The 528,927-nt window shown below is 39.9% G+C and overlaps 2 protein-coding genes and 2 long non-coding RNA genes across 14 annotated transcripts; 2 read left to right on the plus strand and 2 right to left on the minus strand.

Moving 5' to 3' along the window:
- Window positions 1–140,409: 140,409 nt before the first annotated feature.
- On the minus strand, window positions 140,410–141,460 carry LOC136003349 (uncharacterized). Its single transcript, XR_010608073.1, has 2 exons — window positions 141,122–141,460; window positions 140,410–140,637 (listed from the first exon to the last, which is right to left on the minus strand). It is a non-coding gene; the product is annotated as an uncharacterized LOC136003349 (long non-coding RNA).
- Window positions 141,461–141,629: 169 nt separating this feature from the next.
- On the plus strand, window positions 141,630–370,255 carry LDB2 (LIM domain binding 2). Of its 10 annotated transcripts, none has more exons than XM_065658858.1 (9): window positions 141,630–141,887; window positions 219,485–219,587; window positions 309,799–309,971; window positions 314,796–314,918; window positions 316,519–316,602; window positions 358,129–358,252; window positions 359,887–360,038; window positions 366,096–366,238; window positions 368,918–369,005. In XM_065658858.1, exons 1-8 carry the CDS (start codon window positions 141,756–141,758, stop codon window positions 366,198–366,200), a joined length of 996 nt encoding a protein of 331 aa, XP_065514930.1. In that variant the 5' UTR covers window positions 141,630–141,755; the 3' UTR covers window positions 366,201–366,238; window positions 368,918–369,005. The 10 variants fall into 10 exon arrangements, with proteins under 10 accessions (XP_065514930.1, XP_065514939.1, XP_065514956.1 ...); XM_065658867.1 differs by having other exon boundaries at window positions 359,887–360,032; window positions 366,093–366,238; XM_065658884.1 differs by having other exon boundaries at window positions 359,887–360,032.
- A 74,437-nt stretch (window positions 370,256–444,692) lies between these two features.
- LOC136003356 (uncharacterized) lies at window positions 444,693–447,297 on the minus strand. Of its 2 annotated transcripts, none has more exons than XR_010608076.1 (2): window positions 446,971–447,297; window positions 444,693–446,083 (listed from the first exon to the last, which is right to left on the minus strand). It is a non-coding gene; the product is annotated as an uncharacterized LOC136003356 (long non-coding RNA). The 2 variants fall into 2 exon arrangements; XR_010608075.1 differs by having other exon boundaries at window positions 446,894–447,297.
- A 116-nt stretch (window positions 447,298–447,413) lies between these two features.
- Window positions 447,414–496,823, plus strand: TAPT1 (transmembrane anterior posterior transformation 1). The gene is made up of 14 exons (XM_065658937.1): window positions 447,414–447,674; window positions 453,507–453,637; window positions 457,790–457,908; window positions 470,629–470,791; window positions 474,744–474,879; window positions 475,697–475,794; window positions 475,935–476,004; window positions 482,612–482,692; window positions 483,537–483,646; window positions 485,222–485,281; window positions 486,675–486,743; window positions 488,314–488,390; window positions 491,927–492,087; window positions 494,726–496,823. The coding sequence occupies exons 1-14, from the start codon at window positions 447,434–447,436 to the stop codon at window positions 494,950–494,952; spliced, it is 1,743 nt and encodes a 580-aa protein (XP_065515009.1). The 5' UTR covers window positions 447,414–447,433; the 3' UTR covers window positions 494,953–496,823.
- The last annotated feature ends 32,104 nt before the right edge of the window (window positions 496,824–528,927 follow it).

Genomic DNA, 528,927 nt, shown 5'->3' on the forward strand with positions numbered 1-528,927 from the left:
TGAAAAGATCACTGGAATAATTTTTGTAATGGCTTTCTATTGTTGGATATTGTAATAAAAAAAAATAACCCAAAAATATCCCTTGCACTAATATTTGCTCTGCAATGTGTTTTCCAAAACTATTTTTATTTTGTTTAATGTTTACAATCTCAAAAGTACACAGTTTGGATGCTGTCGGCTTAGTAGGTTCAACAGGCAGAGCAGAATAGAAGATAAAATTTTGTCAGTGCAAGCAGAGAATGGACATTTTGCCTCTTTGAGTTTTGTAAAGGTCAAACATGTTTACCGCTTACTATTTAAATGCCTTCTCTTTCCAGAAAGTAAGGTCTTTTTCAGCTTAAAGTTAATGCTTGCATCAGAAGACACTACTAATGACCTGTACCTCTCAGTTTAATGTCGCGATATAAAAATATAAGAAAAAATTAACTGACACCATAGATCCATCTGCTCATCTGACACCGTTCATAACAGTCAGCAATAGGTAAGTAACAAAAGAACACAAACCTAGAAGAGTATACTATAATATTTCTTCTCCATACCTTCTCCATTCCTATTTTACTTCAACTTAGGAACTTCTTGAACCTTAAGTTCTATCCAATTGTTTAAGTTTAATATCCTTGATACATTTTTGTTAATTTGTCTGATCACTATTTAAATGTATCCGTATTTCTGGCATCCCCAACATCTTCTTGTGTTGCGTTCCTGGGCTATTTAGACAGCAGGCAGAAATCTGTTTCTCTTCAGTTCTGCCTAGTTTGGTACGAATTAATATTTGTTCCTATTAAATGGAAAGTTCTGGCCATGTCAGTCTGATCAGCTTGTCAGACTGTCCAGTGTACTTTGGATTCATAAGAGCATCCTCGTATCTTCAGTGCTTAAAATCATAGAATTATAGAATTGTTAGGGTTAGAAAGGACTTTAAAAGATCAGCTAGTTCCAACCCCCCTCCCATGGGCAGGGAAACCTCACACTAAACCATGTTGCCCAATGTTCTGTCCAACTTGGCCCTGAACGCTGCCAGGGATGGAGCATTCACAACTTCCTTGGGCAACCCATTCCAGTGCCTCACCACCCTTACAGTAAATAACAATCTAAACTTCCCCTGTTTAAGTTTCAGCCCATTACCCCTTGTCCTATCACTACAGTCCCTAATGAAAAGTCCCTCCCCAGCATCCTTATCGGTCCCCTTCAGATACTGGAAGGCTGCTACGAGGTCTCCACGCAGCCTTCTCTTCTCCAGGCTGAACAGCCCCAACTTTCTCAGCCTGTCTTCATACAGGATGTGCTCTAGTCCCTTTATCATCCTCATGGGCCTCCTCTGGACTTGCTCCACCAGCTCCATGTCTTTCTTGTGCTGATGACACCAGAACTGTACACAGTATTCTAAGCAGGATCTCACGTGACCAGAGTAGAGGGGCAGGATCACCTCCTTTGACTTGCTGATCACACTTCTTTTGATGAAGCCCAGCATATGGTTGGCAAATACTTGATTCACTTGGGTCAATTAGTAAGAGCTTTTGTTGTAGACCGCTAAATCAGTCTCGGTTTGGGGGTTAGCAATTAATTTCCCCCCATGTCAAACTAGCTTGGACTGTGCAGGGTACTTCACTTTCTTTTTCTATGGAGAGAAGAGTATCCTAGGATAATAGGATATTACGCACTTTCACTAAGGAAATTCCCTCCTATTGTAAGGGCATATGAAATTGAATTTCCATTCTTTTCCTTTATAACGGTGCTGTATGTGGCCTTTGTTAATTTTGTTAAGTTTCAGACGGGAAGATGTGGGCATACTGAGCTCGGCTAGTTGAAAGTTGCATGTGTTCACAGTCTTCTGAACTAAGTATCTATTATGTGATTACTCAACACTGTGAAGACCTGGATTCAGTGACATAGGTATCCTAGATTTCTAATAAAACATACATATATAGAGAGATTTCTAATAAAACATATATATAATATATAGTTATATATATCTGTTTTTCAGATTGGCAGCACTAGGAAGTATTCACCTTTTTTCTTTGGACTGTTAAGTGTTTCTTCAGGCCCTTAGCTCTGACTGCAGATTTGCAGGAACAAAGGCTCCCGTTCATGTTGTTCTGTTCTGGCTTCTTCTGCCAAACTACTCCAAAACTTTGGCCACTGTATTTCCCTAGGCAGCTGTTCATCTTTCAGCTTCTAAAAGGCTTCTTATCAAGTCTGTCTCCACAGAATAGGAAAGCAATTAATTCCATAGTAAGCTCCACTGCTAGCCTGATGTCCTTTTCTACCTGAGATGTTCGGAAGGTTTTACCCTCTGATTTTGGGCTTCATTTTAGCAAAACTCCAGATTCTTTGCTTCATGTAAAATCTAACCAAGAAGACTTGAGCCCAAACTCCTTTTTCAGTGGTGGTTCACCAAAAGATCATATTTCAGATATGTCAGAGCTATGTCAGAATTCTTTGACATGTAAAAAATATAATCTAAAAGTAACACATCAAAGTGGCATGGAGGTAAGGGAACTGAAGATTTCTTTTTTTCTACCGGATCCTCTTCTGCTTCCTAGAATAGAATGTGATCTCTGTAGGCAGGGTTTGATTTGCAGGAGTTAAACTTTCTTATGACAGTCTCCAAGCTCAGTGCTTCTGCTTGGAGAAAGAAGCCACAGATTGCCTAGAGCTCAGCTGAGAACAGTGATCATGTGGTGAGAAGCCTGAATAAGTGGTATTCCTATCTTTCGTGGCTAGAAAAGTACCATCCTTCCCCCTCCTCCAAACCCATTCATTTAGATTAAATTAACAATGGTGAGATATTTGCAATAACTGTTTAGGTTTTGAGCCTGCAGAATATCCTCATAATGTGTTTCAAGCTTATCTCTGTCAAAATGACAACTCTTTCCCTTTTTATTTTTAAGAAAATTGCAAATTTTCTCAAAATAACAGCTCTTCAGGAACTGGAATAGAAAAATAAATGAGCATGTAACATCTCAATATTGTTGGTGAAATATCACGAGGATTTTCAGTGTCACTTGGGCTTTGCTTTTCTCTGTCCTCAGAAGGAGCAACAACCAATCTGTATTTCACAGAATTGGAACAGGAATATCAGTGGAGTGAGCATCCTAGGTGTAGTGTTAGGTTTAGAAATGGTGGGCTGGAATGTGCAACAAGGGTAGCGATCCAAAGAAGAGGCTAGATTGAAGGAGAGAATTAGTATATTTCAGTTTCATCAACTTTGCCAGTATCTTTCAGATGGGGAGGAACTTTGCATTATATACCTTACCTCCAAGAAGTTAACTTTTGGGCCTGCTTAAGGTTGGAAATGGTGTGCTTCTGTAACAAGTGGTGGCATGTGAAAAACAAACTCTCTCAACTGGCTCTGAGACTATTTAAATCATTGGGTGAGGTTCTGCTTGGGCCTCCGTCAGTTTCTTTTGGCATAAATCCTGGCACAAATGGCTGGCACTAGGAAGCCTGCTGGGAAGAAAGGTTATAGCAGTATGAACTGCTGCAACATCCCTTGTGCCAAAGACTGTTCCAAGAGGCCACTGCAAACCAAGGGGTGTACAGTTTTAAAGGTGGGCAAGCATGGCTTGCAGATGTGAGGAATCAGAAAATGTTTGAGGTTGGAAAGGACCTCTGGACATCATCCTGTCCAAGACCTCTGCAACTGGAGCAGGCTGTCCAGGACTATGTCCAGATGACTCTTGAATATCTCCAAGAATGTAGACTCCACAACCTACCTGAGCAACCTGTTTCAGTGCTCAGACACCCTCACTGTAAAAAAGTGTTTTGTGATATTCAGAAAGAACCTCCTGTGTTTCAGCTTGTGCCCACTGCTTCTGCTCTTGTAACAGAGCACCACTGGCTCCTTCTTCTTTACATTATCCCTTTAGGTACATGTAGACATTGATGAAATCCCCCTGAGCCTTCTCTTCCATAGACTAAACAGTCCCAACTCCCCTCGCTTTTCCTCATATGAGAGATGGTCCAGTGCCTACATCATCTTTGTGTTCCTTCACTTGGCTCTCTCCAGTAGCTCCATGTCTTTCTTGCCCAGAAATGGACATAGCATTCAGGTGTGTCCTCACCAATGCAGAATAGAAGGGAAGGATCACCTCCCTTGACCTGCTGTAAACATTCCTCCTAATGCAGCCAGGGATACCATTACAGTTCTTTGTTGCAAGGACACATTGCTGGTTCATGCTCAACTTAATGCTCAACTTAGTGTCCACCAGGACCCTCAGGTTCTTTTCCAATAAGTTGATCCCCAGTATCTCCTACTGGCACTGCATTCCTGGAACACCTGGGTTCTCATCAGTCTGTTTATCCTGCCATGCAACCTGAGAGAGATGCAACATTGACTCTTAGCATGTGGTCAAAAGGACTCTGTTGGAGGGAGTTCTAACTCCATTCTCAATGCACTGCATTTAGTAAATTGCCTTCATTCTTGGAGACATCGCTTTAGTATTCTTTGTAGCCTATAAAATGATGAAATATCAGGGGCATTTTACCCTTGCTGGGTAGGTTACTTAGTAGATATTCTCATAGAATCCTGAATCTTGGACCCATAGCTTTGCAATGCTTAGGGCAGACAAGAGAAACAAGATGAATGTGTCTTCAAGTGAGTTGCCAAGTAGAGAAACTTTACTAAGAGAAAACACAATCTTTAAGAGAAGCAAGGGTAATGAAGTAGGGTATGACATGGAAATGTAGTGGTCTTTTGCAACGTACCACAAAATGGGGATTTGCAAAGATGATGTAATCTGAGAAAAGTGGAAGAACAGTGTTTCAGAGCTTGCTCATAGATTTTGATAGAAATCTCGTGCTAAATCAGACAGAGAGAATTTCTATCTGTGTCATCACTCATCTGAGGCCTAGACGTGACATGGTCAGAGGTAACAAAAGTCCAATCCAATTTTTATATAATTTTGCTTGCAAAAGTCAAAATAACAAAAAGAGACTGGCTGTGGTTGCATCATCATTAATACCAGATCTGTGTTCTGGAGCATCATCCGGCAAGACAAATTAGATCCGGACTGGGCATAAGCACACAATTGCATTTCTGTCTGTTTAGTCAGAGCATGGTAGGAAGTTTGTGCCAGATTTCTTACTTTTACATTGATTTTATGTTGACTGTAGAAAGATGGGAATACATGATCCAGAATAAAACCTGGCAATGCAAATGTTTTTGAACAAATATGGACTGCCAGAGTGAGTTAAAGTTCTTACATAAGCTATAGAGACACAGCATTTTTCATCTGGTTAGTTAGGAATCCTGAAGTTACATTTATTGTCTTGTATGACACAGCATGAGTTTTTTCCAAGCCCAAAATCCTACTGACAGACCTACAAGCGGTATGACATGAATTTCTGGTAAACAGAATCATGTCTTCTCCTGGTACTTCTCTGACTGCCATGTGATTTTGTTCACACTATTGGATGCAGGCAAGCAGATGAAACAATATCCCAGCTAGTGCCAGGTCTGCCACAACAGCCAGACTGAACTAAGAGGGCTCAGTCATCAAAGCTGCACCTTGCTCCTAAGAATACTCACTACTAAGATACCTTATTCCAAAGAGCAGTTACTGTGGTTGTACAAAATGTCCTAACCAGAGGAAGTACTTTGGCTGTGGTATTTAGTTCTATTGTATCTGTCTGGTTTGACAACCCCACCTTGTTCTTTGCCTTGTCTTTTGACATTTATGGATAAAAGACCTCTTTTGTGACACAGCCATGAAGGCATAGTTTAGAAGGCAACTAAAACCAATGTCCTAAGCGGGCTGGTGTTGGTCCAGATCAGTCAAATCCCACAGTAGTAGATAAAACCTTGTGAGGTGTCTGCCTTTGTCATCAAGAAAGCTGTCAGGAAAGAAAGAACTTCTTGCCTCTGTTGTTTGCTGTTCCTTTGCCTTGCTTTTAGGTGCGTGTTTATCTTGTCCTGTTTTCTAGGGAGCAACACTGAACTTTAACAGCAATTTCCACCTGTATCATCTTTGCTAAAAGGACAGTTCTTACCATCTTAATATCATCTGAAAGATTACCAGGACTATTTCCCTTTAAAAATGTCTCTACAAGTAAAGGGCAGAGGGGTAAGGGGTAGTTAATATGAAAATGTGAGTTAATACTTTACAATTTTATTTTTTTTACTGTTTTCCCATTTTATCTTTAAGAAAAGGTTAAAGTGATTTTGAATAATTCCTGTTGCTTGGGACTAAAAAGTTGAAGATCAGAATCTTCTTTGCTTAGTGCTAGACAGTGACAAGATAGGTAGTGTCCAGAGCTACTTCTTCCAGGAAAATTAACCCAAAATTATTTGTCTAAACACTGGACTTCAGAGCATAAGCAGGATCTCTTTATTTCCATCTTTTCACCGTATACTAAAAATGCCCCCAAAATTGTCACAGATCAAATAGAACATTTCATTTAACCTGAATTTAATGTCTTAAAATATTCCCTGGAGTTCTGATTTCAGGTTGGCCTCTAACTTCCTTTTTTTTTTTCAGTTCAATCTCTAACAAACCCACAGTTGATGTTTTCCAAATATAAAACAAGATCCAACATCTTAATATTCTTTTTCTCAGTGTTCAAGCTGACAACAAAATGTCACTCATCAATTGGAGTTTCTCTCCTTGCAACTAGGGAAATCTGAGAAGAAAAATGAAAAATAAAAACATCTCAACATTAGTTTTGTCTCTATGACTAACTTGCTTTAGTTCATCATTATGAGTTAGCCCTCTTCTGAATGTTGTCATGTTGACATAGTAACTGGAAGATTAAATCCACCTAAATGAAATGCAAGGGAAGCGGCTAATGCTTATTGTAACCACTTTGAATTAGCCTAAATGTATTAGAATTGTGATGAAATAAAAACTACCTTGCTATCAATATTTTATTTTGTTACAAGAAAACATAAACAGAGATCTAATCTTGCTCCAGTATAGCAGTCTACAGAATGAAATTACTGGGAAAACAAAGGCGGCACTAGAAAGGAGCTGATAGACTACACAGAATACCTTATTAGTGAGAGTTAGTAGTCTGATAACTTTGTTCCAGACTTATCTGTTTTATACCCACGTATCTCCTGATGGCATAGGTCTAGGTCTGTAAAGGAAATCCTAAAATCTCTCATGCTTTTTCTTTTTTGATTTTTTTCTTTCTCTTTTCTCTTATTTCTAACTTAAAATAAGCTTTTGGCCCATCCTTTGATCATTTAAGGGAGAAAAAGGTTTTTTTATGTTAGAAATGTTTGGCTTTCCTCACTTTTACAGAAAATATCTATATTGAGGTGAGGTAGATAGTGAATCTTGAAATACCCCTGAGGTAAATCGATCAAATTATGTAAACCTCTGCAGCTAGCAGCACATGAGAATAGACTTACCAACATCATCAGCCATCAGACAGCAACTTCTTATTCCTAGCTCAAATTATGAGATGCCCTTGCACAGTTGGGTACACTGGGTCTGGGAGACCTTTATCTGTCTTAACTGGCTGGCTTCTTTTTATCATGAGATATGTAGCCAGAAGTGAACTATTGAATATTTAACAAAGACTTCATTTATCCAAAACATTCACTTGTCGTTGTAGACAAGCAGGTGATAATAAGTACCAGAAAACCACCAGCAGTTTAAATAGTATTAGCAAATATCCCTTCATTTCTTAATTGGTGTATGCTACACAGGAACTGAATTTTGAATGTACAACCAAATGTTAAAAGCTGTTTCTAAGCCTTGCTCTCTCCTCAATGAGACATCAAACTGTTGTCACCCAATCCTTTTTACTTTTATTTTTTAGTTCAACACTTTGATCATTCCCCTCTGACATGGTTCCTGCTGTACCAGATTAGCTAGCAGCAAGTTGCAAGCTAGATGAAAAAAACCCTTTAATAGGGTCTGTTTAGTACTTCATCTGTAAATCATTTATGTAAAGAAAGTGTAACCAAGTCACAAATTGGCAGATAATTTCTAATACATTTGTGTTGCTTATGAAATTATTACCCAACTTTCCCTTCCGCTAAATACTCTTAAAAATGTTGACATAAACAGTTTTTCAAAATGAAACATGAAGAAGATTGGAGCAAACTAAGCAAATATTTTCTTTGAGAAAATAATGTCTCTCTTAAACAAAGGAAATGCACTCTTTTTAATCCACTGGAAGTTGGTAAAGCAACTGATATGGTACAATAAGGAAAAAAAGTCTATTTGAACTGGAAAGATGGGGGTTGGTACAAGTAACAATGGAACTGTTTGAATGAGAAGAAGAAGCAGAGATGAAAGGAGGGCATAGGAAAATTATTAGGGTTGTAGCAAGAAACCTTTAAAGCTAAGGAAACCCAGAAAAAAATCTTCCAGTCCACAAAGTATTTAAAGAAGGAAACTATGGGTATTATTGCTTGGTTGAGACTATTTCTACATCACTTCGTACTGGTACAAGCTAGAGCCCTAGAGGAAAAGAGAATTGGGGTTACTGAAGAAGCAGAAGAAAGGTCTTTTTCAGGATTCAAATCTGATTAAAGGTTAGAAAGCAGACAGTTAAGCTTTAAGGTCTTTAAGGAAGGAAAAGAGACAGTAATGGAGAATCCCAGAGATCAGTGCTAGTACCATTCTTTTGCAACAACTTCATTGGTGTCACATTATACCATGATCTGGAGAAGGGAATGCTCAATGAAATCCCCAAGTCCTTGGAAAATACTACGTTCTTGAGACGCCATTCTGCAGATCTTGTGGCTGCAACCCGGAAAAGAGATCTTGAGAGTTACCATTATAGTAGGGGTCTGATACAGGCCACCCCACCAGGAAGACCAAGTGAATGAGACCCTTTCTAGACAGATGGGACAGACTCATATCCACAAGCCCTGATCCTCATGGGAGACTTCATCTACCCTGACACCTGCTGGTGGAAAACCAGGAGGTTCCTAGAGTGCCCTGAGGATAACTTCCTTCTCCAAGTGATAGAAGAGCCACAAGGAGAGGGACTATGCTGGACCTTGCTCCCACTAACAAGGAAGGACTGCTGGGGAACGTGAAGCTCAAGGGCAGCCTTGGCTGCAGTGACCATGAAATAGTGGAGTTCAATATCCTTAGGTCAGCAAGGTGGGCACACAGCAAGCTTGCTACTCTGGCCTTCTGGAGAGCAGAATTTTACCTTTTCAGGGATCAGCTTGGTAGAGAACCACGGAATAAAGCCCTGGAGGGCTGAAGGCCCAAAGAAATCTGGTTAATATTCAAGGCTTGCTTCCCCCACTCTCAGGAGTGATGGATGCATCCCGAGAAAGAGGAAGTTGTGTAAGAACACCAGAAGGTCTCCACGAATGAGCAAGGAGCTCCTGGAAAAGCTCAAACATGAAAAGGAAGCCTACAGAAGGTGCAGGCAGTGGCCGGGCTGATGTGCTCTCCTCTGTTAGAAGCAGAGCCTCTGATGTGGCTGGAGACAAGGCTGGCTAGATAGTCTGACCCAGTAAGACATTTCCAGTGCTTCTGTGTTAGCCTGGGTGTAAAGGAGGTTTCCCCTGATAATTCTTTGAGGTTTTGTTCTGATTACAAAGTAAACACATGAGAGTCTTGTCATAGATCTCTAGATTGAAGCACAGGGAACGCAGGTTACAGAGCAGACTCTGGGCAATAAGGGAAGCCTTCAGCAGTGCAAGGATCTGGGTGGGTTTGGTTGCCAAATGGCAGGTAAGTAGCTCAAATTGCTGTTTTAACCTTGGTAGTTTCAGAGTTCAAAGCAAAAAAGTTTTCCCTTGTTCATATGGCTTACTTTCTGTATCTTGTTTGTCCATTGACATTGTCATGTTTCTATTCAGAAAGTATTTAGTATCTTCTGCTGTTTGGCTGTTTAAATGTACTGTTTCCCAGAATATATCCAGGTCTGGATTTGTTGTTGTGAATCTATTTTGTTGCTGTGGCTCTCAGTAAGTAAATGACAACATATAAAAGCCAACCAAAAGAAGAGTGTTTTATAAATTAAAAATATAAATATTTGTTTGCATTGTTATTTATCACAGTCTTCAAAGTAGCCATGCCTTGCTACAGCCTGAAATGTTCCTTTCTGTTCTTGATATTTTTGCCTTTCAAATAGTTTTGCAGTCTGAAACATTCTCTTTACTGCTGCACTCAGTATGTTACTCCTGGGGCAAACCCCCACCCATTTTCACATCTTTGACATTTGCAGACAATGTGGTGCCAAAAGAGTTCCACTAATTCACAAATGTTCAGGTCCCAGTGGTTGCTACAGGGTTGCATATAAGTGTGTATTTTAGTTTATTAACATTTGCATTCAGTTCAAGATTTTAATGATTTTTGTTATTCAGTAAGGGACATCTACCTTGAAAGCTAAAGATAGATTGTGCTTCCGTTTTTCTCACTCTGTTTATGTGCAACTTCCAGCGTATCAGTTCCAGTGCTGATTGAGTTGTATCTAATAAATGTTCCAAATTTGTTGAGTGCATGTTTGTATGGTGGACTTTTGCTGGCATAACTCTCTCAGCCAGGTAAATTGTGCTCTGCTGGCTGATCCCACTCCAACTCACATGTCTGGATTTCTCTGAAATGAAACAAGATGCTACTGGCCTTATTTTTTTACATTACCCCTTCGCTACAGGTGAGCAGAGGGAGCAGAAAAGAACATGTGTCTTTGTTATGGGTATTCCAGTTCACATTCTGCTACATTTGCTTAAATTATTAGTGAAGACAGGCTTGTGCTAAACTGTGAACTGGAGTTTGCTTTTGTTGTTTCTGCTGTGGGGGCAGTTACCTCTGCCAGGTGGGTGGGGGAAAGAACTGCAGGCAGTCATGTCTTAAATCATTGCTGCAGTTATCTTTGCCTGAGAGTCAGTCTGTTATACCTAAAAAATGTATTTTTATTAGTTCTACTTGTTTAACTCTTATGAGGATGAGGCTGTGCTAGATTTAGTCTGTCAGTATAGCAACATCTGCTTTTTAGAAAAATTACAGTGGTACAAAGCATGTTATACTTTATAGTATGCGGTCATATATAACCTGTTTACGTAACACTGATGTGATAGTAATACAGATATGTTCTAATTGATGTGCAGCTATGCTCTGATTGAAATAGCTGTAGTGCGGCTCACCAAGCATAAGAGAGCAAGGATTATACCTTATTGATTAGATTATTTCTCACTTTAATTGTTCTTACTCTTATGAGATGTAAGCTCCTAATTCTATCTTAAAATCTCATGAGTGTATGTCACATAATTCCCCTTTCTCAGCAGCCAGAAAAGGTTCAATCTCCTTAAAAATGCGTTTAGAAAGCGCTTTTGCACACTAAAAAGTCTTGGAGAAAATGTCAAAACATGGGGCAGAACAGAAAGCTTACTGCACCCTTTGTTGATCCTTGTGAAACTTTGTGTCGTGTAATGTGAACAGAAGAACCAGACTGCTATTCTGAGGTTCTGTCTCCTTCAAAGGGTTACATGCCTGCATTAGCTTTCTGTAGAAAGGCATGATCATGGCAGCTGACCCCAAGGCTCACTCTTGAGATGCTGACTAAATAAGTAGGTAGGTGGTGTCACATTTTGTGTTGCTGTAGCTGTGTTATCAGTGACACCTGAACTAGTTGGTTTTAATCTATTTTATGGCTGCTTATAAGAGCTACAGTCACTACAAAGCATCTGACCTTGAGTTGGATTCAGTTGTAGGTCTGAGAGTCTGGTGAACTATTTCTGCAGCAGGAAACCAGAAAGGTGTTTGTGTAAATTTTGCCTGTGAATGTTCTTAAATTCCTAGATCTTTAGATGTTTTGGCACTGTTCCTGGATTCACACCCTTCCAGCCTCAGCTTATAGTAGTGAAGGTCTGATTGTGCTGATTTGTGGTGCATCAGAACAGAGATGCTTCTTTCATGCAGACACCCTCTTCCCCATGCTGGTACTTTTTCTGTTCTAATCCCTAGCCGTTTGCCTTGAAAATGGGCACTGGATGCAGGGACCTGAAACAACAGCTCTGACAGATGTGATGGGCCAATTCATTTCAGCAGTACTAATGCTGATACCTAGCTATACTGCAAATGTCAGTGCTGTTAACTATTTCACTGCTCATCAGAAGTGTGTTAGAGCAGGATTATAAACAGCTGACAAACCTACTAAGAACCAGAGCTTATTTAGCACCAGCCCAGTCTTTACCTTAATAAAGAAGGAGCCAATTTCCCCATTGGGGCAGTAAGTTTTCCAGCTCTTGTTTTATTTTCCTTATCTGTTGTTGCCATTATTTTATTCTGATGAACAAGGGTTAAGAAACTCACTGAAACATAAAAAGTTTATTTAGCTATTGAAAATTAGAAGCCGATAAATTTGATTGAAACAGTCAAATCCAAGTGATGCGAACCTGTCACCATGGAGTCCAGATCTTATTGAGGATGTCTGCACTAAAAGCAGCCTATGACTTCTAAAATAGTCCAGGAAGAATAGATAGATTATTCTGCAGCCAAAGCATGGAAAAGGTAATGTTTTGCTATGATGCTGTTGAGAGGTTGTACCACAGTGATATGATATTGCCCATGGGGAAGTGCCTAGCAGAAAAGGAAAGGTGACAACAAATGACAACAGAGCATCTGTATGGCTGAATTCTCCATAGGAAAATAGTATAGCTGCTAAAACAAAGCACACATAACTAGATTTTGATGACTTATTATAGTCTACTGCACAGGGTTAAACTTCGAAACAGTATTAGACTAGGCTATCTGCTTTCCCTCTATACTTTCTACAGAGCTGTGCAGTGTAATGATAAGCCAGAGAAAGCTGTTGTTTTCTTTTGATTGTCCTTATTTGTAATGTGAAAAGACAAGCTTTATTTCTATTCTTCATGGTGCTGTTCAGTAATGCCTGTTTTGAAAGGGCTAGCAATAATGCAACACAGAGTCACTGCAGATTTCCATCTCTGTGCTCTACCTCTGCCTTGATCAATTCTTCTCATACGTGTAAGAGGAGTTGCTGTTTGTCCTTTATTGCTGCTTTAGTACATAGCTATCAGTGAGGAAATTCATTACTAACCATGAATAGGAGTACTTGTCTTATTTCAGGTTTGTTTCTTATCTGGTTATTTATGATCAGTGTTTAATTTTTTTTCCTAATTGATGCACTTGTAATACCAGGAAAATTCATGTGGACCTCTTCCCCTTTTGATAAACCAGGAACAAAGAAGTAAAGTTGCTAAATATGTACAGTGTCACAGTTGTAAGGCATGTGGTTTTAATTAAGTTTTAACTAATTCCCTTTATCTTGTCATAGTAATTACGACTGTACAAGTCATGTCACATTAATATGTGAAAGCAGCACTTTGGCATGGCTGGTCAATGAACAAAGCCTTTATGACCTGCCTTGTTAAATTAAACCAGAGAGACTGATCAGCTTGTATTTTGCTACCTTCTTTGATAAATTATGTTAAAGATGAAGAAAAGTGCTAAAGGGCCAATACACAATTGTGCTAAATATTGCTGAACTACAGCAGCAAACAAAATGAGAGATTTTGCACACTTTTTAAAGGCCCTGGGCTTTGATAGTGTAAAATGAAATGACATGAAGCAATGAAGTAGCTTAAGTGAATTCCTAATGCTTGAACAAACCTAAACTTTATCTTTTTTTGTATGATAGAGTTGGATACTCTAGAGTTCCAACTATTTTTTCCATCTTCTGTTTAAGCAGAGAATCACAGTACATTAGCTACTCTCTACTACTGAATCAACCAGACACTTACTGAGTAGAGCAAATGCAGTGTAGTCTTCTCAGCCACTAGTAGGGTATATATAGTCTGCTTCATTTGGAGAAAGTTACCATCACAGGAAAGTGGTTTGAAATGAATAATATACTATAGATTTGTGTTGTAGCTTGCTTTGCAGTAAGTTTCTTATATAGACAAGTGCTATCAGCAACCTTGTAGCTTAGCTAAGTCATCTTGAGTTTTGGCTTCTGTACTGGCATATGTTTAAACTTTATCATGATAGCAGTTCATCTCTGCCTTACAATGTGAAGTCATGCTCATAAAAACCAGGAAAGGAATGAATGTATAACCTTAAGTCAAATTCTTCATGGGGATGGTCTACTTCATCCCCTCACCCCCCACCTTCCATACACACTTTGAAGGAGCAAAAGAAAAATGCCATCTTTTTCATGCTATGCCAATAATTACTGGAGGGGTCCCTCACAATCCTTCTGACTGTTGTGTCAATCCTTATCTTTTAAAGTAATTTTTCATTATAAATAACTGTAGTTCTGCTTCTGCTGTTTTAGCATGAAGTTGATGTAGGGACAATTTTTGAAGACTTCTGGCTGCATTATTAGCTGGGGTCCGTGGCCTTTTCATAGCAGAGACTTTAATCAGTTTTGAAATTCAGCCCTCTGTTCCATGAGGAATATGCTGAGTAATAGCAGCATATCATTGTCACAACAGCTTGCAGGCAGATTCAGGGAGACAACCCTGTTTTCTTTTCACATATCTGCATATATTTCTTTCCAATATCTTGGGACCCAAAAGTACCAAAAAAAATAATTTTTCTTTTCCAAAGACATGGAGGAAAAGGGTATGCTTTAGGCCCTGTATCTCTGTGAACAATCACTGGTGGATGGTATTTTTCAAAAAGAGTAGATAGACTGTGTAGGAAATTACAATGTGACTCCATCTTGCTGCACACAAATTTTAACGTTGTGTACTTAAGTTTTACATACTTATACTAAAAGCATTGCAGGCAAAGATGGGTGGTCTGACTTTGGAAAGTAAATAACCAGGAAAATGAGAACTAGGAATAAAAGGCTTACTTACGAGTCTGGAAAAGAAGTTGGAGGTAGCCACCTGTTTGTCCACACCAGTATTAGGAAGGTGCCTCTAACTGACCTGCCACTAAAGTGAAACAGAACAGCAAGCAGAGTGTTCAGGAGTTGCAAGATCATTTCATTACAAAACATGCAAAGACCATAGAATTCAATGGAGGAAAATACAGTAATTTGGAGACACTTGTGTTAAGCTTTTCAAGGACACTGAGAAAACAAGTGACTGATGTGAACTTCCAGAAAATTCCACTTTCTAACCATTTCAGTCAGCATTTCCTAAAGCATAAGGCACCCAGTACCTTTCAGCTGCAAAATAGGCACCAATGTCTCATCTAGAAAACTTGTTTCACTAAATTAGTAATACATGAAAGTAAGCTTACACTTTGACAGGAGACCTATTTTACTGTCATGCATATGTTGGGGCATGGGCCTATTTTAAAAAATGTCTAATCAGAAAATATTTAATCAGAATCCTGTATTTCCTCTGTAGCTCATTTAGGAGTTAAATGGCCCAAGGGCAAATTTTGCAGTGGTCAACAGAACGACTGGATATTTTTGGTTAATTAACTCAGAATTTACAAAGCTCTGAATTCTGACACTTTCTACTGGAACTAATTGTAATCATAGCTCTTTACTAAGTTTTCAGAACAATATACATAAATATCATCCTTCATCTCTCAGACTTGTTCTCTACCTCTATATTTCCAACTAGCAAGACATAGCAAACTTGCATACTTATTGATGTAGCTGTTTATTGCTCCACAATCCGCAAACAGGAAGCACCTGGGAGATTAAATCTCAGAGTGGGTTGTTAAAAGGGCAAGAAATATGAGAACCTAACAACTTCGAAGGCAGAAGGTGAGTGGTGGTATACTGAGGCCATATAAAGCATTGGAATTGTGAATCAAGCTAGTGACTGGCAGGTTTCTTGCTTGGCTATAGGAGTGTGATGAAAATTAGTGGAAAGTAGTGATTCAGAAAATGTGATTTAGAGATGTCTCTGCTTGTGAAAAGGGAAGGCTTGACTACATCCTGGATGTTTCTGAGAATGCATCTTCTAGACTTTCATAAGTCAAACTTCTGGTGGTTTTATACTTGCTTATTGTTAATTGGGATGAAAAAATATGGTAGCAGCTTTTTGATCTCCAGATAATTATTTCCCACTAATTATTGAAATGTGGAGGTTTGTGGTTAGAATATGACACCCTTTTGCTGTTGGAAAAAGTATATTTTAGGAGAGTTTTCAAAAGCATCTATATAACTGTTAGGATTTATTTTCTTCTTTAGGCTTGAGTTTTTAAGTGGATAGGCTTTTTAACTGTGTTTCAGCTTGCTTTCTATTAAAGAAAGATTTTTCACCAGCTGACCCTGCATTAATCTAAGCAATGAAAGACTTTAATCAGATGCTGCAGCGTGCCCATTTCCTGCAGGCTTCTAACAAGAATTGGAACCTGCTGGAAGCAGAAGCTGACTTTCTTGGTAAATTTTTGTTCAAAGTGAGCAGAAGATTTCAGGAGTGGCACCTTGTATTCCTGTGCAGGAGAATACTAGACTCCACCAAACAATACTCTACTTCACTAGAGCAAAATCCCAAAAATAATGCAGAAACACAAACTGAAATCAAAGGTTAAGGAATTAAAGCCTGACAATAAAAAGTGTGTGTGTGTGTGGGGGGGAGGTATTAATGCAGGTCTGATGAATCCTGCTCTTCAGAATCAGGTGCCTTTTACTTCAGACACTTCTACCTGCTTGCAGAGCTTGGCAGTGTAGACTGTCTGCAGTGAAAGGTGCTCCAGCATTCCCTGCTTCCACCTAGACAGCCAAAACAGGCTGTTTGCCTTAATATTAATCTTGTTTCCATCACAGAAGAACTAATAGTTACTTAGCCTTACCTGCTCCCAAATAAATGATTCAATTAATCATCTGAATCTACAAAAGAACCCAAACTCATCTCTAGAAGTTAGAGAATCTGAATTTTGAATAGTCTACATTCCAATCAGTATTATTTTCATGATAGTTAACATTCTCTGTCTACCCTCCATAAAATCAGTAAATGTATTTCTTTGTAGTATCTTCAAGGGAAAAAAAAGCCCAACCTGTGTTTTGAAGGATTTTATGTGCTAGTGGCATTATAAGATTATTTTTTCTTTGGAAGAAGAAGAAAAACAATATGCAGTTCCTTAACATTAACTCTATCCCAGTGCATTTCACTGGTCCTCAAAAGGGAAAAGATTTGTATTCCCAGTCCCCCACTTGAAGCAATATTTGTTGAATAACACCACCCTACCCCTCTAGAGCAATAACAGACACAAAACACCCCTCCCAAAACCCCTCAGATTTTACAGCTTGGAGATTAGGACACATGAAATACACATTGTTGAGTCTAGCCAGTGTGAGACAAAAAATGGTGGAACCAAGAGTAAGAGATGCAGAACGAACACTTGTGTCTGTAAATTTATGGAAGAGAAATAGCAATAACAATATTCTAATTGCAAGATATTCTTTTTAATTTGCAAGTGCGAGCACTGGAGCTGGTCAAAGACTAGCGTAGAAAAAGCCTCTCCTTGCATGTCCTGCTTATTCAGCTCAGTGCAGCAGCTGTTCCAATAAGCAATTTGATGTTTAGCACCTGAGAATTTGCTCTCTCCTTCAGCCAGGATTGCAAGCTCAACAAAATGTATAAAAGCATGAAGTTTCATAACTCTTTCTCCCTAATGCAATAGCCATAGAAAATCTGGGTTATGGTGCATTCATTAGCTTTTTAGTAAGATTAGTTTTTATATTTTGAGGCTTTCCTTTTCTTCTCAACACAATGAAATCTCTTCTGTGTGTCCAAAAGGAAGTATTTAAGAGAAAATGAAGGGATGGGGTAAGAGGGACAGGGGCGCTTCAATTCATCCCAAACTGCCAGTCAGATGCCAGCATCTGCAATGAATGCAGAATGCAGAGCTACTTTAGTCACTCCAGCCAGTGAGTCAGATTTATTTGAAGCTTGGCTCAGATGCCTCTATACAAACACCTGTATTGTGGGGAATAAACAAGAGGAATTGGAGATGTGTGCACATCTATGGGGATATGATATCATTGGTATCACTGAAAAATGGTGGGATGGATCCTATGACTGGAGTGTTGGAGTGGAAAGTCATAGGCTCTTAAAGAAAGACAGGCTGGGCAGATGGGGGGGGTGGTGTAGCTATTTATGTCAACGATAGGCTAGAGAGTATGGAACTCTGTCTGGGGAGGGGGTGATGAGCCAACAGAGAGCCTGTGGGACAGGTTCAAAAGGAGAACAGCAATAGAGGACACTACTGTGGGGGTCTGCTACAGGCCACTGGATCAGGAGGACTCTGTGGATGCAGCCCCCTATAGGCAGATAGGAACAGCTTCACGCTCACAGGCTCTTGTCCTCATGAGGACTTCAACCACCCTGATATCTGTTGGAGGGATGGTACAGCTTGGCACGAGCAATCCAGGAGGTTCTTCAGTTGTGTGGAAGACAACTTCCTGTTGCAAGTGACAGAAGAGCCAACAAGGAGAGTGGCCATGCTTGACCTTTTGCTCACCCAGCAGGGAGCGGCTGGTTGGGAATGTGGTGTTCCAGGGCAGCCTTGGCTGCAGTGATCATGAGATGATGGAGTTCAAGATCCTCAGGGCAATGAGAAGAGTGTGCAGCAAGCTCACTGCCCTGGACTTCAAGAGAGCAGACTGTGGTCTCTTCAGGAACCTGCTTATTAAGCATTCATGGGATAAAGCCCTAGAGGGCAGGGGGAGCCAAGACTACTGGTTGGAACTAGGTGATCTTAAGGTCCTTTCCAACCCAAACTATTCTGTGATTCTAAGAATATTAAAGAAAGGGCTGATTCTTACCTTCCAATAGCTTCCAATAGCTTCCCAAAGAGAAACATCCATTGCTTGTAGCCTGCAACTAGCAGGTAGCTATTATATACAGATAAAAATGATGGAATAGAAAATTTGTCTTCATTGTCTTTTCTAATGTATTTATTTCTTACATTTTCAGAACTTTAAGTTCACATAAATTAAGCCTACTGTTGAGTGGACTTCTCTCCAAGCTGTTAGATTAACTCTTCCAGTTTTGCCAGCTCCAGGATGTATCGTATAAATCTAACTGTATTTATCTCAGATTCCTGGAGTCATGTGACTTATTGCTTTGTCATTACTGCATCAGAAAGATTGATTTAAACATACCATTTAGAAAAATACATACTTGTGATATAAAAAAATATTTATATATTTTGTCTAGATTGTATTAATTCTCCCCAAAGAATGGCATTGCTTCCCTAAATCCGACACACCATCCACCAATTCTGTCTTTTCCTGGTTACGGTTCTAGGGTAGTTCTCTGCTGCTTCTATCCAGATTCCTCAGTAATGTGGTAGCTCAGCTTGTCTCTTGGGAGCTGGGATTCCTGGGGGTTGGAAGACATAGCTTGAGAAACAATAAGGTTCTGTGAAAAGCACAAGATGTCAGAGAAGTTCCACCAAAGAACACCTTCAAATATGGTTAGATCCTTCTTCTCAAGTGGATGTCCTAATAAGTCTGAGTACAGAAGAGAACTCTGTTGCCAAGCATTAAGTATCTGTGGGATGGGTAGGGTCCGAAGCAGAAAGAGGAAAATGGGGAGGGAAAAGCCTGTGTTAATCTCTCACTGGATGCAGCAGTTATTTCTCAAATGCTGCATTCCTTTTTATCTTAACTGTTCAGCAGTCATGAGAAGTACAAAGTTACACCACGAACAAATTCTGATGGGAATGAGAGCATAAAAACCCCAGTAATGTGTCAGCAGTTCCTTCTATGGTTTACTGCTAAAAAGGAATATTTCAGAAGCTTTACAAGCAAGAAGACATTGCTGTCTGCTCTGTGGCTGTTGCTCTCAGAAAAATCTTAATGTGCACCAGAAGAGATCAAAGCAAACCCATCCTTGTACTGGAATAAAAAGATGGGTTTGGGTCTTACTAACTGATTTACCAGGATTAATTAGATTACTGGGCCTGTATTCTGTGGGGCTCTAAGGCACTGTGGAGAAAAGGTTTGAAAGCTGAAGTCGAGGTTGTTGTGATGGCTGGGTGTGTGCAAATGAAAAATGGAAACCAAGGAAAAGGTGAAAAGCGACCTGGTGTTGCTACCAATGTGGGTGGAGCTAAACAGAGATTAGGGACCTAACTATGCAGGATCTCCTCTCTGAAGAGAGATTAAGAAGTCTTTATCATCCAACTCTCATCAGTCCCCATGGACTTTCTTGATATGTGAGGAAATTTATATTCATTTCCTCCAGACAAAGGCTTGGTTAGCTTTTAGTCAGAAATAAGTTGCAAAATGCATATAAAGTACCTCTTTCTTCCTCATTCCTATTGGAAGATATCACAGATGTGTAATTTGATTGAAATTCTTCTGTCTTCTGTCTCCTCTCTAGATTTCAGTGAGAGTTTGCTTTTTCAATTGATTTGGTCACAGGAGACTTTGTGATATGCCGCCTGTAGCAAAGGACTACTGTCTGAGAGGGGGGTGATTCTGAGAAAGAATTTGGAAGCCAAGATTGTTTGTTTGGCATTGTTTTAGAACAAAAGGGCAACAAAAATTTTAGAACAAAAATTGTCTTCTGTATTTGTGCACTTTTAAGTCTGATATTGCCGAATGTCTTTGCTTGGATGGTATAAGATTGTCCCAAAACAAGAATCAGAACAATATGTGTTAGCACGCTGCTTGTATGTGTTACCTGAGTATTGATAAGTGTGGTATTGGAACAGAATTTCTCAGACTTGATCCTACCTGATTCTGGACATTTCGTTTTTCATTTGCGGCTCATTCTATTCTTCCTCCTTTGTCTTGTCTATTCAGACTATAACTTTCTTGGAGGGTATTATCTTTTATTATGATGATTGCACAGTGATGAAGCTATCAGAAATCCATTTCTCTTGAGGGTTTGCTAGACAGTGCTGTTAAAAATGAAGTCATCTAGCATTCAGGTGCAGTCTGGTTTTACTTCTTCAATGCCTTTGGAGACAAAAGCATTTTATATCTATATGCAGGTAACAGTCTTCAAAATTTTGTGGCTCTCATTATTAATTCCATGGACATATGTGTGCTACCTGTATTTCCGTGTTTCGTGATCACGAAACATTAAAAATACAGACTGTTGTAGAGAGGGTTGTCAGCTGAGTCAGGCAATACAAACAACATAGGCAGTGCATTTACCAAGCATGGAAGTTTCCTTATACGGGATGAGGGGGGAAAAGGGAGTGCTTAGTTAAACTGGTTGAAATGACAACATGTTTGGAATGAAATGTGTTTCAATGGCTGTTTAAGATTAATCAAATGGGTATGACATGCCTTCAACTGGTAATGAGGTTTATGCAGACATGTACTGTTTTCTCTTTACCAGTCATCCCAAGTACAGATCACTACATGAAAGATCTAGAATTTGGTATTAAAATTAGCTCTAACTTCACTGGTTTGTTGTAACAAAAGGTTACTTTCGTCTGAAACTAAACAGCTACCCAAAATTGCAGGGAGGAGCTGCTGTTTATCTTGGGAATCTCCTTTCACTTCCTGTCTGTTCCAATTCTAAACTTGAAGTTCTCTGTGTGTGCACATGGTGCCAGCTGACACAGGTTAAATGTTAACACTGTGGCAGTTAGCTTCCTTTAAGGGACCTCTAGTAATGATAGCTATTGATCCAGTGGTCAACGTAGCTCAAAGGCAAGATCAGCTTCAATGCTTTTCCTTTCTCCTGCCCTCTCATTTACAGTAAAGTTGCCCTTGGACATCACTTTCACACTTGAGGATGAAACCTACTTAAAAAGCACCCAGTGCATCCACTTATCAGATTTTACTGCTATATTATTGTTACAGGTTTGTACCTGGAATTTTCACAAGAATAATTTTTAATACAACATGAAAATATCCACAAGAAATGTTCGTAACACTTCAGATGTACAGATATTACTCGTAGGTAAAATGTGTAAAGCTGAAGTGCTTATATGTTCAATGTGAGGTAGCTTCTAATAGAAAAAAGAAGTTGCAGAGTGTTATTACAAAATAATGACTAAGTAGTTATGCTGTATAGACTCACAGTATTTATGTTGATTACCATATTATTAGAATATTAAGGTTTTTTCAACTTTATAAATATTTTCCAAAGGGAACTGACAGAAAACTCAAATTGACGTTTGGCTTTTAAGGAATCCAGAATGATCCTAAGTAAACCAACAGGCTTTGATTCTTCATTTTATGGAGCACATTAAAACTGAAGTAAAAGTGATGCATAGTATCTGTGGAATGACTTTCCTCAAATTTTCCTACTTGCATGTTGGATATGTATGGATGTGTATATTATGTATTACACATATATAAAGAAAAGTGTATTTAAAGGATTAAATAGTGATGGACAAATTAATGACAAACCCCACCCAAATCCACCATCACCCTGTCTCTCAGCAGCAAATATACTGATGCTCAAGGGTATCTTGGGAAAGTGGCATTACATGTTTTGATGCTGTTGGCTACAGTCAGAATACTGACAGGACTAGACAGATCTCTACTGTAAGTGCTTTTCACCATTATTCTGGAAGGTGAAATACAACCCTCTCACCCAGCAGATGGAAATTAAGTCAAAACCAACATAGTTTCAATGAACACCTACTCTTAAGACCAGAGAAACAAACATATTGGGAATTTCAAGACATTTGCTTGTTTGGACTAGGGAAGAAAATCTGAGAAAATATCATAGAATCATAGAATGGTTTGGGTTGGAAGAGACCTTAAAGATCATTTAGTTCCAAACCCCCTGACATGTGCAGGCACACCTTCTACAGGCTGAACAAGCCCAACTTTCTCAGCCTGTCTCCATAGGAGAGACGCTCCAGCCTGCTGATCATCTTTGTGGCCTCCTTTGGAGTTGCTTGGGCAGGTCCACGTCCCTCTTGTACTGGGGGTCTGAGAGCTGAATGCAGTATTCCAGTGGTCTCATAAGAGCAGAACAGAGGGGCAGGATCACCTCCTTTGACCTGCTGGTCATGCTTCTTTTGATGCTGCCCAGGATATGGTTGGCTTTCTGGGCTGCAAGTGCACACTGCTTGCTCCTGTTGAGGTTCTATTCAGCCAACACCCCAAGTCTTTTTGCTTGGGGCTGCTTTCAAACCATTCTCTGCCCATATGATGTATTTGTGTTTAGGATTGACCCTCCCCCATTCCCCCCCATCCTAATCCTGAAAGAAAATACAAATTATGAAAATCTGAATCTAAGTCTATTTTAATTTTTTCCACCACTAAAACAATCTTCATCACGGAGTGAAGTCTGCATGTGGAGGTAGAATCTGCTGTTTATATGGTTAACTTGAGTAATTCAGAAACTAATCACTGCTGAATGATTTTCATCTTGAATGCCTATTATACAGTCTGAAATTTAAAAGATTCAAATGGTATTTTTGCTAAATCCTGCTGAATAACAAATGTTGTATTTAAAATCATTGTGCTAAATAATTGTTGTAAAAGACAAAAATATCTATCAAACAGTAAAAAATGTGATCTGTTAATTTCAAAAGGTTCCTTCACAGAACTGCCTGGAATGCAGTATAACATCTGTAAATGCTTGTGATGCCTGGGACCACTTCTGAGAACAGACATGGACTTTGTCCTGGAAGAGCCTTTTTTATTTAAAATGTGACATGGAGAGACAAACCAAGGGAGAGACAAGGGTGATGACTTGTAATTTTGATTGATTAATATGGTAAGCTGTCAGAGTGTCCCATGGGGCCACACAGTGCCTTAATGAAGGATTAATTTATACTGAACCATAAACTAAAGATAAAAAGTTGCTGTGAAATGCTAATAAAAAATTTCTTCCAAAGCTTCCATGTTCTATGGCTGAAGACTGATTAAAAAAGCTGAAATGGAATGGAAGAAAGAAAATAATGAAAATCCAAAATAATGCAAAACCAGAGCTGTCAGTACTAAGGATGCCAATTACCTTACTGCTAAGTCACCAGCTTGCAGATCCCTTGTACTTCCTAAATTTTTTCCCTTCTGTAAAGATTCTATCAAAACAAACGGGTTTGAGTCAAGGTGAGGGTGGGCTTAATAATCTGATCAAGAAAGAAGAGATAAACCTCAGTTAAGCTAAGATTCAAAAGAATAAATCTAGGGATCAACACTATGGTGACTAACAACAGAAAATGGCCTCCTTTTGGGACAGAAGTAGTATAGACTTTGGCTGGAAATGATGGTCTAGCATTTAACCAGATTGAAAAAGAAAACCAGCCTCAAAGCAATTGATGTGGAGGGGTAAAGCTTCATTTATTAAGGAAGCCCCAGTGTCCCCAGTAAACACCCCTCAGTACTCAATCAACAACTCAGCTGTTGGCTGTAAAATGCAAGGAACAGATGATTGCGATTGCCAATATGTTTCAAACAGAGCAAGGAAAGGCACTGTAAAAAAACCCCAAAGTAGCAGAGCCTGTAGCTTGCTTTTGTCTAAACCAGAAGAAATTCTAAAGAGAAACTAAAATAAAAAGGCAGACGTAACAGTAAAACTGGTATGTCTGCAGTATTTAGTAATGTTGGGTGCATTTGTCCTGTAAGAACAGGAGCTAAAAACTCTCAAACCAGAAAAATATTTATAAACAGCAATTCTTTCAAAAATTCCAATACAGAGAGATGTCTTTAATTTTTTATCTTAAAGTCAAAGCCACTGTTGCTTATATGGTGTTCTGAGCTACGTGTTCCCCATGGTAGTTTGAGCATCCATTTGCATTCATGGGGTCGGTAATGTCTCTGCCTGTTTGCTTTAGTAGACGCAATGAGAAATGCTAATAGATGGGCTTAGCAAATGTTAACCTTACAAAATGCCTCGACATACACAAAAACGATTTGGTGCTTGACCCTATAATGTAGTCTGGACATGAAGTATTGTAGTAGCCAAAAAAAAAGCAGCTACATTTTGCTGCTGCAAAGTGAACTGTGTTTGAAAACCACTGAAACTGACCCAAGACTTGGCTCAATGCACTGTGGTCTCAAAGGGAGTATGTGTTGCCTGGTAAACTGAAGCAAAAGCACTCATCCTTTAACTATTGACCTTCTGAAATGAAGCACGGTTATTCTCCAAAAGGTTAATTACTTTCAAAGAATGAAGTGGGTTTTATTTTTTTTTCTAACAGTTCTAAAAATGAGAACCTTCGTAAAGAAGACTGTCATGAGACCAGTCTCTCTGAATGGATATGGACATTCTGGCACTGAAGCATCAAAGGGCTATACCTGAGGGCTGTGTGGGACAGTTTCTTGCTGGCAGAACAGAGATTGGCTTCTGAGAAGCAAACAAGGAAGGACGACCAGCTAAATACTCTGTGTCAGGAAATTATTCACTTCCATGCAGTAATCTGCTTTCTTGGTTTTGTCCCTCATATTAGCACACTTGATTTTTCAGAAACATCTCTGGGACTAAAGTAATTTGTTTGTGACCTTTTTATTTTTTTTTTTGAGAGATAGCTGACTTTGTTCACACTTCTTCATGGAAACCAATAGGAAACTGTTGTTCTATTAAGTTCAGCTGCTAAATATACTGGCTTCTTAATATACTTCATAAAATGGAGACATTACCAGTGACATCAGGAGATGAGTGATCTCTAGATCCTTTTGGTTCCTGTGTGCACTGTTAAAAAAGGAAGTATTTGTCCTGGCAGCCACTTCAAATTTCTTTCTCCTTCCCTGTTTAAATCAGACATCAGGTGGCTTCACTGACCTCTCTAAAATAGATTGAGCAGAAGAAAACAGGCACTGCTGCAGCCAGGCTGTGGAAAATCAATGTCTTCTTGGCTATGTTGGGGGGAAGGAGGGAAAGGGTGAAAAGAAAAAGGAAGAAAATAAAAATAGAAAAAAGAAAAACCAAATAAATAAAACCAACTCCCAAACCATCCTGTGACATGGAGTTTCACAGCCTTTGCTCAGCTGGGCAGCCATAGGGTAGAATTTGTTGTACCACTTTTGGGAAAGGTCCAAGCACTGGGACTGCTACTAAAGGAAGAACTTCCTTGTTGGGGGCATCATCCACAGCTGCACATTCAGGACAGCAACATTAAAGATCTTTCTTTTAACATGAACATCATATTATTCAAAATTACCAGATTGAAAAGAAGGATCTCCTGTGGTTAACAAAACAATTGCCTGAACTATAAAACTTGCAATATTTTGGTCTTAATTAAGACATTTTTTACTTTATAGAGATTCAGAATTATAGGGTCTTTTTCTTTTGTTTGTTTTGTTTGTCTGTTTGTGTTAACCTATCCCAAACCTGACACTGAATCACATGTAAAGGCTGGGGACAAAAGGTCTTGGCTGTGGAATGAACTTCCAGGAGGAGATTAGTGAGCTGAAAATCTCACCATCTTAAAGAAAGGCTTTAAAACCTAGAACATCACTCACAATACCAAGCACTCACACTTCTTAAATAATCATAATTTTCTAAAATCTCAACAAGAGCAGAGCTTTTCCACAGCCTGAACAGACAGAAGGGCCAGAAATTCCACATGGTTTACCAGAGACTTCATTAACGCTGATCTGTTTTCTGTAGAAACATTCACATTCTCCAATGGTTGGTGACAGTACAAACACTGAGATCAGAGGAAGAGGTTTTTTAATGCAATAAGAAGTTTTATTTTTTTTTATTGGCTTGCCTTTCAGTATAAACTCTGTAGGCTTTCATGAAGACTGATCACTTACAGCATAAGGGAGACTGAAGCCTTATGCTGGATGAAATAATTTTGAAATGTCTGACTCTGATACATATGAAAAAGACAAGAATCTGATGACTTTTTTATAGAATTATTTTAAGCAGAATTACGTTTTCTTAAATATTTTATACCAGGAAAGTGAAACTGAATATGAAAAACATTTGGCTTAGAGCCAAGTCCTCTCTCCAGGGTCATGGCTTTATAACTAAACTTAATGTAGAATTATTTCATGGATACTGGGAAAAAGATTCCTTCAACTTGCTGAACAGCAGCAGAATTATTCTGTACTTGTAACCTCAGGCTTCTGCTGCAGCTCTGTAGAAGATAATACGCGCTGGACCTGCTCTTGCCTCCCATTGTCCTCTCCTGCCCACCCCACCTCAGCACAAGATTTGATGCAAAGAAAGTTCAAAGGAGGATAATGAGGCAATTTTGCAGATGCTTAAGGGCGCTGCTCCAAGTGTGGGCAGTAGCATGGAAAAAATGCAAAAGTGTTTATTTGAAAAGATACCAAATAGGCAGGATAGACTGATCTAATGGATCAGGTCCAGTTGCACTCTCACTGGAGAAGTGGTGATGGGATGGTATGCATCAGATGGTGTGTCAGATAGAGATAGAAAAAATATTACATAATGATTAATATCACATTAAAAATAATATGACCAAGCTTCTAACTGAGTTGTGTTAAGGAGGAAGAGAAGGTCCTGTCTAGTTCAGTTGAACTCTACAGCCAGTCCCTTAGTAGGGTAACAAGTAGCTTCATACTAATTTAACAAATAGCCCCATTAGAAGTGCAGGATAGCCAAGTACAAAAAATTAAAAAGCTAAGGCAGACCTCCAAAGAGCTGTGAGATTAGCTGGTATGCGTGTGTATGTAAGTGCATTCATATGAATTTATTGCATGCGCTTCTAGTGTTTAGATATGTCGGTTTATTTTGGTGAGCCTTTTGATTTTGAACACCCCTGTCTAGCTCCCAAGTGTTGGTCTTGTAGGTTTATCAGCCGTTTTGGACTGCCTAATGTTGTGAGCCTTCCAAAATTATAATTAACTCTCTGCCTCTCCCAACCTACAGATCATTACAACAGAACTGACATCTGCCTGTCCTCAATCCTGGTGCCCATTCTGAGAGGACTGAAGCTTCTCTTCCTACAGACAAACAATGTAGTTCCCATATCAGTTCCATCTTTAGATCCAGAAGCTCTTACAATCCACTCTTCAATATATTAATTTCTCTGTTTCAGCAGTGCCCCTTTCAGCTTTACTGTTGCCCTTCTTTCAGGCTCTGGGTTTCTCCAGTTCCTTGAAAAGCCTTAAAGTGGTTGGCTCCCCAAGTTCTCCATAAAGCCTGACAAAAGGGCAGGAGAAAGATTTTATTTCTCAACAAAAACAGACAAAGGTGGGAAGAGAACCTTAAAATGCTGAGCTGCTTCTGCTGTCTGGTACAGTCTGTCCTCCAGTGAATAAAGTGTCAGCCTCTGGGAGCTTTGTTTGGAGAGGGTGACTACACTAACTTGTGCATCAGACCTGCTTTTCTGCTTGACTTGTCATAAATTCCCATCTATCCCTCCAGTTATCATCAAGATTTTTGCTAGGTTTGGAGCTTTTCTTATAGCTAGATTAGCTTGTCTCTGCCTGGGCTTGCACAGGAATCATAGAGTTTTGGAGCCTTTATATGGTATGAGATCTGTGTTAAAAGCCCAGTAAAACTTCTCAGTTTTACAGGGAATGGTAGAGGTTTCAAAAAGGAGGTGCAGCTCAGGAGGAGCTCAAGATCTGTCTGTGATGCATTTTGTTATGTGGACACTTTTGGGTGTACTAAGTAGAGCAACCAAACCTACATTTAGAGAGAAGAGCTGAAAAACGTCAGTCTTAATTGCTGCATATTTTCCTGTGTGTAAGAAAGAGTTACCACTGCAAGAGCAGAACCATTTCCTTTTCTGATAAACAAAGCAGGCATAAGCTAAAGGAAAATTATTAGGTGGCCCGATCTGTGTAATGCTAGATTTGTACACATCGGTTACATCAGATGTACACTGCAGGGGTATAATGTGGTGTATTTAGGCAGCAAGCATTGTCACAAGACTGCCCGCAGTAAAGAACTTCAAGGAGTCTAGAGATGCAGTAATATGCAATTGGATGAATAGCTCAGTAGTTACACGTATGGAATAAAAGGTGATAGTGGAGCTATTTCAATTTAGGTAAAGTATTAAATGGGGTTCCAGGGGATCAATACTTGAATTTGTACTGTTTCTAATCTATAAAAATGCCCCAGGTGAAAAACCTAACTGCAAACTTATACAGTTTTCTGGTGAAATAAACATGGGAGAAGGTGGAGTACAGAACAGTCAATGAGCAAATGTAACTTTGAACTAGGTCAGCATATAGCAAACAGAATCTGTTAAAGAATATATAGCCAAGCAGATGGGATCTCAGAGCTGGGTAAATCTTGACAGGAATAGAACTGTATTTGGTTAAGAAAAATTTAGAAAGAACACAAATGAATTGTGGTAGAAGGCAAGAAGGATCTGGTCAATCTGGTCATGTAGGTAGGCTGAAATGTGGGAGATTGGCTCTGAAAGTATAGTGTCAGAAAGTAATGCTTCATCTCTAGCAAAGGAAAGCAGAAACACTTGCAAACTCCAGACACTTTTGGAAAAAGCAATTCCAGATTAATTTAAACATGAAATCTGATCCAGCTTACTCTGCACCCTGGAGAAAGCTGGGGAACTCTGAGATGAGTGCTGGCAAAATCTGAGCTGACCAATTTAAAAAACCTGCAGTGATCTGTCCCAAAAACCCAAGCCAGAATCAGCCGTATTCACACTGCCTTCCAGCACGCCCTAGCAAGGGGGCTTGGAAGAAACAAAAGGAAGTGTCAGAATGTTTATCTCAACATTTAAAAGTGTTACATAAACCAGCTTTCCCTGGGGATTATTCACCTCATCCAATTCTCTTATGTGCCTTGCTAAGTTAATACTTTTCCTATTTGTTATTTTTGTTATATGGATTTATATTTCTGTCAATTTCCTTTGTGTTAGTTGTAGCTCTGCCAAAAGTTACCTCGAGTTTGCAGTCATACTCTTCTGCTGTTTTCTCTCAGTTTAAAAGGTAATCTACATAAACCTAAGTATCTTTTATGTGATCAAACTTCTGTGTTTCTAGATACAACTGGGTATTGGCTGGAATTCATACATGAGTATGAAAAAAATTGTTGGGCTTTTTGTTGTTACACATGCATATGCGCTTTTATGTTTTTATGTTTTTAATATGTTACTATTACAATAACCTCTTACATCATGAAAAATATTTGAAATAAATTATATTCATTTCCTTCTTCCAGCAGTTCTTGTTCAGCAGGTGGTAATAATGCTCCATTTTTACATATCTGCTCCTCACTAGGTAACTTAGCTGTAAATAAAGTACGTTCTCGATCTTTCTCTCTCTTTTATTTCTTCTATTTTTAAGACAATGCACAGTGTGTGTACTCACTCTGTTACCTGATTTTCTCTTCTATGCCCAGAACAATATGTCTCTTGGGCCCCTCTTTTGGCTTCTGTCATAAGGTAAGAAACATTCTACAGGCAATGGAATTAGCTGTATTTTGTTTTCTGGGGTGATTTTTTTTCCCCAGGTTGGTTCAGACTCTTCTTTAATTATTGTGGCTGCTCATTACCTGCTTGATGAGACTGAATGTAGTATGATTTTTTAACATGGTAACAATTCCTTCTTTTGCACTGGTGCTATTGCAATTTCTCACCCATGTGCTTAGTGCTTAGTTCCCTCCCCAGAGGGAACAGTCATTCCTGTAAGCTGTATTTTTCACCCATTTATGTTCTATTACCTGTTTCTAACTACTCCCTGGTGCATGGGCAGGGCTGATGTACAAGAAAAGGATATCCTACTTGATTAAAATTGGGTTATAGACTATTCACCTCTATAGGAGCAGTGAACTGGCAGAGGTGATGTTTTCTTGTTAGCAGCCCATGTTGTTGGAGCTTGCAAACTACTGTGAGTGATAAAATCCATTTCATTTATTTAATTTCATCTCTTACCTCTTTCTGTTTTTGCAGCTTACATTAACTGGCATAATGGGTATTAACTTTAAAATTCCCCCAACCATCTTCATGACATATTTCTTCAGTTGTGTATCCTTAATTGTGACTTCAGTGTCAGAGAACTGCTTAACTTTCATAATCCCATGTTCTTCACTATGTATTGGACAACTATGGTTGTGTTGTAGATTCTAATTGCTTAGTTCAGGGTTAATTCCGTGTTTTCCAGTGAACACCCAGATTTTCTTCCAGATCTCAATTACAATCTTATCTCATATCTGGTCCTAGTTAGACTTGCAAAATTGGTTCAGATTGATCACAACCCCCTCTGTAATTTCACATTCTTCTGTGCCCTGATTAAAAGCACATACTTCATGTGTTTCATTTTTACAAGGAATGCAGTGCTTCTCAAATTTCTGGTACAGTTTCATTGTTAGACTTATAAGTCTAAGATAGCTGAAAACTATTAAACATTTGTGCTCTGATTCAGCCAGTGCTATGTGAAAAATCAGACCACCTCCTGTGTGTCTTATTTTTTTGGCTTCTCTTCTTTGCAAGTACATCTGAAGTGCTGGGTGAACTTCCTTATGTTTTTCCTTTTTGTAGGTATTTCCCGCTCTCATCGTGCTTTTAGTTACTCCATTCTTCCACTGTGTGCATAATTTAAAAACCAGAAATGTCATTATTGCGTCAGTCTGAAATCAGAGTCAAGTGTCTGGGCATAGTGCAGGCTATCACAGCAGTCTGAGCAGAGCTAACTGCAAGAAGTTTCCACCTTCAGAGAAGTCTTTGTCCTTACCCTTAAAGCTGGGCTGTACAGTCTTGCAGCCACCCTGCTGTGTTACCAGCATACAGCTATTCAGTCAGCCCGGCCAGTCTGACTGAAAGACAACCAAGAAGTTTACATTTTCCTGTTACATGAGTGAGATTGTCTGTGTGAACAGGCAGAAGGAAGATCTGGCAAATAGGCATCTGCGAAGGAGCAAGGGTGATACAACTGCATCTTTCTGCAGTGGTTTGCAGTTAGATCAGATTAGACTAACCCTGAAAGCACACCTACAGACCTGCATCATCCAGTGTCTTGGTTACAGCTGCTTCTGTGTTACACACATGGGATTGTAGGAACAAATTACTTCTTCAGTGACTGCCATTTGTCTGGCTGTGCCTCTCATTGCAGCATCACCTCTCCACTGAGTAACTCTGGACTGTTACAAGCAAAAGCATAGTTAACACTGGCAAACTCCCAAGAAGCTTTAGTTTTCTTGGTTTTGAGCTCTGTTGTATTTTATTTTATTTTATTTTATTTTATTTTATTTTATTTTATTTTATTTTATTTTATTTATCTCAGGACAGTATTTTTGTACTGGGGCTCAATCAAGTAGAAAAATGGCCTCCAAACTGAGAACAGGGCAAATTATTATTACTTCTTAGGTTGGAGATTTTTATCTGATAGAGCATATTTGGAAGTAAAAGACTCATAGAAAGACAAAATCTTCCCCTTTCCTGCCCCAATTCTTACAAAACAGCTAACGATACACATGATCAAATAATGCAGTGATGTTTTCCACAGTAAAGAAAAATGAATTAAAAAATCCTTATTTTCTCATAGCATTCATATTTCTACTGAAGCATGGCTGAGTTTATCCATGAAATACACAGGTTAAAGAGTTCCACTGCTTCTGAATATGCTTCTAAATTTTAAAAAGCAACTTTTACGATCCTATTAATAAAATTAAATGCAAGTCATAGAAAAAAAACACAAACAACAAAACTAAGAGCAAGCTGATGTGTTTAGATGGGCATTTGAACTGAAGCAGGAAAAAGCAAAACAAATAATGAAAAATGGTTTTGTTCTGAACCACTTTTTATATCTATTATGACATATACTCTTTTTGGGGTTCTGAATCCTTTTCTCCTTAATCTTAAATAGCAGATCTCTCAACTTAGTTGATACCCAGATCATGGTGGGAGGAGCTGTGATCTGCAGTAACAGTTGCAGCTGGGAAAAGCAGAACTTCTCATGAGACTCCTTTGAACACAGCACTCCATCTGTTTCATAACATAGCCTATTTCTAGGGCCACATGTGAGACACAGCTGGTTGGAGGTCTAAGTGGTATTATCTGGCATAGGGGGTTCCTGGAGCTGGAGAGAGAAGCCTCTGTGTTGAACTGTGAATGCACAAGTTGCCAGCATCACAGCAGGGGGACAATAAGAAGGGCTCTGGAAAGGAAATCCTGCTTCACAGAAACTTAACAGGCAACATTCAAGGGGTGTTTCTGACCAGTAAATCAGTGGGATTCTAGAACAGTTCCCAGTAGGATTAGTGGGATAAGAAACCTAACTGATATCAACATCAAGTTTTATAAGTTTAAGAAACTTATAAATAATATATATTATTATTATTATATAGAAGCAGGGAATAGGACTTGGTGATTGAAGGTGTTCCTGCTAGATTTAAGTTCTAAAGACATTTTCTCAATTTAAATATACAGGTAGAAAGGGGAAAAGGAAAGAAACAACCCCTGAAACCTTCAGTACATCTGAATAGGCTTCCTCATAGAAACTGCGACTGAAGTTTAATTCTGGAACATAAAAATGCTTACGGATGATTTTAGTACTGATGGATACATCAACAACTGCTATGGAATGCTCACATCGTTCATCTTGAATCTATCATGTCTGCTTAGGACCTGAAAACATAAGCTGCAAACTGCTTGGTTACCAGGCCACTTTAATTTTACCATCAACCTGTGCTGCTGTAATGTAAATGATGCATCAGCCTGGCCAAGGCAAATTTGAGGGGAGTGTAAAATAAACAGAACTGTATGTAGAAGAAGGAATTCCGTGGTGAATTGTCAGTTTTCATGTTTAATTAAAAAGCTTCTGATTTATGTGAGGCTGCTACAGAATTCTTAATTCACTGCTCTAAAATTACATAAGAAATCAGGCAATTCAGATAGAATTCTTATTTTATTGGTGTGGGGTTTCAGCCTTGCTATTCAATCTGGCTTCTCTCCTGTGAACTATAAGAGAATTTTCAGTATTGGGGTTGCTCTCTGGTGAGAAAATCTATGAGCAAGCCTTAAGTATTTTACAAAAAGTAGTGAAAGGAAGGGAGGGAAAATCAACAGATACAGTTTGGGCCATGCTGATGTCAGAACTTGATTAGAAATGAGCCAAATGCTTATCCTAAACTAAATGATAAAAAAATATTCTGAATTATACATATTAAAATTTAAAGTTATTTTAAACCAACTTTAAACATTCTCTCAATATGGCCAAATATAATTTAAGCTTTCTTTTAAAAAATACTGCTTTACCATGAGCATCTCTCAGAACAGTCCTTTATATTAAATGCAGAAAGCTTCTAAAAATGCTCTGATAGCAAGACTGTGAAGTGCAAGTTTACATGCAGTGTTGAAGATATTCATTAAAATTGTAATTAGACTCACGATTAAATTCAGCCGCAGTAGAAACTTTGTGTGTAAGTGTTGCTACAGGAAGAAACCTCCAGTCTGAAAATTAGTTCAGCAGTCTGAGCTATTTTAATTATGCAGAGTTGATTATCATTGGAGAAAGAAACCTTTATTACCACACCAGAATGCTGATTCCTTCCACCCCCCAGCACACTGCCTGTTTTTCTGGGCTAGAGTGTGTTATGTTTTGATATCCTAACAATGTTCTGTGTAAATAATAAGAAAGTTAATCTGAGTAAGTTCAGGATCCCAATATGAACATTTTATTAAATGACCATTTGTATGGTCATTTAATGTAGCACCTATCTTGGCTGTCATGTTACAGCGGTAGCTTCTAGTTGCATACAGAAACTTGGATTTGTAATGAGATGTTTTTTAATCTGCAGAATTTTACAAAGCTGCAATCCAAGGCAACATCTTGTTTCCATTTTTGCAAACCCAAAGCTAGTGACAGAGATGCTGATGGATGGCTCTAACTGTCTAAAATGTTACAAATATACCTAAATTTGGCAAATCTGAGTATAGCAGAAGGAAATGTCCCTCCCCCTATTCATGTCTAATTTGATTATCGACAGAGTCCCCTATCTTAGCAGCAGATTTTATACATGAGTTGAGAAGAGCTTGATTCTCTAAAATGGTACTTGACTTTATTTCAAGTGAAAAAGCAGAGGGTGCAGCACACACTCGCCTTGCCAAACCCTTCATGCACATGTCCTAGTACGGTGTGGAGGTGATGAGTGTCTGTGTGAAGATTTTTGGGCAGGGTAATCCAACTGCAGCATTCTGCCTTGCTCCCTGGGAGACTTGCTTGGACTGCAGTGGCCAAAAAGGCAAAGTACTTGTTACTCTGGTCTATAAGGGTTGTTCTGTCCATTCCCTAATTTTCATCCATTGTCCTGGAATTTAATTTCCAGGCTTCACACACGTATTAGTCACTGCTATTTTGTTTCCAGGCATGTGAGTTTTACCAGTACCACCGGGATTCCTTTATTTCTGACTTTTTTTTTTTTGGCTTTGTGTCTGCTGCTTTTCAGAAGCATGTACAATCCACAAATGTGCCAGCTTTCTCTGAGCTGGTCTTTGTGTGTGTATCTGTGATTCTGTGCATCTTGGAGATGTCTAAATATTGAAATGTAAGGCATGTAAGGTATGAACTATTCCTTTCATTTGTCATAAAGAAATGGATATGTCAAAATAAATTGACAGTTTGCCAGATTAACAAACTTACAGCCCAACTACCTATTTAGGTACTCTGATATGATAAATGATACTTTTCCCCTATTCTCTATATATTAGTGCTTAGAAATACATCTTTTATTTGAAAGTAAAACCTTTAAGGTGGAACTGGGTTAATACATCCAGGTGGGCTAGTTCACATGGAAAGGCACGACCAGAGGAAAGGAAGGCTCCATAGCAAGGTGTGGCGAGTTTGTTCCCTGGTGTAATTCAAACCTGCAGTTCTCCATCCACTTGCTATTGTTACTGTTGCTAAAAATAGAGAAAATCCTCAGCTAAGACTTCAGACCCACTAGATCTCACACTGTTGTCACCTCTTACCCAGCTACATAAAACCAGAATGTACTACTCTTTTTATTCTTTTTTTTTGAAAGAACAAGCTGCTTTTTGTGTCTGCCCTAAAATGGATGGGGTTTGGATGCACAAATTTAAGATTAATCCCTGATTTCTGTAGGTGTTGCTGCACAGCTATTTTTTGTAATTATAATTATTTTCCATAGTGCTCTACTGAGAATAGCAGTATTTGCTATCCACATATCGCTGATTGACCTGGCCTGTTATAAATGCTGTTCCACATTACCCTTTTGCAGGGAGGGGAACAAACCTACAGCTCTGTGATCTGACTGAATTCTGTGCTGCTGGCTGATGTATTTTGGAAGGGTAAGGATGTTTATGGTACAGAGCCAGCCTGGGTGAATATCTGTGAATGAGATGCCTGGATAATAACATGAATGATTTTTGGCAATATCTGAATAATGATTTTACTTAATTTTTCATTGGTAATGATGTTTCCAGGAGCCGCTCTGGGATAACCCTATCTCTACACTAACTAAGGTTGGTTTGTTTATTTGTTTTAACACTAGCAACCCTATCACAGGTACCCAAGAGTACAAGAATAGTTTGTCCCCTCAGTCCCTGGGAAGTCCCTGTTTACTTGCCCTGTCCACTTGTGCTCCACAGGAAAGCAGGGGTTACATGGCCTCTTGCTAATTTGGTCAAGAAAAGGAATCCAGGGTAAGCAAACAGTTCCTTGCTCACAGTTTGCTTTCCAGGCTGTATTGCACCTGCTAGATAGTTCCCAACTACATAAGTCAGGCATGGGACTGTCCAGTGGGTATTCCTTAAAATCCTCTAATCTCCTGCTACTGAGAGTGGATTTTAAAGGATGGGGGGAGGCTGGAGGAGTACAACAGAAGGCAGTGGAGTTGCACATCTTATTCTGGGTCTTGAAGTGTTTTCTGAAAGGTTTTCAGACTCTTGATCTCACTGGAAATTATTTCTACAGACATCTCAGTAGTTCATTTTTTGTGGGTTTTTTTGGTTTTTTTTTGTTTTTTTTACCTAAGTTTTACTTTTATGCAGTACAAAGTACATGGTATTGGGAGTATTTTTATTTCATTTACAGAATATATTTCTTCTTTCATGTCATTTCCTATCTTGTTATCTGTGTTAGTCAGGGGTAATCATGTATTTGTTGTGCTTCTGCTAGTTGCCAATTGTTGCTGTTGTATCTTTTTAGCACAATGGAGGCTCTTAGTCATATGTCATCTCCTCAGTGTGCTTTTTCAAATACATGTTTTTTCCTTTATTCTGGCAACTAAGCAATCCCCTGTATTTATAATAATAGATGTATCTTCATTGAAATACTCACTGCAGCAAAAAAGTGAGTTTTAAGAAATATTAGTATAACATGATAAATATGAACCGTACTAGGTTTGACAGTAACACAAGTGAAGATGTTCTTTAGTCTGTCTCTTTGTCTTCTTAAATAGCTCTCTGCAGATCATGGTGGATGGATTGACATGAAAGTAATTTAAATAGCCATTTTTATTACTGATTTAAAGCCTGAAGAAGGAAAAGCTTGTTTTAAGTAATACACTTTTAGGAGGCTATTTTCCCACCTCTTCTCTGCTGCTTTCTTAACAGTTAGTTCATGGCAGTTGATAGCCAGTGAATTTGTATGTTGAAATATGTAATTGCCATTGAGTGTTGGTTTGCTGTAAAATATTGTCTTTATATTAAAAGAAATACTTGCTGGTTACCCCTATACGCATTATTTAAGGTCTTCATAAATGAAGAAGCATATATTCAGATTATTATCTGAAGTATATTCCAGCATTGGATATTTTAATATTTACTAATTTTAGTGATTTGTATGTTGATCACCTTTTGGAGGTGATTGAACTTCAGTTCATAAATATAAAATACTACTGCAAATTAAAAAAAAAATCAGTTAATTTATACATCTCAAATGTATAAGTAAATAAATTTATCAAAATATGTTTCACATATAAAATAATATTTTTTTTAAATAAAATGAGCATTTTCTCCAATGGAGGAACTGATGTACATGCCAGGAATTAGAAACAGTAGACCTTATTCACTGGTGTCTAGTTCTAGTCCTAATCTTGGAGGAGGAAAATAGATTTATATATTTTTCAAGTTTAGCAGTGGTTCCTCTGTTTTTCATTATCTAATCACAGAGTTTGCTACTTGAATAAGTAGAATTGAACATCCTCTCTCCCTAGACTTCAGAGGCTACTGCAATAAATTCTGATTGAAAAAAACCCTCTAGTATTAAGCTTTAAATCAGACACTTTAACCCTGTTCTTGGACCTTTCACAAAAATTGTCATAACTTGAAATTTAATTTTAAATAGGTTTATTTTTGAAATGAAAACATTATTTATTTGTAAAATATTAGTTTCACATAAACTGCCTACACTTAGCTTCCTATTAGATATTAATATACTTCAATTCTTTTAGCTGTCCTTATATAGACTGGGACAGTACTGGTATTTACTGGACTTAGTGATAAATTAACACAAAGGCCTAATAGAAATATTATGTGAGAAACATTCCTACCGGCCTCTTAACTCCAACCGGGAAAACTGAAGCAAAATCAGTGCCACGGACTTCTTTTGTTTTGTATCATTTTGCCTGAACTGTGTGTCATTCTGTCAAGATGCTGTCAGACATGCACTTGTACTAAAACAAGCAGATTTAAAATGGGCACACACAGTTTTCAGCCTCTCAACTGTGTTCTCTGAACAAGGGAGTGTTTTCTGTCCCCATATGTGTAAGGAGGATGTGGGGCATTGAACACACTTTCAACTTGTACGTTAGTGGAATAAGTAAATACAACTTCTACACACCTTGATGATGAGTTTCTTGCTCAAAGATCCTTCCAGCTTGGGTCCATGATGATTAAGGGAAAATGTGGCTCCAGCCATGTGCTGGCAACGATTCTGACTTGGCGTGTTGGGCAAAAATGCCTGCAGTGAGGAAACAGTGGTAGCTGACAGGGTTAAGTGGTAACAGGCTGAAAGTCACTTTCTTATCAAATTTGTGAAGTAGGATTTCTGGGCACTGTTGTGAAGTTAGTGAGAGAACCTGTGCTCAGATCACCGTGTTTTTAAAAGCACATTGTAAAAATTCATTTTTCAGGTTGAGCATCTTTTTATTGCTGAACAGAAAAATCTTGAGTAGGTTTTATAGAAGTATGAAAAAAAGCATCTAGGATTAAGGCCTCACAGCTGTTTGACAGTGTATGTTAAAAGATCCCTTTGCGTTTTAATTTTTTATTTTCCTTTCAAGTTTCTCTTGGTATCTCAGTGGAATTGGGGGGAAAAATTATTAACACAATAGTATGGCTTGCAGTTGCAAGGGAACTGTCTTTGCGCACCAGACAGGTAGGCTAAAAATGGCTTAGGGGAGTAGCAAATATTTTTGGTCTGTGTTTTAAGTGCTTGAGAGTGAAGATGTCTGAAAAGCATCAGGGGAAATAAGGAAGCAGCCGAACCTGTCTGAATATTTATTTTTCCTCCGTCATATTTATATACTATCTAGTCCATTTATTTATTTATTTTAAAACTACCTTAGCACAGCATACCCAAAATAACCTCATGGGTTGCTTCCCTTGCAGTTTTTCCCTTGTGGATAGAATTTCACTTCTTTTCCTCATGTTATAAAGTATGCTGTCTGCCACGAAACCTATGTAATTTTGTTTTCCTAGACTGAGAGCTGGTATAGAGATGCCAGTGTAGGAATTTAACTCTCTATGTACAGCATGATGCCATGTTGCTGTGAGAAAAATGATTTAAGAATGGGGAGCTCTCGTATGGAGCACAGTGTAAGTTATTCAAGAGCATTGTTACTGGCTCTGATAACAGACCAGCTTCATAGAGGTACTGCAAACTGGCACCAAATAATGCAGAGAAAAAGAGGGCTCTTTCCCACTTTTCTTGACGAATACCTTCCTGATGAGTTCATGTCAGGGAAGTCTGGAGGGTTATCTGTGCAGAGGAACAGAGATTACCTTTAAAATGTATTTCTGGTATATGTTAAGCTGCTCATTTAAACAAGGCAGTAGTGTAAATTTTATGCGTTAGCTAAGGAGCTACAAGCAAACAATAACTTGCTGTCAGAACCTTAGCTCTGGCTAGGCAGCAGGGTTAAAATACCTCCAACCACCCTCCCCCTGCCCTAACATCAGTGGGCACGAGCATCTGCAGATCACCAAGATTAAATTTAAGTGATGCTAAGTATGTCTGATTCTTTTCAATTTAGGAGGAGTGTCTGTAAATGATGACAGGAGACAGTCTGATGCTCAAAACCAACATCTCTCAACCTTTCATGAGACTCACATGTCAGTTCATCTGTCTCACAGAGTCACAGAATGGTTTGGGTTTGGAAGGGACCTTCAAGATCATCTATTTCCACCCCCCTGCCATGGACAGGGACACCTTCCACTAGACCAGGTTGCTCGAAGCCCTATCCATCCTGGTCTTGAACACTTCCAGGGATGGGGCATCCACAGACTCTCTGGGCAACCTGTGCCAGTGTCTCACTACCCTCACAATAGTTAGCTTCTTCCTAGTATCTCATCTAAATTTTATCCTCTTTTATTTTAAAGCCATTGCTTCAATTTTTTACTACTATTATGTCGTGTGACAGTGTTACTATCTTCACTGATAACCCTGCTTCACATCTTCAAAATCTGAACGCACACAAGTCCGTGGGACCTGATGGAATCCATCTGCGGGTCCTGAAGGAGCTGGCGAATGAAGTTGCTAAGCCACTGGCCATCATATTTGAAAAATCATGGCAGTCAGGTGAAGTTCCAGATGACTGGAAAAAGGGAAATATAACCCTCATTTTCAAGAAGGGGAAAATGGAAGACCCGGGGAATTACAGACCAGTCAGTCTCACCTCTGTGCCTGGCAAAATCTTGGAGCACATTCTCCTGGACAGCATGCTAAGGCACATGAAAAACAACAAGGTGCTTGGTGACAGCCAGCATGGCTTCACTAAGGGCAAATCCTGCCTGACCAATTTGGTGGCCTTCTATGATGGGGCTACAGAATTGATGGATAAGGGTAAAGCAGTTGATGTCATCTACCTGGACTTGTGCAAAGCGTTTGACACTGTCCCACAAGACATCCTTCTCTCTAAATTGGAGAGATATCAATTTGATAGGTGGACCACTCAGTGGATAAAGAGCTGGCTGGACAGCCGCACACAAAGAGTTGTGATCAATGGCTCGATGTCCGGCTGGAGACCGGTAACGAGTGGTGTCCCTCAGGGATCGGTGTTGGGACCAGTCTCGTTTAACATCTTCGTCGCTGACATGGACAGTGGGATTGAGTGTACCCTCAGCAAGTTTGCCGATGACACCAAGCTGTGTGGTCCGGTTGATACACTGGAGGGAAGGGATGCCATCCAGAGGGACCTTGACACGCTTGTGAGGTGGGCTGATGCCAACCTTATGAAGTTCAACCACGACAAGTGCAAGGTCCTACACCTGGGTTGGAGCAATCCCAGGCACAGCTACAGATTGGGCAAAGAAGAGATTCAGAGCGGCCCTGCAGAGAAGGACTTGGGCATGCTGGTCGATGAGAAAATGAACATGAGCCGGCTTCAGTGTGCGCTCGCAGCCCAGAAAGCCAACCGTATCCTGGGCTGCATCAAAAGGAGCGTGACCAGCAGGTCGAAAGAGGTGATCCTGCCCCTCTACTCTGCTCTTGTGAGACCTCACCTGGAGTATTGTGTGCAGTTCTGGTGTCCTCAACATAAAAAGGACATGGAACTGCTGGAACAAGTCCAGAGGAGGGCCACGAGGATGATCATGGGACTGGAGCACCTCCTGTATGAAGACAGGCTGAGGAAGTTGGGGCTGTTCAGCCTGGAGAAGAGAAGGCTGCGTGGAGACCTCATAGCAGCCTTCCAGTATCTGAAGGGGGCCTATAGGGATGCTGGGGAGGGACTCTTCGTCAGGGACTGTAGTGACAGGACAAGGGGTAACGGGTTAAAACTTAAACAGGGGAAGTTTAGATTGGATATAAGGAGGAAATTCTTTCCTGTTAGGGTGGTGAGGCACTGGAATGGGTTGCCCAGGGAGGTTGTGAGTGCTCCATCCCTGGCAGTGTTCAAGGCCAGGTTGGATGAAGCCTTGTGTGGGATGGTTTAGTGAGAGGTGTCCTTGCCCATGGCAGGGGGGTTGGAACTAGATGATCTTGAGGTCCTTTCCAACCCTAACCATTCTATGATTCTATGATTCTATGATTCTATGATAACCTACTTCTACCTTAGGTCCTGATAGAAACACATCACCTAAAGTTTAAAAGGCACGCAAGCTTTGTGCCTTCCCAGTTCCTGCTAAGATTGTTCTCTCTGAAGAAAAAAAATCCAAAACAGGTATCTGGAGCCAATACACTCCCACTAACTCTTCTAGGAATGCTTAACTTGCCGCAAATATTGTTTGACATTTCTTCACCTGTGTTGAAGGGGCAGTGACAACTTGACTGATAGGTGGTAGGCCTCATGGCTCTCTGGCTGTCATTGGTTCTTCTCTACTGACAGCTCAAGTGCCACTTTATTGCCCTCTGAGATGAACTCTCGGAGAAACCAGATGAAGAAATTACTGTATATATGTGAGCATATGTACATTGTTATTGAATATTCTTTCTGTGTGTAGGTATAAATGGAAGCATGTTGCGGTGGAAAAAAGTGGTGTTAGAAAGGGAAGTAACATTTACAGCTCAAGGATCCTGCACACAGGGCAAAATATACCTGGCACTGTTTGAAAACAAAATTTGTTCCTTTTAAAATTCAAATGCAGAAGACAAAGTCTTTTTCCTATCAAGAACTTCTTTTGCACTTGCTTCTTTGCCAGCTCTCTGAACACTCAGGTATCTTTTCAAAGACTTTAATGATTCATATGCTTGCTGGATGGGTGACCAAAAAGGATTGCTTCAGTGCTGAAACAATGATTTTGCAGTGGACAGATTACTGTTGCAAGGCTGCCTCTGCACACTGTAAAGCCAAATTAACAGAAGCAAGTAAAACAACTCTTGTAGTCCATCAGTATAATGTAATGAACCTTTTGAAGTTTTACCTTCCTCCTTCCCTATAACTCAGGTTGTTTCAGATGACTGGAAGGAATAGGCAGGTTTTATTCAGCTGCTTTCATACTCAAGGTATCACAAAGAAGTTTTGGAACAAGTAAACGAAATTAAGCAAGAAAAGGCTGAGTTCTAGCATTGTAGTAGGAGAAACAGTCCAAATCCTATGTTTGTTGATTGTGTTAGGCAGCTCAACTTTACACCTTTTCAAAAAAAACAATTTTCAGAAGAAATAAATATAACAATATAAGACTTCTTAAAAGGTAGAATTTCTCTACTTCTCATTCAGAAGATTGCTTAAAAAGAATTCACTAGTTTCATTAGAAGCATTGTTACCACATAGTCTATGACCTTTGTCAACTTGTGAAAGGAGGATTTAATACAATATTGCCAATTTAACCCCTTAAACGCATTGTTCCTTTCAAAACAATCTACACTTGCACACGTTCTCTGAATTATGCAACTCTGGAGAAAAAGATAAAATGGAAACATAATTATGAGCTCTTTAGGAAGAAACAGTTCACTGAACGGTGCTACCAACACTGGAACTAATACTTGAACCTTTCTGTCAGTGGCAGTCTCCAAGATTTTATTAGCTCCTATAATCATCATTGCACCTTCTCCTGCAAGCACAGATATCATATTGAGGAGTGAGACTGTTTCCAAAGGAGGAGCTGTTTTACGTAGTTGAATTCCAGAAAGTAGCCTGACAGCCTTGGACATAATGGACATCAAAAATGTCCTCAGCAAGTGGATTCATGGTGACATTGGGCCATTGCAAAGTGTGTAGAATTGTTGCAGTTGTGCTGAGGAGAAAGGTGCATTTCAAATTCCCTTTTTTTCTGTATGCTTCATTTCGGGGATGCCAGTGAAGTATAATGCCTTGTAAAGGAGGAAGAAGTGAATTACAAGATTGTATATGGCTAAAATATTTGTTTTCATTGCCTGAGCTTGCAGCCTGAGTCCTTTCTAAAGTGCTTTTGACGATGCTTTTCAGCATGCGCAACAAAACCTATAGCTTATTAGTAGTCACTAGATGAAGCTGCACTTTCTAGCAAATGGGTTAGCTGGGCAAAAGCATTTCATGCCAGAGCCCATTTCAATAAACTTCAGTAGAATAACATAGTGAAGGAGCATGACTAGGACAAGAAATTTCTGTATTGCTGAAACATGAGAGAAACATTACAGACAATTGCTCTGTACTCCACTGAGCAGGATACAGTTTCACTTCAGTTGAATTCCAGAGTGAAAGTTCCTGGTCTTTCTATTAAATGTGTCAAAGCTGTGTTGTGCCATTCAGGGTTTACATATTTTATTAATTCTTTATGCATCAATAGGAATAGTGTCAACAGTTATGGTCAAGCCTGAGATGGGAGGGGTGGTGTAGGATTCATGTATTTAAGCAGCGTTATAATACATCTGATAAGGAGTTTCTCTTGATGATTCCTTAATATAAGGGGAAAAGTAACAATAATAAGGAAGCATGCAAATGCATGGTTAATGGAGGAAGAATCAGATGGTGATCTCATGATTTTGTTAGCTATTGCAGAGAATGAAAGCTGAGGTAGCCTTCTGCTGGAGTCTCTTGGACTTCTGAATTCTCCTCTAATACCCGTAGGCTTTGGTCAACAAGGGTAAATCAGGAGAAATGTGAGAAGTTCCTGGGCTTCAATGTCTTAAGTCATTGCTTCTAGCAATGAAAAAATGTTAAAAGGTGTGCATATGGTCCTTTCAGAGCCTATATTATGGATAGTTCTTTCACAAAAGATATATTAGTCACATTAGGCCAAACTGCTGCCAACAGAATAAGAGTAACTTCAATACAGTTTACAGTTGCTTCATAGCAACAAAGTGTGATGGAATGAGAGCCAGACCCAAACAGTAACCTATATATTGAAAAAACAGTTTTAGAGCTAATGAAAAATGTCAGGGACTGATCATTATTAATGAAAAAAATTTAAGAAAATCTATCAGCAAATGACCCTTTTAGCACAAATAATGCCAGTAATGTTCCTACCCTCATTTCTGAACAGATGCAAGAACTTGGATTCAGCAACGTTCTTGTTTTTCAGTAAATATGCAAATAGCACCAAATAAGTTTGAAACAAGTGATGTTTCCAGCAGTATATTTACTCTTTTCTTTTGACTGATTCCATGATGCTTCATGTCTGTGCTCCCACACCTTCTCCTTAAACTGTTCTCTGCTCCAGATGGATCATGAACCTCTGGCTGATGGAGGCTGGTGTTTGGCCAGTTGCGTTGTGGATGTTCTTTCCCTTACTCTCCTCCTCACACAGTGGTTACTCCCCTGAAGCAGTCATTGCTCTTGAGCTGTGCAAAGCGTCTGGTGAACAATCCTTGCTGAAAATGTGGGCTAAGACTTTTTTAAGGCTGTTGGGAGTAAATGGCATTATGGTATTTAGTTTGCTTTCTTTTTGTCCACCTAATATTGGGCCACTCTGGAATTGGTTCCTGAGAAAGTTAGGGTTACCACTCTTACAGTTACAGCAGGTTCCCTGCATTGCCTTGCAAGCATGGAGCTGCCTGCAGTCACTGCTGCTACAGTGCTTTTCCTAATATCTCTTTGGCTGTATTCACATAACTGCTCCTTCCTCACAGCTTGCAAAGAGACTCTAAGGAAGTAATTCCTTCTCTGGGGAAATCTTTTCTAGAGCTTTTATGTCACTCCGTTCCCCTTATGTGTATATGGACCTCACCAATAGAAATTTTTCCCTTCAAGATTTGTTGTTGTCCTACATAAGATTAAAATTTCTATTCTTATAATCCCAGTGGAAAATAGGCAGGAACAATGCTAGTTTAGGTTGTTGCCAGATGTCCTGTTATTCAGCTTCATTGCCCCAGACCAAAAGTGCAAGACTAAACTGTAGCTCTCAAGTATCAAAGTGTTTTTTAGCTATCCGGGGAAGTTTCAGGAGCTGGCAAATAGATAGGGAGTGGTTTGTTGTAACTTACAAACTAGCCATGAAGAGGCCTGATGTGAAGAACCCCAGCGTTATTTTCTGACAATACATACATTTTAAAAATCAGACTAGAAACCCTTTCAGAGATGATTTTAAATGATTCTGTGAAGAACTCGCCTTCATAGAGTTGCCTAATTCATGGCTTAAAAGATCTCCAAATACAGAAATCTGCCAGTGAAACATTTGAGAAGTGCTTTCATCCCCTTACTTTAAATACGTTTTGATATAAGGAAATATTTGGACCAGCAAGAAGAAATCTCATCATGCCATTCAGATAAATGAAGACATTTTCTTATTTAAGTTACTCCGGTTGTATCAACTAAATATTCTGGGATCAGCTAACAGCACAGAATACTTTTGTGAGTAAGAACCTTTGATATCGGTTTGAATAATCCTGACTTGCTTTGTCAAAAATATGGAGGAATGTCACACATTGCTACCAGTATATATAGCTTTCTGTAAAACAGCCCTAAGGTTTGCACTTACAGAATTGCCAGAATAGAACCTCTATTGTTGGTCAAATATTCGAAATATTTCTCTAATTCCAAGGCACTAATATCTTGTTCCCAAAATGCTTGCATTATTTCAAAAAGATTAGTAAACACACTGTAGTAGTAACTTAATTAATATTCATAGGAAATAACTGTCAAGGGAGTTTGCTGGTCTTTCAATCAGAATGAAAGATAAAGTGGATTTCTGATGGAATTTTTTAAATGCAAGCGCTTCTTTTTTCTCCTCCTAAATTAGAAAGAAACAACAACAAACTAAACAAACAACAAAAAAAAAAAGCTGAGAAAGATTTTGTCATACTGCTAGTACTACCAGCTGTCTAGATGCATAAGTGATGTGAGGTGATGTTATGCTGGAGCACTTTCCATTCTTTTATTCCTCCTTGCAGTTAGACTCTTTCTTATTAAGGAAAAGGTATATTCCCTGTTAAAGAATTTGCAGCTTGAAATAAAAAGAAACATTTCAGAGAAGGAGGAGGATACTGACATTATCATTGTAACAAGATTTTTTTGCATAATCTTTATGATAAATTAACATAAAGCAACAGAAGCTAAGGAAGGTTTATATGGCATTGTGTTACTGTGTCTGCAAAACCTTTTTCTCTCTCCTTTCTTTCTCTCTCTCTAGAATGTTAAATAGAAGCCCTAGCTTGGGAATCGATAGTTCAATTAGATTATATGGTAGGTTTTTGGAAGACTGTTAGCATAGCCAGGAGATTACTTTCCTTGGATATTGGGAGGAAGCTGCCCTGGAGTGAATGCCTGTAACTGCACCTTTAGCTAGCCTGCACTGGGACAAAATTGAAGTAAGAAAAAAGCTGTAAGCTTGTGGTTTTATATTATGCTTGCTGGATGCCCAGGGACTGAAACATAATTAGCTATCCCGCATCCAGAAAGAGGCAGAAACCATTTGCAATGCATACAAACAATGAAAGGAAGTATTAGGCCCAGGTCCCAAAAAGTATGTACTTACTCTAAGTATGCAAATTGTTGCACTGCAGTCAACAATATTGTCTAAGTGCTTTAGGTATCGGAACATGAGTGCCATAAAATGACACTGCATAGACATTATGGGGTAGCTGACTAGAAGACTTAATTTTGAAAGTAGAAAGAAATTACATTCCATGTTGGGGTAAAATTCAAGCGAAAGTTTGCTTTTCAAAATCTTTAATAAGCATAGATGAATACAAATAACCTTGCCTAATAGCATCACAAATAGCTTGGCCAAGAGAGAGAATGCACTATTGACCTCCTAAAATAAATGTTTGTAAATTCTTTTTTCCAGAAAACCTCAAGCAGAGCATTTGCTGTTCCGTAACATCAACATCTGTGTGCATTGCGCAAATGGTGTTTTGAATATTTGTTGGATACCTAGCACTAAAATGTTTGAATGTGGACCTATTTTGTGGCTATGAGATCATTCATATAAATTGCACTAGATTAAATAGGTTTTGGTTTGCAGTTTGCATCCCTCCCCCCACTCCTCTCACATAAACAAGTATATTTCATTTGGGGAAATCTAATTTTTTGTAGACTATTCCTGTAAATATGCTACATGGATTGGAGTAAAGATCAGTATCTATTCTCTGTGTTAAATAGTAGTGTGTCATTTCTACAGCAAATGTTATCATCTAGGTGGTCTTCTGGTAAATTCATAAAGTAAGAAATAAACCTGAATTGTTAATTTAATGGGCTAAACATTTCCATAAAGACGCCTTTTCTGGAAGCAACCTTTCACTTTTATGAACGATCTGTCTGTTCAATAGTATAGTTATATTGCAGGCACCCTTTGTGAAGCTCAGGCATTGCTCATTATCATAATATTTCCAGATGAGAGGTTTGAAAAGGTTAGTCATTATTCTTAGGGTAACCGATTTAGAAAAGCTGTATCGAATCACAACTAGAAAAATCGCAGATTTTATATTGATCAAACTCCAATTGATCACTCAAATAATTAATTAGAAGGGAACAAAAGCAACAAAAATTGATAGGGAACTTTGAAGTTCAAAGTTCATAAGGGAGCCCTTATAGGCTATGGCTATGGAATCCTGGCTACCTATCTGTGTAGGCTTTTCTTCTGTTTGTTTGTTTCCAAATGTGTCTGCAATTGTCCTAACCTCTTTACAAAGAGCACCAGGGTTTGTAAAAGGAGGAATGAACTTAGCAGTGTTTCTTGGTGGCTTCTGTTGCATGAGGAAGAACAGAACTATCTCTGAAAGCAGAGACGCCAGGGAAAATAGGGATGCCAGCAGAAGAAGCAGGAAGGTTCAGAAGGATCTCTTTACGAGGGAAAACTGAACATGGGGATATAATAGAATGGATTTGGAAAAGAGGAAAATGCAAGCAGAAAAAGAATCATGTTAGCAGTAAATATCACAGCAAACAACAGAATCCTTTCCCCAGCCTTATCTAAGCTAAACATTACTGCAAACAAACACTGTTGTATTTTCCCATTGCACACTGGAGAGATTTCTCTTGCTGTCTCACTCCTACCTACAAATATAGCATTATATGAGATATAAATGCATTATCTAAAATCTAGTTACCATCCTAAGGCACCTGGAATGGAGAACTACATTGCACGCAGTGAAAATTGCCAATGTGTCTATGAAAAACTTCTGAACTTGGTGTTACAGAGTCTCCCTAAATATCAGTTTCTGTTTTTGACTGCACATCTATTTATTTTCGTCTTTTCACCTTTACACTGGGCCAGAAATCAAAGACTAACAGTGTCAGTTTGCATGGCAACAACCTTGTAAATGTAAACAGAAAAGAATTGATGAGGTTGTTACTTTAAAAAATGAGTTATCTGCTGAGGTATGCCAACAGTTTCTGATCAAGTCTTGTCAAAGGAAATGGAAAGTGCCTGGCCAAGCATTGGAGGGGGAGATGAACAGAGATAAGCTTTGATGGACTGACCAGAACCGAAACAAATTTGCATTATTTAAAAGAGATCTGCTATGGGAGGAAAGCCTGAAGTTGTACATTTAGACTAATACATATCCTTGAACACAGAAACTGTAAACTAAAGGAATAAAGCTTTGCTTAAACTCCAAAATGTGCATATAAAATGTGCTGGAGAGCCAAAGAAAGGCACTGCTGAAACCTGGAGACAAAGCTAAATTTTCATGAGTGCAGTGTGGTGGGACTCAAACACCATGTGTATCTGACTGTGTGAACTACAGTAGACCTCTGATACATGTATTTCACTGCCTGGGTTGACAGAAAATGAAAAGTTCTTTGTTTTTCACTAAAATAGAGGGAAGAGTAACCATAAAGTAGAGGGTTTCTGGTTCGTCCTGTAGTCTGCTACACTGTTTGAAGATAACAAAGAAAAGGCCTCTCTATTTATTTGAGAAGTGGTGTCATTTCGTATTACTTTCACAACAAGGTAGAGATGAGTTGAGATGAGCCCCAGCAACACAGCTCAAGACCTGAACCTTCTCAGAGACTGGGAGTTATCTTTGTCCTGTGCCTACATGCCCATGTGCTGAACCAGTGCCAATTGATGCCAATTGTTCCATGTCTTTATATGATAGATAAGGAAAGACGAATCTTGTTTTACCATTCCCGTAAGCATCAAAGCTTAGCCTTGAAAAAATGTTGAGGAAAATAAAATGATAAAAATCCCAAGAATTAATTTGCCACTGCAACTTCTAAGGGTCACAGCCTTAGGGGCTTTGCAAGCAGTTCATAGGCAACCATGCCTATGTAAGAGGGACAGGCTGCCACCTCTTCTGCAGTGACTTGTGCTCTGTCACTGGGTTATTCTCCCTCAAGAAAACACCAGGTGTAAACCCACTTATTGTCAGTACAGCTGCCACTGTGCGACTGAGAACCCATCATGATGCTGAAAAATACCAGTGACGACAATGGGTGTGTGCCCTTTCTTCTTGCTCCCTCCACTGAACACTGTTGAAAGGTGAAGGCTGGTGGCCGATGCCATACTAACAGCAGCAATGGATACCAAGGTGAGGAACAAGTACGTTCAGCATGACTTATTTCACCTTTTCTCTACAAAATCAATGACTGGTACAAATTGAGTATATGTCTGTAAATAAAATTATAGCCAACCTACAACCCCCCCCATGATTTGTTTGCCTGCATCTTATCTCTTTAGAAATTATTAATATTTTGTGTTATCAGGACTGTAAGTCAAACTAGAGACATTATTAAAAATGTAAGAGAAAATGTAAAAAAAATAATGCATGTGATGAAACTTCAAATACAAAGTGATGTTAGAATGGTACAGGTTGATCATTTTCTTGTTAATGTAAAACTTCCATGCCATCAAACAGCCTGTTCCCTAGAGGTACTGACTGAAGCTTAGCAGCTGTTTTGTACACATGTAGTTTATTTTTTCTGGCAACATACAAATGTAAGTATGGTATCTGCTCCAGTGAAATTATATAAGTGAGTTGGAGATAAAAAGTAGACATGGAGGTAGTTAAGAAAAGATTAATCACATCATGTGATTACAGCAGAAACAAACTCTGCAGCCTCAGTTCTGTAAGGTTTTTGCTCTTGTGCTTCTCTGGGAGAGAGGAGCTGTGTCTCATTCTTGCTTATGAAGTGTCTTTCCTTTCTCACCTTCTCACACATTCTTGGACATCTTGGCCATGCCACCATTTCCAGTATGCACAACTCAACACCAACTGTGGCTTTCTGGGGATAATTCTTCCTTTCATTCTCCCCCAACAAAATGCCACAGATCTCAGTTTGGAGTGCCCCTGTTTGCCTTCCCTGCTCAGAAATGGCAGTAGCTGCAATATCTGCTGCAGTTCTTCCTCTGAATATTTTAGAGTCTGCAGGCTGTGTACAGGAAAGGGTTGCTTCCCACTTTTTCCACCTTCTGCTTTCATAGAAATTTGCAATTTTCAGGAGATCTGAAGCAGGCAGTTGCTGTATTGCTGTTCAATTTACTGTTTTGCCCTAGATATAATTCTGTGGCCTAGATGGAGTTGTGGTTTGAACTTAGCCTGAAGCCTGCCTATTGAGTCTCATTGATCCAAAATTATTTCTGTGAAAATAAGACATTGCCCCTACCCCCTAGTTTCCACACTTCATTCCAGGCTACCATAAGAAATATGCAGGCAGTCCACAAGACCCTCTTGATTTACTAGAGTTCTGAGCTATGAGTTTAGTGACAGGGTATTTGGTGGTCTCCAAGAAATGTTAAGACTTCTCACTGAAGATCCATCATTCAAAAGCTCTGGAAATCAAAGAAGATCCTCAGTCATTTTTGACAAAATAGAAAATCTGACACACTTTTATAGATGTCATGATAGATATTGGTCATTAGGCAGGGCTGAATATTTAAAGGATTTTCAAATATCATGGACATCTTGAAAGAAAGCCTGAAATTGCCAGTGGGGAAAAGAAAGCCTGGATGTGAGGCTGATGTTGTAGCCATGACAACGGAAGCAGAGGAGATGTGAATGAAGTCAGCGTTCGGAAGCAGAGCTGTGCAGGGCCTTGAAGAAAAGGCCAGATATCAGGAAAAAAGGTGGCTGCTGGTAGATAGACTCAAAATACAGGGAAGGAAAATGATCAGAAAAAGCACAGATGCATTTTACAACGTGCTGTGCTTGTGAATAGTATATGGAGACTTTTATGATGTGAGAGGAGGATGTTGACTCTCAAAGGAGGAGAAAAGCAACTGTAGAAATGAATTGGAGGAAGAAGTGTATCAGGTGATGGGGCTTCAATGCAAGGGCGGGTATCTACAATGTCTGCACTGAACACTGTGGTATTGACTGTGACACAATAAGAAGGAAAAAACAGAGCTGGGAATGGAGGTTAGTGGTGCCTGTGTTTTAATTGTGAGTTATGCCAGTTGGAAATGCCAGATGTGGTTTTGGCTGGACAGAAATCAGTAATGAGTGCAGATGCATAACGGAGCTGTCAGAAAAATGTTGGCAGTTGGAGCACATAAATGGCTACCACCTACCCAGCAAGTGATGGAAGCAAAGGGAAGCAAAGAAGTAAATAGTCTGATACCTCGATATATCTCTGAATTCTCTCTGAGCTTTGTCCCTGTCCTGCTATGTGGTAGTGGACAAGTAATTTAAATCTGTTCCTTATCCTATCCTGTGACTTTATATAATTCACAAATACAGTGAAAAGTATGTTTAGATTTTTAACTGTCAATGTGTATAAAGTTTACCCCAGTTGGCTTTTTAAATGCTACCTTAAGAAATTTACAAATGAAAAATAAGATGTGAAAAAGTCTGAGGAGCAGAATATCTGGTTTAAGCCCAGCTGGTAACTCAGAAGCATGCAGGCGCTCGCTCACTCCTCCATTCTTCTTCTCTTTGCTCCCGGAGGGATGGCGAGGAAAATTGAGAGACACTAACTCCCATTGGTTGAGATAAGAACAGTCCAGTAACTAAGGTATAACACAAATCACTACTGCTACCACCAATGATAATAATAAGGGAAATAACAAGGGAAGAGAACACAACTGCTCACCACCCACTGACTGATACCCAGCCTGACCAGAGCAGTGATCTAGCCCTTCTGGGTAACACCCCTCCGCCCAGTTTATATACTGGGCATGGCTTCCTGTGGTATGGAATACCCGTTTGGCTAGTTTGGGTCAAGTGTCCTGCCTCTGCTTCCTCCCAGCTTCCTGTGCCCCTCCTTACTGTCAGAACGTGAGACTGAAAAGTCCTTGATTGGAGTAAGCATTACCTAGCAACAACTACGAACATCGGTGTTATCAGCACTGTTCTCAGACTAAAGTCAAAACACGGCACTGCACCAGCTGCTAAGAAGGAGAAAAATGACTGCTACTGCTGAACCCAGGACAGTATCCTAAAGTCACAGTCGGTCACTGTCTCATGTATATCTCTCACTGCTTAGACTCATTACGTTGAGAAGGCTTTCTTTTCTGCCCTAGTGTTTGGATTACCAGCTCCCCAACAGGCTTTTGCAGCAGTATGGGGCCTCTTCTCCACCCCTAAAAGTGCTAATGTTGTTGAGGTTGCCTGCTTCTAAACTGGCTCCAAGTCTCTGCTCCATGAATGTAAAAGCATTCTGGATTAATTATACTTAACAACTGAACTTTATTGTTTTATAAAAGCTTTTTTCTCTGATGTTTGTTCTAGAATAAACATACATTTATTGTTCTAGAATAATTATACATTTATTCTAGACTATAAAAGAGTTTGACTTTCCTGATTGCAAACTAGAATGTAAAGCTACTAATGAAAAAAACCCAATAAATAACAATTCTGTTGTTTATTTAACCTGTGACCTCTTCATCTACTTCAACATCTTTGCTAATTGTGGGAAGATCTATGCCTCCTTCCTCACAGTTCAGCCTAGTATGTCCTGCAGAATTTTTCTGAGGTTGCATATCTTCTGTATCCAACCTTAAAGCAAGATTTAGTGCTTGGCATGTTTCAAACCCTGTACCGCTCATGGCTGCTTACAGTTTGGGTGAAGGGATGTAACCATTCTCTTCTTTTATTTGATTACCATGAAAAGCTGAGCTGGAGTACTCTTCAGGAAAGCATAGAACTGTACAGAAATTCAGGATAAATTCAACTGAGTGGAGAAATTAAAGCTATACAATTTACAGCCTATGTTCATGTGTGCCAGCTGTGGCATCTCAGTGTCCCCTGCTTCCTTTCTAACTCAGTGTTTCACTGAAGAGATGGATCCTGCAGATCCGGACCATTCAGATAGTTTCCTAGGATGCTCTAGGCCCATATGGCTTTACATGCTGCTGGCACACAAGCAACTGTGGACTCATAACTGTGACCTGTAATCTTTTTTGTTTTGCTGTAAAGTGACATGTGTATTTGTTCCGTTTCCCACAAATTCTGCTGTTGCTCTGAACAGATAGTATATAGATGCTGTGCTGGCATGGCTACAAGGCTTGATAACGGTTAACAAAATAATATGGGAAATAATTTCTAGACCCTCCTGAAGATTTTGCTTTTCAGCCTTGGGCAACACAAGATATAGTAATGTGAATTTATTTCTAAATACAACATCATACATTTATAGAATCATAGAATCACAGAATCACAGAATGGTTTGGAAGGGATCTTCAAGACCCTCTAGTTCCACCCTCCCTGCCATGGGCAGGGACACCTTTCACTAGAGAAGGTTGCTCAAAGCCCTATCCAACCTGGCCTTGAACACTGCCAGGGACAGGGCAGCCACAGCTTCTTTGGGCAACTTATTCCAGTGTCTCAGCACCCTCATAGTGAAAAACTTCTTCCTAATGTCTGATCTAAATCAGTAACTCTTTCAATTTAAAACTGTTCCACCATTTCCTAACACTACATGCCCTTGTAATGATAGGACAAGGGGGAATGGTTAAAGTAAAAATAGGCTTTCTTTCTTTTTACCTGTTTGATGCAAGCATGATCTTTGTGGTATTTTGAAACAGCTCCTCTACAGCCATAAATCTTGATGATAAAGTTTCTACCTAAAGAGTTAATTTCTGGGAATATGTACCCAGAACCATAATTCTCCTTGACCAGTAAAAGAAACGGATTGAATTACTACTTTATTGCTTAATAACCTAGTAGGTTTTGCTTTGATATTTCTTCTTTTAGCTACCAAGAAAGTCACAGATACTTTTTCAAGAATTCCACACAGCGGAGTAGGTGTTTCTTATTTTTCTTCAGACGTTTATGTTTTTAGCACTGGAGTCTCTCTGCTGGTCTAAGGACAGAGCAAACTTATGACTTTGGTCTTGTGTCAGTTATTTTAAATACTTTTGACTATCATTGCTACATGAACAGAACTTTATGCACCATCAATATTTCAAATGTAAATAAAATAGTTCTTTAAAAATGAAGATCACTTAAAACACAGTGCTGCTTGAATGTTGAAGAGCCATTATGTTTAATAGCATTTTTAAACTATTAAAGTTGAGTGGTTACTTTTTATTTTGCATTTAGTCACTCATGGGAGACATTTATTTTGTCTCATACTCTGCAAATAGTGATGCTCTTAGTAGAGAAGGTTCTCATTTTGAATAATGGTCTCATTTATGTAATATCCCTTAGTGTAATATATTCATATCTTAGAGAGGAACAAAAATTCACAAACTGTTAAGGGGTGTACAGAAAATCAGATGAAATTACTACTGCAAAAAATCTTGGGGGAGGGGAAGTAAAAGGGTGAATGTCCTGTTCTAATAATGATATGGGTTGAAGTTAACATCCCTTTTTTAGCAACGATGATATCAATAAGAAATAATGATAATAAAAATAATAGCTTGTATTATGGATTAGATAAGATTTTTTGCAATATCCTTGGACAGTGAACTCCAGGACAATTTGGAATGGCTGACTGCATGAAAATGCAGAAAGAAATTATGGAATTAGATGCAGCAGTTTTTATAGCCCTGACTTAGCTTTATGTAGGCATTTGAGAGCCATTCTTGCTATTTTTTATTCACTTTTTATGGCTATTCCAGCATGTTCCAGTGATTCTCTTTTTATGCTGTGGTAGCACCAAAAAGAAAGGCTCATTTATTTGCTACAAACCTTGCAGAAAAATGAATAAAAGACTGATTCATCATTTGTTCCACACAACACATTTTTTTCTATTACTTTTGGGTGCTTTGCCAAACACCTGGGTTTATATTTCCTGATCCTGTGTGCTTTGAAATTTGAACCAGAGAAATGGACAAATTGTAGGTTTAGGTGTACAAGTCTTTTTGGACACTCTTGATTAAGATAGAGAAGTAGAAGTGGGAACCAGAAAGCAACATACATTTAGAAGTACTTAAATCACTGGTGGGGTGATGGATGTTGGGTAGACAAATATGCATGAGTATGTGCAAAAGCTAGAAGCTATATATATGTAGCCACCTTCTTGAATATACAGTTATTATTGCTATTAACAGGAATTTGACCAGAATAGTATATATCTCTACCTATTAAAAATATGATGCTTTTAAAAGAGTTATTTATAGCATAAAATTAGCATTGACTTTGCTGGACTTTGAAATTACCAGAGCTGCAAATAGAAAGTCAGCAACAACTTTTGGATGTTTCTATGTGGTGTTGGACTTTGTGTTTTGCTCACCCTCAGATCATGTCTGAGAGGACAAATCAATGCATTGCAGCTTATTGTACTGGTCTGGTAAAGATTCTTTAGAAGTGAGATAACCAAAATCTGCACTACAGGACTATCTTTCAATTTATTATGCCATTGTAAATTTTAAAATATACTTTTAAAGAAGCAAGCCTCGCAAATTCCCCTTTTTCCTAAAGCAATCAAAACCTGTATGGATTCTGGCAATACCCTTTTCAGTAACCATGTATCATTTAACTACCCATTTGGGCTTTGTAACCTTGACTTGATAAAGCTGTTTAAAAAGTTTTAAGAAACCTTTTGTATGGAGGATTGTTAATACATGGAAAAGATCCCATTACTTTATCTAAAGACTAATGCACTACAGTAGCCTTTTCAGTGAATGTAAGCTATCTTCTCCAACATGTCTGTAATTCTGTTAAATATCTATTTAAAAGATGTCTAACAGTGTTACTAAAGTGATAGATGTTATTTTTACTTTTAAAACTAAAAAGTACCGCACCTTCTGAAATACTTTAAGATCGTTTATGTGCAAAATGAATGCATGGTATACTTGAAAGAATAGATTTTTCAACTCGGTAATTTTTGCACTCTTTGAGATTGTTTCAATTGCTACAATAAGGGAATTTGAACTCCCAATAATTGGTGGAGCATTGTGAGTTTTATGTGGAATCTGTGGTCTTTTGAGCATGAAATGTAATTGCTCTTTGCTTTTAGAAAGGTTTTCTTTCAATAGCGCATTTCTTCATTCTCATTAATGGAAATTAAATAATTTACTTTTTTTTATCTTGCAAAGTTTGGGCAAATTTCTTTCTCAATTTATATCTTTGTTATCTATCTAATTCATGTATTATAGGTACTTTTGCATTCTACCAGTGTAGCATATAAATGTTGTAGTTAATTGATGCAATTTGTATTGTGCTCTATGGCTTGGTGTAAAATTTTAATGTGAGCAGGAATTTGTAAAGAAATTTTCAAAGGAAAGGATCTGTTAATAATAATCAAAGACATTTTTAATGAACTTTAGCGTCTCATATAAAGGCATAGATATACATGCTCGATACCTATTTTCTCAATTAAAATTAAGTTTTACAGAAACAGTTATCTTGAAGGAATTGCCAGACAATTTTCTTATTTCCCTTACCTTCCGCTAGCTGCTAAAGAGCTCTTAAGCCAGCAGATTCATGGTGAATCTCACTTTTATAATGTAAATAAAGCAAATGTCTGCATGATTGTAGTTACTTGAGCCCGAAGGCTGTACTCTATTATGTGCAGTGTACAGTGTGCACTTCTCATTGCCAAGACATGGCTCTTCTCCAATGTATACAATCTAAAGACAAATTTAGGTTCTGTACGCAGGTTTACACTTTCAAATCACTACACTTTTGTTATCTACACTATGTGTGCAGAATAACTGAGGAATAGCAGTTTTGCTTGCACGGTATGGAGAGTGTTTGGGAATCCGCATATCTTCTGGTGGAAGATTTTGATATATATCATCCTTAACAAAGTTCTATGAATTTGAGGCTACTGTATTCTTTATTTTGGTATCTTTAACTGAAGCTGTCAGAGGTGTGACAATAAGAGTCAGGTAAAGCAGCTTTTATGTTTCTTCTCCATGTGCGAACTATCTTACAGAAAAGCCTATGGTCAGATGCTCTTCAGAATTTTACTGTCACATAGTCTTACCCACCATGTTGTCAAAAAGAGCAATTGTTGAAATTGATCATAACCAGCTGTAGAATCTCTATGGAGTGTGCTTTTTGGAAGGCTGGAGTCAAAAAATCATAAATACCAATAAGTTACATCTCCTCTATGCTCTAGTTTTATATTGAATTTTGCACAGCCTGCATGAGAAGAGAAGAAAGCTGTTCAGAATGTTCTGAGGATCAGGAGGTGAATGTTTTGAGTGGACAGAGTGGAGTTTCAAACAACGAAGACCTCCATCCTCAGGTACAGAATGCCAGAAATATTATACGTGGACATCAGGTAAAAGGGCCAGTTGTGAGAGACTTGTGCTTTGTGTCAAAGTGTTTTTATAACTACAAGTACAGAGTTGTGAGGAATTCAAGCCATGCAAAGGTGGAGTGCCTGTGCATCAAAACACAGAGGAATAGTGTGAATGAGAAAGGAGCCTCTCTTCCTGGAAACTGTCCATAGTAAAAGTACCTTTTTAAAAATGAATCTCCTTGATTATTAAATTCCATCTTGTTACTACATTGTGGTAAATGTGGAACATACTGAGTAGAGAGAAAGAGGTGAATAAGTACCACACTAAGCTTATGGACATAAGAAGATATGCATAGTGCCTGTATTTCTGCATTATTATATGAAAAAAAATAAAGAATTTATATTTACTTCTTGGTGATTAAGTGAATGCCAGTTTACATGTCCCTGAGGCAGAGAAAAATTAGACCACCAGTTCCCAGGAATGCTTACATTCTTCCCTACCCCTCATTAAGTTTTATTACAAAGTGTCATGTAATGCCTTCTGGAATTGGTCCATCCACAGTTAAGAGTCTCCACGTGTGATTCAGGCTAATCCTCCAGCTGTGATTCAATTTGGGGTGGTTCAGCATCTCAATGATTCTGCTTGGTACCGAGTCTACTGATAGTCATCAGCATCCCGGGTTTGTGGAGCAGACCATAGGAAACTTGCATAGAATTCATGCATTTCAGAATAATGGCAGCAACCAGATTATACTTGGACTATCTGTAGCTCATCTGCACTATCTTTACTTCATTCAAGATGCTTCAAGTTAGAAGTGTCTTGAATGGGTTTCTTATTCATCATTTACTGTGATGCCTGTTTTTATGTTTGCATTACTGTATAGCTGGACACTTGAGTGAGATAAAACATTTCCCCCAGGCTAGATAGAATCTCATTACAGACAGGGAAACAAAGTGACAGCCAGCTGATGAATAGTTAGAAATGGGATGTAACTATGGGAAGTGCTTAGAAAGGGGAATTAGAAAATAAAGTAATAATGATGAGATCAAATACTGGGTTTTGGGTTGAGGTGTCATGTACCCCACAGGATCTGAAACCTACAAGTACACCAACTACTTGTTTCTCCAAAATAGTAACACTTTAGCAGAAATATAAGTTGCTTAGTACCAAAAATGAATTCAAAATTCCTACTTTTTATCTGAGCAAGTAACTCTTCTATCTTTATCAGTAGTGAGGTTTGACCTCTTATATCTACAGAATTTCACTGATTTTCTCATCAATAATCCTAGTTACTTGTGTTTGGCTAGCACTGGCTTTCTAGTTGTTTTTGATTCAAATTCATTAAGGCACAGGGAATCCACTACTTCTCTTGGTACTTCCAAGGATCCATTGCTGTGATTGTTACAATTGTACCCTCCTTCCAGTATTTATTTTATCTGGATATAAAGTCCAGTCATGGCTCCCTGTTACATCTCTTTCTGTGGAATTTAAAAAGCCATTTACAGCTTGGTGATTTCTTCTTTTTAAGGTGTTTAAATGTTGCAGTCACATCTCAACCTTCTTTTCTAATCTACACACACCAAATTTGTAACCTCATTGTATGTTCTCCATCCATCACATAATTTTTTTAACTCTTCGATCCACTTTTAATATAATTTTAAAACTGTGGTCACCAGAATGAATATAGTGTCCCAGTGCTGCTGCAGGGAAAGGTAAAAGCAATCTCCCTACTACTGCAGGTAGTGAAGGGACAAAATCAAGTTCCCAGTATTGTGTCTTATTTAGGGATGCTTATTTGCTTAAGATTAACATAGAGATGTGTTCCCTCTCCTAAAGATGTCTTTATAAGAAAATTTCTTCTGCAAAGTCCTTTTTCATCTGGCTAACTTCACTGATTCATTAGGTCTGACCATGCCAGCATTACCTGATACACAACTGTGGGATATGTCAATCTGCAAAATGACTGAAACCTCTTAAGGAAGGGACTATTATTCAATAAGGAGTTTGTAAATAGTACCTGTCATACTGGGTCCTACCCTAGTTGCAACTTTCAGGTACTATGAAAGTATAAAGGTTAAATTTATTATGATAATAAAATATAGTGGGAGCTGTGCTGCTGAAATCGATCAGAGTAAGATTAAACAATAAAAAGCTGGTTTGAGGCACACTGAAGTAAAGGGGAGCATACACTGGACTTTGGATAAGGCCCAAAATTAAAGGTTCCTTTCTTAAGAGATTTTTAAATTCACACTATAGATCTGCTACACATTTTTCCAATGTGTATTATGAAATAACATCTTAAAAATCATCACCTTCCTCATGTTCTATGTTCCTTGGAAATATATTTTCTTGATAAATTAGTGACACAAACTTAAGCAGTAAAAATAAATGGTTTTATTTTGCAAATGCCACCTGCATGTCTTAAAGTCAGTGAGATTCTGCCTGTGTGCGGAGGGGGGAGAGCTGGTGTATTGATCGGCCGAAGTGCTGCAGAGACTATAAACTGATAGTCAGGAGGAGGAAAGGAAAACAAAAAGAAATCGCAGGAGAAGCCATAGCAGCAGAAAATCTGTTGAAAATAATCCGCTGCTGTCTTCTTCTCAGTTTTTATCCCCAGAGGACACCCTCTCTCTCAGCCCGTTTCTAGTCAAGACCAACCATAACAAACATTAAACATTTGTTTTATATTTTTTCCCACGAAACTTTGAAGGAATTATAGAGAAAATCAAGGCATGTCTTTAAAAATTCTGATCAGGTTTCCTCTGGAGTCTTGCTGCTGGAAGAATGTCTTATGGGTAAATTTCCACTCTCTCAGCAGGGCAGTGTTTTGCATGAACCAGCTCCCAGGAGAAAATGTTGTGTGCTTATTCTGTACAAGAAGGCTCAGGCAACATCTCCATATTAAACTGACCAGAGGGAGAGAGAGGAAGCTGTTGACCTGAGGGGAAAGGGGGAGGGATGAGGAGAAGACAGTGTTTATTTCCAAAGCCAGACAGTGCTATTCTAAAACTGAAAACAAACCCCAAAACCCAACACATCCATCCCCAAGAAGTATCCCTCCCCTTCCTGCCCCGCCTCCCCCCCCCCCCCAAAAAAAAGGCAAAAAAGCCCCCTCTGAAATATTTGTACAGGTTTCCCGTGTGCTATGTTACTTACAGCAGTAAAAAAATGTGGATGTCGTCTTACCAGAGATGCACTCATTAAAGGTATGAGATAAAACTCCTCAAGGAAGAAATCAAGTGATTTATTTTAGTCTCTTTTGAATAAAGTCAGAAAAACACTCCCCTTCTTTATTCCTTTCCTGCTTGGACTTTAGGGTTTTTTATCCTTCTTAAAAAATCAACTTCACTTTTCAGTCTTTTTTGAACCTGGTAGGCAGTACATACTTTCTCACTAATAGAGCTTGTTATTGGGCTGTTTCTTGGTCTGGTTCTGTGATTCAATACTTTTAATTATCTTTTTATTACAACATATACCAGGTCCTAACATACTGTAGATTTACTGATAAGGCCATATACCACTTGTATTGTATCCATTTATAGTGATTTTTATAATGGTATCTTACTAATAAAATGTTATCTTATTCATTCAATTTGTGTGTAATAAATCAACAGCCTGTTCACTTTCTCCTCATGTAGATATCGGTATAAGTATGTATGACTGTGTGCATGTACTAAACCTGATGATGTTGCTTGCATACAAATGGAAATTAGCTTAAGAGCATTTCATTAATGAAAGTGCAGCTGTTTGCCTGTGACCCGGGTAAATTTAATACCCTAAATAAAATAACACAGGACTTTAGTTTATCTCACAAGAGTCATTTGAAAAAATGCATCCAGCTCACTTTTTCCTGCCATTATTCTCATATTACAGATTGCAGACCAAAATGATGGTAAATGGTAAATGATGGTAAGATAAATCTGGGATTCCCCGATTTACATTTTTTGTGTAATACCACTAAAATGCTGCATTAGCAAGCTGTGGAAATAGCAGCAAATCTCACTTTGCATACATGCAAGCAAGGATGTATTTGGCTTCGTACACTGCGTTGCTCTCACATTTAGAAATGCATGGTATGCATAATGGAAGATGAAGTAATGCTCTATGCCCTTGCTTTAAGGGTGGCCCACAGAAAGCAGCACTTAAATTGTAACTCCTTTCAGAGGAACCTGAATCAGGCTACAGATACCATGAGGATGTGATGACAAACACAGAAATACCTCAGGTTTAGTCTGAATCCTTTATAAGTGTAGTTACTCCCATACAGTTAGTAAAAGTTTGAAACAAGCTTTAAAATGGTTGGAGAAAGTGCAGATTTAGGTATTTCAACCTTCTGTAAAAAGAAGCAATCAAAAAGCCCTCCATAATTCTGTTTGTTCTCTATGCAGCCATTCTTCCTTTTAGAAGCATAATCCTAATAGGCATACTACTCAGAGTACTTTAGATTTGACTTCAGGAAACATTTCTTTAATGAGACGGTGGTCAAACACTGGAACAGTCTTCCCAGAGAGGTGCCCCAAGCATGTCAGTGTTTAAGAGGCATTTGGACTATGCCCTTAATAACATGTTTTAACTTCTTTGCTCAGCTCGGGCAGTTGGACTAGATAAAGATAGTAGGTCCCTTCCAACTGAAATGTTCTGTTCTGCTCTGCTTGCTGCAAAAAGACAAATTAAGAGTAAAATCCACACACCAGCAACATATAAATTGCAATTCATTGCTAATAAAGCAAAGATATTACTGTAACTGTTATGGGATGCACGATTTACGTCCTATACATGAACTGCGTCACCAAAAAACTATGCACACTAAAGATTGTGAGAGTATGTCAAAGTGGTCTTCTGCTAACTTTTCTTTCTGATCCTCATTTTTAAGTTTTCCTCTCCTTCTGCTGAATACTTGATCAAGCCGTCTCCTAGTTGTAGAAATCAGTTCATGCAGATCTTCCCACTGTTTGGAATCATCTACTGAGTAAATGAAAATGGAAACTAAGAGGATTAGATTAGTGATCAAATTCACTTCAAATATTTCTAGTGTGATTATTTTGATTGTGAGAACCTGGGAATAAAATAAGTTTTAGGACTGATTATCCATGTCTGTATATCTCCATTGTTCTAAATGGAAAAATAAGTTGTATTAAAGAAGTCCTTGGGCTTTATTTCTTGATCAGAAGCAAAAAGTGTACATTTTCTGTCTCTGAGAGCAGGGTGGTAAGTGTCTGCATTTGCTCCAGGAACTGCCTATCAGGTTTTCTCACTCGAGTCTGCAACTTGAATTAGCTGGTGACTCAGTGTTCCTCAAAGCCAGAACACATTTATGAAGAAACTGAAGGATTTAAACAGAAAATCTGACATTTCTCTTTGAGGCAGTGAAATTTCAAAGCTTGTTTTGGTAATGGACCTTTCACCCTTCTTAATATTCAGTTTTGGCAGGACACTTACCATATTTTAAACTCCTACAAGGAAAGCACTTGCTTTGTTTGAGACAGCTGTTGTAGATGCTGTTACAGATTGATGTCTGGCTCATCTTGCTATGGTAGCAACCTCTGTCCAGGGAGAGATTTTAACTTAATTTTGTCGGGTTCAGACAAATGTATAATTAATTTATGTTTAGTTTTGATCCTATTGAGTATGGCATGTTAAAGCCAATCATAGAATCACAGAATGGTTTAGGTTGGAAGGGACCTCAAAGATCATCTAGTTCTAACCCACCCTGCCATGGGCAGGGACACCTTCCAGTAGAGGAGGTTGCTCAAAGCCCCATCCAACCTGGCCTTGAACATTGCCAGGGATGGGACAGCCACAGGGTCTCTGGGCAACTGCTGCCAGTGCCTCACTGGCCTCATAGTGAAGAAATTCTTTCCAATATCTCATCTAAATCTACCCTATTTAGTCTTAAAGCCATTCCCCCTTGTCCTGTCACTACCTGCGCTTGTAAAATGTCCCTCTCCAGTTTTCTTGTAGGGCCCTTTTAGGCACTGAAAGCCACTCTAAGGTCTCTCCAGAGCCTTCTTTTCTCTAGGCTGATCCACATCAGTTCTCCCACCCTGTCTTCACATGAGAGGTGCAGACTGTTCCTGCAGGTTCATGTTCCTCTTGTGTTGGGGGTCCCAGAGCTGAATGCTTAGTTAAAGAACCAGCTCCTTATTTTTTTCCCCCTAAAACGAGTAGTATTTTCCTTCCTTGCTTCCTCTGAAAAACAATTTCTGAAAACCTTTATTTTTTTTCCTTGTTTACTTTTATAGTATTAGCCTCAGTAATTAAATCCTTAGGAGTTCAAACTGTTGAATCCCTGCCTATGAACTGCAATTCTTGATTCAGAGTACAGTGTGAGCTAATCAATATCCCTGCAGTAATCCAGTTCTCATTATAAACGCTGATCCTTCACCAATGAACCCAGGGACTGTTTTTTTCTCTGAGTACAGGCAGGATCAGAATTCAGCCATATCTTGACCAATGCTATAGCTTCTGATAAAGAAAACTGAACATTCTATTGATGTGCATATACAAGATAGTTGATGGTTTACATTATGGCAGGCTGTAAATAAATTTGTCCATCTGTTTATGAAAAGAGAAGTTTGAAGGAAAAGCTAAACTGCATCCTATAAGATAGAATCCAGCTTGTTAACTGTTGAAACAGGAGAACTGTGGTAAATTAGTAAATTCTTTTATTTTATTCCTTCTTTCTCTTCTCTCTTTCTTTCCTTTTAGAGGATTTCAGGGAGTGTCATAAACTCATAAGGATGGTCTTTCTTTTAAATAATAATAATATTATTAATAATAACAACAATATTATTCATAACAATAATGGGGGGATCGTAGAGATCCAGATTTTCCAAACAATGTTCTCTTCTAAGCCAAACCCAAATTGACAAATCCAGATAGGGGATTAATTCAGTGATAGTTGCTGAGTCAACTTTCCCATCTGAAGAGAGTGAATTTTAAATCAATTCCTCAAAGTAAGAAGTATTTTATTATCTGAAGCCCAGCTTTTCCATGTACAAGTGTTTTACAAAAGACAAGAATGAGGTAAAAAAATCCTAAACCTTTCTGTACAAAGGATTCATTGCTTTAGTTAATTGTTTCCCAGTCCAAGCTCAGCCTTTTCTGTTTGTATACAACGTGACTGCCAGCTACACTGAAATCTCTGAATGAGATGCCAAACCTGGAATCTGGGACATACAGATCGATCGTGTTAGTGTATTTTATTTCCTTTCTATAACCAAGTCCTGGGTCTCCAGGCAGCAAGGTATTTAACATTAGTGTGAGTTAAGTGCATAAGGTTTAAGCATGTGTTTAGGAGCTTTACTGGATGTGTTTTATAGTTAACTAACTGACAGACTTGAAATGATCAGAAAATGAACTTGTTTAATTACCCTGTTTTAGAAAGAAAATGTGTATTACTCATAAGTGTTACAGGCAGGAGGAAGTGGCTGATGATGAACATGACAGAATATTGATATGCAGTGATCTCAGATTGCATGTGAAGTGGAAGCAGGTGATATGTGTTGTAGTATGGTCAGATGAAGATGAATAAGGGAAAAAGCCAGTAGCTGGTGTGGTTTAAGCCCAGCCGGTAACTCAGAGAACCACGCAGCTGCTCGCTCACTCCCCACTTTCTTCTTTCCCCCTCTCCTGGAGGGATGGGAAGGAGAATTGAAAGAATGTAACTCCCACAGGTTGAGATAAGACAGTCCAGTAACTAAGGTGTAACACAAACCGCTGCTGCTGACACCATTAGTAATAATGATAAAGGAAATAACAAGTGAAGAGAATACAACTGCTCACCACCCGCTGACCGATACCCAGCCTGACCTGAGCAGTGAGCTAGGCCTTCTGGGTAACTGTCCTGGGTTCAGCATTAGCAGTCATTTTTCTCCTTCTTAGTAGCTGGTGCAGAGCTGTGGTTTTGACTTTCAGCCTGGGAACAGCACTGATAACATTGATGCTTTTAGTTCTTCTTAAGTAATGATCGCTCTAACCAAGGACTTCCTGAGTCTCATGCACTGCCAGGGAGGAGGGGAAGCCGGGAGGAAGCAGAGGCAGGACACCTGACCCAAGTTTGTGTTTATTTCTTATTAGTTAGTGGGGACATTGCTATTATCTTGTTGATCACATCTGCAGGGATCTGGCAACGTCCATCTTGCCATTTTATGCCCCAAAATTGAATCTCCTGTGCAGGCCCCTTGACCTTACTCCGTTTTATGGCAAAACCAGCTTTCAGCAGGATTTGGATTATTTTCCTCCTTTTCTCGGACTTCTTCCGCTGTATTGCCCCACACAATAATGTCATCAATGTATTGCAGGTGTTCTGGAGCTTGCCCCTGTTCCAGTGCAGTCTGGATCAGTCCATGGCAAATGGTAGGGCTGTGTTTCCACCCCTGGGGCAGTCAGTTCCAAGTGAACTGGACCCCCTCCAAGTAAAAGCAAACTGTGGCCTGCACTCTGCTGCCAAAGGAATTGAGAAAAATGCATTGGCAATATCAGTTGTGACATACCACTTGGCTGCCTTTGACTCTAATTCATACTGAAGTTCTAGCATGTCTGGTACTGCAGCACTCAATGGCGGTGTGACTTCATTCAGGCCACGATAGTCTACTGTTATTCTCCACTCTGAGTTAGACTTTTGCACTGGCCATATGGGGCTATTAAAGGGTGTGCGGGTCCTGCTGATCACTCCCTGACTCTCCAGTCTACGGATCAGCTGATGGATAGGAATCAGGGAGTCTCGGTTGGTGCGATATTGCTGCCAGTGTACTGTTGTGGTAGCGACTGGTACTTGTTCTATGACCTTCTACAACCCCACAACAGAAGGATCCTCTGAGAGACCAGGCAAGGTGGACAGCTGCTCAATTTCCTCAGTCTCCAAAGCAGCAATACCAAAAGCCCATCGGTACCCTTTTGGGTCTTTGAAGTACCCTCTCCTGAGGTAGTCTATGCTGAGGATGCATGGAGCCTCTGGACCAGTCACAATGGGGTGCTTTTGCCATTTCCTCCCAGTCAGGCTGATTTCAGCCTCCAGTACAGTCAACTCTTGGGATCCTCCTGTCACTCCAGAGATAGAAATGGCTTGATGGCATCAGGGTACACTCTACACCAGTATCTCCAGTGGGACTGATGTGTCAGGCCATCTGATCCACACAGTCCAGTAAATCCGATTGTCCCCTACCTCCACCTGGCTGGAGGCAGGGACCCTCTAATAGTCATCACAACACTGGTCACTTACTTCTTGTAGACAAGGATTAGTCTTCTTTACCACAGGAGCTGAAGTAAAATCAGCTCTTCCACTCCATCTGGGAACCTGCTCACCAGAGACTGAAGCTGCAGCTCTCATGGGATGATCAGTCTAGACCTTTGTTCTCCTCTTCAATTCACACACCAGTTCCTCCAGAGTTGAGGTAGGTTTTCCATCCTGTTTCCGCAGGTCTTCTCCGTGATCCAGCAGGTAAAACCATAGGGTAGCCCATGGCGTATACCTCCTGTATCTTCTCTCTCGAGCACTAGGACGCCTCTTGTTAACAGCTGACACGTGGGTTGGTACACGTGGGGAGCTGGATAGATCGGATAGATTGTCCCTCAATTGTCTGAGCTCCTGGGACAGTTTTTCCACAGCTGAAATGATGGAAGGGGTGAGGTTGTCTTCAAACTCTTGGAGCTGATGAATCATTTCATCCACTGTTGGTGGTGCTATGTCATTCCAGGCCAATGAGTGGACATATCATGATGGTGCACTCTGTAAATTTCCACCACATGAGTCATGTACATTTGACTTCATCTGGATCTATGGATGCATTCCCAGCATCCAGCCTGCAATAGATCACCTCTACAATGGCTGATTCCCTCAGAGACTGGATGCCTTTCTCTAGAGTAGTCCACTTGGCCAAATGACTCATAACATCGTCCTTGTATGGAAACCTGTCTTTCACAGCTGCCAAGAGCCACCTCCAAAGATTGAAGGACTGTCTCTCTTTTGCAGTCACTTTGTCAATTCCACCTTCCCTAGCAAGTGATCCCAGCTGCTTGGCTTCCCTACCTTGCAGTTCATGACCGTCGGCCCCATTATCCCAACATCGGAGCAACCAGGTGATGATGTGCTCCCCTGGTTGATGGGTAAAATCTTTTCACATATTCCATAGCTTGGTTGAGGTCCAGGGTCGGGAAGTCACCTCTTCTTCCTCTTCTTCTGATTCACGTAATAATAACTCTTGATCAGATGCTCTCCCGTGTAGTAAGTGCATTGGTTCTTCATCTTCCTTCACTGTAAGGATTCCTTCTTGTGCCTCTTTTTTGCTTTTCCCCTTGCATACAGGGGCAGCTGATATTGGCATGAATTGGTCCTCTGGTTTAACTGCAGTGATTATCACTGTGGTTGGAGTGGCTGCAGTATCTGTTGTTGGGGTTGGTGTAGCCACTGTGCTTGGGGTTTTAGTAGTACCAGCAGCTGCTCTGTCTGTTGCTGTCAGGATTTGGGTAGCTGCTGTACTTGTCTCTGGGGTTGGTGTAGTTGCTGTGCTTGGAACTGGATTAGCTGCGTTATCTGTTGCAGTCGGAGTTTGAGTAGCTGCTGTACTTGTCACTGGGGCTGGTGTAGCTGCTGTGCTTGGAGCTGGGGTAGCTGCATTGTCTGTTGCTTTGCCATCAGATCCAGAGACTTTTTTCCCTCTGAAGGTGCTGGATAGCATTGAACAGGGCTCTGTAAGCACAGGCCAAGCCCCAGCACATTGCCAAGCCCCCTCTCTGGTATGACCAGGATGACAACACACCTCATTTAAGTGTTTAACTAAGTTTTCTGGATTTCACACTTGTTCAGTGGTGAAGTTCCAAAGCACTGGAGGGGCCCACTGGCCTAGGTACTTGCCCATACTATCCCACACACCCTGCCACTCATGACTGTCCAGCCTCAGGGAAAATCTCTTGGTCCTCCTATATCATCATCTAACCCTAAACAAGGCCCAAACTCAACTCTGCTTAACGTTCAATATCAGATGAAATGGTCATGGGTAAAACACAATCTGCATGTGCGCCAACATAGTGATCCCCATCACAATTGGCAGGCAGGTGGGTATCCAACGGCCATTCAAAACCTTCAGAACTCTCAAATGATGCTGTAAACGGTTTGGTGGATGGGGGCTAGGAAGGTAAAAGAATGTCTCCTTCATAGCTTGACCATCCAAGGAGGAATAAAAAGGTTTATAATTGCTAAAGACTTCTATTATATACCTCCCAAAGTGTAGGGGTGGTGACCACACTGGGAATGCAAGCTAGATCAGTTTCATGATCAATGTTTCTACTGTATTACAAGTCATTACCATAAAGTACAATGAAACAAGAACCTTAGCCCAAGCACCCCAGCTGATAAACACTAAAACGGCAAATACCGGCTGTGAGGTACAACATGCTGAAACTCTGAGATAAAGAGCAACAACTTTGAGAGCCAATAAATCAGCATTGTGATGAGTAACTATTAATCCAAAACAATGAATGCTTAGCACAAATACAATCAGACACACTCTGGTCAGATCTATCGTTTTCTCAACCTTTTGTGCCCGAAGTTGGGCGCCAAAAAGAACTGTCGTGGTTTAAGCCCAGCTGGTAACTCAGAACCACGCAGCCATGCACTCACTCCCCCCTGCTCCCAGAGGGATGGGGAGGAGAATTGAAAGAATGTAACTCCCACGGGTTGAGATAAGAACAGCCCAGTAACTAAGGTATAACACAAATCACTACTGCTACTGCCAATGATAATAATGATAAGGGAAATAACTCACCACCTGCCAACCGATACCCAGCCCGACTGAGCAGCGAAATAGCCCTTCCAGATAACTGCCTCCAGTTTATATACTGGGCATGATGTGCTGTGGTATGGAATACCTTTTTGGCTACTTTGGGTCAGGTGTCCTGTCTCTGCTTCCTCCCAGCTTCCCGTGCCCCTCCTTACTGGCAGAGCATGAGACTCAGAAAGTCCTTGGTCAGAGTAAACATTACTTAGCAACAACTAAAAACATCGGTGTTATCAGAGTTGTTCCCAGGCTGAAATTCAAAAGCACGGCACTGCACCAGCTGCTAAGAAGGAGAAAAAATGACTGCTGCTGCTGAACCCAGGACAGCTGGGAAATGGAAACTGTTGTAGAAAGCTTTAAAAGGCTTTTGAATTCTGGTAAAAAATCAGATAAAGGTGAGCTGTCAGCTAAACCAGTAGGGAAACTAATGTGAAGTTTGGGTATATCAAATAGAGAGATCTCAAATAAAACTTAAGAATTTTTTTTCATTTTGGGGGGTTTGATGAAAATCTTATGAGCCCTTGGGTCAGTTTTGGTGGCCACTTTTCAAGCAAAGAGAGCATTGGAAGAAGAAAAGAGAAAAATGGTTAAAATATTTTTTTTTTTTAAATATGCTTTGCAACACAAGAATCTGAGCTCTCCATCTGTTTTCTTATCAGAGGAGGTTACTTAGTCCTGGTGTACAAGTACTAAAATAGAGAAGAAAATTCTAGAAGGTTACAGACAAAAGCAAAACAACACACTGAATCTGGAAATTGAGGGTACTGTCTTAAATTAAACACTGTAATGCACTTTTCAAAATCGACAGAGCAACTTAAGTTAGATGCTTAACCCTGTGATTCCCTATAGCAGAATACATAAAAATAGGCAGTTTTGTTAAAAGTCTGTGCTCTTGTTTAAAAAAGATTTTTTTTGGAATAATATCCATGGTCTGAGTTGCACAGAGGGGTCAGTTTTCATGACAGCAATGCTTCTTTCAGCCTTATCTTTTCCTGATAAGAATCTGTAGAAAGCAGTTCAGTCCCAGCTTTTAAGGAAAACATCATACGTTTATATATATTTTTGGAGAAATGAGAAATGCCTTGATGAAAACAGTAAGTACCTTCCTTTCACCAAGTGTGCACTATGCTTACACTAAAGTGGCTTTAAAACCTATAATTCCCTTTACATGCATGAGGAAACATCTCGAGAATTAGGGAAGAATGGACACTTTGTCTTCAGGAGCTCAGACAGTGCAGTAAAGAAATGCAGGCCTAAATCTGCCTCATATTAACCAAATAGATGGCTGAAATAGCTGCACATACTGTGACCTGAAGTACTGTGGGATACAAGTATGCTTTTCCCTGATGAGGGCTGTGGATACAGCTGCCTGGGGTGACGCACTGGAAGGTATAAGCACTGAGCACCCAGCACAGAGCTGGTGATGCTGGTCAGGAAGGAGAGAGTGGTTCAGCTCCATAAAGCAGCAATGCTCTAGCACCGTAAAGTGTTGATGTGGCTAGTAAGTCTCTTTTTTCAGAAGGGATGGATGCTTTAGGAACTGTACCATGAAGGCAGAGCTGTAGGTAACTTGAATCAGTGCAAATTTGGTGCTAGTGCTCAGTGAATTGTATTTTGAAGACATGGGCACTGGGCTCCATTGCCTGATATAAATATGCTCTCAGTGCAAGTCAGGTGTGTCCTGAGCTGGCTGCTCTGTGCAATGAGATCAGGAGTAATGGAGATCCTCTGATGAAAGTGTAATTGCATGCATAGTGTTATTTATGACTCATTTCAGTATACACTTGAGACATACCTTTTGGTAAGGAGTATAAGCATTTACAGGATGGTGTTTGAGATTTGCTTCACTTTTCCAGACCAGATAAATGGCACAATACCCTGACAGTTTGATAACAGTATCACTAAATCCACTGAAAGGAATACTGTAATTACTTTCTTACAGGTTTTACTTTTTCTTTAGCAATTATTTCTTGATTTACCTCTGTAATATTAAAATTACACTTAAGTATGTCTCTGAGTTTACGTGAATTTCTTTTAATTACAATGCCATCTTGGCCTGTTATGGCATTGCCTAAATTATCAGCTGAGCATGTTTTGTTGTTAAATTTTTTAATCAATGCTCCTACTTTAGGCTAAGACACTGCCTATCTTTTTGCCCTTTCTGAAATTACAGAAATGTTATGAGGATTTCATGTTTTTCTTTGTGAATACTCAATAGAGATGAACCTAAGGACAGAAGAAAATAGTCAGGTTTTAACATCATCATTTTGTCATATACCTCTACCTTAAATTATAGAAGAAGAAGCTTCAGAAATCAAGCTCCTTTAAAGAGATTGATAGTGTTTAGGCTTGATCCCGAATAGTACTGAGCATTCTTCCCCTGATCCTGTAAATTCTTAACCTTTAAGTTCCCTGCAGCTGCCTCTGTGTTTTAGGTCAAGCATGTGTTTAAGTGTTCTGTTGGATTTGGGCCAGAATTCTCAGCATTATAACTAGAGAGGTTTAACCTGTGGAATCTGGATCCCTTAAAGTTGAAATCAGACATCTAACATTTCCAAGACCAGCAATTAAAATAACTTTCAATCTCTCTTGGCCAAAGTATTGATTAAGAAACAAATTTTAATCATCATCAGTTGTTCTCAGACTCTGACCTTCAAACAGCTGTACATATGCTTAACTTTACTAACCCGTATACTTCAATCATAGCATGTAGAATTTTTAAGTGATATGGAGAAAAAATAATACTTACTATTACTATGTTTTCTCACTGCAGTTTTTTCACAAGTGCAGTATGGTTGAGATCTTCTGGTGAATGGTGAGGTATTTTGGTGCAACTTTAGAGATAACCTCCTGCCTTCTCTGACAAAGTTTGACTTTGGTTCTGTTAAGCAAGGAGGCATTTGCTTGCTGTAGTCTGTAATTTGGCAGGGGGATATTTTACCCATTGTTAGGAGGGAAATGAGTTCTGCTTCCTAGTTTGGACTTTGTTTTCATTGGATGAGAATGTGAGCAAATATTTGGACATAAATGTTTTATGGCAGGACCATATGGTCCTTGGTACTTTATTTTTAATTTTTAGCAGTTGCATTAAGATTCCTTTAATATTACCAATGTATTTCATTTAAGATAAATGCTGCACGTAACCTGAACAGCTGTTTTTCCTAAATTTGCTATAGCATCAAGAGTTTTGCTTCTTTGAAACTCAGTGGTTTATCTGATTAGACAGTTTTGTCTCTGGTATGTTTATGAACTTATTTCTCTTTTAACTAATAAGTAACATGCCAGTTATACTGCATTGTCATAGCTTTGCTCTTAATCATAGTTTGTCATTAATTTCTAATAGCAATTAGTGAAATTAAATAGTTGCTTAATACGTATTGCCAGGATTTTCTTCCCCTTGAAAAAAGAGACACTAAATTAAATGCAAAGAAATAAAACCACCAAAACAAAACTCTTCCACTCTTTCTTTTCCCCTTTCCCTCCCAGAGGAAAAGAATTCCCTTAACTGGCCCTGGAGACTCAAAACTGAAGATTTACCTTATTCTCTTCTCCCAGGGTAGTACTACAGTGGAAATGAGCTTCAAAATCTGAAGGCCCTTGTGGCACCTAGGGACTTGCTGGGACAAATGAAACACACAGGGCTTAATCTTATGAGTATCTTCACAGAAGAAAAATGTTATGTTCAAGTAAAAGTACTATAAAGTTATCACATAGTATTTTCCAGTATCCAACAGTGTGCACACTATTTAACAACAGCAAATAGAGAGTAAGAGCTGTACCCAAACAGCTCATGTGTGCACTAAATCATACCTTAATAAATTGGAAAGAAGGGCAATGAAAGCATTTGAAATACTCTTTACTTTTTTAACTGTATCTGGCCCACAGTCTTCTATTTCATCTTTTAAAAATTCTTCATTTTTTTGGGAGGGGGGAGGAGGGGGCAGGGGAAGAGAGAGATTTCATATCAAAGTCTAATTTTACATCCTAGAAACTTATTTTCTGTGAGAAGTTAATTCAGTAATAGTCACCAGATGGTGTGCAAATACTAATGAGGGGATGTTATGACTCTTGGGTTCCTTGTGGAGGTTGTAGGAGTCGGCATCTTGCCATCAGAAAATAGATGCCGGGGGAGTAGAAGTGCTCCCTGGGGAGGATATGATTGGACCAGCAGGGCTTCATTTTGGTTGCTGCTTTGACGGTGGGAGTTCTATAAGTTGTAAGAAACTTTCTCTTTATTAGTTTTAATGAAAGAGAAAATGGTGGGACGCGGTGCTACATATCACTGCTTGAAGAGTATGATTAATCCTTGTTTACATTGAACCTGAGCAAATACTGAATACTATTTCTAAAAGTGAAGTAAAGCACTACTGTAGCCCAGATAGATTTGGAGTTTGGGACACAAAGTGAGATGCTCATTTACGGGATAAAAAAAAAAACCCACAGTTATTTTGAGGAAAAAAGGAAATGTTCTAATTTTTTTCTAGTGGAATACTTAATGCTACCTCTTCAGAATGATAATGTTGTGTGTTCTCTGCCATGTGATTTATTGCTAGTTAATCCATCACATCTGTTTTCTGTCCCAGTGGCAGCATATTAACATTGTAAGGCAAGCAAGATGAAACAGAGCTCTGGGATGTCTTTTATAACAGATCTATGTAAGTGTGAAAGAAGAAATGTCTGTTGATTCATAGCAGCATGCTAAGGAGCTTCTAGTCAACAATGGGCACTGACATGTCAATTCCCCTGCGTGGCTTGGGAGCTTTTCCCATCCACTCATTCACTCATCCCCAGAATTTACACTGGCAAGCTGAAAAGGAAAAGAAAATGTTGACAAATACATAACACTGTCTCTTTCAGATACATTGCATTTATATTTGCCAACAGGAGAGCTACTGAGTTCAGCTGTTGCAAAACCTTGAGATATGGCATTCAGGGGCTTAATAATGAGATGCAGAGTGCTGTGCTGCTATGGAGAAATATCATGCAAGATGGTGTTCAGTCTGACACAATTTTCTGGTCTTATTCATGTTCATGAAAGGTGTACCCATCTTACATAATCTGTGACGATGTTCTTCTAAATCCTTCCTGGTGAAAATCATTAGACACAGAGACCTTGTGTGGGTCTAACATTTGGTATTGAGGCTTGTGAAACACCTTGGAGGACTGGATTTCTTTTACCAGCTTCTGGAATTTGACGGACGTCTTTTGGAAATGCAAAGAGATTTAAAAAAAATCTTTTTCTAACCCCAAATTCTGTTTGGCTTCCATTTTGCTTCAGGCCCACATGAATTTAAGACATGTTAGCTTTAGTAATACATGACAACTTTGTCTTTTCATTCTATTAATCTCTGTTTGTAATTGTAAGGAATATGTCAAATCTAGACTATATATTCATATCTTGCAAATGAAATTTTTATATTCTACATTATCCAGGTTATTTAAACGGAGACCAAAGTTCTGAACTTTAGAACTGAAAGCCTTTTTCTATCTTAACAGCCTGCTATATCACAGATTCCCACTGTAGCTGCCTGAAAAAACCCTGCATGTGTAACTGGCATGTCAGGACATCAATCTGGAATCTGCTTCCATTCCCATCATGGTGGCATTTATCTCCCTTCCCAAAAAAACTGTACTACGTGGAAATAAGGACTTGATCATTTGTGTCAGCAGCTGTTGGCATATAATTTTCCTTTTGGTGCTCCTTAGCACTCCAGTGGAGTTTCTGTTTGCATCTAAATTAATATGTAAAGATGAGAGAGAGAATTCTGGTGAACTTCAATGGAAGTTTCAAACGTGTTTGGACAGGAAATTTGGTAATTACAGAATCATGGAATGGCTGAGATTGGAAGAGATTTCTAGAGGTCATTTTGTCAATCCTGCAGATTCACGAAGATCCACTCACCCAGGACCATTTCCAGATGGCTTTCAAATATCTTCAAGGACAGAGATTCCACAGCATCTTGGGGCAATCTGTGCCAGTGCTCAGGCCTTCACAGTGAAAAAAGTCTTTCGTGATGTTCAGAGGGAACCTCCAGTGTTTCAGTTTATGCTCATTGCCTCAGGTCCTGCCACTGGGCACCCTCTCTTCAGGTATTGATATACATAGGTGAGATTCTCCTGAGTCTTCTCCAAACTGAACTGTCCCAGCTCTCAGTGGGAGGTGCTCCCATCCCTTCACCATCTTTGTGGTCCTTTGCTGGACTCTCTTTAGTATGTCCATGCTTCTCTTGTACTGAGGACCCCAGAACTGGACACAGTCCACTAGGTATGACTTCACCAGTGCAAAATAGAGGGGAAGGATCCCTTCCCTTGACCTGCTGACAGCATTCACTCAGATAAAATAAAATCAAGTAGTAATCAAATAGTACCAGTCATGATTTGTATTCCATTGTACCAGCTGAGATGCAGCCACATCTAACCTTCTTATACTGTCATTTTTCAAGAACCTGTAATCAGCTTCAGCCTTCTGACCTCTTTTCAGCTCCTGCTAGGCTTTTCATATGGCCATTAGAACAAGAAACTACACTCTGTAGGATTGTATTGCTTTCAGTTTGGGAAGTTCTATAAAACAACTGTTACTCATTGAAAAGCAGTTTCTACACAGTTTTAATTGTTATGTGTTATGGAAGTGACTGGGATGTAGTCAAACACCTGTACTAATTTGTGCTAAGCCTCAAATGGACAACTAGAAAGGAAGAGAGCGGCTGTACTCATAAATATAGCAGTGTCCACAGGTATTCTCAAGCACTGCTATTCTGCTGGTACATTGGAAGAACAGTTCCTGGAAGAGGTTTCATCAGTGCCCGCACTTTCCCACATAGCTTAGAAATTCATGCAGGTGAGGGACCACTCCCAAAGGCTGTTTGCATGTTCTGGGTGCTCATGCTGGTTTAAAGTGTGGCTACGTATCGTCCTGTGCCTGCTGACCTCCGTGTTGTAAGTATGATATCAGGCACATTTAAGTGACTAGTATAGGCATAACCTCTGCTCTGGGTTGCATGATGCCTCCAATATGTGTGCCAGGCTATAAACAGAGAAATGAGGTTATAGTGGGGAAAAAGCTAAATGAACACAGTGGAATAATAAAGTAGAGCTTATAATTCCTAATCAATACCAGATGGAAAAGATTTGTAAATACCATAGCAAAAATAAAGTTAAGAAATGGTTTAAAGGATAAAGTGACGGTGTTTTAAAAGTTTGGTGGAGCTGTTCTCCTTGCGTACCATAGCAGTCTGAGAAGAATCATCACTGCTTGTGAGGCAGCAGCAAGAATTTGATACTTCTGCTGTTGTCAGAATGAAATAGGGTGTGGGAGCTCAGTTAAATAAGAGAGTTCTGTAGCAGATTGTTGCAAGGTTCTGACAAGACATATCATTTACTGAAGCAGAAGTCATCAACCAGTGAGCTTACGTACCACGGTGCAATATATGGCAAACTGTAAGGCCTCAGAAGTTTCTGACAAAGAACTCATAAGTTGTATCAGTGCACCAAAATGTGGCTTAGTCTTGTAATTTGTGACTCTCTAAGGGTCAGCAAATACAGCTGCAAACTATGTGTATTGTAGTTCCATATATTTCTCAACATAGATTCCACACAGATATATATAATGTATTAATGTATCAGACTAGATATTTAACCTACTGAAAATTCGGTAGCTTTTCTTGTTTGTCTTATCAGTCTTCACAGTTTGTCTATTTGCAAATGCATGAAGATGGGAGAAGTTAGCAAAAATCTGTTTTCCCTCCAGACTTCTGGGAATATAATTCTATCTAAGGAAAATGGAGATATTATTAAAGGCAAGCTCAGTATTAATGCAAGCTCAGTATTTTATGGTGAGTGGCAAACAAAGAAGCAACCATGCAACTCACTACTGTTGCTGGATTTCACATGCCCCAGGCCACCCACACAATGGACTATAGAGGCAATACAGATCCTGATAGGTTTCTTTGCTTTTCACCCTTTTTTTAGACAAAACTATGGCATTTCTTCTTAGCTTTGAAGCAGAAGTAATTAATAAAAACACGTTGCCAAAAGTGCTGTTTGCCATGATTCAATCTAGTTGCAAACTCTACAGTAACACCTAATCTAAAGGCCAAACTCAGTTGGATCACTATTAACTGCTTCTTCCAAGCTCAGGATCGGAGCGTCCCAATGAGTAGGAAGTCAAGTAAGGGATCTAGGAGACCGGCGTGGTTAAACAAGGAGCTGCTGGGCAAACTCAAGTGGAAAAGGAGAATTTATGGATTATGGAAGGAGGGGCTGGCCGCTTGGGAGGAATATAGGACAGTTGTTAGAGGATGTAGGGAGGCAATTAGGACAGCTAAGGCCTCCTTGGAACTCAATCTTGCTAGTCGGGTTAAAGACAATAGAAAGGGCTTCTTCAAATACATAGCAGATAGGACTAAAACAAGAGGCAATATAGGCCCACTGCTGAACGAAGTGGGTACCCTGGAGACAGAGGATATAAAGAAGGCAGAGGTGCTGAATGCCTTCTTTGCCTCTGTCTTTACTCCTGCAGACTCTCCCCGAGGGCCCCGGATTTCTTTAGCCCCAGAAGGAGTCAGGACAAAGGAGGAGTTTGCTTTGGTAGATGAGGATTGGGTTAGGGATCAGCTATGCAATCTGGACATCTGTAAATCGATGGGTCCGGATGGAATGCACCCACGGGTGCTGAGGGAGCTGGCGGAGGTCATTGCTAGGCCACTTTCCATCATCTTTGGTAAGTCGTGGGAAACGGGCGAGGTGCCTGAGGATTGGCGGATGGCAAAGGTCACACCAATCTATAAGAAGGGCAAGAAGGAGGACCCGGGTAATTATAGACCGGTCAGCCTTACCTCCATCCCTGGAAAGATGATGGAACAACTTATTCTTGACTCCATCACTAGGCACATCAAGGATGAGGGGGTCATTAAGAACAGCCAACATGGTTTTATGAGGGGGAAGTCATGTATGACCAACCTTATAGCCTTCTATGAGGAAGTGACTAGGTGGAGGGATGATGGTAGAGCGGTAGATGTAGTTTTTCTTGATTTCAGTAAGGCATTTGATACTGTCTCCCACAGCATCCTCATAGATAAGCTAAGGAAGTGTGGGCTTGACGATCAAGTAGTGAGGTGGATCGAGAACTGGTTGAAAGGAAGAAGGCAGAGAGTTGTGGTCAATGGCGCAGAATCTAGCTGGAGGTCTGTGACTAGTGGAGTTCCTCAGGGGTCGGTGCTGGGACCGGTGCTGTTTAATGTTTTCATCAATGACCTGGATGAGGGAACTGAGTGCACCCTCAGCAAGTTTGCTGATGACACAAAACTGGGAGGAGTGGCTGACACACCAGAGGACTGTGCTGCCATTCAGCGAGACCTGGACAGGCTGGAGAGTTGGGCGGGGAGAAACTTGATGAAATTTAACAAGGGCAAGTGTAGAGTCTTGCATCTGGGGAAGAACAACCCCATGTACCAGTACAGGTTGGGGGTTAACCTGCTGGAAAGTAGTGAAGGGGAAAGGGACCTGGGGGTCCTGGTGGATAGGAGGATGACCATGAGCCAGCAATGTGCTCTTGTGGCCAAGAAGGCAAATGGCATCTTAGGGTGCATTAGAAAGGGAGTGGTTAGTAGGTCAAGAGAGGTTCTCCTCCCCCTCTACTCAGCCTTGGTGAGGCCGCATCTGGAATATTGCGTCCAGTTCTGGGCCCCTCTGTTCAAGAAGGACAGGGAATTGCTTGAAGGAGTCCAGCGCAGAGCCACAAAGATGATTAAGGGAGTGGAACATCTCCCTTATGAGGAGAGGCTGAGGGAGCTGGGTCTCTTTAGCTTGCAAAAGAGGAGACTGAGGGGTGACCTCATCAATGTTTACAAATATGTGAAGGGTAGGTGTCAGGATGATGGAGCTAGGCTTTTTTCAGTGATATCCAGTGATAGGACAAGGGGCAATGGGTGTAAACTGGAACATAGGAAGTTCCACGTTAACATCAGGAAGAACTTCTTTACTGTAAGAGTGACAGAGCACTGGAACAGGTTGCCCAGGGGGGTTGTGGAGTCTCCTACACTGGAGATATTCAAGGCCCGCCTGGACAAGTTCCTGTGTGATGTACTGTAGGTTACCCTGCTCTTGCAGGGGGGTTGGACTAGATGATCTTTTTAGGTCCCTTCCAACCCTTGGGATTCTGTGATTCTGTGATTCTGTAACTGATTTGCAGTGAACTGCTTACTATATTTAAATCAAGGGCAAATCATACCATGTTCCCTCTGACACACTCAAGAAACAAAGGACAAAAGTAGGACCATTGAAACATAGAATCTCAAAGCTAAGTAATAAAGGAGCCTGTTGCAGTGGTGAACACTGCAAGAGTCAAAGAGAATGAAAAAGGAATTGAAGTCCTAGGAACTGCCAAGAGGGGCGTTTTCAATTCTGGAATGTTTTTTGCAGTGTGATGGAGCTTTACCTTTTTTTAAGTACCATTTATTTCTTTTTCATCTTAATCTAGAATTATAATGCAGCAGCAAAAAAAAAAAAAAAAAAAAAAAAAAAAAAACACCAAAAAAACCAAACCCCCCCAAAACAAATAACCAGTTCTTCAACTTTGTCTCAGATAAGCCACGAGGATGATCAGGGGACTGTAGCACCTCCCTTATGAAGATAGGCTGAGAAAGTTGGGGCTGTTCAGCCTGGAGAAGAGAAGGCTGCATGGAGACCTCATAGCAGCCTTCCAGTATCTGAAGGGGGCCTACAGGGATGCTGGGGAGGGACTCTAGGAACTGTAGTGGTAGGACAAGGGGTAATGGGTTCAAACTTAAAGAAGAGAAGTTTAGATTGGATATAAGGAAGAAGTTCTTTACTGCAAGGGTGTTGAGGCACTGGAATGGGTTGCCCGAGGAAGTTGTGAATGCTCCATCCCTGGCAGTGTTCAAGTCCAAGCTGGAGAGAGACTTGGGTGACATGGTTTACTGTGAGGTGTCCCTGACCATGCAGGTGGTTTGGAACTTAATGATCTCAAGGTCCTTTCTAACCCTGACTATTCTATGATTCTATGATCTTGAGGTTAGCATTGTTACATGTGACAACAGTATTGACTTCTTGTAAAGGAGAAGATGGAACCCAGAGTTGCTGTGTTATTGCCTTTTGACACTGAATAGTTAGGGTAAGGGAACTGGTAAATCTGTTTTCATTTTCCCAAACACTCCTATGGCACATGTCTAGGAAAACAAGCTGAGCTTGAAAGGCGCAATGGGTGCGTTGCATCTTTCTGTAAAAATAAGATTGTCTTCCATGAAAGCATAAACTACTCAATATTGAGTGTAAACTTGGTAAGTGTTGCATTTTTATGACAATTCACAGTATTTCTGAGCCAGTATAGGTACTTACTTTCCTTATAACTCAATGCTTCTGAAATTCCATTATAATAGTTTTATACTAGTGCATCACTTACCTTGTGTTGAGAGATTTTTTTTTAATTCACTGGAATTATGTAAATGATTATACACTATACCTAGTTTGGCCTTAACCAGAGCTAATATTAGTGCTACTTTCTTGCTTTTTTGCATTGGGCTCTTTTCTTACTATGGAGCTGTCTCAGGCTATAAGCTGGGGCTTGGCTGTGAACAGCTACTCTGCAAGACAGGTCTTCAGTGTGTCTAGATGCTGCTTCTGTGATAAAAGTTGCTCCTAGTAAAAGCACTAGGACTTCTGAGATCGTACAGCCTCGATACCAGGGCTGCGGTAAGCTGAGATATTCACTGGTGCTTTCCTGCAGACTTGTGGGAGATATGATCTGGGGTTTTTTGGGGTACAAATGAAGGATTATGGGAAGGCTTTAAGAGGATTGCTTGAGTTCAGGTGGTTTAGTTTGCATCTGGGCTGCCAAGATCACTCTCAAAGAGTCTGTTCTGCCTGACTGTAGCCTGACCTTCACATTCATGGGAAGAGATTTATGTGCACGTGAAGGGAGATGGCTGTATATAAACTCTAACATTACTCCATTGAATTAAGATATTTAAGACTATAAAATATCTCGGACAATGAGATCTTTCAGGGGAAAGATTGTTTATGCCTATTTACTGATTTATAACGATTCAGAGAGTAAATTATTCGTTAAAACTTTGCAGTAAGGAAACTTTACTATTCACCTGTAATGCTGACTCTAAATACTGTCTGGTAAGTGTTGTAGCGAATGTTACACTTGTCAAATAGGGCCCTGAAATGTGTTGGGTCTTCTTTTTTCCTGAATACTGTTGAAAATCGTTATTCATTTATTGAGTGCCAAAAGAGCATTACTGCAGTATGAAGAGCAGAATAAGACTCATTTTGGCTCCAAGGAGATTACAACACAGCAGATATTTGAAGGAACAAATATCCTGGACGATTCAGATGATCTGACTGGCAGTGGTGTCATTATTTTCTCTTCATCTGTCCTCCCTTGTAGCTGACATGAAAGACGGCAAACAGGTAAAACACTTATTTAGGCTGGTAAATGCTGCAAAAGAAAGATTTGGCCTGGGAAAACACTCACTGAGCTGTCTGTGTGTTAGAGTAAAAGGAAGCCTATGTATATGGTTCTAAAAATGAAGTTTTCCTTCATTACTGTGCTACCTGTGCAGCAAGAGGGCTGCAGTGCTTGCATTGTTTAGAGGCTGGAGAAGCGATCTTGGTATGAGGAATATAATTTTATTTCTGACAAGCTATATAACCTTGGGGAAGTTATTTTTCTGGACTTCATCCAACTACAAGAAGTGGAAATAATGATTTTATACCACTCCAAAATGCTTTGAAAGCATTATAGGTAACAGATTATGCAAAATATTGGTGTTACTCAAACTGACTTAGAGTGAAACTCCTATCTTCTCACCGACCCCTTGGGATATTCAGCTGTCTTAACAAGATTTTATGTGCATGCCCAAATTTTAGTATTCATAAATCAGTTTCAGAAAAGTTTTCGAATCTGTACTTCATGATCTCATTTGGTATAATTCTTAACAAAAATAAAAGCCCAAGGTATTTCTTTTTCATGCGATTAACTGTTCCTCTGAAGTGTTTAGCTAATGAATCTTAAAGGCTGTTGGGCCTACATATGGTCGTTGTCTAGTCTGAACCCCTGTTTGAAACTTACCCTGAGTCCTGTGGCTCTGCTTGAATGATAGATTAACTTTCAGGGGAAAAAATACACATTAAAAAACAAAACCTCATTCTAGTCTTGGTTTAAGCATTTCTAATAATTGAAAATCCACTACAAACCTTGGCAAATTGCTCTGGGGTTAATCGTATTCACTGCAAAAATAGGTACCCTTTCTCTAGTTTGAATTTCCTTAGCTTCAGCTGAGGTTTGAGTGTTAATTCTTCTATTGATTTTAAAACATGAAAATTCATTTTTATTTTTAACAGGAAATGGCTCTGTGTTCAGTACATTGTGGAATAGAAACAATGTTGAAACTATTTTTCTGTGAAATAATTTTCTTGTTATTCAGTCAACTCTATTATTACCCTGAAATAGTTTTACAATTTTTTAACTCCGTGTCATTTCTGGGGAATAGAAGTCAAACTTATGCAAGAGTAAATTTCATAACTCTTCTTTCTTTTTCGTGAATATTTTGTTACATCATTTGCTTTTCTTCAATCCAATACCTCCACAATTTTATTATTTTCATTAAAGTACCATCAGTGGTACACATATAATTTCTTTTTAATTCCATAGAATGAATATCAAGAGGTCTTTGCAGAATTGATGGGGTTATGTGGTTAAAATTAGAGGGTGGATAATAGCAGTATTTTTTGTGGAAAAAAAAAACAAACCCAGAGGACTTTTCCCTTCATTCAGTTTTGACTTAAAAATACATTGGTATACATACACATGAACACTTTTCAAAGAAGTTTTGGCAAATCATGACCACAAAATCACATTATATAAAAGAATTAAATAGTTTATAAATAATAGATTTATACTTGCAAAGATCAGGTGCATTAGTGCCCAGTGAAGAAATGTATAGTGACTGAGAGTGACTGAGGTATACAGGACCAACAGTATAGTCTGGTTACATCTACTCATACTTACACAAACAAGCAATTTTGTTGAACTGAGTTATAGAAAGATCTTCCCAATTGTAAACTGGTTTGAAAAACATCAAAACACGTAAATTTTTTATGTTATGGTAGCAAAGTACTAACGGGGTATAAAATGATAATAATGCAGAGAAACATAAAACCAGAATGAATATTTTTCTAGATGATCCCCAATCATGCTATTTGTATGTGTTCTATGGCATATAAATTAGGACACCACTGTTTTGAAGGGGGAGAGGAGGTGTGTAAATTGCTGGTAAATGAAACATCAACAGTTTGGTGAAAGGAAGGTGAAGGAGTCCTGACTGAATACTGTTCACTGGTAAAAGTGGCTTCCCTTTAGTGCCAGTGAAGTGCCTCTAGACTTGATGGCTCCAGTCCCAGCAGGAATGGAATCTGCTCTCTGAGATAGCTCTGGAGAATCAGTCCTGAAAAACCAGTTTCAGACCATCTGGGACCAGATGGCCAACTTCAGACTTCTACAGTTTAAAGGGCAATTTACTGGGCTTATTGAAGGCTTAGTTTGCTTTGCCATTGCTTTCAAGGAGAGACATGAATTTACACAGGATTTTGGGTTCAGAAGTATTACCAGGTTAGGAATCTTTTAGGATGGAAGATGAATACTCTAGGAGAAAATGTGTGGGAACTGGAACTGGGATCTGTATTTTCCAAGATCAGACGGTGAAAAATATCTTAGCTGTTAGCTGGTGCCTTAGCTTGATTTGCACCACTTTGCTGTTAAAACCGAGTCTATTCAAAGTCTGTCTGCATTAATTGTACATTTCTAAATAAAAGTGTAATGGGATAATTTAGTAATTTGGTGTCTGCTGTCTACTCACTTTCCTAAAAGAAATTACCGAGATCCAAATACACTAACCACTCAGTGTCATGACTACAGATATTGCTGAATGATTCTTACTGTATTCATTGGTATACTATAATTTCTCTTGGGTGTTTTGGCTCTCTGTTCTAAGTTTTATTCACCTTGTTTACTGAACTATCAATTTACCATGCTTTTGCAAATTGAATTATCTATTGTTTGTGATTCTTCTATTTAAAAGTCCCCGCAAAAATAAACCCTAAAATATGAGAATTACAAATACTAATTCCTTCCTTTGAAACAAGCTGAGCAATTCAATATGGGTGGGGGGACACAGGCTAAAAGAATCAAGAATGGAAGCCCTGATGTTGAAAAAATGGTGAATTATGTAGCAAAAAAGGTGAGGACCTTTTTAACAGTTACGTTATTCACTGTATAATATATTATTTGGGGCAAAAGCTACTTTGCCTGAAAAGTCCATGTATTTGGTATATACTAAGTTCTTTCTTACCTATTGAAATTGCATTGAGTTTTGCATCCTAAGAGAGAAGATTCAAACATATATGTAGTGTTGAAAAAAGAATGAGATAAGATAATGATAAATTTGTGTATTACTGGCACAGGTATACAGACATACGTAACAGTGATAATAAAGTAGTAGTAGTTAATACTAGATGAGGTTTTTATGCCTTTCATTGCAATTGTGCAAATCATAGAATCATATCATAGAATTGTAGATCAGTTTGGGCTGGAAGGTACCTTGAAGATCCTCTAGTTCCAACACCCACCCCACCTTCCACCTTCCACTAGACATGGTTGCTCAAAGTCCAAACCAACCTGGCCTTCAATACTTCCAGGGATGGGGCATCCACAACTTCCCAGGGCAACCCGTGCCAGTGTCCCACCATAACAGCGAAGAATGTTTTCCTAATGTCTAATCTAAATCTCCCCTTTTTCAGATTAAAGTCATTAAATCCTTAATTTCTTTTTCTATATAGATATAAACAAGGACTGTTTTCTTCATTCTGTAGTAGAACTACAATGTCCCATGTTTTTCAATATACAGGAGCTTAGACTCAGTCAGCTAATGGTTGCTTATGGCCTCTGACATTGTGGGTGTGCTTCTGATACACAGGGGACCAAGACAGAGAATTCCCTTAATAATGAAGATGATCAGTTCTGTTCCCTCAGTGCCATGCAGGATGACACCATGCTAGCCCAGTGGTGGCTAGCATGTGTTAGTCCAGCCTTGCTTCCCAGTCGCAAACTGCATCAGCTGTTTTGATCTCAGCATGCACATTCACCTCTGATCTTCACTCCCCTGTGTGGACATGTAAATGAATCCCTGCAGCCCTCTTAGACTAGAACAGAATGGAAAAGAGGATAATAATACACTGGAATACACAGAAAATGTCAATAGATACTGGAGTGCAGACACTAGTTACAGGGTCCTGGTAATGAGATGTGAGATCTCTGCTATCTAAAAGATACTAGTGTTGGTCACATTTAATAAAAGATGAGCATCAATTCTGCTTTCTTCTATATCTTCTCTATACTTCAAGTAAGTTTTAGTTTTAATCTAACAAGTAGGGATCTTATTACTATTTCCAAATCATAATTAAAAAAATGTTGAGTACTTCAAAGCCAGACAGAAGTCAGTGGGACTGCCACTGTAAATATCCCCACTCAGGGATTCCCTGCTGATACCTTGCGCTAGCAATTGATCACTGCGTCACGACTTCATTCATATAACATGGGCATTATTGATATTGTAGAATGTTCATGTTTCAATTGGGTTGTTACACATTACAAGTTACTGCCTTATTCAAAGGTTAAGTATACTGCATCCAATTCAATTATATTTATCAATTTTTCAACTTTTGCAAGACTTGTAATCCATTAAAAATAAGTCAGATTTTATTAGATTTTATTATCAGTAAAACTGATTAACTGGCATTATTGAGGCTTCTTTGTGTTAATTTTTATTCAGGTTAGTACTGTATGTGATATCCCATTGGTTTAATCACTGGATTAAACCTAGGCCAATAGCTATCTGATTTTATCACTTGGTGCTTTTTGAGTATTTGCACAGTAGCACTCTGCAAATCATCTAGAATTTCCTTAATACAGCAAGATTTATTATGGATTAACATTAGTACGACAAACATTCTCTTGGCCATTCTTTTAATATCCTTGGGTGCAGATTACTGAGATCCATTGACTTAAGAATATTTATTCAGAATCACTATTGTTTTAACACCCAGTTATGACATTAATGCATTAAAAAATATCATCCCAGTGTCACTGTGCATTACCTTTTGTCATAGCTAGAGAACGTGTCAGCTTTTCTACATGTTTTATCAATCCATCCTCTTGAAATAGTCAATACGTTGCTAAAAATCCCTTTTGTTAATATCCTTACAAAAAAAAAAAAAAAAAAAATTACCAAGACTGAAGCCAGCCTGGATTTTTACAGATGCCATTAGCTTTCTTCCCAGCCAAATTGCCCTGGTTTTGTATGGCAGAGTCATGGCTTTACTTTTGTGTATGCGTATGCTAGATAATGAGTTCTTTAAAAAGCTTGTATTTCTATTTCTTTGATATCTTTACTTTTTCTGCCCCATCAGTCTTGCTTAGAGCTTTCTGCAGCTTTGGGAAATTAGTTCAGAAACTTTCAATGCATATGGGTTATTGTTGGTATCAAGCTCTGCCCCAGATTAAAAGTCAACAGGTCATGATTATACATCCTATCTCTAGTTTATATTTTGACCTTATTTATTATTAATAAGAGTCTAGAATAGTTATCTCATGTTGGGTTCAACTTCTTTCAAGTTGTTTTACTGTTGCTACTGGCTGAACCACAAAACACAATTTGGTATTATTTGTTAGGTGAGAGTTCCCACATCTGCTTTCCAAATGGAAGTACCAATAATATATTCTTCCTCCGCACACTGCAGATTTAAGGAATACTTTATCCTGGTTTTGTTTTTTGTCACATAGCACATTGGTTTGCTTCCATTCAAGATCCTTTGCCTCTGAGCAATAGCTCCAGAATAAGTATCATTAGCAGAGAGTGTCACCCTGTGGTTTGAGTTGCTGTGGGACAGTTGTTCCTCTGCTGCCACCTGAGAACCTGGTGTATAATCGGATCCTTCAGTATTGTAACCGTTCAACTATCCCAGGTTTCAGTGACCATTTTCTCAAGATGGAAGTGGGAGCAATAATTTGGAAGAAAGTATTTGTATACAAAGAACAAATTCCTAAGCAAAAGCTCTCGTAAAGAATTCTCTTTTTTTGTCTTTGACCTCTATAATGCATAAACATGCATATATTGTATGTATATGTCAGAGGAATGGCATGCAAAACATCTTTCTCTACATATCAGGGAAAAGACATCCCATGGGTCCACATCAGTCAAGAAGCAAATCCAAATGTTCTCTTTTTCAGGGTCCATGGGCTGACGAACTAGAAGAAAATCTCATCCCGCCTCATATGACACAGCAGGTCATGCACAGCTTGAAGCAAAATGGAAAACAATGCAAAAAGTTTCAGTTGCCTATAAATCACGAGTGTCAAACAACAAACAGACAGTGGAAGTCAATTTCTGGAGGGTATTCACTCCTTCAACACTGAAATACTTTAAGGATCTAGAGAACTTTGAAAGTCTTGGAGACTTTTGCTGTGTTTTCCTATAATTTGCACAATGGTTTCTACCCCCAGCTACAATATTATTCCCTGCAGTATTCTCATTCCAGACTGTTTCCTTATTACGTGATTATTACAGTTTTCAAGAGTGATTGTTTTATCAGTCAGCAGCAACGTAAGGGATCTGGCTAAAACGACTTTCAGATACTGTTTATTTAAATGCTAAAGCAGTGTTTATGATTGTGGTCACAATTAGAAATCATTAAATTCCCAAACATTTGTGTAGCTAAAAATGTAAAGATATTTTATGCGTATATGTATGTATGTATAAAACTATGTATTAATTTCGTAGTCATTGGCATGATTCTAAAATACTTCCTGTTTATTAAACATTTTGTAAAAAGATCTTTTATATTTATTTTCAAATAAATCAATCCATCGTATTTTGGAAATAGGCCAATTAGTTCTTAGATTTAAAGACTATTGCTCAGGTATGTCTGAAATACCATTTTTCTCATATAAGCATAAGTTAAGCATTTTAGCTTCTGACAGTTGATTTCAGAAATAAAACTTTGTTGCTAAGATTATAAATCTTCAGCAAGACACACCTGCTCAGCAGCTCGGGATGTGATTCACAGGGATGTGAGGCACAGAAAGAACCATTGAAGTCAACTGGAACTGTGATCAATTGCAACATCTCAAAGTCTGAGGGGTTGTTTGCTTTCATCTTGTTAGTGATCATCTAATGCTAGTTCAGATCCAAGATGCAGGGGTAAAGTCAGCATTACATAGGCAAGAATGAAAGATCTGCATAAGATTTTCCCACATAACAAATATGTAAAGACATTTCAAAGAAACATGGGGCCCTCTAGTCAGTCGTTTCTACAGGGAATAGATTTTTAGCGCCTAAAATTGGCTTTGCTATTTATTATGTAATAACGGAACATTACCTTTGTTGTGAGACTAAAGGAAAAAGTTGAAAGCTGGGTTATAAAATCTAAAGAGAGCCTCACACTTGCCAGAAGTAGCCAGTAATTAGCACAGTGATAAGCTTGAGGATTCAGGTCTCAAACAAAATCAAGAAATAAGAATTCAAAGACAGGAATTTTTTTTTTCTTCCTCCCAGTTTCCCCTATTCCAGGAAATTCATGTGGTCAGAGGATTCTTTTAACAGAAAATTATTTACAGGTGCTGTTCCTGGCTCTGTCACAAAGTTGTGTCTTACACCTCCATCTAAGTGCAGTCAGTCTTTGGATCGATGTGACTTCTTCCTGTACGGATCTTTCTGTTGAATCTGCCTGCTACAAAGCCAATGTCCACGGCATACCAGGGCTTTGCATGACTCAGAAGGGCAATGACTATTTCAGCTGGATGGAGCAATAGTACTTCTAGATGAGGTTATAAATTTGTATATAAGTTACTGTATTTCAGAAACACTTCATAGAAGAACTGGAACACTTATTAAACCCCAAAACTTCAGTTCACAGCTTTTCCTCTGCAATACAGTAGCCCTGGGGTATGAGAATTAGTGAATGCGTTTGACCAATAGCTCATGACACTGTTTACAATGAGGTTTGATATTTATTATTGTTTAATCTTTTTGCATTCCAATTAAGCACCAGAAATCACAGTTCAACTAGAAGTTAACTTAATTTAAAGCTTCTATTACCCAACACTCCAGAGGACATGTACAATATGTTATTGAAAACCTGCCCCTTTTCAATATTTTTCAGTTTCTGAACTGAATTCTTACTGTTCACCAGGTTCTGAACAATTCCTTTATCAGATTTTTTTCCTACAATCATAAAGTGTGTAAATGCAATTTGTACAAATGATGAAAGATGATGAATAAAAGGAAGGTTTGATTCAGTCACAGCCACACGAATCACGAAGCTGGGCTAGATCTGCACCTTTAGAGTCCTGCGAGTTGGTACTGCCTGCAGGTGTAATGAACTGCAGCTCATTTTTTTTTTTGCATTACAATTGTCAAATAGCTTTCCTTTCATTAGCTTTGATCAGGTTTGAATTAGGCCAGTGTGGCCCCTTCAGGGGTGAATCACATTTTGAGTGAGACATGAGCCAGGTAAGAGAGCTGCTTCCCACAATGTCACATGAACTTCATGTTCTAATTCACTGTAACAGTGTAAAAAGGTGCAGAAATACTATAACTTCAGTCATTTTCCAACATTAAAGAGATTTTCTTCAATTACAAGTACATAAAACAAGTTATTGTGAATGTCTAGCACCATTTTGAAGTTATCACAAAAGGTCTGATCATATAAGATAACTATTATTTAAATTTTATGTATTTTTTAAAATTGCAAACCTGACCTTGTTGGAAGTTCCCTAGAAAATCATTTATCTAACGAAAAAAGTAAAAAAAATAATCTCAACCTATACGGGATTTGTTTGAAAGAATTTGAGATCAGTCTTCATTATTTGTTTTCTCTTAGTAAAAGTAACAAGTACATTTCAGCCACTTACTGAATTTAAGCAGGATTTTTTTGTTTTTAGATTGAAAAATATTTTGACAAATGGGTACATGTAACCCTGAGGAACTTTTATTTTGCAAACCTGATGAGTTTAATAGAATGAATGGTGACAATTCTTGAATATTTCCACTTTGTTTCATTAGATCCAAGAGGTACAGGGGCTTTCTTCAGTCAAGCTGAGCTGTAAATGTGAATCTTTCAGGATTCACTCAGAATTCAATGATTTTTACCACTGTGTTGTAAAATCTGTACCTCCTGTGCACACACAAGTGAAACTTGCCAACTTCAGCTCAGTGTGATTTCAAACAGCTGAGCTATCAAACATGCAAAATGGGTTTTGTAATAGAAACCTCAATTCAGCATTACCAATGGCACTTTTATATGTACACATACATACTATAGTAATAACAGAGAGCAGCATTTGTAGCATTTTAACCTTGCTGTGAGGTACCTGATGTGTTAGTAGGGGTTTTGTGACAAATTCAGAGAGATTACACTTAGGGTTGAACATTTCACAAAATCAGTTCAATTGTGAAAATAAGAATTTGCTACTAAATATCCCTTGGTCACCCAAATATTGAAACTTCTGTTGCAGCCTCAGCTGAAAGCTGTGCTTATTTTTACAACTGAGTCTTTTCCATTATCCAAGAGTGGTTTTCCCATTTTAGCTTTCTCCTTGCCCTCTTTTTTTCCATGTACATTTTGAGGTTTCCCTGCTTGGGCCTCTTTTCTATCCTTCAGTAAGGTTGAATTCCCTGATGGTAATCATAATTATAAACATATGTTGTTACTGTGGGCTACCAATTTACTTGCAGTCCTTAGTATTAAGAAAAAAAAAGTAGGTTTGGAATATATTTTACATCATCAGGGCATATTTCATGAATAATTAAAGGAAACTCAAATTTGTGCTAAAAAGAAGTCTCTGGAACGCCGTGTCTAAAGACAATTGTATACTAAAATTGGTTTGAATCAAGTAACCACTCCAAACAATTAATATAATGGCAGAAAAATATTTTTGAGTTTTATAAAATTTGATATTTGTGTCCTAGAGATGAGGATGATTGTCAGGAAAACAGAAAATACAGAAATAACTATTTTGGAAATTGCTATACTGAGAATATTTAATTTATCACACATATTTAGTGAAAAAAAAAAAGCTTTCCAATTAAAACTTCAGGAAGGCAAAGTAAAACACTCTAAATTTTACATTTGTTTTAGTGGCTTCTTCTATACTGTCTTTCATTCAGGCTTACTGCAAAGAAGTGTCTCTGTAATTAACATGTTAGATTTTTAGTGACTTATTTTACTGTGTAGCATTTTATTGCTGATGTGTCAGTCAGTGTGATGTTCACAGTGCTGCAGGGAATAATCAGAGCATGCATTAGGCAATTCATATTGTACTTGCTATCCTGGTAAGACAAGATAAAATGTTTTGAAGATTAGTTTAGAATTAAAAAACCCAACAAAACCAATGCTCCCCCTGACATTCTGGGAAGACATAACAATAATGAATGAATTTGACAGGAAGGTAGGTCCATTTTAAATTGGGCTGGACTTGATAAAGTTTGACAGAGGGTTCTTCAAGGATAGGTGTCAGCAGTGTCACAGCCCTGAGCAAGCAGTTAATTCACAGATGTGGTTGTGGCAAGAAGGAAAATCGCAGTATCTACCTATGAAACACAGCAACAGCAATGCTGGGGGGTTACACACCACCCAGCTTAACACCAGCTCCTGGAAAAGCACTGGAACAAATAACGGAGGTTTGTTAACAACAACAGAACAAGTGAAAAAAGAAGAGCTAACATGGGTTTATAAACAAAATGTGTCAAATTAGTCTAATTTCTTCTTTTAATAAGGTAAAAAAATAATAAATATGAAGGAAATAGATGTCATATGTCTCAACTGTAATCAGGTTTTTCTCACTGTCTTATGGCACAGACTGGATGAAATCACTATAAACTGAATAAAATACTGGTTGGAAAGCAGTATGTGTAGTACTTATGTGTTAAACCAGGAGGAGATACTGAGCAGGGCTCTGCAAGAATCTCTCCTGGGTGCAGCTGAATTGCATATTTTCTGTAATGAAATAGATGCCAGGAGAAAGAACATGCTTACTAAATCCACAGTACCTAGCTGGGAGAAAACAGACGGTTTTGGTAAGGAAGAGATAAAATTCAAACTGATCTTCAGAAATACTCTGAAAAAAGCATGCAGTTCAAGGAAGAGAAGTACAAGGTTAGGTATGAACAATTGCACAAAGATGGGATAAGGAACAAGTGGCTTAGATATGGTTTTGATGGTCTGGGAGGCACCGTAAATACATTGCAAGCTGAACATTTACCAGCAGGTAGCACAAATCAGCACTGCACATGACTGGGGAAAAGTCAGCTGGTTTACTGGGATGGAGAGATGATTATTGTCTGGTCCATCATTCTGGTCTAGTCAGAGCAGATGTTTCCTCAGCTGGAGAACTGTGCCCATTTACTAGCATAACACTTTGACAAAGATGTGAATCAACTGGAGAAACTCTTCTCCTTGCTGTGGGTAGAGAAAATATGGGTCATAAACTGCAGAGAGAAAGATTCAGGTTATTAGGAATTTGTTTCTTATAGGAATAATTTAACTTGGGAGACATTGCCTAAAAGTATTGCAGGATTACTGTCACTGAGAGATTTCAAGAGCAGATCGGATAAACATCTGTCAACAATGTGGCAGTTCTATTTGATACCCTGCTGAAGGAGAGAATAGACTAGATGATGTCTCACTTTTCCCACCCTGGTTTTTGATGATGTGTTAAAATGATCTCAAGCTACCAATTTTGACTAAATGATCAACTGTTCTTACGTTGAAGTCAGGTGATGTCCTTTTCTATTGATTGCACTAGATTTGGATCAGGAATAGGGTAAAGTGAAGGCATATGAATGTCAGTTGCAGAATAACTACAGGAAAGACCTAATCCCACTCCCATTAAATTCAGAAGAGACTTGATCTCTTTCAGTGGACACTTAATTGAATTATAAATGTATGCCATGTATACATATGTGTATATATATAAAAATAAAATGTTAGTACAGTTCTGTCAGTTAAGCATCACTGAAAACTTGATCTTTGAGCAAGGGCAAGAGACCTAAAACTTAACCAACAGTGTGCCTTTTTCAGAGTTTAGCAATAGAAATTTCCAATGAAAGTGTTCCACAGTGATGTACGTTCCAAGAAATTCTCATAGATTTGCTGATAGCGCCTGGCTGGATGAGGTACTGTCCTGGGTTCAGCAGTAGCAGTCATTTTTCTCCTTCTCGGTAGCTGGTGCAGCACTGTGTTTTGACTTTCTGCTGGGAACAGAGCTGATAACACAAATGTTTGGTCGAACCAAGGACTTTCTGAGCCTCATGCTCTGCCAGGGAGGAGGGGAAGCCAGGAGGAAGCAGAGACAGGACATCTGACCCAAACTAGCCAAAGAGGTATTCCATACCACAGCACGTCATGCCCAGGATGTATCTGGGAATTACCCGGAATGGCACAGGCACTGCAGGGTAGGACTAGGTATCGATCGGTGCTCAGTTGGGTGGGGTGGAGTGAGTTATCGGTTGGCTGGTGCCGAGGTGTTGTGTTCTCTCCCCTTGTTATTTCCTTTATCATTATTATCATTGGTGGTAGCAGTAGTGATCTGTGTTATACCTTAGTTACTGGGCTGTTCTTATCTCAAACCGTGAGAGTTGCATTCTTTTCGATTCTGCTCTTCGTCCCTCCAGGAGTAGGGGAAGGGCAAGAAGGGGGTGGGGAGTGAGAGAGCGATTGCGTGATTTATGGCTGACTTTGTTTAAACCACGACAGGTACCAAAGCATTTAAAATGTAGGGCTATGAGTGAATCAGACACCAGGAAAAAAGGGATACTTGGGCCCCACTCACAGTATCCTCTTGGCCACCTGCATTATTCTTTTTCATTTTAGGGACTTCTGCTGTATTCTAGGAGTGATAAATGTGGGATTTTGTGATCTTGCTTTTTGGGAGTGGAAGAAAACTAGCAGTAGGAATAATCAAAATGTGCAAGACACTTTTCGGCTTCTTTGGGACATAGCCAAACTCATAGATGGCAGCACAGCAGGAAATCCCCTTCCAGATTATTTCATTGCTAGGCTGGTCCCAGCCTGGTAACATGCTGCTGTATTTCACACTAAGCAAAGTTCTCTTGTATTGTCTGGAATTTTTGCTCATCCTCTTAGCACACAACTTTTTCATAAGCCTAGCCTTAGGAGTATTACAGCTTCCAGAACCAGAGAGACTTGGCCAGGTTTAAATAAACATCCATGCTAACAACTTACCACTGATTATAATGATGTTCGCCAGCCCGATGGAATGCATGCTTTAAGCATCAGTTGATAAACTGCTATTTTTATTGAGGTTTCAATCAGAATTCTCTACCAGAATGAGCAGGGAAACTCAGAAACCAGCTGTGTGTTCTATATTACAAACAGGCAGGAATATGTATTCAAGAAATGTAAATTTGACCATACAGGTAAATATCATGAAGAGTACATTCACCGTGACATGCATGGTCAGTAATGAACATCTTAATTCATGAAGGAAGAAACATGACTCAGTGGGTAAAACAGCAGATAAGACTTTTGCATTGCATTACTGCATGGGTCTGCAGTACATCTCTAATTTTGGAAGTCACTGCATTTCCTCCTCTTTGCCTCATTTCCCCTATCGGAAAACAGGATGAACATTCAAATGAGATTCATTAGGCTATAGGGGTTATAGGGATAAAAATGGTGTTAAAAGGAACAGCTGCTGTATAGAAATGATCAGTAAGTGTCTTCATGTTATTTATACTTGATCTTTAGTGGGAATGTAAAATTGCTTGACTTCTTCAGACTATGTTTGATTCCTGCTTTGAGCCCCCTTTTTAGGGTCAGTTTTACCTGAGATAAGATTGGCATTAAAAATTAGATACTAGACTGCAGAATAACCTTTTATTAAGAACACTAGACTTTCTTTTTTAGTACAGGGAATATTGGTTTACATCTGATCTTCAAGATTTTACTTCAGATTATCCAATGAAGGACTGTGCAACCAGACTCCTACCTGTGCAACCAGATTTTAGCTTTAGTTTGTTAGCTAATGTGGCTTTTTGCACAAGAAGGCTTACAAGTTATCCACTTCACTTTTAGAAACTCGTGAAGAAATATTAAAGTGTTTGAAGGCCTGCCAGGTCATTGCACTCCATACAAAGGTGGGCTTTTGCCTTGTTTATAACATTCCTCTGAGGGATCTAACAGGCTTTTAGAGCTGATGTTCTGCATGTCTGTACTGAAAGAACAATGTCATTCAGTAGACTTGCCATGAAATGCCTTGGAGGAATTCAAACAGCAGCATTTATATGTGCATGATGTATTCAAGTCTACTGCCATCCAAACCCAACAGAGGAGAGACTAGAAAGGTTTCATGAGCAAGAGGAGAAAAAAAATTGTAAAGGTTAAACTCAGTGCTAAAATCACTGACATTTGAACAACATAGATGTAAAAGAAAAGTGAAAGCATCAGACACTAACTAGGGTTATTGTATTGGAAACTTAATCTTGGTAATGACTGCAAAGCCAAGAAAAAACCTCAAAGCCCCCCAAAATCCAACCAAAAAATCTTGCAAACCAACCTACTAGGAAGGCTGTGGATCAGCATGACTAAATGATTGTTAAACGCTGTTAATTGAAAAGTATGTCTTTATATAGACATGAGCAATATAAAATTTTGCCTGCCATACATGTTTAAACTTGTTCTTTTGTAATTAAAAGCAGAACTAATTTAGAACTTAATGCCATAAGAGCATAAATAGTGTAGAACAAAATTATAAATGTGATGGCAGAACAGTATTTTTATCTTCTGAATTATGTATTTCCTCAGCATCACTTAATATGTTTGACTCCATCTAAATATCATGCATAGATTAATTGACTGTAAAACCACTGCCTACTTAATGTAGAGGCATGAACATTTCTCTTGTTTCCTTTCTGATAGAGAGGACACGAAGAACAAATCAAAGATTCTTGCTAAGCATATGATCAGGAAATTTATGTCTTATTATTAAAATAATATCTGAGTGTGTTTATATTTAGGAATAGAGTGACTTCTAAAATAGCCCGAAAATCTTGGAAGAGCTAAGCGAGGCTGACAGTGCTATGTGAGCACTAACTGGTATATTTTCAAATTCTTTTTTCAAATAGTTTATAAGTGTTTGGATTCTTGCACACTGACAAATGTCCATGATTATCAGGAAGGGGTTCTTAGCACTAAATAAATAAAATAAAATCTACAAAAAAATAGTGCAAAAAATGTCAAACTATATAGTTTCAGTGAAGGACTAATAAGATTTATACAGGTGTCCATACTTGCTTTTTTGCCCAATTCCCAGTTAAAGAACAGACTTAGGTACCTATTAAGTTCCTTTCATTTAATCTCAACCACCAATAAATACACCGAAGATAAGAGTTGTTCTTGAGCTTGCCTGCCCTTGCCAGTGGCAGCATTAGCTCTTGGGATACTGGCTAACAACACAGATTCAAATCTCTCCTGAAATCTGGCTGCTTTTGAGACACCCAAAGCAATAAACATTAATAAAAAGCCATCAGCATCCCTTCTATAAGCATATGTGCACACACAAGTCTGGATCATTTTTTTCTGTAGGGGCATGAGCAAGCGTGGGCTTCCTGTATTCTATTTCTTTGAGACCTCATTAACTTCAGTGTATTTGTGTCTTCCACTTAGCTGACCACATTGTCAATGCTTACCAAATAATAAAACCTAATTATACTAAAATCAAGTTTGGAGCACACAGCTGCAAGTCCTCCAAATTTGTCTTTCATTCTGCCTCTAAAAACTCATCCTTGCTGAGGCTGCTGCCTTTCAAGCAGCAGTATTCTTGGCCTGAACACTGACTGATATTTGAAATGAATCAGCAGCAGAGTAAATTTAATTTTCAAAAACAAATGGTTGTTCATATTTAGAACTTGGCCAGAAATTGTAAGTAGAATCCACTCTGCATGCTTCCCTTTCCACAGGGCTGGTCAGAGGTAAAACAGCACTGCGCTAGGGAGAATTCTAACTATAGTTTTTGGTATGAGTGAAGTCAGGCTGAGAGGCAACATCTCAAGGATCAAACCAGAGGCTGATGCTTAAGGGTACAGCCTGTAATCAATCAAGCTGTAATCACAGGAAGATGGGACCAGAGCATGCAGGTTCTGGCTGCAGCTGGGTCAGTTCTTTGCACCTTTGCAAAATCAGTGCAGATCTTCCAAAGTGGTCCTGAGCAGAGATGAAGAAGAGATGCCAAGGGCAGGAGCTAGATGGATTACAGACAGTGAGTAATAAACAGAGGTAGCAGCACTGCTCAAAAGGGTCTGGAACAATATTTAGAGCCATGTCTTGAGATTCTCTTTTACACAGAATAGTAACTTCTTTTCCTTTTTATTTGCCTGGGACTGTATTTCTGTTGTTCAGCACATTGGTTTTCTCTATTGCTCCTACCAGGCAGTATGAACCTTGGTACGGTGGAGCTCTGTAGTTGCATTTCCTTAGCAACTGAGTAACTAACACTTGAAGAAACAATAAAACCTGGTGTTTTAATTCTTTTACAGTTTGATAAAGCTTGAGAGATGGAGAAGCCATGTGGCAAATTCACGAGGAAAGAGAAAGTAAACTGTCTTTGTTTATATCTATTAACTGCTCTGCAAATACCTGCACTGTTGCTTTCACTCAAAAAATCACACTCTATGTAGCTAATCTGAATTGATGCACCTATATTGTACAGCATCGTGGTTATAGGTCATTTGTAGTACAGATTTATATGTTTAGTATAGGGTGAGAGTGAAAAGAGAGGAATGAAAAAGCCAAGCAACATTTTAGCCACTTCCTAAACCCTTTGGCTTCAGAAACAATTCTGGCTGCACGGGCTGGTCAATTTTAATTTCAGTTCTGCTCAGCCTCAAAAGCTTCTCTGGTGGAAAATTCAAGAGAGCAGAAGAATAAACTGGCATTTGACTTTCTGAGGGGAAACATGGGATAGTTTTTGGAGGATCCACAAGGTGGCTTGACAAAGTGGACCTACCTATTCTGTCAGGAAAGCGTATGCTTCTAGATAAGCACATAAACACTTCTAGATAGGCACATAAACATACTTACAAATATATTTTTAAACATTTTCCTAAGGGAATACTTCCTCCTGTTAAATGTAACTTTTTTTCTAAGACTGATATTTATCCCATTTGGTGCAGAACTGTGGGGGGATGAAAGGGAGGGAACCAGGCTGCATATGAGATACTCAGAACATAGTCAAAGTACTGCAGTCTAGGGACTGTGCTCAGAAAAGCAAATTTATTTGAAGCTTTTCCAGAAAAGACAGATGTGCAAGGCCTGGGATAACACTCATCAGAAAAGAGCAGAAAGGTGCAATATCCTTCTAACCATGACGCACGTCCTGTAAGAAAAACGTTATACCTCTTTATTGTCTCTTTAATTTTCTTTTCCCTTCTGTCTGCTGTTTTCTGTCTCACATTTTACCTTTCTCCTTGTATTGTCTCAACCATTCATTTTAATCAGCTCTTCTTCCATAACCTGTGGCTTTAGTATTCTGCATCTTTCTGCATGCTACAATTGCTCTCCTGAGCATTGCTCCACCCACACTGTGATGGATTGCTGTTGATATGCTCCTGCTCCCTGCGCTCTGAAAAGGGCTGTGTGCACACAGGCACACAGTGCAAGTACCTCCACACTTTGGTACAGCACTGGACAGGGAGCTGACTAGAGCTCCAGTGAGGTTTCTGCATTTCTGTGATTGTGCTTGAATACCTTTTGCTATCAAAACCAGTTTTGCGGATATGCTTTTTCCTCCTGTCCTGTCTAACTCTCAATGCCTTTTTATTTTGGGGTGGGTTTTTTTTTCAATTGCATATCTCCAATCCTTCAGAAAAGCATTTCTTCCTCTGTTAATGATGCTTGCCTAGGGCCAATGCCTGTCAAAGCAGACAGGTGCTTTCAGAGTCCTATTAAATTAGGCAATATGAGTGAATTAACTGTAAGCATGTTCAAGATTTTGGCTACTTCTAATTTGCAAAGTTTTCTGATGCCTGGCAATATCTCCATGGACAGGCAGGGCAGCAAATGCTCATTTCAAGCCATTGTCTTAGCTCTTTCACCAGGACATCTACCACAGGAGTCCCTTTCCACTAGTGGTGACTTGGTGATACTACAAAGATGATTACTCTGAAAGTACTGTTCATAGCTCTCCTTTTCTGAATTTGTGAGATGACAAATGATTTCCACCTGAACATCTGTGACATTTGGGTTCTGAAACCATCTCAAATACCATACTGTTCATTAGTGGGGATTCAATTTCCTGTACCTCTCTGCTTCAGTTTTGCTTCAATGCATAGAGCGTGCATATTCATTAAAAACAACAATAATAAAGTTTTGCTAGAAAAGAGGGGGGTGTAAATAGAAGATGCCTGGGGCAAAGCTGTGTTTTCTGTTCTGGACATTTATATAGCTGTTTACAGTGCTCTTCAGTTAAATAATAATAATAATAATAATAAAGAAAAAACAGAATTACCATAGCAACTGAAGCAAGTATGTGTTACATTTTTAATCTCTGAGATACACAAACCCTTACTAAGAAAACCCGTGGAAGAAAAAAATGTGAACTTATGTGCATTCCCTATGTTTGAAGGGAATATTTTGTTTATTTCCTTGCCAGTATTTAATGCTGCTTTTGTTAGGGGAGTAGCTTTGCTCTCTTTGCATTGTTATGCTTGCATCTCAGGCAGAGGATGAGTGCAGGAGACAGCTGGAATGTGTTCTCTTCTGAGACATTTTGGGAACTGCCAGGAGTATGCAGCAAATGGTGGCTATGAGGCCACTACGATATTTTTCCCTGGTACACTGGAATGAATTCCACAGGTGAACACATGGAGAACACATCTATAAATAAAACATGCTTGTAATTCATGTCTGCACAAAACTACTTGCTATGCTTTTCTGAATCTGACATACAGGGAGGTTCTTGTTCAAGTTTATTTTCCCTCCTTCCCCAGCCCAGTTCCCCACTTTTACTTGGTTTCCTTAAGTCCCTTTTGAATTAGAGTACACAGCATTTCTTTCCATAAAAGATCCATAACAGTTCTGCTTAAAAATATATAAACCCACATCAGCCTGTGTTGTGTCTATGGAAGAGTCAGGGGAAAGAGGCACCAGTTAATCCATCAATAGTCTCCCCATTACTCTCTCGTATGGTGGTAAATTGGGATTAATTTCTCATGCTGATGGTAAATATTATTTAATCTATTATATCTGCCCCTGTAATGGCAAAATAGTTACAATTCCTTTTATCAAGACAATCAAGGGACTAAACTAGCTGCTTTCTCCATGTTACTGCAGTACTTTGTTTTGAATCTCTTGCAAAAAATGGGGCTTTTGCAGTAACATGCCTGGACACTTTGCTGTTTCCAAGACAAACAGCTCTTGAGCCAAGACTGATTTGGACAGCATACAATAGCTTGCATCTTTTTTTTCAGGAGATTCAGAGTCCTTTAGAAAAGCTAAATGAGCCCTAGAAGGAACAGCTGTGGGTAGCTTGAGGTACAGAAAGATTGTGCCTGCCCAAAACTATACAAGTTGACTTAACAGTACAGAGGTTCTCTGAACTATTAAATAATTTCAAGCCTAATCCTGTTGGAGCAGGTCCCTGACACACATTTCTGTCAAGTATGTCGTCATGATTCTTAGGGAAAAATATGTCCTTTTCCTTTCCCTGTCAAATGTCTGCAACCTACTGTATCACAAAATCAAGTGATACTCCCGACTTTGGAGCAAATCCTTTAGATTCTGATATTTCATACTTTTCATATTCTTTACAGACATAAAATTTTAGGTAGAACCTTTTGTCAGCGTGGCTGCATAGCATCCTTTCTAGAGCTGGCCAAGAGTGTTTCTCTTGGAAACAAATGTTCCCTCAGAATGAAACTTTGCATAAGAAATCATCTGTTTCTGATGAATTTTCATTTTTAAAGTTTTTGATGGAATCATATCAGAATGTTTATAACATCTTGGGTTAGAAGACTTCAATTTGCTTTGATGCTATGCCTCACGCACCAGTCAAACGGAATTAAATAGTTGGAGTATATCAGTAAAGAATTATATTTTTTTTATCTCCAGGCAGACATAAAGAATTTTTTTTATTGAAAATTTCTTAAAAAGTGGAAATTCTCAGTTTCGTCAAGCTCTAATTTTTGCTTCAAAATGATGAAATAATAGCAGCATAACAGATTTTTTTCTGGCTTATTTCTGCTAGTGAGCCTTGAAGTAGCATTTCCAGCTCCTGTGAATGTTAAGCAAAATCCACAAATGAAATATGAATTTTCAATAGCTTATGTTCAGCTTGAATTAAAAACAAGTAATTCTTTCCTTCCTTTCTCATCTTGGAGTTCATCATGCAGTGACAATTTGAAATTTACAACCCAGACATTTAACATCCTTCACAAGAACATATAATTTGAAAAACTTGTGAAGAGAAATGTCTCTGCTAAAAAAATGGCACTATCTCTTTGTAAAAAGACCCCTGTCATTTAAATTTCTGTTCAGCTTTCCAATCTTAAGCTAAATAACATTGACATTTTTTTTCAGATACATTTTTTTGAAAATTACCCAAATTAGATATGTGCTCAAAAGAGTTTTAATGTGACATCGCTGGCTTTCTTCTATATCCCTTTGCGTAAATTTGCAGCTAATGCAGAATATGGATTTTATCAAAATCCATTGCTGAAAATAGAGACAATGCCATTTAACAGGTGTTCATAATCCTACAGACTATCAAAGCAACATTCACTCTGTGAATCCCAAGGATTTTCTTTCACAAAATGTAGGGTGATGTGTGTTTTGATAAAACCTAGCAAAGGAGGGTTTAAGATGAGGTTCTGTCTGTGGGAATAGATCTCTGAGGAGGTTAATAAAACTAGGCTTGATGTCTAACTCTCCTTGACTCCATTGGATATTGGACACAATCTCTTTTAGTAAATCCCACTAAATACATATTCTTATTTTCTGTTAATTAGCCATCTTTGCAAATCTTTTCTCCACAGACCAATAGGTCTCTTTCAATCATGTTTGGTGTACCATATCTGAGTGAGTGCCTCCTTATGTTACAGTCCCAAACAGCAGGGTATTTGCCTCCTCAGTTGGTTTTTTTTTTATTTTCCCAGTAAGCTCTAGAAAATGCATCATCTGCAACACAAATCTTGTGGGAAATGGCTGCACTGGAAATCTTTTCAAATTTCCTTCAAATTTTAATTGGTATGAAAAAGTCCTTTAATTCTTCAACATTTCCAATGTGTATTAGACTCCCTGGTTCATATACAGTCAGTAGAAGGAAGACAGAGGAAGAAATTAAAAACCGAACTTCTGCAAAGTTTGTTCTCTGATGTGAAGGTGTCAAATTGGACAAGGGAGAAGATGAGAAATAGAAGACATAAGAAACCTTTTTTTTTTTTGTGAAGCAGTAGAGCAGATTCCATATTTTAATTAGATGAGATGCTTAGCTCAAAAAAGTTAACAAAGAGAATCCAAAGAAGTCCCCATAATTGGTTGTCTTGCATGGTAAGCTACATTGCCCCACAATGTTCATCTTTCCTTAATAAACAGGCTTATGAATATTCTTAGAATTGCAGAACACTAAATTAGTATGATAGTGAGCCAGAATTTATGCTAGGAAATGCTTCCTTAATGTCTTTAAAATATTGTACAGAATCTTTTTTAATTGAGTTGCATGTTATGTAAGTTATGGGAGCATGATTTTATTTCTAGAAAGAGAAGAGGTCTAAAATTGCTTAGAAAGTCAGTTCTAAACTGAAAGAAAGTATCCTAAACCTTGGTAAGTTTTAAAATTGGGCATGAACTTCTCAGCTCTCTTGTAGTTTTTCTAAACCCACTCACTTTATCCCTTGTCCCCATGCTGTTTTGCAGTTTCTTTAATCTCTGAACCAGTTGCAGAAGTTCACAGGCCTCTCTGTTTTGCAGTCTGGTAGATTTTCTGATACAACTAATTGGTTTTGACTCTCCTGGAAGAGTCCATTGTGGTTTTACGCAGTTTGACATTGTAATAAGATACATTTGTTCACAATGTTAATTTTGTTAGCACAGAGATTCTTCATTTCTATTTAATATTAAGACACACAGAATGAAATTTTGATCTTCGGACTCATGCCGTAAGCAGCAACATATATTACAGCAAAGTCACAATGTTTTAATTCATTCTGCTATGCTTTCATTTCTGGGTTGTAAGCCCAAATATATTTGCCTTTAAATGCTTTAGAGGTAGACAGGTTGGGTTTTCATTGCTTCTAAATATGTGGCTGCCTTGAGGCTTCCAATTTATTTATTTTTTTAATGGAGTGAGAGGCTATAAAACCTGTGTGCTATAAAGCAGGCAGACTTCTAAAAGTTTCCTACCAGCTCACCAGGCTCAGCTGAAAGAGCAGGTATCTTCAAGCATATTTAACTCTTGTTCCTAGGCTTGTAATTAAAACCACTGGAATGCTCCCCATTTTGAAAAGGTCCCATTTGATTTCATCTAAGACATTCCCTTTGTCTCATTTTAGATGTCTGTGGTTTATATACTTAAGGGAAAAAAAAATAAAGCAATTATAGTTAACTGTCCACTACCAGCAGGAAGATTATCTGGTTGGTGGATGAGCTTTGGCAGAGGTGTGGACACAAATCTCCTCCCTGTCTCTACACATACCATAATAGACTTTAACCCACAAGTGCAGGATAGAGACTCCTGAATGGCTCTGTGCAAAAAGAGGGAGCATGAGGAAATGGGGCAACTACGAATGGGTTTATTTGGTCAGCTCCCAGTGCTTAGGAGTAACAGAAATTTGATTCTTCTGATTGTTATTGCATTAATTAATTCAGTTCCAACCCAGGGATTTCATCTCAACAAGCTAAAATATCAAGATTTTTGCTGCTATCTGACAAGGTTAACTTTCTAATAAATTTTTTTTTAATATTGTAATAAGATAATTGTCTTTATGTTTAGGAGACTCACAGAGTGCACTCTTCAAATGTGGTTATTTATCTTGGTCTATTTTCATGGCTTCCATTACCATAATATACAAGTTTTGTACCTCTTAATGTGCTAATCTGCCCCAGGCCTCTCTGAAAAAGTGAGTTTATTAGCTACATTTTGAAAACTGAATGTAGTTCATACTGTCCAGCTTTAATTATCTAAGTTAAGCCTCATTTTTTTTTGCCTTGGATCCTAGTATGGGCTATAAGAAAGGTTAGGCTGTTAACTCAGCCATGCTGACTTGTTTGTACTCTACAGTCCCTGAAATAACTGTTCAGGAGTCTCAACACCTAAATGAGGTAGTATCACTATCCCTCCAGGAGACTAAGTAACAGGTTTTCAGAGATGTCTAGACACTTGAGAAAGCAGAGGAATATCAAATGGGATTGAAAAAAAGTATGCTGATATACTTAGGGATGTTGAAGACATACTGAAGTAATTTATCTCCATCTGCCTGTCTTGCAAGAGCAGAACAGGGTCTTGAGTTCAGGTCTGCAAAGTCCTGCTCCTCTGCTTCGTCAGTGGTTCAGTCGTCTTCTTCGTGGCTTTATTTTTTTGTAATTCATGTCTTAGGATGGAGAATAGACGTTCTGCCCAGTGACCTTTGAAAAGTCTTTTTAATCACATTTGTGCCTAGGGAATACCAGTAAGAAATAATACTAACAAGTACTGCACAATGACAGGGTCAGAAGCTGTTCCCTCTTGAGTCAGTAAGAGGAACTGTAAATTTTATCCTTCATAACTATTTCTTTTTTATATATGACATAAGAAGAAAGATAAATATCACTTCCTTTATTTGTATAGTTTATGATATTATTCTTTCTAGAAACACTATTCTCTAAGACTTTTTCACCAGAAAGCATTCAAATCCTTGCTCAATTGATGGTACCTGCTTTAACTGGCTGTACCAAAACGGTCCATGCTCCTCTGTATGCAGGTGTTGCTGTATAGCTTTATTGTCTCCCCTCCACTTTTTTTCCCTTAATCTGAAACCTTAAAACAAAGTACCAAAATTTGCTGCAAGGAAAGTAATGATCCTCCCAAAGAAATTCAATGCAACTTTAAAGAACCCTTTTAATTAGCTGACAGAATTGCATTGTTTAGATTTCTTTTAAAAATCAATGAAGTGGTTGCAAACATTTCTAATGTCTTCATGTCTTTAAAACACTGGGGAGCTGCCTTCTTACTACAAAAGAAGTTTTTATCACTTTGAAATTATTGTGAAGGCAACAGTACTTGGAAGGGGCCAAAATGCACTTCATGTCTGTGCTTTTTCTCCAATTTTGCTTGGTGCAAAAAATAGCTTTAAAGATCCTTGTCTTAGTTCTGCTTTCTTCTGGGTTTTGGGTTTGGGTTTTTTTTTTCTGACTTTGTGGTGGTCAGATGTACATGCTATGGAATTTTATACTATAAAATAGTGTGCCATCAAAGACTAAGCCTGAAGTAAACACTTCTCTCTAACCAGTAAGGATACCACAGACTTCTTCTGTACCTAGGGCTGTGTTCCACTTAGACCAACACCAGTCTGGAGCAATCTTTCCATCCATTCACATGCAGAATACACATAATGATGCATATTGCTTTAATAACACCTGACAAATGGCTACCACTGACCAAAATCTGTATAATCTATGTAACAAAATGGCTCTGAGAAAATAAAATGTAACATGGAGGAAGAATACAGCCGCATCTTCATAAACCAAAGTGCACTGAACAGCCCTGCTCAATTTGGAAAGTGGTCAAATTCACCACTCTCTGCTAGAGGTCTCACCACTGATACCTTTTCCTTTACCATCTTCATCCTTGGAAGATTAGCATTTCTCTAAGGAGAGTCTAAGTGTAGCTTTTGAAATCATACAGGCACCTGATACAGTTATGTAAACATACCCCCCAGACCTCCACAGTATGTATCCCTTTGTGCTTTGCAGTTGTATTCTCTGAAACACTAAATATAAAAGAGAAAATTGTATCAATCATTCATGGAGAAGACCTTGTTTTAGTTTAGGGAGATGGAGAGCAGAATGTTAATGGTGGAAGGACCCCGTAGTCTTCTGATTACTGCTTCCACTTCTATGAGCTCCCACTTGCTCTTAACCAGCCCAAGCTTAAAATAACAATAATATTATTTTTGTCTCTGACTCCAAAAATAATTGATATCATTTAAGTTGCTTGTATAAATGCGAAGAAGTGTTGTAGAAGTGGTGTTGTTCTTCCTCACTTTTCCTTTGTCTTCTCATATAAAGCCACATTCTGTTGGTATTTATGTATGTGCAACTCCGAAGTAAGGTGTCCTCTGCTTAACATGATTCCAGTAAATGCAAAGATCACAGCTGACTAATGTGAACTGTTTTTCTGTGGTAAGGTGTTTTCAAACAGATAGAATATGAGCCCAATCCTCCCAGGAAACCTATTTGGTTTTTCCTTAATGAATATCAGTACTGTTAATCTTTAGTGATTAGAATATCACAGGAAAGCACAAAACTCTGAAGTCCCTGAGACTTCTTAATATGGGAAAAATTCTTCTTGAGACCTTTTCTAACTTCCTACCCAACATAAATCATACAAAAAAATATACTCAATATTTTACTTTCCAGTTCTCTCATTCAATCAGTATGTAACAGATAATATTGTTGGTGTCCTATTTCTATCACTTTTTTTGAGCTCTGTTACATATTTCTGGGTCATTTCTTATGTCTACTACAACACCACTACTACAGCTGAATCATGGTTAAAAGTTATTATTATTCTTATTCTATGTCTCCCTTTAATTTATTTTTCTGATTCAGACTCCTCAATTACCTTACTCAGTTCATTCTGTCTGGACTTTTCCAAGCTGATCACTTGTGGATGTGTGAATGACTGTGAAAGAATAAATAGAATTTAACTCAGATTCTCGATTCTTCCCTACCCTCCCTCTTAAAAACCCTCAGCATAACTGATTTGAAAATGCTTGCCTTAAAGGTTAGGAAATCCTTAATATAGACATTAGTTGGAAACAAAAATAGAATCGCGTTACTAGAGTTCTACCTCTGAACTTACAAGGACGAAATGCAAACATTTCTATTAATACAGAAAATATGCTTCACAGCCATAGAAGCAATCAATAAAAACATTCCTTTGGAGGAAAACTTAACAAACTGTTTCAGAGATCAAATGATAAAGAGTAAGAAACTTCCAATCTACTGTACCAAAAAAGGTGCTGTGAAGGTTCACTGTAGGGAATTTAGTGTGTATGTTCTCATGACAACAAAACTGAGAGCATTAGCAAAGGGAGAAAAATCGAAGGACAAGAAATTCAGATGTCATTTTCTAGATTGAAATATTTTATTTTAGAGATAACTACAAAAAAACTCAGACTGACAACTACCAACCACTGTCATTCCTGAGAAGAAAAGTAGTGACGTAGCTCTGATGTCAGACTGTACCTTAGTTTTAGGAGTAGTACGAGAATTTTGAAATTCATTAAATGTAAGCATATTTAGTTTTTCCTCCCAATACATGAATTACAAACAGAGATATAAAGAGCTTACATTTTATTTGTGGTTTGAATACTTGTGAGGAAAAACCATCCTGATTTGATAGAAAGCCACTTTCGAGGCAAAAGCCACATCATTGTCCAATGAGCTTACCCGTGAATTGGATGGGAACTCACTTCAGCAAAGAAGAAATTTCCCTTTATTCAGAGACCTTCTTCCCTAGCTATACTGTCACAGTTGCCAATAACATCTATGACTTAGATCAACCCCTTCCTAGCTGATGTCAGTAACATAAATGTGGTGCTCTTGTTTGCTCCATGCAGCCATATTTCAGCAATAGTTAATTTAATGATTTTAATTCTTGTATTGTTAAGCAATGAATGAAGCAGGGAAAACTAAAAAGAAAGTTCAAGTGCAAAGTCAGAATTCCCTACTCAGTTTACTTGAAAAATGCTGTTATGTGCTTAAAGTACCAGCATGACATATATCATCACATATCAGCCATGTTCACCTGCTGTTGTTAGCTCTATCACTTGCTGAACTGCAATCATCAATGGAATCAAACGATGAGTCATTGGATACAATTCGTGTGATGTTCAGCAACATTTGTTGCAAAGCTCTGTGTGTGCACCTGAGAACGAGAGGCTTCCATGAGAAGTGAAGACCCCTGGTACACACCCCACACACTAGGATGTGAAGAGACATTTTCATTTCTTTAGCAGGTGTGAGTTACCTAGTCCAGGTGGTGACTGCAGGGGCAACACCACCGACCATGGAAGCTTTCAGCTTGGCCTTAAGAACAACTAGTTAGCTCGTGTCTGCTGAGCATCATTTGCTGCACAATTTACTTAAGTCATATGGTAGCAGTAGGAATAACTAAAAAAGGTCTCCTTTGCAGTCACACGTTATTTCCATTTTATGCCTTCCCAACTCCAACTTTTCTCAGGCTGTTAGTCATCTTCTAAAACTTTCACATTTCTGGTGTTTACAGAGTTTTAGGGCTCACAGGGAGCTGTGAAAGTATGCAATTAGGGACAAGGATGAGAGACGTCAGAACCTTGTCATTTCATTATATTTATACTATGGTGCTTACAGAGTTTCCCAGTAGCCAGCTGCCTCTTATGAGAGCTATTGCACAGAGCTATCAGAAGACTGCTGTTGACCTAAATGTCTTAGACCAATTTTTCACTATCCTGTTTGTGGTCTGTCAGAGAGGAAACTGGAGTACTTATATTTCAGAAGTGGTGGCATCATTTGAATGGGGTTGACAGGAGTTTAGCCTAGAAAAGCATAAGCTTAGGGTATGTCTATGGCAGCACTGATTAGAGCATAAAAGTAATGAATGGGTTTTAGGTGAGCTTGCTCAGAGATGAGCCTGACGACCCACGGCAGCACAGAATTCAGTGTGGGGTATCCATATGGATAGGAAGCTAAACTGCATGCTGTTATAATTAAATAGTATGGGGTACCAGAGTGAGCGGTCTTTTTTTTTTTTACAGCTGCTTAGGGTATATCTACATTGCGGTGCCATTTGTGATATAGATGGAAACTCCTATAGCAGGAACCAGATTTCAGTTTCTCAGGCACTTGCTTGAGCAAAAAGGAAGCTAAAATTCTCTTATTGCTATTTTTGTGTCTGTGGCTTTCCAGGGTTTCTGTTTTGTTCCAGATTGCATCGCCATGTCACATGCAAAATTCCACGTCCAAGAAAGGGGTGGAGGGCTGTGCCTCTTCTGAATTGAAGAAAATAGTCTGAAATCATTTGTGCAGTAAATGAAATAGGTTCAAGCCTCCTCTATGGTATGCAACTAATTAGCTGATGTTCATTTTCAAGTGCTGTGTTCACAGTCAAGCTGAGACAATGCATAATATGCATTATAATGTCCCAGGAATGTGTCCTGATTCTCAGTGCTTCCTTTTACTACAGCAGCTCCCAACCATGAATAAACCCTGCTTGAAATCTTGAAAGGTGATGGGTGTATTCTGGAGACATACATTTTCAACATCTTCTGAATCTGAGCTCTCTGTGATGTAAAGCCTGTGAAAGAATGATTCTGGCACTACAGCCTGGAAAACGTCTTCCTTTTGGCTTTTTCTCTCTCTTTGTTTATTCCTCTCTCTCTTTGATGATTATAAAAAATTTCAGTTCTTTAAAAAAATGTTGCTCAGAGGTTTTTTATTATTTCCATTTAATTTTAATAATACAGGTACTGGATTTTAGTGCTAGCACTGAAACATGATTTTTTTTTTTATTATTTATTGCTATTTATTTAGGAATTACTTAACAGCCTCTGTAGTTACAAGCAGCTATAAGCCAGCCTAGTGACTCATTTCCTTTACCCTGACACCCACTGAAATGGCTCCCCTGCTGAAAGTTCACTGATGTAACCAGACAAGCAGTATCGCGAGAGGTCATAGCTCATTATTTCCCATTTGCTCAAGTATGTGAATGTTTCCTGCACAGAATAAAATCAAAAGAAATCTAGGCTGAAGCGGGGGGGAGGGAGCGTGGACGGGTCAAGGACACAAGAGAGAATGAATTTTATCCACACAAAATGATGCAAAAGTTATTTGTAAAATTAGGTTTAGCTCCCATCACAAACACAAATGGGGCAATGAAAATGTTCTTCTAAACAGCCCCTATCTACACAAGCCCTGGTGTCAGCCTTGCCAACGTGTATGGAGATAAGGTATTAAAATCATGATAATGCACTGACTCTGGGAGAGAAAGCTGGACCATAATGGACTTAATATTTAGAAGCAGCTAAACTAAACAGATATTATTAGTTCTTGGCATTTGCCTGATAACTTGTTCATTTACCCATCGTGGTCATCTGAGGCCTCAGTTTTCTCCCTTAGTGCTTAGAAGGCATATGACCGGATCAAAGAGAATTTTACTTCTGGAACATTCAAGTGGAGTTCGTAGCTGTATTTTTTTGGTAAGAAATCAAATGCTTACAATGTACAAAGTGTAAAGGCATGCATGTTAATGCTGGAGATCAAAGAGTTAGCCTTCTATGGGGATTATCTAATGTTACTACTTTCTTCCTCACTTATTATTATAGCATCACTCAGAATATAGTGGGATTTCTTGTCATATTTGTTGATATACTGGAAAACACTTGAACTTCCTCCAAGTCTGCAGATCTGTTTGCCAGGATGGATTCCTGCAGAACCCAGAGGGGCAGCTTTAGGAACATCACTGTGGTTTTCTCTTGACTAACGTCTATTCAATAGATAAGCAAGCAAACCAACAAACCAACCAACCAAATGACCTTGGGATACCTGAGGTTCCAGATACATGCTTAAAAAGAAAATCCTGCCCTCACACTCTTCTTCTCATTGTGCTGCCATGCTCTGTCTGTCCCTGCAGACTGTGCCTCATTTTCCTTTTTTACACATTGGCTTTGGGGCTTTTGGGGCCAACAAACCAACCATCATAATGAGAACAGAGGAACAATTTACTTTAGACATTGAATGGTCTCTGTGGTATTTTGTGATCTTTTTCATCTTTTAAAGAAACTCCAGTGGTTAAAAAAAACCAAAAACAACAGGTAAAATTGCATTTTTAGAACAGATACTGCACATTCCTCACCAACACTGGGGTAGGGGGAAAGCAAGGTTTGGCTGCCATAGTGTGTTTGCTCTCAGCATCCAGAGGGGAGGTATGTGGATGCCCAGCTGCCTGCAGTAGCCAGGTGGCCACAGAGCTGAGAGGCAGCTCCATACTCAGTGGCAGGTAGTTTGGCATGTCTTCAGCAATCACTTTGCTTGTACAGCCTCCTGTCACATGGCTCCCACACCCACACCTTGTCACAGTTTCTCTTCTTAAATAAAAAGAAACTGACAGCAGTAAGGAATTAAAAAGGTCTCTGCTGGAAAAAAGAAATGCTTGCAACTGCCCTGGAAGGAGACAAGTTTGGGTATAAGGAGTTTAAGAGAGAATTTAAACTTTTCTTGTCTTTTAAATATCTGAGTAAGTTTATTTGCTTCACTGAAGATGATTTTATGATTAAAGAAGGGATTTATCTCCCATTTGCAAACAGAAAGGAAGCCTTGTGGCTTTTCAGTGTGTTGAGTAGAGGTTTTTGTGCTTTGTTACATTTTTCACATTGGGATAACTAATCCCCAGTAACAGATGGGGAACCTCACTTGGATTTATGACATGTACATCACAAAGATGGAATTTCTGATCCTTTTCCCATAAGCATGGAACAGTATGGCTGCTTGGCTGAAAGTGTCTTTTATTGTTAGGTACATTTGCTTTCATCATCAGTGCTACAGCATTCCTCATGCAACCTTGTTTGCTGATATACAGAACTCCTGAGCAGGGTGGCTCTGCAGTCAACGTCTTTTCAAGCACCATTCTTTGGGAAGCCTGAAACTATTTGGTACCAGAGAAACCATCAAAGATCACTGCCATCCTTCTTTACAAGACTCTTTCTGAAGGTAGTTATGGGCTCCCTACCTCAGTGACAATTTTAACAGAGTATGTGAAGTGTTTCGGTTCATACCACTGTGTTTTGCAGTATTTTGTGGCAGCTTGTTTAGAAATACTCTGGTTGCTATAATTTTCTAGCATCATGTTATTTAGGGGAAGCAGAAGACACTATGCTTAACTAACTACAGCCTCATTCATTTTGGGGCAGAAGGGCAGGTTCTACATCATTGTGCAGCTCCCCTTATTTTTTCTTTTACTGATATATTAGGGGAAAAAATGAAATAATTAATACTAAATTGCATCAAATGGGCCCAAAATTTGTTCTGAATTGCATTCATGTAACTCACTGGAATTGTACTTGCATTACCTGAAGGCATTTAGATTGCTTCATGAGATTCCTTTTCCTTTAGCCAAATACATAGTACTTCTCCTCTGAGATCTGAACTGTTTTATTTAGCAATTAAAGTAGTTTGTGCAACATCTTAAAAGATGCAAAGGGCAGATACATCAATTCCAAATCGAAGGTCTAACTCAATGGCTCTTAAAGCTTCCCCGTTAGTGAATTCTCTGAAGACAGAGAATTCTTCTGGAGGCATATGCCTCTGCATTTGGATTTGGCCTATTTTAAACCAGTATCAGAGACATAATAAAAATAAACTCCTAAATCTAATGGACGTTTCATAACATCCTCTCATTATGTAGTTTTACTACTTTCTTTTTCATTTCCTTTACATATTTCAGAGCTGATTCTTTCATGTTACTCATATCCCTTTGGTCACTGCAGGTTTGATTTTATCCTACAGAAGATGCATGCGTATATGTACAAATTTGAAATAAGTTAACTTTGTGTCAATGCTTGACACAGAGAATGAATCCTCAAGAGATGCACAGCAAAGCTTTTGGCATATTCTAAGCTTTTTGACATCTTAGAGGAATACTGAGCTGTTATGGCCTGAAGATGATAATTTCATCAAAAAGTTCCCCAAACACAACTGGACAGGTGAACTAGAGCAATACAAATAGAAATTCAAGTTCACACCTTTAGCATTAAGTATTATTCTTGCCTTAAATTCTACACATATCAGTGAAAGAGGCCTGATGTATCTGCATATATAGTGTAAAACTAGATACCAAATTAGGAATGACATGTTGGCAATTTGCTAGTAGATGAGTGTCACTTGTTTTACAACACAATATATTTTGCATTCGCTGTCTTCCTTCAAATTTCTCCATTCACATCTCTGATCAGTTTTGGCTGGTTTTGTATGCCAGAGATGAACGGGGGGCATCTTTCTTAAGCAAGGTACTGCAGTCCATTCTCCTAGCTCTTTCTGCTCTTTGATTTCTTATTTTGTGTTTGATATCTCCAGTGGCAATACAGAGCATTGGGAGAGTATATAATTACTTGTCCTCATCCTCTTTTGGAGATTAGTTGTAGGTTTTCCTTGACTCTTAGTTGCTGGATTTCTTCTCACTGGCAATGACTAAGATTTTAACTGGGCTAGGCAAATAAGTGATTTTTGAGGTCTGTGTCAGAATTCAAACAAAACTGAGTCTGCTTTTGGGGAAACAACTAATTAAAACTGCTAGATGAACTGGTGATAAAACATTTAATTTCATTTTTAATTGTTTAACTCCTTTTAGAAGACCCATGTCTTAGTAAAAAAGTTATTTTGAAAATTAATAACCCGCAGTTTTAGACACAAAAGTTTCTGATCTTTGTGAGCAAATCTATTTGTTTCTCTACTGAAGTGCATTTGCAGCAAGTTTACTATTCACTGAGAATATCTTCTTCTGTCATTTTATCCAGCCAACACCAATGTCAGCAGACGAAAAGTTAGCAAAGGTATGGAGCTAGAATAAAAAAAGTTTGCTCTGTAATTAAATTTCTCACAAGTTATATAAAGTAAACTTTACCAGTTTAGGTACAGGGAGAAAAGTGAGCAGTTTCCATCTTGTAACAGTCAGTTCTCAATTTCTGGGCCTGTCAAATGCAAACCAGGACCAACAGCTTTGCTTTTGGGCCCAAGGATAATTTATCAATCTCTTCTGGCTTCTTCCTCAAGACTTTCCAAGGCAATTTTCTCTGGCTGTGTATGCACAGAGCACGGTTTTGGTTTTACTGTTTACTTAGGAACATGACGAATGGCAAAATCCTTTTGGGATGAGCAAAGATTACTTATCTTTCAGAGGTCTAAACCTATTCTAATTTGGGTATTAACCCTCACACTGGCTGCTTGTATCTAGCTGTGGAGCACGATCTTTTCTAATAAAATCTCCGGTTATGGTTCAGATTAAAATGTTGGCTGCGGATTGTGGAACTTCTGTGTGCTCCTGCTCTAGGGACACCAACTACTGAGAGAGGTGGGACACAGAGTACAGAGCAAAAATTCCTGTACCCATTCCAGCTTAATCCACTTCCTCACATGAATTGGCACCCAGCTTCTTTTCTTGTTCATTCCAACACAGTGGGCTGCTCAGTAAGGGTGTTGAGTGATACTTGTGGCACTAATGGTAACATATAAGTTGCTCAACAGCTAGAATTTGTAATAGCATGTTTGTGGTTTGCATATGCGTGCGCATAAGAGGCTATTTCTTGTCTTCCATTCTCTGTTCCATCTTCCATAGTCCCTCTACCTATGAAAAAGTGACTGTCTTGGATTGTTTTTAATTGGTCTAAACTTTCTTGCAACTTCTTAAAAACTAATGTTATCTTGGCTCTATTTTCTATCACAGAAGAATTTCATGATATTTTATAAATGCCTCAACTGTGGGTATTTAGCTGAAGCTTGCATAATAGTCAAATTAAATTCTGCCTCTTTCCAGCTGCCACAGTTGTTTAAGCCTATTTGGTACCATATCAGGAGTACTAAAATTTTAACTATACTCCACACTAAATAGAACTGTTTAGTAAACTGTATCTGCAAGATTGTAAGTAAATATCTCTTCCCTAATTTGCACTAATACGTTATTTGGATCAGCTAAAATAAACAGGCAGTTGCTTCTACTGCCATAAAATGCATTTCTAAAACTCACAGGAACTTGCTAGGAGCTTGCTTGTCCTCGTTGTTCAGGACTGTAATGTTCATGCTGTAATGTTGTCAAATTGCATCACTGCAAGGTATTTGCTGTACACCAAGTAGGCATGAAACGATGTTTAATACAAACTATACTCTGTACTTTTGGAGTGAAATATGACTGAGCTTATTTGCCCAAATAAAGGGATAAGTAATAAGTAGGTCACACGTAACTGTTTTGTAGCACTATTTTGTGTATTACAGATGAATTCTTTGCTGTGGGCTAGTTTCCAGGATTCTCTGTTTAATTGTCAGCTTCAACTCTTCAGAAGAAATGTTCTCTGAAAAATCTGAAAATATCGGGGTTTTTTTTTGATAGCATGAGATTTTTACTAGGATGCAACTGTAGACACTACTAACCTTTTTATCCCCTCTGGTTACTGAGAAAATGAAAACTAAATATTTTATCCCCAAATTCAAAAATATATGGATGTATAGTGAAATACATTACTTTAGCTTCGTTAAAATTAGATGCTTGCACTTAAATCACTACAAAAAGAGCCATACATAAGTATGAAATAGGATGTATGTTTTAAAATGGCTGAAGTTCAATATTTTGAAAAAATACACTTTGGTCCTTTGTGCTTGAGAAACAGCTATGGAATATTTTTGACACTTTTTGAACAAATAACAAGACAGAGACAATAATCTATTAAATATAAAGTCTTTATGTTAAAATGCAGCAGGCATGGAATGTGAATTTGAAGGAAAGCTGACAACTGAAGCATGTAAAAATGAGGAAATAGTTGATTTCAGAAAATGTTATATTCATTTACACAGAATTTGAGTGGCGCTGCCCAGGTTTTATTTACTTGATGAGAGATTATTTTCAGGAATAATTACATGGGGAAGAAGGACAAAAGCAGAATGCTGAAAGTGATTCATTTGTAGCAACTCTGGGGGCCTGCTGGGTGAGTGATTATGGTAAGTTACGAGCAACTTTGGCCAAGGAATAATAGCATCCTGGAGGCATCTATTGCACACTACTAAACCTGTAATTTCAAAAGGAAATATAATGTATGCATTTTTGAAAGAAATGTAAATGCAGGTCTGATTCTGTGACATGATATGGTCCCAGGGTGCTCCACTGCACTTGCCTCCCAGAAAGGTGGAAAACAGCCCAGATCCCCAGGATAGACTAGGTAGGGTGTCATACTTCTGTAGTGCCAGCTGGCCACCCGTGTCTACAGGTGTCCCTTCCCTACCTTCCTTGTGTACATCAGAGTATACATCGAGGAACTGGTGAACTCAGGCTGCAGGCTGACATTACTATTGAATCCCTTGCAGATGCTGAAACTCCCAGGATGTAGTTTATGCAGTGAATACCCACTGGTCCCTTCCCTACCTTCCTTGTGTACATCAGAGCATACATCGAGGAACTGGTGAACTCAGGCTGCAGGCTGACATTACTATTGAATCCCTTGCAGATGCTGAAACTCCCAGGATGTAGTTTATGCAGTGAATACCCACTGCCATCTCCATCTGATGATCTGCTCTCAGATACTTGTACATTTGTTACTCTTGTTTGAAATCTGAACATATAGGATACCCTTTATATTGTCTTCAGCATGTAAGAGCCTCCAAGTACAGAGACTTTTTAAAAAGTGTATTCTCAACAAGGCCAACTACTGTGAGCACATCAGATCCATCCTCTGATGTTTACACTGGCTTCCCCACAGACTTTAAATCAGATTCAGGGAGCTGTTGCTTATATTCCACCTTATACTTCACTGCCTTGTATGCCAATGGAGGCATACTTCATTGCCTTGTGTAGAATATGTAAAAGACATTGTCATGGTCTAAGCCCAGCTGTAAATCAGAACCACACACTCTCTCACTCCCCCCATTTTCTCCCCAGCTCCCAGAGCGATGGGGAGGAGAATCGAAAGAATGTAACTCCCACAGGTTGAAATAAGAACAGTCCAGTAACTAAGGTATAACACAAATCACTACTGCTACCACCGATAATAATAATAAGGGAAATAACAAGGGAAGAGAATACAATACCACCCGCTGACTGATAATACCCAGCCTGACCAAGCAGTGATCTAGCCCTTCCGGGTAACTCTCAGTTTACATACTGGGCATGACATGCTGCGGTATGGAATACCTCTTTGGCTAGTTTGGGCCAGGTGTTCTGTCTTTGCTTCCTCCTGGCTTCCCCTCCTCCCTGGAAGAGCATGAGACTCAGAAAGTCCTTGGTCAGAGTAAACATTTAAGCAGTAACTAAAACCATCAGTGTTATCAGCGCTGTTCCCAGGCCGAAAGTCAAAAACATAGCACTGCACCAGCTACTAAGGAGAACAAATGACTGCTACTGCTGAACCCAGGACAGACGTGGAAGGGATTTGTTGCTCACTACATTTCTCTGAAAAATGGAGCACTCTATGTGAAGAGGAGATCTCACCCCTATGGAGAGGGTAACTTTCTCTCCAGGGTTGATCTCACACTGGAATGAACTCTGGAAATTTAAAAGATTCGCAGAGACCTTGCTGCATCCAGTTGCAAGGCACTGTTCTTTGATGTCATCCTCTCTAATGTTAATATTTAACAATATACATATGTCAAAAGCAACAATGAATAACACTAAAACTCTACCAAGCAAAGCATGTGCTTTTGCCATGGGAAGGGAGTGAGAGGACACACAGTGTTAGTGATGGCATGCCCTGTACAACTGTAGATGTTTGTCTGTACATAGCAAGACAGTTGTGAGTGTGCCATAGGAACCTCTGTAGAATAATACAGCAGCTTTGGGCTGCCTTTGGGAGTAGGTCTAGCTCTGAAGCCAGCTGCCAGCCCAGATTCCTTTGCATTTGAATGAACAGGAAGATCTGAGTTAAAGGCAGCCTGAACCATGCGTCCATATTGCCTTGGATCTCATAGCACCCTAACCATGTCGATAGCACATATTTATTTCACCTTTACACTTGAGGTTGTAAGACTTGTGTTTTAGCCTGTGTCCCATGCCACTCCATGCTAGTGGCAGCATTTTAGGTATCCGAGCTCAGTACCCGAGGGATATGACACTTTTTTCTGTTGCTACCTCATCAGAACCTTGTGGTCAAGTTGATAGCCTGACCCAGGGTTTTTTTTCCAAGCTGTATTTCAACACTGAGATGAACAAGTTTAAGTATTTTCTCAAATAAGTAAGCAAAAGTATTAAATCTTGGTAATAAGAATTTGACAACAACAGCTTTTTATTTCGGCCATGGAATACAACACCATTACTTCTTTCTTTCTTTCCCAGTCCTTCGATTTTCCAGGTACCACTCAAATCGCCCATAAATCTTGGACTCTTAATTTAGAAAACAATCTCTCAATCTCTACCACCTCCTAAAAAGTACTTCTGAGAAATGGTAACTATTTTAAGCATCACATTATGGGTTTTGTTCAGCATTCAGTGCCTGTGCTACTGAAAGAACATTGGGGAAAAAAAAAGAAAATCAAAGTCATAAAAATGAAAATCTTAACTGTGCTTAGATTTCTCACAACACATTAAATAGCAAACACGTCTCACGTTACACCATTAGATTGGCTGCAATCCGCCAATTCCACTGAAGTGCTACCACCTACGTGTGTGCTTTTGTCCAGTGTTTGTGAAACGTTATACCTGGCAATAAAACTCATGGTATTTTTGAAATAGCACCTATGCAAACACAATACTTGAGATATATGCCATAACCTTGTGATCATGCTTGTAGTTGTATTTACAGGAACACAGAGGCCTTAGTAATAATATGGCTTCTAATTGCCCCTATACTATTAAGTATGTATACACATAACTAAGACAATCATAATACCTAAGAATTTATCTAATTAATGTGTGGCTTGTGTCCCACATTTATGATAGATATTTCAGGGCTGGGGGAGGAAACAACAAAAAAGCCCCACATGTTCTAACTCTTCTGTCCTCTACTTCCTATCCTTACAGACAATTCTGGGAGGCAAATAATTATCTCCTTCCACCCATGAGCTCTGCCTTACTTTGGAGGGAATATGTACATATGTAGGTCTCAGACAGTTTAATGAAAAGTTAAACGGAGAAGCCTTTACCTGTCTGAAGGTGGCTGTTGGAAACCTACCCCCAGCCCACTTGTCCCTGGCTGCCTGGCAGAAAGCACAAGGGTCTGAGTTCTCCCGTCACTCCAAGGGATTACACAGGAGGGGGAGTAGAATTGCACTTCTAGAGCACTCCTGTGCAAGCACAAAACTATGTTTTTCTTGATCCAGTTACATTCTTATCATGGTGCAATTCTTTAAGTGGCAATAGTTTATTTTAATGTTTGGGGTTGTTGGTTTTTTATGGGGGGGGCCTGTTTTTTTTCTTTTCCTTTTGCAAGTATGTGAGATAAAAGCAAGCTATTAATATTTCAGTGGGCATATTTTTAGGAATGACTGCTCTACCTGTGCTCAATATGGCTGAAGAGAATAGCTGGTTCTCTGGTTACATTATCGTGCTTTAAAAATTCAAAAGGAGATCCCATCGGAAACACGACTCCTTATTCACTTGTGCTCCCTAATGGCAACTTTAAATTCTGTCTTCTCTGTTGTCTCTACTAAAGACACGTGGCTTTGTGCCTTTGCTGTCAGAGCATCGTGTATTGTGCCAACAAAATGCAGTCGGTGCCTAACGTGCATTTACAGAACTTTCAAAGACTGTTATATATATTTCTCTTCTTTTTTTTTTTTTTTTTTTTTTTTTTTGTGTGGAGGATATGTGATTTCTTCTATCAGCACCGCAGCTTGTGATGTGATAGTACAATGGAACATGAGGCCAGTGCAGCCAGATACCTTTTTTCTTCATATTGTTTTAAGGGTACGAGTCTGCTTTGATGTCAGGAAAGTTAATAATGTTTAGAGATATAAAAACCAAGTCAGTACTCACTGACTAAGAAAGTAGTACTAGACTCCATTGCTAGTCTTGGGTTTTACCAACTTTTATATTTCTATAAAAGAAAATGCTGTTAGGAATTGAGACGTGTCCTTTTTTGTACAAATTTGGAGACAGTATGTGGAAAAGACCATATGTTCACTCCAAACTTACACCATCTTTTGGTCATTTTATAGCACACAGAAAGGCGTCCTGAAGGGGAAATCCCTACAGCCAGAATCCCTCTAATCTATCCCACAGAACTCACAGCAAATCCAAACTGAAAATTAATCGAGCCTGGGGAAGGGAAGCTAATGCCTTCTCCCTTCTCAGTGGGCATTATTTTTCCTTTGACATACAGCCACACTTTTTTTAGCCTGAAGAGCACAAGGAGAATTCTTAGGGGAAAAGAGCGCTCGCTGAACATTGTCACACGGGCCAGCCTGTACGCAAGAGAAAAAAGAACAGTTTAAGAATTTTGCCTTTTTCACACCTGCCTGTGAATTATTTCCAACATGCTTTTAGTTTCCAACATCCACACACTGCTCAAAGCCTGGCAACAAAACAGATCTTTGGCTGTTCAGTTGTAGCCATTACATAATAGAAATGTGTTTTGTTTTGATTACAGGTAGACTACATGATATTTTATTTGTCATTTTATTTTAGGACAAACTCCTAGAACAAACTGACACAAAATTTCAAAGTTAGCTTTCACAGAATAGTCACTAGTATTTTCCTGTTCTGTTCTATATCATTTTGGGTAGTGGTGATGATTACTATGTACCAGGTAATTTATAATGCATCATACAATCTATTTGCTGCATTACTTCAGAGACTGAAAAGAGAGGAGCACCAAAAAATGCTTCATTGCTACCATAAGGCATAGTTCTGGGTACTTTCCTGTTGCATTATTTTATCTATTTCCCAAACAGATTATGATTCTAAAGTGGCCAAATATGCAACAAACAGTACTCAAAAAGACCTAGTGTGAAATTAAATGTGTCAAAATGTGCATTGAAGAGGTTTCGATTCATTAAAGTCTCCTCCTTATGTTCTGAGCATAAGCCTGAGCCTTGAAACCCAGTTTGTCTGTCATCCATACTTTGTAAATGAGGGGTTTCACTTAATTTCAGGTAGGTTTGAGCTTTAGCCAACTTCAGAGTAATGCCCATCTCTTAGGCCAGTCTACAGCAGCCAAAGTCAGCAGTGTGAATGCATAAAACAGATAAAGGAACTGTCTGTATTCTTTTCCTGGGCTCATTTGCCTGGCATCCTAAACTAAATACAGACCTAGCCCGAGAAAGTCAACATCAAGAGGTTGAGAAGACACATGTGACCTTATCTTGCCTTTTGCATTCATAGTTGCTCATGATTTTAAAGGATACCTGTAGCATGTGCCCTCACAGAATCTGCTGGGTTCTTCTTAAAGTCATGCCCTATCCAGAAGAGGACCATGCCTGCTGGTGTCACACTTTAAGTATGGTGTTTTATAAGGAGATCATAAAATCAAGTGACTGAAATACAGCCATGAGTATAACTTAACACCTTTCAGCTGACTGTTTCATGTTCATTTAAGTGGCTGAGAATGAAAATAATGGGAATAAGGTAAACCAGGACTGTTCCTAACATGTACCAGAACAGCTAAGTGGGGACCAACATACTGTGTATTTATCACATTGCGTAATAGTTGTCTTTTGAAAGTCAGCATTGCCATGTATTTCTCCATTTCTTACCCAGAGGGCAACATAACTCTCTGTAACTGGGAAAGGCTAAGCTTCTAAAACACCTAAAAATGAGGAGACATGTTGTCATGATATCATATGATGAATGGCAGATGTGATGCATCCCTCTCACTGCATCTTATTGGCAACATTATAGACTTAAATATATTAGGAAATTATATTATTTTCTTAAAGGACAGCATTCTGAACATTGTTTTTGTACCCTAGACATTTATATGAAGTATTCCTAGTACATAAATACAATTCTGCTCTGACAAATACAAATGTAAAACTGCTAAAGAAACTGTAATTTACATGGTTATTTTGGCGAAATATCTGAGAAATAAGCCAATTCAGATTAGTTTCCTTGCAACCTCTATTTTAATGTCTGTACCTCTTTTCTAAAGCCCAGTTCTACTCATGTAAATGTCCCATGATCTGAATTGCATGCAGTAATCTTGAGGAAAGAATATGTCTTTGGCACCATTTTCAATGATCAAGACACTTTACATGACATTCTTGTTTAAATGGCATGAAAATCAGAGTTAAGTGCTGTGTAAATGAGGGCAGAATAGAGCCCTTTGTATCTCATTTTCCAACTGCCTGGGATCATCTGGAGGTATAACCACATAAATCCCCTGAGGATATGTCTCCAACTCTCTCCCTTAACATGCTGTTCCCTGATCACATTGGAAATCCACTCAATTTAGATTTAATCTTGGCAAAATCTACCCAGGACTTCCTTTCTAAATTTGCTATACTATCTTTTGGGTACTTTTTTGCTTAGGCTATTATGTATGGCTGCATTTTTGCTGAGACATCCTCAAACCTGCTTCTCTGTGGGGCTACCTCTGTGCGTCAGGAGGGCGGGGGTCTCTAAAAATTAGAGATGAAACTGTTGCCTTAGTCTCCAGTATGGGAGCAGGTTGCTTCCTCTGTAACTGCTGCACGATGTTACGACTGTAACTTCTCCCTGCCTTACTTTGCTTACCTAAATAAGGCCATAATGTTTTCCAAATATTTTTTGTTTTGCTATCTAATCTTTCTAAGCTAAGGCTCTGCACTGTATGAAGCAAAAGTCCTCCTAAGCATGGGAGACATATTTGGGAGTATTTTCTCCATCCAAAAAGGAAGCTCCGAGCTTGTAATGAATGAGTATAGTAAATTTACAAGTACACAATACATGGTAAGTTGCATGTGGAGAAAAGGAAAGAGGCGCAGAGACAGATGGATTTATAGAAATTCAGCTTTTAATGTGTTGTGGTTTTCTCTTTTTTTAATTAAATCATTGTAAGCGGTAACCAGCTGTAGTATTATTCTTCACTGTGTAATCTGCAGAGTGAAATGTAAACAGGGGGTCAGGCTCTCCTGTGGCCATATGACCCTCTCAGCAGGAAAAGGGGGCATGGAGAGAGGCTGTGCACAGGGAAGCGTACAAGGATATTCATGAGCTGGGAAATTTTGCAGCAAAAAATAGCTTTCCTGCATAGTCAATGGTGCATAGCGTTTGGTTTAAAAACCCTTATTAAATTAAGAGGAGCTTTCTGCATCCACCAGCCTTTGCCACTGCTGCTGTGTGTACTTCCATAATGTTGTTGAGAATACTGGGGTTTAATATCAACTGGAAGGGTTAGAAAAATGCAATAACATTCAGATACAACTTGATTACTGACGGAACAGAGATACGGAACATGAAAACTGGTATGTCTGGGGAATCTAGCTCTTCTGAATCTCTTTGTTCCTTAAAAAAATTCTTTCTTACATAAATAAACGTCTATCTATATGTATATATGCATTCCTTTGTCAACACAGGAAGATGGAGGGATTGGCAGCCAGGCATTATTCAGTATGTTAATTATCTAATGTTTTCTGTTCTTTAAAATTCTCATCATTTTTTTTCCTTTCTTTTCTTTCCCAGCTTAAAAAGCTGAGCCCATCTTCTGCACGCTGATCAGAGTTCTCTGAGTGTTTAATACAGCATATTTTTTAATTCACAAGCATACTCTTTCTGTCATTGCTGCAGTCACTACAGCTCTGACTACCTTTTTTGTTGTGGCTCAAACATCTTTTCCCTGCTGTATTTTTACGCAATAACAAACCTTTATTTATTTCTTCATTTATTATTTTAAGACCCACTATAGCTTTCCACCAAAAATACCCCTTTTTACATAACCTTGAGATGCCTATTCATTCTTCCTCAGGAGGAGTTCAGGGGAAAGGTGCAGCGCCCCTCTAAATCACAAATGAAATGAATTTGTTGGCTTGAATAGTATTTCTCCTTTCAACCCTCCGCACATTTCAGTGCATTCCATTAGTCATTGTTCAAATGAGGCTGTTCTCCGACCCCAGAGGCAGGGGAGGAGGGACTTTGGGGTTTAAATGAGTTTGCCGATCAGTACATAGAGGCACATTGTTTCTCATCTTATATTTTGCATGTTCTGTTTACAGAAAATAACCCTGGTTCTCAGTACCAAAATGTTTCAGGTTTTGAGCACACTGTATGTTTGATGCAGCTAATTTAAATAAATGACTTTCACATTTAAGCAATTAAACCTATAATTAGCACTGTTTGAATGAACTAATCAGCTAATACCCTATGACACACAGTTCTTTTTTCCCTCTAAATATTTTTAAAGGGAAAGGAGAGAGATTTATAAAAAATTATAGGTGATGCAGTAAAAAAATATGCTTTGATTCATGGAAATTACAAAACAACACCACAAACTATTTAGACCAATGTTTTCCTTTTGCCTTCCAGGGAATGTGGAATTATGCACACTCATTTCCTCTGAATTCAGGGGGAAAGACAGCAATAAACAAAGTAGTGAATCTTTTTTAAAAGGAGGCAAACTTCTTCCGCTCTTGTGTATTTTTAAAAATACCCAAACGCACTTCTAGAGCCACTCTGTATTCACTGGGTTTTAAAATGTGTGCATACATCTAACCCAGTGGTCGGAGAGCTGCGTAAGCTGTACCCTTGGGAGATTCCCTCTAACTGGCAGAACGTTAGCTGCTCTCAATAAGATGGAAATTTATTAGGAGGAAATTATCCTGGTGTCCTCTGAAAAACAGCATTCCTGATAAAAATCTTGTTCTCTGACAGCAGCCTAACAAGATACATTTGTTAGCTGGTTTTGTTCCTTGGACTCATCTGTTAATTTTAATTCTTCTGTTGCACGGCTGTGTATTTTCCTTCTCAGGCAGACATGATCTATGTGTGCTCAGTGGAGATTGAGATGTTGGGGGTGAGAGGGCACAGAAGTTTAGGAGAGAGCTAGTTCTTTCTTTTTCTTTTTTTTTTTTTTTTCCTTTCCTTTTCCTCTGCTTCAAGTGGAAAACATGCCTTTACATTTTGATTAAAGTTTGAATTTGTTAATAAATGCTGTGCCTCTTTGAATCCATGTTACTATAGATTTCTATTACTACAGAAACATGTATAATTTATCATACAATTCTTCTTTTCTTCAGCTTTGTTGTCCCTAAAACTCACAGCACCACACACTGGCCATACAAGTCACACCACATACCAGTATTTTACTTCTCCCTCTCCCTGCCCCAAACATCATTAAATGCCTTTAAATGATGTAAAGAGTTTGAACCTCCTTGAGCTGTTCAACTCTGACTATCCTCACTGCAGCTCCACTGAGGATGGGATTCAGCACCCTTCTCTCCAGCTTAATTTTGACTTGAATCTCTGCCTTATGTGGGGCTCAGGCTGGAAAGTTTTCAAAGAAGGAATCTGGAATTTTAGTGAATGAAGCTGGCATCAGGATCCCTCAGCCTAGCATTATGTCAAAGTTAGTAGGTACATAGTGCTCTTGCTGAGCAGAAGGGACAACAGGAAGATGGCAGATGGTCTTTTGTGGTTATACGGCTCACCAAAACTGAAGTGAACTAGTTTCTAGTCCTGAAAGTTGCACCTCAGGCCTTCACACTTTTAGGCAAAGGATTTGACTACCCATTCATTTCCTATGGTGACAGTCTTTCTGCCCAATGCTTCCAAATGTTTCCTCCAAGCTGGACCAGGGATAGATAGGAAAATAATTTCTTCCTCGGCTCTACTTCTGAAAATCAGGGCAAAAGTATCTGAAGTACTGACAGCTCTCACAGCAGGTGAAATCTGAAGGAGTGACAGATGAGCAACAGCTCAGGGAAATCAAAACCTAGGTATTTGAAGCTGGGCATCTAATCACTGAGGCACTCCAAAGTTGAAGAATTCCCAAATTTTAGCCATAATCTTCTATGTTTTGGAGCCTGTACACAAAGCAGAAGCATTTATGCCCTATTTTTTTTATATACATAAAACAGGGGAACTCATCTGTCTTACAAGAGATGCCTCCGCTTGAGAGGCATACTGTGCTGCTGAAGAGATATCCAGGTACGAATATTCTCTCTTGAGAACCTTCCCCTATGGTAAGAAAATCCTGGGTACTAATACTCAGCAACAGTTGGAAGGAGGTGGCCCTGCAGGCCACCCCATGGGGTCGTGGTCAGAGTCTTGCAGGTTCTCTGGAAACCTGAACTATGATCACCCTGTGTTTCTCTCAGGATGCAGACCAACTGGACCTTTTCTCAGCACATGTCTAACACACCTTTCAAGGTCTGCTAGGGAAATGCTCCTAAGTTACTCTGGTCACAATTTTACAGATTCGGCTTGGAAATAAAGTGGTTTTGCTACCAGGAAGCTCATTATTTCTAGAGCAGAATGAAAATTGAAAAAGTTCAAAACAAAATTAATATAATTTTTCTAAGTAATAATCTCTGTATGATATAAAATGGTGGTTATTCTGATGAAGTATTGACAGCCATTAACCTCTGAATGCAATTCTTTAAATACCAGGACATATCCAGTTAAAGCAGCTTCTGTAACATCCCTAACTCCTACACAGCACCCCAACCTATCACTTTGTTAGGGTCTACGCCTCTCCAGTGCTGTTAGCAGAGTTGACCTCATGCAGCAAAAATTATATCTGCAAAAATATCCTAAATACTATCCTGGTTGGTTCAGAGTTTAAAATTTGACTTTGAAAAGTAGAAATGCTATTTTCAAAACTATTCTGCTTGTTGTTTCTATTCATTGTTTCCATGGCAGAGCTGAAAAACTATTGCAGCTGTGTTTTGGGTGGTCTATTGTATACCACTGTTGGTTTTGATTATTACATTCAACACTCTCTCGGTATGTGTTTCACTGTCCCACTGTCTCCACGCAAATAAGGAGTGGTACTGCCTCCATCCGTTGTTTATACAATTTGCTCTACCGTTACAAAGTGGGAAACCTAAATTTTTCCCTCTTCTGCTTAAGGGGCTCACATGTCCATACACTGGTCCCTAGGGGTGTGCCCTAAACACTAGGTTATAGCTTAGTATTTAAGAGGGCATCATTCTGTCCTTCTGTCAGGAAAAGTCCTGGAGCCAAAAGCAGAACACAGGAGAAGGAGCATAATTCAGTGTCCAAGTGACAGCTGGCTAAGATGAAGACACCAAGCTTCTGCTGTTTGACTGTGTTTTATTACCAGATTAAAACCAAATCAAAACAAAACAAAACTAAAACGAGACAACCCCAAGCCAAGGAGTACAGAAAGAAAAGCTATAGGTAAGGTACTGCTGACCTGATGTTTAAACATGCTCTTACAAAGACCTTCTGATAAAGTCCATCAGGTAAATACGTAGTGCATTTGCTGGGAATATGTTGCTCAGTGTAATGGAGACTAACTTTCAATAACATGTATTTAAATGTCTGCATTTGGACATTGGTCTACAAGATGTGATGTATTAAGGTTCATAACTCTCAGAACTGAGTTATGAGTAGTTAAAATGCAGACTGCTGGCTGTGAGATACGCACATTGTTTGTTGCAGAAGACAGGAAAATAAAAGTGCTTCCTTGAACCCAGAATTGTGAAAATGAGTGACTGTGGATGTAAAATTAGTGGTTACCTGTATAAAATGGCAGTTGTAAATACAGTCTGTCTAAGCTGACTGGCAGAACTCATCTTGTCCTGTAGAGCAGCTAGCAAGGATCAGAGTAAACGAAAACTGCATTGTGGCCTGTCTTCTCCCGCTTTGCAATTATCAGCATTTGACCTTCTGCAGCTGAAGCAGGACTTTGTAGCCTAGCCATAAAAAACATCCTTTAGAAACCTGCATCTTGAAGTAGGCCTAGGACAGCTGAGAAATGTGTACCTGGAATCAAAAGAAACCGATGCCTTGCAACAGTCAAAAGAAAAGTTTCTTATGCCACATATTTTTCTTAAACTATGCAGTCTCCTGTGGGTTTAATTACTTGATGTGTGCCCATATTTATTTTGGTTTTCTTTGTCCAGTTTTCAGCCAGAACAGGCAGAATTTTTAACTCAAAATTCAGATATTTGTCTGAAACTCATCCGAGTCTCTAGGTTAGTTCTGGTAATATTGTTAAATGATCTTTTGTATTTAAGATCTTCAATCCTTGGTTTAGACGAAGTCATGATAAAAGTAAAAACACAATAAAAACCCTGAACAATATTTGAGCATTATTTAAGGTAACTATAATTAGGACCAATTCTCAGGATGGGGCACTGCATCCTTTTATATTTTAAAACAATAAAAATCACTAAGCTTCTGTATTCATGAGAAACAGAAGTCTCTAACCTACTTGGCTTAACAGTAGAACAGGAGCTGGTTGAGCACCTGAATAGACATAACTCTGGGTTAAATGGGGATGACTACAAGCCACACAGATCATGTGATTGTGAACACCACTGCCTCTTCTCTTTCCTCTGACTATATCTAAGTCTTGAATACATATTTCAAGGAACTGTGACCTGAATTCAGATGATTGATCACAGTAGCAGTAGAGTAAACTTTCAGTATATCTTCACATTGACAGTGAACCTAATATCAAACTTTAACCTGCAGCACTTTGCTTTCCTATAAAATAAAAATATTCTGTCCTAAATCACTGCCTTTTCAAAGCCAGAAACAAAATCAAAAAAAAAAAAAAAAAAAAAAGTCAGCTCTTTTTTGACTGGCTGCATTGATTTTCATATAATTCCAAGTTTCTTATCTCTCTGATTTCCCATGAACTCCCTTTTACCTTTCCTGATCTCCCATGAAACCCTGGCAGAATATCAGCAGATCTGATAGTTTCTTCTGGGCTGGCTGCCATCGCCATATTTTATGTACTTGAGGGTTTCTGTGGGATTGATGACGCACAGTACATCATTGGGCTGCTGTGACCAAACAAGGGTTGTGTGCTGCAGCTTCCCCTAGCATCTTGCCAGAATTGCTGAGACTTATCAAGGGGCTGAGGAAAGATGAGTAAATGTTGGTGAGGGATGGAGGAACAGTGTTGAAATGAAGTAGATGTTGGGTAGGAGGAGAGGTCTAAAAACAGTGGCAGGGAAAGAGTTAGTAGGTGTTTCAGAAATATCTGAAATTGAAGGGAAGATAGAAATATTCTGGTTCAGGATAAGATGTAAGGAACGGGCTATTAGGGGGAACTGAATAGAATGAAAGGAAAAGGTGAGTTTGGATTGAGAGAATAATGACTGAGGGGCAGGATGATGGTGAAGAGGAAGCTTCATTATCATTTAGTAAAATAAGTGCTTTTGTATCGATGTCTTTGGCTGAATTGAACTATACTGTCCAACCTTTCTGAAACAGCTGGTCCCTAACTGTGGTCCATTGCTGTACATGGTTATTAGTGTCAACCAATGTATGATGAGGATTATGTTTAAACTGCAGGTCAGTTGCATTTCAGGATCCCATGGGTGAGCCTTGACTTCCTATGAACCATGGGCGCAGTGATTTCCTGCCCCTGTGGTGCAAAGGCAACAGAGCATGCTATCTGTCCCTTTACCTCACTGCCAGCAGAAGACCCAGATGCATAAACGTATGACTTCAGAGACATCAGTTTGGACAGCTGGACAATCAGTCCTACAAGACACACTGGAGAGTGCATCATCTGCCTTCATATGCACTGCCAGATTCCACTGATCTGATGCTCTTATGATATGTGTAGGAATGGCAGAATATGATTTGAGCACAATATGTCTATGGAAATGCCATTCTGAAATTAGCCATAAATGATGTCAAGCTGTATGCACGATATATGCTCCCGGTTTCTTACAGGAAACACCATTAACTTAAATTTTTGATTGTTAAACTTCATTTAACACCATCATATACTGTAAAAATCTGCGAAATAGCTAGTACAGTCACTTAGCTTGCTATCCCAGTCTCCTACCTCATGCTCACCTCTTGCCTTTTCATCTCAATGAGCAATCTCTTTGAAGAATGGTTGTGGGAGATGCATGAAGAAACCAAATAGATGCAAATAAAAAGTTTTGAAGAAGAGGCAGAAGGGTCTCTACTTTTCATATTATGGCCTCATTGCCACACTCTGAGACTGTAAGTACAAGTGCAATATACGTCTTTGTAAAACCTTGTATTTTCCCTAAAGTGGCAGCCACCTGCTTTTGCTTCAAACCAGAAATACAGTAAGATTTTCCCAATGTGGCTCAATTTGATTGTTTTGAAAGAAGGAAATTGATGTGAGTTTGGATTTTAGAGCATCCAAAGTGGCAAAGGCTTAAAATTATGCCATAGTGAATATATTTACAACCGAGACCTTCTGGAAAGTGTGAAAGAGGTAACAGCAGTAAACGTATAGAAATTAGTCTGGACAAGTTTTCAGCAGGGGAACTTTATTTTAAAGTGTTTCCTCTATAGTGATTAATAAAAATGAAACTTAAATATGGAATACTTCAAAAAACTATTATTGCCTTTGACTTGCAATCAGATGTGCTCCCTGAAACTACTTAGAAAAACTGAGCTGCAAAATGGAGGTGTGACTGCAGATCATACAGAAACTGCCTGCCATCTACCCTGAAAAGGGAATAGTAGCAGCCAGGAGAAAGCCTCCTTAAACTTGCTTACATTGACTGGTTATGTACTATTATGTACTAATCCTGACACCCCCATCCCATTGTGCTCTTTTATTACTCCAGCAGAAAACTAAATGAGCGTAGATATGGCTGGCAGCACTTTGGTCTGTCCCATAATGAAAAGAAGTTCTGAAAATCTAATCTCACTTCATCAAAATGTGACATGACTGGATTAAATTTTTTTTTAATGGCAAATGTCAGTGTAGACTTAACTAAAGGCGTGTGAACACCTCCTTTGTTTTGATTTCTACATAACACATATTACTAGCCAGGGTGCAATTATAATGTATGTATATACATGAAATACTTAAGAAAATTTTCTGTGCTCATGCTCTCAAAGTAAAACAGCCCTGTAATTGTCCTTATTATGTTCACAATTTATTAGCTGAGTAAATGTCCCTTCTCACACACTATTCATTCATCCTTCTCCCCCAAATCTTAAGATTTTAAGTTTAAAAATGTGTAAACCTAGAATGTTGTGAGTTAGAATTGTCATGCCTTAACTCAGTCTGAAATTTCGTATCAGGTTAAGGATGAGGTGGTTTTAAAAGAACCAGCATTGTTGTACTGCCCTTTCTAGATCAGACACAGGGAAGTTTGGCTGCTGGTCCTGTGGTAATTTTACTTGCTTTTTTGCTTTTGCAAATTAACACAAATGTCTTGCTGGTTAATTTAAAACCTTTTATGTTCCCTCCAAAATTTCTATCTCCATTGGATTAACATCTGTAGTTTTATTTAATATGAACCAGATGTTGAAATCAAGGCAATGTTTATTAGGCTGCTTGCACTGAAGACGGCTTGCTACAGACTATGTTGTGCCAGTTCTCTTCTGGGTACAGTGTCAGGCAGAAATAAAGTATGCTGGAGGTTTTTTCTGTTTCGCTAATTAGAAATAAAGCTTTCTAACCAATAACCTTCAGACTTCACAAGCAAAGATATATGGACAAATGTACATACAGTTCCACAAGCTATTGTACTTCATACACAAAACATTGTGCTGCTGTTAAAACTGCAGGCTGTTAATACACCAGTGTGAATGGGTATGCCTGGCTGCAGAATCTGTGCGATGGGATGGTGCTGAGAAGACAACAGACAGTAGAGAGCAGAATGCACTCTTAGAATCAAAAATCAAAGCTAGTGACGAGAGCAGAAGCTGGGAGATGCAGCTGCTGCCATTGAGCAGCTGGTTGGTGGTGTCCTGTCTCCCTGAGAGGCAGCAGCTCCTCATGTGGGTTGAGTTACAGCTCAGAGGGAGCTTAGATCTGCTGCTTCTCCAGAGATGGCAGCATCTTTCCATGCTTTCTGCAATATGTGCATGTTGGACATGTTTAAGATGCGTTTGGTGGGTTTCAAATACTGAATCAGATACACAGTCACTTTTTTGGTCACTGTTTGGATATAGGACACTGAGTATCATGCCTGGAAAGTATGAGATGTAGAAGGAACAGAATTTATGACATAAAAGAGATAAAGATTTATTCAGTGTATATTTTGCTTAGACTTTATTTTTTCCATGAAAAATCGTTATTCACTAAGAGGAGAGGCACAGCCAGTCTTTCGCCCTCATGAGCTGGAACATTTTGCTCTTGCAGCATAATCAGATTTTCCAAGCAAAACTCCTGATTATTTCAGTCACATTTATGCAGCCGTACAAGGCCTTGGCAAAATTCAAGCACTGCAGAACATGGTAATATTTCAAAGTACAAAATTTAAATCAATAACATATACTTAAATTTTAAAGGCCAAATTAAAAAACATATTGTGCCTACAAAATATGTATACACGTAACTGATATTTTTTTCATGTATTGAGTGTACAATCTGCAACAGTGTACAAGGTACCTGTGACAGTGATACCCAGAATCTCATCGGATCATATTCAGCATGCTTTCACTTCCTGGCAAGTTTTGGCTTGTGTTTTGCAAGTGCAAGGGTTTGAGCTTAAGATCAAATCTTTATAAAGAACGAAGAATGAGTGAGAAACATGAAATAAAAGACTTTCGCAAAATCTGTGTGGGAAATAATATTTTCCAACATGCATTTCTTTCCACTATTGGTTCTGACTTTGTGTTTAAAAAAATGAGTAAATTAAACAGAGTTGCCTCTGCATATTTTGTAGTAAGGCATACCTGTTAGTTCAAAGCAACAAGGTGAATGCAGTATAGGCTTTGGTGGGACCTTGGCCCAGTTATGTGATAAAGGCCTAATTACAAGATGCAAATTGCTGACAAATTAATCCTACCCTGGTACCAAACACAGAATTTCTGTGCCCATCATTCTCTTTCACACCATTTCTCCTGCTGTCCATCACTTGTTCTGCTTAGTATATATGTCTGTGCTGTGCAAGATCCAGATACTGTACGGTATAACTACCTGAGGTATAACTACATTTCTGCCACTGACTTCCTCCGTCATTCATCTCTCCCGTACCTTCTCCACCTGTAAAATGGGGAGACCCATTGCAGAGTTTTGTCGTAGTGCTAATCACCACAGTGTCTTTATGAATGTTTATAAAGCGCTTTGAAGATGAAAATTGCCAAAGAAGTGCTAGGGATGATTATTATAAGTTAATGAATAAATTTCACCATGTATTTGATTGCCAGGTAATTCAGAAGGGAATCACCAACCCTTCCCTCTCTTCGAAGAAGAAAAGTTGACAGTCAGCTAGTTGCTAATTAGCACTCAGCTGAAATGCCTCCAAAGCTGAGTGCTCCCAGTTGAGTCCTTTAAAAAGTAAGCTTTCAACTAATTGAAATATGCTGAAAGTTGAGCAGTGGGTGAGGTGCGTAACAGGTAGATCAGCATGGTAAAGCTGGCTATGTAGAAAGAATATTAAGCTTTTCCAGGTAGGGACTAGAACTTCTGGGGGAAATGCTAGCCAAAATGAGCACCTATTATTCATATTCATGCATCTGTTTTCTTTCTGAGGCCCAGTGTGTAATCTGTCACAGGCAGTCTATGCTGCCATGTACTTGTGACGGCAAGGAGGAAGAGAGGAAGTGTTGCTTAGTGATTGTGTTGAAGTCAGGTGTTGGTTATTTCTTGCTGTGCTGAGGGCTGCGCAAGGCGTGGTTATAATGATTCTTGCTTTGGACTGAGATAGACTTAAGAAATTTTGAATAACATTGAGTAATACATTAGAGCTGAGGGACTGCCACCAGCTTTTAATTCTCATTCCCCTTGTCTGTAAGGGAAAGTAGTGTATGGGGCGGATCGGACTCTTCAGGCCCCTATGTCCCTGTCTTTTTCCACTGGAGGGTCAGTCTCCCAGACCACAGCCTGCTCCTGTCGCCTCCCCCACCACTGCTTTGGATTTTTTATTTTTTGCCTTTGGCTGGCTGCCAGTGCTATAAACCGCAGCACTGTCTTCTCTGCTGCTGAAGGCTGTTTTCTTCCTGAGCCGCGGGGAGATGGCTGCAAGAGGCAAATGACAGGAATTTCATCCCTTTCTTTCCCCTGCTTGACTGCTCTGGATTCGCCATCCTCAGCATCAGTTCTTCAAGCTTTCTTCAGGGAAAACACACTCAGCTAAACTTGTTGAGTTCTTCGGGTGAAGAATCTCAGTTGCTTCAAATAACACTTTACAGCATTCCCTTTCTTCCAGTGATTCCTTTTCTTCCCAAACCTCAGAAGCATGCATGGGAGTAGGGAAAAAAAACCCTCAAAAATGTGTAGGGTGGGAAGCTACCAAGGCAGATGTTTAGAAATGATTCATACAAAAGGAACTCTGTAGTTCAAAAGAGGCCACGGGCAGGTATGAATGTTATGAAGGAAAATGGGAGAAATGGAGCGAACACAGAAACAAGAACAAGATGAAGCAAAACAAGAAAGAAATATTCTTGAAGCTGCTGGATTCTGGAAAGCAGCCTCTGTGGTGTCCTCAGAGAGTCAGAAAAACCAAGGTATAGAAAGTATTTTTTACATTTTACTAGTCTGGAAGATGATCTGGTTCTGTCAATTGTGCAGGTGTTCTTTGGCAACCTGAGGTTACTGCAGCCCAGCAAAACTTCCCTGGAGGTCAAGGTCTGACTATTTCACACTTGGGATCTCATCATCTCCTTCCTGCACCTCAAGGAGCAATAGCCATTGACAAAAATCCTTTCTGGCATGGTCACAATGTACTTTGTAGTTACAGTGCCAAGGTCTGGTGAAGGGTAGATAGAGGTCTCCCATGTATGCTGTCCACTCAGGGTGCCACACTGACAGCACAGCGAGGAGCAATGTGAAGCCCCTAGTGCTTGAAGTTTCTTGTGAGCTGAAGAAGCAGACCACAGCTGTGAGCTCCTACAGACCAGTACCCCCTCTGCATTAGGCACAAGGGGAGGACAATTAAAACACACCAAATGCTGGCTTGCCATAGCTTAATTGAAGAGATGGTCAGTCAGTTTGTACACTGTATCTTGCTATGTTTAGAAGACCCATCAATGTAACACCAAGAAATGATTTGCACCATTTTGAGTCTGTCTCATGTTTTCTTCCCCAGCTCTGTCTGCTGCAGGTGCTGTGCATGTACTGTATGGGTAAAGCAGACAGACTGCTTGGTCAGAGATGGGCAGGCTCCTCAAGACTGCATTCAGCTCAGCATTCATGAAGTTCCAAGACAAAATTTAACATCCATTTTGACTGCATAGTAAGATATTGTATACACTGCAGAACTGAAAAGTATCTGAAATTCCTTTTGTGTTACCATCTATTCAGAGGTACTTCTAGCATCATTGGTGAGTGCTCGAGCTATAACCCTAGTTCACTAGCACTAAATAGGTGAAGAGAATTCTTTGAATTGCCATATGTATCAAATTATCATTATATGTAATTTATGCAAGGTAGGTTTGAATTTGCAGAAAGCCTGAAGCAGTTAAAACATGTGGACCCTTCTTGCCACACTGTAAACTCTGCAACACGGTTGTTTTTGTGGGCCCCACTTCCAGATTTCCGAAAAACCTTTCTGGTAGAAATAGTTATGTTAATGACAGAAAAGGACAATTATCATGACTGAGAAAACCAATGTAGCCTACATGGAAAAAAGCCTGGAAGCATATATGAGCCCAGCAAATATTTTTAACAATGGATTAAACAGATTTATTTAGTTTCCTGTCCACAAATGTCTGTGAAAAGACAAGTGTTTTCCGGTATATGTTTTTTATTTCAATATATTAATATTTAATGCAAACAAATTACAGCTTCTAGATTTCTTATAAATTGCAAGCATCTGGAACACTCCATTCTATAGCTGCAGAAATTAATGGCAGTATTCAGTTCTGAAACCTGTCAAAATCCTGTGTTTAAGCTTAGCAGTTGAGCATATCTTACAGACAATGGGGTAATGCTGGTGCTTCTTCATTGTGCACCCAACTTTTGATAAACAATTTTCATTTAGTCACTTATGAGCATTCACAGGAAAATAGCTTTGTTCTCTTACCTAAGGTCATTCCATTAAAAGTCTTCAATGCCATCTGGCTTTTGTATAAACAAAGGACAGTTCAAAAAGGTAGTTTTGTTTTTAGTTTTTCAAGCAATTCATGTTTTCTTGAGTGTTCTCAAGAAATCTCATTTCAAGTACCTCTAGGTTTTAGCTCTTCATTTGCTGTGTGTCTAACTAAAATCAGTCTCCCCTGTCTTTTCAACAGCTACAAACCACCTTAAATGTATCTTTGTAAACCTGATTACTGACAGAGACTGAACAGTCAACGCATACCAGGGATAAATACAGCAATTACACCTATTTACAGCTGTATTTCTTCTCTGCATTATTATTATTACTAAGTGGTTATTAAAAATAGTGCAGCCTTCAGAGCTACTTCAACTGTCAGCTTGGTAAAGTGAGGGCCATGCTTAGGTTGTGTGTGGTGTTTTTGGCAATGTTGATAATGCTCGGTGCCATGACAGTGGGCAGTGTGGGTGCCCTCAGTGGAGGCTGTGTGGAACCCTTGTGCCAGGGGCTCAAGCAATAGTCACAATGAGAAGGCAGCACCCGATTGCCTGTGACAGCACAAACAGCAGAGACAGATGAACAAACCTCTCTGGTTCATACCTTCTTGCTCCTTGCTTGTGTCCTGGAGGAAGTTTCTGCCGTAGATTTTTAGTCTTTCTATTGTAGCACATCTTAGGTACTAGTAGGCACTGAGGGTTTCACACTGGTGGGTGCAGAGGAAGAGGACCTGCACCCCTCCGCACATCATCCTGAAATGAAGAGAAACTGTCCTCCAGAGCAGAGTGGAGTCCTTGACTTAACGTGGGTCCTTCTGTTTCTGCCCAGGAGAGGGCAACCCAGCACCCAGCCATCAGCCAGCTCAGCGCACCATGTCTTGAGCCTCCTTGGGGTGTCGGAGGCCTGTGTGGTTGGTGCCTGGCCAGAGAGACACGAAACACGCTCTGTCTTAGCTGCTGGTGTCTGACAGCACACTTCGACCCAGCTCCCATTCCTCAGTTGGGAATTGTAGGCCTGTGTCCTGTTGCCTCTCTGCTCTGGTGTGCCGTCTCCTTTTGGGTTCATCTGCAGCATTCACGCGAGGGCTGGCTGAGATGAAGAGGTTTCAGGACTGGATAACCAAGGTGGGGTCACAGTCCCTCCTTTCCAGGCTCTGAATGCTAGAGTGAGGCTCTCCGCTTTGAAGCACAGTGGTATTTGCACGTGCATACACCTGAGTAAATGCAATTCTGCACACGCTGTTCTGTCGCCTGTTTGTAGCTACATACTCTGATTTTCAGATCTGGGAAGACTAACTAGTTTCTTCCTCTAGTTTTCATCTACCTTTTTTTCCCTCTGCTCACATTAAACTCACTTTCCAGATTAAGGAATTTATTGATTGTCCTAAATCTTGGACCAGATATTTGCCTTTGACCCCAGAGCCACTTTGGTAGTTTGATGCCAGTGGCATGGAGGTTTGGAGCGGCCCAGCCACGGAGCTGCCTGCTCACCCCTAACTGGCATTCTGGGGGAGTGCATGAAACATTAAATGTGGTAGATCCAAATGGGAATCAAGATGACACTGTCAGGATCCCTGTAACTTTCCTTGCCTTTGATTCTGCCTTCTGTTTTACCGTTCTGCGCATCACACTAGTCTAGATGATAACAGGCAACTGGAAGTGCTGCTGAAGCCTGTAATTAGCAGGTTCCTACCCTGGGACTTGGTTCTTGCCGGTGGGCTGTAGGTGTGCGGTAATTTGCCAGTTAATCAATGGGAATTATTAAAAATTCACTGCATATTTTTGCTTTGCACTAGACCCGTACACAGAAGCTCCTATCTGAGGTGGGGAGGAGCATCTGTGGCTCCCAATCATGGAAGCAAATCATTTACTTCCAGTACTCCTAGTTTGTCCTTCTTTTTTAAAATAACTTTAAAGCAAACTCTGCCTTCCACCCCACCCCAGCCTCAATGAAATACAGCAATGTTATTGCCATGTTTAACTTCTCAAAACAGTAAATTTTAGCCTAGCAAAAAGTCCTTATAATAGATTGAATCTTCAGGCTATGCCAAATTCCACTACTTTAAATGACAAAAAAGCAGTCAAATATGTTTTTGGGCAAACATGTTATACTTTAGATTTGCTTTGCAAACAAAGTAAAATCCATAACATTTTTTTTTTTTCTTTTTTTCGCATTTATTTAAGTAGGTGGTACTTCAGTTACAAAAATAGTGTATATTAGTGTTGTAACTGCTTAATTTTTGGGTCGTTTTGTTTTAGGCTTTAAGGCAGTCTTGCTGGGATCTCTTAAAATACCAGGAAGACACAGGGAACTTTTCTCCTAGGTATAGGCTTCTCATGTGGCCAGTGAATGCTGGCAGAGCACTGTCACTGTCACTGCAGCACTACTGAGACAAATGTTGCACATGCTATTTACTGAACTAACCACCTCCTGTGATGGTACTGGTGTGACAACATAGAGTTGCTCCATAACTGGGGAGCATTTAAAGATAGGAATGGAATACCCATGTACTCTCTGTTGTTTTGCTATTTAGTGACAGAATCTGTGGGAAGTCTATAAAACAGCTCAACAAGTCACTTCTTGTGGCCACTGTGATTCCATAACAATGTACAGAAATTGTGTAGCTAAACAGCAACTGGTTTGTCTAAGATAAATAGCAATCCAGACCAGTGGTGAGTAGAATAAAACGATGAATTTCTGGATTTTATCATAGAATTGCAGAATGGTTTGGGTTAGAAAGGACCTCAAAGATCATCAAGCTCCACCACTCCTGCCATGGGCACACACACCTTCCTCTACACCATGTTGCTCCAAGCCCTGTCCAACCTGGCCTTGAACACTTCCAGGGATGGTGCATCCACAGCTTCTCTGGGAAAGCTGTAGCAGTGCCTCACCTCCCTCACAGGAAAGAACTATTTCTTGATCTCATCTAAATCTCCCCTCTTTCAGTTTAAAGCCATTCCCCCTTGTCCTATCCCTTCATGCTCTTGCAAAAAGCCCCTCTCTTGATTTCCTGCAGGCCCCTTTAGGTACTGGAAGACTCTTCTAAGGTCTCCTGAGAAGGGAACCCAACGTCTTCCAGATTCAGATAAATGCCAGTGAAAACTGCAATTTTCAGTATCTGCCTTAAAATATTCCTGCATTCAGTTGGGTTTGAGTTAATTTTTTGGCAGTGGATGAAGCCATATCATGCTCAAGTATGTTTCAGGATTCTTACATCAATTTAGGAAATGCAATGGCATGTGCCTTGGTTTCCCCATCTGTGAAATGGGCGACCTCAGTGCTCCTGCAAGGCACCCCGGCTGAGCGCCGCTGTGACTGTGGCGGATTGTTATTCTCTTAATCATATTAGTTAACTAAATCTGTTCCTAGAGTGGTTCCATTTGCTTGAATGAATTTATATGAGAGATTAATTCAGCGCTGTTTATTGTTGTTTTTACATTTATTCAGTACTGTAAATAGTGTCTGATACTTTACAGCTATGTCTAAAGACAGCCTGTGTTTCAAGGGCTTTTTTGCACAGGTAATTTGGAGGCTCCCCTCCAAAACCTCGCACTTCCTCATGCAGCAGATGAGCCCATTTTGTTTCCTCTGGATTTTGAGGACTTTTCGTTCACGTGGTCTCCTCTCCCAGCACTTTCCTGCAAGTATGATTCAACAGATAAAGTTCATCCTTCACCTCCGAAGGGTGACTACTTCCCCTTTGCCCTTCCCTCCTCCCTCGGACGCCCCTCGTCCCCCCAGTTTTAGACATGTTTCCTCTACAACGTTCTCTAAGCGCTACAGTATTTATGCGGAGCAACGGTCCTGGAGTGCGGACCGGCTCCCACCTGGCCGCCACCACCCTACGCCCCACGGCTGTGTTTAAGACGGTCCATGAGCACATGCTCCCAACCCGGCGGAAACGGGCTGCCAGCGGTTATTCGGGGGGCTCGTTCTCCCACCCGGCTCTTTGTGTTTTCACATCTTGCCGGAGGTTTCTGTTACCAGCATTTGCCAGCTCCCCATTGTGTGAAGTGCAAAGGACGGAGGCTGTTTCTTTGTGCCGGCTCCCGCTCCCCGTCCCCGTCCCCCCTGCCGCCCGCCCTCCCGTCCCCCCAGACTGCTGCTGTGAGGTGCACTCACCCCACACACCGCGCCAACAGCGCGGGGAAGGCTGCCGAAGCCTCGGTAGCCCGGCACAAGCTCTCGGAGCAGGCAGAGCCGCGCCGAGGGCGCGATCTGGGAGCTGGCGAGGCGGCGGGACCGCGGCGGGCTGTGTCGGTGCGCTGTGCGGTAATCCCGGCCCCGACACTGCCCGGGCGAGCTCCGCGCCGAGGGGGATTGGCTCAGGCAGCTTTTAAACCACCTATATGCTAACGAGCCTGCTGCCAGGCTCCTGAGGGGTCCTGGCTGGGAAAAACCAGCCCCAAAGCTCAGACCCGTGTCAGGCGGAGGGGAGAATTATATTTTTGAACTAGTCTGTAGCGCGGACAGGAAATGACCCCTCCAGCAACTGCTGCTTTAAAGCCGAGCGGCGGTGCCTGAAGCTCTCCAGCCTCCGTCTGGAGCTCGAGCGCTCCCCCCCCCCCCCCCCCCCTCCTTTCCCTCCTCCTGCTATAGCGGCTCCCACAGCAGTTCCCAGCCAGTGCGTGCAGCCTGGATGTGTGTGTGTGTGTGTGCGCGCCGCTACTTTGTACTGTGAAGAACACACAGCCCATGTGCTCTGTATGGATGTTGATGATACTCTGTGTAGCTTGAATCGCTGCAAGCAGGCAAGATGTCCAGCACACCACATGACCCTTTCTATTCTTCTCCTTTTGGCCCATTTTATAGGAGACACACACCATACATGGTGCAACCAGAGTACCGAATATATGAAATGAACAAGAGGCTGCAGTCGCGGACGGAGGTAAGTCCCCCAGCCGTGTTTTCCTGTGCATGGACCGTGGTAGGTTTCAGCCCGAATTCCAGCTGAAGCGTCCCACTAGGCAGTACAGTATATGCAGGCACGAACCCTAATTAATTTAGTAGTTTAATTGGGTAATCCCTCATTATGTTTCCACGCAGAGCAACTCTTTGAGGAGATACCAGCTTAGGCTGAAATCTTGAAATTACAGTACAGCACTTCAGGATTGATTATAATGCTGCTCTCAGGAAATTTCTTTGCCTTAGTGTGTTTGCTCAGGATCTGTCCTGCTGGTGTTTGCAGCTATAATATTGCAAGGTACCGCTTGAGCTTTTGCACAAAATTGATTCAGAAATGTTGCAGGTTTAGGGGGAGAGATGAACCTTTCTCTGGATTTGCTTTGTGAACTCGTTAAAATTGAGAATGAATGGTAACAGAAAACAGCAGCAGAGTTTTAGAAACTTATTCCTAGGCTGCACTTAAAGAACACATGTTCAGGACGACCGACAAGAGAAATTCATGTTTACATTTGGACTGCAGTTGCTTTTAGCAAGAGAGATGATCGGTTCATGACTTTATCATATAGCTGTCAAAAGTACCCAGTAATGTAAACTACAGTCACTGTTGATTATGCTTTGTATAATGTGTTAGTGGTTTTTACACTCTGGCTTCTAAATCCAGATCAGCCACCACAAAGAATATGCAGAATGGCAAGGGGAAATACTTTTGCCACTTAAAGTAAAAAAATATAGTGGAGGCTGCATCTTGTTATTTACATGGTTAAATGAAGCACACTTTTTGGTCGGTAGAAGTGAAAAATGTGTGGACTGAATCAGGCTGGATTTCTGCCCATGTGCCTGTGTTTGTGCAGCAAACATTCTTGGTGCTGCAAATTTTCATAGTAGTTTACTAGTGGTGCCCTAAAAACACTTTTAAAAAGTATTCATCTTTTATGTGAGTAGCTTCATATAGAGGCAAATACCTGCCAAATTCGTGCCATGAAGCATGGTAAAGGATCTCAGGTTGATCTGTTTGTTGTATTGTGATTGTTTAAGGGAACACGAGGTTATCATAAAATAAACCACACATGCCTGAATTGTCAGCTAAGCCATGGAGAATCTGTGACGTTTAATGTATATGATCCAGCTAACGAGATGTGACCTGCTTTCTGATTGGGTAACTGCTGTGGAGTAAGTGCTCTTCCAGCACGGTTACCACTGCTCTTCTTCAAACATTGCTGTGGAATAATTGCTAAATTCACTTCTTGCTGGCTGAAAACTCCAAGCACTCATTGCTCCCAAAATCACAGCAACTGGTTGTCAGTTTTGCCCAAAGTTGTTGGCTGGAGAGGGTTGCTGCTGTTCAGAGGGTGAGGGGACTTGGTGGGGATTGTTTGCTACTGTTTGTTAGTGCCTTGCAACTCTGTTCCTTGCATTCCTGTACATATTGATGAAGCAATTTATAGACTTTTTCAAGTGAAAAGAACAAATATGTATCATTAAATGATTCCTTCAGCTGTTCTGAAAAGCTGTCAGTGCTATTTTAGCCTTTTTACACACATTTAAAGTGGTACTTTGGGTAATTGATCAGTTTCTGCTTGCAGCTCCTTTACAGATGTTACACCAAACAAGTTTTGAGGGATTTGTGAAGCAGCTTCCCTCTCATGCATTGCTGAGGTGTGCTCAGACTTCAGTGTGTTTAATTGCAGTTTTTGCTATGCATGTTCACAGGAATTGTTGTGGGCAGAAAGCAATAACCTACTACCTTTCCTTGCTAGTACTGCTATGGGTTTCAGCAGCATCGTCCTTTGACAAACAGTGCTTAGTTAATGAAGGCCTCATGCTCCAGCATTTCTTGTATTTGCTCAGAGTAAAAATACTTTTGCCTTGTGATGGCTCAGTGTTTACATTCTGGTTCTGTGTTTTCTAATTTCTGAGCTCTGTGCTGTAAGCACTGTTGTTTGTTGAAATGTAATTTCTAGCCAGCTTCAGCTCAGCTCATTCATCCTCCAATTAAAGCACCTTTCTTAATAAAACTAAAAATTGAATTAGTTTCCTGGGACACTTGCCGTGACTAGGTGTGGACAGCCTGTAAAGAATCATGCTGGCTTCTGGGGCACGTTGGGAGTAGAAGTTTCACATTAATTTTATGCACTTCCAAGCATGTTTGAGATTGGTAGCTGAAGGCTTCTGGAGAATGTATAACTAGCTCTGAATTTTTTGAGTCCAGATTGATGGAGCCCTGTATGTCATGGAAGGAATGTGCTTGTGGTGTGGGTGATACGGGCTTACTGCGTGAACATTTCTCTTCAGGCAGTCTTTGCAATAATGTAGGCACTGGTCTCTGAAGGAGGCTGCTTGTACTCTGTGAGCCCCAGGGGGTAGGTAAGCACAAGCAAAGCAGCTTAAAGGGAAAGGAATTACAAAGAAACTTTCCAAAAGACTGGGGGTAGCAAGCTGTCAGATTCCACCTGGACCTAGCTTCTGGACAGAGCCAGCAGAAAGTGAGGATGCATTAAAAAATGGGAACCTATAGCTCTTATCCCAAATGTATCTTTGGAAAACCTTTGGGATTTTCCTCTTTTCCTACAAAATAAAAATGTTCTTAATAATCCTGTAGAGTCAGATTCTTTTCTGTCCCTTGCAGTTGTAGAAGTTCCAAGGCAGGGCAAAATGTACAGAATCTAAGTTTTACAGAGGATACTTGGAGAGTCTATGAAAAGATTAGCTGTATGTCATGTCTATCAGTTTTCTCCCCTCCATGCAGAGCCTGCCTTTGTAGAGAATTCCTGTAGCTGCTCTCCAGAGCTTGCAGGTAGGTGAGAAATGATTAAAAAAAAAGCAATGGCTGGTAGAGACACCATTAGAGAAGCCATCAATAAATGCCATCTCTACTCCTGCTCTCCCAGCACCAGGGTCTATGGTGTGTTCGGGGAGATAGAAGTGTCCTCAAAGTGGCTCTGCGCTTGAGGACCCTCCCTGGGAAATCCACTCCTCCATTCTGGTTTCTGTCAGCATTGGGTGGAAGGGAATAATAATCAGTGTGAAGGATGTGCTCAGTGTATTAAGCAGATAAAGTACAGATTTGATTAAAGAAAGGTCATTTAGATGCAGCATGGCTATCTTTGTTGTTCGTGTTTTCTTTAGGAAGAAATGAAAGTAAAGAATTAGCAGCTCTAGCCTGGTCTAGATGTGCAAACTATTGCTCTCCAAACTTCTTACAACTTTATGGGCTCCTCAGGCAGAACCTATAACTGCCTTTTTAAATTCGGGGTCAGTCTTAGGCGAAGAATTCCAATCACACTCAGGCAGGGGGTGGTTTTATGATGTAAGTACTGGCAGAAGTCCACCACCTAGCTAATTCTTATGTGATCTAAAGTAAATTAGGGAGTCTGAGTTAGGAACTCTTGTGCAGAAACACCTTACCTCCCTTAGAAGTTGTTCAAAGAAATCTGATGTGGTAATACATTTTTCTAAATGGAAATTAAAAAGTGGTTTCTTAACAATACTTTGGGAACATCTAGTGCCATTTTGTAATGCATCAACAATCCTGATTTAGAGAAATAAAATTATTATTTAAATATTTAATAATCTCTGATAGATATAAAGATAAATCTTATTTACTTCTATCATAGTTGATTATCTTTCTGGTTAACCAAAATGCAGCTGTTTCCTTGCTCTGTGTGTGGTTTTAAGGTTTTCATTGCCATTCACTCCAGTTTATCTTGACGTTTTTATATCTGTGTTAGTTTAACATTTCAAGAAAGCAATCCTGTTGTGGCATAATCAGCAGTTTCTAAAGTTCTAACTAGCAATATGCAGCATAGGTAAATTAGCTTAAACATTTTCTCTGTTTTTCATAAAACTCGATGTTTAAAAAAGCCTCTTTTCCTCTTTGATGTTGTAAATCCTTTTCTGTTCTAATTTTTAATCACTTGAAATTGCTCACACTTAAAAGAAAACAAAAGGTGATTATATCTTGTATATAATTATTTTTCAGTCACATTACAGTACGCTGTGGATAGATCACCTGAAGTTGCTGACAGTTTAAAGTTTGAGGTGTTGCTTTATTACCAATAATCAAAGAAATGTATCAAGCCTTTCACTTGCTTATTTTGTCCCCTATATTGTAAGAACTTCTGCATATCACAATATATTAAATTCATCTGTATCTCTGTCACTACAAGAGATTATGCTTTACATCGCTGTTCTATGCAAAACACAGCTTTCTTCTGGCTAAGAGAGCAGTGTTTTAGGGGTGACTAGAGAACTTGATAAGTAGCATGTTTGTTTTAAAGACAATCAGCTTAATCAAAGCATATTAAACTCCTATTAAACTGTATAGTGTATTTAACAGAAGCAGAGATTTTGTGATGGAAGAAAATGTGAAGAAAATTAAAAGGAAAATAAAGCAGAATGTTATGATTATTTAAAAGCTATTAAATGAACTGGAAGCCTATGCAGTGTTTCATATTCAACCAAATATTTAAAGCAAATCAAAGCTAAACAAAATTTCTGCACTTTAATGGAAGTCTCTTATTTTAATTCCTCACATTGCTAGCTGATGAAATAATATCTTCTTCTTCTTTCTGATGCATTTTTAATAGATTGGTCATAAAAATCTATGTTGTGACATCACATTTGTTCACATAGCAACTTAATATCGCAAACAGATCTCTCATATTGTGTACATGAGTCTGAGTTTGTCCAATGAGTTTGTTTTGACGAGAGGAAAACACATAAACTTATATGTGAAAGGATTTTGGAGGAAATATTCTTTCACCCACAAATATACTTGGCAATTCTAGGAACACGAGTGAAGTATTTTAAAAGAGCACTTATGAACCATGCTTTGCTGAAATGAAAAAGGTCAGTTTTAAAAGAAAACCCTTGAACTCCTTTAGGTAGAATCGATTCAAGGCTGTTTTTACTGATTGTCTTTTATTTCATATAGTTTTTTCATCCCTTTAAAAAAAATTCAGTTGCAGCTGTTTTCAATTAAAATCGTTACAAACTGACAATTCTTATGAGGCTGGAGGAGAAAAAAAAGGCTCTATTTCCTTTCCATGCTGATTCTTAGCTTACAATCAGGGATGTCTTGCTGCCTTTTTTTATTTTCCCTCAAGTTATAATATACAACATAAACTGCGTGTGTAAGTAACGGGGAGGTTTTGGGGCAGGGGCTGGTGAGGGGGGAGAGTGAGTCAGTGGGAAAGTGTAAAAATGGATCTCGTCTGCAAATCACTGATGCTTGCAAGATCATTTTCTCTAAAGAAACCTTTTCAACCCTTCCTTTTCTCTTTTTCATTCTTTAAACCATAAATCCACTTAAAAAAACTTACTCTTAGTCTTTCCCTGGTGTAAACAAGATTTACTATGCACATCCAGTCTCAAAAATAGAAGCCTCTGGATGGTGAGAAGGAACAAAATAGAGATCATAGCAAGGGCCCAGTCCTGTGCTCGTATTTAAGCTGGAGTTTTGCCTGAAGTAGGATTGCAAGATCAGATAAAAAAAATAATCATTTGTTTTTGGTATATACACTTTCTTTGTTTAGAGAAAAAGGGTATGGGTAGATTGCTAAACTCATTGCAATATTTTTAGCTGGGCTCCTCACTTCAAATGGTATTTTTTTTGTATCTTTTTGCCAAAAGTTGCATATCTGCTGTAAACAGGCATTCCAACCGTGCCGATACTTTGTTCAGTTGCTTCCTCCTAAAGAAGAGCTTTCTTTCCTGCACTGTACTGTGTAAACAGGCCAGCATATATCCTCAGTTTTGCTGGGTGCTCTTTTCCAAAAGTTGCGCCTGGGCTATTTGAAGCCTCAGAGGGGTGATCCTGGCAGGGACAAGGTGGCCCAAAAGTGGCTGATGATTAGTCTCTGAAAAGTACTGTGGTAGGGCAGGGCTTGTTGGCCAGGTCTCAATGGTCTTATTTATTAGGCAAAAATAGTAGTTAAAGAAACCTCCCCGAGCTCCTAGCTGAAATCTCCTCCCTAGGCTTGTGTCTCTCTTTTCCCCAGTACATTCTTTCTCTTTGTTGCTGTTAGAATTTCAGAGAGAAAGCACTTTATGATCAGAATGCTGTTTGCATTTCTATTACATTGTGGTGGACAGACAGCCAGGCCCTTCTAAATTAAAGCCTGTAAGTTAGTGATCTAAGCCAAACAGTACACTTGGTACTCCTGGAGTAAGTGAGGATCCACTAGAACCACCAGTGGACCATAAACCTTCGTAGGGTAACAGCTGATGCTTCTGGAGACAACTCTGGCACTTTTGTGCCTTATGAGGCTAGGGAAAAATTACCAATGTGGAAAAATTAGACCTTTGCAGAACTAAACATGAGCTAGGATAGGTGACTTTCTAAGCCTGTCACCTCTTCAGGACTCACAAGTTGTGGTTGTGTGTAGTTTTTGCGAAGGCGATAAATTTTACAAGAGGAGGCTGTCCTCCCTGTGACACTTGGGTTGCCTTGGCCTCACCTTGCTGTTTGCACACCATTGTCAAAAAGACACGATGAAGCTCCTGGCCAGGGTGGTGTTCCTGCCTGCATCGTACAGGCTTGAAGCGTAAGTGTGTAGCAGATTTCTTTATGAAGAACTCTCATAACTACAGCTAAAATATAAGTATCAATCTAGAATATCTGCCTGAGTTCTTTCTGTTGTCAATATTCACATCCAGGGCAGAATCACAAACTCACAACTGACGCAGCAAAGCCATAGCTTTATGTTATAACTTTATAACTTTTAAATGTACTTAATCTACTGCCTAGTTACCTGCAAACTAAATATTAGGTCTTTGCATCCTTCCAAGCAACTAATATATTAGAACATTGCTGTACTATCTATCAGACATGATCTGTAATAGCTGCTGCTATCCATCTTTCCTGATTCTAAGCCATAGTCAGCTTGCTGAGCCTAGTCAGCTGAGCAGAAACATTCAGATCTGTCTGTAGCATTTGTGTGTGTGTTTTTAAAAAGGAAAGGGGAAAATCTATTCTCCAGGTAGAGTTTTGCCATCAAAGTAGGAATGTACAGCAGATTCAGTATCTGTCCAGATCATGTCCGTTTTACACAACTGCTAGTTGCAGACTAGAGCATTCTTCATGATGCAGAAGAATTGCAAGGGCTGGTTGGATGACATTATCTGTTGTATTCAGAAGGCAAGTGCAATATTAGGTGTGTATGAAAGTGATCATATTTGGAAAGCCCTGACTAGGGCAGACCCAAGAATAGAGGGAATAATAGATCCACTGTGCTTATTCTTCAAAACCTAAATACCTGGAGAAACAACTGTTTGAGTACTATTATGTGCAGGCTTACATCACCTGTGCAGGGGACTATTTTTACTTTTCTTTCAGAGTTTCAAACATTTGTTTTTTCTAACTATATACTTTATTAGGTTATTTTCTAAAGTAGTAAATTGAGAAAATGATGACTTCCAGTACATTGAGCATTTTAGGTATTTCATGTACCTTATTTTGATTCTTGTTCCAGTTGTGTAGTTTTGCCTCAACCATTAGCAGATTGTATCTGAGAAAGAGCCGCCATCTGTCCTGGAGCAGGTTACAAAGAGATTCTGAAATATTAATGACCACATTATAAAAAAAAAAAATATTCTAAATCTTTAAATACAGCAGTCACAGGGAGAGAGGAAAATGTCCAGAAAACAGGAAAGTACATAGTGTGAAACGTTTTCAGTTTATTAGTGTTTAAGCTGAAGCACCCTCCGCATAATTCATACCCCAGTAAGGCAGTCAGTAATACCAGCATTCCTAACCAGCTCCCTTTTTATGGACCAGAGATCCTCCAGCCTGTGACTGGCAAGGCAGGCATAAAACCTGCTTTGCCGCTAGGTGTACAACCAGGGTAGTATTTTATAGCTGGAAAAAGGGAATAGGAAATGCCTTGCACCTAGAATGGTATGCTTTCTTCATGCAGTTAACACGTCTCATGGATGGGTTATGGGGCAGTAGAGGAAGGCCTACAACAGTCTCCATCCCCCATATTCTGATAGTAACTTGTGTTTTCAGATCAGTGTCGCCACCTTCCGTAATTCCTGTATGCACTTTAAGTGGCAAAAATGTTTCCATGTTACTCCATTCAGCATTAAAATAATGTTACTGTGACTAGAAAGAAAAAGAACTGCTGTAAATTAGTTCCTTTAGAGCAAATTAAAATTCTTCTTGTTGTTCAGTATATTGCAGGAGGGACTCTCCTTCCTTTTGGTACTCAGTCAGCATTTCTTCACCTTTGTTCTTTGCCATACCAAGATATTAAAAACATTGTCAGCATATAGATTCTATATGTGCGTTTGAAACCATACCCTTGGTGTAGTAGATGAGGGCAATACAATAGCTCTGTCATTTCTGCCGAGAGTTAATCACTTGAGTATCAGTTAACCCTTAGGGTAATTAAGTAATAATGTTGTTGATGTGATCTGAAGTAGCATTTTAAGCAATTAGAAGTTCAGACATAATGTGATGCAGTTATACATCATATAGTGCATCTCTCCATTTTACAGAGCAAAAAAATTGCCATATGTTTTGTGGGAAGCTTGGCATTTTGCACTGACTGGAGTTCTGCTTGTATTTACGAACAGCACACTTGTAAACTATGGTAATAACTCTTTGAAGGCCACACCTATGCACACTGTTATGTTAAAAAGCGTAAGCCTGTTTTAATGAATGTGTTGGCATGAATTATGGGCCATAAAAAGCCAACACATTGGTTAAAGGTTTGTTACGTGAGTGCAACAGATACTGCGTACAACATTTCCGTGACTATTCACTAGAGTTTAACAGTGAATTTGCTTTGGCTATGTTCGTGCTCTTTGTGTGTTCCTGTGAATGTTCAATCGAGTTTTATTCTTACAAATAATTAGAGAATGCAAATTTCAGTTTGTTGGGCATTCTGGAAAGAAGTTGCTTATTTTATATGGCCTAGGCTGAGGGGTAGCGTTTCCTCTTTTGGTTTTCCAGAACTTTTCAAATAGAACCATGGTACTTAGAAATTAAATACACCGGTGTAGAATCTCTGATTGCTTTGCAGTGAGGACTGACTGGTGTATGAATGTAAAGTGAACTAATGGCAATGACTGGTGGCGATGGGAAAATGACCGGCCAGTAAATGTAATGTATGGACATAGAATCATAGAATAGTTAGGGTTAGAAGGGACCTTAAGATCATCTAGTTCCAACCCCCATGCCATGGGCAGGGACATCTCACACTGAACTGTGTCATCCAAGGCTCTGTTCAGCCTGGCCTTGAACACCACCAGGGGTGGAGCATTTACAACTTCCCTGGGCAACCCATTCCAGTGCCTCACCACCCTTACAGTAAAGAACTTCCTCCTTATATCCAAACTAAATTTCTCCTGTTTAAGTGTTAGCCCATTACCCCTTGTCCTATCACTACAATCCCTAATGAAGAGTCCCTCCCTAGCATCCTTATAGGCCCCCTTCAGATACTGGAAGGCTGCTATAAGGTCTTCACGCAGCCTTCTCTTCTCCAGGCTCCTCTTCTTCCATGCAACAGGATGCTGCTTACCATACAGTTATTTTAGAAAAATGTATTAAGAAAGAGTTAGTGAAAACATTCAAATCTTCCTGGCAATTTAAATTCTGACTCCATCTGTGCTCATCCAGTCATGGATGTAAAACAGTAAGACACAATATATGGCCAATCACAGCATATAGTCTTAGCAGAATATTACATGTGTACAGCAGACTGCTTGTTATGAAAGACGAGCAAAATTATGTCTTAAATTTGAATAAGTAATGCATTCAAATAAATTGTTATTAATTCCTAGCAACTCTGGATAGGGTAAAGTAGAAGTCATAAAATCTATTTGATGTGAATGATTAGCTCAGCTCTTTTCAGTACCTCTTAACACTCTGTCAGGGTTAATAGTGAAAAGTAAAAAGATCGGTCAAGATGACAGTGCACCAAGTACATCTGTTCTCTGACAGTGCAGTAAGATTATTTAGCACCTCCATCAAGAACATCCTGAAGCAACCGAGCTACACCTTTGCTGATTGTTTCATCCAAAGGGCTGCACTTCTAAATATGCAGTGTAGCACAGACTTCCTTGTACAGAGCGGTGTTAGCACTGGTACATAACCTGAAGCCACAACCTTCATGTCTACGCTGACAAGAATCCTGCCAGTTGAGCCACTGTGACACCTTGTGGCTTATGAAGCAACACAAGGATCTTTTATAAAACAAACAGGTAAATGCCAGAGGTTAATGGGTACTGATGAATGACCTCTCATCCAACTGTCAATAGAAATCTCTTTGCTGGGTTACTGTAGGATGTTTTCAAGATACAGTTAAATTAAGTGGTAGTGGCTTATTTCTCTTTGGAGTCCTTATATTAGGTATTTTACTGTGAAGTGTCATAAGATGGGGCATCATTTTGCTAAGCCTCACCTGCTGCTATTGTCTTCAGTGCTCTGGTGTTTGCTTATCATTCAGATTACATAAAGAAACACTGTTTTGGCTGCATTACAGAGTAAATATTTTATTTGTTTGCAACCATTAATGTGGTTAACCAGAAGAATGCTTGAAGAGAGGAAAGTACTTTTTGCTGCTGAGTGTGTTCAGACAGTAGGACAGTTAAAAGTAATCAAGGTGTAGCAATCATTTGGCAGTGGGCATACAACTCTCTAAGCCCCTGAATTTGGAGTTAAGTAGATAGTATTTCAGCTGTGAATTAACTATAGCGAAGCTGTATTTTGCTGAGAAATTCTCAGTAAACTTAAAATGAGTCTGATGGTAACACATGGAGCTGAGAAGGAACTCTGCAACTGTAAAGGCTCAGAACCTCAGATTACCTGACACTAGTTTCTTGATTATCACTTGTGTCCTCAAACAAGCATATCCATGTTTCCTTCCATGATGATCCTGAGTGTTTAAGAGGAGTTTCTCATAAACTCTTGCAGTATGTCCTGTGGCACTTCCCTTGCCTTTGACATTTTCAAAAACTTGGCAACAATTGGGCTGAAATAGTTGCCTTCCATTGCCAAATACCGACTTAGGAGTGAATCCACTGTCTTATGATGCAAGGGGTCTGCATCCCTCTGTTATCCCTTATCTTCAGGTCCACAGTGCTGCCATTTAGACATAATACGTAGACATACATGCCCAAACTTGCGTTTAACTTGCTGGTGTGAGAAGCAGTAGCAGCACAGGACTCAGGGCATGCAGTCTACCTTATTTCATGGACAGGTATTTTGATTCTTTGCTGAGATTTATGGTCTTAAAACTAGGTAGCTACAACCCTGTCTTCATGATATTTGTACCATTATATTTATATTATATTTATATATAATGGTATAAATATCACGAAGACAGGGTTGTGTATGAGTTTAGTTGTGTATGGGTTGTGTATATGTTTAATTCCTATTTATAATAATGTAAATAAATAGTTATATTTATTATAAGATTCTTGGGACTGGGACCACCTTCTCTGTTCTTTTACAGTGGCAGCACAGTGGAGTACTGCAGCACATTTTTAATGTTGTGCTATGTATCTTAGCTAACTAAAGGCTAAAAGTAGATAATAGTGTTTTAAATACTTTCAAACCCAAATCTAAATATACCACAATAATTTTGATTTCACAGATCAAAATGTTTTAATTGATATTACATGTATTTATGCACTGCAAAGAATTATCTGACCAGAAAATACCGTAATACTGTAAGTTCTTGGAAGACGACTTTTTAATGTTATTAACACATTTCGTTACTTCTCAACTAATTCAGCCCACCCATGCAAGCCTACTGGCTTTGCCAAGCAACTACAAATATATTTTAAGGCAGCATTCTGCTGGTTGATTCGTACATTTGTACATCTGATATTGTTATTAAATCTATTACTTTTTTACTGTAATTCTTCAGTAGTTTCATATCAATCAAAGGAGCTCATTCAAAGTCCATTTTCTCTTAACAGTGGAAAGACTTATCTGGAATATGTATATTATTTCATGAGGATTTGGGGAGGGAATATTGAAAAGTGTTGTAATGGATAAGTTCTTGTAATAAATAAGTAGAGATGAACCAGCAAGGTTGTTCTAGGAAAGAAAGGCAACACTTTTTTCTTTTATTGTTTGCACTCTACTGATTTAATTAGCCAGTGAAAACAGACCCACTTTGAATAATAAAAAGACAAAATCAACTCCTCCCTCCCCAGTCTGCCGCATCTGTTGCCTTTTGGAGACTACTTGCAGTACCCAAACTACTTATAGTCTAATGGATTTTGCTTTGTGACAGACATTACCTCTATTTGCTTGCAAATACATAAGGGAGTTATAAATATTTTTTTTCTTGTTCCGAGGGAAAGGAGCTGTTTAAATTGTCATTTTGAAAGAAACTGGACTACCTTAAGCAAAACTAGAATGTTTCTGGTGTTATGTAAATGAAGGTAGTCACAGTCCTGATAGATTTTTGAATGGTGATCTAATAGCAGTATCTTAATGATTACCACATTATAGAAATCTAAATCATTCCTGAGACTGCTTGAAGTTGGAAAGCGTGTGCATTGTTTTTCATTGGTCAGGAGCAGGAGAGCATAGATGGGTAAAACTACTGAAATGGTCTCTGCTGTATTTCATTACGCTTCCACCTTCTGCAGTATCGAGTTGGTGTACTGAATTTCCATGAGGAAGTGAGGCAGTTTGCTGCACCTCTGCTGGGTTGGGCCCACTTCTACACAAGAGTGAGAGCCTTTTTAATTGCAGTCTTGAATATGAATATTAATGCCTCATTGGGATCACAGTATTGCAGAACCAAGGGATCCTTGTCAGTGGACTCTGCTCAACGCCCATGCTGTTTTGGGACCTTTCATCATCTGTGGACCCCAGAATTTCCTTAGCTTTGTTTAATGGCACAACTAAAAAGAGCATCAAATAAAAGGTGGATTTTTCAATAATTTTTTCTCACCATTTTTATAAGCGAGTACCAGCTACTTTATTAAAATAGTTTTCCTGTTGAGAAGAAAGAATTCCCAATTTTGCTGAAGGTGACTTTTTAGAAAGACAATTACCTATATAATTTTCAAGATTATTATTAGGATGTACATAAAGCTATTAGGACCATGGGAACTTGGATAAACCCACCTGGTGTGCAAATTTTGTTACCAACATAGCTGCACTAAGCTTGAGAAGACTGAGTGTGATTATAAGAGTCAACTGAGAAACATAAATTGAGAGCTCAGCCCAGCAGTCTTTCCCTTCCTTGGAGATTGATGGCACACAGGTGTACGGTTGCAAATAACATAGTCTGTAGGCCAATGGTGCTGGTGTGATTTAAAAAGAAAAACAAAATCTTTTTCTGTCTTACAAGCTTCATAGGTTTGTTTCAGTTCCTCATCCCATGCAAAGCTTTCCTGTTTACGTCAATGAAATGAGCATTAGGCTCTTGTATACACAGGTGCTACAAGAAGGTGAAGCAGCTGATACATCAACAATTTGTTTTTTGTGGAACCTACCTATTCTAATGGGTTTACCAGCTTTAGGTGACTTTGTGCTTAGAGGTGAATTTGAGGAATCTTAAAAGGACTAGAAGGCATATTTAGCTTTCAGGTGTCGTCCATAGTTGGCTATGTGATAAAACTGCATGTTTAGGGGCTTAGATTATATTTGCACTTCCCATTTAAAAAATGCCAAAGGTGTAATAGAAAGCGTGGTTAAGAGCAAGCATCACTCTCTAATAAGAAATATTGTGCAGCAAAACAAACAACAGAAAGGGGGTGAAGCTTTTTTCAGTCAGAAATCTAGCTGGAGAGAAATGTATGGCCCGTAAATTAGCAGAATAGTAGGTAGATCTGGCAGGCTGTATGAAGTACATCATTTAGCTGAGCTTATCCACACACTCCTTGAAAAGTGGACTCTGTAGCCTACATTGTTAGCTGTATTAATAAATAACAACCCTTCTGAGATTCGTTATTTAGGTTTACTCAAAACCAAACCGATCAAAACCAAACCCTGGATGTTCATAGGTAATTTTTTTTTTTTTTTTTTCCCCCCAGCAGTTGCTAGCCTCTACTGCTTTACTGGGTAGAGGAAAGGAGATGATTAAATGAAATTCGTAGCCTTTTAGTGTCTGCTCAGCCTGCGACTGGCAGCATGTGGGGTTTGTGGCTGCTGACCTGGCAGACTCACAGCATTTTTGTGATGTCAAGTGCACACATGACGGGTCTGTACAAGCTAAATATGGGCTTCAAACCCCCCTCCCTGCTTGCTTTCTTATAGGAGACTAAGGACTTCTCCCAGTAAAAATCAGAGTGAGGGTCGAGCTGGTCATAACAGTTGTGAACTTGTGTGCTTGGCAGCACGGCCTGAGTTCTGAGCCTAGCAGCCTTTTTCTGTAGATGTGCTTTCTGTATAGTGCTTCATTTATTTGGTGTAGTAAATGATAAGCTGCTGCTTTAGTAAGTGAAAAAACGGGTGCAGCTAGCATATCTGAGTTCTGCTGAAATAAACAGCAAATTCCTCATTAGCTTCACATCACCTGCGTGTATAGCTACCTTAAAGTATGGATTCCTTCAATCTGCTATTTGTAAGAAACTTTGGAGTTCTTCTGCTAAGAAAATGAGATTGATATAATTATATCTACAGGGTTTTATATATGTTGACAAAATGTTACTGTCTGTTTCACACTCGGTTGCATTTAAAACCTGTCGGTGCATTTCAGGCCATAAAAGAACTTTAAAAAATAACAGCCACTTGCATTCATAGTTGTCTCTCTTGCGTCTCCTTAATGATTTGTTTGTTTCTAGGAATTGCATTTGAAATTCCCAGAGATCTAAACCTTTTTCAGCATCAAACTGACCACTGATCTTAAAAAATCATCTACATCAACACCAACTCAATCATCAACAAGGGCTGGAGGAAATGAAACATCTGAGATCTATTAAGATTGTTATTTATGCTTTAAATACTGAAAAAATACATCACTGCTTTACTTTCAAGCTTTGAGCATGAATCCATTAAAGAAAACTGCACAAACAGTTGCATGATAAAGTGATTTGGGCTAGAAAGCTGGGACACCACCATGTAATTGTAGAGGAATCACAATGAAGGCGATGGCTGTGGTTGATAAATGAATGTCAGTTTATTTATTTATTGTGGTGATAGAAAGACTTTACCAGGTTCTTCCCAAGGATAACAGATTCTTAATTCTCTTGTGGCTTCTCACAGAAAATGCTTCACTGTTGGATTTTGCTGCCTGTACTTTGTGCCTTTGAGGTGCAACCTTGTTGTAGTCCTTGGTGAAAGTCCTGGCCTGTTTTCTCGCTACCACACTTTCAAATGACCCCCTACTCCCACCCTCCTCAAAGGACACTGCTCTTTATTATGAGCTTGCCTCTGTAAGCATGTCGTATTTTGGAGGGGGAAGGAGGCTGCTAGGGCAGCAGCCCAGGCCTCCTCAGGAGCCGGCCAAGTTTCCACAAACTCTGCTAAATCTCTTCAGCTGCCCCATGCTTCTCCAGATCCTGTGGATAAAGTGGGGTGCAGGATGAGGGGATTGAACCCTCTGATGTGCTCTGTCATCATAGCACAGGCAGATTGTAAATACATTGCTAAATAAAGACATTTGGGCAATGGGTAGTTCTGCTACCGGGCTTTTTCAGAGGTCAGCTAAGGAAAGGTCTGAGCTGGTGTGCTGCCAGGTTTTCTGGAAGGCTATGGCTGAACAAGGCTACTATGTGTTGGGGCCTGAATCTTCCAGACTGAAGGCTCTTGTTGCTTAGTAAACACACTTCCCTGCCTTGCTTCTCTTCCAGACAATGTGTTTAATTCCTAAAGAATCATGTAGGCTGGTCTCATTAGTCAAGTACTTGCAGGTGGCCCTTAGGGAAGGAGAAGACCCATGAGGAGCTCCTGCTGTAGGAGCCTCCAGCAGAGCACTTGCAGCATGGCAGTGCTGTTGGCACCTGGGACTGCCAGCGTCAAAAGCTGAAGGAATAGCTGGTGTTAACCATCAGTAAGCAGCTGTATCCTATTCTCACTGGGACTAGTCACTAGAGGGGGTGAGATCGCCTGCATTAACCTAGAGTATTACAGGCACTTTGGAGGAAGATTGTAAATCCTATTTATGGTGGCTGGTGGAAAGAGGAGCTTGTTACCAGGAAGCAGTCCTTCAGCTGAGGCTGAGTCCCTTCCATCCCACAGAAACCATCTTGTAAAATATCTTTGGGATTTTGTCTGTGGCTTGCTGATTTTACTGGAGACTCTGAACACAATATCTGGAAAAAGTTGACTGGAAATCATGTCATTTGGGGGGAAGATGAAGGAAAAAGGATGCACATTTGCAGATAATTGATGCATTCAAGGTGTGTTCCTGTAGTGGGTTTTACCAGAATTTACCAAACTGGCTGACCATGAGAAGAAGGAATGTTTAAATACCATTTTTATAGACAGTACAAACCAAAGAGAACAGTAAAAGCAGAAGGGTTTGCTGATGCAGCATGCAGTATAAAAGGACTTTTTGAAATTCGCTGTGACCTGACATGAAAGTTCAAGATTGGATAATATCCTATAGTGATGATAATTTACTTAGTTAACTTCTATTACCTTGATGAGATACAGTTCAAACTTAACTAGGAGGTATCTAAAAAACTATACTGAGACAGGTAATAACTTGGTAAAAAGCTAATATATTATTTATTAACAAATGTTCACTAGATTACAAAGATTTAAATATCTTTCAGTATTTCCCTTTGGGTGTTGTCACAACATACACATGAAAATGTTAGATATGTCAGCATAAAAACTTAAATAAAAGTGAAATTAGTTGAAGTTTCACCCAGAACCTCCATTGCTGATACAGGGAATTGCAATGAATACAGATAATTCCACCGCTGATTATCATTCAAAATACCAGTGCTGTGGGTTTTTCCTTTTTAAGTGACACTGTAATAGAGATTTATTTTTTACAAGTTTAAGTTGGCATTTCTTGTTCATTTAGGGAGATGCACAGTGTTGTAATAGCTGACAACCTAAACTTTGAATGAAAAAGCACATTTACAAAATCTTAGAGCTAGATTGTAGTGTGGCAATTCTGTGAAAGACTGTTCACTCAACGATTAGTTGCAGCACTCTTCCTAAATGTGTTTCAGTTCATTTTTTGTCACTGAGAAATCAAGAAATAGGTAGCTTATTAAAGGCGACCACATCCTTTTATGCAAATTTAATGCACTTGGCAGGTTTATCATGATAAATGGTCAGGATGAGATAGTTCATGATGTATCTCTAATCTCTTCTGTGAAGATGTTCATGTCTTGAAGAAAGTAGCCCCTTGAGAGCTCAAATCTTTAGAAGTATGTGGCAGATGGTGATGTCTGCAGAGTGTCATAGATTGCTTTGAAGTTTCTCCAAATTATGCCTTCATTCAATGTGTCTCAGTTCTCACAAGTTCTCTTGCTTCATCTCTCCTTTGGTGCCCTCTTTTCCATCACATTGTGTCCCCAAGTTGTTTGTCGTACTGGGAACAGGCACCACATCCTTACAGATTACATCTCAACTCCCCAGTCCTGTTGTTGTTCTTTGCCTGTTAAGTTGTTCTTCCATTAGGCATCTTGCATATTTTAAATGCAGTGGTTCACAGAAAAACAATAAAGCAAAACAAATGTCTTAGAAAAGCCTATCTATCATTCATGTTTTCTGTTCAGTCTTTGTGTAAATCTTTGGAGCCAACATCAACACAGTGTCATGTTAACTTATTCGTCAATTATAATCAATTACCAATAGAAAATAGGCCAACTTCTCTTTAGATTAATAATAAGAAACGATTAAATTTTAATGCTGCTGTAGGGAGTCTGAAGGAACTCACACAATCAAAAAAACACTGCAAAGCTTTTAGAAATCAAAATTTAATTTACTGGAATACAGCTAATGAAATAGACAAAATGTGAAAAAAATAATACAGATTACAGATCTGAACTATTGTATATTTTCAGAGCTGAATATTTTCACCTTTCATTACTTGGCCTTGTTTGAACTGACTTTGGATGAGCTTTTTTTCTGAAATCAAGTACCAAATTTCATGTAAATTTTTGTACTTATCATATTCCCTTTGTAAGGCTGCATGTTTAATCACTCTCCTTTACCATCTTCATTATACATACACTTATGTGTAATAACTGGTAATGTTTAGCTAGTTATACATCAAATTTTAGCATTTAGGATTTTTTTTATCTCAGGTGCAATTCTCACAACATGATCCCTTTAAAATATATATATTTGTAATGTTTTGTGGTTTTTGTGCTATTCCTCAGTTTACTGTATGCTGTGTAACTAAGCATAGCATCTAAGACTAGATCTAATATTTCTGTTTGCATCACACTTTTACTGTTTAACCCATCCCCAAAGGCTTTTTTTTTCTTCTTACACATGTAGGAACCATGGTTAACCATATACTGTAACACCCAGTTGCTATTGAAGGGGAAAGGGCCAATGAGCTGTGTATTCTTGAGATGTGATTCAAGGAAAATTCATGGAAATCATTAACTTGTGTGATTAGTCCAGTTTAAGAATTCTTGACTTTTGAGGTTGTACTTGCAATGTCAATCTATGACATTAACTAACCTCTCCTTAGACTGTTGGCACTCTTTAATGAAGTGTCAGTAATTAAATGCTGAAGGCACATTAGTACATCAGAATATGTCTTAAGTCCTTGCTATTATGATTTGCAAAACGTAGTTTCATATCACAATGTAACTACATTCGAGTTGGGTTTTTGAGCTGGGTTTTGTTTGTTTGCCATTTAAAAAGAGGCCCTGCAGAACAGGGCCACAGACCTGACTCAGCTGTTTGTGATCTGGACAGGGTTACTAAAGAAGTGTAAAATCTTCTTATTAAAATTCTGCTCATGAGTTAAGGAAAAGACTGTAGTGACTTTTCTGTCTCTGTGACATTCCTTTTGTTTCTGGTTATTGCTATAGCATGTCATGCCAAAGTGATTTATAGAATCACTTGGAATGATTCTAGATTTATAAGAATTCATTTGCAGAGCAAAGAGGTGGGGTTTTTTTGCTTTTGGAAACGAAAAATGGAATGGAAAAAAGTCTGAAAGGACAGTTAAAATCTTGAATTTAAATATATAGACTTTTTTTTTTTTCTTACCTAATTGGTACTTTACAATCTAGAACTACAAGGCCTACCGAAAGTCTTCTTTCACGTCTACAAATAATTCTTGCACTTCTAATCCAGACCCAATGAACACTTTAATAATGATGTATCTTGTACTGTATTGTAATAAAGTATGTGACTGAATGCAAAATTAGATTAACCCTCACTCAGAGTGCCTGGCTGAAATGTCACCTTTGCATTTCTTCCCCTGCACTGAACTGGCAAACCATTTGTTCATGCAGATGAAATAATGAATATTTACCTGCTTACTGCCCTTCCTTCAAGTGCAGGTTTTTCTGGAGTAATGTGGAACAGACTTGGCAGTTGATTCAGTCCATTCTGAAACCTTTGGGTCATGTGCCAGGCAGACTGAATCAGTGCCTGTACCTTGCTGTGCTCTATCACAGATCACATTCAAGTTTAATGAACAGGACCACTAGAGACAATCTGGCCATGACCAAAAGATTCATTGGTGCAAATTTCACCTGGTTTTGGATTTGGCTGTTAAAAATAGGTCTGGGCTGTGCTGCTTGTCTTTCCTTTGTTGAGCAGCACCCTTTCTCTCTCAACCTGCTTTCAGGCCAAGAGTTAGACCTGCACAGTGCCATACTCTGACCTAACTCTTATGGTCCTCTGTACCTGGAAATATTGTTAATGATACAAAGCTGTGGTTTTGCTCATGAAGCTCACTAATGAGTATTGTACCTCTCTGGATCATTTCTGAAGCTTTCTGGAGCAGCACCCAAAGGACCAATATATTCACAATTCTGAATTTTCCAACTTTGATGTTAATTCTGTTGTAGATTTGTTTAAATAATATCAAAATAAGAAAATTATTTCTGACAATCATCATTGTGCATCGATGTTGCATATGAATATGCAGTACAGGGGTATCAGTCAGGAATGTCCTGAATAGTACATACATTGCACAGGTTGTGAATCATAACCCAAATCTCTTATCTAGGGCATCTTTTGACCGTGCTTACAAGTGGATTGCTGTCTGGTGATCTAGTGATCTTCAGAGGAGAAAAGCTGCTTAGCTGTAGAGGGAAAAATAGGAAAAAAAGAGGGGGAAAAAAAAGATAATGCCATCAGGAATAAATGCTTCACCAATAGCTAATATCTGTGTCCACACAACTGATGCTACTTTTTAATCCATAAAATGCACTGATAAAAAAGAGTTTATGTATTTCAGCGTGGAAAACCCAAAATATTTACTCAACCGTCTGTTTGCTTTTATAGTAGCAACCATTCTAGACTTTTATTTGCAAACTGTGAACAAAGATGAAACACTGAAATAGCTGTGAAGTTTCCTTTTTTTCATTCTTTTTGGAAATCCTTTCCACAATTGTTGGTTTAGTAAATGAACAAAATTCTAAACTTTAGGCATTGTACACAATAGCTGTATAAACTAGCCAGAGACCTTTCACTTACAGGAATGCCAGCAAAGCTCAGAACTGAAGTAGACCCTAAAGCTAGCTTTAATTGTCCTGGCCGTGTGGGTACAAACATGGCAATACAGTGCCATCTCTTCTGCATTGCTTGGCCAGGCTGCCTGGAAAGAGAGATCAGGAAAAGACAGACTGGCATAAACCCTCATGGTTGCTCCTGGGAACACCATGAAAAAACAGATTCAAACTGAATAATACTGCGGGCCAGCTAGCAGAGTTAGGAAAATATTGGCAACGTAACAGCTTTGTTTTTAAAACAGCCTGGAGGCTCTCATTTTTTTTAGGCAGTAAGAGTAAAGATAGTTGATAGATGCTATTTAGATTAGTCAGCTTTGGTGCTCTATAACTAATGCTTAAGGCTGCAAGTGATTTTTTTTTTTTACTTTGAGAATGGGTTGTTCAGCCTGGAAAGGAGAAAGCACCAAGTAGACCTTATAGCTCACTTAAAGGGGGCCTAGAAATCTAGTCAAGGGCTTTTTACAAGGGCATGTGGGGATAGGACAAGGGGTAAATGGCTTTAAACTAAAAGAGTGTAGATTTAGATTAGATGTTAGGAATAAATTCTTCACTATGAGAGTGGTGAGGCACCACTTTCTAGTGAAAAATGTTCCTGTCTCTGGCTGGGGGTTGGAACTATATGATCTTGAAGGGCCCTTCTAACCCAAACCACCCTATGATTCTGTGACTTAACAGATAGGTTAAGAAGAGTCACCTGGTGAGGCCCAATAGAGGAATTCTTGTTTTTTCAGGATTGTAATTTAGTGATGAGTATGTACATTAGCTTGTGTAACCAGCAGGTTTATACAGAGGTGAAAACTGATACATGGCTTGAAATATGTTACTTAACCATTTTCCATTAGCTCTAATACAGAGAGGAGAAAGTGAAGAACAGATTCGATAAATATGTCTGATATCTTATAGCTGTAAATAATTTTAAAATAGATAATACAGGATCCTCCTCTACCACCCCACCCCCCTACCCCCTCAGTATCTAAGAAAATAATATATGTAGGAAAGCAAGCAAACCATTGTAAACTTCTCGGATGGTCTGTAGCCAGAAAGTGGCGATTCTTACTTATACTTACTGAAATAGAATAGGCAGCAGTGTTCTCAACAGGAGAATATTGCCAAATGGAGCAACTGAATACGTATTCTATAAAAAGTCTGGGTTTAGGTTCTGTGAGTTTCTCGTAGTTGAATCCAGTATCACTTAGGAGAGTGTGGAGCACTTGAAAATGCACAGAACTAAAGCCCTAGAAAATTCTGTTATCACTTCTCCATATACACTCCCCATCTGATTTTGTCTAAGATTCGCATTTGAAATTTGAGTTAAAAATAATACTGTCAGCTATATAAAAAATAAAAAAGCAAGAAACCAGAATTCCTTGCCAGTAGTGCTATAAATAGAAGAAACATTTTATTTTATTTTTTTAAAAAGCACTGTTTATTACGTAGTGTTCAAATTTGTGTTTTCTACCTGGCAGTGAAAATACATTAATCCTTCTTTTTAAAAGAAATCTGTTTGTGGTGGATTTCTGGGAGGGATTTTCTGGAACTGGTTGACCTGCAGGAGTACTTGCAAGGGCTTCATAAAAGGTGACTAGGAAGAGCAAACTCCCCATTGGCAGCCTTTTATTTGCCTTGCAGGGGTTGGCATATCTTCTGTTTAAAATTTGTTTGGTTTCATTGTCATATTTTAACACTACCTCCATTGTGCAGTGTCTGGATTACAAATAAACTGCTTCGTTGTCCTCTACTTGTGTCCTAATATGCAGGCTCAGAGACCTCAGCAGAGATCCACTGAAGTTCATTAGCCCTGACTGCAGCTTCCAAGTTTGTTTGCTAATTGATAAAAATAATAAAGCCTTAAAAAGATCATCCCCACCACCTCCAAAAAAAAAAAGGAAAGAAAAGATAAAAAGGCCTGGCCGCCTGAGTTGAACTGCCAGACATCATCCGTTTAAATTCTCAAAGATAGTGAGATCTGCAGAGAAACTCAGAAAGAGCATCTATAGACTGAACACTTTCTCACATGTCAGTGCTCTCACAGGCTGGCATGTCAGAAGAGGCTTTGCAGTTTTGTTTTTTAGGGTGTCACAAGCTAGCACAAGCATGTAAGCCTTCTACATTGCATGAAATGTTAAGAAAAATAGACCTCCTCAGATAAAAGTATGATGGAAGTGGGTAAATTCTGTTACTTTCCTTCCATCCGTCCTGCATCATGTTCCCATTCAGAAGGTTATATTTCAATAGAAAATTAAGCCTGAGACATTCTCTCCTGCATAACATTTTTTGAAAGATCAGTTTGGGATGAGTTGGCATGTTATATTCTGATAGACCTTCACCTATGAAATGATTTACCATTGAGAAGCTCTGCACCCACATACAAGTCTCTTGGTGCCTGACTTCATTGTAAATCTGGGGCCCAAGTGTTGGGATTTTTTTCAGCGCAGATTACTGAGGTGAAGATAACTTTTTCTGTATTTTTTTTTAATACTTGAGCTTTTAGAAGACTTTTCCCATTCTGTGCCCCCCTTGTTCACAAAACAGTATATTGTTTCAGCTGGAATCAGCAAAAATAAGCATTAAGTTGGATAACTGGGTGAATGGAAGGAGTGAAGCTCTCAAAGCTAGCAGTGAATCTGTAACATACAAATTACAGGCTTCTTTCTTCAGGCTGTCCAACTGTTTTGGTGCCCCTGACAAGAGCTCATTGATGAACTGGCATATCTCTCTCTTACAGTGAAACCATTTTTGGAGAATGTCCTAATCTGCCTGTCTCGGATCTTGTATTAACATTCATTGCCATTGTATCTGAGCACTTCCCAAGTGTCAGAACAACAATGATATCTCTCTCTTCCTTCCCTGCCACGGATGGAAACAGTTAGTTTGTTCTTTCCTCATAAAAGAACTTAAATGGGGTCAGGGAGCCAGGATGGTTAACAATATGGTTTTGTAACTTAGCTGGATGGGTGGATTTCATACCCATTGTTGCTTTCTTCCTGCTTTGTGATGGTTGCACGCTTGCTTGCCAGCTTCCCTTCCTGGTCACTGGCACAACTCAAAAGAGGAAAGGAAGGCTCCAAGTGGCTGGTTGCAGAAGTGAGGCTGGGAAAAGGTGAGATGTTGCATGAAGCAGACTGATAAGGAAGAGGCTTGATGACACGATCAGATAGAGGAGCTTTAAAAAGCTAAAGTCAGATCTGCTAAGGGTTTATTGCAGTACCAAGAGGTTATGTATTTTTTTCTTATGAAGCCCCAGAGGAATGGGCTATAATGCAGAAAACTATATGGAAAGCCTAATAGCAAGGAAGGGCAGTTCTCTCTCATACACCAGCAGAGAGAGTCATACAGTGAACTGTATGGGCAGCTGTGCAGTTGGAGGTCATACAGCTGGGGCAGGCCCCAGCTTTTGCTGCAGGTGGGTACTGCTTAGTAATGTCTTCTCTGAAAGGCAGCAACTTTAGCAGAGTCCTTCTGTGAGGCAGGTCATGCTGTCAGAAATGACTGTGAAAATATGAGAACATGCTCCCGGCCAAAGATTTTAATTATTATTTATTTAGCTTAAAAACATTTTAGGAGTGCCCATGTACCCTTTGCATAAGAAGTCCAAGAGATTTCATCCTTTACTCCCCTGAGATGGACTTGATGGCAGAAGGGAAGTAGCAGAGGAAAGACAGGGTGATGCTGAGAGGCTCAGAGTTGGAGGACTCCAGGATGCAGGACTGATTTGTCTCACGAAGGCAGAATACAATGTTGGCTTGAACATGTCAGATGTGCCGGTGGCATGGTCAGATCAGAGGAGTGCCACATCCTTAAGCATCAAGTTTGTTAGGCTTTTCAGAGTGCGTGCAATGCAGGCAGTTTGCATTTCTTCTCTCAGAAGATAATATTTCTATGCACTGTGTCCACTCCAACCCTCCATGCAAATAACAAGAGTGACACAACTAAGTGTAACAGCACAGCATTAGGCATGATGTTTCGATTATGGTCAGTAATTCTGCAAGATTCTTATTGCAGTGAGTATTTAGAGCATGAATTGCTGCCAGAACTACGAGCACATGTTGATAGAACAGCAAACAGCAGAGAGCTAAGAATACCAACGGCCAAAATTTATTATTGGGTTAAATCTGAGAACTGTGTTAGGTTTTGAGGAACTCCCTCGTGCATAACCAGTTTACGAGCATATACTGCTTGATGTCTGGCCATACAAGCCCTTTGCTTTCTCAGTTTCTGTAGTCAAGGATTCCTCCAGATCTAACTTACTTCTTTTTGGAAGGAAAGCCTGGCCTTTGAAAGCTCTTTCTTTCCCTCTATTTCTTAATATATTTTTTAGTGGTTTCTTGGTTTCTCTCACCTTTGGTTTGCAAAAGCTGACTCCTTAGTCGCTGTCGATGCATAGGTTGCTCCAGTGCTAGCTAGTCATTGATAGGTCCCTGACTGAACCCATGTTGTCTTTCTACATCCCCTTCCCTTTCTGTGTTTCATTTCCTTTTCCCTTGACTACACAGTGGTTTCCAAACTCGATGTCTTTGGCACTGCTTTGGCTCTAAAAGTACTGCGAATTTACTTGTTTTGGGAGTTCTGGAAATGAAAAGAAGTTGAGGGCTTTTGTGTTCCTCTTTTTTTTTCTGCTAGAGTTTAAATTTCCTTAAATTCCCATGGGAAAGGGAACAACTTTTACAAGGAGCAGCTTTGCCAGCCTGTGTGACTGGGAGTTAGATCCTAGGAAATTGCAGTACTATTCACCTGTACTATGAATGGAGCAGTCAAGTATCTTTGATAATGTCCTTCATATTGCAGTTCAGAGCTTTTGATTCAGACTGCAAAAAATGTTCAGTATCAAAAGAGATGAGAAAATGTAAGCATACAGCTCTGCTGGGTTTCTAAAGCTGCCAGAGAATGAAGAGCATTCCTGCTTGCAGCTGCCCATGCAGTGGTGTCATCTCTTGCCTTTGCTGAGATTTGGATTATTCTAGAGAGCTCTGCCCAGCATGTGTTAGAAGACTTTTTCTCTTTTTTTAGGTATCTTCTGTCTCAGTTTTGCTAGGTAGATATGACTCCATTCTCCCATTTTCCTTTTGAATTTCATAGAATCATAGAATAGTTAGGGTTGGAAAGGACCTCAAGATCATCTAGTTCCAACCCCCCTGCCACAGGCAGGGACACCTCACACTAAACCATCCCACCCAAGGCTTCATCCAACCTGGCCTTGAACACTGCCAGGGATGGAGCACTCACAACCCCCTGGGCAACCGATTCCAGTGTCTCACCACCCTAACAGGAAAGAATTTCCTCCTTATATCCAATCTATACTTCCCCTGTTTAAGTTTTAACCCATTACCCCGTGTCCTGTCACTACAGTCCCTGACGAAGAGACCTTTTCGATTTGGTTCTTATATTTGTTCTTCTATTAAGTGTAGCCAGAATATCAGAGACAGTTCTTTCTATGTCACTCCCTGTGATAGTTTACCCTTCATGATCATTAACAGCCTGGTTGGCTGCATATCATCTGCCTCATGAGACAATCCTTTGTAATTGTTTGATTTGTGTTGTTGCAACTCTGAGCAGTTTGCACACCCCCAAACTTTGGTTGTCTTTTCTACATTTTCTGTTGAACTCTGCACTCTTCAAACTTGAAACTACCTGGTGCTGATGAGACACCCCTGGGAATGGAGTGTTTTCCAGCCAGCCCTTCTCCACCTCCATAACTCTAATTGATAACATGAAAGAAATGGAAGGGTGATTTATATAGTTCAAGAACGATTTATCTTTGTATAGAAATCTGTGTGCGCCTGTGATAGCAGGGAATTCTTATGGTAGTGTGAACTACCCTGTGCAGTGTTTTCAGCAAAACTGCTGATGGTAGAAAAAAGAAGTGTCTCCTGACCACTCTATTTTCACATGGTGAAAAACATTGTTGGCCATTACTTGTTGACTGAGGTGCTGCTTGATCCTTTTGGCCTTGGAGACCAAGACTAGAAGTACCAGGAACTTAATATGACTCAGATACAGGCAGTTACTTGCTACACTGAATAACACAATCTGGACAGTTGTTGGGTTTTTTTAATTCTACCTATTAGCTTTGCCTTAATAGTTCAGGAGGATGATCCAGAAAATAGCTTTCATTCTTTAGTAATTTCAGCAAATGTTTATTTATGTTCTCAGAGTTGAGTGCAGACTGAAGCTCACTCAGATAATAAATGTAATACCTTCACACATGCACACGTTTTCTACAGTCTATTGTGTTTATTAGCACATGTGTTTAAAATAACGCTACGCAGAAATGTTAGTGCAAGCTTTTTGTCTTGGGCACGATCCAGCTTAACCTTTCTCCCTGTGGTGGGCTCTTCCTACACTCCATTCCCACAGGACTTTTCTCTCTTGAGAGCTGTCATAATCTCCATAAATATTAGGGTAAACTCTCCTGATCACTAATCATCACTCAGTATTTTCCAGGTGGAACACCACCTGTTCATTTGGACGTGGGAAATACATGACAAAACCATTCCTGCTAGCCTGTGACAATAATGTTCTGTTAGTTTTAAAATTAGTCTCCTAAAACATACAAAGAATTGAGGAAAATTCTGTGTGTGTGGCTGTTAAACACGCTTGTCTTAGTCTGCATCAGCAGAGTTGATAAATACTGATGCTATGTTTGTGTGATTAAACAGGAAATCCACAGCTGACCGACTGAAACAAGAAAGGGGCCTCCCACAGAGGAACATTTCAAATTCAGCTTCCTCTTTTAGGACTGAATGGCAGTTTTAGCAGACAGATCTTAGGACATGACTGACCCTGCATACTCCTAACCCTCACAACATGGAATAAAACATACCAGTCTTAAATGCTTTGTGTTAGCAGTTTCCATAATGTGCCTTACCTTGAATTTGTGGTAGGCTAACAGCATACATCCAGTCAGTTACTGCCTGAGTGATGTACAGGCACATGTTAGATGGTGGTAACTCATTGTCTGAGCCTGTACCCCTGGTAGTGTAGCTTGAATGGCTTATGTTTAGAGGACTAGATTTGAAAACAGTGTTCCTTAAAGGCACGACTTGCAGGCATTTCTGCTGTAAGAGCTCTCTAAGACAAAGGTTACCTAGCACTGTGATGAACAGAGGTTAGCTGACAAAAAATAAGAAAATATCTTTACAAAGAGGTAACAATCCATTAGATAAAAAGCACTACTTTGGAACTGGAAAAAACAATAAATACACCTGATAACCCTGGTTATTCACATGGCCTTATTTTTCACGTTTAAGATTCAGTCTGAGATTTCTGGACTGTAACTGATATTTCCTACTAATATCTTCCCAGATACATATTGCATGTTATTTACAAATACATATAGTAAGAGCATTCTAAGTCTGTCTGATTTTGTTGTTACCCTCCCTTCAAATGAGAGAACATGAGGGAGATGACATAGCATCACCCATGTAATCCTGCTATGACCCTTAGAATGCTCAAGAAAGAGGAGAAGGAAACTGTGTTTCATAGAAATTGTGTCTCAGTGGCCACTCTCAGGCACCCCTACTTAAGCCTTCAGCCTGTTGATCACAGTTGGTGATCTGTTGCTCTACATGCCTCTTGGCTTTTACCTTCCTCCTGTAAGCCACTTCTGGATCATGTTAATTTCCTAGCTGGTTTTGTTAGTGTTCTGTTTGGGTGTGGGGGGCTTATTTATTTATTTATTTATTTTTAATCAGACTACTTTCATTTAATGTGTCTAATTCAGATTTAGTGATGTAAGTAGCAGCAGTTGGATTTAAATATCTTGGCCATAATGTTCATACTGCACTGAAATATTGAATCTGTTCTCACTAACAAGGCAGTTTTTCACACATTAAAGGAATATGTCGAATGTTGGATCTGTTATATTCTTGAAGTGTTGGATCTCTCCCCGACTCAGAGCAGCAGTCCTCGTCATATATTGCAATTCAACAATAAAATATTGAAACACTATTGGATCACATGGATTCTTCCTATGCTTCAGTCCTATAAAACAGGAAACAAAGCTTACCTGGCCTCTTCAGCCTGAGACAGTAATTCATCAATGTCGTTAAAAGAGAATGTGTCTCAGAGTGCTAACATAATATTTTAGCTTTATGTATCTTCTACAAATAACGGTGGGGGGGGGAGGACCCCTAATTTCACCCAAAATCAGTGTATATAACATGCACTGCCTATTCCTTCCCTGTATCTTTTCAGGTTTAGTGAATGGCACTGTCTGTGTCTTTGCTCAGAGCTTGTTTAAAACCAATATGCCTATTAGGTTTCCTGGACCTCTACAGGAGGCATTTAATTCACCGATAAAAGCCTCAGCTCTTTTCTAGCTAAATGATAGAATTCTGTGCTTCAGCAAATAACATACATCTTGACTGAAAATTGGAATAGTTGGTGCTTTAAATCATAAAACTATATAAAACAGAAACAGTAGACAATGCTGGACCAGAATCATCTTTTAAAAAGCTGCATTACTGCGTGATTAGACTTTGTTTTTTAGCTGTAACAGTAGTGAGTTGCACATGTCTATTGATACAGTTTTCAAAGTCAATAAATAGTGCATCGGCTCCTGTATGGAAAGAGGATGTTGCAAGAATAATTATGACATGATGCGATAACCCCTTTCTTTAAAAAAAAAAAGAAAAAAAAAAAAGAAAGGAAAACAAAACAAAACAATACTGCAGTGTTCGGGCCATCAGGAAACCACGACAATGCTCCCACCTTTTTCCTGTGACTTACCCAGAGTTCCTTCCAGGTGACACAGATAACTGATAATGCTCTGGACTGGATCCTGTGCCAAATGAAAAGAGAGTAATTTTTTTGTTAAATTTTATCTGATTAAAAATGGATCTTAACAACACCCTTTCCACTCAGCTTTGCAGCTCCTCTAGGTAAAATACTTTGTAATTTTAAACGCTGCATCACTTCCTAATGCAAGTGTTGCTTCAGCAGAACAAGCACAAAAAATTACTTTGTAAATTAATATCTTATAAGCTAATTGTGATTGAATAAGAATATTGTTCATCTCTGTTTCTACTGACAAAAAAAATCTTTGGAGGTAGGTTTTATGATTCTCTGGGACTTGAGTATTCCTGATTTATCAATAATGCTTTTCAAAGTACATATGATTAGGGAAAATGCCTTGTCTCACAGTATTTGAAATGCAGATGTAATCCCCTACATGTGAATATTTGGGGTTGTATGTGTGTCTTTACAGGCACTCTGCTATTCTCTGTGTATCCATGGATGTGTGTGTTACTGTCTCCCCCTGTGCTCTGGGCATGGTGAAACTGGGGAAGGTCTCCAGCCAAGGCTGCAACAGCGCATGGGCTTCAGCTGTAGAGGTCTTTGGTTTCTCACCTAGAATAGGACTACTGTTTTATCTGTTCAGGAGTGGTGTTTAGGTAAAATCCCCTATCTGTGCAGGGCTCTGCAACCATGTCTTTGTGAAGAGCAGTGTGGGTGAGGAGTTGGTTGTGGCATCAGGGTGCAAAGAAACTGCTTTCTGCTTGCTGGGTGAGAAGGGCCTCTCTGGTGTGGGTGAGTGGTACCAGGGTCCGTCAGCACACACCCAGTTATCTCATGCTTTCCTTACAGGTAGGGAACTCTTTGTAGTCCCTTGGTTTTAGCTCTGCTATTCTAGTTAATTTCCTCAGGCATTTTGCAGGGTTATTTACGTTTCAGCCTGTACTTAGCAGCCAAGTTATTTTGTTCTGACTGGCTAATAATGAAGAATAAGTCAATTTATCCTCATCAGTTAAATTATAAATACAGAGAAAACAGAGTAAAAATGTCACCACATGGCGACAGCTTCACTTTTTTCCATCCCCTAAATCCTGGTTTATATAAACTGAGATAAATATTTATGAAAAATGTTAGGCACATGAGCCCTCTTTTTAAAATTATTTGGATTAGCTTGTGAGATGTAACTATTGATAACACAGTTTGGTACCTTTGTAAATAGATTTTCTCTGTACAGCTATGTCTGCCACTAGGTTTTAAAACAAATGTATTTTATTTGAGCTGTGTAAGAATGGAACTTGTGAACTACCCAAAACATAAAAGATGTCAGAAGAAGGTTACTTTTCATAATGCGTATTGTGAATTAAAAAAAAAAAAAAAGAAAATGCCATACTTAGAAGCTAAATGGGATTAAAGGGGACAGGCAGGAAGGTCATCTATGAACCCTGCGGAGGTCTTCTGTGCATCCAAAATGTGTGCAGGATGCAAGCAGGTGTCAGTGCAGGTGTGCCAGTCTCCCAGCTTTTTGACACATGGGGCTGTGGGGTGTGAGACAGCTGATCAGCGTGGTTAAAGCCTTTATCAGAGAAGCTGATCCTGCTCCAGTTGAAATCAGTGCCAGGGCTTCTCTGTATTTCAAAGGAACATCATTAAACCCCCTATTATATGCCCTGGGGGTTGTCTTCTGCTGTGACCATCTTGTGCCATCCCAACTTCACAATTACTACCTCTACTGTAATGAAGTGTGCAAGCCAGAGAAGTTTGTATAATTTTTTTCCCCTTGAAAATACAGTGAAGGTTTTCAGCATTTTATGATGATTTTAATAATTAATTGTCAAAAACCACAGCAAAAATAGATGGAGCATTAAAGCAAATTTGCAAGCCATTGAAGTAAAGAGCTGCAAATAGAGGCAACGCCTGTATTCTACCTTCAGCTATCAGTATAAAACTCATCAAAGTAAACCAGTTTTATTTAGACATCTGGAAAATGTACTTTGACAAACATCCACTTGATGACTGTCAGTGTCTCATAAAGATACTTTGATATCAAAGATCCTCAGAAACTGTCAGAATAAATCGGTTTGGGGGCTTTTTTTCATGACAGAAGGATGTTTCCCAGCCATGACTTGTATTGTCTGGTTGATATGTTTTTAGTATCTTAATACAAAGGATTATTTTTACAAATGTTTTTGTATCTGCTTGTGCAAAAAGATGTGACATTAAAAATATATTTTCAGAAGTTAAGCAAACTAGAAAAGCAGAATCTGTATTCTTGCTCCTTCCAGCACTCTTAATTTTACTGTCCCTGGGGTTAATGGATAGCAACTTTAAGACTTCGCATTTTCAATGGACTCACAGAGTTTAGGTAATCTATCACAACCCCTTTTCAAGCAGATGAAGAGAACACACTAATCATGTACTTTGAATGATACTGTTTCTTGTGTTTATGTTGCTGAAATGTATATAAGAACAGAGCAAAATACAGTTGATTCTGCTACATATTTTAGGCTTTCTATAAAAGGTTTTTCACCACCCATATCCAGCATACCCCTCGTTAGATACAAAGAAGATAATTAGTCACTGAGCTGCTGGAGGATGTAGGTATGACTGCAGACATCCAAACCTTTTCTCCTCTTAGCTTTTTTCCATTTTTTTTTTTTTTTAATCCAGAAAGGAGGTGTTGCCTTGCAGTGTAACTGGAGATGCTGAATACATTAAAATAGGAAGATGAGAGGAATGCTTGTGGGGACTTCTTGTAAACATGCAGCATGATTGCTTTTTATTGGAGAAGGCATTTCTGTGATGTTCTGTGCAGTGTTGTAGTGCCATAGATACATTGAAAACACCATGAAAGCCTTAACTATTTAATTCTTGTAATCCATCTGCAAGCAGTAAGTGATCAGTTGCAGTTTATCCCAGTATGGAAGCTGGGTTTGGTACTTGCGTAAGGCTGATCTGCAAGGCCCTGCTGGGATGGCAATGCCCAAGTTCAGTGTGGCTGGCAAAATTTCTCTAGGAGATTAAGAAAAGGGCTGACAAGGTGGTCTTGGGTAAACTGAAAACTGCAAGAGATGAACAGCTTAAACTAGTCAGAGAAATGGCAGTGTAGTGGCTTGATGGCTAGAAGGGTGCTCACACTGCTTAATGTTAAACACCAAATTTAGGAGTATAGCTCCATGTTTTGTCAATGATGGCTCATCATACAGGTTAATCAAGATACAAACTTGAGACAAGCAAGAGACAAACTACATGTTAGCTCTGCTTTTCAGCCTCGCTTATTCTGATATTTACTTAAATGTAGGTTTCTGCACCTTTCTTTTCCTGGTACCACATAGATGCTATGGTGTATCTCATTGTGCCTGCCTTCGGATATTACATTGTTTGCAGAAAGGCATTTTATAGGCTGACAAAATAAATTTAAGAATCTTGAAACAGTTTGTTTCAGGAAAGAAGGCTGCCCAGGGGTGGATATCCTGTGTGGAATCAGGAAGGTATAGGAGGGGACAGGAGATGCTGTGCTTGCAGTGGCTGTAGATCTAGAAATGGATAACAAAGGGCGAGGCGGGGGGGGGGGGAAGTTAGTTGCTCTCTCACTCTTTCTCTCACACACGCTATTTTTGCCTAACAAATGTTAATTAATCAGTAGTATAAAGCAGTCTTGTTAAGGAAGTACCCTAGTACTTCAAGTTTTTGTTGCTTCAGAGTTTCAGAAAGTTCATCCAGCTTTATCTCAAAAGAGAAGGCTCCAGTGAGACTTTGTAACAGCCTTCCAATACCTAAAGTGGGGCTACAAGAAATCTGGAGAGGGACTTTTTACAAGTGCATGGAGTGATAGGACAAAGAGCAATGGCTTTAAGGTGAAAAAAAGGAAGATTTATATTAGACATTAGGAAAAAAATCTTCCCTGTGAGGGTGATGAGACACTGGAATGGGCTGCCCCATCCCTAGAAGTGTTCAAGGCAGGTTGGATGAGGCTTTGATCGTCCTAGTCTTGTGGAAGGTGTCCCTGCCTGTGACAGGGCGGCTGGATCTAGATGATCTTGAAAGTCCCTTCCAACCCAAATAATTCTATGATTCTATGAACTGTTTCATTATTTACCCTTAGGATGGCTAAACAAAGATTCAGTTCCCTTCTAAAGCATTACACTATTTCAGAGGAATTGCTTGTGATATAGGTAGTTTACATGTTACCATTCCGCCATTTAAGGATGGCTGTTCGGGGAATCCCAGGTACCAGCCTACTCAGACACAACTAGCATTGGCTGCAGCCTGAACCTTGGACTGAGTTAGAGGATACTTCTACCTTTCAAAATCTGCTTTTCTTAGGTAGTTTTTTTAGTATCCTTCCGTGTTTGGGGTCAACCTCTGATGGTGCTTCATGAGAACCAACTGTAGCTCTCAATCTGAACCAAAGGGCAGCTGGAGTTTGCTTTTTCCTGGAGGCTAAAAGATCATATGCTTTGTTGTCTCTGCTCTGACTTAGTTTATATGGATTTTTACAGGTGTGACAATGGTTAGTCTAGAATTGCTTGAGGAAATGAAAAGGAATCATCGGTACTTAAATTTAAACTGGAATGAGGCAAAGCTTATTTAGGAATGGGCTAGAGGATCACTGAAAATAAATGTATGCTGCTAAACTTCGTCCTGCAAGGCAAAACTACAAGCTGACTAGGTTGAGAAGTTTTTTAAGCTGTAGGCAAAGTTCCACAAAAATAGCTTGTGTATTTGTGCTAGTTGTGTCCTGGATTATATTCTGCAGTTTCTTTCCATGACCGTTAAATGTCTGAGCTCACCACTCTGTATTTCTAGCAAGGAGCTCCTTTCAGCTGATTTGAATAGGTTACTTTCCTTTGCCTAGGGACAGTGTTCTTCCTCCCTACCTGCACATCTTTCTTGAGCGAGGCGGCCTCCTCTGCTGGTCATTTGATTTTTAATTCAGACGTGGGAGATAGAGAACTCGTATCATCACTTCCTTTTTATTTTGGGTGCTCTGAATAGATCTTCAGTTGTTTGTTTTGGCAAATGATTTCTGAGGAAGGATCCGTGAGAGCAATTGCTACCATTATATGAGCTTCCTCTAACTCATTTCTAGCCCCACCCCTAAGTCACCTCCTCTCCCTGCTTTTCCTCTTCTTGACCACTCCGCCTCTGGTGGTGTTTGTTTGTTGCCTCTTTATATCTGTTTATTGTCCTTTCAGTTATGATTTTTTGATCCATCAACTCACTGCTTTTCAAAGCCAAGCCAAGAAACTGCAATAGTTTGCACCTACACTCATGTAGCCACACAGAGATTTAAATCTTCAAGCTCCCGACTGTAATTTGTCAGCCAGTTCCCACCTTCCTTTCCCTCGGTATGAACAGTCTGTCTTTCCAAATTCCGATTTTGGGCTACTCTACCCCCACTGCCCTTATATTTAATTCCTAAGAGGCAGGCTGAATTGGGCAGAATAAAATCCTGGCTCCACTGCATGCTCTTTGCTACAGAGCAGTGCCCACACTTTCCATCTCTGTGACTCATAATGCACAAAATTAGTGCCTGTGAAACTCAAGGATCAGGGAGAAGCTGCAGTTCCCAAGAAGCCCTGCTAGCAGGTGTAAGTCACTGCTGTCACTGAAGATGGTGACTTTCTTCTTTGAGCTCATCCCTGTTGCCCACCCTGACCTTCTTTCTTTATGCCAGAAGAAGCATTTGTGTACCTTGCCAGATCAGGGAGAGACTGCAGGTAAAGCAACCAGGAAAACAGAAGGATAATTTTACTTTTGTGTATCAAATCTAAAGATCTTCTAGCTGCTTTGTTCCTGCTTTTAAGGAGCTAATTTTTGAAGGAATTAACTTCATTAATCGTTTTTCATTTTCCTTTTTAATGGAATCTGTGATGATAGAGAATGCTTAAATTCTGTGTTTTCTGCAAGAGAAACAATGTGCAAAATTTTACATTGTGAATCTGTCCAGGCTTTCCTGTGATAGTCAGAGACCTGCCAAAACACACAGATTCCCTGGGAATTTCCCAGGCCTCCAATAAAATCTCACATCAGTTACAAATTTGTAAAAAAAAAGAAACAATTTTTGTTGTTGGTATTGTTGCTTTTATAGCACCATTTAAGAAACAAAAGTTACTATCCCACAGAATTCCCAATCGGCAACTATTTCAGTCTTAAGTGGAGGATGAGAAACTTGATGTACGCAGAGCATTACATCAGCAACTGTAGCTTACAATGCAGCTTAAAAATATGTTCAAACACAGAATAAAAGTTAGGTGGCTGTTTACATCTGAATCCCAACTAGTCTCCTTATTTGAGTAAATATTCAAAACGGTTATGCTAATAATTGTGGATCTGATCTGAATTCACGCAAGTCTTTGTCGTCCAGAAAAATGAACCTTTACAGTTGGTACAACTAAAAATCCTTAAGAGTCCAAAGAGTTAAATTTTCAGTTTCTGATTGAGCAATATCTATACATATGTATGTGTGCATATTTGTATGCATATATGTATATATGCATATGTATACACCCCTTCATAAGTATAGCTAACATTGTTTTTCTGCTAGACAGAAAAAATAACAGTAGAGCAGGTTAAGTATCTGTAATCATCTAAAATAAATCATCCAAGAAAGCTGAGGTGACCGTGTTTCATTCAAAGATGAATAATTCTGCCCATTTCAGAATTAGAATGTAACAAAAATATATATTTATCAGCACAGTTTTCTTAATTCAACCTTGTTTTCTAATGTTGGAAACGCCAGGTAATATTCTGCTCTGTTTAGGGATGTTTTCCTGAAAATTTAAGTCTGTTCCTAAATGTTAATGCAAGAGCTAGTTATAGTTCAGCTGAATTTTAACAAGTGCATAGATGGCATGTTTCTGTGAAATAAAATTCAGTGTAACTTTCCAGGATGCTTGGTCTGCCAAGAAGTATGCAATTTCCCATACTAACTATGTAATCACTGAAGGATATCTTATGGTTTCTAGCGGTAGAGATGGGAAAATACGCCAAAATTGGTCAGACTAGGTAATGTTATTTTGAGCTCAATCCTACATAGCACTGAGCATCTTCATCACCCCTTCCTTGTGGGACTGAGTGGGGACTGGGGGGTGGGATGTGAAGTAATGATAGAAGGCTGAGTATTGGGGCTAACTTGAGTCCACTGCCAGCCGGGCTGTTTGGTCAACAACCTCTGAAGCTGATTGTTCTTGTCACGGTGGTCTCCTCCAGCTGTGCCCATCCATTTAGTTGCAATGGCACATCTTGAACCCTCCATGAACTGATTTGGCTTGCCGAAGAAACAGAAAGGTACCCCAGGAATCCAGCAGACAAATTCCCCAGTTTTTGCCAGGTGGATGACCCGACGTGGCCCACAGAGGAGTCAGATAAGCTAAAATGTGGGAGTTGGAGGACTGCAGAGCCAGGAGAAGATGAGACAAGAAGGGAAGGAGGCTGAGAGGCTGCTCTTCTTGATACAATGAGCTCTTGGGCAGCTATTTGGACAACCAAATGTGGATGGATACCTCTGAGTCACATTTCTAGACTCCATTTATAATCACTGGAGAGAAACATGTTTGCACATAGGAAACAATTTATCTCCTTCCAGTGTAGACATTTAAAATAGATCAGATGGATTGCAGCCTCGGAGCATCTCTTTCTTTCCACCTACTACAAGGAATTTAGAGAAGCAGCTTATATGTGGATGGCTATACCAGAGCAGCCTGGTTGAGATAAATCTTACAAAAGGTAAATAGGGAATTCAAGAGTACTTTGAGAACAGAATTTTACAATTCCATTTCCTGAATTACTTCGATGCCTGATATTGGCATTGAAGTAATTTAGTGGATCTGGGTCATGTTACCTTATAGGATAAGACCTTTGTTTTGCAAAGTATAATTGTCATGTTAAAAAGTGCACTTCATGTTGCACATTCTGATGGCATTTATAGCAAAAAGCCTAGCATGGAGGAGATATAAAAAGTCAGAGAATACTTACCTACTGACTTAAACAGTAAGCAGAATTGTTTTTCACAACTGTCTGTCAACGTGAGCCTGTTTCATATCATTAAAATGCATAAATTCAGACTGGGTGGTGGTGGTGGTGGGGGTATATTGAACAATAGATAGTCTGGTAGCCACAAAGCTGGGGAAATGTTTACAATGTTTATCAAGCAATTTGCTTTGAAATACTGCAGCCCGATCCCGCCAATTACAAACCCAGTTTTGTTTCCAGGCTGGGAAGATAATGGCTGAACATAACTATAACCTTTCCACCAACGGAAAGGGGACCATAGTACACAGGGAGCAAGTTCTTCCTCTACAAGCTGGTTTGTTACTACATAGCGGAACGTATACATGTGTGTGCAGAGCAAAAAAAAACAACACCAAAACAGAAAGTAAGAGAGGAAGAATAACTCCCTGCTATCTGAAGAGCTTGGCTCTATCTCTAATAGTAGAGGTGTAGTGAAGTTATTGTACCATTTTCTTACATAGAATCGGAATTAATTGTTGTTTTAATTTGTTCATCATAGACCTCTTACGGAAATGAGAAGAGAAATGGAATATTGAAAAAGTGATCTGGGAAAAAAGAAGTAGCATTGCTGATTGTAGCACAGCTCTGTTTGCCTAATCTGGTTGTGCCGGTGTGCTCTTCCTGCATGGAAACCACCAAATTTCAAACTGCAAAATAAGTGTCAGGATACTCGTTTGTCTAAAATCTGTGAAGTGACGTGGCTCTCAAAAGCCTGTAAAGGTTTCTTTTCACTGGAATAAATGCTAATTCATCTGCAGAAAAACATAAACATTTCATTCTGTTAAAAACATATCTGTATCCATATCACAGGTGTGATCATGATACAGAAGGGTTCGTGTGAAGGATTGTGGCATATGAATAAGGTCTACACAGGGCCAAATAGGACTGGCTAGTAGAGACCCCTCTCTCCACAGACTGTGCATGGGCAATGACATCTTCTGTGATAAGCAGTGGCATTGTTGTGATATATTCCCATCGATGTCATTCTGAAATTCAGAATTCAGGTCTAAAATCAACATTTTTATTTCTCATTGAAACAGTAATAGCACAGAAAAAAAAATGAGCTGGGAGTTTTAAGAAAGACAGATATCCATTATTACAAGCATCTGAATAAGATGAATTCATGGACAACTAATAAAATTCCAATATTCTGTATTTATACATCACAGAATTAAGGACTGCAGTCCCCTTTGATCAAATGACAGTTGCTTTTTAGTGACTATTGTACAAATCAAAATAAAGCAACAGGTGAAAACCACAGTCATTTATATCATTAAATCTCAAACATTAATTTTTCCTGTATTCGAGTCATAGTTTTGGAAAAGAACAACAGAAAAGTTATGTTTGCTATTGGAAGTTGCTCCTGCATAGCAGCTTTGTTTTATCTGTTTGGGGTTTTTTTTTATTTTCTAAGCTTCACAGTGGTTTGATTCTGATTTAGTTAATGTTCAGCCTATTCAGAAGGGTAAAATTACTGGGGTGAGCTTTATTGCTGTAATGGAGGTCTTGAGAAATTTAAATTGAGAAGTATTCTAATGCATCTCTGTAGAATATTATCTGTCTCACTTCTGAATGCTTTGCTACTGTGTGCAGAACATGGCACATAAGTGGCTTTGGGGCTTGATGCATTTATGCAAGTGTTTTTCCTTGCCATCTCCTAACACAACAAAAAGGCACTTTAGGCCTCTTCTTGAGGCTTATTTTTATTACTAAGTTAAATATAAAGAGACTAAAGTCCACCACAATTCACCTGTAGATTTTGTTTTTCCAAATGCAGATATTGTAATGATTTTCAATGAAAAATGATGTTTCTGGGGAATTATTAAAGTGAAGGTTTGTAAAAATCTATTGCTGAAGATAGAGCCAAGATTAAATTAAACAAAATTATTTTTGCAACTTGTTGTGAATGAAAATTGTTTATAAGCTTATATTAGCCAGTCAGGGAACATAAACTTTATCCTGTGCTTTAGCCAGCCTGGTCTATACTGTGAATGTTGAACTGCATCTAATGAATTATCAAAGGAATATGCTCTGTGAACAGTTGCAAACATAATATGCCGAGATGTTTTCAATACAGCGTTTACTGAGCAACTCTGAAGAGTAACAGTAATAATAATAATCATAGGAGACTATTTGCAGACTGTTGCAAGCAAGAGAAATGGCTAAATGCTTCAGTTAAAATATTCCTTATTTGCCTTGTCATACTATGTGGTAACAGTTAATAATATAATGCACTTTAGTAATGGGTTGGGTTGGGTTTTTTTTCTATATTACTTCCCCTGGCCAGATTATTCTCTTCCATTAGCCCATTCTCAGTGGCTTAGTTGTTTGTGAAGTCCATCCAATGATCACAGACTGAATTCAAACTCAACTCTCCTACTAGATCCAAGTGATGAAATAATGTTTTTTTGTGGACACTCCTCCAGCAGATCGGCTAGCGGAGAGTTTTGTTAGTATTTTATTGAAATTCTTCCCCGAGGCTTGGTAATAGCTGTGCTGAGTATCAAAGCTGGAGATGGATATGGATCTCCTTCACACATTTTTCACGGAATTTCTAACCCCATTTGTGACCTTTAATAATACAAGGTACCTTAACAAATATTGTGATTGAGACTTTTAGCAGTCAGATTTAAGATAGTATTAAGTCAGTGTAAAATTACCTCAGTTTTGTAGTTCAAATACAAGAGTTTACACTTCACTAAGCTTTCCTGTTTGTATTTATTACTTTCTGCAGAAAAAGTATTTAAGCTTGTAGAAAACTGTGTCTTCTCTTAGCTGTTTATAGCAAGCTGATTAATGTAATATAGTACAAATAATGTGGTATTCAAGGTTTTTTAAAAACTAAATCAGTTAATGTCAGACTTTATAAAAATGGTAAAGACACGAAGTATATTCATATGCATCGATCTAAAAGCAACGGAACATTGTGCATTAGAGTGAAGCAAGAGGAATTTTAGTGTATGCAGGGGATATTGCCACTTGCATAACAATTCACCTCCCTCTGTTGCTAGTGAATATTCATATTCCCATAGTAGGGCTCTTTGTATTTACTGTTCTGCCGAAGTGCGAGATGGCATCCAAGCCCTCTAGCGTTTTATCGGAGTAGGCATGTCATTTGCAATGTTTTTCTAAGCCTTCCTAAATAGAACAAGCTGAGATGAACAATACTCTCGTATGCCTCTCCTAAAACTCCTTAAAATGTAAATGTAATGTGATGTTGACTTCTCTGTAAGTTTCTCATTTTGTAAAATCATATATAGTGGTTTGACTGGAAGCAAAGGTGGGAAGAAGGGAGCGAGAATGCAGACAGCATTTGTAGTTCAGAAAAAAAACTCCAAGAATCACCTGAATTAGAAGAAATAGCTTCTAGTATAATGGCATGCAGGAGAGAATTATTACACAGAAAACATATTATGTAAGTTATAAGTGATTCATTCAAGGGTTCTGTTTACTGTGTAGCTGGACTACCAGTTTTCCAATAGCCATCACCGCCTGCCTGTACAAGCACAGTCTATAAACAAGCACAGTCTATAACTGTGAACTATAGACTGCTTATAAAATAAGTAATCAGCGTGATTCCTGCCAGTCTTCCTGCTCTGGCTGCCCTTGCCTTCATGGCCCTTCCCTTGTTCTTTATACCATCCTTCCTATCTGTACTCCCCCTTAGCCCTCTTCTTTCCACTCTTCCTGCACTTTTCATATGTTGAATTCTTGCAGTGCAGCGCTGGAGCTGCTTAAACCATCCACTCTGGCAGCTGCATCTTTTCCAGGAGGGCAGCCCTCATTCCCTTCTCCAACAGTGCCTACCCTGGGGGGTACTGGCTGTTCACCTCCCTTGCGTCTCTCCCCTCCTCTGCCTTCCCGGTGCACCAGCTCATTACCTCGGCAGGTTAAATAACACCCAAGAGCTGCATGCAAATTTTAGCACACTTTGCTTACAGCTTCATCGGCTACATTTCATTAACGGTGTCTCACGCGGGTGATCTGGACCCAAAGCAGGACAGCACTAGGTGATCTTCCTGGCTTTGAGGAGACTGTTCACTCTCACACATGGAGAGGTTGCTCTCTGAGGTGCAGCTAAGTTCCATGCAGAGCCTGAAATCTGGACTCTTCAGGTTAGACCCAGACATGAGGCAAGTATACAGCACAGCCTCAGGTGCCTCATTTCAAACCAGATGTAAATAACTTCTTCCTTGAAAGGATTCAGACTCACCTGCATAGCTGCCTTTATCAGATAGCTTGTTCTCTTACTGTTAGCTGCTACAATGTTTGTGTGCAAATAGCGCTTGGAAGTGATCAGGTGGAATAATTAAGCAAAACTGTACTTTAGAAGCATCGAGTGAGTTTCCTCTTCATCTTAATGGGAAAAGAGGAAACAGCCATCAGGCCTCACACTTCAGCATGCCACTGTCATACAACTCCTCTCACTGCTCTTCAGTGCCTCTGTAATCAAGGTACTTCTTTCCAAATCACAGTTAATGCTTTGGCAAACCATCATCAGCCTGGTTGGACTGTGCACTGCAAGGACTGAGATCGCAAACATGGAAATAACAGCCTGTTATTCAGATAGGTTGTGTGCAGTGCTGACAGCAGATCTGCAGGAGCTGGGCTGGTGAATGTATGAAATCAGAGCTGGGTGCTGGGGAGTTCGATTTTAACAGTGCTGGAAAGGGCTGTGCCATTGGTGTGCTTGATCAGGAGATGCTCGATCCCTGGCAGCAGCTCCACAGCTGAAGGGCTGCCAGCCCAGCTTCATGATGAAGCCCTACACACTACTGAGGGCTTCTTCAGGCACCTCAGGACAGGGATTCAAAGCCTGCAGACAGACCCTGTTAGGTAGCAAGAAGAATCTACTTGTCTGCTTTTATCCACGGTCCTGATTATGTATTAATATTCCCAAATACATGAAGTCAGAGGTTTTGTTCTCACATTACACGGTGACTTTTGTGCATGATTTGTATTCTCTAGAAATATGCTGTCAGCATGCTCTGGTTGCAGCAGTTTTATCCAGGTAGTTACCCAGTGTTTGCTTCCTAATGCAAACTTCATTGCCACTGGTTTCTGTCAGGGGAGGGGACATTCAGAGCAACAAATGGGAAGTGGGTGTCTCGTTGCGGTTGAGTTTCTTTGGCTTTTGTGTATTGCAGCTCTGGTCCTCTTGGGTTTCCCTTTTGCTAGTGTAGTTGTCAGGGTTTAAAAGACTGATTTTACTTAGTGAGTGTTGTTATCAATGAAGATAATTTTAATAATTCTCTTTCTATAATATTTTAGTTTTCCAGTATGACAGGGTTATATTTGCTGTTTGATTTTATTGCAGTCTCTGTTAATTTGAATCTGATTTTATTACAGTATTCAGCAGCCATTATATTTTATAATATGAATGACTTATGAATTGAAACACTTGAGTGAAACATTCGAACTTGCCATTTTGTATTTTTGAAAACAGATTTTCATTATTTTGTCAGGCAAATGTTAAGCTAAATTTCCCCTACCAGTAAATGAGCAGCGTGACTTACCTTGGCTGAGAGATCTAAAGTAATTTGAGTGAGCCAACGCAATGCTTGCTTTGTGCATCCTACACAAGCTATACTTCCTCAAAAATAATGATTCTTAGAACTGCCTTTTCATGGGGAGATTTTCTTTGCCCTCAACACATCAACAGACACAAGAACTCATTTTACAGATATATACATATGTGTAGATATGGTGTAAGGCTGGGGTGTATTTCAGATGGCACCAGCTGCCTCTGATGCAAAAGGAGGAGAATGCAATTACTTTTGTGGAAGTCTGTACATATTTGCCAGAATTTATAAATGTTTACAAGTAACTGGTCTTCACATAAGCAGGGCCCTCAGGGAGTGCTAGGCCCCCATCTGCTGGAGAGTTTTATGTCAATTCTGGTGATTTTTAGGTTATTTTCCTTGCATTTTTGTCTAAGAATTATCATCACTTGGCTTTCTTACTTAAACGTTGATAGTGCCTGGAGAGGCAAAGGCCTGATTGTTCTGAGTACTCTACGTACATATGGTGAGAGACAGTTCCTCTCCCAACAAGTTTTCTATCTAAACAAACAAGGTTAACAGGGCTGGGAAGAAGCAGTAACTCCCCATTTCACGAAGGAAGCACATGAAAGTGCGAGGAGCTGAGCACTAAGCCCCAATCCTGACAGGCACCGAAACGCTTGCTCCTGGCAAGGGCAGAGGTTTTTGGAGAATATTTTCAAGTTGAAAACAGTTGGAAACATACTTCAAGAAAAATAAACATTGCAATCTGCTTGGATAGCAAGGGAGGAATGGCAGAGAACTTGGCGTCCCAGAGGTTGTGGGGATTAACGGCTTTCAACTACTTCTATGCCCTTTTGGGGATATTCTGTGGCCTCCTGAGTAAGTTTCGTAGCTTAATTTGCAGCTCTTCTGTGTTGCCTAGAGCTGCCTTTGACTAGAGTCTCTTGGCTGTACTTACACAGCAAAACCCTTGATGTGACTGAACTCTGACTGTGAAATGATCCTTTCCTTGGTGGTTTCAAGGAGCCTGAGAAGGTAGCTCTCTGCCTCAGTGTTTGCAGGAAAGGCTTGCTCAGGGAGCTTCTCGCATGGCTGGCAGTGAAACAAATGGGATGCAGCTTGTCTTTTATGCGCTGTTAGTTGGCATATAAGAGGATGACATAGGAGGATATAACCAAGATACTGAGAACATTCAGGCTTGCATAGAAATTCCCTTCTTTGCCCCATCTTTCCCTCAGCATGACCACTGAAGAAAGCAGCAGGGAGAATGCTCCTGGGACCAGCCTTACAGCTCCTGCCAGCCACCTCAGGGCAGTGTGTGTTCCAGTGGCTGGACTAAGATTAATTGCACATTTGGATTTCACACATATCTTTAAGGGCACCTCTAATTATGAATGCATTACTGGCTACAGTTAAAAGTTGTTAAAAACATGAGGAAAAAAATTTGACGCTTGAATTTGTAACATTGGCAATGTTTAAAAACAGACATTTGTCGTCAGCAGGGAAGTTATTTTAGGCAGTAAATTTTTATTATCATCTCCCTTTTTTCTCCTGGGTAAGAATAGGAATGGATGAAGAAGGAAGCTTTCTGGTTCTGTAGATGAAAAGCCCCTTTGTCCAGTGGAGATAGCATTCCCAGGAGAGAGCATACAGGTTTTGGGATTCTTGCAGAAATCTGCTGTTGCTCCTCTATGAGATCTAGGAAATCATTTACAGAGCTGCCCAAAGAAACTAGAGTGAAGCCGGGCCCAAGTTGTGTCAGCAAAATGTAGTTACACTTCACCACACAGTGTAGTTGGGCTGATTTGCAGGGGAAATTAATCATATTGAGGTAAAATCTCATTTATTGCTGCGAATTACAGTCAGTTTGAGAGTGACTGTATTCACCTGATTCATCTGAAGTTCTGCTTTCATTGCATGACCCATTGTGGTGTAGGAAGGATCAAACAATCTCTATATTAAAAAAAAAGAGGAAGAGAGAAACTGTACTCAACCCATATAAAGGATTTTTGGTTTCTTCAAAAGAAGAAAGGAGTCTTGCCATAAGTTCGGTAAACTGCATTTATAGTGCTTGTGCCCACAGATTTAGCTTGTAAGAGTGAAATCTGCTATGTTTAAATACCCAGAAGGAGTCTGGAAGACAGATTTGTCCTGATAGCTTGTCATTTACCAAAATGGGTAGTGATAATTGGACACAGGAGACACTTGCAGATCATCCTTCAGTGACAGTGCTGATAGTTACTGAAAACATAAAATATCTCATGGTGGAGCTTCAGTGCCTTTTCTTTCATCAGCCTGGGCGATGTCCCCAGCAAACACCATATGCACCATTGCCAAATGCATTTCATCAAGATATTCTCAGTTCGATCCCTTTCTTTAAAGTATTTTACAACTGCATATTAAAATATATGGAATATTAATGAAATTGGAGAAGTGTAAAACAGGGATGGATAAACCCACCCTTCTGACGTTGCCTTTGGCTCTGATGGCTCTGGGCTGGAGTGCAGCAGGTATATTAATTATCTGCCAGGTTTAAACCTTGTTTCCAAACCTTGCTACCTCTGGTCAGCAACATACCACTAATCATCACCTTTTAGCCACCCCTTTGGTGTTCTGTGCTGTAGAGCTGAACATTGCTCTGGTGGAGTGGAACAAAATGCAGAAAATAGCTTCTTCAGAGGTGAAAAATCTCAGTTAACAGAGAATTCAAAAAGTCTCCCAATCTTCCTTAATTACAACCTTTTCTTTTACATTGCTCTTCAGTATCACTTGTTGCAACTTCCTTTTTATTTAGGTTATGCTTTTTAAGAAAGGCATTGGCTTTTTGTGAGGCACTGTAAGCAGCTATGGTGTGATGGTAGAAATCCCAGGAAAAGGTCGTGTATCATAGAATCATAGAATAGTTAGGGTTGGAAAGGACCTTAAGATCATCAAGTTCCAGCCCCCCTGCCATGGGCAGGGACACCTCACACTAAACCAAGGCTTCGTCCAACCTGGCCTTGAACACTGCCAGGAATGGAGCACTCACAACCCCCTGGGCAACCCATTCCAGTGTCTCACCACCCTAACAGGAAAGAATTTCCTCCTTATATCCAATCTATACTTCCCCTGTTTAAGTTTTAACCTTACCCCTTGTCCTGTCACTACAGTCCCTGATGAAGGGTCTCTCCCCAGCATCCCTTGAGGCCCCCTTCAGATACTGGAAGGCTGCTGTGAGGTCTCCACACAGCCTTCTCCTCTCCAGGCTGAACAGCCCCAAAATCATTTGGACTTCTCTGACTGCGTTTCTGCCCGTCAAGTAACTTACAAGAACTGTTTGGGGTTTCTTTTTTACTGTTTTTTACATGCATTGGTACCACATCTTAGATGCAGGTTATTTCTCTCCTTGCTCTGTACTGCCTTTTCTGCACTTTTAAATTAGTCCTTTTCCAGCTTCTCGCATAGGATACACGACACTGCCTGGAATGTATGCCTAGGTAGCCTAGTTGTCATATTTGGCTGTTTAAGGAGCTTCTGAGAAAGATGTTCAGATGAAGCTAAATTGCTAGCTAAATATTGAATTGAGCAGCAGATGCTGAAGTCCCGTGTGGTATTTTGTTATTAATCTCATCAGGAGATTGTAAAGAACAATACCAATAATTAGTCAGCCTTCTAACCCTGCAAACCAGAACCTATTAATTTTATTACTCTTCATAGTGTATTTTATTAATAACTTCCTATTTTACTTTTATTATGATGTGAGAAGGATTTCTGGATCTTAATTAAGGTATTATACGAATTAAGTAATATAATTTGACTGAACAGGTTAAAAATTTATTTATTCAGGTCTAAAGCAATGCTTAGTAGATTAGAGTGTATGTTATAAAAGGTAGCTTCTTGTTTCCGAAATAAGACTTTGGATTAATGAATGCTGGAAAGATTTAAAAACTTACTTTGCTGCCCTTCTGCTTATGTTGTTAGCCTATATATAAGCTACTCAGGCTCTATGTTATATTCATACCCACTGCTTCTAAGACAGGTGACCTGAATGTAGCAAAAAGGTAATTTGATAATATAATGGTAAGAATTTGTAAGAATAAGAAATGAGGCCAGTAGCCAGCCTGTAATGAAGGTTCTTTTTGAGGAAAAGATCCCTGTACAAGAGAGCTGTTAATGTCTGTTAAAGTAAATGGGATTTAGGCATGTACATAAAGCTAAACACATAGCTCAATGTTATTATTAATCAGGATAAGAAAGTTGGTTGGAGTTTGTCATTGAGTCAGGAGACAATGTTTGTGTATGGTTCCCTTGACTTGTTATGCCTTCAGTAAACTGTGTGCTGCCATCATATCATTTTACTCCAAAGTTATTGGGAATAGAAGATCCAAGGATGTTCAGTAACACAGACTAACTCAAGTTCTCAAGAGAGCACAAACACTAAATACATCTATAGATTTAACTTTAGTGCATTTTGCTGAAAAAATTAATTAATTTAACATTTGTTGCTATGTGCTAGAAATGGCTTCTCTGACTGTACATCTGATGTGTGTGCAAGTACCAGGTTGTCTCTGTGCTTTGAAGAAACATTTACTTAGAAAGTCATTGGATATTTCTCTAGTTATTAAGCTGATTACTAGCTAGTATATGTCTGGTGTGAAGACAATTGCCATCTGCACCCAGTCCTCCTTAAGGGAGGCTAGACAGCCAGACTGTCTGGTTTACTACTGTCCCTTCAGATGCTCACCACAAGCCACAAATTGCCCTCTGTGCATTGCATTGCATAGCAAACTGAAGGCAATGGTCATCAGCAGTGACTAGTCAAAAGCACTTCTTAAAAAGGGGCTTATACATTGCTGTAGATATGCACAAAGGCACTTATAGCTTTAAATCAAGCAAACCAAAACCAACCAATAAATAAACAAATAAAGAAGGTAGCTAAATGTCCAGTATGACCTTTCAGTATTGAAACTGAAGGTTGAAATCCTATCCCTAGCTTTCCTCCTACACATTGGTTTGGATAAATACACAAAAGAGAAAACCCTGCTTTTGCTCTTCTTGATCTTAATTTTCTAATTTATTTTTCAGTCTTTGGTCCAAGTTAATCCAACTCTGATAACTTTAATGTTATCATCTTTGTTCCAAACTTCTGTGGAGAAAGCGGTATACTAAAGACCAGGTTTTGAGCTTTAGGGCTTGTTTTCTTGTTTCTTTTGGGGTGTGTTTTCTTAATGACAGGACAATTTTTCATGTGTCTGGAATGCTGAGAGCCAGGCTAGTGGGTCTCTGAGGTATCTGATAGACACTCAAAACCATTGTAAACTCTATTTATTACTCTGTGTAAGATGCAAGGCTAATGGAGTGAATCGATAATTCTCTGCATACACATGCTGTGTTTACCTAGTTCTGTGTAAGTATGAATCGAAATTTTACTTATTGTTTACCTACTAATTAATTAACCAGCTATATTAGTTCTGGGTATTGATTTTACACTAGCACTGATTTCATTTTTTTTACAACTATTTAATTGTTTTTTCTTTGTTTGTAGACAATAAAATTATAAGTCATGGCTGAGACACTGAGCTGCCAGAAATGAACTCACGCCTATACAAACCCAATAATCCTTTTCTCTCAAAATTCTTTGCAGACATCAAATCAGAGTCTGATCTATGCTAAATGTTGAATTCTTTAAAAGTTGAAAAATAGTAAACCTCTAATAGTACAGGGAGGTGTCTGAATTTGCAGTAAGATGCCCACTTAGGGGGCCTAATGAAGAACAATTCAGGTGAAAGTTGCAGCCACAGTTGAGTTAAAGCTGCTCAAAGTTGTGTGGAACCACAACAGGGTAGAGGATGGGTATCTGAACCCTAAGAGCCCATGAGAGTTAGTAAGTCAGAGTCCTGATGTATACTTCAGGTGAGCATTGTTCCTGGGAGGTGTAAATGCTGAAGAAAAGCATGTTTGGAGAAGGGTTGGTTAGGGATGATGTCCTGCTGCTCATTTAGATCATGAACTGTTCATCAATACCAACAATTAGTGGGCTAAAGATTCCATTGACCACATGACAAGAATCAATATACACAGTACTTGTTAGTTATTTACCACAGAGTGTATTAAAGCCCATAGATTCACCATAAATACTTTAAAGCTATCCTGCTATGATCCTTGCCGCAACATGCATTGACACATCAATAAATCCTGTTGACAAGGGCGATATGTGAAAATCAATACCAGTTTATCAGCTATTTCCATGTAGTCTTTTCTACAGAGGTTTAAAGATCTTTTCACAAAGCTGTATAACTGACATGGTGTAGGGGCAGATCTTGTATCAAATAGTGACCTTGATTAATGCCGTTCACTTAAAGAACTTTGTAAATCCCATACAAGGGACCTAAACCCATTTCTGATGAGGTTCGCTGTTTGGAAAGTGCTTTTCAAAGCTTTTACTGAAGCTAATTTTTTTTTTCTGAAAGCGAATGAAGTTTCTGTACAGACACAGAATGGGTTTGGCTTTTTTTTTTTTTTTTTTTCCTTAAAGAAAAGGAAGTTTCTTCTGCTGATACAAAAAAAAATGCCAGGTGTTCACTTTTCTCTAAGCTGTTTTCTACAACATAAGGGCCATCACCAAAGGCTTATTGTGCTGCACAAGCTTTATTGCATTATAAAAATAGGTTTAAAACTTCTATGTATAATGCAAAAGTATATGATATGGGCACAGTAGAACATTTTTTTTTCTGCTGGTTGTTATTTAGTACTTGAGGAATTTTGAGCTGATCCTACCTGATTTCAAGTGTTGAGCAATCTTTTAAAAATCTGGTCTCCTTAGGCTTTCAGTAGTCGGCTATCATTCATGTCTAAATAACAGATTATTTAGATTTCTACAGTGATTCCTTCTATACAGACTTTCCTTCAGTCAAACGGATGAAACAGTAGTTTTATCCTGGTACATTACTTGTTTCACAAGCAAATTCTAATTGTCCTGGAGGATGTAATAATCTTGGGGACCAATGGAAAAAAAATAATCTCTCTAAAATACAGGAACATACCTGAAACAAAACTGAAACAGAAAACAATCACTATATTAATAGCATTAATTGTTATTCTTTTTAGATTAAACTCCTTCCCCTATTTCCTGCACAACAAATTTAACAGTTTGAATTCCAAAGTAGGCAAAATATTTAATTAGTTATGTGTCTTGCATTCAGGGGTCTGTAAGCCATGCAGCAGCTTAAAAGCCATCTCAAATCCCACAGAGAGGAAGGGATAAGGAAGCCTATTACATGGCTCTTTGGGAGTACCTCTGCCAAAGTCAGCTTTGATGGAAGTAAATCGCACTCCCACTTCAGTCAACGAGAGCTGGCATTGCTAATGGTAGGGTTTGATTCTGCCCCTTTCATACAATTTTCCCTGTAAAAGCTGAATGTATCGTGTGTTGCAACTCGGTGCAAATGTTTCCTGTAAAGTCTTCTATAGTTACTGACCCTAATGGAGGGAATAAGGAAGCTTTGGCATACCTTGTGGTGGTTTTAAATGAACTGATGCAGAAGAGAGATGTAACACTCATAACAAGACCTTCTGGTATCTCAGTATCCCCCTGCCTCATGCTATACAACATTTTACTGTAGAAATCTTACCGAAAACCTCCACTCTAAAATCTCCATTATTCTGTTATACATATGATATAATATTATAATATTATATTATGTGTTATCTTCCTTTCTTTCTTCCCTTTATTTTCCTTACCTCTTCGTCGTCTCTCCTTTATGTTGTTCCTCTGAATCTCTGAGTACTGATAAATATAACGTATCCAACGGCAGTAAAATACAGTGGAAACTGTGTATTGTTTACCTACCTTATTTATGGCGATAAAGAGATTTAGATGGCATCCCCTCCCTGGTTTAGATACACAAACTGTCCTTAAAATGAATTAGTGATTTTTTTTTTTTTACTTTTCACAAAGGATTTGTTAAAAACCTACTCTCTCTCCTTTAAAAAGGAAAACTGTTTTCACTCAGAGCTTCTCTTTCCCATCAGAGTAGTCTGGATTTCTCAGTGCACAACCAGGATGGGCTTCTGGAATGTGCTGTAGGGCTGCGAGCTGAAAAAGGAGCGAAGCATGAAGAAAAAAGTGGAATAAAATCCACATAAACAACCAAAGAACAATGATCCCTGAATGAAAAACAAGGTAGAGTAGCCTCAGGCAACAGATAACCCAAGCTCCAGCTGACCTTGGCAGCAAGACAGGATCTTTATATAAGGACAGAATCCTCCAGCAATTTCATCAGTTTTGCCCCAGTGTCAACCTTGCATCTATTGTTATTTTACATCCTCTTTTCTTTCTTTTTTTTCTTTTCTTTTCCTTCCCTCTGCTCAAATATATTTATTGCTAAAATGTATTTATTATGGCTAATAGAAGGAAACTCTCTAAGTGCATTTTTGCTCTCTAACTCCAGAGAACTGATGAAATTGAGGGCTTGGATTTTTTTGTTTCTGAACCCTTGAGCCAGGGAAAATCAGATACTAGTTCTGCACCAGCAGGGTTGAATTTTGGGCATAGGAGCAGTCTTTCTTTTCATTTTGGCATAGTTGTAGAGTATATCTTTCACCCTTTCTGCTGTGAATGTGCAGTTAAACTAACAGCAGAGGATGGAAAGGCAGCTGTTTCAAGCACGTCTGTTGGCAGCGACAAGACCTAACTTAAGCATGAACAGATTTGTTGAGGCAGCTTTCCCAGCCTATTCAGTAAAGGCAACCAATTCTGAGCCTTGTGTACTGTGAGCTGATGGGGTCTATTAAATATCCTCACATAAAACATGCTAGGGGCCAGTGTAAGGGAAAGAAAGGAGTATTCATTTAGAGACCTAAGTTCAAAACTGTCAACAGTTCTGCCTCGCCGAGGCTACTTGTTTGACTATTTGTTTGCACAGGATGTGTGAATGCATCTTACTTTAAAATTTTAAAATCTGCATGACTTTTTTATTGTAACATAATTGTGCCATTTCTTTGGCTATAACAAATGATACCCACAGCTGGTATATACAGATGAAACTGGCCAGTTGAGAGAGGAACATCGCTTAGTGGTGGTTTTGTTGCAGAGTGACATATAACCTATGCACCTGTGTTGTTGCATAAGAACTTTTAGAAGTGACAATATATCAGTAAGAGTCAAACTCTTGTCAAGTAAGCTGTACAGGATAAAAACGTGTTACCATGTTGTTTTGATGTTCTAGCAATTTTAAAAGTTAATATTGAGTGAATTGCAAGTTTTAATTGATGATTGCAAAAGGATAATTTCTACCATTTGAAGCATTTTGTGTATATCTTCATTTAGGGCTGACCAAGTTCCAAAGTGTTTATTTTTAAAAGAATGACTTCTATAGCTTCAGAAAGCACACTAGTAAAATAGTCTGCATTTGTAATGCTGCTGAAATTAAGGGGGTCTTCTGGTTGTCTAGTTAAAAAAGAGACCGTTGTCATATGATTATGCTGATATGTTGTTACAGGGAGCATTATTTGCTGTTTTCGAAAGCAGAGAGAAATTTTGTCAGTCTTCTGCTGGTTGTGCCCATCTTGATCAGATTTTGCTGCAGAGGAGGTGCAGTGGCAGAAATCTGTGCAAAAAATCCCCAATAGGAATTATTGCTGCATAACTGCAAGGTCTCTTTAGAAAATGATTATCCCTATAGTTGACAATTTGGATGAGGAGCAAAGTTAGCAGTTTGAACAAAGAAACAAATGGCGAGGAGCAAGGTTTCAGAGGCAGGGATTTATTTGGTAATTGGGAAGATGGTTTTATTCCTGCCCTCTAATCTGACCTACTTTTTTTCCTTTAGTTGTTTTATTGTTTTACATGAACAGTGTTGTAGCCTGTGTGCTAAGTAAGTAGCACTGTTTTGGCAAGAAGAGGTTATATTTCAGTAGGTTCAGTATATTTCACTGCTAGACATACCTGAAGTCTAAAGACTGACAATGCTGCATAGATGTTTAACTGAATTGATGATAAAGTGTAAAAGCATACCAGAGTCTGTTAGAAGGGGAAGCAACAAGCACATTTTGGTTTCACCTTCAGCTGTTGTGTGACAAAATCAAACCACCCAATTCTCAATTTGTGCCTCCCACAGTGAGGTCCTTTCCAACCCTAACTAGTCTATGATTCTATGGTGACGGAGTATTTTACTTCTTTCCAAGTATACGATGGTGATGTGCTGAAATACTCAAAGTTTTTTTCTTCTAGAAATAATATTTCCTCAGCCTCTAGGATGATAAAGAGACTTTAAAAAGAAAAAAAACCAGCACCCAAAATCTTGCAGAATCCTAGGCTGTGTAGTCAGCCCGCCCATTATATGTGTTTGTTACTGGGACTTTCTGAGTTCCTGGGATTCAGATGTCCCTTCTGCACTCTAACTGAGACCAAGGCCTGTGCTGGAGGCAGGCTGGAAGAGGAAGGACTTGCTTTTAACCATGTCTCAGCCTGCATTTTGACTGAGGTCCTATCAGGAGTCATAAAGAAATTTGGCAGGTGAAATGCAGTGGTCCTTTGGAAAGATGTTTCCTCATGTTTTAACAGCTCTGATGGCCAGTGTTGAGGAGGGACAACCACCAGTCACTCCTAAACCCTCCCAGCCCTTTCTGGGAGAAATGGATGTCATGATTCATCTTCACATGAGGCAGTGCTCATGTTTCCCTGCTGTTTTATACCTCGGCACAGGAGGAGGTTCTTTGTTTTCTTTCCCCTTGCGCTCGCTCCTTGCAGTCCCATGCAGGGCTAAATACAGTCTGGCCCATGGCGGAGATTTGGAATCCATTTGCTTGCTCTTCTACAGCTTTCAAGGCATGCCAGCAATACTGTGGGAAGCCTGGAAAAAATTAAAGTGTTATTCTATCCTGAAACTTCTCTCTGCAAAAATGCTATTCTAGGCTCCCATGTTTATTGTTTCTCCATGATTCTCTGTATGAAATTTGATCTGTTTAAAAAAGGGGACCAAAAACAAACAAAAAAAGAAATTAAATCCCTGATTACCTGCCCAATAGACTCCTCTGTGAGCAGCCAACCTGAATTCTCCCTCCTCAGTCTGAGAATCAGAATCGCAACTGGTGAAGGGAGTCAAACCCAGATGAGAATGGCTCTGCTGTGTTTGAGCTTAAAAAATTCATTTCAGCTAAAAATCATGAAGCTACTTGAACAGCAGATTCAGGGGGGTTAGAACTTGATGATCGTAAGGTTCTTTCCAACCCTAACTATTCTATGATTCTATGAAATTCACAGTGCAAAGCTATTTTAAAAGTTAGTATGTTGACTGGTTCATAGGAAAGACTGAGGACTGTAAACTATGGGGTGGCAGATGGGGTTTCCTCTGAGCAGTGTTTTGCCACCTGTGTTCCAGCATCATTTATTCAGTCTGCAGATCAGCTTCTCATGTTTCAAATGCAGAATCATAGACCACGTCTCCACTGAGCCCTCTTACGACAGCCCAGATCTCCCCTGTATTAGTTCACTTGGAGTGAGCCCCTGGAGATTTGAATATTTTATTTCTATAAAATTCAGTGAAGCTTGTGACAGAGTTTCCTGTAGAAGCTTTTACTGGGAGGAAAAGCATATGGCACATAGCTTTACTTTTAGGCTAGTGGCAGAGAAGTTGTGCTCTGCTGAAGGGGTCTCTGTGCTGTAAATACAGGGAGATACATCACAGGTCCTGATGTGAATAAGATCTGCAAGAACTATGGGTTAAAACCAACCGATCTTGTAAACTGGTGAGTAGCCTTTCTTATCTTTGCAAATTGTTTCTGTTTACGTACAGAAAGCAAACAAGTGAGCTCAACCGAGTCTTGATCTGTGAAAAATCAAGCTCTTCTGGCCTACAGGGCCGTAAAGACTCTTGACCCACTTTCCAGAGAACTTAGAGCTTGACTTTGTTATCAGTTAGCTTGAAAGGGTATTTATCTCCTTAAATATAATTACTAAAGAAGATGAAGCTTGATTGACCACTACTTAATTAGGCATAGAAAAGCCAGGAAATTCAGAAATCGCATATGTGAATCTTTTATTCTTTTGGTTATTCGTATAGACTATCTCTTGATAGTCATGTATGACAGGAAAAAGAGGGACTTTGTACACAGCCTTTCAGCTGGCATCCCCTCGGACCTGGCCTCACATCCTGGCCTTAGAGGAGCCGCTGAGTCCAAGTGCTTTGAGTGGTGGGTGCCCTGCTTTGCCTCCTCAGTGCCAGTGCTGAGCCATGAAGGCTGCAGGGCACCAACGCCTGGAAGCTGGTGCCAGATGCTTATCACCAGGAAGGTGAAGCTGAGCTTCCTTGCACTCTGTGGGGTAAATTACTGCCCCAAGCCTCAGTCTTAGCTGTGAATCCCATCACTTCTCTGCATTTAAAGCTGTCTCTTGTGGTTAGAAAGGCACATTTTAAACACAGCAGTTTTCCCATTTTTGAAAATCAATCATAATGTAGCCATTAAAAAAAATTGTGGATACTTGTAAACAAAGACAATTGCAGGGCATTATTTGTTGCAGTCATTGCCAGGGCTGATGTTCTCATTACTTCTAGTTTTAAAAGTCCTTTTGGGCTGTCACAAAAAAGGACCTTTTTAATTTGATGACATCTTGCAAAATAAAATAATGCACTCTTAAAATAATGTGCAGTGAAATGATTGCCAAAATCTATCACAGAAGGCTATGCTTTTATTATATCAGAACTATCAGTAGTCACATGTTTTATACTACGTTTTGTGCTCCTTGCTGGTGTTATAGATCAGGTTTTACAAAGATTGCCTAATGCTCTGCAGGATAACTCCCTGTTTGCAGCTGCTGATAACTTTGCCAGACTTTAACCATTTGGTGAAGGTTTCCAGGCTGGTTTTCTTCTGAGTTGAATCTGCTTTGGAAAATTTTAGCAAAAAATGTTTCAAACATTTCCAGGCATTAGGCAAGGGGGAAATATGTTTGTTTTGACCACACTGAGAAGTCCTGGCAAACCTTGTGCTGAATAGCTATAGCTTCCCCTCCCTCTATCCCCCATCCTATTGTTTTGGAGTAAGGATCTGAAATTTGGCAGGAGGGTGATCTTTGTCTTATAAATTTTTTATGAAAGGCATCATATTGGGTGAAGTTATAAATCTTTGAGAAAGTTTAATGAGGCCAGGTGGGAGAGCAGTATTAGCTGAGAAAAGAAAGAGTGCTCTCTCTGGTTAGTGCCATTGGGAAGTAATAGCAGAAAGCAAGGGAGAAAGGAATGTGAAAAGGGAAGCAGTTAATAGGGGATGAGACTGATACGAAACTGGAGCCCAAAAGGAGTTACAAGATTTGGTATTTCCTACACAAAGATCAGGCCTTGAAATCAGCCTTTGCAGACGAAAAGATTTGTGAGAAAGAGGGGTCAGACATCCACTATCCTGCCACCAGCAGCAGATGGTTTAGGAAAATAAAAGTGGGTAAACTGGGAAAAGACCAAACACATTTACTGATATCTCAGCTCTTCACAAATGGGAGGCTGTGCATTGGAGCACTGCATTCAGGAATTGCCAGTGCCTTCTGCCTCCACTAACACACCTAATATGTTTTGAAATTTGTTGATGCCTGTGTCTTCTCTGCAGCCTGGCAGCAACAAGTTCTGCAGCTTATGCATTGTGTGAAAGATTACTTCCTCTTACTGGGTTGAAAACTGAGCTAATTTTATTAGGTGTCCCCAGATTTATTTTTTTTTTTTGTAATTTATTTGCTACAATGGTGGTTATTAGACTGAATAATCATTCCCTAATCACAGACAAGGAAGTCCAGAACTTTTATGACTGGCAAACCTCTGCTGTACCCATCCCCAGTTACCTTTTTTCTGAGCTGAGAGCGTGCGGTTGGCCTTTTTCATCACTACGTATCATTAAACCAACATTTCCAAGGAATTACCCATAATGGTTCTGAGATTTTTGTGCTGAGTGATAATAGCTAGGGTCCATTGTGGTTTAGATCTAATTAGGATTGTTTTCCCTCATATGCATTACTTTGCATTCATCAATACCCTCTGCTGTTTTATTGTTGTTTAGTATTTTAAGCTTCCCACATCTCTTTGCATTCAGATCAGCTAGCCAGAATGACTTTCTGTGCCTGGTAAACTTTTCATGTTGTTATCCATCTTCTTTCAAAATCCTACAAGACTAGACCTAACATCTCAGGTTCCTGGGAGATGGGGTGGTAGCTTTCCTGTTTTGTGAAGGCTCAACAGTTATTTCTACCCCTTTTTTGCTATCTTTTAATGATTTATTAAGCAAGTCTTTGCGTTTTCTTTAATAAAACTTAGAATAAGAGGAAAACTGTCTGACTTCCATAAAAAAATTCAGTGCTGCCTCTTGGAGATGCAGGAATTCCATTTGCCTATGAAACGGTAATGAGCACAGTATCTGATCACACGATTCCTGCGTTCTTCAGTGCGCAGCATGGCCCTTTGGTGGGAACAAGTCAGGATAACACAGGGGATTAGACTGTTGTCTGGAGAATATTTGTTCCAGAACTTGGCAACTGTACTGTGAGTAAAACGGGGAAAAATGTCCCCCAGTTAAGTGGTTAAATATTAAGCTGAACAAGTAGTTGCATTTGCACAATTTACTTCAAGGTATTCACATGTGCAAGTAAGACACGGATTCTCAGAGGGACCAAGGCCATTGCCTATTTACAACAGGCTGCAATATTTTTACAAGAGATTGGAGGAGTGAATGTTATGGCATTCCCTGAGAAGAAATTCTGGATGAAAGAAGACACAGAAATATGGACAGATAGATCTATGCACATAAGATCCTTCTAAGTGTAATTCAGAATTGCATTATTAGCATAATTACTAGAAAATATCTGTCTCCAGGCAGCAGAAGAACCACTGTCCACTATGGTACAGAACAATTGCTTGTAAATGATTAAGCTTAAATGTTGGCAAAATAATATCTAAACTCTAAAGACAACTCTGGTGTTTATAAATCAACACCAGCTGTTCCTGTTTGTGCAATACTCTGTAAAAATAAAAGAATAAAATAGAACCTGATATGACAGCTCATAGACCAAGATCCAGCTTTCTGCAAAAACAAACCAGGCCATTAAAGAATGTGGGGTTTATTTCAGAGTCAACTGGTCTCATGATAATAAATGTAACCATGTTTCCCTAATGCCTTTAGGCCTATGGCAGGTACTTGGCAAAAAGACTCCTAAAGCTAAGCTGTCAGAGGAGTTTTCTTGCTCTCTCCCTGCAAGGAACAAAGAGGAAGACCTTCTCATAGGCAGCACCTGCCAAGCATTTCTGAGCCATGTCAGGCTCAGAGTTGGTCTAAGTGGCAAATTCTGATTTCTGTCACACAGATGCTGTCACAGAAAGTGCAGGAATTCTCTGAAGCCAGTAGGGTTTGCTTTAGTGTAATTGCCACCAGAACAGAGGCTGAGATCTCTCTTATGAGCTGGGTGTGTGGTACTGTTGGTGTAATACTCCCTGCATAACGACAAGCTCTTTGGTTGCCTACTTTGTTGGTTATTTCTCATGTGCACAGTGGCCTAGCTGACACAGTCACCTAAAACCAGTTAAGTGGGAAATAATAAATACACGTAGTCATCACACTACTAGATGCCTGGTCCCCAGAATGGAATAAAACCACAGACTGATGCCATGTAAAGCATGAAAGCCAGGCTCCTTGGAGCAGCGTTTTCAACAAGCCATCACTCAGCTCAACACTAAACTCATGATGGACTAATCTTCAGGTTATTTTTTGTTTTGTTGTGAAAGCTCAGCTCCTCTCGAGAGCTGGGATTCACCCAGACACAGCTGCCCACCAAACTCCCTGAGGACAGGAACCTAAAATTTTCTTATCAAAAAACAGGTTCGTAAATGAGCACTATTTTTCCTCTTAATTGTGTTTGGAAAAAATAATAGGGGCTGCATCTTCGCCTCTGCCACTACTTTAGTTTGTACTTCGGTTGCCAGTTTTGAAGCAAATTACATATATGTCTCCACTTACTCCATATTGGGTCACGTAGCAAAGCAGTCTTGGCATGTGTGTACTGAACCTTAAGGTGTCTGACTGGTTATTGGCATTCGGCCCATGAGATTAATCTCAAACTGATTGAAATTAAACCCTTCTTTCCTCTTGCCTCACCCCCCAGTCTCTATATTGTGGACACTGGATCCTCAGCACCAGCTGTTGTGCTTTTATTGCAGCTATGACTAGACATGACTAGAGACAGATATGACTAGAGACCTTCTATGTTAAAAGCTATTGGTTACTATCTAGACATATAAGATCTGTATCTCCCAGAGGTGCTTGGCTCCCATAGCTCCAGAATAGAGTTCCTTCCTGCTTAGTCCATTCTTGACCCTGAAATTTTGTGTTCCCTTCTAAAAAGTGACAGAGGGTGGCTAGAAAGGGATAAATGGTGCTTCTTTGGGGAATTTTCTGCTCTTTACCCATACTGGCCCAGCCCTTCAGTGGCTTAGCTGCTACGTGGCACTGGCCAAACCATGTTTCAGCTGTTTGGGGATGAGAGTTCTTAGGCAGGACTGGCTTAAAATCCAGCTGACTTAGGATGTCCTGGTGTGGACATGATAGTAGTTTCAGAGAGGGAGAGAATGCATTATGGAGCCCTTCTACTAAAAATATGCTGGGGGTAGACTTCAGGTGACCTATTCTGTTTTGGGTGATAAAGGCATTCTTGGGTACTGGCTTCCTATTCTTTCTAGAGGCTATTCATATTCTTATAGATGGATATCTTTAAGTTTTTCATTCATGAAATGTACAAAAGCAGATCGTTAATTTTTTGACCACTTTTGGGAATTTTTCAGATAAGTGTTATTGTTGATGAACTGTTTGTAACAAATTTCCTATCTCTGCTGAAATTTGCCACTCTTGCTTTATGGTTGGCCACCTTTACTCATAATTTCCTAGTATTTTTTTAAAGCAAACAGAAATCCCAACATGTGGCAGACTAACTAGTAGCAGTAGTAGGTTGTCATGCTGGTTTCTCTATTCTCTAATTCTGCAACTTATTTTTTGTAAGCTACCTCTGTCTCTGCTGGAAATAAATTTAATTTAATCACAAAATGATTTTTCTTTTGATGATTGCATTCATATTGGCAACCTGCCCCTAAATCCATTGTTCACAAACATTTGTATGAACTAAACTTTGGTTGCAGAACTCTACATAAACAAATCAAATTGAGATCAGATTTGTAATCTGAAAATAGCCTACAAAAATATTTTTACATTATTCAGTGACTTCTCTTGACTGTTACACTATTAACAGCTGCCTGGAGATTATTCGGCGGTGCAGTGGTAGGACATGACATTAAACTGAATACTTGAGAAGTGGGATGTCCTTTTTCTGGCTGAATTTTATGGGCCTTGTCTTGATGTTTTTTTTTTTTTCTGGAATATTTACTGTTCCAAACCCACTTGTCATGGTTTAAGCCCAGCCAGCAACCCAGAGCCACACAGCCACTCTCTCACTCCCCCCAACTCCCAGAGGGATGGGGAGGAGAATTGAAAGAATGTAACTCCCATGGGTTGAGATAAGAACAGTCCAGTAACTAAGGTATAACACAAATCACTGCTGCTGCCACCAATAATAATAATGATAAGGGAAGTAACAAGGGAAGAGGATACAACTGCTCACCACCCGCTGACTGATACCCAGCCCGACCGAGCAGTGCACTAGCCCTTCTGGGTGACTGCCCCCAGTTTATACACTGGGCATGACATGCTGTGGTATGGAATACCTCTTTGGCTAGTTTGGGTCAGGTGTCCTGTCTCTGCTTCGTCCCAGCTTCCGCTCCTCCCTGGCAGAGCATGAGACTCAGAAAGTCCTTGGTCAGAGTAAACATTACTGAGCAGCAACTAAAAGCATCGGTGTTATCAGTGCCGTTCCCAGGCCGAAAGTCAAAACCACAGCACTGCAACAGCTGCTAAGGAGAAAAATGAGTGCTACTGCTGAACCCAGGACACCACTTTTATTTCTAAATAGTATACAAAAAAGCAGTGTAATTTTTTGAGGGTGGGGTTCAAGTGATGCTCAACAGTGATGTAAGGCTAATCAAAAGGGCTGGGAAAAAGCCTGGAGAAGAGAAGGCTGCGTGGAGACCTAATAGCAGCCTTCCAGTACCTGAAGGGGGCCTATAGGGATGCTGGGGAGGGACTCTTTGTCAGGGACTGTAGTGACAGGACAAGGGGTAATGGGTTAAAACTTAAACAGGGGAAGTTTAGATTGGATATAAGGAGGAAATTCTTTCCTGTTAGGGTGGTGAGACACTGGAATCGGTTGCCCAGGGAGGTTGTGAGTGCTCCATCACTGGCGGTGTTCAAGGCCAGGTTGGATGAAGCCTTGTGTGGGATGGTTTAGTAAGAGGTGTCCCTGCCCATGGCAGGGGGGTTGGAACTAGATGATCTTGAGGTCCTTTCCAACCCTAATTATTCTATGATTCTATGATTCTATGAAATTAAATATGCAGACCTGTTAACAGAGACTTGGCCCTGGCATGGAACAGAAATGCTCACCTGGGAAGGGAGTTGTTACATCTTGCTCTGCATCCAAATACTGTGAACGGTGCTTACCAGAAGCTCACCACCTTCAGGGTGTCTATCATAAAAAGCCAGTCCCCATTTTTCTTATAAGCTGCCGTTAAGTATTGAAAGGCCACAGTAAGGTCTCTCCGGAGCTTTTTCTCCAAACTGAAGCAGCACAATTCTCTCAACCTGTCCTCATAAGAGAGGTGCTCCAGCCCTCTCTCTTGTGATCCTTGTGGCCTTCATCTGGACCCTTTCCACAGATTCATATCATTCCTGTACCGAGGACTCCAGAGCTGAACACAGGACTCCAAGTGGGGTCTCACGAGAGCAGAGTAGAGGGGCAGGATCACCTCCTTCGACCTGCTGGTCACGCTCCTTTTGATGCAGCCCAGGATATGGTTGGCTTTCCGGGCTGTGAATGCACATTCCTAGGTCATGTCCAGCTTCTCATCCACAAGTACCCCCAACTCCTTCTTCAAAGGGCTGCTCCCAATCCCTTCATCTTCCATCCTGTATTGAAAATGAGGGTTGCCCTGATCCAGGTGTAAGACCTTGTGCTTGGCTTTGTTGAACCTCACGATGTTCACATGGGCCTATTTCTTGACCTTGTCCAGGACCCTCTGGATGGCATCCCTCCCCTAAGGTGTGTCAGCCACACCACACAGCTTAGTCTCATCTGCAGACTTGCTGAAGGTGCACTCAATCCCACTGTCTATTTCACTGATGATGATATTAAACACTACTGGACCCCTGAGGAACACCACTCGTCACTGAAGGGATATGTAGATGGCCTTTCTATTTACCAAGTTTTGTGAGACATCTGGAAAGTAAAGACATAAAACTGTGAAATTGTAACTCTCCTGTTTGAAGATTTTCTAGGACATGACATTGTAGTGGTAGAATCCACTAAGTAGAATATATTCTTTTGGAACTCTATTTTTATCTTATTTATGTACGACTTGGCAGTCTTCTAGTCAAGAGGGGATAACCCTGGCCCTAGTGATAAGTTTTAACAACTGCATGTTTATGCACCGGTAGGTATCAGGAGGTCAGTCATGAAAACCTGTCAGTTTGTATTACTTCTATGTTGATTTTCTATCAAAGCATGAAGGAAGGAGAGCTGCCATCTTTCTTTTCGTACCATTGGGTAGTATGTCACAGATTAGATAAAATAAGCTGATTTTTTCTTATATTGGTGCAAAATGCTGTTCCTTTGAGAATGGGGGAGGAAAAAAAGATTAAATTTCCATGTATTTATTCTGTCACTGCAGCAGAGATGCTGCTTTAGCAGGTGGAGGCAGTGGAAATAATGTACAAGACATGCATCTTCTGGGCCTTTTAAAGAACGCATTGGCAGTGTTCTCAAATGCTTACAATATCTAGTGTTGAATTCTGATCAGGTCTTCCCAAAGCAGATCTGTTTGGATATTAATGAACCATTAATTTTTAAGTCATATGCAACAGGGAATACTGAAGCTTGCATCGTCTTTAATATGTTCAGGTCACTTTCTTTTGATACCACCACTCAAATCAAAGCAGCTGAATGAGAAAAGATAGTATCAAAGATGATCACGGTTTCTTCTGTTCCAAACGAGAAATTTGCACTCTGTTTAACACCCTGCCTCCGAGTGAGCTTCCCATTACCTGATATGGATGGCCATGAGGGTGAACATATGCAATTAAAATAGGCAAGCCACTCAGTGCTTCTACCCGAATCAGAGCCAGGCTCTGAAGGATCATGCAATTGGCTTAAATGTTATAGTATTGAAGAAGAAAAGGAATTTGGCATTCCCTTTATTCCCTTGCTCACATTTAAATACATTCTGTCATATTCCAGCTTCTCTCTGCAACCATGACTACCATCAGGATAGGCTCCTGTTCTTAAAAAAAGGAACACACATTAAAATCTGTCTAGAGGACCTAGAAGCTTTCGTTTCAAGTTAATTTTTAGGTAGGACAAGCTACAGAGTACACATTCTACAGCAGAACAGAGGAAGTGGATATTCTAAGCTTGTAACAAGAAAGTAGATACCAAAGACTGACAATTACAAATGTTAAGATAAATTTTCAAATGTTAAGTTCGCTCTCAGCACTACACCATGCCGAAGAGACACTCCTGCATCTCCTCTGGGGTAGGCCTTGGAGATCAGGAAGATATCCAGAAATATTTTGGTCATTATCTGGATGAGAAATAATTACGATTTTATTTATATTGGAACATAATGTATAGTAGTTTCCTCAGAGATATTTATGGTAGCAGCAGTCAATGTGAATAAGTTGTATACCTGCTTCTCATTATTTCACAACTGAGTAAATTATTTTGGGAGTTTTCTCTCTCAAAATCCAATAGATGGCCTTGGAAGCATGAAAGTACTTGGTTAAATCTAAGAAGTACACCTGGCAGGTGGAAATTTTCTAGGAATGATAAAGGAGTGTAGTCTTTCAAATAGGAAATGTCAATTCTTAGGTCTGTGGTTCCATTGTACAGTACCAACTTTTCACCTTTCATTGCTTTGGAGATATTTATTATGCCTGACTGCTGTGTTTGTTATTATAGGAACATAGTAGAACATCATCTCTCCTTTTATGTTTGCAAGGCACTGCTGCTGATAATCTGATAGGTTAGTTGTCTCCCTACAGCATTCTTTGTTGTGAGACTCATCCTATACAATGGTAGAGGACGCTTACGTTTTCATGTCCCATCCTGACTGCTGGGTGAAGTTGGTATATATCAATTGACAACCCATAGGGTCGTGTGTCTGCAGCACACTATATAATACAGTTGAAAATATTCAGTATCTCTCCAGTTTCTAGGCCATTTCCCCTGGGCAGTTTGGTATTACCTCTGCTGCTGCTACTAACGATTGCTTGGAATACTGGCAGAGGAATGGGGAGGATACTGACGACACAATCCTGCTTGTGGTCCCCTCAGATCAAGGTGCATGAGTATTTTCAGGGAGAGAGGGAGAAGCTGCTTTGATTCTGTAGTTGTTCTGCAAGTCCACTGAGGCTTTAGGACACGAAAGCCTGTGATTGTCAGCTGTACTGAAGAGCGTTGAATCAAGACAAGGGAAGTCAGCCCAGATCTGACCCCTGCCAGATGTTGAGACTTACTGAACTAGAACATTCACAGGAGTCTGAATAAGGAGCTGCTTGCCTAATACAAAGCATATTTGATCTTCAATACACTCCTTTGTCCTTGCTGGTACGCTGTGGGGTACATGGTGGGCTCTGTGCTGACCTGGCAGTTTCTAATGGGCCTCTTTCAGACCTCACATGTTGTGGAGGTTATAAAAAGTTCACATTCAGTCTAGAGTGCCTGAGACTAATATATATACGATTTTAAGAGGCAGATGACATGATCCAGGAGACATTACTACAGAAGCCGAGGGTATCAACAAAAAGTGAGCATATGCACATCTGTATCAGTGCATTTGCTTGTAGAAAAAACTCTTCCAAATCAGGAAGCTAGAGGGAGAAAAAAGAACAGAAGTAATTTGTTCTAGAGCAGAGAGGTGATTCTTCAGTGTGGCATACAGAGATCAGGTGTGAAAGTCAAGCTGATTGTGGAGGGACTCATTTGGAGGAGAATCCTAAGATGTCTGAACAATCAGCACCTGAAATCAGCAGCCTCAGGAGAGGATCTGTGGTATTTTTATAGTCTTTATTTGAGGACCTAGACAGTGATCCAGCTGTGATCTATTTTGTAGGTTCCAATTAAGCATAGTGTGTAGAAGTATGATAACACCTGTCAGTGGTCATCACTGCACTGGCAGAAACCAAACTGCTTGGTGTGGATCTGTATATTCTGGTCTGAGCTTGGCATAAGCTTCCCCTAGCCTAAGAAGACATTAGCACTGCATCTTTTCTGTCTCACTCTCAGATGAGAGCTCTTCTGGCAGTTACACATTCCCAGAAATGGGACCATGTAGTTATTTGGCTTTCTCAAAGCTACCGCTGCCTTCTCAGGCTCTCTAGTAGTCTGAACACAAGTCTTTGAGAAGAGCTCTGAAACAATAGATGCTCTGGGTTTACAGCACTCATGAGGAACACATAGCACTTAAAAAAAAAAAAAAAATAGGGTTCTGATCACGATTATTGCTTATTTTAGTTAGAAATACACAGCTGTAGCAAAACAAGTAAACAACCCACCCACACCCAGCACGGTATGCTTTTGTTAAGATGTGAAGATTTAGATCTTTGAAAATAGGTCTAAGCTGCCCAAGAAGTGCTTTCCTATACATAGCTTCTTGTAGTTATTTCACTCTCCTCTGCAGCAATTCTACATATGAATCACCATGTTATGCAAAAATGTTTTCTTTCTTAAAATAGTTCTCTGTGTGTTTGAGCTTTCTCCTGGACTTCATATTTTTTATGGTTTTAAAAGGCTGTATCAACACCAGTATTTTCGTTCAGGCTAGAGGTATGCGCCATGACTCTAGATGCTGCTCCTTAAAGAGCTGGGGAGGAAGGGAACTGCTTTTTCCGAGGCTTTGCTTGCTCTCTGTTAGAAGGTGCTTTCACCTGGAAGGCAACAGGGGTAAAAATTTACCTCAGCCGTCCTGGGTGTCATTCACTCGACTCTCAGACTAATGTAAAAGTTAAAAATCAGAAAGACCCTTAGTCAGTTTTCACGATGGAGCTTGTCAGCTGGTAGGAGCACACCAAGAAATCCAGAGTTTCCAAGCAAATTCACACGTTTTCCGTGAGTTTTCCGAATTGTCACATGTGGTCCTTTTTTGTACTGCTTTATGTCCTACAATTTTATACAAAGAAACTTTGAAATAATTAGAAAATAGGGAAGGACAAATACCATCTATGGAAAACTTAAGAAATCTGAGGTGAATCAGTTTTACTGCTGATCTAAAAGGTCCATGGAGTCTGAAGTGACGAAAAGATGTTTAAAATTTCATTAGATGTTTATCGACCCAGAAGTGAGGCCCCAGTAGATTATCATAGACAGCATAAAGATTTAAAAAAAAGAGGAAGGATTAAACACTGACCTGCTATGATCTTTCAACTAGATCATACCAGGTCTCAGCTACAAGGATGACTTTAGTGGGTGATCTCCCTGACACGTGTAGTTCACTCTTGGCCTTGCTTACTTTGCTTAAATTTAGATTTATACATTTTTCATGTTTAAGCAGTAGGGTAGCCGCTAAGTAGACATTTTTAGTAAATAATTGCTCATGTTGCTACTAGTTGACTGACAGCAAAAGAAATCCTACAAGGATTTTTATACATTTGGTGGTAGTGATACAGCTAAGTGGCCACTTGGTAGGTGAGAGCTTTGTTTGTCTAGGGTTTTAGCGTAATCATTAAATCACAGCTTTCTCTAATTGCTGCAGCCGCAGCCAAACTCAGTTGGATGGGATTCTGTAGCAAATGGGATTCTGTCGCATGCAATATCTGTGTTTGCTTTATTAAATAGCGTTTCTCTGGGGACCCGCGTAGACTTTTGGAGTTTTTAATTTGTTACAGTATGTAATAGCTGGCTTCCGTGACGGAATTGTTCACCAAACTGCATTTTTATTATTACTACTGATGCCTTTTTACTTTAAATGAGGTTGACAAGATAACGTACGCCATTTAGAAGAAAGCTGTACTTACTTTGCTCAGTACAGACTGAGTTTTGAAAGGGAGTGCTTCTTGGCATGCATAAATTCTCCCATTTCTTTTGAAGTGAAAATTTAAAGTTAATAATTAAACCAAACACACTAAATCACTCTGTTGTCACAGCCTCTGGATTTCCCAGTGTGTGCTTCATTCTCTTTATGTTCATTCTTGTGACTTTCAGGACAGCAGCTAAATATCCTTTGGTTTAGCAACCTCAACACCCTTGTCAGTGATCTGCTACACTATTATGCAATATTATAGCTGTTTTGATTCTAAGTAGTTTTTTGTCATTGTAAATAGATGATTCAGATTTATCCATCTGAATCAGAGTTTTATTTGTAAATGCAAATGTCAGTGTAAAAAGTTTACTACCCTGTGGGTCTCACCATCAAAACTTGTAAACCGTGGTGTATGCTGAGAACCAGTGTCTCAAGCCAATCCATCTTGCTTTATCAGAGCAACTTGGACTTCTGATTGTTGTCCCTTCGTTAATCAGACTTGGCTGTCACATACCCATTAGTGAATGTTACATGCTTGAGAGGGATAGTGCTACAGGATGGAAACAGAAGTGAGTGAGTGATCTGATGGTCACAGAATGAGAAATAGCAATATTTGATGTGTTGTCTTGATTTAGGATTTCCTTATATTTCAGATTTCTGAGGATGTAGGAACATATGAACAATTCTGCCTCTAGTTTAATTGCATTTGTACAGGAATTTTGTATCCAAATACAGGGTGAGATAAAACACAGGACCTGAGGGCCTTTATTGGCAACTACGGCTAACCAGGGAGTGAAGGTAGGAAGCCAAGCAAATAATCACATCTTCTTCATTTAAAACATTTCATACTGGCAGAAATCTTTAACCAGGGCTCCAACTTCTGTTTGCCACTCGGAGCTTTTTATTTGAAACAGCAGGAACCTGGCAGCTTGGAGATCTTTGGGCGTTGCGAGCAAAAAACTTGAACATCATTTATAGGTTTTCCTGCCAAGTCTGTAAAAATCTAGACAAAGTAGATATGGTTGTTTCACCCAGCCTGTCACTTATGTTTGTCCTTCACAATGTAAGCTCCCAAACCCTCAACTAGTTTTCTTCCTGAAATTTAAATTCCTGGTAGGCACATGGAAAAGGATTTATCTTACCCACCTTTATCCCTGTAAAAGTTACATGGCTAGACTGAACTATTCTCTAGTCTCCCTCTACAGTCAGTGAAGAGACAGATATCTCCAGGAGGCTTTTTATCTCATATGAATTTAGACAGCTGTCTTGGGGTGAGATGAATCCCAGCCCTGTTGTCACCCTCCAGCTTTGATTCAGCTAATGCAACAAGTTCCATTTCCATGCTGGGATTTGGAGCCTTGCACAGCATATTCCAGCATCTGTTTTCTACTTAATTTAATGGAAAATGAATGCATAAGTCTTTTAATTAGCTTTGAAAATCTCAGCCTTAATGTTAGATTAAGTTTAAGTGCACATATGTTTGTATATCAAAAATTAGAAGCAATAAATATAGCTGTATTATTTTCAAAAACCAGAGCTTTATTTGACAGCTTCAGCTGATTAGTGGCTAAATGGGTGGTACAGATGATATTAGTTATGCTGTAGTGTTCAAAACTGGACCAAGTAGGTAGACTCTTGGAAGATGGATTTAATAACTTAATACCTCAGTGATACCTTTTCCTTTTCTCTCCCCTAAGTAGAGTTTAGATTCTGAAACACACATTAGCATAAATAATATTTGTGGATATTGTCAGTGACATTGTCAGTTGACAAAAGTGGCTGTGATTACTAATCCTAATAAGTTCAGAATGTATACAGGAATTAACTTGAAATGTACTTTGGCTGAACGAAAGTAATAATCCTTTAAAAAGGTCACAAGAGTGAGGCTTCTGAGATGAGCTGAATAAAAAAAATGTAACTTCTAAGAAATAATTTTCAGGTAACTATATCTCTTTTATGAAATTATTTATTAATTCCCATAGTGGTTTTTCATGCTTTACCATTGCTTCTTACCAGGATTTCTGTAAAGCAGCATAACATTTGCTTCTCTGCACTGCCTGGAATTATACAGAGCTATTAAAATTTCTTTGGGTGATACCTGAACACCCGAAACCACAGTTACATTATTAAGCTTAAATGCAGCCAACAATATATAAAGTGCTTGTAAATATGTATTAAATATATAACTTAAATATGCTTGTAAATAGTAACAAAAGGGAGTGATTTCTTATATACTTTCCTCAGAAATGCTTCTCTTTTTCTGACTTGCTACTGCTAAATTAAACTTTTTTGCATGAGATTACCTGCCCTGTAAAGGAGATGGGACATACAATACACTGGATCTTTTCCACTTCATGTATCTTTCCAAATAATAGCAACTCTTTGGTTAGGCAGAGCTGTCCAACACTGTGATATGCTCTTACCTGGTCTGCAAAACTTAGTAGGAAGTCATAATCTTTAATTAGTTTGACTTGCAGGCTAAAAAAAATGCGTATTTGTACCCCATTCCAGCAAAGCATTTCAGCATATCCTTATTTTGATGCTGAGTCTTAGCAGGAGTTTTCTCAAAGTCCTGTAAGGTAGAGGGTGTGTAAGTGTCATATAGAACTATATCTCCTCCACTATATGTCTTTTCAACCAGTATAATCTTCAAGTATGATAAAATCAACTCTTCACTGCTGCATTACATAGCTCTGTCACTGTCTGATATTTCTCCAAGAAGCTGGAACGTAGGGTTTGTCTTATCTGGGTTTTCCTTTCCTGCCTGGACCACTAGACTTGCACAAGAATAAGGCACTAGAGATAAAATGAGTAGGCTTTTTTTTACTTAGCTGAAGAGCTGTTTCTTAGCTCTCAAAATACAGTCTGTTAGATCATAATTTAGACTACGGTTGCCCAGGGGCAGGGACCTCTGAAGGCCCCAGCTTTGTGCGTGTCTCTAACATGTGGTGCTTCCATGAGGCTTCAGTGAACAAAGAGTTCGTGAGAGTCTGGTGTGAAATGGAGGTATCAAGGACTGTCTTCATTATTTTCCCACCGTGGTATTTAAATGCTGTCAGTAGTAATGTTGCTTTCAATGTAATAACTGATGAAGGCATTTGTGTTGGCTAAATTTTAAAGCCTTGGGAGTTGGTGTAGTTGTGTAGATAGACCCAGAGAGACTCTTTTGCTAATGTTGCTGGGGATATGACTTTTTTTCTGTGCCCTAGTGACATACGATGTTTGATGCTCTGTATTCACTGATGGCAATATTAGTTATTGCCTTTTCACTGGGATAGATGGCATAGTAGCTTCCATTTACTCATATAGATGGAAGTAAACAAGGTAAAAAAGAAACCAGGTCAAAATGTCAGAATAAAATAAGAACATTCATATGACTGGTGGTAGTACAATAGATAATAGATACACTTAATATTCCATCTCTATAAACCATTCTGAAAGGCTGAGGCTGCGCGGTATTCTGTGGTAGAATAGAGAAGTGTAACCATGGTTCATTTTTGATAAACACAAATCTCAAGTCTGTTATTTGTCTGCAATGATCATAGGTGGAGAGTACTGCTAAGGAAATCCATTACTGTTCCCAGCCAGCTAGGGACAACCTGATGCCTATTGAAAAGAAGGCTCAAATTTAAAACAACTTTGAATATAGTTTTAACATGAACTGTGTATATACCAAGTCCAAACAGATACTATGGTATGCATGAAAGTGTCTATTTCTGTTAACAACTACACATGATTTAGTTGTTAATGCCCAGTCTTTTTGTTCACACAGCCAGAATATAGGTCTTATCCATGGAGACCAAGCGCAATTTTATCCCGTAGACTTAAAAGCACAAAGGAGCATCTTCTGCTAGTTATTGATAATATTGCTGTGAAATATCAAGGATGATGCCATGGTGGCTGTAAGAATTGGCAGTGGAATGTCGTGAGCCCAGCTTCATTGCTCTTTTTTCCCTTTTCTTTCTCGTATCCATTCCTGTGGACAAGTTCCAGGAGTGGTAATAACAAATTCAAATTAAGGAAGCAGGTGAAATGGCACATTTCATAAATTAACTCTTTCTGGTGTGTACTGGTGCAGCATTAAATGGCAATCTGTGTCTGTTTGCTGTAGCTGAATAGGGAAACATGTGCAGAGTGAATATTTAAGGATTCATTTCTCTTTGTCCACTAGCTGCAGTAAAATTTAAAGAATGACAAATAATAGGTTTGAGACCAAGCATTCTACTTTGATTCTGTTGTTAGGCTGAACCAGACAGCTTTCTGTCTTACAGAATGTAAGAAAATCTCCATAATTTCAAGGACTTTAATTTTAAAAGGATATCCAACTTGATGTATGTGTAGCATCTGTGTAGAAGGAAAAATTAGGTGGCTTAGATGTAATAGAACTGTACTTTTTTATAGCTGTGTGTAGACTGGTCTTGCTATTTGCCAGCCCAATGAGCTGTTGCCACAACTACTCTAACAAAAAGTCTCTAATTTGGGTATACATGAGTGGCCAAATAACAAGGAAGAGATCAACCATCCTTCTAAACATAAGAAAATTCTTTCTCTTCCTTATATCAGTATCAGCATGTTTCAGTTAATCTGAACTGCTGCTATAATTGCTCAGTGTGGACTTGCTATTTGAGAATCTAAGTGATGATATCTCAAAGCAGTGTATCTGCAAAGCTGAGCTGGATGGCCAGGATCATTACAGCATAATGGCTTTGCTGTAGTGATGCTGATTCCCACATCCCCGGGTTCAGAGTACATCAAGGAAATGGCATGAATCAATTTGCATATTTTGCAAAGCCTCTCTCTTCCTCCCCCTGCCCCCATTTTTATCTGAAATCAAATAATTAATGTTTGGTTTTCACAGTTCCCCATTCAGTAAATTAACTGTTACAGCTTCCCACCCTCTGATATTTTGTTGCCTGATAGTGCCGTGGTTTATAGGTGATAGAAACAGGATTCTTGGTATATTAAGAATTTCCAGCGAACCTGTAAGAGTAGCTTTCCATTATGAGCTTTTCCATATAATTCCATTGGACTCTTCAAGTTAATCCAGATTTATGTGAGAAACAGAGACGTTGTCCCCATATTGTACCCGAGCTGGTCTCTCTGAGGCGGTGTTGCGCTGGGGATCTGTTGTATGACTACATTCTGCCTTTTCAATAAAACAGAAACTTGGTGTTGTTTCTTTGCTGTGCAAATGAAGATAAGTTCCAAAGTGGAATGTAAACAATAATTTAATTAATTATTAAGTAAGCTGAAGAAACTGATACGTTTTGGGCACTGAGCAGTGTTTTGGCAAGGAGTTGCAAGTATATAATGGAAACGAAAACTACTTATGACCAAAGCCAAGTCTTAAATTTTTTCTGCCAGTTTTACTACACATTGTTTGAGAGATGGCATCCAGCCACACTAGTAAGTGAAATAAAAGCAAGCAACACCATTAGAACTGTGAATATGTGTGAAATAACAAATGGACAGAACAGAGTTGGGCATTCCTGGCAGGGCGAGGGGAGGCAGAGATTTTGGAAGATACCACTAGCTACAAGACTGAAGTTACGTTTAATGCTATGTAAAACGTGCTTTATGTTTAAGATCAAATAAATGACATAAGCAAATAACAAATGCAAAAGGATTGGGGGTGGCTCTTACAAAACATCCCTGGGCTGTTCCTCTTTTTCAGGTGCTTTTGGTAGTTACAGGGTACCACATATTGATAGCAAAGATACTGTGAATGTAAAATATTTGTGCATCTTCTTGTATCTGTGTGATAATACAGCCATTTGACTGTACGGATTTCTCACCTACATACTGTATACGAGTATTATACTCTCACTCTGTTCATATGGTTTCCAAGAAAATCAATTTAAGATTTGGTATTTCATATAGTATTTATATATTTTAAACATGTATTTAAACCTCCCCTATACTACATTATGAAAACACTGTGTATTGCAGGGCCATATCTACAGATCGGTGCTCAAATGTCCAAATGTATAAAGTTAAGATATATAAGTTCCTGTTAATTTGTTACTTCTGTGAAATTTGTATCAGGACCTTAAATATGTTGGGTAGTCTCAAGATGGGTCTAATTTAAAGCTAATGGGGAAAATATTTGTTTCTCTTATTTGGGCTTTTTATGGTCTGTCAGTGTGCTCTGTGTATAAACATTAGTATCAGATTTTTTTAATGGAACTTACCCTGTAAATTTCATAGTTTGCAATGTTTGTGCAGTTTTTACAGGTGCATTTAATGGCAACATCTCATCTTGAACTGCATTTTAAAGGCTCAAGTTCCTGGGAATGGGAGGAGGGGAGAAATACCACTCTCTCCTTGGGGAGACAGCAGTTTCCTTGTGCAGTATTAACTTGAAAGAATATGAGAAGCGCGTATCTTGCCAACAGGAGTGTGGATGTATAGAGTTCTGAAAATAGTAAGTGTCAATAGGGAAGGGTTGTAGGTGCCAGAAGAAAAATGTAAGCTCCCAAGGGCACTATCTCTTTTTATTTTTGCCTTGTCCAATGCCAGGCCACGTAGGTTGATGTTTAAAATTCAGTTCTTCCCCAAGAAGTGATTATATATGAATTAAGGTCCCATTTTAGAACAGATGTGTTTCCTGTGTGTATTCAGAACCACATTTACTTGTGTCCATGATTCTCTTTTTAATATACTGTTTACACCTTTTATACGTGTGCAGCCAAAAGTGATGTGAGGCAGAAAACAAAAGTCCACTTCTCGCTGAGTACAAGCCATGGAGCTGCTGCTGCAATGGGGCAGCTCTGCCTGAGGCTCCTCTGTGACCCCTCTCCTGGGGAACACAGTAGCCATGCTCTGCGGCTCTTCCCCTGCTGCAAAACACTAGCCTAGAAATCTGTAGCAGGGGATTAAACCACTTAACCTGCAATGGCAGTGGATTGAGCTGATTATTACTTCTCCGATTGTTAGTCACCACGGACAAGTGATTGCTCTTCTTTACAGCAATCTTTTCATATGGTTGTCATCACATTCCCTGTCCAAGGAGCTTCTGACTTATACTAAACACAGCTAAGTCTTTCTGCCTTGCTTCCTATGAGTCTTTTGGGGTTGGCTTGTTTGTTTGTGTCTTTAGACTCAATGATTCCTGTTGTTCTCAGATAAATTCTTTAAGAGTGGGTGGCCCAGACCTGGCCCCACAGTACTCCAGAGGTGGACAGACTATTCCAGTTGAAGTCTTCCCAGAGAAGTGTTTGCTGGATCAGGAGTATTGCTTAGCCAGTTATTCCCCATTTTTGTATTTGTGTTTTTGTCACTTCACTTTACCGAACTTTATCTTCATTTCAGATCATTTCTGCAATCTATCAAAATAATTCTGAATTACAGTTTTATCCTACAAGATATCTGCATCCTCCCTTGAGCATGGTTTCATGTACTGACTTTTTACATGAACTCCATTCATCCACCCAAATCATTAAATTAAAATAAAGGAATTTGGAGAAAAAGCCATAATCTCCGTTGGCCTTATACTCCAGTTGCAAGATCCAGTTGCAAGATCTATTTTGGTTTGGCAATCACCATCACAGGCAAGTTGAAAAGCCTCTTTTGGCTTGCAGACTCCTAATCATCTAAGTGTGCAAGGTGTAAAGAAGAACCCAGCTTGACTCTCAGATCACACAGGGAACATGTGGGACTGTTAGATGGAGGGGGAAAAAGAACATCATTGTACTTACAATCTGATTACATTTGCCAAAGAAATCAGAGTAAGGAAAAAATATTGAAACCCTAGGATTCCATTTACTTGGAGACCCTATTCAGAGTTGAGCCATGCTTCAAATTACAAATAATGCCAGGGGTGGAGGGGATCAGAGGGAATAATGGCAGTTATGGCAGAAGACGTTCTGCTGCTTGGGTAGCTGGTTCCAGCAGCATGGCAGCTTCACTTCTGACCCAACTTGCTAGCTCCCTCTGCCCTCTTCTCTCCTTTGACCCATTCCTTAAGTTTATTTTAAGACAAAATATTTTTAAAGTATTAAATTTTTTTTGGTTATGTTTAGGCCATTATTTCAATGTTTGAACGTGTGAGTGCACTACGTGAAAGGGAGGTTGCCATGGTAATTTCTCATTATTGTTGAATAGAAAAATAATTACTCTGGCAAAATCCCCCGTAACCTGTCAGAGCAGAAGTTAAAGATGCCTGGGGGCAGCCTTGCCTTCACCATCCCCTTTTTTTCAGAAAAAAACCCAGGGTGATTTTATTATCCTCCTTCTATTTTTTTCCAATAACTGGATCCTTTTCCAGCTTGGCTGAGGGACACCTCATTTGGTTTTGTTCACCAGTTGGCTGTGAAAATAGTCGGGCCCACCTGTGACAAGGGTGGAGCAGAGAATTAATCAGCAGAGTGTATACAAGCTTGACAGGATTTATATCCTCTGTTAAGGTTTGGAGGGGTTTTTTTTGTGGGTGGGGTGTTGCATTTTCTGTTTTTCCTTTTTCCTGACATAAAAATATGAAAAAGCATAAGATAAAGACCTTGGACAGCATCCAGACTGTGACAGAGCCTGGGTATTTCATCTGTCCAGGGAGGGAATCCACAGTAATTCCATCTCCACGTTTTCCTTGCCTTCAGACTTCCTGGAAGCAAGAATGAGTGCAAATACATGTGGTTTTGAGGTGGGGCCCTGCACTTTCCCTGCTCTTCTCTATCTTTCCTGTGTGCATTTGCATCCCAGCTGTGTGATGATCCCCTTTTGCTTCCCATGTCATTGGATGCTGCAGGAGTAGCTCCAGTGATACTTAACTGAGTTGAGAGCTGCAAACGCATACGTGATATTGCTTAAATCCTTCCCTCCCTGTAACAAGTATGTCCAAAAGATCCAAGTGATAGAGCAGCCTCTCTTTTGGCAGATGGTAGCTCGTAATTCCTTATTGGACAATGCACTCTTTTATGGGCTTAGAATGTCACCCACCAGGCTGTCCCAAGTGAAGGGTGGGTGTGCAGAGGTGCGTTGCTAGAAGCTAGGCGCCTCTTGAGCACCTGTGTGTACATATCCTGTACTTGCTGTTGTGGTTACCTGGCTAGTTGATGCAGTGATGTTTGCACACAGAAACACTCATCAGATTTACACCAACAAAGAGGAGAGAGCAGCAGCTGTCTGTGGCAACAGATTCCTAAGATGTGGGGATGGTTTCTGACTCTGTGTGACTGAATTTTGAGCAAGTACCACAGCACGTTGTCCTGACGCTGCTGAGGAGGAGGAGCGTTGGCAAGGAAGCCAAGAAGTCTCTCAGAGGTCTCTGGTAGGACCTGGAATGCTAAAACCTGTCTTTATAGTTTCTCCATTTAATGATGGACAAGAATCGAAGCTGTGATGCAGGAAGAATATACTGCTCAGCAGTTCGGAATGAGAACCAGTAGTAATGTCTTTAGGAAAAACAGGAACAGAACTGAAAAGACAAGATAGTTATTTCTGTGTGTATATGTAATGAGTATGTTAGATGGATATTTTGTCTAATATTTTTATTTTATCCCAGGTTTTTTTCCCAGGTAACAAATGTTTTCTGGCTTAGTTTTATATTGCTCAGACATTAAGAGGTGCTTGGTGCTCACTACACGGGCTGAACCTGACCTTGCACCCTGTAAGGCAGCTATCATGAGTGGGATATAACGGTGCTGAGGAGTGCAACTGGGGCATCTTCAGAGGTGTATTTCCAGCTTTGTTTCTGATCCTATATGCTGCAGATCATTCAAATCTCAGGGCCTCAAAGCAGTGGATGAGCACCAAATAAATACAGTTGTTTAATATATCCGTACCTTTTCAATGAAGTAGTTGGTGGATTCTGCTATCTGACTTCTGTGAAAACCCTTGTGAGCTGGATCACTTGCACAGGTGCTGGACATTGAGGTTTGGGTGCCTGTTGATCACCCAGGTCTGAAAATGCCTGGTTCAATTGTCAAAAGCCACAGACCACCTGTATTGGTACACTGGTATAAGCTTTACATTGTGCATTATATTAATTCTTGCTATATGTGTTACTGTACCTCTAAGTATAGACAGCTCATCTTAAAATATTGTCTTCACTTCATGTAACATGAAAAGCAAAGATTTCTCATAACAATTACATTTAAGTAACTACCTGGTATTTAATCAACCTCCAATGGCATTGCATTTATTTTAAAGGCATTGGAGTGGAATGGCTATTATATTTAATTTCTAAATAACTTTCTTGTCAGCTCATGCTGATAATTGGGTTATGTAGCATTATAGAATTGAGGACAGAGGGTTTTTTTCATTATTAGGATGAAGCATTTGAGATACACAGCCCGGAAATAGGGGGAGAAAGTCATAATTGCTATATTTGCAACTGGTTTAGAAAACCATTTTTAACGTTTGAAGAAAAACATATGAGTATGAAAGTCATTACATATTTATTGTGTGCTTGGTAAAATGAAAGTTTATTGTATAATAAACTAAATATTTTAGCTTTTTGCTTAAATTAGAACAAGAACTTTATCTAGGAAAATCAGTTTGAAATATCATATAGACATCTACACTCCAAAATCATAGGTGAAGAAGCACAAACTGTATCTGGATTTCTTTTACAAAAGATGAACATATTTTCATTTTGCCTCCTGTTAAGTGAATGATCTGTTGCTTCCTAGGATAGTGACAACCTCTGGTGGGATGCCTTTGCAACTGAATTTTTTGAAGATGATGCAACTTTAACGCTTTCATTTTGTTTGGAAGACGGACCAAAGCGATACAGTAAGAGATATATTTTTTATTCTAACTTTAAGCCTGAATTTCTAAACACAGTTACCTGTAAAAGACAGATGCAAACCTGGCAATGAGAAAACCACTTGTTTGTTTTCAGTGACCATCGAGTTCCCTTAAGAATTGCATGGATTGGGAATCCTTTTTTTTTTTTTTTTTGAGGAATTCCTCTGAATTTTATTACATGAAAAATTATTTCCTGGTGGAGTAAGGCAAATAACCCAATATGTTATTTGGAATTTTAATTTTCTTTGGCTATGCTTGCATTCTGCAAACATTTGCAGTGTTGAGTCTTGTGGGCAAAATTGTTTATACAAAGGGAACTTTGTAGCAAATTTTGGTATAAAAAAATATATATATACCAAAAGCTATACCCTTGCTGGTTCCATCAGCTCTGTGGATCTGTGCTGTTTGCACACATTAAGGACCTATCCTGCATATTGTTTGAACAGCAGTGGAAGTCTAAAATACTCTCAATCAAGCACTAAATGGAAGCTTGAATAGAAGTGAAGCAGTGAATAACTCTGATGGCATTGGTATCCATTTCTAAGCAGGAAAAAGGAGTAAAATTCATCAAATAGTCTGAAGTGAATAATTCAGTCAGCTTTAGCACTAAGCAACAGAGAGATAAGTAAACATTGAAAAACTGCATTGCCAATTGTTTCACTCCATTCAGAGTGACCCCTGCTTCACGGTGACAGCTTGTGCTCTCTACTTAGTGTTCTGAATCCTGCAAGGTTCCTCTTTTTCATGAGAGTGACTGATTGTTGGTGTATCACTCACATACTCCTAATTCCTTTTATCAATTATCTCAGGTATTTATTTGACAAGTGTTACCTTCTCCTGGAGAAAAAATAACAGCCGCTTTGAATGCACGTTCTGGGATTAGTGTTGACAGAATTACAGTTTCTTGCCTTTCAAAGCAAGTGATAACTCTGTAAAGGTCCTCAAATTACAGCCTATAGCAATGCTGGTAACAGCTGATCTGTCCTGATTAGGTTGAGTCAACTTGTCAGATATCAGATTTGCTAGTTGTGTTATCAGTCCAGAAGGCACAGATACATCAGCCAAAAAGCAATTAATGTCCAGTTAGATCAGAAGGAGTTGTGTTTCTGGAAAACAGTGCTGCATATGAAAGAATTTGTCAAAGAGTAAAATATTCCTGTTGTCACAAATGCTTGATAATGGTTGTGCTATTTGTAACCCGGATGGTTTGGTATGGGGCAGTACTGTGGTTCTTAGCATTGTTGCTGATAAGCGCGATTGAAAGATCAAATTACTGTAGGCATGTTTTTAAAAGTGCCTGGTACACAGCATATTTCCTCTGGTTTTAATTTCTGACATCTGCACAAACTGTTGTTGCTTTTGGTGTTGTTATTCTCAACACCTAGAATTAAAGTTCAGCATGTAGGGCTCTTTCTGTTTATTTACATTTCCTTTCCTTCGTTAGTAAAAATTTATGTAAGTCTGAACTACAGTATTAGTGATTATTTCTGACATGAGCAGTATTCCTATTTAGTGATACTCTAAAGAGCATGCTTGAGTTGTTCCAGTCTGGCATTTCTATTGCCATCTGAGCAGGTTTTGAGAGCAGCCTTGGGGGTGCATGTTGTCCAAGTCCCTGCTGAGGGACACCTCCAGCATTGCCTGGGGGAGGGTGCAGAGTGGAAGTTGCGTGTTAAGAGCAATCCTTTCTTATTGCCAGGGAAGCTTGTGTCCAAAAAGATGCCCAGGAGTTGAGAACAGAGCAGCCTGCTCCCCTTTGGTTGCACACATTAACAGGAAATTGCTTCTACCTGTAGCAGGTCCTTGCTGAGCACAGAGACCAGATCAAGATCACTGTTTTGTGGGCCCAACCTGTTTGCATGCTCCATTATGTCTATGGTCTTTGTACCTCCTAAAGACCGTCATGTCACCCAGTACGTTTATTCAAGTAACTGGTGAAATCGTTGGGCAGTGTGCTGGTGGTAGGCCAGAACATAATGAGTGGTGCCAGCACCGAGCACGGAGTTCTAGAAGAGATAAAACTGAAGTGCCTCGTCTCCACCTGCACTGTCCCCAGCAAGACACCTGCCTCCTTTCCCACTCTTCAGGCTCTTGACTACGTAGTGGGCATTAAAGACATTGCAGCTGGCTGAGAGGGAAGAGACAAATTATTCTTACTCTTGCAGGCACAAACAGTAATGGAGGCAACCAAGATTAAGCCCTAGAAAAGAAATAGGCATCCTTTAAGAAGTCATTTATAGAGTTGAAAGTGATGAAAGATGCTGACCTCTTGCCTTTGCTGCATGATTCAGCTCAAAATTGCCTGCCTTTCTGTTGCTTCAGCCTCTGAGAGGTTTGCTTACATCTTTGACATTGGTTGTGGCTGCCAGCTCGTTCTCTTTCCTTTGGGCAACGGTTTCCCTCTTTGGGAAACTAAAGTATTTTCTTCTGGAGCAACCAAATTCCAGAAAAAATCTTGTGGGGATATGTGGGGAAAGGACAACTAGTGTTATATTGTCCCTGGCCAGAATTTTTCTCTTCCCAGTCCTTTTCCTTTCTTGCTGTCTTGATCTCTCTGGATCTTGCCTTATGCCACCAGAGATGAGGAGGAGCATGGTGTTTTGCTCTTCTCTAATCTTGATGGTGGTTCCCAAATCTCTCAGGGGGCTTCCTTTCCATGCTTGCTTTAAACTTTTCCTTTCCATGGGTTTCCTATTGCAGCCTCACCTCTGCCTTCTTGTTTTTACCTGGACAGCCCATTCCCACAGCCAATGCAGATGCTCAGAGTGCATGAATCAGGCATGTAAATCATTGTTTCTGTGTTACAAGGTTTTAAAAAATAACACTTTTATTTGCCTTCCATTTCTTTTAACTTTTAATATACAGTCCTGTCCAAGAAACTGCAAGGGTTCTAAACTCACTTTGTTTTGTCTTGGAAAACTAAGCTGCTTATTTAATATCATGGCCCCAGACTGAAGCTTTGTGGAAAACACCAAATATTTTTAGGCCTGCCTTTCCTATTACTGTGTTTTACAGTATTCCTCTCTGTACTCAGAAAAGTGGTTTGCTTCCCTTTGCTACTCTCCCTCTTAAGTCAGTGGTGGTTTTCCTTGTCTGTCAGCTCTGAAACTCTTTATCCTGTAGGGGAAAACAGATATGGGTCGAGATGAGGATTTGAAGTCACTGGGCTATGTTTACTTCACTTGGCATGAGACAGCACAATGTACTGATACTCAAGCTAGATTTAAATGTGCCTGTGTATCTATATGGCACAGCATGTAAAGATACTTATGCCCTGGGAAGAGTAGAGGTCTGTTGGTTCAGTGATCCACCAGTGCTAATTAATTTGATTGCCAAGTTTGTTAGACCTACACCAGTTATCTTTGCAGAACTTCTGCCTTGGATAGATGTGCACTTGAAAGCCCAGCTCAACTTTTCATGCAGAGATTCTCTGTGAGACCTGACATCGCTGCTGTGCCTGTCTCTGCAGCTCTTTTTGTCTTTCTTCAGTATTTTATTTCTGTAGATGCAAGAACTTTACCTTCCGTAGTTCTTTCTCCCTGGTGCAGCATTCCAGAGAGAAGATAGTATCTTCTTTCAAACATTCACTGAAAACGTATGTTTTTATCCTGCTTGCTTATACCCTTCAGCTATTTTTCAGTCTATTATCTATGAACCCTACTCACATTATTAGATTCTATGTTGAAATTTAGTTTTCATGAGAAATGCTACAGAAAAATATATATTTTAATGAAACAAAGGTGTAAATCGTGTGTGTTTTCTGTAGTCTGGCTTTTTTGGCTACAGTGAGATAGGGAGAAAGCTCACACATTCCAATGTCTACAGTCAGGGAAAGATTTCCCAAACCAGAGATGCTACCTGTTTTAAACTGCACTGAATTATATTCAACAGAAGATAAAAGTAAATCCATGAAATTAATTTTACAGTGAAAAAGAAATTTGCTTTAATTTATTATGCCCTGATTTATTGAGTTAAGAAGTAAATAGGATTTAAAGAAAACCAAAAAAAAGAAAATATGCCTAATGGAGCAGATTTTTTTTCCCTTGTTGTGGATAAAACATTCATTTCCTGTTAAGAGCCTTCATCCCTCTAAAAGAGTAAATACTAGACTCTGATCCATTGTTGCCCAGGTTCTTTGTTTCTTAGAGACAAAATATTTCCCGAACAGATAAGAGAAACAAGTTTGATTGACAGCTCTTAGCAGAGTCTCATCAGCTGCTGTGCTGACAGCCTGGTGATGCGCACTGTGCTGATGTGGTAGGGAGTGACAGGTGATTGACAGCCCAAGACTGTGGAGACAGGAAAGATGAAGCATGCTCAGTAAGAATAATGTGCAGTGTTTATGCAGCACTGCAGAGAATAGGAGCTAGAAAGTTAACTCTTTCTGAGCAAAGTGACTCTGTAACACATAATGGATGCACTTGCCACTGTGCAGAAAATTAGAGCTTGTCTACATTTCTCTTCTGTTCACTAAATGCTTTCTGTTCATGGAGGAGCTATATACTGTGAGGAAGCAAAAGCATGAGCTATCACATTTGTAGCTGTGAAAAAATTTCATGTGTGGTAGGTATAATGGAGCCCTCAAAATGGATTTATTTAAGCCTATAGGTGTAGAATGTATTGAGAATTTCAGGCACTTTTTCTGGGTTTCCATCACCCAATTTTATATGCTATTGCATAATGTTACACAGCAGCAAATTTCAGAAGGAACCAGTTGAGCTCTTTTGCTGTGTATATCCCTAGAAAAATACGGTGATTTCAGTTTTATTGCTGCTCTGAATCTGGAGCTGATAATTGAATATGGATTTTGTGTTATAATTGCTACTGTAGTTTGTGTTTGGAATGTACAATATAACTATGCCATGCTTTGCATTTTAGGCAATTATTTTCTCCATTTTGCATATGAACCCTGCTTGATTTTTCTTAATTTCTTGATTTTTTTGATAATTATGAAGTTAGAGGTAGAATTTTCTGGGCTATAGTTTCAGAGTACAGTGAACTTGGGGCTAAACGATAAAATCAGCAGCTTTAAAGAGCTTATTGAAGTTTGTCTGCGTGCCTTTAGAATACATTACATAGGTGTATCTTAGACATTACTACAAATTATTTAGTGAATACAACGTGAGTGAGCTGCGACAAATTCATTCTACCATTCTTCTCGTTTATAACCTGTGCCATACAACTTTCCAGCCCTTTGTTGGATAACTTCTGCAGGGGTTAATGGTGGAAAGCTACATTTAGCAGTCATTTCTTACAAGCAGGGAACATAGCTTGGAAATAAACAGAGAAAGTTTGCCACACATTACCCACTTTTTTAACCATTGTCACAAAGGTGGTTTTGAGAGGCCAGTGTGCTGCATTATCACCCTAGGTTTCTATAAAACTGTCAACTGGCTTCTCTCACATAACTCAGAGAAAATTAAATTTGCCAAGAGAAACAGATTGTAGTATTTCCAGGAATATGCTCTTTCTTTTTCCTTTCATTTTTTCTTCCCAGAGAAATCCCAGTCATTAGACATGATTTGAGCATTCAGGTACAACACGGACTAAATTGGCCTAGTTTAGGCAGACAGATTATTCTGTGTGACTGCTTGGTCTTCACCTTTATATGCCATTCTTCTAGTCTTGTTTTTTTTTCTTGGCTGTACTTTAGAGTTTAATTTCTGAACATACATGAAAATTTCATTAAAATCATGCCTAACAGGTCCACATGTGCCTGGGGATCACCACTAACGCCTCTACCCCCCAGTTAGGGATTTCTGATTGAGAATTATTTCTTAAAAATGGTGGTTTATGTAGTTCTCAGTCCATTTTACAGATGTTTTATCAAAACTGTATAATAGTATTTTTTATTAAGAATATACGCAATGCACGAGTAAGTCAAATGCATTACAGGTGTCTAAGTGTATTACACCTATGCGCTTATCTTTATCATCCAAACTTCTGTATGCATATCAAAAAATAAGATGAGATTTGTTTGACAAGACTTATTTTACATAAACCCATGTTGACTGGCACTAATTACATCTCTTTCACTTCATTCTTCATCAGTTAAATCCTGTTTAACTTTTTTCACTATTTTGTCTGGATTGATATCAAGTAAGTGTATTATGTTACAGTTACCTGACTGTACAGTGCCCCTTCTTCAATAGCAACACAACAGTAGTGTGGGATTTTTAATTCCCTCAGTAGTTCTTTATTTTTAATTATTATTTTATAACACCAGATAGAAATGTACAGAAGAAACTCTTAGAACACCTAATTTTAAAACATTTACTCATAACAGATAGTTTTTAAGATCCTTCTTAGCTGCTGATGGACTAAGAAGTATTCTCATCTCAAGATCAACATTCTTTGCAAAGTAGGACAAAAGTATATATCAATGTTAACAAATTTTCTGTTTCTAAATTAAATTAAAGGTAAATAAATTTTGAATAATATTCAAGGTCCTTCGTTTTTCCTTTAGCCATACATACAGTTGTGGATTGCTCACTGCAATCTTCAGCATCTCATTCTAATATTTTCTATTTCATAATGTGTTTTTCCAGATTGTTTTTCCATTTTTTCTCTTTGCTTTTCATAGTGTATTCATCATAATTATCATAGGGTTTTCATTCTAATTATTGCCTTCTTTTTTCTACTAACTATTTTTTGCCAAAGTTGTCCTCTTTCTCACATTGTAGTTGTAGCTTTTTTTTTTTATCAAATCTGTTTAACAGTTTCTTAGTTTTCATGCAGTTTTTACCTGTACCTTCTCTCAGTCAGTTGCTTTGGTGAATCCAGTATTTTGAAGCACCAGCTATATCTCTCCTACTGATTGGGATTGCCTTTTCTTTGTCTGTAGTGAATGCATGTTTTGGATGGCATTTGTACAGAAACATGTGGTCTGATTGGAGAATGCCTGGAGGGAAGCGAAAGTTTTTAAAATAAGACTTACTCAGAAAAAATGAAAGAATTTGAGTTGGTGTGTCTATAGAAGAGAAGATATGGGAAAAAGGAGAAGGGAAAATAGGACATAATAACAAGACCTATCAAGAAAAGGTGTGTGGTCTGTTTCCTTATTCATGATGAATGAGCAGAAGATGCTGGCCTTAAATTGCATTAGAAAAGTACATTGAGGGGTTGTTTCCTACTGATAAGAAAAATGAGGTGCTGGAACGGATTCCCTGGGGGAGCTGTGGAGCCTCCTCCAGCCAAGGGGCTATGTTTGACCTGTATCTCTGACTCCCTGGAGTCACTGGTACCAAAGCAAGTGCCAGCTTCCAGCCTCCTGTTCAGTTCAGTCTCAGCCATTATTACGAGTTCCGGAATGATTTTCTTATCTTGGGTGCTAAACTTTGTGTGAGAAAAACCACCCTACTATTTTTCATATTTAACAACATGAATAATGTTTTGTGATACTACTGGCTATGCAAGACTTCCTACGCAAATTTCCCACTGATTTCCTTCAGAACATGCATTTTTCTTTTTCTCCATATTACTGACAGGTGCTGAAAGAGTAATTCCTTTAAGTCTGATTTGCAATTAGCAGGTTTGAATTAGACCTTCACCTCTGCCTGCTGCTGACTTGTTACTTAGCATGATGTTCCTGTACTTCTGAGTGATTGATAAAGGACTTCTTCACTGTAAAGTGCCACCCATGTGCAACATGTGTGTGCATGCACATATGTACACACATGACCTTGGTTAGGTACTCCAGGGAAAGGTTTATTAATCAGTGTTCTATCAATCTCTTTTTCAAGTATCTTACAAATAAATAGAAGGTTTTAGGTATCTTACAAATGGGTATCTCACAAATGGGTATCTCACAAATGGGTATCTCAAGTCTCTTCTGCTTGTTCTGAAGTATGTTATACAAATCGATGTTGCAGACCTATGTCTGTAAAGTGACACTTGGTGAAAGGGTTACTAAACCCCTCATGTGAATATTGCACAATTATATATAGCCTCTAATTGCAATGGACACTGAAATTCCAGTCAATCAGATTGATTCTGCTACTATATAAACAGATTAAGTAATAAGTCCTCTTTGGAGAAATCATAATATTATAGGACATGATACATTGTAGGAGTCTAGGATCCATTCAGAGAGCAGTGAGAATAAAGGCAAAATTAATATTAAGAGAATCACAGTGATTTACAGGGTTTTTGCCTCCCCAGTACAAATAATCCTTTTGTTGTGGTTGGCTTTCGTTCACCCATTTGGTCCAAAATATGCAGAGTTCAATTCTTTCTCTCTGTTGGAGACAATGTTAATAAAATGCAGTTAATCCCTGCAAAATAATGAAAATCAATAGCTTTTTTTTTGCTCCAGAATATTAAACAACTTTTCACTATTACAAACTCACAGTAAATTATTTGTTTCTTTGCATAGAGTGGTGGCAGTTGTGAAGAACTGGTCAGCACTTTTTCTGTTCTGCTAAGTAACTGGCAGCCAGATCAGTGTTAGGTTTCAAATGGCTTCAGTACATTAAATACAGATCCTAAAGGTATTTTTTTTTTTTTTTTAATGAGAAATAAAAGTGCTGCTATGCTGTTTATTATATTTTTATATGAAATTGAAACTATTCAGTTGTTATTACTTCAACTTTCAAAATTATCAGGTGATTTTTGAGGTGGTCAGTTAATATTTGTTACATTCTTGTAGAAGAATGTTCTAACATACATTGCAGAGTTCCTGTAAGAAACAAGACTTAGTCTGAATATCCATCCAAACCTAAATTTATGCATATCTTTCCCTTAGCAGTAAGGGAATATTTTTCTTCTTCATTTTTCATTTTATTTCTTTTCTTCATTACACTTACGTTGTTTCTTTTCAGAAGTGAAACACCCCACTCTATGAATGACCTGAGCGATACCATAAAAAACTGGAAACTGTGGCAGAGCGTATTTTCATGTTGTCATCTCTTTTCTAGACCAAAGAGGCACTTAACTAAGTATAGTAGTTTTTCCCACAACTGTTATAAACTATGATACTTTGGAGCACATGGATTGCCTGAAGGTATTAGAAACAAATTGCCTTTTATAGAGCACTGAATAACTAAACAGTGGACTATCAGATTTTTTTTCTTCCCTTTTTGAATCCTCAGGTGTAGATGAATCAGAATATGAGTCCTAATGGGTCTGGGAGCTTTATGTATATTATGGTAACTTTATAATAATTTGAAGAATACTTTATTTTTTATATACATTTAGCACTGCAGGGAGTGGTGGTGCAGAACTCACAGCTCTAGAACACCAGCAGGACAAGGCTTGTAGGTGTAGATGATCTTTTATAAGTTCAGATATTAAAAGCTCACCACAAAATATGACCTCTACCCACAAACTTACTCTCTCACACATATATGCAGACACAGATAGAATACCGTCAAATACATAAATATGCATCTTAATATAATGTTGGGTTTATTTCACAAATATGTGTTTGTGTTTAGTGTACAAATTAAACTTTTACATTGTATTTCAGTGGTGCAGTAGTGCTGTTCCATGTGATGCAGCTGAGTTTTAGGCACTACATATTTACTGTAATGCAGTATTTTTAAATAGCTTAGGTGAATATAATATGCAACGTCACCAAAAATTATGGAATCTTTATAGAAATACATTTAAACTGGGTCAGCTGCAGCACCATGATTAGTAGAAATAGAACCAAAAGCTGACTCTGGACACAGAGATACTGTTCCCAATTCCATATTGGAAGTTCCCTTGAATTAATGTTGTCATGATTTTTTTTAAGTCTGCTGTATATGAGAAGGCTGAGATATTATGCAGTGGTTATCGTTCTTTATAGTATTGAATTCTGAACTCCAAATTATATTACCTTTAAAATGTTGCTGACATTTTGCTGTTCCACTATTCTGATCCATGCAGGTTTTATTCCTTAGTATTTTAAGTTCATTCTGGTGCATATAGCAATGTAAGCAGAACCTTGCATTTCTTGTCTCTGCTTGTTTTCTTGGAGGAGTGGATTCTGTGGAGTATTTGTTTAGGATTTTTCAAGACAAATGCAGTCAATATATAGATACTATTAAAAGTTTACATCAGAGAGGACAGTTTATAGGAATACATATTGGATTTAGAATGGAATGATTGAGATGTGTGATATTCCTTTGATTTTGTGGAGTTCAAACTACTCTTTTACTGGACTTCTGTGAATGTCCCATCTCCTGAAAGACAGTGATCAGTGCCCAGCTGTACCAGCACAGGAAGAAATGGTAATCCAGGTCCAATATTCCAGAGCTCCACATTTTTTGAAGGATCTTGGCTCCAAGTCATTGAAAGTGAGTGTTACATTGATTTTGTATTGTATGGGAAAGCAAAGAGAAGGAGTACAGTCTAGCTCTGATGCAGTAGTGATGCTGGCTTGGGCTACTAAGGAGATAATGCTGCAGCACATTCAGTTACCTGCAACCTTGTGGTTTCAGTGTGTAGGTCTCTTCCATTGCGATGACCTAGCCAAGATATGATTGAGAAATATTTATTGCTCAAGGATGCTATCACATTGTCGTGGTTTAAGCCCAGCCATGCAGCCGCACTCTCACTCCCCCCATTCCTCCCCCCCCCCCCAAGAGGGGTGGTGTGGAGAATTGAAAGAATGTAACTCCCAGGTGCTGAGATAAGAGCAGTCCAGTAACTAAGGTTTAAAACAAAACCACTGCTGCTACCACCAATAATAATAATGATAAGGGAAATAACAAGGGAAGAGAATACAACCGCTCACCACCCACCGACCAATACCGAGCCAAACTGAGCAGTGCACTAGCCCTTCTGGGTACCTGCCCCCAGTTTACATAGTGGGTATGACATGCTGTGGTATGGAATACCTCTTTGGCTAGTTTGGGTCAGGTGTCCTGTCTCTGCTTCGTCCCAGCTTCCCCTCCTCCCTGGCAGAGCATGAGACTCAGAAAGTCCTTGGTCAGAGTAAACATTACTTAGCAACAACTAAAACCATCGGTGTTATCAGCGCTGTTCCCAGGCCGGAAGTCAAAACCACAGCACTACAGCAGCTACTAAGAAGGAGAAAAATGACTGCTACTGCTGAACCCAGGACAGTATCCACCCCTTATTCCATACCATTCACGTCATGCTCAGATCCCACATTTTCAATATACCATCACTCTTATATATATACATATATATACATCTGCAGAGAGAGAGAGAGAGAGAAATCATTCCTTAGTGCATGGACCAATACCTAGCTGCTGAGTCCATCCGGTGCATGATGTTGGGCTCCATGGGGAAAACCACGGCACTGCACCAGCTACTAAGAAGGAGAAAAATGACTGCTACTGCTGAACCCAAGACACACATGCAGCTTAGCATTGGACAAGAGTCTAGGAGATGTCTTTTCCATACCTCTAATCCAGAATGAACTGCTTGTTTGTGTTCCTTCAGCCAAAGGGGTTAGCACCTTGACCATAGTGTATTGAAAGTGCTATTTTTTCATTATCAGTGTTGCCCTTTTCAAACCATTCAGCTTGAAATAGCTGTTTTTCATCTGTGACTAGGGCAAATCTTAGAATTTTGCTGTTTTGGATGTAGTGGAGAAATGTATGCAGAGAAGTGCCAGTGGACAGCTATCTGATCAGCAGCAGCTTTTGAGTCACCATCATCTGTGCAGCTCACTGGGTGCCTGAAAGTAGATGCTGACCATTTTGTTATATCTTTTAAGCTATTACTCCCATCTCCATTTGGCTATGAAAACAATATAATTTTATCTAGTCCAGAAATATTAGACTACTGTGTAATTCAATTTTATTTTTGTCTTTAATGTCTGGACCTGAATTAATACAGCATTACTTTTGAGACTGATATCAATCTTGTTCCATTCATTCAGATCCAAATTCCTTTGTAGTACATGATTTAATTCACTAAAATGAGGCAGAATGAAACCCTGAGCCAGGGAGCATGAAACTAACATATTTTTTGTGGCACATGCCATAGCAGCACTGTTTGTGTTTCCCTCCCCTCTTTTAGTGGCTCAGAGACTTTAAAACTTTTTCACTCTCAAGTACTGGTATTATCTGTATTTGTTGCCCCCTCTCAGCCTTAAGGAAAAATCACTTCATCCATTATTAAATGAGATTAGAGAGATTAAAAATACATTCTATTTTGTAAAATCATGTCCCTATGATTTATTTTTTTTTTTAAGCAACCCTGAACTCAAACCAGCTTGGTATTCCCTAACTGAGGATCCGTGCTTTCTTTTGTGGAAAATTAGTTTTGATTTGACAGCTATTTTTGTTTCAAGATTGTATGCACACCAGCTTTTCTGCTGAGGCTTGGCTCTCAGGGACAGTTGCACATGCATGGCTGGCTATGCATCAAATTTTGTAATCCAAAGGGATGCTCCAGGTCACGGTTATTAAAAAAAAAAAAAGGAAAAAATTCCAAGCAGAGAGATGTTGAGCCAGGACGTGGCCTTGCACCAAGCAAATGTTGATCGAGATGGAAGACAAAGGTGTAATCTGCCCTTTCTAGGCTGTTTCTATTCAATATTCTGCTTTTCTTCACCATGCATGCACAACTAAATTGATTGAAGTGGTTATTAGTTATAGATGAAATAGAGAATATTTTATACTGAGAGATGATGTTTAACTTAGCTTAGTAAAATGTGGATGATCTGTAATGGGAATTTGTGTACAACTTGATAACTGTATTATGGTAAGGAGAAGGTGCTTGAATAAATAGAAAGGAAACTTTTGGACAATAATTCTGACTTGGTGATTCAGCATCTCCAACCACCTTCAGACAGGTAGAGTTTGTACTGTTAGCACTTTTAGGGGCAGCGTGTTGATTTAAGGTCATAATCTGTTGTTCAGTATAGCCAGAGGATACATCAAAATTACTAAACAGCGCAGAGCAGTAGAAGAGGATTGAAGAGCAAAACAGCTGGTGTTGAGGACATGACATCCACATAGCACATGTTTTCTTAGTTTACTTTGGCCTAGGTCCAGTCCAGTCTAATAAACTAAACGCCTGTTAATGGCTGGCATGAACTATATGCATTCCTGGAGTCCATCTGATTCCTCCTTGTGAAATGAATCTAGTTTGTGGTCTTGGACTCCTCTCCACAGCACAGACCAAATCTGATTTGGCCACTGACTGCAGAAAAGTGGTCCTTAACTGAGCTAAAAAGTAAGTGTGCATTTAGCTGTGGAGAAGGAATCTCTGTGATAATGCCTTTGTTAAGCATCTTGCCAGGTGCCATGTCTGGCATCCTGGGTAAAAAACTTGGTTTGATTTTACTTTTGGTATCATTTATAGCATAGAGGGAATAGCCCTTTGCTCTTTTCTCTTGCTTCCAAAAGAAGCACGTTACTCTTGTTACTTGTCTATTCTACATATTCAGCACTGATCATGTTCTTATGGTAATGCTGAATGCTTCTTTTCACTCATCAATTCTCTTTAATAATAACAAAGATGAAAGACCTATTTAGAATCTGATGGTGTGATTCTACAATGTAGAGCTCAGATATAATAAATATAACTTTAGCTGCTCCTAGCAATAACTTTTTCAAGAGAATGTAACCAATATGTCAGTAAAAATACTGTGGACTGCCATGACTTGAAATTAGTATTAATATACCTTGATGTGTCTCTTGATTGTAGAAAGGTGAACACGTATATCTAGATCACAGTAAATTTGTATACTATCAGGTTCATTTGTGCAAATATATATGATCATGTAATTACAGTCTGCATTATTGCAGTATAGATGCACAGGGAAGCAGGATTAAGATTGTGTTGTCAGCTTCAGTTTGAACTTCCCTTGGCATCTGAGCACACTGCAATGCCACATTAGCTTTTGGTGAAGCTTTTGCTGCAACTGCTAGAAATGGGATCAGTGCCTGCTTTTCTTTGGCAAGTCACTGCTATCCTAAACCCAGGTACATGGACCTGCTTATTCTGATCAGTGCATCTGTCACCTGCAGGACACAAAAAAAAGTATGAGGAATGAAAGTAAAGTCCATGGGGAATTTTAGCTAGTACAGAAAATGGCAGCAGAGCTTCTCAGCAGAAGTGGTCAGTGAGAGCTGTGGCACAAGTACCCAGAGCAGAGCATCTCCACTCTGCATCATCCAGAGCATTCTCTGGAACTGGCCACCACTAGTGCATCTTGCTACAAGATAAAAATGAAGTGTCCTGTGAGACAGCAAGGACCAGCTCTCTCCCTGCCTGCACCCTTCCAGAACTGCCACTTCTGAAGAAAAAGGACTGACCCAGCTCTTAGACCTCCTTCTAGAAAGGAAAAGAATGTCAGTATTTGATGTTTGCTTGTTTGTACAATGTGTCATGGGATAGTCGTTTAGTTCTGTTTAAGTTGAATGACTGTTTAAAGACATTTTAGTATCTACTAATATGCAGAGACAAAAAATATCATTTGCATCATGTTAAAGCCATTTTTAAGAAAGGCTTTAATGACATAATATTGGCGTGTAAGAATTTTTTGGCTTGCGCTTCTTTCCAGTTGAGTATTCCACTCTGTCATTCCTTTGTTAAAGTTAGGGTTATTGCAATTGCCCAGCATTTATAATTTGGCTTTGTGAAACTGATACATTTACTCACCAGACCATGAGACATTGCTCTAGACCTGTTGATAGGATCTATACTATACTAATTCTGTGTGCTTTGAATTTTGCAAGCAAAAGTTAGCAGGACTGAAAGGGACAACTGTGAGTCCTTTACCGTGAAATTTTGAAACAGTTCTAATGTTAGGGAAAAGGAGCTGGAAACCTGGATCAGACAACTGTGTTACGATAGCATGCACAGCTTTTCGTGTGCACATTACTATCCAGTTTTCATTCCTACTGAAGAACATTATGGGGTGGGTTTTTTTGCAAGCTTCTGAGGCACTTATGTCTGTCTTCTTTCTACAACCATAGTTATACTCTGATTTTTGTCACTGTTTTACTTCATGAAAGATGCTATTTGACATGTCTAGCTAGTTTAGTTATTAAGGAAGGAAACAATGAGAAAACAGCATCCTAATATGCTCAAATTACATTCAAGTCAACAGTGCTTGGGTGAAGCAGTGCTTTTGCTTTATGCTCATATACCTTACCTGTGCAATGAGGAGGCAGAGGGGCCATGACCAAATTTTCAGAGGTAGAGAATCTTACAGTCATTTTTACAAGTGTTCTTGTAAGCTTCTCTTAATATATCCATGACTGCCAATATTTAGCTGTTGGAGGAAAAGAAAAATCACCATTACCACCATCATGTGATGTGTTTAGAGTCTCACTGTCATTTATGAAACTTACATTTTTGCTTTTTCTTAAAATAATTATTAGCGTTTCAGGTTTCTAACACAGCTGACTTAGTAAAATATCATGCACCTAGAGACTTCCTATTTGTAAAGCAGTCTAGGAAAGATAATTTTTGATTGATAACATATGAGTAAACCTCCTATTTCAGACCATGTAGCTGAATGTATTTTATGAAAAAAATATTAAAATGCATCTTTCTTCTTAAACAAAGATAGGCCAAAGCATCAGGAATTATAAGAGCCTTTCTGCAGGTTCACAGCAGTACAGCAGTTCTCTTTCATTTGGTAATTACCTTGTTAAGCCAGTGTCCAGCTAGCTCTGTATCTTCTAAAGACAAATTATCTTCTCATTAATTCATGGCAGAGCTCCAGCACTCTTCATCAAGATATTGCTGTGGAAATTTAACTGAGTTTTAGATTTTCTGGACTGAAATAAGCAGCTCCTTGTCAGGTTACCCTGGATCATTTGCCACTCTCTTTTTCTATTTGTTATCTCTACTGTTATACTTCAGATTATACAATACTTAGTTGCCTGTGTTTGGATGAGTTCTGCCTAGCGCTACATAAATGGCAAGAACTCCTTCTGTCTCCATACAAACCAAAGAGTATGTGATCTTTTTTTTGCCTGTTCATTTCCCCTCTAACTTTGTGAAAATTAGCAAAAGAACAATATATACCACTTTTTTAAGACATCACATATTTTTCAGACACAGAGAGACATGGTTCATGTTGCAGGGATGGTGGATAACACAAGAATCCTTTAACTAAACATATAGAATTTTCCTTGGACGATGTGAGAATGGCTACAAATCTTCAAAGGGAAGTTTCCTCTTTTGCTTGATTTTTTCAAATGTAGCTCAGACTTGTTTGGTGGGATTTTAAAGAGACAGACTTAGGTCAGTGGAAACCTTTCTTAAGTTGCATTTTCTTCTTTTTTTTTTTTTCTCCAGAAGAAACCTAACTTCCTGTTTTGTTATCTTAGATGCCTCATGCTCACTGAGAATAGCAATAATCAGGTTTATCCTGTTGTTGAACTAGCTTAAATATAGACATCTACAAAGACAGCAATAATGAATCTCAGCTAATACCCTGTTTATTTTTACAGAGCTTTTGTATAGATTCCTTTGCTGTCACTGAAGATGCTTTTATGATTTCTGTAATGTGTTTCTCCTTCAAAACAGCAGAGAAGCTTTCATCTGTCTGCCATCATTACTATTTACAATTGCAGTGGCACTGAAGATGATCTTAAGTTTCCAATCCACAGTATTATCTCAGGCGCTTCAAAACTGCCAGAAGTTATTTCAGGGAGAATACGTTTAATATAGACTATTAAATCTGATGCCTTGAATTCCTCAAGACATGTCAGGAGTGACTCAAGCTCTTATTTGTTTTTCCACGGACCACATGAGAGCATCCTTTATTTGAAATCAACCCAATTTTATCCATTGCCAAAAGTGCAATGAAAATTAGTTCAGGATGGCTGAAAGGTCATAAGTTGCTTTGCTAAAGGTATATCTCATCAGAGTCCTCCTCCCAGTGCACTAGAGACACGCTGCAGAGTAGGAAAGTCCAATTTTATACTTAAAGAAAAAAAGAGAAAAAGGCATGGGGGTGGGTAGTGGTGTTACAAAGTCCTTTGCTTTTACTTAAAGCAACATCTTAAGTAGTCAGTTCTTTTTTGACTTTGTATGGCAGTGGAGTGCCTAGTTACCCCTTACACTTTCACACCCTGACCTTGAGCATAATCCAAGAACATGAAAGTGGGAGAGGGCAGGAAGGGGTTTTGGGCTGTTGGATTCCCCTGGTGAAGGACGTATTACACTTACCAGCTCCTAAGCTGTCACTGTGTAGTACTGTGCTACATGACATCCAGAAGTGCCTCTCTGCAGCCTCTGAGATGACCAGAATTCCCACATGGTTGGATGCTGAACTGGCTCTAGCAACTGCTCCCTGCCTCTTGGTAGGAAGAACCAGCCATTCTTCCTTTCTGGGAACATTTAGAGACAAGCACTGAGCTTGTCTTCCCTCACCATACACTTTTACATTGAACATTCCCTCAAATGCTTTGGAAATACCACTTAACTGATTCATCACACCCAATTGAGCCATCTGTTAGAAGGTTTCTGGATTTGTCTGGGATTGGGTTTGGGGACTTTTTTCTAATTTTGGTCAAAGTAAGAAATCTACAAGATTCAGTCTGCATCTTCATTCCCTGTTCAAATAGCAATACATTTCTATGCAGTTTTACTAAAGACTGCCTACCTTTGGTTTGAAGTTTGGTCGGACTGGAGAAGAAGGTAGGAGGAGAACAGATCCCAGATACTTAATTTTGTTGTGTTAATTTCTAAGATGGACTTGAGGCTCAGTATCTGGCTTATAGCAGACATTCAGGGAAACCTAGCACCTGAGAAACACATGGATCCTCCCCAGGCTGTGGCGGAGTTTTTTAAGTAAACTTCAAGATGCATTTATTTTTTCTTAATATCATTTTTGAGTGTTCTGAGGTCTTACCTCTTGTGAAAGGCACAAGTGCTGCATAAGTAGTATTCTGAAAACTCTGAAAATAATGAGTCCAAGATGAATTGTCTCGCTCTAGTTACATAAAGAAGCTAGGAAGAAAACACAAATCCTCCGAGTTATAATTCCTGAACTTTCACTACAAAATCAGACTTCTTTTCTTTAGACCACCCTTCCTAAAGGCCCAGACAAGATGCTGTCTAGTTAAAAAAATATTTCTGTAGTTAACCTCTTCTTTTATTGTTATTTATTTCACGTATTTTTCTTCTATTGCCACCTTTGCTATATTTTGCCTCATTTTGGAGAGAAGGCCCTGCAATAGCATGGGAACCGCTGTTTTCTCAGGATCAAAAACATTGTGAAATACCATGCTAAGTTACTTATCATTCTAAGAGTTCCAATCTGATTTTAAGATCAGAGTCAGTGAGGTCTAGCTATGGAACCAAGAGTTTGAAAGTATTCATGATCTAAACTGGACCTCTTGTGACTTTTATGTCACCATAAAACGCAGAGCAGATATTTTTATTTTGCTGTAAGTATTGCTTGAGGTCTTACAAGAATTCACTGAACTTGCATGGAAAAAAAAATCTCTCTTCCACATTGGCATCATTAGTCCTGCATTTTTCACAGCAAAATACAAATTAATTTATGTAGCACAGAGCTAAAAATCAAAGGTAATGAACCCTTGCAGGTTGCTTCTAATCTTTTGCAGTGAGTCTGACTGCATCACATCAGTGGAGAAAAGGGAGTTTCCATTTCAGCACACAATCTTATTTTAGCTTTTTATCATATAGCCTCTTGTTTTTATGACATGAATTACCATGCTCTCATTTATTTTTTCTCTACCACTTGTATCCTCCTGGAGGTGAAAAATTCTGTATCCAGTGATTCCTGTCCAGTTGCTGTTCTGAGAATTTGTGCTTTTATATACTTCTTTTGTGAGATTTTTCTTCTTTAATTCATAACCAAAAGTTACGGCAGATAATACTGTGCAAATGATATATTGTGTGCGCTAAATAAAGCTGTTGCTTTCTGCTGTGATTTGTGACTGAAGTTACATCTCAACAAATGGTGAAGGTCTAAGGGATGCAGCTAGCAAAGGATATAAGTCTTGTCTTGTCTGCTCAGAGTCTGGCAGTTAATTCAGGTAAGATTTGTTCTGTTGGACAAGTTCAGATACCTTCTTTGACTGCCTATCCTAAACAGTGCTACGCATGGGAGATGGGTATCCAGCAGCTCAAACTGTATTTCCACATGTACAGGTACTGGGAGCTCCAGCTCATCAGTTATTTTCTGCACAGATCAGCTGTAAAGACTTTCTAGTTGACCCTCTTGCAAATGAAAGTCCATCTACATCTTAGATGGAATTAGATGGTGTGAATTGTGGTCACCATGTTTGCAATAAAGTTTTTGTCTTTACTTGCAACACCAGTCCTACTTATATTTGTTCTGTTTCTTGTGTCTGTGTGCCTTATTACCAAGGCAGTGCTTCAATGTTAGACTGTGGGGATGATGAATACGGGCAACAGGTTTCAACAACAGAGTCCTAGAATACATTCTAGAACATGTATTTAGGACCTTAAAACATTTCCCTCACTTTCAAAATGCCAAAATACTTAATTTTCCACAAAGTCAGTGCAAGTTGCTTGCATGGTTGAGGTAAGGGTTCCCAAAGGCACATAGAGGAGACAAGTGCTGCATGCATGTGACAAGCCAGTGTGAGGTTAGGGGCTGATACCAGTACTGCAGTTGAAAATACAGACCTGAATATCAACGTATATTTGAAGAGCAAATCTGTGCCATGGAAAAAGGTTGTCAGACAAATAGGCAGCATTTTCACCCATTAAGTTTTTAGCATTCAGGATACCTTTGGTCTATATTTCTGTTTCTTACAGGTGAGAAAGCCTCTTAGAGGGAGAAGATAAATGCTCGTGTCTTTCTCCATTATTAAATGTCTCACAGAAAAGGGCGATGCTTTTTCAATCATATGCAATTTTGTATTGGATTTGTGAGGCTAAACTGCTAGTGATTCATAGCTATCTCATTTCAGATAGGAGAGGTAACCTGTTAGGTCCTTGTGAAAGACTGAGTCTCTTCCATACCACTTCTTCATTCATATATTTTTGGGTAGTAGTGACAGTCTGTGTAGACTGCATCATCTTGTCTGTGTCTGTCATTTGTCTCATAGTTGTTAGGTATCCATATAAATACACGGCTGAGGAAATACAATTGAATGAATTGTATAATAATTTCATTAGCTGACACAAAAATCAGTTTCTACACTTTTTCCCCCTAGAGAAATACCGTGACATTTGTGTAGATGTGAATTAAAAATGCCATACAGTTAGGGCCTGGACTTCTGAACTCTGCTGAAAATGGAATATATATAGCTGTCAAAAACAGTAACAAAAACCAAGGCAGTGAGGAGGCAGATCTGTCATTCAGACTGATTGGGCTTATGTACATTCACCGCTTTCTGTATCTTGAATTACGCAGTATTTGATCGTCCAGACAGCTTTTATCAACTGTTCAACTGACAGAAGTCCATTGAAAATTGGCCTAATGGTATGTGAATTACTTTGCTATGGTTCCTCAGGCACCTGAGGGCAGCTGTTAAAGACTGAATCCAATTCACCTCTGTGCTCATGTCAGAGTAAACAGGTGTTACTTCTGTTTTTATTTGGTCTATCTGATTATTAATTCAACAGCAATTGCCAAATAAAAAACCCTGACAACTTCTTTTAGCTAAAGAAAGGAGGATTGGCTGGAATGCAGTGTTTACTCCTTCCCTAATGTCAGTTTTGTTTCCATTCCTTTAAAATACATACCCATGTTCAATTAAGCTTAGTTTTCTCAAACAGCTAGTTGTCTGTGCTGCTTCTGAGGCAAGCCAGGCTTGAGTCTTAGCTTTCTATATTGTAATGTCTGAAAACAAGACAAAAAGGGTCAGAGAGAGTTGAAAGGAAGGATCTTATTTAGGGGAGAAAGTTCTGCAGGTGTGAACATTTTCAATCAAGTAGACTTTATTTTGATATTCCAGAATTCCCAGTCTTCTGTGGCTTCTTCTAAAGTGCTGCTCCTGCTGCTTACCAGCACTTAAAAATTTACACAGAGGAAAGACTACTTTCATCAGTAGATTTGTCTCTGTTTCCTTGTCCTTTCTTATTGTCAAGATCAGCCACTGCCTGGCAGGGAGCATGCTGTTAGCTCACCCTACTCCATACTATGTAAACTGCCTTCATCTAAGATGTGAGGCTCCTGATACATGGTTAAATTGATAGAAACTAAGAAGTATAAATCGTGGTGTGTTACACAAGTTAAAAATCACATACGTGCATTTCACACAGCATTTAACACAGGAACCACAGCTGTGAATGCAAGACAGTGTGTTCAAGCCCACACTGAAGAAGCACTTTTTTCCATTCTGCAGAAACCAGAATTCTGTGTATTAAGTGCTCTGTTTTTGTTCCTTATTCTTTACATGTGTGTATGTATATTTTTAAAAGTCTAAAATCATCGCTCAGGGCTCAGCACTGCTGAAGTTATAAGTCAAACTTGCTAGTCTTTGGCTCAAATGTGTAACATACCAGATTGAAATCAGGGAATGCAGTGACTGATAATTTTGAGGGGAGTTTGTCCTATGGGGAAATGTTCCCATTTAAAAGAAAGAATTCCAGGAGGTGGGAACTGAATTTGGTATCACACTGTTTGCCTGTGCTGTCATTCATAGGCATGGGGCAAGGTGCAAGACTAGATTTACAGCCATGTGAAATGAGTATTAGTTCTTTCATGCCTGAATCTGAGCTTGATTGTCTAGAGTAGATTTAGTGTATCATTTGGATATGTCTAAATTAGATCATTAAAAATTGCGTTGTTTTCCTGGCACAATTGGCAAAGGAACTAGAACTGGAGTGCATCTCAGTCGATACCTCAAATCACAGTGCCTGCTAAGAGATCCCAGGCATTCAGTTTAGCATTTGTGACCACTTCTCTTGTTCTGGGTTACACATGGGATTCTGGGTTATCTACAAAGAAAAGGCAAAAGCAGCCACATGCTATCAAACCAAGTGCTGTAGTTAATTTTGTGAGGTCTCTGAAATAGATTATGTGAGTGCAAATATTTGTCAGAACTGGTCGTGGCTATTCACTGATTTTAAACAATTGGATGACTGTCGCACTGCTTCCCTAGGTGCTAAAAATCAATGATAATGCCAGACCACTTTGCTCATTGTTATTTTAGAAAATCCCTAATCAAAACAAGTATAAGTGCTGATGTGTGCTCAGTGGTGGAGTTTTGTGTGTTCCTTGGAAAGATGATATTCCCTGGAGAGAGAGGAAAGGATTAGAAATGATAACCACTTTTTAAATACATCAGCTTGCTCATGTGTGTGGTGTTTTTTATCAGCTTTACAGCAAAAGCTTCATTTGATTTGTGCAGGGATGTGGATAATAAGGAGAGAGGCCAGCAAGCTGATTTTTATAGTCTGTTTGTAGCTTAAACAAAGATCTGGGATTTTGCGGATAAAGACCAACTGAAATACAGCAGATTATGCAGCTTCCTCTTTTTTTTTTTTTCTCTCCAAAGGTTTGTTAATTCCCCCTCCTCCTGCCCAGCCTGATCTTCATGTGTCCACTCCACATGAAAACAGGCAGGTTTAAAATAGAATTTGTGGCAGAACTTCATCAAATCCTCCTCCTTGACCGTGGCTGATTCTTTGTATTCAGGAATGTGCTGTGCTTGGGCACTGTTGCATTTGTGATAAACACGGTTTCAACTTGGACCACCATGATATTAGCAGTCACAGTTCTCACTGCTCAAATGCCACTGTTGTGGATAAAATCCCTGAAGTCAAAGAAGAGGTGGAGCAAGCTGCTGTCTTCATTGGAGGGTGAATATAAGTTGGTGGCATGGCTCCAGTTTTTCTGTGACACAGTTAAGAAGCTTGATGAAAACTGTACTGCCTTTTCCCCTTTACAGCAGTGGAATGCACATACTTGCCAACAGGTTTCTCAGTGCAGGCAGAAGTAGTATTTTGGGGGTTTTGTCATGTAATTTCTTATGAGCATAATATATTATGGTGAAGTTAGGATCACTCTAATGTGAAGTGTCTTCTCTATGGTGAGAGCTAAGTGAAGAATTGCTGTTGAAGTCCAGCACTGCAACTCCTGCACAGTTCACGGCTTGCTTTCTTGCAAAGGTAAACAAGAGGCATTCACAAAAGAGCTGGGACCTCCTGCATTGGACGTTGGCTGGAAGTGCAAAGAACCACATAAATAAAAAGCATCACAGAGATGCTCTGTGTTATTTTTAAATGCATAGCATAAAGATAGGCAAGTGCAAGGTGGAGTGGCAGGACAACACATCATTTTAGCAGTACTGCTCATTTTCTTATTCTGATGAAGCTTTTCTGTCTGGTGTTGGAAGAATGATTTTAAAATTAATTTTTAGCTTGGTCTAGAATTTAGCTTCTTTCAGAACCTGCAATAGAGATGTTGGTCACATTTATTTTTAAATTCCAAAGGAAACAAATATAGGAATAAAACCGTGTTTCCCTGCGGCACTTGGCAAGCAGCTACTATTTCATCTACCAGGTACATGACCACCTAGAAATTCAGTTCACTAAAAATTGACTAAACAAAGCTGAATCTGCAGGGAATATTTCCATTGCAGAGAAAGCTGCAAGGAGTAACTCAGCAGTGTTCTTGCAGGCGGTGTGATATAGTGGGCAGAACTCTGGCACAGCTCACGTGGGAGCACGAGGAGACACAGGTCTCAATTCTTGTAATCTGTAAAACAAGTAAAGCAGTGCATTTGACTTATGTGTTTTAATTTTTCTGATACATGGTTTATGTACTTTACATTTTCAGTGAGCTATCTATTTTTTTTTTTCTCCCTTTAAGCAGGAGGAATAGCAAATGGAAGGAGGTGGTGAAGCATCTTAAACTAGAGCCACTTGTAGGAAGATTGAACCAGCTGTCAGTGTCTTAGAACAGCTAAGGAATAGGAGCTGATTTTGCTCTTTATAGCTAGACTGTCCCTCATTTTAGAAGACTGCTAGATATTTTCAGCTTATGTTTGCAAATTTGCCATCCTTGCTGTAGTCCTATCATATCTCATGTACAACTGACATCCTGATGAGAGATTTCTGAGGACAGCTCAGCCTGAGTGATCAATTACTGCATATTCAATCTGGAAAGCACTTTGGGTTCTTAGTGAGGTTAAGATGTTGTCTGAGTTTTCCAGTACTAAGGGTCAGGCTCTGATGCTAGACCTTGTATTAGCTAGTACCTAATCCTGTATCAACCTTAGGGTGTGTGTTGCACAGAATATTATTAAACATGAGTTAAGGTAGCTGATGTAATTCTCAGAAGAATACACATCAGTATATAATAGATACAGTTAAAAAAACAATGCCTGTTTTAGAACCATTGGCTCTGCATGAAGAGGAAAATCTCAGAAAATAATATTCAGAGCTCTCAGAAAAACAGCTATTAAGAACTCCACTTCCAAATCATCAATAAGCATATTGTGTTTTGTGGTGTGCTTCTGAATGACACCAGGCTGTGAGTTTAGAATTGTGTTCAGTGTCTGGCCACAAAACACAGCTCTGAAAGACCTGCTTTTTATTTTGCTGATTCTGAAAGGACTGAAGTAGTGGGGCTGCTGTTGAGGGACTGCCAGCCAACTGCCATACTCAATTATGTCTGCCCTTCCTCAGCTTCTGTAGGGTAAAGTCACAAAGTCCCTTTAAAAGCCTTTTTTGCTCTACAGGAAATGTCACGTTGAAGGTATATTAGTGCATCTATCACAAAGTGTTCAGTTATGGGGCAAAACATTGCTCAGGGAGGTAAATTTGATCTCTGGGAAGCAGATGAAATAGAAAGGAAGCTGAATCTCTTGAGAAAAATGAAAGAATTAATATAAAAAAAAATAATTGTGATTGTGTGAGAAAAACCGTGTGTTGCTCTGACTTTCATACAGCTGACCATTGAAATTCAAGTTTAGGTTTTGCTGGATACAAAAAGGCATATTTTGAGGACTTTATCCAAAGGGAAAAGCTTCCAGCGGGATGGGCTCCATCAGGACATGCTGCAGCTCCAGACTAGAGAGGGCTTGGTATGGTCGTATTCATATTGTCAGACCTGAAGCAGAGGCGTGTTGCACAGTTCAATGTTTCCTTTCCTGTTTGGGATGAACATTGGCCAGAGGAGGATTTTAAACTGCCCCCACCATACAGGTCAAGGAACTCCCTGCTCCAGGCAAGGACATCCTTTCTGTGACACAAAGTCTTAAGGTCAGCACCCGGGGGAATTAATTACTGGAGATTTAGCTGTGCTGCTAGCCAGAAGGTTCCCACGTAACTATGTCCTATTTTTTAAGAAGTGGGTTATCTCAGCTTAGCTCAGCATGTTGGCTTGATTGAGGGTTTTAAAGGTATCTTCATGGAATAGACACTCTGTCATAGGCCAGAAGCATAGAATGCCAGAGTTGGGTAGTGGTGGCAATCCTCAATCCCCTGCATTTCCCAAGTGCTAATTCCAAGAGTGCCAGTCAGCAGGAAATAATTTCTGTCTTACTGTCTTGTTTCATGTGTTCCATTGATCCGCTCTGCACTTCAGAAATGGTAGAAACATGACCTTTCCCATGAATTTTTAACATAAGGGCCCTTATCTTGCAGACTCGCCTGCCTCTGCACACCCTAGAGGACCAAAGTCAGAGCTTGAGATGGTAGCAACATTTATTAGCAGAGATCATCCTGAATCTGGCAGAACTGAAGCCTAAATACTTTCTTATTCTTTCAGAAATGTCCAACAGTTTTAGGATTTTTCTGGTTTAAATGTACCAAGCAGAATAAATTTTTTAACTTGTGCTTTAAATTAACTTTCTAACCATATAGCAGTAATTTCAACCTGTATTTCTTAGTCTATAAAGTTAACTTTTAATGCTCCAGTTTACAATTTGGAATAAGATTTTATGATGTTCTACTACTGTACATCAATTTGACAAGATTTTGCTATTAAAGTTAAATGTTTTAACACATAGTTGGAAACAGTCTATGTTACTGTGAGATTGTTTAGCAATAAATACAAGCTGAAATAGTAAATTTTATCTGTTGTGAAAATAGTCGGTCATTGTTAAACAGAATTTCTATTACGTACATTATTTACTGTTATTTGAATTAAAAAGAACAATTTATTTACATTACAAACTGTAAATTTAATTTACTGTTAAACAGTTAAATTACAGCATTTGCAAAGCTAAGCTGCCAGTAATTTGACCATAAATGTATGCGATTTTTTCCCTGAATGCTTTACACAAAACATGATGAAAATGCATGCATTACAAGAATCCAGAGAGGGAGTGCAATTAAAGCTCTCCTAATTTTTATCTGAAAATCTATCAATTTTCAGTATTAGAAAGTAAGATGCAATAATGTATTCAGTGATAGAACAAGGTATTCTGATGGCTTTCAGTGTCTAACACCCTTCTTAATGCTTCTAGGTTTTGATCCTTTAAGATATCATCTTGAAAGTCATTGTAAAAGAAAGCTACTATAATATATGTGATATAATGCATCTGGTTATCTGCTTTCGTGTCCTTTTTTTAACTGCCCTTTTTCAAGTGCTTTAAACTACATGTATTTTTGACATGGTTTCCATAGTCAACAGTTTCTACTGACAACAGTTTTCAATAATTCACCAACGTCTGGGTCCTAACGGGTGTTGACTTCTTTGGTGCTGATCTCACAGCTTTAACCTAAGCACACACCTCTGCTTCATGCTGATTTAGTGCAGTGCTAGAAGAGAGTTCACATCTGGCTGCTGGGTTTGGGGAGGGAGCAGCCTAGTGGACAGCAAAATAAGAGACCTGTCAGACACTTGGCATCAACAGTGTATGAGCCCTGACAATGAAGGTCTGAGTTCAGGTTCTAACCCTTCCTTGTCCATTCTGACTTCCAAACAGGAGGTCTTCAGTTCAAATTCTTACTGGCACATGCTCCTGGATGGCAGGAGGTGCTGTCATGCATGTCTTCTGACACATAAACACGAGCTCTGGGGGTGTACAGAGAGGAAGCATATGGTAAGACCCAGCCAGCCCACTGGCAGGACTAGTCAGGTGGCAACCGCAGTTTTTGAAGTGCTGGTAAGAATTTGTAAGTTATTAGTGAGACATTGCTGTTGTCTCTTCTTCACTGATGTTTTCTTCATCTGTTTTCTGCTACTGTGGAATGTACAGAACATGAACACACAGATCATCTGCCACTTCGGAACTCTGTTTAAGTAGAGACCTTATGAGGTGCCTCTTGCTATCAGTTAATTTGTCAGGGACTATAATTACCTACTTTCAGTGATCGATTTGTCCCTTCTCAAGCCTAGGCACTTAAAATTAGAGTTTTCTTGTCTTACTGTGCATTCTGGACCTCTGCTACTGGCTGAATCCTTGTGTTTCATTCTGTCCCTACCTAGGGACTGTGTCTCTTCTTCCCTGTATGTACTGTCGTGCTCTGTCTTCATCTTCTTTGGAACAGAAGAGTCATAATTTGTCTTACATGTAGCTGGCCAAACAAGAAAATATCTTAAAATTTGATAATAGAGAACAACAACAAAAAAAATAACCTCATCAATAAATGAAAAGCTGAATTACCTGTGTGTGTCAAGCACAGTTGGAATGGTTACAGTTTCACTGTCTTTTCTCTACTTCAGCTACTCTACCCACCATCTTAACTCCATCAAAACTCTCTGACAAAAATCTCATCCTGGCTTTCCATTTCTTTCAAGGTCTGCTTCTGTACCCATCACCTCTTGCATTGCTGCACACTTGACAAACCAGAACAGCATATGTCTTTACTGTGCTGTCATGTGCAAGAAGCAAATTAAAGTGTTTTTTGAATCTCACTGCTAGTTTCTTTTCTACATGATGTGGTAGAGTGTGTTTGCACAAGCTGTGCTGACAGGTAGGATGGAGAACATATACCTACTTTGAGCAATTATAGCATTATAAAATGTTAGTTAGCTATAGTTTGGGTTAGATTTTGTCCAGAGAGAGATTCAGCCAAATTACATGTGCTCTTCACATCTCTTTCAAGAAAAATTACATTCAGAGCAGAATAGTATTAGAGAAGCACCAACTTGGCCGGTGGGTCATCGGCATGATTCTGGCTGTATATTCCTTATGCGCACCACTGCCTCATCCTATAGCTACCTCTGGTTTATTTGTAGTTAGCAGATTCACAAGGAAGGGCTTTCTGAGTACTGGCTGGGGCAGCTGGCATGAACCATTTGTTCAAGATCATAGAATCACAGAATGGTTTGGGTTGAAAGGGACCTTAAAGATCATCTAGTTCCAAACCCCCTGCCATGGGCCCGGACAACTTCCATGGCTAGACCAGGTTGCTCAAAGCCCCATCTCCTTTCTTAATGTCTGTGAAAAAACATTACTTGGAGCAGTAAGAGGTCAGGATGCATCTTTTTTAACACAGGAAAGCCTCTCATTTGAGTCAACGCAAGCAGATTTGCTTGGTGCTTCTTGTTCTCTTCTTCTGTGTTATTGAGTTGCACGTATTGAGTTCTTTGCCTCTCAGTAGCATGCCATGGGTACTTCTGTAAAAGGTCAGTATATAATGATATAGCAGTTTGTACTTGACGATATTTTTCACACTGGATTTTTTTCTCCTAAACATTTCTGAAAAATATCACACAGTTTCTAAGCACTTCTGAGCTGAATTTGAACGAGGTGCCGTGAGGAATTCACCATCCCACTGCTCACCCATCCCTAACCTTGAAACGTTTAAAAATAAATAAATAAACAAACGGATTTGCATAAAATAATATAGTAACCCACCAAATTTATTTAGTTTAATTTATGCTAATCATGGCATATTGGTGCTCTGGCAGATAAAATAAAGCTGGTGGAGAAGATTGCGTCGAGGAAGCTATGTCAATTAACCCTAGAAATTACCACTCTGAAAGTGGGTTCAGCTTTGCCATTGAGGAGGACCAGTCCAGCAAATTCTGTTAGCTGGCAATAATAAGGTGGATATATTAATTTTAGGGGTGTGTAAATTTAATATTTTATTTATATATATTTTTCATTTATATGTATTCTTATTTACATATATAAGTACACATGTATTTTCTTAGGGTTGTATATATTCCTGTTACATATTAGAAGCTGAAATATTTGAAAAAATGTGAATATAAATCCAGGAGTGAATTCAGGTTATTTTGCATAGGCTTTTAATTACTTCTGTCTTATAATTCTGGTCATGGTTTTTCAGGTTATATAATATACCATTTAGGAATAACTGTACATAATATGGAATTTAATATTAGTTCAGGCTTTCAGTAGCATCAGAAGTAATAAAAATGACCAAGCAGAATGGGTTGTATTCATCTTTACTGCCATTTGATCGGGGAAGAATAGATGGGCTGTATCAGGTTGCGTCTGTTATGACTGTGCCTTGGTTCTGGCTACCAGAGGAACCAAACAGCCCACAGGAATAAATAAAATCATTTCCATAAACAAATATCTCAGGGCTTCTCATGTGCTCTAGCTCCTGTGTGTACTGATTTGCTTTTAGATGTAAATAAACTCCTTTGGTTTCTGACTTGCAAATTTGTATAGCACTCAATCGGAACAGGATTTTAGCTGTAACTTTTTTCCACACAAAATGAAAGATTGAAAATGGGAGGGAGAGGGAGAAGAGAAAAAAAAGTCCTTTTCTTCACCTTAGACCACATCGCATAAGATAAATGTCAGACAGGATTTAAGTGCATGCAGTCTTTGAAAAGGCAAGATATTTATACAGTTTGCTAGGTTGGGGTTAGGATTTTTGTTGTTTTGATTTGCTTTTTAGGAGTAGAACCAGAGGCTTTAAGGTGATGGCAAGGATTTTCCAAAAAAGATGCCTCAATTACATTTTAATTTTATTTAGGACATAGGTAGGTGGCCTGATTTGCAGTACTGTGGAGCAAGCAATGGCACTCCAAGGCCCATGAGGACTGCAGAATTTTTAGAGTCCCTTCATTTGTTTTGCTGCTACTTTTTGTGGCTTTAGATCATATTATCCTGTACCTTAAAACAGTTCTACTGACTGCCTGCAATGTCTGAACAAATGGCAGGAGCTGAGCAAGTAGATGCCTCTGCACAAGGAAGAGTAAAATTGATGATGTGCAACTTCTGCCACTTATGCAAAACAAACATGAAAACAAAACTCATTTTCTCAAATGCCTTTTGTTTGCTGTTATTATTTGAAGGGTCACTAGCAAAATGACAGGCACAATTACAATCTCTTACAGGTTGCATTATGTATTGAACTTGCATACTAGTTTTCATTTGGACTTCTTGTTTTCAGTCATGAAGACGGTGCCCAAGTTTCACTTGCCTGGAAGTCACATTTGCTGGTCTGAGCACAGTCTGAGGCATTTTCTAATGCAGACCAAGATAAAACATACTTTTCAACTTTTACAGAGAATATTTGTGGATTCCGACAGCTTGTTCGGTTGTAGGTAGAAACTTGAAATTTGGCATAGAAATAGCTCTCATGAAGGGGAAGTGCTTTTGCTTTTTCTAGAGAAAATTGCTTTTGATTTGACTGAGCTGTAAGCCTTTGAGCAAGTGGCAGAAAAATTTTATTCTCAGCACTTGCAGGATGTGCAGCAGAGGAAAGGCTCTGTGCATATGGTTAATTTAGTGAAAGCACACAGTATAGTGCAATATGCTTCTGAAAATGGGTGGAGGCACCTGAGGCCGGGACTTCATAAGGTATGAGGGACACATCGAAAGAACTTTCCATTTTCAGGGACTAAGCCAAAGGCTTCCTCCTCTCCTCAGCTCATAAAGCTCTCTCAACTGATGCTTAGAACAAAGCTAGCCAGCTTTCCGACATACGCCCTGTCATGTTGCTCTGCCGCAGAGTAGAGACTTTGTACAAATGTTCTTGTGGAGTTAAAATTACATTATGGTGGTACTACAGCAAATCCACCAGATGTATCAGGCCATATGCACCATGATCCAGGTAGCAGGGTCTGTATCTATCTATTGCTTGCCACATCTGTTGCCTCAGTTTCTTCACTTCTAGCTAAAATCAGTCTGATTTTTAAAGCTTTGAAAATCAGTCTTCAGGTATCTTGGATGTTTTTAATTTCCTTCAATTCATTTTTTTCACAGCCATCTTTCCAAGGCGAACATATTCCACACAGCTCTTTACCAAACCTTAATTTTTGTTTATTTGTAGACTTCCCATAGGGTCTCTACAGTCTTCTCTTCCCCCCAAACTGCTCCTCTGGATTTGATGGCACAGGGCAGAAGAAGGGATCTGTGGCATGTTCCTTCCAGAACAGCTTTAGTTGCCTGGACAGACAGAGCTCTCCTGAGCTCTGGCAGCTTCTGTCCAGTCTCCAGCTCCCCTGCACCTCTCTGCCTTTCTCACTTAGTCCTGAGCTTCCTTTCATGTGGAGCTGTGTTACCTGGCTGTCACTTTATGAGTAGATCTGTAATTCCACCACACATGAAACAGACGAAATTCATTGAACCAATATATATTTAAAAGACCAGCTCTGTGACAGGCCTAAGCGCTTCACATTGTGCAAGTTTCCTATCTAAAGCACTGCCCAATTCCTCTGACAGATATTGATAGACAAACCCCCTCCAATGGGGTCAGATCCAGTCTTCCCAAAAATGTCCCTCCATCAAGCTCACAACCGTGGGTACTGAAATCAGGACAGTACTAGGGAGCAAAGCAGTTTCTCTCTTGCATCCTGTGAGGTGAGCAAAACCTCCCTGCAGGACCTCCCTTCACCAGAGCTTCCTCACCAGAGGCTGTGAGTGGAAACCAGTGCACCAGGCCAAGGGCAGATCCATCATAGATCTACCTATTGTAAAAGGATATAATGTTTTTTTTCATGTTTCCCTTGTGTTTGTTACAAGACTGCCAAATAGACACATCATTCACGCTTGCTCAGGCCTGCCTTTTGGCCTGTCCCGCTCCGTCAGAGCCAGTTAACACTGCTGACCCCCTTGGACTTGGTCCCCATGGAGATTTCAGAGAAGGGATGCTATTCTTCCTGAGGCCTGTGGCTGTCAGGTTTCCCCAGTACAGACCAACAAAATATGAAAACCAACTTATTCACTGCTAGATTAATTATGTTGTTAATTGGCTAACCTAGGGCAGACAGTATGGAAAAAAAATGTTTAATATGCGTTTGTTGGCAAGAGTGAATAGAGCTGGGCAATGGCGATGTACAGATTATGAGAGTTGGATGTTTTCATTGTAAAATTTAGGCAGATGATCTTGAATGTTTTAAAGTGTTGTTAATATTATTTGAAAAAACAATGTCTTCTGGAGTTAAATTATAGAGGAGTACTGAGCATAGGTAATTTTGGTAACTTCACTTTTTCATGGTTAACTGGAACGGTCTTACTATTCCTCTGGCTGCCTGGTGTACAGAAGACAGCATGGCACAAATTGGTAATGAGAGGTTTCCACTTGAAATAGTGAGCTGCAACAGCTGGGTCCTGGGCCTTGAATCCAGCTCTAGCAAAAGGACAGGATGCCACTGCGAGCATTTGAAAAGAAAACAGAAAACTAGAAAGACTTCCAAAGGTAAAACATCCCCAGCAATGTGCTGCAAGGAAAAAAGCCTAATTAAATTGCCCAAATCATTTTAGCCCTGGAGCTTGAAAATGTCAGTAAATAAATAATTGGTTATGCAAAGATTACTCTTTTCTGCTAATAGAGCATAGGAGAGAAGAAGCAAACCCACTGGGGGTTCCTCCTTTGATCCACAGCAGGTTATAAGAATACAGACAATACCACCAAAATGAAAAAAGAAAAAAAATAAAAATACATTTCCTTTCATAGCTGTCAGTCCTCTCCTTGCTTTGGAAGGGAGGAAGGCAGGTTATCACTTGTGCATGCGTGGAATTCAGCCCTGTTTGCAGTATGATTGTACAAAAGAGATTTTATTAAAAGCTGACTGTTATTTCCAGATTTTAAACTTAAACACAGACAAGTTAAGGGGTAGATATAAAATCAATATCACTCTTCAGGTATTGCAAACAATATTTTGAAAGGTAACTATTTAGACTGTAGCAAGCTATTTACTGATAAGGATGTTCTGCTGATCCATTTGTTCCTGATTTGCTCTACCTTGTCCATTAACATGACTGCAAAATGGGACTGAGAGCTCTGTTTGATTCTGCTGTAGGGCTTTTATTTCATCCTCTGAAAAAACTGAGAGCAGCATATCTGAAAGTTTGTACAAGAGAACTCTTAACACCTAATGTGAAGACAATGTATTTTTACACCAAACGTGCTGTGCATTTCAGATGAGTTTTTTAATCATGAACTGTGCTAAAAGTCTTGATTTATTTTGGAACGATTAGGTGCATACAGAACTCTATTAGTCTGTAAGCAGAGATAATGAAATGCTGGGTTACTGACTATGCCTTTAAATACTTATTGTCTGCATATGAATTTTGATGAAATTATATATGAATTCTGCAGTATTAAAATTAATAATATTTTCCTAGTATTGCACAGACTGAAGTGAGCACAGTAGCCATGAAACAGTGCTGATATTTCCTCGGTGCCTCATCTTACTACATTAGTTTTCTAGCTTACCTGGTTCTGAGTACCATCTAATAGGTGAATGTCATTCATCTGAGAGACATTAGTTTGATGTCAAATGTGACTTAGGCTTTGAGGTTGATGGGATGATAAGTAGCCCACCGTTTCCCCCTGTGGGAGATAATGTCTGCGCCAACCTGCCTTTTTACATTCAAAGGTCATGTCCAGTTGAGAGAGCAACATACACAAATGGGATTTTAGGTACAAATTACCTTTTGCCCTGAAACTGCGGGAGGGGAGGTGGGTGACACAATAAATATGCAGGTTTTTCTTCAATCTTACCTGTTCCTACGAATATTCAAGCACTTTAAAAAGATGTACACAGCTTTAGCACAGATATGGTTGTCTAGTTAGATTTTTCCCCCAAAAAGTCAGCTTTTCAAAGCACAAGCCAGTCAACAAAATTAAAAAAACCCTTGCAAGCACAGGCTGGACAAGTGTCTTTATATATATAGTCACTGTGATGAGCATGGTAGAAGAACTCCTATACGGTTTGAGGACTACAGATGGAAGCACTTTAGAAATTCTTTTTCTGAAGAGCTTTTTAAGTGAATTCAACGATGGTATATTTTTGCCCATAATTTATATTTAGCATTTTAGGTCTCTCATTTTGCTACCTACTCTAGAGATCTGAAAAAATAAACTAAAATATGGAATGAGGACATATAAACACATTCTGATATTGTGCTGAAAATTCAATGGGAAAGATTCTTATCACTTTCCAGTCTGTATTGTGAAATACTATTTCTTAATTGTGGTATTTGGTGCATTGGGGCCATATTTTGGACAAACAGTGTGAGTTTTAAGAGGTGAAGCATCATTTTGCCCAAGGAAATATGGAATTTATGGCAGTATCACTGCCAGACCTCTAACTGTTGTTACCGTGACACTTTCTAGTGACATTAGTGACCACCACTGGATGTAAATTCTACACTCACTGAGCTTTCATACACAAGTTGAATGGTGAGGGAGGGAGGAAGAAGAGCAGACAAGGCTATATAATGCTTCATGACTGGCTTAAGGGATATTAAATCGACCTTAAATCCTTGCCAACCGGTTAGATGGATAGCACACTGTTTCTAAAATTTGCAAGTCAAAGGGAGACAGGCCTAAATTCTTTCCGCTATGAAACCCCCACAGTCCTCTGCCTTTCAGGCAGAAGCAAAAAGGAATGGAAAATTCCAAACTAACGAGCGCTTCATTTTTTTTTTTTTTTCTGCAGTGCTGTGCTTAGAAAAATTGCACTCTTTTTTTTCTAAGGCAAAGAAGTAAAATTAAAGTTGTATGACTGTTATAAATATTACATGTTCTGGGTATCAAGAGTACCTGTAGTTCTCTGGTTTCTGAGGGTGTTTTTGAATTAACCCTTTTGTAGACAGCGGGCGTTGGGAGGAAAGTATAACATTCATGCACAATCAAATCTTACACCATCTATTCAGGAGAAAGCATCCTAACGTAAAGGTGCACTCACTGGAGTAATTGTGAGTTTTGTATGTATAATTGTTGTTTGTCTGCTTTGTAGACATGAACTTTAGAGCATTTGAGAAATAATGACTTGACCAAGTTAACTGTCAATGTAGACGTTGGTTTCATAATGAATACATATGTATTCAGCAGCAGAAGGATTTAGGATTCAAGAAGTGGTGAACTTCTACTGAATTTCTCAAGGGCTGAGACAAATATGCTGTCCTGTTTCATTGGCATGGTTCAGAAGAACTTCTGACTGGTCCTTTGGGAGGAGTAATATAAGATGGAAGGAAGCTGGAGCTGCCAAATTCCTTGGCTGAGACATCCTAAACTGAAGGACCCATACAAGCTGGAATGGAGCGGGCAGGAAAGCAGGCTCTCCTGCTGATCCAGACAAGAAACATGCCCTGTGCAGTGAGTGCACTGACATTCAGGCAGTAGATGTTGCCTGGAATTCACTTTGTCATGAGCTTCCATTTTGCTTAGCACTGCCCTTGCAGGGGATGAGATGCTTCCAGATACGCTTCCTACATGGTTAAAGCTCATGTTTAGCTTTCTGATGGGTCTTGTATAAGCAGTAGAGAGACTCTCTGTCCTCATTTCATGTATTCACAACATCTTCCTACATAAAATCTATCTATAATTTAACCCGTATTGTCCAGATTACAGTGCTTAAGAACTCCCATCCTAAGTCAAAGTCAAAAAGAATATTTTGCAATTTGTTGTTTTTTTATGTACTATTGATAATTTTTAAAAGCGGCTTCACTTCTCCTTATCCATGGACTCCAGTGAATTTACTCATTGGATCAAACTGCTTTTCCCTTCATTATGATACACCAGCCATAACCCCATCATCTGCCTGCCTGCCTCTAGTCTTCATTTTGCAAGCTGCTCAGAGCCAGTAATAATGATGTCCTTTCATTTTCCTCATAATCTTTACCTGTCTTTGGGCTGGTTGATGTTCCCATAATTTTGGTAAATGCTACCCTATTTAAATAAATAAACACAGTAAGTAGATTGTCAGGTATTAACGTAGACAGGGCATCCCTAATGTAATTATTGTTCTGTGCATTACTGCTTCAGCAGTGGATCTTTTCTGAGTACAACATTAGAAGACTGGTTCGAGGAAATTAATACCAACTTTTAAATTCACTACTGTCTCTTTACTGAAGAAGTAATAGGCAATTTTTTAGAAAAGGTACAATTTTGGATAAACATGAATAGCTTTACTTACTGTGTCACAGCAAGAACAACTATTTGAAAAGATTTAAATTTTGTACGTAATTTCTGTGGCAATTCTTAAACATTTCCCAACATTTCTGTCTCTTTAAAGTATTCACTTGGTTCAAAGCTATTTTTGACTCTGACCACTATCTGATGAGAAATTCATATGTGCTAAATATACCCGTGATAATAATCTTATTTTCAGTCCTCCACTAAAAATGCTGATGGCCTGAAAGGTATTTGAGTCCTCAGTGTAGCTTCCCTGCCATTATTTTTCCAGTGGATTTCAGGACAAAGAAATAGTTAGAATGCTAAGCAATAAATATTGCTGTAATGTTGTTTAGCAATCATTTTGTCAATATAACAATAATACAGCAATAATAATATGTCAATATAACAATAACAGTATATATAATAATAGCAATGGTGTTTGTCTCGCAAAGGACTCTTAGTGAATAAGTGACTTGAGAAAGGGGTTGGGAGAAATTAATTGCTCACACATATAATACAGTGCCACGTGTGAGTAATGTAATTCCCCCTATGCGATAAATTTGGGAGAGAAAGAAATGTTGCAAAATTGTTAAGTTGTTCAACCAAACATCAATTTGATTTTCAGGTCTCTGGGCTACTGCTTGAAATACAGACCATGGCAAAGCTATCTGATCAGTGTTACATGCATCATTCCTAACTTGAAGTCAGTGAGGCTACTGCGAAGTCACCTCAGAGGGAGCAAGTGCTGGGATCCAGGTTTCTTCTAGAACAGATCTAAATGCCAGTTTCCACTGATTATTTTGGCATTATTAGGGCAAATGAAGTGTGCCTGTATGATTATGTGCCTTATTTTGGTAGCTAGACCACGGCTTGATTAGAACTCTTACATTGTTTCTGAGTTAGTTCTTCAGCTGAAGAAGTAGAAATTTTGTTCTGGCATCCAGCAGTTCCTGCTTCAGCTTGGGTACATGATAGATAGGGCTTGAGTACAACTATGCTGTTAATAAGTGCTGGGCCTCTCTGCTGTAATGCTCTGCAAGGAAGAAGAGGGCACCCTGGTACAGGATGCACTGTTGCCTTAGAAGTATTTACGTAGCCCACAGGTAGCAATATCTGTATTTTTACCTATCTCTGCCTGAGCTAATCTAAACAGAAGGTAGCAGCATCAGCCTTGGTGTCCACCAGACATTTCTATGAGTTGAAACAAATAATCTATAGCAAAATTCTGAAGACTATTGATGAAAACCTTTCACATTACCAAAGAAAGATTAAACCAGGCAAAGAACCAACTAAACTAAACTCCCAGACAACAAAATGACTAAACACAAAACTACAAGAAATCTGGAGTGGGACTTTTTACATGCACATGTAGTGACAGGACAATGGCTTTAAGCTGACAGAGAGGAAATTTAGATTAGATACTAGGAAAAATTACTGTGAGGGTGGTGAGACACTGGAACAGGTTGCCTAGGGAAGTTGTGGAAGTCCCATCCCTGGCAGTGTTCAAGGCCAGGTTGGATGGGGCTTTGAACAACCTGGTCTAGTGGAAGGTGTCCCTGTCCATGGCAAGGGGGCTGGAACTAGATGATCTTGAAGGTTCCTTCCAACTCAAACCATTCTATAATTCTATTAAACCTCCAAGATTTAAGAATCTGGGCATTATTGTTGGAAAAGATGAAGGGGAATAAATGTGGGTGATACACCAAGAGCGGGTTTACTCCAGCATTGGTTTTGTGATTAAAGCAATCTGGCAGAGAACGATTATTTGTGAGAGAGAGAAACAGGGAAGATCTCAGCCGGTGCCTAGAGAATACAAGACACTGGTTTTGTGAGCTCAAAAGAGTTATGAATCATTTAATGGACTAACTTTTCCAGAAAACAGGTTCATTCTCAAATATTTAACTAGCATGGCCAAAACTAACTGCTTGTAAGTGATAGATCACTCTCCAAAATACCGTCGGCTTTAAAGAATATAATATTTTTTTTTGTTTTGTCATGTGATTTCAAATATCTTGGGGGTGTCTGGCTTAGTTTTTCTTCTGCAACCACAAAGTCTGTAAGGATTTTCTTTTTATCATGACAGCTGATTCTTATTCCAGGATCTACGATTTATGAAAGTCATCAACTATCATTAGACTTTCAATAAAATTATCAGCTAATCATTTACGGTACACTACATTCTTCAGGGCACTATCGACGAGCCGCAGAGATGCTCTTACCCACAGGCCACCATTTCTGACTCACATGGGATGAAGGTTGATGCAGTCATGCAGAGTATGAATTTTACTAGAAATCTGAAATAGCAAAACTGAACTTGCTGCATATAAACCAGAGTTAGGTAGAGAAAACTGAAAATCAAAACAACAATCAGGACTTAAACTCTCATTTAATTTTAGATTTGAGGTCAGACCTAAGCATTTGTTACTTAGATGCTTAATAAAGATAAACCCTGTAGGTCTGTTTCTACCATGATTAATTCTGAGTTTTTGAGTTCCTTACTTAATCTCCGAGGCTCTCCACTTTCACGTGCTTGTTCACGGTGGTAGTTCTCCTTGAAGGTTTGGATGAAGTTAAGGTGGTATTTGCAAATACCTGTCCTTCAAAAAAATTCCATCAGTAGTAGAAGTTATGTAATAAAGAGCTTTACCTGAATACTTAGCTTTGAAATTAAATAATAATTCCAATTATAAATTAGAATTGCTTTTCTTAATTAATTATCATGTAAGAAAATACAGATAGATGAAAGAGTCTTTCTGGTAATATCATATGCTTTTCTGACTGAACGCACTATTTTAGTGATCAGGTGAACATTTTCTTCCTTCTTCTATCAAGCTGACAGAAAACTACCATGCAAATGCATTCTCATAATTTGAAAACACATTTCTTCACCAAATATTTGACCTGGATTAAGAAATGAGGAAGATAATAGCTGTGTCTTGGTGTTTTATAGTCAAGTAATGTTAGTTATCTAACAGGAAAAATTAGGAATGTTGCAAAGAACTGCATGGAATTCTGTGTTCTTGAAGTACATTTTATTTAGTAAATCTTACTCCCTTTTGTATACGTTAGGCAAAAACAAATTGCATTTACCTTTGATGTCTTCGTGGAACACTCCAGTGCCTCACATGAAGAGCTGTCCCAATTTAGCAGTGCCAATAAATGTTTGAGCAAGAAAAAAAAAATTTAAGAAGATAATCTGTAGCCTAAATTAGTGCCAGGTTTTCCTCATCTTGAAGTTACTTTCATGTTTCAGTGGAGTTTGGTTACTTATAGAAATACTTTCTGACTCTGTCTGATTCATGGACATACAAAAATCCCTGTGTCAATTCCTGGGTGCTAACTTAGCCTCTGAGTGTGGTGTGAACCTTCAGATATAATGGGGTTGTAATATTGTCGTGGTTTAAACAAAAGTAATCTATAAATCACACAGTTGCTCTTTCACTCCCCCCCTTCATGCCCTCCCCCTACTCCTGGAGGGACGGAGAGGAGAATCGAAAAGAATGCAACTCCCACAGGTTGAGATAAGAACAGCCCAGTAACTAAGGTATAACACAAATCACTACTGCTACCACCAATAATAATAATGATAAAGGAAATAACAAGAGGAAAGAATACAACACCTCAACACCAGCCGACCGATAACTCGCCCCACTTCCCCCAGCCGAGCACCGACCGATGCCTCCTCCAACCCTGTAGTCCCCCTGGCCCTTCCGAGTAACTCCCAGTTACATCCTGGGCATGACGTGCTGTGGTATGGAATACCTCTTTGGTCAGTTTGGGTCAGGTGTCCTGTCTCTGCTTCCTCCCGGCCTCCCCTCCTCCCTGGCAGAGCATGAGACTCAGAAAGTCCTTAGCCAGACCAAACATTTGAGCAGCAACTAAAAACGTCAGCGTTATCAGCACTGTTCCCAGGCCAAAAAATCAAAACACAGCACCACACTAGCTACTAAGAAGGAGAAAAATAACTGCTACTGCTGAACCCAGGACAAATATTCATGCTTTGTTTACTGACTTATATTACAAACTCTGAGGATTGTTATCCTTGGGAAGGGGAAAATGGATATAGGCTCACTGCTCTTTTAAACCAAAAATAAGTTAGTCAAGTGAATCATAGAAAGGCCATATGGTCCAAACTTTGTCCCAAAGCAGGGCTAACATCAAAGCTAGAAGGTATTCTGAAAAACAAAAGTCCAGGATCTGCTCAGTGACAAGATAACCTATTCATTATTTATTTTATTTTAAGAATTTTTTTACTTTAAGTTTCCTTCATAAGGGAAAATAAGTGACAGTTCTTCCAGAAATGAAATAGTGGGTCTTTAAAGCACAAGTTTCTGTATTGTGTAATACAGCCTAGATTATCATAGTCTTAGCTCAGTGAAATCCTACCATTTTATATGTATAATTTGCTAGACTAGTGGTATGATAATGCTGTAGCTTGCTATACATGCTAAGAGGTCTAGAAGGAAAACAAGCCATTCCTTTTCATTATACATATAAATAATCTGAAAGGCTGCAGGAGATCTCTCCAGGTAGAGACAGAAATTGAGCTGATAGACCCAACTTTTATCCACTTGTTTGTTAAAAAACATGTTCTTTCTGCTTGGCTGTCCTGCCCATCACACTAAAATACATGCTTCTTCCAGAGCTGGAAATAGAATGTCAGATTTCTGTTTGCTTCACTACTGTTTAGTAACTGTAATAGCAGGTAATGGGTCATTACCTGCTATTACAGGTTGTGAGTGCTCCATCCCTGGCAGTGTTCAAGGCCAGGTTGGATGAAGCCTTGGGTGGGATGGTTTAGTGTGAGGTGTCCCTGCCCATGGTGGGGGGGTTGGAACTAGATGGTCTTGAGGTCCTTTCCAACCCTAACTATTCTATGATTCTATGATATTTCCATCTAGCTCTTAATTCGTATAGAAGCTGTGGAACTTACTGGAGCATTAGAAGTCCACGGTCAGAAATTCAGAGTGCATGTTAGAAACAAGATGACACAAGTTTTTGACAGGGTAAGACACGGCTGAAAAAGAAATCAAATTGAGTTTACTGATTTCACAGCATGAACAGATCTTCGGCAATGACCACCAATGTTTTGCAGTGAAGTTTTACCTTAATCTTTCAATTGAAATCGTACAATGCATACAAGTACTTTACATTTCCATCACTTCCTAGACTTGGATTTGTGTGCATCTCTCCTCAGTCACATCGTAGATGGGAAGCTGTGAAAGCAGTTATTCATATCTTTTGGCCTAAGTGGTCACTTTGCATTGTTTCATGTTGGTTAACTTTTGCAGAGCAATCCAGAAAAGAAAGGGGAATAGAAAGTGCATGGTGGTGATCTAAGAGCACACGAATTAAGGATCTCGGGGCCTTTGGGCCTTCTAGGCTGGCTGTATTAACTATACACTGCTTCTCCTTCTACCCTTCTGCCTCTGATGATGCTACACATTTCTGTGGAACTGAGCTCCAGCTCATTGCCATCGGATCTTAAAAACACTGGAGTGAGTCTTCCCCTTCCCTGAACATTGAAGACAAATGGAAGCAAAATATGGACAATGGGTTTTGGCAGCTGAGGCCTTTCCTAGATGCATATAAAAAGTCAAAAACATTTATATGAATCATGTGGAATGTTTTACTCCTATTGATAGATACAGCCCCCCTCTCTTTCCCCTCCACAAGTACAAACTTCAGGCTTCACTGAATCCCTAGAGTGTTCACCATCTGAAAAAGGAGGAAAGCACAGCTAACAGAAAAAGAACTCAAACAGGAGAGGGGAAAAGACAAACTAGAGATGTTCCCAAAGCAGTGTATAAGCCCTTCCAAAATGTCACTGTTATTCTCATAAAGTAGCTTAGCTCTGGGTTTTGGGACTCTTCATCCAATGTTTTTTTGAGAGTCTCTCTCAGAAAGAGAAGACTTTGGTGAGACTGGTCATTTTTGGTTCTTTGGTCATTCCCTATCTAATGTTTGGAATATTCATCTCTCTTTCCACTCTTAAGAAACTTGGTAATGCCTTGCATGTACCTCACCAGAGACTTGGGAAGGAGGAATGCTTCATTCCATCAATGAACCCTATCTCAGCTGGGAAAACCTCTCCTCCTCTATCTGCATCTCTTTGTTCAACTTAGCATCTACATATCTTCAAGATTGTTTTTAAGGCCAGGAAGCCCTCAAGGGGAGAATCATGTCTGCACTTGTACCAGCAGTTTAAAGGAATTATAGCACAGAATGATGTACAGATATTTTCTAAAAGGCAGTATTCTGAGGTATGCACAGTCCTTTCTATTTTTTTAAAGAACAAGCAAAGAGCTGTAGTAATTACCTTCAGTCAGCATAACCCTCAGCCTTCATTGCTGCCACTGAATAGAAAAATATTTCTTCTTTGTATTTCTGGATGCAATGTTTTCCACTTTTAACTGCAGTATAAAAGGACAATGATTTTCTTCTCCGCCCCCAGAAGAGTGAGAGATGAATGTTTAATTAGAGCTAGAATTTGTAATGTTCACAGAACAATTTTTTCCCCATAAGTGTCTCCGCTGATATGGATACTGTTTGTAGCTCATCTCCATACATCCTTACTATCTGCTAGCAACAGAGCCCTGCTGCAGTTGCTGCATAAGCAGTTTTTGCTTTTTTAATAAGGGAAGGGAAGTCTTGTGGTTCATCCCAGTGGTGCAGTTTAAGAGAGAAACAAGAAATGAGGCAAACAAGGGCAAAGAAGATTCTTTTAACCCCCTGATTGCTTTTGACACCTTGCTTCATTTACTCTGGTGACAGAAATTTTGGCAGCGTGTGCCTGGTGCACCTCATTCGCCCTCACTACCCAGAAATACCAACTGGATGCTGTCAAATAACTTTCACCTGGTCATTCTTTCTTGCATTATTTGTCGTAGCTTGTTGTCTGTTTTGGCTATTGGCTCCCTCAGATTGCTACAGCATGTCAAAAAGGAGGAGGGGAAATAGCAAACTGCCTAAATGGGACAAACTGCCTAAATGGGATCTGCTCAGCAAGGCCCTGCTGAGAGAAAACCTGCTGAAGCAAAAAAAGAAAAGTTGTGGGGGAAGCAGGAGAGAATGAAGACCAGGACACCAACCACCTCCTATTTTAAATGTTCTCTAGAAATCAGCAATTGTTTTCCTTAACTTTTGCCCATGGAAAGCAAATATAGCAGAAATATTCCCATTGTTTGTAAAGAAGCTCTTGGCTGCAGCTTGTGCATAGAATGCTTTTCCACAGTCTCCTGACTCTTTCAGAAATGGGTGGGACTCTCAGGGCTGGTTTTAAGGCGGGTTTCCCTGGCAGATACACTGACCTGCACACATTGCATCCTAATGGCCAATTTAATTGCTCTTCACTGATTCCAGTGAAACAACTTACAGAAAGTCAGTGCAACATTGCCAGGCATAAAATCTGAACCCCACAGAGGGGTGGGATATGGAGAAAGGTGTGATGTTCCTGTCGATCACTAATTCCAGTAAAAATTAAATGTTGGCGAGGGAGAGTTATGTGATCGCAAACATATTGCCGGAGTGGAGCTGCTGTAGTATCTCATTTATGGAGCAGTGAAATGTAGGAATGATAATAGCTCGAATTTATATAGCACCTTTCATCACAAAGGATCCAGAGGTGATTTGCAAACTTAAACTGTTATATAGATGACACTTATAAAACAGAACACGGTTGCTGTTTTCAAAGTAATGGTCTGAAACACTACAGATTGCATTAGTGCTACTGAAATTATTTGGGCCATTATTGGAAAATAGGTAGGATTTTTTTATTTTTGTAGACTAAAAGCTGGATCACGGTGGCCAGCTCGTGAGCAAGCTGTGACAGCTCTTCAAACGTGCCCAGAAAAGCACAATGCAGGAAAACGCACATCTAGGGAAAGAAGTTGTCTCTTGACACAGAAACGTTAGTAGAGGTTCGGTGAAAGGAGCAGCATCACCATCACATGGAAGAATCCTATGGAGTGGCACAGGGCTATTCATGCAGCCTTGACTTTACATTTCCTGCAAAAGTATGCCCAACAGCTTGGTGGCCCAAAGCATTGCAGAAGGGGAACAGGCCGGAAGTCCCAGCTCCTGGGGAGGAGCAGTCTCTGCTGCTTTTGCAGTCTCACTTGTGCCACCTTTACGTTCCCTTGAGGTTTCCAGCCTAGATCCTGGTGCTGCCTGTAATACTTTAATGTGGTGTATGGGAAAATACACTGAGGGTATGCTATGTGAAAAGTTAATACAGGTGGATCTGGCACCTGTAGGAGCTATCATCTTTTTTGCCACACGTTACCCCTCAGATCGTGATTGCAAAGTGGTCTGTGCTGGCCCAGCTAGAAGGTGGCAGGTATGAACAACTGCCGTACAAACTGCAGCTCTTTTCTCTGACTTCCATGAGGTGAAGCATTATCCCAAGAGCCCATTACTGCTGTTCAGGTGAAGTTACAACACAGCTCTCTCCAGCGTGCATGTAGGTAGTGACTCATCTGCCTATGAACTGAGCGGAAACATTCTAACATTTTCACTGCAGAAAGAAGTCAGTGTCATGTGGAAAGCTGAAAATCAGACATCTTCATTTGGAACAGACTGAAAGCAGATGTAGGTGAAAGGAGTTCAAATGACTACTAATCCTTGACTACTAATTCTATACTAATCATGAGGAGGTGGTGCTGACACCTCGTGCAAACCATGCTTCCGCGCTGTGCCTGTGTTCCTGCGCAATTATCACCACACAGTGTTAAATGGAGGTTGCTTTCATCAGTGCTTCCAATAAGACTTGCATTTCACAGTCTGGAGGAACTGTATAAAATACCCACTGTAAACTGTCAGCATGAAGTGTTTGGAAATATTTAGGAGATGGGCAGAGGAGCTATGTGCTTTTTGTTTCAGCAACAGATTTAGACCAACAAGCTGTTGGGGGGCTGTATCCATTTTTATTTTTGTTTTCCTGTTATCCTGATTCATTGCAGACCCACCTACTCCATGCAGTTTATTTTGACCTAAAAAAAAAAGTTCCAAATATAATGCCTTCTAAGCACTTAGAACTGAAGGAATGTGTCTTGCTGGATATATGGAGAACTAACAAAGTAGGTATTAAAAGAATAAAAAATTTCAACTGAAAGATGTGGGATCAGCTTGATGCTAAGCAGAATGTTGGCAAATCTCTGTGTGGTTTTGTAGCTATGTGATTCCTGTGCAGTTTACCCTGGCAAATGCAAGCCTTAAAACTTTGCATAGCAATCTGAAAAATACTTACGTCTGTCCAGTGCTTATTCCACGACAATGGGAAGGGTAATTCCAAATGCAACTACAGTAATACAAAATGATCTACATAATGGGATTTGTAGATTAAAGCCTAATTAGGGCAAGTAGCTCATTAAAGCCTCCTCCAAAGTGCAGCTGCTCTCCCCAAAAATGCACCACAGAGCAACTTGTAACAATCTTTTACCAGGCAGTTCTATATTTGTAGCTAAGGTCACTAAATACCAAAAAGAGCTGTGGTCCTGAATTTATATATTGGTTGTGTTAAAACTGGAGTAAAGAACCACTGAAGGAGATGAATGCAATGAGGTTGGTTTTTGGTGGGAAATGGGGAATTTGCTCAGGAATATGAAAAGCTAAAATGATAAACTACATGTAATCCTTCTTTACAAATGCCAGTACAAAGCTCAAAGCTTTTTTTATTCTTCATTCTTCCCCAGGAAATCAAATATTCTGTCCTGGACCAGGTTGCTTTTTGATCTAGCTAGAATATCAGAACCTTGCTATTATTCTATTTTACTTTAGATTATAGTTTTATGTATTCTGTCATTATGCTTTAATATAGGTTTTCTTATATATGAGATATAAGTTGATGAGGCAAAATAGGACAATAATATACTTTCATGTATTCATATTTTATAAACTTTGGATCAGTACACCAGTTCAACAGAGAGATGCTTAAATTTGAACATCTCTCTATTGACAGATGCTTACTCTGTGGATTATTATTTTGCTAAAGTGTGATTTTACCATTCCTATTCAGGTTTTGTACATCAGTAATTCTGTTGTTGATGTCAGTGGCCATTTTGCCTCAGAAAGAATTCACTGGGATGAAAAAGGAAATTTGAAGGTATGACCCAACCTATAAATACCATTAATACCAGCACAAGAAGCAGCTGTTACAGAAGGGTGGTAATAGCGTGCAGCCCTATCCAGCTGAAATTTCAAGGCAAGGTTACAAAGGCATAATGTGACAACCCAAATCAGCTTTTGGCAAACTGGACAAAACTAGCACCTTACCCTCATCTCTTTTACAAGATTTCCAATGTCTCCAGTGGTCAGGACCTTAGATTTATTACTTGTAAGAAGACTGGCATATCCAGGAGCATCATATGTGAATTAGAAGGGAACAGGGGGAAAATAATCAAACAGGAAAAAACCCAAAATAAATAAATAAGCAAACCCCCTAGAAACACTTTTATTGATATGAGGAGAGGATCAAGGTGTGTGCCTAGAAAGCTAAGTCAGATGCTGGGTGTAGATCTAAGGAATGTTCTGCTGTTTTATGAAAATTCAGTGTTGATCAAAGAGGGGGAATCAAGCAGTTAGCTGCTTTGAATGAATGCTAAAATGTCTGTTTTATTAGGGTTCCTGGTACTTTTCAGATGTATGAGCACCATCATTCTCAGCTGAGCTTGCTGGGACTCCCCAGAGGGAAGGTCCCATGCAGGATTGTGTGCTGCTGTAGCTGAGGGGACCCCAGTGAGCTCCCGCTGCTGTGGCACTTCAGTGCAAACATTTCTTTTCAGGAGGCATCTCAGCAGAGAATGCTGATTTAGAGCAAAAATATTTGTTGATGTCTGTTTTGCTGATGGCCAGCTTTTGTGGGAAGACAGGGCCCCTTGGAGACCGCACGCCAGCCTGTGCTGTTACCTGCTCGTGCTTAGTAGCAGGCTGAGGCAGACTGGAGAGAAAGCTCAGCCTTTGCCGGGAGTGGTTCTGGGGGAAAAGAATCTGTTCATTGATGCAGAAAGTCTTTTCTTGTGTGAAGTCCCCCTGGCTCATTCGGTCTTGTTTCCTGAACTGACTGTAGGCCCTTCTGCCTATCTAAGTCCAGTTCTAAGGCAGTTCAGGCACTGCCAGGGAGAGTGCTGTGTGGCTCGTCACTGCCTGGCTGCCCACAGCAGGCACAGCCTGGGGGACACGGCCTCCCTCCATGTGGCTTCCCTGGACCTCAGCCCTCCCCTGGCACTGGCTCTGCTGGCACCATCGCCTGCTGCAACACCCACCCTTGGCAGTGCTGCACAGCTCGACCCTGCTGCCTTCCAGCCACGCTGTGCTCCTGTGTCTCCGCAAAAGCCCATCCACTCATGTGGGTGCCCCCAGTCCTCTCGCCTGGATGATGCGGGGATTAGAGTACAAGCGTGTTTCTTCTTCCTTTCTCTCTTGCTGGTTGTACAGCCTGCTACTGGCGACAGGCAGCGGCTGCCAAATTGCATCCTACATCTGTTCATTTCCAAATGCGCCTTTGTTAGGTGCAAACGAAGGCCTCATTATTGGCTCTAAGTATGTAGTCACTTAGGAAAATAAGCCGATAAGTAAACATCTGAGTGAACAAATTGGTGATTTGCATCTACTTGTTCCCTGAATGTGTTCACAAGTGGTAACAAAAAGAGGCAGTGTCTCCAAATATATCCACGTGTCATTTCCCCACAATATACTTTTTCAAACGGACTGTCTGACTTTTGCAGCCAGGCTATATGCAGCAAAGTCTGGAGCAAAGGGAGGCAAATGTTTTGCATTTAGTAATATGAAGGACCGTGGTAAGGCTACAAAGATTACTTCCTTCTGGAATACTTCTGATTTACTCCTAAACACAGAGTTGACCATATGGAGAACTTCTTATGTCTGAAGAAAAGCAGCTCACTAATTCAGATCTGCATGAGGAACTTCTTTTTGTTATGACAGTAAATCTCTGGGCTCCTACAAACTGCTGTTCCTACAACTTGCCGTTTTTCTGTTCACTAGACTGAAGTTTAGATTCAGGAAGAGTATAGTATTAGATGTGAATAAACTGTTAGAGAAACTCTTAAGTCATATTGACTTAAGTGATGAGATCATGCCAAGAAAGTTAATACAGGCAGCTCTAGGGGAATACTGATCAACTGATTTATTCACCTTTGTTTGTTCTAAACAAAAACATATGTCTAAGGAGGCTTTCAAAGCAGAACAAAAAAGCTAAAAGGAAAATAAGTTTCCTTTAAACCCTTGTTGTCCTCACTCCCTTCACTATCTGTTTTTCGTACAGAGATAAAGCAGTATGAAGACATGAACATGCAGCATAAATGCCTTTCAAAGTATCTTTTCAATTCTGTATTGACATTTATTAAAAAATAACCTTAGATTCCAGGTTGTGTGGTCCCACATCAGTGGGGCAGAACGTAGTCAGATGTTTCTGCTTGCCTTGGTAACTGCTGATGTCCCTTACCACCTTTGGTTCTACTAGAGGCCACTGCCTGTGGTTTTATTATAAATGATTTTCTGCAGTTTCTGCTTGCCTGTAAGGCTGTACAAAGATAACTTGACAGCCTAAGATCTAAAGTGAATTTAGGCTTTTTCAAACTGTAGATGCACATTGCCCACGCAGGCACATGGTCCCATGTTAAAAGGATGATTTTTTTTTTTTTGTTAGTCCTCTCTTTTATGGAATCCAGTCTCACCCTGACATGCAGATTTGCTAAGAGTCTGTTGGTGTTAAAAAAAATGGGATCTAGGTTTATTCTTCCAAAAATTCTCAGAAATGAAAAAAAAAAACCAAACAAAACCAACAAAATTCCAGACAAACGTGCATGACACACAAGAAGCTAAGGAACACTGGGAAATATCTTCTATTTCTAGACTGTAACCTTTCCCAGAAGTTAATAAATATACAATGGCTATAGCAAACCTATGCTGTGGACTAATTCAATGTGGGCTTTAATATAATTAATTATCCCTCAGTATGAACTATAAAGCGTTTATGCCAAGGCAGTGAAAAAGCTTTTAAATACTGTATTTTTAATATCTTTAGTAGGGACTTGTAAGTTTAGTTGTGATTGACTATCAAGCAACTAATGCACATGTCACATGCAAACATGCAAGTCTGAGGGTTGGCTGTGTAAATGAGTCTCATTTGTGTAACTGTGCTTTTGTATGCATCTGCCTGTTTCTGTGATAGATGGAGATATTACCATGTCACCGACAAAACTTCCACCCGTGAGAGAATTCATGTCGCTGTTCATTCAGCTGTCTGTGGCCAGAGTTTTGAGTCCTTTCTCATAATAATTCTTTGCATGTGTCTGGCTTTATTTATGCCTTTGCTTATATAATTTGAGGCTATCTTCTAAAGGCTATATTCTCTTCTGCTTCCATATGTAAGCATTAAGAAACACATTTAGCTGTGTGCACCAGGAAGCAGGAATACTGTTTTCTTCAAGCTCCTATTTTTTGTTCTTTGATGTTGAAATCATTAGGTTTTAGACCATCAAATTGTTGTGTCTTTGCCCCAGAATTCATTAACACAACTCTGCCACAGTAGAACCATAAAAGAGATCCCTGACAAAGCAGGAACTGGCTTCTGGGAGACTGTGAGAATCTTGTAATGGAGTGGGTATGGACTGACCACTGTTTCTTGAAAGGGCAAGTCCAGTTGTTTGAAAGGGAGAGAAGTGACAAGCGTGATCTGGATGGGAAGTGCACAGACAGTGAAAAAGAGAGGTTTAGACTAAAAGCTTTGGGAGAATGTCACCATGGGCCCTACAGTGCTTTCCACTGAGAAGTGGTTGAATAAAACGTTTGTGTGGGATTAAAAAGTTAGTAAATAAGGGGTTTTAGAAAAGTCACAGAAACGTACCTCAGGGTATGATTTTACATGGTTTCAGAAAGTGACCAAATAATACATCTCAGTGTTTCATCTTAATATGAGCTAAACGTTCTTTAAGCCTCTGAAGAGTCACATGGCTCATCATTTTTCAGTTTATATAGGTGACAGAAATTAAATCTCATATTCTTTCTTTCTCTCCAGCTAAGGCACTCACTGTTAAACCCAATACACTCTTAAGAAAAGGCTTTCCCCATTAGGCACAGAAATCCTAGTGAACATAAAGATTCCCCAGTTGCTTCCTGGTGGAGAGTTTGGATGTAACCAGAATCAAAGTTACCTTTGAATTCCTAAAGCAAAGATGCCAGCTCATTAGCACCGGAGTATTGCTTAGTACTGGGGATTCTAATGAACCCGGAGTTAACTGGTAATCTGAAAAGCATTTGTAGCATATGCAGCTGCTGATCATGAACTTGTTATATGTGTGAACAGAAGTGATGGCAGCTGCCAATAATGTCTGCATTTAATACTTTAAAAAAAAAACAACAACCCACCTTTTTACCACAGCTGAAATATCTTCTGGCATAAATGATAGTAATATTGTATTTAAAACTGGAATTGTAAGTCTTTGGTACTGTTGAAAGACATTGCATTATTTCATCTGAAATCCATGACTGTAAAAATGTGAAAAAAGTTCTGAAAAGTCTCTGATAGAAGACTTATAGAATCATCTTTAAAAAGCAAATATAAGTAAATATAGAAATAATGAGAAAATGTGAAAGTAGAAGCAGCAAATTTAAACTGCAGGTTAAAAATGCTTGCACTGGATAAGAGGAGCTAAAGAAATCAACGATATGTGAGTAGAAATAGAATTAAAATAGTAAAAAATATTTTAAAAGTATTAGTAATTAAAGTCACCTTTATCCAGGACTAGGTCCATTGCAATATGCAGAATGTAATATCAAATAACACAGAAAAATCAGAAATGTTCAATTAATAATTCTGTTCAATGTTTGAAGAGAAATAGGACATGATATGGTGGATGAAATGAGAAGTTTACTATTGCAATGAAAGAGAATATGAAACAGAGTCTGCCATAATTAAATGCTGCAGAAACAAAAGGCCCAAAGAATGTACAATTAGAAGTCTTAAAGGAATTATCCAAGGAGCAGAAGGAGCTGAATCATTTGATGATTGAGACATAACTTTAGGACAGGACATGGCAGTGGCAGACAGGCTAGATGGAAGGCTAGATGTTGCCAGCAAAAGCACATAAGGGTCTGGTGGGTAAAAGTTGAACTTAGACTAAGTCAGCCTTGAAGGAGACAGATTTGACTTGTATTAACGTAGTTTAGCATGGGAACAGCTCACCAGGGAAGGTGGAAGACACATCAGTTCAAGACTAAAATGAAATAACTCTTTTAAGAGTTATATCTCAGAAAAATTCCATCCTGTACATAGACAAGGTGAAAATAAATGATCAGAGCAGTCCCTTCTGGCCACAAAGTGCATAAATTATAAATTAAACTCAAACTAATTTGGAAAATGATGTTTCAACCCAAACGAGAAACTAATTTACTGTGGCCTGCATTAGACTCTTCCCTCTTATGTCTCCAGCATAACTGCCATTAATTTTTATTAATTAATGGCGTATGCTTCTAATGTCGTCTGGTTTATGTCCAGTTAGTACTTATGTTCGTTTTGTGTTGCTGCTGTATATGCACATATAATGAATTACATGTAAAAAGGACTGTAAAGAGCTTACATTTGAAAGATACATGAGAGGCAACACATTGGCACGACAGCCACATTGAAGGAGACGGGGGGATGGTACAATACCAGGTAGAACTGAAGTGTTTCTATTGAATATAATAAGATGCCATCTGTCCAGACACGCCTGAATGTACTGCGGGGGCTTTTCAGCAAGACTGGCTGAAGGCTCTAGCAAAAAGCTCAGAAGTATCATTAAAACTGACAAAGAGGAGATTGTGTTTAATTGTCAAAGAATCAGACTCAACAGAGGAAGGTACCACAGCCCTGCGGATACAGAGAGCACATGCACAGAATCCAGGCCTACATAAATATAAATATTTTCAATGTCTTTATTTTGATGAATGTTGAATATAAAGATGTTGGCATCCTTAGAGAAACTGAACCAAGTCATTAAAGTTACTCCTTGTAACCTACCTAGAAATACATACTTTTATTCCATAGCAGGAAGGGTGGAACTAGATGATCTTATGGTCCTTTCCAGCCCTAACTATTCTATGATTCTGTATAAGATACTTCCAAATTTATCTGAGCAGTAATGGATAAATTAAATTAATGGAATAAATATTTTATTATCAGCTCTAAGAAAACATGGGGTACATTTCCTACCATTTAAATGTTTAGAATTTGTATGCAGTGAGAATGGTTGCTTGTACCAAGTGAGCTTGGAGTCATACTGCTTCCTTCCTAATCACTTTGAAGGGCAGAGTGTACCTAAACTCTGCAAGATACCCTGTTTTCAAATTCTCAGTGGCATCCTGTGCTTTATTGGGTACTTTTCACATGTTCAGACATTGTTCTACAAGAGTCTGGTTAATTATTTTTGAATGATAAAGACAATAAAAGACAAATCAGATAAGCATGGCTCAAAAGAATTTGTAAGACTTGGAATGTAGTGGGTTTCATATACATATATGTATATGTTATATATATGTGTGTATATGTATATAAAAGTATGTGCATCATATAGTATTTGTTTAGTTACTTATTTATTTCAATAGCTAGCTCAACTGTCTATGCTAGATAACCTACAATGATTCCAATATTTCTGGGAAAGCATCTTTCCTTGATGGACTGGGGAAAATAATCTTATAGACTATGTGCAGTGGCATGTGTGTTGATACGTTTGTCTATAGCTGTATGTGTGACAAGTGTATAAAAGGTGATGAAGAGCTTCAAACCTTTATGTGTCATCTTTATCTGAGATGGCATTTAACGTGCACTGTATATGGTGCTCTTATCTATAGCTCTTCCTAGAGCTTGTTAAGAAGCAGAGGCAGTGGCTTGCTAATACGCTCATATATACAAGTGCCATGCAGAAGTGCAATCTGAAATATGGGTCATTTGAAAAGTGGAATTTGTCCAGTGATTTCAGTGGGCAACACTGATCAGGCACATACCATTCATCGTTATTCCTGTTTAAAGTCCTAGTGGGCACCTCTGAAGAGTTTTAAAAAGAATGGCAGAAGAAAATATGTATTTCACAGCAACTAAAGTCATTCACTGAAGTACTATGTCTGTCTGAGGGAGAGCGAAGGTCCTTGTGGTGCAGTAAGGCAAGACAGGCACCAATGGGGATTTTCTCTGCACTGAAGCCCGAAGTCTGGACCAACAGTGTCTTTTTTTCTGGGGCTGCATAAATCAGTTTGTATTAATATCATGGCTTATCGTCCTTGGCACAAGAAGGATTAGAAAAAAAAAAGATTCTTAATGCACTTCTCAGAGCCTGTTGGTTTTTGCATTATTATCTCTATACCTGCCTGCCTCTCTGGGTGTCTAATTATTAGTTGTAGTGTGGCCTTTCTAGAATGCTGTGTGTATTTATCATTTGAGCTGCTTTTTCCGTCTGCTTTATTTTCTTTGGTAGAAATGTAATGAATGTATAGTGCAAGCTGAGGTGTTTCTAATATCACCATAATTTGGAATTCTATCAGGAGCTGCATTAAGAGAAACTGGTGTTGCTATTCCATGCCCAGTGAGTTGTTTGGAGTCATTTTATTTTTCAAAAAAATTGAACAGTTGCAATCCCAATACAAATGTTATATAGTTTCAATATATCATTACTTATGAAAGCAGAACTATTGATTGCAAAACATAAGTGACTGCAGATAGCTTCTTTTGTTTCTTACTGTGTTTGGCTTCACCATCTCAATTCTTAGACAGCAACTCTTTTTTCTTCTTCTATACAAGGCACATTTCATATTGTATTACTGAAATGTACAGCTGTGTTTAGTAGCTCCATCCTCACACATTTAAGAATAGCCATGCCTGATTCTTTTGAGATTGTGCCAATATTCCAAATGGCTTCTCTTTTGTTTTTGAGAAGCTTAATTTTGGCATTTATCAGTTCTGAAGTTATGTTTGGTTTCAACAGCTTTTTTTTTCTAAGATTCGTCATCTGAAATAACCCACAATAATTACAAAAAAATTGTCAGGATATTGCCCATCACCTCCTGCACGTGGTTTGTGAGGGAGGCGTGGGGCAGGATGTGAGGAAACGTGTGTGTGCGTGAGCCCTACATGGGGAGTGCTCACTCCCCACCTCCTACCCTCACCGTGCGGTGTCAGCATCAATCCACCTCGATGGCTTCCTGATCTTCAATCAGTCTTTATGGCCCCTAGTCGCTTGTTGTTCAAGCTGTGTGTCACAGCCAGTCACAACAGTTACTTCAAGCAAATTTTCACACTCTTTGGCTCAAACTGCTGGCAGCATTCCTAAAGACTCTGAGGAAATAATTCCACAAAGTGGCATAAATTAATGTGACTAATTAACATGATGTTAATTATTTGTAAATTGTATGTTTGGATACACATTACTTGAGAGGCATATGTTACATTCAATGTTTACTGAAACAAGTGACTGCTAATCGCATCTCCTGAGTGTTCCTTTCACAACAGTCAGCAAATAGAGGCTTCTCTAAAAATAAAAATTGTGTCCTAAGGGAATGCATGAACTATAGCATACAGTGAAATGAGGAACTGGAATAGAGAGTTACCTTTGTGCCGGCCTGAGAAATGCATTGGAACAGGTTTCATAGGTAGTAACTACTTCCACCTTGCATATAAGTGAGGACATATATAGTGTATTAGCAGTTTTTTTAAATGATCCTTTTACAAGTCTATGGTAAAAATAAATGGAGCTCATGTAATTAAAAGTTGCATACAAGGACAAGACCTCAATTTAAGGTTGAAAAAGCAAGAGTAAGGTGCGTGTTGTCTATCTTTTAAGTTTCTGTGTGATGCCGAAAGTGTCCTCCTGCATCATTAGCAGTAGATGCATGGCATTTGAATGGTAAGTGCAAGGACGGTGTAAATACAACATGTACAGTAACCTGTGACTTTCTTAGCACATGAGAGCCTCATACCATGGATTACAATCTGTTTATAGACAACTGTTCCAACCATACCTGGTAGCAGTCATGTTACACGTTATACAGAGCCCACATGGGTTCTTGCGTGCTCTGGAGGACATTGACGCTGGTGCTCACTATTGCATGGTGCTTTTGTGAACAGGGAGTTCGGTTTTGAATGACAGTACTGAAGGGGTAGAACAGAGAAATGCAGTAATTCCAGTGGTGTGGTACCACAGGCCACCACATCGTGTAATCCCTTTATTAAATTGGTCAAGCTCCATTATTTAGGATTGTTTTCTCATTACTGCTGCTGGAAAGTTATTTTAGAATACAAGGCAGTTATGCTTAGAAACTCTTTTGTAATTTCTAGATTGCATTTCTCCATGATTGCTTAGAGCTATTTTTTTGTCACATCAACATTTTCTTTTAGATTAAGTAGTTCTTTTACCTCTCCCATGTTTTCTTCCTCCCCCCTCCCCAGCCTGCAATTTCATTTACATCACATCTTTCAAAGTGCAGGTCTTTGGAAGCTTGATTACTTTGAATGCTGGGTTACTTTCTTGCTGCAGCAGCTCCCTATACTCACTCATCACCTGACTGCACATGCGCTAGTGGTGGTGCAAAAGAGAGGGAAGGGGACATGTAGCTGGAATAGAAAGACAGAAATATATAGAAAAAAGGACAGGCGTATGGTAGCTGAGAATTACATCAGTTTAAGGTGCCATGGTACAATACCTTCAGGCTTCACTTCTCTGTACTGAAAACTTTAGCTCTTATTTAATCTCTTCTCATGAAACCCTTCCAATCAAGCCCTTTTCTTCAGCTTTTCCAGTTCATGTGTTGTGAAGAGCTGTGAGGCTCTGGGTTGCTTTCAGTCACAGAAGGAGTCTGTCCAGAGCCATCCAAAGCACCCTTGCATTGCCTGCCTTGGCCTCAGGTCTTCCTGAGGCCCGTGGCATTTGTGCCAGCCCCATGGGGATGTCTCAGATACCCTCAGCATTTCAGATGGCACCAGACAATTCACATTGGCTGTATCAGTCAAGCTCAGAATGACTGACAGTTTTAGATGTAAATTTTCATCTTCTGCTTTATGATTTATGTTATTCCTGAGCCAGCAACCTTGATAATGAGATATACTTGAATTAAAAAAAAAAAAAATTAATCTGATTTTCTACCAAACAAACACAGTGTTGAGAACTGTTGGAATGTTTTGCTGCACAGAATAAGTTTCCATTTCTTGAACTATGCAGTTGGCGGCTACAGAAAACGCTGTCTCTAAGAGATGTACTTTAGCAGCAAGATCCAAAGGGGCGAGCATGGTCTGTACAGGCAGAACATTTGGTGACTGAGGTGACTGATCTAACAGCCTCTGACGTATTTTATTGTGTGAAAAGTACAGATTTGGGGAAGTGGATTTTCAATCACAGTAACAGCTATATCCTGGATACTAGTGAAACCTTTTCATTTTACCCTTCCTCTTCATCCTACCATACTTTCTATTCTTGCTTCAGTACAACACAGCGCTCAATCTTTCCCGTAAAGAAAAGGCTTTTGATTTTATTTTTTTTTTAACACAGGCAAATAACCTGTTTCCTAACGTTTTTTTTTTTTTCTTTTGGAAAGACAGAAACTGCTTTTGTTGAAAGTTAAAAAAAAAAGAAAAATTCATCTGAGGCAAACATCTAGCCTGGAAAATTTCAGCTAAATAATTGCAGCTTGGCAAAGACATAAGTAACCAAAACTAATGTATTATATTAAAAAATATTAAGCAAACTTAACCAGAGCTCTTGTCTGTAATAAAAATGTAAGCAGACATACATATGTATATACTGTGCTATTTTCTTATGTATGTAATGAATAATGCAGTTCATTATTTTTGGAACTGTATCATTTGCAGTACTCTTTCAAGCCAGCTCCTGAATTCAATGGGGCTCATTGTATATGTAGAGTTTTATACATGCATAACTCTTTTACAGGGCTATATTCTACAATATTAATGTGGTATTCACATTGTGAATTTACCTGCTGAAAAATCCAGAGTATTTTAAAATATGGCTGCACACATACTCGCAATTAAATTACAAACCCTAGCATTCTACATTTTTGCTTTCTTTGTGTAAAACAGTTGTATTATAGTGAAAAAAAAAAGACAACTTGTAGTCCCTGGGTTGTAGGGTTTTTTTTTTCCCCAAAATAAGTTGTTGTGGCTTCTAGTCTTTTCAAACAGAGATTTTACTTTTTGCTTGTTTAGGGAGTATTTCAAGAGCTGGCTGCACGAATCCTCTACTGGCAGGGCTGGGTGGCAGCCCCAGTTGCTGTTGTACTGAGGTGCAGATGTTCCACAGGCTGGTTTGAGGCCTTTGTTGACTTAGCTCTACTTGAATAAAGAGCCTTCCCCAAGCAGATACTCTGCAAGTCTGTTTTATGACATGGAGCCTGATCTCTTGATTTAAGTTCAAGGGAAAACTCAATTCTGAGCGTGGATGGAAAACTGAGACTGGGATTGGTGCTGAAGTTCTGCAGAATACAAGAGTGAACTTATATTCAGAAAGCTACAACTTCCAGCCACTTTTCAAAAGAAACTTAGAAGAGCTTTATTATGCCACAGTTCATAGTGACTCAGAATTCTCTGTACAAAGCATTTTCAGATAAATGGAAATAGGTGAGTACTGGGAAAAGTTTTTTATTCTAGAAAAACAAAAATGCAATTTTTGAGGCTTTGCAGTCCTGCTGAAATCATATTAAGGTTTCTGAAAACAAAAACAAGAGGGTGAAGAATTACACAAAATAATGACTCACAACAGGTCTTTAAGCTGTGAAGTTTATTTCAAATAGAAATGTTTCTATATCTCTTACTCAGTTGAAGTAGTTTCTTAGCATTTAGGTATTTTCCACAGGTTTCTGACAGTGGTCAGACAACAATAAAAAACCAGGGATAGCTCAGAATATTTTTACAAGAAAACAAATTATTGATTTTTTGAAAATTAAAAGCTATTTATAATTTGTCACTCATATATCCCATTCAGCCAGGCAATTGTTAGCTGACTTGGATGGCAATTGAATCAGTTACACTGACTTGGCCACCCTTAAAAAGGTGAGAAAATGTGCTGGCAGGTCCTGTCTCATGTGGCTGTGTTCAGTCATATGAAAAAGAGCCACTACTCACAACAAAACAACACAAAGTTGGGATAGGACAGAAGGTAAAGAACAGAAATTACAGAGAAGAAATTGCAACCTGCAGGCAGAATTAATCATCAGATCTGGTGTTGCGAGATACCATGGAGATACGTCCAGAGAAATACCGTTTCACTGAGCACACGTGCTAAGGGCTGTTTCTTTGAGGATCTGTGTCCTGGGTTTAGCAGTAGCAGTCATTTTTTTTTTTCTCCTTCTTAGTAGCTGGTGCAGTGCTGTGTTTTTGACTTTCAGCCTGGGAACAGCGCTGATAACACTGATGTTTAGTCTGACCAAGGACTTTGGGAGTCTCCTGCTCTGCCGGGGAGGAGGGGAAGCCAGGAGGAAGCAGAGACAGGACACCTGACCCAAACTAGCCAAAGAGGTATTCCATACCATAGCACATCATGCCTGGGGTGTAACTGGGAGTTACCCAAAAGGGCACTCACTGCTCGGTCGGGCTCGTTTTGGCAGGTGGTATTGTATTCTCTTCCCTTGTTATTTCTCTTATCATTATTGGTGGTAGCAGTAGCGATTTGTGTTATACCTTCTTTACTGGGCTGTTCTTAACCCATGGGAGTTACATTCTTTCAGTTCTCCTCCCCATCCCCCCATCCCTCTGGGAGCAGGGAGGGGGAAGTAGACTGTGTGGCTGACTTGACAACAGGGCTTAAACCACAACAATCTGCTTTCCTAAATGTCATGGTCCTTCGAGGCTGAAACCTTGCCCAGGCAGCAGGGTGGCTGAAAAGAAGGCTTTGGTTTGTTTGATGACCACTCCATCTTGCAGTGCTTGAGTTTTCACTAGACATTTCAGGCACAACCCTGCCATGATTAGTCTGCGGGAGAGGATAGCCTGAGACCTTGTGGCATCAGCCGTATGACATGAATTAATTTTAAGAACCTTACACAGACCCCAAAATTTGGCAGGGAAAACTGACTTTCATTCAACTACTTAACTATCTGTAGTTTTCTTTTTCCTGGTGACTGTAGTGCCTGTGGTGAACAGCCCATAGGAACTGTTGTGAAGTCCTAACTGTAAAGACCTGTGATAAAAGGCTGAAATCCTGTGGATTTCACTGGGAATTCAACCAGAGCCCAAACACCCAGACATCACAGAAAATCCAGTTTTCTTTCTGAATTCCTCCAGTCTCCAAGTGAAATTTTGAAATATCCCTAAAGAAATTAATTTGAGAACTGCAAGAATCGCACCTATATTATGAAAATTGTAACCAAGCTATTGCAATCCCAGTCTGCACTGAAGAGATCTGCTCTCAAATGGCCCTGAGTTATTTTTCAATGTTGAAATAATTCAGAGACATAACTTCTGCACTGTTTTCTGGGGAATAATTTAAGTTTCAAAACTGTGATTTCTGATTTTGTTTTACTTTGTATTTTATATTATTTTAAACTTTCACATTGTTTTTAACTTTTCATATTCTTTGGTATTATTCAGAATTTTCAGCCTGCTAGTGCTGCAGCTATACTTCATCACAGTTGCATTCTAGCTGTAAGATTTATGATGATGCAGATCCCCCCCAAAAAATCAAGAATTGGATTTCTAGAAAAAATGGGTTACAACTATAAAACAAGGAAAGTAATCAAAACCTAACAGGGATTTTCAATGTGTATTTTGATGCGTTTCAAAACCTGATCTGCCTTTTGGAATAATTGCTGCCATCTCAAGTCCAAAAGGTGTTTTCTGAAATGATAAGTGATAGTATTAGATTTCCAAGAGTCTCCTTGAGTGTGGGCATAAGGCTGTCTGCAGGTAAAGCCACTGGGAATAGACTCTATGATAACATGAAATAATTGGGATTTCATGAGGCTGGTGGCTCTTTTTACTTAGAGGTCAATTCTGTTAATGGGATGCGAACGGGGGTATCTCCAACAGATTTTGGGGAAACAGCAGATCAGATTAGCTCCCCAAAATTATAAGAACCTCTCTGGCTGGGCCAGGAGAACAGCTGCTGTCTGTTACAGAGTTTGAAACTGAAGTCAGCGTCTTGGGTTACATCCTAATTTTCTACTGGCAAAAATTGTGCCAATATGTTAGATGTTCTTAATTTGAGCATATACTCATTCCCCAAAATAGCCAACTAAGGTAAAGTTAAACTGCAGGTATATTAACTTCTTCTATGCATCGCCTTTTTTTTAGCAGCATTTTTATTTGTAGGTTATATCCTTGGTAATGGGCATGTCTCTTCATGCAAAACTAGAAAACCTTCTCTTGAGGTATCCATAAAGGACATTTTCTTGTTCCTCCCTTCTCTGCCTGATGTGTCACACAGAAGACAGATACACATATCAGCTTCTCTGGTTTTGTGTGATAAGACACAGGTCCAGATGTTGTTAAGGACACCTGTTGGCACCGTGCATCTCAAAGATGATGAGTTTCAGGTATGTGACCTTCCCAGAATGAAAAACCACTCCAGCATGTCTACATTAAAATTAGATTAGTTCAAAAAGTCATGTGAATGTGAAGTTCATGTTAGCTGTATTCTTATTCAGTGATCCATTTTAAGAATTTTGTTATAATAGTCACAATTTGCCTATCGATTACTTAGACATCTCTAATGGAGAGATGTAATATAAAAGTGCAACAGCAGTGTTACTTGCTTGATTTATGAACTATTCTTCTCTCTAGCTTTCTGTCCTGCAGTGGGATTTCTATTGTTGTCTGTTGTTAAATCAGAGCATAATGGATATCACAGCTGCAGTGGACAGCTGTAATTTTTACTGACTTCTGTCTTGGTGTGCGACTTAGTTATGCGGTTCAGTACTCAGCCCATGTGTTTCTAAAATGGATTTAAATAGTGTAAGTGTATATATTTTTTAATTAACGATAGGCAATGTTTATTCTTTTGTACTTCACACTGTTGAAAAAGAAACAGAATGTCTGGTTTGAATTTAACATTGGTGTTCCCTATGTGTTTAATGAGGGAATATATAGGGCAGCTGTTTTGGGTGTATACAGAATGTAAACCCATGGTGGAGTGTTTAACTTTTTGAAACTACATTTAACTTTAAAGTCTCATGAAAGGTAGAATAGTCACAAAACACTGAAGGAGTCATACGATCTTGCTACAAAGATAGCAGGGATATGGTATGTATTAGCCCGGATCCTTAGTACCTAACTCCATGTTTTGGTGTTCAAAGAAGAGTTTCTGGCCATCGTTTACTAACTTTTTTTGTTTCCCTGCACAAAGCCTTAGAAAGAACCTTCATCACCCCTGAGCTGAAATTTAATGGATATACCAGCTTTTCACTAGACTATCCCAACATGTTCAACTTGTCGTGTTGTATGTTGGATCTTGTCCATTGAATGGCACCCAATAATGTAATTGAACAATAATTGTGTGCCACTATTGTTGCGGTTTGTACTTAATAACAGGTAACACACACTTACATATAACTAGCTCAAAAAGCTGAGTATTTTCTTACAAACAACTTTTACTGTGAGAACAACCGTAAATACACGCTATTCCGGTATCACTCATATATGGGAAATAGGAAAAGGGGAGATACTTGCACACACTGAAACAGAGCAGTATACCCCAAAAGCATTCCAAATTTAGCTATATGCGCAGAACCTCCTGAGAAGTAAGACCTGTGCCTAAGAAATAAGACAGAGATATCACCCAACAATTTGGCCTCCTGGTTTTGAACCTGATAGAACAATGAACATCCCATAATCTCATAAAGCAACTCCAGATTACTGAATGGTTTGCAGGTGAAAAGCCCAGTTTAAATATTTAAATAATAAGCCCTCCACTGCATTAGGTACAAATCTGTTTCCTGTCAACATTCAGGCACTCCCGAGTAGGATTTTAAAAAGAAGTATCAGTTAATCGTAAATCTATCTTCAGGCTGTATGAGCCTCTCTAATGTGTAATTTCAGGAAGATTGCCACAGGACTAATGTGTATCCAGCACTGAAGCATGTAGCACTCTCCATGAGATTCAGTGTGATAGAAAAGTGGAAATAAAACCCTCAGTCTCTCCAGGAGGAGGTACATTAGTGTAGTGGTTCATAATTTTTAATATCATTTGATATCTTGTAAATGCATAAGAGTACTGAGAATTAGTAGTCTGTTTGGCAGGTGGTTTTCTAGCTCTTCTCCAGGCAAGAGCCAGTTTTGCTGGCAGCAGTGTCTTATTAAGAGAGGAAATAGTGTCGGGATTTCCACATTTTTATCTGATTACAGTAGCTGTTTAACAGGATTCTTCACACCCTCCGTCAGGAATGATGCTAGCTACAGTCTGCTAATCAAAACTGGAAGGGTTTGGGTTTCCTTGGAAGAATTTTGTTCAACTGTCAAGTGAGTGGTCAGTAGGGACACCGGATACTTATGGGAATGTTCGGCTTCTAGCTATCAGAGTCAAATTCCGTGTTGATTTCATAAAATTAAGAGTGTAAGGCTGTAGGATACAATATCTGGAAAATTATGATAGCCAAGAACATTTTGAATATATATAATTAAATCTTTTTGGCTTTGGAAAACAGGATTTACTGCTGTGGATCAGCATATGGCTTAGTGTTCCATTTGAAAACAGTTTGACTTTTAGGTGGTTTAATTCAGAGACTATCACGGTGTTAAAAAACCCCACTTGTTCTAAAAAAAATCTTTTTGCCTGAGTATGATTTACATTACTAATGCAATTAATGTAATAGCACAGGTAATGTTTCTCACAGATATCCCAGGAATGGTATTATCCATTTATTTCTTTTTTGGTATTTACTCTTTGCATCTGTGTGCTGTTGATTTTTCCTGTTAGGTTTATTTAACTTCATACTCTCTTGTATAATAACTTTCCGTTGCAAGGAGTACCTTGCATACAAGATCAAATACTGTTCTATGTAGTCCATTCCTTAAAGAAAATCAGTAAGCAGTTTTCTGTATTGTAAGTAGCTTGTTAAAAGTAGGAGCTTGCAAAAGTAATAGTAAGACATTTCCAGTCTGTTTTTTCTGTTTCCCTGGCTATAAAAGGAGCAGCTGGATAGAATCTGTCTGCCATATTAAATAACATCCCAGTAGGAACCACTTCTCTCTCAGAAAAAATCTAACACTGAAAGACTTACCAGAGTGTCCAGACTGTAGACTCTATGTCAGCTTTTACTTTAATTCATCCTACAGCTTCTGTCTAGGTATACCTTGATAATTTTCTACATATGATTTTTAATGAATGTATTTTTGAGTATTTAAATTAAAAGCCTAGTAAATGGAAGTGAACATTAGATTTTTCAAAGGAAGGATGTAAAACTCAAGTCCTGCATTCTGAGTTTTAAACTTTTCTATGAGGTATGAAATCCCTGTAAAAATATTTGTGGTGGTGGTTGCAATGTGCATGTTCAGATGTTAGGTATGAAGGTAAAAACAGAGCATAAGAATTTTCCAAAGATTTCTGTGCATGATAAATCTGTAAATTAAACACAAGGTATTTGTTTTATTTACATTGTACAGCCATTTGTCACATAGCTTGAAAAAAAGCTGCAAGCTAGAAAGGTTATGTTGAATTTTACACAACTTAAAATATCTGAAAAGCATTCTGTTTAGGTGACATCTTCAACTATTAAGTACAAGGTACTCATCGTCTGTGTGCCAAATCTAAAATGTTAAGGCAGCTATTTGGCATGTTGGCCTGCTCCTTGGACTTTTTCTAAAATTTACGTGATAACACTTGTTAGATTTTTAAAGGTTTTCCTTTGTTTTGTAATAAAGATTTGTTGGTGATTATATTGGGAACATGTGTGTGTAGGTACACACAGACACACACCCTTACACATATGTATAAAATAATGAGGTAACAGTTTGTATGATAGTGAGCTTTTTATTCTTAAATGTTGGTTACAGATTCATTATGCTTTTTGACATCATTGTATTTGTATGCTTAAACCATTAATAATTCTTCTTCCGTGGCAAACTAAGACTATATTGTTAAATGAAATAAACAATGGAAAAAATAGGGCTAGCAGTTACAGTAAATTCACTTTAGTGAGTTAAATGCTCCTATTTAACTCATTGTTAACTCATATGCACAAACTTCATGCAAACCTTTTCATGCACTATGCCTGCAGGAAAGCAGCTGCTCTTATTATGGGTGTCATCTGATCTAAGAGTAGGATTTTGTTGCATCTGTGCATAATAAGCAGTATCCAGGGCTGCTCCTAGAAGCTACCCCAGGAGAACAAATACCACCAAGGGGACTCCTTACAAATTGATAGAGGTACAGAATCTGGTCTGGCAGACATGAGCCATGTACGTTGTGGCCAGCTGAGGTGTGGCATCAGGAACTGGAAGAGTGGTATCTTGTGCCTTGCTCTTGCACGTACATGCCATAAAGAGGTGTCAGAACTATTTTCGATGTTGGCGAAGAATTCAGGATTGATATGCCTCTTCCTTTGCCTGGTTCCTTTTCCAGGTTTCCCTGGTAGGATAACTGGGCTGATTGCTGGAAGCTCTATTTGCTGAGGGAAGGTAAGGGGGAAGACTCTCTGATGAAATCATAGAAATGAAGGCAATATGTTAGAGAACTGATTCTTTTTTCACTCTGGACCTTCATTAAAATGATTGTGCAGGATTGTACTCCCCTCTTTGCTTTATTTTTCTTTTGGAAAGGAATGTTTAAGAGGAGTGAGCAAACACATATGACCTTCCATGAGGGACATCAGTAAAATGTGTGTGCCACAGGATAGGTAACAAAGACAACAGTGGCATTAGAGGAAGTGGAAGTTCCAGTGATATTCCCTGTATAGCAAATGAGGAATTATTCTGGCATCTGAAGTTCCTGTAGTAATAGAAGATGCTCATGCAGTACTGAATTCTCTTCTATTTTTAGTGTTCCCATCCATAATGAGAAATATTGGGGCCTGTCCCATTTGCTTTCCTACTCAGAATACTGTAGTTCAGTACAAGAGCACTGCTCAAGAGCATATGGAGAAGTTTAATCCCAGAGTCATGCAGATTACTGCTGTAGAAAATGATGTATAGTCTTGTTCATCACATAAGAAAAAAAAAAGTTAGTCTTATATGCAAGTGTATCTGTGATGAATACCATGTATTGCTATTGATGTCTAACATTTAACAGAAAGTAAAACAAGCTATTATGGTAATCTAGGAAACACTAATTTTCCTCAAATTTTTCATCTCTTCCTTATCAGTGTACTTGGCATTGGACCTTTAAATTTTCAGTTCTGATACAGAAAGTGTAGGGAAAATTGGAATCTGCCTGATAGCTTTGTTTAGAAAAACAATAGTTTTCCTCTTTTAATTAATATCATCTGATTCATTCTCATGACCATATGTATTCCTTTTGGTTTTGTTTTGGGTATTTTTTCATTTTGCTCTTGTCTGTAATCAGTTCCTTGACATTTTCTCCTTGGAAAAATGTGTAGTCAAGTTATTATTTTCCCACCGTTCCTCTTGTTAACTCTAACTTTTCTTTCATGCACATTACAGTATATCCCAGAAGGTCTTGACTAATTTCAGTAACTAAATAATCTCTGAGGTGGCAGTAGCATTTCTTGGTGTTTTAAATGATTCTGAGAAACAAGATTAAATTGCAATGGTGATACAGGAACTGTCATGAATAGATCATATTTAAACTATAAAACCATTTTACATTACAGGTTTGTATTAACAAAGTCCAGGGTTAAGGAAATAAATTCAAAACCTGCTCTTCAAGCCTGAAAGTGTGTGTCTCAGTCTCAGCTGAGGGGAGAGGGAAGCTGCTGCAGAAACTAACGTTATTCATGTGATAGAGTGACATTGCACAAGAGGAGAAGGGTCAGCACTCCTGAGTTTTAAACAGTCTTTTAAACATCCTACACCCAGATCTTTAAGTGATTTGGAGCTAAGGCTGCAGAACTCACCTTAATGTAATATTCTGGAGGGAACTGGCATAGCTAGTGTTGATAGATTTGATATATTCTTGACAGTATTTCCAACCTTTTGGCTGGAGTTGCCTATAGAGGCTCTTTGGGAAGTGTTTGGTGGCCCCCTCTCCTGTTGTTTGAATACAGATGTGGTTGTCCTGTGATCCAGGTAAAGCACGAATCAACCGAATGACAGCCATGCACATGTCATATATGCCTCCTGAGCCAGGATGGGACATGTAAGCAGCCTTCATCACGTCACAGGGAACGTGGAGCACTCCCAGCATGTGACTGATGGGAGGCTGTGGAGATCCAGAGAGCAGGAGAAGGCAGTGGGGCAATCCCAGGAGGCACAGCTGGCCTCTGGGCTGCTGTGTTTTCCACATTATGTTTAAAGCTTAGCAAGCTGCAGTGTTACAGTCTGGTCAGACATTTCTTTCAGCGGCAGATAGGCATGTTAATTTAGTTACATGCTCTCAGAAACGTCTTTGTTATCAGTTCATAGTGGTTGCCTCCTGACTGAGTACAGTTCCCTGGTAAAGATCTAAAAAGCTCCAGGAAAAAGTATCCAGTGGCATAGAACATCTTCCAAAACTCCTTCCACAGCCACATAGGAACTACTGGTTTTAGGCTAATAGCTACAGCTCTTCCAACGGTGTTACTTTCTAGCAACAGCAAGCTCAATAATCCTGGTAGAGCACAATGCTAACCAGTCTCTAACCAGCCTGGAAAATGTGCTATCTCTTTGAACAGCAGAAATCCATGTATTTGTCATTTTTTATTTTTCTGCCTAGCACTTTTTCTTGCTATGCTCCACCTTCTATGAGAAGCCTGATATATTCCTACAGATCTGTGCTTTTGTACTTCTTTTCCTGTATTGTGAAGACACATGAATGCTTATTTTGTTAATAGATATAGGAAGACAGCTATGTCGAAAACAAGTTTATATAAGAATGTTTATTTCTTGCAACACATTGTATTCTAAGGCTCTCTACCAAATCTACGTTAGAAGTTATCCTTTTTCTTACAACCATTTTAGATCACTGCTGGATAATAGCTGATTATTTAATGCTTTAGTTAATTTCTTGCATATAAGTTGCCTTTGTTTCATGGGCTGCTCTGAAATAAAATTTCTTTAATGACAATTTTCTGAAGAGGTAATTTACTACCATCTCATTTTGTCTGACCTTTAAATCAGTTTTTAAACAGCCACAATATTAGAACATTCAAATAAATGCAACATAGATTTATCGAAGTTATTATCCCAGACTACACAGATACCTGGATACAAGAAATGTGGCAGATCTAATATTATTTGGAGTTCAGCATTTGATACAGGCTTACGCATGGGAGATTCAGCTCAACAAGGTGGATGTTAGTAGTGGCACTGCAGAATGGAATGGAGCTGAATAAAAAAGAGATGACAACAGGTTATGTTAAATGGAGAACTGTCACACTGGAAGGAAGATATCAGCAGAATTTTTCAAGGATCAATCTAGAGGACTTGACTTACTTAACATTTTAATTAATGATGTTGGCACATAATGTAGAAGTAGAGGAATGGAATTTGGTGGTGGCAAAATATTGTGAGGCATCATTAATATAAAGGATGATCAGAATATTACACAGGAAAAATGTTCCGACCTTGAGGACTCAAGTAATAGAAATGAGATGAAATTTAAGAGTACGAATGGCACTTAAGGGCTGCTGCAAAGAATTTCTGCTAGAGACTTATCAGTTGAAAATGACAGAGGAGGCAAAAGACCTGTGTGTAACAATCAGTCATAGAATAACTGTGAGTCACCAGTATGATACAGCTGTGAAGAAAGCAATGTGATCCGAGAAAGTATCAAATGAGATATTTCCTGGGGAGACAGGGAAATGTTAACATTGTAGCAGCACTGGGAAAATTGCTTCTCAAAAACTAGCCGCCTGTATTTAAGAAAGATGAAATCCAAGTGGAGCATGCTTTCGGATGATAGGGATGATTGGAATGATACAGAAGCTTATGTTGTGCAAACAAAGTAAAAGGTTGTGGCTTTAGTCCAGTAATGTAAGGTTGAGAGGAGACTGGAGTACTGTCCACATGGTCTTCAGGAGGGGAAACAGAATCGTGGGAGAAAAGTGTCACTTGACACTTGAACCAAATGGATACAGGTGAATATAGGCTGGAAATTAGAAAAACATTTCTAGTTGTCAGATCAATGGGGTCTGAGTCAGTAGCGGCAGTGGAGGAAGAAATGGACCAGTTTTAAGACAGAGCTTAGTAAGCTCGTGGAAAAGATTATATGATATGATTTGCTGAGTCAGTAGGGGACTAAATCTGCAGATTTAGGAGGTCTTATGTTCTTTGCTGTTAGTCACCAATGTATGCATCATATGTAGCACAGCTTGCTTAGACTATGCTTGCTTATTTATCCTCAAATTGGTAATGAACAGCAAGATGCAACCTTTTCTTGAGAGTTACTCTCTCTCTCCTTTTGTGCCAGTAAAACTCAAGTCTTCTTTGCTGACACAAGTGCAAGTCTTAAAAAATAAAAAAAACAGTGTCTGCTCTATCAATTATATGTTCACTTCCACACTGGAACAGTGTAGTAGTAAGTTTTACTGAAGTAAGAGGCTGAATTTGGCTCAGAATATAAACTGAACTTCTCGGAGATTGTGAATGTGATGTGAATTCCACTAGTAGAAGTTCAAATGCATATCATTCCTTGCAGGATAACAAATGTGAAGGTTCTGTGCAGTTAAGACTGTTGATCTTTAGATGCCTGACAATAACAATTCACTATACACAAAAGTTTTCCTATTAAAAATACTTGTAATAGGCTAAATTGTTTTCTGATTTTAGAAAATAAAAATAATTTCAAAGCATTTGCAGGAAAAGAGAGGGGCTCTGGCAAACAAAGCATGTCCAGGTTATCTAATTTCAACTCGGTAGAGGTTCTTCACATTACTCCCCTACAGTAATGGATTTGGGGGTGGGAGGTATGTCTTAGTGGAGCACTTTAAATGACGGGAGTTGTTATTCAAAAAAAGTAGAAGAAAATTCTTAGGAGGGAGCATTTTGGGTTTGCCTGGCTCACGCTACTGGAGCATACTTCTCTTGTTTGAGCTATATTTTATTATTACAATTACAGAATCCCCTGGGTTCTCTCCAGCGCAAAGTAGCCGCTGCTTTACCACTATGGACATAGCAGAAGGTTGTGCATAGGGTTCTGCAAAACAACCATATTCTTCCAGAATAAATATCCTTTTTGCAGAAAGTTGAAACAAAAATAGCATGCAGTACACTGGCATGTTGCTAAGCAGCAAAAGGACATATGTCAAGAACCATCTATGTCTTTTGTATTGCCACACTTCTTTTCCTCACACCTTCATCACACAAGCTGTTATGATTCTTATGTATCCATAAGATGGAGAGAAAGTGACACAGAAGCTAGTTTTTCCTCCATTCCCTTTCCATTTCCTTTTTTTAAAGAACTAGTGTAAAACACAGGTCCCTGACGGGTCTAAGCTGATTGAGATGTTACTACTTATGATGTAGCCGATTAATTCATTAGTTGATGGGCATCACATTGAAGTCTTTTGAGCGTGGGTTACTTCCAGAAATGAAAGGAAATCTCACCAAAAGAGATAATATTAGCCTTAGAAATAAAATTGGCCTCTCTGTACTGTGAGGGGGTCAGCAGTATTCTGCTGCTTTACTTTGGCTGGGATAGTAAAGACCTGCAAAATGGTGACTGCCAGAACAAAAAGAGGTAATTTGAAAACATTACCAAGCAAAAGTTAGGAGATGCTTTGCACTGACCACTAATTTACGTTGCTGATCTCATCTCTTATTCTCTGGAGTAGGTATATTTGCTTCCTAGCAAGTTTTCACTGTAAAAGCAGGTCTCCCCCTTTGCTCTCCTGCAAACGTTTATTTGTGTGAGTAGTTTCAGTGACATGTATTTGTAAAGTGTCTTGTAGTAAAGACCTTTTGCTAATTGATTCTTTGGGTTTTTTTGCGGGGATGTATTTTATGGTAATCACATTCCATGGTTTTAAAAGCATTTATTTACTGTGAAACTGTTACGGAGCACTTTCAGGATACGCTGTCTTCCTGATAACAAATGTCTCCTGAAATGAGAATGAGCTTTTCTTAATTTAAAATTTCAGTATTGGGATTATTTTTTATTAATACAGCTATTTAATAATCTTTTCCAAGTAGTTTCATATTTTCAAGGTCAAGATTTTTTAAAAGGACTAATGGAACCCAAATTTCTTTCACTTCTATCAGACCAACCGTGATGAAGTAATGATGCTCTGCAAGTTGGCATTGGAACAACAAATTATACATCAGCCAGGATTCATCAGCCAGGGCACATGCCTTTTTCCCTGTGTGCGCTATGACTGTATGACTAATAAAATGCCTATTTTTATTGTGTGTGGTCCAGCTTCAGAATAATAATCATCCTTGAAGATTAAATTAATGAAAAATCAATTTAGCAATCAAATATATCAGCCATAGTGGGTGGCTGAGTTAAGAAAGTATTATAAGCAGAATATAATTTGTTCAGCCATATAGGCAGTTGTTGAATTTTTTATTCAGCCATCAATTACTGCAAAATGGTTAGCTGAAATTGCAATTAAATAATGGTTGCAAACTATATTGTTAGAGCACAGTCACATGTGGAAACAGCTGTAGTTACGTTAAAAATGACCATCCCTGCTGTCTGCTACTGCTTTTCCTATGGAGGTAGACCTCAGAAGGGGCTTTTGTGACATGCAGCCTTGCCAAGTCAGTGTCAGCCACCACCAAGCTCTTGTTTGGAGGAGGAGCCTTCATGAGGGCCACTGTGGTGTCTACCTATGGGTTTGTAACTCCCAGCAGGATGGCAGCAAGCAGCTAAGTCTGGTCACATCTTGCACTGCTTCTGCTCTGCCTACTGCCTGAGTTTGCCTGTGAGCATGGGCTTTTGCTCAAAATGGATAAGTTGTCATTTTCTTTCATGGTCACACATTTATAACAGCATGCTTCATGCCTCTATGCAAAGAGGAATAAGTTTTACATGTAGTCCACTTGGAGTACTGCGCATAGTTATGGTGTCCCCAGCATAAGAAGGGTATGGAATTGTTGGAGCAAGTCCAAAAAAGGTCCACAGAGGAGGGCACAAGGGGGCTTGAAGACTTTCCGTATGAAGACAGGCTGAGAAAGTTGGGGCTGTTCAGCCTGGAGAAGAGAAGGCTGCGTGGAGACCTCATAGCAACCTTCCAGTATCTGAAGGGGGGCTATAGGGATGCTGGGGAGGGACTCTTCATCAGGGACTGTAGTGACAGGACAAGGGGTAACGGGTTCAAAATTAAACAGGGGAGATCTAGGTTAAATATGAGGAAGAAGTTCTTTGCTGTGAGAGTTGTGAGACACTGGAATGGGTTGCCCAAGGAAGCTGTGAATGCTCCATCCCTGGCAGTGTTCAAGGCCAGGCTGGACAGGGCCCTGAATAACCTGTGCAATGTGTCCCTGCCCATGGCAGGGGGGTTGGAACTATATGATCTTAGGATCCTTTCCAACCCAAACCTATGATCTTAGGATCCTTTCCAACCCAAACCATTCTATGATTCTATGAATGTTTACTGTGACCCATCTTGGAATGTCCCTGCTCTAAGTATTTCAGTATTTACTGTCCTGCAGTTATACTTCTAATAAGCTGTGTGTAGATTAGGAACTAGGCTGTAAGAGCAGTATTTTAAGTGGAAATATTCACAGTAAGCTTTCTGTTTGAATTTCCCACATGTTCGGTGCCCATCTTTATGACATGAGTGAAAATAATGAATTGCTTCTTGATTAAATACTTGCTCCCAGTGCTGTGTACCATAGAATGTTCTAGAAGACATGGGAGAGGCTTTGTAAATTGCTGTCAAGATTTTCAAGTGAAAATGATGATAAATTAAGAGTTTTCAGGCTCATTATAAGTTTGTGATTCCATTTTAGAGCTCAACTTCTTACAGAAAAGCAGTGACATAATAATGTGGGTCAAGTCTTTCCTTTTTATTAATGATACATGTGCTTTTTAGTACTTAACCATCTCTGTCACAGACCTCACTTACATATTCAGAAGGAAAGGGTGTTCTCGGTAAGCTTGTCTGTTGCAATATTTCCAGCTATCCTGTTTTAAAGCATTCACAGATAGGTATGCATATGCTGTACACCACAAGCAAATGCCAGAAAGAAACCCATAAAAACTTTGTGTCTTGAAGAAGGGTGTGGGTTCACATGTGCTCCAACACTGCACTACTACTGTGTCTTTTTAGTAGTTTTACATGTAGGCGTTTGCTATTAGGTGTTTGCTATTGTTAAAAGTGACAGCTACATCCCCCTCTTTAGGCAAGCCCTTTAAAAATAAGTGTGATTTGCATATGGTTTGCATATTTTAATTCACAATCTGCATATGCTAATTGACAGTGCATCACAGCGACAAGTGATATTACATGTAGTCAGCCTAAATTGTGAAGAGCTACAGCAAAATTTGTCTGCTCAAGGGCAGGGTCCCTTCTGCACCTTAGCAAAGACTGAACTGCTGTTGACTCTCCCCAGTGATGCTAGGCAGGGTGGTGTCTGTATTGCACTCTTCAAAAGCATAAGTAAATAAAGACAATGGTCTGATCTGTTTCCTATTTTCAAAATATATCTCACAACTCTGGAGCGGAATCTTCCCTTGCTGTCAGTGTCTTTCATGATGGCATCTTTGTGCCAGATCATACAGAGATTTGCTCTTAAAGTGAGCCTGCATTTCTAAAACTTATTCAAGGAATGAGGACCTTAACTTATCAGAAAAGTCCTATATAACGTATATGTCTCTTGTAACCATGCGGAGGAGTCAGGTATCAGAACTGTAGTGCAGAGCGAACCAGATGAACACACCACTTTGAAGCATGGACTGTCATGCCATGGAAAACAGCAGTGCTGCAACATGAGATTCATTTCTGCAGACTACCAGGGTGTTTTCCAAGAGCAAGCAAAATCAGTGGGATACTCAAAAATATGTATTAGAGAAAACATCCAAGTTTTTGCTCTAAAAGGTGTTAGAAAGGAAAGGACAAGGACACAGTAGGGAATAACTCCTTTAATGATATTTAGGCTGCTGAATATTGCAACAGTTGACCCATACTGGAATAATCTTATAAAGAGAGCCCACTGGGATCCTTCCACTCTGTAGCAGACACACTGGCATCAGTTTATGTATTTTCTAGGCCACTACATTTCAAACAAGAGCAGTTTCATATTACTGCTGTCAGTGATGCATTGAGAAAAAATAGTGAAAAAGACAAAAAGAAAACCTGCATCATTTTCCATTACAGTGACACCAATGTGGTGTCAATAATATGGATCATCCATCTTGCAGTTTATTCCTGTGGTTAGCAGATATGCAAGTGGCCAATGACTCTTTCCTTCAACATACCTAATGTTGCCAACAGTACAGTTTTTATTCAATGTTTCAGCAAGAATAATGTTTAGCTTCACATTTGATGAAGACAATGTAGTAATTCTTGGTAAATCTAGGATAAAAATTCATAAATTGATAGGTAGTTGGAAGAATCCCCCCTAACTGTCATCTCACTGTGCCCATTAAGAAACATCCATTGCCAGCCACCCTCTTGGGACTGGTTTGCAAACTTGGCAGGAAGGACTGCTAAATTTGCCCAAGATGTGTCAACCCAGCGTACCATGGTCAGTGTAGGAAGTATGGCATATGGGAAGGAGTTGATTATTCCACATCAGTTAGCTAGCTATGTAAAGGTTTTGTATTTCAAATAAATCACTACACTTCAAAAAATTCTTAATTTCTGGAATCACTGGGCAGACAAAAAACTCACCCACAACATAGATACTGTGATTTTTTTCAACATAGAAGTTTCTCTGAAAAAAAAAGTAAGAATTTTTCTTGGTTTCTGATCACATTTGGGTTAAAATTTACTCCTTATAAAGTAAACACCACTTTTTCTTGACACTGTTAAGAATGTCATTCCTCAAGTGTAACTTGTAGATCTGATGCAGTAAACAAAAATGTTGTTTTGTTAGTACTACCATTTGCTCTTAAATCTTCTGACAGTTGCATAAAAACCTGTGTTCTGAAATTCAACCATCACCTTTCTTGAGATTCTGCAGTTTTGGGTGCTTTTATCACTACTCAGAACATACAGAGCACTGATAGCAAATGAATAGCAAACACAAATTCTTCAATGGAAGGGCTGTGGGTGACCTTCTTGCGAGTGGCTTCCATGTGAGTACCCCTTGAAGGACATTGAATGGAGCAGACGGCTTACAACATCAGACGGTAAAATGTGAATGGGATGACATATAAGTGATGAAACTCAGGGTAAAAAAACAGGTGGAAATAACAGAGGAGGAGCAAAAGTTCAGCTCCCCTACGCAGCATCCCCACGCAGAGCAAAGGCTTCCTGTGAAGTTGGCTCTTTGGGGGTGTAGCCTGCCATCTGCCTCGGAAGTGGCGGATTTCTAGGAGAAACTAAAGGTGAGAAATGTCACTCAGAGCCACTGCTTGTGACTACACTGCACACCACCTCATGGGAATAGCTCTCAGAAGTCAGACTCATGCTGCTTCGCCGGCACAATGTGCGTATGGTTAGAAGCTCCTATTCCACCCCAATAGGGTATTGCATATGAGTGTGTAGGCATAGAGGATTAGCCTGAAGAAAATCAGCATCACTTTGCTTAATGTTTATTGCTTCTGCAATGGGCATGTTATGTAGACACAAAGCGCATACTGTAAGAGAGCATTGATATTTTATTCTCTCAGAAGTACAGGTCCTCATATACTGCTATGAGTTTCATCTGCCGTAACAGGTGAGACTTGGTTGCACAGTGTAGCAAGACCAAACACCGCATGAATCTTCTTTGCAGTTGAGACATGCATTGTGTTATTGTGCACTCAGCAGGGGCACCTACTGTGTATGAATCCCAAGGGAGAAGAGTCTAGTATTATATCAGTTGCTGTGAGTTGTTTTCTGCATTAACTCACGTGCACGTAGATTCAAATACTTAATGAGTTATTTATACATTCCAAGCCATACCTCACACATCAAAGCAATTTCACTCTTTTCCAATGGCAAGCAAAAGAGCCATTCCTGTTTAAGGAGCACTTTCCTCTGAGGTTTTTGCAAAGGCAGGAAACAACAAGAATTTCAAGCTCAAAAGCCTGCGAGAATACACTCTCGCATATGATTTTTAGCACTTCCTAACTCTAACCAGATGTGAGATATGCAAGAATTACCTTTTACTTTATATCTCTAGCTTTGCTGATTCTAGGAACAGGAGGATAGGAGAGATGTGGATAAGGTACTCTATAAAATGTAAGAGTGCTGATCCAAAAAATGTTAAATGTCATGTTCAGTCCAACGTTTGTGCAGAGGCCTGGGAACAGCTCTTATTTGTCTAAATTGTTTTATGCCTCACTGTGGATAATTTTTTCTTTTTTTATAGAAAAATTACTTTTTAGTTTTGAATTAATCCCCAATTTTGCTGAACAAAAAGTTATGCAGAATTCAGTTTGTACAAGTGAGTAGGTGCAGAGCAAAGCCAGGGTTTTCTGAGGTTTTCAAGTTGCACGCAATGTGCTTTATTGGCATGATTCAGGCACACGGGCAGGAGAAACAGAGCAGCTACCTGTCATGCGTCAGAGTACAGCACTCCTCCTCTGCCCTTACTCCTTAGATGAGTAACTTCACAGAAATAAAGATCTTTTTCCTTAATTCTTATCGTTATGCAAGAAAAATTCCTGCTGTTTCAGTGGAGATCCATGAGGAATCAGGATTCGTCATTGAATAATGTCTGAAGTAAGATCAGGATTAACAGGGTGAAAAATAGTATGAAAATACTCATGTATGAGGGTAGTGAAGGAAGCTGAATTTAGGCAAAGATCTTTTTCTATGGTTATGGTGAAAAAAATTACTTTGTAGGAATATTACATTACCCTTCTGTGTAATGGATGCCCACAACATAACAATTTTGGACTGGCATTTCTGCATTTTATTCCAGCAGCTTTTTTGTTTGTCTTATAGCAAAAGTATGGATTTGTTCCCACCAAGCTAACTTGTACGTGGTGTTAGGTTTTGTAGACAAATGAGTCATCTAACTATTCACCGCAGTAATCAGCACACACATTCATTTCCAGACCCTGGGCTGAGTTTGCCATGCTGCTGTTAGAAAAAATATTCTTAGTTGTGAAATATCTACAAATTTGAAAGCCAGGGGTATGTCAAACATGTAGTGTGCACCTCCGTATTTGCATGTTTACATTGCAAAGTGGAGTATCATTTTTTATTCAGAGTCCCATTTGACCATAACAGATGTGAAAGATACCAAAGTAAATTGGTTTTCCCATATTAGGTGATTTCTGTACATTTTTCAAATTTGGTAGATTTTGAAAAATATATTTAATTTGTCAAAGTAGCATTTGGAATTACAGAATCACAGAATCCCAAGGGTTGGAAGGGACCTAAAAAGATCATCTAGTCCAACCCCCCTGCAAGAGCAGGGTAACCTACAGTACATCACACAGGAACTTGTCCAGGCGGGCCTTGAATATCTCCAGTGTAGGAGACTCCACAACCCCCCTGGGCAACCTGTTCCAGTGCTCTGTCACTCTTACAGTAAAGAAGTTCTTCCTGATGTTAACGTGGAACTTCCTATGCTCCAGTTTACACCCATTGCCCCTTGTCCTATCACTGGATATCACTGTAAAAAGCCTAGCTCCATCATCCTGACACCTACCCTTTACATATTTGTAAACATTGATGAGGTCACCCCTCAGTCTCCTCTTCTCCAAGCTAAAGAGACCCAGCTCCCTCAGCCTCTCCTCATAAGGGAGATGTTCCACTCCCTTAATCATCTTTGTGGCTCTGCGCTGGACTCCTTCAAGCAATTCCCTGTCCTTCTTGAACAGAGGGGCCCAGAACTGGACGCAATATTCCAGATGCGGCCTCACCAAGGCTGAGTAGAGGGGGAGGAGAACCTCTCTTGACCTACTAACCACTCCCTTTCTAATGCACCCTAAGATGCCATATGCATATTAAGATATCAGAACATCGAGTTGTCTATCTGGATCATTCTCCTTGATATCAACAGGGATGCTTATTGGCAGCATTGCATTTTAACCCTATCAACACTGCTGAAAGAGGTATGTTATTGCTAAACTTTTAGATAATAACTTCCACCTTCTTCAGTTCTATAACAAAATATGCCCCATGAGAATTTTTTTGGGGTATTTCCAGCCTGGGATCATAAAGTTTGTATGTATTTTCCTGTAATTAAATTACCAGTTGTAGGTTGATGTTTTTAGCACGGGGTTCCCTGCAATCTCATTGTACTTAGATGTTAGTAGCTATTAGTAGCCATGATTTCCATGTGTAATTCAATGAAACCAGCACCTTTGTAGCTTTCCCCCTGTTAATTTTTGGAAGTAAATATGATGGACTAGGGCAAAGATCATGTCACAGTTGTCCTTAATTTTTCCATTTTTCCCTTAGGTTTTTAGTTTAGTTCTTGTCAGCACAGGTGTCGATCTGGGTGGCATTTGGGTTGATCCTGTGCGGTTGCATTATGTTTTATGTTCAGGAGGTCCCTGAAGCTGTCTTGACCGTGGCAGTTCAGCATTATGGGAACTGCATCTTACCTGTAGTGGTTCCAGAAATCACAGCGAGTCATTGTAGCAAAAATATATCAAGAAGATGATATAATGACTCTCTGTGAAATGTGGAAAAAATGTATCATACAGCTAAAAGGACAGAAAACATAAGAAGAGGCTATTTCAACCTCAGCACAGATTTGTTACAGCACTTACTACTGATGTTACCTTTTTCAAGTTAAGAGCATTCTGCATTATTTGCTGCATAAAATTATATTAAAAACTACCTATAACATGTTCTGACTGAAGCTTATAAACCTGTTACATTGCTTGCCCTTTCCTGAAAGTGGTTCTTTATTATTTGACATTATCGTGTCAGACATCTGATTTGTATAGCTGAACACAGGGCACTTGCCATCGTTTTAAGGGTAATAAACAAGCTGCACTCTTAAAACCAACAAAACATTTGAAAATGGTAGAATATTTTCCTAATTATTTTGTCTAGCGTGTTGAATACCTTTTTACTTTCTCCGCAGTTAGCTTCCATGAGCTTGAAAGAGAAAGAGAGTGGGAAAGCTTTGCTGCAGAAAAAAAGAAATCAAAGCCAACCACCAACGGCTTTTTGAAAAATAAGTGTTCTGGTTGTTATAAAACATGTATATAGCCGACAACTGGTATTATCCACTGGTGAGGTATTGTTCATACATCTACAGCATTAAATAACCAGAAAAATCATGCTGGTTATCAATCCACATGGGCTCAATTCCATTTGAGCATTTTGAGAATGCTGTGTGTATCTTTTATCATATCACTGTAACCCCTCACCTCCCACCAGTTCTCCAGACACGCTCCCCACTACGTTACTTTGATGCACGTATCAACGCATTTCACCTCTGATATTTTTCACCTGAATGTGGACCGTGCTGTGATGCTTGACTGACAGTGCTTGAGCAGGAAGTCCTGTGTTCAGGGAGGGGGCTATCTTTCTTCTTCTCATCGCCTACCCATGGGCTTCAGTCTTGCCATGAAAAGAAGTCTTCCAACACTGAGGATGTCAGCTATGCATATATGCAAATGCCTATGTGAGCCTGTTCTGCCCACGTGTGGAGTTGACCGGATGCTGTATGTGGCCATTTTCATCTGGCTTGGAGCCCAAAAAAATATATCTTGCCTCTTCACAGAGTTTACGTGCTTAGACATGATGCTATGCTACACAGACACATGGCTTTTGGGTTACTTTGCATGTTATTAGAGCAAGTTGGTGTCTGCCTACAATATGCTGTATAGACACATTGATGGCTACGTTTGCACTGCACTACCACAGCAAAAGACTAGCTTTAACTAACTTCAACTAGCTGCCATAAGGACTGTTTCTAGCTTTCTGTCAGTAAAAGGGAGCTTGTGGGTAGCTGCAGAAAGCATCCAGAATGAAAGGTAAATTCTTCCTGAGTGGAACCCTTTGAGATCCCAGCAGCCTGTGTTTGTCCTCAGGCTTCTCATCAGGAATGGTGGTGGTGTGAGGTGCTGTTCTGGCAGATACAAACTGAACTGAAACCAAACCCAGGGTTAATCAGAGTTACAGCTAATGAAAGGTGTATGTTGCTGCTGATTCAGCCTGGATGTAAATCAGGAGCTTTAGAAGTGAAAAAGCCAGCCACCAGATGTAATACTCTCACTCACAGCTTCTCTTACAATATTTCTAAGGGTGAAAGGGACCTATGCATTATTCAGATTAGTACTTAGCTATTTATTCTTCCCTTATGTAGAATTATGCTTGTAGACATCTGTCTTCAGAACTTTGCTCCAGCAAATGTAGCCCAACAGATCTTTCTACATGCTTTCATAGCAATAGCTTGAATATGTATAAAATCTTGAGGAGGAAGGGGAGAGACCACCAGCATAATGGCCAAATCCTTGCAGGTGGCAGTCGGTGTGGTTCCAGTGACTTAATTTTTGTGGAACTGTTTGGATTCAGCTCAACAAGAGATTAATCAAGTTGATTGCTGTGAAATGTGTGGGTTGGTCAGTTACCCCACCACCAGCAGGAGCTGAAGCAGAGAAGCAGACACCTGTTTCCTGCAGCAGCTAAGCTTGGGTTTTGAGCTCTCTGTCTAGGTTTTGTCCCAGACCAGCTTGGGTACTTACATAAAAGTGTTGTGGCAGCGTGTGAGGGTATGTCCAATAAGACTTTATTTTAATGTCATTTTGCTTGTGCTTTTACATAATCCTTTTGGTTTATGCTGTGTTTAGTATTCTGGTAGGTCAGATGAAGTCAGGGGTCGGGGTGTGCTTGATTTAATACAACTGGATGGTTTGCCTGGTTTTTGTCTGCTCCTTTCAGTGTCCTGTCATTTGAATTTCATGTTTTTGCCTTTATTTTTTCAGACGACTTCTCTGGGTATCATTTTCTGTGCTGTGTTGGTCCTTTATGCTGGTACAGATTGCATTTGTTCATCTAAAATGCCTGTCCTGCACAATTTCCATCTTTTTTACTGTCTTACATTTTGTCATTTTCTGCTTGAGTTTAGTTGTGGTTTGTTGTGTTTTGACAGTGGTTTGTCATACAGCTGTGAATAACCTCTTTGGCTTGCCTTTAAAACTTTCTTCTTTGCAGTTGTTGAACAAAGTTAACTGAAATACTCTTTCTTCAGAGAGATTAGCAAACAGAAGTGTGAGTGGCTGTTTCCTGCGACCAGGCAAACCATTTGCTCTGACTTTATTTGCATTCAGAGTGCAGATTTTTTATGCAAATATAAATATTCTCTTTGCTATAATATTCATACATATCATTGCTGGGGAGCTATGGGTTTGATTTATAAGATTTTGAGGTTTTACAGTTAAAACTGGAGCTTCCGTATCTAAGGTGTGTCTTTTGTCTGTGGAAAAAAATTAAGGGTAACCCGCTTAAACACTTCTCCCCTCCAGGCTAAAAAATCCGCTTAGACCATAGGCTTCCTCAGAAATGTGCCTGCTCTAAGAACTTCTGGATTTTTCAATGTGGGGTTAGGGTCTGCCCTGCTCTGTGCTACTAGAAACCCAGCTCACTTGTTTAAACAACAAATTGTATGGGCTTTGAGTTTTGATTTTATGATCAGTTAACGGACTCCATGAGTTCTTAGAGTGTTGTTACGGGTTACAGAGCAAAAAGCTTGCAGCTGATACAGAACTGTGCCAGGCTGGTGTTCTGCTATTTGTGCTTGAGTTTGAGGTGCTGGTTATGAGACCTGCAGGAGAGGAGCTGAGAGCTCAAGCTGACTGTGAGCCAGCAATATGCCACTGCAGCAAAGAAACCAACAACCATCACACTGTGCTACATTAGGGAGAGTTTGAGAAAGGAGATCTTTCCCTCAGTGCTGGTGAGACACATCTGGAGTAGGATATGCAGTTTGGGCTCATAGTAAAGAAGACAGAGCCAGACTCTTCTCAGTGTTGCCCAGTGAAATGCAAGAACCAGTGGGTACAAAGTGAAACACATTTAAACATAAGAAAAAACATAAATCCATTTAAACATAAGAAAAAGCTTTTTCCTCAAGAGATGGTCAAACACTGGCACTGGCTGCTCACCACATCTTATCAACTGTCTTAGCTTGAGGCTGAAATACTCAAGATCTGAAGACTGAATTTTGTAGTGAGCAATTTTTTTAAGACAGGCAGTGTGCTGCCAGTATAATAAGGAAAGGGTTGGGAGGAAATCTTATTGTAATAAGTAGGCTGGCTGAGCCCAATGAAAAACTATGCTGATGCAGTTCAGCTTTTTACTGAGACGTACAGAGCTTTTTATAGTTGTTTTCTGACTGTTTGTACCAAAATGAATTATAGTAAAATATTGTGTCTCTTCAAGGAGATAACGAATTTAAGACTGAGTTGCAGATTATGTGGCTATAATAATAGGGGGCATAAGGTGTGGATCTCATTGTCATGAAGCTGTTCTTGACTCAAGTGTGTTTTAGAGGATTCAAGTGCTAGTTACAGACTTTTGAGAAAGAGAAATACACTATCAAGTGAATAAAAGTTACAGAGGCAAATCCTCACCAGTGTAAAATGTGGGTAGAAAAACCTTATTGGAGAAATCGCAAACATAACACAATGATTGAATTACACAGGATAAAAAGAACTGGGGAGGGAAATCTAGACATTTCCAATTTTATGAGCTTTAGTGTTGTGGGCTGTAGCTTTTTACTGTAGGCAGTATTATTGGCATACAAAAAAATCAGATACTGCAGATACCATGAAAATGACATGGATCAAAACAAAACCACCCCAAAACATTGGGTTCTGGATGTGGAAAGAATTCAAGTCACTCTGTCACTGTCCTGAATCCAAATTGTTCATTCACTTTACAGTTTTCTTACAAAACTGAGAACAAAGGCAAAATGGTTGGAACCCTTCCGTTTCCCCAGTTTCCACGAAGTGCTAAGTAGGTTACTAAAGATAAAAACAAAATTGTAAGAACATGGGAAAAATGTGTATATACAGCTAATTTTACTGCTCAAAAACGCTGTGCTTTATTAGCAATACGGAGGTAGTACTCCCACTGTCTTCCAAACCTCATGGAGTTTAAAATCTGTGATATCTGTGAATTATACAGATGTTTTCTGAATTTTTAAAAACAATGTAGTATATTATAGTGTACTACTAGTAACTATTAATTATGTTTTGATTACTACTGCTTTTATAGATTTAAAATAATACATTGGATTTTATTTAATATTTAATTTGTATAAATAAATATAATTTCCCTAAAATTGGAAATTAATCATACATTATCATTTTTATTCTATAAGTAAAGTAAATGATAGGAGCCCAGTCTTACCCACTAGGTAGGGAATAAAAAAGGACAAGTCTGTGTGTGCCAGATTCTGCCTTGGATGCATGTGGGTGTTTAATCAACATGGCCCACACGTCTCTGAGACAGGATTTGGACTTATTAGACTGTCTTTTCACTGCCTTTCATGCTGCACTATCAAATCTGACAGTAGCTTTTCCTGGGGATTGACAGATACATGTTGTTTGGGTTTGAATCACTCACCACGTAAGGTCTTATACAGTGGAGGGACATTCCCACAAGCAACCAGCCTTTCAGCTCTTCCAGAGAACAGGTCACAGTACTGAAACCAGGATCTTTACTGTTGTCCAGCTTCATGGAGAGATCCCTCCCTCCATATCCCAACCAGATGGACTGTGTCTGGGAGGGAGCACAGTTGCTGTGCTAGTTCCCTGGGACAAATTTAGACAGATAGAAGTATAAGCAGGATAACAGTAGTGACTTCGCTGTGTAACTCAATGAAGTTTTGCTTTGTGTGTACTGATTTGCTTATTTCAGTTTCAAAAACGTGTGCAAATGGACGTGCCAAACTCTGGCCCACGCAGATGTCAGTTAGCAGTTAACAGAAAGCTCTTTCTGTTTTCTTTCGGGGTGCTCAGGAAAGCTCATTTGCAATCAATGAGAAGTCATCTCTGGGCTTCCCTAGCCCTTACATCTGGCTGAGGGAGAGCTAGTTGTAGCATCTCCATTTAATTACTGCAATCCAACTGTGATAATCACTTGAGCAAGACACTTTCATGGTCTGCCTAAAGCTTTATGGGATAGCTCAACATTTTGTGTTGGGAGCCAAAAAAACCCACAGCTCCAACCACTGGAGTTTCTCAAGCCCATCTATAGCATGTTGATGAGATAATCGGCTGCAGGCTGCACCAGAGCTTCCAGACAGAGCTCCCTTAAACGATAGGAACAGGGTAGGTTTTTTCCATTCTGTTGCTGATTCTGTGGGACTTTAAAAGGCTTTTTATATTTTGTGCTTTTACTTCTGTCTGTTTTATTACTTATTTTATAACCTAGCTCTAATTGAAGACATAGGACTTGACAGGATTCAGAGCTGCAAAAACCAGCCTGGAAGCAATAAAACCAATATTTTTATTTCACTGATTAACACTTCCATTGTTTCACTTCTATACCAACTTGGCAGTTATCTTACATGGTGTATATATGTATATGTTAAATCTAGGTCTTTGCCCCTGAGAGCTTCTACTGTAAAGGCAGCACATGAGCAATTCAGCGAGCAAGGAGGGGTTTGCTATCAAGCCCAGCTCCTGCAAAGAGGCCATGAACCTTCATTCTGTGGAGAGGGCATTGAGATTTTGACAGCCTATCTTTGGGACACAAAGGGAGGAAGTGTTCTGCTATTCCTAGCCCACAAATAATACCAGTTTCCTGTGAACTAGAAAAACATGTTTACTTTCTGTTTAATGCAAATCTTCCTTGGGGAAAAAAAGGACCCAATACAACACTACCATCACCACCACATGGTGTGTGCCGGTGCCACAATTATATTACAGACTATTTTTTAAAGTGGCTTTCTGCCCATAGCTACTCTGAGGCTCACAAAAACCCTGGACTTCACAAGTTATGTCAATTCCCACCTAGACATCAATGGACTTTTTGGCTTAATTTGGGAAGGCAAAATAACATTAGACTCAAACATGTTCCTGAGAGAATGAAGTATTTTACGCTCAGGCAAACATATTTTAAAGGGGAAATAAATGAAAGGACAGCATGAAAATAATAATTTTTAGGATCAGGATAACAGAGGGCACCCTAATCATTGTTGTTGCATGGCCAAGCCAAAAAGCAGGGGCATTATCTACATGCATCCCTCCCTGAGACAGGCCTTGGGCCATTTAGTATGGTAGATAGTTTCATTCTTTTCTTTAGAATTCCCCAGGAATGATACTTAAGAAATGATACATAATATAACTGTAACTGACCTGTAAAGCTTCTTGCCTATGTTCATAGATTGAATTAATTGATTTCTGGGCAGCTCATATTTGTGGGAGTCTCACAAACCTACTTGTTTGTAAGTTAGAACTTACTTCAGTTCTAACATTGTAGTTAGGTCTCTGATCCACCAGAAAGGTATACAAAAATCACATGTAGCCAAGCTGTTACACCACTGACTAGGCTAAAGTTACATCATTCCAGCAGGTGACAGCATTATATTTTGTACAAAAGAGTCACTTCAGATATGCTTTTCTTCTAGACATTTTCATATAAACAACTATTACCTGTTGCTAAATCCAGCTGATCTTTGTCAGTTTGCCTTGCTATCTAGGGATTTGCTAGCACAAATGAAGCAAACATTAAGGGGCAGTGCCCTCTTCTCATGGAAAATAGTACATCCTCAGATACTCTGCTGGGGATGAAAGATGCTGCTCAGGACAAAATGATAATTTACACAGCATTCCAGTGATGTGATTTAAAGCCTGAATGCTGAGGGGCAGGTGAATTTTCCTTCTAGTATATCCAGTATCTTGCAGTGCAGGGTATCACATTTCACACTATAAAAAGGTCTTTTCTGTGTAATGTGACTGTAAGAGCCTGTTAGCATTTGTATAGATGTGGGTACGAACCTACATCTGCTTTCTGAAGCCCAAGTATTGGGTTCAGGCCCTCAGCATCTGCAGTCATGGCTATTCTGGTGTATTCTTGCAGGCAGATGATGTAGCATCTATTATTAATCTCGTTTAATAAGTCCCATTAAAAGGCTGTCTTTCTAATTTTTTATAATTTTGCCAAACTTGAGCCAATGAAGCTGGAACTGGTTTTGATTTAGCTAGCTCTTTTGTATTTAGTCCAAAAAGGATTTCTCCTTTCCCTGCAAACAGAAAATGTTACAAAAGTCTTGCAGATTTGTTTTTTAAATGCCTAAGAATCTGTATGCTCTGGAGTAGGGTTGCTCACCTTTGCAGCAGGGAGCAACCCTTTTGTCCTCTTTATGGGAATCTTACTGAATTTATCAAATATATAAATCTTTGGGGTAAAAAAGTGCCCATTCTTAACTCTTCAATGCAGGCTTTACTAGAGTCTGACAGCTAAAATTTCCAAGGACTCCCTTTCCCAGGAACACAGTGAGTCTTATTGTAGGAGCCCAAGTGGGGCTACCCACACGTCAGCTGCAAATAATAACTAGACAGGTTGCAGCTCAGGGCTATGTGGAGACATGGGCATTTGCACTGCAAAGCTTGAAGGGCAGGATCAGCCAGTGCTGCACACAAGAGCAGGAAGCGCTTCCTTCTCCCGCACTGTTGGCGGATGCACCCGGGATCCAGGTGCCCTGCAAAGGAAGCAACTTGACCTGAATATGGAGGAAAGAAGAGGGAAAAGGAGAAAAAAAGAGAAAAGAAAATAATCAGGGCAACATGACATTAATGTGAGAGAGAGGGGAGACATAGTAACTGGGAGGTGAAAGAAGATTGAGGATGACTGAGGGAGAGTTGGAAGTCAATGAGAAAAACACAGATGCGAAGATGTTTGGCTTGGTGGGGGTCCCAGAGGAAAATGGTCCTTTTTAGAGAAAGAACTGCTGTTCTAACTGCTATTAGGAGGAGGCAGAGTGGGGGTAAGTGCAGAGGGAGAATCTTATGTGGGACACAAAATCAAGAAAGAGGGCTGACTGCTGGGGCAGGGAGCCTGGGAGAAGGAGCTGGGGCAGCCTGGCTGGGTAGGAAGAGCACTAAGAGGGTGCTGGCATTTTGAAGAGAGCAGGAAAAAACAAGGAGACTGTGACTAGATAGCTGGGCCTGCTTAAATAGGGAGAATGAGGAAATCAGGTGGATTTGGGAAAGGTTCAGGAGTTGCTTTGAGTGAGAGAAAAAGGGGCAGCATGCAAGGAGAGGAGAGAAGACAGGGAGATACTAGGAGTTGAACAGGGAACTTGGAAGATAACCAGTACAAAGCAAGCAACCGTAACATGAGAAAATGGAGGATTGGACCATGGGGGTCGGTGAGCAAAAAGACTGGAGGAGAATTAAAGAGCAACAGTTGGGTACTAGATAGGACTTAAAGGGGATCCGGTTGCAGGGACTCCATGACGATGCTTGCAGGAAACCTTGCAGTAGCTGGGCAAGCAGTCCCCCGAGAAGCTGGAAAGGAAATCTGCCTGGCAGCCCAACCCTGAAACCAGGGTGTTCTCAGGCTGCTCTCAGGGCCCTGACATCAGGAAAGACTCTCTGGTATGGGTCTGGGTCCGGGTCTGGGTCTAGATGGAAAGACCACACTCTCTGCATACTCACACTGCTACTGCCAATGCTCAGTGCTTCTGTGTCTAAGATCTGTGCGCTGGCTCCGAGGGTGTTCATATGATGCTGCTTTCAGGAAGTGTGGTGTGGGAGGGAGGAGCTCTACAAAACCATGCACAGAAATACCTTCTTAAAAGTTTGTTCAGTGGACTCAAAACCAAGCTCTAAAATATGAAGAAATTCAATGTCAGTAGCATATACAGCGCTCTCTGCTCTGCAAGGTGTTGGATTCACTTTACTGGCACAAGGATAGCTAAACTACATCCTGAGGTGGTCACAGGTATCAAGTTGTCCCATAAGGGAATGTCTTTATACCAAAAAAGGATAGATTTTGATTAGACGTAAGGAAGAAGTTCTTCACCATGAGGGTGGTGAGACACTGGAACAGATTGCTCAGAGAAGTTGTGGATGCCTCATCCCTGGAAGTGTTCAAGGCCAGGCTGGATGGGGCTTTAAGCAGCCATGTATAAGGAGGCTTTGAGCAACCATGGCAGGAGACTTGGAACTACATGATATTTAAGGTCCCTTCCAAACCAAACCTTTTTATACGACTGCTTTCATATTAGTCAGAGTCCTTTTAGGAAGCAGTATCAGCTGACTCTGGCAGAAGATACATGGTTGAGACACACAGTGACAGGCAAGGCTAGAGTGTGTACATCCACACCTGAGGGCGTCCATCTACTGTGAGAAGGGAAGGAAAAGCACATTTGACATATGCCTGTTATCAAGTAAGGGTTGTATGTATGCATGCAGCAGAGCCGGGTGTACAAACGTAAGTGCTTGAATACTCATATGCACAATTATGTTTTGGAGGAGAAAAAAATCAAGAAAAAGTCCTTTGCACTTAAAATACACAGGCTGTGATGATCCCTAGACTTTATACGAGCTCTTCCACAGCCTTTTGTTGTTCTTGGAAATACCATCCCCTGCACAAATTAACTTTGTTACCACTGTAGAGAGTTTCATGTTTATCCTAGAAATGAAATGATCTTTTTAAGCCACGGAGTGCTTCAGAAGAGAACCAGAACCTTGAACCTGCTTCAGTCTTCTCTGGCAAGGCCACATGGTGAGCTGAGGACAAGGCCTGCTTATTAACACAAGTTTCCATTAATGTTTCTTCTGAAGCTGAATATTAACTATAATCATCTATGCTGGACTAATTTGCATTAGCTATTTTCAATTTTACAGTCAGACAGGGTCTGCATGGGCATCTGTCATTGAAAATCAGGTTCCACGGGGCATATCCTAGTGTGCACCTTTATTCCTATGCATCCTTTTGGTCCCCCACTTTGTTGTTCACAGTAGCATATCCCTGTGGCAAACCTAGGTAATGCTTACTAGGACAAGTAATAAGAACAAGGTATTTAATGCATTTCCAGCTTTCTTTAATGTGCTGTAGCTGTGAATGCAAGGCAAAAAGCAACACCATATGACCATGCTACTTTGGGAATGGTCTATAAAGTACAGTTAAAATACTTTCAAGATATTTATGCAGTGCATAAGTCACATGAATAGAGGTTTATCACAGTCAGTAGGAATGCTGGATTTTCATATCACACATTCGCTGCTTAGGATGATTAGCAGGAAATTAAATTTGCACTAATTAGCCTTAGGGGAGCAAGAAATTAACTTGATGGGTAAATTCCACATTTTACTCTATACCATACCAACATGGAGGGATTTGAGTTAAAGCTTGAGTTGAGTCCTATGCTGATACACTAGACTGCAGATTTCCTAAATTAAAGTAAAAAACTGTAGAAAATTAATATATGGAGGGTGATCAGGGTGAGTAAGTGGGGGGTTAAGATCAAAAGTTGTAGAATCATCATTCAACATATTCATTTGATTGTCAGCCACTTCTAGAGAGTGTTGCATATTTGTGTACATTATGTTACATTAATATTGAATATTACAGCAAAAGCTTTAACAAGTCCTGATTTTCTATATTTGTATATTATCATCATACAATGTGCTTTATGACTGATCATGCAATATTGCACATTGTAATGCTCAGAGCAGAAACTGTTCTCACAGAACTACTGTGAAAATGCCATACTTTTTAATTTACAACACCCACTTGCAAATACATTTTTAGGGTCAGGAGCCTTTGTATGCTGGAAAAACTCCTATGGAAATAATTTTTTAAGAAGTTACTCTCAAAAGTATAAAGCAGATGAGGGAGGCATGAGTCACCACATGGTCCTAACAGACAAACTAGGAACGAATAAACGCCAGTCTTGCCTGTTGATGGTGAATTTTCTATCTCATTCTTCCAAAGCACAGTTTAGATCACTTGGTTTTCCCCTCTGTAAAATGGAGGCAATTCTTATGTATCCACCCGACAGAATTACTGTAGATTGATTAGAGCATGCAAAGCAGTGAGTCATTCGGTATGGAAGTATCGGTCTATTATACACTGAAGTGTTCTGTCATACCAGGCTTGTGGTTACACCCAAATTTATCTGTAAAAAAGAAGATGGAAAACATCAGTTGCTTACAAGATAATTGCCTTTAATGTCAGTGCTTTTCCGAGTTTGTGCATCTGAAGAACACTCAGTAGCTCACTATTACGTATTTGGATTTAGACTTTGTAGTACTTACCTGAAACTGCTATTGAAGTGAGAGGTATGACTTCAGTGAGAGTTTTGCCTGAATAGGTATTGCAGAACTGAGTACCTTGAGTCCATAGTTTGCTGTTTAAGTGGTGCATGCACACTAGTTCAAATGTCTGCTGAGACTCTCTAATAAATACTTCTGGTCTGAAGAGAGATCTCAGACCTGTGGGTAGTCATATATTGTACATTGTATATCATATTGCATTCTTAGCTCCTTCTTCAATCCCCAGGACTCTCATTTTTCAGCAGTAGGACTCCAACAAAGAGTGTGTGATGCGTGTGTGTATTTATGGGTGGTTATATATATGCATGTGCCCACACACAGACAAACATATATGTATACACAACACCAGTATATAAATGTGCCTTGCCTTTTTGGGTGTACAAGTATATTTCTGTAAATGCTTAACACTTGTATCTACACATTTATGAGTAATATCCAACTTTCAGTTATAATTGACACCATGTGGTTTTCTGTATAATAATTAGTTTGGGACAAAAAACCTTGCAGATGGTTTCAAGACTGACTCTAACTTGCCATCAATGTAAAAAGATTAAATAAGATGAGCCCACTCCCTCTGAATGGAATAAGCCATTTTCATTGATTTCAATGGGAGCAGGCGCAACTTTGTTTCTACAGCAGAGAACACGTATTATATTCGTTAAATGAAAGTTTGATTTCATTGCACTTAAAATTATTCATGTTCTGTTAGAAAACGGTTTGAGATTTTATAACCTAGAGCATTTGCTGAATTCTGCTTTGTATTTTCCTCACAGCAATTGGAAGGACCCTCATTCCTCGTTATTTTAGCACTGTCTTTGAAGGAGGTGTAACAGACCTGTATTACATTCTCAAGCACTCAAAAGAGTCATACCACAACTCATCCATCACAGTGGATTGTGATCAATGCACCATGGTCACTCAGCATGGAAAACCCATGTTTACCAAGGTAACAGGGAAGGCTCAATAAAGCATGTTGTTTTTCTTCTTCTGTGTGTATAAGGGTGAAAAATACTGGCTGTTGCATTTTTCTGGTAGACTACGATCATTTCAATACTGAAAACCCCTGAAGCCATTTAATTACTATTTTCTATATTCATTATGTGACTGGAAAATTCTGTGGGCATCCTCTGCAATTCTCCCAGAGAGATTGCAAGAGAAGCACATAATGCCAGGTTGCCAGAGCCATCAGTTGTATAAATTAAATCCAACCTGCCCATCTCCTGTTCCCTGGGATTGATTTTAAAGCAACAATGAGATTTCACAGTGCTGGTACCTACCATTTGGGATGGTATGTGTTACATTTGATACTTACCCAGTGCAAGCTATAAATCTCTAGGAAAATAGTGATTTAATACAGTAGGATGCTGGTCGAAAGGGCAGTGAAGTCAATGGAAGGAGTCAATTGATTTAAACATGCTCTGGATCACGCAGTTAGTGAATATTCAATATTTGTAACTGATAGTGAATTATCTTCATGCATTGGCCACTTCTAGTCCTATAATTAAACTGAGTGCCATGTATTTATAAAAAACAGTGCCAAAAAGGTGGAAAATACAAAACAAATTTTTCCTTTTATTAAAAAAAAAATTAAATTGAAATGTCCCCTTTCATAAATTAATGGGAAATTAGAATTTTCCATCTTGTACTTGTTCATCTGTATGAACTTTGACCTTTGTGTGAAAAAAGCACAAAAGGAGAAGGGGTAGCAGGAGGAGATCACCCATCCATTTTGGCCCTTGGCCTACAGGACTGTGGGGGTTTTAGAGTCAAAAAAGACACTGGCTATTGAAAGTCTTATGACCAGGGCCCACATATCTTACAGTTTTAGCACATATCTGCATCCCATCCTCCTGTAGGGTCTTGCCTGCCATCTTATTGGCTCTTGGAGTGGAGCTCAAAGGAGGGGGAGAGGAAGCTGCTGGTGTGTGGAGCACTGATGAGCTGGGAGGTGTGTGTTTAATGGTGTCACCATTCCAGCTCTCCCACTCCAGACACCAGAGACTTACGTAGACACAAATGAAGAGAAAGAGAGCTGCAAAGAGACCAGATAGTCCTAGGTAGCACCTCTTTGCTACCTCCCTGCTCACAAGGAGTCATGTGCTGGCCATGTGAAGAGGACACATTCTAGTGATATGCAGTAGCTGCTTCTCTTCAGATCTCCCTAAAGCAATTTGTGTCATTTCCCTTTGCATAAGCTTTAATGCAATAGCAAATATAAAGCGGGGTATTTTTTGGAATCAGTGAATACAACACAATTTTCTCAATTCAGTTAGTTTATTTTGCTTATCAGGGCACAACATTACAGCATCAGGCTGGGTGCACACCTCATATGAGGGGCCCACAGGCACCTCTCATAGCACCGTTCTGTGTAAGCAATGAGTCTCTCTCTCTGCCACTGCCTTGGCAGCACACAGCCTGCTTCAGCCCTGATGCTTCTGCTGCAGATTCTGACATAAACCTCTGTGTCCCAGTACAAAAGTTCAGGTGGGGATGTGATTTGGATTCTAGGAGAAAAATTAGGGGGTTTTAATGGCTGTATCTTTAAAATGTAACTATGTTTAAGAGCAAATTTAAAGTAAAACAGAGTAGTTAGTGGAACAAGGTGGAAAAGAATACATTACCCTCTCAAAAACAAGTTAGAGCTGAATACTGTCTCAGCTGCGCATGTGTAACTTCTAGCAGAGATACCAAGGGCACAGATCTTGTACCCGAAGGTAAATTCCTACTCTCACAGTGCCTGTGGTGGAACAAGGCAGACCTATCACAATAAGCAGCACTCCAATGGACTGTGTAGGTCCTTAGATCAAGTCTGCATTTGTCCCAGTAGACCTACCACAAAGAAATAGTTAGTTTTTAGTTCCACAAATGCAAAAATACAAACTAACTCTATTTGCTAATACCTCTTTCAGCTTCACAAACAACCTCTAAGCTGCAAGTTCACTATTTTCTAATATAAGGGGCTGAAATAGTTCTCATCCCATATCGAATCAGAAATCTGCAGCTGCATTTTATTCATGTCAACATTTTCCTAGTTATAGAAACTCACTGCATGCTACAGTATTGGACAAATATATAAAATGGCATTTCCATTTTTTATTTTCAAACATATATGGCCACAACATGCCTAACAGTAAGAATATGAATAGCCCAGCTTGTCTTTAGAGGGCAAGAGATCCCTGTAAAGTTGTGGGCAAACTGTTTTTTTGCAGTCAGCGATGTCTGTATTTCCCAATAGACTGGCAGAGGAGAGTTATTTTTTTACCCATAGACGAAGAGGAGAGGAGCTTTGCCACTAGACTAGTGAGCACCCTGTGTCTGAACCATTCTCTTCCTGCACCCAACACTGGGGGCATCAGCTGGATTTTATAGATGAAGCCCTTGAAACTGAGGCGTTTCCCAGATTTGTGTAAGCCTAAGGTTTCTTTTCAAGCAGCGACTCAGGTTTGTGAAATGGTAGTTAATAAAAGGAGAAGTCTTCTGAAAGATGCCCTGTTAGGAGAGCAATGCTCTGAGCAATAGGCACAGGACCAAAGCTGGTTTTCATAGGTGCAAGCGGTTGAAATTCCTACAATTAATAAGTGCAGTGAAGGGGTTAAAAAGCTATTGGTTAGTTTGAGAAATGTTCTTTTTTAGTTTTTTCCTGGCCTAGTCTAGAGCAACCACGTGATGCACTGAATGCCTGCCAGCCTCTTTCTTGTTGATCCTCCGGAGACCATCTGTGCTGGGGGCATTGATTAGAGTGTGTCTGCTGGGATTACATCTTTTCTGTTGCCATGCCAACTAATCAGCTGATTTTGGTTACCACAGAAACAAAATGTCAGAGCTCACAGTACGGTAACATGAATTCAGCACAACAGAAAATGTTTTCTTAATTGGAGACCCTTTTGATTTTTTGGATTCTATGTAAAAGGCAGTTGTGTGTTTTTTTTTAAAAAGGCCCATTTAAAATAAGAACTGCACCAATTTTATTGATTAAAAGCAATGCATAAAATTCTGCTCTGCATAAGGAAATGAAATTCCTTTATAAGAGGTATAAATTTTTACCGCTGTGATATGAGGAATGTGCTTCAGTTTTTCTATTAAAATTTGTTAATGCCAGTGCATAAAATAAATCTGTTAAGAACTGTGGGGTTTTGAGCTTAAGAGAAGAAACATTTGAGAAGCCTCAGATATTGTTATAAAAGATATTTTAAACCGGAAAGATTTTCATATTAACTAGACAATAATCAGGATCTTTGGCTTCAACATAGTAAAATTAATATAAAAGGGTTTTCCTCTGATATGAATCCTATGTGTGCGCGTGTGTACCCCTGTGTAATTTCTCATCATAGTGCTAGTGATGTGAAAATCAAAATCAGGGTCAAATGACAAAATAAGTTACATTAAAAATTTGAAGGCATCACTAAGATGTGTTGAAAAGGGCAGATGAGAACCTGTTGCAAGATTCTCCTTCGTAAGTCTACCCTAATTTTTCTATATGGTGTGTCTGTTAAAGTTACCTACGTGTTTTTGCAGAAACAACCAGGAAAACTATGATGATGTTAAATGAAATGTTAACCAGAAAAGCCACACGTTGACCAAATGGGAACTAGCCAAGTCTGATCTGGGGATTGTAAAAAAGTCTCAAGAGACTCAGCTGAATCTAGGATGGCTAGTTGTTCATCCAAATACCAGTTGTGTTAGAATTAAAGTTGCAGAAACCTTTTATTTTGAAAGCTGTTACACCCTGTTTCCACAACAGTTTTCCACTTTGAGCAGAAGCTGCAAACTAACCAACAACACAGGTGGTTAATTTTCAGATCAGGCATTATTTACCGTGGTAAATTTAGTTAAGATAGAGTGCCAGGTGTGTATTTTGCACCTTAAAGAAGACCACGGCCTTCCACATAAACCTTGTCCACATAAAGCTGTGGACCATTGTTTTAAAGCAATTTATTTTATTTTTCATTTCCGGGTAGTACCCACTTGCTTCATTTGTTCCTCCCATGTTTTGTCTCCTTTCTTAGACAAGACCCCTCACAAAGCTGCGCAAGCCACTTTCTGTGGAAGCAGCTCTGTTATCTGTGGCTGCAACCTCTCCTCTGCTCCCCTGGCTCTCAAATCTGCTGTGGCAATGCAGCTCATACAGCCTGATGGCAGGCACCCTGTCTGGCTTTTCTTGGAAGGGGGCATTAATAGAAGTAAATAAAAAATTAAAGAAAAATGAAAATGGAATAAAATGCCTGGAAAAGACAAGAAAACCTGGAAAAGGCAAGAAGTAAAAAAATAGGAAAAATATCAGGTTTGGCCACAGGCATTCAGGCCACTGTGTACTCCAACTAAACATGAAAGGAAGGTTTGTATGCCAAGTTATTGTAAGAAAAGGGCAATGTAAAACAGGTTGGGAATGACTGGTTCAGCAACTTGACATCAGGTGCACACAGTTGCACCACAGTCACCTCCACTGTGAGGTTCAGTCATTAATTAGCAGTAGTGAACTGTGAGGGAAAGAGAATTGATGCAATAAATGAGATATTGTGCATAAAATATTCCATGTTTGTAAAATGCTATAAAATCTATAGTATTATAAGTTACTGTTTCCACAGTAAGGTCTATGAAGTAATTTTCCCATATTCATTTTTTCTCCCCAAGAGAACAAAACCCAATTAATCTACCAGAGATAAAGAATAGAATACTGTTCTGATATGTTCAAATGTTGTTTAATTGATGATACAATACCACTGAAAACAAAATTCCTGGGAATTTATTTCATGCATTTTATGTATTCTAGGTGTGCACAGAAGGACGTCTTATCTTGGAGTTTACTTTTGATGATCTTATGCGAATAAAAACATGGCACTTTACTATTAGACAATACAGAGAATTAGTCCCACGCAGCATTCTAGCCATGCATGTAAGTAATCCTTTATTCACTTGACCTAATGCAAACAGATAAGATTAGGTTTATGAAGAACTCCAGCTAATTTCACACCCAAGGCAATTAACTATAAATATTTTGGTTTGCCTGCAACTGCATCCTTTTACAAGTTCTTTCATCAGTCCCTTGTTTCTCAGTGCTCTATTGTTGCCACTGTTGCTATGTTTTCATTTGAGTTTAGCACATAGTTTTTCTTTTAATCCCATTTGGTCATTGGCCCATTGGCTGAAAATTTGTTCTTATTGATATGAACTGCAATTCAGTGAATTTTCATTATTGTAGGTATGAATTATGTTTAGTCTTTAAAGGAAGCAAACTTAATGTTACCCTTGCATGAGACAGAAAATAAGTATTTACCATGTATTTACTTAGAAACCTTTATAATTTTAAATCTGATCTCTTTTTTGTAGTTAATGACTTTTCATTTGCAATTGAATGAAAACACACACAAAAGAACATTAAAATATTAAATATTCTACATGCTAAGTTAAAATATTATAGGGTAAATCACTGCACAGAAACAAAGGACAGAGTCTTACTGCCACTTTGAGTTCTGCACTGTAGAAGCATTCTGACTAGTAGTGCTCCATATACCAAATTAATCTCAGGACTATAGTTATAGAGAATAAAAACACAGGCGCTTATATGTGCTTGTATTTTGACATCAAGTTACTTAGCTATCCATAGATAAAGATATGTTCATAGTGAGGAATTTTAAATAACTTAAGAAGCCTGGGCGTTTTTGAAAGTGCTGTTACAAGCCTGAAGAAAATACGTTTGAAAACCTGCGCCGTCTCTTACTGTAGAGGGCTGATCTTCTGAACTCTTCAATAGTATCCCATTAAGGGACAACGAGGATGGCCATGAGTGACATTATGTATTTAGGGGGGCCACTGCAATGCAAAGAGAGTGGAAGCAGGTTAGCCAGCAACCAGCAGGTATTAATTTTAGTAATGAGATTGATCTCATTTTAAAGAGGAGGCTGGTCTCACAAGTAAAGCTCCTGGCTAGGGTCAGAGAAGGACTGTACTTGCATTTCCCCTGTTTAATTCTGGGAAGGTAACTTAGACCAGGAGGGTTCTTCAGCCTGTGTTTAATGCCACTTACATGATAAGCTCTGCTGAAGGTGCCTTGATGAGTTCTTTCTGCTTCAGTTTCTTATCCACAAAAAGAAAGTGATGCCTTCTGTATTCCTGCCTTTGTCTGCTTAGTTTGGTGGGGCTCCCAGCCAAAAAGCTGGAGGCTTAAAGCATGCTGTGATCCTTGAGGAAGCTCTTTGGTGGGGTTCCACTTACTCGCATCGCTGTGCATGCCCAGAGCTCCTAAGTCTATCTTTTGAAAGGGCATGGACAGAAGGAAGATACTGGAAACCAGTCTTTATTCTGCTCCAATTTCACAGTTTCTTGTGCCAGCAGAACTCTGTAACTTATTACCTACGTTTAGCATCAATGTATAATTTTTCCATAGGAATGGCACCTTTTTCCAGAAAACCCTCCCTGCACCCCTCCAAGCACATAGAAAAAAAACCAAAGAGACAAAAAGCAAAGTGAAAATGCTTTTTTTCTCTGTTGTTTAGGCACAAGACCCTCAGGTGCTGGAGCAGCTGTCCAAAAACATCACTCGAATGGGTCTGACAAACTTCACCCTCAACTACCTCAGGGTAAGCGCACCATAGCTGATGATTATTGTGAGCATTTTTAAAGTTACTGTTAGCTTTGAATCAGGTAATGAGAGCAGAGCCTGTGTTGGTCAGGTAAGAAATGGAGCTAACCCTTAATGAGGGTAAAGGAGAAACACAGAAACTGCAATAAAGATATAGCTGCTAACAATGTGCCATTAAAATGATAAGAGTTTTATCATGGAGTGAAAGCAGTGTGTGAGTAACCCCTGTTTTTAACAGTCTTTCTTCTCAGTTTTTAATTTATTTATTTGTAAGCAGGCAATTCCCCACCATTTTTCCTCTCTGCTTCACTGTTCCTGAGAAAATGGCAGCTCATTCTTATTAAAAGCTGCCTGTCTTCTCCGGCTCTTCGACCTCCCCAGCTCTGCCAGGCAGAGAGGCAGGGCTGAGGCAAAGCTCAGCTCCAGCCCCTTTTGCAGCAGTCCCTCAAAGCAGCCCTCACTTCACTTGCCTCTGGGAGCCTGAGCTTCCTCCTCAGCCTTGCACTGAATCGAGTGTGTTTTTTATAATTAAATAATGCATTTGTTCCCATTGCTTTTTGACCCTTAAAGTGCATTCAAAGTTTGGAAGTTTATTTTTATTTTTGAAAGTATTCCCTGGTGTGGGCTTACAATGCACACACTGAAATATGGGATTGTAGAGTTCGTATTTCAAGGTTGAAATTCAGATTTTTCTTTTTTCTAGACATGCCATTAGCAGATACGATGAGGCAAATTGCTTAATGATACAGCAAGCTCACTTGGCCAGAATATCTGATTTTATTCCTTTTAATTGTGTGAGCAATTATACAAGATGCTTTTCAAGACAATAAGAACACTAGAAAATGCAGTTATTTTCAGCCTAATGTAGAGCTGTACCTGACAGTCTATAGTTTAGCTGCACTTCATTCAGGTCTGTGAACCTTGTAGTACCTTCCTGATGGATGAAGTCCTACCCCCAAGTCTTCTGAACTCCCACAGGGACATTGTGCAGGACTGAAATGTGTGGTGAGATCTCTCTCACTGTATCTCTACAGCTTTTAGACAGCCTGTGGTTGTACTTACTCTCCCAATGTGATATACCGTTGCTGATTGTTGCTTATGTGGTGTTAGTGTAAAAGTTACTGTTCAAATTATAGTGTGAGTTGTGCAGGGCAGGTTTGTATAACTGGAAGAAGAATACGGCATAAAACCTCAGAGGGATATTACATTGGATTAGAAATTTTCTATGCATAAATTCAAAAATAATATGTCTGTGTAATGGGTATTGTATTTCTCATGGTTCTTTTAGTCTGTGGTTTGGTACAGGGAGTGACTGTTAGCTTAGCCAACATCCCTATAGCCACGCTGTCATTGTCCTGTGGTGAGGCATCCTAGGACATGTTGTTCAGAAATTCCCACTGGGGATTCCTTCTCAGTTAAGCCAAGTTTTGCATTACACCCTTGTGGTAAACTGTGGTAAGCTAGTGGCTGGCTTAGGTAGGCTATTTCCATGTTTTCCTTCCAAAGTGTTCTATGGTACAAGGCATTGCCTCACTTTTGAGGTCTTTGATCCCCTTAGCATGACACACCAGCAAGCACATGGGCTGGCCTACACCAGCCACAGTACTCATACCTGTCCTGTGCCAGGCTTGGGGGGCCTTACTGGATTTACAGCACTACCTCTATCACTGACCACTTCTGGGTCCTTTGTGGTATATTCTGTAATTGCTGAGTGTGACAATGCAAATGAGAAAGGCAGGGTCCCTGTTAGGAGGCAGCTGGCATCAGGCACCCATGCTGCTCCCCCCATCAGCATCAGAAAAAAAGGAAAGGAAGGGGGGAGGGAGAAAAAGATCTTCAGAAAAAGAAAACTGGGATCAAGCACTCGGGAGATGAGCAGTGAAGTGGAAGGGGATGAAAAGATGAAGTCTTCTTCCAGACTAGTTTTGTTAGCTTCACAGACAACATTAGGTCTTTGGGTGCAAAGCTTCCTCTGGCTCCCGCTGTGGTGATTCCAAAAGGAAATCTTTTTTTTCCCAAGCCAGTCTTTGCATCTCTCTTTCTTGTGGTGAGGAATTGATCATTCTGCTCTTTTTTTCTCAGACGTTGAGCTCATCATGGGAGCTCATATTACATGATATATTTCCATTTTGATTTACTTCTTTTCCAATTACTTTCTTCTGTTAATTTTAATAAGAAAATCTTTTCCGCACTCAGGATTGTAAAATCATGCGCTAAAAAAAATATGGCAAATGCAGTTAGGTGTAAGGTGTTTTGTTTTGTGGGGTCGTTTTTAAGTTAGCATTTTATGATGCTTTATTCGGTCTTCCCAGTGTTTGGTAATTAGCCCTGTTAGATGGGTTTGAATAAGGATTTGAAACTAAGCATAAAAATGATTTTCCTTTTTTTTTTTTTGCTGCACACAGCAAAGGCTTGTGATACTCATAAGCAAAAACTTCACTGATGGGCAGAATTAATCATTTTTATTCTCCAGCATTCACACAGCAGCAAGCTGTGCTGCAGTCTCTTTAAAGGCAGAATTTAAACCTGGATTTCAGATGGTTGTGATATAAAGGTATAGCCTGTGTTTTTTATGCTCTAGACATCACAGAATGCTAAATCATTGCTAGTTGGGATAATCACAGTTGCTGGCATGTAAACCTCCATTCCAGAGTGCCACATGCCTTTAGAGCCACAGCTTTGGATGCATGCCCTGGTTTGTCTTCATTCTCTCTAAATAAAGCTGTCCAGCATAGAAGAACATTGATTTTGTAAATCATATTTAATACAAATTTAAAATATATCTTCTTGGAACCTGAAAATGAAATGTTTTGTCCTGTGTCATTTGCCAAATGCTCTTTCTCTCTGTTTTCTCTGGCTCTGTGTAAAACCATAGGCTTCCTTTCTTTCTACTTACTAGTTTGTTTTGTTCCAGCATAATTGATTACCTCATCAATGGGGTCAGCAGACTTTGCTGTAGCTGCTGACTAGGAGTTGAATAGGCTGTCTCAGAAATAATGAACAAAACCTTGTAGGTTTTAAATTAATATCAAGCTTTTTAAAGTGTAATTTCTCATCAAGTCATCAAGTAGTAGATATTACAAACTATCAGATAATAAGGCCAAGACCTATATCCTAGTCTCAGTCAGTATGAATCCAGGAACAAACAGGAATCCTGTACAGGGTATGAAGATGGAGATAATGCTCAGAAGAACAGTTTCCACCAAGCTACAATAACGTAGTGCCCATGCATTATCTTTTCTTTTTTTCCTATGTAATTTTCTAGTTGCTCAGCTATGTTATTTAGATCTTCAATGCATAATGGATTTGAATGCACTCTAAAACCAGTAGCTTTATACCAGCAGCACTGTTCACAATTTGGAGGTCAAATGTTTCTTGCTGCCTTCTATACAATGATTTATTCTCTTGAAATTTCTGACATTATAAAAAGCCAGCCCCTACTGTAAATTAGGCTGGCCTACCTGGCCTAAGCCTTGAAATACAGTTGTATCTTGCCTGGTTGGCTTCCAGAATTTGTCTCTGCCTTATTGTACTGCCTGGTTTGGAGTGATTTTTTTAGGGCTTTTTTTAGCTGTTGCATCCTCTCCACACTGTGGTCTGCTCTGGTAGCTGGTTTATTGGTGTCAATGGAGCTGAATATGCCTCTGCCCCATTCAAAATGAGTTAGTGTGGCAGAGCCCTTTCGCTTTACATCAGGGGTGGTATCTAGGCAGGGGAAAGCATAGTCCCATTTCCCCTTATATCCTGTGTGGCTATATTAACCAAGGCTTATCTCTGAGCTACAAATTATCCAATTTGTTTGTTTTCCATATGAACCAATAATGAGGTGTTACTATTGCAACACAGAGGACAATATTTTTTGAATCCCCACTTTCACTAATTTAGTTCCTCAATAGATGCTTTTGGATTTTGCCTGCTAGGAGGATAGCATGAATTATTAAATGGGACATAAATTTCTAAAGTTGATACTTACATTATAATCAAAAGCCATTTGTATGTATACCCATTGTGCATGCAAAGTTTTCTTTTGCACATGCAAAATAGACATGCACGCAACAGTTCCCTTTAATGTGCAGGGAAATTTGCTTTTCTAAATATGGCTTCATGCATAGAAAGGTCATAAACTCAAGTAATTTGATTGCTGTTTTGCTCCTAATATTTAACAGTTTGTGGCAGCTATCAGGTCAGTATTTTACAGCTGTTTGTGTATCTTCAGTGAAGAAGGAGAAAGATTACATGCAACTGTGTTAAGGATGCAAGTCAAATACTGGGGGAAAAGAAATGCTATCTTTATAGTCACCCATGCAACAAGAATTCTTTTCCCTCTGTGAATTACATTACGGCATCATCTTCTAGCTACATCATTACGCATTGTCTTTCTCATAGACTTCACAATACATTCAGTGCACGGATTGAGTAGCCCTCAGTCAGTAACAAGTGCTCCAGTGCTACTCATTTCCTTTTCTGCAGCATCATTCTAGTATCTCGACTGCAAATGTCAATGGCTGCAGAGCACCTACCATTGTTAGGTGCTCTGTAGCCATTGTTATTCCCAGTGCTCTCATGTGACACTGAGACACATGGATGAGCGCTGGGGCACTCTGAGGGGTCAGCTAAGGGGAGGTGGACATTCTAAGAAAACAAGGGCCTGATTTTGCAGAGCACTTATAGACTAATAACAAAATACATTAATAACAAAACTGTTGCCCTTGGATGCAATCTGCTGTCTCAGGCTAGCTTTAGAGTTGTAAAAGGAGCAGCTGGTGGTTCTGGGAACACACTGGTGAAAATGATTTTTCCATGACTTAGTACTATAGTAGAGCTTGGGGGCAGGGGCAGTTTGTTAAAGCAGCATTGGGTTACTCTAAGCTCACCCTTTCTTGTTCTGCAGTTCCCTGCTTCATGCTTCTGCTGCATGCTCCCATGTCTTCAGTAGATACGAATGAAGTCCTATACACAGCAACTTCATTTACTTTGTGCTGTGCAGTGAACTGGGGATGCTGGGGAAACAGAGTGTATGATCATATGTTGAGATCCATGGAAGTGTTTAAGGCCAAATTGAATGGGGCTTCAAGCAACCTGCTCTAGTGGAAGATGTCCCTGCCCATGACAGAGGGACTGGAACTAGATGAGCTTTAAGGTCGCTTCTAACCAAACCATTCTGCCAATCTGAGATGCTGTATCCTAAGAAATACGAATAAGAGTTCTGTTAAGGGTTCACAAGCACTCAAAGGACAAGGTTTGGATCATTCTTCATTCTGAAGATTTTCCTATGGAAGCTGTCAAAATTTTAAAGAATACTCAGAACCGGAGATGCTGAAAGCAGATGGATTTTGTAGACTTTATTCCTATAAATGATGGAATTTTTCAACCTAAACCAATTCAGCTCGTGGCAGGTATCCCCAGGAAAATGCGGTCAAAGTCAGAAGGTTCTTGCAGGATTCAGACGACTATAGCTGGCTATCTGTAATCTATCTGTGCCAGCTATAATTAGCTGATTCTGCCAAGGTTTTCTGGTAATGTAATTCCTTAGCATTTATTTTAGTAATGACCACAGCAGTTTCTCTCCCTGTCTTTCATGCATCTAATGCTTTATACACAGTGTTACATCTTCCTTTCAGAATAATAAATGAGAAGAAATGTATTCTTTGCAACAGCTCATACAGTCAAATGTTACCTTTTCACTTTTTTCAATAAAGACTCAACATCAAAGAATAGTTCTATCAAGAGCTGCTCCATCATAAATAGGAAAGAGCAGAGGAGAAGATACAGCAAAGTTTTTAAAACATAAGTGGTCAGGATGGAGTGGTTGGGACAAGGAAGCAGCAACGTGAGAGTTGCAGAAGGTGAGACAGGTAAAGAAGCACCAACTTAGAAATGTTCTGAAGAGAGGATGGAAGCTGAAGCAGTCTCTAGACAGGACATGGCTTGGAAAGATAACATAATTTTCACAATAATAGTGCGCTTTTTACCCATTGGTCTCTAAGTATTTTATTAAAATGAAATGTTTTATAGATGGGAAAATTGTCGCACATGAGAAGCCAAACAAAAAAAGATGGAGCAAATCCAATAACATTTTAAAAAATCAGATGGAAATTTAAACCAGACTTTGGAAAGTAGAGTGAGCTGGTGCAGTAGTGACCACTTCTTCTTACAGCTTAGAAAAAGATTTCAGAGTCTGTGGATAGCAGGAATTTCAGAAGTCAGTGAAAAACGGGGAATGGGAACAGAGTGCAAGTGACTAGAGAACAAATTGAGATTTTAGCAGAAATGTCAAATTTTACCGGTATTCTGAAGATGGTAATGGCCAGTCTTCACACAAAGGGCACTACCAAGCTCATGAGTATCAGTTAAGGAGAAAGATATATTGTGTATGAACACAAGCTAGCTGCTGTGCCCACTGGACATACAGACCATCTGACCTTTGAAATACAATTAAGGTCTGGACTAATGAGAATGGAAGGATGATAATCAGTGATGTGAGTCCTTGAAGCATCCATGAGTAAGAAATCAGAATGAAGTTAGGCTGGAGCAGTTTAAAAATAAAAAAGTCAGAAGGGTAAAAGGGAGAAAAAGAGAGACAAAGACAAAGCAGTGGCCATATAAAAACAAGCTACGAGATTTGAGCTAGCAATGTTATTGCAGAAAAGAAAAAAGATTAAGAAAAGAAAGTCTAAGAACACAGCCACAGGCTCTCTTTTTAGAAGACCAAATTAAAGCTTGGACTAGTATGCAGTGCAGTCATAAATAATAATAACTATTAATTAAGTTTAGGAATGAGAGCTGCAGAGGTACGATTTGTACGAAGAACTGAAAGCGCCAAAACCAGCTTCTTGTTCAAAGCAATGAAAGCAGCAAAAATTTTAATTAGTTGTTTAATATTGAATATCCATGGGTGTTTGGTGCAAATCGTTATGCAGGGAGCGGTGGGTGCTCAGAAGAGGTTCAGAAATCGGCTTTAATGCAAAGCTGGTGGTTCTAACCTTTGTTCTTAGATGCAGTTATTTTAGAATCGGAAGTCTTCATTGTGTAAAGCTTATGGCAGCCCTGTGGTCTGCTCCTGATTTAGAAAGTGAATGCTATACCTCCCTACCTCTTGTTTTTAATCTGCAGAAAGATTGTTTCATGGGTCTGTTTATTGTGGTATCAAAAGCAACTAGGTCATACAATCTTTTTTAATAATTTTCTACCCATAGTTTACTGGTTAGCCTGCTTGTCCCTTCCCCTTGCTCTGCCAGTCTTTATAGGTAAAGCGGCATTACTGTTTGCCCATCTCTGCTAGAGTGATCTTCTTTGATGCATCTCAAGATCAAATTTGGCTTTTCCTTGTCTACATATGTTGAAGGATTGCTTTGGACTCTTGAGTTTGATCCTATTTCTAGGATGTTCCTAAAAAGCTCTCATCTTCCTTGTGTGATGCCCTGATCCTCATCTGCATGCAGGATGCCTCCCCACTTTGTTATTCCATCTGTCTGTATACTCCCACTTTTTCATCTGTAATCTCACCATGTTGTATTCACAACAGAAACCCTAAAAACCAAAACCTGACTCTAAACAGTAAAATTGAGGGAACATTTCAAAAGTTCAAAAAGAAACCCAAAATAGTCCTGGGTTTCTGTAGGGTTTAGAGACTGGCACACACAAAGCTAGATTTGTCTTCCAGTCACTTCCCTTGTATTGGTGCGAGCACTGTCAGAGCTAGGCCAGGAGACTGATCTGATGAAAAAATTAATCTAGTCCTTTCCTCTCAAATGATGACTGTCCTTAACAGCTCCCTGAGTGCTGCTGGTGCTGGGCAGGGAACAGAGCAGCAGTACAGATTCATACCAGCTGGCATCTGTCTTGAAGTTGGACCTCACCGCCAAATTCGCCAGCACTGAAGGAAGAAGACAGGAAAGTGCTGGGGAATTCTGCACATTCTAAGTTGTAAATTTCTGACTTCTGGATTTGAGAACAGGATAGCAGTTATGTATAGTGTCTGACCTGTTACGGCCTCACACTGTTAAAATTTATCCACTTAGTAGAGTGACTACTGACTTTCAGCAATACAATGTAGAACAGACTCTAGCTCATACCAGATTACCATAATTTAGAAAATTGAATTGAAAACAAAATAAGCAGAGAGAAAAAAGGTTGATTCATTGCGCTGGCTCTGAGAAACAAAATTCTATCCATATATGTATGTACATATGGACATAAATGGATCGCATGCATTTGTAGGTATCCTGTGAGCCATACTGTTTATTAATTTACCAGTTAATTGCAAATATTCTTCATTTGTACTAGCCTATTAAAAACTTCAGTAAACTTTTTCACTGCTGTATGTACACATATATATGAATATCACTGTCTATCTGGTGATCATTAAAGTGCAAATCTGGGCATGGCTTTTGATTTCTAAACATACCTTCTCTTCATGTTAAAAGAAATACCAACAGGTATATCTTAACAAACAGAAGCCCATTGTTTTGTGTTTGTCTTGCCTAAAGCAGGACTGTAGGATGTAATGTGGAGAATCTATAGGCATTGCCATTATCAGAGGTGCTGAGCCAAACCTGTACTGATGCATATGTGTGGCTTGTGGGCAGAGTGGAGGCAGAAGACATTATTCAAATGATAACACAGGTTTCCATCTGAAATGTGCCATTTCTGGTATTGCGTTCTGCACAGCTAGAAAACTGTGCTATATTGGACATTCCTCCCTACCCCAGGTCGCTTCCGAAATCCTGTGCCTTGTTACCTTTTCTAGTTGGTGGTGCTGCCTTACTGTTAATTCACAATAAGGCAGTTTGTTAATCAAAGATCCAGTTCAACATCCATTAAAGTCAATGGGTATATCTCCTTTGATCCAAATGTCATCTCATAGTTTTTCATTTATTCAGAGGTCTTTTATACCCATAAAATCCAATTTATTGAAATTAATTTCTCCATTCCCTTGGGCAATTTTAGCCATGAAAATGCCATGCTTCATGAACAACAACAACAACTGGTTATTTTTATTGCACTTTTTGTTGTTGTTTTCTTTTGGAGTTTTGTGACAAAAGAAAATTAACTTGATTTAGCCACAGATTATAGTTCCTAGGTAAGCCCAAAGGAGAAAGTATCAACTTGGGGATCTGATTTGAAGAAAGGGTTTCGGAATGGAAAAGAATGGAGGAATACAAAAGGATAGAGCTTTCTTAGCAAGACAGAGAATTTTCTCATTTTATTAATCATTCAGGCAAAACTTAGAGCTGATTTAATTAAAGGACTGTGCACCATTTCTACCCAAGATAAGATGATTTTACATAAAGTAAGTGTGAGACACAAGAAAAAAAAAATATCACAGTTGTATTCCCTATCCTAGATTTCATAGTGTCTCATTTATAAAGCAGGCTGGACCCAGCCATGCTGGATCAAAACCTCAAAGGAAAGCAGGAGCACTGTGCAAACAAATGGTGTTGGTGACGAGGCAGAGATCACAGTACCCTGGAGCAGACCTTGTAGAACTCTGATGCTTTGCTGCCCCAGCTTCATCAGGATTACCACTCTGTACACCACAATGTAATGTAGATCCTGAGTCTAGAGGAAGGCAGAGGTTTCTTTCTAGAGGCTTTCCAATCAAAGTAATGAAATGGAAAATGGGGTAATCTTAGGGTAGTGATATGCAAAGGAAGCAAGTAAAGTTTCAGTCTTCTAAACACTACATCGGACCTTTCCACTGATTAGCATTTGACAAGATGAATTAGAGCTATGGTATCATTTGAAATATGATAGTCTATTTAATAGCAAGTCTCTGTCTTTTATAACTCTCCCAGTATTGTGGTGGTATTCCAGCATATCCTTGGATGCCTTACTGATTTTCTTTCCCAGTGTGTGAGATTGAATGTTCAGCCGTACAAAGCAGAGAATATCATATATTCTATTGCTAAGTGCCCTTGAACAATGTAATTTTAAAAATGAGTTAATTTTATGAAAATAATTGCGGTAAGAAAAAGAACATGACATACAGCTTGCTCATTATGATAGCTATCGGTGTAAGGAGAATAAAAATGATTCAGACCAAAACGTATATTCTTGGAGTCTTTCAATGTTATCACCAAAATCATATTCATGACACCTTTTGTTTCCTTTGTGTACCTTCTTAGTGGCTAATTGTATCTTGAAGACCATCTGGTCTCTATTTATCAGCTTCTTCAAATTCTTTCTAGTTTAATATAAGTTGGTTCCTATAGTCTTACTTTAATATTTAGATTCCTACTGTGGGCCACTTTACTACCTAAAGTAAGTTTCCTGTTGTTATAATAAAATTTTGCTTTCAATTACACAAACATGCAAACTGGAATAACACCTCAGAAAGCAGTGGCCATTCTCCAGAGTGATGTAGTGGTGCAAAGCTTGTCCTGCGGTATTTATACATTTCATTACCTTTAGAAATACAAGGTACAAACACTATTGGATTAATCAGTGAACTTCACAGCAGCAAAGGGCATGTGGACACTGTCATATTCTGACCTCCAAGGTTTGCTCCCAAGCCTCTGCCAGTCAGTCCAGTTCTGCTGAGACTCCAGAGAGCAGCCAGGCACTGCTCAAGACCCTTCTGAGTACAAACCCAGTTTGGAGAGACCCTTCCTTCAAGGCAATAAAAAAGGACCACATAAGCTTCAAGAGCATTCTTTTTCTTTTTCACTGACTACTGCAGCAGGGATTAGAAATACATGAAGCAAGAGGAAAAGCAGCAGAAACAAAATGTACCCACATAAGCAAAAGCACGGTAGCCCCCCAGGGGTCTTGAGAAGGATGCTGTCTACAAAGATGCTCTCACTTCTCTGCTGACTCTATCCTCTCACATTTCTTGCACCATTTGGTGCAAGACCATTTCCTTGAAGAGAATAGAAAGCCAAAGAAATTGTAGGAAGGGTCAAAATATAAAACAAAATACTTTTTTAACACTGATGTTTTTGGAGTGATGTTTTAGAGTTTTTTCTCTCCATTTCCTTTAAGTGAAATTCAAGAAGAAAGTAGCCTCCTTTGACACCTGCTATGAAGGCAGCTATTGGTCCTTGATAATGCCTTTGTTTAAATGGAAATTGTGGCTGCTTAGTACTTCTCAAGATGGATGTATCATGCCAGCTTTTGCTCCTAATTTATATTCTCACACAAACCTAAAGGGAGCTTACATTTTTAACTTGCAGTGTTTGATTTCATTGTTCAAAGTTTTGCTCTTTTATAGTTTCTTTCTGGACAACAATTAGATTAGAAAGAACTTCAGAAGATATCAGCTGCAAGAGGGTTGTTGATTTCAGTGGAATTATCGTTACAAAAAAAATGGGCCCTAACAGGGAAAAAAGAAAACTAAAGAAAAAGTATATTTACTTAATATTCTTTGAGCTGGCTTTGATGAAGCGTTTAAAAGGTGAGCTGCTTCAGTTTTGCCCACACTTTCTTTTAGGCACATAAACATGTGCTTTGCCCAAAACATAAATACAGTTCATCTTTGCTCAGTTTCCTACTAGTAAGGCTGGAACCGAGTTCTTGAAACAGTTTCTGGGGCTAGTTATTGATGCAGTCCAAAAAGCTATTCATCTGTATGTGTAATCATGGAAGATGATATATATAAAGGTGAAATCAACCATTTGTTGTCACAATCTAGCTTAAAGGTGATCCGTGCCTTGGGAAAAAGGCAGTATGGACAGTTTTTCTTCTCATTAGCTGCTTTATTCATATCTGCAGGAGCTGCCAGAAACATGCATTTAATAACAGTCAGCTCTGTGTTTTAATAAATAAGGCTGTATGAATCTATACAATATCACAGAAATTGTGATTGTGCAGAAAACGCCTTTGGTGACGAACAGTTCAGCCTCCTGCTTGGGAGCGCTCAAAAAACATTAAACAAAATTCAGAAGGGATTAATTCATGATGGCTTTTTTGTTTGCTTTTTTGTTTTGTTTTGTTTTGGGTTTTGTTTTTCTTTGTTTTTTTCATAGGCATTTTTATATTGATATAAAATTCTGTGTTTTCCACAGTTTTAGCTGAAAAAAAAAACCCAACCCTGTATTAGTTGGCCATTTTAGGCAGTGTGTTATTGAGGCAATGGGAAAGTCCAGGGAGTGCATCTGTGGTTGGTTATCAGTACTAAACACCTTGAATGAATTGCATAGCATCAGGAAAACCAGATGACTTCAACCATCCAAAAAGTGCAAGAAAATACATTGCCTGCAGGCTCTTGCAGCTATTATAAAATAGAAATAATTATGAAGAAGGGAAAAAAGTTCATCCATGTACATTTACTAAAGTATATGTCCATGACATCATTGAAAACATACCTGAAAGTTCTAGCATAGTAATGCCATTTGCTATAATGAATTTTATTATCCCTTCTCATATTTTCTGTGAACTCCGAAAATCTAGACCTACCTGCACTCCCATCATCACAGTATCTGATGGTTTTGCAGGTTTTAATTTTTGATTCTAGTAATACTGCTCTATAAGAAATTTTGCCCATTGCACAGGTGAGGAGCTCTAGGATGCTCAGGACATAAAGCCACAGTCAGACTTACAGGCTTCACTGCAGCCTTTAGCTAGAGGCTTATCTTTGACTGGAGTTCCTTGCTTTGGATACCACAGGCATCTGAGCCATGACAGTTTCAACCAGCCATTCTTTTGTTTATTTTTACAGCACAGCGTTGGAGTTGGTAAGTGATGTCTGGCTTTATCTGATGTTCTGGAACATCAGATAATGTTCCAGGCCTATGGGTCTGGACCTATGGGTTTTGACCTACGGGTCAATGTCCTCCTTAACCTGAGGGAGTTCAAAACCTCACCTGCTGATGCACTGTGATCAGGATAAAAGAACAGCGTGCTGTGAGTAACCTCTTGAAAGAGAAAGGAGAGTACAGGAAGGAGCTGGATTGTCTCAGCTGTTAGGGAACGTAGCTGGCTAAGAATGAGGACTTCTATGCTCCAATATTTGCCCTCAGGATTAATTTTTTAATTGAAAAGCCACTGAGCAGCAGAGTGAAGGTGCCAGTGGCTGCTCTTCTATTTACTCAATTTGTACTTCTATGTAGCTAAGCCATCCAGGTCTGTCAGAGCTCATTTGTCCGTTCAAGACTTCCAGGTTATGTCCATCCTTCTATATTAAACAGCATCTAGCAATGTTCTTAGGTACCTGAATTCAATGTCTGTACTCTTTTAGAACTCTCCCTGGCCTGCTTTGCTGACTCTCAAATAATTCCTGGACATAGTTCGGGAGTTGGTGTGATATAGAGTCCATTGCTGGAAGGCAATTTGTATGTGGTCTCCTGTCTTCGTGCATGAGAGGACTTAAAATTATGAAGGTGGGACACTCTCTGTCAGCTGGCCTAACTGCCAGAGAACAGTGCCGTCACATTTAGCAACATAGGGTTGCTATGGCTTCAAGGGGCTTAAGCACGCTGTTTTGTGAATTCTGAATTGTTTGAGTATGTGCCAGGTTCACCACATCCAAGGTGTGTGAAGCACAGGTGCCTCAGCAGGACTTTTGTGGCTCATACTCTTGGAATCAAATGCTTAAATATAGGTACTTTTGGATGCTTTTTCTTTTCTGATGTTTCATTTAGTGATATGACCACAGTCACAGACCACGAATGAGCTTCAAGACCAGCTCTCCTAATTCTTTGCCTGTTATCATTACCACTGTTTCAGTCACTCCTTTCTATATTAACATACACTTGTGTTTGTGTGCACATACTCCTTCTGTCACAGGAAAATGCTACTATTGTTCTCCTGCATACTGGGATTGCAGTTGGTAGTAACAATTTGCTCTGTCAGATAGCAGGAGAAATGGCAGTCTCTTTTTCCTCCCCTCCCGTATACACTTCCAGCAGTTACAGAAATACCTTTACTTGCGTCTCTGGAACAGGCCAGCTGCCTTGACTGGTGGCAGGTGTGTAATGGCCGAGCATCAGTGTGCCCAGCTGGTACGTAACACAACATGTTCTAGGATGTGAGAAAGCTGAATGCTGTGGAGAACCTGTGACACTTGGAAGTGTGTATCTGAGTCCACAAAACGGAGCTAAAATCAGACAAAAACGCCACCTTCTTGAATACCTCTGGTCCTTCTGTACCTGTCTGAGTAAGGTAGGAATTTGCTCCTGGATTTCTTTTGGCAGTGCTGCAGAGTCATGGAGTTTGCAGAGATGAGAGGGTTTCCTCCCTTCTGAGTTGCAGTTTACAACAGGATTGTTAAGCGCTGAGTGCAGTGTTTTATTGTGGTGATATATGAGACAGAAGGAACACAGCTTGACTTTCAAACTCCAGGCAAGAGTTTGCAGTGCTAGCAATTAGGAAAAAGATATTTGTACGTGTAACCTGCACATCTTATCTGGAAATCACTGTGAGATAATAATCTTGGGACCTTATGACGTTATTTTACCAAGACACGAATGAAGTATAACAGCAGTTTAAGGAGGTTGTTGTGCGAAACTTTGCACAAATCTAGCTATAGATCAGCTGTTCTGTTTTTAAAAGGAGGGAAGGAAGACTATTTATTTCCCCCTAAAGGAACTGCTACAAAGCTATTTTCCTTATCAGAAGAACACCTTTTTCCTGAATGTTATCTCTGACATTTGTTCTGTGTAACCTAATGAGGGCAGGTGGAACACCATGGGAATGAGTTATTGTTGGTTTGATATAATTTTAACTTTTGTTTCAAGCCTGCACATGGAGTTGGTGTTTTCAGCCTTCATTTTGTTTATTGGTGACCTTGGGTTATTTTATAGTCAATAAGAAGGGGAAAAAATAGTCCTTTTTACTGCTAAGCTGCTAGGTGGCTAAGTTCTTATCTAGAGACTGTGACAGCGTGTCTATATATGTTTTTTCTTCTCTGAGCAGCAGAGAGTGTTCTCCTCAGACTGGATGCAGCATTGTGCATGCAGTAAAACCCTGTGATTGGGAGAGAAGCTTGTGCATCCTCTGCTATGCTCAGCTGTGTCCTCCTGCAGCAAGCCTGTTCTAATTTGCTTTCTTGGCACTAAAAGGGAAGTATGAGGGAGACCTGAGGGTTACAAATGATTGTCATGGAAACTAAGGCCATGGAAATTAAAGATTTAACCTTTCTTGTGCCCAGGTGAAGCCTCTTCCCATCCTGGCATGACCCCAGAGGTGGTGTTAAACTCTGGATCAGGCAGAATACAAGGTTGTAGAGTATCAAGGCTCAGGGAATACTTTGACACAGTCTGTTGAATCTTGAGTGGCTGAACAGCCATAGTCTGTTTACATGTCCCTCATACTTTACATGGTACAGTAATACCTAACCCTGGATAAAGGTGAATTCCCAGTGTTGCTACTCTTCCAGGATCATGGGGCAGCTTCTGTCACAATAAGAAGAAAATTGCCTTCAGTTCAGCCTGCTAAATAAATGACCATTCTTTGCAATTCCATCTGGAAAACAGTTCTTCTAAAACCAACTTTCTCTTCTTCACCATACTTTGCTACTGGGAAAACTAGAAGAGCCTTAGACAGATCTAAAGAAATCTAAATGCAGTACAGAACTAAATGTAGTCTTCTCTGTTGTCATCTACTCTGGCTTCTGGCCAAAGAGATTTAGTCCCCAGCTCTTATGTCATCTTAATTGTGCAGCCCAGCCGTAATGTGGAGTAAGGGTGATCCCCAAGAGCTCTTGTGAGTCTGGACCTGAGAGCCACAGGCCTCCACAGTACCATCAGTCTTTGCTCCAGAATAACCCTTTCTGGGGAGCTGAGATAATCAGCAGTAATTAGAGCTATAGCAAGATAGCTTTCCTTAAACAAGCCAGCAAGGGTCTGGCTCAAAACACAGTCCTAAAAATGCCTTTGTCTATCACGAAGCAGAAAACCTTCTCCAATTGCCTTCAGAAACCCGCACATGGATTGGCCCTCTGTGCCAGTTTCTTAAGGAGCATTTGTCCCACCTCACCAGTTTTAGCCACACATTTCTGCCCACATGCTGCCTATTCCCTTGCTTATTTTTTGGACAGATCTGTTCTCCCTGCTGGTTTGCTGTACAACCATGCAAATTGCTGGGCTCACACAGCAGTGGGGACAACATGGTGCTGCCTGAGCTGGCATTGCCACCTTCGAAACAGCAGCCTTAGCGCAGTGTCCTTTGGATCCTGTTCCTTCCTAAAGCTTCCATAAAATTTCTTCTGGCCTTGCTTTCTGGGAGAGGGCAAGAAGGGAGAGAAGGCAGTCAATCAATAACATATCTGAAACAAGATTTTTCGTAAGTAGCAGCTTACTCAATATTTAATGGGTTGTTCAATCACAGGTTATACAGTTGGATACAAATACTTGCTGTCTTCTTGCTTCTCAACAAGAGAAGAGTTTTACTCATTTCTCCACTTAGTTACAGATTGCTGAAGGGCTGGGGAAACTGGGGCATATCTAGTGAGTATAAAAACATTGCCATAATTTTTCATGTTCTGTACACCCTAAATGTTCACTTCATGGTGTACATACCATATTGCTTCCCAGAGCACTGAGACTAGGGCTCTTTTGCAGTCTGCAAAACTAGTTAAAAGCTTAAAAACATACGCTCTGAATGAGCATATTCCTGCTAAAGCTTTGCTGGTCAGTGGTGTCTGCAGACTAATTTATCCTCCTGTCTTATCAATTGACTCTTGCTATAATGACCTCATACTTTTCCCATTCAATCTCAGAATATTTTTAATGATTGGAAATCTCTGGCTCTGGCTGTGCTTTATACATTGCGTCATCTCTTAGACTTCTGGAAATTTCTTAGCAAGAGTTTCCACCTTTTGGTGGAGTTAACAGGCTCTCCAGGCTGTATGATTCTTCATCGTCAGCTCCCAGAATGAACCTACTCTGGAAGAACAAGATAAATCTAACATAGGCAGGGATATAATGCAGACAATTCACAATAATAAAGTAGCTGCATTAGTCTCAAAACAGCAGTTCAAAGGACCACAGGGTTAAGCAAATGCTGTATATGCCCGTTCATTTGCACCATCTGCTGAACCAACTATTGAAAGAGGAAAGGATAGTAGTAGACACATGGGACTGTGTGTTGAAATACATTTGGGAAAAGAAATTGTTTCAGAAAGCTATGAAAACAAAAATTTGGGTGCTTACAAGTCTGCAGTCAGGAGAGGGAAGGAAGAATTATGTAATTTCATAGACCTTTTGATGTTTTCATTTACCATTTTCAGGACTGGGGAAGGTTATGGAGCTTTTTATCCACACTGGAATCTAATTCAGACGCAGATAGGAATTGCCATTTAACTATAGGAACCACAAGTGTGGAAATTAACATGCACAGAATAAGAAGGACAGGTTTTTCAAACATGTTTGGATGCTGTGAGTACAGGCAAAGTTTGGGCTTGGACACAGTCACCAGGATACAGCCACAGACTGATCAACACAACAAATTCTTAGCAAGCAGCTGCATTGTCTAAACCAGCTAAAACATGGTCAGAGTGGCTGATAAGCATTTGCATCCCTTCAGCTCATCTTTGTGTCTATAATGCTACTGAGATGCTTTCCTGTAAGACATGAGTAAAAGCTGAGAAACTTGGTTGTTCAGCTACCATTGTGAAATTTGTGTATTAGTCAAAAGATTATATTGGATTTATGCATTGGAGTTGCTGAGGTGAGTAGCTTGAGAGAGGACGCCTGCAACACCGGAGCGGAGAGGGGAGAGATCAGCGTCCAGGAGCCTCACCTCAGAGCGACAAGAGCCACTGAGGAGGGAGCCTCAAGTCCCCAACAGGACTTGCCCAGGACTCGGAAGCTCAGCTCCCGCGAGGGGCTGACTCACAGGGGGCGGAGCCAGGAGGCTCGGTGGCAGATTCAAACCGGCCACCAACAGCCACTCTCGATCAGTTGCTGAGGTGAGTAGCTTGAGAGAGGACGCCTGCAACACCGGAGCGGAGAGGGGAGAGATCAGCGTCCAGGAGCCTCACCTCAGAGCGACAAGAGCCACTGAGGAGGGAGCCTCAAGTCCCCAACAGGACTTGCCCAGGACTCGGAAGCTCAGCTCCCGCGAGGGGCTGACTCACAGGGGGCGGAGCCAGGAGGCTCGGTGGCAGATTCAAACCGGCCACCAACAGCCACTCTCGATCAGTTGCTGAGGTGAGTAGCTTGAGAGAGGACGCCTGCAACACCGGAGCGGAGAGGGGAGAGATCAGCGTCCAGGAGCCTCACCTCAGAGCGACAAGAGCCACTGAGGAGGGAGCCTCAAGTCCCCAACAGGACTTGCCCAGGACTCGGAAGCTCAGCTCCCGCGAGGGGCTGACTCACAGGGGGCGGAGCCAGGAGGCTCGGTGGCAGATTCAAACCGGCCACCAACAGCCACTCTCGATCAGTTGCTGAGGTGAGTAGCTTGAGAGAGGACGCCTGCAACACCGGAGCGGAGAGGGGAGAGATCAGCGTCCAGGAGCCTCACCTCAGAGCGACAAGAGCCACTGAGGAGGGAGCCTCAAGTCCCCAACAGGACTTGCCCAGGACTCGGAAGCTCAGCTCCCGCGAGGGGCTGACTCACAGGGGGCGGAGCCAGGAGGCTCGGTGGCAGATTCAAACCGGCCACCAACAGCCACTCTCGATCAGTTGCTGAGGTGAGTAGCTTGAGAGAGGACGCCTGCAACACCGGAGCGGAGAGGGGAGAGATCAGCGTCCAGGAGCCTCACCTCAGAGCGACAAGAGCCACTGAGGAGGGAGCCTCAAGTCCCCAACAGGACTTGCCCAGGACTCGGAAGCTCAGCTCCCGCGAGGGGCTGACTCACAGGGGGCGGAGCCAGGAGGCTCGGTGGCAGATTCAAACCGGCCACCAACAGCCACTCTCGATCAGTTGCTGAGGTGAGTAGCTTGAGAGAGGACGCCTGCAACACCGGAGCGGAGAGGGGAGAGATCAGCGTCCAGGAGCCTCACCTCAGAGCGACAAGAGCCACTGAGGAGGGAGCCTCAAGTCCCCAACAGGACTTGCCCAGGACTCGGAAGCTCAGCTCCCGCGAGGGGCTGACTCACAGGGGGCGGAGCCAGGAGGAGTGGCACCAGCTGGGAGTGGCTAAAAAACCTTCCCAGGGAGCGCGGCGACCAGGAGCGCGGCGAACAGAGCCGGCAAACAGAGAGCGTCGAGGCAGAGGGTCGAGGCAGTTTGCGCGGCAGTTCGCGCGGGCAGGCGAGCGGGCAGGCGAGCGGGCAGGGAAGCGTTCCAACCGCCTCATCGAGAGGACTCGCCTGGAGTACAGGAGGGGGAAGGAGTGCTGAGGGACGTAGACGGATTGATTGACCAGATAGATCATGGTTACAACACGATCGAAAGCTGCAGTGAGTACTAATGTGGGTATCCAGACTGAGCCTTCCTGCAGACATGCAGCTGTGCAGGTCTCTGGCTGCAGCGAATGCCTGAGCCTGGCACTTGTATTGGAGGGAGCCAGTGATACTGCTTGTATTCGCTGTGAGCAAATAAATGACCTGCTCAGGCAGGTGGCTGAACTGAGGGAGGAGGTAGAAAGGTTGAGAGCCATTAGAGAGTGTGAAAGTGAAATAGATTGGTGGAACCACACCCTAAGGCAAGGGCAGAGGGAAGTGGTTCAACAAGATATGGATCCCCTTCCCTCCTACCATCAGACAGAAGGAGAGAGCTTAATGGACAAGGATGCATGGAGGGAGGTTCCTCCTCGGAGAGGTAAGCGAAAACCCTCACAATCCCTTCCTCCCTCCCAGTTGCCCTTGAATAACAGGTACGAGGTCTTGGAACTTCAGGGCCAGGTGAATGGAGATGGTGAGGCAAATCTATCTAGTGAGTCACCCAGGGCTAGTCACTCACCCACATACCTCAGAACTTCTCCAACCAAGAAGAAAAGAAGAGTAATTGTGGTGGGTGACTCCCTTCTGAGGGGAACAGAAGGGCCCATTTGTCGACCGGATCCACCCCACAGGGAGGTCTGCTGCCTGCCTGGGGCTCGGATTAGAGATGTTAAAAAGAAGCTCTCTGAACTGGTGCAGCCGTCTGACTACTACCCACTGCTGGTTTTTCAGGTTGGCAGTGACGAAATTATTACGAGGAACGTAAGGGCGATGAAGAGAGACTACAGGGCCCTGGGACGGCTAGTTAAAGGGTCTGGAGCGCAAGTGGTGTTTGCCTCCGTACCTGTTGCAAGCGAGGGTGAAGGGATATATAAGAAGACTCTGCAGGTTAATGTATGGCTACGTGACTGGTGCCAAAGGCAGGGGTTTGGGTTTTTCAGTCACGGGCTGCTGTATGGGACACCTGGTTTGCTGGTGACAGGTGGGATACACCAGTCCCAGAGAAGAAAAAGGGTTTTGGGGCAGGAGTTAGCAGGGCTTATTGACAGGGCTTTAAACTAGTTAGGAAGGGGGGAGGGGATTTAACAGGGCCTGTTGGGGACAAGCCCAAGAGGAACATGCTAGGGATTGAAGGATGGCGGGCTAAGGAGGACTATCAATCTCTTGTTTCACTTGTGGGAAAGGATAGCTTTTTAGACCCTGTCCCGCAGGGGAAAAAGGGTACTAGGACTGGCTCCCTGAAATGTCTGTACACCAATGCACGCAGCATGGGGAATAAACAGGAGGAGTTAGAAGTCTGTGTGCGGGCTAAAGGTTATGATCTAGTGGCGATTACAGAGACATGGTGGGACAGTTCACATGACTGGAATGTGGTCATGGATGGCTATGTCCTTTTTAGGAAAGATAGGTCAGCGAAGCGAGGTGGTGGAGTGGCTCTTTACGTGAGAGAGCAACTAGAATGTATTGAGTTCTGTCCGGGGTCGGATGAGGAGCAAGTGGAATGTCTGTGGGTACGAATCAAGGGGCTGACTGGCACGGGTGATACAGTTGTGGGGGTCTATTACAGACCTCCTGATCAGGACGAAGGAGTTGATGAGGCTTTCTACAGGCAACTGGAAGTAGCCTCGCGACTACATGCCTTAGTCGTCGTGGGGGACTTTAATTACCCCGATATTTGCTGGAAGACTCACACAGCCAGTCATTCACAGTCTAGGAGGTTCCTCGAGTGCATTGATGATAATTTCTTAATGCAAATGGTGGACGTACCAACTAGGGGAGCAGCGCTGCTAGATTTAGTACTCGCCAACAAGGAGGGTTTGGTCGAAGTGGTGACGGTCAATGGCAGCCTTGGCTGCAGTGACCATGAGATGGTGGAGTTTAGGATCCTGTGTGGGAGGAATAGAATACCTAGCAAAGCCACAGTTCTGGATTTCCGAAGGGCCAACTTTGGCCTCTTCAGTCAACTGCTAAGGGAAGTCTCATGGGAAAGTGTACTAGGCGGTAAAGGGGCTCAAGATAGTTGGTTAGCATTCAAGGACCGCTTCTTCCAAGCTCAGGATCGGAGCGTCCCAATAAGTAGGAAGTCAAGTAAGGGATCTAGGAGACCGGCGTGGTTAAACAAGGAGCTGCTGGGCAAACTCAAGTGGAAAAGGAGAATCTATGGATTATGGAAGGAGGGGCTGGCCGCTTGGGAGGAATATAGGACAGTTGTTAGAGGATGTAGGGAGGCAATTAGGACAGCTAAGGCCTCCTTGGAACTCAATCTTGCTAGTCGGGTTAAAGACAATAGAAAGGGCTTCTTCAAATACATAGCAAATAAAACTAACACAAGAGGCAATATAGGCCCACTGCTGAACGAAGTGGGTACCCTGGAGACAGAGGATATAAAGAAGGCAGAGGTGCTGAATGCCTTCTTTGCCTCTGTCTTTACTCCTGCAGACTCTCCCCGAGGGCCCCGGATTTCTATAGCCCCAGAAGGAGTCAGGACAAAGGAGGAGTTTGCTTTGGTAGATGAGGATTGGGTTAGGGATCAGCTATGCAATCTGGACATCTGTAAATCGATGGGTCCGGATGGAATGCACCCACGGGTGCTGAGGGAGCTGGCGGAGGTCATTGCTAGGCCACTTTCCATCATCTTTGGAAAGTCGTGGGAAACGGGCGAGGTGCCTGAGGATTGGCGGATGGCAAAGGTCACACCAATCTATAAGAAGGGCAAGAAGGAGGACCCGGGTAATTATAGACCGGTCAGCCTTACCTCCATCCCTGGAAAGGTGATGGAACAACTTATTCTTGACTCCATCACTAGGCATATCAAGGATGAGGGGGTCATTAAGAACAGCCAACATGGTTTTATGAGGGGGAAGTCATGTATGACCAACCTTATAGCCTTCTATGAGGAAGTGACTAGGTGGAGGGATGATGGTAGAGCGGTAGATGTAGTTTTTCTTGATTTCAGTAAGGCATTTGATACTGTCTCCCACAGCATCCTCATAGATAAGCTAAGGAAGTGTGGGCTTGACGATCAAGTAGTGAGGTGGATCGAGAACTGGTTGAAAGGAAGAAGGCAGAGAGTTGTGGTCAATGGCGCAGAATCTAGCTGGAGGTCTGTGACTAGTGGAGTTCCTCAGGGGTCGGTGCTGGGACCGGTGCTGTTTAATATTTTTATCAATGACCTGGATGAGGGAACTGAGTGCACCCTCAGCAAGTTTGCTGATGACACAAAACTGGGAGGAGTGGCTGACACACCAGAGGACTGTGCTGCCATTCAGCGAGACCTGGACAGGCTGGAGAGTTGGGCGGGGAGAAACTTGATGAAATTTAACAAGGGCAAGTGTAGAGTCTTGCATCTGGGGAAGAACAACCCCATGTACCAGTACAGGTTGGGGGTTGACCTGCTGGAAAGTAGTGAAGGGGAAAGGGACCTGGGGGTCCTGGTGGATAGGAGGATGACCATGAGCCAGCAATGTGCTCTTGTGGCCAAGAAGGCAAATGGCATCTTAGGGTGCATTAGAAAGGGAGTGGTTAGTAGGTCAAGAGAGGTTCTCCTCCCCCTCTACTCAGCCTTGGTGAGGCCGCATCTGGAATATTGTGTCCAGTTCTGGGCCCCTCTGTTCAAGAAGGACAGGGAATTGCTTGAAGGAGTCCAGCGCAGAGCCACAAAGATGATTAAGGGAGTGGAACATCTCCCTTATGAGGAGAGGCTGAGGGAGCTGGGTCTCTTTAGCTTGGAGAAGAGGAGACTGAGGGGTGACCTCATCAATGTTTACAAATATGTAAAGGGTAGGTGTCAGGATGATGGAGCTAGGCTTTTTTCAGTGATATCCAGTGATAGGACAAGGGGCAATGGGTGTAAACTGGAGCATAGGAAGTTCCACGTTAACATCAGGAAGAACTTCTTTACTGTAAGAGTGACAGAGCACTGGAACAGGTTGCCCAGGGGGGTTGTGGAGTCTCCTACACTGGAGATATTCAAGGCCCGCCTGGACAAGTTCCTGTGTGATGTACTGTAGGTTACCCTGCTCTTGCAGGGGGGTTGGACTAGATGATCTTTTTAGGTCCCTTCCAACCCTTGGGATTCTGTGATTCTGTGATTCTATGCATTGCCAAACATAGGAACAGGAATATAGAGGAAAAAAAAAAACAAATCCCAGTATTCCAGTAGTCTGGGAAGTGCTGGTGGATCTCTGAAGTGTCGTATGACCTATTGACATATACCAACCTATTTCAACCACTGAAAATGCATGTTTATTTCTGTTCATCAAAACTGCTTCAATATTGGAAGTTGCAGTTTTTCTCTTGTAATATAAATTGCTGTAAGAAACACAACTGAATTGTTATTTATTTAATTGATAATTACACTTAACAATCTGTGCTGCAAAAGATAATGGCTATGGAAGTCAAAAGGCATTTGCACATAAGTTTAACTTGGTGATAAATGGTTTCCAGTATGAGATGAGATGACACACCAGAGCTGGAAATACTGTCCCATCTTTAAAAAATAGAGAAAAAAAAATAGGAAAAGAATTGTCAGCGCATTTTCTTTTGGTGTTGAATAGGAAATATTCTGGAATCTGATTATAGGAATTAGAAGGGTCTCTTAAAAATGCAATAAAAAGTAATTGTTTAGATACTTTAATTTTCAATTCTTGTAGTATCAGAACACTAAAAATTACTCATAAATGCATCACTGATTCATACGTAGATGGTGTTAAAGGACATAAGGCATCAGCAGAGAATCCAGTCAGACTCTGTGTATATCATAGGTCATTTTATTTTACTGAATTACTGCCAAACTGAGCCCAGTGGCTTCCATTTCACCGATACATAACTGGTATTTGGCAAGAGCAGAAAGTATCCTCACAGTACCCATTTCAAATTATGGAATTATTAGTTTCCTTATTATATAGATGGGACATAGAGTAGTTCAGGGAACCATTGGAAGGTCTTTCTGGATGCTGCATGCTCTACCAGGAGGCTGTTTTCTTGGGGAAAAGAAAAAAAAAGGAAAGAAAACACCACAGGAATCTTAAGGTCTCCATAACTCCTTCCCCATAAAACTGATTTCTCCTGGCACCAGTGGTGATAATGAGAGTTTGATGATTGTTCTGTGACTTGTGTGATATTTTCAGTCCTGGCTGGAACCCATTAAAAAGTTGTTTTGAAGATAGAGAATACATTACTGTGATCACACTAGCAGAAAAGTTCAAAATCTGTCCTTGCTCTCTGAAAGCGCTGAACTGCCTGAAGCAAACTGATGTGTTAGCATAGGCAAAATCATCCAGACCATGTGCTGGAAGTAAAATTCACATTGCCTTGCTCACATATGATGTAAATTGCAATTTATTTTATATATATACATATAAAGTATAAAAAGCCAAAATCATAATTGTTGTGGTCAGAGTTTCCAGAGGCAGGCACTGTGTCTTCTGGGGACACGGTGGCCAGTCTGGAAATAACAGCTGCACTGTCCCCAGCAGCACTAGGACCACTGCATACTGTCTATATGCATCAGTAATGTGCGGATAGTGCTATTTGCAATCTGTTACAGATTTCAGCTTCCTGATCCAGAAATGTAGGTCTGTCCAATTAGTCCAGCTCCTCTCCACCATGGAAAACAAATAGGACATCCCAGTCACCAGAGGGATGGGAGGCTCTTATTAAGTATTATAGAATAGTTTGGGTTGGAAGGGACTTTAAAGATCAACTGGTTCCAGCCCTCCTGCTATGATCACAGACACCTTCCAATAGAACAGGTTGCTCAAAGCACCATCCAGCCTGGCTTTGAACACTGACCGGGATGGGGCAGCCACAACTTCCCTCTAGGTAACCTGCTCCAGTGTCTCACCACACTCACAGTAAAGAACTTAAAATCACAGAATCATAGAATGGTTTAGGTTGGAAAGGACCTTAAGATCATCTAGTTCTGTATATCCAATCTAAACTTCCCCTGTTTAAGTTTTAACCTGTTACTCCTTGTCCTATCACTACAGTCCCTCATGAAGAGTCCCTCCCCAGCATCCTTATAGGGCCCCTTCAGCTACTGGAAGGCTGCTATGAGTTCTCCACGCAGCCTTCTCTTCTCCAGGCTGAACAGCCCCAACTTTCTCAGCCTGTCTTCATACGGGAGGTGCTCCAGTCCCCTGATCATCCTCGTGGCCCTCCTCTGGACTTGTTCCAACAGTTCCATGTCCTTTTTATGTTGAGGACACCAGAACTGCACACAATACTCCAGGTGAGGTCTCACAAGAGCAGAGTAGAGGGGCAGGATCACCTCCTTTGACCTGCTGGTCATGCTGCTTCTGATGCAGCCCAGGATACGGTTGGCTTTCTGGGCTGTGAACACACACTGCTGGCTCATGTTCATTTTCTCATCAACCAACACCCCCAAGTCCTTCTCCACAGGGCTGCTCTGAATCTCTTCTCTTCCCAACCTGTAGCTGTGCCTGGGATTGCTCCAGCCCAGGTGTAGGACCTTGCACTTGGCTTTGTTGAAGGCTGGCATCAGCCCACCTTACAAACATGTCAAGGTCCCTCTGGATGGCATTCCTTCCCTCCAGCGTATCAACTGATCCACACAGCTTAGATTTGTCGGCAGACTTGCTGAGGGCACACTCAACTCCACTGTCCATGTCACTGGCAACTTCTTTCTAATATCTAATCTAAATCTACCCCCTTTCAATTTAAAACCATTCCCCCTTGTCCTATCACTATTTGCTCATATAAATAGTTCCGCTCCAGGTAGACAATGTTCTTAGCACAAGTCTCTGGCTGTGTTTCCCCTGGTAAACTAAACAGAGCTACAGCACTGAGTAGAGACTTGGCATGTAAATATCCACCCAGGTGAACTGTTGGCACATTTTCTCAGACAATTTATCCCATGCCACCTCTCCCAGGCAATGTCTTGGTGTGATTCTCAAGCAGTCTGGGTGAGGGATGGTTTCCAGTAAGAAGTGCAGCTGGGGCCACCTTCTGCTGGCAGCAAGTAGACTTTAGCTGTGTGCACTCAAGCACTGGTCTGTCACACTGCCCTTAAGGCTGGAGAATGGGCTTCTCACATTTTATCTGAGAGCATAAATGTACTCATAAGTCTGTGGTTCCATACCCATTAGTAATGGATCCTTGTGTGCTGGATCACCAAGCCATATAAGCTTAGCCTGGATCAGATGGAAGCAAAATTACATTTCTGCTATATGAGCATAGCATGTGGAATTCAGACTAACTTTGTGCTGGGCAATATCTGATCTGGTGCTAGAATGGAACTGGCAGATGATTCCTCGCATAGGCTGAAGCGTGCTGATACAAAAGTAATCTGACAAATATTTTGGAAAACAATTGGACTGGTCACAGAATCACAGAATCCCAAGGGTTGGAAGGGACCTCAAAAGATCATCTAGTCCAACCCCCCTGCAAGAGCAGGGTAACCTACAGTACATCACACAGGAACTTGTCCAGGCGGGCCTTGAATATCTCCAGTGTAGGAGACTCCACAACCCCCCTGGGCAACCTGTTCCAGTGCTCTGTCACTCTTACAGTAAAGAAGTTCTTCCTGATGTTAACGTGGAACTTCCTATGCTCTAGTTTACACCCATTGCCCCTTGTCCTATCACTGGATATCACTGAAAAAAGCCTAGCTCCATCATCCTGACACCTACCCTTTACATATTTGTAAACATTGATGAGGTCACCCCTCAGTCTCCTCTTCTCCAAGCTAAAGAGACCCAGCTCCCTCAGCCTCTCCTCATAAGGGAGATGTTCCACTCCCTTAATCATCTTTGTGGCTCTGCGCTGGACTCCTTCAAGCAATTCCCTGTCCTTCTTGAACAGAGGGGCCCAGAACTGGACGCAATATTCCAGATGCGGCCTCACCAAGGCTGAGTAGAGGGGGAGGAGAACCTCTCTTGACCTACTAACCACTCCCTTTCTAATGCACCCTAAGATGCCATTTGCCTTCTTGGCCACAAGAGCACATTGCTGGCTCATGGTCATCCTCCTATCCACCAGGACCCCCAGGTCCCTTTCCCCTTCGCTACTTTCCAGCAGGTCAACCCCCAACCTGTACTGGTACATGGGGTTGTTCTTCCCCAGATGCAAGACTCTACACTTGCCCTTGTTAAATTTCATCAAGTTTCTCCCCGCCCAACTCTCAAATTAATTTCTACAAGCACAGCTGTTTGCATCACTGGTACCCAGGAGCTCTAACACCAGGGTCGCTGTGCTGCTGAAGCACAACCCTAATAGCACAGTTAAAGGCATTGAAAGCAGTGCTTCAGTGCAGTTGGTAGCACTGATATATTCACAGAAGACCTTTTTCAATGTTGCCATTATTGAGAACTTCAAATGAATGGATATATTTGAAAGACTTCCCAGCAAATACATTTCCTTTTCAGCTGGCAGCTCAATTATTCATCTAAGTAGTCTGTGGATTAAGTAATTTGATGACCACTGAAAGGTTTCTTTTTGTGAAACAACTGTATGGTATTGCTGTCTCCTTTTTCCATTTCACCTGTACAACTGACCAGAAATTCCACGCAGACATAACCAAGGCACACACCAACACCAGACAGCAGACACAGCAAGGTGTGTGCGATGATGCTGGGGCATCTCTGCAAGTACTGAAGGATGGGCTTGTAAAAAATTGGGAATGGAAAAACAGAAGCAGGGAAAAGGTTAAGAAGATTGTTTTTTTCTATTTGCTTTTTAGCTCATTTGTTTAAATACATGGGGAAGAGGGAGTACAGATCTTAGTCACTGAACGTCACAGAAGATTAGTGCAGGGGAGGTCAAGTTGAGGTACAGCAGCATGTGTTATAAGGCAGTTGAATGATCCAGTATCTAATTTATTAAGATACCAGGCAGACTGGGCAATCTGATACTTCTAAGTGCATAAGGACTGTCAGGTTGGTTGGTACTTCTCCATCTTCCTGTCTCTGCTATGGTGCAATGTGGGGTGGGTGGGAAGAAACTGGTCTGATTCTGTTTGGCTGCGGCCACTGTGCATCGCGGCACTTTTTCTTCTTGGGGGGACATTAGATCTGCTTCCCTGGAGCTTACCTCCGCAGCCCTGACAGACCATGAGGCACTTGTTGAGCAGGTATTGCGAGACAGTACCATTGCTGTACGTGATGCCCCCATGGCACTGCGAGATGCAGTTGTTCTGGGAAGCTGGGGCCACGCGTGCTGGTGTGTTATACCTTCACCTCACCGTCAGATCCACCCACCTTAAATCCCATCTCTGTTTTTTTTATAGATTCTGGCAGAACAGCTCAAGTACACTGTGTACAGTCAGAGGAAAAGTATTGATTTGCTGTACCTGAATAGAATTCTTAACAGAAAAACAAGCCTAATGTTGCTGGTTTGGTTTTTTTTTTTCTCTTTTGACTTTTCTGCGTGGGTTTCTGTACTCACCATATAGTATTTGATCTGTGTGAAGTACAGAGTTAGAGCTTGATTTTTAAGATAAGCGTGACCCAGGCTCTGATCTCTGCCAGCACAGTTTCAGAACCAGTAAATGTTTTTGCCCATGTTTTATTGCCTGTTTTTAATTGAAGTGCAAAGTAATAATTTCCTTCCTACCAGCAAATCAGAGAATCAGGTGGGCAGTTATTACATTTTTCTGGGGCAATTATCAGGAACTGTATCCTTCTGCATCGGCATTACCAAAAGATTTCAAAATGTAGCTTATCTGCAATTCGCTGGGCCAAGGGACAAGCCTGATCCAAAGTGTATCCTTATTTATTTTGAGGATGTTCCTGTGAATTGTTTATTAAAACATTATTTTAATAATAAGTGTAGTATACATTAGTTGTGCTCCTAATTATATCATTATGAAAACAGTTAAAGCATTATTAACGCGCACACTATCAATACTTAAAAGCATCTTTGCCTGATGGTGATAATACAGCTTCACTAGTAGATGATCTATGACTGCAAGCATTAAATACTCTCTACTTCAAAGTCATTAATCCCTACTTTCTTCGAATACGTTTAATTAAAAAGTTCCATTTTCCAGTAATTGCTGTTTTTATATAACCCCGAAATGGAATTTTATTCAGGCACAAGGTCTTTATATAAACATCCATCTGTCCACAGTGTAGCAGTGCTGGGACAAGTTTTGTGGATTGGGCGAGAAGTGGAGAGATTATGGAAGACTCTGTGTCCCTGTAAGAACTGTGAACTTTTGTCCTCTGTGTAACAGCTCTGGAGGATTTTTGCTTTCATAATGTTGGTACCAAACAAGGGAATTGCAGAGTGAATAGGAGAGAAAATCATGAAGCGATGGGTTTAATGTCTGGTGAAGTTGCTTTATTAGTTTATAAAGAAAAACTCCTTCCTTATTCTTTTTTTCCTATGTCAAGCTCTGCACTGCAAAGTGTCATTTGTTTCTTGTATTGCTCCTTTCTATTAGAACACAGAATTAAGCAAATCTCAATTGCATATATAAAAATGCATCTACATCAGGAGATATATATATATATGCTTCAGGCTGAGAGATATCACTAATAAAATAGTAAATATGTTAGTATTACTAAGGTTGGCATTCAAAAAGTATGAAATAAATGCATGGAAGTTTGTCAGCTTATTAATCATTCTGTTATAAGTGGTGTTTTTACTTTCATTGCTCTAACATCTAACCACAGTTCATTGGCTAAAGGCCAAGCTAGCTCTTGCATTGGCACATTACCATGCGGTGTAGTTCTGTACTTTTCTTCCATTTATTAATGCTGCAGACTTCCTACAATTCAGGCTAAAAATAGAACTGGTTATGTGAAAAACACTGCGTTTGTGCTTGAGCTGCAGTATAGAAACAAGAAGATTTTATATGGATGGGGGAAGAGATTCATGACAGAAGAGCTAGCTGCTTATACTCTGGAAAAAGCTTTCTTTTTGCATGGTTGTAAATAAGATTAGAGCTGCTATGTACACATTAGTCTGAAGAGTGAATCATTGTTGTGGTATTGCCTCGGTATGTATGAATCTCCATGTGCATCTATTCTATGAAGGAAAGCTGATTTTTTGTACAAGGAAACCTGAAAATAGTGCAATGTACAAAAGTGAATTTGTAAAATCAAAGGCAAAGGTGATGTTTCGTTTTTCAGTATAAAGAGTATCTTCATCTGTGGTACATATATGAAGTATCCTCAGAAAATATATGTATGCTAAACTGAAACTTCAAACACACCACTGAATTTTTAGCCTTGTATTTTGGCCAGGCATAGCCTCTCCCATTGTTCTGCTTTCAGGATCTTTAAGGCAGCATTTGCTGTCTCCAGACAACTTCACCATGAAAACATTCCTCAACTTATTTCCAAGTGGTAATGCAGCTGCACACTAAAAGTTTTCAGCATTCAAATGCAGTCCCTACACTCTTGATCTTTTTTATAATGCTGTGATTTGTTTTGGATCAGCAGTATTTTGATCAAGACAACATACAGGATTCCATCTGAACTTAAGGGAGCTGCCAGGGACACAGGTGAAGAGTGACAGTGGATGCATTTCATAGTCAAAATGAAAAGCAGCAAAACTGATAAGGTCTTATTGTTGCACAAATAGAAAAAGCCAACAGTTTGCATATCAGAAATATCAGGTGTTCGTATTTGACTCAGAACTGCTGAATGATAGCCTGTTTGCCTTTGGAGAAATAGAGAGGAAGGAAATGTCATGCAGCAACATCACGCATGATAGTGCTGGGAGATGGCAAACAGGGAAATAGACCTTTCCGATGCTGTTTCCTAAAGATACTGTTGAACTGGCTGTGATGGTGGATTATTAAGGAATTCTGATTATTAAATATCTGCACTTGGCAAAGAATAAGAGAAGAATGAACCTCTTTTGAAGTGCACAACAGTCTCCAAAGCCACCCTTGTTTTGTTCTTAACTTGGTACTATGTAAGAAATGAAATTGGTGATTGTGTTAGGAGCAGAGGCAATAATAATGAAATGAGAATAAATTGTAAGCTGTATGCTTTTTGAACTATCTAGAGAAAATGAAATTAAGAAAGCTTTCAAATGTCATGTGCTTTACACCAGGCCACCGAAACACACTGAGGAAAAAATATAGCTATTGGGTTTCTGTGTGGATTCAAAACCTATGATTGGGTGTAAAAGAGGAGAGATTAGTTCACAGGAGAAGCCTGAAGTATAACATATTTAATCCAAAATGCTTAGTTCCTCCTGTCAATTACTACAGACCAGCCTTAACTGCCTCATAATGGTGGAACTCCATCCAAATCCAGTATATGCTGTAATCAATTAATCTATTCCTATTTACATTAAAATTTAATTTTGTTCTGACAAGCTGTCTGAAACTGATACTCAGCACAATACCAAATGCAGTATAAAGGATCATATCATGCAGTCAACATGATGCACTTTGCAATATAATTTAACACTAATGTTATATTAAATTACAAAGATAAATTTTATGGTCTCTCTTAAAATCATTTAAGAGCTTAATTCTGATATGAGATATGTAAGACACAAATCTTGCCTATTGATCTTTAAATATACAGATAGTTGTGAGAGAAGAATCACACAATATGATGGGCTATACTAGACTTTTCATTATGATACAGGCTTGTGATTTGATGTATTGATCCTTTCCTGAAGTCAGGATCTCTGCCCAAGGAGAAGGCTCAGGCAGGTCGTTGCAGAAAACACCCAACAATCTATATACTTTAGATATACGGTATACTTGGATGAGGCCACATTGCACCAGGAGGTCCATAAGGAAGAATTAAACTGTGAATTATTCAGATTCTGGGTTTTCACGGACTTCAGAACTAAGTTCATCGAGAGGAAGATGAGACTTCTGCTGCAAGACTTGTTCATTGGCTGAAAATATGTAATAGCGAGATGCTGTTTCCTCTGCCATTGGGATTCCACTGCCCTTACTTTGCCTGGTTTGTCATCGGTGGAAAAGGAAAGGAACCAGATTACCTTCACTCTTCACTGTGGTGTAGAAAGTAGGAAAAGTCATTAGCCCAGCTGGTGCAAATGATATTAAAAGCGCCTAAGACTTGTGTGATGCTGTTTAAGGAAGAGTTTTTCGAAACATCTCCCCATTGTACAGAAGTTAAATAGAAAAAAGAGCATTTACTGAAAGAACATTCTTTTAATGGCTGGGTAATAAGTTGCAAAGTTCTTGCAAAGAGTCCAAAAACTATAAATCTGTTAAAAAAACAGCACTAAAACTTCAAAAAGAGAAGCAATAATGCAAACAATAGAGCTTCTTTCTAAACCCATAAACTATAGATCTAAATAGAAAGATTAAGCAAAATCACAGGGAATAAAAAAGGAAAAAAAAAAAAAGAGCTACTTTTTCAAGAAGTCCAAGGAAAGTGGGTTATCAAATAGTTACAGCAAAGACTGGGAGGCCTAAAACATTTATGTGAAACAGAATTCATTCCAGCACATGGTGTAATGATGAGCGTACCACCAAAGTGATAGCTAAATAAGGCACATGTCAAACTTATCTCCACAAATGCAACTCCAGCATGAGTGCTTCCCCTCAGCCAGGAAAAAGAGAGCACATCTGTGCAGTTCAGCATTCATTACATGGCACCTGGAAGATGCTTCACACCATTCATTACATATAAGCTGAAGATGTCACTAAGAATGCTCGTGTCCAGCGTAAGAAATGCTTTGTTTGGTACAATATGAATGCTAAGGAGGCCCTTAAACAAGGTTCTTCTCAGGGGACAGTGTGCTCAGCTGTTTGCAAAGCATTTCAGCAGCAGTTCTGCAAGAACAAGGACGTTTCCGGGAATGTTTTTCTGGTTACAGAAATGTTGAGCCCTTTTGTTAGTACAGGCACACTGCAGGGAGTGAGAAACCTGAAGTGGGATGCAGGGAAGGAGGGAGAAGCTTTTTGAATTGTAAAGAAGGTTGGTTTCCTTGCTGACCAGTCACATGGTTTTGATGCTGTCGCTGATGCCACCACAAGAAAGGGCAGAATTAATGACCAGGAGAGCTAGCAGAATCTTCATAATCAGCTGAATTGTTCCAGAGTGAATGGAGGGGAGAGGAGTGGGCACTGGTGGAAGCCGTTTGCTAGCTCATATATTCAATAAATAAAGAAAGAAAGAAAGAAATAAGAGTGAAGGAGACGGATAAAGAAATTAAATTGGGGTCCAACACTCCAGTAAGAATTAGCTGCACTGCTGGTGATTGCTGGGCTAAGAACTGTTTCTGTTTCCTACCCACTCATAGTATTTGCCTGGAAAAAAAAACAGGGTTTTTTAAGCTTAGCCTTACCTGAAATGAATGCTGCTTCTTTCCATTCTCACTGTTGCTGGGAATTGAAATGGCTGCAGATACAGAGCAGTGTAAAAACATGATGAGCTATGTAGCTTGGGAGCAATTGAGCAGCTGAATACTGCATTATTGAGAAATGATTCGCTACCTCTGGGTGTTAGTGAGAAACTGGAGAGTCCTAGACTGGCATTCAGGGCAGAGCATAGGATGAATAAACATTACTGAGTGCTGAGTATTTACCAGTGAATCCAGCGTGGAGCTTCAGTAGTTGAATGTCATCCCACTGCACCTTGCAGGGTTGGCAACACACAGGAAAGAAATAGTGAATTCCAGGAGCCTTGTGGCAGAATTGATCTTATATTGTTTCCTAAACAACCAAATTGTCGATGAAATGAATGACATTTTGCTTAATGTGCAGCAGGCAATCTGCACAGCAAAACAGCCATATTTTCAAGTGACAACACGTGAGAACCATTTAAATATATATTAGTAGTCCTCAAGGGACTTGTAGCTAGCTACATGAAATTGTTGGGTTTATGTCCGTACCTTACTGTTGCCAAATTACTCCTGGCTTAGTATTTTCCCTCTTAATCTAGTTGAGATAGGAATCTCTTTAGAACAAGGGGCTCAATAGTTTGTAAAATATCCATGTATGTCTCTGGCATTGTATAAATAATAAATAATAAGCTGTAGATGCTACTGATCATTAATATTGCAAGTGTTAAACTGGAAATTCTAATTCCTAGCTTCTTATGTGATTGCAAGTATAAATATTTCTTGACTCAGCATGGTGAATAGTCACAAAACATGGAACCTTCTCCAGTGTGGAGCGATGGCTGTTAAGTATATCCCAGACCCAGTAAATCTCAGGTTATGGAATTTGTCCCAGAATCTGCTCTTGCTATGGTATTGTGCTGCAGAAACTCGTCCTGCATTTTTTAAAGCTAACAGAGAATATCCATTCCATATGGTTTTGGAGATCTACTTAAAATATGAGCCAAGCTCAAGCGCATGCAGCGCTGTCTTGCTGAGCTCTGAACTAGTCTCAAACTATTTCTTTGAGAGGTGTGATCCCATTCATTTTAATGAGTTTTAAGTCAAAGCCTAAAGAAAGATTTTTTAGTAACAGTTTTTAAGCCTTTTCATTACTATCTGTTTAAATCAGATGTATTTAATTTAGGAGTAAATACAGTAGATATGCCTATACCATATTTCCAAGCAGTGTCCCACTTCCTTTTGGATACCAAAAGCTCATATTTCTCCCTACCTATGTAGCGAAACAGAGGACTTCAGTCTGTTTATACACTGCCAATTTAAAAATCTTTGGCGCAGAAGGAACTGGAGATACAGAGAGATCAGTAGTCACAGTAAACAAGTCAGGGATTACTCGATGGTATTGGACTACTTAAGCTATTGGGGTTAAGAGCTGCCTTTTCATCCTGTCCCAAAGATCATCTAAGGTTTCACTAAAATACATGATCCCGTGCAGACTAGATTTTGAATAGTCAGGTTAAAATAACTACTTTTACCATTTCAGCTGAAGTGGTTACTGGATTTGCTGCTTGCTACACCAAGTACTGCAAATTTTCAATACTGATAATTTATCTGTTCCATGTATATCATTACATGGGACGTACAACAAACATTTCTTATTGGTGTCCACATCTCAGCAGGAGTTTACAGTGGCTCTTCAAAAAGTAAAAGCAGGTGGCAAGGGCAGTATGTTGAGTGGTGGGAATCTCAAAGGCCCTGATTTTGGCTTAAAGTTTATCATGCAGGGAAGGAGCATGGATATAGTTGATCCACTGAAATGCACTGATGGAAGAGACTTGTATTGGACTTGACATACTGGGCAAAAGCTTAGAACAAAGCAAAAGCAAACCCCTCCAGAAAAAGGAGTTTGTGAAAAAACCCTCATTTCTTTTGGTTCATAAAAATTCCAAAACATTTCTCATTTATATCTCCATGGTTTTAATGGAAAACAAAGACAGTTTTTAAGATGAAAATGTTCTGTATTCACATGTGATTCTTAAAAAACACAAGCTATTTTGAGCAGTGAATTGCAAGCCAGCCAGTGAAAGAAGCAGCAATATGTTCCTAGGAAATTTTCATTCCTCCCTCTGTTCTGCAGCAGAATGATACTTTATATTAATTTCGAAAAACAAGCATAAGCAGAGAAATTTAAACTCAGCTATAAGCCTTCCCTATTTCTAACTCCAGAGAATGAGCCATATTGAGGACTGCAGCAGAGCATTACTGTTTCAGTGCCATACTGCTGGGAGCGCAGAGCACTTGTACAAGGCTTTGACACCACTCCTGAATTCAGACATTCAGGTATAGCTCTTTCACAGGGGCTGAAAAAATATCCATAATGTGTCCCATTCCTCATTGCAGTATCAGTAATGCATCATGGACCTCTGGAAATATGTATCTGCTTGTCCATAAAACAGTGTGCAGAGACATTTCAGCCCCTTTCAGAAATCCTGCACCATTGAAATCAATGGGACCTTTCCTAGGGAAACAAACTGGGGCTAGAAATTCACTGGCAGCATTAACTGGAGCCGTTCTCTCTAGAGCACATACAGGGGATGCACAGGGAAGACTGCATTTCAGCATAGAAATAAAATGTCATTGTGTTCAGGTTTGTTAGGCAACAACTCAGAATCTTTGTGGAGGGTAAGAAATGATCTCTGAAAGAAAGCACTGAACCCCTTCAGTGCTGCACAATGGATCATGGGTATACCTCCACTATCAACTTCCTACCTGAACATTAGACAGTGATTAATACTCCCATACAAATGGGGTTTTGTCACTTTTAGGAGGGTTGTAAATCTCTCTGAGCTCTGATCACACAATAGTTCCTATAGTTTTCAAGTGATGCAGCCAGGAGAAGTGTCAAGCATTAAAGAGTTAAAACTAAATTTCAGTTAAAACTTTGGGGAAGTCTCTTTGCTGTTAGGTGCCTTGCTGCTTTCATTCAGAAAAACTGATGTTACATTATACATTCACATTTTTACGTGTAATTTACATGCAAATTTTAGCTAATCCCATTCTTTATTTTTTAATTGTGGTTAGTGAAACTTTTGCTTATACAGACAAAACTGGTAACCATGGCAAGATACAGTTCTCAAACTTGTTTCTTTTGGTAGACTTTGGGACTGGCTGCCCAGCACTTGCTGACCAGATATATTCTCTGCTTTAAAGAAACTGGCTTGGTGACTATGGCAGTCTCAGCTCTCAAGTGTTGCAAGACTCGAGTCCCACTGAATTCTCTTTAAAATGCAAAAGGCATGGAAAAAGCTGAAAGGCTGCAGTTCTTTTGTGCTCTTGGCATGTATGTAAGCAGGGGAAGACAGTTAGCTGGGCTAGCTCTGCCACCTGCAGCTCAGAGCCGGCAGAACTGCAACGCCTTCACCAGGCTGTAACAAGCCTTCACTTCTGGAAACAAAAATCTTATGGCGACAAGAGATTTCACTGAAGAGGGTAATTGCTAATTAAATTAGCAATAGAATACATAAGATTATGGTATGCAAAAGTAAGGTAAAAGAGAGCATTCGCCTTGGTCTTTCTGCTAATCTTCACTGCTAACAGAATGAGCAGCTATTCTCAGAAAAGAATTAGAACAAAAATCATAAGGCTTAAGCCATTCTTGGTGTGACTGGAGTGATCTCAGAGCTGAGTTTGACTCTCCCTACCTCTGAAGGCTAATTTTGGCTCTGCTAATAGCTGAACTATTACAGAAAATCATGTGTGGATCCGTATTTTCAGAACCCTCTAACTGGTATACAGTGCCTCCAGTATCTCCTTGTATAAATCCCTTCTTAAAACACACTGGGTTTGAAACATTTTGAAATGTTAGTCTTCTCCTCAAAAAAAAAAAAAAAAAAAAAAACACCACAAAATCCCCCCAAAAAGTCATTAAAAAAAAAAATAAGTCAAATCCTTCCAGATGTGTTTTACTAACACAAAGAACCATGTGCTTTATTGTGTTCCTTACTTTCACTTCCCTGAGCCCCGAGGGTATAACATTACTATTTTCTCAAGTTGGATGCAAGCCCTGTGATTGATGAATTGTCCATAGGATCCATATGGAACTCTAGCAAAATCCCTGACACTCTATACAGCACCAAAATGTGTGCATGTGTTCCATGTGTACCAGGCACCCACAAATTTCTCATGCCAGTGACTTGCCTCACTGTAAGGCGCTGTGTTCATCTCTAGTGCTGGATTTACCTCACAGCTACGGCAGTGAAACAGCAGTGATTGCAGTAATGGACAGATATCATTGTGATAAGTTCAAATAAAAAAACATGACTGGAAACTAATTCTAATAATATTGGGTCACTAAGCATCATGTGAAGTTCATTCAGTAGGTTTTAGGTCTGTGGAGGGAAAGTGTATAATCTATTGTGATATGCATTATTCCAAATTTGTTTTAAATGGCAAAAGAAGCATAATTTTTCTTTTAACTTTGGGCTTCTTTTAAATGCACACACACTTCAGATATCTTCTAGCGCCTGAAACATCCACATGGAGCCTTATGTCCTTCTGAGGCAGTAAAAGCAATCAGATGGATCAGATCCAGCATAACTTAGGGCATTTCACCTGGCAGCAGGCACATGTGTGGGCAAATGAGACCCGCCTTTTATGGTACTCTAACATGGAGCTTTGAAATATCTAACAGAAATATCTAATAATATCTAATATCTTACAGTCAAGTGTTGCCATTAAAGGTTCTGGGTTCCTAGAAATGTAGAAATTATTTATGTGATCATATATTGTCACTGCACTAGAGCCTTTTTTTTCTTGTGTGACTTATTTTCTTGTGTGACTTTTGGAGCTGTGCAGAAAATGCTTGTAGAATAGATTGGTTTTGTTGATGTTCCAAATGCTATTGTTATAGTTACTAAAGTAAAGACTTGTACATTCTAATATTATCCAATTCTTGCAAAAAAAATGTTAAAATAGATGTTTCGGAAAGGAATCTCACAGAATAAGATTAGGTGATCTGTGGGGAATAGGCAGTTTAAGCCTCAGGCTTCTCCTATATGCCAATGAATGTAGGAATATATAAAACATTTAGTTGTCTTTGTTTTCAGAAGTCACTTTGTAAAATGATGCAGTCAAACCAGCTTGCAGGTTACCCTGCTCGCTAGCAGCTAAAGAAGGCAGGTGGTTTTGCCCAATCTAACTCTTGCAGGCATCTTGTCCCCACATTTTTAATGTAGTTTTTTGCAAAAACCAAGTTCCTGATTGTCACAGGCAGTTCCTCAGACTAAAGATAATTGGACCGTGATCTTTCCTCTTTCAGGGATTTGGTTTTGAGTCACTTTAGGTTTCAAGTAGGTCTCAAATGTCACTGAAAAGGACTATGAGATTTATTATCAATCATTGTTAATCCAGTTCATTTTACATTTGTGCCCAATTCACATGAGCCAGACACTTTTAAAATGAACTTGTCACTATAGAGGTCAATGCCCTCCTATTATTCACACATCCAAAGCTGACCTTACAATTTTCATATTTTAGAAAGGGAAATGGTTGTGAAATCCCCAAAATCAGAAGAGGAAGTTATGTGAGTCCATACACCTCCCAGATATCCAGAAGATGAGACTGTCCCATGCTCTAGTGTAGGGGCCCCAGTGCTTGTTGTTTTGAGTCCATACGTGTGAGATCAGCCAGGCATTGCAGGGTCTGTATCCCATTTTAATCATGTGTGCGGAGAGAGGTTATAGACAGGATTAGCATTCAAGATATCTACAGGCAGCAAGGACTGCATAGTTCTCCTCAGTGTGCATTACAGTTAGAGCACAATAGGAAGCATCTTTGCCAGATGATAAAGAAAAAACACTCTCTTTGTTGCCAACAATAAATATATACAAAGGAGTAAATGTGTCATGTATAAAGTACCCCTAAGGAAATCTTGGAAGACTCTACATGTATATTTACATACTTTTAGTCCCAGCAGCGGGAGAGTTACATGAGTATACTGCTCTGCCCTGGCTAACTAGTTTGTTAAGAATTATCACAGCTAGCTTTTTCGTGCTAGTTACTATCTGCTCATAATGAGACAATTTAGGCAGCCCTGCCAGAACCCAAACTTTTGAGAACCAAAACAATGGTGTCCATTATGATCACAAATATCTCTCTCTCACAAACACACACAAAACCTGAGCAAGTGCCTGCTGGTTTCAGAATAAATTGAATAAGAACACAAAATACAACACCTCTTTCACATCATAAACTGGATCCTGCACGTACTTTAAGACCTGATACTGTTAATTCTTGATAGAATATCTAACCAGAGGAAAATCTGAGCCTAAAGTGCACAGCCTGATAGCAGCTCTCTTTCTATTAGATTATCTTGCAGATATTTATCTACAAAAATATATGTAAAAAGTCTGTGCAAGAAAAAAGTCAATGAGGCAACTGCAGATTCAATTTCTGCAGTTGGAAAAAACAATTCCTCATACTGAAGCTCTTCATTCTCCCTGCTGCTTTATGTTATCTCTATTTTAACTGCTGTTAATGAAAGGCTCATCAAAAGTCATTGCTACTACATAATAATATTTAAATGCTGAATTAATCTCTCAGTCCTCATGGCAGCTCCCTTTCAACTATTTTCCCTGCATACTTTGCATCGCCGTTTATATGAATCAGAGTAGGGTGCACATGGGGAGAACAGAGCAAACATTGATTGGCCCTGCAACCCAGAGAGAAGAATTTGCCTCATGCCTTACATATTTGTAAAAGCATGAAATGAAAGCGTCGCCAGCTGAAGTAAATCCATGATGCTTCTTTAGGAAGGCTTGATAAAATTCAGTAAATAACTCAAAATAATACTTGGATTAAGTTATGCCTTTCTGCAGTTGCCTTTCTAAGTTCTAGTAATTGGACCAACTTGTTGCCTTACTTCTGTTGGTTAAAAAGCCCCAAACTTTCCTCTACTTCTAGAAGTGGTTCTGCTTTGAAAAGGGACTAAAAAGGTCATGCGGGGTCCATGTTTATTCTGTGTCAGCTATTTCCTTATCAAATGTGCTCAGCAAGTAAGGAACCTTTTCTGCCTTTATGCCCTGCAAATTTCAGGTGGAACCTCGGGGTTCAAAATCCACCTGGATTTTTTCTTCTCATGTAGGATGACCAAGAAACAAGAATCCTGCAAGCAAGAGTAAGCCCTCAATTACATGTGTGCAATTCTGTAGTCTTCTGTGGCTTTGCGTAAGGTTTAACTGACTGGAAATGATTCTGTGGTGATAAACAGGAGGGAATAGAAACCAGCTCACTGGTTTTTATGCTAGATCTGCTGTGCTAACAGGAGCAGAAAGCAGTGATTTTAATTAAGTGAACAGATAGAAAATATACAAGACTATTTAAAAAAGGTGTTTGCTTGAAATTCCATGTTTTCAGAAATCTCCAGCTTTCACACAATAGAGTGTTCAAGCTGACAAGGAAAATAAAATGCTTCTCTTTTTTCTTGGACATGTCATTCATGGTGGAAAGAGCGTGTATAGTCCTCATAACAAAGGAACAAAATTACTTGAATTATTTTACATGCAATAACAAGATAAAAGATCATTTATGAGAAGTCTTCATGTGGGGTGTAGCAGGTCAGAAGAAGATCACTGTGTGTACATTTTGCTGCGTGGGAATGATAGCCTGCTATGGGCATTTCATTATTTATTAATCCATCTTTGCAGCTTTGGCAATCAAGCGTGAAAATTTTCTACTCTTCTGAAATCTCTGCAGTCTGGAAAACCAGAGTTGAAGTTTATCTGATTTCTTTAATTATTAGTTTTTAATATTTAAGATAGCAAATAGTGAGTAAAACTTTTCTTCAATTCAGTTTTGATCCTGCAATGCCAGAGCAGATTAAACTGAGGCGTACAAGGCATACTCTGTTAGCAAGGGTAAAAAAAAGGCCAAAAATACACTTTCCAGCTATGTAAACACTGATCAACTGAGTCTTCGCTTGGATGAAATCATTCTATTCTGACTTTTTCTTCCAGTTGTGTGTAATACTGGAGCCAATGCAGGAACTGATGTCAAGACATAAAACTTACAATCTAAGTCCTCGAGACTGCTTGAAGACTTGCTTGTTTCAAAAATGGCAGAGAATGGTGGCCCCACCAGGTATGTTTCATTTCCAGTATTTTACCTGTTTTATAGTTAAATTAACATAGAAACAATGGGGAAAATTACTTACAAAGAAAAGTAATAAGAATTAGCACTGTTCCAAAAGTAAGCCTGAAAATGATTCTGATGTTTTATGATTTCAGTCTGACCCAAGTGATTTATAGATCTGCACGTTCAGATGGTTTCACTGACTAGGATATAATTTAGTACAAAAATATGTGTAGATGGAATGCAAAATGCCTACTGGCTCCATTAGAATTCATCATTTGTGTAATTCAGCTTCCTGCTGTGACTCTAAAATTACAGCTACAATTCATAATTAATTGTCTTTGAGACTAATATAATGTTATTTACAGGCCTGAACCTAATCTCCTTCCTCTTACACCTCAAAATAATAATTCTCTCTTTTTTCAGATTATTAAAGATTTTTATATCTAAGACTATTCACAGAGGTGCTCAGGCCAAATTTTGAGAAGCACAGTTGCCCCTCTGTTCCTTGCCTATTTAAGTAAAGTTATGTAATTGTGCTGATTTGGTCTGAGTTTGAAAGACTTGCTGACAAATGGCATGCTCTAACATGTTCTTTTGGGAGCAGAAGTTTTAAATATGAAGCCCACATTAGAGTCAGAAGGAACTCAAATGGCAGTTGCTTGTATGCTGCATCGATGGCAGCAGAAGGATACAAAGCTGCCTTTAGTCTTTGCCTGTGGATGGGTCATCTGAGGCTGTACCCTGCATCAGAATAAGACCTGGAATTTGATTATAATTGTTGCTTGCTGTGTGACCTTCAGCAAGTTACACAATTTGAGCATCATGGTAGTTATCTTCTTGTTCTCATTGGTAAGATGCTTTCAAACTCATGAGACCTCACTTGGAGTATTATGTACAGTTATGGTGTCCTCAACATATAAAGGACATGGAACTGCTGGAACAAGTCCAGAGGAGGGCCACGAGGATGATCAGGGGACTGGAGCACCTCCCGTATGAAGATAGGCTGAGGAAGTTGGGGCTGTTCAGCCTGGAGAAGAGAAGGCTGCGTGGAGACCTCACAGCAGCCTTCCAGTACCTGAAGGGGGCCTATAGGGATGCTGGGGAGGGACTCTTCATCAGGGACTGTAGTGACAGGACAAGGGGTAAGGTTAAAACTTAAACAGGGCAAGTTTAGATTGGATATAAGGAAGAAGTTCTTTTGTAAGGGTGGTGAGGCACTGGAATGGGTTGCCCAGGGAAGTTGTGAATGCTCCATCCCTGGCAGTGTTCAAGGCCAGGTTGGATGAAGCCTTGGGTGAGATGGTTTAGTGTGAGGTGTCCCTGCCCATGGCAAGGGAGCTGGAACTTGATGATCTTAAGGTCCTTTCCAACCCTAACTATTCTATGATTCTAAATATCTTTATAGATAGTGCTGGGAAAATAAGGGTCATTATTCCATTATATAAAATTGAAAGCAGATTCTGTTGGTTTGGGTCCAAATATTATTACATGGTTCATATGTTAAATCTACTACTACTACTAGTAAACATAGAAACTTAAAACTAAATGAAAAAATATTTCACCACTTCTTCTTATGGATCTTTTTAGTGCACGCTTTACAATACCTGCTGTTTGCTTTCCTTCTTACCATTTCATTGCAGCAGAACCCACAAGGCAACCAACAACCAAGCGGAGAAAAAGGAAAAACTCTACCAGCAGCACTTCCAACAGCAGTGCTGGGAACAACGCAAATAGTACCAACAGCAAGAAAAAGTCAGCTGCTGCAAACCTGAGTCTATCAAGTCAGGTACCTGTAAGTCTCACCTTCCTTTTAGGCCTGAATCTCTTATGGTGCTTTAATTTTTCCCTTACACTGTAAAGAAGGTGCATTCTTGAGCCTAAACTATCACAAGCAAAAAGCGATCTTGCACAGTGTGCTGTGGAAGCTGGGGTATTAGTGGAGAGATGTGAAGAAGCCATTCTGCAGTGCAGATTAAATGAATGACCCTCAAGCAGGCATATACTGAGGACAAGATGTGATTTTTTTAAGGCCTGGCCCAGCTCGCCTTCTTGTCAGTGGGAGTCCTTCCGCTGGCGATGGGACTTGGACTGGGCCTCGTGTTCTTAGATATAGCATGAGTCTTGCAGACTTACACTTGCCAGATGCTAAGAGAGGATGAGTCTCTGTGGAACAAGACAGCCATACCTGAGCTGACCCCTGGTGTCCCTGCGTTAATACCTTACCTCTAATCTGTGCTGGGTTCAGGTGCTTCAGTGGAACAGGTTATGAATTTACTTACCTGCAGAGGTTATCATCTCTTTTTCCAACCACTCCACTTGCAGAAGGTAGATCCCCTGGAATACGGGTTTCAGCTTATCCACCCTGCTATCTGTAACTGTTGACATCCTAATTATATAGGGAAACACCAATTCATTTCCAGAACTGTACAGCACTTTGACAATGTCAAGTTTATTGCCTTAGTCACAATATAGGGGAAGTCAGACCCCAAATTGTAACAAAGTGCGCTTTAGTCAATAAGGAGATAGCTTATGCATTTTAAAGCTAGGGAAATTAACTTGATATTATAGAAAATACAAAGTGGTATCTTGGGAATAACATGCAGGGATTTTTATTGAATTTCTGATCAGAAGATAGGAAAGGCCTGGTCTCCTCTGAAGCCTGACAAAGAATATAGGCCTTTTGTTAGCACAAAGCAGGCACTTCCTAGGAAGCTTGAATACCCAGATAAAAAAGAGGACTAGACTAACACCAGTGAAATGAAATGAAGGTTTTTGTTTAGCAACTGATTCAGCAGTCCGCTAGCTTACAGAAGCTTTGGGTTTCAGTGCATTAAACTCATATTTTCTCCTTGTCATATTAAACTTTTTGCATGGCTTGCATCCCTGGAGTCAGATTCTTTCCCTAATATAGGCATCTCTGGGTTTTTCTGGCAGCACAAAGCAGTCTGAAGGCCAGTTACCTGATCCCCTGGTGCCAGGGACCACTCTGCCTCACTGACTGTGTCGGCCAGAAAACCCCTTGGATCAATAATCAACCATATTTAAGAAAAATCAGCAATTAGGTGCAAAACTGAGCAACCAGCTAGTTTCCTGCTGTCTCCAAGTTTAAAGGACAGTAAACTCATTTTATCTTGGCTACTCCCTGCCCCAAGTTCAGCTCAATAGGACTAGACTCTGACCCCCTGCCTCTCTTCAGTCTTCTTCTCTCTGGAGAGATGGCTTTTGTTGGCTTCAGTGGTAGCCACGTGTACTTGTATGTTTGAGTGTAATTGAGCCCTTTGAAAGTTACCTGTCACTCCCAATGATATTCAAGCTGACTTCAGGTACTGAAAGGCTGCTCCTGCCAGATGAAGTAGTTAAAGCTACTCTTCCTGGTGGAGATATTTGAGCATCTGAGACATAATGGTGAAGTTTATCATGAAATACAGGGATGGGTTTTTAGTCTTCATTGACTTTTCAGGGTGTTGCATAGTCAATATTTTCCAATTTGTTTCCTATACCAGAGTAGCAAGATGGTCCCAACTCTTTGTAAGGAAGATCAGGTTCCATTTTTAGGACTCTGAAAAGTGGAAAAAGCTCAGCAATTTGATTTGACATACAACAGCTCTTCTCACAGCAAAGATAGCAAACCAGATGGAATTAATGGTTGGGCCACCCTCTAGAGTAGACAGAACTCAAAATAATTTTAGCAGTAGGATATTTTGGTGTAAAACTATTCAACACTTTTCAGTTAAATAGCGATATGTTTCTTCAAAATTATGCAGTCTTTGAAGTGGGCCTTATTACAGGCATGCCACTGCTTTCTGAAGGTAGCTGCAGGTAGCAGTAACTTGCTTTCTATTTCTTTCACATAACTGTACCTTAGAGCTAATCATTCCATAGTTAATGCTTGATTTCCTCTATTTGATTGTTTTCAATTAATCAAAAGCTTCATTTGGCCATAGAGCTTTCTGTGAGTGGGACTTTTGTGCTCAGTACAAAAAATCTTCTGAAACCATTTCAGTGGTAAAAGCATTTTCCCGCTTACTAGAGGAGGGGAATGAAATCATTGCATCTTCTGTCCAGATGACTCACATAACTAGAGCTAGTTTCGATTCCATTTTTCCCATACTCTTCTCTGGAGAACCCTAACAGTGAGCTCACATCCATACCAGACCTGGATTAATATGAAATGTACTTCAGCTTTCTCTTTTTCTCCAGTGATTTCTTCCCAGCCAGCACAGTCTGTCTACCATAATAGAATTTAAATCCTACTTTCCTGTCACTTTTATGCTTACGTGTTGTTTTCTGTTTGATAGTAAATTAATCCTGGTTAGATAATGCTTGCTTATCCTCTATTCTATGTAATGTTTCTTGGTTTAGGACATTAGTAATTATTTTTCACTCCTGTAGTAATACTGTGTACACTCTGGCAAAGACGTGAGCTTCTCATATACCTCATCCACAGTTCTCATTCATGCTATTAACTTCTCTTTCTTTAATGAGGTGTTCATGTCCGGAGAGGCAAATGTACCATGTGACTGGAAAGCAGCTGGAGTACCACCAGCTATGACAAAGCTTGAAACTTCAGGGAGATTTGTTATTGTCCCATAACCCCTTCCAGTTCTTCAGATAAATACATGGGGGTAAGCAAACCCCCAATGAGATGGAACAGTAATTGTCACATACACATTCTTCTTCAGTAATACGAGGTTGTGCCGTTTCGTCTACCTGCATTATTTCCTGTTCTTCAGTAAGGGACAGTGCTGACAATAGAGCCAAGCCCAGAGACTGCAATGATGTAGCTGTATCTCCATGCATGCATCAGATAGATTGGCACTGCACCCTGAAGTTCAGTTGCTGAACCCTAATACATCAGTATCATCTGTGCCCTTTGTGTTGCCTTAAATTTATTAGCACTTTGACTGTGCTGACACATTCTGACACATTTTTAATAACAGAGTCTTCAAAAACATCTTAAGGGTCTCTGCCAGTGGGTGAATATGCATCTTCCCTCTCATCAGTAATTTGAGAAGGGTCAGTCTCTCTCTGTCCTCATATCTCTATTTTTTATATTTTCTCAACCCTCTGAATAAAATACAGTGTTTTGCCCTTTGACAGTCACTTGCACTCTATTACACTCATTTTCCCTTATAGTGGTAGGAAAAACAGTGGTTTCTGTGATTTTGATAGTGCCCATGCTATTGATGGCAGACCTTCAAGCATCTCTTGTCAATCCCAATCTCTTGGGACATTTCTTGCCTAAGTACCTTGTTACATATTACATGTTTCCTACATTGTTAAAACAAATGCACTTAGCCAGTGTGCTACGTGATTGCTTGTCCAGTGATGCCTTTGACCTGAATCCCAGAGGTGTTGACGCAACACATTGAAGAGTGTTGGAAGTAGAACCAAGTGCCACTAAAGTTACTCCAATAGCACAAATATAGAAGCATTTTTCTCACCAGAAGTTTTCTTCTCTCAGGCTGTCCTCGGAGCAGGCTCCATACTGCCACTGCTTTCCACAAATACATTAGCTTTTTTAGTGCATAAAGAAAGCTGAGACAACAGGGACCAGAAATTGTAGTCCCCTCAGCTGTCTTAGTCTCAATAGCTGACAGTCATTTGAAAAGTGCTTAGATTTGTTCATGTTCTCGATCACATCTGAACTTTGGAAGAAACATTAACCCATTGGGCAGAAACTGGAATTACCAGTTTCCTCTTTCCTCAAAATTAAGATCAAAGATGGGCAAGACTCCTTCCGCAAGGTTCACAGAAAACATCGTTTTCTAATATTAGCCTATGATTTCACAGACATTAGTTGTCTAATTTGGGTGTGTCATCGCCTTGTCACTTGCACAATACTGATCTCTTCTGTTTGAAGCTAGCTGCAGTGTTTTCCCAAACCTTCGCTCAGTTTTCAAGCCTCTTTACTGGCTGAAATTGCATTAATTTACATTTTTCATATTCTTCTGTTTCAAATAAAACTTTCTTGCAAGCTCAGACTCTTGTACATAGAACAGTGACTTGTACACAGTGATCTGTAGATTATAGGTAGTACCTGCAAGCTCATCAGAAGGGGTCCATACAGCTACTATCACTTAAGCATAACTTTCTCCTAAGTTCAATGAAAACAGTACACATTGATCCATATTCATCTATTTGAATTTGGAAATTTGACAGCAATGCACAACTCTCACAAATTCTGAGAACCATTGCTCTAGGCTGCTCTCAGTCATAACCATAGAAATTCATAGGTGGATTTTACTTTCATTTACTAATGAAGATCCTGTTGAGTGTAATACTATAACTATGAACCCAGTGAAATATCCTTTGCGTTGGAAAGAATAAAGCATCATTACATGCCACTAAGTAAATCAAATGTTCTTTGTTACATCCAGAGTCTTAATTAGAGCCTCCTTGCATTCTTTAAGCAATACCTCAATAATCCCTCTTTCTCTTCGTATCTCTCTGTGAGCTCCTTAAAAGCCAAACCAATAGGTAAACCTGCTAATGTTGAAGGGAGCACTCTCTTATGTGTTTCAGAAAGAGGTGGTGGGTTTAGGTGGTTTCTAACAGATGTTGTAGTACCAGAGCAGCAGTGCCAAGATTAGTGTCAGAAATTACCCCATGTCTCAGAACCATGCAAGTAAGAATCTAAGATTTAGCTGTAAGGAGATGAGAGTGAGCAAATTGGTTTCCAGTTTTTATGCTTTATGAAAAATATTCCAAACAAGACCAGAATGTCAAGTTAACAGAGAGGGCCATGATGAGATGTGAAAGATAACCATTTTCCTCTACAAAGTGTTTACTCTGAAACCTAATTAAAATGTCAGTTCTGTTTCTATAGACCATTTCAACACCAGTGTCAGTCTGATGCTTTTGTCCTGGGAGCAGTGACCATTATGGGTGTGGGCAGCAATGGGGCTTTCAGTCGTTAATAATTTTTGTGACAAGGAGATAAGAAGTCAATTACTGAAATAATCACCACTCATGCAGTTCCGTAAGAAGGAAGGAAAGCAGGAGGAGGTACCCTTGTTCCTTTGACTTAGCACTTAGGGGCATGCTGGCTGCTAAAACCAGTGCAACTTTCAATCCTTGGAGTATGAGACTTGCTCAAACAATACACTTGATAGTTTCAGGCATTTTAAATTACCTCAGGCTTGTGAAGCACTGTTTGTGTACTTCTGGGGACTGTGACATCTGAGCTACCAACTGATCACTGTAATGCACTGACCAGGGCAAAGAGCAGCAAAGACAGCAGGCATAGGGATGGGGAATTTTACATGGCCCACCACACATTTTTACCACCACACTACAGTAAAGGCATTGTGTAGCCATAGAATGATCTTTAAGATCCTAAGTTTAAAAGTTTATTTATGTAACTGGGCATACTTGAGCTAAACTTTGAGGCTAGGTGTAAAAAAGATGAAGCCTGAGAAATGACCGGTCTGTTAAATAGAAGTGCTTGCATTTGAGTTGTGTATGAAGTAATCGCTGTGTGTAGTTTATATGCATCAATTTAAGTTTGGATGGCAATTAGGGTTATTTCAGGATGTAAGGTATGATATACGTGAAAGCTGCTTTTGTGGTTATATTATTAAATTTCTATCACATAATGTAAAACATCCACTGCTTTATTTACAGTGCTTCACTGCAACCATATTTTACTATCATGAGACATTCCTTGACCAAAAATGTTGTTTCTAATCACAGAGTAAATTAATAAGATTGAGTGACTACAGTCTAAATCTTTTTTTAAACTAACCTAGTCAAATATGTACTACCATAACTAGGCCATAGCAGTGTATGCTGCCATGCAAGAGACTAGGGTTTAATTCTTGGATTCTGCTTCTCACTCCATGAGCAGGAGCTAGGAGCACTCCAGAGCTGCAGCCTCAACCCTGGGAGGGATGGAGCCTTGTGTCATTCAACAGCAGTGACCCCCACTGGCCAATTTAAGGAGAAGCATTGAGGGGCTCTAAAAGGAGTCACTTCCAGTCCTCCTCAGAGGTTGGTGGTCATTGCACGGGATCTAGTGAGTGGAGGTTCAATGGGGTGCACTCGGTGGGGTCTTCAGCTTTCAGTCTGAGGAGCAGAATCCTCTCTGGGGAGGAACCAGCATGTGCGCTTCCTGAGACACTATTTTTGCCTGACATAGCTATAAGTGGCAAGATTGTCAAAAATATATATACTATTTTTTCAAATGTCCTTTAACTAATGCTGTGATACCTATCTTTCAAGTAGAAAAGGAAAAACTCCACTAACTTCAATAGAATTGTAGTTTAATCCAAGAGAGACAGAGAGATCCTCAATAGCATGAAGAGAAGTGCAAACTGTCCTCTCAGTGGGTGTCATTATGATAAAGGAATTTTATTTGTAAAGAATCTTAGAAACTAGAGCTGGACATACTTACAAGGTCATTGAGCATCTCCCCGCTGATGCAAAATGTTTCCTACTACAGACTGAGATTTTCCCAGCCTAGTGTTAGGTGACCTGAGCAGCAAAGATAGCACTGTTCCAGTGGGGTCATTAATCCTCAGTCTGCAGTTCTCAGTAACAGGAATATTGTTTTAGCAGTGGGGATTACATTTCCATTTACTTAATGTCATCTTGGTACCCTAGTTCATAGCTCATCAGATTGGCCTAAAGTGGTCCTCTTCCTTTCAGCACTTGCAGCTGTTAAGCATGTTTACCCCTCCCAATAATTTGATGGATGTAATACATATTTAATTCCTTCACATGGCCTCCCCAGTCAGCTGTTCTAGCCCCACAGTTATTTTTGATGCACATCTCTTAAGTTTCATCCAAGTTGCTGACCTTTGGCTAGTATGGCAACAGGGAGAACTTGAGGTCCATAGTCAAGAGTGTTGAAGTAAGAGGAACTGTTGCCACCTCGGTCTGTGATTCTGTATTTCAGCCACTGTGGTCCTTTTTGCCTGCCGTATCACACTGCACACTCAAACCCAACTTGCTGTCCTCTGCCAGGTTTCTCTTGTCATTAATGCTCCCGCCATACAATGGGGTCAGGTCTGGTTCAGCAGTGCACACTATACACTGTCTGTTGTTTAGAGGGGTGGAATAAATTGGAATAAACTTTTGGTTATAAACGCCTTTGTCTTTTAAACTTCTATGTCGCAAAGCTATCTGTGAGTACCTAACATTTTATAGCTATATGGAGTAACAAAATATAGACAATGTAAAGAAGAAATCATGCAACAGTTTCCATCTACTCACAAATTTGTCACATAGCACAGGCTGAAAATATGATATAAACATTCTTTTGTAGCATGTCAGCCTTTGCTGAGGGATATGAGAAACTGTAAATACTTGCAGGCAATAATTGGTATTGTATCATGGTGAACGAGGTACATAGCTGATTAAAAAAGAAACCTTATTAAATGCAAACATTTGTCTTCTGTTTGCTTTTTACAAATGCCTTTACATTCGTAAGGAGGAACAGATCCTTTAAAATACGAGTCTATTGATTGCTAGGATTCTTGGAAGGGCTTGTTAAATCAGCAGGTACAAAGCTAGACATCTGGAATTACTGCACTTTTACCAAACGCTAGCTGATGCCCTGCCACCTGAGCTGCATGAAAAGATGCATCCCACATATTTCTGTAGCAGTTAGCACAGCAGCCTGATTCTCCATTGAACAGAGAGAACAGGAGAGCTCTCTGGCTTTGCACTTTTGCTTTCCAATCTCAAGTTTGCACCTTTCTATCCCATGCTGCTTAGGTTTTTTTGCAGCAAATCTGTGATGCACTGGAGTACAGTAGGCGGTTTACTTGTTTTCATGGAAGGACAATTTGTACTTAAAGCAGTGATTAGATGAATTCTTTCTTTCTTGCATGCTTCATTTTTTGATGACTACTAGCTTCATCAGTGTAATTATAATTAGCACTCTTCATCTTCCTTTTATGGTACCAGCTGGACAGATTGGTCCTCTTACTGCACAGATTGGCGGCAGGGTTGCCTACATGGAGTTAGGTGACAGGCACCATGAAATAACAGATGGTAAATTCAGGGCTTGTTGGCAATCAGCAGGTTTTTGCTAATGACTTAATTAGCTATGCAAATTGTCAAATCAGTGTGAACATTGTTTTTATCGAAAACTTTACCTAAATTAATTACCATAATTAAGTAGCAGAATGTCAAGTATATTGGATGCGTAAAAGGGCTTGGCTGACTATGGATAAGAGTTACCATCTTTATTAGAGTGCTGTGCTCCACATTGGAGAAGTCTGAGGATGAGAAATGCGGTTTCTTTTAAACTACTTTTAAAATACGCATCTCGCCAAGTTCCAGCTGAGACGCACCCTGGTGCCTTTCCAAATAAAATGGCTCAGGAAAGAATTACTGGATGAAGGCTAAATATTTCAAGCAGGAGTTTAAGGCCTGCTTATTTGCTTAAAATCATGCACTTGTTTCAGACTACCAGCTTTTCAGTTCTGGGGTTTCTGAGATCCAGAGCCGTAAGCATGCAACTAGAGAGATGTGTTAGAGCTTTTCATTAAAATTAGCAATAAAGTGTAAGCCTGTCTCCTGGTTCCTACTATGCAGGAACTTTTAACTCTGTTGTTCAAATGTCACAAAGTTAAGAGATGCAAATTCTCTAACATGATTTTTTTAAGTTGATTTTTTCTCTCTCAAGGTTTCCATATAACAAATATTGGGTGCTGTTCACAGGATGTGATGGTGGTAGGAGAACCAACTCTGATGGGCGGCGAATTTGGGGATGAAGACGAAAGGCTTATCACTAGATTAGAGAATACACAGTATGATGCAGCAAATGGCATGGATGATGAAGAAGATTTCAACAATTCACCCGCACTGGGAAATAACAGCCCATGGAACAGCAAACCTCCTGCTAACCAGGAGACTAAATCTGAAAACCCCACACCACAAGCTTCCCAATAGGCTATTCTGAAGCAGTACCCACTGCAGTGTATGTCAGTGGGTTATTAATTACTGTTGCACAGCATTCCTCAAAGTAAAATTTAAAAAACCACCTTTCAATGGATATCATTTCAAAGTATCTCTTTCTAAACTAAAGCTATCCAACTTTTTTAATTAGGGAAAACTCTTGTATAAGCTTCCATATAAATTTCTTGGAAGCATTCACATGCAATGTGATACTGGCACTGACCTCAGTTAAAATAATTGAAAATTAAATAGCATCTCATGGCAAATTTCTGACACTGTATTTTATTGGAAGGGGTTGTTTTTTTCCTCATCAAACAATGGCCATATTGAAACAAGTCCTCAGTGCTCAGGATCTCATTAAGGTAACTATGTAAACCTTTTTACAATTGTAATATATTTTCTGCTTTTCAACTTGCACCTGAAATTTCTTGTTTCAGAAAAAGATCCGTTTTTAAAGAAAAGTAATTTAAAGTAACTTTTGTTCTTTCCTTAACTTTTCTTTCATCGGTTAAACATTTCAAGGATCCAGCATTTTTCATTTATGTTTAGCTGATGCCAGTAGATTCTCGTTCCATCATTTAATACAAAAAACTGAAACAAGAAATGTCTTTTTTTCATCAAAGACATGAGAAATATTTTTATGTGGAAAAAGACACCCAGTCCTTTGAGAGTTTATGCTTTGTAAAATTGCTGTCAATCCAGATATTTTAAAGCCATGTAATCCATTAACTTTGTGGGCAGCTTAATAAATCTAAAACTTTTGTGTTTTTATTATTGTACCTGAGTTGACTTTGTTGTTATTTCTTTTCATAGTATATTTCTTGTATAATATTTTTGTAAAGCCCTCAAACCTTTTTCTGGTTTACCTTTTTTTTTCTTTTTGGTTTGGTTTTTTGGGGTATTTTTGTTTGGTTTTTTTTTTTTTTATTATTCTGGTGTATTTATGTGAAACTTTATAAGAGAAACTAATTTTTTTCATTTACATATTAATATGTTCAACTCATCATGTAAAGACACAGTGAGTCAGTGTGTTATATAATACAACTGTATTTTATGTATGCTTTGCCAATAAGTGTGCCAATAAACTGTGTTAACAAATATGCTCTTATATGGTGCATTTACAGTTCCTTGCATGCAAAGGACACAAACCCATGTGCAGGATGATGCACCAGGAATTTCTGGAATTGGTGTTTCACTGAATTACAGTGTTCTTCCAGCAGAAAAGGAAGTCTACATTTCAGGTGTGAATCACTTACAGCTCAATTTGGTTAGAAGCTCTTTTTTCTAACATTAATGATGTGTAACACCACGGGTAGGTAGCATCAGTGAGAGCTGAGCACAAGGGAGCGAGGACATCTAGCAAGCAACCCTCCACCCTGAACTCTGCATCCCTCACCTTCCAGGGCTTGGGCTTATCAGAGCAGGGATTTCCACTCTGCTGAATTCTGTCTCATAGTTTTATGATGAGTCCCTCAACTGGGGCTGAGAGGGTTTAAAAAAGTCTCCTTTTTTCTTCCCTTTGCCGTCAAATCACTTGTTCACAGGAGCAAGCAAACCCCCTGAGCTGGTGCAGCCACTCTTAGTACAGCCCAGTGAGTAAAGCCCCTCGGCTGAGCCCAGAGGCACCTGCCTGCGTCTCGAGGCAGCTGAGAAGCCCTGCAAGGTGGCAAATACAGGGACAATTACCAACACAGGCATACTGAATCTGCACAATCCTGCCTTTTGTGCAGGGGAGTGAGGTTTTGGTCTTGACTGAAACTGTACTTTTAATATTGCTGACATCATAAAAGCATCTGAAGAACCCCTGTTTTTTTTCTGAGTTGCTGTATGTATACCCAGAAGCCACTCTAGGGAAATGTGCCTCCCAAGCATACATACATACTATTTAAGCATGCTTTTGCTAAATGTGATTCCAACAAACAGTTTTGAAACCACCTTTGGAGAAGACATACAGGACAAAGCACCCTGCATGACCACTTGGTTCTTCAGCAGGAGTCATCTCCCTCCCTGCCTGAAGGATGAACCTCAGCTGCCAGCATGGGCCCTGTTCTCCTGCAAACAAAATCCTCCTTTGATGAATTTTGGTACCTATCATAGGCCTCACAGGAAGATAGCCTAAAAGGCGCTACAGGTTTCTGTAGGAACTGGAGCACGTGGATATCGACTGCAGGGTAGAATTTACAGCTAAATAACAAACATGACTGAGTGCATCAGCATAGATAGCAGTGCCGCTCCTCCATAGCATTTGCAGGAGGTAAGAAACTGTAGGTCTATCATTCAGTGACTATATCAGCCCCAATTTTTCCATGTAAATAATTAAATTCACAATGTATTCCATTAAGGCTCCTGTATAGCTGCTATAACATTACAATTACACACTCTAATTCTAATGTTAAAAACCACTAATCATTCATATTACTTTTCCATGAGCACATTCTAAAAGGCGTTGCTTATTATTAATCTTTCACAACTGGCACTACTATTTCAATTTTTAAAAGATTTATGGTGTCATATTACTCCTGTTGTTTCAGTAAATAAACATAGGAACGCTTGAAAAATGGGTAACAGACTCCTTAGAGTGCCGTCCTTGAATTAATCTGGAAGGACACTTTCTCCATATCTCCTCAAAAACCCTGTCTACCAGCTATCAATCCACCCTATTGTGGTTGGGGTGAACAACAGACAGAGCTAGCTGATTTTATTTATTCACTTATTTATTCATAAAAGAAATGTGCAAATGGGCTGGCTCAGAGAAGCAGTTTGAGGTGGGCAGCAGCTGACCACACAGCCTCGGCATTGCTGCTTCCTTCAGCCCCATGCCCTGGGCTACTACATGAGCTTTTCTTACCATGTTTGCAATGACACGGTAAACTCATCGAGAAGGAGCCTGTGGTCCTGTGTCTGATCCCATGTGTTTGTGCCTTGTCCTTGGGAACACTCCCTACAGGTAGAGAATTAAGGTAAAATGATCACATTAACTACTGGACTTTATGCCTTTTGGGTGTGGGATGCAGGTAAATGACATCGCAGCTCCATAACCGTGTGGTGCAGAAAGTAGAAAACGTGAATAAAGATTGCAGGTGAGTTGAAGTAACAGGTTTATGAGAGCTGAGGTTGCAGCCTGAAGAATGAAAGCTTGAAACCAACAATTAATTTTACTGTAATCTAATCTCACCACCTACAAGAACATGGTATCTCTCCCAGAAATTGGAAATAATGCTGTTGACACTTTCCTCTGGGGAGCCCTGCAATTATTAAAAGGAGGAAGGAAACTTCTCTCATGATGCTGAAATACATTCAAAGAGAAAGCTCTTGTTTGTTTTAGCAAAATGGAGGGAAATGCTGGCCCTGAGAAATGCCCTCGCAAATCAGAGAGAGGAAATTCCAGCAGTTTACTTAGAAAAGCAGAATCACATAATTAATAAAGTGACTGAGCAAGAGCACTGATAACTGAGCTGGCTGCTGTTTCAAAGGACTTGTACCATGCAAGAGCCATAAGCACTAGTGGGTTTTGTTATTCTTTCAATTCCTTTGTTTAGGAATCTTAATATTGCTTTGGGGCTTGGGTCACCAGAGTCCCCTTCCCAGAGAGCTCCCACCTCACATGAGCCACCAGCTGGTCTTACCAGCTGCACCTCCTGAGAACACAGCAGTTCTTAAAGCTCCTACTTTCTCCCTTCTCATAAGCGATCTTTGCAGCTTTGTAGTCTTTTCAGAAAGAAGGTATCCTCATGTTTCTTCATCTATGCATTGGTGTGTATGAATGTAATAAGGCTGTAGGATAATTCAATCTGGAAGGGACCTTGGGATTTATATATTATTTGTATGCTTGCAGCATCATGAGGCTCTGTGTATGTCACGAGTGGCTGATTTGTAACCTTGGTCCTGAAGAAGGTGCTACACTCACACATTAGGGAAGTGTAGACAACTTATGTCCTTGGGGAACAGAGCAAAAGTACCCAATGACCAGAGAGCTGCCAAGGAAAACAAGTCTTGAAGTGTGCAGAAAGGGATGGGGCTAGAGGGGAAGGAAACCACTGAATGGAATGGCAAAACACTGGGCATTACTGGGTTTTCTGTAAGAGAGAGGTTCCTTGCCCAGCTTCTGCTGCAAAACACCATTAAAGGAGCCTAAATGGTAGAACAGTTGTAAGAATAGGCTACATTTTGCAATTTCATGACCTCCATGAAAATCCCATTTTAGCAAAAACAGGATGAAAGAGAAAACATGGATGATTGATATTGAAGGAAACCCAGTTTGTGCCTAATATATCCTGGAGAAACTGCTAATGGAAATTGAATAGTCCTGAAAAAATTTCCTGAGACTGCAACTGATCAAGTAGCCCTATGGTGATATATTGCATGTCCAAATTAAAGCTGCCCTGGCGCACAAGTAACCCCAGCAGTTGGTTTTACTGTGTAGGACTGGATGATTTGTATGGTTTTTCTTGCTTTTTGACAGCATAGTTTTATACAAGGCTAAGGCCCAAATCTTCTACTATGTAAGAGGAGATACCGAATATTTAACATCCCATAGAACTGACATTATGCTGGTGTATCATTACACTTCTACCAGGAAGTCTGGTGGTACCCCAGCATTGCAGAATGGCAGATGGTACCTGTGGATAAAGAGTCACTTTTGGAAGTCTCTAAATGTATGGACGGACCATGCTGCTATGTTTCATGAGAAAATATGAACTTCCACTGAACACTCACAGTATTAAAATCTGTTCTAATTTAGTGTGTTATTTTGACAGCCGCTAGTACCAGTTCTTTTCAAGGGAGAGGCTTTATTAGGAACAGTGATGGAGCAATCTAACTGCAGGAGCATTTCTTCTATGACCCTATGAATCAGTTCTGAAATAAAAGAACTATATCCCTTACACCAAGAAATAATTTTAATGGGTCTACGGACAGTCTTAATCCATAAACACACTTTAAAACACCATTATGCAGTAAAGATGACATCAGAGAATAATACACTTGTGCACACAGAATCAAAACTTTATAAAAAGCATCTAGCCACAACAGAGCACAACCACCCCAGCTCCCCAAGAAACTCCTGACTGTGCTTCCATCAACTTTACAAGGAGCAGGAAGACATTGATAAGCTTCCATTTGGATACGTTACTAAATGCATCCCAGACAGCTCAGGTGCTGAATGACATTACAGCACATTAGCGGGGGGAATGCGCTTCAGCTGAATGCAGATAAATGTCCACCCAGGGTGCTTCCATGCCTGTTGGACATCCCCACTTAGGATCCTTGAAGTCTGTGCTCATAAGTGGAGTCTAAAACTCTTCAGGTTGTTTTCCTTTTCTTTCTGTGCATGGCTGGGGGGCATTTTATGAGAGTGGAGAGGTTTAGGGTTTGGGTTATTTTTGTTATCGTTTTTACAGTGCTTTACGGTAAAAATGCTTCTCGGGTGTCCAAGATCTTACCAGTTGTGATATGGCATGAGAACAGTTGTTGGAGTGTGTTTGGGGATAGGGGAGAGCAAAGCAGTTCTTATATCATGCTAAAATGAATTCTGTCTAATCTCTGGAGATCTTCAAGTTGTGTATCGCCCCAGTTTAATTAATAGCTCTGTCTCAACAACTCTGAATTCATCTGAGATACTATGTATAATTATATATTGAACAGCTATAATGTATAAAGTTAGCGTCTCCTTTGTAAGTGCATTAGGAAATGTTTTAGCAAATGCTTGATATGAAGCAGGCATTTAACACTCCTTATCACATTCTTCTGCAACCCCCATTTCATCACATAGGGTTTTATCCTCCCTGAGTGATCTCTTGGGGGGTCTGAGTACTGGAAAAGCTTTTAAGGACTGTGTTTGGTGCTTTCAGATGCTGGGTTGAGGGTTTTTTCTATTAAATTTTCTTTCCTCTCTGATAGCTTATGAAAATTTGTTTGCTGCTTTGCCCAAAGTTTTTAACTTTCCATCTTCTTCTGGCTACGTGTAAAACAAAATGCAGGACTCGCTTGTGCTCCACACAGGCAAACTCATCAAAACCAAGGTGGATTGCTCCTAGGTTGCCAAGAGAGATCAAATTCAGCAGTCAGAAGGTGTGAAATTTAGGAACTGATGGATGCTGGGGCTTGTGTCTGTGTTTGACTGAAAACTCCATTTTGAAAGGGAATTTTCAGCTGTTTTCTCTGAAGTCTCCCCTCCAGGTTAAACTCATGTTCCAAAGGGTGATAACAAAAGGTGAGCAACTGAGACAGCTATCTTTTCATACAGGTTTTTCAGCAGCTCTATGACTCTCTCTGTGCTTAAATCACCAGCTCCTCTGATGTGAATCAGGTGTGAAGTGCTACAGGAGTTCAATTTATAGGAGTGGGGCTCATAGCTAAGGTGTCCCTGGACAGTGATCAAGAGCCCTTATTGTGTTCCCAAGCTTTGTAGGAGCAATGCAATTTCATTTTTACATATCACAACTAACTCCTCTGCTTTGTGTCAACAGGGATAGGAAGTTTCAGGTTGGCTTTGCTTAACAAACTTCCATGTTTTGCTGCTATTTCAGCCTAAGGGCTCAGAAAAATGTAACCTAAATCAGCTTCCAGAACTCCCTTGAGAAGGGCCTAACCCACAAATTTCATGCAGCATCATTTGGCTTTACTGTAGATGCCAGCTGCATTCCTATGAGGGAGGGGGAAAAATACTAATGGTCAGTTTATAATGAGTAACTGAACAGTGGTACTCCACAGGGGTGCAATGTTTTTAAGTTGAAGACCATGCTATAGTGGGATGTGGGCTTTTCAAATGGAAACAGAGCTGTCAAGTACGATTTTATTGTGAGACCTGCAGTACAGCCAGTTCTCAAGTAGGGAGAGGAACTGTTGGGGAGGGAAGGACTGGGGAGGGAAGGAGTGGTCTGTGTACTGATTGCCTTTGAGCAGTCTGTCACTTCAGAAAGCAGCACTCTACAAGAGAGCAGTTTCCAAGAAAAGCCCATATACTGAGGAAGAAAACTGCAATCAGTAATGAGGGAAACCTTCCAGAGGTGGGCCTCATGCAGGCGGTGCCAGGTACCAGGGTGGGCACATATCTGTAAGACCAAGACTTGAAAAGGAAATGGAATATTTATTTTACTTTTTATTCATTTTATTAATAGATTTTTTTTAAATCATGTATGATAACAGAGGTCAACACAAAATTGTTCTGTTTTTTTAACTGCAACTATCTCCTTTAACTGATGAACAGATGGACTAATTTGAAATAACCTTTGACAAAATAAGCAAGACACGTGGGCAGTCCTACCTTGAAACCAGTGGAGTCATTTTGTCACATCAAAGGCCTGGCTGCAGTCACAGCTATTCTAGGACTGTTACACCAGGTCACCTATACCTCACCCCCAGCATCTCGCAATCTCCAACAAACTGGTGCTTCCCCAGTGGGAAGGTTTGTGGCCATTTGACTTTTCTGCCTGTGACTGCAGGCTTCTATGAAACAGCTAGAATAGATGTACAAAAATAGTATTCCCCAAAACCATGATTTCTTGATAAACCAGAACCTTTTCATTTGGTTTGACTCTGCTTTTTCGTTTGGTTACTTCCAAATATTGACATTTGAACCAACACTTTATTTTTTTTTTTCCAGATTTGATTTTCACAAAGCTACAAGCACCGCAGATTTGGTTTGATTTAAAACAAATGCCTAAAAAATGCTGTAGCTAAAAGCTGAATATCAAATATAAGCACCTCTGATTTAGCCAGGGGTGGGCTGATGAAGTTCTCTTCTCAAGGCTCCTGACTAAGCCGTGGTGCTGCAGAGTGAATTACACAGATCATGTCCTGCCCAGCTCTCTACAGAAATATACTTGTAAACATTGCAGAGAGGTAGCTTGAAGGACATACAAGTGATATAGATCACCCAAAGCATCAGTTATTCCATCTTTTTCCTCTCCTCCCTTCCCCAATTCCTTTCAGTATCTGAACCTAGACTAATCCAGGAGAGTCACAATAAGGGAAAAAACGACAAATCATAAAGAGTTGTCAGCTCTGGCTTTCCAGGTGAGCTTGTGCTCACATCTTGGGATGTTCTTGTGGCAGCTGGTGTTTTAAATGTGACCAGAAGTGAACAACCCCCACACAAAACAGCTGTTGTGTACCTGGGTGGTTTTACTGCATTTTCGGTGCATACAGGGCAGCAAGCAGGACTGACTCCTTTTCCCTTTTTGGTGTTCCTAAAAAGCCCTCCAGGTTCCGAAGATTCCCACAAAAGGACTGCACTGAGGACCCCACATTCTATACAAAGATAAAAGGCTTCAGAGCTCAGCTGGCCTCGTGGCACACCTGTGGCTCCTCACAGGAAGCACAAGGTGCCCTGGTGAGGGGCATAGCACAAACAGCTTAGCGTTAGCTGCCCCTGTCCCATCCTTCATCACCTGGTACCACCCCTCCACCCAAGCATCCACGGTGCTGCGTTGAAGTCACTCAGCCATTTACATGACCCGAGACACTTGTATGTCTTAACATTAATGAGTCCTGACTGGAGCTGTGCCAATTTGGATCCCTTTATTAGTAGTATTAAATTCCATTGTGCAGGTATATCCACAGCTGTGAGTTATTCAACACAAACTCCTACTGAAGTAGAGAATAGGCTGCAAATAACCCACCAGGGAACAATTTCTTAAGTGCTAGTCATCCAGCAAATTCCTTTATTCTCAGTTTTTATAGCAGGATTATTCTATGTAGAGGATATGTCCAGGTTATAATGTATTTGATTATTTATAGCAGGTATCTTGTGGCATGAGTTCCATTTTTAAATGGACAAGGCTTATTGGAACTAGACAGATGTGATGTTAATTTCCAAAACTAACCTCATTTTCAGTGGAGCCTGTGCTGTTGCTTGTACTCTTGAGAATATCACTTTTCTGGTAATTTTTCAAACCCCCAGTTGTTTTCCTACTAAGCCTGCTTCAGCCTGTGATTTCTCTGTTTCCCATATCACTCTTTGATGATTATTCCTCTTTCCTAGGGAAACATTTCCCTCCCTGTACCACCAAATGGACCCCCCTGTGTGGAAAAATAAAACAAAACCAAGCCCACTCTTTTTCTGTTCCACTCTTCCTCATCGTCATCCCGTGGGATATGTTTTCAGTTCTAGGGACGTTCTGTTCTAGGGAAGCCCCAGGAGCAGGTGTTGCCTGCTTTAACCCCTTTAACTCCTTAAACACCTCCTATCCCACTGAAACTCTGAAAACTCCCTCCTGTGCCCTGCCACCTGCCTGAGCCACCGAACTGCACTTCGTGCTGGGAAATGCATTTAGAGGATATACATCCATTTTCTAATGCTACTGCACAAGCCTAAGGACAGTAGGCTAGTCCTGTCCTTATTTACACAGTTCTTGTTGGTGTATCCAAGTCAGGCTATTGGCACAGCACAGTTCAGTCCCTTTTTGAAGCTGTCATCACTCTGTCTCCTCACTCCCTCTTTACTATTTAAAATACCTTGAACTGAACCAGTAGCTCTGTTGAGGACCTCTATGTCTTGTACCAAGGGTGGTGTTGAGCAACAGCTTCACATTCAGTGGTCCCGTTTACCCATCCTTCTGCCTCTAGGTTTCAAAGAAGCACATCAGTGCAAGGCTGGCTTCGGTCCCACTGCGTAACGGGCTCTGCAGGAACAGTAGGTGTGCTAGATCTGCAGTTAGGCAGTGGAGTCTTAGCAGATGCTGTGCCTCTCGATGTGCAGCTCATCTGCTCCTTTCCTCCATGTGACAAAGAGGCCAGTTCTGGAATGTGTATTCATGAGGTTATTCCACACTGAGCTGAGCTATTAAAGTGCATTGCCTACGACTAAGGCCCTTTTATTTATTTATTTTTGCAATCCCATGCACAGTGAGGCACACTGGTGTGGTTTCAAAGTGCCGTGCATGGGTTTTATTTGGGTGGCTTTTATTGATTTTTTTTTTTCCTTTTTTTTATTAGAAACTTTGAACCGAAATCCTCCAAGTGCCACTCACAGTGCTAGGATTTCACTCCTATCCTCCTTAGCCTTTTTTTTTTTTTTTTTTTTTTGCAGACTATTCAGCCAGCAATATTCAGGGCTTTTCTTAATGCCTTCCATCTCCTCTGCACTGCTGGGAAAGGGCCAGCCATCAGCCAAACAGCAAGTAAATAGACTGCATGCACTTAGTGTAGTGACAGGCACATATGTTTTTAGTGAAGAGTTTATTCGCCAGAAGAAATGCAGTTTGAGAATTCAGGTCAACTTTTGGTGAATCACTTTGAACTAATAAATATAAAAGGTGAGGACAGAAAGATTTCAGAAGTGCAGAAAAAGTTTGAATCAATTCTTCTGAAACAAATCAGGTCTGTCTAGTTGGGATACGCTGCTCCTGCTGCCAGTACCAAAGGCGGGGGTGAGGGCAGTAGAGTCTCTTGCCCCAAACCCAACATCTAAGATGTGTTTAATAATTCCATTTCCTTTGCTGCCCATTGTTTCCCCCCCCAGCCCCCCTTCCCCCCCACCCTCCCTCCTGTGCCAAAACTCCTGTTTCCAAATCATCCATTACAATCACCTGCATCCCTTGATCCTTCTCATGAACGTGCCTAGGTCCCAGCTGGAGAGCCCTCAGCCTCTGCTATGCTACACCTCTCTTTCTAATGCTCTGCATGAAATTCTCTTTGTCCATATCCACCCAGAGCTCTCCAACCTCAAGCACCTTCACAAAACCTCCCCAAAACCTCTTGTTGCATCAAAGATTTGTGTCAGAGCAGGTACTTGGCTCTTCCCTGTTGGATGCTGCAGCCCATTGTGCCCATCTTCATCCCCTTAATAAGCCTCTGACTGTGCTCCATCAGTGAATGGAAGATCCCAGAGGGATGCTGCACACACCAGTAATATGGAGTCCTGTCCAACAGGTCTCTGAGGGCAGGAAAGGAGAGTTATGATGAGGGAAAATCTGACATACAGACCCTTTTTTCAGGTTACAGTCACAAGAGACTGAAATGTCATTTATATCTTGGCAAAAATGTTGCCCTTAACACTCACTTAAGATGTGAAAGAGCTGGATTCAGTCCTCAGCCTCACGTGTTACGTGAGGGTTACACTAGAGGGAGGGTGATCTCACCTCCTGTTGATGGGCAAAGATGATCTCAATAGTACCTGGGCCAAAGAACAACTAGCAAATCCCAAGAATGCTGGTGCTCTCTGCAGAAATCTAGTCCATGTCTTTCCTTCAAACCAGTCAAAGGGGAGATCTGAGCTTGCGTTTTGTACCACAACACTATCCTGTTGGCCAGTCAGGTGACTCAGGGATCACTCTCCCTCCCATCTACTGTCCCCTGTCAATCTCAAGTTCAGTTTTTGTCAGAATGAATAAAGAAGCCCCAGGTGAACTGCCCCAAGTATCAAGCTCCAGTGAACTGAGCATGATCCTTTCAAGCACACTAAGAAATTCTGGTTGAAATTTGATTACTTAATTAACTTCATTTATTTTATTTAGTGTATTTAATTTAACACATTAATTATGTAACTTCTTTTTCATTTAGTAGATCAGGGAACACTTGAGCTACTCGGAGAGCTCCAGCCATGTGTCCTTGCCATGGAACAACAAAGCCATTTTAGTGCCAGGGGGGCTGTCCCGGTGTCATGGTTTAAACCCAGCCACACAGCTCGTGCACTCACTCCCCACCCCCTTCTTTCCTTCCCTCTACTCCCAGAGGGACGGAGAGGAGAATCGAAAAGAATGCAACTCCCACGTGTTGGGATAAGAACAGTTTAGTAACTAAGGTATAACACAGATCACTGCTGCTACCACCAATGATAATAATGATAAAGGAAATAACAAGGGGAAAGAATACAACACCTCAGCACCAGCCGACCGATAACTCGCCTCCCCCCTGCCAACAGAGCACCAACCGATAACTTGTCCAACCCCACCGTGCCCTAGCCATTCTGGGTAACTCCCCGTTACATCCTGCGCATGACGTGCTGTGGTATGGAATACCTCTTTGGATAGCTTGGGTCAGGTGTCCTGTCTCTGCTTCCTCCCAGCTTCCCCTCCTCCCTGGCAGAGCATGAGGCTCAGAAAGTCCTTGATCAGACTAAAACATTTGTGTTATCAGCTCTGTTCCCAGGCCAAAAGTCAAAACACAGCGCTGCACCAGCTACCGAGAAGGAGAAAAATGACTGCTACTGCTGAACCCAGGACACTCACACACACACACAGAGAAGAGAGTTCAAGGCACCTGTAATGAGGTATCAGTTTCCCATTGGGATAGATAATTCCTCTTATTTTGGTGAAATCAAAAGCTGTGAGGCTCAAAGATCCTAATGTTAACCTGCTACAACCACACTAAACCCTTGGTTTAGCTTTCTGAGTTTGGTGAGTTTAACCCGTGCAGCCCCTGGCAGATACTTCAGTATAATGGTCTTTCTTCACAGGCACAGCAAATGGACCTCGAGAGATTTACGAATTAGCATATTGAATAGCATTGCACACTTGAAAATGATGAAGACAAATATCAGTGTAATGGACCATATCCTGACGTTACAGCATCGGTTAGGATACCTCTTCCCACAGAGGCATGGCCTATGTCTGCTCGGCCTCCCACCCAACTTTGTGTTTTCCAGGCCAGCTACAAAGCTCCAGTCCTCACCCACACAGGCTGGGGGTCCCCAGTTTGAGCACACCCCATTGTTCAAATCTCATCTCCCACTCACAAAACCAACACACCTGTAGTCTAACTGTGGGTCATTTAGCAAACGACCTCATTTAGAAACTAACCCACTCAGTCCAATTATCCCTCTTCTTCAGCCACATGTCCTTATGTAGCAGCATTGCTCATTTATATGCTAATTTTACTAAGTCTACTTCAAAGGGAAGAATTGTTTGTTAAAAATCTTACGCTCCAGCCTCAGTTCAGACCATCTCATTATTTACCTGCAAATTTGGGGAGATATGGGTAAAAGCTCTGTTCTTTTATGATCTATTGTCTAGGTGATCAAAGGAAACCATTCAATAAGAAGATCAAAAAGAGTCTGGCTCCCAGCAGCCCAGAAGCTGGCTCTGCCAACTCCCAAAGTCCGCAACCTCTGTTATAAGTAAAGGCTGATTTTACTATTAAATAACTTTTGATTACAAATTGGAGGGAAAAAATACCCTTCCCATCATAGTCTCTTTACTAAGGTGTTAATGAAACTAGGCTTCATATCAATATTATCTCAATTATTAGTCAAGGAATAATCACCATGTATATAGTGTCTCTATTAATAATCCTCAAATAATGAAAAATATCCCACAGACATAACTAATACTGCTTGATAAATTGCTGGTGGCCCACAGCTAACCCAGATTTTCTTTTTCACATAGATGTACTGCTCAAAGGACTTTTGAAAACAGGAACTCAGACACAGAATTGTTTACTATTTAAAGAGGGCAAAAGCAGTGACTGTAGGTTGAAGTATCAAACTGGGACACCTCATGTCCCAGTCTGTTAGGGAATTATGTCAACAGAGTAACAAGATGTGAGTAATGAATCCATGCTTTTCAGGGCTGATATAATTCCTCAGCCTAAGGAATTTCAAGAATTGTGATTTGTAGAAATCCTACTCTTCTAGAAAAGATAACCCACAGGATTTTTCATCTTCCCCACAAATAAACATTAAATAGCATACTGCTTTCTTTGGAAAAATAATGTGAGAAGTGAAAAAGTATGGACTTTCAGGCTTTAACATTCCCTTTCAAGTCAACACACTGTTATTCACTATGGTGTGCCTCTTTTCCATGGTATAAATGGCAATAAACAGGAGGCTGAGCACTCAAGTACATCTGGGGGCTCTGCAAGGGCAGCACAAGGATACTTTGACTTCTGATATAATGAAAAGTGTGTGTGTGTGGGGGGGGTATTACTAAGTCACTTGATGCATTTCTGAAAATGCAGAGAATTTTCCTAAAAATATTAAGACTATTAAGCTACCTCTAGAGAAGAAAAGCTTCCAGTGCTGCTAGGAAAGGTGTTTTTCTTGTTGTACTATAGCTGGTTTGCTTGACTCGGGATGTTGTAGTCTTTCTTGTCAGTCAGTATTAAGTGAGTGCCTCACCAGGTCCTAAACGACTTTTAGTGCTGCTCTCGTTTGGAGCAGATCTAAAGATGATGTTTTGACCAGTTGCTAGTATTAAAGGTCTGATGGCACTTTACAGGAGGGTTGGAGTGTAAATTTTGGTGTCCTGGCCAAATTCCAACACGAGTAATTAAATTCTGTCCATCTAAACTTCCCCCTGTGGCTTTAGTTGGCTCAGGTATTCTTAATTTCCTGTCTTAAAATGTTCCATAGTGTTGCAGCGGTGCTGTTAAATAGTTGTCAGGTTTCACCTCGGCAATGTGTGAGATGATTCATACCTTACAGATTTGCAGATAGCTGCATTTCGGCGCAGCCTATGAGGGTGGGAGGAAAGGCAGAGGAGAACTGACAAGATGTCGCAATGAACGCTTCCTCCATTTGTTTTCTGATTTTGTGACACTTCAGAAAAAAACAGTAAAATATCTCTATTTGTTAATTAAATAAATTCCTCTCCTCCACAAAGCCTTCCATTTCTTGCATACCCAGGAGAGAAGAGAGCAGCCGAACAGATATGTGCAGGGCTAAACAAAAACCCAGAGCCCAGACTGTGCCAGGACATGAAGAAAACTGAGGTCTACAATTGAACTGCTCTCCTTCCTCACCTCCGCAACAGGGAGAACCACATTTTTCATTTTACATACTCTGAAGGTTTGAGAAATTTCACTCCCAAATCTAAGTTTTATGCCCTGAAATCATTCTTATGGTAGTTCTTCTTCTTAAAATGCAGCAACAAAACACCAGAACAGTGCTGAAGGTGAGATGCACCCAAGTGAATGTGTACTTTAACTTGCTCCATTTTGTCCTTTCACTGCCAGTTTGAAAGCTAAACAGAGTCTAAACTGCACACACACCCCATCAAAATAAAACACAGCCTTTAGAAAGCCCTTGTTCAGTATGGTGTATGCAAGGCTGCTATTTGACACTCCTTCATCGTTATCTGCGCTGTTTCCTCCCTTAGTTTGCTTCAGCATTGCAAAACTGTCTGGATGGGGTGGGGGAGCTGAAAGCATTCTGTCTCCCACCAAAAACAAGTTAGGAGGAGAAGCTGTCTGCATTAGGGAAGAGAGAGGGGCTTTTCTATTAGCTGATTTAGACACCCAAAAATCCAGAGTTGCCTGCCTGAATCCATGGCTCATGTAAGAAGTGGAAAATGAAGCTTTTCATTTAAACGTTACAGTTTTTTTGCTGCCTAAGGCGGGAGGAATATCCCTGCCATTTTAACACAAATAACATGTAATGTGTCTGCCTTGTGGTACAGCTCATGCATTTATCACAAGGTAGCAAAACCAGGATGGTAATAAATTGGTGAGATTTCATTCTCATACAACTTACTGAAAGCTCTCAGTAGCTATTAAAGTCACCAGGAGCCTAGCAAACACCCACTACTGTCTTCTGCAGTGTCCAGTATAAGAACAATCCCTTTTACAAGAGCAGAGGAAAAGGCTGAAATGAATAACAACTCGATAGTCCTGTACTTATATTTTCTCCCACAAGTCTTGCTTCAGAAATGAATCCCAGCATTGCTCACAGTGAGAGCTTTGTCTGACTCGTCTGCTGAGGAGCTCAGTGAGTTACTGGCTGGATTACAATTGCTTGGCTGCCCACTCTACAATCCTGTGCTAGTGAGGGGTAATGGGCAGACTTTTAAACTTGTTTAAATAAGGAAAAAACTCTTTCAGAAACAGAAAGTAAATATATGCCAGGTTTTATTAATGACAAACACAGAGCAGTAAAAAGGGGGGAAAACATAAATGCTGCTTTGGGACAAAAGTGTCTTGAAAAAGAACATCTTTAACTGATCAGGAAGCTCTGGAGGATGGGCCTAATCTGTTTGGTCTAAGCAACAAAATCTACTCGACTCATTTTCTGGCAAAAAGCCAGTTTTTCCAGTCTCAAGATTTCCTGAAATGAGATCAATCAGGGCCCGATCCTGGAAACCTGGAAGCGGTTGAATTCCCAGGAACCATTGTGTAGTATGCTAATGAAAAAAGAAAAGAGTTTTTCTGCTACCCTGAATGAAAACAAAGTCAAGCACTTTCTTAATCAGAATAATCACTGGCTATGTGAAGCCAAAAAGTGATGAAAAATACGGTGCTGGAAGTCCCAGTAAGTAAAGCTCTGTTTAAAAGTCAAGAGTTTTCACTTTGTCCTCTGTGAATGCAGGCAGGGATCATTTGCTTGAACTGCTCTGATCCTGCTGCCCTTAAACATTTTAAACTCCCACTTCAGTCACTAGGAGTTTTCAGAGCTACTGGGTTGGGCTCATAAAAGTCTGTCACGGATTGTATGACACATCGGCACTCTTATGGCTGATTAAAGGAACAGACGTGTCAACAGCAGAGGAGACCTTTGCACAAATAGGATAGCGACACCATGTCAATATTTTCCTAATGTGTGAATAAGTGCTGTGAGGGACAGGGCAGACAATATTCAAGAAGCTGAAGTGTGGGAGATGATTGAGAAAGCTTGCTGAATTCTTATCTAAACACTAAAAAGGAAATATTAAATATTAAATCAAATTATTAATATTGGAATATAATATGTTAACATGACACTTCACCTCCTCTAAAGTAGCCTGTTACCACTTTGCCCTGGATATATAGTCATGCACTAAACAAATGATATTCTGTTACTGCTTTCCAGTATGGGTTAAATGGGGTGAAAAAGCTTTCTTTTTGTCAGAATGAGGAATTTTCTAGACAGGATTGGATGATGTGGTTACTAGAGGTGGCAATAGCAGGGGTACATATGGAGGGCCTGGCCTTTGCAGCATGTAGAGGTAGAAGTATGAAATGGTGTTAAGCCACCCTGAAGTCTCCAGCTCCAGGACAAGTCCTGTGCACAGAGTAAAGCAGTGTTATTTTTCTTCAGTCTTATGCCTTAAATAAGGCTTGGAAACAGCTAATTGTGTAAGCATAATTCTGCATTTTTTTACATCACAAACTGATCCGTTTAATTAATTTAGTATATTTATTTACTTTAAGCTTGAATAGAAACATCACCATCTAGGTATATGAATGCTTCTGGAGGAGCTTGTCTGGTGTTTGGGACCATGTGGGGATCCTACAAACATTTTAACCTTGTCCTTCCAGTATCAAAGTCAGTTAGAGTTTATAGGAACAATTCAGAGGGGACAGAAGAAGGGGGATGGTGGTCAGGCAGGGGCTTCTCTTCTAAGGAAAAGCTTCTCCTGACCGGTTGTCTTGCCTTATAGCTGCTTTGTAGCACATTACAAGGCAGGAGATCTTGTCTGCTTTCTCAGTAACAAAAAATTTCGCAGTCTTTTTTGTGTAAGCCATTCTTAGAGTATAGAGGCTCTCTAAAGACACAAGTGAATAGCAGTGCCAGTGACCCGAGTTACCTGCTCTCCTGTGGGAGATGATAGATCATTTCTGACCACAGGAAGGCTTGGATGAGCATATAGGATCATTAAGTGAAAATGCAGGAGGTATTCAAAGCACTTTAAGTGAGCACCTGATGTCTTCTTAATCTCAGGACCAAGAAGCTCTGGGGAATTTGGAAGTGCCCAGCAATCATGCAGGAGTGTCTTAGGCATCCCCACGCCAAGATAATGATGATTTCTGACGATTTCTGAGTCCTACAAGAAAACTGGTCATGTGTCAGCAGTGTCCACAACAATGGGACTTTCACATGCACATTTTTACAGTAGAATTTGTAATTCTGTAAAGCACTTCAGTGCTTGTGATGCCCATTGCATGAATTAATAAATAATAATAGCTTGGAAATTGCAAGACGTTCTGCTTTAAATCTAAGAGGATCCTAATCCCTTCATGCTATGAGGACATCTTTTCTATATTCCCTTTCTTGGGATGTCAAAGATATATTTTTCCACAGCATTTGAACAATTTGACTGGAACCCAAGGGGAAATTCTGGAAGCTTTGTGGTGGAGTAATGAGTCAGAAAGTTTTCTTGCCAGGGATTGAGAAATGCCTGACCTCATTTCTGAGAACACTGCATGCAAGGGAAAGATTTTGCCCTTAGTGGAATTCTAAATGTTTAGTGTAGACTTCTGAGCATAAAGCAACAGTGTCACTCTTGAAAAAAAAATAAATGAAATTTGTGATTGTCTGTGTATTTACTTACAGGGAAATACATGGTTTAGGTTAAATTTAAAGCCTGAACAGTACAATGAAATTCATTGTTTTGGACTAATTATAGGTGTCAAAAGAATATAATAGTGAAGAGTTCCTGATTATGGTTTATTGAGTATATAGCTTTCACCTAAGCTGTAGCTTTGTATACATTGCTTTGTTTGGGAATGCTGCAAGGGATCCAGCCATTCGCACCAAGGCAGTGTTTTCCATATCTATTGTATTCCTGACAAATATTTATCTAATTCCTTCTTACAGACCTCCAGCATCAAAGCTGCCCCAGGCAGTCTGTTCCCAATGTCTAATCTGAGTCATCCTTGCACACCATGTAAAGCCAGTGTCTCTCAGCTGCTGTGCTGTAGTTGTAAAGAACAACAAGCACATATTAGCCCTGTGGCTATACAGAACAAGTTTTACTGAACTGCTGGCAATTAAAATTTGAGCATTTTTTCTTTTGTCTTAACAGTCCATGGGTCTGTAATCAACATACATGTTCCGTGAGAAGAATTACTACTGCACCTAAGTAAAATTATATACATCATTGCCAATTTTGTATCATTCCCTTCTGCAAACGATGCCAAATTCTTTAGGTGCAGAGCAAAGCCCCTGTGGCTGGCAGCTATTCCCTGGGTGGCAGGCTGGATGAAATCCCCAGTGGGTGCGTGCAGCTCTCTGCTTTGCTTTTTCCTTTTGTTTTGCTTTAAGGTTTACCTCAGTAACTTCACAAACAGTATTATTCACTGAATTCCATTTATTTGCCACAAACCTGTTTGAATTGACTACATCAGGGTTTGGTTGCAACTTTGTCTTGATATCTCATCACCAAACACACATAAGTGTGTATAAAAATCTATGGAGAAGTTACCAAAGCTGATAGCTTACAACAGCTTTCTTTATGGTGATTGTTCCAACTTACAATATTCTACAAAGGAAGTTCCTAAATCCACAATTTTTTATTTTTTTTCCTGGTTTAAAGGCAGTGGGTACCACTGTCTTTAATGAAAATCAGTCTTTTTATCCTGGAGTCTAATATAACTCCTGGCCCTGGAGTTTGAACCCTATCTCCCTAGACTGCCAGAGCATTCTCATTTTTCATCCCTGCTGAGAACACAGCCATAGCACATTTCCTAATTTCTATCATATGTTAGTGCGTCTCATGAAATGCAATTCTCCCCTTTTTTTAATAAAAATAATCAAATAAACCACGTTGCAATGAATAGATGTTTTCCACTTTTTTTACCTTACTTGATCAACTCATTTGAGAAGCCAGTAGTTATTTTCACTAAAGCTAGAATTTGTAAGTCTTCAGTCAAAAATGTGAGTTTTTTATATCTTATTAAATTTCATGCCGGTTATGCAGAAAATAAATTACATGCAACTGTACTATATAAGTACCATTGCTGTATTTTTTTTTTCACTGAGCAATTTCTGCAAGCAGTATAAATCATAGGCTAAATTCTGCTGCCCTTCCTCCAACCTCCCTGAGCCAAAATCCCATTAAAGTTAACTTTGAGATTTGGCCCCATGACTGGATGAGTATGGGAAAGCCTGTAATTTATAAGGCCATATCCAGTCTACTATACTTCTGGAAAATGTGCAGAAATATATTTTTAAGAGACTTTTCTCTCCAACTCACTAAAAAAGCCTGAGTAATTTCAGGGAGGCAATCTGATAGACAGATTTGTATGAATATTTATATAACTAATAACAGAGCCAATACTTCTAAATATTTTCTAAGAATATTCACTCAAGAAAAACAGTGAATGCATCTCGGCTGTTTGTCTTCTTTCTATTTACTTCCTTTGACTATTCCCACAGATGAGTTCACAGGCAGGAGTGTTGAAGAACTTTTGCAAATGATGACACTATTCACAAAGTGGGTTTAAACTTGTAGCTCGGAGCAGCTTCATCAGAAATGTCTCCTAATTTGTGAATAGAAATGACGATGCATGGCAAGTGATGTTCAGAAAGATCTTACATTCTTGATCTTGAATAGTGAGCTTTTCAAATGTAAACAACCTACAGGTGATCTTCAGAGAACCTATTGAAAGAGTAATTTCCACTAATCCAAGAAAATTATAAAGTATCTCTAGAAAATATGCAAACAGAGAAAGGTTAAATCAATTAAGTAGGTTATTTACTACAAAATACTCATTGAGTCGTAGAAACTAACCCCAAACAGATGAACGCTGCTCTAATGTACACTTGTGGTCTATTTGAAGATAATTTAAAATGCTTCTCTTAATATCAAATAGACCTCAAAATCTTTCTTCAGATCTTCAGTCATTATCACAGACACGTGCAATGCAGAATTAAACACTGCAAATATATTCATCTTAAAGGTCAGGACCTGAACAGTGAAGTCTAGATTTCCACCAGAGGAATTAATAAATTCCAACTAATCCTATATGCCTGAGCTCAAGTTCTTCAGTAAATAGCCTGAATTTTGATGACTGGGATGAAAATAGTCCATTACTGCCCTAGAAGCTATTTCAATTGTAACCCATGTCTCTGTTCCAAAGCCCTGCCAGGCTCTTCTCCAGGAGGACATCTTAAATCTGTTTGAGTCCTCACTGGTGGGGTGAGACTCTGAACAGATGAGGGTCCCCAGTGTACTCCCTCCTTACTGTTTAAGTAAGGAAAGAAAATCGAGGAAAATGTTAGGTCCATTTTTCTCCCTACTTACTGCCCACCAGCAAGGGGGAAGAGACTAAAGCTTTTGCGTGGACACACTTATAGGATGTGTGGAAAAGGTGGCATTGTTTTTAAGAGTCTCTTGGACCCATTAGCAATAAAGCACAGAACAGATTTTAGAAATCATAGGCTGTTCAAGCAATAGACATTTACTACAAGGCTAACTACTTTATTCATGGAAGTTTTATATTCTTATATGCTTAAACTGTTTGCATATGTATGTGTAAACTGTATAGTTCAATGTGCACATGGTCTACAATTGTTTCAGTAAGCATAACTTGTCAGACATAGCTGGTTATTATAGTTTGCAAGCACTAATATGTTTGATTGATGTTGATATGTTCTGATTAAATTCACTGCTGATTAGTTGATCATCACTTTGAACAACAAGAAATTATATTTCACTGTTTTTATTACACTGATTGGCATTCAGTTTATCAGCCATGGCACCAATGGGAATTATCAGAGCTAACTGATTTCTAATGAAGATATATTAATTACATAGTTGTAAGGAAATTCAACCAATTTTAGTCTGTTTTATTTTAAGACAAGCAAACCTGAACCTATGAAAAGGATCCTACATCAATCCTTAAATTCTACACAAGTGCATTGACCTTATACTTTAGATTGATCTGCCTGTATAATGAATCTCTGCTTCTGAGGGCTTTTCCTCTGATTCCGGCTGAAGATTTGAAGAACGATTATCTTTTTTCTTTTAAGTTTAACATGCTGCTTTTTTCATCAAAAATAATTCCTAATAGGGTAATAATTATTTGGGGTTTATGTTGTGCAGCTTCATATCTTGGTGTAATAAAAAATAATTTAAAGTAACACTGTTAACTAGTTTTAAATACATGAGTAAAAAGGAATCAAGGACATAACATAGCGAAGTAAAAGCAAAACAACAACAACAAAAAGGGCAATTAAAAAGCTCTTCAGCATCTCACATATCTGTCTTCCCCTGCCTGTGGGTGCCAAGGCAAAATGTTCAACTAATTTTGAAGTTTTAACACCAGCCTTCTGGGGTTTGGTTCATGAATCTATTACACCCCTACTATCTGGTTCCCACATATTGATATCATCACTGCCACTGGCCCTAATTCAACAAAGCACTTACGTATGTGCCAATGACATCCATAGGGGGTTGCACTTTGTTGAACTGGGGGCTGCTGTCATCACAAAATTAAAGAGGGGAAAAAGCCTATAGTCAAGACATTCATATATAACCTGAAAACTAGCAGCCATACGTGCAGACTGGTGCTTGCATTTTCCACAATGCCAGCTCGTCTGTGGGTCTCTGCTGCATGCTTAAGCTGATCTGAAGCATTGGGATGCAGCCTCCTCGCACCAGTGAACTTCCCTGTGCTTGCTTCACACATTCATTCTGTCTCTCTGTCTCAGATGAATTTGGTGTTTTGCAAGTCTCAGCCCTGCTTTAAAGCTTTCTGAAAGCTGCTTGTTGCAGGCTCAGGATCATACCTAACTTGTGTACCAACATTTTCGTGAATGTTCTTGCTCACTTTTAGGCCTGCTAATGAAGGCTGAAGTGTTTCTACTTAATATACTCAGAAGGACCTTTTGAATGCACTCTAGCTGGAGAATAAGTTGAGGGTTTCTTATGAGCACATGCTCCAGAAGAAAGCACATACACTCTATCTTCAGGGAATTGCTGGCAGTCTTAAATCCCTCCAACATGATTCACGCTAAAGCACTTAGGAATATCAGTCTGTCCATGTGTTGTTCACCAGCTTCCTCAGCCTGTGCAGGAGCAGCAGGAGTGGCCTATTGGTATGAATAATTTATGGCTGGGGGTAAAGCGTTTTTACGTCTTCATATGTTTCACCCATTAAGAGCAATTCAAAACCCACAGGAATGCACAGAATGTGGGGACTTCACCAGGCCCCAAGAGCCTTAAAGGAAAAGAAACTTATCCTTATGTGCTAACACTGCAAGTAAAAATAACTTGGCAAACTCTGTTTCTAATGCAGCATTTCAAATAGAAGATCTTACGACACTTAATATTTCTTAATTATTTTAGTGACATAGTGCTGACCGTAAGATAGATGCCAAAATGAAAGCACAGTTATTACCTGAATGCTAAAGTTCAGACTTGCAGATGGATGTGCCTGCAGCATATACTCATTAAAACATACATTTCCAAACTTATTTTATTTCAGATTCTCCTCTTTATAGTATTATAAGACTCATTTTAAGTAAAAATAGTTTATTATACATCAATAAGATACTTATAAAGCACAGGGAACTGTTTACTTTATAAATCCTTACCTCAACCCATAAAGGTTTGTTCATCTTTACACTAAAATAGGAACCTGACTGCACTATTTTCAAATGTGCACAGTTTATTAAAACACTCAAATTCCATATTTAAATATGCTCCTGCTTTTTAATGGTTAAAATTAAAGTAATGGTATTTAGCGATCAGTAAATACTACATAACTATGGTGTGAGTTAAAAAAGACTCCAAAGTAACCATAAATTCAAGAGGAAGGTTCAGAATTGGAAGTCCTCATCAAAATACTGGAAGATGCGCACTTGCTACGGACCAAGAGGTCTTTCAGAAGTTGCGTGTTGCTGGTACCAAAAGTACCAGTATTCTAACTGGGCAAATGCTTTCAACAGAGCTGCAGCATTGCTGGAAGGTCTGAGCAGCCTGTAAACAATATATTTTGGTCATCATGTTGGGGGATGGCGCAGGCACAGAACAGTCTAACTGGCAGACAGGAGCTGTAAGAAGATTGAGCTTGCTCAATTTAGATGAAATCTCACAATTAGCCAGAAAACTCTGATGTGTCTCAACAGGGCAAGAAGAAAATGAATTTTCATGAGCTTGAAAAAAAGGAGTGTCATTGACATCAAGCCAACACCCTTGGCCAGATTTCAAATTCTGCTATAAATATGAGCATGATAGAGACTTTTTAAAATACTTTTAACTCTACAAAGAATAATTTATTTCTGAGTCTTAACTCTGGAAAAGCTAAAAATCTGTCTTAACTCTGGAAAACCCATCTGAAATACTGATCCCCAAACAAAATTCTTATGCAAAGCATTCAACACTGTCCCACACGACATCCTTGTCTCTAAACTGGAAACACATAAATTTGATGGATGGACCACTCGGTGGATAAAGAACTGGCTGGATGACTGCACACAGAGAGTTGCTGTCTATGGCTCAATGTCCGGCTGGAGATTGGTAATGAGTGGTGACCCTCAGGGATCACTGTTGGGACCAGTCTTGTTCAACATCTTTGTCAGTGACATGGACAGTGGGATTGAATGCACCCTCAGTAAGTTTGCCAATGACACCAAGCTGTGTGGTCCGGTTGATACGCTGGAGGGAAGGGATGCCATCCAGAGGGACCTTGACACGCTTGTAAGGTGGGCTGATGCCAACCTTATGAAGTTCAACCATGACAAGTGCAAGGTCCTACACCTGGGTCGGAACAATCCCAGGCACAGCTACAGGTTGGGCAGAGAAGAGATTCAGAGCAGCCCTGCAGAGAAGGACTTGGGGGTGCTGGTCAATGAGAAAATGAACATGAGCCGGCTTCAGTGTGCGCTCGCAGCCCAGAAAGCCAACCGTATCCTGGGCTGCATCAAAAGGAGCGTGACCAGCAGGTCGAAGGAGGTGATCCTCCCCTCTACTCTGCTCTCGAGAGACCTCACCTGGAGCATTGTGTGCAGTTCTGGTGTCCTCAACATAAAAAGGACATGGAACTGTTGGAACAAGTCCAGACGAGGGCCATGAGGATGATCAGGGGACTGGAGCACCTCCCGTATGAAGACAGGCTGAGGAAGTTGGGGCTGTTCAGCCTGGAGAAGAGAAGGCTGCGTGGAGACCTCATAGCAGCCTTCCAGTACCTGAAGGGGGCCTATAGGAATGCTGGGGAGGGACTCTTCGTCAGGGACTGTAGTGACAAGACAAGGGGTAATGGGTTAAAACTTAAACAGGGGAAGTTCAGATTTGATATAAGGAAGAAGTTCTTCACTGAAGCACTGGAATGGGTTGCCCAAGGAAGTTGTGAATGCTCCATCCCTGGTGGTGTTCAAGTCCAGGTTGGACAGAGCCTTAGACAGCATGGCCTAGTGTGAGGTGTCCCTGCCCATGGCAGGAGTTTGGAACTAGATCATCTTATAAAGTCCTTTCTAACCCTAACTATTCTATGATTCTGTGATTCTATGATTAAGTACACACACACTTCTTAACTGGCAGGTTTGTTAGTGATAAAGAAAGCTTTTCTTACTGTTTTAATAGTCACACAAAATATGTTTATAGCAAAAAATAACATTTTGTGAACACTTCCTATTTAAAAAAAGTGAAAATAAAATAATAAAGCTAAACATGTTTGACACTGGCAGCAATTTTTCAGATGATATTTTGGTTTTAAAAAGAAAGAAAATCGGTGCAAATTTTCCAACAGCTCCTTGAATTCCATTATCCTTGACTGCATTCTTAAAGGAAGTGTACAAGAAAGTTCACACTTTCAGGGATGTATAGATCAGTTGTTAAATCTGGTCCTTTGATGGTTAATGACCACATACCAAATGTCAATAGAAAGGATGCTACCACATTACTTTCTGATTTCATTGAAAGGAATACACTGGAGAATGCATTTGAAGGTACGCAGCCCTTACTACTGATAGGGGAATATATATCTTGGAAGATACACTTTGCATCAAAACAGCTTTATGAACAAAAGCTGTTTCCCTGCAGAGGTATTTCTGATTCGAGATCTTTCATTGTGAAGGTCTTTTTTCTTCTATTGTGTTACTGAAATGGTTAACAGCAAACTTTTGAAATCTTGATGAAAGAGCCTGATGTTTTGCCTGATTTTTTCTTTCCCTCTATGGACAAAGGCCTTGAATGCTGAAGGCTGAAAAGCCTATTATCACCAGAAAGAAACGTAAGTAAACAAGGCATTACAATAATGAATTGTACAGTACATGACACGAAGGCAAGAACCAGCTCTGTGCAGCAAGCAGTGAAAGATTTGGCTGTATCTTGGCAATTTTTCACAAATGATAACAATAAGAGGTTTTGTTGCTTCAGACATGTAAATCAAAAGGATATTTCAGCACTAAAAATGATACTGAGAGTCTCTAACCATTGACCCCAAACCAGCATCCGAAAATAGACATTAAAACTAAGAAGCTATAATCCTACAAGCCATGCACAATCAAACCTAAAGAGCTAAAAAGGTTGGATTTTTAAGTCCATTTGAAATTAGGTTGGCAATAACAACCCTTATCCACAGCAGAAGGATTTCTGATATTCCAAGTTAAGATGTGGTAAAAAGAAATAATCCAGAAATTATACGAAGAGTGTATTTCAAAACCAGCATTTGAATTGGTCTGAAATTCCGCAATCTTGTTCCTTAATAAGCAGCAAGTACAGAGGACAAGCACATGGGTAGTTTGGACTATAAGGACGCTGAGAATTTTTTTTGTAGGAAGTGAAAGTGTGCATAAGTGAAACATGAAGATGGTCAAATTTGATATTTAGGCTTTTTATAGTGCATTAACTAACTGCACAAATGTGCCTAAAAGCAAATAAACCCAACAGCTTGGCCAAACTGTGCAGTAAAAATTTGGCAGAGCAGAAGGGAACCATTTAAAACTTCATCTACTGATAGAACTTAGAGCTGCTTAAAACTCCCAAAGCAGGAGAGAGTGTCCATATATGTGAGCAATGCCTGACAAACTCTAAATGAACACATAGAAATGAAGGCATAGCATAGCAACCTGTTAATGGTGAATTGAGTCTTTTGCACTGTCCACCTCATCTGTGAGAGAGGGCAAGAACCCTTGCTGCATCAGCAAGGTATAGCTCTTACTGCCACTGACAGCAGAGTATTACTGACTTATCTGGGGCATCCTATGGGAATGAGCAGTGTCGCTTCGAGAGACATATCCAAATAGCAGGCAGGATTAGACTAGGCACTTGTTCCTTCCCCACCTAAGCCCTAACTACACACAGAATCACAGAATCACAGAATCACAGAATCCCAAGGGTTGGAAGGGACCTCAAAAGATCATCTAGTCCAACCCCCCTGCAAGAGCAGGGTAACCTACAGTACATCACACCGGAACTTGTCCAGGCGGGCCTTGAATATCTCCAGTGTAGGAGACTCCACAACCCCCCTGGGCAACCTGTTCCAGTGCTCTGTCACTCTTACAGTAAAGAAGTTCTTCCTGATGTTAACGTGGAACTTCCTATGTTCCAGTTTACACCCATTGCCCCTTGTCCTATCACTGGATATCACTGAAAAAAGCCTAGCTCCATCATCCTGACACCTACCCTTCACATATTTGTAAACATTGATGAGGTCACCCCTCAGTCTCCTCTTCTCCAAGCTAAAGAGACCCAGCTCCCTCAGCCTCTCCTCATAAGGGAGATGTTCCACTCCCTTAATCATCTTTGTGGCTCTGCTCTTTTGGGTACGAATCAAGGGGCTGACTGGCACGGGTGATACAGTTGTGGGGGTCTATTACAGACCTCCTGATCAGGACGAAGGAGTTGATGAGGCTTTCTACAGGCAACTGGAAGTAGCCTCGCGACTACATGCCTTAGTCGTCGTGGGGGACTTTAATTACCCCGATATCTGCTGGAAGACTCACACAGCCAGTCATTCACAGTCTAGGAGGTTCCTCGAGTGCATTGATGATAATTTCTTAATGCAAATGGTGGACGTACCAACTAGGGGAGCAGCGCTGCTAGATTTAGTACTCGCCAACAAGGAGGGTTTGGTCGAAGTGGTGACGGTCAATGGCAGCCTTGGCTGCAGTGACCATGAGATGGTGGAGTTTAGGATCCTGTGTGGGAGGAATAGAATACCTAGCAAAGCCACAGTTCTGGATTTCCGAAGGGCCAACTTTGGCCTCTTCAGTCAACTGCTAAGGGAAGTCTCATGGGAAAGTGTACTAGGCGGTAAAGGGGCTCAAGATAGTTGGTTAGCATTCAAGGACCGCTTCTTCCAAGCTCAGGATCGGAGCGTCCCAATGAGTAGGAAGTCAAGTAAGGGATCTAGGAGACCGGCGTGGTTAAACAAGGAGCTGCTGGGCAAACTCAAGTGGAAAAGGAGAATCTATGGATTATGGAAGGAGGGGCTGGCCGCTTGGGAGGAATATAGGACAGTTGTTAGAGGATGTAGGGAGGCAATTAGGACAGCTAAGGCCTCCTTGGAACTCAATCTTGCTAGTCGGGTTAAAGACAATAGAAAGGGCTTCTTCAAATACATAGCAAATAAAACTAAAACAAGAGGCAATATAGGCCCACTGCTGAACGAAGTGGGTACCCTGGAGACAGAGGATATAAAGAAGGCAGAGGTGCTGAATGCCTTCTTTGCCTCTGTCTTTACTCCTGCAGACTCTCCCCGAGGGCCCCGGATTTCTTTAGCCCCAGAAGGAGTCAGGACAAAGGAGGAGTTTGCTTTGGTAGATGAGGATTGGGTTAGGGATCAGCTATGCAAACTGGACATCTGTAAATCGATGGGTCCGGATGGAATGCACCCACGGGTGCTGAGGGAGCTGGCGGAGGTCATTGCTAGGCCACTTTCCATCATCTTTGGTAAGTCGTGGGAAACGGGCGAGGTGCCTGAGGATTGGCGGATGGCAAAGGTCACACCAATCTATAAGAAGGGCAAGAAGGAGGACCCGGGTAATTATAGACCGGTCAGCCTTACCTCCATCCCTGGAAAGATGATGGAACAACTTATTCTTGACTCCATAACTAGGCATATCAAGGATGAGGGGGTCATTAAGAACAGCCAACATGGTTTTATGAGGGGGAAGTCATGTATGACCAACCTTATAGCCTTCTATGAGGAAGTGACTAGGTGGAGGGATGATGGTAGAGCGGTAGATGTAGTTTTTCTTGATTTCAGTAAGGCATTTGATAAAAACCAAAACAAGCACATAAAGAAGCAAAAAGCTTCAAACAAAACACTCAGGTGAAATGAAACTCCACCTCAGATGGGGTGCAGGCTGAATTAGTGTACTGTCACCAACCTAACTGAGGTCAGCACGTGCCTGGCAATCCCCAGCACTGCAACACTATGGCCCCTATTCTCTCACATTAAACTAAACAAGTGTGACAGATTCTCAGCCACTGAACAACCCTCTTTTTTGTATTTGCCCCCTGAGAAGTCTGTCAGAGCTGGGCTTGCTGAGCAGGAGCGCAGGAGCAACCACACATCTCAGTTCCTGACTTTGTGCATCAAACTTCCTCCAAACTTCTACATCAAGACAAGCCCAAAAGACTCCTCTTGACAAGCCTGATGCCTGAAAGGACAGTACAGAAAAGACAAAAATGCTTTTGAGGTGGTTTTAGGGTGTGACCTAGACTGGGAAGAGTAGCTAAGATGATTTGACTTGAGTGAAGATGACCTTTGAGTTGCACTGCAATACAAGGTGTGATGGGTGTCACTAGTGCTTTTCTAGCGAGGAGTAGAAAGCAGTATCACTCCATAAGGAGGCAAGAAAAACATCTTTCTTGTACAGACTGACACCAAAGAGTCAGCACCCACTCTGTGATATGAAGTAGGCAATGATAAAGAAAGAATTTGGGGCATGAGAAAAACTTCTTCTCTTGGCAGGATCAGATCGGGATTTCATCCAGACTTGGACTGATCCCAGTCTACAAGCATTTCTGAGCAGCTCAACTGAGTCCAGTGCAAATAACCCTCAAAGCAGTGACACCCCAAGCCTCCTCCAAGACCAGAAGTGCTAATAACACGTCACAAGCACAATAACAATAATGATAATACTGATAGTAATAAGTCCCACCAGAAGTTCAAAAATTTCTGTCTTGTGTAAGATGGCACGCTCTTATACAGCTATAGATAGTTTTGAGAAGAGCAGAACAGTCTAAACATGCTCTGGGCTAGTGCTTTCGTTAATACCTAGAGAGACAGGACCTTTCAGTAACAGGGGCACCTACAGAGAAAAAAAGAAACAAAACCTCTCCCAAAACAAACCCCAAACAAAGCTCCCTTCACCTCTTTAAGATCTACAGTAATCGTGAATTTATAGCAACTGTGATTTTAGTAAACTCTGAGACCTTTTTAAGGCATCTACAAACACCCTAGAATGCAGATGCAACCTGGTCTCTCCAGGGAAATCTTCACTTTCCTAAAGGTCTGCCCAGTGTTAATGTGTTGAGCTGAACAACTGAAAAAGCAGCTCTCAGTTTCAGAGAGCACCAAAACTGGACTCAAGATCAAACATTTTGTTCATGATCTGTCCCTAGCCCAGCTCCGCTGAAGGCAAGAAAAGTTAGTTTCAGGTAAAGCTCTGTTTCAGAGTATATAAATGAACTAAACAAAGTGTCAGAAACTATGATCTTGTTCTGTGATAAATAGCCCATGTTAGGGGTTTTTTTACTGGTTCCATTTTATAAATCATTTTAATGGGCATGTGAGGTAATATGTTTCATTTCATTTGAGTTGCTTAGTGCTGACTAGTCTAATGTATATATGTACAGAAATAAGGAAGAGCTATTAAGACAAATCAAATGGTATAAACATTTGCACTGTGAAACAAAACTTACTTGCTGAAACATGTAATTAGGTATTAATAGCTCATCATGTGTAAACTTTTATCTAAATATCAGCAAATAACGGTTCTATTATTATTATAGAGACCTAATAACAAACCCCTTTCACAGGCAAAAATTATTGACATGAATGTGAATACCTTTGGTTAAGTAATGTCCAAGCGACAGAAAAAGTAATTTTCCAAATGGACTTGCTCATTCATAAGTATCCAGTATCCAGTACCCAGTACACTTACTGGAAGCAGTGGGATTACAGGTGATGATACAGCTTTCAGCAGTAAGTTACTAAACTTTCTGCTTTATCAGCATCTCTCATGCATGCAGAAAATTTATTGCTGTTATATTATAAAAGCTGGTGTATTAGCTATTGGGCTGGTATATTTTTTCTTAAATAGTTCTTCTAAAGTTTGCTACTTTCCACATACATAATTAATTCCCAATGGATTTAAATAACATTGACGACATCAAAATACTTTATGTATCTAGAAGCTGAATCCAATATTTTTATTAAATTAGTGCATTTGGATAAAATATAGGTAGTGACCTACAGCTCCCAGACACATTCCACAACGTTCATGCTTAGTGGGTCACAAAACCATTAATGTGCCTTTATAAACCTCAGGAAGGTGGAGGGGGTGGGGAGAGTGGCCGGGAATAGGGCAAACCGGAGTGAGAACAACCAGACCAAGCTAGACAAATTGCACTAAATTACATAAGCCATGCAGACTTACTACGTTGTTTACCCACAGAAGACAGTGTTACGCAGGAATGAGGAATAACACAGTATGACATGAAAAAGAACTGCATGGCAAATTAACTTATTTCTTGTGAAGGGGAAGGAAGCTGTAAAAAGTTGTCATCAGACAATTTAGTCATAATGGGAGAGTGTAGGTTTTAGGCTCAATATTACACGTGCAAGACTGTTTACCTGTAGAAGCTATCAAGTGAGTTGTAGAGAGGAAAGCATGAAGTATCTGTAACTTTTGTGTTCTGGTGGCTATAATTGTACCCTTTGATTTCCAGCCTGACAGCAGGCTCATGAAATGTGGGATTTTTGTTAAGTATTATGGCCAAATTAACAAATTCTAATGTTTTATTTCACTATAAACCCATTCCTAGAAATATTTTCCCATTATGGGAAGCCCATTTGGCTCACAGCGAACACTCTGCTTCTGACAGAAACTTCATCTGGTGCCTGTTTAGATACCACCCAGAGCTCTAAGCTTCTTGGCACTGTCAGGATATATTTCATGCCTAATACGAACACATCTTGTGGGTACACTCCCTGTTGACCACGTCTGGTGCCTGGTCTAATAGCTAATTCTGACTACCTCAGATGGTTTTTCTGCTTTTGCTGAGCTTCCTTTTTCATTTCTCATTGGCCAAGGCCTTAAATTACACCTGTTTGACTTCATATATCCTACCGGGTTGCTGCTCCATGCAGCAGCACCTGAGAGACCAAAACCCTATTAGATTAGGGACTGTACAAACATCAGTTTGAAAAAAAAAAAAAAAAAAAGGATTGATCCTAAAATAAAGAATAAGGCAGAAATGGAGAAAGAGTGCGCCTGAGGGGAGGCAGTAATGTTACTAGGTGTTACTCCATTCTATAAGACACCCTCACAGAGTGTTTTAGAAAGTAAATCTGTCTGCCAAAGTTCAGACAGAAGAGATGACAAGACAAGAAAAATCAAGATGAAAAAGAGGAATGACCTAGTGCAGATAGGACTGACCACAGTGTGAGACCAGGCTGGTTTATCTAATCCCAGAATACACACTCATGCACATAGATATAGTCTGCCTGGGAATAGACCCAATTGCTTTATTTGTAACAAGGTAGCCTGCGTTAATGTTTGGATAATAAGGTAATAATGGTTAGATAATAAAGATCTGCATGCCCTACAACAGCAGTCCTCTGCAGCTGAACATCTGTGACCGCTGAGGTCCTCACCTGCAGAGCAGAAAGGTCCTCATTTTCTCATATCTTAACAGAAAAAGCTTGGATAAGATTTAGCACCAACTGGTTAGTCATCTATTAATGGGGTTTATGTCTTTTAAGAAGAATTTTGGTGCTAGTCTTCTTTTTGTTACATTTATAAAATTATGGTTCTCTGTTATCTCTTTGATTCCATATTTTTGTTACACAAATTTATTTGCAGCAGTCCATATCAATATTTCCAGTTAACTTCTAAAATCAGTGCTTTGCAACGCTTTATTTTTTCAGGCAGTGGTTCCTGGAAAGCTGCCTGTGATTCCCAGCTCAGGTCTGGAAGTCTTCTGTTCTTTCTGGGAACATATGTTTAGTGTCTGACTCCTCCAGTTCATAATTTGTACTTTGGGTCTCTGAGATGGCAGGGTTAGGTGCTGCAGGCTTCAGCGCTACAGTGCTGAAGGTCTTGCCATGTAAATACTGACCAACCACAGCAAAAGTCCTTGAACAAATCCTACTGCCTTGGTAAGCTGGGATAGCTGAGCTCTTCTCCCTAAAAACTGGATGCTTACAGCTTTCTGGATGTCAGATAACTCAAACACCTTTGATTCTATATCCCAAGAGCATTACAAATACTGGTTTTTTTTCTGCCTCCTATTCCCTAGGCCTACCCAAAATTTCTCTGCAGACATTTTCATTTAAACGATTTATGGATTAACCTCATCAAGGAATAAAGAATAGGTATCATATCAACAATTAACTACTGTAGTAAATTACATTTGCTAAAATTAGGCTCTTGTTGAATAAGGCCTTGATGATAATTGCTAAAGTTGAGTATTTGTGGTAAGGTGACACAGACTTAGTTATTAGAAAAGCAAGATTCAGCACTTTTTAAGCACGGGACTTATTTCTTGATCTATTTAACAGTTTAACAGAGCATTGACATGTACTTGTTAACATTTGAAAAGCAAAACCTAAACAGCTCTCTTTTATGTTCAGTCCATCTTGTACTATGACACATTTCCTGGATGCACTATTAGCAATAAATTCCATGTTTGGTATGTGTTTTTGCAAAGTTATAAAATCTATGGAGGTATCAAAAATGAAATTTAATACCACAGATGATGCCCAGACATCCCTTTCCCATTGGATCTCCTAAGGGCTGACTTGCAGAGAAATCTAGATGTGCATTTCCCACTGATTTCAGTAAAAGCTATGAATAAATCCTCAAAGTAACTTAGTCACTGAAATATCTTGCTCATAGATGATTGCCATCTAATACCATCTCTACCCCTCATTTAGGAGCCTGTAGGAGCAGAGAGCGCTTCTAGAAGGACAGAGAACTGCTTTACTGGATACAACTGCAGTTCAGAGAAAAGGACAAGCCTCAGGAGCCAAAGTGGTTGACCCACCTGAATACAAGCACCTATCTCTGATCAGGTATGCTCATTTGGCAGAATCCTGAGGAGTGAGACACATCCTGCAACCATGCTCAGCTCTTGTTCACAGCAAGAACTTCAGCAACATTTTCTATCCCCATGGAAAGTTTCATCCTAAGCTGACCATCTGTGCCATTCATGTTGTTTCAATTTATATAATTACCACAGGAACAAAAAAAGGCAGAACGTATAGAATACTGGTTAATTAACATGAACAGAATATCCCTGCTCCAAGGGATATCTTTTATTTATTCATTATAGAATATCTCTAAGAAGAAACATTTGGAAAGGACAGAGTAACCAAATAGCTTGGCCACTTGGGATCTGGCAGAGCTGAGTTTAAGCAAATGTCTTGAAACATACAGAGGAAGATGAGTCTTTGTCCTTCATCTCCCTAATGGATGCCCTGACTACTTAACTCCTCTGGACATATGCACACAGTTTCTCCCCACTCACTCCCTCTCCCTCCTTTTGTTTCATGCTTCAAGCCCACCCACTGGGTGTCCTCCTGCTTCATGGCACAGATTGAGATGTTGGCTTTGGCACGAGGCAGCAGTAATACCAAACCATATGTAGGCTTCCATATGTTAAAGAATGGAAACATTTTCTTCATAGTGTACCTGGTTCAAGAAGGAATTAAATCAGAAAGCATTATAGCTCTGTGATACAGTTTGCACACTAAAGCTACTAATAGTTGAGTCTTGTCCTAAAAACTAGGAATGCCATCAAATACAATTCTGTTATTTCTGAAGGTATTGTTAGTTTCCCTATAATATTTTTTGCAAATCTTAATTTAAACACTAGGAAAAAAGAAATTAATTGAAAGATGTAGATGCAACTGAAAATGTTTACAGAAGAAAAATGAAGTTTTACAGCCCAGTACCTAAATTCACCTAAGACTTGGACTGGGACAATTGCTACATCTTGTCTGACTTCAAAAAATTCTTTCCTCAGCACAAAAGTTAGGATAAGTGGAAAAGAAAAGCTTTGCATTTAGAACAACAAATTTTGGAAGAAAACAATTTCATTTGCTTAGTTTTTCATACTTACTCAACCGAATACTTTATCAAAGATGTAATACCATGTCAACATAACTGTTCATGTACAGTTGCTTAATGATGGATAACACACCATCAGTATTAGACTTGCTTAGAATTGAAGGACAAGATCTTTGGACATGTATAAGAGAGAGGTTAAGTATTTTACCTTTAAATCTGGTACTAAGAGCCAAAGAGAAAATCCTGCAGAAGAAAATGAGTCACTGTTAACCATGCAGGAGACTTTTAATCATCATCTGCTTTTCCTTGGTCCTGGTGCTCAGTGAGGGCCAGTAAGCAAGACTGGAAGCACTTACATGGGACTGATCTGAGCAAAATGGCCAAGTAAGCTATGGTCAGCGCATCTTACCCTGAAATCTGAAGCAGGAACAACAAGTACACACCAAAAATATCCTCTAAACCTGAAAACACATCACTATTTGTCACAGCCTCCAGGGAAGTATGCATATAAGCAGGTATATGATCTTTTACTTACAACACTGGATGATCTCTTTGTAACCTTGTAAGTGCACCGACACTTCACTGTTTTGCTGTCAGCACACCTAACTACAAGCTGACCAGAACCGATTCCTCAGCATTTTCAAGGATCACAGTTAACAGCAAATCTTTTCCAATAATAAGAAAAAAAACATTTTCACCCTTTGGTCAATAAACATTTTCAAATGCTGCAAAAGCTAAACAAGAGTGCTTTAAAGGTTTGGGAAAACTAAGCCCTGACTGATTAGAATTAATCACTTACAGTGAAGGAAGCAATTGCTTCATTCATGCCTCGGTGTCCTGCAGGATTTCCTGAGGTATTTGAAGGATGCAGGTTTTAAATGAAAATATACATTTTAAAATGTAAAATTCAACATAGTAGTTGCAGCTAAGAAGTCTGAAGTAGCCAAGTGGCATTCTTCTTTTCTGTCATTTCATTTGTAAAACTGTATTCCCTTTGGTGAGTCGGGTTTTGTGTTAATGTATTTGAATATTGTGAACATCACAAATATTGTAAGACTGGGCTTAACTGCTGGAATGGAAGAGTGTTGATTTTATGCCTTACGATAGATGTGCCTTTGTGTAAAGCAGTAAAAATTGGTAGAGATGGGATACAAGTAGCAGTAAAAAGAAAAATGTTGAGACTCTTTCTTTTAAAATATATCCTGCAGTTTAGCTATAAAGCTCCTTATTTTTAGAAAACCAGTAGAATTGTTCAGGCTCTGCCCCTGCAGTTTCAATAGCAGTCTAGTGCTTTAAAACCCTGACCTTGAAAAGAAAGCGTTTACATTGTAAATGTACTGGCAGTATGTAGACTATTCTATGACTGAGTATCCAACTGCGGCAAAAAGTTCAGAAGCAGATTTTCTTTATTCTGAAAGGCCTAATCCATGGGGCTTTTTTAGTGGTAAAAGCACTTGGCACTAATTGTGACTTAGTTCTAGCAGTGAACCTGTATAATTCTCAGATTTCACACAGCCAATTAATTCCCATGAATACCAGGAATCACGGACTCTGATCAGTGTTGATATGCAGCATTTTTTGATGCTTAGATTTTCTGCAAGCAAAGGGGACCACTCAAAGCTGGCCTTGTGTCTAAAATTCAGTATGGTATCATAGTTTTGGATCGTGCACGAGTTTATGATGACCAGAGGACTTAAAGGATAAGCAGAAAACAATCTGTGGAGGCGACACAGGGATGAAACGTGGCATTAGAAGGATGTACAGCCCCTCCTGCTCCCAGGGCTGCCTGTTGGAGGAAGTATGATGGAGAAGAGGCAAAGCACAACTGCAGAGACATTCTGCAATGGGTCCAATTCACAGCAAATCTTTTGTAAAAAGTCTCACCTTCGAGAATCTCTTTGATAAAGGCTCACTCCCCCACCTCACCACAAAGTTCTCCGTTCTGGTATGGAGGCCTCAGTCACAACCCTACAGTTTAGGGAGGCTTCTCTCTTGCTTCTAAAGCAGAGATTCACCATTTTTATTATGTACAGAAAATGAGCACACCTTCTCCAAACTTACAGTTCTTACCCTTTAGAAACAGGAGGAGCATTCTAAGCACTGACTGTGCATCGCTTGTTTTGTATATTCTTTTATCATTATTTCCCCTCTCCTTTTCTTTGCTCTTAAACCATTTTTATCTTAACCCATGAGTTTTACCTTTTTTCCCATTCTCTCCCCATCCCACCAGGGTTGAGAGTGAACGGCTGCATTATGGTTTAACCCCAGCTGGTAACTAAATACCACATAGCCACTCACTCACTACCCACCCACCCCACCCCCAGTGGTTGGGTAAAATCCATGGCTTGAGATAAGAACAGTTTAACAATTGGAACAGGTTGCCCAGGGGGGTTGTGGAGTCTCCTACACTGGAGATATTCAAGGCCTGCCTGGACAAGTTCCTGTGTGATGTACTGTAGGTTACCCTGCTCTTGCAGGGGGGTTGGACTAGATGATCTTTTTAGGTCCCTTCCAACCCTTGGGATTCTGTGATTCTGTGAAATAAAGTTTAATAGAACAACAACAACAATAAATAATAACAGGAATCAGAGAGAGAGGAATAAAACTGAAGAAAGACAAGTGATGTGCTGTACAATCGCTCACCACTTGCTGGTGATGCCCAGCCCATCCCTGAGCAGTGATTGGCCCCTCCCAGCCAACTCCCCCTGGTCTATATACTGAGCATGATGTGCTGTGGCATGGAGCACCCCTTTGGCTAGTTTGGGTCAGGTGTCCTGGCTGTGCTCCCTCCCAGCTTCTTGTGCCCCTCCTCAATGGCAGAGCATGGGAAACTGAAAATGTCCTTGATTTAGAGTAAGCATTACATAGCAACAACATAAAACATCAGTGTGTCATTAGCATTATCGCAGACTAAAGCCAAAACATAGCACTGTACCAGCTACCACCCCACCTGAAACCAGGGAGACTGTGTGGTGTTTCACTGCCTGTCAGGTTAAACCACAACATCGGCAGAAGATCCCTTCAGTTGCAGTGGAACCACAACTGTGTTAAAGTCTAATGAAGGCCACTGGTGGACAAGATCTAGATAAATCACTAGTTGACCATACCCCCCTATGCTGATTGAAGAAGCTGATGAAAATACTAAGAAAAAAGATACTTTAGCTGTGTCCACTAATGTTCCATTAATTTGCACTACAGATGATATAAACACGACCTTTTAGAGCAGTCTTGTGAAATTTTGAGACTGGGACACCTTCAGAGAGGCTACCAAGGCAGCAGTCACTGTTATACTGGCTCTCACATCTTTCAAACATCCTTAGCACTGTGTGTTATGCTTTTTAAGTAAATAATTGCTGCAGTCTCCACATCATAGCTGGACAGTTTAATACAGAGTTGGTTATACTCCAGAGTCAATGGCAGCTTGATAGTCATGTCCAGGGACTCCATTTGACAAGATAAATAATCAGGTCACTGTACACTGCTTGTTACACATTCAATTGAATCCCACCTGCAAGAATTCATCAAGTGGAGCCAACAAGACAATGTCTTTCTAACATTTGATACCCTGAAGTAAAACGGTGTCAGCTCAAAGGCCTGGTTCTTCACCATACCCATCAGTCAATGAAGACCTCAAACAAATGATCACAGAAGGTCATGGCCTTGCCAAATATACTTACCTTGTTATGAGGGAAAGCAGAAAATAGCTATAAACTTTTAGGGTTTTATAAATAAACCAGGGTAGTCAGTTTGGGAGTGAATTTTAATTTAAAAGGGTATCTTGAATAAAAGTAATATTCTGTTCTTCTGATTATGTGATCTTAGTAAAATAGGTGATTCTTTACACTCTTTGAGCAGTTAAAACTATGGAAATCTGTCACAGAATCACAGAATCATTAGGTTTGGAAGGGACCTCTGGAGATCATTGAGTCCAATCCCTGTGTCCTACATTTCAAGACAGTGTTGTAGGATTAACAATCATTTCTCCCCCTAAATACAGGTATTTTTGGAAGTTCTATGCAAAATCTCCTGGAGAGTGTGGGAAGCTTATCTTTCAAAACTGCTCTTTTCCCCTAAGTGGAAATAAAGTCCCAATACAATGCTGCATCTATACTCTGCTTGAATAAGAGGTGATATGGGCAGAATATAGCCCGCTATACTCCTAGACCTGGCTCTCTGAGGGCACATTTACAGAAACAGGATGATTACACTTGAGGTCCCAGTGTCCACAGTATGCAAACCTCAGGCTGCCCATCAGTCCCAGCTACCTTTGTAGCATATGGTATGAGATACGGGATGAGTGCCCTTCCAGGAAAGATGCCAAGAAATCTAGTCTGCAGGCTCCTGGCCAGACCATGGCACCAGCATGGCAAAAGCAATGCAGAACAGCAGCCTAGTCATCCTGCAGCTCAACCTGCAGACAAAGCCAGCACATCCCCAGTCTGTGCCAAGAGACGGAGGTACCCAGAAATCCAGTCTGACCCTGCTCTTCCCTGGCTGCTTTGAGGCTCGCAGCACTGGTGTGAAGAGAGTTTATGATGAAAAAGCAGAGCAGAAGAAGCCTATATCCACAGGGGCATTTTGAGAAGAACAGCATGTTTCCATTGTTCTTCCTGCAGCTGAGATCACAGGCTTCTCTTAATGAAAGTAGCTGCTGGCTATATTCTTAATGGGAACGCTGTGATGACACAAAGAGAGGGGAGAGCCAAAAAAAAAAAAAAAAAGATAATTTCTATTTAACTTCTATTTTAGGCAAACAGTTGAGTTTGGAACTAGAAATACATAAATGCCCTTCACTGGAATAATTTTGTTTGGTAATGTTGCTTTACAGCAGAGCTGAATTTCCTTGGATGCTATTTCTGAGCACTTCCCATCCTATCTTCCATGTATTTTCTTGAAATATCACCTCTCTTTGGACTTTTAGAACTATTTATGTTTGATTTTGGACAATTATATGATCCCTACAAGTTTCTTGTTTAGCTCCAGGTTAAGCTGAACTTTACTTCAACAGAATTGGTCTTTTTCTTTATTTTGACATATAATATTGTCAGCATTTAAGCACATACAGCCAGTCTTACACAAGTCCTAGAAAACAGTAAATAGGTCACCTCGTCTATTCCTCTGCCTTAAGGGAGAATCAACTATACCTTTGTCATCCCTGACAGATATTTGTCCAACTTGTTCTGAACAGCTCTAATGATTGAATTTTCATTTTCTTATCTTTTCCAATGCTTAAATATCTTCTCAAAATTGAAATCATTATGAGATTAGTAAGAATGAAGCTGTGCCACCACGTTTTGCAGTGGAGTCCTTCAAATTAATGTGAAATGACATCTTAATGTAAAAATGAACAACTGTGTCTAGCGGTTTGCTCAAGATGGGTGCCCTCCCACTCACACAATAAGAGATAAAGGACGATCACTAACCTTCCAGCTCTCCAAAAAACTGCAGATCCTTTCTCTTCATTTTAGTTTTCCTAATTCTAGGAGCAGACATTGCATACCTGAACTACCTGCACATCATTTAAAGTACTTCAGAAGGTCTTTACTGGAAATATGTTAGGTGTTTATGCAGGAGACAATCTGGTGCTATGATTATAATTATACTGCAAGCATCTAGATAGTGTATCATGAACACAGATCTTCAAATTTTACATATTTGCTCTTTCAATCATGTTCTCTAAGTGAGCTATATTTGAGATTTGAGACCTTAGCAATAATCCTTTGTATCTGGGATTCACTCCACTATCACATGCAGTATATAACCTCTAAGAGAGGAACAACTTTCCATAGACTGACTCTGCCTGCTTTTGCCATCTCACAGTTGCTCACCCCATTCTGCTTTCCTTTAGAGACATACTCTGGCTGTGAGAACCTAGAGAAACACTGTCTCACCACACACTGGTACTCCTTGTTGAGCAATGTCCTGATCTTTCCACAGTGCCAGTAAATATTAACAAAGCAAAATAATGCCAGTATATCATCAAAAAATAATAGTAACAAACAGTAATAGGTATTTAATGTAAATAGACAGTCTCTTACATTAAACTGCTCTTTAGAAAGCATATTGCATTTTTAGAGATTCACGAAACAGTGTATAGAATCATAGAATCATAGAATAGTTAGGATTGGAAAGGACATTAAGACCATCTAGTTCCAACCCCCCCTGCCATGGGCAGGGACACCTCACACTAAACTATCTCATCCAAGGCTCTGTCCAACCTGGCCTCGAGCACTGCCAGGGATGGAGCATTCACAGCCTCCCTGGGCAACCCATTCCAGTGCCTCACCACCCTATCAGGAAAGAATTTCCTCCTTATATCCAATCTAAACTTCCCCTGTGTAAGTTTTAACCTATTGCCCCTTGTCCTGTCACTACAGTCCCTGACGAAGAGACCTTTTCGATTTGGTTCTTATATTTGTTCTTCTATTAAATGTAGCCAGAATATCAGAGACAGTTCTTTCTACGTCATTCCCTGTGATAGTTTACCCTTCATGACCATTAACAGCCTGGTTGGCTGCATACTGGAACTACAGTACCTCATGAAGAGTTCCTCCCCAGCATCCCTATAGGCCCCTTCAGATACTGGAAGGCTGCTATGAGGTCTCCACGCAGCCTTCTCTTCTCCAGGCTCAACAGCCCAAACTTCCTCAGCCTGTCTTCATACAGGAGGTGCTCCAGTCCCCTGATCAACCTCGTGGCCCTCCTCTGGACTTGTTCCAGCAGTTCCATGTCCTTTTTATGTTGAGGACACCAGAACTGCACACAATGCTCCAGGTGAGGTCTCACAAGAGCAGAGTAGAGGGGCAGGATCACCTCCTTCGACCTGCTGGTCACGCTCCTTTTGATGCAGCCCAGGATACGGTTGGCTTTCTGGGCTGCGAGCGCACACTGCCGGCTCATGCTCATTTTCTCATTGACCAGCACGCCCGAGTCCTCCGCAGGGCTGCTCTGAATCTCATCTCTGCCCAACCTGTAGCTGTGCCTGGGATTGCTCCAACCCAGGTGTAGGACCTTGCACTTGTCATGGTTGAACTTCATAAGGTTGGCATCAGCCCACCTCACAAGGGTGTCAAGGTCCCTCTGGATGGCATCCCTTCCCTCCAGTGTATCAACCGGACCACACAGCTTGGTGTCATCGGCAAACTTGCTGAGGGCGCACTCAATCCCACTGTCCATGTCAGCGACGAAGATGTTAAACAAGACCGGTCCCAACACCGATCCCTGAGGGACACCACTTGTTACTGGTCTCCAGCTGGACACTGAGCCATTGATCACAACACTTTGTGTGTGGCCGTCCAGCCAGTTCTTTATCCACCGAGTGGTCCACCTATCAAATTGATATCTCTCCAATTTAGAGAGAAGGATGTTGTGTGGGACAGTGTCAAACGCTTTGCACAAGTCCAGGTAGATGACATCAACTGCCTTACCCTTATCCATCAGTTCTGTAGCCCCATCATAGAAGGCCACCAAATTGGTGAGGCAGGATTTGCCCTTAGTGAAGCCATGCTGGATGTCACCAAGCACCTTGTTGTTTTTCACGTGCCTTAGCATGCCTTCCAGCAGAATCTGCTCCAAGATTTTGCCAGGCATAGAGGTGAGACTGACTGCTCTGTAATTCCCCGGGTCTTCCATTTTCCCCTTCTTGAAAATGGGGGTTATATTTCCCTTTTTCCAGTCATCGGGAACTTCACCTGACTGCCATGATTTTTCAAATACGATGGCCAGTGGCTTAGCAACTTCATTCGCCAGCTCCTTCAGGACCCGCGGATGGATTCCATCAGGTCCCACGGACTTGAGCGCGTTCAGACTTCTAAGATGATCTCGAACCAGATTCTCTCCCACAAGGTCTTCATTCTCACAGTCTCTATACCTGCCTTCCAAGACCTGGGTGGTGTGGTCAGAGCATTTCCCAGTGAAGACCAAGGCAAAGAAGTCTTTAAGAACCTCAGCCTTCTCCAAATCCAGGGTAGCCAGTTCTGACAGCTTCCAGAGAGGGCCCACGTTGTCCCTAGTCTGTCTTTTATTCGCAGTGTACCTACAGAATCCCTTCCTGTTACCTCTAATAACTTCCTGTTACTTTAAGAAGGTATACATTTAAGAACTCTCTGGTCTATAATATACAGGTTTCTGAGGAAATTTCAAAGTAGAAATATCAAAATTTTACCGTTATTTTTTCCACAATACTGGCAATAGCTGGCATAGTCCCTTCATTCATCCTCCTGCCAGCTGCTTTATTAGCCATTTTAACTGTCACAGTGCAGGACAAACAAGCCACCAGAGAGACCGGTTGAAAGGTAGGTTAAGCAGCTGAATGAAAGGGGGGTGGGAGGAAAAGAGGAGCATAAAGCAAACATCTGAAAAAAAGTATTAAAAATTTTGCTCTGCTTTTCTCTAAAAGAAAAAAACACGGTGAGAATTTCTTGTTCTTTTTCCTGAAGTGCAGAACTCTGATTTTCTGAAAGGCTGGAAGATGATGAAATCATTTGCACTTGTATGCCAACCAAAGACTGCCCCTGTACTAGGAGTATTTTCTTTACAGGTTTTAACAATCATACCTTGTATAGGCTTAATATTTTGTGCAGGCACAATGTAACTGAAAGGAGGAAAAATAGGAGATATTTTCCTGCTTCCATACTCCTGGCTCCCAGGTCACCTTCTCTAGCCCCCTGCAACACAGTGGTGCATTTGCAGCACTCCCCTTGCTCCAGCCAGGGCTGCCTGGGATCGTGTATTCGGATTTCCCTCAGGCACCCCTGGAATCACTGCAACCCCACAGAGCTAAAATCCCTACAGTCTTTACCTACAGAGCACAGTAGAAAGTCCAAAGGGACTTCTGCTGCAGGAGAATAAAGGGCCCAATCCTCTATGGGGTACATCAAGCCAAGCATCCTAACTGCTTATGAAACCCACTCTATAAAAGGAGGGTTCAGAAAGGCAGATTCAGCTCTCCAAAGGACGAGTCCTGTTAGAGTTCTGCTGATCTCCAAGGCGGTAAGGCACCTCCTCATCCCAGCAGAGCGGCTCAGAGGCAGATTACCCTGCTGCTGCACTCACACAGCCGAGCACGACTCCAGCATATGTTCTTTGCTTTTTTGGCTGAAGTTACAGTCGTCTTTCCTCTCTTTCTCCCCCCACCCTCCATCCTTGCTCTGACTCTCACAGGAGCAATAAATGCCAGCAGTAAATATTCTCAGCCTTACAAGGATTTCAGTAAATTAAGGTTCACATCCAAGGTTTGGGCAACTTCCTGTATTCTAAATGGGATCCAAATGAAGGTTTTCCAAAGTCTATACAGTATAATAAAAATAAAAAACACATCTAAATCATTAAAATGAGTGACAGAATTCCCTATACCAGTTCTGGACTCCATAAATAATGTATAAAACCAATCTGCATTATATTAGCAAAAGACAGAAATTAGAAAAGGGCGAGAGCAAAAACGTTTCATTTTTCGGCAACACAAAGAAAACGCTCCCTGCTCCTGAGCCGAGAGCTCCATCTCGTGGGTGGCAGCGGATGCGGAGTCGTTTTCTGCTTATCGCAGTATTATTAATGTTTAAATTTTCACCCATTTAAAAGATATCAGGAGAATACAAGCTCTTTACTGAAAACAGCAAACCAGAACCTCCGTGCTCTGCAGCCCCACCACCTGAATTTGCTCTGCTTTATCTCACATTTCCTCCCAAACTCTCACTAGAAACAGGCCAGTGTTCTGTTCTCACTACTTACAGTGGCTACAGCCTAAGTAATTCATGTACACTGGCATCCTTGACCTGCTTTGTGTCCCTGCCTGTGAGCCAAGCATGCCCACCGTGCAAACCGGGGTCAGTGCCTCCCCCTGCCCTGCTGCTGATGTGATGCTCATGGAAGCAGCGACAGGCTCCCACGGAGCTACCTGGGCACCTGGGCCAAGGGCTGCATGGAGCTATCTGGGCCAAGCCCTCGTTCTGGTCCTACCCCAGGGGTTTTATTCACCTGCGTGAGGTGGAGCCTTAAAACAGCTTTTTGGTTCAGCTCAGCTTTATGGGGCTTCCAGCTGGGTCCTTGGGGAGTGAACCCCTGTGGCACACAGCCCAGCATGCTCCCAGGTGGCAGAGGGCTGCACAGGAGCCAGTGCTGTGCCAGCCAGGGCAAGGGTGCAGTTCAACCTCCCCTCTCCCCTTCCCACCTAGCCAGCCCATACCCAGCATACCTGGGAATCCTCCCTCAGAAATGTTTGCAATTGAATTTACGAACATTTGGAATATACTTCCAGGATGAAAGACTGCTTATCTGGATAGTGTTATTGTCTAGTCGCATCCCATTATGCCTCGTTATACATCCTTTGATGCCACAAGTTCCTGTAGGGCACCACTATCTCTTCAAGCCACCCTTCAAATACGTGTGAATATATCCCTCACTCTCTTACCAGGAGAGGTAAGATAAAGCATTAAAAGACCCAGCCTTTCTAATAGTTGGCTTTTTCTTTTTTTTCCCCTTAACACACTCTCCAGAATTGGAGATGCCTTAAATTTAACCGTTATTTCCAAGATACCATTAACCAACAAAGAGTGCTTTGTGACAGGCAACAGTACAGTTTACAAAGCAATATCCTCCTAAATGCTACTGAATGCAGCAATCTGCTGCACTGTCATAGGCTTATGGTTAACAGAAATTTGGCTGTAGCCTTGGCTTTTAAAAGTTGCAGTCCACAGCACAGAGGTGGGCTAAGGAATGAGACAATATGGAGAAAGAGAAGACACAGGTATTTCACCAAATATGAGCAGAATTCCCCCCGAGATCAGATCACAACAGAAAATCCACACAAAGTAGGCACATTCACAACATGCATGGGTCTCCATAGCTGCCATGTTACCACGGGTACATACCCATAGGGAGCCACCTCCCTCCAAAAGACTGGAGCCTGATGCTTTTCGACTCAGGACTCATGCCTTGTTTGTGAGGGGAAAAGCAGAGGAGGGGCCTCTCTTTGACCCTCCAGGTGGTTCTAAACGGTAGCTCAAGGTGAGTTTCCTACTTCTTAGGCAGCTGCAACAGAACAAAATGCAAATCTAATCCCCTTCCTTTTCCTTCAAAGCAACAATGTGAAGTAGAGTTTGAGTAGAGTTCACATACTGGGGACTCTTGCCCAAAAGAATCTGCATCAGATCTCGAAACTCCTAATTTCATGTGAAACTTACGAGAGAAGAGGAAACCCACTGAGAGATGAAGGAAATAGGCTGGAGGACCATGCTATTTCTTGCTCAGCTGGGACAGGAGCTCACCTTGATAGTTCTGGATGATAGAAGTGTGCTGATCCTGCTCTTGAGCATGGCAAAGCCCAGACTTTCAAGCAAGGTGGTGAGCTGGGGGTCTGAGATCAGCAAAGCATTTTGTGATGGAGGTGGAGAGAGCAAGACACAAAAAACAGACCAAAGAAAGGCAAAAATGAAGGAGCTGACAAAATTAAGCCTCTGTATAGGTTATATATAGATATATATATTATAACCTTGTACATAGATAGAATAGAATGTCAGTGTTCTGTAACAATTAGACCAGAAGGAAGTACAAAATACTGTTTGGTGGATTGCTGCAGTCAATGGCCATCAGCTGTTCATAAATCAAGTTCACAGACAGACTGCAAACTGCCTTGCTGCCATGACAAAGACACAGTGATTAATGTTTCTGTTATGGATTAGGGAGGCACTGAGGCAGTATTATATGTAACTCTACGATGTTACCCTTTTTTACTTCTCAGCTGAAGGCCAAACAAAGTTTAGTCAGTATTACTCAGAATTAAACTGCTCAGAGAGTCATATGTTTTATTTTATAACATGCACAAAGGCATCCTTGCAAGTGGCTTTTTGATTCTTTTTGTAAATTCAGTAACTATTATGCTTTTTCAGTATTTTCTTATACTTATTGCTCTATTTTGTGCTATGTAAGTTTTTGTACAGGCTGTATTTTAGCATATATGTATATGTAATTCTCTTTCCTTTGCTTGAGGGTGTTTTTCAGTCTCCGCAGTGTGGCATCAGTCCAGTATCTACAAATCATTTAGTCTCCTCAGCCTGGAGAAGAAAGCAATTGCTAGAAATTCCCCAAATTCCTCAGGATGAACAAGAAAATGAGAATCCAAAGACACTCAGCAAGAAGAATTGTGGTGCCCCAGTGTGCACAGAGCTAGGTTGCCCACTGCCAGGATAATCGCGAGGGGTCTGGGACACCGTGGTTATTGTGCACATTGCTGTCCCACATCGTCTGTCCCCTCCAGACCACAGGACTATCTCCTCGCATACTCCTCTTACATACAGACTCCTGCTAGTAAACTCAGATTAGCTCAGCTCTTGGACAGGGAACACACGGGTGTAGCTGGACTGTTTTTCCACAAGAGATATGTTCTGAAAAACTTCAAGGAACAGTAGGGTCTGCGAGTGTCCCCCCTCTCCAGCACCTTTCTATGCTCCCTGCTATTTTCTCTGCCCATCTGCAAAGACTCAGAGGATTCATTAATGAGATTTCCTAAACTCATTAATTGATGAAGTGGAGGGAGAAGGGGGGAAAGCCACAAACACTGATGAAGCTAATATGTGACTCGATTCCTGCATCTGAAATCAGACCTATGGTTTGGGTTTTCTTACACAGCTTATCTGCAGCACCGTTGCTACCCATAGCATCCACCTAACATTCATGTTTGTGTGATTCCAGTGGTTTTAGCTGAATGCACTGTCTGACGGATGGCAGTATTCTAACCTAAATTGAAATATATTTCTTGGAATCACTGTTAGGAAAAAAAAAATCTAACTCTAAATTAAAAAAATATACTCCTCTATGGTTTTATTTGCTGATGAAAGAAATAACTGAAATGAAATGAGCCAAAATGCAAAACACGTCTCTACATTCATAGAAAAAGTCATTTGCTTCTATTTTAGCAAAATGCTCACAGAACTCATAAAACAACATTCCCTCAATTTCTTCTTATTATAGGGCAATTGTTCTGTGTTTATCAAAAGACATAGAGAAACATACTGTTCTTGTCTGAGAAAAGCGTAATGTTAGCGGACAACTGTTCATTGGATTTTATTTGGCTTCACAAAAAAAGTAGCTGCTGTATTCTGAATAACCAAAGACACCCACCATGTTTCCAAAATATTGCTGTATGCACATCTCACTGTTTGGCTACTTCATTCTGTCAGTAGACATTTTATAAAGGGTACAGACTGGTGCAAAGCACACACCACCAAATACTTTGAAATGTTGGGGTTTTTTGCATTATTCAGTAAGAACGCACAAACACTTGTCTTCCAAATCTTTTGCTAGACTTTCATAGTTCAGATTTTATGAAGCTCACAGGTTCCATGAGAAAGGCTCATCATTCATGTTTAATATTTATTTGCATTGATCAGTCATCAATTAGCCTTTTAAATATATGTAGCTCTTCTTTATGTTCCTGTTATCCAGCTCTCCCTTATACAACTGACTAGACTTTTTGTTTAACCTTCCAAGACACAACCAAGACAGTTCAGAATCTTATGAAGGCTCAATATTAACATTCTGATTCTTGGTTTTTCCCCCAGTAAAATATTAAAAGAGGTATTTTACTCACATTGATCTTCCTTTGCATACATTTTCTGGTTCAGTAGGATTCAGCTGTTTTCCTTTTGATTCTAAATAAAGCTTTTCTGTGCAAATATTTCCTTCAGACTATTCAAATCTTTTAGCATGATAAACAGGCACTGCAATTTGACTGAATCGCTATACAGGTAAACAGTTCTTTATTCCACAAAAATTACAGAAAGTGTTGTGACAAGTATTTTCATCCTTCATATACAGTTCTAGCTCCGTCAGACACTCAGAAAAAGTATTTACACTAAACGCCTTGCAGTTAAGTCATAGTAAAGGCTCTTTACTAGGCATGATTCTCATTTCAGAATGTCTCTCATTTGGCAATAACTATCATCTTACATTGGTTAATCAGATAGGCCTGATTTTAAGTAACTACAGAGCCTGACAAGACAGAACGTTCAGGTTTTGCACTGACTGGATATGTGAAAATCTGACTTGGACTTCTCATATGACCTGTCCATGGCCTGCAGGGGTGCATAAGGGTGCAGGAATCTGGGGCGTGCCTTAAATCCTGCTTTTCTGGGTCTTGGAATTCTTACGCTCTAATTCCTACCTTGGAAATCCTGGTAAATAATGATTCTGCCCTGGTTTTCATACACAGAAAGTGTCAGTATACATTTGCAATGTGGACTCAACTTGCTGTTACACACTGGCTCATCACTGCACAGCTCATAGGGCTGGCTTTGTGGTACTCGTCTTTGAATGGACATTCAGCTTTCCAAGCAGACAGAATTCTCTGCTTATATGGTAGCATTCAGCTCATCAAACTAGGCACAGCAATCACTAAATAGGGGTAGGAAGAATTTTGAGTGTGTTTTTGCTGTTCCTCTCACCAACTAGTTTACTAGTAGCTTATTGCAAGGAGATACATATGAAGTATCAGGTGCAAAAAAAAGAGCAATAACATTTCTCAGTTGTCTTTTTGCAGGGGAAGAGGAGCTTCCCCTTGGAAGTTTCTTTTCCTGAATTAAAGACAATGCTCTGCTGCCTAGGGTCTCATTGGCCTTGGTCTTTTTTCATTTTCCTTTGGCAAAGATGTGCCCTTGGCTCTCTTTGTAATAATGCAAGGGATGTGGACTATGGATCTTCTTCCTTCTTCAACAGAAGGAACATGTGATGTGGTTTAAAACTGCACGTATGAAAATCTGATCAGCAAAGTTTAGCAGCTACACATTTTGACTGCTGTGACTCAAAATCTAGTGATATCTTACATTAAAGTATAAAGACATCTACAAAGCCCCAGGTCTTTTATGGCAACGATCAGTGAATAATCAATAAATACAGAAAACAGTTCCCCATGATGTAAAACAATGGCCCAGAGGAGACCGATAGTTTAGTGACATTAAACTGTAGCTTTCCTCATTAGAGCTGTTGGTAAGGTGTGCCCTGTGATTAATGACAGACCATTTATATAGCATTACCAGCAGGCAAATAATTCTAATTACCAATAACATTAAATCATAATCACTATGCAAATAGTTTACATAATGGAATAGAATATCCGGTCATTACAGGGCAAACAATTCACTATGTTAACTGAGGTTAGTCAGTTATCGCAGAGTAAATAACATTAGAAAATAAACAAAGCCAAGCTAATATCACGTTTTATCCAGTTAATAACCAGTAAGCTTATCCCTAGCAAAACACATCAGACAATGAAAAGACCATGTAAAAACACATCAGACCTTGTAACTTTGGTGTCTAATGCAACACAAATTGGAGATAACATGTAAAAACTTCCTGTCAAGCCAGATGTTACTGGCTATCTGAGGTGCCTGAACGAGTGGTTGGGGAAATTCGCAGTGAAGCTTACTGATTTTTATTGCTTCATAGATGATACTTTCCTGCCTTTGCAGGGTTAAATCTTCAGATGCAAGCCTCAGGATCCTGTTTACAGTGTGAAGGATAAAGCACTGTGGTAGTCAAAACCAGCCCAGATGAGGCCAGTCTGTGTTCACACACTTGAAATATAGCTGTAGAAGCAGCATTATACTAAATCTGGCACTAATCTAAATCTATTAACAGAGTTATTTACAACCATAAAATCAGTTAAAGTTCTCACCCAGCACATGGGGCATGCAATGTGCTAGAAATATGGTGGAAAGGAAGAGAGCAAAATGTACAGGAGGTAATAATGTATCTTGGAAAAAAGCAAAAGGGAGCCCAGAGCATGCTGTATTACCACAATTGTGAAAATATGGATGTGAGGACTGAGTTATATACTTGACTATGGAGATGAAAATATTACGATGTTGGGGATGGGGTAAAAGGAACAGTGTTTTCCAGCTTTTCATTTCCCTGCTGAGAGGAAAGGATAAGAGGCAGACCTTGTTGCTGTGAATAATGCCTGAAAGCTAACAGATGTATTTGTGAGCTTTAATTCAGATGATTTTTTTTTACTGAAGAGAGATTACATTTTATTTGCTTGTTCTCATTCTCTTTTGTCTTCCGAAATCACAAAGCAGAAGAGGGTAGCTGGGTTACAATGGTGGACACTCAGGCACCGTCGGGTATCTTAAAGGCATTAAAGACATTTTCACAAGGGACTAGTCTCCTTGTGATGCTGAAGGACATTTGTACATCAGCAGTGAATTCTAGAGGAAATCTCCATCCATGGTAAACAAATTGGAGACAAACCCTTGTTTTGAACTCTGTCCTTATTCAGTGTTGCTCTTGTGACTCATTTTTGTTTTCCCAGTGTCTCAGATAATTCCATGTTAGGACACAGACAGATGTCCTCCTCAAGATCCCAAGTTCAACCATTCTACCTCTAGTTGTTTGCACAGCCAGCAGCTGGAAGGCTCTGCTCCTGGAAGGGATCTTGGGTGGATTTGCTAGAACAGTTCAGGCAAACAGCGCCACTAGTGCAAACCAGTTTCATCAGCTGTTTAAATTAACCCAGTTGTGGTTGTCTGAAGCAGATTAGCAAATGTTGACAAGATTCCTCCTGAGGACAGTAATCCCTAGCATAAGCAAGCAGCATACAGCTGAGGAAAGAGGGTATTTCCAATCTTATTTCCATTCCCAATGGGCATAGCTGTGTGAACGTACATCCCTGATCTTAGGTGGCTGTGATGAACAGCTGTGCAGTAACTGAGCATATTGAAAGCAAGTTAGCCAAATTGAGGTCAGTCAAAGGGATGGGAAGCATGGGGCACGGTTTTGGCATGTTCAACTACCTACGAAAAGAGCTTTGTTTTCATAGGTGCTGCTTGGTTTCTGCTGTTATGGAAGTTAATGTTAGTGGCAGACACTCAGCACCTGTGGAACCACCAATTTATTCAGGAATCTCACTCTTTATTAAAGTGCCAACTTTAATCTTAGCTCTGGAAGTTTTTCTCATGTACACAGGCCTTCTGAGGTTTTAATAAATTCTCTTAAAGGAATCCTAATCTCAGTTCCTTCAGTTCTTATATTACCAGGATCAATATTTAGAGTGTGAAGGAGGTTGGGAGAGAGACTGGCCAGTCCTGTAGCAGGTAACAAAAGTGATTTTGTTGTAATTCTCTAGTAAAGCATCAAACTCACTTCATGCATTGTGACTATGCAGCACAAATGTGTGCTTGCCAGCCAACTGCTTTGCTTATGAATGCACAAAAAGAAATTCTTAAAGTGACACGAGGAGCTGCTCAAGCATTTGTAAGTGCAGACATAATAAGAAAAGTGAGAAAGGTGGTACTGAATGAACTATTTTGATATTAAAACTGTATAACATTGTGTGATAGGGCTTGAATTGGGAGAAGGGCAATAAATTAGTCTTATCCTATTTGAAATGCTTTATTAGATACAATAGTAGATAATACAGAGGTTTAAAATATACTTGTGCAGAGACAAATTCTGCCCATGTTTAGTATATTGGTAGCCAGATATAATGTATTGCTGAAGAGTGGGTTATGTGAGTCACTTTCAACTTATCAGCTCTAATCCTCATGTGACCCTTTCAGCTTAGCAAGACAGAGGCATGACGTCCAGGCAAGCAGTGCTGTAATTACTTCTCAAACTTCTTCATGAACCAGCAATGCTCTGGATTAGGAGCTTGGCCCATCCTTGCCTGCCCATGGACTGCAGGTTCCTGCAGGAAGATGCTTCCTGCTGCAGTTCTGGTGCATTTAAAATCCTTAGCTTCTGCTTTTTCACTTTTAATGCATACTTCTGCCCTGCTCTTCACCACATGGCTTGCTCTTTTCTAACCATATACCAACAATAGTTGCTACCTCTACAGTGAGTTATTCCAGTGAGGCAACTGGGACATCGTTAGGCAGTCCTTGAGCATCATGGTTATTAAAACAAACTCATTCATTCATCAGGATTAATTAATGCATGTTATTCAAAGCTCCTAAACTTCTTAAAATATTTTTCCTTGGTAGTGAAATACCTTTTGACCACACTGATTAAACTTCTAATATGCCTAGCATCAGAGCCTGTGTGCAGCAGCAGTTCATGCAAGTTCAGGTCCTGTGGCCCAGGTCAGCCTGGATGGGGCACAGCTGTGTGCCTCTGGCTCAGGCTGCTGTGAAAACAGTTATCTGTGAGAAAAAGCGGCAATAAGCCTTGCCTGGGACATCCCCTGTGGATCCTCCGCCCATGACCCATCACCCGCATTTAAGCTCTGTGGACTGAGACCACACTAGTGAGGCCCTTACCTTGCCACCTGACTGGTGCACACAGCTCTGGAGCTCAGACATGTGGCTCCTGGGTGCCTATGGTGCCTAACATAGCAAACTATCTGACCAACTACCTGCTCCAGGGCCAGATCAGGCAACTGGTACTGGATGTATTTTCAAAACATTTAGGTTTTATCTATTTTTATTTGAAATAATCTCTTCCTATTTCACTTGAAAGGGATTCTTAAGCTTGCGTGCAGATTTATGTCACTTCAGAGGAACACAACAGGACTTGAGAGATGAAGCCTTTGTCTGTCAACTACATGAGACAATGAGAGCAAATCCTTCTCCTCTACTGAGGAGAACTAATGAAACAGGGCTACTAAAATTTGGTACTCATGCTTGGCCACACTGTTATATCAGAATGCATTTTTTCGATCACTGGTCAGAGTGAAACCCTGCTCTGAGGCTGGATGGCCTTTCCTTAATTTGGGTTGTTAACAAAGCTAAAAGCATGGTAATTCTGGATTTACCTGAATTTACTGAATGTTCTGTTTAGTAGACTAGCTAACTGTGTTTAAACTCAACACCCTTCATTAGTCCAGGCTACAACAGTGACAGAGACAATTCATACCCATTCCCAAGATATACCATGCTGCTGACTCTTCATCAGGGACTGTAGTGACAGGACAAGGGGTAATGGGTTAAAACTTAAACAGGGGATGTTTAGATTGGATATAAGGAAGAAATTCTTTCCTGTTAGGGTGGTGAGGCACTGGAATGGGTTGCCCAGGGAGGCTGTGAATGCTCCATCCCTGGCAGTGTTCAAGGCCAGGTTGGACGAAGCCTTGGGTGAGATGGTTTAGTGTGAGGTGTCCCTGCCCATGGCAGGGGGGTTGGAACTAGATGATCTTAAGGTCCTTTCCAACCCTAACCATTCTATGATTCTATGTATTTCCCTATCTTCAGCCCATGTTTCAACATCATCTAAAATGAAAATATATGAACAGTCCTTGGAGAGAATTTACCAAGCAGTTGACTGATCCAAGACCCTCCTGTAGCCCTCCCTCCTCTCTGAGTACAGTAGGTACCCTGGTATAGTGATGAATTAGCCTATTGCAGCTTACTTTGACAAGATATATTTCCCTTTAAACTGCATACATACTGCTTGATTCTCCACCTGCCTGTATCTTTGATGGAGAATAGGTTAATTCCCTTCACCCTTTTCTAACTGAAAAAATAGGTTTTCTGTAAGTTGCATTTCAGACACTTGGTCAACAGTGATGGATGGCTCACCTTTCTCACCTTCTCAGGGAAGACATGCTCAGGCTCCCTTTCCCACCCGCCACTGGAGCACTGCCACTCCAACAACACCTTTACTTCTGTTTAGATAGACTTGCCCATAGGTTCCATGCTGGCAACCCATTGGCATTTTCCTTACTTTCCACTTATTTATCCTGGAAAGTCTCTCTTCTCCTGCGTATTGTAGGTTGAACTCAAAAGCTCCCCTTGTCTGCTCTGTTTTCTTCATATTCCTACTGTCAAAAGAAAGCCTCTCTCAGCAGTGGCCCCAAGGAAAGATGACTTACAGAGGGTGATGCAAAACTCTGGTAACATGCTTGTCTTTTTTCTCACACACAATGCAGGATAGCTAACACCTCTTTGAAATTGTTTGTGGAAACATTGCTGCATTACGTGTGATCTACCTATGCTATGTTGAGGAAACATAATGTAAACCAGGGAAGAACACTAATTCCGGGTAGATGAAAACATGTTTGTTTCGTACTGCTGTATCAACATGCTTACTATATGAGCATTCTTAACCGGTCATTTTCTCATGAGAGAAAAGTTCTTGGACTCATTGATATTCACGTATTCTTCTTCTTAACCCTGCTGTTGAGGGCATTACCTCTTTTGTTTTAATGAAAGTCGAGCAGAAGATGGAAATCTCACAAAAAGTATTTATTTGCTGACCTGCCTGAATATCTGGGCACAGGAGATAGTGTGTGATGGATTGTGCAGAGTAGAAAAAAAATAGCATTATTTGCCTCTTGTAAACTGATATAGCAAAGAGAACATAAATGAAGTAGCATTAAGGCAGCAAATAAGAAAGGAGATAACTGTCTTTCAAAGACGATTTTAGAAAAGGGAAGAAATATATAGACTGGCTATACTTGTGAAAAGTGGATGGTTCAAGAGCATCTTAAGAACCTGAACATGCACAAGTCCAGGAGACCTCATGAAATCTTTCCACGGGTCCTGAAGGAGCTGGAGAAGGAAGTTGCTAAGTGTGGAGAGTGAACTCGGTAGGATTTGCATGAAAAAGAGTTTGGGAATGAGCTCTGAGGCCTTGGTGCTTGACAAGCCCTGGGGTGATGAGTTGGAATGTTGAAGGACAGAGAAGGTAAACAAGCAAGCCTTGTGAAGATGGGCCAGGATGTAGTTGTGGCAGGAATCTCAGCTGGAGGCCAGAGGATGTGGGGATTGTGACAGGGTCTGCAACATTGTGATTGGACTATTTACCTGTAGAGTTTTACAGGGACCAATGAGACTGAACGTCGCATGTATGTGCAGGTTGGGAAAGTACCGAACAGGGGGATAAAAAGGGCTTGGTTGTAATAAAGTTGGATTTGAGTCTCCTCATCAACTTGAGTCCGTGTCGTGAAATGCCACAGCTAAGCCATGGCCATCATATTTGAAAAATCATGGCAGTCAGGTGAAGTTCCCGATGACTGGAAAAAGGGAAATATAATCCCCATTTTCAAGAAGGGGAAAATGGAAGACCCGGGGAATTACAGACCAGTCAGTCTCACCTCTGTGCCTGGCAAAATCTTGGAGCACATTCTCCTGGAAGGCATGCTAAGGCACATGGAAAACAACAAGGTGTTTGGTGACAGCCAGCATGGCTTCACTAAGGGGAAATCCTGCCTGACCAATTTGGTGGCCTTCTACGATGGGGCTACAGAACTGATGGACAGGGGTAGAGCAGCTGACGGCATATACCTGGACTTGTGCAAAGCGTTAAACACTGTCACACACAACATCCTTGTCTCTAAATTGGAGAGACATCAATTTGATAGGTGGACCACTCCGTGGTTAAAGAACTGGCTGGATGGCCGCATGCGAAGAGTTGTGGTCAATGGCTCAATGTCCAGTTGGAGGCCAGTAACAAGTGGCGTCCGTCAAGGATAGGTGTTGGGATCAGTCTTGTTCAAGATCTTTGTCAGTGACATGGACAGGCCCTTGTTCTCATGGGGGACTTCAACCACCCTGACATCTGTTGGAACGATGGTACTGCATGGCACAAGCAATCCAAGAGGTTCCTCGATTGTGTTGAAGACAACTTCCTTCTGCAAGTAACAGACGAGCCGACAAGGAGAGGTGCCATGCTTGACCTTGTGCTCACCAACAGGGAAGGGCTTGTTGAGAAAGTGGTACTCCAGGGCAGCCTTGGATGCAGCGATCATGAGATGGTCGAATTTGAGATCCCCAGGACAGTGAGAAGAACATGTAGCAAGCTCACTGCCCTGGACTTCAAAAGAGCAGACTTTGGCCTCTTCAGGAGCCTGCTTAGTAAGGTTCCATGAGATATAGCACTGGAGGGCAGGGGGGCCCAAGAATCTTGGTTGATATTCAAGGATTACCTGCTACAGGCTCAGGAGTGCTGCATCCCAACTAGAAGGAAGTGCAGCAGGAAGGCCAGGAGACCTCCTTGGATGGATAAGGAGCTGCTGAGGAAAATTCAAAGGAAAAATTAGGCTTATAAAAAGTGGACGCAAGGACAGGCGGCCTGGGTAGAGTACAGGGATGTTGTCTGGGAAGCTAGGGACCAGGTTAGGAAGGCTAAGGCCCAGTTAGAATTAAACTTGGCCAGGGATGTTAAGGATAACAGGAAGGGATTCTACAGGTATGTAACAAACAAAAAACAGACTAGGGACAACATAGGCCCCCTGAGGAAGCTCTCCCGAGAACTGGCTACACAGGATTTGGAGAAGGCTGAGGTTCTGAATGACTTCTTTGCCTCGGTCTTCACTGGCAAAGGCTCTGACTGCACCACCCAAGTCTTAGAAGGCAGACGCAGGGACTGTGAGAATGAAGACCTTGGGCCCACTGTAGGAGAGGATCTGGTTCAAAACCACCTTAAGAACCTGAACGTACACAAGTCCATGGGACCTGATGAAATCCATCCGCGGGTCCTGAAGGAGCTGGCAAATGAAGTTGCTAAGCCACTGGCCATCGTATTTGAAAAATCATGGCAGTCAGGTGAAGTTCCCGATGACTGGAAAAAGGGAAATATAACCCCCATTTTCAAGAAGGGGAAAATGGAAGACCCGGGGAATTACAGACCAGTCAGTCTCACCTCAGTGCCTGGCAAAATCTTGGAGCACATTCTCCTGGAAGGCATGCTAAGGCATATGAAAAACAACAAGGTGCTTGGTGACAGCCAGCATGGCTTCACTAAGGGCAAATCCTGCCTCACCAATTTGGTGGCCTTCTATGATGGGGCTACAGAACTGATGGATAAGGGTAAAGCAGTTGATGTCATCTACCTGGACTTGTGCAAAGCGTTTGACACTGTCCCACACAACATCCTTCTCTCTAAATTGGAGAGATATCAATTTGATGGATGGACCACTCGGTGGATAAAGAACTGGCTGGACGGCCGCACACAAAGAGTTGTGGTCAATGGCTCGATGTCCGGCTGGAGACCGGTAACGAGTGGTGACCTTCAGGGATTGGTGTTGGGACCGGTCTTGTTCAATATCTCCATTGCTGACATGGACAGTGGGATTGAGCGCGCCCTCAGCAAGTTTGACGATGACACCAAGCTGTGTGGTCCAGTTGATACGCTGGAAGGAAGGGATGCCATCCAGAGGGACCTTGACACGCTTGTAAGGTGGGCTGATGCCAACCTTATGAAGTTCAACCACGACAAGTGCAAGGTCCTACACCTGGGTCAGAGCAATCCCAGGCACAGCTACAGGTTGGGCAGGGAAGAGATTCAGAGCGGCCCTGTGGAGAAGGACTTGGGGGTGCTGGTCGATGAGAAAAGGAACATGAGCTGGCTCCAGTGTGCGCTCGCAGCCCAGAAAGCCAACCGTATCCTGGGCTGCATCAAAAGGAGCGTGACCAGCAGGTCGAAAGAGGTGATCCTGCCCCTCTACTCTGCTCTTGTGAGACCTCACCTGGAGCATTGTGTGCAGTTCTGGTGTCCTCAACATAAAAAGGACAGGGAACTGCTGGAACAAGTCCAGAGGAGGGCCACGAGGATGATCAGGGACTGGAGCACCTCCCGTATGAAGACAGGCTGAGGAAGTTGGGGCTGTTCAGCCTGGAGAAGAGAAGGCTGCGTGGAGACCTCATAGCAGCCTTCCAGTACCTGAAGGGGGCCTATAGGGATGCTGGGGAGGGACTCTTCATCAGGGACTGTAGTGACAGGACAAGGGGTAATGGGTTAAAACTTAAACAGGGGATGTTTAGATTGGATATAAGGAAGAAGTTCTTTACTGTGAGGGTGGTGAGGCACCGGAATGGGTTGCCCAAGGAAGTTGTGAATGCTCCATCCCTGCTGGTGTTCAAGTCCAGGTTGGACAGAGCCTTGGGTGCATCGTTTAGTTTGAGGTGTCCCTGCCCATGGCAGGGGGGTTGGAACTAGATGATCTTAAGGTCCTTTCCAACTCTAACTGTTCTATGATTCTACGAAAATTCTGATCTATGGAGGAGGTAGCTGAATTAAGCAATAATAGAAGACTTCAGGAAAAGCCTCAAGTTTTTGCCTTGAGAGAAATACAAATTGGAGAAGCCTTCTCTGTTACATGCACCACTGGTTTGTATTGCATGCATTGCAAACTTTCTGAAAACTTGAGAGAAAAGGTAATTTTAACAAAACACATTTATTTCGCAAAGTCTAGAGAATGGAAACAGTGGGACAGAAAAGACTATGACCAAAACAAGTCAGGTCTTTTACCACAATGATGTCCACCTTAACTATGAGTACTTAACCAGGTGTTAAGTAATATCATCAGTGTCTGTGATCTTTCAAAGCTGGAATAAACTTAACCACTCCACACTGAACAGTAGATTGTAATACATTAGAAACCCCTCAATTTATTTGCAACTCTTGGATGAAAAAGACCTGTATTACTTTGCCAGGCTGCCCTGTTTTGGTGACCAAATTAGTCACAAAGCCCCATAGCCAAAAATCATCCTACATGATTTTATTTATTTTTCTAAAGCCAGCACTTGTACTCAGTAAGTTAAACACAAGCCAGCTTTTCTACCACAACTTCAAGCTGTTATGAAAGCAGCAGAAGTAGAAGCTTCCCAGCTCTTCCAAGGTGTATCACATCCAGCAACAGCACAGCCTTGTTTAGTCAAAGGTGTAAGGAACTCCCCGAGCAGAAGTAGAGAAGTTTGGATTCTGAATTCTGGAGATGGCTACAAGTTGCATGTCACTTTTCAGTGCAATTGGACTCAAGGTATTTATAAGGTGCAGAATGAAGGAGGTGTGCAGAGATCTCTGGGGAATGGTACAGGGTGAAGGAAAGGTTATAGGGCCATGAGGCCTTATTAAATGGCACCCAACCCAGTTTTCTTACCTCATGGTTTTGCCACAAAGTAGGTTTAGAAAAGGATGTATGTAGATGGTATATAAGCCAGGTATTTCATCACTAGCTCACTGCTGTTCAGAGAAAGCAGGTTATGTTGGTACCATTTGTCAAAGCAAATTCTGTGAAAGCAGGAACACCATGGCACATACAGGTTCAATAGCTTAATTTCTGATCTCTGACACCCTTCTTCAATCTCCACCCTGCTGTTCTCTTTCTGAGCACCTGTAAATGGCAGTGTGTTTACTTTGCTACATCCAGTGGAAGATTCAAAAGATCTGCAAAATGCCACACCTCTCCTACACTAATCTTACATATTCCTAACCTAAAACTTTATTATTATTTCAAAGCATCTGTTATTGCAACATCTGGCTCCTTTTAAGACTTTTCTCACCAGTCAATCTCAAATGTAGTTTCTGACTCCGCCACTCAACTCATTGCCACTGCCTTCTTCAAGAAGTCTGAAAATAGCAACATAAAAGGAAATGCCACTCTGCAAATGTACATGATGTGTACGGTACATCAGCTCTGGGATCCAGCATGAAATGTGTCACTGCATTCACTGAAGTTTAGCGAATGTATTCATAATAAAATATAGGTGATACGTGCATTGTCTGTGTACGTAAAACATGCACTTTATTCTGCACCCAGAGTGCAACATATTAGACCAGCTGAATATGCTAAACAAATAGCTCCACCTAGTTTCTAAATACTGTTATTTCTTAATTCACACTGATCATGTACTATTTGAATAAAACTGAAGGTGAACAACAAAGTAGAAAATATTTAAAACAATTCAGTAATGTGGGGTTGTCGCAACTGGACTTCTCACCTTTCTCCATGCAAGCTTCCAAACTGGACCTATACACCACAAATTCCTTCCACCAGCAGTTCCTCCTCCTCACTACAAATACACTTCCCTGGGAAAGAGTGAATCTGCCAGGCTTCATCAGTGTTAGAGGCAAATTTAGGCATGCTTAGGTCCACTGATCTTGAGCTAACATTTGAATCTGCCAGTTTCAGCTCAGTATGGGTAACACAGGTCTCCACTTTCTATTCAGGTCTTCCTTTACTCTTCCATTTCCTTTCAGATTCATCTCTGTGCAGGTAGCTCTATGTCCTTCAAGCTGTACCCTTTTCCAATTCAAGACACATCTAGGTCTCTCAAGTTGCTGAGTTCGGTATTTTTTTTAACATTATTTTGTTAAGATACAGCACTTTCCATTTGTTCATGTAACTATCATTGTTACAACAGCTTTCTGAAGTTGGATTCTGAATTCAACTGCAGCAACCACTCAACTGGCCTGCAGACAGTCTCCTGAATTCCAGCCAGCATATTTTCAATAGCTTTAACAAGACTCATCCTGTTACTAGCCAGGTTTCTTTTGCTCTTCTAGATGTTTCAAAACCTCACTAAGTGGTTAGAAATTGTTCTCTAAATTCAAGGCTAAATTTATTCTTAAACAAGTTATGCCCTGTGATCTACCCAATGATATTTGCATAACAAACTTGCTCTTTCACCCTCCGATCATTTTGAGTTATTGTTACTAAATATGTCCTCCAGCTTTGAAAGCTCATTTCTACAGTATAGCGCATGGGAAGTGTTAGATGCAAATATCCACTGTACCATCTATCCATTACTGTAAACTGGTGTGCTTTCACATGCAAACTTCAATCTGGATAGCATCACCAAAACCAGAGGCTTTCCAGGCTGGCTTTGCTTTGGGCTAGTGATACAGTGCACGGCGTTGCTTATCTTACTGCATGCTTAGCAGCTAAGAGCCACCTTCTTCGCTAGCTCTCATTCACTCATCTTCAATGGACTCTTCAAAGCCAAACTGTGGAAACAGAAGGATATAATGCTCTATAACATATTCTTATTGAACTTTGAATTTCATCCCAAGCTGAATGTCTGTTTCTTTATGTTACAGAGAGGAGAAGAAACTCAGAGGCTGGCTGCTATTTCATATTGCTTTCCCATAGTGATATGAAAGCTAACTTGGTATTTTCTCTAGGGAGTTTTGAAGAGGGGCTGCCTGGTGGATCTGTTTCCCATAGGCAGGAACTGATTTCCAGACTGAGCCTTCCTGCAGACATGCAGCTGTGCAGGTCTCTGGCTGCAGCGAATGCCTGAGCCTGGCACTTGTATTGGAGGGAGCCAGTGATACTGCTTGTGTTCGCTGTGAGCAAATAAATGACCTGCTCAGGCAGGTGGCTGAACTGAGGGAGGAGGTAGAAAGGTTGAGAGCCATTAGAGAGTGTGAAAGTGAAATAGATTGGTGGAACCACACCCTAAGGCAAGGGCAGAGGGAAGTGGTTCAACAAGCTATGGATCCCCTTCCCTCCTACCATCAGACAGAAGGAGAGAGCTTAATGGACAAGGATGGATGGAGGGAGGTTCCTCCTCGGAGAGGTAAGCAAAAACCCTCACAATCCCTTCCTCCCTCCCAATTGCCCTTGAATAACAGGTATGAGGTCTTGGAAATTCAGGGCCAGGTGAATGGAGATGGAGAGGCAAATCTATCTAGTGAGTCACCCAGGGCTAGTCACTCACCCACATACCTCAGAACTTCCCCAACCAAGAAGAAAAGAAGAGTAATTGTGGTGGGTGACTCCCTTCTGAAGGGAACAGAAGGGCCCATTTGTTGACCGGATCCGCCCCACAGGGAGGTCTGCTGCCTGCCTGGGGCTCGGATTAGAGATGTTAAAAAGAAGCTCTCTGAACTGGTGCAGCCGTCTGACTACTATCCGCTGCTGGTTTTTCAGGTTGGCAGTGACGAAATTATTACGAGGAACGTAAGGGCAATGAAGAGAGACTACAGGGCCCTGGGACGGCTGGTTAAAGGGTCTGGAGCGCAAGTGGTGTTTGCCTCCATGCCTGTTGCAAGCGAGGGTGAAGGGATATATAAGAAGACTCTGCAGGTTAATGTATGGCTACGTGACTGGTGCCAAAGGCAGGGGTTTGGGTTTTTCAGTCACGGGCTGCTATATGGGACACCTGGTTTGCTGGTGACAGGTGGGATACACCAGTCCCAGAGAGGAAAAAGGGTTTTGGGGCAGGAGTTAGCAGGGCTTATTGACAGGGCTTTAAACTAGTTATGAAGGGGGGAGGGGATTTAACTGGGCCTGTTGGGGACAAGCCCAAGAGGAACATGCTAGGGATTGAAGGATGGCGGGCTAAGGAGGACTATCAATCTCTTGTTTCACTTGTGGGAAAGGATAGCTTTTTAGACCCTGTCCCGCAGGGGAAAAAGGGTACTAGGACTGGCTCCCTGAAATGCCTGTACACCAATGCACGCAGCATGGGGAATAAACAGGAGGAGTTAGAAGTCTGTGTGCGGGCTAAAGGTTATGATCTAGTGGCGATTACAGAGACATGGTGAGACAGTTCACAGGACTGGAATGTGGTCATGGATGGCTATGTCCTTTTTAGGAAAGATAGGTCAGCGAAGCAAGGTGGTGGAGTTGCTCTTTACGTGAGAGAGCAACTAGAATGTATTGAGTTCTGTCCGGGGTCGGATGAGGAGCAAGTGGAATGTCTGTGGGTACGAATCAAGGGGCTGACTGGCACGGGTGATACAGTTGTGGGGGTCTATTACAGACCTCCTGATCAGGATGAAGGAGTTGATGAGGCTTTCTACAGGCAACTGGAAGTAGCCTCGCGACTACATGCCTTAGTCGTCGTGGGGGACTTTAATTACCCCGATATTTGCTGGAAGACTCACACAGCCAGTCATTCACAGTCTAGGAGGTTCCTCGAGTGCATTGATGATAATTTCTTAATGCAAATGGTGGACGTACCAACTAGGGGAGCAGCGCTGCTAGATTTAGTACTCGCCAGCAAGGAGGGTTTGGTCGAAGTGGTGACGGTCAATGGCAGCCTTGGCTGCAGTGACCATGAGATGGTGGAGTTTAGGATCCTGTGTGGGAGGAATAGAATACCTAGCAAAGCCACAGTTCTGGATTTCCGAAGGGCCAACTTTGGCCTCTTCAGTCAACTGCTAAGGGAAGTCTCATGGGAAAGGGTACTAGGCGGTAAAGGGGCTCAAGATAGTTGGTTAGCATTCAAGGACCGCTTCTTCCAAGCTCAGGATCGGAGCGTCCCAATGAGTAGGAAATCAAGTAAGGGATCTAGGAGACCGGCGTGGTTAAACAAGGAGCTGCTGGGCAAACTCAAGTGGAAAAGGAGAATCTATGGATTATGTAAGGAGGGGCTGGCCGCTTGGGAGGAATATAGGACAGTTGTTAGAGGATGTAGGGAGGCAATTAGGACAGCTAAGGCCTCCTTGGAACTCAATCTTGCTAGTCGGGTTAAAGACAATAGAAAGGGCTTCTTCAAATACATAGCAAATAAAACTAACACAAGAGGCAATATAGGCCCACTGCTGAACGAAGTGGGTGCCCTGGAGACAGAGGATATAAAGAAGGCAGAGGTGCTGAATGCCTTCTTTGCCTCTGTCTTTATTCCTGCAGACTCTCCCCGAGGGCCCCGGATTTCTATAGCCCCAGAAGGAGTCAGGACAAAGGAGGAGTTTGCTTTGGTAGATGAGGATTGGGTTAGGGATCAGCTATGCAAACTGGACATCTGTAAATCGATGGGTCCGGATGGAATGCACCCACGGGTGCTGAGGGAGCTGGCGGAGGTCATTGCTAGGCCACTTTCCATCATCTTTGGTAAGTCGTGGGAAACGGGCGAGGTGCCTGAGGATTGGCGGATGGCAAAGGTCACACCAATCTATAAGAAGGGCAAGAAGGAGGACCCGGGTAATTATAGACCGGTCAGCCTTACCTCCATCCCTGGAAAGGTGATGGAACAACTTATTCTTGACTCCATCACTAGGCATATCAAGGATGAGGGGGTCATTAAGAACAGCCAACATGGTTTTATGAGGGGGAAGTCATGTATGACCAACCTTATAGCCTTCTATGAGGAAGTGACTAGGTGGAGGGATGATGGTAGAGCGGTAGATGTAGTTTTTCTTGATTTCAGTAAGGCATTTGATACTGTCTCCCACAGCATCCTCATAGATAAGCTAAAGAAGTGTGGGCTTGACGATCAAGTAGTGAGGTGGATCGAGAACTGGTTGAAAGGAAGAAGGCAGAGAGTTGTGGTCAATGGCGCAGAATCTAGCTGGAGGTCTGTGACTAGTGGAGTTCCTCAGGGGTCGGTGCTGGGACCGGTGCTGTTTAATATTTTCATCAATGACCTGGATGAGGGAACTGAGTGCACCCTCAGCAAGTTTGCTGATGACACAAAACTGGGAGGAGTGGCTGACACACCAGAGGACTGTGCTGCCATTCAGCGAGACCTGGACAGGCTGGAGAGTTGGGCGGGGAGAAACTTGATGAAATTTAACAAGGGCAAGTGTAGAGTCTTGCATCTGGGGAAGAACAACCCCATGTACCAGTACAGGTTGGGGGGTGACCTGCTGGAAAGTAGCGAAGGGGAAAGGGACCTGGGGGTCCTGGTGGATAGGAGGATGACCATGAGCCAGCAATGTGCTCTTGTGGCCAAGAAGGCAAATGGCATCTTAGGGTGCATTAGAAAGGGAGTGGTTAGTAGGTCAAGAGAGGTTCTCCTCCCCCTCTACTCAGCCTTGGTGAGGCCGCATCTGGAATATTGCGTCCAGTTCTGGGCCCCTCTGTTCAAGAACGACAGGGAATTGCTGGAAGGAGTCCAGCGCAGAGCCACAAAGATGATTAAGGGAGTGGAACATTTCCCTTATGAGGAGAGGCTGAGGGAGCTGGGTCTCTTTAGCTTGGAGGAGACTGAGGGGTGACCACATCAATGTTTACAAATATGTAAAGGGTAGGTGTCAGGATGATGGAGCTAGGCTTTTTACAGTGATATCCAGTGATATGACAAGGGGCAATGGGTGTAAACTGGAGCATAGGAAGTTCCACGTTAACATCAGGAAGAACTTCTTTACTGTAAGAGTGACAGAGCACTGGAACAGGTTGCCCAGGGGGGTTGTGGAGTCTCCTACACTGGAGATATTCAAGGCCCGCCTGGACAAGTTCCTGTGTGATGTACTGTAGGTTACCCTGCTCTTGCAGGGGGGTTGGACTAGATGATCTTTTGAGGTCCCTTCCAGCCCTTGGGATTCTGTGATTCTGTGATTTATTGGATGCTTACAAAAATTTCCTTCTCGTAAATGTTCATGGAGAATGACGTCATCACCCTATACACAGTGGCCAAGCTTGGAACTCCTCTCTGACGACCGCATTAACAGAAAAACTGCCGAAGTATTTTCTTTGTTTTTTCCTTACTATTGGTTTGGTATGGACTGACTATGTAAGAACAGAAAGAGGATTTTAATAAACCGTCCTCAGCGAGCTGCACAGGTCGCATTTAAAGGGCTTGGTTTTCTAATTATATACCAGCAGGTCACATTTACTGTCACAAGATGGCAGCATAGAATAAGAGATTACTGATACGTTGTGTTTCATTTTTGATTCTATGCTATAAATTTTGAGTTTAGCAATGAACAGCATTAAACATTTCGCCTTTGGTGCTAAATTTATTAAATATTTTACAAAAGCATAGTCAATTTCACATTCTCTTACAGAATTCTTTGGATTTTCTTCACAGTGAGTCTTTCAAAGAGAAACTGTATTTAGAATCAGACAAGTGCAAACAATTTATATACACATCAGAATTATAGCAGAAAGAGTGGTAACTCAGCTCTTGATAGAACTCTTCACTGGCAACTACACAGATCTGATAGAAATCCACACTGAAAAGAAATATTACAGTGAAGCGAAAGATGCAGTTTTAAAAATCAAGGGATTACTCATAAATACAAGCCTGGATGCATCAGTGACACAGAATAACGAACAGAGTTCTATTCTGAAGGTTCCTGAGGTCAACAGAGAGCTAGGAAATGCCATGATTAAAAAGAATATATGCTATCTCAGGTGTGTGCAGCCCCTACAGTATGCTGGCTTAGTCTGAATGTCTTCCATAACTTATCATCCCTGCAGAACCTGCAGGAGCCAAACCACAGGTGGGATAGACTGCCCAGAGCATATTCTTCTCTTACACCAAATATTCACTCCAGAATGCTTTGACGTGTCTTGCATTGACCTCTGCAAGTGGTGGCCAGACTCAGTCTGTCAATGCGACTAGCTGCACTCATGTATTTTGGGAAGCCTTTTGGTTCTGCCTTGTTAGCCTAGCTGGGGTAAGTCTGTAGAATACAAAACATACCTAATTGCTGGCTGTTTCCACAATTCACAGTGCTTTGTATTAAAGATGTTAATCACTGTTAACATAGATTGCTGGCTTGTTATCATTATTACAAGTATGAGGATTCCATGGGCTATATCACTAATGAGTCCAAAATGCCCAAACGAAGAATGTATACTCAGACCTAATGGAATTTCTGCATCACAGAAATGATCAGTCTCTGCATTTTTTTTTTTTTGTCCTTCAAAATGGCATAAATTCAGAACCTGCAAATAAGGAACAAGTAAGAGACCCACAGGCAATCTCCTCCTTCGGATTACTGACGTAAAGAAAGCCACCAAAGACCACATGGCAGCAGAAGCCCAGGTGAAGTCAGATGTTCTGGTATTGCCTCCAGTTTCGACCAGATTACAACAGCAACATGTGGTAGAACTCAGTGACTGCTGATAAGCGAGACATAAATGACCTCTATCAGCTTGAAATCCTTTCATCAAAACTGCAAGAGTCAGCTAAAGCAGAAGACAGCAGAGAACTGAAGTGTGCCAGAGCTAGTTCTCTACTTGACCTAGCTTACTCATGGAACTGCAAACATGGAAAAGCAGCACAGAGCCACTTTGGGGCCCTCTTTGTTTTTGGAGCTCTTCTCAATTACTGGCAATTGCTCGTTGTGTGACCCTCAAAAGATCTACTGTACTGGAATTCATAAAATCTATGCATGTTTTGGTTAAACAGATAAGCACAGCCACAGCTGATGAGAACTCTACTTAGAATGAGGCAGTATCCCATCTCCAGCATCCTATCTTTAATCCCAGTTGATTTCTTGGGAGAAAACAGCAAGAGATCCTGAAGTTTATCATGCTAGAATAAAAAGCATTCCTGTATGTAGATTTTCCTAGCTCCTACCAGTTAAAATTTGGTTCATGGTCAAAATAATGAAGACTAATCCTTACCACAGAAGTGAATCTTTGCCAAGGCAATTCTGAGTATTTTATCTTAATTTTCCATTTGAAGCTGCTGTGTACCATAGCTACATGGTGTTAAAAGGGTTTGTCTGTATCCCTATTTTGACTTAATTTCAGTTGTATAGATGGTCCCTATGCATTTCAGTAGATATTTTTAAATAAAGTTATTTCTGGCAGGCATGATCTTTAGAGGACAAAGTGAACCCTTACTAGCTTTTTTCTGAGTGATTATCTGACACTGATATGAATGAACTTAGATACCACCTTTCTCTTTAATTAGAACGGGAATTAATGGTTCTTGACAATTTATTGTAGCTATTTATGTGATTCCACAAAAAAAGCAAAAGTAAAATTTTCCTGCAGGTATTTTAAATCCACACTTAAGCTGATAGAATGATTAAAACCTGTTATGATTTTCAAGAATACATGAGAGTCATTGCACTTTGGAGAATTTAAATATTCACGCATTTGCCCGTTAGATCAGCAACCTTCACATCCATCTTCTACTGAGGAATAAATCCTCCTTGCTTGTAAAAAGCACCCTTTTTTATATGAACTAACAAAATCTGCATATTACAGTAACAATTTTGTTACCTTTCACAGCTATGCTCTTCATTCCCTTGTAGCTCACTCAGTTTTAATTATCATCAGTTGATTTTTTTACTTGTATAATATCCAGTTTAGACTGGAAAATTCCTGGAGCAAAATTTGGTGCTTTATTTGTAGGGGAGATGCTACGAATTTCTGTGACAGCACATAAACAACTGCAACATTTCAGAAAAGGAAATCCAGACACAAATCAGAGTTATGGTATTTTCCTTCCTGTTGTATTTCCTGTTTGGGGATTTCAGAGATATTACCATAGGTTGCTGAATCAAGTATCACAGTTCCATGAAGAGTTGAGCATATATAATAGCATCATCATTTTATATATAGGGAAAAACTGCTATGGAAATTACTCTACTTCTGGAATATAGAAAAAACACGTTGATTCCTCATGCGTTAATCATAAACTGGTTTACTCTCCTCATGTTTTAAATTATCATTTGTAAGTCTTCTACTTCAGAGAAATCCTTTACTTAGCTCTTCTAGCTGAGAAGCAGGCAGGCTTTTCATTTGTTCCAAATTGATGAGATAGCTCTTTACTAAAATAGTCTACTTTTTGTTCTGTGCATTTAAGTTCTAGTTTGATTCAAACGTCAACAAATTGATCCTTGGCAAACCAAGCTTTCCACTATATAATAGCGTTTCTTCATTGAGCTAATTGCTTCACTGTATTGGGCAAAATATTGCTTTTAAAGTAATTGGGGGCTTATATATCCATGTTCTTTATGCAAATTAAAATGAACAGCTATACTTAGTAAACGGCAAAACTGCTTGTTACAGCTGCTCCCAAGCTGAAAATCCACTTCCCACAAGAGAAACTTCAGTTAACCCACTTCTGAATGTTACAATTTTTAACTGTGTATGTCCAAAATGACACTCCTCAGCCCAGATCTAAAATTCTAAATTCATGTGGCACCCTTGCAAAAATGTTTGTCACCTCTAACTGCCTCTAACTCAGTAAGACACAGTGCTCTTGCTTTCTCAGTGCTGAATTATCTCCTCAACTACTTCCTTGAAAGCTCACAGAAATCAGGCTTTGTTGCACAAAAAGAGCTGGCTCAGCATCAGTCTATTCCTTAACTTCCTAAACCAGTTGGCTTCTAGCATCACAGTGTTTGAACGGTCATTGCAAACAAATGCGAGGGCGTTCCTCTCTCTCAGGACACCAGTTATTTTCCAGAGTGAAACACTCCACTCCTGGCTGTGTCCTCAGGACACTGTGATGCTGATCATGCAGCTGATTCAGCCAGGCACTACACCTGCTCACCCAAGTTGGGCTAGAGATGTAAAACATTCAGGCAAAGTTTAAAATATTTGGCTGCTGAGGACAGGAACAAACACGGCTAAAAAGGTGAGAACAGTATCTGCCACGGAGGCACACGGTAGGAAAGCAAGGGTGAACTGGCACCATGAGCAATCCTAACTCCCAGCATCAGAAGCCAGGAATATGCTGTGAGTAGGAAAGAGTAAATCAGGAGACACAGTACTTCTGTGAATATTATTTTCTTTTTCTTTTTTTTTTTTTCTGTTAATTCTCAGGTATCACTTTATTAGTCCTGCTTGTCCATGGACTCCAGTTCAAATGCACGCTTGTGCTCTGCAGACACATCAGGACATCTTATTGGATCTTTATTTTAACCACCTTACTGGAAATGCAAAATATTTCTGTAAAACAAGATGTGCTTTCTACATTACCATAAAGTACGCTGCTTGTATTAAGAAGATAGTTCTGCTTTCATCCAAGGGGCAACACTCAGACATTCAACTGTTTTTATTTTAATTGATAACTCTCTTGATTTCAGTTCAAACAATCTCACTTAAGGAAAGGGAACAATGATTGTTATGGATTGTGAAATATAGGAGTACTGGGAGGGAACTGAATGTGCCAGCTGGGAATATACAAAGGAGGGAGTGAGTCATGTAACTTTCAGTCATTCGGAAAGGGGTCATCCTGACTGGGCAGGGCTACAATTATTAAAATTTATGTATCAAACATTTATTCCTGGGTAGAATGAATAAATGATCTGCTAGCAGATCATAATGATCATAAATGATCTGCTAGCAATGCTGTGATAAAGGTTCTGTCAGCAATTATATTATACGGATTTATAATACAGAACTAAAATAGTGCATCCTGGTCACTAAAATAACTCTAGAGTCAGACTTTGGATCAAGTTATTGTAACCAAGCAGCTGACTAATGCCCACAAAAATATCCACATGCACGGGAGTCATCCTTATGCAAGCTGGTTGGATAACTGCTTGTCTAAGGCTCTTTTTGCTTATAAACATCACTATAGAACGCACGGGTACTGGGTTATGTGAACACATTTCTGTGAGCAAACGCTCTAAACAAACACATGAACATCAGTGCATACCTGTGCAAGTTTTTTTAGGCCAAAACAAGCCATTAGATTGCAATGAAGCATATGTTCTTAAGGCTGAGTTACAAGTTAATCTAGTACTCCACAGTAACTCCCTGTAACAGAAATGCTGACAGTACTTTAAATGAAATAGTGTTAAGAGACATCATTTCCAGGACTTTTTCTTAGTCAGCTGCCGTAATTAAAAATGTGCTTTCATGCGGTTTTTCAAAAAGAAATACATTTCATATTGTTTCAATTAAATTGATGGATTCTTTAACCATTTGATAGCTTCCCCAGTACCTGTGTTGTGATATTCCAAATGTGAGCTCAGTGGCTGACATGGAACCTCAGCTTTTACCCTTGACGTCCCTCCATGAGTTCTATCAGCTCTTAATGCGGCTTTGATGCATGTAACTTGTAAATTACAGGATCTGACAACAATAACAATTTGAAAATGGAAAGGAAAAACATATTCAGTTAATGTTCTGCTAGTTGATGTAAATGTAGGGCAAGTAGGGTTACTCTGCAGTAATATCTAGCATTTTCAGTGTAAGTGCCTTTCTTTATGACTTGCCATGGCTGAAAGAGCAACTCCAAACACATTCCAGCGCATCTTGTTACTCATCAAAGTAGAACAATCCTCCTGAAGTTCCAAATGGTAATTGGATTTATACAGAGCCTGCCAAATTAAAATTGCCTGCTTCAAAACCTAAAACTTGAGCAAAAAAAGTACAGGAAATTTTGAGTTCCAGTTGACAATGTACTCTTACCTCATCATGCTACTATAGAAGGTCTGGTGCATGACATAAGAAATCACCCTTGTTAATGCTTAACTGTGCTATCAATAGACACAATTTGATATATTGATAGACACAGTTTGTAAATACATCAAAAATCTACATCTGCACACTAACACATAAAAGATTACGTAGACGGTATTGAAGTTACTGGAATTAAACAAGAGTTAAATTTTACTCAAATGCTATTGTCATGTTTGACAACTGGATTGTAAGAGTTAATAACAAAAACAGAACCCAGTCTCAATGGGTGACAATTATTAAAAAAACTTAATACTGAACCCTTGCCTAAAAGAGACAAGACTATTTTAGAACATTTCTAACATTAAAACGATACTTAGCTCCTGAAATTGATCTTGATTTCAGTATTCCGTTGTCATGTATATGTAAATAAACATTTGTGTGTGTTTATATCTATAAAAACAACATCTGTGTTCATGAAGAGCAGTTCTGCATAAGGTTTTTCACCATTATTTTGTGCACAGTGATCTGTAGCATTGTTTAAATAGCAAGTAACAATTAAACAATGCAACATTTTTTCTTTCAAACTTAAAATAATCCAAGACCAGTCCCAAACTCATGAAAATTGCACGAGCCCACTAAGGATCATGAATTTCTTTTGACATACAATGACTGAAGGTTTGGTCTCAAAGCCATTAGTTATACATTTATAAGCAATACATTTCCTTTTCTACATACGCTATGGTTCATGTTTTTTACACACAATTGTAATTACAAAATGAGCCATGATTTCCAGAAACAGAAATCTAAACTAGGGGTCCCAAAACCTCTCAACTGATTCAGCTGGCCCTACAGGAGGTTCAACATTTTTTAAGAACACGTTCTTACTGCCTAAAACCAGAAAAGCACTTACCCATATGTTTAAATCTAACACATTTGAATTATCTTCTGAGTAGAGATGCTTTCCAGAAGTGAGAGACTTAAGATCCTATCTAGAGATCTCACAATCTAATTTTAGGCACAAAGCTTGTATGCATGTATATATCTGCATAGTTTATCATAATAGAAATGCTCTTGCTGAGCTGAGATTTTCAACTGATTAAAATCAATAGGATGGATTACCACAACTCTGATTGCTAATGATTCTCAGAGATTCCCATCTCCACCTGGGTTTAGCATGACTGAAAACTCACATTGTATATTCAGGCACAAACCCCAGGCCACTCAAAATCTGCGATATCACTGCTGCTCCCTGAACCTGAAAAATATGAAGAAATGGTAGACTGAAACTTACACATTCTGTCTGATTCTGGGAATTTCATTCTTAGGTACAGGAAACTCATGTTTAAGTGCTGAGATGCTATTACCCAAGTGCTTTTCTCTTCCCAGTTCATGGCTTTTGGAGCTTTCATAACCATTTTTCTGTCTGCATTTTCTGTACTGATTTCCTCCCACCTATTTCCCTCACACCTCATGTCTGGCTTGGCTCTTCCGAGGAATCAGCTAAGGATGGAGTCAAAGGCAGCTGCACCTTTGTAACACTTAAAACCATCTTGTCATGTATAGAGCCGTCTTTAAATGTTATGTAGTATGGCTACTGATGCGTAATAAGAAAAAATGGGGAAAGAAGAGATTACAAAGGCTTTCTTATAGCACTTCCAAGATTGTGATAAAGTAACTCAGAAGAAAAAAAATTTAGGAACCTTCCTGCTACCTTACTTGCAAATGAGAAAGGTTCGAACCCTGTGGGAAATGCCCCATATATCACTGAGTTATGCTGATGTTGAAAAGACCATTTGCTGCTTTTCTTACATAATAGGTGTCAGAGGTTCAGGTATCTGCACTCTAGTACAGGCAGCAGTTTAATTATTAGTTGTGGTATTTTGCTCAAGATATAAACCCTTGAGAAATGTTGACACTGAAAAATGGAGATCAGACCATGGGCAAGAAAAAACTGTCACCAATGCTCACAGAAAAAGTACTGCCTTGATAAAAAATGTTCAAGATACCCGATAGGGAAAGAGCTATAAAACAATACACTAGGGAACTTCTAGAAGTCTTAACAGAAAACAAAGAATATTACAAAAATTAAGGTAACGTGAGCATGTTTTTTAAAACCTGTAATACTGAACTAACTGCCTGTACCTCTGCCCTTCACTCCTCCTTGAACTATGGTTCCAGGATAAGACAGCACACAAAAGTACCTCAAAAGAATTGTTTCTCCACAAAATTTCAAAAATGGCAGGTGTGGAGGAAAATCATATTGATTTTAACTGTGCAGCAGCTCCCCTCCTATATAATACAGTATCCAAAGCAAACAAATAATGGAAATGTACCAGGGAGAAGTCAAACCCGACTTTCCTGTACTGTAGTATTGCACAACAATATTTGTAACTGCGTTATTCAAGGACATGCTGATGTTGAGTAATGCCCTTAGCTTACCTAGGAGTCAACCTAATCTTTAGTGAGCCTACAACTCCAGAAAAAATCTGTAAACTCTAGCATTGCAAATTTTATATTGAGGTAAGGAAAAAAAATAATTACTAAATGAAACATGTAGGGGGCTAAGGTCCATACAATTTCTTATATTGGTTATTTTTTATACATTAAGATTATCCCCTGCAAAAAATTCATGTGCTGGTTAGATGCTGAACATAAAATGGAGGAAAAAATCTTTACATGGTTTTTCTCCTGTGGGCGTAAACAGATATTTTTAACTTCAGCTACCAAACAGAACTGACTGAGCCAAGATTAGATTATACTTCCAACCAATACTTTGGTACCTTGCAAATATATGACAGCTGCGATTCTGGAAGATTTAGAACTAAGTTTGTTAATATCAGTTGTTGCTAAGAGATGCATTGCCTTTAGTAGAAGAATGAATATGCACCCACATACTAAGTGGATCGATGAACTAAAAGCCACAAACCCAACACAAAATAATATGTTTATATTACAAAAGTGCCTGAAAATATTTTATTGCGGGGAAAAAATCAGCACTATTGCACTTTGGGTTCATCATGTGCTTTGTTGACTTTCCTCCTCAAAGAAGGTGTACTCAGTGATGGCATTGTTAAAAATGAACAAGGATTGAAAATCACATTGAAGACTACAACTCAATATAATTCTTTCAGAAGACTCAAGAAATTAAACCATTGAGCAATAAATTTTTAGTTTCTAGTCTTTTTTCAATTATACTGGAGTTTTGCTGACAAAAAGCTTACAATGGAAGATAGGTATCAGATGTTTTCACAGAGTTATGAGTATTGCAGTTGCTCATAACTGTTTCATACAGCTATGAGTGTTGCATTGTTATTATCATCATTATAGAACCCGCCTCTTCTTTATTGCTAGTTAATGTATTCTCCAGTTTCATTTACCTCTGCTTGGTACAGTGCACTGAGTTTCTACAGTTCTCTCCAGACTTCTTTCGTATTTACTAATGTATGTCCATAACTTCTCATATGAGTTATAGCCAGTGAATGCTCCATCCCTGGCAGTGTCCAAGGCCAGGCTGGGGAGGGCCTTAAACAACCTGGACTAGTGGAAGGTGTCCCTACCCACGGCAGGGGGTTTGGAACTAGATGATCTGGAGGTCCTTTCCAACCCATTCTATGATTGTATGAATCCATAATTTTATTGACAGATATTTTTTCCATGTTTATATTGCTCTCTAAAAAGAAGACCTTAGTTGACCTCTTCTTAGCACACTTCACGGTGACCACTATGTTAAGAGCGGATATCTGAGTTGGTGGGGTTAAATTACATATATGGCAAGGTCCGAAAAGACAACAAAGTTCAGCCAGCAAAATGCATTAAAAAAAAAAAAAAAATGTTAACCATGATCTGAATCTTCTTCTTAATAACCTTTTGTTTGGTCTTTTGGGGCAAAAGAAAAAAAAAAATTCGTTACCAAAAAAGGAGTTTCAGACCATGTATAAGTGCTCTTTAGAAAAAGACCATCCTCACTAGGAGACAGAGTAGTTGCAGCAATAAGTACTCAGAGACTAAAGCACAACTGAACACACTATAAAAGTTTTAATACTTGACAGTGCTAGAATCAACTTTCCTGATATCAAATTAGCAAAAATCCCTCTGTGATGATTATGTATAAGACACACTTTAGGTATATAAACATTACTCTAGCATATGGAAGATTTAAGACAGAAAATTAAGTAGCTTGCATAAAGCCCCAAAGATCAGCACTGCTGACATTCCTAATAAAATTCAAGTAACTCTTACTTCCTTGTCTGTCTTCACTGCATGACTATCCTAATGATTTTTGTTGTTGTATGAATGAAACTGCTTTTTCTCCTTGGAGACAGTCATTATTTTCAACAAACCCTCCTCTTTCCCCCTCCCCCCACCTGCTAATGATCTCTTGGAGAAAAAAAACAGAAATCCAGCTGTGGTAACACAGGGCTGTGTCTTGCTCTAAGGAAACCACTTCAGGAAGAAGATTGGTGAATGGGTATGAAACTGCAAAGTGGATTCCAACATGCTGCAGAGTCATTCCGTAGCATGTCTCACAGGAGATAAGCTATGAAGAGCAAAATGCAGCTTCTCAACAGCAGATGGTCCCAGATAACTCCCAACAGCAGATATCGTAATGAGCCACTACTTCCTATATCAACACCACTAACTTTTTTTTCACGAAACAACTTTTCCGCTCTGACTTGGCTAGATCAAGGACTCAAATATCTAAAAACTGGATTTTGCTGCAGTTGGGTTGACTTTCTGGAAGTGGCCACAAAGCCAAAATACCATGTTATAGTTGAAATACACATGATTGCATATAGAAAGAAATGCACTAAAATTCTGACAGATGGCAGGTTACAAATTCAATGTAAAGTACAGAAAAAAACATACAGAAAGACTATGGGTAAAAACTTGAGGGTAGCTGGTAAGTGTGCTTTTGAAGCATCAAAAATACGAGCGAATTCTTAGCTGAATCATATTGCAGTCAAACTATTATCGTGCCTTCAGCTGAACTACTTCAAGCGGAGAACTGGAAGATCTTGTAAACTAAGCAAGGTTATCTTGGGTCAACCTGTGAATAGAAAATGTCCGTGCTATCACAACTGCTGCCAGCAGTTCGTTATATAGCATTTCAGTGAGCCTGAAGAAGAAATAACATTGCTGGTTGTTAGATGATGTTTGATGCTACGAACAACTTCTTTTGGGTAAGACTGATAACAAGGTTGTGACAGTCTGTTGTCCTTCAATATCATGCACTGCATCTTACCGATGGATATAGCTTTTATACACAGTCGGAAGGAGAGAAGCAGAGTATTTCTGAAGATGTCATGTAACTTTGCATGGACTGCTACAGGACTCCAGCTGGGGGAATTTTTCAGCTCTTTTTGGAGCTCTTAGCTCTGCATCCTGTTTTTCCAACAGCTTTTTACATCTGCAGAAAAAACATGGGAGAAGAAAACCCAAGTTAATGATGTGTAGTAGCTATCACTGTTAGCTCCTGATATGGTACTCAATACACATTATGAGTGCCTGTAAAAAGTGCTCCACTGCCTGGATGTCAAGACCTGGATGAATCCTACCAGATTTTAGGCATTTAGAACCACTAACGGCAACAGAAATGGGCACCTCCAGTCTATCCAAAGCCTGAAATGCTCTTTGAGAGAACTGTATGAGAAACTTATAGAGGAAAACTACTATGGCATTCCGAAGAAAGAATAAAGCACTCTTTGTGTTCCCAGGACAAGTGGCTAAATATTAAGCTGACTTAATCTGGCCTTTGTACAATAAGAACATGAGAACTGAATGTGCGCACTTCATATTCAGGCCATGTATTTTATCCTCATGCCCATGCGAACTCCCCCTGCAAACAAGTGCTTTACTGTTATCTTGAGCTTCCTGCTTTTTACGTTCATGTTTACTCTTGCACAAATTATAAGCACTTTGCGACAGGAACAATTATTTTTCACTAGTATGGGCTCTGATAATCCTTTACCACTGGCAATAGCACGCTGCCAGTAACTAACAGCATTTCCAGCCTCAGCTTCTCATGATACCGGTTCTTGGGCTGGTGGGGCCTGTTGACCTCTGTGGGCTCCTTAGCTCTGTCACCTGCCCTCCTGTGCCCAGCGGAGCACGGTGAGCTCCGTATGAGCCAGATGGCTACTGCAGCACCGGCCTGCATGCAGGTGAGCTTGGCGCTGCGACTTCTTCTAGGGGCCTCTTGCCCAAAAGCTACACACACCTGGGAGCACGGGCTGTAACCTCAAGTGGCCAGTCTCGTTCTTTGAAATCCTCTTGGCTTTAAAGTTAAGAATTCACCTCGTTTTCCATTTTCGAGCAAGGTCTTTATTTGCGCAGCGCAGATTAAACACGTTATTTGCAACTGTTTCGAACCACCGTTTCCCAGCCCGTTGCAGTGGGTGAAACTGTGAGCATGACGCACATTTCTTACAACAGCAGGGCCCGGCTGGATCTCTCCCCTAGCACAGACACCTTTCTTCGTGCCTAGCAGCCTCTATAGCACGGGAATACGCTTTGAGGCCGGGCAGAGCAAGGCGCTGCGGCGCCATTGCCGAGCGCTGGCGCTCCCGGGGTTAACTACGGCGGCGCCACACCGAAATGGCGCCTCCCGCCTCCGCCCCCGCCCCGCGCGCCGGGCAGTCGCGCGGCGGCCGTGGCGCGCCGCTGTCGCACGGTTATGAGTCACCGCCAGGGGCGCGGCGCGGCGCGCGGCTCGGGGGCGGCGGGCGCGGGGCGGGCGGCGCTGCTGCTGGCGGCGAACATGGCCGGCGTTCCCGACGCCGCCGCCGCCGCCGCCGCGCCGGGCAGCGGCGGGGACGGGCGGCGCGGGGGCGGCCCGGAGCAGCAGGAGAGCTGCCGGGGTGAGCCGAAAACTCTCTGGGGGAACAGCGAGCCGTGGCCGCCCGCCGCCGGCCCGGGGCAGCCGTCTCCGCAGCAGCGAGCGGAGACGCTGGGCTTCTACGAGAGCGACCGGGGCAGGAAGAAGAAGCGGAGCCTCTCGGGTGAGGGGCGGTGGCGGGGAGAGAGGCCTCCTCCCGCAGGCCCGGCCGGGTGGAGGGCAGTGAGGGCCCCCGGGCAGGGCTGTCCCCATCCGGAGACCCGGGTGTCCGGGGCGGGCGGTGCCTCCGGGGCGCGTCGCCAGCGCTGGCTCCTCGCGGCGCCGGCCGGGCCGGGCCGGGCCGCCGGAGGGGCCAGGGCCGGGGTGGGTGCCCGAGGTAGGGCTGAGGGCGCCCTATGCGGCGAACTTCGGCGAGCGACTTAGAAAAGTGCGCTGGGACCTGGCGGGCCCGGGAGCGGCGGCGTTCGGCCGCTCCGGGAGCGCGGGCGAGCGGGCGGGGAGCGCCGCTCCGGCTGTGCTGCCTCCGCTCTCCCTGCCTTAAGTTTTCGGCAGCGAACTCGCTTGTGCTGGTGCCCCTTAGCGTGATTCGTGGTGTCCCCGCTTTCCGCACGAGCACGTTGAGGAGGGGGAGCGCGGGGAGCGGGTCTCTGCGCGGTGTCACGCAGCGTGTTGGGAGGTGTTGAACAACATGGGCATTCCCTGTCCCACTGTCCTACACTGAAGCGGAGGCTCGGGCTGTTTGGTTGGTACCTGCCGAGGAGTGACAGCAGCGAGCGCGTCGCACACCGGTTCCTGACAGGAGCAGGGGGCTTAGACATGGGGCTGGATTTCCTGGGCCCCACAGCCGGGAGAGCTGCGGGCTCGATGAACTTTCTTAAGTACGAGAAATGCTTCGTCGTGTTAAGGGTTCTTGTTGCATACACGAGCTTTGAGTCTTTGCCCCTACTACTGTATAGAACAGTAGTGTTGAAAGTTGTGTGCAGATTATTAGAAGCCTTTCAAAGTAAATGTAATCTACTAACTGAGCACTTTATAGGGAAAAGTAGGGGAAATGGCATGGTCTTTGCTATCCATCTGCAGCTGTGTTTACATTTACACTTGAACTGGGCTTTTTTTAGGTCTCTACAGAGTAATTTTTGAAAGCAGCCCTGCCTTTTTCTTGTAATAATGATCACGCTGTGTGGCAGGGTTGATTCGGTGTTAGTAAGATCATAAATAACTTTATTAGCACCATTTTCTTAGTAGCGCTGCTTGCTGAAAACCTGGGAGGTGCTGAAAGTGGTGTTCAGATGTCCAGGCTGTCTGCCGCAGTGTTGGTTTGAAGGTGATCCCACAGGTCTTACCAAATACAGAAAAGAAAAAATAGGAATTAGGATTTAATTTGAATAATCTGCCACCAACTGAAGGCTTTCCTTCTAAGTTTGACAGGTGCTGTGTCCGTTTCTGACATGTATTATTTCATAGGAAATGCAGTATCATTTACTGCAGTTCTGGGGTGTTGATGAAACTGATGTAATTTCCATAGTTGTAAAGAATTGGCTTGATTGTTATGAGTTGCTTTTTAGTGGGGAAAAAAAGGGGTCAAGATGTGTACTAATGTTCCTGAAAGATGAAAAATTGCTTAATAAAAAGTGGAAATTGTTACGTGTGTGCATGCACAGGAATTCCTGTGTTCCAGAAATGGATCGTAAACTTTGAAATAGTTAAAAACATTGGTGCTCTTCAGGACAGGAGAATGTTAGAAGAACAGGTTTCTTGACAGAGCAGCTGAAACTTCTAACTCATCTAATGGTAGTAGTGTGTTACACAATAGAAGTAGGGATTTTTCACTATACAGAATAGTTGTTTAGAGGAGAAGGAAATAAAAAAACCCCACCATATTGTGCTGTTTTAGTCTTGATTGATTTAGTTGAGTCTTTATGACAGAAGTGTGGTTTTAGGATTAAGGGGAGTGAAGTGAATTTCTGGAATAGTTGCATTTGGGATTGAAGTTATGATTGCACAGCAGTAGAAGCTTATCTAGGTACGGTACGTTTCACGTTTGCACAAATTTTCCTTTCCATTTCTGGTTAATGGTTATCCTTTGTGTAGCTATGCATTGAAGTATAACTTAGGTAAATCATTATCTTCTTACTTTGAAGGAACTAGTGGCCTTTTATGTTTTGAATATGCTTGTGCTTTTCTGTCCTGAGGTGGGGAGATAAATGAGAATGAGCATTTAGAGTATGCTGTCTGAACAGTTTAAGCATAGGGTTTAAACACAGTCTAAAACTGCGAAAGACAGGAAAGTTGAAGTGGAGAAGAAATTTGAAGTAGGAATTAAAGTGTTTGCTTACTTTTAGAAGAAAATGATGCTTTGATAGCAGAATTAAACTTTTTCAGATGATTTATTACTCTGTCCTGCCTTGGTGCTTCATGCCGTTCTTCTTGCTGCATTTGTCCTGTAGGGTTAGCTACTCATTTGTTTCACAGCTGACGCAGAGATAGGGCTGATGTAGAGTGGCAGTAAGTGCACAGAAAGAAGGTGGCTGAGCGACTGTGGGCTTCAGTGCACCCCCTCTCACTGCAGAGGTTGTTTTGCAGTCACAGTCTGGAGCTTGTGTACTGATCAACCCTAGCCATGAGGAGTTGTCATTTCTTAATTTCAAGGGCAGAAAGTCTAACCAGGTGGAGGAAACCTGAAATCATTTGCTTTTCAATAGACCCATGAACCAATTTGTATGGGGTAAGGAGCGGGAAATACCATTTTTTTAGAATATCTCAAGTTGGAAGAGACCCGTAAAGGTCCACTAAGTTACTCCATGGTATATACGCCATATTTACTTTGCTGGAAACTTGTTTTTTGAGATGCATTATTTTTAAGTTAGAGAAAGTTGGTTATCTGAGGTGGAAGAAATACACCTGGGCAGTTGACAGAGTAGCTAACTGGTGTGTTTATATCTAAGGTTATCTGTTGCTATTAAAGGGGGGGGACGACACAAAAAACCAAAAAAGTTACAAGTGTTAGTACTAAAAAGGAAGACTCTAGAAAACAAGTTTACAAGACATCGGAATAATCATAGAATCATAGACTAGTTAGGGTTGGGAAGGATCTTAAGATCATCTAGTTCCAACTCCCCTGCCATGGCAGGGACACCTCACACTAAACCATCTCACCCAAGGCTCTGTCCAGCCTGGCCTTGAACACCACCAGGGATGGAGCATTCACAACTTCCCTGGGCAACCCATTCCAGTGCCTCACCACCCTTACAGTAAAGAACTTCCTCCTTGTATCCAGTCAGAACTTCCCCTGTTTAAGTTTTAACCCGTTACCCCTTTTCCTGTCACTTCAGTCCCTGATGAAGAGTCCCTCCCCAGCATCCCTATAGGCCCTTTCAGATACTGGAAGGCTGCTATGAGGTCTTCACGCAGCCTTCTCTTCTCCAGGCTGAACAGCCCCAACTTCCTCAGCCTGTCTTCATACGGGAGGTGCTCCAGTCCCATGATCATCCTCATGGCCCTCCTCTGGACTTGTTCCGGCAGTTCCATGTCCTTTTTATGTTGAGGACACCAGAACTGCACACAATACTCCAGGTGAGGTCTCACAAGAGCAGAGTAGAGGGGCAGGATCACCTCTTTCGACCTGCTGGTCACGCTCCTTTTGATGCAGCCCAGGATACAGTTGGCTTTCTGGGCTGTGAGTGCACACTGCTGTCTTATGTTAAGTTTCTCATCAACCAGCACCCCCAAGTCGTTCTCCACAGGGCTGCTCCAAATCCCACTGTCTGTGTCACTGACAAAGATCTTGAACAAGACTGATCCCTGAAGGACACCGCTTGTTACTGGCTTCCAGCCGGACATTGAGCCATTGACCACAACTCTTTGTGTGCGGCCATCCAGGCAGTTCTTTATTCACCGAGTGATCCACCTATCAAATTGATGTCTCTCCAATTTAGAGACAAAGATGTTGTGTGTGACAGTGTCGAACGCTTTGCACAAGTCCAGGTAGATGGCGTCAGCTGCTCTACCCCTGTCCATGAGTTCTGTAGCCCCATTGTAGAAGGCCACCAAATTGGTCAGGCAGGATTTCCCCTTAGTGAAGCCATGCTGGCTGTCACCAATCACCTTGTTGTTTTTCATGTGCCTTAGCATGCCTTCCAGGAGAATGTGCTCCAAGATTTTGCCAGGCACAGAGGTGAGACTGACTGCTCTGTAATTCCCTGGGTAAATGATTTAGTAGAATGAACTTCTGCCTTGTTTCACTGGAATGAACTTTGATTGAAACTTTACCTATAAATATTAGTTTTTTACTACTCATTAAACTACTTTGGTCTCATTTAAGATAAATACCTTTAATGGTTACAGTGGTTTTGGCCTGCTTACTGGAAGTGGATCCGCAATACATATGTATGTATGTATATATATATAAATTAAAATCACTGTCAAAACAAGCTCATACAGGGAAAAACCATTCAGTTTAAAGCAAATACTGATATAAATGATTTATTAATACATAATGATCCAGCAGTTAGTGAATTATATAGCTGTGATCAGTATCAGCAACATGATAAATTACAATATTAGACATACACAGGATGTTAATACACCATCACAGTGTTCAAAATGCTTATTTGTCGTCCCCCCAAATCCTAATCACATGCAGTACATGTGCCCCCCCACCCAAAGCAGTGTAGCTTATACGCACACCCTGCTGCTTCTTCTTTTATATTTCTGTTTGAGCTGGTTCCTTCTTTGCTTTAAAACTATTTGTAATTTTATGGCTGTTCTTCCAGCTAATGTTCTTCATCATATTCAATGTGATGAATATTGAGGACCCATTATCAGACAGTTTCGGGTGAAGTCTTTACATGTAGCATGTATACTTGCATTCCTCTCTTAACAGCTGTTAGCTAGTCTGTTTTACTAAAGGTGTGTTACGCAGCCTTTTCCTCCCCCACAAAAATGGGAAGCATTGTACCATGCAGGGTCCACCCCCCCTGCCCAGTAGTCACCAAATTTTTTGTTAAAGTCTGAATTTACTATTTGTGTGTTCTTGTGTCATGGTAAATGATCTGTAGCTTTTCATCTGTCTGTCTAGACAGGTGATGTCAATCTTTTGCATGTCGTGTGAACACTGAGAGTTCCTATTTTTAAATGCCAACGCTAACCAGAAATGTTGGATTTTATTGTAGTATTCTGTCACTTCTGAAGTGTTACCAGAAGATGGTAATGTCAGACCTTGTCAGTGAGTGTCAAAGCTTAAACTCAACATCCTTGTCCTGACAGCCTGAATTTTCATAATTGCAATTTTTGTATTTTATTTCATTTTGCAAGACTACTCTGCATGAAGTCTTTTTTAGAAGCCATATGAATTGACTAAACATAGGTCAGTCAACCTTTGACTTATTTACCTATAGCCATTAAAATGTAGGAGACCTGTATGTGCTTGATGGCTTTTTGGTCTTGAAAGGCTTTGGTCTAATCATGAAATGATCAGCATGCTTGTACTGTTTGTTCACTGAATCACTTGGGATCGTGTATCCGTGAACGTTTTGATCTTCCAGAAAGTTCTTTAAAATAAAGAGCAAGTTGCTAGCATTGCTGGGAGAAGAAATAGCTTTTAAGAAGTCTAAAATAGAGCTTAGTAATTTTAGGAGGCCCGTCAGTACATTAAGGATTAGGTCTGCTCAACATACTGCATCCAATGTAACTGCTTTGCGTAATGTTTTGGAGAAGTAGGATGAAAACAATTGGCTGGGAAGAGAAGTGGGAAAATGATCGGCTTGTTTTGGTTGTTCCCCTGGGGCAACAGGGATATGGTAGAGCGTAGGAATTGCTTCTCTTATAGCTCCTTCTGTACCAAGTTATTTGATGTTCTGGTTATGATCAGCAGAAACTTTCGGGATGAGATACAATACAAATGAAATATGTAGCAGGTGAAAAAAAACATAGCGGTCTTCTCACACTTCGGAGGTCATGCCTTAAGTGTCTTCTGCTTATGTGTTCCTGAATATAGATCTTTCATTGCTGAGGTTCATCAGTGCTGAGCTAACAAGAGGCTACTTCCTTGAACACAATGAAGCAAAATACACAGAACGGAGAGAGAGAGTATACACGTGCATGCGGATACCAAAAGAACTGGAAAAGGTGAAGTATGCTGTAAGATTTGTTTTAGTTTAGAGGTGAAATCTGTTGCATTACATTATTTGAAGAAATACTTATTTTTCACATACTTCCTACTAAAAAACATCTGTAATGATTAGTTTTCAGTGTTAGTAGCTTAAGCATTTGTTTCAGGTTTTTTTGCCTGTTTGCTGCTTACTGCTGTTATTAGTAAAGACAGACATGGCTAACTTTCAAGTCCAGATGATGACAAATTAATTCAAATACAAAGATGTCACTGATCCTTAAAGGAATATTCAAGCAAAATAAAACTTTTTACAGCAAAAAAAAAAAAAAAGTTTTAAAGATTTATTTGAGGGTGGGAAGATTTCAGTCCTTTAAAATATGGTGATGGGTCAGTTTCTATCTAAGGTTTTTGACTTCATTTTCATAGCTTTCTATTTTGCTTCTTGCAACTAATTACATCTTCCCTCTCTGTCCCAGTGCTACAGCCCTTCCTGAAGCATTCCTGCCACTTCCTTTATATCAGCTTAGATATAATGCTGGCTGTGCAGTGAGCTATTGCCACTGCTGAAATGTGGAAGAGAATTTTATTCTGTCTTAACCTTTTTGATTTGGGAGGCAGAGGAATAAGCTTAAGGATGATGGTTAAGGCAGCACTGTAATAAGGTTTGGCTAGGCTGCAGCGTAACGATAACATTAAAAGTAATATAGCTAAAATTCTCAAAACTTTTAGGGATGAAGTTACATAGTAGGGCTAAATCAATTTATCTCTAGCTTACACTGAAGGGAGAGTCTGTGTCATTCTTTCTCTCACTTCAGTCTCCTGCCTTATGCATGCTGCCTGTTTTGCATGAGCTATGGTGCTTGTTGGACTGTTTTAAGGGTTAAATTAGCTCATAATTTGGCAGTGAATGCTTCACTTTTCTTGCTCTGTTCATTCTTCACTGGAATAGTGAGCTGAATTGCTTGGCTAGTATTCTTGAGAATCCAGAGTCTACGCAAGGGCAGAAGGGGAGCTGTGTAGCTTGGGGTAGGGGTAGAAAGATGAAGGAACAGTGGGGGATGGAAGGACAGTAGGATTCGTTTTGTCAGCAGCCTTCAGGCTTCCCCTTCAGTATCATTAAATTCATCCTTAGTCTGTGATGAGACCTTTTTTCAGAAAATTAAATTCCCAGTCAGTTACTGCAGGAAATCACAGAATGAATGCGATTGGGGTGGACCTCTGGAAATGATGTAGTCCAAGCCCTTGCTTAAAACTGCATCACCTACAACAGCTTGCTCAGGCTTAGATCCAGTTGGGCATCTCCATGGATGTTGTCTTCACAGTCTCACTGTGAACTTTACTCTTTACGGTAGAATATTCCAGTTATGGTAGAGTCTCAGTTGAACTTTATAGCACTTTTACGTCATCTCCATTGAAATTATGTGTACTGTTACATGCTCTCTCCAAGTCACAGGAGTTATTCTGAATGATCATCGGCATAGATTTCCAATAAAAATTTCAGTGTGTAAGAGCAAGGCAAGGCCAACAGTCTTTTAAAAATAAGCTTGATGCTGTAAGTGGTGAAATTGATGGTTTTTGCATGGTCAGTCATATTTCAGTCTGTACTTTCAATATGAAAGAATATGAAACCGAGTAGTAAGCATATGGATTTAAAAAGTGATGTTTGTCTCTTTAGAGATTCTGAAATAAATTAATAATTTTTTTGCATGGGCTTAGTCCAGGTTCGTATATGTACTGGCTATGTCAAATCGAATCATACTTGTTGAAAAAGTACAATGATTAACATCTAGAAAGCAAATCTACACTATTTAGCAAACTAAATAGTGTACAACTCATCGTATCTTGTAGGAATCACTTGCCTCTGTGATGCAAAAGTCTGCTTATATGAAACAAAGCGTGGGGCACCAGGAAAGGAAGAGAAGAATTCTCTTTGTTAGTACTGTATACTACCCAATAGTATAATTACAGAGTAGGAATGAAAATCATAATCAGGTAGGGTGAGAATAAACTGGAGTAAGTTTATCAGAGCCTAATCTTGGGAGATATTCTTTAGCATGCACTTGTTACATGCACATAGAGTGGGGTGTAGTGTTTAAAGGGTAATAGTTTGTTATTGTTCTGAATCCTTTCTTTATTTAGACAAACTAGGTAATTTGTAATATAAATGTTACTTCTGCTCAAGTTTTTTGTGCAGTTTCAGTGAGAGTTCTTCAATGTAAGAGGCTATTTGTAGTAAATAAAAGGTGGTCCCTATTCTGCCATCTTAGGGGAAAACTTGTCAATTCATCTCAAAATTAAACTTTGAGCTTTTGTGCTAAAAAATAGTTATGATGATGGAAAAGCTCATTAAGCTTTTCTGTTAGCTCCTCAGTATCAGCAATATAGCAGCAAAAATATAGTTTACCAAAATGAGGGGAAGGTTCAGTGCTGATTGTATTTCATCAGGTGCATGTAAGTTCAGTCTAGTGAAAAATTAGGAAAATGAAGACATTAAACAATTGCAGATATTAATGCAAGATTATAGAATGTAAAAACCTGTAATTGCCCCAGGCAGAGATAAATATTCTGTTTAAATCAAAAAGAAAATGCAGAGTTGTTTTCTAGATTACAAAGATGCCCTCAAAGAGTACAAAGGCAAAATGACAGGCTATCTTTCTATTTTGCTTGGGTTAAGGACTTAAAAAAAGGAAGATACGTGTTCAGCTGCAGTCATCCTCAGTGGTTGGATTTTCAGCACTTGGTTTAAAAGTTAGCAAAGAAATGGGTAACTTAATGGCATATTAAAATGCAGTGGATAAATTCATCAATTATTTGTAACCACTGCTCCTGATAATTTTTATTGATAACCCTCTGCTGAAATCTTAGAGAACAGTGCTAGAGGTGAATGAGTTGATATCAGGGAGAAGACCTTAATGTTGTGGTGATACTGAAGTACAGACTGCAGAATTAGTAGAAATAATATTTTAAGGAAGGCAACAGTTCAAAAATGATAGCTGTGCTCTTAGACCTGAGTCAGTCATCAGTCGCTTGCAGGTAGATGTACTGGTGCATATTCTGTAGGGTTGCTTTCAAAGTTATAAGGATACATGAGTGAGAGAAAGGTACATATTGGTGATACTAGCTCATTGAACATTGAACTGGCTGTTGCTCAAGCTGACAAAGAAGGTATTTTGAAAGGCAAACAGGTTGTGGGAGTTAAAAGTAATTTATTTGTCCTTACTTCCCCCTTCCCTACCCCCCGAACTGGTGTCTGTCTTTCCCATCAGCAATACATAAAAACTTTAAATTCATGTCTGTTGTGGACGTACATGCCTGCTTAGAAGTTGCTAGTCTTAATTGTGTAGCCGATGATTTTCCTTGCAGGAAAAAACGCTAGCTACTGGTCTGACAGAAGTGTAGAAGCCTATGTCTAGAGTCTCATTCGTGTAAACCTTAGATAAATTCAGAAAGCAGATGAGGAAAGAAACGCATATAGGGAGAGTGGTATACAAGAGCTTTCTAATTAAGAGATTTCTAATGGCAGAGTTTAGGTCTAGTTTACTTATGACAGAATTGCTTGGCTCAGGGCAATAATAAAATGGCTTTAATTGTTCCTGTAAATTAAGCATAAAGCATTTAAACTGAGGGCAGCTGGAAGTTTACCTCTTCGTATTTTATACTCTTTGTATGAAAAAGGTGGATATTCTCTGAAGGAGAATTGCCAGATCTGGTAATTAGCTCTGCCATAGGAAATTAACAAGATAAGAAAAAGTATATCAAAAAGGGGGTAGACAGAAAATGGTTGTGCACATGTACACACAGCTCTACGCGACACATACCACAACCCCCAAGGTTAAAAACGTTAACTTTTTTAACCTTAGAGGAAGGTCACCATTGGAAAATGGAACTGCAGTTATATCCACATGTAATTCATCTATCCAGTAAAGACTGAGTTCAGTGAGCCATGGAAGTCTGGAATAGCCTTTGCTGCTTGGATGTTGTGGTGAAGAATTCTTGCTGAATAGTCTTCCAAGTGCATAGCATTTTATTTTTGTTACAGTTCAGCAGATTGAACAGGTGAGAGTATTGTGCTTGTTTGGTTAATTAGTCTTATGTAAATGTAATTTTCATAAAATCATACAATTCTTTATAAACTACTAACGTACTTTTGTTTTATTTTTGTAATTTAGTTGATGTTTTTTGGAATCTTTTTGTGCCTGGATGCTTTTCTGTATGTATTCACCCTGCTTCCTTTGAGAGTTTTTCTGGCAATGTTCCGGTTCATCACTTTGCCTTGCTATGGCTTACGGTAAGTTGATTCAAGAGAAAGGTGTTGATACCATTAAATAATGTTTATTTATGTTTGTATTTAATTTTATAGCCTTCAGTGCTGTTTAATGACTTCTTCCACTGTAAAACAGAAGTTTTGGTCTAAACTAGCCAAAACAAAGGTGTTTGTATGTGGGATCTGTAAGCTTTGCCAGCAGTCACTAACTGTCATCATTATTTTCTCCAGACACAGCAGTTTGATAGCAGCATAACTTAAGCATATTCAGGTTAGTAAAGGACGGAGGTCTAAGTTTATCCTGTAGTTTTGTTCTTTTAGCCAACATGTATCTGAACAGTTTCAAGATTTCTTAGATTGGAATTGATGACTTGGCTCCTGTCTTTTGATAGGCTCTTTGATATCGAAACAGAAGATTGGATTTTTTTTTTTTTATTATTTTTTTTTCTTTGGCGGGGGGCGGGGTGTGTTTGGATGTTTGGGTTTTTCGTTGTTGTTTTGTTTTGGTTCTTTACAACAGTTCTCCTTATCTGCATGGTAAACTTTTCCCAAAGAACCCCTGAATAAAATGTGTTATTTTCTTTCTTTCAAAGAATCTTAAGACAGTAATCAGATGGGACTAACTACTTGGAATAATATTAAGACATTTTAGATCTTAATGCCTTGCTTTTTTGTTTAGATCAATATGAAGAAATTGCTGCTAATTCACAGGATTTTTGTTTTGCCTGGTGTAGGCATCAAAAATTGCATAGAACTGGTTTCTGTTCTAAAAGTTGGGGCTTCTCGATAAATCTGGTTATGTAAGTCTGAAGTGTGGCCTAAAATAAACGGATTATTTGTGTCAGTGTTGCAACTTTTCCTGGAATAAATAAGGACTTACGTGTTTTCATTCTGGATCGCTCCAAACTTGAAGTTGATTTATGGCAGCTGATTATTTTTTGGTGGTTGCTCATATTTGCGTTATTAATAGTTTTTATATGTGAAGTGCTTTTAGATGTGTAGTTCAGAATGTATGTTCTGATTAAAGCAAATGCGAGTCTAGTTGCAAAAGAGTATTTTAAAGCCTAGGTTTAATTGGAAATGTTTGTACTTCGGTGGTGCGTAACATAGGCACTAGGTGGCAGTGTAATATTTTATTGTGCTGTTAACCTGGAGCTGAATCTCAGTCTTTCATTATGTTGAGAGTTTTCCTAGCTGAATAAAAACTGGTGGCTATTCAGTTTTAGCTTCATGACAGGTCAAATTATGTGCCTATTTGTTAATATCATAAAGGTACTATTGCTAAAATAATAAAATTCAGGCAAATATAATGGATTTTAAGAAATCACTTTTATCTTACTGTTTTTTCTTGTTTAAAAAATTTTCTTCTTTGTTAATAAACTCAGCTTTGCTTTTTGACAAGTTTTCTGCTCTTCTGAATTACGATTGAAAATTTAAAGGACCAGTTGCTGGTTTGGGGTATTGTTCAATATACTGAAAAAATAGACATGGAACATCCCATATACACTCATGTGTGTATCTGTATGTACACACACCTGCAATATTAAAACTTAGTCTGCTTGCTTGATAGTATTTTTACTGTGTGATGCAGGATAGAATCCAGTTTGATCTATTCGACTTGGCTATATTAACTTTAAAGTGTTATCAGGTAAGATGCAATGAAAGTGAATTATCTTGCGTGAATAAAGCTTTGTTTATGTAACAACTCCTGAAGCAATTTTGTTTGTCACAGTTTCCTCAAAGGTTTATGGACTTTATTTCCTTAGAGTCTCATTACTTGTTCAATACTTGAGGCTTTGTCTAATTCATTAATGTTTTAAAATTGATGACTTTTACTCAAAGGTTCACAATTCATATTTCTAGTACGTACTGGAACTTTTTCAGATGTAATGATTCTTATTTCTGAATATTCAGTGTCTGCATTTTGATTTTGGGGTGGGTTTTTTTGTTGTTTTTCTAGCTATGCTGATTTGATTTCTTAAGGCAAAAAAGATTTGGGATTTTCTTCTCACTCAGGAAATTGATTTTTATCTAACAAAATAGATTTCAAGAGCAAAAACATCTGTAATTACAAAAGGTACTTACAAAGCAGGTGGCTGTTTATCTTTTAGCTTGCTCTTTCTCACAGATGTCAAGTACATGTTGAGAAACATGACTAGTTGTTACTTGAACCTGCCACATCATATTCCATTCTGTGTAGTAAATAAAAGTGCTCCTCCCTTCATCTTGACATTTTTTTCTCAGCATCTCAGTGAAGCTATTGAGCAGTGAGTTTTCCATCTCCCTTCCAGTTTACTCTTCAGTTTGTTTATTTCCTCATAATAGCTGCTCTTTTCAGTGTAGAAAAAGATTATATTACCCATTATTTTTTTAAAAACAATAAAACCATGTTCCATGTTTGATGGGCTAGTTCCTGTTGATGGCACTGTGTGCAGTACTTAAATGTAGCCGGAGTGCTTCATAGCCTCTTGCTCATGCTTTAATATTCCATTTTACAGAGTTCTGAAAGAGAACTAAGAGTAATGTATCTTAAAGGAATTTGTTTTCTTATGCTGCCTAGACAGTATAAGTGCTTCAGTTTGACTGCGAAGTTGTCATTCCTCATCACTTGATCTTTCCGTTTGAGTAAATTTGGTTCAGTGTATTTGTCAGAGCTATATTGGTGTTAACATAGCTATTTTAGAGAGACCCGAAAGCTTCAGTCAGAAGAATCCAAGATTCTGTCAGTAAGTGAACTAAGCTGCTGGTTAAATCGCTGTGGTCAAACTGGCAGAAGCTGAATCATCACATTGTGGTGGTTTTGGCAGGTGCAACTTCATTACTGCTATGCTCTGTAAATAGCAGGGTGCTTTTAATAATTAACAACACTTCACAAAATTAAATTACATCTTCTGAAATTACAGGGGGAAAAAAATTAACCTAGCTCTGATGTATTCCAAGTCATGGAGAGATTTTCCTGAATTATTCTTTTTGAATCTTCTAAATTACTCTCATCTTATTAAACTGTTCTTTGACATCATAAAAGCACATACCTTGCTCTGACAACAAATCTAAGGTAGAGAGATAAGTGGACTTGGTGGAGTTCTCTTCACAATTACAGTGCTTGATGACAGGTTCCTAAAACTAACCCTACCTGTGGCTGAAAGGTAGGGTTTCCGTCTGCAATTCAGACACATCTTTTTATTAATACCTCAGAAGCAGATGTTCTGTGTGGATTAATATCTCTGCTTCTTTGCAACACTTTTAAAGCACTGACTTCCTGTTTTTCTTTGAAATATGTTGCACACCAGTAAAAGCTCTTGTGGGAATGTGGAAAAGCTCTTCTGTATTATTTGTAAAACACCACCATATGAAGACTGAAATTGTATGTTAGTGAAACTCTGATGGGACTCCGGTTTAATTACACTTAAAACTATTTTTCATCTTCTCCACAAAGCAAGTAAGGACTTGTTACAGAAAGTGAGACTTCTTTTCTTTCCCTCCAAATTCTGGTTTTCTGAAGAAAATGCGCAAGTAGATTATGAATTTTCTTGTATGTGAAGATTGATAAGATCTGTACTTTTAGGTCCTGCCAGCAATAACATCATTAACTTGAGTTGTATTATATATACCTCTTAAAATTCCCATCACCCTCCTGTGGAGTCATAGATTTACGCTTTTCAGTAGGAAATAAGTAGAACAGCATTAGTTCAAGAAAGAAACCGTAGGAAGAAAGCGTATCAGGGGTAAAACAAACCAATCAAACCCCACTCCCAACCCCCAAAAACAAAACCCAGACAAACCAAAATAAACAGATATACTGGCATTCTATTACGGCCATTATTTCTTCATTCATATTATCAGGTTATTAAATAAATCTGAAACTTTGTTGCACACTTTCTGCTGAGGGCTTTAGTTATTAAATACATAAACTTCCTATTGTCTGGTTAAGTTTGTGGAAAAGTAGTGCATTTGTCCACCAAAACGTCTGTCTTTCTACCAAGCAAAAAAAGGCAGGTGCATTCAGTATTTTCTATAGTAAACTCTCAGATCAAGTACTCCTTTCTCCTTTCCATAACAGTGCATAGTGTAGCAACATTACAAACTTCTCTTTCTTTCTTTCTTGTAAATCAGACCGAAGGGAAGAGCACTTTCACTTCCTTTATAGGATGGAATGTGGTGTCACAGGGATTCCTCCTTGGTGAGTAAATCCTGATTTTCTTTTTCCTTCTGTGCTGTCAGCCAAATTCACACGTGCAATCAGTAAAAAGACTGATTACAAATGAGTAGTATAGCTAAATTAGTCAAGGTATTTCAAAGGAGAAACCAACACACTGACGTTCAATGCTGTTTATGATAGGTGTATTTTCACATGGAACTGCCATCACTGTGGAGATAAGTTGTGATTTTAATAGATTTTAAACTTTTTTTACATAGAGTGCCTGCAGACCAGTTCAGCTCTATTTAAAATATGATGTCTTGGAAAAGCTATAGCCCCTGCTGTAATGCCTTAAGCTTTTTTTTTTTAACATTTATTCTAAGCAATGTTTCAGTCAGGTTCATAGTTATGTTTTTGTGTGTTCATCAAGCAGGTTTTTTTTTTTTTTAATGCTAAAGGTAAATTTTGGGGAGTTCTGCAAGTTCATTGCAAGTGTCTTAGTATTAGACTGGATTCTCTGCATAATGAACGTATGATAAGGTGCTATATTTACTGACTTCATTTACTTACTTGTTAGGAAAAAAATAAAAGCTTAATGGAGGCTTGTTTTAATTGTCACTTACTTGAAACCTCAAATTTTTTTTATTTATTTTGAGACAGCTTTCATCGGGGCGTAACAGCAAGGTTGGTTTTGTTTCATTCTTAGCATGGTCTCGTGCTGTGGTGTGTGCATGTAGAAGCTTTTTATTGTCTGAGAAATGAAATACCATTTGAAACCTTGGCAAACTCAGGTCTTTGTATCTTAGAATTCTTCATTTGTGACGTATTTTTATCGTCACTTGGTCTGTATATCTCAGTTTTATAACAGTTAAGCCCTGCATATATACACTGTATCTCTCTTAAAGTATTATCGGATTGATCAAAATTAAACTATTTTGATTAAAAAGCTTCTTCTGGAAGCCAAACTTAATTTCAAAGTGGAGCATATTTGTAGGAAAATATGTCCAGTAAATCACTTTGCACATTTTGAAAATTCTTGGTGTATGCCCTGCAGTCAAACTTGGCTTGGGTTTTATTTTCCCTGACACCTTTATTTGCTGTGCTACCAAGAAAATATTCCCTTATTTGTTGATCTGGTTCTTCTTGTTAATGTTTCATATAAGATAAGAAATTTATAATACAGCTGTTCATTAATGAAGGCTACATTGAAAGAGTTTGGTCAAGATTACATATAACTATCTACATGTAAACCAGAATACCGCAGTTCAGTTTCCATACAGGTATCTGTAATGTGAAAACAGAGAAGATACCCAAACAGAACTTTAACTAGACCACCATTTCAGTAACTGAAATATATTACTAATTAATATAAGTCTCAGTGGCTTTCTGTTTCAAAATGTTAATAATACAATTAGAAAAGGTTTGCTGTAAAATTCTTGCCCAAGCTTGTAACCTCAGTGCTAAAACTTTTCTTCACTGGATTATTAACTGAACAGTAAATCTGTATAATGAAAGGGGTTTTTTAATTGTGTGAGTACAATAACATTTATAGAAGTAATACTTTTATCTTGAGTTTATAGATGTATATGTATGCAGGTGGTTAAGTTCATTATTTTAAGATTAAAATATCCCCCTAAAGCATTTTTGCAATAATAGTGCATTGGTATCTTTAGATTGCTGTGTCTGTGAGATCAGTATTGGAAATTCAGTGCTAACTATGAGGGAGTAATTGTTTATGGCAATCTGAATTATTTGGATGAGACTGTACTAAAGGGACCAATTGAAAATTCAGCAAACTGTAAACTTAAACAAGAAAAATACATTGAATTCTTGTTGGTTTGGAGAAAAGAAAAAAGCATCAAGAGCCAAACAACTTTACAAGGTGACTGGAAAACCTTATGTAATCAGACTAGAGGGGATCAGAAAGCCTGGAAGACAAAAGTAAAGTAGCCATATGATGGCATATGACAATCTGTGCAGAGTTAAGTTTTAAAATAATATATGCAGAGTTTTAAATAATACATGCAGCGTGCTTATGCGTCGGCTGTCACAGGAATTAAGCTCAGACAAGAGACAAGTATAGTTGTCTACTAATTACTTTGTATACAATATGCAAGTTAAAACATTGTTCATTTTGCAGTGGCAGTGCTGAAAAGCATACCATAAACAGTTTTACTGAGAGGTGTTTAGACCCTTTTTTTATACAGCAAGAGCAAATTACAGTTTGTCCTGGGGTGCATTTTATGTTCCAAATGACTTAACCATAAGGAAGGCTTATTAAAACATTTAACATCCAATTTTGTTCTTTTCAGAAGTCAGCCACTTAAGCAAACTTACTCATTAGCTACTTGTGACTTGTAACATCTTAAAGCCAAATACCAATAAACTGTGATTTGTTTTTAATAATGCTCTACTTAATGCTAAATAACTACAATTGTGCAGCTGCTGGAATGAAAAAGGGATTGCTGGGGTGGGAGCCAATGCCAATACATTCAAACTCTTGAGCTGTTTTGCTTCTTTAATAACTTAAAGGAAAGATACTATGAAATCCAACATGCTTCTCAGTTGAAACTCTAGCAAACGTTATATATTAGTAGTATGACCATTTGTATGGTCACAGCCCTTATGAAGGATTGAACCTAATGTTTTTCAATCAGAACATGGAGACAGAACTCATTACTTTATGAAATATAATAACATACTTGAAAGGTCATGATCTAAATAGACATACCTTGAAAATGACAGACAGGAACTAGTTCCTTAAACTTACATTTGTCTAAGGAAGTTGCTTTTGATGAACATTGTTTTTCCACACCAAATTTTTCTTCACTGAGTAGCTGTTTTACATACACTTTGAAATAAGTTTGGCTTAGTTTTGTAACAGTGGATTTTCTTACAGATATGAAAAGTGATCATTAAAAAAAAAAATAGATTTTTCTTTTTCCTTGTTCCTAAATCTATAGAACTAATTTGTGGATACCCAGAATATTTGGTGGTATTCTGATAGTATTTGAATTTAATTTTATAGAATAGCAAAGTAATTCTTCCTAACTGTTTATAAGGGAAGTTGCCCTTTTTCAGCAAAGGGGAGGATATATACAGGTCCAATAGTTTTCTAAACGGAGGAGGGACTTGGATTCACGCTTCGTAAATGTGTCTCAAGGTGGGCAAACCATAAACTGGAAAATTTGAAGCACGAGTATTAAACCTTGAGCTTTTGACTTGTGTTGGGGAAAATAACTTTTTTCTACAGCAGACTGGTTTCCTAAATTCCTAGTCCTTGGTTGATGTTAGTGTACTGTATAATTTCTGCCGTAGTTTCGCTTTCAACTGCCTCAAACGCCGTGTGATAAGTACTGAGCTTGGCATGCTTCTCCTTTTGTTAATTGGCTTGGCTGAAACAGAAGCATGGTGTGGTAGAATAGGGCAGTATAGTAGTAAGGTGTGCACATCACTTATATTAAAGTGAATAAGCTCATATATCCACTTACGGTGCATTTGTAAAATATGTATTATTTGGACACAGTAACTGATTTCAGTGGAGATTTTGTATCCACTAGTAGGTGTAATGGTAAAGGTACCCAAAGGCTGAGGAGTTTGAACGCCTTGTTAGGTGTATACTGTAGAGTATTGAAGTCCCTGCATGTATTTTCTGTGTTGTCTTAATCTGCTAATTAGTGTTTCAGTGTAAGAGAGTTTATCTGCAGAGGAGTGCTTGGATTTTCACTGTGAATTCACACAGATTGAAGGATCATCTCATGTTTAAACAGCTTAGCGTATTCAGTGGTAGTAATAGGAAAGTGATACAAGATTTTATGTAGTGAATAATAGAATGGTAAAGCCTTGCTCTTTGTTATTGATGTACTTTGAAGAAGTTTAATTTAAAAATTTGATTCCTTGGTAATCTAGTCTATGCAGCTGAATGTGGGAACTCAAGGCTTAGCATAATGAAACCACTTGTCAGATTCTGTAAAGAGCATTTTGGAGAGCGTGACTTGTAGCAAAAATGTTAGAAGTAATAATGGAATAATGTTAGAAAATAATTAGGTGAAAACACAGAAATTGTGTATCTTAATAAGGCCCATCTGAAGGACAGTCCATATGCCCTGTATCTTCGTATTTACCGGTTTGAGATGTGAAAGTTGTAATTTAAATTATTATTCAGCTATGTAATCAGCCAAATTGTGAAATAGTTCACATAATATTATTTCTGGAATCCAGTAGGATATTAAAGAAGTTGCATCTTGCACAAAGGCTCTCGTGATACTGTCTTCTGAGAGCGGAGTTCACTAAAGCTGGGAAAGTATTAATATTTAATTCACTTCTGCAGCGTCACTGCATGTCTGTGGTAGCTTTGAAGGAAAAGAGCAACTGATTTCTATAGAAAGATTCTACTGCTTGCTTTTCTGTAACTGAAATGATTAAATACAAAATAAGATGGTTATGCTCATTGTTGTTCTTTTCTTGTTCATAAAAAAAAACACTCATAAGTAATTTTCATGTGAAATCTTTCCCTCTGAATTCTGTCACACTTCATGCACAACTGCAAAAGTACAAAGTCTTTTGAAATGAGCTAAGCTGTTTCAACTTCTCTTATCTCTGTTCACTGGTTTCTAGAGTTGTACAGTATCATACTGTGAGCTGTCACAGTAGCTCAGTACTGTCTAGTTTTTACCTCTTGGCTCCCTAATTTCAATGAGATACTGAAAGTATTATCAGCACTATGCTGTATTTCTTGTTTGTTCCTTGACCTTTGTGTAGTTGTCAGAGCTTGGCTGATACCAGATGATGGGTTCAGCATTATGAATTTGTATGTGATATTAATCACGAGGTCTCATTACTTAGTGCTCAAGATTGTTCTGAAAGTACTTTCCAGTGTTGGCACTGTGTAGTTATTGGAGACAATAAGTAGAAACATACAGTGAAAGAAATGAATGCAGAAAATGTGATGTGTGTCATGAGTGGGCTGAGAGTTTTTGGCAGGCATAAAATCACATCAGCCTCTGTGTGTTTATATTTATTAAACAGTTACAATAGGAATGATTTGTGACAAATACAGATTGAAACAATGTGAGCCTGATCATATACTAAAACTGCAATGTTGAATTCTCACTGAACGCTGACTACATTATTTCATAACTGCAGGCTTTGCAGTTAGTTCTGTGTATTTGCCAAAAGATGACAAGTCATTAGACTTAATCCATTTACTTAATTATTCCCTAGAAAGACAAAAAAATTATTCCTGTCCCATATTATATTCACAGCCACACCTCAAAATCCTTTTGTAAATGTTATTAGCCAGAGCAAAAAAGGATTTTGCTGCAGTGAAAGTGCTTTTGTGGTTTTATGCAGTAGTCATGGTTAATCTCCCTCAATCGGAAATATGTTATTTGTAGACCGTAGATTACTTGCTAGTCAATACGAAGAGGTCTTTTTTAGTGTACAGTGAAAGAGTACTAGAATATATTTTAAGTGCTAGGATAGTCTTTCTACTTTCTATAAAGCAGTTTTATGTACTCAGCCTTTGCAGTAATCCCTTATACTTACTAGGGGTTAGAGATGCTGACAGCTCTTCTGTCATCAAGCTGAGTAAACCAAAACTGTGAGGATATTTTTGTGATTTCTTTTAAAGATGTATTTTGAAGAAGTTGTCACAGTTTTATTGTTGGTCTGCTTCTCATGTACGTGAGAAGCACAAAAAGTTACTGTACAACTCTGAATAGAACATTAACAGCGTTTTTAGTTAAAATGTCACAAGTAAAAAATACTGTAGTTTTTTCTAGATACACAGACTACTGAGAAACTAAATCCAAGTCACTGTTAGAGGTAAAATTCTTGAAAAACATAATTTGAACATACTGTATTCTACAAAAGCCTAATTCCTGTAAGGCACAGCAGTCAAGTGTTGTTGATCTGACCCTTCTGAGCAGCCTTTGAATTGAATTGTAGTGATACTCAGTTTGTTCTGGAAGCAGCACATTCTCAGAATACCTTCATCTTTACAGTGTATAGGGTGCCATGTGCAAGTTTGGATACACCTTCATATGACATTGTTCTCGTGAGTTTGTTTTCAGAGTTGAGAGTACCTTTACAAGATCAGTGTGCTTTTGGTTGTGTGTAGTCTGTTCTTAGAGTTTGTATTCCCCTGTGATGGTTGTTATCTGCTTTTAGAGTAGCTTCTTATGAGGTGATTTTACTTAAGTGGGTGTAGTCATACTGATGAAAATCAACACAAGCGGAAGCGTGATGGGGTTAACAGTACAGAATAACAGAGCTTTGTGACTACTGGTAGTTGAGCATCTTTGATGCTACTTGTGAGCAAGAAAATCTTTAGCATGATAACATCAAAGCATTTTCCTGGGTGAATTTTTCTGGACTGTTTCAGAAACTTCATAAACAGATTCTGCTTACTAGTGCATTTCAGCTAGAGACCGTCCTGCCAAACTTTGAAAACATAGATTTTTTGAATATTTTATCTTTAACGATAAGGGAGGTGTTGGCTGGAAGAAAAAAGATGCTAACTTTTTGAGTAACAAAATTTGATTCTCTTTTTCAAATGCTAAGACCTGGCATTACTGTTGTGAAGTAATAACACCTTTATGGCTTTATCCCAATCTATATTGTTCACTGTGAGTGTTGACTGGGGGACTTACACTGAATTGACTCTGAGTACACTTCCAAAATTGATGTAGGTCGGAGTAAAAGGAACATGCTGCATTACTCAGCGTCTGACTGGTAATCTTAATCGTGGGCTTGCTTAAATCCTATAAATGTTCTAATATATGCTAACATATTTAAGCATAATCATTCAAGTGAGATGTAGTTAAATAGGGCACTAAACTTTCTGGATGAAATTTTGCAGGGTAGAGAAGGCATTTTTGTGTGTGTCATGCAAGGACGTAGTCATAGGTTCTTTAAGCAGCAGGCAAATAAGGGATGTGCTGGAAAATGGATACTTTTAAATTTTTTAATTGATATTTTCAGTTATAACTCAATGGGGGAGGGGGGAGAGAGAAAATTCACCAAGGGTTTTTGTCAAGGACTTAGTCTGAAATAAAATGTGGTGTGGTTGCTGTTACTGACTTCTGAGAGCAAGAAAATGTCTCTTAGGTGAGAAAGCCACTCGTAAGCAGTTCAGGTGCGCTGGAACAGGTTGAATTCTATTATTTGGAATATAATTAATTTTAACACAGGTTATGCATTAAAAAGTATATAATACAAGGAGCAGTTGCTCTCTGTAAATCCAGGAGCTCTGGAAACTTTCTCACTCATACTCCTAGAATGCGCATGATTTGCTCATACTCCTAGAATGAGCATAATTTGCTCATACCCCTAGAATGAGCATGATTTGCTCATTGTGGAATGACACTGCGTGGTCCACAAGTGTTACAATGCAGGAATACTGTCTTCAGGGCTCCTTTCTTTTGAATGGAAGGCAGCAAAGATACCTGAAGTATAACGCTGTGGCTCAGATGTTGTACTTAAATAGAATGAGTCACGTATCTGGGGTTTTTGACTTGTCTGCCAGGTCTGTAAAATGTCTTGAGTCCCAGGGGTCATGAGTAATTGTTTGGATGTTTTTTAAAAATAGCATGAGTTTTTACCAACTTACTCTAATTTTTTTTTTCTTTCTAAATGTGTTACCAGTTTATGGGAGCACTGTCTAATGTCTGGATAACCTCGTGATTTAAGAATACAGCAAATGAAAATTCATAACTTGCATTCTGTTAATTGGTTCTGACTTTCCTAAAATGGTAACTTCTGCAAAAGCCTTTCAGTGTGTGTATTAAAAATAAATGTGTAATAGAAATGCTTCTCCATTTTTTTACATTTAATTCTCAAATAACCTTGTGATTTAATTTGAGGACTTTTTAAATGCTTTGAATCCTATTAATATTAAACTAAATAAATAGACAAGTAGATACTGCCTAGCAATGTCATTATGTTTATGGCTGCTAGTGTGGCAATTGAAGTAAAGCTATTTTCTTCCTGTAGCTTTAGTTTATAGGATGAAATTGTATAATGACTCATTTAGTGTTCTGGGTTACTTGTGGAATTACAGATAGAAAACTTCTGCATTGATTGGTTCAAGATCAAACTCAAGCTCTAATGTCAAATTGTTTGCATTTATTGCTGCAGAGCTTAAAGCTAAAAGAAGATACTGAATTGCATTTAGAACCCATTCCTCAGCATCCGGTTTGTTATAGTGAAATTGAAATGACTGCTTCATTTATTTTTCTTTTGGTTATAGCAAATACTATTTCTGTAACTGATGAATTCAGAATGATAAGCAAAATTGGCTGGAAGAGGGAAGGTAAATTAAAAACTACAGGGCGTGCATGTGGAAGGTTCTTTAGAAAGAGGAGTTCTTGCCCAGCAAATACGTTATTTTAATGAAATGGATGTGGGAGATCAGACAATGTGTTCAGGAGTGTGATCTATAAATGTGTGTGATGGTTGTGGTGAGTGAGGAGCAGTGGAAGGAGCAATAATAAACTAAGATATATCCATGATTAACAGCTTGTGTAAATTCCTACTGACTTGGTAATGTTTGTGTCTTGTGAGTATATGACATTTAGTGGAACTTTTTGCCCTTTGTATTTCAGTGATAGACGTTTGCTACAACCTGCTCAGGTATGTGACATTCTCAAGGGAGTTATATTGGTCATCTGCTACTTCATGATGCACTATGTTGACTACTCTATGATGTACCATCTGATAAGGGGACAGTCTGTCATAAAGCTCTACATCATCTACAACATGCTTGAGGTAAGAATGTTGGCATCAGAATATCAAGCATGCTTTTTCTCAGACTATCTAAAATATTGTTGTATCACAGTATTTGTACTTAGAATATGGCACATCTCATTCTCACAAATGTACCAACACTCATACTGAGCCTAGATGCAGTGAAACAGGCAAGTTTATGAAAAACAAGTTTTGTAGATACTGCTTCACATTGTCTCATTCGTGGAGTTTATTAACCGGTTGAGTTGAATGGAAACTGAAAACTGGAAATGAAAGAAGAAATGCTTTAAACTGAAATGCAATAAGTGGAGTGAATGACGTTTTGAAATTGAGAAGAATAGAAACTATTCATTTGAAATAGTGGTAATATCCTGAGAGACAGGAGAGAAGGAAGATAGTAGAAGACATAGAATTTGTTTTTTAGTTCTTCATTATGAAAGTGTAGCTTCATTGTTTGCAAAGACACATGTTACTGCTTAACCCATCTCAGTCTGGGCTAGCAAACAAAAGCCTGAGTACGTAAACAGTAACTTGAGTGAATATAGTGAAACAAGAAAAGGAAATTCTGGTTTGGGAGGTAAGATAAAGAGAAATTCAGGGGAAATAAGCGAGGAATCTTTCTCTTTTGTTAATAGTGTACAACATGAAATTTTTAATTGCACTTCAGTGATTCACAAAGTAAATAATGTTTTCATAGTTACAGTCTTACCTCTATCCTTCATATATAGGACCTATTAGGAGTACAACCTCTTAAATCAGAGCTTTGTACAAGAGAGTTACTCTGCTAGGATTCTAGGATCTCTGAATAACATTAATCCTTGTTGTACTGTTTTTTGAAGATTGCTGAAATACGGGTACACTTTGTGCAAAACCTGAATATTTTGTGTGAAGATCTTTGTTCTTTAAAATATGAAAATACTGCAAAAGGAACACACTCCATTATCCTAAGTGAAATAAATATCATACAAGCCACCTCAGTTGTTTATTCTTAGGGTTATGTTTCCTTTGGTTTTTAAGTTTGCTGAAAAACATGCATGAATACTAAATTAGCACTTAGTTACTATATGAATTTTAGTCTTGTGTGTATATTCATCCATATACATGGGTTGGAACTAGACGATCTTTAAGTCCCTTCCAGCCCAAACCATTCTATGATATCGAGAGATAATAATACACTAAATAAATGTGTTCAAAATAATAATTTCTCTTTATTTCAAGACTCTTTCAAGTCACTTCTCTTAAAGCTTAGAAAGTACACCAGTGTGCTTACCACATAATTGGAGAGACTGCAGCATTTGCTGCGAATTGGAAGCCATGTACCATTCCATTTTGAATGAAGAGATTAATTTATTTGCTAATGTCTCGCAGAAACAAAAGTGTGCCTCAACTAAGAAGTGGGGGATTGATTTTTTTTTTGTTTTGGGGGGGTGGGGGTGTTTGTGGGGTTTTTTTGAATGTTGGCTGGGGGGATGTTGTTTTGTTCTTTAGGAAAGAGGCAAGTCTGTTACCACCCAACGTTATTAGAAACATCATATTAGACTTTGAAGCTGGAATTGGTATTTAATTTCCATGGTGTCTCATGAAACCCAACATGCCAAGCAGAGGGCATGTCTTTTAAGGGGCTTTTTTACCATGGTAGGTTGCAGCCACAGCATTGGCAGCACATGTCACGGGATCCCACTAGTTGATAGTCAGCTTTCAACAGTTTGAATATTGCCTTGCTTAGACTATTTCAGTGAATTTTGTTGTTAGTCTTTACTACTAATGCAAGCAGTGCTTTTTATGGAACTGTAAAATATGCTTTAAAAACAAAAAGTCATAAACTTTACATTTTCACAATTTTTTAAAATAGGAAGATTTTTTAATTAATTTAATTCACTGAGCTGCAGAGATGTTTACAATGTCCTAATGTTTTCGGCTGTTGGAAAGTCCAGGAAATGTTGTCCTGGACAGATACAATGAATGCAGATACTTCAAATTCTGTGCTGAATGCTCCAGATAGCCTCAGGGGAGCATTCAGCACCTTTGGCTTAAATGACACTTTTCTTTTTTAGATTCAGACCCACCGGCTCCTGCTCCTTGTGAAGCCCCAGTGTGCGTTACGCTGGTGACAGCACTCACCATGGAATTCTGCTGGAGCCTGGAGCCGGCATGTAGGGTTTAGGTAAGTCATATTTGGAAAAGCAAGCAGCAATATTGTGTGGTGGGTTTTAATATTTTTCTATCCTGTCAGCTAAGAAAAAAGCACTGCTTAAATAAAAAGGAAAGCAAAGCCACCATTTTTATCTGTTAAACCCCTCACAATATTGTGAACAAAAGCTTACCAAACTCTTAAGCATTCTGTAGTTGGTGCTATTACACCAGGTGTAATTGCTCAGTGGGTCATCACAATGAGCAGGAATAATGCAGCCCACCGTAATTTACAAAACTTTAAAGCCGAAAACACTACCACTGTAAATATCTCTCAAAGTGATGGGTTTTTGAACTTCAGATTTATAATACATCAGCTCATGGTTTTGTTCATTTTATTTCGTAGGTGATGCTTAAAGTGTAACATACAGTAGAGTTTACTTGAGATATCCAGTCAAAATTTGGTTAAATTCAACCTTCAAATTTTATGAAACTTCAATGACTGTTGGCTTGACTAAGTTAAGCTATATGACTTCTCTCCCTTCAGGTTTTTTACATTTAGAATTCATAATTAACAAAGTCAGGAAATTATCCCAAATCTAGGTTTACTTACATTGTCCCAGGAACGTATTTTCTAGTTACTAGTTACAGTTCAGTATTTGCAGGTACATTATGCACCTCCTTCTGTATTTTTGCATGGTTTTTTTTAACGTGTCCAAAACTGTTGTCTTACAGGAAGATGCTAAAAGGAGATATCACTTGTCTTGATTAAGGAGAGATAATCAGTAGTATTTCTGTTTGGTTGAGTTAGTAAGCAAGGAAAGATGCCTCTTTTTTTTTTTTTTTTTTTTTTTTCAGCCAGATGTATTATGACACCAAATGTAATTTTTGAAGTGCTGTTCTCTATCGGGTGCAGCTTAGTTTTAAAATTAGTGAACTGTAGTGTATAGGCAGAAAAAAATATTTCCCTGTAACAATCTTCAGTTTTACATGCTTGATGATGATGAAGTGTTGAGAACTGATGGAACTCCGTGTGACCTTTCTTGCTGCGGTATTGAATTGCAAGCTCAGATTGCTCTCCATGTTTTTCCTGTCTTTAGAGCCACTGCTCGGGGGGTTTCCTACTTGTGCATACATTTTTGTGAGTTACACTTCAGATGCTTGTATTTTTTTTTTCACACTAATTTTCCCTTTTTAGCAGAATTTCTAGTCCCTCTTGATCACTTGATGCTGTGTTCTAGTACTTTTGGTTTTGAATTTTGCTTTATGCAGAGGTTTGTGTTGAGTGTATACTTTATTCCAAGATGTAAGGAAACAGTACAGGCAGTGTATTTCTATAGAATATATATATTTCTGTATAGAAATAATTTCTATAGAAATAAATACTTTTCTGTAATTTTGGTCCTTTTTGTACCTATAAGCTGATGTTTCCTATGACACATTTGAAATTCACTTTCTTTTCTTCCCCTCTCCTCTCTCCCCCCACCATTAAACCCAGAGGGATGGAAAAAAAAACAGGATAGTTTGAGGAAACACATATAAAACATTGCTTTATCAAAGGCTGAAGTTTGAACTGTACTTGGATGTCTTCCAAGGAAGCATCTAAGATAGCACTACATGGTTATGTATTGTAAATACTGTTGAAAAGGGGAGAGTAAATTTGAGAGAGAAAGTAAGCTGCCGAGTATACAAAAGGAGCAATATCAAGAAATGGAATGAGCAAGAGATGAAAGGTGATAAATATGGGAAACTTTTTTTAGGTTAAGTTTTACTTACGGTGGCAAATTCAGGTGTTGGAGAGAAAAATATTGCTTTAAGGTAGTAAAAAGTTTTTCTTCTTTAGGTAGCTGATCGTCTGTTTTCTTCATTTGGACAAGATATTTTGGATGCCCTTTACTGGACAGCTACAGAACCCAAGGAAAGAAAAAGAGCTCACATAGGTGTGATTCCTCACTTCTTCATGGCAGTGCTGTATGTCTGTATCCTTTTCTTCAATAAATTGCAAAATTTTCTAAATCAAATTACACAGTAATTGCTCTGTATTATTTTATGTGATTCTTCAGTCAGTGTTCCTTTACTTTGAGTAAAATTGCCGGTTCTGCAGGCTCTTAGAATTAATGGAAAAAACCTTTTAACCTGCTTTTAAGTAAAAACCTTCATAATGGTGTATTGCTGCAGTAGTAGACAGCTTTTTTAAATACCTAATGCGTAGGAAAATAAAAACCATTAATTGGATAGTTCATGGAAGTTTTCATTTCTGATTTGTATTTTGAGTATTTTGGGTCACAGGGTCTGGAAGAAAGTGGGTTTATTTAGTGGAATTTTAAAAACACCTTGCTTGAAACATTTGCTTTCAATGAAGGGCATTTCAAGCCATGCATATTCAGGATGCAGATGGGTGTGCAGTAACCTTACAGTGAACTGATGAAGTAGAGATATGTATTCTGATAGATGTGATGCATTCGGAATTCTTGTGCTTTCCCCTGTTTTCTCTGAAATCTTTAGGCTAAATCTGAATCTTTATTTCAGATTTTTTTTTCTTTCAGGTTATGTTGCTGTTTCTCCTTAGGCTCCATTAGGCTCTTTTAGAACAAGAAAATTAGCATACTTACTACATGCTACAGAGCCCTGTGGGTATGTTATGAAGGTCTAAGTGCTGTCTTGCTGTAAATCTAGTTGATAGGGAGATAGAAACTTTTTTGCTAAACTTTGGAAGCAAAATAGAAAATTTGAGGTTTGGTACTGCTGTACTGTAAAATACTTCCTAAGATGCTTCCTTAACCCTGCTATCTATAGTCCTGCATGCTATTCTTATAATGGTTCAAGCAACAACCCTTAATGTGGCCTTCAACTCCCACAATAAATCACTGCTTACCATCATGATGTCCAATAATGTAAGTATTATATAGCTACCCTGTTTTTTTTCAGCATCGTTCATCTTTGTGTATCATGTCTATTTGCATATTATTTGTCTGATTTGTTTATGTCAGTTTCTTATCAATGAAAATTAACTGGCTGTTTCTAAACATTGCAGTTTGTTGAAATAAAAGGAAGCGTTTTCAAGAAGTTTGAGAAGAACAATCTTTTTCAGATGTCAAATAGCGGTATGTATAGCTATGCTAAGCAGGAGAAAATTTGAAGTGAGAGCCTGATTCTTTTAAATTATTCATTTATTTAATGTTGTTTTAAAAGAACTTTACCTTGGTGAATTTGAGTGTTGACTTGAATGCCTTACTTCCCCTGTTACCATGCGGCTCAGTAGGATGAAACTGGGATTCTACTTCCACAAACACTGTTTCTTCTTAAATGGCTAGCTTTTATTTGAGTTTCTAAAACATCCTATTGGCCCTGTGCTGAATTCATTATTAAATAGGAATCTTAGATTTAAGTTATGTTACTTATATTATCCATGCTTCAAAGTGTCTAAAGTAGTCTGGGTGTTTGAAAAGTTGAATGTGTAGTGTGCTGTGTTGACAGTGATCTCAGAATGCATGTTGTTTGGCAGTTGGGAGGACAGGCCTTGAAATATTCCCCCCATCCCTGAAAAGAATTGTAACGATGAAGTAGTTGGCTTATGAAGGATTTACCAGTGATGACTATCTTTTGACATGCTATCAAGATAACAGTACTTAGGAAACACATTATGCTTCTGACACTTCTTACTCATTTTGATGCTTAGTATTAAATTTGGGAACTCTTGCTCAGGGTGTCTTATGAAGAAAAGCAGATATCCTTTCTAATACTTTTGTTTCTAATACTTCCGTCAGCAGTTTGAAATACTTGTTGAATTCTTGGTTTCAGAACTAATAGGAGAGATTTCACTTTAAGGTTGTTTTAGAGCTTCTTTGCTTGTAATATTTTCTGATCTTTGAGCACACTTGTTTCTATTACTTTGTGCATATGACTTTTCTGGTCAAAGCTATTTATACAGATAAGCCAGCAAAATAGAAAATATTTTTCAATTCCAATCACTGGTTTTTCAAACCAAAGAACTCAAATGTTCAGTAGGTTAAAAAAATATTAATAATGTAGCTGCTAATTTTAAAACCAGATTTTGGTTTGTTTTTTTTTTTTTTTTTTATCCAGAGTTAAGCTTTCAGAAGATTCACTTCAGGTTTTGAACTTTGGCTATTGATGGGATTTTTGTCTAGTTGCAAACTGCAATAATATTACGTGCAAATATGAAATGGCAGCTGTTTTGTGATTCTTTGGGTGAAAGACTATTTACAAAAATCTTAAATATGTCACATAACAGAAAAATAAGCACTGAATTTTCGTCCACCCTGTAAATTCTTAGAAAAAAACCCAAAATAATCTTCCTGCTGGGTTGATAAGATGCTTATTCTGTATTAAGCGTATGTATTTTTGTCTCCAAGATTTAAAAGCTTACATTTTTTAATTTATATGTATTTAAATTTACAGTGAGAATATCCAAAAGTGATGTGTACTAAAATGCAGAAAACAGATGAGTTTTCTTACATTTTCTCTCATTAATCACAGTACTTGCAGGAAATAGTTACAGGTATGCATCCAGCTCTCCTATTGAAAGGCAAGGCCTCTTTCTTGATTTAAATGTTGAAATAAATGAGGGACTGCTATTAGAAGTGGCTGGTCATTTCCTCCATAAAAAGCACCTGCAACAGTGTACTAGAAGAAATGTGTATCAATATTTTATTGCTAGACATGATTATTGAAGACCTGTAATAGCAATGTCAGGTCTCCCATTATTTTCCCTGGTGGAAAAAGTGATGACATTCATTATACCATATGGGGATAGAAGTACGTGAGTACATACACAGAAGAGTGCACAAAACAAGCTAATTTATTCCCTTGAAACAGATAACTTTTCCCAGAACACTTCTCAGTGTGGTTATGAATAGTGATGTTTTTCTTCTCATAGATAAATAATGTAGACAGGTTTTTAGGAGAGGTTTTCACCTCTTTTAAACATATTTACTGTGTCACAGCTTCAGTAGGAATGGATCAGTATTGCTTCAGTTCATGTAGTCTGATAACTTTGTCATCCTTTAAATGTTTTATTTCCTGCAGCTGAAATGGTAGTGCATCTTGTGTTGGCGTACTACACTATGCTATATCCTGTGCCCTGAGATTCCGGTTAGCCTTTGGATTGTCATGTGCAGCGTAGAACACAATATGCTACAACTGCATGGCTGGACTAAAGTGCTAAAATAAAGCACTAAATACAGTGCTTTCCTCTATATATTCCCCTATATATTTCCCACCTTTCTCTTGGTTTCTTCTAGCAGCTTTCTCAGGTCTGCAGTCTTTGCTGTTGGACAACAATGCCAACAGTAGCTGATAAAGCTTAGACAGAGTGAATAGATCATAGACTCATAGAATAATTAGGGTTGGAAAGGACCTTAAGATGATCTAGTTCCAGCCCCCCTGCCATGGGCAGGGACACCTCACACTAAACCATCTCACCCAAGGTTTTGTCCAGCCTGGCCTTGAACACCACCAGGGATGGATCACTCACAACCTCCCTTGGCAACCCATTCCAGTGCCTCACCACCCTAACAGGAAAGAACTTCCTCCTTATATCCAATCTAAACTTCCCCTGTTTAAGTTTTAACCCGTTACCCCTTTTCCTATCACTACAGTCCCTGATGAAGAGTTCCTCCCCAGCATCCCTATAGGCCCTTTCAGATACTGGAAGGCTGCTAAGATGACCCTTTGCCCCACTTTTTCTGGGGCTCTTCCTAAAATATTATTGTTCTCTCAATCACATGGTTTAAATTCAGTGAAAAAGGTACCAAATTGTACACAAAAGCTAAATACCATTAAATCATTTTCACTTGGCACTGGCTTGTGGATAGCAAGCAGACCTATGGTTATGCTGTTTTTCCCAGTATTTCCAGCTCTGAACTTAGTGAAGTGGAGTCAGTGATCCTTCTCACCTTTGTAAGGGCATTTAAAATTCTGCTGTAACAGCTAATTGATTAAAACTTCAGGTCTGAAAGACCTGTGAATCATCTACATAAAAACTAATGGAACAATGCACGATACATGTTGGTTACACAGTTATATAAGAAAGTCAGACCTGTTATCTCTTAGGTGCAGGAGGTCAGAAAAGATCTTGGGGTTTCTGTACCTGCTTGAGATTGCAGCTATAGAATCTGTGATTTCAAGCATATCAGCTCCAGCAGCTTTCATTTCACAGCTTGTAGCAAAAGTACTTTCACATTGTCACCTGACTTTTACTAGGACATTTATGTACACCCAAGCAGTCTAAACACTGGCCATTGGAAGAGATTTCTATACAGAAGACAGAACATTATATTTGTTGTAGCAGGAAGAAATATTTCTTTACATTTAAATAGTATATTCTCTTTTTGATATAGCTGGTTTTGTAGGGTTCAGGACTAGTGAATGAAGAGACTGAAATTACAAAGAGAAGCTCTTTCATCATTATTGAAAGCCCAGCAGGCTGCCTTCCTTTATGCTTTCAAATGTCTTATTTTAATTTCAAGCTGTGCTCTAAACTAAATTTTTCACAAGACGCAATTGTGCATCATATGAAGTAGTACATTACGTGCAGTGCATTGTGCTGTTAACTTCAGTTGGCTGTTTGGCGTGATTTTTTTAAATCTCATCTCAAAAACTGTAACATTTATTCTGAAGCTTTCGAAACTTTAGGGTTTTTTTCTTTAGAATGTCTTTCTCCCCCCTGCCCCCCCCCCCCCTTAATTCTGTTCTTTTTGTTTTGTTCCTGATTTAAAAGTCTCTTTTGGCTTTGATCAAAACATTGAAAAAAATATTTTTACCTCTTGTCTCTGGAATTCACACTGCTTTCTCATACGGGTTTGGTTTTTTCAATGCCATTATTCTAATTCAGCTGTTTGTTTTAAGGATGAAGGATTTGGGGGCAGGAGTGCATTTAAGATAGATCAGTGCCTCTGATGTTTCCTTGTTCAGTCTTTGATCCTTTCTTGTGCTCTGGTCACTTGTTAAGAGGTAGTTGTCACTAAAGTATGTTAGCATTGCCTAGATGTAAACCATGTTTCACTGCTTACATGCTATGATTTATAATCAACTTTTGATCTAAACATGTGAATGCTTGAGATTAACATGATCAAAATTATGTTTTCCTTCCTGATTATGGATTCCTACATGATGTGTCAGGGAATCTGGAAGGAAATTAATAGGTGCTCTAAAGATTATTTTCTACTTGGGCAAGTAGAAATGCCACTTCTGAATTGTTACTGGGATTTCATTGCCCTTCTTAGTAGCTACCACTGCCAGGTACCTAAGCTCTTCAGAGTTCAGGTACTGCCTGGATGGGTTCAGTAATCAATTGTGTGAGACACTGGCTAATTAATTATACTAGTCCATAGTAGATGTGGTGTTGTCCTAGGAACATCCATTTGTACAACCGCATCCATTTCTGTAGTCTTTTACTTGTGTTTTAATAGTGATGATACCCTGTGACACATCAGCCATTCAGCTTTCGGTCTCTGTTGGCAATCTGTTCGGTCCTTTAAACTGAATGTCTGTATTTCCCAGAAGGATTTAGAGAAGGGCAGAATGTGTTATTAATATGGGCATAGAATCCCTTTTGAATTGGAATGGCAGGGTTAATGTAAATGGGGTGAAGAATATTTAAAATCTGATTTGGCTTAGTACAATCCTTTTTTAGGCTTCACTGCACAGAACCATTAGCAAAAAGTGCATTTTTAATTGGGTTTAGATCTAATTACCATTGGTTGTTTTGGATATCTTGGAGCATTTTTTGTCCTTTTCCATAAGAGTGAGAAATGAAATTAATTTCTGAATCATTTGGATTTATTGTTGAAGCTGCTGTAAAATGCCCTTTGTCCTGTGCTTGAGTCTGACAACCAGTTGATGAGAGGGATGCAGATGAAGAAGAGCAGCCTCAGTCATTCCTCTCACTCCAAGCAGCCTTGAACAGCTGTGGCAGCAGAGATAACAGATTAGAAGGGAGGTCAGTAAGAATAGGAAAAATAAGCAGAGGGGAAATACAGGTGTCAGCCTGTCATCCAGACCCAGAAATTGCTGGGGGGAGAATTTTTATGGAAGTTTATTTTTACAGTGTAAGAGGAAATTTAAGGCCAAAGATTTCCCTTCTGAATTTAATCCTGACAACTGGTGAGGTAATATTCTGAGCAGGTAATAAATGTCTGAAGGACTTGCTTGAAACATGGTTTAATGTTTAGACCTGAATTAAAGGTCTTTACTTCCCGGGGAGGCCTGTATGGATAGAAATTCTCAGGAGGGATCTGAAGCACTGAAGATGGGATATGTGTATTGTCTTACGCATTGATGATCATTGATGATGATCATGGCAGTGTGGGAAATACAAGATGAAATCTTTTTGAGATTTTGGGCAAAAGCCTGAAGTTAGTGATGATTTTTGAATTGTCAGTGGGTATGAGAGAGAATATAGATCAAGGAATACTGGACTGCATATTAATCTGTTGGTGCCAGCACCAACTGATATCTCTTCACTAGCTTTATCAGAAAATGCTGTGTTCTGGTAGTTGGACAGTATTTGATGATTTCAGAAGCATAGAAGAATGTACTTGACTTGTTGGAGTGTTACTGGCAGGTTAGGACTTCACCTGTGTCCTGTTTTTTCTGGTATTCAGAATTATTTTACCGAAGGATTTCTTTATTTCTTCCCCAATACGTATGCCACCTGTTCTGTTTTGGAAACTTGTGTTTCCTTTGACCTTTTCCCAGCCCATACTAAGAGATGAATTTACGTACCCCATAGTGTGCCTTTTTACATGTGTGCATGCTTTCTCATTCTGATTGAATTCTTCATGCTTTTTTTTTCCCCTCTCCTGGAGGAGTAGTTGCTTTCTTTTCGTACCTTTCCTTCAGGCTTGCCAGTATTTGGAAATTTGTTTTTTAAAATTAGGGATATTGTTATACTAGAATATAGTGACCGCAGTTTGTGTGCTTTTTAGTAAGTTAAAAAGCGTGATCCTTCCTGGAGCAAGATGTATGGGTTTTCTCTGGAGATAGGGTACCAAAGGAGAAAAAAAGACCTTGCCTGTTCTGGGAGAGCAAGTCAAAGGACTCCCTCTCAAGTCAGACTGCTTTTGTGTTACAGTTCTTACAGTTTTGATGACTGAGCTAATGCATCCTGCTGTTCCTTTTAAAGGTGGCGCTGTGAAAGGCTAGTAGACACCTTCTAACTAAGCTGCAATAGTTGTCTTGAAATACTTTCCCCCGCCCCACTACTGGATCCAGTATATAGCAGTTTGGATAGCTACTATCTGTAGAAAACAAACTTTGCCTTGCTAGTAACTTGAAATGGCAGGCAGGTGTATTGTCTTCATTTTTGCACCAGGAGGTGCTGGTTCTTTTTGAATCTCACAAGAAATACACAAACTTTATCAAGAAAGATGACTGTTTTATTAATGCATTAGGAAGGGTGATAGCAAGTCACAACTTAAGTCTCTTCTGATGCTGGGGAGCCTGAGTCGATGCAGCATCGGACAAACCTCCAGTCAGGCCACAGCACAGTGCAGAGATCCTGTCCATGGTGAGGTTCCCATCATCCCCTCCCCTGAAATCTGATCAAATAATTTAAGGAAGACTTAATAAATGACAGAACTCAGCATGATCAGATATCTGTGTATGCAAATAAATGTTTCTTTGGAGTTGACAGCTTTTTTCTTTTTTCTCTCTCTTTTCTTTCTTTTTTTTTTTTTTTTTACCTAGACATAAAGGAGAGGTTCACCAACTACGTGCTGCTGTTAATTGTATGTCTACGAAATATGGAACAGTTCTCATGGAATCCAGGTGAGTAAGCGAGTAGAAAAAAATAATACAGAATGACTAATTCCTGTGCTATCAACAAGGCTATCTTTCTATTCGTTCCTCAATCTGAAAGATAACTAGGACATTTAACTAAGGAAACCTAATTTGACAAATTCTTTAGATTCTCATTTTTCTTTCTGGCTTTCTTGTAAGAGTGACTTGCGCCTTTCTGTCAGAAGTATATACTGTTGTGCTACAAACTTCCTAGTTATGTTTCAAGTAGCATCTTGAATGATTTCTTCACAGTTCTTCCGTTTCCTTGGTGTACATTGAGGATGAAGGGTCCCTTAGCTTGATTTCATGAGGCTAATGAAATAGAAATTTGATAGATTATGTAAAAATTTCTATTCAGAATATTGATTATACTTGTGATTTTATATTGAATACATATTGAGTAAAATTCGGTTACTAAAAATCTGGTTTAACAGTTTTAAGACCTTATCTGTGTGGTGTATTTTACTTGCATGTTACTAGTCTACATAAATTTTACCTTAAGCATCTAAATCACAGATGCTCTGCTTCGTACATACTGAACATCTGCTATCTGTTACATACAAAGGTTGTCTTCCTAGCAGAGATTAAACTTCACAAAATAAGGGCTTTAAAACCTCATCCTAACTGTGGTATGATTGTATAATACTGATAGGTTTCTAGAACAGCAGTGGAATAAGTGAGAACTTGCACCCCACAAGCTGAGTGGTGATGTAAAGTTACAGACTCTTCAGACTCTTGAGGGCTTTTGACTATTGAACAGAATTGTTACAATTTTTGTTGTGTATTCTGTCATCACATTAAATAGCCTAACTTGTTTCTTCCCAACCTTCAGATCATCTTTGGGTGTTATTCCCAGATGTTTGCATGGTGGTTGCTTCAGAAATTGCGGTGGATATTGTGAAACATGCCTTTATAACAAAATTCAATGACATCACAGCTGATGTAGGTATCCTGTTTGGAAATCTGAGTGCTATTTTAAGTTGTAGTTTATTTTGCTAATATTTTGGGGTTTTTTTAATATTGAAATGTATTCCAGTGCAGAAAATGTAAAAATTATTTTTAGATATAGGATATTTTTTGGGAAGACTTGGTAATTTCCCGATGCAGTAGACTTCTGAGGATCTTTATAATGTGGAACAAACACCTCTGCTTTTAAATTAGCAGTTCCAGATCCATAAATTACTGGAAGTGTTGTGTAACAGTTCACATAATTACTACAATCCACATAACTGGCAGATCAGTTTGTGAAGAGATCACTAGTTAAATTGACAGAAAGTTACTTCTTCTACAAGTCTAGATGGAGCTTGTACCTTTTCCTATCAGAAAGAATTGTAGGTTAAAATTCAGGGTTTAGGAAAAATATCTTGTGAGGCTCCTGAGCCTCTGTTGTTGCCTGTGTGTTAAAGGTGGAATCTGAGATCAGAGATCAATGTTTCCACTGTCCCTGGAGCACTAATATGAAGTAGGTTATATTCATTTCCCACTCCTGAAAATTCTGAGGCCATATGTATTATGCAGTCCTGCTTTTAAAGTAGTAGATGAGGTTACTTTTTATGTGTTATGGCGTGATACACTGGCCATTTGTCTTGCATGTCGTGCGAGTTCAAATGTACTTGATAAATTTGTGTAGTGATGAGCTAGTGTTTTTTCACTTTTAAAACCTCTTTTGAGGAAATGAGATCAGAACTTGTAAGTGCTATCTTTTCCAGTATCTCTAAAGTTAACTACGTTGTGCAGTGTAGAAACAAGTTTAATGGATGTACTTAATAAGCTCCCTTATGCCAGAGGCATTTATGCATGCCCTACTTTCATACAGAGAGTGTGGAAAAGAGCAATAATGAAGTCACGATAGCCAAGAGTGTAGCATGCTTCAGTGTGCTGAAACAGCTGGACGATGGGGCTCATGAGTGACAATTTTGCAAGATTTATTTAACAAACCTTGTATTTTTTGTAAGAAGTTCTAAAGATTTATGATTGCTAGGTCAGACTTTTTCAGAAGTTTTGAACACCTGCAGTGCAGCTGCCCTGCCACTTATCCTTAAAATAGATGCTTTTATGTCTTAATATGCAGAACTGTTTTAAAGAGAAAGATAAGCTACATTTATCTTCTGATACAGCTTCCTTGTTTCACAGGATCACTTGCTTAGTGTATAAATAAGCTTTCATTTGCTTAGTTTGATCCCAGTCCTACCTTTCACATAGCTTAAAAACAGTTATAAAATGTAGGGAAAAAGTATACATGATTTCTCTTTGTGTTTCTGATGATCCTCAGGTTTAGCAAGTGCTTTATAAAGTCTCATTCAATTCTTAAAGCATAGCATAGTGCTGTTTGTTTGTTGTATATATACACAAGTTACTTTATCATGGAAAGATAGGCTCATCTGTTGAAGGGTGTAGTTAGACCTAACTGGCTTGGACTACTTCAGCCTGGCATAGATTTATTTTATTAATATTTCTGCTGCTTCTGTAATGTAATAACAAATGAATCACACATCCGATGTTCTGGGTTTTTTCCAGGTCTACAGTGAATACAGAGCCAGCCTTGCATTTGACCTTGTTAGCAGTCGACAGAAAAATGTAAGCCTCAAAATAAAGGCATCTTATGTTAACTAACATAATTGTTACAGCAGGTATCATAGAACATGATATCGGATATTGGATACTGGATATTGGATACTGGAACAAATACTTAAAGAAATACAGAACTGTTACACTCCTACAGCACTGAAATTCTACCCTGCTTTTTAATCAGAGATGACAGGATATATTCTTATTTTTATCCAGTTGTTAAGGTCACTTCAGGCTTTATTTGATACTTTGTTGTGAAGTATTTTCCAAATGCACTTATAGTCAGGGGATGGTTGTACGGACTTCGATATTTTTGAGATATACGGGAAGTAATTCACCTTAACAAGATGTCATTGAGATAATTTTCAGTTGCTGTTCTTTTTTGCTTTATTTTAATTGGTTTCCAACAAAATACAGTATTCATCAGGAATTTATATAATTTCTTCACCATGCGTGCAGATGTATAAGGATGTTTTTATTTTGCATGTTACTGTTGTGACATAGGTATTTAAAAATCACACAAACTGCTTGTGTTTTTCGTTAGTACTGGTTTTTGGAAGACTGTTTACAGCACACCTTTCCTGATGAGTCTGTTAACTATTAGTGAATTCTCTGGATGAGTGCTCTACCTATTAAATGAACTTTATTATTATAATTTATGTACTTTTCTTGGGAATGCTTAATAGCTATTGCTAGGAATGAAGTAGTTATACCTCATAAAGGAGTTATACACCTTCAGTTACAAATAATATGTACATGTTTAAAAATGGTTTGTAGTTCTCAAAACCCCATTCCTTTCCCTAGGAATCTTCTGTGGAAAGTAAGTTAGCATCATATAGCCACTAACTTTGGCATGACTTTTAATACTGCATAAAAGCTGTCATGCAAAGTAGTTGGGTTTTGGGAGTTCAAATGTAAACACACTTTCAAAATTACTTTAACACAGTTATCCTGAGGCTAATTATAGATGCTCATAGAATGATTTAAAATCACTAGCATGATGGATAATTGTAATTTTATCCCTGTTATGGGTTTTTCTGTACAGTATTTGAGGATCAAAGTCAAATTAATACAAAAAGGTCTCTAAGCTAGTAATAATGTGCACATGAAATATCATGGTGCATTTGGATTCAGTGTCCTAATTGCTCTCGATTTAGAGATTTGTATTATACTCCAGTTGCTCTTGGTTTAGAATGCTGAATCTAATCTTGCTGGTCACAGTAGTGTTACATTTTTGTCTGAGCATACAGATAACTGCATTTGGATTTCAAAATGTGAATAGGTACGCTTTATACCGGTACAGTGTTTGCCAGCAGAGATTGATTCTTATCTAGGGGGTGTGCCAAGCTAAAATAAGTTTATTCTTTTGCATAAATAGTTCGTTCTTCCTCTTTTTTCCTAGGCATATACAGATTATAGTGATTCGGTTTCCAGAAGGATGGGCTTCATTCCTCTTCCACTGGCTGTTTTAGTAAGTTGTATCTTTCCTATAAGTTTTCTGTCAATAAGATCTCACTTTGAGAATATATGCCTGTGAGATAGCTGTCTCATTTTGGTGTTCTGAGGACGAAATGATCATGTTAAGTCACAGAAATGGTGCTGCAAGGTTGAGTTAGCATTCAGTGTAATCTGTATCACATATTAATTGTAACTTCATGAATATGTTACTGTTTATCATCTCTTCATAAAAAATCAAATATGTTTTAGTTTTATAGAATTTATAAGCACTCGGATTGTAACAGTGGAGCTAAACTACATCTGTGCTTATTAAACATTTATTCCTTTTGGCAATTATCCTGTTCATTCATTCGGAAGAGCCAAAGCAGCTGGTTGCCAGAAGGTTAGCAATAGTGTACTATTTTTTATAGGTTTTAATGGGAGTCCTCGTGGTTTTCCCTGTAATGGTATGCTTAATGACTAAGTTTTCTTTTATGTGAGTGAGCTGTGCGGTGTTTAGCCGCCTGCCAGGTTAAACCATGACAATATGGGGCACTGAGCTTCTGAGCTGTTGTGGAATACATGATTCTGAAATAGTTAACCGTGTTACATGCACATGCTGCTATAAAATGAATTACTTCATTATTGGAATTGTGTCTACATGCTCTCTGTTCTGAATAAACTGCTGCAGAAGGTTTTGTGCAAATAGCTGGTCTGACTTTCCACATACACACATGCAGACAAGCAGTAGTTACCTTAACACTGGGGATGTGCCCTCGCTTTGCCAGCCAGGATGGTAACTCATCATTTTCCTGGAAGAGTATCAATATGAATTAACTTAAAATTAATTTTTTTACTTAGAGGTGGGGAAAAATGTCATTGACAGACTTTGCCTAGTTTTCTGTAGGATTTAAAAAAAAAAAGAAAAGCCACCAACAAAAAAAAAAAACCACCAAAAAATAAACCAGCTGGGGTCATAATCATGGTTTCTTTTAGAACTAAGCAAAGTACATCCAGTGAGAATTGAAATGCTTTTTTCAATTAAATTGTGTGCTGATATGATATCCCTGAGACTAATAGCTTCAAAACAAACTGAAGTGCTTTGCTAACTTGGAACCTTAACTGTGAAATACTGAAGTAAACCTGAGGTTTCAGGATCATTTGTTGCTGAATCTTGGGATTCATATACCTAGCCCACAAAGCAATTTTGTGTTCAGAATGTTAGCATAGTGTGAAACACTGATTCTGTTTTACTGCATCAACATCTCTTGACATTTTCCGCAAAAATTGTTAATTCAGCTTCCAGCCCTTGACTTCTGGGAGGGGTTGTTTTTGCTCAGTATTTTACTGAAGCATCAGTGGAGAAATAAATATTACCAGACTGCAGCTTTGGCAAAGTTGCCAATAAGTGCTAGTGTAATACTTGCTCAAACCAAAACCCTGAATAGTTAGCACTACCAGGGAGAACATTAGAATAAATTTCTGTTAATGTAAATAATTTTACTTCTGTCTTGAATTTACCAAATAAGCAAGGTCTGTTAAAATATTCTAGTACTAATCATGTGCTGTGTGTTTTAACTGTTTAACTTTTGTCTTTAAAACAGCTCATCAGAGTCGTAACAAGCTCAATAAAAGTACAGGGAGTCTTAGCTTATGTTTGTGTTGTGCTGTTCTACTGTGGGTAAGTAAATACACACAACTGAAACGTATTTGTCATTATCTGATCAAATAGGTGGAAAAAGCTTTTGGTACGTCTAAGTGTAAGTGTAGACACAGTTTATGGTCAGTAGCACATAAATGTAAAACATGCTTATAAGCTGAAACTGAGAGTGCAGATTGGTTGCTAAGTACTGTGACTGCATTGGGTTATCATAGCCCGCAATAAGTAACTTCAGCAATGAAAATAACTAGTTGAATAATAATTGAAAGAATTTGACAGACAAGCACTGTACCTGTGCATAAAAGGGGAAGTTGAATTCTAAGGAATTAAACTTTCTGTGAAAAGAACAGAAATTCAGACTGTCAACAAAAATAAGCAGTAAGTACTGCGAGCAGATCATGAATTCTCTCTGGTAGCTGAATGCGAGATTTCTTCCTGTTAGGAAACAGCTATATGAGAAAAAAAATTAAATGCAAGGCTCATCTTGTTGGGAAGGATGGGGTCAGTAAGTAATCTTGGGGAATATAATCTTAGAATCATAAAATGGGTTGGGTTGGGAGGGACCTTAAAGATCGTATAGTTACAGGCCCCCTGCCATGGGCAGGGACTGCTTCCACTGTACCAGGTTGCTCAAAGCCCTGTCCAGTCTGGCCCTGAATGTTCTGTGGCAATTTTGTTTTCCAAAACCAACCATTTGCAAGTGTCCCCTCAGTTTGTACTTGTGTTATCCTTAACTACTCACCAGTCAAAACATAGTTGAGATGCATTTAGTTGCACTTTAAATCCAGTCTGATTTGTCTGTCCTGAGGCACTTTCTGTAGGCTATATGGGGATGACTAGTTTCTAGGAAAGCTGCATACTGAGCTGTGTTAATGTTTGTTGCCTCTCAGTACTTGTTGATACTGGAGTCCTCTTAAAATTGATCGTAAAGAATTAAGTGTTTCAAGTTGCTGCAGCGCAGAGAACCTGTCTGGGGTATTGTGGGAATATCTCTTCCAATGTCCTACCAAGTTGTGTATGTAAATAAAGGCAGCAAGATGGAAAGTAAAACACTTCCAGGTCTGGGGCAGTGGTCCTGGAGGTACACTAGAAAAGAGAAGGCTGCTGGTTTACAGTATTTTATGAAAAGGTTGGGATTACTACACAGTTTTTATGAATGGTTAGACTCATATCTCTAATCTGACCTTGATCTGCAAAAAATGTAAACTTGATCTGGTGTGTCTAGCCCACATCAGTGTAGAGGCACATCTCTTTAGTGTTGGATACTAGGACTTTGGGATATTGCATATAGGCCAAATGTTAACGTTTGCTATATTCCTCTCCACCATACTTTGATTCCTTTCCCAGCATACCATGTGCTGTGCCCATATTCTGTCTAAAACCAGCTCTATGTAATAAAAAACACTAGAGAATGTGACCTTGGATCACAGAATCACAGAATCCCAAGGGTTGGAAGGGACCTAAAAAGATCATCTAGTCCAACCCCCCTGCAAGAGCAGGGTAACCTACAGTACACACGTTGTCTTTCTGCTCCTTCCTCTGTGCTCTTGACTTGCCCAGCATCAAAGTACTCTACCTCTGAACCCACTGCTGTGTGATTCCTCACTAGCAGTGTTTTGTGGGAGGCATTTGGCCATTTAAATAGCTGTGTCAAGCACTTTTTATCTTGTTTATTCACTATTTCTTTACACAGTGTGGAACGGTCACTGCATCAGGCAGGAATAATCTGCTGCTGCCAAAGCTGTGCTATGGTCTTCAGAAAGTGTCTCATTCTTAGTACTTGAACAAGTGGATTTCCAAAGTGTTTTCTCTGTTAGAGTCACACATTCATGCTGTGGTATACCAAGCTCAGCACCTTTGTTCTGCTCAGTGACTTTTCTTTTTTTCCAACATATATTTCCCTACGTCTGCTATTCCATTGCTTCAACCCAGTTCTGTTTCTGGCTTGGAGGATAGAGGGCAGGAAGAAGTAATGTGATTAACATGAAGGATTAAGTGCAGTTCTTTGAAGGCTTAGGTCACAAGAGTTAAATACATTTTGGTTTATTTTGTCTTAATTGAAAAGTGAGAACAGATTTTACTGTAATAATGTGCAATAGTTACAGGATTCTGAAAAACTTCAAACTTACATTGTTGTTAGAAATCTGAGCCTGGTGTGGACTGGCAGAAAAGAATAAAGGAGAATCACTAGAAACTCTTGCATAATTTTCCATGAAAAGCTGGAACTGATACAGTAAAGTGTTGATTTACGGCCTTTTCAGCTTCTGAGCTCATAAAATCAGAGTCAAATCACGCTGTAAACACCTAGTCTCTTGGAACAAAAGCATAAAAAGCATAGAAAATATAAAAAGTGTAGAAACATGGCATAAAAAGTGTAGGGGGAAAAGAAAAAAAAAATCCCAAACCTCTAAAACTTACTAGAAATGGAGAAGAGCTTCTTAACTCTCAGAACCAAAATCTGTCCTCATAACCTAATAAAATTGTAGAGAACCACAGCTTTCAACTTGTATAAAATTATATCATCCTTGTGGTTGCTTGGATACTGAAATGTTCGTTTCTTCTGAGTACTGAGCATGGTCTGCTCTGCTCATTCTTCCATATCTCTAAATTTCTTCTGCATGTAATTGTATTGCATAAAATTCCCTTAAAAGTGCAGAGTACTTTATTTGTCTGTTTTGACAAGTTCTGGTTACATTAATGCAGTGAGAAACAGGGAAGCTGCTGCTGAATTGTGCTTGGGTCACTATGATTAAGCAGTTAGACCCACTCCATGAATCTGTGAATGTTCACTTCAAGTCTTCTTTTTAGGCAGTTAGTGATATACATAATAAACAGAATTTCAGAGTGGGGAATGAATTTAAAGCCTGTGTTTGGTTCAATTCTGTTATGTAGGTCGATTTGTGTAGACAATATTTGTATTCATCCTACACAGAATAGATTGCTATTTCCTTGTTCTTTTGTGAGCCTTCGCCTGCTTCACCTCTGCTTTCACCTCTGGAATGGGCATTACTCTGCATGTCATGTAATGCTAGTAATGGAACTTAGATTTTGCAAAGCTCATTTGAGTTACAAATCTAAACGCACTTGATGGTAGATGAGACCTTCCTGTTCTTCAAATGAGAAGACAGGTATAAAGGGACTTTCAGTGATTTGCTGAAGTTTGTGTTGGAGATTAGTGATAATAGAAAAAGAATCTTCCATCAGCTGGTCTGTGCTGTGATGGTAATGCAGTGCTGCGTGTTTGGATTTCTCGAGTTTTATCGACTGTCTTCTGCAGAGAGAAAAAGAACTCTTTATGATTAGCCTCTAATTTGTGAAAAGCTGATGAAAAAAAGAATAAACAAAACGTTAAGTATTGTATCCAAAACAGATTATTAGGAAAAGGAAATTACTTTTTGATCTTGCAGTAGAAGGGTTTTAATTTGTTAGCTAATCCTTCCAAGACAGCAGTAACCATATGTAATTATTTAAATATGAATAATTGCAGTCTGAATAATATGCAATTATTTTAATATGCTAATGCAAATATGTAAACAGATCCTTTTCTTTTTTTCCAGGTTAATATCTCTGAAAGTCCTTAACAGTATTGTATTGCTGGGGAAATCATGTCAATATGTAAAGGAGGCAAAAATGGAGGAGAAATTATTCAATCCTGTCCTGACTGCCACCCCAGGGAAGCCAGCTGGCAAACAGCAAAGCACGTTTAAATCTACCCAAGGTAGGGCTAACTACCTTGTTATGTTTTCAGCTGAAATTCCTTTCAGACTAAATTTAGTATTAAACCAGATGTAGGATATCGTTTGCTGCAGAGTAATGCTGTTGCTGGGCCTTAATTGTACCATATCACGGCTGTGAACACAACCCTGTAAATGTAATAAAATTTATTGCTTTTAGTCCACGCATCATCTTTTGGTTATAAATACTCTTCTCTCTGATAAAATCCCACCCTGATATGTGGAAGTGATAGAAACATCAAAACACCCACATCCTTTTGTTTGAAAATCATAATCATAGAACGGTTTAGGTTGGAATGGACCTTTAAAGATCATCTAGTCCTGCCACCTCACTACACAAATCAGTAAATATTTACACATCATCTCTGGCAGCACTGAAGTTTGATAAGGAAGCAGTCTGTGCGTTTCTTCTGGAAATTAATGTAAAATGTGGCACACAATAGGTATAATTACTTGTAGCTGTCATGAACACATAACAAAAACCTTTATGAAATCCAGATTGGTATTTCAGCTGGTCTGCTCGCTTCATTTCAAGTCCATGCAGCATGGTTTTCTCATCTAGGTCTTCAGCATTAGCAGTTAATATATACCTGCAATGGGGCATTATTCTGTTCTTGTGACACATTATAGAAGGAAACAGAAACCTTCATTGTTCCAGTCAACTGAATTGGATTGTATATCTTCCTCTTTGAAGAGCTCAGTGACAGCCCTAGAAAACTTAACAGTGGGGCTTTTATTGTGTTCACTCTATTGCTTGCCAAAGACTTGAAAAGCTTGAAATGTAAGGTGCTTATTAGTCATGATAGTGCCTCTACAGCAATAGTAGAATTAAGAGGCGGTCAGTGTTTCAGTCATAAATCTCTGTATCTCACCTGTGGCAAATCACAGGCAGAAACTTGATGCAGACCTTTATTTTTAAAGTTAAATTCATAGAGTTGCTTCATTTCATGATGAAAAAATTTAATGTGAATTACTCTGAATGGCTTTTACATTTCATTAAACAACTGTCATAATGATAATACTGCACTTGAATATGACACTTAATAAGTTGTACTTACTTAGATTAACCCTTAAACTTACTCACAATAAATAAGTCCTGAAGACTGTTTTTAGCTGAAGCAGCAGCAATTTTACCAGGTCAGTCAGCAGAGATGTTTTGTCTGCAAATGGAAAGAGTTTGATTGAAAAGTAGCAATTGAAAAGCTTCTCCTGAGTTTTAGAATATTCTTAACTTTCATTTGTGATGAAAAAGCTCAATTTTTAATAATTTTTTGAGGGGGTTGTACCTTTTAACAGCTCTTTATTTATTAGAAACCTGGATTGTGTGAAAGACTAATTTTACCTTAGCCGCCTTCTCTGTGTTTGCATTATTACTGCAGAGCTCTGCAATACTGCTTAATCCCTGTGCCCCACTTACCACAGTTTTTTTGAGTGCTTAGTTTCTCAACCCATCTCCTCCTAGTGTGAGGGTGAGGGAATTAACCTGGTCTACTTTCTGTCAGCTTATCATGTAAGTCAGTTCATTTGCCTTAGAGTTTCCACCTTGACCACAGACACAGTTTAAAATTTTGAAGGATAAAATCTTATACTTGCTCTTGAAGGGTGGAAGTCCTAAAGGCTGGTAATCATTTATAGGCTGAGCAGCTCTCTGGAAGCTGCTGAGTTAGAAAATACCTTTGTAATGAAGTTCTGTAATTAGCATTGCTTGTCTCCTTTCTTAGTGCAAGTTTTGTACCTTTGTCTTGCATAAGACTGTGGGGAGTAATCCATGTACCTTCAAGGAGTAGATGGTATACACTGAAGAGATGCTATACAGAGAGAAGTTTTTGTAGTAATCTGACAAATAATGTTCTCTTGGCCTGGTCTGCAGTACTTTCCACATTAGGCAAATCTGTTCTCCACAGTTCAGATTCGTTTAGAAACAATAACTTGGTCTTTATGAGGAAATAGTGAATAAGAAAAAATATTTTCTTCTTGTTGTGCATTTTAATTCTTCAAATGTTTTAACAAAATGTGGAAATAATACATGGATATTACTTACAAATATCTTGAGTTAATGGAGCTGGTGTTCAATTCCACTGAAGTAAGAGGCAGGAATAAAAATAGATATCTTTAATAGAACAGCTTTAGGAGCCAGTGCTATTAAAGTATGTAGCAGTGCATGAGTAATTTATTAGCCATCCGTAGAGAAGACAGGTTTATTGTGCTTATGTAGAGGATTAGACACATCTAGTTCCCACTACAGAGTTTCCTTTTCTTCATTTCAGTAGAAAATATTTGTGTGATTCACACAATGACTGTCAAAAATCTTTTGCCTAAGCCAACAAAAATGAGAATGTAAACCAGAAGAATGCAGTTTATGTCCTGACATCTGCTGCTTATCTTCTTGCTTGTTATCTGAACTTCTACAGAATTCGTTTTCTATCCTTTCACACAGTTAGAAAAGGAAATCTCTTGGTAAAACTAAGAAGAGGTAGTGGCTCCACCAAGCATTCTTCTATCACTTCTGCTGATTTCATGCAGCACACTTTTTCATACCAGCTTTGGATGAATCTGGACGTCGTAGATGTGTCAGTATGTCTGTGTTAAATTCGTGATTATAATTGTCTCCTGTTCCAACAGGAATTTCCACAGATGAAAATGGATCTGCATCAGTTACCAGTCAACCTGTGCACCAGGAGAACTCACCATCTTTACTTGTAACAAGCAATTCTGATCAGTTTCTGACAACTCCTGACGGAGAAGAAAAAGATATAAGCCAAGACAGTTCAGAATTAAAACACAGGTCTGCAAAGAAAGACTTGCTGGAGATAGACAGGTTTACTATTTGTGGAAACAGAATTGACTAAGATTTTTTTATTTTAATCGATGTGCTGAGGATACTGAGCTGTGGGGACAGCAGATGCTACCAGAATGGACAGTTGCCAAAAAAGGCACATAAATATTTATTTAAAAACTTAAATTATTAATGGCAAAAAAAATTAATTTCTTTCTACAAGTAACTTGGCTTGGTATCTGGTCAGGTCAAGTCAGTGATCTTTAACTTGCCTCTTGGAAAATGTGGTGGATCGTGAGTTCCTAGCCTGGTGGCAGAGCTGCAATATCACTTTTCTGGAAAATAGACTGGGAAAAAAAGCATAAGCCTGTTCTGCGTTACGAAACCATGCTTCCAGAACATACTACTTGTCATGAAGGTCCCTCCAGTGTAAGGATATTCCTGGAAATGTATGCAACTTGAGCAGGAGCTTGCCTTTCCAGTTACCTTGTTTTATTAAACATCTGCAAGCAGAATCCAAAACTTGTGCTTATATCAACAAATGCGTAAAACGTTGGTACATAAAACAGTAAGTCAAGATAGTTACTCCTGTCAACAGAAACCTTTTCAAGATGTACCTTGAAAATCTTGTAATCAGAATAAAATCTTGCCTTTAAATGAAGGACTTACTGCATACTATTTTGTCCAAATACTGAACACCAAGGAAAGATCACAGTAGTGAAGGTTCTGCTTAACTGGGCAAATATGAAGCATATTCATTTCTTGTGTTGTGTGTCCTGCAAGGCAAATTATTTATCAAATTATTTTGAAAAGCTGAGGATTTTTTTGTTGCTGTAGGAAAACATAATAAAGGAGCACTTATATATTTTGAGGAAAGGCAGTGTTAATGGCAGCAAGCGTCGTGTTGGAACCATACGTATGGCAGTAACACAGCAGAAAAGAATATTGCACTGCATTTTGGGTTTAACTCTGGTAAGAGTGACATCTGTGTGTTAACATGCCTGAGAACATGCCATAAAAGCTCATACTGACAATCAGATCAGAATGATCCGTTGTAATTGATTGGGTTTAGCCACACTTAAGTAGATAGACTGGATCTATAAAAAGCTTTCAAGCATTACAATGCATGTAAATTTCTGGTGTGAAATGCAGTTGTGGGAGAATTAATGAAAGATGGTTTAGAATCCTCAGACCAAGAATGGAATGAATTTGAGCTCAAAATTTAGGCTGGAGCCTTGTATCAAAAGACACCCTGTAGTTAATGATTAATTGTTGTAAAACGCCGTATTAATTTCAAATGCCTTTCGGCTATTTAAGTAGGCACTTGTTTCACTTTCCAAGGGAAGGTATCATAAAAGTACTTCAGTGCCAAACAAATAAAGACAAAATTTGCTCTTCTCTAATTTCATAATTTGTCAGAGTGGGGAAGACAAAGTTTATTTGCTTTATGAACATGTGAAAGTCTAATGTATATGCTGATCCCTGAAACTTGCAGGACTACAGTAATATAACAAATGGAGACAGCTGAAGAGAGTTACCATGTATCTGAGCAGACTTGGTAATGAGATTTGCCATGTAGGTTAGCATGCTCTGCTCTGGTGGGAACTTCTTGCTGCAGTCTTTCAGCCTCTCCTCTCCCATCAAGAGTAGCTGGAGGAACGGCCAAAATCTGTGGTTACTGTTCAGGGATGAGAGTAAAAGGAAGAGGACTTGTGCTGGGGAAAAATCTGAAACTCTTTAACTTTTGATGTATTTTATACTAATTGGAGATGTTCACACATTGAAATTCAGATTATCTGTCAATTTGGTGTATCTTATTTTTGAATTATTTAGCAGTTGCTAAAGAAAGCTTGGATTTGCTTTCATTTTTTTCTGTTGAATGACATTCTGTATCAATTTTATATGTGCATCTTGTGTGAAACTCAATAAAATTCAATTTTGTAATATTTGTTTAAAAAAGGATAAGTACAGCGTTGATGTTTCTTTCTTCATTTTCAGAGTTGGTGAACTTGCAATGTATTTACTGTATTAAATTCTGATTTCCATGAAGTAAGATTCTTGCAAATGTGGGACATGAATGTGGGTAACAACTGGGTAGGGGCCCAACTGGGCATGAGATGTCATTGTTCTCTCTTGCTCTAAGATCTCTAATTGTTGTCGTGGTTTTGTTTGTAGTTAATAGGGATTCCTTGAATATCTAGCAGGGCATCTTGAATGAGGGGTTGCGACTTCTCTGACCTGGGTGGTCCTCTTAGAACTCTTGAGGTGATGAGGGGGAACAGACCACAAAACAAACCAGAAACACCAAATTTCTTGTCTGTAGATACGGTTCTTTATAGGCTTTCGTGAAAAGATCCTCTCTTAACAATGAAATAAGTAAGAGCATTGGAGGTTAAGCAGTGAATAAATTGAGTTCTTCAATTGATAAATCCCTCCGAAAATAAAACCTAGGTGGTTCTGATGCAAGCAGTAGTATTTCAGCTACAGTTACAGTTGCCAAAATAATTCCAAAAGCACACGCTGAGTAGAATGTATATTCATAATTAGTATTACTCATTATGGGGAGCATTAAGGAACAACTGTGTATTTTCATAGGATTATTTAATTAATCTTCTGAAGCCTTTCAGATGTTCATAAGCCAAGTAGGATTTCCCCTCAAGCAAAGCAGTTTTACAGTCACAAGTACACAGTTAATTTACTTGCCTCTTCATTCAGAGTGAGTTTGTTGAAACTTTTCAACTTTGTCTTGGCTTTTTGTGGTGCAAAATTTTCTCTATTTAAGTATTCATTTAGAAGTCTTTGTAATTCGGCAAAGTTGTTGAGGTCCCTGTCGTTAAAGCCAATGTTTGCCCAGCTGTGGTTGCTATGCCTGCTCAGCTGTTGGGCTGCAATTCTGAATCAATTTGGTGGTGGGAAGCAAGGATGAATGCAACTTAGTTATAGTACAAATGTAATCAGACTCCCTGAAACATTCATAGAATCATCACCGAGTGGTTTGGGCTGGAAGGGACCTTAAGGATCATCCAGTTCCAGTCCCCCTTCCATGGGCAGGGACACCTTCCACTAGAGCAGGTTGCTCCAAGCCCTGTCCCGTCTGGCCTTGAATACTGCCAGGGATGCAGCAGCCACAGCTTCTCTGGGCACCCTGTGCCAGCGCCTCAGCACCCTCACAATGAAGAACTTCTGCCTAATGTCTAATTAGGACATTAGGAAACATTGTCTTACAAACTGGGCTGCTCCATTGTGAGTAAACTAGGGGTTATACCAGCTGTGTCAGTCTTGGGTAGTGATGGCTTCAGGAATGCTCTTCACAGTTACTAAACAGTTTGCCCTTGAAAACGTCTTCAGATTAATTGCTGCTTCTTAGACATTTGGACTACATTAATTTTGCTGACTCCAAGGAGCCAAACAGCTTTGTGTAAGTACTAAGCAGCAAGCAAGGAGGCTGTAACGAGCACTGTGGAAGCAACACTTACGGGGCCATCTTTATCTCAAGGAAATTTCCCCATATGTAGTGGTATGCGATACTTATGAAGTCTGTCAAAAACCTAATGTATCATTTCTGTATGTCGTGTTCTGTAGGAGAACAGTACCTTTCACTGGCCATGCCAACTAAGCCTGAGCCAAGGCAGACGTTTTCTAGGACCCAAGTATCTGTTACACTTTGATTTAGAAAAAACGCTGCCAACAGAGGAGTTGTAAGAGGGGTCATGAGTACATAACGCCAAGGAACGTTCTTAGTAAGCTTGCAGCTGTAATAACAGAAAAATCCAAACTTGTAATGGGTTTTAAGCATTCCTCAGTTTTGACCAAAACACTATTACCATGTTTGCAATGAATGAGATTTTAATTAAAACGTGCCTTTCCTGGTTTAGCTTGTGCGTGTCTTCCATTCATTACGCTTTGTAGGAGAGTAATGCTACCAAGCTGAGCCAAGGTTTCACTCTAATTGGAGGCAGTTCTGTCTTGCAGCCAAACTGCAGAAAGCGTTGAGCATCGGGGGGAGAGAGGAGCTGATTCGTGGTGAGTACAAAGATGTGGGTTGCAGCAACACTGCCTTGGGTTCTCTTTTTATTTTAGGGTGACTGGTGCAGTTCTGTAAACTCTGCTGAAAATATCCTGTATTTAATAGGCAAACACATTGTATGTATTACACATTGCATTGCATTTACTGCTTTCATGTTTTTCTGTCAGAAATTACTCAGGCTGGTGGTATGACAGTAATGTTGCAAGGTATGTATATTTTTAATAGAGCAGTTCTGGTGTTCAGGGAAGGATCAGGTTTTATGTTGGTGTTGCTGCTTCCCATCCCTTGGTTTATTGGACAAAAGCAGCAATACGTTTCTATATAGGTGGACTGCTTTGAACATCAGAGCATGTTCTGTGATGCCCGGTCCTGAGAGATGCTTCTATCTGCTGTTCCTGTTGAAAGTAAATGAAGTATCAAGGTAGCTCAGGACTCACTTGTGCGGTGCTGACAGTTTAAAAGAGGTCATTCAGAACAGCTTCAAAGAGGTAATCCAGAGAAGTGGAATTGTGGAGCCTTGGGAAATGATGCCTCTGATTTACCGAGAAGTGTGGCAATGGAAGTTAAAATCCAGCATTGGACAGCCCATCCTTGGGCTCAGCACACCAAATCAAAGCAGGAGGGTGTTTGAGTTGATGTTGGCAAGTACAGTCCTGGTGACGGTTTTCCTGCAGATTAGATTTGAACTTGACACTCTTGTTAAAGGCTGCAGTATCGCCATTAGCCAACTTCTTTCTATAGCCAAGGCAGCAGGAGCTGTGCTGAACTAGTCTCTTCTGGAAGCAATTCTTGAAGTATCATGTGCACGTATCTAACCTCAAAGCTACGCAACCTTGTTTTAAGGGCCAGTTAATGCCCTGTTCTGTTGGATACATGCAAGCTGTATCTGTAACTGAAAGGAGCCTTGCACTGGGGCTTGGCACTAGCTACTGATTTGAGACGATGTCCTTAATACAGTAGCAGAGAAACCACCTATTAGGCTAAAAATATGAGTTGTCTTTAGTCACTTGAAATTACTCGGACATTGGAGAAGGAGAGTGAGTTTTGGTCCATCTGAGGTAATGGTTTATGGTGCTTGTTCAGACATTTAGTGACCACATGCTATTTCACCTCCATGCAGGCAGGAGTAAATTCTCTAGCCAGTTTTTGTGCTAAACCCTCATTAAAAGCAAGGACCAAAGCCCCAGTGTATATTTAGTGAGTCTTTACAGTACACGTTCTGCTAATGGCATCAGAGTAATTATGTGGAATCCTGCTTTGTACATCTTATGTTCAAAATGGCAGTTTGTATGAGGTAGGTTTCAGCTTTTGATCTGGATACGCATCTTTTTTTTATTGCTATTTAATTGATCTGGCAAGCCTGCTTTCTGAAACATTAACATTCCGGTAGTCCCGTGTTCCTGTAATGTGGACTTTTGTCCCAAGGAGTCTAAGGGCAGTAGATGCTAAGCTCTTGATAGGGCAACCACACCACAAACCCTAAGAAACCAAAATACAAGCTTCCTAGTTTCACATACCCGCTGTAAGGAGCAGGATAATCTGTGGTTTATCCCTGGTGTGAGCAGTCCGTGAGAGTAGAAGGAGCACAGTAAGAGACCAACACACAGTATACTCAGTTTGCAGGTCTTACAGCTTACCGGTAAATTCTCCTTACGGTGCAAGGAAGTGAGGTAGATCTTGGATAAATCTTGCCTGTAGAAGAAAATACTCCGCCAGGAATTTAATTTGGGAAGGGCTCTTGGACAATTACAAAGCATTGTTGTCTTATAATAATAAGGCAACAAGATTTTGTCTCTAATTACTGGCTTTGGGTTTGCTGTAATGCCGCAAGTAGCTGTTGACAGCCTGTGGTGATAGTGAGGTGGGTATCAAATTATCGGTGTTATGATTTCACTGTGGGATAATACAAGTATGAGGACACCTGGTAACCTTCAAACACAATCCTGCAACAGCTGTAAACCAGAGCTCCCTAATTAATGAGCTCTGGCCTAAAAGCCGTATGAAACCTGTTAATTTTGTTTAGCATATTGTGGAGCATTTGAAAGTCTTGTGTGGTGTCTTGAAGAGGAATTGGTCAGGATAACATTTTTCCCAGAAAAAATAATCAGGTGTTTTCCCCTTCTGCCCACCATGGGGTAATGCTCAGGAGACTGGGACTTAGAATCACAGAATCATAGAATAGTTAGGGTTGGAAAGGACCTCAAGATCATCCAGTTCCAACCCCCCTGCCATGGGCAGGGACACCTCACACTAAACCATCCCACACAAGGCTCTGTCCAACCTGGCCTTGAACACCACCAGGGATGGAGCACTCACAACTGCCCTGGGCAACCGATTCCGGTGCCTCACCACCTCTTTACAGTAAAGAATTTCCTCCTTTTATCCAATCTAAAGCCTGTGTCATTTGTATGCTTGCTCATGATCTATAAAGAGCATATGTATGATTTTATTTATAAAGAAAAAGGAAGGAAGGGGCTGATAAATAACTTCAACCAGTTGAAAAAACCCCAAAATCTAATGTTTGAAAATAGTCTCTGCAGATGTAGAACTTTATACATGAAGTGTAACAGTAGGAATGGCATGTGTTTGAGTGCACGTTTCCAGAGTTGCATTTGTGTATGTTTATGTAGCAGGGACAAAGTAGGGTAAAGTCTTCCTTCATCGTTATTCCATCCTACTAAGTCGTGCCATTTGCCCCTTCAAAACAATCTCTAAACAAGATCAGCCTCAGAATGAAATCTGGCTGTAACACTGGTGAGTGGGTGCTTTTGTTTCCCTTGCAGGGTGCCAGGTCTTCAAAGCACGGTTGCCTCTGCAAAGGTACATGCTCAGGTGCTGGGGAAGGTCTTCCTCTGAGCAGCACTTTCTCTGACACCAGACAAGAAGCCCTGGTAGAGCAAGAGCTGAGTATGTAGATGAGAACAAGCCCCCTTGGTCATGGATGGGTGTAATCCTTGACTTGTTGAGCTGTGGAGTAACGGGTGGGGGCTGGTTTGGGGCACTTTATAAGAGCAGGTATTTCCTCTCCTTTGTTACACTGCTCAGGAATTTGGCCAGGTATGGTTTCCCTCTGCTGATGGGTGCCAAGGTGAGGCTGTGGCCTGATGTGAACTCCAACAAGCTCTCCTGGATGCAGATTGCACGCAGAGGCCTTTGTCAAAGCCCCCTTTGTAACCGTAAATAATGCACCTTTGTGCCACAGTACAGAAGTTTCCTATTTGACCTCATGTTGCAGTAAGTAAATGGTACATTTGCATCCAGAGAGAATCATTAAGAGAGACTTCTTTTCCATCTCAAAGCTGACAGCTGAGTGCCCAGGGTGAGGGATGGTGCTGTGGTAGTGCTGGTGATAACACGATTTGATTGGCACAGGAAGAAGGCTTTGTTCCACTTGCCCCATGTAAAATGGGGTGGGTTTGTGTGTGGGCATGTAGCAAGCAGCCTGGCATACACCATGGGAGATAAGGGTAAGAACATCTGAGCTCCAGCCAGTGCCTCATCGGAGGTAAAGGAGGCATTTATAAGAGTTATCTTACAAGTACAGCAGCTCCTGCTGGAAGCTCCAGCCCTTCCACTATGGGGCCTTTTCAAGCTACTTGCTTTCTTGGGCCACACATACACACAACAATCACACCTTTTAAAGAATCAGGGAGGACAGTCCAGCACACCAGGCTACAGCAGGCAGTGGGAGGCAAACGTCATCATCTGGGTCTTTTGTTTTCCTTTTGTTGCTATTTCCTCCTTGTTTCTCTGTGTTGGCACTCATCACATAGTCCAGCCCTGGTGGCTGGGTTCCCCGCCATGTGAGTGGTAGAGAGCAGCCTGATGCCAGGGCTGAGGCTTGTTCTGTGAGCTGTTCAGTTTTCTGCCTGGTTTCCCCCACTAATCACTCCTGCACTCACTTATAGAACCATAGAATAGTTTAGGTTGGAAAAGACCTTTAAGATCATTGAGTCTAACCATTAACCTAACATTGCGAAGTCCCGCATTAAACCGTATCCCTAAGGACCACATCTACACGTCTTTTAAATACCTCTAGGGATGAGGGCTCTACTACTTCCCTGAGCAGCCTGGTCCAGTGCTGGATAATCCTTTCAAAGAAGAAATTTTTCCTACAGTCCAATCTAAACCTCCCCTGGTGCAACTTGAAGCCAATTCCTCTTGTCCTATTGCTTGTTACTTGGGAGAAGAGACCAGCCACCTCACTACATCCTCCTTTCAGGTAACCGTAGAGGGCAGTAAGGTCTCTCCTGAGCCTCCTGTTCTCCAGACTAAACAACCCCACTTTCCTCAGCTGCTCCTCGTAATTCTTGTTCTCCAGACACTTCACCAGTTTCATTGCCCTTCTTCAGACACATTCCAAAGCACCTCAAGGTCTTTAATGTAGTGATGGGCCCAACATTTTGTTTTACTTGTTTTAACCTTGTTTATCAAGGGATCAAAACCTGGAGAGAGCTTACTCTGGCTCAGGTTCTGCCCGTTGCAGCATCCAGTTCACGTACTTCCTGATAGATATTTGCTTAACATCTTCCTCAGTCTTAAATGACAGAGATTCCACAACCTTCTTGACCAGCAAATATGTACACTGCAAATGCTGTTATTACCTGCAAGACCTTCCTATTGTCTGCTTTAAATCTTCCTTACTGAAATCTAACCTCCACTACTTTTACCTGCCCTGGGCATGGAGGATAAATTTCACCTCCCTCTCTCCACCTCTTTCTGTCTTACACCCTGGCAGCTGGGGCTGGTTCATGTTTCCCTTCAGGCTCCTTTGCTAAACCACCCTGCTGTGCTTGTCCCATGCTTGTCCTGGGCACAGAACTCCAGCTGATGCCTTTCCACCCAGCTGAGCCAAGCCCAAGGATTTCATCAGCCAGCTTTTAGCTGCCATATCCTGGTACGGGATTTACCTCTTAAAAACAGGATACCACCTCTGACCCCGGAGAGCTTGAATGCGCTGTGAGATTGATATCCTTACTATGGAACTGCCTAATTGTTCCCAAGCCTGCACTTGTGCAGCAGCACAGTGCTGCCAAAATGTAAAATCCTGTATTAGAGCTGCTTCGGCTTAATTTTTCACCATCTGTTTCTGTGGTTAGTCAAGTTTGTGTTGAACTCCTGTCATGTAGAGTATCCACAGCCCTTCCTTCCTTTACCTTTCTCTGGCACCAGCACGATCCTACTGATTAAAACCAGTGAAAGCAATGGAGCCTGAAGAGCCTTCTGCAGGACCTTACTGCTGTGTGATGATGGACTGGTGATAAATACTCCCCAAGCAGAATTACCCAACAAGCATAGTCAACTGCTCCAAGCAATTTCAATCTGTTCTATGTTTCCTTAGTTTGAGAATAACATGTGAGAGAGTATCAAAAGCCTCTTGAAAATCAACATATGTGATTATCTGCTGCTCCTCACCTTCTGGTATATTACGCTGTTGAAGGGAAATGCACTGGTTTGAAATGATCTGACAAAATTATGCTGGCTTTCATTCATCATGGTGTTACTTTTCAAGCACCAAAAAGAACAAAACCCAGATCTGATTACTTGCCCAGAAAAATTCTGGAACACTGCAGTTGGTTTGCTCCATGGTTTCCTATTCCCCTGTTCTGAAGATTGCTCTTTTAAATCACAAGGAAACTGCTAATGATTGCCACTTTGGGGGTATTTTTGGTTTGCTGCCAAGGATAAGACCTGAGCTGAGTGAAAAACCTCACCTACCTCCCTAGTGATGTCTGTATGAGTCCCCATGAAACTGCTGCTGGTGCTTGGTAGGGAGAAATGGTGGCTTTGTACTGGTCTGATTTGTCTTTGTGTGGTGTTCCGACAAAGAAGGCTGCTACGACTCAAGAAGCTCTCATAATATGTTGTGCAAAGCCTTACTAATGTGCCTTCTGGTGCTTATAGGGGTAAAAGGAGGAAAGCGCCAACCTATCACCAGAATCCATGTTTATCAAAGGGCCTTATGGAAGAACAGGGAACAAATGGGACAAACCTCTGAAGTGCCTTGTGATGTCCTAATGTACAGTGATGAGAGTCAAGAAATCAAAGCCCTGTCAAAGGCAGGGCAGTGTGCCATCATAATCCTCAAACACTGGGTGAGGGCTGCAGGTCTGCCCTGTCCTTTGCTACGCAGGAGAGGCAGCAGTGTGAAGCTCAGGCAGTATTCAGGTAACTGAAACTTTACTGTGAGAATGCAGACCTTGGGCCCACTGTAGGAGAGGATCTGGTTCGAGACCATCTTAAAAATCTGAACGCACACAAGTCCGTGGGAGCTGATGGAATCCATCCGCAGGTCCTGAAGGAGCTGGCGAATGAAGTTGCTAAGCCACTGGCCATCATATTTGAAAAATCATGGCAGTCAGGTGAAGTTCCCGATGACTGTAAAAAGGGAAATATAACCCCCATTTTCAAGAAGGGGAAAATGGAAGACCCAGGGAATTACAGACCAGTCAGTCTGACCTCTGTGCCTGGCAAAATCTTGGAGCACATTCTCCTGGACAGCATGCTAAGGCACATGAAGAACAACAAGGTGCTTGGTGAGAGCCAGCATGGCTTCACTAAGGGCAAATCCTGCCTCACCAATTTGGTGGCCTTCTATGATGGGGCTACAGAACTGATGGATAAGGGTAAAGCAGTTGATGTCATCTACCTGGACTTGTGCAAAGCGTTTGACACTGTCCCACACGACATCCTTCTCTCTAAATTGGAGAGATATCAATTTGATAGGTGGACCACTCAGTGGATAAAGAACTGGCTGGATGGCCACACACAAAGAGTTGTGGTCAATGGCTCGATGTCCGGCTGGAGACCAGTAACGAGTGGTGTCCCTCAGGGATCGGTGTTGGCACCGGTCTTGTTTAACATCTTTGTCGCTGACATGGACAGTGGGATTGAGTGCGCCCTCAGCAAGTTTGCCGATGGCACCAAGCTGTGTGGTCCGGTTGATACGCTGGAGGGAAGGGATGCCATCCAGAGGGACCTTGACACGCTTGTGAGGTGGCTGATGCCAACCTCATGAAGTTCAACCATGACAAGTGCAAGGTCCTACACCTGGGTCGGAGCAATCCCAGGCACGGCTACAGGTTGGGCAGAGAAGAGATTCAGAGCAGCCCTGCAGAGAAGGACTTGGGGGTGCTGGTCGATGAGAAAATGAACATGAGCCGGCTTCAGTGTGCGCTCGCAGCCCAGAAAGCCAACCGTATCCTGGGCTGCATCAAAAGGAGCGTGACCAGCAGGCCGAAGGAGGTGATCCTGCCCCTCTACTCTGCTCTTGTGAGACCTCACCTGGAGAATTGTGTGCAGTTCTGGTGTCCTCAACATAAAAAGGACATGGAACTGTTGGAACAAGTCCAGAGGAGGGCCACGAGGATGATCAGGGACTGGAGCACCTCCCGTATGAAGACAGGCTGAGGAAGTTGGGGCTGTTCAGCCTGGAGAAGAGAAGGCTGCGTGGAGACCTCATAGCAGCCTTCCAGTACCTGAAGGGGGCCTATGGGGATGCTGGGGATGGACTCTTCGTCAGGGACTGTAGTGACAGGACAAGGGGTAACGGGTTAAAACTTACACAGGGGAAGTTTAGATTGGATATAAGGAGGAAATTCTTTCCTGTTAGGGTGGTGAGGCACTGGAATGGGTTGCCCAGGGAGGCTGTGAGTGCTCCATCCCTGGCAGTGTTCAAGGCCAGGTTGGATGAAGCCTTGTGTGGGATGGTTTAGTGTGAGGTGTCCCTGCCCGTGGCAAGGGGGTTGGAACTAGATGATCTTAAGGTCCTTTCCAACCCTAACTATTCTATGATTCTAAAACATTCAGGGAAGGGATTTCCCTGTGTTCCTTTCTGTCCTTCTCTTGGATTTACAATAGCTACCTGATTTCTGCTCCTCCTTAGACTTTAGTCCAGATTGAGCTTTTACTGCTTACCAATGGGCTCCTGTTACTCTTTTCCTCTCAAATCTCACTTAAACCCTCCACGTCCTGGAGAGCTGGCAGACAAAGAGGCTTTCCCTGTCAAGAGGGTTCCCATCTTCCTCAGCAGCTCATGCAATGCTGTCTCATGGCCGAGGATGACAAAGCCATCCTGCAAACATTATCTGTGCACTTGTCTCCAGGACGCATTTGGCTCCACCTCATTCTGGACTAGAAGGACAAGGATTCACAAGCCTGGAGCAACATCACCTCTACTTTCTCTACTATTCGAGCCTTTTTTGAAAGTATCTTAGCTGAGCAGCCAGGGTCACTTGGTGTGACTCTTATTGTCCTTGTGCCTCTCCAGTGACTCTGAGGCTTGGGTGCTGAGAGAGACCTCATCTCCCTGAGCAGGAGCCTTTCTGTCACACCCAGCTGGAAGTCCCCCAGTCCCTGATGCTCTTTCCTTGCAGTGATGACTGTGAAATGGATTTTCAACAAGGCATGTGTTATTTTTGCAGAAAAGAGCAAATTCTTACTCGCTGGCAGGATATTGGAGCAGCAATTTAAACCATCTTTAGTCTGGTGGCTACCTGTCGAGGGCGGAAGCAGAGGAAGCCTGCAATACGTTCATTTCCTTTCTCCTCACCCTAGCAGATAGAGTGAGCAATGAATTGCTTTCTTCATAACAATATAAGACTGTTATCATACCTCTTCTTGATCATCTTTTTTTCTAGGCTAAAGCTGCTTAATGTTCTTTCCTCTAGACTCTCCATACCTTGCCTGCATCTTTGAAGTGTCATCCCCAAGAGGAGAGGCACTCCTGTTGAGGCTTCACTGGGAACAAAAACAACAGACTAATGATTGCCTTTCACTTTATGCCCCATTAATGTATCTTATAACTGATAAAGCAAATCTTTAACTTGTCTCTGTCAGCATAAACTTTGGACATTCCCATGTAGCGGTACAGCCAACTGCACCAAGTCTGGGCTAGACTTTAAAAGGATTTAGATGGTAATTAATTTTGTTTATTTCCTAAATACTTTCAGGAAACTGATCTCTTGCATACTCTGTCGAGATTCTTTTTCTCTTTATTAAGGTGTTTGTTAGTAGCCATAAATACAGATGAATGGTTTTGCTTTGGGACCCTGATGCCTTGGTTACAGATAATCAAAAATCACCTTTTTTCAAGACCCGAAGCAGGCAATTAAGATGCAATATCAGCTCCACTTACAGTGTCACTGTCTTGACATGAAATCCTAGAGGTAGCACAGTGAAGGAGAGATGAAAGGTGCAAGCTTTGCCTGGTTTTCTTTGCACTTCAATTCTCTTTACGCTTCCACTTCCAGTGAGGTGTCAAAGATTTGGCTGTTATATTTTTGGAGAAGAATTGAAATAAAATGCTTCAGGCAAGAAGTTAAGTCCCTGAGCCGGTACTCTCAGTGGAATACCAGCAGATCACAAAGAATCAGAGACATACTTCACCCTGACAGGTTTCCCATCCAATGAATGTATTTTATACAGTGATAACTCAGTGTAAAGACCCCGCTCTTATCTGAATGAAGAAAATCTGAGGTCAAATACTTGTTAAAAAAACAAACAAAAACCACCCAAACCATCACCTCCCAAAACCTCCTTCCCTCCCCCCCCCCCCCCCCCCCCCATCTTTTTAAAGCAAATGATAGCAATTTCCAGGGCACTGCAATTTGCAATGATCTTCAGAATGATGTGGGGCAGCTCCTCAGTTTGAGCTGACTTTTCCTAATTAAAATATTTAATTAATAATTCCTAGGTTGTAAGTTGAAAGCACCAATATAGCTTGTCCTTCAATTCAGTAACGTTTAAAGATACCTTTAATCTGAGGTAATTAATTAGGAAACATACTATAGTTCCCCAAGGCAACTCCCCTAGCTAACAACTGGCACTACTTAAAAGCCTGTGTCTGCTTGAAAGTGATATACATATTAAAAGGTATACCTCAGCTTCTTATAATGGCTTTCACTTAAGTCAGAATCCTTTCTGCTTTTTGAAATGTACAACAAATCCCTGTGCAAATATAGCATCATGCTTCCACATTTCAGCCCATAATCTCAAAACCAATAAATCTCTATTAAGCTTCACAGCAGCACATTCTCCCACAGTGGGACATAAGAGACTATTTCTGCTTAAGAAATTCATGAAACGAAGTACAGGGAATCTAGCTTGCTGACCCAAAATCTGTGTTATGGTAAGGAGCAAGGCCAGATGGATCTATAGCGCTGGTGCACAGTGAAGGCAGCACTGCCCTGAAGCAAAGGAAACCGTTTGTTTTACTGTCATTGCATGGGGCTTCATCAAGGGAATGTGCAAGGGTGTTTCAAGCCTAGGCTTCAGGATTATCCATTCCTGGTGGATAAAATTCTGAGCAGGTTCACCCTGCTCTGAAGCACCTTGATTGAAACACACCAGGAGGTGTGGAAAACAAAAAGGTTTGGATACCACTTTCTTTCCCTGGACCTCCAGGACATGTTTTGTATTGCTGTTATTTAGTTTTTGAAGCTTTTGTCTGTAACTCTGAGAGCTGGAGGCTTTTTCTCTAAATTAAATACACAAATTGCAGACTGTCAGGCAATCAGAAGACCCCCGGAGTTCCAGCCTTAGGAAATAGAGTAAGTGCGAACACTGCAAGACTGGCAGGACTGCAGTGCACAAATGAGGCTTGCCACCTTAACTAAACATTTTCTGCCAGGGGAAAATGCTCCTCCACTGCAGAGAACCCACCGAAGAAGTTTTGCATTGTATTACCATATAATTATATGGGCTTATTAAGAGCAATCATAGTAAGAACTGAACAAGTCCTAATTCCCATCTCTGTCATGAGCACACTAGTGAGTTTTGCCTTGGCTGGGTGTGCAGCTTCATTTCAAGGCAGCAATTACAGCAGACCCTTTTAGGAACAGGGTTAGCTGATATTTGGCTTGCAGAACAATTCAATTTGACTGAAAAGCTGTCAGAAGTTGATGAGTTTGCAGTCACATACAGCTCTTGAGTTAATATTCTGATAACACAGTGAACACTTTTTCCTTCTTTAATGTATGTTTGAGATAGAATATGTCTTCCTCTTTCCTGACCTCATGATTTCTCAGTGTCTTTGGTACAATGAGAGGTGAGAAGGTGGGTCTGCTCCAGATCTGATGTACCACTGCACCAAATTTAGTACGGCAATCTAAAAATGATTGTACTGCTTCAGTGAGGTAACACACACATCAATCATATCTACTAGCTAAGTTGTCACTGTGGCAGCAATACCCTACTGGAGCTTCTCGGTTCATCTGGCAGAAGTGTCATTGGCTATAGTAGAAAGCTAACGGTGGGATCCAGATTGGGTAAGTGCTGAAAAAGTATCTTTTCTCTATTTTGATTCCATTGACACAACATTCTCCAAAGCACATCAATCTGCGTGCCTGTTGCCCAGTCCTGGCCTATAAATTGTTCTTAAGAATGTGATGACATTTACTATGCTCACATGTGTGAAGGACGTACTCTGTATACATTTCACTCACCAGCAGGAGTATTTGCTGTTTGACAGCTGTAACTACTGCGTCAAGGACAACCACTGTGCTACAGTTCAGGTCACATTGTGTTAGAGGAGCTACAAACTTGTAGGGAATGACCATCACTGTGCAGACAATTGAGGATATTAACTGATGATCTGGAAATTTGACTTGAGTGAGTGCCATTCCTTCTGTCAGTATTCCCCTGCAGAAGTTGAATGGGAGCATGAAAATAAAACAACACAGCTATGTCTCTTGTGCTAAACCGGGCAGTTTTCATCTGTTCATTACTCTATCGAAAAATAAACTGAAACTACCTAACTCTGCTTCAGGTTGGAGTTTGTGATAGAATGATTCTCTTCAATGAACTCTTTCAGTTTTAAAGCTCTAACTCGTAGTTCAGATTTATCTGTTTTCAAGACAAATCACAAAATGTAAATCAAACCCTTCTGTTTCAAAATCCAAACATAATAAGCCTGGATGGTTCTAGCATATAGAACTGATCAAAGACATAGCAACACTGTTCAAAACAAATGCTGTTTCTCAAATGTTCCTCAATGCAAACACATTACGTGTTCCACTAATTTCAGAGGGCTTTATTAGGAGGCATTCTTAAGAGAGTCTGAAGGTAGAGTAACGCTCATCTTCATTGTCTCGCTCATGATAATGCAATGAGAAGCCCTAGAGTAGCAGAGGTTACTGTGCAAAATTCATATGGGAATCACACACAATCTTCACTCTGGGTTGCTGCACAACTGAACCAAGACAGAGAAAGCTGAGAAAGGTCTTTTAAACTGTTGAACTGCAGGAGGAAACTGAACGTGGGATGCATCATTAATGCGATGCTGCTTGTTGACAAAGACTCTGGTGGTGTTTAGAAGAGCCCAAGAAAGATCAAACAGGACGGCATTTCCTTTCTAACATCTCATCAGCCTTGCAGCCAGCAGCTTGGCCCAGAGCCCTGTCTTCACAGGCTTTCTTTTAATGTCCTGCTACATGTGCTTTTGCAGCTGTAGCCCTGGCAGTCCCTGCTGGCTTCTTCTCTGAGTTCTTTTTCCTTCTCTTGTGCACATATCTATGCCTACTTTAGAAAAAAACAAGTGAACTTTGTGGCTTAGCCTTGCCCTTAATAAGATTCATAGAGGGTTTCCTCTTTGAATAGATACCACTTCGGAAAACACATCCACTTTATTATAGCAGTCCTCTTCCCTTGTTGGTTATGGTTTAAATGGGGTAAATCCTGGTAACTGATGGAAAGAAATGAGTTTGAATTAGACTGCCAAGGCTTATTGTGGGGCTTCACACCATGCTTTCCTTCCTAAACAATGACCCTCCTTTTAACAACCATCTTCTAGTTTCAATGTGTTTCTTTCCTGTTACAAGGCCTTTCAATACTTGAATAATCTCGTTTAACCTAATCATGTCTTACTTAACCCAGTGGTTCCCAATGTGGGCTTACAGGAGAGCCAACCATGGCAGAGCACAATGACCATCAGAGAGTGTTCAAGCACACTGAACAGCAGCTGCCTTTCCAAAGAAGACCTTGTTTCATTGGCAACAGTGAAGAAATGGAGATAAATGCAGTTATGAACTAGTGCACAAACAGGGTTGTCAAGAATTTCTCATTTCCAGTCACTTAGAACCACCTTTTCCATAATATCTGGTGCTGATACAATAATCTTTCCCTCTCTGATCTTCCCACTTCTCTACTGCTTATTTCTCTCTCGCACAGTTAGTGGAAGTTGTTTGTGCCTTTTCGTGGCCACCATATGCTGGAAACCTGAACTCTGCAGGGAGGCTCAGTCAGTGCTGCACAAGCTGTCACAGTGTTTGGACGGAGCTGCTGGAGTTCTGCCAGGGGAGGCTGCTCCAGACCCATCCTGCTGGATTTGTCTCTGTGTTTCACAGATCCTGTCATATTCCTGATAGCTCTGATTATCAGGGAAGACACTTGCACACACACATGGTTCGTATAATCCCTACAGATCTTCAGCAATTGAGAGACTGAACTGGAATCTGGTATCCGTGACGGACTCCAGGGAGACATTTTCCAGCATTATGTGCTGCTCTGACCAGTTTGATGTCCAGCTCGGAAATGTAAAACGCTATTGTCACCAGAAATTCTTCTGACGAGTATCTGAGAATTATTTCTAGTACGGTCACTATTTCCTCTGAGGTTTCAATTTAAAAAGAAAGCAAAGTAAACCTTGTGCATGTTATTTTGAAAAGAAGCCCAGTAATTCCCAGTGGTTTTATACGTATTCTGACCTGAAAAAAATTAACTCTTTGCATCTGGGATGTGTAATTTTCTGCCAGGTAACTTGTCTGTTTTCAAGCTACAGTTGCCCTATGGGTGATTCCAGTGTATGTCCACACAGCCACAGCTGTCTGAATGAGGGTCTTGGATTCCATCAAGCAACAGCCCTGCACAAGAAAAGGCTGCACAAGCTTTGCCTGTCTCTTAGGTGCTTGTCAAACGTACTGACAGAGCACTGGGCTGACAGTTTTTGGATGTCAGACATTCCTTCATGATGAATGCTGGTGAACGAAGGGTAGCACAATGTGTCAGGCTAACACTGGTGTCGACACTGCTTCATTCGTCAGTCTTGCTTAGATGTGTCCTTACTTTTGCTTTGGCTATTAACGTGAATAGGTTTGGAGAGTCTGGTCCCAAAAAATGTTGTGTATAGAATCATAGAATAGTTAGGGTTGGAAAGGACCTTAAGATCATCTAGTTCCAACCCCCCTGTCATGGGCAGGGGCACCTCACACTAAACCATCTCACCCAAGGCTCTGTCCAACCTGGCCTTGAACACCCACAGGGATAGAGCATTCACAAATGTAGAGCACAGTTGTATGAAAAGAAGGGATTCCTTTGATTTTGAGAGCATGAAGGAGCTCTCCACAACCAATAAATGCCATAAGGAAGGCAATATTCACCCTTTATGGATTATAGAGGGATATTGAGTGATGAGTTCAGGGTATGACATGGACCATTGCATTGAGTGGAAATATCGCATGACGGCAAATAAAACTCATATGTCTATAGTCAATCAAATTGCAGGTAGAGAGAAAAAAACGGCCCTGGAGGATGAGATTCCCAATAGTTCAAATACTTTTTATTTCCCCTCAGGGCATAACTGGATGCACTTGGAAACTACTGAGAGAATGCTCCAGGTTGAACGAAAATATCTCTATTTCTCTGCAACTGAAAACTGAAAGAACTGGGGGCTTTTTATGCCTTCAGGATGCACGTTGCTCCAAACTGTAGGAGGGAGGATGACATCTTCCCCCTTTCAGCTGGCTGCGGACTGGACACTGAACACCACAAACACTGAAAACAAGACTCTATTGCAGCGTGACCCAGCTGCCAGCTTAAGGATGGACATTTTCTTTATTCATGCTCTTCCAAACAGGTAACGGGAGAGGTTTCAGCACTGTCATTTGCTGGGGAAGAAGCGATTCCTCCTTACTCCTTTTTTTAACTCCCCTTTTAAGCATTATTTCTGTGCCTTTAAGCAGCTTTGCACTGTGAATCACATCTATTTTGAAACCCAGAGACTAAGTTTTGTATGAATACCGGTTACGGAACTGAAACCTTATCAACAAGACTCAAATCCCACTAGTATTGCATTTTGCATAAAATATTCAAAATGAATTATAGATATTTGTAGGGCAATGGAGGAGTAAATTAGCAAAAAAAAAAAAAGGGCATTTTATGTAGGAAAGCATGGCCTGAAGTGTGTGTCTGAGGCTTGGGAAGCTATGTGTAATGAATAGGTAAGTGTGCTCTTGAATCTGGGCATTTTCTGTAGGTGGATGATGGAAATTTTGCAGCACTGATGTGCAAATAATGAGCACACGCTTTGTAGCTCTGACCAGTTACTTCTGAAACAGAGGAGAATGCACCAGGAGGAGCCTGACAATAATGCTCAAAATAAACCTCTAAATCACATAGATGCATACAGCTCCCAGCACCCAGGCAGACCATCAGTTTGGGAACTGTACTTCATGATTCCTTCTCTCCTCCTGCCCCGTTCATCACAAGGATTTTGTTGCAACCATATGAATGGGGGCTTCCAACGCATGGCTTGTTCAAATACTGAACTTTCCAGCTGCTAGAGGGTAAATTCACATAAATCATGTGCCCTCTCTGTGTGCTACTGAAAACAAGTGCATGTGGTCTAATTTTGTTTATAAAGCCGTAACGGACGTGTTCTCACAACGGACATGTCGTGCGTAGATGAATCTGAAAGAACAGCTGGCTCAAGCTAGATGCTGTGGGTTGGAAATACTAATTAATGTTTTTCTAAAGGCTGTATCTCGTACTGCAATTCACCCCAGGACTAGGGAAAAAAAGATACTCACAGCAAGAGAGCAGGCACTGCAAGTGTTTGTGTGCCACTGAAACCTTCACTTGGAAGCAGCACAAATTTACCCTGAGCTCTTCCTCTGCTTTCACATCCCTAAGTGGCTCTTTGCAATAGATCAGTGTTTGTATCTGAGGCAAAATGATTGTAAATTGAGAAGGCAGAGGGCAACTAGCTTTTTTATATCCTGATATCTACTGCCTTTCTGTTCTGGTAGTTGCAGTGGTCTTGGCAGTGGAGGGAGCCTCAGGCAGCCCTTCCTAGTGGGAGCATGAAGGCACCAGTGGGTGCCTTCTCAAAGCAGGGCCGCATGCTGGGAAGTCATTCCTTCAGAACATCCCAACATATTTTGGTAAGTAAAAATAACCAAGCCTTGTGAAATCCAGAGAAAATAACTCCTCTGAATTACAGAGGACAAGCAAACCCCATTTGCCTTGTTCTTGATCTCCTAGATTAACCCAGAGGACTTAGTTGAAGGTTTGGGTCTTCCTCCAGTTGACAGCAATGTTCTGGTCTTTATTCCAGCCTCCCGCCTCTGAGGCACCAGCACTCCTGCTGTCCTGGCAAACCTCTCCCAAATAAAACAATGTTGTGGCTTTGGTAGCCTCCCATTAGGCTTTTTATTGTCCCACTGGCAAAGTGTCCCTTCCTTGCTGTTTGTTGAGAGAGCTTCAACAGCCTCTTACTGAATGCTAATAAGACTGAAGGAAGATCTTTCCACAGTAAACTTCATCCCTGTCTGAAATACTGTCTAACAAAATTGATAAAGGAATTAAATCTTCCAGCAAGCATTTTAAATAGATGTGATATTTGTGTGTGGAGGTGATGTATGTTCTGCTCTGGAATGGAAAGCTAGCTCCTGTCCAGGGCAGTCAGAATAGGTAAACAAGTTGTCATGCATAATTTTAATGGTGCAAATAACTTTGCATGGGTGACAGAATGAGGATAAATGTATTTAATATGAAATGGTGTTTTATATATGGACACATAGGCTGTATTTCTCATACATAATAGTGTAACTCCTAAAGCATTTTTAAGGTTTTTATAGCTCCAGTTCTGCTTAAAAGAGAAGTCACCAGACTGTGTGGAAACTCTCCCCCTCCTGTAAGTTGTTTAACACATGGGTAAGCCAGGGAGCTGCTGAAGACAGAAGCCTGACAGGGACAGCCAAACCCCTATGACAGGCAGCCACTGCCTCCTTTGCCTGTTAGAAAGGGAACTGATGTTGGTGGTGAGGGTTTTGGCTGTGTGAGGCAAGGCTGTGCCAGTGGTGGGGCAAAGGCAGCTCTGTCCCCATTCTTTGGTGGGAGCTGTATTGAGGAGATGTTCACAGCAAAGAAACAGAAGTTCAGCTTTGTCTACTCCATCAAGAAGACTTGCATCGGTTTTGTCCCATCCCTGTGTGTGTGAAGTTGAACCTGCATTTGCAGCACAGCACTTTGATCTCAGCTGAGCTTCTCCAGTGTTGCAGGGAGAGCAAATAAAAGCATGAAATGGTGGCTAAAATATATTTTGAGTCTTCTGCACTGATGTCAATGGCCATGAGAGCTGCAGGATGTCATGCTGAAGGCAGGCTTTTTCTCAATCGAATATGAGAAAAGGAAAAAGCACTCAACAATGCCAACACCATAATTTCATTTCTAATGAGTATTCTACTATCTGAAACAAAAACTCAGCACTGCCAGAGGGCTTTTGTATGGTTGTGACTAATACAAACAAGTATTCAAAAGTGATTCTTCCTTTGCAGGCAGATCCCATGGTGAATTTACCTAAGCCATTCTCTGCTGGGGATAGCTTGGTGACACTCTTCAAGCACAGAATCACTAAACTAGATTTAGTCATGCATACTTGAGTCATGGTCTTGTGTTACTTAATTTAGTACAGGTCATTAAATATTTTTACCTCTGTATTGGGGTCAGGACAGGAGAAGTGATCAAGTGAGATTCACTGAGGCTTTATATTTCTTCCACACTCAAATTTACTCCCCATCAAATGTGACTGAGACAAATACATGGGGGTCACATATTTCACGTATGTACATGTATACTTACTTCTGAGTTTGGTGAGCCTAGTGTGCATGTGTGCAAGGGCAACAGTAAATGTTTAAACCATCTTCATGCAAAAGCAAAGCATTCCAAGGTGAGAACAAAGATGTTCAAGGTGACAGCCAGAGCAGAGGCACAGAAGCCCCAGCCTGGTCTGACCTCCAGATGTTTTGTTGGTACAAATGCATCGAGGATGTGTGGCAGTGGCACAAAATACTGCTTAATTCAGGGTGCTTACCTTGGTGCAGGATGTTTGCTGAGGTTTCAAAGCACAAGATTTATTAATATATTAATACTCTGGTGGAAACATCCTTGATATACAGAGGCCTGAAGAAAAAAGACACATTTGGCAAATCTTAATTTGTTTAGCCTTTTTAGCATTCATCTTGTTAAACATGTACAGCACTAAATTAATTTGTGCTACTTAAATATTTATCTGCTGTCTCCCTGCATGCTTAAATAGCAAGCAGGCAGCCAGTCATAAACATCAACATGGTTTTTTACCACCCCTCCAGGATCATCTGCATGTCTTCTTTCCCCTCAAAAGCTCAGCGTCATGGTCACTTTAGTGCCACGGCATGGGGACAAGACAGGCAGGGTCTGATAGGCTGTGTGGGAGCTGAGACAGAACCTGGGACCCTGCCTTGGGGCTGAAACTCAAGTCCCTGGCATTGCAGCAGATCCCCTTCACCCAAGCTGCAGGGCTGGTGCTCGGCTCAGCCACTTCAATGGGTTACTCAGTGCTGTTTGTGGCACTGAGCAGGCATTTTGTCACATTTTTATTTGGAATGAGTTTTGTTTACCCCTGCGATCCCAAACCTCGCTGCGGCTTCACGCTGTTGTGTTATTATAACCTTTTGCTGCAAATAAGCTTTGAAAAACTGGTTTGCATCGTTGCCAGAAAGATTAAAAGCAGAAATAAAAGAAGTCAGCTATTTTAATATGAATTACAAAATCATAGCAACAGCCCCTAATGCAACCTCATCCCACACCCCATTTCCACTCGTGAGTGGTACATTTTAATGGTGAGAAGGTTTGTGCCAGGTGCACGCAGGGAATTGCAATTAGAATTTGTTTCCAGCTGTGTTTCACACAGTGCTGGTGCCAGCCAAGCACGAACGCACATCCTGCTGACCAGTGTTAGAAGAGGGAATCAAAACGAGGTGTCCTGACAAGACCCCAGCACGGTATAGACCTAGGTTCTGATACCGAGAGTGTAAGTCCTACAGATTCACTGGCTTCATCAACATTAGTTTCCACTAGCGTGAGTGATGTCAGTGCTGGATACATAACCGTTTATATTGTGCACTTCAATACCATCCTCCCTCAAGAAGCCATGCACTTCACGAGCATCTTTGTTTCCCTTTCACAGACAAGGGAATCAATGAAAAGAGAGGTTATAATAACTTTCCTATAAATGTTTTAAAAGTTGGGGAAAAGAATGACAAAAAAAGTTAAAACTCTCTGTCTGACTCCTAGTTTTGTGCTATTACCACAAAACCTTCCTTAACCCTGCACCACATGCAAACAAGCAAACTGATGGCATGTCGCTCTTTTCATTGTACGCAACAGGGCACTTAGGTTTCAGTGGTTCAGTGCCAACCTCTGAAGGCATTTGAAGTGGGGTCTTTTGGGGACATAGTTCTGTGCCTCACAGTACTTTCCTCAATGGTACAGCGGGAGCGGAGTGTGTCCTTATAAAATATGCAACTGATGCCAATTTGAGACACAGCAAGCACTATGGAGACAGGATTATTCAAAAAAATCTTTATAAACTGAGAAAGTCCTAGATCAACTATATGAAGTTAAAGAAAGCAAAGTAAAAAGGAGGGAAAACCAAACACACAGAAACCCCCAGAATTACTTGCCTAGGCAGCAGTACTGCATAAAAGATTCTGGATATTGCAGGGACCGACACACACATTGATAATGTACCAAGGATAGGATGCTCTTACCAAGAAGGCAGATTCAGCAGTGAACAAAGAAGAGGCTATGTATGGTATGGAATGTCATCAAATTGCTTTCCTGAGGAAGGGAGCCCTCAGTGGGAGCTGCATGTTTACCCAGGAGAACTATGTGTTTTAAAAGACATACACAAATTGGAGAGAGTTCACAAGACAGAAAAGAAAACAAGACTTTTAGAATAACTTTGAAGATCTGGTCTTCAATCCAGAAAACAGAAGACTGGGAGAAGGGCATGGTAACTTGTCCCGGTGCATGTTCCAGTATTTCAAATGCTGTTATAAAAACAATGACAACCAATTGCTTTACATGTCCACTGAGGGAAGGGTGAGCAGAAGCAAACTTAATTCGCAGAAAAGAGTATTTATGTTAGATATTAGGAAAACTTTCTAATTACAAGCATAATTAAGTGCTGGACCAGACTGCCTGAGGGATTCTGCCTTCGCAGGACATGCTGGAGTGCAGGTTGGGCAAGGATGACCTGGGCAGACTTTGCAGCTGGGACAGGGAACTGGTGGCCCTTCTTGCTCTGCTTCTGTGTCTAAGTGGTATTTGTGAAGTTCTGAGATGCAGTGCCCAAATGAAATGTAATATTCCTGACACTACTATTTGTCTTAACGTTCATCTGGTCTTCATAGCAGTTTCTAGAGCTAAAAGTTTGCTTCACCTGATAAAACAACTCAATTGATAAGACTGAATGAAAGTGCTCTACAGAAAATTTCTTGGTCACAAATAGTTCAAAATGACTTCATACTACGATCAAAGCACTGCTAAATCTGTGCTAAACCTCTTCCTGCCCACTGAGAAGAACTGACATTCTGCAGATTTGAAATACAGCAACTGAGGCAGCCTGGATACAAAGGTTAACCTAGACAGATTAATATGAGCTCATATAAAGCTCTTAATGCTATTCCAAATGCTAATAGTGACTGACATTATAGGGTTTCCTGGAACTGATTTAGAAAGATGAGAACTGCTTGCAATAAAAAGTCTGTTTATCTAATAAGAAGAGCAAAAATTCCTTAATTACCCTGCAATTTAACCAATTATGATCTCATTTTATAGACAAATCATTTCTAAACATGGCATACATCTGCCTGATTTCCCAAGACACTGTACTGTACCATACAGTGCTCTTCAAACAGGGCTCCAGAGGCACTTACAAAATACGTGCTGACAAAATGCTGTGAAACAAGGCAGGTTTTATTATAACCATTTTGCTTTTGCCAGCCAGTAAAGTGAGCTGCAGCAAGTACACTGTGTTTCTCAAGGTGAGAGAAAGTGGGACAAACAGATTCATAGAGAGAGGTTTTAGCTTTACAATGTCCATCTCCTAGGTTTTTGTACCAAGCCCTGGGATACACAGCTTCTGGTTAAACAGCAATGCTCTTCAGCATATAGGTGCTCTACAGAGATGCTTTTGAAGCTTTTCAGCCATGCATATGCTTTTCCTTTTTTTCCTTTTAGTGGAAATATAATGGGAAAAAAATATAATATAGTGGAAATAACAAATATGAGACTATTGTGAATCTGGCAAAGGCATAATGGGAATTTTGGGAACCTTGGGGAGCTGAGCCATTTATTTCACTGAGAGAAATCCTAGCTCACAAATAGAACAGCAGTTGCTGGTAGTATTGCAAATCCTGCTTCAGCAGCAAAACCAGGGTTTTTTCCCTCTCCTCTCTAAAATCAGTGAGAAAATCTATATTTAAAATCTTTTAGTGATTTTGCCAAAAAATTTTGATCCAGATGATCCTTGAAGTCCTTTTCAACCTGGTATTCTATGAGTTAAGAACCCAATTAGAAAAATACTATAACATCACACCACCAACAACCCCCACCCCCCAACCCCCGTGGCAGAACTTTAACATTAAAAAAGAAATTGGGCTTCTTGGTCAAAAGCAGAAGACAGGATTTTACTATCTTTCAGATAGTGCCAAGTGAGTGCAGAAAATAAATATCAGAATGGTTATAATATGCAGAAACTTGGGCTGGAAATTCAACTGGAAGGCTTTCTCAAGTGTATATAGTACGCTGTGCCACTAAGTACAAACTAATGACATTTGATGTTTGCCAGAATTCAGTTTTGGCTGACAGCTACACACACATATATCTCCTCTTGTTGGGTTCAATGTAAACTGTATTCCCATCTCAGGGCAGGCTTTGTTTCCTAGTCTTTCTGGGAATTTTCACAGATTTCACACAGGCAGGAAATATTTTGCATGTGATCTCTCTGCTCTTGCTTTGGCAGCTCCTGGGTGGAATTACTATGCACACTTCTTTATAATGTTTTGCTGGGTTTTGCTCTGAGTATTGAGATATCCTGCCAGCTACTTAAATCCAATTACAAAACCACTGCAATGTGCATGTTTGGCAATATGAAACAGCTGCTAAAGAAAGCTCAAAATACATCTGATGTGCACTTTTTAATTGCATGCCTTTACTGTACCAACTCTCAGATTGCTCCTATAGAATATATAAACTAGCATGTTTTACTGCAGGGAATTGTGGGTTACTTTTTATAGGATGATTGCTTCTATCACTACAGCATGATTTCAGAATTTATTTCTTTTCCTTGCTACAAATAGCAGAGGGTAAAAACTACAAATCTGCAAAAGCAAATCTTCAAGCCTGTACAGAGGTAAATGCTCAGATGAGCAAGGTGCGACAGAAACAGAGAACTGGTGGCCTTGGTGAATATGATGAAAATTACCATGGACTTGTTAGGACTTGTAAAGTTAGATACAACAAAACAACACAAAGTCATTAAGATTATGGGAATGATCTGCCTGGCAGGGAGCTGCCCTTGACTGTCCTGTACCGCCTTACTGTGACTGCTTCTTCAGAGAGGCAAGATGAAATGCAGAGGAGTTAAATGAAGTGTCCCTTTAGCGAGAGGAGAGGGAAAAGGAGTTTGCAATCTAAGCTCAGTCTCCTAGACCTCCAGCTCTTCAAATGTCGGTAATTCAATGTTCAGGGACTTGAAGAGCAGAAAGAATGCCACAATATGAGTCAGGCTCAGATTTATAGATAAAGCATTACAGTAACAAACAATGGCTTCCAGATTTGTCAAAAAACCTTTTCTACCTTAGTAACTCTGTAGGACTTGCAGATTTTATATGCTGTGAAGAGAATACTGCTGCTTTCTAGTTGGAAATAGCATCAAAATCCCAATCTTATATCTGTCATGTCCACTTTGGACTGCTGCCTCTTCAAAGCACAGATCCTCTTTTCCTGTACTATATAAATTGTACCATACTTGATGGCACAGAAACCCAATAACATTCCATCACAGGCACTAATTTAATCAAGTGACCAGGCAATACCAGTGCTGGTGGGTGTTAAAATGTATTATTTAACATGGCTCTTACTAATATTTTTTTCAGAAAGTGAGAGAAAAGCATCAAAGTTCTACTTTGCAAGATTGTCTTCCAGAATAATGCTACACTGTCATAACAGCTTTAGTTTGTCAATGGAAAGGACTAAAAGAATCTTATGAAGTTCAAATGGCACCAGTGTTGGGCCAACAGAGGTTAGGCTTGAAGACTATTATCAATACTGAGTGGTACCACGCTTAATTATTTGATATTGCTTGGTACTGTGGAGCCACTACACTGTTTAGCACTATCACAAGGCTGTTGAACAGAGTAGAAGAGAAATTGGAAACTGAAACTAGATACCACAAATGAAGGCTAAAATGTTAATCTTTAATATGAGAGAAGATGGTCATTCAAACAGTTCACAAAGCAGCCAAGGTCTGCTGTCATCTGAAACCTAGGTACACCAGAGCCTGCCATACTAATGAACTTGATGTTGAAACTAGCATGTGAGTTTTCATGGCTTCATGCATGTTTTGCATATAAATCACATGCAAAGTAATCACAGCAGTTCTCTCTGACTTAAAAGAAAAACCTTATGAATCAAGGAACTTATGAAACAACACTTGATCATTCATTTCTTCATCAGATGCAATGCATACCAAAGAGCACATGATCTACTGCAGTAACTTTCATGAAAGTATGCGATGAGTTAAGTATGATGATGAAAGTTAGTCTTTGTTTTGCTTTGATCTTGTGTGCAATGTCTCTGTTTTCTGTGCCTGTGTGGTCCTCCATTCCCAGCCAAAGGATGCAGCAGCTTAAGTGAATGACCCGCACCCCAGACTTCACTACCCTTTAAACTGTGCCAGTCTGGAGACTACACATGAACTAAGACTTGTGCAGCCAGAGACTGGAAACCTGAGAGAAGAACAAACCAGCATGATGACATGGCTGAGCCCCTGCTGTACTCATCAGCTTGATTGTGAACTCAGGCACAGAGGGAGGGAAGATGTAGCCTGCAGCAGGGCAGAACCAAGAGGCACACTGTGGCTCCTGGAGCATGAGAGTGATTCTCGCTCTGCTGCCTGCACAAATATAGCTATGTGCTACCTCTTACTCAAGCTAGATTTTAAGCCTACAGTTTAACTGTGAAGCAGCCAACCTCAGGTGTCCTCTGAGAGTATAAATGTTCCCTGTTCTCAAACGCTTAGTGTTGCCGTGGAATAATATGGAAAACCATTGAAGATTCAGATGTGCAAAAAACCAAGAGAGCAGAGTTAAAGGTCAGCATCTCTTTTTATATCTTGCAGGTTTCAACAACAGAAATACTTTTCGCTTACTTGGTCTCTCATAGTTCAATGAGGTGGGAGGTATAACATGGCAGATAATAAATGAATGAGATCATAAGGAGAAGAAAAAGTCAATCTCCTCCATAAAATTCTGAAAAAACCTTTCTTGACAAAAACCAAACAAACAGATCAACACCACCTCGTTCACCCCCCTTATATTACAGAGGGTAAAATGGTATTTACTTGGATCATGTTATCATTGAGGCTGCAATCTTTTGCTCAGCCATAATGAACATTTTTGTACCAAACCAGAGAAGACCGAGGAGGGAGGTGGAGCTGTGAGGTGGCAAAGGGGAGAAGCTGCACTTCTGTTTTGCATGGTGTCAGTTTGGGGGTAGTAGGCTTCTGTCCCAAACATCCAGTGGAAAGTGGGGGCTTGGTTAGGAAGGGACAGAAGTGATCGGGTTTTTTTAAGCATGCAGTTTAACATGAGGAGAGAGACAGAAAAGTTCACCACCTAAACCAGAAGCCTGGACAAGGTAACAATAAGAATTGTATCTACACTACAAGAAACTTAGGGATCAGATAACTGGCACACCTCTGTGAAGAGCATATAAAAGCCAGGCCTCTTACCATCCTGGTAATAAATTTTCAGCTGAGGTACAGTCTGTGTAAGATAAATCATTATACCTCATACAGTTCATGTGAGGAGACTTGCACTAGGTGTAAAGTTAATAATAGAAACTAGAGCGAAGGGGCCCTGTCAGGTTAATTCTGCAATGTGTGTTGTTTATGTGCTTCCCGCAAGATGTTGTAGGTGGTGGTGCCATTCTCCCTGAAAACATAATGAACGGATGCCTTCCTTTCTTGTATTTTGTTGTGCTACAGATTCTTTTATACTGATATTAAAAATAACCTTCTTCCAATCTTCTTCACTCACATCAGACAGAGTTTACTCCAGAGCAAGCAGACAAAGGAAGGTCATTGCAGCAGCTAAGCTTCTAAGGTAGGACTACATTTTGTGGGAAGCATGGGATGGTTGCCCTGTGCTAAGGGGACTTTTGTTTATCATAGGGTCAAAAAACCAGAAGAAAACAGATCTTTTTTTTTCCTGACAACTGACTGCCAAGATCAGTGGCTTTGCTTCTGTGCTAGTTTTTATGACTGTACTTGGTTTGTCTACAGTGTTTTGTTCTTACTGACATACAGATACTCCTATTAGATGCATGGCTTATTTAAACCACTTCTCACAGCCTCTCTTGCTTCTGTCCAAGCAGTCCAGCTTAGGTCCTACCTTTAAGAAGAGATGAATAAATGAATTCCTTAAAACAAAATCAAAACAAATAAATAAGCCACAAGAGAGAGTGAAGAATCTATCAGTCCTGATCGCCAGGTGTCCCTTACTGTAGCCTGAGGTGAGGCAGCAGGCTAGGCTCAGTGCTGTACCACATACAGCTCCTGGACACTTGCATCATGTGCATGGGTGGCTTTGTTAGTCAGGACTCAACTGCATGACCATGCTTGTGGGACCCAGCCACAAGATACCAGTATACCACAAGAAACAGCTGTCGTGGTAGTCAGAGATTAACTGGTCACAAGCAAGGAATTACCAGTAGTTTAGAACAGATGTGCTCCATGGACATAACCCTCATTTCTGAGGGGAAAAGCACCAAACCACGTGTGTGAGTTTGGTAAACAGGAACAACCTTATTTAAAATCTATTTTTCTATAAGGTGACATTATAATTGTGCAGGAGGGTTTCACGACTTCATTTGAAAACTTTTATTTAAGGTTATAAGTTGCTTTCTAACAAACTGAAATGCCCTTGATGACATGGCCATGTCACCGAATCATAGAACTGCAGAATGGTTTGGGTTGGAAGTGACTTCAAAGACCACCTAGTTCCAGCCCCCTGTCATAGGCAGGGACACTTTCCACTAGACCAGGTTGCTCAAAGCCCTATTCAACCTGGCTCTGAACACTTCCAGGGATGGGGCATCCACAGCTTCTCTGGGCAACCTGTGCCAGTTTCTCACCACCCTCATAGTGAAGCATTTCTTCCTAATAGTGCACCTAAATTTACCTCCTTTCAGTTTAAAGCCTTTCCCCCGTCCTGTCACTACCCACCCTTGTAAAAAGTCCCTCCCCAGATTTCTTGTAGGCCCCTTTAGGCACTGGGAGCTGCCCCAAAGTCTCCCTGAGCCTTCTCTTCTCCAGGCTGAAGAAGCTCAACTCTCTCAGCCCTCTGTCAGGCAGCTTGTTACATACAGCTCCCACAGAGAGAACCTGGTTGCTGCTGTTCAATACCTTTATGTCACAGGTGTAAAGTGCTAGAGCTGGAACCAAAATCTGGGGAGGTAGATGGCCATTGCTCCTCAAACTGCTTTCAAATAGTATAAGAAACAAGTAATACTCCTTTGGTTCCAGCGTCAAAAAGACATGTGCCTTTCCCATTTTAATTTCAAGCATTCCTGACATGGTAATTTATCAGGATGGCAAGTGTCAAAGCTTGTGAGCAGAAATAAAACATAGAGATGATAGAAAAACGGAGTTGGGAGGAGCTCATAAAAGAAGCTACAAGTTCCAAGTATATGCATCATGTAATCCCTGTCATTTTGTATCTTTGTTTAGCTGTAAAACATGTTATAGCAGCTACTAGTGGTTTCCTCAGATGAAAAGCAATGAATGTAATTTTTAACTTCCTTGATGAGTTGTCATGCAGATCTATCACAGTCACGAGAAGAGGGCACAGCATAGCATAATGGCAAGACGTGTAGCTGACAAAACATCAACTCTCTGAAGGCATCCAAAAGTGATATACGGCAGCATAAATCTTCCGTTCAAACGAAGGCAAGGCTCACTGAAATCATACCCTAAACTTGCATGAATCAAAGGTCTACAGTGAAATGTCATGTTGTTTTCTAGGTTTGAGAATGAATGTGAGTAAGATAGTCCATTTCCTTCTTTTATCTTCCCTCAGGAGTAAGAAATTAGGCAAATACATGGCAGGCTATAGCACACAGCAATTGTAATGTTTCCCACCATTTTTATGGATCCTAACCATGCTTTCAAATTTTATGTATTTTGTGTCTAACACGGCAACTCCTGCCTGCTGTAACCCTAGCTCCCTGCTCTCCCAGAGCCTGCAGACCCTGGACTAGCCTTGGCTCTAGCCTGGAAGAATTGGAGTTCAGGCCGTGAACTCACACAGCCCATAATCCCTTAAGCTTTGCATCCCACAGGAGAATTAAGGATAAGGAGGGACGCAGCTGTGGATGTCAGAGAAACAGTGTCAATAGGGAGCTGAGAAGAAGGAGGAGATGGGGTATGTGAGTAGCTGGTGGGTGCTGCTGGGCAGCATTAGCTAACTGGGAGGGCTGGCAGAATCCAAAGGGCTAAGCCAGACCCGGAGGGAAGGCAGGCATCAGGTGGCAGGAGGGAGGGCACTGCTGAACAGAGGGCATGGAAGGACTGGGAGGCACAGCCCACAGGAAGCTGGGCAAAGTAGGCAGGCATCAGGCTAAACTCTAAAGCTGACAAGAGGGATAAATTGCATTTTGGGGTGTTGGCAGAATTCATTCTTCAGTGTGCTCTTGACAAAGGGTGTAAATCACTTTTTCTCCATAGCCCTGGTGCAGTGAAGGCATGCTGCCCCTCTTCACCACTTCCATGCACCCTTCTTTCTCTGAACACACAATCAGGTGACAGGCAGAGGAAAACTAAACACAATGTAAGAGGTTTTCTACTTCAACCTTTTTCTTTTTGGGAGGTGGAAGGGTTGGAGTTACGATTTTAGAACTCTTCAGGCAACACTATGCTTCGCTTAACTCCAACTAATGAAAAAGGCTATTTATCTAATAGACCTTTAATCACAAGCTCTACTTAAAAATCAATTACGTGATACAACCATTACAGTTAAGCTCTAAATCTCATGTATCTTCCTGTTATCTGAGGATTTTCCTCTGAGATAACAGAGATGATTGATACGCAGACAGATTTTCAAATGCTCACCACAGAGTACGGGCCAGGTTTTATCATCCAGCTGTTCCTGTTTTGGATGCTTACAAAGCAGGTTTTCAAAGGCATTAGCACCTACTGTGCTGTGGTTTGAAAGACTGCTTCCTCATTTATGTGAGCAATTAGGGGTTTAGCTGTCTTGCTAACCTGACCGCAGCTCTGAGTGCTGAGATCATTTAAAAGTGTGCGCCACGAAGAATAAAGCTAGGAGGCATTTTGATTAATTTTAGCCCAATTGCCCTGAGGCACAAAGGACCACATATAAAAGATGCTGCAATCCCTGGAGGACAAGTTTTCATGATGCTCTCTGAGCCTGCCAAGATTACACCGTTTTTACACATTCTGCTTCTCTAATGTGATTGCGTTACACTGTGCAGGCAAACCACATACCAGCACATCGTTTGCAGAACATACAGCAAAACACAAAGCAGGTAAGTGCAGCTAAGCAAGCCCTGACTCAGTTGTAATCTGGATGGCAGGGAGACAGGGAGTGAAGGGCTGCTAACTGGTGCAGTATTTCCCACTTCACCATTGTTCTCCTCTACCTGTCATGCAGTTAGCAGAGAAGAAGCATCAAGGAAAGGTCAACAGCTGCTCAGAGCACTTTCAGGTCAGACGCTTACTTGGAGTTGCCAGCAATGTAGTAGGAGGCAGCTGGAGAGGTCATGCTTCCATTTACCATCTCACAGTGACAAGCTCTGATATTTTAACTACGTGCTACTCGGAGAGCACATTTGCAGTACCTAATACAATATAAATTATCTTAACTCGGTCACTTCCAGAGCTCTGAGCAAACTCCTTGTATCAGGCTAGATACCAGTAGTACAAAGAAACTTCAGATGTGACTGGAAAGCTTTCTTGTAACAATGGCATCATCCATAAAAAAACAGGAAAGCTGTTACACACGGATAATACTAATCAGAAAATAGGTGTTGGCTTAGTCTACTGAAGAAATGTCTCTATTAATAGTTTGCCTTGATTTAGTTTCAGTTCTTCTCCAAAAGCTAATATCCTTTCTCTGTAACTCCATTTGCATGCTCTTGTTGATGCAAACTACCATAGATGGTAGTAAACCTATAACTTATATAAATTAGCAATCCAAAAGAAAATTTTAATGTCTCTGGCTCAAACAAGGCAAGATGTCCTGAAACTTCACTCCATGCTGTTCTCTTCCACATTTCCAGATTCTCTTCAAGTTCCTTCAGACTATTCCACCCTTGCAGTTATTTATCACTGTAGCTCTATGCCTTCACACTGCAGTTTAAACCTGACACTGCCTCTGTCAATGAGGCCATTTTGATTTGTCCTTTTTGTTTTAACCGTATGTGGAAGCAAGAGAATCAAATCCACCAGATCATCTCAGTGCTATGTAAGGTCTTCAGGTATCTCTGCTTTATAAGAGAGATATATTCCTTTCCACAAGTTTACAGTCTTTGAGCTGCAAAAATCCAGTCTCAGGGTGGACATTATCACTCTCTATAACTACGAGGATGGAGAGGTGGGGGTCAGTCTCTTCTCCTAAGTAACAAGCGGTAGGACAAGAGCAGATAGCCTCAAGTTGCACCAGGGGAGGTTGAGATTGG

This window comes from Lathamus discolor, chromosome 1, assembly GCF_037157495.1.
Source record: "Lathamus discolor isolate bLatDis1 chromosome 1, bLatDis1.hap1, whole genome shotgun sequence".
Lineage (NCBI taxonomy): Eukaryota > Metazoa > Chordata > Aves > Psittaciformes > Psittacidae > Lathamus > Lathamus discolor.

What these genes read in the sequence shown, in the direction of transcription:
- LDB2 (XM_065658828.1), top strand. Translation starts at nt 141,756, where the DNA reads ATGTCCAGCACACCACATGACCCTTTCTATTCTTCTCCTTTTGGCCCA. An exon ending in AGACGGACCAAAGCGATACA is followed by an intron (nt 219,588 to 309,798) that starts GTAAGAGATATA and finishes TTTTCCTCACAG; the next exon opens with CAATTGGAAGGACCCTCATT. An exon ending in GAGAATGGTGGCCCCACCAG is followed by an intron (nt 358,253 to 359,886) that starts GTATGTTTCATT and finishes ATTTCATTGCAG; the next exon opens with CAGAACCCACAAGGCAACCA.
- TAPT1 (XM_065658937.1), top strand. Translation starts at nt 447,434, where the DNA reads ATGGCCGGCGTTCCCGACGCCGCCGCCGCCGCCGCCGCGCCGGGCAGC. An exon ending in TACCAAAAGAACTGGAAAAG is followed by an intron (nt 453,638 to 457,789) that starts GTGAAGTATGCT and finishes TTTGTAATTTAG; the next exon opens with TTGATGTTTTTTGGAATCTT. An exon ending in TTGCCTTGCTATGGCTTACG is followed by an intron (nt 457,909 to 470,628) that starts GTAAGTTGATTC and finishes TTTGTATTTCAG; the next exon opens with TGATAGACGTTTGCTACAAC.